Genomic DNA, 523,632 nt, shown 5'->3' with positions numbered 1-523,632 from the left:
TCCAGCCAATGGAGCTATTCCCTTCTTCAAGAATAACTCGGCGTTCGGAGCGATCAATCTGCCAGAAAGTGGTTCTTTCATTCTCACGACTGACCCGGATAGTGGTCCTTCATTGGAAGCGTTGACGAAGCCCGTAATTTTCGAGGCACTCGAACTTACGAGCACGTCGGACTGGTATGCGATACCGAACTGGAATTCGACCAAGAGTGATTCGAAGGATCTATTTTTACCAAGTAAGTCGGGAACGTTCTTCCTTTCAGCCGATTCGAGCAATAACTACCAGTTCAACAAGGTCACACCAAGAAGTCTTTTCCATGAAGCTCTAGGAATCGGATCTGATGGGCAGAGAATCGTCACCTACTGGAACGATGGAGCCCATGGTCTACCATTGCCAACCACGGCAGGCTATGCGACATTCAAGGTCGAGAGTAGCAATGAGAGTCCAATTCTTACTAATCTCACGCCTGAGATCGTCTACAAAGACATCCTCGGGTGTACTAGCAATGAAAAGTGTCTCGTGTACAACAATGGGACCAACGTGTCCAAGCTAACAATCCCATCCACTGCTGGCAAGTACGTCATGGAAGTCAAAGAAAACGGCACAGTCTCGTTATCACCCACATCGGCTAAATTGAGTAAGACATTCGAGTACTCCTGGACAAGTGGACACCAGGTTGTTAGCGAGGCACTCACGTCGGAAGGTTCAGACCTTTCTGCACCGATCAAATTGGAACCCAATAAGACGTACATGATCACCATCGATGCCGTACTTCGTTGTGACAACTATGAACAGGCACTTGTAGGATTCACGAGCGTGCCAACTCTCGTAATGGGTGTCGAGACAGCTACAATCATTAAAGCAAGCTTGAATAATCCAGTGCCAACAACGACATTGAGTAGCACGAACATATTCACATCAGTACGTCCTGTAGATATGAAAATTCAAATCTTACGTTCTGGAGACACCACGATCGAACATTACTTCACTCGACTGAAGGTAAGCATCATGGAACTGTAGGGGGAGGAGACAAAGTGAAAAAGGAAGCCGTGGCTTCCAGTCTTTTACTTTGGCGGTAATCGTTTACCCGATACACATTCGAGTTGATCAAATGCAACACCATCGATATCAATGATAATTATATCACCACCTAATGTCATCACACGATGACCTTCGATATCATAGATATTCTCATTGAAAGCACGGAGTTCAGCAATGTTTCGGGGAAGCGAACCTTCCCCGGCGGGACTTTGTGGGAAGCCTTCGGCTTCCCGGGGCGACTTTGTCGCCCCACTTTGTCCCCCATACTTCACTATGTATTTATCATCATAACATGATTTCACAAGAAGATGTTGAAGATCGGGTGAATTTATCATCATATAAGGAGGATTATACTCATTATGATAATTTGTACCTTTGGGATCATCAACAAATGAATTAATCATATCATGCACATATTTACGTGTGATATCAAGACGTTCATCATTCATCCAACAGTTCATTTGTATTTCTATTTATGTTTACATTATTTAAATCTATTTAGGCATCCCTCATTTCACTTTAATCTCTGTCGGACTGATCGATATATCACTCCCACTATCATCACTACTCTCGTTCTTCTCGTTGTACACGCACAAGCAGTGACATCTGTCCTTGCATTTCGAATCAATGGGGAGAGCTTCGCTCTCCCCGGGACAGCTTCGCTGTCCCATCACAACCACCAGTTTGTGGTTCTTCCTTCCACTCATCCATTTCCATGCACTTTTCAGCCATTGAATAAAGCGGTTCATTTATGAACGAGATCAAGGAACTACGGAAACCAGCCAAGCGAAAAGGTGCAACTCGAGTGATCATCAGTTCATTCAAGAGAAACATATACTTCATCGATCTCATCGATTTCTCTTCCAAACAAGACAAATGGATTCAGGAAGTGTTGGGCAGACAGAAGAGTACAGGATTCCACAAGAATCGTGGATACAAGTATGTCCTTGTATGCATTGATGGATATTCGAAATACCTGATGGCTCGGCGACTGAAAAGCAAGAGTGCCACAGAAGTCACGCATGCGATGAAGGACATCATTCAGACATACGGACCACCAAAGCATATTTGCTCTGATCGAGGCACCGAGTTCACCAATGCCATCTTTCGTACCAACATCTTGGACAAGTATGACATCACCATGTATCACATGGATTCAGCGAATAAGGCAGTACTAGCCGAACGAGCAATTCGAGATATCAAGGAAGACATCATGGTTCCATTCAATCAATCGAAAGGTGTATGGTTCGATTTGATCGATGGTGCGGTTCGTAGACACAATGCAAGGAAGAACAGAGACACCGGATATACACCAAATGACATTTGGAACAACGATATCTTGTACACGGAGAAGACAGAACCATCCAACATGACAGCGAAGGACACGACGCCTCAATTCGATGTGGGTGATTATGTTCGAGTGACACGAAGACCTCGTGTTCTGGAAAAGCGATCATTGACGAGCAAATGGTCTCAGGACTTGTATCAAGTTGTTGACATTGACGATCGATTCATGCCATTGATGTACGAAGTGAAGAATATGGAAAGCGGTAGCAAGCAGAAGTGCTATCATTGGGAACTCCTGGCTAGCAAATGCAAACCACAGCCAGCACCACCAGTCACGCGATCCAAGAGTCGAAAGGAACCCAATGCATTGAGAGAGGTAGCAAGGTCACATCGACCCATTACGAGGAGTCAGAATGGGACGACAAAGTCGTCCCGGCGGAACGAAGTGGGGCGACAAAGTCGCCCCGGGAAGCCTTCGGCTTCCCACGAAGTTCCGCCACAGAAGAAGCAGAAGAAGCATGGGACGACTTCGTCGTCCCGGGAGCAACTTCGTTGCTCCCTACGTCCCCAAGATGTTCGAAAACGATCGTGATGCTCTTCACACCACCTAGAAGCATGAGAGGAAGATTCGAATACGTACGAAGGACAGGAGAGTTGCCCCCAATATTCACAACAGCATAACCAGTATGAGACACAAGACTATTCAATGTATCGATGTACGGTCTGTCTAGGATAGGCGTATTGTCAAACGTGACTAGCACTCGATAACCCTTTTCAACCACCGATTCGATTGACGTGCAATCGTTGAACATGTCGTCAGGAAGGTACGTTATGACAGTCGTGGTTATCAGGTACGATCCGGACGGCATAGGCGGCATACCATCACCACCCCATTCGCTATTGAATGATTCGGTAGTTTCTGGTGTGTATTCGAAGACAAATGCTTCATTCGCTTTCACGATGTAGGAAGGAGTACTACCCCACGAGTACTGAGGAACACCATCCACTGTCTCTCGAATTAGCACATGATGACCGTCCTTCTCTGGCATGTTGATGAGCATGTTGTCGAGCTTCTTGAACGTGTAGTTGTTTCCATTGCTACTGAAAATGTACGACATTTACTTTTTACTTTGGATGATTTCGTTGATATGCACGAACGTACACACCCTTCAGACACGCACCATCATCGATGAACAGATCGGACAACTCGGGAGGCACTTTATCATCCACCACCTTGAAGACCACGCGTACATAGTAGTTGGAGAAGAAGTAAACAGCACGATTCTCAGTCATTACACCGATAATGTGAGGAGGCAGTGAGTTGCCCCTCCAAAACACGTTCAGAGGCACACCGAGCAGACCGTTGGATTTCAATTGAGGCAATAGATACTCCCATTCATCCTCGGTAAACAAAGGTGGACGAGTTTCATCCAACGTCATCTCCATGCAATCATAGTCGTGCAATATTAAACCACAGTTCACATTTGCTTGCGGAGTGCAAACACTGAAGCCGAATAGACGCTCGGAATTGATCGGATACTTGGTGTGAATGATAATGTCGGCGAGTTCGATATTCTCGTCTTCACAAGTGCGTACCAGGGAAGACCATGTGTTGTTTTCTGTTTTCTTGTACTTCATTTAGGGAAGCATCTAGGGTTAAAAGAGAAAATATAAATATATAAATATATAAATATATAAATGAATAGACCTACTCACACTTTGAATCCCAATACTGGCCGAGAAATCCAAATCAACGGAGTTCGCTTCTGGAACCTTCTCAAGCGTGGATACAAGTACGACGAGAAATTGAATCGCTTGTACGACAAACCATTACCACCGGATACGACGAAGTACGTTCCCAAGTCGAGAATACTTTCTCCCAGCAATCGCTCCATGATTATTGGTGGCACAGCATACTACGAGTTACTCCATGACAACTACAGACGCGTAAAAGGACAATGGGTGAAAATGACCAAAGAAGAAGCTGAGGCATACGATAATGATCCAGACATTAGCATTGCATTCGCTGACCCCAATTCTAGTGATTCTGATTCATCGGAATCCGAGTTCTACGACATCGATGAATTCGAGTACGATGCGGATGGTCATGCCATTTTCCCATTCTAGGGATGCCTTCGGTAGCTCAAGGAGGAAGCCAAGCTCCTAACTATTTCACTTTGGTCACACGTGTATCACCACTTAAAGATTTTGTGACCCTTATATAAATGAGTTCACATCGCGACGAATATACTATCAACCCTGAGACTGGAAAACAAATCAAGATTGGTAAGTCGACCTGGAAACGATTGGCCGCCAAGTACTACATGATCGGCGATACGTTCACCGATCAGACCATGCCTGACACGAGAGCCTATGTGTCGAACAAGATATTCGGGAAGAAACTAGCAACACCGAAAGCACAGGCAACACGTCGTAAGCGAGTAGCAAACCCTGCCATCGAGGGAAAGCACGTGTACGTAGGAAGCGAGGCATGGAATGACCTCTACAACCAGTACGAGTGGGATGGGCACAAGTTCGGTGAGAAGCGACAACGTCACTTACCCGCTTACCTGAACACCGTGGAGAAGAGACGTGAAATGAGACGTAATAAGGCATACGAACGATTCGATCGCAAGGTATCACAGGGACGATTGAGTGATGTGATCGATTCAACTCTCGGGTATGCACTCACGTACTATCACACCGTACAAGGAGACATGTACAAGGAGTGGGTGAAAGAGAAACGAACCAAGAAGGACTTTCGCCTCAACAACGATTTTGACAACAGGTTGTGGGTTCGACTACCGGGTGAGAAGAGCGATGAGGAAGTGGAACCGATCAATCTCATATTCGATGAGACAAATGAATTCAATGAAGTCTTGAAGAAGTACATCCTCAATGGTATGCGTGAATACAATCAATGTTTCATCACCATCATGGCATACAACCTCATGTTGACACATGACGGAGATCCCAAGATCCTCAACCTCACCGATGATCGATTGGGACACCTCCGCATCGTTCGACGAGATCGCATCGATGAATGGATCGAGGAGTACCTGAAATGGTACCGAAACGGTGTAGAGGAACAGGAGACAGAGGGAAGTGGGTTCGGGTACCATGGGTGGATCGGCTTCCATATCGAGATGTTCCCACTACGCTCATTCGTGGGGTACAAGCAGCACACACCGTTCGTCATCGGACGCACAGCGCTCAACCCGGATTTCGATGACAACCGATGCCTACAACGGTGCCTCATTCTGGCCAGTGAAGGCGGGCATAAGATCGTCGCGAATCGCAAGATTGGCGATGCAACCGTGTACAACAAGTGGTGGAAACAACCCGACAAGTACAAGGTATTCGGAGTGACCATTCACGAAGTAGAGGAGACGATGGGCATTCGTGACAATACACCCTTCGATGCGAGTGAAGAGAAATTCGCCGCATTGGAGGCATTGTTGAAAGTATCGCTCAATGTATTCGAGGTCACACTCTTGCCTGGATACACCGATAAGACGAAGGAACAATTCGATTTATTCACATGCGATGTCGTGTACAAAGGTAAGGGAACGAAGCTTCCTCTCTCCCTCTGCATCTTGAACGATCTGAATCTACCTGAGGGAACGCCCAAACACTTCTTGTACATCAAGGATGTGAATGATTTCAAGCATCGTATGACACGACAGAACGATGCAAAGAATAGACATCTCTCAAGAAATGTGAAATGCAGATTCTGTAACGACTTCTTCGGATCTCGCAAAGCCGTTCATGATCACGAAGTACAAACACATCGTGAACTTGTCGATGAGAGTGATCAGTACGATTTGGCGAACGAGGAGACTCGGTTGCGATTCACAAACCAGCGATACGAAATGCCAGCACCGGTCGTCGTGTACGCTGACTTCGAGTCAGCCATTGATGACAAGAACAAACACAAGCCAATCATGTTGTCCTGTTTGGCCGTGTCACGCATTCCAGCCGTTGACAGCCAACTGCGAGTCTTCCATGCACCACATGAGAGCGAAGAGGATCTTCGCCCTTTCATGGACTATCTCACACAATTGCAAGGGAGAGTGAAAGAGTATCTCTTCGATGAATTACCACTCGAGAACTCTCCGAGTATCGAGAGGGACTTTCGTGCAACAACCGTGTGTCCCTTCTGTCACAAGAAACTGGATAACGACAAAGTACGACATCATGCACATGTGACAGGTGAATACACCACAGGGAAGGGAGAGGTACGTCACTTCGAAGCAGGGCAGTACATCTGCACCTGTTGTACCAAATGCAATCTCCAACTCTCCTTCAACAAGAAGAACTATCGTTTACCCGTATACTTCCACAATGGATCGCACTACGACTTCACATTCATCATGAAACTCATCGCAGCTCATTCAACCTCTAGTGACTCCTTGGAAGTCATTCCAACCACTGAGGACAAGGAGATGCAGATCGAATACAATGGCATACAATTCAAGGACTCGTTGAAGCTCATCAGCAGTCCTCTCAGATCCATCGTCGCACAGACACTCGGAGGGAACCTCGATTTGTACGTGCACACCAAACAACAACTACGCAAGTACTGTGAATCACGAGGTAAGCAATGGAATGACGAGTACATCGATCTGTTGACACGGAAGGAACCCATGTTTTACAGTCTCATCAAATCGTACGACACATTGAACAATACCACCATTCCTTCTCGTGAACAATGCATTGATGATATGAAGGGAGAAATGATGCCCCAAGGCGAATATGATCACATGGTGAAACTGTGGAAGATCTTCGATATCAAGACATGGGGTGAGTACTACGAGTTGTACAATGTACTCGATGTAACTCTCATGGCTGATGCATTCGAGCACTTCCGAGTTACCACACTGAAGGCATTCGGTGTTGATCCGATGCACTACATCACAGCACCACAAATGGCCTATTCGCTCTTCTTAAAGGTCACAATGGAGGGCGATCATAGCGAGAGTAGCCTCATGACCCTCGCAAGGAAATGGGCTCAGTACATCATGCGCATCAACGCGAATGAGGGACTTGAGGAGAAACAACTCGTGAAAGTGTTCTTGAATCGCATGAGTGAATTCTATGAGAGCAAGGGAATTCGATTGATGGAGACAAATGAGATCGATGACTTCATGCGTCTACTCAAAAACCTTCGAGGAGGCATCACACAGATCGTGAAAAGGCATGCCAAGGTTGACATTGGGGGAAGCGTTGCTTCCCCGGGCAACGAAGTTGCCCCCATTGACAACAAGGAGCAAGCAACGTCGTCCCAAGGCATCTACTACCTGGACGCCAACAACCTGTATGGTGGAGCCATGCATCGAATGATGCCTTACGAGTTGGTGGGTGTACCTGAGCGACGAGAAGTAATGGAAAGGATCAACCGTGATCCGAATGAATGGGTGCAATCACTCAATACGTTCGGCAAGTATGGGTTCTTCATCGAGTGCGACATCGAGGCACCAGTGGAACTCCATGATAAATTCAATGACTTGCCATTCTTCCCCGTACAGAAGGCGGGCATGTACTCCGATGGAATCAAGAAGTACGCAGCGAAGAACGATATTGTGGACAAGGTCAAAGAGGTGAATACACCGAAACTCATTTGTGATCTTGTACCTCGACGCAAATATCTCGTACACTACTCTCTGTTGCAATTGGGTCTTCAACAGGGTTATCACGTCACGCACATCCACCGCATCATCCGTTTCAAACAAGCACCCTTCATCTTCGAATACGTCAATATGCTGAGTGAGAAACGAGCCAAGTCCAAGACCACTGTGGAGAAGAACCTGTACAAGCTGTTGGCAAACTCGACCTATGGCAAATTCGTGGAGACTGGACTGAAACGAATGAAGGTGAAGTTCGCTAGCACGTGGAATGAACGTGAGGCTATCATTCAGAAGCACGGATATGATATGATCGCAGGAACCACCATGTATTCCGAGAATCTGATCGGTATCAAGCTGAACACACCGGTGCGCAGGGTGGAGAAGCCGTTCTTCATCGGGTTCGCCATTCTCGACATGTCCAAACACATCATCTACGATTTCTACTACAACGTGCTCAAGAACACATTCGACACCGTGGAGTTGTTGGGACAGGACACGGATTCGCTCATCGTGCAACTGCACGATCGCGCTAACATCGTTCACAAGATGTGTGACATGTACAAATCATTCGACTTCTCGGAATTGGATAATACGAGCTACTTCTACGGACAACTCGTGAACTACTACGAGCATGAAGTGGACAAGAGAAAGTTCCCTTCATTGGAATCATTCCTCAATTTCAACAAGAAGTTGCCGGGACCCATATTCAAGGATGAGCATAACGGGCATCGCATCACTGAATTCGTGGGACTTAGACCAAAGATGTACTGTTTGATTGACGAGAAGCATGTAGTGCATAACGCAGCGAAGGGAGTTCCTCGCAACGTCGTGATCGATGGAGAGAGGATGAGTGTGAAGAACATCGAACTGTACAAGCGCGTCCTCGAGGCAGAGAAGAAGGAAGATGCAGTGATCGAAGGCAGTTTCAAGCGTATCAACAACCAGGCCTTCAACATCAGCACGAAGGAGCAGACCAAGACACTTATGACTTGCACAGACAACAAACGTTGGATCTTGGACGACAATGTGCACACACTGGCATTCGGGCATTATAAACTGAAGTAAAGGAAGCAATCTTTCACTTTGGACACCCATGGATACCATGGCCTACAATGGAAGTCAGGTTAACATTGCAGGAATTGGCCGAAATTGGCAGCCATGGGTTTCCGCGCGTTTCTTGTTATGGACATCGAGGTGGCCAGGCAGGCAATGGCAGAAAATGGCAGAAATGGCAGTCATGGGTTTCCGCGCGTTTCTTGTTATGGACATCGAGGTGAGCAGGTAGACAATGGCCGAAAATGGCCGAAAATGGCCGAAAATGGTCGAAAAAAGTTCACCGCGGTTATTTGGTAGAAAATGGATTTTCGCGCATCTATCGCCTTTTCCCTACTACTATCCATCTCATCTAATCGAACCATATTCAATTGCTTGCCATTCTCATAGTACCCTTCAAACAACATTCCTCCATTTTCATCATATTCTCTGCTCTCACCGTTACGTACTCCGTCTCTATATTCGCCCTCGATCCATTTTCTGTTTGTTTCATCAAACAGCTTGAAATATCCATTGTAAAGAGATTCTTTACCTTCGTGCCATTCACTTAGTTTACTGATTTCACCATTCTCGTAAAAGAAGCATACACCCATATTATTACCTTCATCATCTTTCTTGTATACACTTAATAAATTCTTGCTATTGTCATATTCCTTCCAATAGCCATCCATTTCAGTCATCTTCACAAGCTTCTTGCCTTTCTCATACAGACCTTCATAGACTACTTTCTTTTTTTCATATTCTTTTCCTCTTCCTTGACGATATCCATTTACAAATCTTCCTTCAAAGTACAAAGATCCCCATTCATCATAGATTGTACAGGGACCATTTGCAATACCATCGACAAATGTCAAATTCGCTACTAATACGTTTTTGTCAGAAAGGAGTGTCGATTCACCATCCATTTTTCTGTTTTTGAGATGGGTAATGATCTTATAGTCCAAATGAGGCGGACCAACTATTATTGTGGCTTCATCACCTTTGTCATCGACATAAGAAATCGGAAACTCGTCACTAAAGTTGGATTCCCAACAATTTCCTTTTGCTACATTTGTTGGTGGGATTGTCTTCATTGGAATCAAGATTGATCCATTTTCTTGCTCAAATGATGGTTGTAGGTTACTCATGATAATTTGTGAATAAATAGAAGAGTGACAAAATACAGCACATTTTCATTAGTTATCTTGATTGGCTAAAGAGGCTTTGTTATTTTTCTGTTATTTTGCTATTATGTTTATATAGTAGAGTTTGATACTTTTTAGCTGGTAAAACAGATTATTTTAGTGATTTATCTATAAGTAATTTGCTGGAGGTTCTTGTTTGTAACTTTGGCTATCAATGCTCTATGGCATTAGTTGATACCAAAAAGGCCAATTATGTGAATAGGAGTGTATTTTGAGTATCAGACATTCACAATTATTTATACACTATTTCAACCCTTTGACAAAATCCCTTGTTGCTTAATTCTTTTACTAACTCCTATTAAACCACTAGCAGTTGTATGTGATTCAAGGATGAATTGTATAGTAATTTATGATAATTACTAAACGAAAAAATAACAACCAAATAACAGAGAATTGCCTTTGGTTATTTTATAGACGATCTAACACAAGTATAGTGAATGAACAATCAACAATGAACAAACGTACAATAGTATGTCAAATACTTGTTTGTGGACATTTCATTGTTGTATTATATATGACAAAGTTTTCCGTCTTTTTCTAAGCTATTACTAAAGTAGTAGGAAATTGTGGTATTCAAAGGTCAGAATAACCAGTCAGGACAAATTAGTGTTTTTTCGTTAACTATGACATTCTGTAAAAGGATACATGATGCTATATCATTTTTCATATCTGTTGTAATACTAATGATATTCCAAGGTCTTTTGTCACATGAAATGTTTAGTTGATAACCAATACAATAGTCTCTATTTATCCTCATCATTTTTGGATAATCACTGGGGGTAGAACGAATCTGGAATTGATTTCTAAAGAGTTCCTCTCGGTTCATTATTTCATTATTAGGTGAACAGTCGATAATTGTAGGATGCCTATCACAATGAAAAAGGAATAGAAACACAAGTTAATCGAATTCTAGGTTTTTTGCGAAACATTGATAATTACAATGTGTGATAATACATATTATTCACCAATATTGGAGAATGTTTGCTTTATGTGCTTACCCATGATTAAGCACAAAAATAGGAACATCAACTACTGGCCATGTCTTTATAGTAGGAACGTGTGTTACAAGATTGAAATAGGAAAAGCGATTACCCACAGTTATTCTGCGTTTGAATTACAAAGGTTGTTTGAAATCATCAAAGTCAATCAGTTCTATTATCAGAGTAATATCGTACAAATACAAACTCATATTCCCTTTTATTATTTCCAGAATGGTAGCCATAAGCAGCATCTATTTGTGTAGTATAATAATCTGTTGTGATAAAGTGAATCTCTTCAAGTTATTACAAATTAATCTCCCCTCCAGGCATTGGGATTATTCAACCTTGAATTATTATTATTATTGTTGACATTTCCATAACCTATTGATATGTAGTAGTATTAGTGGGTTTCTAAGCTTTTATCCTTTATAGTCTTTGGTATGTAGAGAATCGGTTCAGAAATACTCAGTGGCCACTCTTCTTCCAGCATATGATGCTTAAGAAATAACCGCTTCCATTCAGAGTAATATGCTGGTAATTGAGACAATATCTATATATCACCATGAAACCTGATAATCATGTTCCTCATATTCACCATTGCTGTAGAAACTGGGTATATCTATCAATCTACCTATCTATCTATCTACGCAACTAGGAATCAGCGCCATCATGAATGATAAAATCCCCATTCACTGGAATGGAGAGGGTGATGTGGATCTAAAATTGCTCTGTAACACTATGGCCAAAACACCTATCATAATGTCTGATGAATAAGGTGTTAGAGTTTTTCGAACTAACAAAACCTTGGCTTTCTGCTCGAAACACTTATTCTTTGATATAAATGTGAGGTAAAGAAAGCACACACTCTAAGTACCCATACGAAACTACGCACATTTTCTATTTCTTCACAAAGTCTTGTTTACCACCATAGATACCAATCATGGCTCAATGATGTCTTCCTATTTGCTGTTTCCTTCAGATTCTTCAGTTGAACACAATCTTTCTTTAGGTCTTAGTTGTAAAGTAAGCATTTTAATATCCTACATGCACATTCTAACCCAAATCCCCTGCTTTCTTCATTTATTTACTGCTTCTTTCCCAGATTACATTCATTTATTTTTCTTTCATTTCACTTCTGTTATGATTCCTTTGTTCATCACATCAATCATCTTCCATTTGCTTCTTTTGCGTTATTGTGTACGCTACAGTAAATCTGCAATACTATCTTCGAAGAAACTTCTCAAATGTTCATTTTGCACTAGTAAGTCCAAGATTTAATATTTGAATCGACGATTCACTTGTTAGTAAGAATAGTCTGTTGAAAATCCAAGAAACCGTGAATGAAGAAATGAGCCAACGACGAGACTTTCCTTTTCATTTTCTACCATTCTTAAGTATTTCATACACACTACGAAGAGTGCAGAAACCTTATCCAGTCTTGACCTTAGTCCACAAACGTGCCTCTCTTGTCACCCTTTCCCAATTAAAACATCACAATAGAGTACATTATACTCTTTTCCAAACTCATAAAAACGGCTCGACCAAACTTTTGCATTGTTTTTTGATAGAAAATACTATTTCAATGCTGATAAAAGTAGTAATAGTAATGCATTTACACTTTGATGGGAAGATTCAATTCCTAGCATACCTAGACTCTGAATGAAAACCAGTACATTCAAAACTCCTTCAACAGTGGAATAGCCACATATACAACAATCACTGTTCTGAATATAACCATTAAATAATTAAAAAGACGACAAAACCGTTTTTTCACATTCCCACTATTTGCTTTCTTGTACATGAGTAATATCGCTAGTGGAAAAGACACTGCTTCTCGGACAAGTAAAAACGATAATACTGCTTCAACAAACGTTAGTCACCAATTTAAGCGTTGTTGGGATTATAATGTGTCAGAACAGTTTCCCATCACGTCCATATCAGAAGAGGGCAATAAGGCAATTGTAAAAGTGGGTCAACCTCATGAAGGTTTCTATATCAAAACAGCTATGCGGAATGGAAAGATGGACGGGAATTCTGTAATATTTTCTGGAGCTGGCATCGCTGTTGCTTATCTCTCATTTGTGGACGGAATAGCTTCTGGACCCTGTAAATTGAATGATGAGTCGGGAGTGAGATTTTTCGAGGGGAGATTCGAAGATGGTTTCCGACAAGGAAGAGGTCAGGAGTTTGATCCAAAGGGAAACTTGGAATTTGATGGGTTCTTTGAAAAAGGAAAGAAGTTAAAGATGTATCCCTTGCCAGAAATGGATCAGTATTGGACGGAATATAATGACAGAGGTAAGCTGATTAGTATTACTCAAAGAGATTATTTTGGAAGAAAGGAAGGAAAGTGCTATTTTTATAATGATAGAGAAGAAGTATCCCGAGTGAGTGAATGGAAAGAAGGAAAGGAAATCTCAGATGCTGGATATTGCGCTTTTTTTGACCTGCCTAGGAAGGAGTGGTATAGAGGATATTATGAAAACGGAAAGTTGTTGAAAACGGTACCAATGAAGGGAAAGAAGAAGGGCTATTGGAAAGTGTTTAATGAGGAAAACAAGGTTATTCGTATTTGTCAAAGAGATGAGAATGGGAAATATGAGGGGATTAACTATATCTTCCAATGTGGAAAAATCAGTCGAATTAGTGTTTGGAAAGAAGGAAAGGAGAAAACATTGATAAAGCAGTTTAATGGGCTTACAATGACGGAGTACACTGATGGATATAAATCGTATGAAGGAGGATATCTTGATTCTTTCGAGCTGGATTATCCAAGAAATGGAAAAGGTGAGGAATTTTTGAAGGATGAAAAGACACTCGTCTATCAAGGGGAATACAGGGATGGAAGGAGGCATGGACAGGGCGTGACATATAAAAAGAACAAGGTTAAATTTCAGAGAAACTGGATAGCTGGCTACACTCAGCAAGGATTGATAATAACTCTTTGCATTATTATTATTCTGCTTTTTCTTGCTTTCCTTTTAGATTTGATTTTGGGCACTGTTCTTTTAGTTTTGTGTTGTGTTTTCCTTCTCATTCGCTGGAAATTCCCGAAAGTGTTAGGTTTAAAATTGTGCAACGCCTTGAATATTCAACTCATGGCAGATTACGTAAGGGAAGGGAATGGGAGAAGGAAGACTGAAACGAAGGGTGATAAGAACAAGACAAAGACAGAGAACGGATCATGTAATTGTTTTTTTGCTAATATCTATCTTTCAATGATCGTTCTTCTCCTGTTCATTATTCTGTGTGTAGCAATTATTTCGATTCTATATTACACGCATATTAATCCCTACGTTAGTCTTTTTCAGACAACATTTACTGTAAAGTCATTTCACTACAACAAAGTTGCTGGATTCAAGCTTTCTAAAAGACCCTTCCTTCAATCCATCCGAATTGGAAATGACTGTTTCGCATCTGTCTCGTCGGTGCAAATCATGGGATTAAGTTCTTTACGGTCAATTTCTATCGGCAGTAATTCATTCACGGGAAAGAAGAATGACTATGGAAGTGATCGGTCGAAGGATATCTATATCAATAACTGTAAAGTGTTGCAGTCGATTGAAATCGGTGAGTACAGTTTTAGTGATTATGGAGGGCAATTCAGTTTGAAGGGTCTTCCGTCTCTGCAGTCTTTGCTTGTAGGGAAAGTGAATAGCACCTCGTCTAACTTTTATTCTGTCAACACATTCACACTTCAAGGTATTCTCCCTTTGATCCTCTCTATTCTACTAGATCTCCCTAATCTCCAGTCGGTTTCGTTGGGCGATTTTGCTTTTTGTGACACATTAACAACAGTGATGGATAGTAAGGGTGTTGATCGTGTTGTTTTATGGTAGATCTTCCTTCTTTGAATTCGCTAATTCTTGGAAGCTCTGCCCTTCAAGGAAGATACGATGCCAATTGCTCATTGACTATGCAAAGTACAAAGCTCCTTATTTCGACTAAGCGATTAGATCTTCCTAAACTTGGCGAGATTGTTTCGGAAGGCCATAGTTTTTATTATCCTTGCACTGTTGTTCTAAAAGGTATTGATAAAGGAGTTTTGTCTACTAGACATTCCGTCTCTCCAATCTGTGGTTCTTCCATTTTCCTTTGAGTATTACTTTTTCTTAGACATTTCCAGTATTGCTGTGTATTTTCATTTGACGGGATAGATATTCATAGTCTGTTGGAGCAGTATGTGCCTCTGAATGTCTATCATGTTGATGATTTGTACATCTCAATGGATGCTATTCCTGTGGAAGCAACTAAGATCATATTCAAAAAGAATTCATTTAAGAGTGAAAGCTCACTAATAATCGATTCTTTTCCAAATTTGAATTCCCTTATTTTTGAAGATTCCTCCTTTGCGAATGCCGATCTTGTGGAAATCAAGGCTAGTCAGCTAGAGAATTTATCCATTGGGAAATATTGCTTCTCGGGTATGGAAGTTGAATCTGGTTTGGATAGAAGGTTGGTGGAAGTTGGCAGTTATTCCTTCTACACTCCCCAATTGAAGCAGATTGTGATTGGTACAAGATCTTTATTGAGTATGAATACCTTGGTACTGAATCAGCTGAGTCCAAATGTTATGTTAGAATTGGATGGTTTTGCATTGAGCAAAATAGGGAAGATCCAGTATGTTGCTGCTATTCCTATTGGTACTGTTCAGTATCTCAAAACAACCATTGAAGAAAACGATGGGCATGAAGGAACAATTGTTCTCGAACTGTTAGATCCGCCAATCATTGTGCCTACATCTCCACTTCCATCGGAGCCTCCTACTGAATCTCCCACTACCGTGGTTCCAACTACCTTGGCACCTACAACCATGGCACCTACTACTGCCACTCCAACAACTTTGGCACCTACTACTATGGCACCAACAACTTTGGCACCTACCACTATGGCACCAACAACTTTGGCACCTACCACTACCACTCCTACCACTCTTACTCCTACCACTGTTATTCCGACTACTATGGAACCTACTACTATGATCCCAACCACCTTGGCACCTACTACTACCACTCCAACAACTTTGGCACCTACCACCATCACACCAACAACCTTGGCACCTACTACTGCCACTCCTACCACTATGACTCCAACTACTTTGGCACCTACTACTATGACTCCAACCACCTTAGCACCTACCACTACCACTCCTACTACCGTCATTCCTACAACCATGGCACCTACCACTACCACTCCTACCACTGCCACTCCAACAACCATGGCACCTACTACTGCCACTCCTACCACCATCACTCCTACCACTCTTACTCCTACCACACTTACGCCTACCACTATGACTCCAACCACCTTGGCACCTACCACATTGGCACCTACCACCATCACTCCTACTACTTTGGCACCTACTACTGCCACTCCTACAACCTTGACACCTACCACCATCACTCCTACTACTACCACTCCTGAATGTGATGAAGAACAACTGTTGCTTGAGATGGTTCGGACTTGTGGAAGTAATGGTGACGAGGAATCTTTTGAAATTTATGAGGGAAAACTATCAGCAAGTAGTGTAGCAATCTTTACTCAGAGTTCTTGTGTGGTTGGTACTTCTTACCTATGCATCAATCCTGTGGAACACACGTTATTAATGAGGGATACTGCCGCAAACGGCTGGTCTCCTGGATCGTTTATTACTCTGAAATGTGAGGGAGTGTCAAACTCCTACCGTGCAGAAAATGGTTTCGTAATCTATCCTCGGTACTTCAACTTCGCTCCAACTGTTGCTCCCACAACATCGTCTCCTACCACCTTAACTCCTACTACCATCACTCCCACTAGCGGTGGAACAAGTACTATCTATGTATCAGAACAAGAGTATCCAACAATCGATGATATTCCTCGTAATGCAGAGGTTCTAATCTTCACTTCTGGTGCGTATGCGGACTTGCCTGAATTGACGCTGAGCGGCTTCTCGAACCTCGAATCTATTACCTTTGAATCAAATTCATTCAAGAACACACATTCCCTTAATATCGAGTCATCCACTGTATCTTCAATCACATTCGAGTCTTCTTCTTTTAATGGAAACTCGAATAATGGGGTTCTATCGCTCCACACTTCCAATCTTCAGTTTGTTGTGTTTAAACCTAATGTTATGAAAATTGTTCGCACTATCTATCTCAGGGGCTTTTCCAAATCGATTTTGTGGACAGTTTATCGTCGGTCTCTGCTGTCTTTGGAGACTATCTACTATACAAATATGCTTTCTGGTTTCGCTACATCTCTTGTTCAAGCTCTTGAGGCTGCCGGAACTCCTACTGACGATATCACAATACAAGAGTATGTACCTACTTATATGCCTCGTATTTTAAATGATGTGGAGTCTGCACCTTTGTATAGTCCTGCTGAATGTGGTAAGGAGCAATTGTTAATTAAGATGGTTTCCACTTGTGATATTAGGGATGACGAAACAGTGCTGGAAATCTATGAGGGAGGATTATCCTTCACGAGTATTCCCATTTTTAGGCAGCGTTTGTGCTTGATTGGAACCTCATATTTGTGTATGAATCCTGTTGAACACACGTTGGTCATGGATAATCATTCAGTCCACGGTCCCTCTGCTACATCCAGTCTCTCCCTTAACCATGGAGAACTCTCGCTGGACTTTGTTCTAGAAGAAGGAATGGATCGTCTGATTAATACATTCAGCTTTGGACCAACATTCTCGGCTATTCATTCGAGCAGTATGGATGAAGATCAAATTCAAGTGACACTGATTCGTTCTTGTGGTAACTCGTCGGATTCTGAAGGCTTTACGATTTATGAGGGAGCTACGCGTGACCATGCTATCTATAGTCAGACTACTTGTGCTGCTGGTGTAGTGAACCTGTACATCACACGTGATCTCTACACGATTGTGATGACGAATTCGAATGGACAGGTTTGGGCTGAGAATTCGATGGTTCGTATTTTCTACAACAGTTTGCTTGGATCGTACAGGAAGGTTGTTGTGGGTGCTGAAGAGTCTGCAGTGTTTGCTCTTCCTGAAGTGATTGAGGCTGGAGCTGCTTGGAAATACTCTTCGGAGGCCATGGTGGGCACGAGCTGGACCACGGAGAATGTGGATTGGAGCTTGATCTCGGAGTACCCGGCTATTTCTTCGATCACGCGTTACTTCCGTCAGAGCTACACGTTGTCTGGAACTGGATTCCGATCTGTAATCATCCAGGTGAAGACGAACGGTGGCTTTGTGTTCTATGTGAACGGAGTCGAGGCTTCTCGCTTCAACTTGCCCGCTGGAGAGATTACTGCAACGACGCAGGCTACCGAACTGAAGGAGAGCAATGTGTATCGTATTCTCCGCCTGTCCCTGGACGCTTATTCTGCTGTGAATGGTGTGTATGAATTCGCTGTGGAAATGCACGCTGCTGAGGGTCAGATTGGTCAGGCCGAACACTTCGAGTGCTCTGTGGAGTTCACGATCTATGAACAATCGCTGGTTGCAAATGGAGTAGCTCAATCGAACAAGGCCGGTATGGCTGCTCATTCGGTTGAGAACCTGTTCGATGCCTCGATTTCTACCAAATATCGCGTCACTGTGACGAGCTCGGATTTCCCTGTGGAAGTGACCTACACATTCCCCGAGGGCGATGAATACACGATGAATAAGTATGTGCTCACCAACGGCGATTCAATATCTGCGGCTTGCAACACGTGGAAGATCTTCGGTAGAAAGAACAAAGATAACGACGAATGGGTGATGTTGGATAGTCAAGATAATGTGGAATGGAGCAAAGCAAATGAATCTCTGAGTTTCACTGTGAACAATGTGGATGCATTCAATGCCTACATGTTCCAATGTAGCTCAGTTGTGAATATCGATAATGAGTATAATGGAAATCAGCTAGATATGGCTGAATGGATTCTAAGAATTGTGTAGTTGATCTAGGTCGACATGGATTGTGATATTATTTGGTGATGTTTGTTGAAAGAAAGGATCAATAAATACTATTGAACCTTCTCATTGTCCTCATTTTTGTATGACACGAGTTGTAGACATATATCAGACTATGAGTTTCTCATGCAGATTACTTTAAAGATTGATTAACTATCATATGGAATTGCACGGATAACAACACATAAGCACAAGTCAGAACATGTGAGATAAGGTGATTTGGTATGGATAGAGTTCATCATTGCTTCATTTTCCTTCGTCCATATCCCTTCCTTCCTAAAGTAATAACAGTAATTGCCCCAGATATCTGTATTCTTCTTCAAATACTCACACATAACTTACAGAAACGCAAGTACATGGTCATAATATTCATCCCTCATATCTAAAATCATTTGGTTCCTATTGAAAACTTATTATTATCAAGTCTAGCATCACTCAAAAATACATTTCTTGAAGTTTGGACATTCTTCACTCAAGACAGTGTCGCCATTCTATCATTTACAAGCATCAATGGATCGTTTCATCCTTACAGCATAGAGGAGAGACTGAATAGTGTTCACAACAGTCTGTTATTTTCTCAAAATAAAATCATTAAAACGGGAATCCGCAGTTTATTCACCGTACTATCCATTCATATTTAATTCATCCTCATTTCGGTGATTATTGTCTCTCATTGCTCGTTCAAGTATTGGCTTGATTATCAACAATGTCATGGAATCACTGTACTTGCAGCTGTCCATTTTCGTATTACTGGTTTATTCAGTTTCCAAATTATTGTAGGTTGCATAGTTTTATTTGATAAAAGTATATCTCTAACCTCTTGTCTGTAGAATACTCATGTCTGAAGAATCACAGAAAGCGCACAGTTCGATGACATCTTCTCTCCGAAAGCAAAGAGAGGAGCTTATTGTCGAGAGAAAGTCTCTGATTGTGTTTTTTGTGTCCTTGTCTTAATTGGTGTAGAGTGAGCTAAAAATCTATGACTCTGCATTCAAATCAGCAGTAGCATCATGTCCACCGAAGGAGTCCGGAAACCTTGAGGATTTGGAGGAGAGAATCGAGACGGTGGAAGAAGAACTGGAAGTGGGAAGTCGTGATGCGAAAGAAGAGAGAGCTGTAAGCAGTCGGGACTTTTCTTTCATCTCTCTAGCTAAAACGTGACTTGTTAAAGCTGAAGCAGTCTTATGACAGAGTCATGCAATACATTGCTGCTTCCCGTGAAATTGATATCATTCGAAACGTATTTGTTGTGTGAGTGTCTAATGCGCAGAGACGGAGTGAGAAGTCAAAGAGAGTCGATGAACTGAGCAAGAAGCTGGATGAGCTGGCCGAGACAGTGGAGATTGAAGAGACCTTGTCTCGTATTGAGTCGAGCAGTGGTAAGAAGGTATGTTGGACTGCGATGTTTTTTAAACTGTATAGTTATCAAAGAGCGATATCTCAAAGGAGGAAGTGAAGGTTCCCAAGGAAAGCATCGGCCGATTGGTCGGTAAAAATGGTTCAAATGTTTAGGCACGGGAGCGTGTTGATGGGTAGATTCAGAAGCTGGAGAAGCAGTTCTCTGTGCGAATCATGACGAATGAGGAAGTGTTCACTGTGCTGGGCGAGCTGGCGAACGTGAAGCGATGCATCGCCGAACTCACGGACATGGCGAACGAGAAGGAAGTGACGATCCCCCTCTCCACAATGCAGATTCGTGCCTTGTTGGCCCATGATCACAGCTATCGCCGATCCATCGAGAACTCTTGCCGCGTCTTCATGACTCTGAAAGATGCCGAAGTCACGATTCGAGGTGGCCAGAATGCTGTGAAGAACGCCGAACGCGCATTGAATGATCTGATGAAGAGTACTGGGACGAGCCCTAGCCACGCTGATCCATAGAGCAGTCGAGCTTCCCCATTACGCCCTTCCTGCGCAGCGTGCTTGTCAACCAAAAGATGGAGAAGTTCCTCGCGTTGCAGAAGGAGTGTCCCGCGTATTTGACGTTTACCCCGGAGTCTGACGCTCTGCTGATTCTGGGAACCGTGCAGGATCAGCGCGAATCTCTCGTAAAAGTGGATGCGCGATGCGAGTGTAGGCGAAGCTGCAGGAATTCGCGCAGAGCCACGTGGAGGTGGAGGAGAAGATGCCTTGCGAGAATCTGTTCACTCGCTTCCTGCTTCAGAACAAAGCGGAGCGCATGCAGCAGACGCAGCGCCAGTTCAACGTCCGTCTCCAGGCGTCGAACGGCAGCCTGGTCGTGAAGGGAGAGAAGGACGCCGTGGCCCAGGCGATCGCGAAGGTGGAGGCGCTGCGTGCCGAGCTGGCGTCGCGCACGATCGAGATGGCGGTGAACGGCGCGCAGATCGACATGCTGCTGAACCAGAAGGCGGCGGTGGTGCAGGCGCTGGAGCAGGAGTTCGGGTGCCTGATCTCGGTGGAGAGCGCAAAGGGATCGATGAAGGTGGTGGTGGATGAGGCTCGTCGCGAGGAAACCGTGGAGGCGATCAACGCGAAGCTCGCGACAGTGTGCACGGAGCGTGTGGAGATCCCGGAGTGTCTGCTGGCGCTGTTCGTGGGCCCGAAGGGAAGCAACATCAACGCGATGCGCCAGGCGCACGACACCAAAGCCGAGCTCGCGAAGGGCGTGCTGGAGATTAGCGGCAAGGAGGAGAACGTGGCGGCGATGAAGAAGGCCGTCGAGGAGTGGCTGGAGCAGCACACGATCGCGGAGATCCCCGCGGAGCGCCAGTTGGCGCGCGAGGCGCTGATCGGAGAGAAGGGCGCGAAGATCCAGTCGCTGCGAAAGGAGCTGGCGGTGGAGATCCAAATCGAAGAAGGCAAGGTGGTGGTGATCGGCGCGCCGGAGAACGTGGAGAAGGCCGTGGCCACGCTGACGCAGCTGCTGGACACCTACCGCAAAGAGAACGCAGTGGTAGCGATGCGCCACGAAGTGTTCGTCAACGCGAAGGAGCTGCGTCGCAGCGAGATCGATGCGCGCGAGAAGGAGTGGAACGTCTCGATGTCGCTGCGCCACGACGCGGTGTACATCCACGGAGACGAGGCTTCGGTGGCGAAGGCGAAGCAGGAAATCGAGGACATCGTGGCGAAGTATGCGGAGTTCCACGAGGATTCGCTGGACGTGCCCAAGGAGGAGATCGGCGTGCTGCTCGGAAAGAACGGAGACAATCTGCGCGCCTTGGAGAGCCAGCTTGGCGTGTCGGTGCACATCGAGGGCAGCAAGCTGCGAATCTGGGGTCCCGCGTCCGCTTTGCCCGCAGCGAAGGCCGGCATCGTGTCCAACCTGGAGGAGCGCGTGTATCTCACGGAGGAACTGAACTGCACGGGCAAGCAGATCGAGTTCCTGCGAGCGGAGCGCTTCGAAGTGGTCCACGCGATCCAGAACGCGTACAATGTGACCATCACGCTGCCTCGCGAGTTCCCTCTCTCTGGACCCATCAAGGTGGCTGTGCGCGGAAATCGCAGACAGCTCGACGAGGCGATTCCCGTGGTGCGCGAGGCGCTGCAGGGCTTGATCCGCTGCGAGCTGCATCTGGACGGAATGGTTCACCGTCTGCTCACGGAGAGCTCGCTCCAGTTCCAGCGCCTCGCTCTGGAGAGCCGCTGCCGCATCCAGCCCGACGAGGCCGCGGGTCTCGTGCGCATCGTGGGTCCGAAGCAGGGCGTGGAGCTGGTGCAGGTCCGCGTGTGGGAGCAGCTGGCGGCGCTGGACCCCTCGCTCTACCGCAAGATCGACGTGAGCGAAGCGGTGCTGCTGGGTCTGCAGGAGAAGAAGGACGCGATGAAGACGTTCTCCAAGCAGCACGGCGTGCAGCTGCGTCTGCTGCCGCAGGCCGTGCTGGTGGAGGCCCCCGCCGCCGCGATGGACGAAGCCGTGGCGTTCGTGCAGACGCTGGCCGACGCCGCCGCGCAGGAGAGTCTGCTGATCCCCGTGGGGCAGGACCGCGTGGCGTTCGTGATCGGAGCGCAGGGCGCGCGCATCAACGGCATCATCAAGCAGTCGGGAGCCCAGCTGCGCGTGCTGCGCGATGAGTGGGTGCACGTGCTGGGCACGCCGGAGCAGGCGGCCAAGGCGCGCGCCCTGCTGGAGGCGGCGCTGGAGGAGTACGCGGCCACGCACGTCGCCTTCCAGGTGGACGAGGCGCTGGTGTACGCGATCCGCGGTCCCCGCAACAGCAACCTGGTGCGCATTGAGCGCGAGTGCCGCGTGCGCGTGCGACTGGAGCAGGACGGAGCGGTGAGCATCGTGGGAAACGCCGGCGAGGACGTGGCCAATGCACGCGCCGCCCTGGAAAAACTCGAAGAGGAGGCTCGGGCGAACCCCGAGCAGGAAACGGCGTACCGAGGAGGAGAGAAGCCCCGCCGAAGGGAGCGCGAGCAGGGAGCGGAGGAGCGAAAGCAGAAGAAGGAAAGAGAAGCAGAAGCAGAAGCAGAAGCAGAAACACCCGCTGAATCGGTGTGGGAAAAGCTGAAACGCGCTCCCCTGCTGCCATCCAAGACGGTCGGAGGAAGCGATATGTACAAGTCGGAGAGTGGATACACCGTGGAGTTATAAGGAAAAGGGGTTATAAGGATTAGGATTGGTATTTCGTGTTTGAGGTGTTTGTTGTTGGAAATGCATCATTGGAATATTCGTGGAATGGGAATGAGAATATTTGTGTTGGATTACAGATATCCAGGCTAAGACACTTGATTCTTGTTTCGAATCTGATAACCGTCCAATCTGTGTTATTGGTATGAAAATGGGATTGAGCCAAACTGGAAATATACAGTTCGATAGGTATTAATCCAGAATTCAAAGATAGTTGTTTCATCTCCTCATCACATCCTTTTCAATTACCACATTATTCAGGTTGAAGCACTTAAAGTAGAGAATGTTTCTATTGTCCAAAAATGGATTTTCCTGTAAGAATGAGAAAGTGCAGACGTCAAACAACAATTGATAAGTAATTATTACCTATCCCCTCTCAAAAATTGAATACAAGGCAGTTTCTCTGAATTCATCATATGAGCAAGATATTTCCTGGAACTTTCCTTGTCTACCAAAACCACTCAATTTAAAAATGGCAGAAGCATCGGAAAATGCGAAAGTAATTCCTTCTGATTCTGAACAGAGGGTTGTGAAGGTGGAAAAAGAATCTCCGGAGACTGTTCCATGGAGCAGTTTGTTTTATACGTACGCGACCAACACGGATCGTTTTGTGCTCATTGCCGGACTTATTTGTATGCTTTGGGACGATGTTTCATATAGGTTCGTTTATGACAGGTTTTCTCATTCCTGCAATGTATATCTTTCTGGGGAATGTTATTAATGAAAATAATCAAGCTGTGGTTGATCCCAATACAGTATTGATCATTTTGGGGAAGTTTTTACTCCTGTTGGTCGTCGTCTCGATCTTTGCGTTCTTTGAGCGTTATTGTCTGAGTACTTATGCAGGTTTTTTTCGTATGATGTGGTAAAGGGTAGAGAATTTGGCTCGTCATTTGCGTGAGAAGTACATCTATGCTATTCTCCATCATGACATTGACTATATTGAATCGAACAAGCCGAGTACCTTGGGTCAAGCTGTTGCGGAAGAATCCTCTCGCATTATTAATGGATTGGGTCCGTCGATTGGTCAGTTGATTCGGTCTATAGCCATATTTATTGGTGGAGTAGTTGTTGGCTGTTTTCATGTATCACTTATTCTTGCTATTGATGATGATAGAGTTGGCAATTAACCCTTCTGACGCTGATTGCTTGCCCCTTTGTTGTTTATGCTGCTTGCAAGTTTGGAAATGTTATGGGGAAATGGATCGAGACCTTGATGCGAGACCACAAGGAAGCAGACAGCATTGCTGAAGAGAGTATTCGAAACTACAAAACGGTGACCGCGTTGGGAGCTGAAGCATCGATGGAGAAAAAATACGTTTCCTTGGTGCGTGTTGTGGATTGGTTCATTACGATTAGATCGAGAAGTGCAAGAAAATGCTGTTGAAATCGCTGTATCGAGCGGGAACGTGGAAAGGTTTGAGTAGTATCTTGAACAATCTCTCTCTTTCCTGGTTCTATTTATTTGCAACGATTCTGATTTACTATCAACGCAAGGGATTCCCGCAAGAACTCTATGATGCGGGCTGCATCACTGACTCGTTGACTTCGGTGGACATTTGCTTCAGCAATGCAACACTCTCGGATGAATGCATGGCGATTTGTGATCGCGTGTCTAGTTGTTGGTACGAGAGTGGCAATGGGCAATGCATGGTCGGTGGAGACTTTTTGGTTATTTTGTGCGGAGTTACAGGCTTTATGGGGTTGGGAGCTGCGTTTTACGCCATTCAAGCGATTCAAAGCACGCGCGCATCTGCGACCTGCTTTATGAAGGTGATCGAGCACGAAGACGCGATGAAGTCTGGATCGACCACTCCTAGCAGCAGCAAGGGAGACGTTGTGTACAAGAACGTGGACTTCAAGTACGCTTCGCGCGACACGCAAGTGCTGAAGCAGCTCAACTTCACCATTCGCGAGAACGAAATGATCGGCATCGTGGGCGAGAGTGGCAGCGGAAAGAGCACAATCTTGAAACTCTTGATGCGATTGTACGCTCCGACGGCGGGAACGATCACGTGGGACGGAGTCGATGTGACGACGCTCTCGACGGCGTGGATTCGCGATCAGATCAGCTACGTGGCGCAGGAGCCCGTGCTGTTCAGCGGAACGATTCGCGAGAATCTGCTCTATGGACGCGAGGGCTGCACCGAGGAGGAAATGGTGGAAGCCGCGAAACTGGTGGAGGCCGACGCGTTCATTCGATCGTTCCCCAAAGGGTACGACACCTATGTGGGCGAGTTGGGAAGCTCGCTGTCCGGAGGACAGAAACAACGCATTGCTATCGCCCGCGCGCTGATTCGAAACCCGCGAATTCTGGTGCTGGATGAAGCGACGAGCGCGCTGGATTCGCAGAGCGAGAAAATCGTGCAGAACGCGATGGAAACGATCCGGAGAAAGAACGAAGCGAAGGGAAAGGGACTGAGCATCGTGATCGTGGCGCATCGGCTGAGCAGCATTCGATCGTGCGATCGCATTGTGGTGGTGGAGGAAGGAAAGATCGTGGAGGAAGGTGATCATGAAAGCTTGCTGGCGAAGGGCGGAATCTATGCGGGATTGTACAAAAGCCAAGAAACTTTAGAGGAGGAGGAAGAAGAAGGAGCCGAGGGAACGGAAAAGAAGGAAGAGAAGGAAGCGGATGCAGAAGCAAAGAAGAAAGAAGAAAGAAACGAAAAAGAGAAAGAGAAAGAAGCAGAAGTTGCGGATTCGAATAAGAATAAGAAGAAGGATGAAAACGAAAAGGCAGAAAAGCCGAAGAAGTATAATCTCTTCTCTCTCTATCAGTACTTTGGTACTACAAAGACCATATTCTGGATCGCCTTCATCGGCGTTATCTTCACCGCTATGTATCCGGCTGGATACACCGTAATCATGGCGTTGATGCAAGCTCTCCCCTTCCGATTGGATGTTAATGACATTTGGAGTGATGGTATGACCTTCACTTTGATGATGGTAATTGTCGCGATTGTCGATTTTGTTGGGCAGCTGCTCTGGTGGGATTTGTCGAGTGTTGTGAAGGAGAACATGATCGTTACGGTGCGGTCGAAGTCCTTCGTGAAGCTTCTCTCCCAGTCTGTAGCTTACTACGATGAGAAGGAGCATTCTCCAGGTAAGACGTTCTCTATCCTGCTTTATAATTCGTAGGTGCAGTTACTTCGGAACTCTCTATCGATGTTCGAAAGCTGCGCGACTTCATGGATCAAGTAGGATCGATCATGGAAAGCGTGATCGTGTGTCTGCTCTGCGTCATATTCGCGTTTTCATCACTGGGATCGTGGCAGTTGGCATTGATATCGATCGTGGTGTGTCCTTTCTTGTTCACTGCGGAGTATTGCCAAAACAAACTCGTGGCGAACGTGATTTCCAAGATCGACAGCAATCTCACAGAGAAGTCCAGCGAGGCCACGGACGCTCTGCTCAACATCCACACGATCCACGCGTACAATCTGCAAGATCGTGTCTATGAATCGATGATCCACGACCTGGAGCGAACCAATCGCTTGTGCAAATCGCGAAGCCGTCGATCCGCGGTCGCTAACTCGATTGCCATTCTCTTCCCCATGATCTTTATGCTTATCATTTATTATTCTGGAACTCTTCTCATTTCGAATGGCGCGATCGTGTTCCAGCAGATGATGATCGTTTACAACACCATTTTCTACATGGCCACCTACATCGGAATTACGATGGGCAAAGTTCCCAATATGGCGTTGGCTCAGGAGGCAGCGCAGCGAATTTTCTCGCTGATTGAAAGCTCGGGCGAGAAGGACGCGCTGCGAGCGCTTCCCGAGAAGGCGAAGGACGGAGCGATCGCCTTCAATCATGTGTCGTTCGCGTATCCCACGCGGCCCGACGCTCCGATTCTCTCCGATGTGTCCTTCTCAATTCCCAAGGGATCTTCCGTGGCTTTCGTGGGTCCCAGTGGGTGTGGAAAGAGTACGATCATTTCGCTCATCCAGCGAATGTACAAACCGGAGAGTGGCGAAGTGTTGATGGATGGAGCCAATGTGCAGAACGTTAATTTGGACTCGTATCGCTCGCTGCTGGGCGCGGTGAACCAAGAGCCCTGCATGTTCAGCGGCACGATTCGCGAGAATTTGGTGATGGGATTGGATCATGAAGTGTCCGAAGCGGAGCTGAAGGACGCTTGCACGCAAGCTTTGTGCATGGATTTCATCAACGAAATGGTGGATGGATTCGAAACGGATCTCGGATCGACCGGAAAATCGGTTTCGGGAGGACAGAAGCAGCGATTGGCGTTGGCTCGCGCGATTCTTCGAAAGCCGCACGTGCTGCTGCTGGACGAAGCGACGAGCGCGCTGGACAGCGAAAACCAGGACAAGTTCTTGGAGGCATTGGAGAAGTGGCGATCGACACATCCCTGCACGGTGATCACAGTGGCCCACCGACTGAGCACGATCGTGGACAGCGATGTCATCTTTGTGGTGAGCGAAGGAAAGATCGTGGACAGCGGAAAGCACGCAGAACTGCTGAAGAAGTGCGAGTTCTACGCAGCACTGGTCAAGGAACAGATGGAAAGCACGCCGCGTGAAGAATAGATGGAAAGGGAGTCGAGGGAATGAATGAATGAATGAATCCACATAGTAGTAGTTATCCACATCCATCGAATCATTCCTCTGGTTGTTTGTTTGAAATGCACAGAGAGCTGTGAATCTTTTAAATGCATTCATAGAAGCAGTATAATCCGATTCTCACTACCATGGACATTCATATCGTGGTGATTCATCCAGAAATAACTTCGATCTATATTTCAATAATGCTATATGTCGTGAATACCCCAACTCTTGACGTAGTAGTAGTGTTCAATGTTCTCAAATCCTACCTATTCCAAACATTCGAAAGTACGATGGATCCATTTCATCTCTGCCTCCTGCTCACACGACTGACTATGCTAAAAAGACAAGTACACTATTTCACATCCCTCTTCAAGGAGTGTTACAGAGAAAAGCTATCAAGAAACAAACAGAAAACAATTATCCCAAATAGTTACACACCACCAAGAAGAGAAGAAGCATACAGAAGCAATACTCTGCAAATACTCTATTATTACTTATAGTCTCGAACTCCTTGGAAGTAATTCCCATGCGGAAACAAACTATCTATAAGACAAGCTGGAAAACCGCAATACTGGACAAAACGCAGGTTCCGAGACTAATAATGAATCCAGATAGGAAGGAGTTGAAGGGATAGGTTCCAACAATGAAGCAATATACAGCTTGCAAAAAGGCAGTGGCCGCAGCAAAGCTGATAAACACGTCAAGATATTTTACCTGGAGTGTTGTTTCCTTCTTGTATCGCTCAGCGAGATCCTTACAGACCTGATAAAATTCCATTTAAGAAATGACTGTTGTGAATAAACAAGAATATCGCTGTTGCAAATTTGACCTTTCTTCCCTATTTCATTGTTCAACTCTCACCAATCTGGCCTCCTATGAATAATAACTCCTATTCTTCCAGGCTGGAGGACTTCTTTTCGGGTTCTTTTACAGGAGGTGGGGTTGCGCTTCTTCTCTCATTTCTAGTTGTCACGCGATTTATTATCGCACCTTTAGATGTGGTTAAAATTCGGTTTTTCTCTAGGTTCTTTGTTTATGTAGATTGCAGACCCAATATATTCGATATGGCAAAGAAAAGTACCACGGTACGATAGGAACCATTTCTCGTATTGCTCATGAGGAAGGGATTACTCGATTATGGAGGTGGGTTTGTTTTTCCTGATTTATGCTCAGCGGAAACCTCACAGCAGAGATATATTGGTTTCTATACTCAGGAGTTCAATTTTCGTGTTATGAGTACCTCCAGCTCCATCATGCAAATTTGGTATCTTCTTCCTTCTCCTCTGGAGCTCTTTCCTCTGCTGTCACAACATTGGTAACCTACCCATTTGATATTTTGCGCACTCGCTTTGTCTACCAAGGCAAGGATATGTACTATAAGCACATTCTCACAGGATTTGCATCGATCATTAAAGACGAAGGCGTGTTGGGATTATATAAGGGTTTGCTCCCATGCCTAGCCAGTATTATGCCTTATATGGGATCCTGCTTCTACATTGTCGAGTTTCTTCGCTCGCAATGTTCCATTTTTCATTGTTTGGGTTATTCTGTGTAGATGGAGACACGCCTGGTGCAAACTCTGTGTATGGGGCCATTTCCGGAGCCACAAGTAAATTGCTCGTCTATCCGCTGGATACGGGCAAGAAGCTTCTCCAAGTGTACCAGCTAAGTCCCAGCAAGTCGGTAGTGACGTTTCTCCGCGATCACTATCGCTTGACGGGTGTTCGTGGCCTTTACGCAGGCGCCATGGCGGCGATGCTGAAGAGTGGGCTGAGTTCGGGTCTGTTGTTCGGCTTCTACACTCTAGCCAAGACGTTTTTGAACTATTGCTGTTTGTAAAACAAACTCCCACAAGCTCTGACTCATGCATCAATCCAGAACACTTTATGTGGGGCGCACGAACTTGTTGCCATAACCCAGCTCGCTGCCTCCGCTAATAATATTATCCGTTCCTGTCGTGTAGGTGGCATCCGCAGCAAGGAAGAGCGCCAGCTTTCCGCACTCCTCCACAGTGCCCAGTCTGCGAATGTGCTGCTGGTCCTCCTCGCACTGCAGCGTTTTGGCGGGGTCCGAGGTCGCGTTCACCCACTCTTCGAACAGCGGCGTCCAAATGCCGCCAGGCGAGATGCTGTTCACACGCACGTTATGAACGCCCTCATCGATGGCCAATGCACGGGTCATAGCATGGATCGCACCCTTTGTGGTGCAGTAGGTGACTGCATTCTTTTGGCCCATTCGACCAACCAAGCTACTCACATTGATGATGCTACCTTGCGTTTTGCGAAGGTAAGGAAGGCAGAACTTGGACAACAAAAAGTAGGAAACAACGTTCAACTGGAACAAATCCATCAGGTCTTGTCCCGAAAAGTTGTCAATCGTGTTGGGAAGCGGATGATAACCAGCATTATTCACCAAGCAATCAATCTGACCATATTTTTCCACAGTAAAATCAACTAAAGCACGCAATTGATCTTCTTTGTTTACATCGCACGCCTTGAAGGCAGCCTCTCCGATACCGATCTCGTTCATTTTCTTTTCCTAGTCATCACAGATCAAACAATTCTCTGTACAAAAGCTTCTCCCTCGGCTGGATTTCTGCAGCAAAACACTACTTTGGAACCGTTTCTAATAAACTCCTCGACTACCAATGAGTCTTTTTCCCAAAACATACCAATTCCTGCGCCAATGCCCTTGGATCCACCAGTAACAATAGCGACCTTATTCAAAAAGCGAAGACCAGACATTAAAGATTCAAGCAATTTTTTATGAGGAGGTACCAGATACTTTTCGCTTCATCTCATTGGATGAACTAGTTTCCAAGTGATTATAGAACTGGAACACCTTTGTTGTTTTCCCCATTTGGGATATGCGGATCCATTAATGCGAAAGTGAAATGTGTTTTTTTTGTGCTGGAAAGAGCAAAACTGCGTCATCCCCCTTTTTGTGTAGTTAGCTTTTACCAGAGTATTTAAAATTAAACAGGACTAGACACCCAAAAAGAAACTAAATGAATTAGCACCTTCCACTGATAGGAGAAAACGGAGAATCACACATAGAGTGAACAACTTCCAAATTGCTTAAAAAGAGAATATATTGGATCACAGAGGCATTTTCTTCCACAATTTCCATCGGAGGCGCTGTGATGGAAATACCTCTTTTCTCTGCCGTACTAACCATTGAGTCGAACCTACGAATGAGGTCATGGTACAGATATAACGCTTTCTGAGCACCCAAACCATAGGACCAAAAGTTCCGATAAGGGAAAACTACCCTAGGAGTAAGTGAGGTCACTAGTCTCAACGATAAGCATTTGCTCGGGGGAATTCGCACATACGAAATATTGTTCAGAGACAAAAAGTCAACAACTTCCTCAGGAACTGTATAGGCTGTAGCCCAGCGTGACACTACCATTGTTATTATAGGAATATTTTACTAGAGGACGGAAATCGGGGATCATCGTAGTATACATTCACTTGCTTTCCGATTTTTACCTTGCCTTGAAAGAGTAACTCCATGCGATGCTTGAATTCCCGGCAGTAATTATCCATCTCTTGATAAGGGCCAATGCAGTTATCAAATCTAGTTATTACACTTTATACTTGCTATGCATACGCTAAAATCATCTCTCCCATTTCTTCTGCAGTGCAGGTCACTTTTCTACATATGAACTGCCATTTCTGACATACGAGAAAAAACCCATGTAACAGAGAGAAACTAAAACAATTGCCACGATTCCTCCTATTACTGCCCAAATAAGGTAGTAATCCATTTCTATTCAATCAACGATTACTTATTGAAAAATAAAGACCGACTGGCCTAAACTAGGCACAAAAATGAAGTGAAAGTAATCGGTACAAAATGATACATAGAAAAGAGTCATTCCTTGCGCTAAGTCACACTGTTTTTTAGTATTTACCGAGTTAGAACACAACTGGTTCTTTGCTACATGCTCGAATAAGGTTTTTCGACGTTTGCAGTAGCAAACTTCAGAGTAGGAAATGACTATGAATGGGCTTGCAGCTGCGCCACGATATTGTTAATTGGATGATATTCAATAAATAGATTGTGTCTTTATATTCTTGACATTCCTGTGTGTTCATTGCGTTGTTTCTTTTTCGATATGAACCTTTTGTATGCGCGTATTCTAGTTCCTCGCTTGCATACGTTGATTTGCATCGCCAATAGCGCACTGTACGTTCATCTCATTTCAACAATGTACTTTCCTTCCAAACCTAATCGATTCCATCAAGTGTTAATAATGAGTACAACTGGAAACGGCATTCACTTTATATTTTTCTTACATTCACTTCTTTTTTGCTTTGTCCCATTTTTGGAATAGAAATGACAATTCGGACCACAGTAATTCTATGCTGTATTGCTGTGGCGATACTGGTAAACAAACTCGTGAAGGAGCACTCTATCCAAGCAATGTGCATGGTTATTTATTCCTTGATGACCATTCTATGTGATTCTTCCGTTGAATTTTGTGAGTTTTTGTAATGTCTAGTCTGTGGCTCCGTATCGCTTTATTACGTTTCGTCGAAATTCATCTACATCATGTGTGGAATCAAAACTATTGAGTACTTTTGTTGTCGGTGCTTTTTCAGTTTGGAGACAGGATCCATATTCTGTAGTATTCTATTTGTTTATATACTCCGATGCTCTGTGGTTTATTCCAAATTCAAATTGGCTGGTCTCTGCTGTCGTGTCCGCTGTGTTGATACGATGGAATGAATATGGTTGGATGGTTGCAGTTGTTTGTTTACTGCATGAGATTTGGTGGAACTATATTCTACCTCGTCTTTCAGGCTATTTCTCGATATCCGAATCGGTTTTAGTGGAGAGGTGGTTTATTCTGTTTATTATTCTTCTATTTTCGTCAGCTACAACGTTAGAAATGCAGTGTACTATCCTCATCTCTCTTTCCTCTTTCCTATTAACCGGAATCGTGCTCTGTTGTTGTAGAGATGCTCTTTCCTGTTATCTCTTCATAATACTTGGAGCACTACTCGAAATCATGTTACTCAGTGTTTGTGTGCACGAGTTTTTCGTGTCTTGGTTTCTTCAATGGGTTTTTAGCCGTCTGGATCGCCCCTTCATCCTTGTCTACTGGATTTCAATGTTTTTCCTGGCCTTTTTGATTCTTTGTGAGCAGCGATGGCAGCGGCAAGCTCTCATCATTCAGCGAAAATACTTCCACTTTCTGGCTGTGGTTCTGTTTTTACCGATCACGTTACTTGATCCCTCCTTTATGCAGTACAATTCGAAGTCGACTCTCAGCAATTAGAGTGGCTTTTGCCTTCGCGTTGCTTGTCTTCTTCCTCGTAGAAATCATCCGAATCAAGCATTTATGGCCTTTTCAGTCTATCGACTCTTTTATGAAGCAGTTTGTCGACGATCGAGACGACGGTCCTCTGATTCTCTCTCACTTTTCTCTGTTGCTTGCGTGCGCCATGCCTGTTTGGACCTGTGAATTCTCCAATCCGATTCAAATGCTCTCTGGAGTGTTCGTCATCGGGATTGGCGATGCATTCGTAGGTTATAATAGAGGGATTCAAGCATAGGCAGCGATTGTGGGAACGATTTGGGGAAGAAGGAAGCTGTGGCGATCGAAAACAGTCGAAGGATTCGCAGCCTGCGGCATTGGAATCTTTCTCGGGGTTTTTATTGTTTCGGCTGTTATGCGGGAGAAGATGAGCAAAGGAGTTATTTTGGCGATCGTTCTGACAGCGATGGAGGAAGTTGTTTGTGAGGAAGTGGACAATTACGTACTACCAATGTTCTTTTTAGGGTTATTATGCTGTGTTCAAAAGTGAAATACTATGGTACTGTGATGAGAGTTTTTTCTTTCACTAAAACTGTTTGTATAGAAATGCCTTCTCTTTTTGATCAAATTTGTTACCAGGGAACCCAACCCTACAATATTCCAATACAAAGCGTATCTCTTCCCAGTGATATTTCCGAACACTCCTTTTTTGGTAGGTACTCTGATAATTTCTTATTTGTAGATAGAGAGCGGAGAAAAGAAAATTACACATACAGAGAAAATCAAGCAATTCATCATCAAGGAGTTTGTGAGTTTTGCACCCTTTTACGTAGATTTACCCTTATGGAAGAGTACCAGAGTCTGTACGTGGAATAGACCGTAAGGGAATCCCCACGTTCGCTAACTATTATCATGTTGATTCCTAGGTTGGATGCCTCGATTCACTTACTTCAAAGCCGTTCTTTAACAGAGAATACTCGTTCATTTACCTATCTGTTCCTTGTTTATTCAACAAAGCTTTCAATAACTCATATGACTAGTTGTTTACTGTTTGGTTTTCGCTCTGATTTTCGTTCTGGTTTTCGCTCTGATTTTCGTTCTGGTTTTCGCTCTGATTTTCGCTCTGGTTTTCGCTCTGATTTCCATTCTGGTTTTCGCTCTGGTTTTCGTTCTGGTTTTCCACCTCGTTTTGAACTTCCTTTTCCTCTTCCTTCTTGACCTCCTTCTCTTTTTGCGAACTGGTACTAGGTGATCGCGGTTTGGACGCTGCACTCGCCTGTGAGGGTGAGGGTGAATGTGAATGTGAGCGTGAGTGTGAAGGCGAATGAGAGTGCGAGTGCGAGTATGAATGTGAGGGCGAACGCGAATCGTAGCTTGAGTACGAATAGGAACGAGAACGAGAACGCGATCGAGAACGCGAAGGTGAGTAAGAATAAGAACGAGAATGAGAACGAGAACGGGAACGAGAACGAGAACGATCATGATGACGATGATGTCTCGAATGATAGCAATTGTACACATGGATGTAGTTCGATTCTCCATTGCTGTACATCTTGGTGTCGTCCAACTTACGCACTGCACGCTTCATATCTTCGTAGTGGATAAACTCCACAACACCATAGCCATGACGAATATCACAATAGCCCACTGGACCAATGCGACTCATATAGTCCTTTAAATCCTGCTATTAACAACAGCAATTAGATGTACCTGCCAGCTGCAATTGTGAGGCAAATGCGTAACCTCGATACGATAGTCCGTTCTACGAGGAGGACCTCGGCGAATCGAATCACCTGTAGAATACCTTAGACCTCTCGTATATTCCACCCGGATATCTCTCCCCATAAAATGGGTACTGTTCAAACTGCTTTGAGCATTGTCAGCCTCCTCTTCCTTGGAAAACTCAACGAATGCATAAACTGCTCCTTGACCTCTGTCTTTAATCGCTATATCAGTGATTTCTCCGAACTATCCTTAATGGGTTCTATTACGACTACCTGACCAAAAAGCTTGCTGAGGTCATCATTCTCTACCCCGTATTCGAGATTACCAACATAGAGTCGTTTTGACATGATTCCAAAAAATAGTACTCACAATGCCAAATTCACGACTTTTTTGAACACCCTTTTTCTCTTGTCAGAATGGCGCCGAATTCTGCCAAGAAGTCCTCCCTGGCTGTGGACTTGCTCTCTGGAATCGTATGTGATGTGTGGATCGCTTGATTGTAGGTTTCGGGTGCAACATGCAAATTAGTGGAGCATCCGTTTGATACTGTGAAGGTACTCATGCAGGTAGTTGATCCTGTAACATAACTACCACTCTATTCCCCGTAGGGAAAGTATTCCAGTTCGCTTGACTGTATGAAAAAGACGGTGGCTGAATATGGATTTCGAGGACTCTATCGAGTTATTTTCCAGCACTGTACTTGATATTAGGGTGTTCAGTTCCCATTGATTGGCAGTTTAGCCGAAAATGGATTGACATTTATCTCCTATGGATTTTTTAAGAGGCTTTGTGGAGTCAAAGGTACCAAAGTCATTCTGAACTATAAAACTCTCTAGATCCGGAGCATATCACTTTTTCACAGATGCTCTTTTCCTCTATGGGCTCTGGAGCGACTATTTCACTCCTTCTGACCCCTGTTGAACTTCTGAAGTGCCGTCTTCAGATCGAACAATCACAGCCCAAATCTGTAGCCAAGACAACTTCACTGGGCGTAATTCGCAATGTGCTGAAGACGGATGGATTCACGGGTCTATTCCGAGGACTTTCGTTGACTCTGCTGCGTGAAGTGCCCGGAACGTCGATCTGGATGATAGTGTACATTTCGTTTTCAATGCCAACTCTAGTTACGAATTATCCCTTAAGCCGTTTATCCGGAAAGGTTATACGCGTTCTACCATTCCGCTTTTTGGCATCATCGCAGCTGGATCGATTAGGTTTTCTTGACTTCTTTGACTCACTCAAAGTGGAGCTACGTACTGGGCGTCTATCTATCCGATTGACACCATAAAATCGATTCTTCAGACAGACACTACATTGTATAAGCAAGCAAAAGGAAATCGATGGGCGGTGGTTGCGAGATCTCTGGGAGTGCGAGGAATGTTCCGAGGTCTTGGGTGCACGCTGATACGCGCAGTCCCTGCAAATGCTGTTCTTTTTCTCAGCTTTGAATATGCCTATCGTGTTTTCAATTCGTTCTTTTAGAGTGTGTTTGTTCGCAGAATTTGATTGGATGAACGAGTTTAGAATTGTTTGTTATGATCATCATCATATTATTATTGTTGTTTACCTCTTTCTCAATACTGCTTTTATCCACCAGATTGAGCTGCATCAATGTCTTCACACTCTATGGATTCCTCGCACTCGCCTACTGTCACTTCGTTTGAAAATCTTCCGACCCAACCTCAAGTGTTTGAGGAAGGGATGCGTAAACTCTCTCACTATCGTCAGATAGCAGTTATCGGACTGTGCAAGAAGGGAGATGTGCGGTTCTGCCGATGTTTAGTTCACTCTTCATTGTATCCAAGTCACGTGTAGGATAACAATCTTCCTGTCGCTATCAAAACCATCCACAAGTGTCTAATCGACGGAGAGGAGGAAGCAATTAAGGTATGCGACCAACTCCGTCAACTTGTCTCCATCAATCACCCCTTCATTCTCTCTATTCGCGATATTTTTCAGGGTATCCTTTGTTCATATCATCCACGCATAGATGCGCGTAATATTTACATCCTCACCGATTTCTGTCCAGGAGGTTCACTCTACTCCCTAGTGAAAGTATCCGGTAATCTCAGCGACGCCCTATTGCAATTTGTGGCTGTCCAACTCATTTTAGCAATCCATTTTCTCCATGAGCAGAACTACCTCTTTTGTGGACTGGTATCAGAAAACGTTCTATTAGACCAGGATGGATACATCCAATTGACAGGGTTTTCGGAGTCCAAGAAGGATATCTCCTTTCCATATTACAAGATGGTGGGATATATGGAGTCGATGTCCCCCGAAATGCTTCTTAACAAGGGAATTTCGTTCTCCTACGACTGGTATATGCTGGGATGTCTGCTCTATGGTACCACTCTCTCGGTTGCCTCGTCAGTAGAGCTCTCCGAAGGTCAACTTCCGTTTCACGGAAGCACAACAACCGAGACGCTGCAGCGAATTCTCATCGGCAAGCTAGAGTATAAGCACACCTCTCTAGAAGCGCAGGATTTCATCAATAAACTAGTAAGCTCCGATCCAGAACAGCGAATGGGGAAAGATTTGAAGGAACTGCAAAGCCATCCGGTAGGAAAGAAAGATGGTTCTGATCGATAGTGGATCAAGGATGCTCCCTGGGAAAACATTCAAAACCGAGCGATTGCCTCTCCACTCATTCGTGCAGCCAAACCAGAAGATCCGACTTGCTACTATCCGCGTTTCAAGGAAGATGTTATCGAAGAAGAGGGAGAAGCCGCACTGTACAACGAAATCTTTTCTAACAAGCTGTTTATCTAGGTTGTTTTTTCTACCAAAGATTGAAAACACTCCCTTCTTCCGCATTTATTCTGGGATGATACGTATCTCACCAAATTTTCAAAGTGGCCGCAACGGCAACTCTTGCTATTGGAATGATAGGTAGGAAAAACACAATTGATCACAGTAGTTTTTTGTACTTAGCTTAGATTTCTCTGTTTCTCTTTTTCACAGTTATTTTTTTTACAGCAGAAATGGTAAAGACAGAGTCAAATGCGCGAACTATGGCCAAGGACCTGATTGCAGGTTGTTTCGGTGGCGTTGGTATTGTAGCTGTGGGTCATCCTTTTGATACGATCAAAGTCAATATCCTTAAGTGTTTATTACGGTGTGAATCCTTCATTTTGCACGACTTCAGACTCAGAGTCGCGAAAATCCTTTGTACAAGAATATGACTGATTGTGTAAAGAAAACAGTGAAGTGGGAGGGAGTCAGCGGCTTTTACAAGGGTTTTATCTCTCCTCTTTGGGGTATGAGTGTGCGCTGGGTTTAACGGTAGGAAACATGATCTTTAACGCCGTTCAGTTCCTCACGTACGGTCAGATGAAGCAGATCATTGGTCATGGTGAGATCCTGACTCTTCCTCAGACCTTTTTGGCTGGAGCCTTCACAGGCGTCGCGGTCTCCTTCGTGGAAACCCCGATGGATCTGTTCAAGTCGCAGCTCCAAGTCCAGATCATTCGCGCGAAAGACAATCCGGAGTACAAGGCGGAGTTCAACACCGTCGGCGGCGCCATTAAGAAAATCATCAAGGTGAACGGTATCTTCGGTTGCTACCAGGGTTTCTGCACGACCCTTCTGCGTGACACTATCGCTGTCTCGCTCTATTTCGGCGTCTACGAGTGGTACCGTCGCGCGCTGCTCAAGAAGGACCAGCCTCTCAGCGACATGCAGTATCAGGGCATGTTCACGCAGTTCATGGCTGGAGGCGTGGGAGGCATCGCCTACTGGGCTGGCATCTACCCGCTCGATATCGTCAAGTCCCAGCTGCAGGTGGACAACATTGTGAAGGCGGAGCGAAAGTACCACGGATTTATGGACTGCGCGAAGCGTCTCTATGCGGAGGGAGGCGTGAAGGCGTTCTTCCCGGGATTCACGCCCTGCATTATTCGTGCCTTCCTCGGAAACGCGGCGTGCTTCGTGTGCTACGAGCAGAGCAAGGCGATGATGAACAAAGTGTTCTAGTTAGGTCAAGACCCTGGATGAGAGCAATGTGTGTGCGATGTGTTTGTTGCAGCAAGTGTGGCAAGTGTGGGGACTTCGGTCTCTAGGGAAAAATGGGCGTACAGCAGGAGCCGTGCGGAAACACGTTGAAAAGATGTTCGGTCAAACCGAATCCTGCACACCGAAGTTTTGTGTTTAACAGTCGGATTTAACTAGAGACAACGAAAGCATTGTAGTCAGCTCTTAAGTGATTGTTATACCGTGCATAATGCCCTTACTTGCTCCCATCTCGGAAAATGGAAGGCGTAAGCAGCCCATTGATGGTATCACGCTATAGCATTGAGCAGCGTCTGTTCATTTTGCGGAGGGTCGCAAAGGAAAATTATGTCGCTTGACTGTGGACAACACTACATATGTGATGGTTGTTCCTATCGTCGCGGTATCCGCTCTGTTTGTCCTTTGTGTGCAAATTGGGAAAAGCACTCCATTGAAAGCGTACATGTGGAAGGATGTTGTGATCTAGTCCCATTATCGTGGAGAAGTTTTTTACGCAAACCGAAATAACAACGGCCCGTCCATTTTTCTACCTGGAGATCCCAGTTCTGTTACTGAGATTTCAAATCCTTACTCCAATCCCTCAACCGCTGCTCATATTCCCCTTTGTTGTGAGGCCCAGCAGAGCTCCCAAGCTGGTTTTCCGCTCCCCTCTCACACCCCATCCAACTCTGCGGAGCGTCCAGAGTTGCCCATCTACTGCAATGCGACGCCGCTCAGCGCGGCTCCGCACGTGGTGCCTCTCAACGGATCGTACGATCCCACCGGAGTCCCCGGAGGCTCTGTCCTTCCCGATGTCCCCGTGTACGGCTCATCGCTCGCCCCCGCGGACGCCTCCCTTCCCCTCTCGCCGGCCTACCCGCCCGTCCCTTTACCCCCCGGCTCCTCTGCTTCCATTGGGTCCGCTGGATCCATGGCGCCCCCCATGGCGCCCCCCATGGCGCCCCCAGGAACGTCGGCGGAGGCGGCTGCGGAGCTGCAGCGGGAGATCGAGTGGTCCATGGTGCCGCTGCCCGTGGGCGACACCTGCGTCTCCGACCTGCCTCGCTCCGCCGCGCCGCTGGCCATCCCCGTGACCAGCTCCAACCACGCCAGCGCCGCGCTGCCCGTCTACACCGCCATCCCCGCGCCCCCCATGGCGCCCGCCGGCGGCACGCGCGGGCTCTTCGGCAAGCTCAAGAGCTCCGTGCGCAGCGCGCTGGGCCGCGCAGACCGCGCCGCCGGCGACCCGGTCAGCTACTACCGCACCCCCTCCGCCACCTCCGCCACCCCCACCGGCTACGCGGCCCGGCCCGCCGTCTACCCGCCCGGGCAGTTCGGTGGGATCCCACAGGCTTCGAACCGTGAGGGATTGTACCCGTCGGGGGAGGCGGTGCCTGCGGTGCCTGCGGTGCCTGCGGTGCCTGCGGTGCCTGCGGTGCCCGCGGTGCCGGGGATCCCCGTGCTGAAGTCGTCGAAGTCGTCGAGTTCGGTAACGAAGCCAGCGGTAGGAATGGAGAAATGCGGCGATTTGTAGAATCTGGTGCTGCAGAGACAACATGAAAGGCTCGATGAAGAGACGGTGAGAAGGTTTTTGATGTCTGGAAATTGAAAATAATTGTGCCATAATTAGTGAACGCTTGTTTGTTGGAAGACGAGGAGATGTGTACTTTTTCTTTTTCCATAGGAAAATGGCTCGGGCACTGACCGTAAACCGGAATTCAAAACCATCGAAGAAGGAGCCTGCCAATAACGATGAAAACATGGACACATCCCAACTGGTGAAAACTAAAAAGAAACGATATCGTCCAGGAGTCAAAGCCCTCCATGAAATCCGTAGATATCAGAATTCGACGGAGCTTCTTATCCGCAAACTCCCTTTTGCCAGATTGGTGAGCTTCAGGAAAGATTTTCATATAGGTGAAAGAAATCGCAGAGCGCTTTACGAAGGAGCAACTGCGTTGGACACTGACCGCGATCGAAGCTCTTCAGTGTGCAACAGAGGCATATCTCGTTTCTATTTTCGAAGATGCGTAGACATGTCTCTTAAGTCATTTTAGTGTAGTAATTTGTGTACGATACACGCTAAACGAGTCACTGTGATGGTGAGAGATATTCAATTGGCTCGTAGAATTCGAGGCCGCTTTAATTGATTGACCGACAGTATAATTATTTCCGAGTTTATTTACGATTCAACGGTCCACGTCATGATGTGTCTCCAGCAGCTTCTTTGTAGTATATAATTCATTGCTCTGTTGCCCTTCCTTTGATTGATACACGTATAATTGAAAATACGATTACCAAACCTTCAGTTTTCTGTTATTTCTTGTTAGGTATATGTATTTCTGTCTTAAATCATTTCTTTATATATCTTGTAACACCTACGAACAACCTTCATCACCTAGTTCTAGCATTTTTGACGGTGTCAGTGCAGGCCGGTTCACTAAAAAGCGTAGTACGGGTAATGTTAAATAGTTGATTCGCAGAAAACAAAAACGTCTTTCAAAGCAACCAAGAGAATTCACAGTAATAGCTCGAGTTTACCTTCTTTTCGGAGTTTTACGTTCTAGGAGGTACGGTTGCTCCTTCTGCCGAATCGTCGGGTGACCATCTTACACCCACCCCCGGAACTACCAATTCTCCAGCCCCGTTTGCTTCTTCTCATATTCAAGTGATTACACCAGCATCGATTTATGTTCACATCAATGTTACGGAAGATACGCTTGTTTGGTGTAAAGCCCTAAAGGGGAACACGAATTTCACAACAGACCTGCTTGAGAAAGAAGCCGAGGGGAATTTTATATCTTGTCTTCTCACACTCCTCTCTTGATGTCTAGCCGAAGGCGTTATCAAACTGCTTGCGCTCTCGCCGAACACTGTGTATACGATTCATTGTATTGCACAGCTCAATAATGGCTCCTTCTTTTACATGAAGCCAATTCAAGCTCAGACAGACGATGGTATTCGATTGAATTTCGATAAACCAAAGCAACGTTTCGAATCATAAACGTTCGCAGAACCAAACGATCCGTATCCTACCAGGTTGATACAAACATGAACGCTCTAATAATGTGTTATTTGCTCAACAGAAAACGTTTCGACTTTTGGAATTCCTGAAATCTAGCCCAAGTCTTAGCATCGTTTAAAATCAGCCCAGAAAGCAACCAAAAAGTCACTTTCTGGGATGTGAACAGATATGAGAAATTGCTAACAAAGTGCGAAATGTATGATACAAGCAACCACTGTAGGATCGAGACGAAGCGTGATCATTAGTGCTGATGTCCACTTCTGTAGATGAGATTCCGGCAGTCACTTCCTTTTGGCGGTCTTTGTATCCATATCTCATTATATGCGTGCTTCTGTACATTATAAACCGGATTCTCAAATATAAAAGGTAGCTCTTTTCTCTTTTTTTATTACTCGCAGACACGCTGATATTATGGTTTCCATGTTCGTTTCGCCCTTTTTGATTCATTCTAGAGTGGATGCGGATGATTCCGAGTCGATCCGATTGTTGCGAACGCTGGCTTCGCCGTCAGTGCTGATTACGGGGAAGACGCGCGATGTGATGGACGAGACTTCGGCCACTGTGAAATGCGGTCGCTGCGGGTTTATGAACTCTAAGTATTCGACGGTGTGCAAGGATTGTAACGCGTTACTTCATGAAGAAGGCTTTTTCAAGGATGCGAAAGAAACCGCGTATTTTTGTTCTGTTTGTTTCATTCATGAATCGCGATGGTTCGTGATTTTCAGACTCAAGTGATGATGGTTGGGTCATTCATTTTGCATGATAAATAGGTAGGTAGGATGGGACAGAGGTAAATTGCTTATTATAGAAGGTGAATTGATGTTATGCTTGTTGTATCTTTGCAAAAGAGTTGTTGAGTACCATAATCATGTTGATTGTGAGTGAGGAGTGAGCGTTTTTCTAATGATTCTTCACTCAGAGTTTTTGTTATTGAGTACAATCCTCATTTCTCATGTCTATTTTCTTCCTTACTTATCAACATGTATCACTGATTAGGTATTCTGCTATTATGTATTGAACCACTTCAATATACACATACACTTGTAGTGACTTCACCTCTATCGCTGATTTAGAGCTTGTAAAAACGATCATACGATGTTTTAATAATTCCAATCACGGTAAGAATCATTCCCAACAAATCCTCAAGCCCCTTACCAATCCAATCCAATCCAATCCAATCCAATCCAATCCAATCCAATCCATTCCATCATCCCGCATCCTTCGATGCCTTCCTCAACCCTATTCACTCTTTAACAAACAACAACACAAAGCATAAAAACGCACTATAAACTTCCAGTCTCTGTATAGTAATCCTTCAAACTGCAATGCAGCTGATCAATAAACTGAACCATATCATCCTTGTGGATCTGCATCACCGAACCGCTGAACGAATCCAACCTGCACCGAGCGTTCATTTGACGCGTCGCAGTGTCAAACATCATGCGGAACTGACTACACAACACTCACTCACTCACCACGCATCCCACTTCGTCTCCTCTTCTCCCTGCTCCGAACAATTCACTCCCGTCACCAAGTAAATATTCCTTCGAGGATTCAGCACGCACACGATCAGCGGCAAGCCCTTCTTCCCCACCCAATCGCCGGCCTGCACCTTCACATGCACGATGTACTGCGCTAATCGTTGCAGCATAATGGGCTGCGTGAAGATCAGCACATCGCTCTCCGCCAATTCATTGACGAACACAAACCGGAATTTCTCTGCGATCCGGATTTTCCCTCCCGCTAAAATCCCAGCACCCACGCGGAATAAGGCTTGCTGCTGCTTCTGACAATACGAAACTCCCTGCAAAAGAGCAGGCAAATTGCGATCGGTGAGCAAAGCATCGTAGGCACGATTCCAATTCTCCTCCCACTACGTTCAATTCAATCGATGAGAGCAACGTGTTCGTTTACCACATCGTCATCGCCTAGAATACACTCCTCGAGCAGAGCATTCGCGGCGTACGCAACATCCGCGGCTGAAAACTCGGTTCGCGTGTCTTTTCGTGAGAAAGAACTGAGAAAAAAGATTACCATAACGACGAACGAACGAGTCATAGAAAAGATCATCGGTGTGAAAGAGCGAACTCACGTTCTTCAAACGCTCATTCAGTTGGCTCCTCACTTGCAGCGACACATATTTAAAGCTATCATTCAAACTAGGATGGAGTCAAAAACGGTTGTTTGCTGTCGTGCAATGAAATCCCTGCCTTGGTGAGTAATTCGTTCACGTGGATTTGGTCTATGCGTTGTGATTCAGAACATTGGGCTCATCTACTCTTCGACTGCGTCAATTGCAGCTTCGATACGAGATATTCAGAATTCAGCATGCTTTCATACAACGACCAGAAGCGATACAGAAGCAATCGAGGCTCGCATGACTGTCGAATGCATCCCACACTCTCTTCGTCCTGCAAATTGAGACTCATCACTGTGGATAAGATCTCCGTGTAACACACAGCATAGCTCGAGTGACTAATATGATTCTGCAAATACTGGTCTGTGACACCCACAATGCTCAGCCAAATCATATCATTGTGAAGTTGATCGAGTTGTCTCATTACACTGTGCAACTGCATTTCAAAACAAAAACCCAACGCTACGATGATCGACGCTGGCCGCGAATAAAAGTTGAAAGCATTGTATTCGTTGATCATTCGTCTTTTCTTGTCCTTGTGCTGCAAATAGGCTAATCGCTCAGCTCGTTGGCGCTTTCGATTTTCCAATTCGGTGTCCGAAACGTCGTCTTCCAAGCCTTCTGACAGAGAATCGTCCTCCACATCGTCCTCATCCTCCGAAATTTCGCTAGGGATATCGGCCATGTCGATCGATCCATCGTTGATCACAACAATCTAACATCAATCCCTTTCCTTCCCAAAGATACATTATGTTCATCCATTACGTTGTTAATCACAACAGGACGATGGCAATCGATGACATAGCATTTTAAGCTATCCGAAAAGGTGAGGATGCTTTTCAAGTCGTTTGTTGCTCCACAATTCAGCATAATGATCGTTGACAGCTAAACCATCAAATCGAAATAGCTTGTTTACCTCATCATTATCGACAACACAGGTTTGATTGACACGGCTCATATCCACATAACCCGATATTTGCTTAATCTTGTACATAATATTATGAGAACGAAGTAATGTCTAGGCAATCGTGAGTTTGAGAACGAGGGCGCTTTCACAGAAGCACATTGTACAACTGACACATACAGTTAAAATACGGCACGCGCAAAGGGCATCCACATCCGGCGCCACAAGAATCAAAATCGCGGTCTTTTCTTGGAAGTTCTGTTGCACAATCTCTTGAAAGGTGGACGACAGATCAGATACATTCACCAACATGGAAGCCTCAAAAATATTTGAATTGCGTAAACCTTTGAGGAAACGTGTCTTCGCAGTTCCCATTGCATCAGATGATCACGCTAATGGATTAAAGCATGCCTTGACAACAAACACAATCTGCTCTTGCTCCATGTTCATCCAATCGCCTCCTCCCACGTCTTTCTTTTTTTTTGCTTGCACAACTCATCCCTATTATCAACACACGGACCAAATTCCCTTTTCTTCCAAACAAACAAGAGGCAATATCAATACGACAATAACTGAAGCAGACTTCTCCCTTAATCGTCCTGAGCCTTCTTAGCCTTGTGCAGAGCAGCACGACGGCCAGTTCCCCAGATCTTCTTCTGGTGGTTCTTCTTTTCCTTCAGCATCTTACGTCCCTGTCTCTGGTGCTCCTGGATTCCGAACTACAATAAGACTCACCACTTTCGATTTCCTACTCTAGCAAGACGGTATCTAGCCTCGAACTTCTTCACATCGTCCAGAGAGTCGTAGATCAGGGCGAAACCGCTGGAACGACCTCCTCCTATGCCTCAATGGATAGCGGAGCAAACTACCGAAAGCAATTTGGAATCCGAAGAGGATAATGCACTTATCGTCAGCGACGTGGTACTTCTTGGACAGAATGTTCTTAAGCTCGTCCTTGGAGACAGAAGCACGCTTGGGATGGATCACCTCGATGGTCTAGCACCTAATTTCGCAACTACATCACAAACCATTTGGCGACGCTTCAACAGAGGGTTTCTCATGAACTTTCTCACGCGAACAGTAACAGCAGCTTCAGACATCGTAGTCGTAGATATCGATTCAAGTCTGGACAAAAAAGCAAATACGTACAGTGATCATAAAATGCATGATCAGTAATCAGCCGGTTTCACTTCAAGTCGTTTCCTATATAGTTTCATTCCTTCTCTCCGAAACCGCTAATCGTGTTTTGAACAAAAAAAGAAGCAACAATCAGCAACCAGATCAATCCAACTCTTCGTTTCCTTCCATCATCTCCTCCTCCGCTTCCACAGGCATCTCGTCCTCCTTTTCCTTCCACCGCAAGTTCAGACCATAGCAGAACACATCTCCATTCTCCACTCCAGCGAGCAGCGCCCGGTTGTCGCTCGACACACAAAGACTCTCAATCTTCAGCTTCGGCGACGCGAGCACCGTATTCAGCCGCAGATCGGGGAGCGTGAAGATGCAGATGTGATGCGTGGACTCCGCGAACAGCCACTTGGAGTCGTGCGACGCGCTCAGCGTGTGGATCTTCGCGACATCGTGCCGTTCATAGAGCAGGATCCCATTGACGTCGAAGCACAGCAGATAGTTGGGCAATCCTCTCCGCACGGAAATCATCGAAATCACCACGTAGCCCATCCACGTCGTCAGCAGCTGCGTGATGCGATAGTTCGCCTTCACCGTCTTCCCTTCCTCCTGCCACGGACTCTCCACGCGCTGCGTGCAGTCGATCACCTGCACGAATCGTCCGTCGCGCAGATTGAACAGATACACCTGATTCGACGCCGTCGACGCCACCACCAAATCCAAATCCTTCGACGCGCAGATCTGCACCACCTTCGACGGCAATCCCGGCAGAATCACCGACGGTCTGCCCGCCTTCGCCGCGTCCTCGCCGTCTCCCTCTCTACACCTCACTCCTCCGCCTCATCGCTACGCCAGCTCCCATCCCACCACCAATCCGTCGCGCGTGCCCACCAGCACCTCGCTCGCGTCCTCCGTCAGCGCGATGCAGCTCCCCAGCACGCCGTTGTACCGCAGCTTCCGCGGGGGCGCCTCGCCTCCCAGCTGCTGCACGCACACCGCGCAATCGTGATGGCCCGTGCTGAACAACCGCGTCAGCGACGCGTCCGTGCAGAACCGCGCACGCATCAGCGCCAGCATCGACTCCCCCGCGGGACTCGCCTGTCCCCGCACCACGCGACTGCGCGGGGCCGCGGGGAAAGCGTCGGCGTGGGGGAGAAGGCGGCGTCCGGGCTGCGCGGAGGGCTGGAAGGTGAAGGGAAGCAGCTTGTGGCCCGGCTGCGCGGCGTGGTAGCGGTGCAGCGCCACGCAGCCGGCGGCGTCGACCGAGAGGACGTCGCGGTTCTCGCGGCTGAAGTGGAGGCGGATGATGGGCGAGGTGTGGGGCGTGGAGACGGGCTGCGGGTTCAGCACCGTGCCCGGGAGGATCTTGAGTCCGCGCACGGCCAGCGCCTCGGCGGCGGACAGACGCTTGGGGTGCGGCGTGGTGAAGAGCTGCGAGGGCGTCTGGCCGAAGTTGGCGATCTGCGACTCGACGGCTTTGCGCTCCTCCGGATCGGTGAGCGCGTGCAGGTCCACCATGCCCTCGTACGTCATGTAGTAGAAGACGTTGTAGGCCTTCTCGGCCTCCGGGCCGCGCTGCTTGTATCTACGCGTGACTCCGCCTCCCCTCGCCGCACCCGAAAATCAGATCGATCCAGTCGCTCAGCCGCTCGCTCACGTAGTCCGACTCCAACGCCTGCATGTTGATCCGCACGAACTCCTCCGGCGACTTCGCCCAGGGCGGCAGAATCACGTCGTCCAGCTTCGTTCCGTCCTGCCGCGTGCCCAGATCCAGCCCGTTGCTGTTCCGCAGGAAGTGCGGGGAGTAGAAGAACTCGGGCGTCAGCTCCTTCACGTCGCCCGTGCTCGTCAGCACGCGCGTCCAGGCCTCTTCGATGCTGTGGAACAGACGGTCCGCCCAGTCGAAGTGCCCGCCCTGCAGCCGCGCGGCGAGCTCCGCGAAGGGCTCCAGCCGCACGAGGAAGTTCAGCACGGTGCCCACGTTGGAGTAGTGCGACCCGTACATGAAGCGAGGGATCGCGCCGTCCTCCTCCATCGCGTTGTACCGCTCCATGAAGCCCTCCAGCCGCTCCTCGTTCAGCGCGCCGATCGGCTTCGACAGATCGCGGTACACCTCCGGCTTGTCCAGGTCCAGCGTCTCCGATGTGTAGTCCGCAATAACCCACGGGAACACCGGGTATTGCTGGATGTCGTTGTACGATCGCCCCGCCGCCATGTTCAGACGCATCAGATACTCGAAGTTCGACAGCTGCCGCGTCCGCCACAGCTGCGTCCACTCCGCCTTCGCCACCAGCTGCGCCGGCGGGTACAGATGCCGGAACAGCGGGTGCGACCGCAGGAACCGCGGTTTTTGCGCCATCATGACCTGGAAGACCTGGAGATACTCGCCCTCCTCGGGGAAATTGAGGAAGTAGGAGCGGTTGCGCGTGATGATCTCGATGGCCGTGGGCGCCAGCAGGTAGCGACGGCGGTAAATCTCCACGATGGCGTTCAGCTCCCACTTGCGGACGCGCATGTCCTTCTTGCTGCCCTCGTGGCCCGCTTCGAAGCCCTCGGGGAAGAAGAAGAGGTGCTGCGGCGTGAGATCTGCGCGGCCCTGGATCACGCACATCGGGAGCACCAACTCCATGCGCGACGAGCGCAGCACACGCTCTCCGTGCGTGAACTTCAGGTCCAGATTGCTCACTTCCTCCTCCACGTTCACCGGCACTGGCGACTGCGGCGTCAGCAGTTCTTCCTGATCCGCGGGGAGCCGCTCGTCGTCGCCCTCTACTCCTCACCTCACCGCGGGAAACCCACCCTTCCGATACAAATTGAGCGTCATCAGCGCGTTCTTCTCCTCCGTCGCCGCCTTCTTCTTCCCCGTCAGGTCGCGCCCGATATGCCGGTGCGGCCGCTCGTTCCAGTCCCGCTTCAGCCGGTTCCGCAGCCGTTTCTCGGTCTCTTTGCAGTCCAGCTGGTAGTAGACGCGCCGACTCTCGTCGCTGGCGTCGCCCTCCACACCTTCCACGCCGTGCCACATCGAAGGACCCAGCACCAATTCGCGCCACAGCTTCTTCATGATCTTCAGACCGTTCGTTTCGCGCTCGATGATGCTGAACGTCGCGTCCTTCTCGAACGCCTCCACCGACGCCACGATCGTGTCGCCCATCTCCTCGTCCAGACGCATCGACAACGGCGACGAATCGCTCGCGCAGCGAATGCTCCGCTGCGCCATCTCCACGCATCGCGTGTCCGCCATCTGCCCGTACTGCGCGCGATACGCCAGCAGCATGCGCTTCATCCCGTCCACCGCGTTCACGAACATGCCGTTCGACAGAAGCGGCACCCACGAGTTGAACGTCAGCAGATTCTGCGGCTTCACCGACTTCATCGACTGCAGCACGCCGAACGTGGGCTCATCCAGCGTGATCAGCAGGCCCGCGACGTTCCGAATGCACACTCCGAACACCGCCCACAATCTCTCCGCGATCTCCGACCACACGCCGAGCAAGGCTTTGCCCGCCGCGCCGGGCTGCGCGCTGAGCATCGACTCGATGCGCATGCACACACCGATCAGCGCGAACAGCGCGTGCGCCGCGTTGAGAAGCAGCTGGCTGACCCAGTCCGACTTGGGCTGGTCGATCTCGGCGCCCTTTCCGAACACGCCGGCGCTCTGCAGCGCGGTCTCCAGCGTGGCGATGTTCGCGAGCAGTGGGTTCTTCACATCGCGGACGGTGCTGCCGTTCTCGTACAGAACGCGCATCTGGAAGATGCACATCGCCTCCACGCCGCGAATCAAGATCGGCAGCACGCCCTTCTCCAGGATCGGGACGTTCAGCGCCTTCGTGTTGTCCACGCCGCAGCTGTCCGTCGGGTTCGACAGCTGCCCCGCCAGGTCCTTCCAGATCTCCAGCGCGTGCTGCAGAATCTCGGCGCGCTCCCGCGGGAGCTGGTTCACCTCGGGGATGTCTCCGCGCTGCGAGGACACGATGGAGCCGTCGGAGTGCTGGACGACGGTGCGGTGGGGGTCGGGGAGCAAGTCCAGCGCGTAGCACATCATCCAATAGGACGCCATCGCCAATTCCTCGAAGATAATCTGCGTCGCTGGGTCCTTCTGCTTGGATTTCTGCACCGACGCGCCGCTCTGCGCCACCAAGAACTGCAGAATCTCTTGCAGAAGCGGGTTCAGCATGGCTTCGAACGCGTCCGCGGAGAGCAAGTGCGGAGAGGACACGCTGGACTCCAGCGCACCCTCCGATCCCTCCCAGAGCTGGGGGCGCAGCACTTGCTGCTCCACAGCTAGGCGGAGCTGCTCCAGCACCTCCCAGCCGCCCGACTTGGCCAGAATGAAGGACGCCAGCGACATCACGAGCACCTGCCGGCTCTTGGCGCGCGTCGTTTCGGTCTGCGTCGTCGCGTAGAGCGTCACCAGCGACGAAATCGCGGTCCACTGCGTCGCAATCCCGCTCAGATCCCTACCGACTGCGCGATCACCAGCCGATTCGCCGTCGCCGACGTCACGCCCTGCACGAGCGAGAGCACGTGGCTCAGCGCCGTGTCGCGCACAGCGTCCTTCGCGCTGCACAGCGCCTCGATCAAAATGTTGAACGCGAACGGGTTCTGGATCGCCAGCGGCCGGCGTCCGTCCACGCAGCCCTTCGCCACGCTGCCAGGCTGCCGTTCAGCGCTCCCCCCGGCTCCCTACCTTCAGCGACAGCGTGAAGTCCATCAGGGACTGGTACACGCCCAGCGTCACGCTGTTATCCGCGAGGAAATCGGCGATGCCGCTGCACTCGTCCGGAGTGAACTCGTTAATCCCCGTGGCAAGCCGCGCCGCGGGACTCAGCGCGGTCCAGAAGCATTGCAGACACTGAATGGCGAGACAGCGCACCTCGTCCACTTCGTTGCAGAAGCACTTGAGGAACACGGTGTGCGCCTTGCAGAGCGACATGGATTGGAAGAGATTCGTTTTGGGCGTGGCTAGGAATCAACGCGTGCAGTCGGCCCAACAAGACATCATGAAGTCGTAAAACAGTTGCAGAATCGGCAGCACGATGTCCGCATCGTCCACCATATAAAGCACGCTGAGCAGATAGCTCACATCCACGCGGTACGCCGACGTCTCCGCGTCCAGCATCGCGCGAATCATCTCGATCACGCTCGTCTGCAGCTCGCCCACCAAATCCTCGGTGAACGATTCGTCGCGTTTGCACGAATACTCCGAGATCTCCGAGTAGTAAATCTTCACCAAGGCTTGCAGCAAGGGCCGAATCCCCACGTGGTTCTTCACCAGCAGCGGGTTTTGATTGATCACATCGGCGAGAAGCCGCAGCACGACGACATGCGTCTGCCACGGCGCCGAGCCCCAGACCGAGAAGTCGAACAGCAGATAGCGAATTCCGTCGATGTACAGCTCGTCATCGCGCTTCAGCGCCTCCACGATCTGCTGGATCACCGTCACCAGCTCCACCGAGAGGTGTGACGGCGGGCATCGTCGCAGCAGAATCGCCAGCAGCTGCACGCCGCCGTTGGTTTTGAAGGTCACCAGCTGCGAAGGGTCTTCCTGGAGCAGAATGGCGAGGAGAGAGAAGGCTTGCGCGTAGGCTCGCGAAGGCAGCGGCCGCGGAACCAGCGCGGGGAGATGGCTCACGCTCACTTCGGAGGACGCGGGCACGAACATCGGGAGAATCACCGGCACGCCGCCCACTACGTGAGACACAGAAACACAATCAAAACGGGAGGCGAGCGTGGAGGTGAGCGTGCTTTCGGAGACGATTCGCGTGCCCTCGGTGATCTGCGCGGTCACTTCCTGCCCCGAGCAATCAAAGCATTTGTCATCGCGCGTGTTGCGAGCTTCGTAATACGCAACGCTCTGCGTATCAGCGCCCTCCTCGCATCCCCACCTTCTCCAAAAAGCGCTGCTGCATCGCCTGCCAGGCCTCCGAGCTCGTCTGCTCCGTCAGACTGAACGTGTCGCAGTGGTGGATCTGATAGAGCGCGTTCATCTCCTGCTCCGTCAGCGGAACGCTCAGCACTCCCATCGAACACATCTGCAAGCGGTAGCTTCCCGTCAGCTCGGCCCTTCTCGCCTACTCGTGTTCCGCGACACTCGCTTGGTTTTCGTTCGGATCGTGCGCGAACCAGAGCTGGTAGCCCTCCAGCGCCTCGAAGTAGTCCATCTTGTCCTCCTTCACGCACTCGCCGTTGACCCACACGCTCACCGTGCTGCGCCACATGCTTCGCTTCGTCTCCATCACGCCGATCCACGTCCACACGTTCTCCTTCACCTTCACCTCCGCGTTCACCTGGCTGATCTGCCGCTTCTCGTCCATGCTCGCGACCACCAGCGAATCCACGTCCAGCGAGACGCTCCAATGCCGATTGCCCGCGTTCTGCACATAGAATCTACCTCACAGCGCCACCCAAACCAAACAGAGGCACGCGACTTCCCGCCTGCGAGAAGCTCTCCACGCAGACCCACGCGAAGAACGCGAACCCGTTCTTCGGCCACGCGCCGGGGGGCATCGCGACGATCCCCGTCGCGGGCTGGTTCCACGAGAAAAACGAGGGAGGCGACGTGGACGACTGCGAAATGCGAAGCAGCGTTCCCAGATAATCGCCGGAACGGAACACGCTGCGGTTCAGCCAAGCACAGAGAAGCAAACCCGGGTTTGTTTTCGTCGGCCTCGCTCGCGAAGGTGCCCAGGCGGAACGGGAGAAGAATCGTCTTGAGGTCCTGGGGACGAACGTTCTACATGACACCGCACACATGCAAAAACGTGGGATGCCAAAGTGTAGATGAAGTCGAATATGATCTTGATGGAGTCGTCGGAGAGCTGGATGGAGAAGGACGGAATCTCGGAGGGGTTCTGCGCGTCGAAAACGTTGTATTTGTGCAGCGACATGAGCATGAAAATGCACTTGCGCAGAATGTCCGTCTCGAAGAAAATCTCCACGTTGTGCGTTCGCTCCTATCCTCAAGCGGGGAGAAAACACGCACATTCACGCAGTTTATCAAAAATAAGAGCACCTGCTTCTGCAGAACATCGCTCAGCTTGGGAAGCAGACCGAAGATGAGAATGGGGAGGTACTGACGCTTGGATATAGCCATCGTCTTGAGCGTCGAGAAGTCCGCTACGCCGTACTGCCACTCGATGCGACAATCATAAAGCTTCTCCAGCAGCACCTTGAGCGACTAGATTCACACGCGACCCACGCATCCCTACGTCGAACAAGTCTCCGCAGCACTTCTTGATGACGTTTTTGAGCCAAACAGAATTGTAGAAAGAGGACAGCTCCTTTAACCCATTTGAAAATTCTTCCAAATCTGCCGACTTTCGATTTTTCACGCGTAGATCCAATTTTTCCCACTCAGCCTAGAATTAGACACGTTTCATCAGGATTTACGATCCACGCTTTGTCCATGACGGACTGCATCACTTCCTTAAAGACAGAGTCTCCGTAATAAAACATCGGAGTTGCTTGTTCTTCTTTCTCTTGCATTTTCTAGCATAAGGTGAGTCTCGGGCCTCTTTCCCCGTCCGCACACTACCTACCAGTCCAAAAGGAGATTTCTAATCTTTCCCAAATTCATGATTTGCCCAACCGCGGTTATTCCATCAACAATCTTTCTCGCTAAAATCCCCTCCCCATCTCCTCCACGTGTGCTCAAACAAACACTCCAGCAGTAATACTTTCTCTCTTTCTTTGGCGTCACAGACGGGTCGTATCGATCCCACATATTTCTCCAGATGCGCAAGTGCTTCGACGTGGAGTCCAATCGCAACGAGGTCTCGCAGCGCACATAGTTCGGGTTCTTAAACGACTCAATTCGCGAAGGGTCGTTAATGTACGACCAGAGCGAGACCGTGCGTTCCTTCGCCTGGAACTCAAACCGCTTCGCCTCGCAGTCGAACAGGAACGTGCCGAATCTTCCGGAGTACACATGCTCGTTAATGCAGAGCAGCAGGTCCTCGTTGAACTCGAACGCGGTGGGGAACTGCTGCATGGCCTGGTATACGCAGTCCAGCCACAGGATGAACACGGGTGACCGCTGATCATCATTGGCATTGGTGTTGTCCTGTCCGAATCGGCGTCGGAACTGATGGCCGAAGGAGCACCACTCCTTCTCGATGAGGATCTCGAACCCGACCAAGGTGCGATAGTAGGGGTCGAGCATGAGCTCCGTGCCCGCGACCATCTGCGCGGTGCGGTCCCAGCCGTCGCTGCAGTGCGACAGGATCGAGCAGCCGTTGTCCTCCAGCATCTCCACCGACCGCGCGATGGCGCACAGGATCGTGCGCACCTGCTCGTACCACTTGGCGTCCGCCAGCATGCGGAAGAAGTTGTCGTCGTCGCCCTTATAGACGTCGGGGTTGAACAGATCGCTCATCTTCTGCATGCTCTCGCGCGCCGCGTGGATGTTCGCGATGTTCATGAAGAAGATCTCCGACCCCGGGTAGTTCGCGGGGTTCTCCGTTCCCTTTCCCATGCTCTGGTTCCCCATCGCCGCGATGTAGCTACGCGCGTCCACGAAGTAGTACCGCTTCGCCGACGCGCCGCAGCAGCTCATCAGCTTCCGGATCAGCTTCTCGTCCATGCTCGATCGCTTCAGCTTCAGTCCCACCATCGGCTGCGCAGACCGGCACAGCACTGCGTTCGTCGTCGGGTGGCGCCACACCGGCACCGGCACGCGCGCCTTGCTGCGGTACTTGCAGATCACCTGGAAGTCCTCGTCCGAGAAGTCCGCGGGGATCAGGAAGCGCGACGGGTACGTCGGGTTGGTGTCGTAGCCCTGCACGTACAGCCGCAGCTTCGGGCAGTTCAGTAGTCCCACGCGGTCGTAGTCCAGCGCCGCGTCGTACAGCGTCCATCCGTTCAGCTCGCCTTGCGGGATCAGCTTCGAAGCTTCCGGTCTATGCGTCATCGCGTGCTTTGCTCCGCCTCCTACCTGAACGCGAACACTTCGTCGCTGCGCGTCGGCGAGCCGTAGCGGCGCGTCTCCTGCACAAACCCGTCCATTCCTTTGGAGCTGCTAAAGAACATGTTCACCACCATCTTGTCTTTCAGCGTCATGCACAGCGAGCGCGGGCCCGACTCCATGATCTGCTCGATCTTCAACAGCGGGATCTGCATGTCCGTCGTGCCCAGAGGCCCCTCCACCAGCTCGCCGCTCTCCTCCTCCGCGATGGGCGTCTCCGCGCTCGTCGGCGACTTGGGCGACTTGGGCGTCTTGCTCTTCTTCGCCTTCTTCAGACGCATGTAGGGGTGGAAGATGAGGCGATAGGTGGTGATGAACATGCGGCCCTTGTGCATCTCGAACGCAGGCAGGTAGAACGAGCCCACCACGTCCGGCACGCGCACGCTCAGCTCCACGTTCTTCACGATCTTCTCGCCGATCTCCAGGTAGTCCGGCATGTAATCGTCGCTCACGTAGTTCGACTTCTTGCTCGACTCCTCCTCTTTCTTCTGCTCCAGCGCCGACAGCAGCTGGAACTTCAGCACCACCTGTCCGTTCTCCTCCTTCAGCTGCTTGATCTTCTTCGAGGCCTTGCCCACCGACAGGCCCTCCTCCACAGCGTCCTCGTCGATGCTCACCAGCACCACGCCCGGCACCAGCACGCCCGACTCCTCCGCCGCGCCCGGGGTTCCGTCCGGGTTGCGGCGGTATCTTCCCAGCGTCAGCATCTTCTTCGTGGACTTCAGCGTCAGTCCCAGGGCGCCTTCCTTGAACGTCACTTCGCTCCCCGACCACAGGTTGCGGTCGCGGTTCTCCATTTCGCCCTTGCAGGCCATCTCGTGCTTCTCGCGGAACGCGGAGATCTTGTAGCTCGGAATGTCGCGAGACAGCTCCCGAGCATCCACCACGACCTTCTTCATCTGCTCCGTTGTCAGAGCCTTGAGCGCCTTGTGCAGCGCCTTGTCGGCCTTCGCTCCGTCCGTCTCGTTCAAGAATGGCTCGGAGACAGCGCGCAGCAGCGATACCACAGAGGCAAAATAGAAGGTCTCGGTTGAAAAGCCGATCTTTCCTTCACCGCAATACACCGTGCAGAAATAGGTATCGAAGAAATACTTGGAGAGCTCGGTAGACACCGCATTTGCATAGAAGGTAATCATCCAAGTCAGCAAGATCTTATCAATACTCATTCCAGTGTTATTAATATGCATAATGATCTGAGGGTCCTTCTCAAACAGCAAACTCTTCACAACACGCTCCTCGACCAAATAGCCGCGAGTATCAAACTGGCTACCTTCGGGCCATACACGGTGATAGAGGACGTTGTAAACATTGAACAATTCCTGCTCTGTAAAGTAATCCAAAAGGAAATTCAGGAGAGTGGAGACACCCGGGACAAACACATTATTTTTATCATATAACAGATAGGCTTTGTGAATATTTCGAACAGACTGCAGTCTATCCTCGTCTTCAATGTGACAATTCTTGAGATCGGCGTCAATATCAGCGATTACATCCTTCAACTCAGAATCGTCCGTGGCAGCCAGTTCGTCATATGCACCGAGATTACTGCTCACCTCTTCCTCAATCTGTTTAGAAAGCAAAAATCTCCAAGCAGCCTTACGGCACTTTTCGGGAATGCCATCTACTGAGCAGCACTGCTTTACAACTTCCGAGGCGTCAACCTCTTCCGAATCAACAATTTTCTTCCAAAATGATTCCTTTTCAGATACAGAAATCGATGCGTTATACAACTCTCCCATAGGACTCGATAATTATCAGAGAAATCCCTGAAAATGGACTAAGATAGAACATTTGTATAGTGTGAGAATTCCATGATGATCATGAAATAATGCACCACTGGGCATACACCGCAAATTACAATCAAATCAAATATAGGAAAAAGATATGATTAGAGAACAAGGAGATAGAAAGAACAGGAGATCTGAGCATAAGTAGTCACTAGCTAGATGATATGGAAATGGGTAGTAGAAAATGGTAAAATGGAAGATTATAAGGGAATAAAGTAGTGTTCTGTGTTATGCATTGGTAATGCTTGTATTTTAGAATTGTGTTGAAACTGGAATACAAGGGTTTGCTGTGAGTGTTAACATTACGTCGATGAGTGGATTTGCTATGTATTGCAGTCGTTGAGGTGGGTGGTTGGAAATAGAAAAAGGATGTGACAATGACGTTAGATCGATTTCTTTTGTTTTCTATGACTGTACATTTGAAAAACGAAATAGAGTTTGTTAATGTGCAGTAGTACTTTTTGATAGTTTTAAAGATGGAAGGTAATGGCATTAAAGTGATATAGTGTAAATATAACAGGAAAAATATCAAATGTGAATCCCTATATAGTTCTCTTCATTTGAATTATCCGAAATAGACATAAGAGGGTTGTTGTGATTCCTCCTTTGTTTGTCATTTTATTTTGCAGACAGTGGAGTTTGGAATAATAGAATTATATTGGTATATTTAGAAAGGACATGAGAATTCAAGCATTCCTTCACTTCTTTATTTGTACACATTTCTATATTGTTGAGAGAAGGATTCAATTGTTTTCGGTCATGTTCAGAACATTAGTCAAATCAAAGATGGGTAGAATATGGTTTTGTATTATTATTGCTTATTGCGATGCAGAACGTTGCTGATTTTGTCATTTCTGCTATTAGTGACTATCATATTGATAGTTCCATTATCCAAAATGTGCAGGGATACTTGGGTAAAGAAATGAAACCAAATGGATGGATTTCACTTATTTTGAGTAATGGAGAATGTGCAGTATTGCTATTCGATAATGGAGTATTCATGAATCAAGGATTTGTCCTCAATGAGCAGAAAGTGTTGAAAGTGTTTGGAAATCATCAAATTGGTGATATTTCATATAATGAAGAACAATCCATAGAAGTAGTAGAAGAAGGAATCGTGGATTTGGATCATGGAAGTCGATTTGAAGGATTGATATTGGCAGAAAACAAGTTGGGAATTCCATTTGGATATGGTGAAATGTATGATGATGATGGGTTCTTGTTGTACAAGGGCATAATGATCAATTGGAAACGATTTGGCTATGGAACGAGTTATCATGATAATGGATGTATTGAATATGAAGGATATTGGTGTGATGATAATCGATTTGGAATTGGAAAAGTGTATGATCGATATGGTAAATTAGTGAATGAATGTGAATGGTACAATGGAATTGAATGTGATACTGAGTATGAAGGAGATGGCTCAGAACCTCTGAATATCGGAATGAAACATTTGAAACTGATTGACAATTGTGTATTGGTTGATTGGGATGTTTCATTGTTGTATAATTTGGAATCAATCGAAATCGGCAATGAATGTTTTGAATCAGTGAAAACATTCAAAATCGATGGATTGAATCGATTGAAAACTATCAAAATCGGAATCAATTCATTTACTCAGAAAAAGAGAAGCTGGGGAAATGATGGATCGAAATCATTCCACATATTGAATTGTGAATCATTAGAATCGATAGAAATTGGCCGACATAGTTTCAGTGATTTTGCTGGAGACTTTGAATTGAAGAATCTGCCACAATTACAATCCATTCAAATTGGTGACATGAAACGTGATTCATACAATTTCTATTATAGTTCATTTGTGATTCGAGGTACTGAACTGCTATTGAATATTTGAATGATGATTAGATCTTCCAAATCTAACATCTGTATCTCTGGGCATTGGATCAATCCAAAATTCCATGTCTACCATCATCGAAAGTACTTTATAAAAAGGTATGCACTGATGAGTCCAGATCTTCCATCATTACAGACCATTGAGCTTGGGAATTGTGCACTTACAGGAATCGACAGACCTTCCTGTTCGTTGACAATGCGAAGTATGTCTATTTTCAACGGAAAAAACTAGATCTCCCAAACGAATTATCCATCATATCACACTTGTGGAATTTTTATGAAATTCGTCTAATAACTTTAGAAAGTATTTTTATTGGGGAAAGCATATTATTATTATTCAGATATTCCTAATGTGAAGGACGCCAAGCTAGAGCTTGCATTTACGAAAATGATCGTTGCTCATATTAGCAGTACTTATCATGCCATTATTCTCTATTTAGATGTACATCAGCTGCTCTCCATGCGTTTTCCTATACAAGTCTATCATCAAGACTATATTCAATCCATTAGTTCATCGGTTACATCCATTACGATTCCAAACTGGACCTGCAACGATTTGGAGTGTACTCAGCTTGATTTTTCCAGATTCACACGGATTGAGTCGATTGAAATTGGAGATGACTGTTTTGGTCATGTAAAAACCTTTTGTATGGATGGATTTCAACGCTTGCAAATGCTGAAAATAGGAAACAATTCCTTTACGCAAAACAAGAATGACAAAGGCAACGATCTATCCAAATCATTTCATGTGAGGAATTGCCAAATGTTACGATCGATTGAAATCGGTCTGTTCAGCTTCGCTGATTTTGCTGGACAGTTTGAATTGAAAGACTTGCCATCGTTAGAATCGATCAAAATCGGGGCAATCGGCACGAAGTCGTATAATTTTCATCACACCTCCTTTGTAATTCGAGGTTTTATCGTTATTATTACTCATATAATCAATAGATCTTCCAAATCTCAAGTCAATTTTACTTGGAGAAGAGTCGTTTTGCTTTTCGCAGCTAATACAAATCGAAGGTATAGAATGTGAAATAATGGAATACGATTAAAGATCTTCCTTCATTGCAATCGATAGAACTCGGTGAATATGCGCTTTGGGGATTGAATGATGCGAACTGTGAATTAGTGATGCGGAGTATACACATCGATGGAACCTAAAACAAAGATCTTCCAGCCTTATTGTCCCTTCGATCGAGTTTTTATAGCTTTTATAAAATACCTCATGTAACACTGGAAAGTAGGATGAATACTTTTTCTTTTATTTCTTGATATCCCTAATCTTGAAACAGTGTATCTACCAAAATCATTCTTTGAAGTTGTTACAAAGAACATAAAGAGTATTTAGATTATTTGGATGGTTCAATGATAGACACGTCTTCAGTACTTGCCGATCTTGTGAAAATAAGAAACTGAATGCTTTGTAGTATAAATGGTGGTTGTTTGTTGTGAGCAAAAACGGATTGCACATGGATGATTTGAAATTACGTCGTATCAAGTATGGTAAACTGCAATCATAGGAAAATTGTTGCCTCAGATATTAGGCTATTATGACGTTGATTTTTATTGAATCGAAACATAGCTATACTGCAAATTAACAAAGTACAAAATAAAAAGTATAATAAAGAAAACATTTAGAACAAGAAAAATACATTATCTGCAAACGTTTGCTGAATACAATCTTTGAAGTAATCATTTTAAATATTCGAAAAGAAAGATCCAGCATCTAATAGGAACCATAATCATACGAAAATATACTAAGCACTGTTTTGTCCTTTACTTCCCAGAATGAATCAGGCAGTGAGACTGAGTCAAGGTGAGGTATGTCTCATGAATTCAATGCCAAAAATAGAAATACTTTGAATAATAACAATGCGAGGACAAGAAAAACTGAAACCCAAGGAATCTAAGCGTGTTAGAATAGGAAGATCTATATTCAGAAACTATAGTGCAGAAGATGATTACTTCTCAACACTAAGGTACAAGCAGGGTTATCCCTACCACGCATAACCCATTTGCCGAATTGTATTAATTGTAATGACGGGAGATCTAGATCAATCATTTCAATCCATTTTGTGATACTTTCGATAATAGTTGACATGGAATAACAAAACGATTCATCACCTAATATTATAGATTCTAAATTTGGAAGATCTAAAAAAAGTTATATAAAGAGATTATATATTCTACCACGAATCATAAATGAGCTGGAATAAAAGTTGCGATACATAACTCTTATGGATTGTAATTGTGGCAGATTCTTCAATTCAAAGTCTCCAGCAAAATCACTGAAACTATATTCACCAATTTGAATGGATTCCAATGATTCACAATTCAATATGTGGAATGATTTCGATTGATTGTTTGCCTTGGATACGTACCACTTTACTGTACTTTTCATTTGAGTAAATGAATTGATTCCGATTTTGATCGTTTTCAATCGATTCAATCCATCGATTTTGAATGTTTTCACTGATTCAAAACATTCATTGCCGATTTCGATTGATTCCAAATTATACAACAATGAAACATCCCAATCAACCAATACACATTTGTCAATCAGTTTCAAATGTTTCATTCCGATATTCAGAGGCTCTGAGCCATCTCCTACATATTTTTCATCAATATCACATTCAATTCCATTACACCATTCACATTCTTTTATTAAAACACCTGATAGATCATACACTTTTCCAATTCCAAACCAATTATCATCACACCAATATCCTTCATATTCAATACATCCATTATTATGATAACTCGTTCCATAGCCAAATCGTTTCCAATTGATCATTATGCCCTTGTACAACAAGAACCCATCATCATCATACATTTCACCATATCCAAATGGAATTCCCAACTTGTTTTCTGCCAATATCAATCCTTCAAATCGACTTCCATGATCCAAATCCACGATTCCTTCTACTACTTCTATGGATTGTTCTTCACTGTACGAAATATCACCAATTTGATGATTTCCAAACACTTTCAACACTTTCTGCTCATTGAGGACAAATCCTTGATTCATGAATACTCCATTATCGAATAGCAATACTGCACATTCTCCATTACTCAAAATAAGTGAAATCCATCCATTTGGTTTCATTTCTTTATTTACACATCCTTGCCGTTTTTCAATGACAGAATAATTGAGTCCATATCCAGGAAGATTTAAGTCAATCAGATCGATGAATGATGACATAATAATGAATAATAATAAAAGATTGTTTAGCAAGAATTGTTATTTTTTTGTTATTATTAATCTTCTGCATGAAATCCCCGTTGAATTACTATTTCTATTTCAATGCACTATTAGCTATTCATTATATTCCGTAGATCCAAGTTGCGTTTTTCCAAACAATCACAATTCCTGTTTTATGAGAGCTTTCCACTCACTCTTATTTGTCTATTTTATATTTCTTATCCTATATAATGTATAGCAAACCCTAACTTCAAACTATCTAACCACCATGATAACGGTTGAATTCACAAAGCATTTATTCGATGTCATCTTCAGCTTTGAACTATCACAAGTATTACACAAACACGATAAATCTCCCAAGAAGAATTAGACTGCTTTTGAATAGGCTTTGCGCTTTGGCTCTCCACTAGTAATTGTTTCGCTTGACGTTTCAGATTAAATTTTGATTTTCCAGTTTCTGGCTTCTTTCTTTTCTGCGTCTCTTCTTTTGTTGATGCTTCCTCTTCCTTTTTCTCCGAATTGTTCCCTATTATGGTTTGTTTGTGACCGCAACATTCGCAAACACGCACCTATTCAATAACAACAATAACAAATGCAAACAAGCTGATTGCCTGCTCTCCTTCTTTTCTTGGATTGCAATTTAAATGAATTCGCCGCCTGTGATACGAGGGGAGCATAGCAGTGATTACAGAATAAAGTGGAAAAACGAGCAGGAAAAGCTATCCATTACAATTATTAATTGTATGTACGTAAGTTTGCAACCAGTGAAACACGTTTTGCCTTGATTCTACAGAGAAACAAGAAAAAGTAATGTACAGGAGTTGTTGTGCTAATGGGACATTCGTTTTCAATAGTCCTTCTGATAAGTGTAGTAGATATATAATTTGCTTCTCCAGTCTTATCTCTAAACCTAATTTCCACGCCAAACATCAATACTCTCCTCAGATATAACAACAGAACCATCTTCAGACTTGAATTCTTTCTTTTTGTTCATCCAAAGGAAAATTTGTTCTTTGATGTTTTTTGGGCAAAGTCCGGAGATATTACAATATATATTGTATTCTATTTTTGAATTATCAAAGGTATTTCAATTCAGTATCTTCAAGTTGTCGATTTCGATGAATGGGACCAAACATATATCAAATATTGTTGCTCATATCTCTCTTCTATTTGCTATAACATTGAAGTCGTCAACGCGCAATGGTTTATTGAATAATGAGCTTGTTTTTATCTTCGTGCATTATTCATTTGTTTTCTGTCCAAAATCAGTCGCAATCCATGTTGCTTATCCACACTATACGACAACACAACTAATTCCTCCCCAAACTCCCTCCACTGAAGGAATCCATTCCAAACCACAACTCATCCACTTTCCAACAAACACCCCAACAATCTCACCCTCAATTAGACCCGCTTTCTTGATTCCCAGCAGGAAAACCGGAATAATTCGACCATTCCGCGTACTGTCTTTGATCATACACCAGCCCATACAGCGAATACGACCCCTACGTCCCACAGTCTCCGCGCTCCCTACCGGATAATACAGCATCCCTGCTTCATTCATTGGCGGAGACGCGATCGGGATCTGCGGATACTCGAACCCCGGATACCCATAAAATATATCCTATTCCTCACGCCTTCCCTTCTCTTCTACATAATTGCTAAACGCACCCGTGTTCATCCCGTTCTCGTTCTTCAGGCCCTGCGAGTACTTCAGCGCGTCCTCCTCCGATTGCGCCCCATACCCAGATTCCGGACCGCTCTGCACATATGTCACCAAACTCGGAAGGTGTCCCGAAGTCGTCGACGCCACCGACGTGGAAACCGCGGGGATGGCCGCGGGGGAGCCCGAAGACGCCGCGGGGGGCTGCGAAATCGAGGACAGAAGCGACGGCACTGCGGACGCCTCCATCGGCTGCGCCATCGGATTGACCATCGGCTGCGCCATGGGGTTGACCATCGGCTGGGTCACTGGCTGAGCCATGGGCTGCGTCATGGGCTGCGTCATGGGTTGAGCCATCGGTTGAGCCATCGGTTGAGCCATCGGTTGAGCCATCGGTTGAGCCACTGGCTGCGTCATGGGCTGCGCCATGGGGTTGACAAGAGGCTGGACCATGGGGTTGACCATGGGCTGCGCCATCGGCTGGCCCATCGGCTGACCCATCGCACTGACCATCGGCTGCGCCAGGGGCTGGCCAATGGGCTGGCCCATCGCGCTCATCATCGGCTGCGCCATCGCACTGACCACGGGCTGCGCCATCGCGCTCATCATCGGCTGCGCCATCGCCGGTCCCGCTCTCTCCGCCATGCTCGGCGTGCCGAACGTCCGCTCCGGCTGCGGCGTCGCGGGCAGCTCCGCCTCCGCTGTGGCCTCGCTCGCCTTCGCGCCCTGCTGCAGCGGCGACGCGGGCTTCGGCTTTTCCTTCGGCTGCACGGACCGCAAACAATGGCCCCAGCTCAACACCTTGGGAGCCGGGGGCTGCTGCGATGGCTGGGGCTGCGAAGGAGAAGAAGAGGGAGAAGGAGAAGAGGGAGAAACAGGCGAAGCGGAAAGGGGCTTGGAAGGCTCGATGGCGATCTCGTGGCTGCCCGCGACGGCCGCAGACGAAATGGACTGAGGCTTGGGCTTCGGGGAGGGAACGGTGGGACGAGCGGGGTGAGCGGTGCGGGAGTAACTCCGTTTTCCTTTTTGGACGGAGGCTGTGGTGGAAGTGGGTTTTGATTTGGATTGTGATTTGGGTGCGCGAGGCCTTGAATTTGATGTATTTGTATGAGACGATGGCTTTGAAACGGCAGGCTCTTCTTCAGAAGCAGGCTTTTCCTTTTTCTTCTAGAGATGAATGCAACTTACAAAGACTACGCGAGCCGACTTTGTAGTCACTTCTTGCCACTCTCCGCCATTGTCGCCTTGCTGTGAATACAGAAAATTGACCACCTACACTCATTCCACAAAGCTTCAATGCAGACACTTAGTTTCGTTTCGTCGCCTTTGCAAGAGACGATTAGACTTTTAAGTTGTGCATCGGATGTACTTTCTGGAACCATTCCTCGTAATTCCTCGAACTAGACTTTTACACGGCCTTCACCACTTTTACTTTTTTCATTTGTTCTTCTGTAAGCGGGTTCTTTGGCTGCATATACTCCTGATACTTTTTTCCTTGAGAATACTGTTCTTCAAAATTAGCTGATGTGCTATCCATTTCTTATTGGTATTTTATTTATATTCTATCTCTTAATTGATTGAGCGTACACATACACGATATTACTCAGCGATTGAAGAGAATGAGATAATCACTTGAAACTCAAAATCGCCTCTATTTTTGGAATTCGCGTTGCACAAAAGAATAATGTATCTCCATCTATGTAGATGCATTCAGATTCTCATCTAGAGTATTTGGGACATTTTATATAGACTGTTTATTTAGTATTCATTGATCCCTCTCCGTGCAGTGGTTCATATTTATCATAATACAACTGATCGTGCTGTGAGTGGTTATTCCATAGTTTTTTTTATTATGCAGAACGTCCCTACTGAAGATTTGATTAACGAGTTGGAGCGCCGTGTGGACTGCTCCAAGAGAAGAGGTGTGAGAACTATTCTCATTGGTAGGATCTTGTTGTTTCTTGTAATAATATTAGGACCTCCTGGTTGTGGAAAGGGTACCCAAGCTCCTGAAATCAAGAAGGAGTACTGTGTTTGCCATCTTGCTACTGGTGACATGCTCCGTGACGCTGTTGCCAGAGGTACAGATTTTCTCTATGGGTAATGCCTAGGTACTGAGTACGGTCTGCGTGCCAAGGAGGCCATGAATGCTGGTCAGTTGGTGAGCGACGATATTGTGGTGAACATCATCAAGGACAACATCAAGAGCCCTGCTTGCCAGAAGGGTTTCATTCTGGATGGTTTCCCTCGTACCATCCCCCAGGCTCAGATGGTGCTTCTTTTCTCTTCTCTGCTCATTCCTAGCTCGATGAGATGCTCGCTGCTGACGGAATGAAGATCGATGCCGTGCTGGCTTTCGATGTCCCCGACAGCAAGCTTGTGGAGCGTATTTCGGGTCGTCGCGTGCACCCTGCTAGCGGCCGCTCGTACCACATCGTGTTCAACCCCCCCAAGGAGGAGGGCAAGGATGATGTGACTGGTGAGCCTCTGATTCAGCGCAAGGACGACTGCCCTGAGGTGCTGGAGAAGCGTCTGGCGGAGTACCACAGCAAGACGGCTCCGATCATTGACTACTACGGTGAGCGCGGCTTGGTCAAGACCATTCAGGCGGATGCTCCCATCGAACAGGTGTGGAAGGACATCACGGCTGCTTTGGGTGAAGCGGAAATCTAATCTTTTTAGGATGGATCGTAATGGGGTGTTTGTTGAATGAACGGTGAAAGAGGGGAGGGTGGAGTTGCAGAGTTTGTTGATCAGCGATGATTGTTGTTGTTGTTGTTGAGATGAGGAACTGTGATATTCAATGGCTTCACAGCTTGGTGATTCAAGGATTGGATGCACCTCTCTCATAACCAATACAACAAGCAAGCATCGAGCGTATTCTAACAAACAAACCATCGGTGAGGATGAATACTCTCGGGTTGAATCGCCTCCACGTCATAATCATGAGTACGAAATCGGAACATATAGCCACTTCGCTCCGATTTCTCGCTCTTTGTGATCTATTTCTCACCATACTCTCGCACGCACTACCATATCACGGAAATAGGACGCCACATTCTCGTTTAGCAGACCCATTCCACCGACGCGAGCCAACATCAATGGGAAATAAAGGCGATCTATTCACAAACTACACACAAACGAGTACTTGTCTCCAAACATATAGAGAGGTATTTGGGGATGAAGGGCGCTGTCACATTATTGCCATAAATCAACACGCCGTGATAGGATTTCACATCAGGGTCATTTCGGTCGACTTGGACCGAATCATCACGTAATATCGACACACTCTTGCTTACATAGCTGTGAAACACAACTGGACGATCCACAGACTACACAGAAAGCAACATTGACGAACTTACGTTGATAAAAATATAGTCATTGTCAATTCGGGATATGTACTCGTAATCTTCATTAATTCGTATGTTGTTCTTGCGAAGATTTCTCCAAAACTGATCTTCCTTAATAGGGTCGGCTCCTTCAAAGAACGGTTGAGCATTCGCTTCGTTAAACACATTTCCCTTCAATATCAAATAATAAAAAGCAACAATCCACCTTCAGGTCAATCGTCGCAAATTGTTGATGATTAGCTAATGCAGACGCGTAAAAGGCGGGTGACTTAGTAGCAAATGAGCGAGCAAATCGAGCTATCATTTTCTAAAATCAAATCTTTCTCGGAGCATGTTCATCGTTCACGATCATCGTGAAATTCCGGATATTCTACGCGATCCACAAGATGAAAGAGTTGAATTAGCGTTTATGAGAAGGTTTTTGTGTTTTCGGCGTATCACGTAGAGCTCCGCAATTCCACGGAAATATCTCTATTATCTGCTCCAATGTGAGCCAGTCAAATATATTAAAGACGGAATATTTGCTCTTGAATGAAAACATGCTCAATTCGATTCAGGGAATATCTTGCTTTCGTCACAGTCCGCTCCATATTCTAAGTTTGAGCAATAATGCTCTGGAAACGATCCCAGAAGAAGTATGCTACACACACTCTCTTGGATCTAGATCACGACACTTTCCAATCTCACACATCTGTATCTTGACGATAACAAGCTCAGAGAATTCCCAAGCGTGCTACTTCAGTTGTCTCAGCTCCAATATCTCCAACTCTCTGGAAATCGTCTGTGTGAACTTCCAGAGCTAACAAATTGCTGGGAGCATTTGGAAGAGCTTCTCTTAGACAAGTGTCAATTGACTGTATTTCGCTTCGTTTCGCCTGTTTCCTAGTCCGTTCCGGCCTCTCTTGCCTTGCTTCATAACCTTCGCATTCTGAATCTGGGAAATAATCTTCTGGAAGAGCTTCCCGCCTCTCTGTGTGAATTACAAAACTTAGAAAAACTCATATTAAATAGCAACAGGCTCACTTGCATTCCGCAGTTCGTGGGTCAGTTATCCAATCTCACAGTGCTGATTGCGAATTCAAATCAGATCGAGACTGTTCCAGAGGAATTAGCTGGTATGTGTGTGCAGGCTTTGTGAGTAGTAGATTTGAAGAATTTGAAAACTCTTTGGCTAGCAAATAATAAAATTAAAGGTTTGCTGCTTAAATGAAGTGATAACCATAGAATTGGGTCCTCGCTGTATTGAAGTTTTACTCCAGCGCGAAGATGCAAAGGAAGTGTTCTTTGTTTGTGTTGTGATGAGTTTTAATGATAGGGTAATCCGATTTTTAACTATGCTGTTTATTTCCAAAAAACAAACCGAATTTTTCTACGATTTGACTAAAGTCTATTTTTCCTATTCTTATTTCGATTATTGGATACATATGAGTTATAATACGGATATTAGTTACCACAGACTACGAAACCACTACCGATTCTGGAGATCTCAAAATACTGTAGAAGGAGTGAGTCTTGGAGCGTTTTCTAATGAACAGAAGGATGAGTTTTTCAATGGGCTCGAGGACCTTGGATTATGTAAGACAGTTGAAGATTTTTGGCAGATATACCTGTCGCTTCCTATTGTTGGTACCAATAACGCTTCTCGTTATTATTTGTTCAAAGTCCGTCGCTCTATATCACTCATCATTGTAGAATAACATTGAACCTACATGGGAACACGAAAAGAATGCCCAGGGCGGAAGAGTGATTGTATCCATTAATCGAAAGGACCTAGCTCCGTATTTATGGGAAGTTCTGGTAATGTTTCGTTCTGTTATTGAAAATAGCTTCTCACCACGATCGGTGAACAGTTTGATGTGGGAAGCGAGATCTGTGGAGTATCCGTAACAATTAAGCGTAACACATGTACTTTTATGGTGTGGAACAAGACAGCAACGTTTGAGCAAGCTATCCACAAAATTGAGTAGGCTTTCGAAAATGGTTTTCTCCTAGAATGAAATTGCGGCTTGTATGGAACGCTCCGCAGCATCTGCGAATGGTTTACAAGATAAATAAGGTAGCGATGGAGAAGGTTGCTGTTCCTGATGCTCCGGTTCGAATGGTCGCAGACGCCTCTGAAGAGTAGTGTGTTCGTTCTGCTCGTGAGACCTAGTAACAACTATAAATCAACAAATCGTTTCGCCTTTTTGAGCGATGATGACGCAGAAGACGAGAATGCGGGAAACAGTGATTCTGTGAATTAGAAGTGTTTGTTTTTAATCGATTTCGTCGAAAAGGAATAAGAATAGAAAAATGAAATCTGAGTATTTTGAACCATATAAACCAAATCACCCCCATCACTGCCACTTTCGTCTAAGAATTAGTATTTGTCCAGAACAAGTCGTGTGACATCGATATGGCTCCTCCTGCTCCTGCTGGTGCTGCAACTATCAGTAGGTGTCTGTTTCCGTTGAATTCTTGTGTTGCTCCTGGGAATGTTGAACTTACGGGCTTTAGTTTATCTCCGTGCTGTTGGTGGAGAAAGTGCTTCTCCCGCTGCTCTTGCTCCTAAAGTCGGTCCTCTCGGTATGGTACTTGTCTTTTACTCGAGGAATCACTTCCTAGGCCCCCAAGAAGGTGGGTGATGATATCCAGAAGGCCACTATGGATTGGAAGGGTCTGAAGATCACTGTGAAGCTGACCGTTGTGAATCGTCAGGCTACCGTGCTCATTTTGATCCTATTTGACTCGTAGGTGGAAGTGGTTCCTAGCGCTTCCTCTCTGATCATCCGTGAGCTCAATGAGCCTCCTCGTGATCGTAAGAAGGAGAAGAACGGTAGCTGCATGGAAGGGTGGAAGCTGACGTGTAGTGAAGCACAACGGAAACATTACTCTCGATCAGGTGATCAAGGTGGCCAAGGTCCTCCGTGAGCGTTCCTATGCCAACAAGCTGGCTGGAACCGTGAAGGAGGTGCTGGGAACCTGCTAGTAGGTGTGAGGCTTGTCGGTTACGCGTAGTTCTGTGGGCTGCACCGTCAATGGACAGCATCCTTCTGACATTATCGCCGCCATCGACAATGGAGAAATTGAGGTGCCTGAGGAATAAGTAACGTGTGGATTGTTCGATGGACATGATTTTGGAGTGTTTGTTGCATACCTCTACAACATTTTTGATGGAGTTGTCCGCTAAGTCTCTAGAGTGTCTTGAGATCTTTCGGAAACGTGTGTTTGAAAGCGATGAACACGTCCGAATGGTCGGACAGGCAACGATGGACATGCTTCTCCAGAAAACGAATCAAAGTCTAATTTCCCATTGTACTCCATCTGCTGATGCATCCAGTGAAAATGAAACGGAGGACGCCAAGTGTCAATATGGATTATCGGTTCTTTTTCTCCAATCGGCTCGCCATGGATTGGAAAGTGAAGAGATACAGTACTCTCTTCTTTTCTTCGTTTGAAACCTAGGGATTACTTGAAACAACTGGGATGGAGCGAACCTAAAACATCTATTATTGCTGTACTATATGAATCAAATCGCGAAGCGCTCCGGAAACGAATCAACTTCTGCAGTGTGTCTTTAGTGGACATTTGACTGTAGAGCCATTATTACCTCGACTCACAGGCGTGTGCTGCACTCCCCTCATCCAAAAGAGTTCCATTACAGACAAGGGAGTTGACTTTTCGAACAATCTATCGCAGTATCGTGTTGAATTTAGCGTAGACAAAGCAAACATGGAATAATCGGTAGTACGAGAATGTGGATGGAACCCCCATGTCCATGTCGCGAGATTTAAATTCAGTACAGCTTGAAGTACCTATTTTCAAACTTTGGCTCATTGAGCAGAACATCATTCGGGAATTCAGCAGCGCTTTGAATCAGTGCGATTTTCTTCTGAATAGCCAGGCAAAGAAAGAACGTTCTCCCTAACCAAAATTGTGATTGTGTTTGTTTTCTAAATGAAATATGGAAATACATTTACTGGTCATTACATTTTTTCTGCCAAACATGAATGGTGATTATGTTCAACCATTAATTGAAAGAGCTAAGTCTATCTTTAAGAATCTATATGGTGACGAAGCAACCATCATTACATCTGCCCCTGGCAGACTCAACTTTGGTGGAGAGCACTGTGATTACATGGGTGGGTATGTCCTCCCATTCCCAACCACCCTGGTAGGGGTAGTTGCTGGCCGACCGGTTCCTGGCAAGGTAATCTGTACAAAGCCTATTTTTTGTAGCGTTGCCGTGTATACTCAGAGTCTTACAAAGAGATGATTGAATTTGATTGTGATGAGTCCTTGGAGAGAGGACCAAAGGGTGAATGGGGAAATTATTTCAAGGGAATCTGTCACTTCTATTTACCAGAGATGCCTAATCATATGCTGGGGTTTGATATCGTTTTTATTTCCAATGTTACAATAGGTGGCGGTATTAGTAGTTCTGCAGCTGTCGAGGTATAGAGATTTGGGGGATCTCTTAGAACTAGATATCAACCTGCTTGTTTATTGAGCGATGTTTGGGAATTACTTTGGATCCGAAGGACCGTGCCATGCGAGCCCACGATGCAGAGCACGAATTCGTCCAAATGCCTTGTGGTGTGATGGACCAGCTGATTAGTACTTGTGGCCAGTATGGTTCCATCTCTCTGATCGACTGCATTTCTCACGATATTGAGCATTTCGATATTGATCCACACTCTCCGACCGTCGATTCTCGTAAGGAGTGGCCCGTGACGATCTTGAAGCTGTTTGTTCATGTGGAGCACAAGCTTGTAAACAGCGAATATACAACGCGTGTCGCTGAATGCCTCGAAGGCGAGGCGATTTTGAAAAAACATTTTAACATAAACGGAGAAACCAAAGTGGAAGCGCTTTGTCGTGGCCCCACTCTTGAAATGTTGGAATCGATTCGTGGTGAAATGCCTGAAAACGTGTACAAGCGATGCTTCCATGTTGATTCTTTGCTCTTCTTTGTGAGAAATAGATGATTCGAGAGACGCAACGAACGCTCCGCTATGTCGAGTTGATTCGCGAAGGCGATTGGGATGAGATCGGTCGGCTCTTTTTCGAGTCGTACGACGACTCACGCGATTTTTTCGAGAACGGCCATCCCGATATCTCTGCGTGCATCGACGTGCTGCGGTCGATTGGGCGGGAAGGAGGCGTGTATGGAGCGCGAATGCTGGGTGGCGGCTGGGGAGGCAGCATTCTGTGTTTGATCGAGAAGGGACGCGAGGACGAATTGGTGCCGCTGATTCAGAAGAAATGCGATGAGAAGCTGGGTCGTGCGAATAGCTGTGATGTGATGATCGTGAAGGAAGCTGGAAGCGGAGCGATGGTTTGGGAATAGTCCGGTCGGTCCGCTATGTTTATGTTTGTTTGAATAAACAGAATAACAGGATGAAGAGGGAGGAGGAGGAGGATGAGAAAGAAATGCATGGAGGATTGGATGCGAAGGGTCGCCGACTGTGTCGGGAATCGCGAAGTGGCTCGCGAGTTTCACGCATTTCGGCGATAGCGCGCTGTTCACATCGGTCACTTCGATCTTCTGAAGCGATTTCAGCGCGTTCTGCGACGCGGAGAACCAGCGAAGCGACGGCAAATCGCAGAGCGCCAACTCGACGAGCTGCGCACAGGCGTTTTCGCCGAAAGCGAGGACTTCCAGCGTGGGGAGATGGAGAAAACGCATCGTTTTACAGGAGGAGAAGCAGTCCTTTCCGCACTCAAAGCGCTGCAACAGAGGCAGCTGCTCGAGTCGCAGCGCGGCGCAGCAGCTGAGGTTTTCCCGCTCGAATTTGATTTGGGAAAGGCGCGGAAGATCTAGACGGAGAAACAGAGTGGAAGGAGCGACTTTGAAAGCGGATTTCGGAGGTGTAGAGCAGCGCTTTCTCTTCAAAATAAACCGTAGAAAGTCGAGGGAAGTCTGCAAAGGAGTGAGGAAACGAAGCAGAGTCATACTGGAAAGTTGGAAAACGTTGATGAACTGCACGGAGCTGGCTTGGATGCGGAAGGTTTCCAGCCCCACCATGCCTACAAAACATGACAATGGCGCGAACATACCGTTCGTGCAGAACGCAGAGAGACACAGGAAACTCTTCGGCCCGATCTGAAAGCTCTGCAGTCGCGGGACATCTGTTCGTAATTCCAGAAATCGCGGGTTTTACTGTTCATCGTGAGATTGAAACAGCGGACGAAGACTTTGGTTCCCAGCTCGATCGATCGAATTCGCGGAGCGTCTAGTGCTTAGCGTGATCGCCGATCGAAACCTAGAATCGAGAAGTAGCTAAATTCGTAAAAGGAATCGGAGCCGATGGACACGGATTCTAAAGAGCGGCAATTCTGGATGCGGAACATCCGCGAGTTCATTTCGGTTAGGCGATAAAGCTCTTTTTTGGAGTTGCAGCAATTCTCGGCGATTCGAATCGACCGCAGCGATGGCAGATCGATGAAACACAAGGTTCGGATCACATGCAAGGAATCGGACATGATTTCGACTTCTGAAAGCTTTAGAAAATCATAGAGAACAAAATCGATGTCGATCGAACACAGGCAATGCTGGGAAATCACAATCTTGCGAACCATCCGGTTTACAACAGGGAACGATTCAGAGTATTCGCCAATAACCAAAGTGGAACTAAAACTCGAGCTGGGGAACTGACTCGCTAACAAAACGTTCCGGTTGTTCCGTATTCTTGGCCTCACGACTTTCTTTGGCTTGTTGGTACTCTGTACCACAGTCTCTTTTTCATTTGGAGGAGGAAACCCATATCGAAAGCGCTTCCGCCTTTCGTTTAGATCATTGTTAGTATCTTTTGATGTGACATCTAAGATATTTGTGATAACTCCATCTGCAACATCCATGTAGGCGAGTAATCGTTTTGCAACTACATCGAATATCACGAGCTCCCCATCCACGATGCCATTCTTCCAGGTGGATTGGATCACGATTCGGTCATTCATTCGCATAATACCGGGTCCATGAGGCAGAAGTCCTGCTTTATCGCCGTAATATGCATCATAGTTGGACAGATCACACGAATCTCCGACAGAAGCTTTGAGTATGTGATCAATTTCCTGTTGAATGATTCCATTCTTCTCTTCTGAATTCTGCTTCCCTTTGTCTTCCAGAAATGAAACGGAAACAGAACTCATGCATATACCAAAATCTGTTTGACTATTTGAGTTATTTTCAAAGTATTTACATAACATAAATATTTGTTGTAATTTGTGTGTATTGATGCGAAATAGGGTAAAACGGACATTGTTGGTGAGGAGACAGAAAATTGAAATCGGATGGTATTGTGTTGTGATGTGCATTCCTTGTAATCCTCCATCCCTAAAATTCAAATATGCTTAAACTTTGAAGATCCTGCACTCCATTCACGATTGCGTTTCTCTGCTCGACTATCCAACAAACACATCAATAAATCGAATTCTGATACGACTTCACACACGACAGCGTCTGCACCAAATTCCAATACAACTCTCCAAATCCACTGCTAATCGTGTACCCATCGCTCTTCATATCCCCTCCTTCCTTCACCAAATCAAATCCCAATTCTTCCAATCGGCTTCGATCGAACCCCAGAATCTTCTCGCGCAACACATCACTAATCTCCTCTTTCTTCTTCGTTTCCACGTTTCCACCACGTTTCCCCATTTCCTCGTTTCTCCACACATCCCGGATCACATTTCGGTGCAATAACCGCACTTCCAAATTGCCCCCCATCGCGAACTCTTTCCCCGCGATTACCGCCACACGCGCCCCCATCAACTCCGCATCCATCAGCCGATTCCCCGCGGAAAGCTCATCCCGATCGTCGAAGCAGATCCGCAGCGCCTGCGTCTACCCGTCACTCCCCGCGGGAAACCCCACATCCCCCAGAGCGTCCAAAAGTTCCGCGGTTTTCGCGCGCGCCGCTTCGGTTTTCTCTGATTCAAAAACCCGATCAATTGGGGTACCGGTGTTGAGAACGACGACGTCGAACGTGGTGATTGGGTCGGGGAATAGTATTCCGGACGAATGGCCGAAGAGTTCGAAGAGAGAGCCCACGATGCGACTCACGCCCAGACCGTAGCAGCTAATCGTGGAAACGTGGAAAAGGGATACCCCATTTGGAGGGGAGAACCGCGGTTCTGGAGATTGAAGAGAGTGGAGTAGCGATCGCCGAGAACGAAGGAGTGTCCGAGTTCGAGGGATTGCTGGACTTGGATGGTTCCGTGAGGCTGGTCTGAAGCGTTTTTGCTGCAGTGGGAGCAGAAATCGCCCGATTGGGGAAGACAGAAGGAATCCATCTGGATTTTGAATAGAGCCGAAATATTGGAGGGGAAGAGCTCGGAGAGACTCAAATCCACGATTAACTAGCTGTTAAGCTATGCAATCACCGACTTCGTGGTCTGCATCGATTTTGTCTGTGTTTTTAAAATCGCCGGCTGTGAGCTGAGTGGAGTACTTCGAATTGAACGATGAAACGTTGATATCTCTACGAACAAGGCTTTTCACAATCTTCACTTTCCCCGCGGGACAATGACCTGTTTTGAAAAGTCGTTTTTCTCCACTGTGAACACCGAAAACAATTGCTTGATGTCCTCTCTGGCGTCTATTAGCGAAATAAAATCCTCTCGCGAGCGAAGCACAGAAATGTCACAAAGGAGCTGATTAAACGTTTCTGAAAAGAAATAATCGATAACCGTGGGAATAGAGGTGGAGGATGTGTATAAAGACTTATATCCACACTTCGAGCACCGTGTAACACGATCTTCTCCGACACCACAACAACATTGATACTCTTTGGAACGCGATCCTCCCATAATTCCATTATCTGCTTCAAGTGCTTCTACCGGGATTTCTAGTTCACGGAAAATATTTGAAAAGCAAGTATCGACCTGATCAAACGTTTCGTTCGCTTTCTTCAAATTTGTGTCAAAGGAGTACAAATCCATCATTAAAAACTCTTTGCTACGCAACACGCCCGCTTTTAGACGCATTTCATCCCGGAACTTGGGAGAGGTTTGATAGAGCATCAGCGGATAGTTCGAAGGAGTTGCCTATTGTCAATCAACACAAAAACAACAACAAGGTCCTTTACTAACTCGGTGATTACTTCCTCATTTGTGGGACTCAGGCACAATTCTTGGCCCTTGCGATCTTTCAACGTGTACAATTCTTTGCCGATTTGATCACGACGACCCGACTTCATCCAGCGATTTAGGTTCTGAACGATTGGCATTTGCATCTTCTGAGCTCCAATTGTTTCCAAATTTCGATCGATGATCTTTTCCACCTCATCCAGTACACGTTGACCTAGGGGAAGAAACGAATACATTCCCTGTTCTGTTTGATGAATGTATCTATAGAATTGAATATTGGAAATTGCAAATACCCTCCTTTTAGGAGCAATCTCGCGTACCGAGGCAAGTCCATTTTCCCTAAGGAGCTATCCTGGTCGTAAGTTCCTTTTCAAAGTCAAATTACCTTTTTAGTCGGTGCGAATATTTTCGAGCGGTAAACGATATTCGTGAACTCTCTCCGGAGTATCCCTGTTCGTAGCATATCAGTATCAAATGCAGGATAGTGGAAATAAGGAAATAGTGGATAATGATGTGGTATATCTTCTGTCTGCAATAAACAAACAAAACTTATAGTTTCTTTACCTTATTTACAAGTGAATCCTGTAAATTACGATCCCAACATCTGAAACCTACAAGAATCGACAGAGATTGCGCCTGTGTCTCTGTTTTCTTTTGCTTCATCAAAATTTCAATCCTATCCTTCGTCTCTTCTTTTCTCTCCGCCTTCGAAAAATGAGAAAGCGACTCATCTCTCAACCGCTTGATCATCTGCGCAATGTGTTCTTTGCTCGCTCCTCCACTTTGAATTCGCTTCAAATCCATCAACCCTTCCTACACTTCACGTTTTTCCTCTGTTTCTACAATCAGCAGCTCCCTCTCAAACCCAAAAAGTGTGTTTTCATCCTGTTGAAAAGCCTTCATAACGTCGCGAAGCAACGAAACGTCTACTACAGAGAGCTTCAAGCATTCAGGATGATGTTGCACACATCCCCGCACTGCTTCTCTCCATGCTACGCAAATACTTGCTGCGACGAGGATTCGTCTGGAAGATTCCTTCTTCCTTTTCTTTTCGGATTGCTGCTGCTCGAAAAGCGATTTTTCCTTTTGGTTTCGCTTTGTTTCGGGGTTGAAATTCAATAATTTCTTTACGATGCGAAGGAGCTCGCGAATTGTGAATGAGAGAGCGGTTGTTTTGGACTGCTCTCTTCGTTGAAGCCATAAATAGGTGTAGAGAGTGTGTTGAGATTCAAAGAAAGATTGGTGGGAAAGGTTTTGAATCAAGATCGTGGAAAGCGATCTAGATAAAAGTGGAAATGGAGGTTTACGTGGAGAAGAGAAATCGATTGAGAACGATCGGAGAAAGGGAAAGGAAATCTCGCTCTCGACAGAGAAAGGAAATCACTGAATTGATTTGATAGGTATCTCTGTGTGTTGGAGAAACGACTTCGACCGGCTGATATAAAAGTGAGTCCAACACAGAATGGGGTGAAAATGTGAATCCTTTTTTGGATGGATTTGAAGAATGAGAGATGAGTGGATTTGAATCCGAATTTATATCCAAATTCAAATTCGAATTCGAATCGATGTTGGATGGTGTTGGATTTCCAATTTCATTCATGTTTTCAATTTCATTTTTCTGCTTTTCACGATCAATCGGATTCGTATTGCTCGTGCTTTCCAATTCCTTATCATTTTCATTTTCATTTTCTCTCTTTTCACTCCCAATTACAAATAATTCATTCTCAATTTCAAGTCTTTTATTCCCCATTTCTCTTCCATTTTCAAATCGTTGATTCCCCATTTCAACTCTCTTCTTCTCCTTCCCATTCAATCCATTCGGCGTCATTTCCACGTGCACTCGTTTCTCTCTTCGTTCTTGCGTCAGCGATGGAAACAAGCGATCATCCAGCGGCGTTTCTCGCACCTCCAAAGGCTGGAAATAGGTCCCCAAGCGCACGAAATCAGTGTAAGCAGAGTACAACTCAGACGGTTTGTAATCACGGCGAATCAAAAATTGCATAAAGTGAACGATGTTCAGAAACTCGCGATTATGTTGGGTTGAAGGAGCGATCTGTTCTTCGTCCACGTGGAGAAAAGATTGAAAATAATCCACCATCTGCTGCCACTCTGCTCCATCGGAAGCTTTCTCTGACAACTCCTGTTGCGCGGGCAAAGACTTGGGATGAACCGGAATATTCTCTAGAAGTCAAAAGCAGGACTCCATAAATACGTATCACATCAGAGTTTGAAACATCGCTTTTCAGGTAGTTTGCTAGCAGCGCAGAAATTGCTTGTTTTGCCTTTATAGACAGGGCAGAATCACTCAATGGGTCACGCTCAGGAGGAAACAATTGAGCTACAGACTCACATGTGAAAGCAAACACAATTACAAAGCTCGCTCGATATCAACTCTCTGTTCATCCTTCTTGAAAGTCAATGGTGAACACTAGAAAGCCAAAAGGTAGCGACAGGTACCTTTCGTTCAATGCAGAGTCGAATTGTTACAGTATTAAAAAAACCTTATCGAAATGTCGATTTAGAATTCTATTTCAGAATAAAGGATTGTTTTCTTTGGGTCCTGCTCTAACTCCCTAACCAACTTTTTTCACTTTCCACTCCGAGACAGTAAAAAACAAGGAATCTTCGAATTAGAAGTGCAACAAGTAGATTTCTTTCAAGAAAACAACATTCGCGATTATTACAAAAACCAAGCGATACTTTGTCTTCCCAATTTTCTCAACAATAAAGAGCAAGAAGGGTTTCGTGGTGGTGTAATAGTCTTTTGCTTGCTGTATACGATAAATCTGTTACATAACGCTATTTGAAATGAGCTCTTGGAGTCAAACCTTAGTCGAGGTTCTGAATGTTTGTCATGGAATAATGTGTCATGTCATAGTGGATAAATGAGCCGATTTCCTCAGTTATCGACACCTTATATAATACAATCTGGAATGGATATTCGTTGGATGTCCGTCTACTTCTGTCTTGCATGTTACGAGATAATATCCTCACACTTCCAAAAGTTTGGTCTATTTTGGTTTTCTACCTTCTAGCGACTGCTAGCAATAGCTCTTTTAATAGCAAATACCGAGGGCGAACCATCCTCAGATTCAAAATTCCTATATCAGCTTTTCGACATTCTTGATGTTGTAATGTTTCGTATTTGGATGTCACCGCATAGAGCGAATCAAAAGCCGAACGATGGGCCTGTTTTTATGCCATCAACGGCGATCTATACAAAGCCCCCATAAAAGTATTCTTTGTCCCTTGAATTTTTCAATTTCTAGAATTACTCCGTCAGTGAAATCGTCAGCAATATCGATCTCTACCTCGAGAAACATCCCGTCACTGATGATGTTCTCCGTTTTTCTCCTTCTTTTGAATTTCCAGATCCTCCAATCCATCGAATCCATCAAACGCGCCTATTACCGTGCCCAGCTCTCCTCCCCCGAGTTTCTTCCCTTCCTCTCCTTCGATCCCTCCGCCTTTCCTACCCCCACCCCTCCACGTTTCCACGTTTCCACGTTTCCACGTAGAAGAAACGTCCTTAGAGGCGTACGCCGCTTCCTTCGCCGCGCAGCCTTCGCTTCTTCTCTGCTGTCCCCCTCCCTTCGACCGGCCGCCGCTCGATTTCCCGCCTTCCCGCGAGGAATTCTGGTTCGTGCCCCCGCCCCCCGCTTCCACGCCTTCCCCGTTTCTCTTCGCTCCCGCGGTTTTCGTTCCGCCGAAGCGAGAAACCGTGCAATGGAGTCGGTTGTGGACCGAATCGCTTGCGACCGACGAAATCGACCGGGTTTGAATCGTGGAAACCGTGGAACCTAGATGGCGAGCGAGGAATCCGCGGTTCGGAGTGTGGTGTCGGAGCTCACCGCGGGGAATGAGGAGGAAACGCGGGAACGAAGTTCTGCGAGTCTGCATCGGAATTTGGTTCTGTGCGAGAAATTGGCGGCAAATTCTGGCGGGTCGGAGTTGGCGCGGATTCTGCTTCGCGAGTCGGATCCGAGCGTGGAGAGTCTGGAGTTCGCGAGCTGGTTGGTGGCGAAGGAGAGGCTGTCGAAGGAGGAAGTGGGCGCGTTTGTGCGCGAAATGGTCGGAAAATTGTGCGGAGAAGGGAGAGAAGAGGAGTGGAGCCATGTGGTGAAGTGCGTGTGCGTGTTTGTTGTGGGGCTGTGCAGGATGAAGAGGCTGGAAGAGAGCGTGGGAGAGGGGAGAAGAGGTGAAGTGTAGGCGGTCCACGATGCGTTGATTGATTTGAGGGAGGCGTATCCGGAACAGATGGAAGTGGAATATATGTTACACAAATTGTATGGGAAGGGGGATTGCTTTGTTTGAGAGATACACGTGAATGAATGAATGAATGAATGAATGAATGAATTGGGATGGTGTTGAGGAGGAGAATGAAGAAGTGAAAAAAGAGAAGCAGGTGAATTATAGAAGTGAAGGGATTAGGGAGATGAGAGTATAGAGAAATAGAAATTACAAACTTGAAATGCAATAAATGTAATGATAATAGCAATGAGCAAGCTGTCTATTTGTGGACTCTATCATTTCAAATCCAATCATTCATTCACTCATCAATTATCCATCATTCATTCACTCATCATTTTTCCATTTCCATTTTCGAATCACACGTTTGTAACAAACACAACAATCACTAAACATATCAAGATCATCATCCACCGCCTTCACTTCCTGCTTCTCCTTTCTCTTCTTCTTCCTCGTCGCCTCCGTTCCCGCGTGCGCCATCGACTGCTTCAGCAAATCCAACACCGCACGCGACGGAATCGCCATCGCGCTCGCACTGCCCAGTCGCATGCAATCTTCTTTGCTGTGAACGATCGTGTTCGGAATCTCGTAGAGAATCGATTCTGCGTCGCCTTCCACTTTCATGGCGTACGTATTTCGCCCCTTCGTGAAAAAATCGCGGGCAGGACTGGGAGTGAGCCAATCAATTCGAAAAGAAAGTACGTTGTAATGGAAGAGTTTTCAAGTTGAGCCGCACGATCAAAGAGGATTGTGTGAATGTGTTTTGCCATATCGGTTTCATATTTCTCAGTGTGTAACTTTGGATGAATGAACAACAGAACAAAGGTACCAATAACTCGTGCTTCGCTTCTTCCTTTTGCCGTTTTTCCTCTTCTTCCTGCGCGATCTCTTGTCGTTTCTAGTACTCAGTACTCCCAGTAGTGATTCAAACCTTTTCCAATAAAATCATATCCAAACCCTTGATCAAGTGGGTACGCGATTCATCACCTCCCAACAACCGCAATTCCTCCTCCGTCAAATCTGCATAATCTTCAGGAAGAAGGCCCTCGTAATCACGATCATATCCCAACTCTTGCCGCTCCTTGGCTACAACTCGTAAAATCGACAGTTGCTCATACCTCGATCGCGATATGTGGATTGAACAGCTTCTTCCTCTTTTCGCTTTTTCTCGCGCCTTTCTTCAAATCGCTGCCGTCGTTCTTCATTTATGATCTCTTTCTAAAGAATTCAAATTGAAAAGTGAAGGCTTACTCGTTTTTGTGATTTCCGTCCTCTATATTCATTGTAAACAATCTTTTTAATCGATTCAGACGCACCCGATGAGAAGTTATTGTAATATGAAAGATTTGAACTCATCGTAAAAATAGTCTTATTATAGAGCCATAGTCTATTTAAAAGAATTGAGGGTAATGCGATTTCAATTTGATTTTTGGTATCAATCAAAACGCCAAGTCCATTCAACTCAGATTGAAGATACGCAAACAAGAATCACCACGAAAAATGGAGTTCAGAATTTGTATTATACAATTTCAATTGCAAGGAATTCAAAACAATTGTGAAGCAAGTAAATCAATGTGGTAGAAAGGTCATAATCGCGGTTAATTAAGATGATTCTACATCATGATATTGTACCTTTGATAATCATCTTATTTTGCTTCAATTTTTGGATATTGAACTAAAATATACCCAAAAAGATGGCTGCAGATAGTTTCGAAGCTACTGAACAAACTATGCGTACTCCAGGAGGAGCACTCGATGATCGCCTACTTGAAGAAGAATATCTGAAAGCGGAGAAGGGAAAAATGAATACTCTGGCGGTATTTATCGTTTCGGGAGTGCAAGTCGTAGTTCTGCCTAAATCTTATGAAAGGTATTGCAGGTACTGGATCTTTATCTGTTCCTTATGCATTTTCAAAAGTATGTGCTTCACGCTCTGTACAAACGTAGGTTGGTATTATCCCTGGAATTTGCTTATTCGCTCTGGTTTGCTGTATGATGGTTCTTGCAACTTATCAACTGATCGATATTCACAACAATATGGGAAATCGTCGAATCGTATTCTCTACTTTTTCTCTACTCAACTCCAGCTAGGTCTAAAGTCCATCAAAACAAATAACGTGTACGCTGAGATGGTCTACAACGTGCTTCCCCTTTTCTCCCAATTCATCATGTAGGTTCTGGGTACCACTGGCTATCGCTTCTACGTCCTCTTCTCTCTATTCACTTTATACGGCTCGAACGTGGGTTCTCTCATCGTCATGACCGACTTCCTCTCCGCCATCCCCTTCACCAGCGGCACTGCTCAGGACCGCCGCGTCTTTTCCCAATTCGTCCTCACCCTCGTTTCCCTCGCTCTCTGCCTCCTCAAGGATCCCTCGTTTCCACTTTTCCACCTTTCTCAGATAGACTGCTGGTCCCGGTTTCCTCGTTTGGTCTGATCGCCATCGCTTCCGGGTATCTCATCATGATCATGTACTTCCCCGCGGGAATCTCCACCGTAGTTACGGAATGACGCACTACCAAACGGCGTTCGAACCCGCGGATCTGTGGCCCGTGTCGTTCGCCGAATTCCTTTCGAACATCGGCAAGATCGTCTACTGCATGGGCTTCATCCTCTTCCTCCTCACCCAATACGTTCCGGTTTCCCCGTTTCTCCAATCTAGAAATACATCCGTCGCGACTGCCGTCGTCACGTGATTCGCTCGACGGCGATCTCCATTTCGCTGATGGCGGTGCTCTACTGCTTCATCGGCATCATTCTCTCGCAGTACTACAAGACCGTCGGTAGGTTCCCCGTTTCCCTGTTTCCCAGGCGTGCAGGACAACATCCTGAACTCGTTCCCGACCGACGGCGCGCTGGGCGTGATCATTAACCTCGCGATGATGGTGACGGTGGTGGGCGGGTTCCCGCTGTGGATGGAGCCGGTGAACGAGACGGTGGAGGGCGACGACATCGAGCACGGGAAGATCTTCATCAAGACGCCGAAGTATATTCTGCTGCGCACCGTGGAGGTGTGTCTGATGTCGCTGATCGCGCTGCTGATCCCCGCGTTCGGAACGGTGGTGGGACTGATCGGAAACTTCACGGATGTGCTGACCACGTTTACGTTCCCCGCCGTCATGCATATCGTGTTCTTTAGAAACAAGACGAGCCAGACGATTATGTATTTGGATTTGGGACAGCTGGTTTTGTCCGTGGTCATTATGATTATTTGCACTTCGCTTTCCTTGAAGGAGTTTATCAGATCGTAGGCTTGTTACTGTTGCGGTTGTTGTTGCGGTTGTTGTTGTTATATGGAATTCTTTTTGTTTTTACACACACGCGAGAATGGGTGGCATAGGAAGGAAGTCTTGTGGGACAAGGGTTGATAGATCTGTTATCTAGTACTGGAAATGGAATCTATACATTGGGAAATGCTCATTTTTAATAGGAACGAAAGGAGGTATACTGTGATCATGCGACCTTTACCAAAAAAAATGTAATCCATCATTGCAAATCGGTAATTGAGAACAATAGATTCCTTACAATACAGTTTCAAGTCTCTGAGTTTCACATTGATTCTCATCTGTCTTTCTCTCACTCCTGCTGCTATGTTCGCTAGAGCTGCGCGAGGTGGAAGTCGTATTGCCCAGAGGATTTTCACTACTCCAGCAACATCGGTGTGGGTACGGAGATCCTTCTCCAATGCTATGATCAATCATCCTATTCAGTTCGAGAGAAGGAATTGGATACGATGGAGCACTGTTTTAGGCGATGAAACAGGAAAGGAGCCTAGCGGCATTCAATCCGTATCGTCTTCAAATCCTTTTGACAAGTGTATTGAAAAGATAAGTGTAGTTTTACAGTTTCTCACTAATCCATAGGGTTATGAAAATCGGCCAATTACAGAGAATCTGCAACTCTTAATGGATTGTGGGCGCTATTCTCCGGGTGTCTTGCCTATCCAGGCGAGTATGTACAACAAACAAATCATGGACTTTATTGCTTACCTAAATCAAATCGTTTCCCCCGATCTCGTCGCATCCATCGATCGATACTACCTCATTCGATCCATTTGGTCGCTTCCTCGCCTCGGTTACACCTATGCCTCTTCCACGTTTTCCAATTCGTCGAACTCGTCGAACTCGTCGAATTCGTCGAATTCGTCGAAACGAAGCACCCATCTAATCGACTGCCTCCTCGAATCCATCCTCGTTTCCCCGTTTCCCCGTCCTAACCCACTAGAAAACCCCGAACTCACTCACCTGCAAAGAGTGGAGTTCTCTTCTCAAAGCTCTGGGGAAACTCAATTATTCCCCTTCTCCCGCCAATCTCCAGCGAATTCTGCAGGGAATCGACCACTCCCGCGGTTCTGCGACCCTCCAAGACCTCATCGACATTTGCTGGGGCTACTTGCGAATCCGAATTTCGGACCGAAATTCGCTTCATGACCGAAATCAGACCCAAACCGGCATGTCCCAATTCTTTCGCGATAACCGCGTTTTTGACGTATACCAACAATTGGGTACCTCCATTCTCAATGACCCCAATTCCCTCCGAAAATTGAGGCCGTGGGCCCGAATAGTTTTTTTTGACAATTAGGTCCCAATTAACCAATCTGGTCTACTGCTTGTCCTACTCGCGGTTTTCCAGCCGAAATGAATTGTAACTCCCTCGATCGGGTTTTGATCGATCTAGATTGGACAAAATCGGCCCGATTTTGAACGCTTCGCTCTCCCATTTCTCCATGACCGAAATCGCCACGATTTTCGCCGGCTATGCGGAGAGCGCCGTCCCTTCCCCGCGGTTATTCCGGAACATCTGGAAGAACATCGCGCACCGACTCCCCGAAATCCCCCCAAAAACCGCGGTTTCGCTCATCTATTCGAGCTGTCGAATTCGAAAGAAGGACGCGGCCGCCGACCCCCAGACCCAGCAGAGCGTCCTCGACATCGCCTTCTCGGGCGTTTCATCGCTCTCCGCGGTGGACTGCCTGCACCTCCTCACGGCCTGCAACACATTGGGGACATTCCCGCGGGACCCGATCATTGCGGTGATGGACAAAATCAAGCCGCAGATCGAGCGGCTGGGCGACGACCAATCCTTCACCACGCTGTGCACCATCGTAAAATCGGGGTGATTTTTGGAGTTCCAAATAAACCCCAGAATTGACTCGCCGTCGACGCTGTTCGTCTACAACGAGCTGTTTTCTCGGTATATCCGCGGGTACGATCATCTCCCCGCGAAGTCGGGCGTTACGTCGAATATGTTATGTCTGTTTCTTCGCTATTCGTTGACCGTGCGACCCACAGAAAGCGAAATGAAGAGTAGAAGCAGAAAGCGGAGTCGATTCCGCGCTGCGTCGACGTGCTGAAGCGCGATTTCAAGCAAAACCCGGAGTGCTACAACGCACGAGCCGTTTCCTCCGCGATCTACTCCCTCACACGATCGAGTTTCCACGTTTCCACGTTTGTGAGGCGTAGAAATCCACGAGAACGCGTTTCTGAAAGAGCTGATCATTCGGTTTGTTTCGTATTGTCTGCAGCGCGGCGTCGTGACCGAATTCGACATTATTTTTACTGTTTTTTTCCGCTCTTTCTGTCAACCAATCAGCTTTCGTCGCTCAAACTCCGCGTTCACGACACCGTGATTCAGCAATGCTTCCCTCCGTTAGGTTCCGCCGTGGTGCAGTGGTGCTTCAATCACGTGACTTCCATCACGCCGCACGTTTCTTTCAATGCGAGCAGCTGATTGGCTAGTTCATTTCGTTCCTGCTGCTCACGTTTCCGCAGCTCTACATGCCGACCAGCGAACTATTCCGCGTGTTCGATATTCGGTTTTCCAATAATCTGACCGATTTTTCGTGTTCGGTAAGAGTGGAAACGTGGAATCATGGGCAGGATATGATCACGGTGCTGAAGGGATTGGTGATCATGAAGAAGGGCAATCCGCTGCTCTTCGATTTCATTTATAAGCGGATTTCGGAGGAAGTCGCGTCGCTTTCTACGATGGTTGGGCTTTGTGGGGTGGAGAGATTGCGTAGGAATTGCTCTCTGTGATGTGGACCATCGCTTCCAGCCACACCGATCAAGTGTTCTCTGCATGGCTCGCTTGTCTCACGCGTAGAAAGGTGTACGCGATGGTGAAGGCGGAGATCGAGCGTCGCTCGCTGAGCGAATCGCAGAAGCAGAACTACCTCAGTCTGATCGATCTGTACATTACCAACTCTTCCTCCTCCTCCTCTTCCTCTTCTTCTCCTCTTTGTTCCAACAAACATTCCAATTCGCACGTCTCTTCATCAGCATGATCGCTCCCGCAGCCACCACGCCGGTCACCGCCAACGCTCCCATCCAGAACGACGGCGACTTCATCGCCTTCTTGCAGCACTGGCACATGTAGCATCCCTTCTCTCCCTCACATCCGCATCCACAATTCTCCTCCTCCTCCTTCTCATACGCCGTCATCACTCTCGCTCCCTGCGACGGCGACGTCACGAACGCCGAGCACTCAATGCCCGTCCGCTCCTTGTACTCCTTCTCCAGCGCCTTCATCACCTTCTCCGCCTTGTCGCTCTCCACGAAGCACACGATGCATCCGCCGAAGCCTCCGCCCGTCATGCGCGCTCCGAACACGCCGTCCTGCCCCATCGCGATCTCCACCAGCAGATCCAGCTCCGGCGTGCTCACCTCGAAGTTATCGCGCAGCGACGCGTGGCTCTGCAGCAGCAGCCGTCCCACCGCGTCGTAGTCGCGCTTCTCCAGCGCCTGCTTGCAGTCCAGGCAGCGCTGGCACTCCGAAACCACGTGGATCGCGCGGCGATAGGTCGTGTTGTCCATCTCCTCGCGGATCGACTCGACCTGCTCCACCGTCGCGTCGCGCAGCGCCTTCACCTCGGGGAAGTGCTTCTGCAGCAAGGCCAGCGCCTCCTTGCACTGGCGCACGCGGTCGGGGTACTCGCTTCCAGAGAGCTGGTGCTTTTTGTTGCTGTTGCAGACCACGATGGAGACGGAGGGGTCGCTGAGGGGAACCAGCTCGCCCTTGTTCGCGCGGCAGTCGATGAGGAGCAGATTGCCACGCACACCGCACGAGGAGATGAACTGGTCCATGATGCCGCAGGGCATGTGAGCGAAGTTGTGCTCAGCCGCCTGGCAGAGAAGGGCGCGATCTTCGGGGGTGATCGCCTGGTTCAGAAGCTGCTCCAGGAACACGGAGACAGCGACCTCGAGGGAGGCAGAGCTGCTGAGACCACCTCCGAGAGGAACGTTGGAGACGATGGCCATGTCAAAGCCGATCTCTTGGATATTGAAGCGAGTGATGAATTCATAAACGACACCCTGCACCATAAGGAATCCCAACGGAAACGTACGGAAACATAGTTAATCCAGCTACCACTCTCATCACGCACCAAAGAACTATCTCCCTTGAATTCTTCGATTCCATCCTTGCTGGCGGACACGACACGGCAGACCTAGGCTTGATCCCCTCCGAAGAAGACTACATTGCCAGGAGCCTTCTTTCCGACGATAGCCGTTCCCAAATGAATGGCCAAGGGGCACACAAAGCCTTCACAGTAATCAGTGTGCTCTCCAATGAAGTTTACACGACCTGGAGCAAAGGAGTAAATCGAAGGTCTTTCACCAAAATTCTTGTTAAAGAGTTCAACAGCTTGATCACGAAGCACAGAAGCCATAATGTAAAGGGATGTAAAAAAAATTATAAGGTTCGAAACCCTTACCAGTCCTCCTATTACGCACGAATTCAGTCATTATCAAAAATGAATGTATTACAGCGAAGTTGATCACCTCAATAATGGTTCGACCCCTCATTCCTTGATTGTGTTTCCATTTGTTTCTCCGTTTCTCCTTTCCAATCACTTGCCACCGAACATGCTTCAAACAAACAAACAAACAAACAATGCAATACTTTATCATATAAATTCTTCTGCTATCAGACAAATCCCTCGCAAAATTACCGTACGTACTGAACCACGTTGTAAACAAGATGTCGCATTTTGATAATACATACAAATCCAGGATCGCTCTCTCCATAAATTTCAGATTCTTCCCTCGCGTATGACCAATTTCAAACGCGTCCGCCATCACAAAACTTGCATTCAGCGGTGCGAGCAGTTTCGGAGCTTTCTTCGAGTCCGAAGACAAGTAAAATGTGTAATTGTTCACCGACTGCAGTTTCTTGTTGATAAAGTCCACAACCCTTCCTATGTTCTCTTCCTTTATGAACTTGAAGCCCTCCTGGAATTCCGCGATCTTCCCACCAAACCGCAACTGCAGTCCCACGCGCACTCCCGTCATTTTATCGAGCAGTTTGTTGCCAATATCGATGATGCTCTGCTTGGGCTGGAACAAAAATCGCCCAAAGTACTGAGACAAACTGTGTTTATCGAACCTGCACGGAATGTGTTCTGCTATTAACGCATCGCGAATCTTGGGGCACTTCACCATTTCCATCAGCATATCGTTGGAACCAGAAATCGCCCGATTCCTATCGAAATGAAGATTGCAGTTCTGGTCCTTCACCCATTCATCGACGCGCGTTCCGCGCCAAATGATTGAATAATCATAAACCTTGCAACGGAGAATGTCCAGAGACGAGTTCATGACCAGGTAATAGTTGCCATAATCAAAACAGATTGTATAGTTGTCGTAAATGGACAGAATGAGGAGTGAACGAAAAGCTCGCATCATGTTTCCAAAACCAGTGCCAGGGCGAGGGAAAAAACGGATGGTCACATCTCTATGAGGCCTTGTGAGTGCTTGTACAATGGGACTGAAATCACTGAGCCTAGAGTCGGTTCTTCTATAAGGTGAGGAATCTTGAACTGATTGAGGGCCACCGTTCGCTTTCGTATTATTCGTTCTATTATACCCACGTCCTCTGTATTGTGGAGAACCATACCTGCTTCGACCAAAGCTTCTTCTTCTTCTTCCTCCATATCTCATTGTGTCTCCATTGCTTGTGTTGCTACCCCCCATTTGGTTGTCTCGTGGGAATGGTGTGTTTGTTGTCGAAACCGAAACTGCTGCATTGCTGCTCGGAGTTGTTGAAAAGTCAGAGGCAGAAAATAAAGGACGGATCGATGTAGAAACAGTTGGGGATGAGGATGCCGAAACAGATATAGTTGTTGAAACAGTTGGATACAGCGATGCAGGTTCCACTGTAGACTTGTCTGGCTTGCTGCCCAGCTCCGACAGAGTATTAAATATATTACTCTTGACAATTCCCTTTTGCTTTCCATTAGAACTATTTTCAGCAACCATCGAAATATGAACTCGTCTTCCTGACGTTTTTTCAATAGAATGGCTGCTACAGCTCTGCGGTGGAAACATTTCCTTTTCTATCTCATCTCTACTTATTTTGAAATAATCTCCCAGCTGAAAGAGAAATGATCTTGTTTTTATCACCCACACACTTGAGTTATTCCATATAGATAGATGATTTGGAACCGAATCACACTGATGTACTATTTTCCATTCCAGAAAACTCGTACTCACGGGTTGACCCCATTTCAAAATGAGTGACGAAGCAATATAGATTACACAAATGCATATTGAAATTAGGTAAATATGCATTTATCACTTTAAAAAAACAGTTTAATGGATTAGACTTCTGCGTGCTCTATATACGATTATTAGCGCGATCCGAAGAGAAATAATAAAAGCAAACAGGAAGGCTTAAGAAAAAAGTTTGTTTCAAACAAAGAGCTCAAAGTAGTACAGCTATAAAAATACTTAGTTTACACAAATCTGCTTTCTTCCACTTTCTCTCTCCTCCTTCTTGGGAATCACTACCTTCAATACTCCGTTATCATACATCGCGTTAATACCATCCACGTTCGCATTCTCAGGAAGAGATACTTCACGGTGGAAAGAACCGAAGTGGCGCTCACAGAAATGGTACTTGTCCTTCTCCTCCTTCTTCTCACTCTTTCTCTCTCCTTCAATCACAAGTCCATTGTCTTCCACATGCATCTTGATTTCACTCTTGTCCATTCCAGGCAGATCCATTCTCATTTCGTATTCCTTCTCGTTCTCCCTCATGTCCATTCGACCAAATCCACTAAACGGAGTAATCACATCACGCCGAATTCCATCATCAAACCAGGCATCCAAGTCTTGCTGTCTAGGATAGGTCGAAACCAGCAAGTCATCAAAACCATCAAAGAAAGGGTCACGGAAAATAATGCTCATTATCACTAACTTAGGTAAATCAAATAATTTATGTCAATTTACAAAAATAGTCCAACCATTCCAGAACATTCCAGAACATTCCAGAAAACGAGTTAATATTGACTCCACCGAAATAGATTTTGGAGTACATCACCCAGTCAGCCTTTCAACCTAAACCACCACAATGGAGAATGTTCACTATTTCTGAGTTGAACTCTCATGGTATGACAGAAATCTTTCAAACCACATCGCAGCGCTCATGGAATTGTACCATCACATCATAAACCATTTCAATTTGTCATTTTTTTCTTACCACACTGGTAAATGCGGTATTATTCCATTTTACTTGCTGCTTTGGCCTTCGCCATTTGCTTCTCTGCTGTGGAGGCTCGTTCCAAGGGAACTGTGCTGTTTTGTCAATTCGTTTTACAAATAGAAAAGAGAGCCCAAGATTACGAACAAGGTCTACTTTGATATCGAGATTGACGGCGAGAAGGTCGGAAGAATCGTAATGGGCCTGTTTGTAGTTGAGAACCTCTCTGAACTCTAGCTTTGGCAAGACAGTTCCTAAGACTGTAGAGAACTTCCGCGCTCTGTGCACTGGAGAGAAGGGAATCGGAAAGAGCGGAAAGCCTCTGCATTACAAGGGATCGATCTTCCATCGTATTATCCCCAACTTCATGATTCAGGGTGGTGACTTTACCGCTGGAAATGGCACTGGAGGCGAGTCTATCTATGGAGAGAAGTTTTCTGACGAGAACTTCAAGCTGAAGCACACGGGCCCTGGAATCCTTTCGATGGCCAACGCTGGACCCGATACAAACGGATCCCAGTTCTTCATCACGACTGTATGAATGATCTTTCTATTTGCTGATGTGTAGGTGAAGACCCAGTGGCTGGATGGTCGCCACGTTGTTTTTGGTAAGGTGATCGAAGGTATGGAGATTGTGAAGCAAATCGAAGCTGTGGGAACGGGAAGCGGCACTCCTACCAAGTATGTGAATTTTTGTTTGTTTAATCGTTAGGAAGGTGGTTATTGTGGACTCTGGAGAGCTGTGAATTGTTTGTTTGATAAATGAGTGAGAATAGGAGGAGTAGAGTGCGTATAACTGAGATATTGTAGATTAGTTGGATTTAGGAGAGAGGAGGAGGAAATGATCAGCATCGATGAGCTTCTACAATTCAAATGACTACTGGACTGTTCAAATGGCTACATATCACTTTCCTAACGCTCCAACGAAGAATAAACTGCGCGAGCTATTCAACGAACAATTGTGAAGGCGTATAATACTATAGATAGCACATATTTCTTCTGGACATGGATACCAATCATTCTCTGGAATGATTGATATCGCTTTTATTTCATCTACAGTCCCGACTGAAGTAGGTTCTGCTAGTACAAATACGGGATCGATTCTGGGTTCGGTATTGTCAGAACCTATTATTTACATAGATTGTTTGTATATCCAGTAAGTCGTAGAGTCAAATATGCCCAGGCCTCTGTAGTTAATGATTACACTTAATCTAGTAAAAAAACTATAAGTAACAGTACTAGATCTGTAGCACAGTATGATTTTCATGTTACATATGAATTCTGCAGCACAGTGAACAAGAATGCTCATGGAAATTGGTGAAATGTAGAGAGAAATGCACGTTATCGCAGTATATATTATTGATAAAATGAAAAGGTAATTGTAATGGAGTAACACGGAAAGAAACAACGAAATCCTATTGAAACGTTTCAACCTTCATCCTACATAGCAGCTAAGTTTGGAAAAACAAACAAGTGGAGAGAAGGCTTTTAATAAAGTATCTCACAAGCCACCTGTTTACCAGAATCGATGTTCAGTTAATCTGCGGAAAGAGAAATGGCTTAATAGACCTCATTTTAGAAAGTACAATGGATTCTAAAGAACGGTTTTCATGATAGGATAACAGCTGTTTTCACTCGAACACTTTTATGAAGAAGATGAGATGAGATGCTGACATACCGCTTCTCCTGTAAAAGGGTTTCACACCGTTTAGAGTACAATAGTTCCGAAGGAATGGTAAGTAATCGGGATGTTGTATTTTCACTTCGACATATAGGCGTAACAATACCTATCTTTATGGTTATTCATGATTTCAGTATTCCGTGTAACATGTGAATAATCCTTCCGTTCAGCAGTTCCATATGCCAGCCTATATTTTGTCTTACAGCAACAGCAATTATCAATTCAATGCATTCACGATTCTGGATTGTACATATTTTCATGATTAACAATAACGAAACAATAACAGGGTTCAACGTTTATTTTGCACAAACCAGTCATCTGTATTTTTGTACTTTTCCCTTCTCTTCTATTTTGGGTATGATCGTATCGCTCCATACATGAATATCCAATAAATAGAAAACGAAGAAGGACACAACACAGCTCAATAGTTTCCACTTTTCCTATTCTATGTTTGAATATCATGACTACGTTTTGTGTACCAAGGATATATAATAACCCTATGATAGAGCCATACTAAGGTCAAGAGTGAATGTCCATTCATTGCATAACATCCTCTTGAGCAATATTTGTCAAGAAAATACTATGTCATGATGATAACATCTTCTTGTTAATTTTCAGGATTGATCATTCCCAAAACGTGTAAAAGAAGGGTAAATACCAAAATAGGCCATGCTATAAACTCTTCTAACATCTAAACAAAATGACATTCACTCATTTCGCAAAATGTGTGTAAATAGGACCATAACATAGATAATAATACCACAATGATAACCAAGCACAATAATTTGGCTGCAAAAATAGAATCACCACTAAAATGCAAAAAAGTATTGTTCGGTAAAAATCTCATTTCATCTCAAAACTAACAACGACTACAGACTCTGCATAATAATCACACCATATCATCGCTTGTTAAAATTGACGATATGTTAAAATTAACGGATAACCTAAACCGAAACACAAAAAAAGATTTACAATGGTGAATAGTATTGGTAACCAGTTCAAGATTTAAATTAATATTTAGAAGACAAGTGTGGACAGTATCTTCTGAATGGGTACATTGCTGGCGAAAAAATGAGATTCGTGAATCAGTCCCGTGAATATGAGTTACAGTTATACCAGGGAGAGCACGCAAAGGAATTTACGGTATGTGAATTAAAGGATGGAAAAGTCGAGGGACGCTGCCAGTTGTACAATCGCGGAATCATATCTCTTTCATGGATGATGAAAAATGGAAAACGAGAAGGGGGAATTACCGAGTATGTAAAAGGAAAAGCTGTGCGTAGAGAAAATTGGAATTCCATTTTTGGAAGAAATGATAAGAGAGTTATTAAAAATGTGAAAAATAAGCTTATCATGACTATTCAGTACAAGAAATCGGATTCCGAAATAATCAGCGATGAGAGTTTTGGAAATGTGATCTATCAAGGGGAGTTCGACTACGAAATGAATCGAAATGGTCGCGGCATCGAATTTGACATAAACAGCGGAAAAGAGCTATTTGAAGGTATCTGGGAAAAAGACAACTTAATTTGCGTGACTCGCGAATTTGATAAGGATAACAATACCATGATTGAGTATTCTGAGACAAGTAGTCAGGCTATCTGGCAGCAAATACCTATGTATATAGGTGGATATTGTTTTGAGGATGGATCGATCTTCAGAAATGGAACTGGTTACCTGATTGATGAGTCCAGTGGAGCAGCAATTCGAGAGAGTGAATGGGACCATGGAATAGAGATAAAGGGAGATGATCTATATGAAGGTTGGTATGAGAAGGGAATTCAGGATAGCATTCGCAATGTGATTAACAACTTGTCACAGGAAAATATGCAAACAGAAGACCCATCTTCTTTCTTTGCACAAAACAAGATTGAAGTAATCAGGAGTGAACAACTGCATGAAATTGATATCAACATCACGGATCTCGTTGTCGCGTCAAACTGTGGCAATCATCTCAGCTCACTGAATCTGAACTCATATAGCTGTCTCAAATCCATTGAGATAGGAGATAACTGCTTTTTTTCTGTGAAATCTTTCAATCTTAATGGCCTAAAGAAATTAAAAAGACTGAAGATAGGCAACTGCTCCTTTACCCAGTCCAAGTATTGCTACAAGGAAGACTACAGCAAATCATTCCATATTGTGAACTGTGACAAATTGGAATCAATTACCATCGATGAATACAGTTTTTCTGATTGTTCAGGACAGTTTGAATTGAGAAATTTGAACTCTCTCAAATCAATACGTATCGGATCGATTGGTAAACACTCTAACAATTTCTTTTTCAGTTCATTGGTGGTTCGAGGTAGGAATGCAGACTTGTTGCTTATTATGTATAGACCTTCCACAACTTCAGATTCTTGAATTGGGTGACGGAGCATTCTGCTACTCATTGTCTACCATCATTGAAAGTATTCACACTTTAAATCTCTTTGATATAAATAGATCTTCCGTCCTTAACAACCATCAAACTGGATCGCGCTGCTTTATATGGGCATCCTGAGAATCATTCCTGTTCATTAACCATGCGAGGTAGGTACCAGCTGCAATTATACTGATACTAGATCTACCTGGTTTATTGTCCATCTGCTCTCTTGGAAAGGAACTTAATTTCTACGAGCAGCGAATCGTAATATTGAAAAGTATTCAGTTCTTTGGCATGGACAATGGATAGATATCCCCAATCTTCGAGCAATGAATATGACTGGATGCTTTGGGTATGTTGAATCCCATTCTGTTTCAAGTAATCAAGGATTCGTCTTCTTAAGTGTTTAGACGTTTCTTCTTTATTAGCAAACTTCTTTCATTGAACATCCAAGAACACCTGCCGTTGAATATGTAGAATCGAATTGTTTAGCTTAACTATATTCAATGTCATCTGCTTTGTTACACAAGTAAACACTCACAACAACTGAAACTCTGTACTGCTTCATCCTCTATTTTATAGCAGAAGAATTCAGTAGTAACAAAGCACACTATTCAAATAATAAAAATCGTATGAGTTTGAACAATAGACAATTCAAAACTAAAATTCATACACAGATTATCTTCACAGAAGATTTATTATGAATTTGGAACCAGTTGAACCAAAATAGGCGAGACATCTGCGAATGAAAGAACAAATGAACACGTACTGGAAATACTTTTCTTGCTTACGCTATCAAACGGTTTTCCATACCGATCCCTTGGCAAGTCCACAGTTACCAGATTAGGAATATCTGTATCATTACACTCCTCAAATCATCAATCACTCTCAAAAATAACCGAACGATAATAATAAAAGCTGTATCCCTTAGAACAAATGGACGAAAGCGCAGGGAGATCTAATATGAGGAATGCACTGAATAAAGTCTACTTCGCATCACCAACGAGCAAGACAAATCTTCATATCGACCTTCAAGTGCAAATTCACCGAGTGAAATCGACACCAATTTAGGCAGATCTACAGAGATTCCCCAAAACAACTATTTCATACTATGGAACACGGTTGAACTGGAATAATCAAACGACCCGCTGCCCAACAAAACGGATACCAGGCAAGGAAGATCTGCTGATTAGTATTTGGTTCATACTCCCATACTTTGGATTGTAAACGAGCTAAAATAGAAATTGTTCGATTTCTTCTCCATCGATCCGATTTCGAGTGATTGAATCGAGGGAAGGTCTCGTAATGTAAAGCCTCCAGCAAAATCTGCAAAACTCCATTCACCTATTTTTATCGTCTGCAGATTCTTACAAGATAAGATGCAAAACGATTTGTCAGTATCATTTGCCTCCTCCGAGTTCCAATTCTGCTCCTTCACGAGAGAAAAAGAACTGCTTCCGATTCTTATACTTTTCAATCCTCTCAGTCGTTCAATGTTAAACTTTCTCACTGAGGTAAAGCAGTTATTGCCAATTTCGATCGATTGCAGTATATTGAACTTACTAAAATCCAACTCCATGCATTCATTACAGCTGTTTGACGCAATTGACAGATTGGACACCTCATTACTAATGCTTAAAAATTTTGACGACTCCGAAATAGAAATAACAGGTTGGTTCGTAGAAGGATCCGAAGCACTCGATATTGGTGGATTGAGAGTAGACGATGATAATAAGGCAGGATCAGGAGAAGGACTGTACCATCCATCATATAGATCTCTTCCACTTACTTCCATTCCATCTTTCCATTCGCATTCCCGTATCGCAATCCGCGTTTCTTCGTCGATTAAATAGCCTCGACCATGTCGAATAAACGACTCATTTAGCTCGTCATATATGAATTCGCCGACATACACGGGAATTCGATTGGAAGCTTTCGTATTGTCTCCATTTCGCTTAAATTCAATCATGGTAGCTCCTTCGATTTTACGAATGATTTCCACAAGCTTATTCTTTTTCCAGATCCCTTCCAGCAGCATGGCACCCGATTTTCCATCATACGCGATTCCCCATCCTTCTCGTTCCCTGTATTTGTTGAATTCTCCGTGGTATATCAGATTTTCACTGTCATGAGAAACAATCTCCATCCGTTCTCCATTTACATGGTTTATAACGCGGTTAAAATTGCGGTTGTACCAAATATCATCATATGATTGAACAAAGGCAACACGGCCATTCTCATAGTAAGTAAAATCTCCAATTTGGGCTCCGTCTTCGTTTTCTTCAAATACCATCTTTATTACGCCGTTCTGATATAAGCAAACCTTCCCATCTTTTTTCAATGTGTACTCATCCTTGTGTTGCTCTTGAAAGTTTTGTAATATATATTGTGAGTGATTTATAGTAATTTCTTGAGGTTCTCCAACCGTTAAGTAGCCATCCAGTAAAAAAATACTGCCCTTGACTGGCTGCAGCCCAGCTACTGATTATAAATTGTATATTATGAATACACTGTGATTTCATTATTGGAATATAGTAATGAAAAAAAGGCAAAGAGAAAAGTGAGTTTGTAGTCTCAGTCAAATAATTGTTTACATTAAAATTTTCTTACTAGATATTTGCACTATCTGTGTGATGGGGAATGGGCTGTAGGTGTCTTAGGTTGTATGAAGCGTTTTTGTAGGCTGCATTTTCTGAGTATAGGATATTTAGTGCATGAATATTTGGAATTATGTGAAACAGTGACTATGTATGCAAAAGCGATAGGACTGAAGGGAATTGTCCAGACATAAGACAAACTATGAAATTGCGTGTGTCTACATTTGTTTGTACTTATTAGGTGAGAGTAAGTAGTTTGCGTTGTAGTATTTACTCTCTGCAGTGAGATCATAATTTATCGTCATTTTACATTATTTCTATGGTGGACCTTTCCATTATGATGGAGAAAACATGGGTAGTAAGTGATTTTTGAAGGTAATATTCTTTTGCTTCAATCATACCTTTAATATGTTGATAATTAGGGGGTAGACACTTTTTTTAGTCAATTTGTTCACATGATGAAAATCTATTTCATATTGATAATTTTGGCTTGTACAAAAGCTTGAGTTCCTAAAGAGAAATGAAAACGGCTGTTGATTCGTAGGTTTTCACAATATGTCGCTAGAGTTAGGCGGGCTATTATCTCACATGATAGAACACTGTAATGGCATAAATGGTGTTACAGAACGAATTTTGAATCATAGATATAAAAGGATTTCATTTGCACTAACAATAAGCTAGTACTTAAGATGAGTATTGAAAGCTTTATAAAGGATTACGATAAAAAAATATATAGTACTGTTAGGCAGTGGAATACAATGGTTTTATCTATGTGTGTGTGTGACGTAATTTTTGTGCAATAATAACGCAGTTAATTCAGTCTATTCCAGCTTTAAATCTTATTATCATACATAACTTGTAGCCACAAAAGGAACAGTAGTAATAAGTACACAAGCACTTGAAACCTATGTTTCGTCCACTTCAAATGGAGTTGTAATTTTTCATTTCAATTACCATTTGTTATAATGTTAATCAGTTCTTGGCAATTATTATTTCCAAGCAAACTACATGAATAATCTATTACATCAAGATAGTCTCTTATACTTTTTGAATTATGTGGAAGAATGCTTTTTTATATCTGTCAGTAATGGTTTTTTACTTGCTGAAAAACAAAGAATTATAAAAAATAAACTCTTCTCATATTAGTTAAAAGGCTATGGATTCGCAATAACTACAATATCTTTACCTATTTGTTTATTTTTCTTTGTAGTCTCAGGATGATTAGCCAAAGGCAGCTTTTGTTCTTTCTTTATTTTCGATTTATCGTTTTCCAACAGATCTATTTTGTGTTGTATGTTACTCGTATTTTGATCATTGAATGCTGTTTCGGACTGATCATTTACAAATATAACATTGTCTTATTGCAATTACTTGAGGTTTGCTACTTTTAATAACTTGATAACACATTAGGTACAGGATGTAGAGATGTTACAATATCAATGTATCTAATCTGTGATTATGCTCTTTCATTTTCTTTCTTGGCAGCAATACTAATTCTCTAATTTGGATCAGTTTATCTGCAGGTTTAGCTCAGCTTTTAGTTGAAACGAATCAACCTTATGGTTCTATTATCATTATCGGTTTGTAATCACTATTCTTCCATTCTTTTTGTCAATTATCTTACGGCGTTAGCTCATTTTCTTAGAAAACTTCAAGCAGATCGTGTGGACGTCCTCCCATGGAAGCGATCTTCTCTCTTCGCTTACTGCTGGATTGTGGACTGGCTCTTCGGTCACGCTCTCTCATCCCTGCGTGCCTCACCTCCATCGCAGTTATTCCGATCTTCTCCATTCATCTGCGTCCTCTTCTTCGATTTCCGGTCCCGCTCTTGTCGAATTCGGTCGAACCGCGTCCTCTTCCGAATATCGCGTTGTCTCGCTCCACCCCAGCACAACTCGCGTCAGTTACTACGACCGCGTCATGCTCCCAGCCGCTGCGGGTCTGCGCGTAGTCTTCGACAAGCGATGCTATCTGGACACCGATAACGCCTTCCTCACATTCTATCGCGACGAAAAGCACATGCAAGTGATCGCTCGCTTCACGGGCGGTCCTTCCAACTTCTGCTCGTTCACTGTGCGCGGCAGTACGCTCCGATTCCTCTATGAAAGCAACATCCACGCGCAGCCGACGTGGGGCTACGCGTTCGTGGTGCAGCCCTTCGAGAACATTCAATGGGGAGGCGATATGGAGATTCCAATATCGCCCTGCTTCGATTGGAACTGCCTCGCGTTGGATCTCGTTCTCCACATCTCCAAACGCCTCGCGAATCCGCCTACTGAATACTTCCAGCGCGTCTTCTCCAACTTACTGACCTATTTACGAACGGCCGGACTGCCCTTCAAATCGACCATCGTGGAATTGCTGATTAAATGCTGCATCTCTGCATGCCATTGGCGAAACTCCCGGATGTGAGCGGATTGTACAAAGTGGTGATGGATTACTGCGAGGGAATCGACGAGAACTCGATGGTTCCCGAGCATTTGCCGCTTCTAATCGAATTCTTAACGTCCTGCCGACTGTCTCTGCAGCTCCATCAAATCTATGAAAGTCGGTCGATGGATCCGAAAAGTGGAAACCAGCAAATTCTCTATTATAACAATTTCGTCCAGACGGAAAGTCCTGCAACCGACTCCCTCCCAGCCAAATCAACCGACGCATCCGTAAAGAATTCGCCGTCGATCCTGATCTCTCCGTCTTCCTGCAGTACGATCTGCACGTGCGTCGAAACGGTCTATGTTCTGGCCACATGTCTATTCTACCAATCCATTCCGCCGCCTTCCTTCCTTTCCTTCTTTCTCACCTCCTGCAATCAGCCCGTTTCCCAGACGTCCCTCGACCAAATCACCGATTGCTTCGCGCGGTTCACGCGTCGACTCGATCTCTCGCTCGTCAGCGTTCTCGAGCAGCACTGCAACGCCAGCGACGCCATGCTCACCTTCTCTCTCCTCGACTTTACTCTCAGCGAAGACGACAAAGCGCGCCATTACGGACTCAATTCCTTCTCTCGTCTCGATATCCGGCTTCGTCTCTTCTTCCTTCAATACTTCAACGCACAGCTCCAACGCATCGTTCATTTAGTCGACCTCGGTCTGCCCCGCGACAGCGGAATCATTACACTTGGCCGCATCCTCGCAGGCCTCACCGGCTATATCTTCGCCCCCGTCAAAGAGCACGTGCTCGCTCTCACCATTTCGCAGACAGTTTATCACGGAAAGGACTGCTATCCCGTCGTCGAGCTCGATAATCGCCGCGTATTCACTGCCATGGAGCGCGACGCGCTGCCGTCACGTGGCAGCGACACAGAAACACAACACGCTCTGAGTTCGCAATGCACTTTCGCGCAGCTCTTCCGCGAAACGCGCGATATCCCCGTGGAAGTGCTTCGTGCGCCGCTCGATGGCCGTGAACGCTTGCTGGCAGTGAAGCTGAAGGGAGAGCAAGGACTGGACTGGGACGGAATCTACCGCGACACGATCGAGCGGTGCATCGACGATCTGTTTTCGGACCGAATCGATCTGTTTCTGGCGTGTCAGAACGCGCGCGAGCCGAACAGTCCAGGCGAAATGAAATATCTACCGAACCCAAAATACCGCGAGAGCAGCGACGCGCTCGCGATGTACAGCTTTGTGGGGAATCTGATCGGGATCGCGCTGCGGACGAAGCAGCGAATGGCGTTCGAACTGTGCAGCGCGGTGTGGAAAACGATCGTGGGAGACGTGGTGACGATCGACGATGTGGATAGTGTCGATCACGCGTTCGTTTCCACGCTTCGCCAAGTCAACGAATTCACGCAGACCGACGACTCCGAAGACTTCCAAGAGCTCTTCGTGCTGACTTTCTCCGTTCTCGATTCCGCAGGAAACGAGGTCGAGTTGATGCCGAGCGGATCGCAGGTGCCGGTACCGTATTCGAACCGATCGAAGTTCTATCAGCTCGCGTTGGAATCGCGACTCACCGAAGGGAAACAAGCCGCCGAAGCGATCGCTGCGGGCGTGTATGCGTTGGTTCCGCAGCGAGCGCTGTCGCTATTCACGTGGGAGCAGTTAGAACGTGCGGTGAAGGGAGAGCCGGAGGTAGAGATGAGGAGGAGATGCGATGTAGATCTCGATCGATGCGCTGAAGCTTCACACGGTGTATATTGGGTGGACGGAGCGGCATGAAGTGGTGCAGCGGTTCTGGAGGGTCATGCGAGGGCTGAGCAATAAGGATCGAAGTCTTTTCTTGCGGTTTACGTGGAGTCGGTCGCGGTTACCGAAGAGTGACGACTGGTCGAAGCCGTTTAAGCTGTGTTATAAAGATGCGACGGATGAGATGCTGCCCGTGGCGCATACGTGCTTTTTTCAATTGGAGTTGCCGCAGTATTCGAGTGATGCTATTATGAGAGAGAGGCTGCTCGTGACAATCCATTTCGGAGCAGGAGAGTTCATGTTACGATAGGGTTACTGATTTGTTTGTTGGATGAACGGTTTTGGGTATAATCATGACGTGGGGTTTTAGACTATTTTCGTTTGCTATTCTTCTCGGTTAAAACTTTTCATCAGGTGAAATTAGGAAAGATGAGTTAGGGATAGATCTTTTTGTTCTAAATGACGCAAACTTCAGTTCTAATGTAATAGTCAACAGTTCGGATGTGTGGTTTATTCGTTTTTATGCTCCTGTATTTTTTCGAATTTCCAGTATGAAATAGTGGTGTATACATTGTAAGAGAATGGAAAAGGACTGGGAACAAACGGCAACTTTGTTGAAAGGGGAGATCAAAGTTGGGAATGTATTTCAATATGGAAATTGTTGATATGCAGTTGGATGCCACCACAGAACTGGAAACAGCCTCTCAATTTCGCATTCGTGGCTATCCAACAGTTTTACTTATCTATAAAGTAGAATTTTATATTATTTGTAATTTAGTCATCCGTTTTTATGTATGGTGGCTCTCGCCAAGCTTCTGATATGGCAGAGAAAGCAAGAAAGGCGTTGGAATTAAGTAGTTGGTTTTTAGAATAGGAAAAGCGTATTACTGGAGAATGGTGGAATTCCCGATGGATTCAGTAGCTATTTGAAGTATGAGCCGAAAGAAAACAAGTCTGTCCAGCCTATATCAAAGACGAATCTGCGAGTCAAACGACCGAATCTACCCGTGAAAGCAGCGCTGAGCACACTTCAGATCTTGCTGATGAGTCTGTTTTTGCTTTTTCTTATTTGTGTGGCCTTGTTTTTGCGATATGTTTCGATTTCTTCGAGAGAAGAAGGAGAAGATTTCGAAGAACCCGAAGCTGAATCGTTTTTGTCTTATCATGAACACAAACTGTGAATCGTTGATTGATTGATTGATTGATTGATTGTTGAGTGTTTGTTGTTTACTACGTGAATGGAAAATGGAATCTGATGAAATGAGAGGAAATCAACCGAATATAAAACGAAACATATTATGTAAGAAACAATAGAATTAACATGAAAGGCGATTAAGAAATACCAATGAATCGCTTGTATTCAGTGATAGCTGTCTGTGTTACTACTTGTACGAAGTTTGTTTGATTTGTAACTTCGGCACTATCAACGATTTTAGGTCCCAAAACTGATTGCATTCTCTCCATTGTTTTAGTGATAACTGCATCACTTACAGGCATAAAAATTACTCTAATACTTAGTAAAGAACGAATATCATTATAGATTTTGTTCCACAATTCATCAACACTTACACCGCTTTTGGTATGAGTTAATCCGCATTTTGGATGATCTCCATGATTTGGATAATCTCCAACAATAAGAATCAAATGATTATATGTATTGAATGGGGCTTGTTTTATTTGTCCTAAAGCACGAATCAATCCTCCTTGAATATCTTCACACCAACCATAACCACATGGCATTCCACTAGCTCCACCATCAGGACCAAATGAAGCAAGTTTTTTTCTCAGTTTTCCAAAGTCATGAGTAATGTATTCTGCTGTTTCTCCCGTCATTTCATCAGCATAATCTTTATACTGAACAACTTGACCCACAATTTTTCCCTTAGGAAGATGATGATCACTTTCTATTTGTTGTAACTCATTCAAAATTTGGACAATATTCTCTCTAGTAGCATTAATATAACTACTCATCGATCCTGTCGTATCCATTACAATACTCAAACAGAATCTCACTTCCTTACTCTTGATTTCTCGTTTCTCCATTGGTGTCAAGCCAGGAAGTGTTACTCCATTCATTTTGATTCCTGAAGTTAATTTTGGATTACAGAATCGTTCTTCTTCAAATGCTTCCGTGTTACACAACCAAACTGCAGCATTGCTGATCCATCGCGCTGTTCCATCTTCAGTGAATTCCAAGAATAGTTTGGATGCAGCTGTATCAATGATCATTCTGCCTTCACTGCTTCCTTCCTGCTTTTCTTTCACCATTATCGACACATTTCCTTCACTCTCTTTTGCAAATTCACGGAATCCAATTCCTTCGAGTTTCCTTTCATTCAGTTTGCAAAGCGTTCTTCCTTCAAATATGCGAACAATGCCAAAATCCAATTGAGACAGATTATAAAAATCAGTTGCTTTGCCTCCAATAGTAATAAAATGGCCAGCTTCCGGAGTTTCACTCTTCACTCTTTCCATCACTTTGCCTCCTTTTATGTTTTTATCTTTATCACCAACTGCTTCAAATCCATAGAATTTCTTAAAATACAGGTCAGCTTCATAAGTGAATGGATAGTTTTCTAAAAACCAGAATACACCTCCTCCTCTCCTATTGAATTCGTGAACACAACCCACAAACCTATCTGCATATTGATCAACATCATCATCACATTTCTTCGCCATAATTCCATCTCCAGGAGAACAAGTAATAAATGTCATTCGATACCTTCCGCTCATTAATTCATCGATAGCACTTTTATAATCATAAGCATATCTGATGTTAAATCCCTTTCCAATCGGTTTTCCATTGACTACTTTATCTCCCAGCTTCAGAATGGGAGAATATTGCACATTCTTCACCACTTGACCATTTCGCAAAACTTCATCTGTGATAGACTGGTCAATCACTTTACCATTTTCATCTTTCTCTCCTCGACACAAATAAAGAATAATGAATAGAATTGTATAGTCTTTAAAGCCTCCGTCCACTCCCAAATCATATTTGCTATCATAGATATAACCAATCCTCGTCATTGCATCGGGTCCATCTGTTTCATCAGCAAATCTAACATTACTCAATGTAGTTTCGTAAATACTTGGAATATTGCAAATCCGCTCTGTGATATCAACATAGATTTTGTCAAATGTTCCATTCATTATCATTTTATCGATTTGTTTCTCGGGCACTGCATTTAAATTCCCTTTCATTGACGCTGTGGTCAGATTCATAATTGTTTCAGACAATTGAATTGGATTTGAATTCCAAATCATTGTAGGGAACAAATCTTCAAATCCGCACAAATACAAACCAATTCCAATTCCAAGATAGGTCATTTCGATTCCACTCACAATTGATTTGATTTCTGCTCTTGAATCATTACACAGCACACCATTCGTTAACACCATCATTATGGAGTCGAATGATCGAGCGTTACAAGTACAGCAAGCATAGCGAATACAATCAGGTAAACAAGTATTTTGACAAGGAGACAATAACGATTGATACAATGCAGCAACAATATTGCTTTCCCATAAATCTGTGGATAATATACCTGTTGCAATACGAATAATATGAGAAGTAGCCACCCACAAATCAATACAAGGCAGTTGCATATTGCTCAGATTTCGAAGCATTGTGAAGATCGTAATCAATGAATGAACTCGGTTCGTTTCACTGAATGCGATTGAAGAACAATCAATCACAATGCTAGCATTGTAGCTTCGAATATATTCACTTCCAAGCTTCTTGAAAAACTTGCCATCTCCTGTTTTGCTAACCACATATTTGATGTAGTTTGCCATATGAATCGATGATCCTGAAGTGGATGCAATAAAGGCTGTTGATTTATTAGGAACGAACAGAGAAATGCTCATTGCATCAAACAGATTTTCACCTTGAATCAATTCATTCAACTTTTTCAATAAAATGTTTTCATTCAATACCTTTGGTTGAATCATGAGATTTTCGTCCAATATGTCCACTAGTTCTGCAGATTTTGAACTTGATATAGTGTTGATTGACACTAAAGATTTGTTTACCTTAAATTCCGTTTGTAAATCATCTTGAAGATCAAGAGCATATTTTACTATTGGAGAAACATTATCATTAACATTCATCTTCATTACTTGGGCATCAAAAAGTATGTTCATCAAAATGTTGTTTGGAGATTTTACTATATCACCGATATTCTCAATCAATACCATATTTTTATGGAAGTTTGCCTCCAATGATTTCTCAAGTATAGCTTGATTTGATCCACTCAATGCTTCATCATCTTTTCCTTTTACGCATAACAAAAATAGCTTGGAATAGACTCTAAATACATTTCTCACTTCATCATCTTGAGACATCAATTGCTCGCTGAATCCATCACTTATTATCACCACTGGATCTTTTTCGTTAAATTGATCCTTCACTGTCAATAGATCCAATGGAGTTGAAGGCATTTTCACCACTTCTTCCATGTCAAACAAAAACGAAATGATTTCACGAGTTGATCGATCTTCCATAGAAACATACACACCTTTATATCTTCCACAAAACACATACAAATTGAAGGAAATGCCAAGTTCTTTCATTACTGTTACCATAATGCACGAAATGATTGTTCGCATTCGAAGCTTATTCTTTCTCAAACTACAATTTGTATCGATAATGATATTGACTGTGGGGTGAGGTTTTCTGCTCATACAATTCATTTGCCTTAAGGACTCAATCACATTAACAGATGTACTAATGGTTGCTTGAGCAATTGCAGGATCAATCAAGTTTCTGTTATTGCTCAGAATTTCTTTTGTTAATGAATCTTTGAAACTCGAAGGTTTAACATACTTATTTGTTGTTCTTCGTTTGTAAACCATTTGGAATATCTCATCCATCTGTAACTTATTTACTATTTCAAGATAAGCCTGATAATTAACAAACTGATACTCTTCGTTTTCTTTTAACTCATTTGGATTGATCTCTTTTTCACTTTCCTCATTTTTTTCATAAACTACCATACTGCATTTTATCTTAGTTATATCAATATCATTCACATGTGAACTCAAAGTATTTATAACAGAGTCCCACTGCAATGAGGACTTTTCACTGATGATTGCATTGAAGACTGATTCAGCAGCTTTTTTGATGGAAGGCAAGATCAGATCATTAAAACAACCATCCAAAATTGATAATATTTCCTGTCTTTCATGATCATTAGCGGATAGAATGACCAATGATAAATCAGAAAAAGCTGACACAAATTGGCAGAAGGATTTCGAGCTGAGATTCGCTATTGCTGTTGATGGATCAGTTGAGCAAACACGAGGGACTGAAACAACATTTTTCGGTGGAGACGATTTTTTAAACACTGATAATCCTGTATCATTCCATGTGAAACACCGAGCATAATTTGCAGAATTATCCTCTGTCATGATTGAAGAATAGTAATCCATTTTGATAGTAGGCTTTGATACAATTGTAGTCCAATGTCCTTGTCTACAAGGAATGGTTTCCTTTATATTATCGATATAAACATCCACGCTACATGGGAATGAAGAAGGAGACAGAAAAAACACATATTTATTGTAATAATATTTATCAGAGATACAGCAATCAACAGAAGTGACAATATGATTTGGCATTAGTTTTCTTTTATAACACAAATAGAATTCTTCACTTGCCAACTTTTCATTATCTGATGTTCTATATACATTGGCCACCAACTTGACTTTCTTGTTCCCAATTTCATTGTCTTTCATTACAAATATAAAACTATTCGAACTCTTCGATACATCACAATCATTTCCTGTCACAACTAGTTTCACTTCATTACTAGTAGTTAAAAAGGGAATTGTGATATGATTTCCATCTTCCCCAATATAACTATTAGGAAGAAAGTACGTTTTATCCTTAGGAAGACCAATTGAAGCATTCTTTCCATCATATAACACAACAATTACATCATTTAATGTTCTACTAACACACATAAGAGATGTAGTATGTGTTGTTTTGGGGAAAAAGTAATCCATTATAGAATCATATTCCTGTTGTTTCTTTGCACATTTGTCTGCCATTTTTCTTTCCTCACTAGTGACTTGACTGTTTTTCCTTTGGATGGTCAATAATTTCTGATAGTCTCTGTGATATTCACTCACATCGATACTAGCAACAACATCTATACTTTTCATACAACCAAGATCATCTCCATAATCGAGATAATCTTTCACAGTCCGCTGTTTCTTATCTGAATCAAACGACACTTGATTATAGGGCAATAAATCTAAACCACTCTTTATTTCGATACATGCAATATAATATTGATAATAATATCTCTCTATTTCAGAATTGAAAGAGGAAGAAGGCTTTGTATATTTATATAGGCTGCAACTGAATGAAGAATACGTTGGAAAATACACCCAAGAAGATGAATACTTGCCATAATAGCTACTATTATATTGATTATATTGATATAGTTTATATTGATCAATAGGAATATCATATCTCAAATGAAAATCGTCTCTTATAGTAACCATGCATCTCAAGAAGCAAAGAAGTCTAAACATATCCCAGTTGTTTTTGTAAATCCAATATTTCGAATAATAATCTAGTTGACCTATTTTGTTGGTATAATAAACCAAACTAATACTATCATATCCCCACTTGATACGTTGTCCTCCAATAGATATCTCAACACTCCATTTAAAAGGTGCTGATGGAAGTACCAGCAAATAACCATCTTGAACAGAAACACCATAGTAAGATATTGTGTTTTCATATAATTGAATCTTATTTGATTGAAGATAACTATTGATTCCTTCAGGTGCAAACAACGATATGGTAATCATTTGGTTCCGTTTAATTGCTTCATGATTATATGGGATTAATAACATCTGAAAGTCGAATGGATGGTAGTCTTTTGATACTGTGTACCTAACTTCATGGTACTCATTTTGGGGAGTATTGATATAACATGAAAAGTATTCCAATCGTAAATTATTCACCGCATGCATATATGTGAACATTCCAATCGTATTTCTGTTTCGCTTTTCATAATATTCATCATATCCGGTATTTCGCATTTTTCCTTCAGCTATTTCCGTATATTTTTGAATCAAAGCCTGCTTTTTTGAGTCTAATGTATCGTACATCTTTTTAAACTCTGCGTCACTTTCCTTCAACCTATCTTCTGCTATTTTCCATTCTTTTTGTAACTTGTTTAATTCCACTTTGCAATCTGCTTGAGCAGTAGCTATTACTCTTGATACAAGATCATCAATATCTTGCACTTGTCTCATCACTTTGCTAAGAGCATTTCGCAGAATATCCACTTCCAGCATATCCAATACTACCTTTCCTTGGAGTGTTCGTTTGCGTGGACAAATAATAGCCAGCTTATCTTCAATTCTCATAGGACAATTGGTTGTCCATAGTTCTTTCAGCAATTCATTTCCATTATTAAAAACGTTATTTGGATGCAAGAGCGATCGCTCCATCTTCAATAACTCACTTGGAATAGTAGTTCCTGGTTCAACACGAGAAGGAAAATCACATTTCCACCAAACATCAACTTGAGACACTTGCTCATAACTGAATTTGTTTAATCCAAAATGATTATCAACTGCATCCAAAATCAATGGAACTCCCAATACAATATCTTTTAGATGTTGAGTGGAGTAATACTCTTTTGTCAGTCTAATTTTTAACTTGTCGCATGCACTTTTTCGAGTAGTTTCTGTGTTATTAAATGACTTCCAGTAAGTTTTATACCAATCTTTTTCGAACAATATTTCTATGGCTGCTTCAAAGTCTCCTTGACTTACATCAGCTGGAGTTACGAATGGATATGCACAGTAGTAATCCAATAACCTTTCCCATTTCATATGTTTCATTTCCTTTTTCAGCAATACATTCAGCATTTTCAATAAGTGGGGAAGCAGAATTGATGAATTTCTGAACTCTTTTAGAATATCAGCCACATTCAATTCCAATCGATTCAATACATCTGCATATTCACTCAAAATGAATGGATAGTTTTTGAATGTTTGCAACTTGTAAATCAAATGAGATGTCTCTACTATATTTGTATTTATATGATCATGATAATTGTATATATCATACTTTGTTTCAATTACATTGAAATTCATTGATTTGAATGTTTGGCTATCAATCCTTCCATCTCCAAATGCTTGCTGCAAATATCTTTTTAATTCCTCATTTTTGCCACAACTATATTCCGCTTCAGTAAACATATACTTCATTATGTCATCATCATCATCATTCTCATACTCATTACGTCTTGATGCACATTTCTTGGCAGCAGATTCTATTGATTCAAGAGTGGTTAATATTTCTTTCACAGAGTTCGATTCCTTTATCTCAGATGGGAAACATTCAATTGACTGTTCTACTGACTGAATCTGATAACGAAGATTTAAACAATCAGTAAATCGAGCTTTCTCTCTCAAATGTTTTTCATTCTTCATTACATCCAAATAATAGAATCGAATATTGATGATTGCCTTCATCATTTGTTCTGTCAAATCACTTCGATCACCGTTCTCCAACATTGCAAATACTTCAAGTGCCAAATCATTCAATATTGTTTCCTTCATTAACTCCTTTAATTCCTCTCTCCCGTCACAGATAAACAGCAATTCCAAATATATATATTGTTCGGTTGTAGGAATGTCAAATAACTGTTTGATTGTGATTTCTTGGTTAAACATCCATTCAGACATTCTGTATTTGCTTTTCATTTTTGGATCAATCGATGAAATCAAATACCAACGACGAAGAACACCTGCGTTTTCTCCTCTTTGCCTCTTCATCATACAATTCTGTAGGTCTTTCATTTCAAGTACTTTGATTGCACAATCCATTACATAGTAAATGAAATGGTTTTCAAAATACTTTACAGAGCTTTGTAGTAGTTCGATAGTGTCGTCGATCACAAATCCACTCTTTGTGCTTGTACAAAGCTTTTCCATTATAGCAATCATTCGAGTCATTTTTTTAGTTTCTGACAAACTATTTACACTGTTCAAATAGTCAAATAATTCGTATTCAATAGATTTGGGGATTTCAATCTTTGAAACCAAAGCATTACTCTTCGGATTATATCCAAATTCATACAAAAATGCATCTCTTTCTTTACTGTTTATCACTCGAATACATCGGCAAAATGTCTCCGATTCTTCAATTCCAAAATTACAAGGATCGTGTATGGATTCATTAATTTGACAGATTTCTTGAACATCTGCTTGAGTCGATATTGGATCACAATACACAATCACACAACGACTCAAGAAAGGTCCAGTGAAGTGTTTCAACGTATTGTCCGATATTGTAAAGAAGATTCGGAATGCTTCGTGAATCCTTCTCTCTCCCCTTTTCGGTCGCATTGAATACGTTATTTCTTCATTTCCTGCTAATACCTTCAGTGTTGGGTTTTCTTCACACAGAGAATTCAGCGATTCCATCACATCATTGTTTGCCAAATGAATATCTTCGATCACAATCCAATCTCCACTCTCCATTGCTTTCAACAGCGGACCTTCTCGGAATTTGACACACTCATTCCCATTTTCATCAATTCCAAGAGTACTTCGACCAATGAACACATCTGGAAAGCTTTCGTGATTCAAAAACACCGAAGTGCATTGTTTATCCCACATCAATGCCAGATTCGAAATACAATACGATTTACCAGAGGGAGAAGAACCATAAACCAAAATGGCTCGTTTGGATTGTAAAGCAAGACTCAACTTGAATATCGTCACTTTCTCTGTTGAAGTGAAACAATACTCTTTGAAAGATCCTGAATACATTTGTTGTGTTTCAATGTCCCAATAACCACGAACTATGCATTGGTCGTCTTGTTTGATAATATCAACTTTCAATGTATCTTCCAGCTTCAATATCTTCTCGATTTCTTTTCTCTCCGATTCCTTATAACGACAAGCAAACACCAACCATAAAGCAGTTTCCAATGATAGGTTATTTCCATTATTCACAATCTGATCCACTTTCAATACATCTCGAAGTGAGAATGGAATCGATGTCGTTTGATAGGAGTTGTAGGAATATTCAAACAAATCAAGAATCTGATTCTCTGTTGATTCTTCTTCCGATTCCATTACATTACTCAAGATTTGACGAGCTGTGAGGAACAATTCATTCAATGTGTATTTCAAATCACGATGATAGATACAATACTTGTAGAATTGACGAGGCAATGTGCTGCGATTTGCTGACATGGATGCTGGATTCATACAGCAAATGATCAGCATGTTCGATGGAATATTGATCAAATCGCCTCCTGGAACTTGGAATGGATCGTGATTCACATAACAACGAATCAGAGTGAGTAATACTTCAAGCACATCTGATGGAGCCAAATTCACTTCATCTAATAACAATGCGATTCGTTGATCTGAGTGATCTCCTCTTTTCAATAGTTCTGTAATACTTCCATCTCTGAATTGTAATGATCCATTCACAATCGTATAACATCCAAACAAACTATCAATCGTTATGGTATTCGAAAAATTGATTCGCTTATATACAAGATTCTCCTTTACGAAATAATTCTCAGCAGAAACAGTTTTGCCTACTCCAGGATCTCCTTCAAGAATCAGAGGAAGATGACTTCGATCTGCCAATACAATAGATGCCAATAACTGAATTGTGGTCTTTGTAGGAAGTAATGGATGCTTGGATTGAAGGCTAGACTTGATAACATGAATAGTATTATTTGTAAATAGGAATGATAGAGTTTGCTTCAAATCCTTTATCATTGCATCATTTTTGTTGCTTGATTTAAGGAATTCACTCACTTTCTTCCAATCCTTATTCATCATTCCCATTTGAATCAGATTCTCTCGAGATGCCAAATCAGATTGAAGGAATCGAAGATAGAATGGAATTACCTTCTCAGCATTCACAAATTCATTCTTCAGCATATCTGACTTTCGTAGAATGTGCAAAGGATAGTCATCTCGATTTTCAAACTCATATTTCTCCCTTTCTAATCCAGAATAGGGTTGACAAAACACTTGAATGAATTGGTCTTTCTTTGCAACTCTTCCATAATCTGGATCTTCGCATGTTACAATCGCATTCACAGATTTACCAAGAATCTCTGGTTGAATTTGGGAATAATTTTCAAATAGACTAAACTCTTGCGAATTCAAACTAAACAACAATGAATATATTCGAGGAAGCAATCGATCATTCAATAGATTAATATTGTTCAACACGATCGAAGTGTTACTCATTATCGAACGGAGAATAGGACCAGGACGCATCATGAGCGATGATTCATCATTATCCAAATCATCGATCAAGTCAACCAAGAAGTCTCGATATACCTCCATTGGAGTTCCATCATCATTTTGGATCGATGTTTGTCTCAGAATGTATTGAATGTCTTCTTTACGACAAACAGAAATCTCACCAAATGTGTGAGACATTTCCATTGAACGAGACATTTCCATATGAGCAGCATTGGGAAACAGCAAATGAGTGACTTCAAAAGCAATATCTGAATCACCAACCAATAACACAGGAAGGTGAGTTTGCTTGAAATTGGAAATAGAAAGAGTAAATAATGTAGTCAATACAGAAGTATCCAAATCCTTGAGCTTTGAGTATTCAATTGGAACTGTTGTTTGAAGAGGTCCACGTTGAAGCAATGAACTAGATTCATTCTTTGGGGATTTTATTGCTGTTACTGTAGGAGTTGACAAAACCACACTTGCCATTTCCAATTCTTGTTTTACTTCAGTGTCTGCTGTCTTTTTCCATTCTTCTATCACTCTCTCTAGTAGTTCTTTGCGATCCATTCGATCGGCAAACAATGCTGCAACTCTCCAAATTGGATGAGAAGTATCGAAACAAATCTTATCCAGAGTGAATACTTCATTCAATGGAATCTCACCACTATCAATATGATCACATAATCGTTTGCAGATTTCACTATTCATCAACTGTTTCGCTTCAGTACTCTGGATTGGACTCATTTTACAAATATCGAAATAAGCAGGAAGAGAAGGCAACGAATTCACTCGACGTGTTGTGAACACGAACAAAGCTCGGAATGAAGGATGAATTGAATGATTGACAGAAGCTGGATAAGTGAACTCATCAGTGAAAGGATCACAAACAGTATCAAGCATTTCCAGTAATTCTGCTGACATGTTTTCAGCATTTTCGAATATCACTAATTCTCCACTTTCTACAGCTTGAAGCAATCTTCCAGCTCGGAAATCGCCATTCATATCCATACTTCCCATCAGAGTGGAAAACTCGGTTTCTCCAGATACACTGAACACTTGATAGCTTCTGATAGAGAGCTTATTGATGATTTCGCGAATTGCATAGGACTTTCCACTGCCTCTAGGTCCACACAATGCCACAGCCTTGTTCCTACAAATACAATAGAACAATCTTGAAGCTTCAGTCCAATGGCTTCGAAGAGATTGCAGTTCACGAATTGGCGGTTGTTTAGCGAGCATTTCAATCAGAGATTCATCCAATTCGTATTTAGCCAACTGAGTAGCGAAATAAACCATTCGATGGAGTTCTTGCTGCTTGAACCAATGGATCTTGGGTGAGTATTCATGAATAAATGTATTAATTCTATCATCAATTACATCTTCTTCAATATCATCGACCTTAGGATAGATTTCAAATCGCTTTGCATCTTCATGACTCACAAATACTTCCAAAAATCGATTTCTCAAGGCAGGAGAAAATGCTAACAAACCCTTCTCAGACGTTGTTGCGATTACACGGAACTCGGGACTCATTTCGAATTCCGGTCTTTCTCGACGTTCATCAAATCGAACTACATGATGATGGCCATCTGCAGGTGATAATTCCAACACAGAATTCAATCGCTCGATCACATTCGATTTCATCAAATGCATCGATTGAAGAACACAGATACCTCCAATTTCAATCGCTTTAAGCAATGGAGAAGGACGGAAACGAGGAACTAAAATACCCTCATCATAATCTATTCCGAGCGAATAGCTTCCAATCACACTTTCTGTTGAAGAAGTCGAACTGCAATGAATCACTTTATAGGATGTTCCTTCATTCTGCATTATCTCCATTATTGCTCGACAATACTTTCGAGATACATATTCCGTTTCTCCAATCAATAGAACATGACATCCAGATTCCAATCCTAGTCGAACTCGACCATACACATCCTTCCAGCATTCCTTGTCTAAAGCAGCTTTGCTGAAAGTAATATCCGCTTTGAATACTGGATTTGTTCTCAAATCTTCATTATATGCGATTTGTAAAGCTCGATCCAATGCATTGCTTTCACCGATTTTCTCCTTATCCATCAGTGTTTCCATCATCCATTTTGTTCGACTACAATCTCGAAGTGTGTAATCCTTCCCTTTATCAATCTCTCTTCCAGACACATTCTTTCGATTATCAGCTCGATCATGAATCTCACACACTCTTCTTCCGATTTCTACATTTCCTCCAAACATCGCCGTTATAATGTCTAATCTTTCCTTTCTGTCAATCATTGGGAAGTATTTCTGTTTCGTTGAATCGTGAGTGACAAATCGGAAACAATCGCGAATTGCAGAAGACAGATTGCTTCGCTTGTATGAACTTCCATCAGGTTTCTGAGTGGCAATAATGCGGAAATCTCGATGCATTACACGTTCTTCACTTCCATCCTTGCCTTCATGGAGAATCTTCTTGCCAAACAAATACGATAACACACTCTGAACCACAGAAGGAGGAGCCAGAGACATTTCATCCATCAATAGCAGTTTGCCATGAATGAATGCATCCGTGAAAGCTCCGTCCTGGAATTTGATCTTCTCTGTATCATCGTTCGTAATCACCATATCTCCAAGCAATTCCTCAGTTGTGGACGAAGGACTGAAGTTGTATCTCACAAAGGGAACGAGAGAACGTCGACAGTATTGCTCCACCGTGAATGTTTTGCCTGACGACATCACTCCCTCAATCACCACTGGAATGTTGTATTGAATCACATCTTCCACGATTTGATTTCGAATGCGGGTTTGATTTGTTTCTCTGATGAAGGGAGGATCTTCTTTCATTGTTTCCACATATCGATAGGCTTTCGATTCGATATACTCCCAATCCTCTCTGTCAGAGCGTATTGCCTTTATCAGTCGAACACGCTCCTTTGTAGAATGGAAAATGAGCACATCGGATCTGCATAATACAGTGATAACCTTATTCTCATCAAGAGGAGACAAAATGCCAATCGTAGCATTCTTCACTCCAGAAATGCAGTGGAAATAGATTGTTTCAGGAATGATATTACGAGTTTGAGCTTCATTAGAATTGATAAGTGGAAGAATGAATGCCTTTTCTTTTTTCTGCAAGTGAGGTCTTCCGCTGAAACTAATCGTATCTCCCATATGAGCATAATCACATCCATCAGTCAAAGCAGATTGAAGAGAATGAAAACTCCTAGCATTAGGTTGGTCATAATTCACTTTTAAGGAATCGAAAATCTCAGATACAAATTGATTTGTTCCATGTTCATAAATCAAAATCGATTCATCATTTCCATAACTTCGCTGATTATTCTCCACTATTTCAAAGTTTTTTTCTTCAAAATCATTCGGCTCTATAAGTATAATAATAATAAATATGCTTCTTACCCATTGTATATTTCCTGTTATTATCATTCCAATTTGGTCCTGTTGGTTCATCCATTATTTCCATCACATTCTTATCATTCAAAAATATGTCATAGGAAATATCTTCCTTCCTTTTTAACATTTTACTATAAAAAGAAATAGTGTGAATCGTACTGCGATTAGCGAACGAGTCTATTGATTATTGCTTTATTGGCCATACTTAATATAATTTTGAATTCCTTGATTTTTAAACTCTTAATATTCTTTAGAATAACTATGAGTTCGTTAATGCCATTTCTTTGGAGCATACAATCTATTTTTTGTAAACCAAAACTAACACTACAGGGAATTGTCATACTGGAAAACGATATTATGCCTCTTTTTGGATAATATGCCATATCTATTTTTACATTTTTAGTATTATCTAATTATCATGGTCAACTCACAACAATCTAACCAGATACGCATATAGTGTGAATCAAAAGGCATTTCTTGTCAGAAAGCATTTCTCTTAATTTTAGTGCATTCGTAGGCGACATTTTCCCTTCACTTTAGGTTACGAATCATGGATTACAAGATCCAAAAAATGTAATGCTCGTTGTTGATTTGCTGGCAGTAAACATCTCTTCAGTCAAAACCTGTTGTGATACAATACAAATGAATTCCAGATTTTTCACTTCCATTTTGCTTTTCTATCTATTACATCGATACTTAGGTATAATACGGGAATTACAAAAACAGTTATTTTTGCATCTTCACATTTTGCCAATTCTGGAACCGTTTTCATCTGACCATCCTTATTCAGCAATATCCACTTTCCCTTGTCAGTATGTTCCGAACCTCTCTGTGATTTAGATTTTTAAGAATAATCAACGTTCACGTAATTTTCAATTTTCTTTATTCTCTCTTGTATGGTAGAGGGTTTTAATCTATGAACTGATAATTTGCCAGCTAGATTAAAGCATTGTATAATTCTGAGTTCTACTGAGTTCGGAAAAACTTGTTTCTGTGTTGCACTAATAGTTACATTCGTAAACTTCTTTTGAAGACCTCCACAGGTATTTTCTTGTTCCTTATTACCTGTAATAGTTTTAGGAAACTCTATAACTCAGTCATATTTTTCTTACAAACCCTCAGCTGTGCATTCAACTATTTTACCATACAAATGCAAGTCTTCAACAGTCTTTGATTCGTCCAATCGATTTCCATTGCAATATAAGGCATATTTAGATAGTTCACCAGCAGATAAAGACCGTCCAAATACTTTTGTTAAAACTTCTTTCTTCAATACTCTTATATTATGATTTGTTACACTGCTGCATGTGTAGTTATTCCCATTTAGTCGAAATGTTATTCTTGAACGTTTTCCAGGTAAATCAATTGTGCATTGTTCTCTTCGACTACCTGCAAATATTACTTTATATATATAATCATTACTTTGTAAGTTGCTCTGTGTACCTTGAAACTCATTTCTGTCTATTGTCTTACTTTTTCCTATGCAAATACTCTTGTATTCAATTATCTCTATTATATCATTTATACCTTCGAATGGAATATTATATTCTTGCGAAATGACCTGATTCCCTATTTTTACACCATATTTAGAAAAATCAGGTGCAGGAATATTGTGACTGCTCAGAAACCCAGTCAATAAGTGTTTTAGTTCGATATTGGAATAGTATCGAAAGTCTTCCTTTTTATCTTCCCATACTATTTTGAATACACATATCTGCATTATTCTAATAATACTTTTGCTAGAACATTGAGTTTTTAGAGGTTTCATCTTGTCAAGTAACTCCATGCCATTGAAAAAGAATAGCTTATCTATACTAATATTATAGTCATTCTATGAATTATTCCATCCTTTAGACACAAACAGTAATTGTCTCTCTAAGATGAAACAGTGTTGTTTGTTCGTCAATCTTGTATTCTTTAAGTTGCTTTCCATCCGTAACGCGGATATTCATTCTTAAGAAAAATAACAATGTCAGTTTATATTAACAGTGATCGATTTCTCTGTTTTTTCTATGATATATGTATATATCATAGAAAGTGCAAATCATGTGGCAATCGATTAACATAGAAGGTTTCTATTACTACTTCTTATCTCCACTTTGCTTTCTACTTTTTTATTATATTCATTATTTATTCTTTACATGTTGGAGTGACCTTTTTTGCTGTTCTGTTACACATTCCACTTTTCAGTTACCATCTTATAAACAGACTAAATACTATTAGTATCTACCTTAAATTTGTTGTTTCTGTGTAAAGAATAACAATTTCCTTCATTCCTGGATTACGCTCCATCTTTCGCTACAATCCTATGTTTATATCCGTGTTCACAAGGTTGAAATACAATCTATGAAGTTTTATGGACCATTACAACAGAGTTCAATTTTGGTACAAACAATGCAATACTTTATCATATAAATTCTTCTGCTATCAGACAAATCCCTCGCAAAATTACCGTACGTACTGAACCACGTTGTAAACAAGATGTCGCATTTTGATAATACATACAAATCCAGGATCGCTCTCTCCATAAATTTCAGATTCTTCCCTCGCGTATGACCAATTTCAAACGCGTCCGCCATCACAAAACTTGCATTCAGCGGTGCGAGCAGTTTCGGAGCTTTCTTCGAGTCCGAAGACAAGTAAAATGTGTAATTGTTCACCGACTGCAGTTTCTTGTTGATAAAGTCCACAACCCTTCCTATGTTCTCTTCCTTTATGAACTTGAAGCCCTCCTGGAATTCCGCGATCTTCCCACCAAACCGCAACTGCAGTCCCACGCGCACTCCCGTCATTTTATCGAGCAGTTTGTTGCCAATATCGATGATGCTCTGCTTGGGCTGGAACAAAAATCGCCCAAAGTACTGAGACAGATGAGCTCTATTAAACTTACAAGGAATGTGTTCGGCTCTCAAAGCATTTCGAATATTGGAACACTTCACTATATCAAAGAGCAGGTCGTTTGAAGATTTGACGATGCGGTTGTATTTAATATGAAGATTGCATTTGTGTTCCTTCACCCATTCATCGACGCGCGTTCCCCACCAAACCAGAGGCCGCTTCTTATATTCGCTACATCGGAGAATATCCAGTGATGAATTCATTGTATGAAAGTAGGCACCGTAATCAAAACAAATCGTAAAGTTGTCGTAAATGGACAGAATGAGGAGCGAACGAAAAGCTCGCATCATGTTTCCAAAGCCTGTACCCTCCATAGGGATAAAACGGACGGTTATATCTCTGTGTGGTCTTGTGAGTGCTTGAACAATGGGACTGAAATCACTGAGCCTAGAGTCGATCCTTCGATACCTGTACTTATTGAAACTATCGCTGTATCTTAGAATTTGCATCTCTATATGTTGATCATGATTACTCTATAAGTACTAGGCATCTTTTTCAGTGAAATATTCGTAGGGATATTCGAGAGAATCGATCCGTTTCCTGGTGAATCGAATAGGGGATGATAAGGAGTAGAAGTAGAAGTAGAAGTAGAAGTAGAAACAGGAGCAGAAACAGAAGCAGAATCAAAGAAAGTACTATTTTGCGTGCTTTTTAGCTCCGAAAAACTAGAAAACAAATTAGTTCTTCCATATTTCATTGGTCTACCATGTGGAAGACTTACCATATCATCATTTCCCTTTACGACTACATTGGGTACATGGCGACTACAATTCTGTGACATTGCTGATCCGGTATATAATTCCACTCCACGTTTATTTAAGAGATGATCCAGCTTGAACAGAAACGCAGGTACAGAGAACATCCATAAACTTGAATTATTCCATAAGAACACATTATCGTTACTCTCGGCATCGCACGCGTCCGTAACTTTCCATTCCACAACGTTTTCTACCACAAGTTTTCTCCCCTTCAGCATGAATATGAGAACCGGACATATTATAAAAATGCATATTGAAAATAATGAAATACGCATTAAATGAATATATCCGACATAAAAAATGACTAAAGAGTATGTTAGAGTAATTGTCTATCGCAGCCTGCCACTCCAACAAATTATATTCGAGCAACAAAACAGAAAATTCACAAGCAACAGCCATCTATTCATTACACCTTTTTTCACTTTTCGATTCCTATTCATGGAGTAGAATCACTGCTACACCCCGGTTAACAGCGAATTTCAAATTTAGGTATCTGTAATACCATAGCAAACACTCTGGGCTCAAAACAAATGGTGAAATTTGGCCAATATTTGAAGCACAACATTGTACCGGAATGGAGAGACAAGGTAGGTGGCTGGATTCGAATGAAACGCTCAGTTTATCAATTACAAGGAATTGAAGAAGATTATCAAGCAAATCAATGAGAAGAGTACAATTAATTTGTCTATATCATGTAGAACCCCAGGAAGTGGAGCTGAAAGAGATTCAGTCCGAACCAGTGAATGATATCATTGATGAATACGGAAAAAAGCAATTACGCAAGGTGGAGAACTCCACAATGGTAGGAATGATTGATTTACGCGGGAGAGCTATTTCAAATGTGGATAATAGCACAAACTATACATATACCGCGTCTACAAGTACAAAGCCTGAGGATTCTCTCGTAATTCATGCGGATCGCTCGCTGGTTGCTTTTATTGTATGGTTTGATTGTAGAGTCAGTGGGACATAAGTGATGGATCGATTCCGTATAATTTAGTGATGCCCAGAGTAGGGGAGAGTGAACATGCCTAAGGTGTAGTATTTGGATGAAAAGGAGCTTGTCTTTTTTCGTAAGCTGCATAGCGAAATAGAAATGGTGAACAAATGGTACTTGGAGAAGATTACGGAGTGCAAACAACGAGTAAAGGACTATGAGGCTCAAGTACTTTTTGGATTAACTCTCTCTCTATCAAGGTATCCCACTTCTGCGCTCTACGAGACAAGAAGTCGATCACCCGCAGTTCTCCTCAGTTCAACCAGCTGGAATTCGGTCTGAAAGAACTCTATCGAACCCTGGATTACCTCCATAACTACTGTACTCTTAACCGCACGGCGATCGATAAAATCCTCAAGAAGCATGACAAAACAAGCCGCTGCACCAGTCGGAATACGATCAACGACGCGGTCTCGAAGCTTCAGTTCTGCGAAGAGTCGGATGTGTATTGGATCCGGCAGTTTACGGAGCGATTATGGAAAGAAGTGCGTGCTCGATGTGCGTTGAATTGTAGTTGACGCAAGGAGAGAAATCGATTTCGCTGAACGATCTGAAACGAACTCGTTCGCGTCTCTCCGCAAAATTGGCATTTCGAGTCGGTTTATTTGTAAGAAAGCCAAGTCGGGTTGTTTGTAGACCGGCTTTGCGATCGTGCTCTTTCTTGGCCTGCTTCTAATCGTCTTTCAATATCCAATTCGATCGTTAAACTCCGATCAAATCAACGCTCTCTGGATCTTTATTCGAATCCAGGTCTTTTTTGCCACTCAGTTATGGTTCATTTTTGATTGTATATTTGTTGATTCATAGGATGTGGGCTTTGGATCTGTACGTGTATCACATCTGCCGCATCAATTTCGAGTATATATTTCGGGAGTATTCTCCAAATCTTCTTCACTTCCAACAACAATTCTATTTTGCATCGCTCTTCACCTTCTGTTTAATGCTCATTCTCTTCGTGTGGTATTGGATCTCCTTCGTTTCTGTACTTTCCTGCCTTTTCATTGTTTCATCCAGGAAATCTTGCCGCTGAACTACGTTTGTGCTGTTCTTCCAATCCTCACTTGTTTGCTCTTTCTCTTTGTACTTCCGTTACCCGGCGTACCCCTTTTTCTTCTTCTACTTCTTTTCAGTATTCGCGAGCTCGATGGTTCATGTTGAAACACTGCGTTTCCATCTTCGGAGTTCCCTTTTACGTGGTTCAGTTTACCGACTTCTTCCTGGGAGATCAGCTGACAAGTCACAATCAAACCATGGTGGACCTTGTTCACGTCATCTCCATTTTGGTTTCCTGTTGGTTTTGGGATGCTTGTTCATTGCAGCTTCGTTTCTGTCTTTTACGGATGTCTACTTATCGTTCTCTTCGTCTCTCCAGCAGTTTTTCCTCTTTTGGCCTTCATTTCTCCCCACACTCGTTCGTTTCATTCAATGTCTTCGGCGTTTTTACGACACTCAGTAGCGAATTCGAATCGAATGGAATCGACTCCTAGTGATGTGTATCCTCACCTTTGGAACGGACTCAAGTACTTCCTCTCCCTGATCGCAATGAGCTTTTCGTGGAGCACACCGTGCTATTATGTGTTCCAATCCATCTACACGTGCTACGCGTTGTACTGGGATCTGCGAGAAGATTGGGGACTGCTGTGGAACTTTCAGCGAGGGAAGTACTTCCTTCTGCGGAAGGAGGTCGAGGGGAGATCGAAGCATTTGCTCCCTGAGCGGTATTATTATCACATGGCAATCGTGTTTGATGTGATTTTGCGGTGGATCTGGCTTCTTCGATTGTCCTTAGTGGGAATTGGAGAGTGAGGCGTGAGCTGTAGAAGGGGATTGTGGGTGACAATGTCCTATTTCTCACTTTTGGGACGATCGAAGTGGTCCGACGCGGTGTGTGGAATATCTTTCGAATGGAAAACGAACAGCTGAACAACTGTGGTAAGTTCAGGTACGTGTGGTTGTGGGGTGTGAGCGATAGAGCAACTATCGACGTTCCTTTTCCTTTTCCTGACTTGCAGTGTCATGTTTGTTACAAACACGCTCTAATTACGATCGTTCAAAACTCCTGATAATGTAGAAAAAGCATTCGTAGGAGAATGAAGGTCATACTCAACTTTATGAGTACATCTCGAAGATAATTCCCCGCTTTCACAGCGAGTAGCGCAAAGAACTAGTGGATACATCATACTTGTCTGGTCTAGCAGGCAATACTTTCGCCCATTCGGCAGTTCAAACACACTTTCAGATCTAGGTTTCACTCCCGCTTTCATGTTTTACTCTGCTGTTGGACACATGCAAATGGGACTTCCTAAGTGTATCAGTGGGGTAAATGCCACAGAAAACACGATCGATCTCTCACTCTTGATGGAGGAAATGGACACAACATGAGGGACCATTTCCCCCTTGTGAACAAATAAGTGAATAGCGCGGAAAATGGAAGAGGTTGAGGTCATGAGATGGCTGATGGAAGTGTAGAGGAAAAGGAGGGTCGACGAATGCACAAAAGCGAACAGAGAATTGTTAACAACTTGATTACGTCTCAGGCGAAGACAGTGACAGAAGTGCTCGTTTGCATCGAGTATTTCTCCACCCGCGGAAATGATGACTACACTCCCGGGTAGCGAATGGTAAAAAGACTGAAATTGTTGGTGTTCTGGTAACGAGCGAAACGAAAGAGATGGTCGCGGAGCAAAAGTTCTCCGTTTCTCCTTTTCTTTCTTTTCTAGAGAGCGCAAAAAATTGACTTCAGACTGGATCTTTCGAAGAAGCTTCACAGTTTCCAGGAGAACGGACAACTTGTTCCTTCGAACTGAAACTCCATTATCCTATGATGAGAAAGAAAGGCAACAAGATTACTGATAGCATGGAAACAAAGGCGTCAACGCATGTATTGAATCGAACAACACGTTTTTTCTCAGAAATACTGTGGCGAACTACAGTGGAACAACTGCCCAGATCCTTACTACTGCGTTGAGATCTTTGCTGTTGTACCGAACTTTCACTTCTACTCGTTGAAACGGACTTATCGCTATCATCAGAGCCATTGAACACAAGTACCAGGAAGATGAGATGGATTCGACGGAATTCAAACAACTCGGCTCGGTACATAGACAATCCTGGTTACTCTTTTGACACAGAGAGTCTGAAACCATGATGTCATTGTACATTTCAGGCAGCGCAATTGAAACAAAACTTTGAACCTGAGGAATAAAAGAATCAATCTTTTCATTTAGCATTCCGAATGAGGGTATCGACGGAATAACGGTGAGACACAAGCCGTCTTCGTGAACTCCATCATTCAATTCCCCTAAATTGAACACAGTCTCCGTTTGGAGGTGACAACTCTCCATCGCGTAAGAATAATATAATGAAGTAGAAAGGACAAATTCCACACGACCAGTAGTACCATGATGATCATGGTTTCTACAATAAAAATTATGAATCAACTGCAATACGCATTTTACGGATACCTAAAGTATTAATATGCTGTTATCAATGGTCAATATCCAGATCTAGTTAGTATCATTCCATCCCTTATTCAAATTCTGTTTCTTGTGTTTGGATCTGTTCCTATGTGCTATCATGAGAAAGCAAGTAAAAGAAACCGAATCATGTGATTATTTAGTAAGAATTCGGCATGATTATGAAACCAACTAGACTATTGTTCCTATGATGATATGTCAAGTCATGAAAGTGTGTGCCAATTCTGGAAAGTATATTTACAATAACCGGCAAATTCACGAAATTGAGGTCGTTGGCATCGTGGTTTGTGAGAAGACTGTATTGAACAAAAGTAGAATACTGTAATACTATTCAATAAGAGTTATTCACGATTGACGATGGAAGTGGGCTGATGGACTGTTGTATTAATGGCTACGGTTCTTCTGAATCACTCTTTTCAATGTGGAATCAAGTCATTATTGTTTGTGTGTTGAATTCTAGGTTCCTTTATTGTGGAAACTTGTCAAGGTGCAGGGTAAATTATCATCTCCTTCCTTTTCTATTTTGAATCAGACAATTGATGGTCAAGGTGAATTATGCGGCTAGTAGCGTGTTTTATTATTTGGTTATTCTAGTGAGCTGACGGCTTCTTCTCTGTATCTCCCAAAGGATCCAAACGAAGAATACATCCATTGGCTGGAGTGTATTGAGTTCTCCCAGTCGCAGTCCCTTTGTTCTGTTTGTTCCGAACAAACAAATCGAAGCAATAAGCACATCCTTAATCGCTAGAATCCGAATCAGACGACGACGAGGACGACGAAGAAGCGGCCTTCTTCGACTTCTTGGAAAGCAACGATCGTTTTGCAGGCTTCTTTGACAACTTCTTTGATTTCTTCTTCTTCTTACTATCCGAATCGGAATCGGAATCAGAATCAGAATCAGAATCGGAATCGGAATCGGACGATTCTTTCTTGGACTTCTTGATCGTCTTCTTCTTTGGCTTTTCTTCTTTTTCCTTTTCTTCTTCTTCCTCTTCTTCCTCAGACGAAGAAGAAGACGAGGACGATGATTCCTCTTTCTTTGTTTCCTTTTTGGGTTCGGATTTGGGTTCCTGCTTCGCCGCCTTCTCCAATTCTTCAATTCTCTTCTCCAACTCCGCGATTTGCTTTTCCTTCTTCTCCAACGCAGATTCCTTCTCTTTCACTTCCTTCGTGGCTTCTTTCAGCTGATGATTCGCACTCTCCAGTTCCGCCTCCTTCTTCTCTTTTTCTTTCTCAGCCTTTTCAATCTGCTTCTCGGCCTTCTCCTTTTCTTTTTCGGCCTTCTCTTTTTCTTTCTCAGCCTTTTCCTTCTCCTTCTCCGCAACCTCCTTCTGCTTTTCGGCTTCTTCCTTCTGCTTCTCGGCTTCTTCCTTCTCTTTCTCAGCCTTCTCCTTCTGCTTTTCGGCTTCCTGCTTCTCCTTCTCCGCAACCTCCTTCTGCTTTTCGGCTTCTTCTTTCTGTTTCTCCGCTTCCTCCTTCTCCTTCTTTGCATTTTCCTTCTCCTTCTCCGCTTCGGCCACCGCGTTCTTCAGCTCGGCAATCTGACTCTCATCGACTTCGCTCTTTGCGTTGCTCTGCTCCGCGATCTGGCTTTCCAACTCCGCAATACGGCTCTCCTGCGTCTTCGTTTTGCTTCTCTCCGCTTCCAGCTCGCTTTCCTTCGCCGCCTTCGCTTCCTCCGCTTCCTTCACTCGCTTCTCCAACTCCACATTCTTCTCCTTCTCCTCTTTCAGCTCGCTTTCCTTCGCCTTCTTTTCCTTCTCCGCTTCTGCAGCCGCCTTCTCCGCGTTCGCCTTCTCCTCGATCGCAGCGGCCAGCTGCTCATCTCCCGACTTCGCAGCAGATGCCAACTCCGCTTCCTTCAGCGCGTTCTCCAGCTTCGCAATCTTCGCGTCCGCTTCGGCCTCCGCGTTCGCTTTTTCCTCTTTGACCGACTGCACGGAAGCCTCCAATTCCTTCACTTTCTGCTCCATTTCGGACTTCACCGATTCCAGCTCGGCTTCTTTCGCCTCCTTCGCTTCGGTGGCTTCTTTCAGCGACTGGACGGCGGACTCTTTCTCGTTCTGCGAAGCTTTCAATTCTTCCTTGAGGGCAGCGATGCTGGCTTCGTTGGCTTCGTTGGCTTCGCTGAGTTGCTTGAGAGAAGCCTGCAGCGACGATTCCTTCTCCTCCAATTCCTTCTTTCGCTTCTCCTGATCTTCTTTCGCCTGCTCCGACATCGCCGTCTTTTCTTTCTCCATCGCTTCCTTTTCGTTTCGCAGATCCTCGAGTTCCTTCTTCAGCGCTTTCTCGCTCGCGTCCTTCTCTTTCTCCACTTCCTCCTTCGCCTTTTCCGCTTCCTCCTTCGCCTTCTGCAGCTTTTCCTTTTCCTTTTCTGCTTCTTCTTTGGCCTTTTCCATTTCCTCTTTGGCCTTTTCCGCTTCTTCTTTGCTCTTCTTCATCGCTTCCAATTCCGATTTCACATTCTCCACATCCTTCTCTGTCTCCACTTTCTCTTTCTCCAATTCTTCCTTCGCTTTCACTAATTCTTCCTTCTCCTTCTCCGCCTTCTCCTTCGCTTCTTTCATCTCCTCCAGTTTCTCTTTCACTTCCTTTACTTCCTTCTCTTTCTCCTTCTCCGCTTCCTCCTTCGCGCTCTTCAATTCTTCCTCCTTGCTCTTCTTCATTTCCTCCAATTCCAACTTCACGCGCTCCGCATTCTTCTCCTTCTCTTCATTCTCCTCAGCCTTCTCCTTCTCCAACTCCTCCTTCTCCTTCTCCAATTCTTCGCTTCGCTTCAACGCTTCTTCCTTCTCCTTCTCGGCCGCTTCCTTCGATTTCTTAGCTTCCTCCAGCTCCACACTCATCGTCTCCTTCGATTTCTTGACTTCTTCCAGCTCCACACTCATCGTCTCCTTCGATTTCTTGACTTCTTCCAGCTCCACACTCATCGTCTCCTTCTCCTTCTCCAATTCTCCCTTTGCTTGCTCTACAGCAACCATCGAAGCTTCCAATTCTTTCAGCTTCGCTGCGTTTTCACGCTCTGCAGACTCCAATTGCGATGTCTTCGCCTCCAACTCCGCAATCGTCGCTTTCATTCCCTCCATCTCCTCCTTCAGATCGTTCACTTCCTTCTCCTTTCCGTCGATCACTTCCTGCATCACCGCGATCTGACCATTCAAGGCATCGATTTCATCGGTGTTCGCAGAAGAAGCAGTCGATTCCAGCTCCTTTATTTGCGCACGAGCAGCAGCCAACTCTTTCTCGGCTTGATCCTTCTAGACATCACATTCCACTACCGGACAGCAAACCTCAGCACGGAGCTCTTTCATTTGCTTCTGTGCTCCCTCCAACTTCTCTTTAGAAAAATCTCGCAGCTTCGTGAACTCTGCTCTTTCAATCTACCAAAAATGAACCTTACTCTGCTCCAACTTTGCGAATTTCTCTCTCTCTTCCTCTAGCTGCTTTTTCGCCTATATAAAAAGGGCAAAACTATGGCCAACTGCATCCAGAGCAGCGGAAGACGCCTTTGCTCGGGGCTTTTCCTCCTCCTCTTCTTCCTCTTCCTCTCCACCTTCCTCTTCCTCCTCCTCTTGGGCTTCCTCCTCCTCCTCTTGGGCTTCCTCCTCGTTCTCCTCGTCGAACACCTCCTCGTTCTCCTCGTTCACTTCCTCTTCCTCCTCTTCCTCCTTCTTCTTTCTTCCAAAGATGCTCTTGGTCTTTTTGAGGAACGACATTTCTCACGCTTTCTATCGATCAAACAGAAGCGACATCCATACTATTAAGAATAAATCAAACTGCGAATGTGAAAATGAGGATGATATCGTCCAATACTCGGAATTCCAAAGTTTGTGGATATTTTCAGAATAGTTTTCAGCAAATGAATGGAACTGGAGGTAACAATACAGAGTTCCGCACCAAGATGATGCTGAGTAAGCTGAACTCAGTATCTTTGTGGATGGACTATTACCATAGGCACCTTCGAAGCCAGCCATGCAGTACATCACATCGGAACAAGAGCAATTAATTAACAGTCAAAATAATGCGGAGAAACGAAAGCGCCCTCATGTTGCTGAAAACCGCCCCGATCTGAATCTAGCAATGCCAGAAACGTTACAACGACGAGATGTAGATAATAGAGATATTTCTACAGTCCTTTCCATTGGTGAATTTGTGAAGTCACGGAATTACCGTGTCAAGGGTCCCGTGATCACTCGAATGATGGTTGAGTTTTTCCACGAGTATTTGGAGAAGAATACAAACATCAAGCGTGTTGCTGTGATTGGCTTCAATGCTGGTAGTTTTGTTCCTTTCATCTTACGAAACAGGCCACACAACCGAAACCTTCCTCACTGCTCGCAAAGACATCCACGTCGTCGCATTCGACCCACTCCATTATCCCTATGTCAGTTACTGCGCGCGCACGCTCTCCGAAAAATACGAAGACCGCTTTATCCTCATCGGGGGCAAAATGAAAAGCGCAATCGGAGTCTTTGCCGGCTATTTCGGTGACAAGCGATTCGACATGATTTACATCGACAGCGGCTCCTACCCTACCACCGCCGGTATTCACTTCACTATTCATTCGACTCGCAGAAGACGATCTCTCCAGCAGTCGATTCCTCGCCCACGCGAAATCGGTCGTTTTCATGGAGAACGTTCGTCCGTACAGCGGAACGGGCGCCATCGTCTTCCAGGCGTGGAACTCGTTCGTCCGACAGGGATTGCTACGCGAAACAGCCGATCCCCGGGTGTGGGAGAATCTGAACCGCTGTCTGTGTGAGGGCGTTTTTTCGTCGGATCCGAGCGCAATGCCGGTAGAAATAGGCGAATAGTGTGATGTAGCTGCACGATGGAGAGATGTCGCGTGTGCAGAGGTTCTGGGAGACGGACCCCGATGCGGTGATGTGGAAGTATGGAACAGAATTGGAGAAGGCGAAGCCGGACCAGGCGATGATGATTTGGGAGGAAATGACGAGGAATGGGGTGAAACAGGACAAGACGGCGGTGAATATTTATCTGAAGGTACTTAGCAAGGCGAATGATCGGAAGTATTTGCAGGAGATTGAGCGAGTGAAGAGGCTTTATAATGTTAATTAGAGCTTGTTTGAGAGAAACGATGTTTTTGTTATGGTTAAGATTCGAATATATGAGGAAATATCAATAGATAGATGTCTGCACTCTAATAACAGGGTGAATCGAATAATCCTATGTTTGATGGGAAAACCCACACTATTTTACATTATGTCATATCCTATTTCATTTTTCATACATCCCTTGCAAGTAGCAATGTGCAATTCTCTCTCCTATATCACTTCTATCATAAACTCCCTTTCCAATCCATTATTCCCTTCATCACTCTCCCAAACCCCACAAAAATACGACCATCCAACTATCTCCAACAAACAAATCAATATACACCAATAAAGAAACACGTAAAACCCCCTAATTTACATATAATCCAACAAGTGGTCAAAGAGCGTCTCCGTCACCCCTCGAATCGTCTCATTCCAATGTCCATCTACTCTCCCACGCCTCCCGCGCCCCTACGATTCCGATTCAAGCACTGCTCCACCATCCGCACCCGATACGGCTTGCACACAATGTACTTCAGCAGCACGCGATCCGAGTCCAGAATCTGAATGCCCTGCATGCAAATCTCCGCCTGGTTTCCGTTCACCAGCTTGCAAATCCACTCCAGCAGCGCCGTGATCTCACCCTCGAACGCGCTCTCCTCCAGCACCTCGCTCTCCTCCAGCAGATCCTGCAGTAGCTCCAGCATCGCCACTCCCTACCGTCCATTCCTCCTCCCAATCGCACTTTCCGCGACGTGCAGACCGGCCATTTCCCCGTGATTTCGTGGAAAAACCGCGGCACACACGCCGGGTCCAGCGCGAAGAGCTTCGCCAGCCCGCTGCAGAGCGTGGCCCGGTACTTCTTCACCACGCCGCTGAGCTGGAGAAGCACGACGGCGGCGCGGAAGAGCACGCGAACGCTGCCGAGAAGGTCGGATTCGCAGTCGGCGAGCGGCGAAGCGTCAGAATCGGCGGAGTGCGAGTCGCTCTGCTCGTCGATCCACTGAATTCGAGAGCGAGGAAGGCGCCTACGCTGACGAAGAGCTTCCAGAGCTCGATGAGATGGTGGATCTGGCCGTAGTTGGTGGTTTGCAGGAAGAGCTCGTCTTCCAAACAGAGGCCGCTTTCGCGCTCGGATTCGTTGAAGTCGATGAGCGTTTCCAAGAGAGCGTGACACGCCTTCGGAAGCGAGTTCGGGATGCACGAGCAGAGCGCCTGGGGTAAAAAGGAGAAGGGAGGCGTACGAAGAGAACGGCGGAGCGAGCGGAGATGTCGTAGGTGTTTTCAAAACGACAGCCGTGAGTTAAGGTCGAAAAAATGCGCGATAGTTTGGGCTCGAACGTGCGTTGCACGAATTCCTTTCGGCCTGCTGGTTAGAAGGGAGGGTTGGAGGGTACTGCAGGTCGCGTAGGTTGTCAAGTCCACCTCGATTTCGTTCTCGGATAAAAGATTCTGTAACACAGAGCGGATGTTCGAAAGATGATCAGTGGATAAGATTTTGGTTTTTCCTCCAGAAAATACACTATTCGTGGGGAACAGAGACTCTGCAAGCAGAAGAGCGTTCTTTGACTGATAAAAGTCTGATATTCAACGTGATGACAAATAAATACCTTGAGCTAAACCAGATTGCGTACCCGAACTCGTCGACACCAGTGGAATATCACCTACAAAAGAGCACTGCATGTTCGATGCTGGCTTAGTAGGCAACGAGTTCGACAGCTGAGGAGAAATATAGTCAACTAGCGAATCATGACGAGTTGATTTGAATAAGGAAGGGTTGTAATGCTTCCGAGATGAACTGTGATTATGAGCACTGCTCAAACGATCATCTTGGCAAACACCCAACAAAGTCAGTAAATCTTGAGAATCTCGATTACAAGAATCAGCAGGTATTGAGAACCGTCTGCGACGATTGCTACCGGAACTTGTTCGTTCTCGCTTTTTACGCCCTTGTCCCATTTTGACAAATAATTAAAAACAAACGAAACTGCATATAAAACTTCCAATTCTTACCAACTACACAAAATAAAAAGCGAATCAGACAAGCAAAAACACAGGAATCACACACTACACACATGAACATATCAGTAAATACAACTACAGCTATAAATATAAGCTAGATTGCAAATAATGATGCGGGTATAAAAAATACTCTCCTCTTTTATGCAAATAAAGCAAAGATTCTGCATTTTCCATTGTTATAAAACCCGATCATAGCATTGATGACTCAATTCTGTACCAATGGATCATATTGAAGATTAAAAGTTTATAGTAGCGGCATTTCTAATAGCTCCATGGATAAGGAAGACTTGATTGTGGTATGTCTTAAGATGAATTGTTTGTGGGATGGAATAGAAAGGACTGAATGAGTTGACTCCAGTATTTCAAATTCTACTACAGTCTGCTAGAAACTATATAAAACAAACAAAACGAAACAATATATCCTACTCACATGAATATTTATAAATGACTACATATCTAAAATTTTATAAACGAAACATCAGCACTCAACAAACTGAATTGCATCTTGAATGATGGGCATAGCGTGAAGTAAAGAAGATCGATATTGTTTGTCACAAAAATGCTGCGGGATTAATAGAAATTCCAACAACAGTGTGCTTCTTCAGTGCATGACCAGGAATTATTATGATAGTTAAGAGGAAAAGACGTAGTTACATCAAAATAAAGAGCATGGCGTTGAGGTGAAATAATAAGAGAGCACATTTGGAAAAAAGAGGGGAAAAAGAAAACAAACAAGTAGAACAGAGTGAAGTATTGATTAAGTTGCATCGGCGATCGCAATTTTATGGGATGGGAGTACATTCTCACATATAGTAATAGAAACAGTAAAGGAACCTCTTGTTTTCATTGTCGAGTTATCACTCAAGATCCGAGAGTTATACAACAAGTACAAGTACTCTGTTTTTCCTTGTAGTGCTGAACATTGTTACCATTATAACAATGACTATAATTACCATCTCCATTTGCATACTGTCTCACATAATAACTATTCTCATTTGTCTGTACTACATTCCCGCTGTAAATGAAGTAATTGCACAATGGATATATGTGTATTTATGACGTTATTATCAAAAGTACGACTGGTGAATTGTACTACTGATTCATAAATGATAAAATATATCCTCGCTGTGTATTTGATTAGCAATAAAGCATAAATATTACATATTAATCTTAAAATACCCATTTTGATCGTTCTTTTGAACATGTACTATTGTATATTCCGATATAATAATATCGATTATAAAACATTAATACATGATTAATGATATGTAAAAGTATATTAGCCATTATTGATCGTTGATATTTGTTGTCAATCGGGTTAAATCATATGTAAATCATGATTCTGAGATTTTATGATCCACTCCCTATTTAAATAATGGTAGTCTCATATATATATGATGTCTAGATATTGTGAGAATTTATGAGTCTCGGTAGTAAAATTCGAGCCAGCCATACAAAACCAACATATCCAATATGAATAAAACTCATTCTTGATGTGTTTACCGTCTTGCGAACGACAATTATTATAATAATCCTATGTTTGATTGTTTTGAAATATTATTTCTCACTAAAATCAACATTAAATATGCGTAGACTGATACGTTGATTAATAATGATATCTTTTGTAAACTTTGTGTACAATAGATCGGTTCAATACTTGCATGCATTAATCCTTTACTTTTATAATCACGACTATTTTCCTTATATTTCAATATTATCGACAGAAGTATATTTCGAAGAATTAGTAAAGTGTGAAACAAATAAAGTGACTTTATCTATAACCAAATTAAAAGATATTGGAGAAAACTCTGAGCCCAATATATATTATGTAAAGCTTAATGTGAAATAATCGAAAAACTGTACAACATTTAGGAATAATATATAGAATGGTTTGTACACAAATGACTACATGACACTTCTAAATACGCACTTTATATCTATTTAAAAAAATAATGAGGATTAAACTATCCAGTACAATCTAGTCGATTCACTTGATCGTTATTACTGTATCGTTCATAAACTAGTGATTATGCAAGTAAAACACATTTCTATTTAGAACATTGAAACAAACTCGATCTTCTTAATTAGCTCTCCCATTTTCATAAATTCTTTACTTTCATTCCTAACGTCGTTACACGAAGGATTGGAACATGCTAGCTAAACCAATCTGGGTTGTGATGATGGAAAAGAGTCAATCGATGATTGGATCCTAAATCAATGACCAAAGAATGATGGTAAGGGATTTGGAACAAACAAGGTAAGCATTGAACATACAATGATCATTGAATGGAATGAAGTGTGTAGATTCAATGCTGGAATCACTGCTTGATTTTGACCAGATCAGCGAGAATGGAAGAAACATCTATGAATCAAATCAAATCAATCAAACTATACTCGAAATTGATTTCGATCGAACTTCAATGAATGAACCAGGCAGAATGACATTTTGAAGATTTGGAATATCTAAATACTATCAATATTCAATATTCAGAAATACTTTCCAATGTCACTACACGAGGCCAACGAAAACTAAATAGTGCAGAAGTTATAGATGTTAGATTTGGAAGATCTACAAAACAAATCATAACCAATCAATTTATTATTACTTCGCATTGTCAATGAACATGATGAATCAATTTCTCCAGCAAGTGCATACCAACCGAGTTGAATAGATTGTAATGATGGAAGATCTACATCAATCATTTCATTCGAATTCATTCAATACTTTCAATTATTGTTGTTAAGGATTCAAAGAATGCACGATCACCTAATGTAATGGATTGTAGATTTGGAAGATCTATACATCATTCAAATATTCAATATCATATCAATACCTCGAATCACAAATGAACTCCAATAGAAATTGTTTGAACCACTTTCAATTGTACCAATTTGAATGGATTGTAATTGTGGTAGATTCTTCAATTCAAAGTCTCCAGCAAAATCACTGAAACTGTATCGACCAATTTGAATGGATTCCAATGATTCACAATTCAATATGTGGAATGATTTCGATTTATCATTTCCATAATCATTCTTTTTCTGCGTAAATGAATTCTTGCCTATTTTCAAACTATTTAATAGATTCAATTCGTCGATTTGGAATGTTTGTACTGATCCAAAACTATGATCGCTTATATCGATTGATTCTATCAATGTGAATCGCGAAAAATCAAATATAGTGTAATTAATAAGATTACATGTCCATTTGGGAAGAAGGATTGAAGATACAGAAGAATTGATTGATTGAACATCATCACAACTGTATCCTTTTCGGAAAAGTAATTCCGAAACATCTGAAACTCATTTAATTACAATTATAATTACTGCTAACAATGGGTGAATTAGCATATTCAAATGCGTCAGGTAGTTTGACATTTTGAAGATTTGGAATATCTAAATACTATCAATATTCAATATTCAGAAATACTTTCCAATGTCACTACACGAGGATATTCCAAACTATATCCTACAGAAGTTATTGATGTTAGATTTGGAAGATCTACAAAGCAAATCATTTAGAATCATTTCATTATTACTTCGAAGTGTCAATGAATATGATTCGTCATACCATGTGCCACGAAGTGCCTCATAACCGAGTTGAATAGATTGTAATGATGGAAGATCTATATCAATCATTTCATTCGAATTCATTCAATACTTTCAATTATTGCCAGAGAGGAAAATTCGAATGTATCGTCACCTAATGTAATGGATTGTAGATTTGGAAGATCTATACATCATTCAAATATTCAATATCATATCAATACCTCGAATCACAAATGAACTAGAAACGAAATTCCATGACCTACTTCCAATTGTCCCAATTTGAATGGATTGTAATTGTGGTAGATTCTTCAATTCAAAGTCTCCAGCAAAATCACTGAAACTGAATTCACCAATTTGAATGGATTCCAATGATTCACAATTCAATATGTGGAATGATTTCGATTTATCATTTCCATAATCATTCTTTTCCTGAGTAAAACTATTCATTTGAATGTGGAGATATTGCAGATTTGAATTGTTTTGAGCACCGAATGTTTTAACATACATAAAGTCTTCATCTCCTATCCATAGATATATTAAATCAGAGAATCGGGATGTTGAAAATTCCACAATAGCTGGATCATTACAAGCGTTATCCATTACATGAATCATGTTCACAGTATCTGGCAATGCGTTGAATTCCTCACAGCTCGTTACCTCAGTGAATGAAATGAATCCATAAGAATGGTGGAAGTACAGGCTATTGGATGACGATCCTTGCAGCGTGACTTTTTCGCTCACTCCAAATGCACTTTGAATCGTAAAATAGGAATCGTCGTTCCAGCCACCTGTAGCTCCTCTCAATTCGATGCTTAGTAATTGGGGTTTCATACAATCAGTCAGGATGTCAGTAGTATTTCCGATGTAAGTAACGTTTAAGAATTCAACACTTCCGGATTACCTATGAATAGAATGTCAAGGTTTCGGAAGATGAAGGATTTGCTCCATATTCTCTGACAATTCTGTAAGCAACGAGTCCTTCAGGGCAAGATGGCAAGGGAACTTCAGTAGTGGGAACTTCAGTGGTCGGAGCTTCAGTAGTAGGAACTTCAGTAGTGGGAGCCTCGGTTGTTGGAGGAATTGTCGTGGGATCTTCAGTAGTGGGAGTCACAGTAGTTGGAGCTTCAGTTGTTGGAGGAAGTGTAGTCAAATCATTTCTTTCAATAACAACTTCTCCCACATGTCCTTCAGTATTCTCGATTGTCGCTTTCATCATAGTTACCACTTCCTCAGAAACTTCACTACTGTATTCAATCTTATTCACATTCTTCAATCCATTTGGGCCAACTTCAAATCGAACATTCTCTCCAATAGCATCGATTTGAATCACTTCAATACTTTCCAGACATCCTTCTCCTACTATAAAAGTCTTCAAGTTGGGGCAATTGAGTACCAATTTTCCAAGAGCATCCGCTAATCTTCGAGTCGATCCAGAACCTGATCCACTTCCTGCGCCAAACACTAACTCTTCTAATAATGGAGCAGTGATCTCCAAATACTCAATACTCAATACTGCATAATCTTCGAAAATCAGCGACTTCAATTTGGGGAATCGATCGATCACCAAACTATTGACACCGTTCAGGGATCCTTCACTGAATGTTATTTTCGTTGCCCAAGATGGAATCATATCCAGTTTCACCTGAATATTGTCTACGATGTATTCTGTAGAAATAGATTCAGGAACAAGCGAGATCGCATATCCAGCAATTCCAGCATAGTTTGCATTCGTGTCATTGTTTGTCACAGGAAGATTCAGTACGATGTGCTCACAAGGAACCACATTCAAACCCACCGTCCACTTGTCCGCGTCATATCCTTCCAAGATGCCATACACAGAAGGCTCGTCCGTCGATCCTCTGTAGATAGCATCGCCGATCACATTGTTCACAGTTTGAAGACGGAGCAGATCGAGAGCTATCAGCACAATCACAGGGTTTCCTTCATTGGCAAAGTTCTTCAGTCCACTCTCATTCGGAGCATCATTTCGGATTACCTCGAACTTGTAATTGTTGGTAGTAGCAGAACAGAGTTCATCCTCACCCAAAGAAGAAGCCACGCGCTCTGTCATTAAACCGTTCTCAGCAATGAATGATATGATATCCGAAGTCTTGATCTCGTTAGGATGAGCTTGATCATCACTGAACTCTGGAAGGCACTTCAGAACATACTTCAGAGAAAACCTTTCTTCATATCCTGCTTTCGAGAAAGCATATTCTGCAGCATGAACAATGGCACTTGCCCACGAAGTGGAAGTGGAGGTGGAGGTAGAATAGCTCTCAAATCCAGGACACAAGTCAGAAGCAACATAATCACCTCTCCAAGTAGAGTTAGTAATTGTATCAGGCAAATAATAAGATCCCATATGCGAATACTTCTCTCCAATATCCATCATAACTACCAAGTCGTCATCACTGAAGTCGGATAGAATAGAGAAATCCATGGGATAATCTCTGTAAGTAGCCTTGGTCTTGATCTCAATACAGGATTTTTCGAAAGATGCAAAATGCTTCCTATGATTTAGGATAAATAATCAGTGTGGTACGTCTTGTATTCATCACAGTCAGTTCCGCACTTCGATTGATAATATTTCAGATACTCGTCATAGCCAGAATCGTCGCATGAGTAACTCGGAGCAGCGTAGATCAGTTGCAAGAGGAACAGAATCAGGGAGATAACACTCATTATTAGTAATTAATAATAATTTGTGGTTAAATATAACGAAACTAGTAACTAAAAAGTCAAGCTATAATTACCAAAAATGACGCATTTCTTCTTATCTAATTGGTTATATTCAAATAGATGAATTAGCATTATTAGCGACACATAAATCTATACTTATATGTTTTTATTTCTTTCTTCGATTAAAAGCTCATTCAAAGGTAGTTTTGTGATTTTCCCAAATACTTGTAATAACCACTTTTGATCGCAGGATGGACTTGGCCAAACATATTACTATTAAACTAACTATTCCTGGCCAACAAAGGCTAATCGTGCTTCTATGCATGATTCTGTTAGTTTTCCATATTCACCACAACACACTCTATCCAATTATCTGCAATGTGAATACTAAATTATCACAACGATAATAGTTTCATCATCCCATTTCAATACTCTATATATTTGTTATGTTTCAAATATGTGTAAGTTAACATAATGTTAATATCGTTATAACCCAAATTGGTCCAAGACTATCAGCAAACCTTCAAATACTCTGCTTTGATTCTCTCAACCCAGAAAACCAACTCAAAGGACTACTTATGGTATCTTGATGTTGTTTAAGCATTTATTGTCTTATTCATACTAACCTTCGGAACTTAAAATGCAAAATAGTATTTCATTCTTAAAGAATGGTCTTTATATGTTGGTTTTAGCATAAGTCAGTAAGTTCTGTATTAAACACTTTTTTGTGCTATGAAAAGCACAAGCAATCATCACCATAATATCATTTCACCTAGCTATTCATTGGAACTCATCTTTTGCTGTTACTTTCTACTATTGGCTTATTCCTCTTTTTTTGGTTCATAGTGATTCCATTTTGCAGTTCCTGAACTCATTACTCCTTTTTCACAAAGTCATCATTTCCTTCAACTTTCATGCGATACACAGCAGTATCAACATTTGACAAAGCACCAATGGTGTATGCTTCGTGAGAGTAGCTTCCTCAAGCAAATCTGACTCTTGACAACAACTAGCAAACAAACACACTAATTATGCATATTTAACCTTCTGAGTCTCGATACAATCGATATACTTTTGCATAGCTTCCTCCTTCGACATGCCTACAAACTCACCGAATCAAAACAACAATTCTACCCTTCAAGGCATTCCAAGCATTCCACTTCGCTCTCTCCTATCCATCACTACAAGAAAATCCAACATACAGTCAACGAGAAGATTCCAGGGGCAGGAATGTTGCAATCTCCAATAGTCGCTTGCTTGAATAGAGAGTATCCAGCGAGCTTGTCCTCATTTGATACAGTTTTGGCAGGATGCCACGAACGAACAAACTCAGCGGTTTCGTTAAATTTCTTCTACGAGCTGACTCCGATCTTCAACAATATACCTCTAATTCAGACATTGGATTCTAGTAGACAGGAATAATAATAATGACAATCAGGTTTTCAACAAACACACAAAGGTTCATACCCCTACTAGTACAATAAAAAGACAAACGCATCCGAAGAAGTCAAACCTTCCGTTTATACTTCTTCTGTTTCAGCTCCTTCTCCTTTAGCTTCACACTTTCCAAATGCGCTTTCAGTGCTTGCAAGTTCTCCGTATTCATTTTCAAGTAATACGCATCTTCCTCCACCACACGACTTCGTTTCCCATTCCCCTCTCTCGCAATCTTCTCCTCTCTCCCCACAACGCTCCGCTTTCGATTCACAATCCGCGCTTTCGGCGTCGAAATCCGCTTTCCCTCCTCCAAACCCGGCGCACCCCCATTCAATCCATTCAATCCATTCATTGCATTCATCGAGTTCATTGCATTCATTGCATTCATCGCATTCATTGAACCCATCGAAGTCATCGGGAGCTTCGAAGCTCGCTCGGGGGGCGCGAAGTTTTCGATCACTTCCGACCAAGGAATGCTGCAATCAAGCAAATTCGAATCGATTACGGCCGAGAATACACGTACAGATCGTTGTCGAAGCTGCTCAGCGGCTTGCTCACTAGCAATTCTACGCGTTCCAACAAACCCAAACGTCTACGCGATAGCTCGCTCGTGTCTTTTTCGCGCTGTCGAGGCACGCGTCGAATCGAATTCTCGCGCTTTTGAACTTCTTTGGAGCTGAAAGCGCCTTCTATCCAGGAATTGGAAGCCAATCAACCCACGCAGAATCACGCCGAATCGCTTTAAAAACTCCGCCCACAGCTTTCGTTCTTTTCCGCACAGCTTCTCCGCTTCTCTGCGAGCTCGAACTGCCTCCGCTTGCCACTTCCAAAACTCTCCAGAAGCCACAAATTCGAGCTGCGGCGTGTTTTCGCTCAGACCGACGCGCGAAACGGAGGATTTTCGCGATGAATCGAATGGTGAAATAGAGACAACCGATCCGATTCCAAGAGAAGAAGAAGAAGAAGAAGAAGCGGAGCAAATCGCTGCGATTCTACGAGACTCAATGAAAACGAAGAGAACAAACAGAAGACTTTGCGATGAGGAATCGAGTTCATCGAGCTGCTGCATTGTTAAGGAAGGCGAAACGAGAAGAGTCGAGAGAAACGCAGGGAAGACAAAGCGCGTCTTGCATGAAAAGGAGAAACAGGGAACTACTTTCGATCGATTCACCGATGAAACGCCCATTAGTGGAATGGATTCGAGGAGATTCGCGGTGAATTGAACGATCGACGCGGAAGTCGACGTCCACTCCGCGCTCTTCTTTCCAATCCACGCATTCAGAAGCTTCTTTGTCCCTTCGGGAAGCGACCGCAGATCGATTCCTGCTTGAGAAGTCGCTGGATTTTCTTCTTTGATGCGAAGAAGCGGGTCGTGGAGAGCGAAATTCGAAGGGTTGACGGAGGGATTTCGCGAAGAAAAGTCGGTCTGCGAACAAGGAAGGAAGACAAAAGAGGGAAGGGAAACTGGAGAAACTGGAGAAACTGGAGAAACTGGAAGAGAGAAAGGGGAATTGGATGCGGAATTGGCCGAAAAAGGCGTGAGAATGCCGAGGAAAAGCAGAACTCTGCAGACGGTCGGCAAGAGAAACCGAGCCAAAACCCGCGGCAAACTCAGCTGCGGACATTCCTTCGATAAATACATTTCAGTGCAGTGGATCAACTCTGATTCGGTGTGAACGCCTGCATCGAATCGCTGCTGTCTGCCCTACCCATTCGCGCTACGGTGATCATGGCTTCCACTACGCGCCGATACAGCAAAGGGGTAGCAACAGGCTTCTAGGGTTCACGCAAACACACTCCTCTACGTAAGATTCCATGGAAATAGACTGGGTTTGCAGCGAAGGCAAGGCGTTCTGCGTCGAATTAGAACCATTGAACTTACCTCACCACAATCACTTTGGGAACGTGGAGTTAGAGACTCCGATTTGATGGCAAGCGGCGTTGCAGAGGCAGAAGACAATGGGGTGATCCTGGCCACGGAGGGAGAATAGATAGACATATTGGGTGCTGTATCATTTACACTCAGATCCGACATAAGAGGCGAAGATGCCACACGAACACTCTTCTGTCTTGTCTCGGACCTTGAACGAGAGCTTTTACGTTGATCTCGTGAAGGATTGACCAAGGACTGAATTACAGACAAAAAGGAAGAACCCGAAATTGAGTCCGAATACGACTGGCGCTTCACAATTTCACTCTGGATTTCACGTAGCAGACACTTCAGAGATTCATACCGACTGGTAAGCTAGAAAATATGAGAATCAGACAAGCAACAAAAAGCAGTCAAATTACCTGTTGTGGATCCACCTTGTCTACCCAACTGGCAGCATCGTCTATTCCTATTTCAATGTTCTGATCACTCCCATTCTTCGTAGTTTCATGCTTTACAGGATTCATTGAAAGGAAAGATCCGAAATCAGCAACCTATGAGATTGGAACTCAGTATTACAAAAAGCCGCGATTATACTTGCTAAAAGACTCAAGTAGGTACAAGCCTTGTGTGAACCCATGTCCCAATAGTTGTTTGACAAAAGTAGCCACTATTTTCGATTTGAAAGGCAGTTTCATTTGAACTCAAAGATCGATTTCCTTGCTTAGAATTGAGTATTTTGTATCACTGTCGAACCAATGGGCAAGAGAGGGAAATTGGATTGGGATCAAGCGATGTTAGAATCGGGTCATCGACAAACCGAAAGCAGGAATAAGAAATGGGCCTCTCGTTTGCGTACGAGTACAAAGAACAAAAATACAATTGATAGTATCACTCGTGAGCAAGTAAAGGGTTTCAAATTCGTGATATTTGAAGATTTTAAATGAACGCTTGGATGCACTAGAACGAGATAACATAGAAGACGAAGAAGCCTTCAATGAGTCTGACCTTTACGATGAGGATGAAGACGTTGATGCAAAATTATACACTCATCCTTTAGGATCTTGTGGTTCAACCAAAAAGGCGGAAAGAATCCTCTCGAGCGAAATCTCTGTAATTTTGCTAGTTTCGATTCATTTATAGTACAGTGCTTCCTGTGTTCAAGTTTGCAAAGGTAGTTTTCCAAGATGTACGTTTTTGTTGTTTTCTCTGTAATTATAAGAAGATCAGCAAGGAAATCGAGGGTAAACCGTCGTATGTTACTGCTGCAAGCAAACCCAGTCGATATCCTGCTCGTAAATTCTGCTCTATTTGTGGATATCCTTGATATAGCCTATTTTGCACCTTCACGTTAGGAATGTGGCATTATACAAGTGCTTATTGTGCGGATCTCTCTATTGTTCCTATGAATGCAAGACGTGTCATGAGGAAACGAAGTGTCTTACTATGATATAGTATTTTTGTGCGTAATGAACTGTTTGTAATCAATATTGTTTCGTACTGAACTTTGTTAATGTATTATTCGTTTGTATTGTTCTTTAAACAATATTTCATTCAGAATTTGATTTTTTGTACCCATATGAGTTCTCAAAGAAGAAATTCAAAGGGTGAGGGTTATAGATTCGATGAAGACGATCGGTACAGTGAAATGGATCGAGGTAACCTGTAGTCAGCAGGTTGAGGACCTTCATGATAATTTCGCTCGCCAGACGCAAGGTTTCTCAAAGACGGTGTAGGGTTTGGACGTTGATTCCTGATGTGTAGTATTCTCAATAATGCTGATGGAAATCTCGATAAGGGGTTCGCATCAAATACTATTATCACATCGAAGTATACTTGGTGGAACTTTTTGATTCTTTTTCTTTACGAAAACTTAAATCCATTCAATAAATTTGCAAACTTTTATTTTGTCTGTGTTGCAGTACTTGAGGTAATCACCCACAAGATTGGTGACAATTAGTGTATTCCTCTAATTTCGCTCACGCAGGGGCGCCCACAGTCTTTAGTTGCTCTATCTTTTGTATTAATACTGGAGGCATTCACTTCGAGTTTGCATTTGTGAAAGCACCTTCCCTCTAGTCCGTGATGATATTAAACGCCACCACGCAGATGATGAAGTCAACAGCAGACCCATCGAGGTTCTAAACAAAGAAACCCAGCAGTTCGAGAGCATTCCTCAATGCCAAGTGCGTGTGGGAGACATCGTGAAAGTCTATGAAGGAGACATCTTCCCCGCGGATATGCTCTTTCTCCGCTCAGGAGATCCCAAAGCCTACAAGTCGTGCTGGGTCAACACAAAAAGTTTGGACGGCGAAACGGACAACAAATACCGCCAAGCCATGAAAGTAGGAAGCTCTTAAAGAATGAACCAAAGCAGACGACTAGTGAACACAACGGCCAGCCAATCAACGAGACGGCCAAAGAGCTGTGCGGATTGCACGCGGTTCTGAACTGCGAGCTTCCGAACAATATGACGAACGACTTCAATGGCTCGGTATGGACGAGACAGTCGTGTGATGGCTAGTTAACGACGACGGTGCGATCAGAGAACGGAGAATCGAGCGAAGAGAAGGAGTCTGTGTCGATCAAGAACGTTCTGCTGCGCGGATGCATTCTGAAGAACACCAAATTCGTGTACGGCGCTGTGATTTCGACGGGAACCGACACGAAAGTGGAGTTCAAACTCAACCCTCTGAAATGGTATCAGTTCAGCGTATCGCTTGTTGCTCTCTCTGACGGATAGGAGCGTGCGAAGCAGACCGTTCTGACGCAGCGGCTGAACCAATCGATCTTTCTGATGGTGATCGTCCTGGTGATTCTCTGCATGGTGGTAAGCGACGAACGAAAGCTTCTCTCTGTAGGGAGCGTTGAGCGAGAACTTGGTCTCGATGGTGATCGTGCAGAAATCCTGGTACATCCGACTGCACAGAACCTTCTTTATCAATATCTGGCTGTCCTTCTTCCGCTATTTTCTGCTCTGCTATCAGTTCGTGCCCGTGTCGCTCTACGTGACCATGACGTTGGTCTACGCCATGCAGAGTTTTTTCATGCAGAACGATCTCCAAATGTTTGAATCGTTGAATCCGGGAGATTCTCTCTAGGTATGACGAAGAGAAGGACGAGCCGATGCGTGTGCGATCGTCGACGCTCAACGACGATTTGGGCCAAGTCGGATATATTTTCAGCGACAAAACCGGAACGCTGACGGCGAATTTAATGCAGTTCCGAAAGTGTTTAGTCGATGGCGTGTCGTACGGAGTGGGCGACAGCGCGATCGGCCGCTCTGTGAAGAACAAACAACAAAGCAAAGGCGTGGAGGTAGTGGTGGAGAAGCCACCGCTTCGCAAGGGAATCTTCCGATACAGCAATTTCCAGGACGGAAGTGAGAGCCATCCGGGCCATCGACTGCAAGACGATCTCCGAAAGAACGACGACCACGCAAGCGTACACTCCTTCAGTCAGCCAAGCTAATGCATAGAAACTGATGAACTTCTTGATTCACATGGCGATCAATCACACGGTGATCGTCGAGACAAAAGAAGACGGAACCATCGAACTCAACGCCTCGTCTCCCGATGAGCAGGCCTTCGTCGCTGGCTCCTACTGCCTCGGCGTGCAGTTCCTCGGCATGGACTACGAGACCAACATCATCAAGCTCAGCGTCCTCGGAGAAATCGTGGAACTCCGCGTTCTGCACGTGATTCCCTACGAATCCTCGCGGAAACGCATGTCGATGGTGGTGCAGATGCCGGACGGCTCGATCGTTCTGTACTGCAAAGGCGCCGACAGCGTTCTCTTCGATCTGCAGGACCCTGCGATCAACAGCTCGCGCTTTATCGAGAATCTCGCCTGTCAAGTCAGCGACTGGGCGGAAGAAGCGTTCCGCACCATGGTGTTCGGGTACAAACCGCTCACGCAGGAGGCGTACATCGCGTGGATCGAAGCGTACGAGCAGGTCTGCGAGGATCCCACGCAGAAAGAGCTCCGCCGGAACAATAAACGGAACAAAATCGATCGGATGGAGGAGGAGCTGGAGACGGGGCTGATTCTGCAGGGCGCCACGGCGATCGAGGACAGTCTGCAGGACGGCGTGCCGGAGGCGTTGGAGGAACTGTCGAACGCGGGGATCCACATCTGGATGATCACGGGAGACAAGGTAGGGACCGCAAAGAACATCGCCGTCGCGTGCAATCTGCTGAAGCTCCCGGACATGAAGCTGATCGAGATCACGAAGGAGGCGGTGGATAGCAACTTGCAGGCCAAAGGCGCGAGGGCGGACGAGATGACGGAGAAGATCTCTCCGTAGGGGAGTGATCGGGGTTTGACGGGTAGCTCGTCGATTCAGGAAGTGGAGTGGAAAATGCTGGAGGCGGAGAAGGAGGGCAGCGTGGAGAAGGCCAATCGAATCTTAGGCGAGTTCGAAGCGAAGCATCCCGGATTGCTGGCCGCTCGAATGTACTGCGAGGTTTGGTTTGCAGATCGAAGGCGTGATGGATAGGCGCTCGCTTCCAAACTGTACAATTCCGATTCGGACGTTTCATCCCAGCCGATGGCTCTCGTGATCGATGAGCTCTTCATCGACTTCCTCGCTCTCTCCTGTCGTCAAGCCGTATTTTTTATCTTCACTGGATCGCTGATGTGTTAGTTCCTCGTGGTGGCGCAATCCTGCAAGACCGTCATCGCGTGTCGCGCTCGCAAGGACCAGAAAGCGAAGCTGACGCGTCTGGTTCGCAAAGGAAACAACGAAGTCGTGACTCTCGCAATCGGCGATGGAGCCAACGACGTCGAAATGCTGCGTGCTGCGCATGTGGGGGTCGGCGTGATCGGGAAGGAAGGAACGCAGGCGGTGAACAATTCCGACTACGCGATTGGGCAATTCCGATTTTTGTCACGATTGATTTTGGTGTATGGACATCGGAATTACCGCGGAATCACGTTCGCCTCGCTCCTCATCTTCTACAAAAACATCCTCTTCACGTTCATTCAGTACCTCTACACCTTCCTCTGCGGCCTCTCCGGTACGTTCGATCGAATTCTCTCATCCCAGGCACGCGAAACCAGTCCTTCCTGGCGATTATGTTCTACAACACAATCTTCACGGCCTTCGGTCCCTTCTATTTCGCCGTTTTCGACAAGGACATCAGCGACTCCAACTGCATCCGCTTCCCTCAAATCCACCGCGACGGCATTCACCACAACCACTTCAACCAGAAGCTCTTCCTCCTAATCAGCTTGAAAGCTTTGTATGAGTCCGGCGTGGTCACTCTGTTCTCTACATTCGCGACGTATCTCTGCGATTTCGGCGTTTCTATGGTCGAAGTGTATTTATTCGGAATGCTCACGATCACTTCCGGAATCCTCATCGCGAATACCACCTGTGCGCTCTTGCAGTGCACCTCCACGATGATCAGCATCCTCGGATACTGGATCGTGTTTTTGATTTGGGTGTTGGGAGTTTTGCTCGCCTCCTCGTTCCCCGCGTTCTTCCCATTCTATTACGGCGATTTTTTCTTGCTCGTCTCCACGCCTTCCACCTATCTAATCGTTCTCCTCGTCACCATTCTCGCCTGTCTCCCCACCTTCCTCTACGTCGCCGTGCGGAACGAATTCTGCCCCACGCTCTCCAATCTGATTCAAGACGTGCAGATCCGCAAAGCCGATCCCGACGTTTTGAAATCCGCTTTAGAAGACTTGGAGCGCTCCAAATCCCCGCAGGTCGAGCTCAAAACGCTGAAGACGCTTCCGGAAGACCCACAGATGCCGCCGTTGATGCAGGTCGATGAGGATGGGATCCGCGACATGGAGAAATGGCTGAGTCGCTCGGACGAAGAAGTCGATTCGGTCGAAGATCTCGCCGAGCTGCCGCTGCGAGACTCGCTGGAGAACATCGGGAATGCGCAGAGGTCGATTCGGTCGATTGCGGGGCTGCGTGCACTTACGATTTGCGAGAAGCTGCATGGGCCGTCGTATGATCCGCAGTCCATTAACAGTGAATCGCAAGTCTCTCTGATTCAGAGCATTAACTCGCATCATTGGAGGTTTGGCAAGGAGGTGGGACTGATGGGCGTGCTGAAAACGACGATCAAGGAGGGAGTCATGACGATTAATAGCTTGGTGCCTGCGTTGTATGAAGGAAGGAAGTCTCAGGGGACAGAGGTGTCGCAAAAGAAGGATGGAGAATAATCACAATTGTAAAACTTGTAAATGACAGTAGGAATACACTTGTTTTTTGAGCCTACTTTTGTGTCCTTATTCTACTTCCATTATAATTCCTATCCCTGTTTGTTTAAAAATGGAGCATAAACGAGCGAAAGCAAGGTACACAATCAGAGATTTAGCGTCTATGCTATTTCTGCGCTCCTGTATCTCCGCCATAACGCCTCGCTTGTTCTTTCACTCTGGAATTAGACCGTTGAAGGTACTATTGTCAACCAGAAATGGTTCTTGATAATCAAGAGAGGTGATTACTGTACATGTCGCTTTTATGTGGTGTTTTCCATTCTCAGAATTCCTAGTTTCCTGGATATTATTGTTGAGGAATGAAGATAACTCTTTCTACCAATCACGTTGAAATTCCCGAAGGAGGTATTCCGGTTGAATCACTGATTTTATGCATTTAGTGAAGGTCGAAGTCAAGAACCGCCGCGTTGTGGTGAAGGGACCTCGTGGCACTCTTCATCGTGACTTCTCTCACCAATTCGTTGACATTCGCAAGGATGGAAACAGAGTGTACGTAGATCTGTGGTTCGGACTGCACAAGAACATCTCTGTCGTGAGAACCATCTGCTCGCACATCCGCAACATGATCACGGGTGTGACCCATGGTTACCGCTACAAGATGCGTTTTGTGTACGCTCACTTCCCCATCAATGTCGCCATTAACAAGGACGGTACCAAGGTGGAGATCCGTAACTTCCTCGGTGAGAAGCGTGTGCGCCACATCCACATGCAGGAGGGTGTGACCGTGACCAAGTCCGAGGCTCAGAAGGATGAGATCATCCTTGAGGGAAACGACATCGAGGCCGTGTCGATTTCTGGTAGGCATTCAATTGGGTTGTGATGGATAGCTTCTCAGATTCACCTGTGCGTGTTGGTGCGCAACAAGGATATCCGTAAGTTCCTGGACGGTATCTACGTGTCCGAGAAGGAACTTTGCGTCGCCGATGAGCAGGAGGATGAGGAATAATGGCGAAGTTTAATAGCGGAAACTGGATTATGTTGGTGTTTGTTTGAGACGATGAGTGTTGTGTGCGTGTTTTTGTTGTTGGCCATCGTTGTGATTATGTGTGTGTGAGGATGTTTATATTAGATTTGATTTCTAGAACTTTTAATTGGTAGTCTTGAATAAGAATAGCATAATATAATAGCAGGAAAACTGGGAGAAAAGCAGGGATCATTGCGTAAAACACTTCATAATACTGTAGAAACCCTTTTCTATTCCTTAGATCCATGTTTTCTCTGCGTGGTAATCTACTACGCACAATGTTGCGCGTTTCACACAGCGCTCTGCCCTTACAGCGCAGCATTACTTGTGGCTCACGTATCTCTCCTTCTTCTCTCCCTCTCTTTTCTGTATTTGTGTGTGTCCAATCTTTCAGCTCACTAGGCAACCTTGGGACTGGTGATTACATCGTACGTTGGTTATCGCGCATTTCGACCATTGTATGCGGAGAGTGTATGGAAGCGAATCTGTTTTATAAATTTGTTAGAGAACAAACAGTGAGGCGAACAATGCAAAGAAAGATCCGAATGCTTCGAATACTTCCAAACAATCCAAAGAGCACGATCAAAACGATAGAAAAACAATCAAAGGGAAGAATGTTCCATCGCGTTCCCTGATGATTCTCTCAGGCAGTTCGAATCCTGAGCTCTCGGAAGAAGTGGCGGCGAGGATCGGAACGAAATTGGGAGCGTGCAGAGTTGGTGTTGGTAGTAAATTCGATGGTAGACCGGACATGCTGCTGATGGGAAAGTCTTCATCGAAATCGATGAAGACATCCGCGGGAAAGATGTTTTCATCATTCAATCGACGTGTCCGCCGGATATTAATGACAAACTCATGGAGTTGATGCTGATGATTAGCACTTGTCGCAGAGCGAGTGCGCGAGAAGTCACGAGCATTGTTCCCTACTTCGGATATGCGCGGCAGAACCGCAGACAATCCAAGCGTGTCGCCATCTCAGCTGCAGATGTGGCTCGACTTCTGGAGGCGATGGGAGTCGATCGGATTGTATCCGTTGATCTCCGCTGCGGCCAGATCCAAGGATTCTTCGGTCCTTTCATTCCTGTGGATGATCTTCCAGGAAGTTGTGTAGGAGTGGACTATTTTGCCAAAATGGAATTGGAGAAACCAGTAATCGTGTCATACAACGCTGGACATGTTTTTCGCGCCAAGCAATTTCGAGATGGGTTAATGTCCAAGCACGATGTTGATGCAGGCGTTGCAATGGTGATAAAACAGGAAAGTTTCCAACATGAAAACAGCTTTTTGAACCTGGTGGGAAATGTGGATGGCTCGGATTGTATTCTTGTGGATGACTTAATTGACACGTCCGAAGCTTTGTGTGCTGCTGCAAAGGTTCTAAAGGAGCATGGCGCACGTCGTGTTTACGCGTTTGCTTCCCATGGACTCTTTTCCAAAGATGCCAACACGCTGATTAGAAATTCAGAACTAGAGAAGGTCGTCGTGTTGAACACGGTTCCCCTGTCGAAACAATCCAGGGAAAATGAAAAAATAGAGCAGTTGTCGATCGCAGCGTTGCTGGCAGATGCTGTTTGCGCGATTAGTGAAAAGCGATCTGTTTCAGAGCTTACAAAAAGGCGATAACTCTAACAATTTGGAAGACGTGTTTGTTTGTTTGAATGAAAGAGCAAATTACTATTTCGAAGTGTTTTCTGGTCTCTTCATTTTGCTAAACTCACTATCGTAATTCATTCTTTTATGTAGGGAAAGAGAATAGAGTAGCTCAAGGGTAGATTGTTCAAGACTTGCTAAAAATGAAGATAGAAAACAACAAAATTGAGGGTGAATCAGAGGGAGGCTCCGTGAGATTGACTCCTGAGAGTGAAGATGATATTTGGGAACTGTTGCGTTTTCTTTGTTTCACTGATTGGTTAGGTACAATCTGATTGCTGTGGGTGATATTGTGCGATCAAAAACCACAAGAAAAGTGAAGTCTGTTTCTGCAGCCGATTTGGTGACGGTAGCAAAGAAGGTTCTTGTTCTATCCTTACGAGTACGTGTTCATTCGATTTACTCATAATTCAGGTAACAAAACTAGACTATGACGGAGAAGGCTCTTCCCTCCGTATTTCTGGAGTAAACATGACTGAAAACGAGTTTGTTGCGGTAATCGCATGAATCCTGTATGATAGCTAGTTGGGAGCTCGCCATACTATCGACATCCGCAAATACTATAGTTTCACGCTTGAGAAGGACTGTTGGGACGCGATCTACATCGATAAGCTGCGTGATATCGTCAAAAACAGCGAAACCAGCGATCTCTACGCAATCGTCCTCCAAGAGGGTCTCGCCAATATCTGCATCATTCGCAACAGCATGTGCTTCGTTAAAAGCCGAATCGAGAAGTTGATTCCAGGGAAAGGTCGAGGGAATCAATCGCAGATCGACAAAGTGCGTTCATTCGTTATGCATCGATGTATAGGCGATGGAATCGTTCTTCTCAACGATCTATCAGAATTTAATGAAGCTGGTTCACTTCGATACCGTCAAAGCGATTCTTGTTTGCTCCAACGGGTTCATTAACGCCAACCTGCTCAAATTCATGGATACGCAGAGTCTTGCGACAGACCACGTGCTGCACGCAAATTTGGCGAAGTTTGTGTGCGTTCATAGCAACTCGGGACATGTGCATGCATTGAATGTTAGGGATGGGTTGCAAAGTGAGTCGTAGGATGTGTTGAAGGACGAGAAGGTGAGAGAGCGTCTGAATGACACCAAGTTTGCTGAGGAAGTGGCCGTTCTGAATCGATTTAGCGAGATGTTCCGAACCGCTCCGAATCGCGTGGCGTATGGAGAGAAGAGCGTCGCGTATTGTTTGGAGCAGGGAGCAATCGACGTTCTGCTGGTTAGCGACAAGCTGATCCGAGGAAAGACCGCGGACATGAGAAAGAAGATTATTCAGCTCATGGATGCCGTGAAAGAGTCTGGAGGAAAGTCGTTTTTGTTTAGCTCGCTTCATCCGAGCGGACAGCAACTTAATAATGTAGGTTTGGGGTGGAGTGTGGAGAGTAGCTTACCGGCATCGCTGCGATCCTGCGATTCCCCGTAGAGGAGCAGTTCGATTCAGAAAGCAGTAGTGATGAATATAGTAACGAAGAATAACTCTGTTTGTTCAGTAATTACAATTGTCAACATGTGACCTTGATAATCAAGAACCACTGAACGTCCTGCAGTTCTACACCTTTTCTTCGCAGATTTATTGTTGTTGATAATGTCTCTGACGTATCAGGAGGATATTGACGACGGAAAGACCACATACGATTATGATTTGATTGTAATTGGTGGTGGTTCTGGAGGTAAGCGGCTCGGGGCGGATTTCTCACATTTTAGGTCTGGCTGCCTCAAAGGAGGCCGCGGATCTCGGAGCCACTGTCGCTCTATTTGATTATGTAAAGCCCTCTCCTCAGGGATCCACTTGGGGTCTCGGAGGTACGTGCGTGAATGTCGGTTGCATTCCCAAGAAGCTGATGCACCAAGCCGCCATCATCGGCGAGTTTGTTCGCGACGCTTCCTCTTTCGGCTGGGACGTTCCCGAGGTTCACCACCACTGGAACACGCTGGTGGACAACGTGCAGGACTACATCCGCGGCTTGAATTACAACTACCGCGTGTCTCTGATGTCGAAGCACGTCACCTACTACAACCAGCTGGCCTACGTAAAGGACGCGCACACCGTGGAAGGCACGGACGTTTTCGGTGATGTTTGTTTTTTGTGTCTTTCTCTCATTTCTAGAAGCACATCTACACGTGTCGCCGCATCATCGTGGCTGTGGGCGGTCGTCCGAACAAGCTGGGCTGCCCGGGAGAGGAGCTGGCGGTCACGAGCGATGATCTGTTCATGCTGGACCATCCCCCCAAGAAGACCCTTCTGGTGGGCGCCTCGTTCATCGCTCTGGAGTGTGCCGGGTTCCTGCACCACCTTGGCTTCGACGTGACGGTGATGGTGCGCTCGATCCTGCTCCGCGGATTCGACCAGGAATGCGCGAACAAGATCGGCGACTTCATGAAGGAGGAGGGCATCCACTTCCTCCACAACACGGTCCCCACCGAGCTGCAGCGTCTCCCGAACGGACGCATCCTGGTGAAGTACCAGGGCAGCGGCTTCGCGAACTCGGAGCTGCGCGGCGAGGAGGAGTTCGACACCGTGGTGAGCTGCATCGGCCGCTACGCGGACACGGAGCGCCTGGGCCTCGACCAGCTGGGCGTGAAGACGCGGCGCGGGAAGATCCTGTCGGTGCAGGAGCAGACGAGCGTGCCGAACATCTACGGCATCGGCGACGTGCTCTACGGCAAGCAGGAGCTCACGCCGGTGGCCATCCAGACGGGCAAGCTGCTGGCGCGGCGGCTGTACGGCGGCAGCAGCGTGCAGATGGACTACGAGAACGTGCCGATGACGGTGTTCACGCCGCTGGAGTACGGAAACTGCGGCCTGACGGAGGAGGCGGCGCTGGAGCGGTTCGGAGAGGACAACGTGGAGGTGTACGTGAGCCAGTTCACTCCGCTGGAGTGGCAGATCTCGCCGCACCGGAGAAAGGAGGTGTGCTTCGCGAAGCTGATCACGAAGCGCGACGACGGACTGATCCTGGGGTTCCACATCCTGTCGCCGAACGCGGGCGAAATCACGCAGGGCTTCGGACTGGCGTTCCAGACCAAGGCGACGTACCAGAATCTGATGGATCTGGTGGGCATCCACCCGACCATCGCGGAGGAGTTCACCACGCTGAGCGTCACGAAGCGGTCGGGAGCCTCCGCGAAGAAGGGAGGATGCTGAGGTTAAGCCTTCGTTGCTGGTAGAGAAAGACCAGAAACGAAGGCGAATGAATGATGAGGTGGAAGGGCGAAGGTTGCGAGGCAGAGCATATGACGAAGGCTTCTCAAACCCGAAGGGCGGACGCTTTCTGAAGTTCTGCGGAGCGCCGGCTGCGCTTCCTTGTTGCTTTTTTGCTGTTTGAAGGGTTTGTTGAACACACAAGAGATGAGTTTGGGGGAGGCTGTGATCGTGAGCCGATATATTAATTGCGCAATCGAACGATTGTAGGATGGATTCACATGCTGCCATCGATCCAATGGCATGTATTCAAACCATCACACACTTCATACTGGAGCTACTCAACCAACCTGCCTCCCTCTTGACCCCTTCAACCAATCCATCTCCCATTTGACCCCCTCAATCAATCCATCTCCCACTCGGTTATTCAACAAACAAAGCAGCTGAAAAGAGAAGGATGAACAACAAATGCAAAAAGAGTTTAATATACAGCCGATCCAGAGTAAAACACTGGAGGCGCAGTCATGGATCCATAGTGATAGACAGAGTAAATGGGAATAGACGTACATAATATAGGTGTATTACAAGACGCATTCGTTAAAAACGTTCCCGGGAATGTCTGCGGAGTATTCTTGGCCAACACAGTCGGTTGATTCACTGAAACAGCGTACTGATTTACAATGGGAAACGAGTCAGCTCCTGAAATTGTGCATGCGGCCGAGGGAACACTCCGGATTTCCGAAGATTTAGAGAAGTAGGGTGACAGTGGCAACTTATTAACAGTGGAAGTTCGATGAGTAGTAATATTCACACTAGGTATCACCTGAGAAATTACTTGAGTCTCAGGCTTTTGCAAGGCTTTCGATTTAATACGTTTCTGCACACCGGAGTAAATTGAGTAGTCGATGGCTTTGCGCGCTCGCTTTATCCTTTTCGAGCGGTCCTGGCTACTATAGCTCACAGATAATCCAATTTAGCTACGCATCTGCCCAATAGTTAAGAAGGTCATTTCGGCGCTTCTAGGGCATGAGATACACTTCCCATCAAATACAATATCATCTAAGTGCTTCTGATACTTCTGGGCATGGCTTTGTACTTGTTGCTTACTACGAGTTCCGATCTAGATAATGACACCACGAAAATGACAAGGTACGTGCTGAGTCACGAGATTCCAGTCTTTTTGGTATAGCTTGATGGCCTCTAAGAAGCGGGATTGTTCCTCTTCGCTCCACTCACCTATCCATTACTAAACGATCCAGCTATCTGCCTTTATTGTATTTAGAAGACATTACCAGCCCAGTAAAATAAGAAATGAAAAGACAAATGTACAGTGGTTGTTCCTTTTCTTTGATAATGATGGAATGCTAGTAATAAGATTAGTGTTTGGAAAAAATAATAGGAAAGTAACTAATTTGTATTCATACAGTATTTATTGTATCAACAAATACGTAACAATAAGAGTACGAGACTAGGATAGGATCCATCCTACAGTCGCCATATTGTCTAGTTGCTTGTATAAGCTTACTGCGCTCTCTCGATTTTGACATTCAATACGCCCTTTACATTATCATACTGTACAATAACAACCATAAGAAAAGGGGAAACGAGACAAGATCACAACGTCGTTCACATTTCCAAGCAGTTTACACTTCCGAAGAAGCACATCAGCGGTCAACTTCTGTGGAAAATTCATGATGTGGATGAGGGAGTCCTATATTACACACCACTTCCATCCATACGCTCGCGGAAGCGCAGTTTGAAGTATAGCAATCAGATGACACTATTTCTTCTTTGCTGCATGGATAATCGCAGAGTCCCAAAGGGTCCATTCCGTTTATGCAAAAAGAAAAATCAACCCAACAAGGCGCACTATCACAGTGGGGGAAAGGAAGAGGTGGATAGGAAGATCCCTCCCAGCCAAAGGAAAATGTTGGGTAATCACACAGATACTCCATTTCGTACGAGAGAGGATCATTTCCCAAAAGAGGAAGATTCACATGTTTTGGATTTGCGATTGGAGATTCGTCCTGTCCCTTGGTTTGTTTCTGGCGCAACAATCTGTTTTGCTTTTGGTTTGGTGTATCGGCAAACTTCACCACTAAGGATGTGGTCGATCCCTATAAATGTGCAAGGCTACACAGAGACTACATGAAGATAGGTCTTTCCATTCAGGGCTTTTATGGCCTGAAAAGCATTATCTCGGGAGTCATAGCGGCAAAAGCCATATCCCTTTGCAGTGGCATCTCCGTTTTTTATGATTACAATTTCGTCCAGCTTTCCAAACTGTTTGAACATCGGGGTCAACTCATCGAGAGTCGTCCCCTCAGGAATCATTCCAATGAATAATTTGTTTTCTATTATGCATCACAGGTGCCCAACGAATAGTGTACCTTGCTGTATGTCCTCTAGCAGACTCACGCGAAGGGTAGGAGCGGACTTTTTGTCGTTTGGGAACGGCTTACGATTCGTTTTTTCCACGATGCTCATTCGATTTACATCAGCAGCAAACTCAAGAACTGCTGCCTTTGATTCTATAACTATTCGCATCTCAATTCCATGTACTTGTTAATTCAAACTCACTATTGGTATACAAATAGGATCGCGGATCCACAAACGTCACGTTTTTTATTGTTCCATAAGATTCAAAAGCTTTTTCGACCTACAGGCAATCGATTCCAACAACAGAAACCTCCTTCTGCGTTGCCCATAAAGGAAGCCGACTGACCAAAATCGAATTACCCTTATTCATCAACTACAAAGACTAAATAAAATACAAATTGACCATGCAAAGATCATTATCACTTGTGTTCGAAGAGATAGCCCTTCGTCTCCCAACTGTACAGTGGTCATAGTAATCAATCCCTTCTACACCATTTCATTTCGTTTCATTTCACAAACAATATCAAACTAAAAGAACTTATTCCTTCGCCGGTTTGCACGACTGCTTGTGAACCTTCCAATCCGCAATCTGGCACTGCCGAGAGCAATAGAATGTCTTCTTGCAGCGACTGCACTTCTTAAACTCCTCGGTATCGTCTTCATAGCGTCCGCAATCTAATTGGCAATCCAATCCCACTCCCTACTGTGACAGCGATGAATTCGTCTGGCTTCGCTCTTTCCCGTCAGCTGATACATCTCGTTATTATTCGCCTGATACAAATCGCGCAAGCACCTATCGCTCACCGCCTGGCGGCGTCCCTACGCGTTCTTCGCATAGACAGAAAACACGGGAATTCCTGGAATTACATAATTCGCATACCGCAACACTTCCGAAACTGGGAAATTCCGGTTGGCTCGGACGTACCTCTAGATGACGCCTTCTCCGCACTCCAACCTGCTTCTGGAAGTGCTGTCGCAGCGAATCGTCGCTCACGGCGCCTTCTTTGGGATACGGCAGAACGAGGAATTCCTGGAACCAGACCTCCACGTTGCTGACGGTGTACTGCTTCTCCTCGTCCCAAGGCATGTATTCCTGGTGTCCCTGCGCGGAGGGAAGGATGGTCTAGAGGGAACGCGAGGGAGAGAGCCGAACGTAGAGGATATCGGCGAACGTGTCGGACTCCGCGACGCCCTGCACGATGTTGGACTGCGTGTGCTCAGGGAAGAGGATCAGCATCGGGAAGATCAGCTCGTCCTCCTTCACAGCGAACGGCGTTTTGTACCCGTCGGGGTATTGATACATGGTGGGACCCAGCTACGCGTCAGCATCCCCGCGAAGAAGCCAACCTTGTACCCACGAGCATCCATCGTCTTGCGAACCAACTGCTGCTCCGCTTCTTTGCGCTGTTCCTGCGCGTGAGACACTCCAAACAACGCAGTACACTCCGAGCGATCTCCTCGTTCCGCTTCTGCTCCTTGTGCAGACGCGATTCGCACTCGGTTTTCAGCTTGAGCGTGTACACATTGTCCGGCTCGTCTTCCAAAATCAGAGCGCAGCACGCCAAGGCGCCGGGGAGATCGTTGAGACCCGCGAGAGCCTTGGCCTTGCGGTAGAGCACTTTCTTGTAGCGAGGCTGGGGGAAAAAGGGTGAAATAATGCGTACTTCGATGTCGAGCGCTTTCTTGCAGTCGTTCAGACAGGTGCGGAAGTTTTCCTTCTTTAGCTGGATCAGGGAGCAGTTGGCGTACAGAGTCGCCAGCAAATGGAGGTTTTCGGGAGTTTTCTCGAGAAGCTCCGCGTAATAGGCAGCCTTCTTGAATTGTGTGTACGCCTTTGTATACATGCATCTTCCCTTTGCAAAACTAAGCTTCGCCTCGTGCTGGAAATCTTCAACCATCTCCTCTACCGCTCACCCACGAAAAGCACGATTACCATTCGAACGGTTGTCCTGAATGATACTCTCCAGTGCCTGAATATTCGTGTTATGTTTACGATCTTCCTAAAACTCGTAATACGGGAAAGCAACATACGTCCGTGACTTTGTCCATCAAGAGAGGACTATCCTCCATTTCGGCGAAATACTCGTCTCTTTCCTCAGCAGTCCACATTTCGCTTGGGTCGATTTCGTCCATCTCAGCCTCTATCGGCTGGTTTTGAGTGGCTTTACTCATTTAGCAATGGAATAAGTGGTAAATAATGTTTTTAGCCAATTGTCAAAATACCCCGAACTTGTGGAATCCCCATTTTCGTGACGAGTCAAGAATTCAAAAGTTGAAAAAGCAAGGTGTAGGAAGTTATTTCTAATGGAAAAATACACCTTGATCAAGCGGATCGGCAGTGGTAGCTATGGAACTGCTTATCTCGGTAAAGAAAAAGCGTCAGGTGTACTGTTCTGTTGCAGATTTGAATAATCTTGTAGGATTTGTATGTATTCAAGGAGATTGATGCAAAGCAACTGTCACGCGCTGAAGTTAAGAAGATTGCACTTGAGATTAAGGTATTGTCGAGTATGAACCACGAATTTATTGTACGCTATCATGACTACTGCAAGCATGATGGAAATATTTATATTATCATGAGGTATTGTCCTGGGGGTAGGAATGCACAACTCGTTTTCACTTAGGCGATATGCACGAGAGAATTAAATTGCAGGGACGTAATCCTTTCCCTATCGAGCAAGTATTCAAGTGGTTTTTACAGACTGCGCTAGTTTTACACTATCTTCACCAGAAAAAAGTGATCCACCGTGATATCAAACCTCAGAATTTGTTTCTTGACGAAGTATTGCTGTGCTTGGGAGCGCTCGATCGTAGAATAGCAACATCAAAGTTGGAGATTTTGGGATTTCGCGCGTGCTTCAATTCACACAGGATATGGCTCAAACTGCTGTTGGGACGCCTCTCTATGTCGCACCCGAAGTCGTGAAAGGCATGCCCTATGATTCCCGAGCCGATGTGTGGTCAATGGGATGCACGTTCTACGAAATTCTCACGCTGACGCCCCCATTTACGGGTCTCAGCATGTCAGATCTGATGTGTCGTGTGAAAGCGGGCGTGTTTCAGCGGATCGACAACCATTTCGAGTTTGATCTTTGGATTGTTTTTCCACTTTCTAGTTATGACCTGCGAACGATCATTCACTCGATGCTGGAAGTCGATCCACGGTAGATTCTAGTTGTTCGTTTTTAATCATGCAGAAAACGACCCACCATCGAAGATATTCTAATGCAGCCTTGCCTTCTCTCTCGACTACACAAATATTACCCGCAATATGTCCCGACACTCTTTCCATACACAACTCCGTCAGTCGATACGCCGTCCCAGGTTCCTTCCGTTTCCTCCGGAAAGACCTCTTCGGCCTCCAGACTCACTCGCGTTTCTTCCAGTACATCACCTACTAAAATCACGCACGTGTCCTCTACACTCTCAAATTCATCAAAAAACGAGCGAAAGAGCGCGGCTCGGTCTTCGCCCGCCGTCATTTTACACAGAGTCAAGCGATCGATGAGCAATGGATCGGAGTTCGACCTCAGCACCGATGGAAGCTCGGTTTCTGCGGTTTCCACAGTGCGCAGAGCGTCCATGCCCGCCAAACCCATCGAAGTCAAATCGATTCATCACAGAACGCGGAGTTCGGGGATCTCAGCGTACTCTCGGCAAACGCCAGCAGTGGAAGCGGTGAACGAACACACCGAGCCGTCGGTACAAAAGCGAGCGTCCTCCAGCCATAGCTCTGGATCCAAGATCACGCGATATAACGTAAATCCAACCAGCATTCAGCCGATAGAAAGGACTTCTTCGCAGCCAATTCGGGCAACGAGTCCTTCTGTGCGACCTGTTGTGCCCTCTGTACCAAACAAAGAAACACAAGAGAAAAAGAAGAAGATTAGCATCCAACCAATACCGGTTCTGACTGGAGTAAACAAACAACTAAAGTGGAGGGTCCCAAAAAAGCAAGATGTGCTTCGACATGACTGGGAGCTAGGGCAGCTTCGTGGAATATTTGAATACAACCATCAATAAAGAAAATAGTAGCCGTGTATCATAGCGAATTGTTTGTTGCTGACAAATTATGAGCGACACCTATGTGAATTCCGTGCTAAAGTACTGTATCGGAATAATATGTAAAAAGTGTGGTGTCAACTCGATTGAAGAAAGCAGTTTGGATTTTTTAGTGAAGTTGCTGTTTACGTGTATACAGTCGATTTTGTGATGATTATGCATATAGATATTCGGCAAACTGGGAGAGATCTAGTTGAAAGATGTGATGTTTGTGGCACTGTAAAGATACCTGATTCTGTGCTACTCAGATTGTTAATTCCGGATGTGAAATACAAAGCCGTTGTAGCTTATGTGTAGAATTGGAGGACTGGCTGGGAGTTGCGTATTCACACCCGGCTGTTAGAAAATTGTAAAAAAGATCGTATGTTATTTGCAAGTAGCACATCGAACGTTGTTGTAGTGTAGATGTTCCTTCTCTTCCGTTTTCTCCCTCTCCTCTCTTTGGTGAAATGCGCAGTAGAGTTGATCTGTTTGTGATTTCAGCTATTTTTCATGTTAGAGAGAGTAGTGTTGTCCACGTTCACCATTCCAATCTGAAATTGCTGGAGCTGGAAACTCTACGCCGATCGAATCAATTGAGGACGGACTTTGATCAATCTGGGTCCTCTGGGTCCTCTGGGTCCTCTGGGTCCTCTGGGTCCTCGGGATTATCAGGATCTTCACAAGTTCCCGCTCAAACCGATTCAGAGTGTCTTTGGGGCTCAGGAAACCCTTCGTCCTGTAGGGATGCATTTCTTTTACCTATTCTAGCGCTCTTCACCACACCTTCCTCCATTCCCAAAGTCCATTTCTCGCTTCTTCCACTCACTTGTAGCCCAAATTCGCCTCCGCAGCATCCGCGAAAAAAGCTCCTTCCTTCGCTTCCGTCAAGCGGCCGAAAAGTTCGTCTCTTTAGATGGGATCAATCCTTTCCAAACTCCCTTCAAACTTCACAACCACCTACTATGTAAATCGATTTTCCTTTCGTCTTGTTTGCAACAAACACATCAAATTCCTAGCTTTCCCTGTCTCCAAGGTGCATTGGGATTGAAAATAGGAATATACTTGTCGATCTTCGCTCTCTGCTTCTGTACAATACACTCGCAGATCCACACCAGATTTCGAATCTCCTGCAACTTCAAATGGCAATAGCTGTAGAAGCACGCTACTCCTCATCTCTCTCTTCTTCTTTCCTACCAAAATGGAACTGGCTATCGAACGCACTCTCCAGCAATCGCACTTCGTTCAGGTAGAACGCGTCATCCACCGACATCTGCTCGTTCTGGATCGCCACATCGAAGATCCGTCGATACACCCAGTATTTGTCCAGTACGCGTCCCAGCGACTCCACATCCGTCGCCTCGCTCAACGCCTCCAATCCTTCCGGATATAAAAACCCGAACGCTGGCAGCAACGCCTTCCGAATCGGTCGCATTTGCGGCTGGTTTCAGTCCTCTCCATCACCCCTACCTCGTTATACGCCGTGTTGAAACTGCTCAGAATCAAGTGGATCGCCAGCGTGTCCGCCTTCGTCTTCAGAATCTCGCCCATCATCTCCGCCGTGTACCCGCCCAGCGTCTGCGTCCATCGATAGAAATCCTCGAGGTACAGCCGCATCACGCCTTGCTGGAGAAGCGTTAGCGAGCCTTCTTCCAGAAGATGCTTCACTTGCGGAGCGCCCTGCATGGAAAGAGAGCGAAGGACGTACGTAGAGAACGCCTTTTCGCGACTGCTCGTTGAGGTAGGCGCAGAAATACTTGCCCACAGGAAGCTCCACGAGGATGATGTGGAACAGATCGCTGTAGCCCTTGGGGGAGTTGTCGAACGAAGAGATCGCGTTGACGATATGCGTCGGGATCTTGCCGAGAGGGTTGCATTCCTTCTCCAACTCCGCGGCGGTGATTGTCTGGCCGTTCAGAGAGTACTTGATGATGAGAATGATATTGTCGATCATGAATTCGTATCTAGATGAAATTGAAACTGGAAGGTTACGTGGTAAAGTCCATGAACTGAGCGAGGGGCTGAGTGGCTTGCGCTCTCATAAAATTCCACTGGTCGGCTAGTTTCTGCATAGCATGCTTTTGCACTGCGTTCGGGAGGAGAGGTGAACTCTACAAAATAATAATACGGTGCACACAACGAACCTCGTCGGCAAGGAAATTGCCATAGTCGGTCTCCTGAAGGTTCAACTTCACATCTACAATAGAGAGCCGGTAAAAACGAAAACCATCCAGAGTCTCGCACTGACATAAATGATGATAGTCTTGATCTTTCAAAAATCCAGATTTATAACCACGCACTAGAGCTTCCGAATATCCGTGTTGCATGTTAAACGTAGACATATCTCCAGGGTTGAGCTTGCTCATAATTGCTAATTCTCTGAGGGTTCTTAAATCAGAGAAAATCCAAACAAATAATTTGTTTTATACCAATGAGTGTCCTCAGTGAAACGCCCGCACTTTTTCATTTCCAATTTTAGCCATGTATTGACGGCATAGATTCAGAATGTGTATAGGTTGTGGAATGCAAAAAGAGGGCCTTTTCTTTTCCTTGTTCAAACAACCGAGACGGACCCTAATAACCATTTTCACCCGTCCATCGCCTTTCCAACAAACAATTTCTAAACTAAAACCATCATTTCATCCCCTTATATCGCTTGTAGATCAAATCCAGATCGAAGTACCTCCGCCCGGTAATCATCGCGTTCTCCTCCAAGCTCGTGCAATGCGACAGCGCCTTCATCGCCGCCTGCGTCACCGAGAACGGATTCGTATTTCCATACACTTTACAGATCGCATCCTGCACTCCGAGACTGGTGAGCAGTCCATACATCAAATCGCTCCCCGTGATTCCGTGCCCTTTCTTCGCTACCTCACACTCCCCGCCCAGCAGCCCTACCCGGCAGAATCTTCACCGTCGTCTGGTTGAACTTCCCGACCAGCGGCGAGAACAGTGTTCTATCTTCGAACAGCTCCACAAAGATTCGGTTTCGCGCCGACTGCGCGTCCGCCGCCACCACCGCGTCGGGTCCTTTCTCCTCCCTCGCGTAGCCCACGGCCAGCCCGCCCGTCTCCGTGCCATTGCAGACCAGCGCGGAGGCGAGGCGCCGCGTCATGTTCGCCATCTTCTTGTCCACGTTCCGCACTTTGATCGTGAACCCCATGTCGAACGCGCGCTACGCTTCACGCCGCCCTCCCTCGCCTACCGTCGCGGGGGTTTCCTCCTCTTCTTCGCCCGCGCGGTAGTTCTGGATCAGCTGCCCTGCCGGTCAACCCATCGGTCAAACCAAACGAAGATTGTCAACGTCGAAGCTACCCGCCAAATCCTCGATTTCCACCGTTTCCACCGCCTCCGACGACTCCTTCTCGGTTTCCTCGTTTCCACCTTTGCATTTGGCGGCAAACGCGTCCGCGCTCGCCTTCTTCACCGCCGCCCATTTCGCCAGATCGTCCGACAGGCGTTTCGCTTCGCTTCGCCGCTGCCGCAGCCGATGTAACTCCCCTTCCCGCTCCATCCGCTTCGAAACTTCCTGGGCGTTTCGCTCCGAAACCGCCTGGATCGCGCTCGACTCGCTCTCCACCAGTTTTGCCGCCAATTTGGCCGCGCGAAGACTCAGCGACGCGGTTCGCTCCGTCGCACGCGCCGCTTCGCGATTGGCCGCGGTTATTTCTGCCCGCGTGGCCGATCCGTTCTGCGCGACGCTTTCCGCGGTTTTCACGGCCCAATCGGAGACGTCGGAGGCCTGAATCGCCGCCGAAAGAACCCGCGAAAACGCGATTTTGTCCCCGGAAACCTCCTTTTTCAGCCGCTCCAGCGACCGTTCCGTCTGTCTGTGCATCAAAACCGCATGCTCCAGGCGTTTCGTCGCACTACGCAGCGCCGTTTCCGCGGTTTTCAGCGCCTCTTCGGCCTTGGCGCGCTCTGCTTCGTCTGCTTCGCGTTTGACTTGACCCGCTCTGCGCTGCGCGTCCTCGACGACGCTGCGAGCCTCGACGATTTTTCGCTGCGCGTCCTCGACGGCGATTTTGGCGGCTTGCAGCGCGGCTTCTTTGCGCGGCAAAAGTGCTTCGTAGTCCACGCGCTCCGCCGCGCGTTTCGCCCGTTTCTCCAGTCGCTCGGCGAGGGACGGCGGGTTGGCGGCAAGCTGCTTCGCCAGCTGGGCGGCGGCGCGGTCCGTGGCGCGAAGAAGCCCGCGCACGATGCGCTTCGCGTCGTCGACGGTCATCGAATCGACCGCGCGCGGCTGGAATTCCACGCGGAACACGTCGTGCGCCGCGTCCGCCGCCTCGGAAATGCCCATCTCCACCACCGGACGGAATTTCTCGAGGGTACTGGACAGAACCGAGCGCGCGGAGGCGGGTTCCGCGGTTTTTTCAGGTTCTGAAGGTTCCGCGGGGGAGGAGGAGGAGAGGAGGAGCGGCTGGAGGAGCTCGGTGGCGCGGTGGAGGATGCGGGGATCGAGGTTCTGGACGAGACGAGGGTCCGGACCCAGCTCGCTGGAGAAGTTGGCGATGGCATCGGGCGATGCTTCCTCGTCCTCGCTGGGGTCGTACGTGGAGCCGGAGAGCGCGTAGTTCTTCCAGTCGTTGTAGCTCTGTGGGTGAAGGAAAGCGAATGGAGAGACCCAGACGTCCACGGAATGGTCGGCTGGGATGTCGCGAGGACGCGTTACAGGGGCTAACGGGAAGAGGTCTGTATCCCAGATCTCCGGTAGATTCATCTTTTTGGAGAACAACTAGCGATTAGGCGAACGACGCGCTCTTACGAACTCCATTCGCTTGGTGGGAGGAAGCTTCTTCACGCAGCGTCTCTAGAAATTACTTTTGCCGAAAAAGAACTACGTAATAGTCTTGAAGCTTTGTAGCGATCGATGGATCGTCTTGGATCTGCTTGGGCAGCCAGTTCATCGGTTGGTAGCGATACTAGACATAAATCGAGACGAAAAGAGCGCACAGGCGAACTTTCCAGCGCTGCTTCCTCTAACTCTTCAACCGCTTCTTCTTCCATCACTTCATAGTATTCGTCATCCACCAAGTCATCCGTATCGTCATAAGGATACTCCGGTCTTTGGATGGAAACAATAGACCGCATCGGCACTTTGAACAACCGAAAGACCGAGCCTAGTCCTCGATTGGTAACTCTAACAGCGGTTCTTAATCCAAACATTTTGATTGTGAAAGTAGATGGGAATTAACACTTCGTTTCCTCTTCAACATATACAACCCAATTAAATGATTAAAACATATCATTCAATGCCATGTTTCGAACAAACAATACACTCCACATGCTCAAGACGATCGAATCGTTTAAAGATCCTTGGCAAGAATTCTGAAAGCCTCATCAGACTCACCCTACACATTACTCCGACCCAACACAAATTACCTTAGAGCGGATGTATCCACCGAGAGAGATGGTGTCGACCTGTCCAGTGGCAACTCCAGTCTCAGGGTCAATGCGAGCGACGTTAATCTAACGATAAAGCAAGTCACAAACCTTTCACCATAACGGAAGCGTGGTCCTTAGCATCAATGACACGGTTGGTCCAGTCACTACGAATCAGGCGCAGAGTACATAACCTTACCATCTGCGGGGAATGTAAAGTTCAACGTTCTGTCCCTTATCGTTCTGCATATTATTCTATGTGTGGAATAAAGACTCTGTGGAGAAAACGAGAGAGAATGGTACACGGCGGAATGTGGATAGACAATTTATATAGCTCAAAATACTAGGACATCACGAAATCGGGGACACCGAGATGAATATTTATTCACAATTTTGTTTAAAAGAGAGAAGGAAAGGTAAGTTTGATTCCAGCATGGATTTCTCTGCATATTATCGAGGCGGCCGATGATTACCTATATTTGCTACTCTTGACTTTTGAGTGATGAGCATAAACCAAGATCTCTGAGGTCTGCCATAAGCAAGTTCTAAGAAAGCACTTGGTCCCATTCAGCCTTGACTGCTTCTGTTCGTTATGCGAAGTTTTGTGGTAAAGATGAGGAAGAACTACTGTGGATGAAGGGAGTTGGTCGGTGCTTGTCTAGCAGTGGTCTTTTTTGTATATGTATACGAAGCATGCGGAGAACAGTGAAGCGAATGGAATTCCATTGAGTGCTTTTTGAATGATGATAGAAAAGATAGGGACAACTGAAATCCTGACGAAAGAAATCTTTTCTTCAAACTGATGTGTTGTGTGTGAGAATGGTGATGTTGAGACAAGAGCATATGTATCTAATTCGAATATAGGTTTTTTGAGAGGTAATATCTTTCAATTGTTTATTATTATTGTTTGTTGAAAAAGCGAATTTTTAGGAATGACATGAAACCGCGGTTATCATGGAAGGGAGGAGATGAATTTCATGTTCATAAAAGCTCAGATTTGGAAGTATGTCTGCCCTCGAAAAGCGTTTGAAGGAGTTCCAGAAGAAGGCTGGAAACCGCAACTGTTTTGTTTGTAACCAGAAGGTCATCCTTGCCAACGATGAGTTATCTTTAGGGTCCTCAGTATTTTGTGATGGATTTCCTCACTCTGGTGTGCACTGGATGCAGTGGAGTCCAGTGAGCTGTGTTTGTATCGTTTCATGTTGTAGCCGTTCTTTCAGCCACACCATTAAGCACCTGACCCTCGCTACTTGGACCAAGGAGGAGGTTGACCTGGTAGTTACCGGAGGAAACAAGGTTCGTGTAATTTCTCAGCATTGATACATAGAAAGCTGCTAAGAAGTACCTGAAGAGCTGGGATGAGAATAAGAACCCTCGTCCTCAGCCTAGTGATAAGGAAGGTGTGAAGCAGTTCATTCAGGACTGTTTCGTCGACCAGATCTGGGCTGGAAAGGGTGGAAAGTCCAAGAAGAGCGACTATGACGATGACTACGAGGACGACTATGTTCCTAAGAAGGGAAAGAAGTCCAGCAAATACGACGATGACGACGACGACGACTTCGCCCCTCGCAAGCCTGCTAAGAAGGGTGGCCGCTTCGAAGACGACGACGACGACTTTGCTCCTCGCAAGCCTGCTAAGAAGCCGAGCCGCTTTGAGGACGACGACGACGACTTTGCTCCTCGTAAGCCCGCTAAGAAGCCGAGCCGCTTTGAGGACGATGATGATGACTTCGCTCCTCGCAAGCCTGCTAAGAAGGCGAGCCGCTTTGAGGATGACGATGATGATTTCGCGCCTCGCAAGCCCGCTAAGAACATGAAGAAGCCCGCGATGGATCTGTCCGGCTCGGAGGATGAGGACTTCGCTCCTCGCAAGCCTGCCAAGAAGCCTCCAATGAAGCCTGGCCGCCGTGGACTGGAAGTGTCCGAGGAGGAGGACGATTTCGCGCCTCGCAAGCCCGCTAAGAAGGCTCCAATGAAGCCTGGAAAGAAGCCTATGATGGATCTCTCCGGCTCGGAAGATGAGGACGACTTCGCGCCTCGTAAGCCTGCCAAGAAGGCTCCTGCCAAGCCTGCCAAGAAGGCGAGCCGCTTCGATGATGAGGACGAGGAGGAGGAGGACTTCGCTCCTCGCAAGCCCGCCAAGAAGGGTCTCGTGAAGCCTGGCAAACCTGCCCGCAAGCCTGTGGAGTTGACCGAGGAAGAGGAGGAGGAGGAGGACTTCGCGCCTCGCAAGCCCGCCAAGAAGGCGCCCGCCAAGCCTGCGAAGAAAGCTCCCGCCGCGCCCGTTGAGCAGTACGATGAGAGCTATGGATATGATCAGGGATACGATCAGGGCTATGGATATGATCAGGGCTACGGATATGACCAGAGTGGATATGACCAAGGATATGGATATGATCAGGGATATGGCTATGATCAAGGCTATGGATACGATCAGAGTGGATATGATCAGGGCTATGGATATGATCAGGGTGGTTATGATCAGGGCTATGATCAGGGCTACGGATACGATCAGAGCTATGGCTATGGATATTAAGCTTGTACTTGTTGTTTTGTTTGAAACAGGTGTTTTGGGAGGTGTTTTGGGAATTCCAGAAAGTCGGGAGATATCGTAGATGAAATGATCCTTGTTTTTCTACAGATTTCCCAGTCGTTTAATTTGTTTTTTGTAGGGATTCGTTTTGTCTGCCATTGTTCTCATGGATATGTAGATTCGTTTGCAGAACCGACCATGGCTCCATGGAAATTTGGAAATAAGCAAAAGAAAGAGGAAGAAGAAGAGGAGGAGGAAGTGGAGTACGTTGAAGAAGAGGTAGAAGTAGATTCAAATGGAGAGGAAATTGAGTATGTGGAGGAGGAGGTGGAAGTTTCAGATGACGAGGAAGTGGAGGAGGAGGAAGAAGAGGAGGAGGAACCAAAACCAAAGCCAAAAGCGCCCGCTGCAGCGCGTTCCGCTCCTGCTGCTGGAAATGACAGCCGAGTCAAGGAAGTAGCTTGCATTATGGTTTTAGTGAACAATAGCTGGAAAAGGAACTTAAGGAGGAGCGCGAGAATGTAAATCTGCTTCAAGAAAGTTGCGATCCACGGAGATTCTCACCGATCTAGAGGTCGACGAACTCGAGAGAGATAATAAAGATAAAGATAAGGAGATTGCGAAGCTGAACAAGGCCATCTCCAAGAGCAAATCAAAGAAGGAGGCGCAGCAATTGGTTGAAGAACTCATATCCTCTTTTTTTAGCCTCTTTTTTGTGTTCGTTTCTTAACGGTCACGAAGAAGCTCGTGCAGCCGAAGAGCAAGCCATGCAACAAGTGCGCGCTCTGCAAGAAATGGTTCGAAACCAGCCAGCTGCGAGCTCGAACGACGTGCTGGACAGCGTGGAAATGAAAGTTCTGCAGCGCAATCTGGACGCCACACAGGCCGAGCTGAAGCAAACCGAAGGGCGACTGAACCAAATCCTGCAAGAGAAGACGAAGCTGGAGCAGAACTTGTTCCGATCGCACCAGGATTACAAGGACTTGCAGCAAAGCATCGAAGCCCGCGTGAAAACGCAGGGCGAAGCGTTGAAAATCGAGCTGGATATGGTTCGAGCCGAGTTAGAAACCACCAAGCAAGCGGTACACCGCAAAAAGGAGCAAATGAGGCGTAGAAAGAAGCGCTGGAATCGCAGACCGAAGAGCTGAAGAAGGAAGTGGAGGAGGCGAGACTGACGGGAAGCAGCTCGGCCGCGGAGAACGAAGAGCGACACATCGCGGAGGTTCGGCAGAACTACGAGGGCCAAATCTCCGCTCTGAACGAGCAGATCGCGATCATGCAGCAAGAACTAGCAAAAGAAGAGGAGAAAACGACGAAGGTGAAGGAGGAAATGGAGGTGGAAGTGAAGCTGAATCGCGAGAAGGAAGAGCGATTGGCGAATCGTGTGGAGTCGCTGAGTCGCGAGTTGAATGATGCGAATGAGCGAACGCGCGCCGTGCAGAAAGAGAAGGAAGAGAAGGAGGAAGCCATCGAGGAATTGAATCGACGCGTGGAATCGGCGTTGGCGGCTTCGCGCGTCGTTCAGGAGCAGCAAATGGAGAAGGAGAAAGTGGCAATGGATTCGGTGCGTGAGGGATAGGAGCTGATGCAGGAGAAATCGATGCGTTCGCAGGCGGAGCAGCGATCGATCGAGTTGTTGCAGCAGCGCAAAGATTGGGAAGGCGGCATGGAGTCGAAGGACGCCGAGATCGCGGAGCTGAAGAAGAAAGTGGAAATGCTGGAAGAAAAGGAGAAGGATCTGCAGTTAGAATTGAAGGTGGGGCAGCGAGTTCGGTTCGATTCGATTTAGACGCTGACGAAGAAAGGAGCGTCGACGGTGGCGGAGGTGCGCGACGAGATGCGGAACATCCAGCAGAACTGCTTGGACCAGATCGAAGCGGTGCAGGCGGAGAAGCAGGCGGAGATCGAGCGGTTCGAGAAGGAGAAGGAGAAGATGGAGGCGGAGGCGATCGCTCTGCAGAATTCCTTCGTGAAGCAACGCGAAGAAATGGAGAACGAGAACGACAAGGAGAAGAAGCGGATCATCGATCAGTACGAGAAGGAGCGCGCGCAGATGACCTCCGACTTCGAGAAAGAGAAGAAGTCGATGCTCGCGGAGAAGGAAGACGCGCTTTCCTCCGCCAGCAAGGACATGAAAAACGACCTCAAAAAGGCGCAGCAGGAGGCCGAAGCCGAGTTCGCGCAGCGACTGGAGGCGCAGCGGAAGGAGCTCGAGGCGCAGCACCAGGCCGCGCTGGCGCAGACGCAGGCGGAGAACGCGACGCGGCTGGCGCAGCTGCAGACGGCGGCGCAGACGCAGCTGACGAAGCTGAAAGAGGAGTGCAAACGCCGCCTGGAGGCGCAGAAGAAGGAAATGGAGGAGAAGGCGAAGGCCATGCCGGACCTCGGATTCTCCTCGGCCATGATGATCGACCCCTTCGCGGGAATTCCCACCGGCGAAGAAGCGGCAGGCGAAGAAGCGGCGGGCGCCGAGGAGGCGAAGAAGGACGACTTCGACGACTTTGGCGACCTCGGCGACTTCACCGCCATCGAAGTCCCCGCGGTGGCTCCGGCTCCCACCGCTGTTTCCACGGTTTCCACGGTTTCTACGGCGGGTCCGTCGGCGGAGGAGGAAGCGCTGCGCGCTGTAGGAGTGGAGAAAAGGAAGCGAAATGTAGGAAAACGCGTCGCTGAAGGCGGAGCTGGCGCAGATGAAGGAAGAGAACGAGCAGAACATGCAGATCGTGACGTTCAAACTGGAGCAGATCGCGTCGATGCAGGAAACGACGCAGCAGATGGAGGAGAAGATCGAGGAGCTGTCGACGGAGCTGGAGAAGGAGAAGGCGGAGCGCAAGGAGGAGAGCAAGCAGCATTTGGAGAAGATTAAAGACTTGACGGCGAAGTGCAAATTGCTGAAGGCGAAGAACGAAAAAATGAAAGCTGCAGCAGGCGCAGCGCCTGCAGCCGCGCCCGCAAAGGAAAAACCGAAGAAGCTGTCGCTGTTCGGAAGGAGAGGAGCTGCAGCGGCGACGCCAAAATCGGAGAGTGAAAGTGAGGATAGTGAGGAGGAGGCTTTGTGGATTGTTTGTTTGCCACATCCGGTTTTATTCTTATGTCTGGTTTGCACTGCGGAGAGTGGGTGAGGCGTAGAACCACAGCCTGTTGCGAAAGTCATCAATCCGGCTGATTATAGTCTTCCCCAACTAGAGAGCATGAATCAGATGTTGCTCTCTGTACTGTTATTGGAGTTGTTGCTGACAAGTAGAGGAGAGAACAGCTAGTCTCAATGCTTACTACTATGCAAGATACGAACGAAAAGGCAGAAAAGGCGATTGAAGCGCTTGGCTGCATGAAGCCCCAGAACCAGGGTATGATTTTGTGCTCAAAATGCCATTATATTGTAGAAAACGATATTTTGATTCCAGTGTCTTCAAACATCTTAATTCCCGGAAAATTAGATAATGTAGATCACGTTTATGTGTCAGTCGGAACTGGATATGTTGTGGAAAAGACCGTTGAAGATGCCACGACGTTCTTCACAAACCAAGCAAATATGTTGAGCGGCAGTATAAAAACGATTCGTTCCCAAGCGATGTCCATCGAGGACCAGCTCGTCCCTCTTCAAAGAGTTCGTGCTTTTGTGATTTGTGACCTCTAGATGATCGAAATCCGCCGACAGCAGCAAGAAGCCGCTAAGGCCAAACAATTGCTTGTTTGTTGCAACAAACATCCTTCATCAAACAATCACGTCATGTATGGAGTGTTCGGCTGCGAATTCCCTCCTGGGAGATTCAGCGCCATATATGGATTCTGCAGCTCTCTCGTTCGGTCGACCACCTGCCCTGGGATTCCCCGCGGCGAGTTCATAACGAAGAACGGCGAGGTCTGTGGGAGAAGTGGGTAAGTGGCTTGAGGAGGCAGCTGGGAAAAGCGCGAGGTGTTCGTGTCGGAAGGGTAGTGGGGAACCACCTGCATAAACTGCGTGTTTTGGTTGGTGTAGACCCTACATGGAAGAGAATGATGATAAAAACGGGATGAATGGATAGGGCATGGAAGGATGGATTTGATATGGATATTGCTGCGCGTAGAGATTAGGACGCTGCTATAAGAGAGAGAAAGCAAGGGGTACAGGGATTTCCACACTGGGTGGGTTAACAACTTCATCTTTTATGGAGACTTGTTTCTATAATTTGAAAACCAAATCAGATAGAAACATCTATAATGGAAATTGGCTGTGGGTGATCTGCTGTTTCTGGGGTGGGATTTTCATATCGAGTATTTTGTCGTTTATGGTTTTCTGGCTTGGTTGGGGTACTGGGTCGCTTGGAAGGAGCAGCTGTGCTCTTTGAGATGGCTTCCTCCTGCTTCTTTAGGATCAGAGCATCAATTTCATCGAGTGAAGACAGTAGAAAATCCTTTTCACAGTTGAGAGAACAAATCTCTAACATACACAGGTAATTTACTTTCTCCAACTAATCCATTATTTCATTTTTCCAACAGTACTTCCTGGACTTCAGAAAGCAAGAGAGAATACTCCGACCGCAAGGATACCAATCTAACACATAGCAAACTTCCACTCTAAGCTACAGATCGTCTTTTGACGGATTATCAACTTTCTGCTGTTCCTCAGTCATTTCACCCAACAAAAAATTTGTAACAAAGGAGAAGTGATTGGCATGGCAAACAAAAATACTTTATAAACAAATAAATTACTTAGAAGACTGGACACACTCGAAATACTTTTCCTCTAGTTCAGAGCAAGCCTCTCCCTTGGTCAAACACTCTGAGAAAAGATTCATTTCCACTTCACAGGGTCTCTCCTTCAAGTGACTATCAAATCATATGAATTGAATGAACAAACTCAGCCACAAGCAACTTCTCGGCACTCTTCATGCTTTCTTCAGCTTCATGCATCAACTCCGATTCCTCTGACTCGCCCTCCTCGTTTTTCTTCATGATATCATTTCTATTTCGTTAGTACAATTAGTAGGAGATACAGATTATCCTGGGTTTTCTCCTCTTCGGTACGTTCAGGCTACAATTAACATGGAAAGAAAACAAATACAATACCACCCGACAGCATATCATCCAGATTATTCCTATTGATAAGCCAACTCAAAATATGCAATACATAAATGACATTAAGCCTGGAGTTGCTGTAGAATCCCCTTCGACCGTCTCATCTTCATTTTCCTCGTCTTCATTTTCCTCTTCCTCTTCCTCGTCTTCTTCCCCTTCCTCCTCTTCCGTTTCAGAATTGTTCAATTGTTCCTGCACATAATCGTGAATTCTGTTTGATAATGCTTCACTGACCTTGAATTCATTAGAATGTACAGAAAAGATACCGTGATTGACCATTCCTCGTTCTTTTCTTCAGATTCCACATTATCTATATTCTCGTCTTCGTAGGAAGATTGGCTTGCACCCATGATATAGCAGGGACTCAAAATGAAGGTAAGTATTGATAGAAAAATAGCAGGGATTTTTGTCAGACAAAGAAATCTGTTTTTTGCAGGTTTACTTTGTTTCTTCTTTCATTCTATGCAGGAAAACGTCAGTAGTGACAGCCTATTAAAAAGGGTATTGATTCAATTGCCTATTCACGTAGTTCAGCGACATTCTCAACAGAATTCAAGGACTAAGGGATGCTGCATCGATAGATCCGTTAATGGAAGAGCTACATACGATCATTTCGCAAATTTCAAAAAAAGGTAGTAGCGAAGACATCGTTTCTTTATGCACCCTTTCCGAAGTATGCTTTGTAAAATATATTTTACAATCAGAAATTGTTCTACGATAGTCTAAATGAACATGACTATAGTCGCACGTGTCTTTACATACAAATATTTACAGCTATTGTTCGAGATTGTGGAAATCAGTTTAGTAGCGAATTCATAAGAATCCGTTTTGGATTAAGTCAATGTCTTACTTGTGAGAATCCTGTATGAATGAAGAGATGCATGAACAATAGGCTCTTTTTGAAGCTGCTAAAGAATTGCTGAAGTTAGTATTTGAAAAGTGTCCGGGAGATAGCGAATCGTTTACGCTTCTGTTTACTCTGCTAGAAAGTAAAAGAAGCAGCGAGGATGTTCTTTCGTTCATCATGGACTGCATCGATGTGTTTCTGAAGTGGGACTTGAACCACATTTTCTGCATTTATTATCGCTTGCTTTCTCTGTTGAACGCGATGCTTTCTCTGGAAATCGCAGGGCAGTTTCCCCAGCAGCTCTCGCAGCGACTGCATGTTCAATACGACGCAGTGAAAGACTTGGAGAATCGAATGGATAAGCGTCATGTTCCGATAAAGAAACAAGAAAGAGAAGAGAATGAAAATGAAAGAGAAGGTGAAAATGAAAATGAAAATGAAAATGAAAGTGAAAGTGAAAGCGAAAACGAAAGTGAGAATGAGAATGAGAATGAGAATGACGCTGAAGAAAGAAAGGAAATGGAATCAACTTCATCGATAAGTTTTTGGATGATTTTGTTGGTGTTTGTTTTGTGTAGTGTTGGATCGATTTTTGTGATTCTGAATTACCGTGACCAATTCACATCTCTTCAAATGGATTATTCGAATAGTCCGTTTGTTGTTGGAATGAAGAGGGGAGCGTTGAAAACAAAACAATTCATCACAAATCAACTCGATGATCTGAACGAGAAAATGAAAAGAGCGAGGAATATGGAGGCTGCGATGAGACGAGAAGTAGAAGAGACGCTGAAAGAAAAAGGAGAAACTGGAGAATGGAGAATTGGAGAGAAGGAAGAAGTGATTGATAATTCGATAGAGATGAAAGCAAATCAAAACGATTTGATAGTTGAGGAGACAGAAACAGAAACAGAAACAGAAACAGAAACAAAAGCAGACGAAGAGCAAAATGAGAATGAAATCAAAGTGATTGAAGTTGAAATCGATTTGAATGAGAATGAAACTAGAAATGAGATTGAAATAGAGGTGAATGAAGAGAATAAAGAGATTGAGATTGAATGTGAGGTAAAAGAAGAGAATGAAAATGAAAATGAAACGATTAAAAAAGAGGTTGAAGTGAAGGTAGATGAATTGGTGGAAGAGAATCAAAGCAAAGTAGAAACAAAGGCAAATGAGAATGAAATGGAAGGAGGAGATGTAGGAGAGATGGTGATTGAATGTGAGATAAAAGAAGAAGGAAAAAAGAAGAAAGATGTAGAGAAAGAAAATGAAGTAAAGGAGCAAACTGAAGTAGAAGTGATTGAAGAAAATGAAAACAAGGATGTGATTGAAGAAAATGAAAACAAGGATGTGATTGAAGAAAATGAAAAAGGAATTGAACCTGAATGTGAAGTGAATGATGAGAGTGATCATGACAATGAGTCTGCATCTGAATCGGATGTTGAACTTGAATTGCCTTCACGTACTGTAGAAAATCAGAGTGAAAAAGATTTCAATTCTGTGGATCACGAAGAAAAGGGAGAAAAGAGCGATGTTTCTGCTTCTGCTTCGACGACGACGTTGAATGAATTGAATGAACAGGATCCTGACTTTACGGTTGAAGAATCAAAACCATCTTTCGATGAAGATCCGTCCATAAAACCTCAGGACAACTCACCATCGTCTACCGAGTCATTTTCCCCAAATATTACGCTCGAAGAAAAAGGTGAATCACAAAAAGACAAGGCTGAAAATCAATTCTTATTTTCTCGCATTCTAATAAAGCATCTATTTAAATGGGGCAAGTCCTTGTCAAGTTCCCTTTTTTCAATCTTTTTCATTGTAGAAATCCTTTCTTCGATATATGTAAAAATAATTTTCGCTGCCTTCCTTATAATTAACAAATATAAAAATTTGAAGAGTAGTTCCTTTGATTCTCTTTTCTCTAGAGGAAATCGAGGAAATGCAAAGTGAAGAAGTCATAGAAAGCGACGAGAGCTCGGAAGAGGAGCAATCATCCTTGAATGACCAAGAGAGTACTGTAGATGCTGCGGATGAAGATTCCTTTTATTACAGTCAAATCAAGAAGATGATATCTCAGTAAGGTTGATACTTCACTTTAAACACAGTACCCTTCCTTCTCGCAAGTACCAGTAATTATGTTTCGATATTCAGTACTTTGTTTATTATATAAATCCTATTCTGTTCGTTAATTAGTCAAGAAAAACACAAAGAACTAGTTACCGCGGGAAACTGCTCGATTTGGAGAAAAAGCATGTGTTACGCAAGTGAAAAGTTTATTGCGGGTAACATTCTGTGTTGCTTTGTTTTCTCTGTTTTTCTTTAAGCCAGAGTTTGTATTGTGTCCCGTTTGCGAAACAGTAAAGCGATAATGAAGGTAAAACCCTATTACAAGATCCTTTCTTATGGAGCGGGATCCTATAAAGAAGGTTTACACATGAGGTTAATGGAAAAGTTAGAAAAGTATCATTCTCAAGCATCTTGAACTTAGGGAAACTTACGATAAAGCGGTAATCTGCCCTTCATACGAAGACAGTAACCAGTGGATAGTCATTCATTGTCTTTATTTGTGTGGGAAATGACTCATAGTAGTGTTCTTTTTTAATGATATCAATGTGCTTTATGGCGCCGTCCAAGATTATTGCACAAATTTTTCATGCCCCTATATGTCTGCTGGTGATCAGTAGCTTTTTATCAATCGTTAGCTGAGAGTTAGATTTGAATACGTATGGGTCGATCATTACCGTTACAAAACGGTTACCAGTCTGCCAGCTAAAACCTATATCGATTTCCTCATCCAATGGATTTCGAAGCAGCTTGAAAAAGAGAGTTTATTCCCATCAGACAAAAGTACGACTGAATACAAATAGTGAATCGCAGATAGCATTTTTCCTCGTCGATATGTGAATACGGTGAAAAGCGTCGTGAAACGCTATTTCCTTATCTATGCGCACATTTACCACAGCCATCTTAACACACTGAAAGATTTAAAGATGGACACAGCTTTTCTTGATAGTCTTGCCTACTTTTTTTACTTTATCGACTTGTATTCTCTCATCCCTTTAACGGATCTTTGGCCTCTTTCGTGTGCCATTCATCGATTAGTTCCCAATTTAAATAGTACTCCCTTGCCGTTTGATTGATTCGCTAGTCACACGACTTTTAAGACAGGAAGAAAAGGAAACACGAAAGCCACAAGGCAAGATCGAATTGTGTTGTTTATGGGTAGAAGAAAAGCCCGTTTCCCAGTTAATCAGCGAAAAAACTGACTGTTTTCATAGTTCTCCGATCGCGCCGAGTGACGAAGCTGAAACATCAGTGACATCGTTTCAGCCGACACTGTCTTCACTGAACGTTCTGATCGCTCCGAAGAGTCGAGTGGCGTCGTGGTTGAATCGAGAAAGGAGAAGAGGGTCTTCTGCAAGTATTTCCACGCCTATTGAAGGAAATGGAGTGAGTGAAGAGAGAGAGAGTGAAGCGTAGAGTTTGACTTGTACCATTATGTAGAATAGAATGAAGATTGACGTTGCTGGTTGTTTGTTTTGAGACATGTTGGAAGGGTGAATGGAAAGAGGGATGAATGAATTGTGATGGATGGATAGATGACGATTCGCATTGGGTTCGTTTTGGTTCTTTCTCTTGGTAGGATTCGATGTGACTCAATCCACACACGTTCACTTATCCATCAACATCACTGAATTCTAGTCATTTCACTTCACTTCACTTTATTCCCAGCTTCTCTTCTCTTCTCTTCTCTTCTCTCCACACCACTCTATTATTCCTAGCCTCTCTTCTCTTCACTCCATTCCACTCCACTCCACTCCACTCCCTACCATTCTCTTCCTCTGCCACCCCACTCTTCCATCCTCGTTTCATTCAACAAACACTCCATTCCACTTCCAACATTTCCCCATGCTCCTCCGGATTGTACTCCTCCACCAGCATCTGCGAGAACTCCCGAATGCTCTCCACGCCGCGCACTTCGTCCGTCAGCTGCGGCACCAGCAAGATATGGAAGTCCGCGAACAGATCGAACACCTGCGTGATGTACTTGTCCTGCATCTTCCGCCGCGCTATGCACTTCCGGCACGCGCAATCCTTGTCCGGAAACACCACCTTCCGTCCCACGCCCTCCCTCGCGCCCTACCTGGTTGATCACGACCGAGTTCACGTTGATTCCGTACTTTGACAGCTGCTGAACCAGTCGCTCCGTTTCGTAAACGCTCAAAAACTCCGGGATGCACACGCACACAAACGTCGTTTCCGCGGGGTTTTTGAAGCGTAGAGACACTTTGTGGATGGTTTCTTTCATCACAGAGAACTTGTCCATGAGGTCGTCGAGGCTGGGACCCTGGTTCCCCAACAACGAGGTGATCTGGCTGAGCATGTTGCCCATTGACGACTTGAGGCTGTTGATGCTGTCCAGGGACTTCTCGATGATGGTGGGGAAGGACAGAAGACGGAGAGTGTGTCCAGTGGGCGCTGTGTCGAAAACAACGACATCGTACTCCATGTTCTGGACTTGCTCCATGAGCTGCGAAAACGACATGGCTTCGTCGATTCCTGGAAGCTGGGACGATACAGAGTTCAGCAAATCACCCAGTTTCGAACTTGTTTCATCACTTACTTCCGGAAGTCGCAAGAACTTCTTAAAATCTGCAAATAACTACGAAGCGGAATAGAATACCATTTTGAGGATTGGATTCGATCTCCATACAGAATAAATTGGTGAATCCGTTCACCGCTGTAGGATGACTCGTAAATTTCTGCTTGAACGCATCACTACGATTCGAATAATTCAAATGCACATACCTTAAATTGTGAGCAGGATCCGTAGAAACGAGCAACACTTTTTTCCCCTTTTCACTCAAGCGATACGCAAGAGAACACGAAGTGGTTGTCTTTCCAACACCTCCTTTTCCTCCCACAAAGATCCTACAAATGAATTCACACAGGCGCACGAATACCATTTTAAAGTCGACGCATTGATAATGTGGTTTAAGGTGGGTTCTGGAATATCGATATCTGCCTCCATGAACGAATATTAAATGAAAGCACAAAGGAGTTTTATTAGTAAAGTGAATACTGACAAATAGGAATGAATAATCACGAATGCAAAGAACATTTATTTGCGTAGACAGGGAAAATACTAAGACGGCCGATAGTTTCTCACATTCCTTGTTCAGGTTCAAAATGACGCGCAAACTAGCCTACCCTGCATTTTGCAAATCGATTCGCTGTCTATTCATTCACAATCAACACAAAGCAAAAGGAAGCAATGGGAGGGGTTTCATTTCTGTCTCTCCCCAATACTTTTACCCTCAATTCTGTATGTTGGCTTTTAGGTGCATTACCAGAACAGCTTGCTCTAGCCTTGCACGACCAATCAGCTATTATGCTTCCAATCCCAGTGAGTGTTTTTTTCTGTTTTTAAGGGCAGGTCTTGTGTCAACAGAGTGGGTATTTAATCGTCTTGGCTCTGTGAAAATTCTCGACACCACACGACACATTACTCCCAAAAAGAATGCAAAGACTGAGTTTATGACCGTTTTTTTGTTTATCGTGACTTACATTCAGAAGAGACTTCCCAACGCCCAGTATCTGGACCTTCTTCAGTTATGTACCGCTCAGGGACCGCTTTTGAAAACGCTTCCCACTGAAGCCCAGTTTAAGGAAGCGATGGAAACTCTCGGTATTAGCGACACCGACGACATTGTCCTTTACGACTCTCAAGGTCTCTACAGCTCTGCAAGAGTGTGGTTTATGTTCCAAGTATTTAATCGAAATGCTCGCGTGCATATCATGAATGGCGGCATTACTCGGTGGGAAACGGAGAAATACCCCATCGAAACGGGTCCGGCGAAGACGTGCGAAAAGCGAGGCTCCTTTAATATCGATGAAAACTTCAACATTGTTTGTTCTCTCGCCGATGTGAAGCAGCGCGTGAAGGACTACGAGAACGGAATCACCAAGCGTTCCGTTGTCGACATGCGACGCGATTGCTGCTTCCACGGCACTTGCCGCGTCCCCATCGCGGGCATTCCCAAGGGGCACATTCCCGGGGCGGTGAACGTTCCCTTCCACTATTTGACGGATCCATACAACAACTACATGATCCGCAACCCCACGGAGCTGCGCGCCATCTTTGAAAAGCACGGCGTTATCATCGGGGAGCCGGAGAAAATGATTTTCAGGTGGGCTGCGGGGCGGAGAGGTGAGGCGTAGCTGCGATTATGGATTGTCGGCGTGTGTGGGGTTGTTTGCGATGCATTTGCTGGGACGGCCGCTGGATAGGTAGGCGCGAGGGAGATGATGGAGGGTAGTTGTGCGGTTTTTGATGGGTCGTGGATCGAGTATGCGCTCGACAAGGATACAAAGAAGGAACTGTAAGGCTTATCGTTGGAAGTGTTTGTTGGAAGAGGGATGGGGAGTTGGTTAAGCAGTACGGTTTCTTTGTTGAAAACATGAGAGGGAATACAGTACACTCTTGAATCCAAGCGCTGTTGACACCATGAGAAGCAAGGTATATTGAATTCATGATTGTTTATTTTTTTCTTCGGAATATTGCATAAACACATCGTCTATTCCTGTATCTCGCGTTTTGATGACGATTTGCAGTCCATTTCTTCATCGTGTTGTATTTCCCTTTTCTATCTTTAATATCCACACTCCCTCTACTATTTATTGCAATCCAATCATTCAAAGTCTTTTTTTCCAAATCTCTCACTTTCATTTTATTCTCCCACCCACTCACTGATTCCTTTATTCCAACAAACACCTCAATTAGCATTCGCCATATTCGCATAGGCAATGGAAGCGGCCCGACGCGTATCAGGGAATCGATTCACATACTCTCCGCTGGGCATATAGGACACCTGCACCACTCTTCCATCGTACCACCGTCCATTCATATCGTTCGCCGCATTCTGGCAGCTATTCATATTATCGAACATCAGATAGACATCGCCGCTCGAGTTCTTATCCACAAAACAGTGCAAAATCGCCCCATATTTCTGGCACTCCGTCCGCACATCCTCCTACTCATCATCTCCTCCTCCTCTCGCCCACCTGAATGTCGATATCCCAGTGCGGGCCCTGCTCGATCGCCGAGTTGAACATGTTATGCAGCACCAGGCAGTTGCTCGCGTTGCCTTCGATCGTCGGCTTCGCCGCCCCCGCCGGATTCTACGCCTCGTTTCCACCCTTCTCCCTCACAGCGATCTGCCCGCGGTTATTCACCTGGTTCATCGTGTCCAGAAGCGTCGGGTCGTTCTTGTTCTCCGCGATGTGCCGCATCATCAGCGAGCGGCGGCTGGGGTCCAGAATGATGTTGTCCTCGCGGTCCTCGTACTTCCAGTTCCGCCCGCTGCGCTGCAGCAGCTGCACGCTGAGCTTCCGGTCGAAGTAGACCTGTCCGTCCATGCGCGTCGCGGCGCGCGAGGCGCTTTCTAGCGGTGAGAGGGAGAGAACGAAGCGACCAGGCCGGCGGAACTTGATGTTGGCGCTGCCCTTGAACTGCTTGTGCTCGTCGAGATCCATCGTGACGTTGTCCACATCGCCGAACGCTTCGAAGAGCTGAGCGTGAGAGAGAGAGAAAGAGAGAGAGCACCTCGATGAGGTTCGGACGCGTGAGCTGCGGGTGGAGGTTGCAGACGCGGATCGTGGAGGGCTGGATCTTCGGCGGCGCGCGCTCTTTCATCGCCGACCAGTTCTTCTCCGCCTCGCTGCGCTTCACCTTCATCGGGAAACCGCTGCAGTTGCACGCTTTGTGCTTCGTGCACATCTTCTGACCGTTCAGCATGAGCGCTTTGGCGGCGTCTTCCTGCGTCGCCATCTCGATGTACCCCATGCCTTTCGAACGGTTCGAGTACCGGTCGCGGATGAGCTTGATCGATTTGACCTGGAGGATGGAGACGTTTGATAGAAAGTACCGTTCCGGCTTGCTCGAAATAGTGACGAAGCCACTTCTCATCGACCTTGACTTGAAGGTCCGAGACAAACACTGTGCGAATATCACGAGTCAGCGATTCCTGCCATTTTAGAGAAAAAACAAGCAGCAAATTACTTCATTTCCTTCATCGTCTCCTCTGCGGCGAGAATCGTTTCTGCTTCTATGGGGTGGGCTACGGTCGCGGTCGCGATGATCGCGGTGACTGTGAGAACGCCCGCTGCGTCTATGCGAGTCACGGCTGCGACTTCTGCTTCTGCTGTGTCTTCTGTGACTTCGGTGGCGAGACGAACTGCGATCGTGTCGCCGCGAGCTACTTCTTTTGGAATCGCGACTACTACCAATAAAAAGACGTTCCGCGGAAATTACCGCTCTTTCTCATCACGATGGCTATCCTGAGTAGAGCCAGATTCTCGTACCTGCAACCTAACCGATTCAAGTAAGAAACCTACTCCTTGATTTGAACTGTGATCTGCCTGATCCATATTAGTATAAACGACCAAAACTATTTATTCTGGACAAAACAGAAATGAATGGTTTGTGGATTTCTAAATCGCGTATTTGTGTGTTAAAGTATGGGGTGCAAATTGAAAAGAGTGAGGAATCGCTGCATACGCCCGCGGAAGATTGAATGAATCAAGTCAAAATTCGTGGCAACTTTGCGCCATTCCCGTTTTTCCGCCTTTCTCTCTGAGAATCACTTCTGAACGAACCACCCATTGAGAATCACTGAATCATGGAGGAAGAGAAATCTAAGAAGATGCCCAAGAAGGAGGCAACAAAATATATGCGTTTCCTCATCAAGGAGTGGTCAAATACAGAGGATCCTGTATGATTCTATTTTGGGATAGTGAGTCATAGAAAACTCAATTGAATGCGTTTTTAACCTTGCGAAAGTTGGTTATGCAGAATTCTTATCTGCTGGAACCTACGATGAAAGTAGATCGTTTTTTAGCGACAAGTAATTGGCTGTAGAATATTTACCTCGCCTTTGTGAAGAGTTGCAAACTGTATTCGGAATCCACCCACGAGTCGTTCACCGTGATGCGTAACTGCGTAACCGAGCTCTATGCTCTGGATCCCGTGTCTGCCTACCAGCACGCCTTCGTGTACATTCGCCAGCTCGCCATTCACGTTCGCAACGCCACGACATCGATGACAGAGCAAGAGTAGGCGCTTCCCCTCTCCTGTTGACTTCCCAGCATTCACCTCGTGTACAACTGGCAATTCGTGAATTGTCTTCGTCTGTGGACCTACATGGTCTGCCAGCCCTCCCTCAAAGAGGCCTTCCAGCCTCTCGTCTACCCGCTGGTCCAGGTCATCGACAGCACGCTCACGCTGATCCCCACGGCTCGCTACTACCCTCTGCGTCTGCACTGCGTGGAGCTCTATCTCCAGCTCATCACGGCCACCGGCGTGTTCATTCCGGTCGCTCCGCTGCTCCTCGACCTCATCGAGAACGACAAGTTCCTCGCCAAATCCACCACCACCGCCAAGCCGCCCGATGTCCGCTTCCTCACTCGCATCCCCAAGACCTATTTGGCGTCGCGGCCCGTGCAGGACGCGGTCATTTCCAAGGCCATCGCGCTGCTGGCCGATTATTTCAAGCTGTATGAGCGACATGTCGCCTTCCCGGAACTCGCGTATCCCGTAGCGCGATCTCTCAAGGCCTATGCGAAGAAGTGCAGAGTGAGTCAGTGGAGCACTGCCACCAAAGCACTGGCCACCAAGCTGGAGAAGCAGATCGAGGCGGTGATTCGGGAGAGAGAGGGAATTAGCGGATCGCCGATGGAGCTGAAGAATGTGCAGGTGAAGAAGTAGTTTGATGTCGTTTGGTGTGTTTGAGAGAAAACAGAGCGGGGGAACGTTATCGTCGGGAGTATTTCTTGCGATTGCTTCGCTTTTTATTCTTGTTGCGAATGATGATCTTTCGAAGTTTCTGACGCTTTTCCTCTTCGATGGCAGTCTTCTTTTGTTCGATCATCTTCATTTTCTTGTCGTCTTTTACCATCTCCGCGAGATAATCGTCAGGACGCAGATAGGGAATTCCGTTTTCCTTTAGTTTCTTTCTTCCATCCATCACGGCCTTCACCGATGCTTCGTAGCTACATCTAAACAACTTCTAATAAAAACTACAAAGCAAGCTCTCTCTTAATATCGTCATTCGCATTATCCACCTCTCCTAAATCTACAGACATGTCTAAGGTCTCCTTCCAGTCTAAGTGATCGTCCATCTCTTCCAGTGCGCTCTCGAGTCCTTTCTATCGCACTAATCGTCTATTCCTAATACTTACAACATCTTTCTTTATAGGTTCACGCTTTTTGGCTAACGTATTCTGATAAGCGCGCATCTCTTCGTCAAACTGGTCATCAAGCACATCACCGTCTCTATGAATTAGAGTATTACCGAATGTCCAACTCTGAACTCATAATGCTGGCTGGTTTGAGTGAAATTGCCGATCAAACTTGAGCCATCACCGCGGTTTTATCACGATAGTTCCTTTTTAGAGCAGTCAAATGGATAGAGATTATTGTGGATTGTGTATAATATGTATCAAGACTTCGATTTGAAAGAAGAGAAAAAGAAAGTAGACTCAAAACTATTCACATGTTTCCAACAATCCTCCGAAATTCCTGCTACAATGGATGGAGACACACAATTCTAAGGCAATTTACAACATTTAAGACGGCTTTCCCCAAAGCTGCACGAAATGGAGAAAACAAGTATTCTGCGCGTAACATCAAAAAGGACTACTTGCGCCAGAAGGGGAAATCGCACTCGTCCACGATTTGGTTAGATCGTCAGCTGCGAGATCCCTATACAATTATGGTAATTGCATTGCATTACATTCCCTTTTATATAATATAGGCAAAGGAAGAAGGATACCGATCGCGTGCAGTGTACAAGTTGAAGGAAATAGATGAAGTATTGCTTTTCTATAATGAGGAATGAATGCTATAGAGATTCCATGTGTTTCGGGAAGGAAATATCGTGGTTGATGTAGGCGCTGCTCCTGGAGGATGGTCTCAGTATGCGGTGGAGCGTGTGGGGATAACGATTCCCCACTCCGTGTTTTCTATCGATCTGCTGGATATCGAGCCCATTACCGGAGTCCACTTTCTGTGTGGTGACTTCATGTCCGAAAGTGCTCGCTGCAAACTGGAGGATTACATCGACAACCGCAGGGTGGACGTCGTGATCAGCGACATCGCTCCCAATTTCTCTGGAGATCACTCGATCGACCATGAAAAGCAGATCGATATGTGTGAAAGCGTAATCGAATTCGCGAAGCGAGTGGCAAAGAAGGATTGCTCTGTCGTGCTGAAGGTTCTGCAGGGAGAGGAGTTTCCGTCCTTTATGAAGTCTGTGCGCTCTCAGTTCCAGTCGGTGAATTTGATCAAGCCGAAAGCGTCCAGAAAGAAATCAACTGAGATCTATTGTGTATTAAAGCATTTTTTGTAAATTGTTTGATGTCACCCAATTTTGGAATTCCAAAAGGGGAAGAGCACTGGCATTTCTAGCAAATTTGATTGTAAAATGGCTCGCTTTTTGCTGATTTCATTTTTCCTGCTGAGTGTAGCATTATCCGAATTTATTTTTGAGTACACTCCAATAGTCTCTCTCATCGTGCAGCGGATTGAATCGACTGACGGAGGGTACGTTGAAGCCGATGCTCGATGCGAAAATGTCGGTTCTGGCTTTTTGGTACACAAGTGATTGTCATAAGTGTGGACAGCAACTTTGGGACATCCAGTACACTGTCTACGCATTTGGATCGAGTAAAAAGGTGGTTCTGTGAAGGAAAAATAAGGATTAGTATCTTGTCGCTGCAAACACGTTTAATGCGGATGACAGTCTTGTAAAAAAGTACGGCATAAAGGAGAACCACGAAGAAGTCACGGCCCTTCTGTTTGTGGAGGGCAGTGAGGATTACCTTACAATGGATGAAGATGACACTCTGGTAGGTTTGAATCCACTATGTAAACGTAGTTGGAGTGGGTTTCACAGCACACCGGCCTTGTTCCCAATCCCGATTACTCGATGGTGATTACGGAGAGCAACTACAACCAATTCGTTCGCAAGATGAAAGACAAGAACGTCCTCATGATGTTCTACGTCCCCTCCCAGCAGAACTCCCAGAACTCCATCTACCCCTTCTTCTCCACCGCCAAGGCCTTCCACGTTGGTTTCCCCGTTTCTCCTTTCACCCGCGTAGAGCATCAAGTCCCTTCTCTTCGGCCGCGTGGACTGCTCGCTCTCCCAGAGCGTCTGCGAGTACTTGCAGGTCCAAATGCTCCCCGAAATCCGCCTCTTCAACAACTCCCACACTCCCTTCGACGGAAAAATCCTCGATTTCCGCCGTCGCGAGGGCATCGACAGCTACCTCAACCGCTACCTCGGTTTCCACTGTTTCCACCTTTCACGGGCAGGGACGTTCCTCCGCTCCGCGGGCGGGCTGAACGAGAAATACGGGCGCGACGACATGCTGGACGTGCTGGCGCACAGCTTCATGGAGGAGGTTTCCCCGATTGGTTTCCCCGATTGTGCGTAGAACTCGATGGCGAACTACAAGCGCGTGATGAAGCAGGTGTTGAAGGCGAAGCAGAATCACCCGGCAAGCTTCCGGTACTACAAAATCATGAAAAACGTGGCGAAATCGGGACCGGATTTCGTCGTCGAGGAACGGCAACGAGTCCAGACCGCCATCGAGGCCGTCGACGAGGACTCCAAGGAGTACGCCAAGCTCCGGGCCATGCAGAACGTGCTGACGCAGTTTGAGCGCGTGGAGATTACGCCGCACACGGTGGTGGAGGCGAGAACCGCGGTTAAAGCGTAGGTTTCGCTGACGCAGGATTCGTTCGATTTCGTGGTGAACGGGAAGCGGAATGTGATGGTGAAGTTCTTTGCGCCGTGGTGTGGACATTGCAGAGCGCTGGCGCCGATTTATGTACGGATCAGGATGGGCGGATAAAATGCAGGAGGAGCTTGCAACGGTCGCGTTTGATGGAGTCGTGATCGCAGAAATCGATGCAGACCATTATAAGGACATCGGTGTATGAGATGGGGAGGGAAGGGGATTGAGTGTAGGATAAGTATGATGTGCGCGGGTATCCGACGTTGTTGTGGTTTGCGAAGGGAGAAGACCCGCTCATGCCCAAGATGGTGGATTCGGCGAGAACGGTGGATTCGCTTATGGGATATATGGAGGAACAGCTGAAGATTAGCGGGGATTGGGTGGAACCGGTGAAAAAGGAGGAAGAGGAGCAGGATGGAGAGGAAGAGGAGCAAGATGAGGGTAAAAAGCAGCAAGAGCAGGAGCAGGAGCAGGAGAAAAAGGAAAAAGAAACGGGGGTTGAAGAGGAAAACGCGAATGAGGAATTGTGAGTTGTTTGTTTTGAAAACGGCGTTTTGGCGTTTGGAAATCAACCATAGAAAGTCCCAGCATCGCGTGCCTTTTTGAAGTGTTGGACAATGTCGATTCCAGGGAACGATCTACCAAGTCTTCAGAACTTGATTAAGCGTGATCCTCAAATCTACAAGGAGGACTTTTTGCAACAGGTCGATATGGTGGAATACGCTAATCAAATAGTATGACCACTTCCAAACCGAGCTAGCTCTATTTAAAGCCCATCTGTCTGAACCAGCCAATTCTTTTGTGGCTTTAATGAATTTTATGGGTCAGGTAGCTCAGTGCTATCCAGACGTACGCTCTGTTTAGGGAAGTTGACTTTAGGTCTTGGCTGATTACCCTTCTCTCTTGTTTGGATTAATGGATGAGCATGCTGAAGTGATGCACCGTGAAACGCGAATTGCGATCGTTCGCGTTCTGATTCTAATGCGAAACAAAGGCCTCATCGAGGTGATTCCTCTTCTCAAGAGTCTATTCCACTATTTCCGTATCAACGACAAGCAGCTGCGTGCTCTCATCTACTCTCACATCATCACCGACATCAGCTCTGCGAACAAGGGCAAAACCAACGAAAACGTTTCACTCCATTTTTTCCATCCTCATTTCCTAGCTCAACCGCCAATTGAAATCATTCATGTTTGACCTGCTCGAAAACGACTCCGACCTAATTGCCCGCAAAGCACTCGACGTAATGGTAGAATTATACCGCCGCCAAGTCTGGACGGATGCCCGCTCTGTCAATGTCATCGCGGCCGCGTGTCTATCCCGCGTTTTTTTAATAATCTTTCCTCTCTAACTCGCAGCATCCTCGCGTCAGCATCGGCGGCATCCGCTTTTTCCTCGGCATCGAGACGCGCATGGAGGAGGACCAAGAGAAGGAGCGCGAAGTGGAGAACGAAGAGATCGACAACCACAGCCACAGCCACAAAACCAAGGCGCGCAAGCGCGACACCGACCGCCAGGTCGCCGCGCGTCGCCGCAAGCTTCGCCGCGCCAACCAGACCGAAAGCAACCCGCGCTTCCCCGCGATTGCGCTGGTCTACGACCCGCAAGGCTTCGCGGAGAAGCTTCTGAACCTCCTGCGGCGAGTAGAAACGTGGAAACGCGGTGAGGAGTAGACGAAGGAGCAGTTCTCGGTGCGCTTGCTGCTGATGGATTTGATCTCGCGGTTCATCGGGTACCACAAGCTGTGCGTGTTTCCGTTCTACACGTTCATCCAGTCGTATCTCACCGCGCACCAGCAGCACGTGACGCGCATCCTCGTCTTCCTGACGCAGGCGTGCCACGATTTCGTGCCGCCCGAAGAGCTGTTCCCGCTGGTTCGCGTGATCGCAGACAACTTCGTGAACGATCATTCCAGTCCCGAGATCGTGGCGCTTGGCATCAACACGATCAGCGAGATCTTCGCGCGCATTCCGCTGCTCTTCGAGGCCGACGAGCTGCAGCCGCTGATCCTCGAGCTGGTCGAAATGAAGACAAATAAAGACAAGGGCGTCGCGGTGGCGTCACGCAATTTCCTCAACGTTCGCTTCGGAGAGGACTGTTGATTGTAGAAAGCGAGGATGATCTATCCGGCCTGTCTGCAGAAGAAGGACCGCGGACGCGAGGCGATCAAGACGATGCGGCCGCTGGCGTTCGGAGAGGATCATGTGCGCGTGTCGGTGGAGGGAATGGAGGCGCTGGGCCGGATGCTGGAGAAGGGAGAGATCGACGAGGCGGAGCTGGAGAGTTTGGAGGCGTGGAAGGAGGAGAAGAAGGAGAAGAATTGGGAGGGAAACACGGTGACGAGGAAGAAGAAGAAGCCGATGAAGATCTCGAAGGAGGCGCTGGAGTTCGCGGAGGGAGCGAGGCACAAGCAGTGGGATCGGATTGGCGCCAAAAAGGGAGAGGGCGAAGAAGTGGAGGAGAAGGAGAAGGAGAAAGAAAAGGAAGAGAACGAAGAGGAAAAGAACGAAGAGGAAGACGAAGCATTGCTGGAAGAAGAAGAAGAAGAAGAAATCGAAGAGGAAGAGAATGAAGAAGAAGAAAATGAAGAAGAAGAAAATGAAAATGAAATGAATGAAGAAGAAGAAGAAGAAGAGGAAGAAGAAGAGAATGAAAACGAAAACGATGAAATGAATGAAAACGAATCATCTTCCATGGAGGAGGAATCGGAGGATAGCGATTCGATGAGTCCGGAGAAAGCCGAGGCGGTTCGGCAACGCCGAATCGCGCTGGCTCGCGAGTTCATGTCCACGCACATCCTTCCTCCCAAGCTCTTCCGTATTCTCCAAGGCGATCGCAACGATTCGGACAGCAGCGATTCCGACGACTCCGAAGAGCAAACCGCCGATGTGGCCAACGAAATCGTATCGTTTTTTTTAGCTTGCTTCATGACGTAGACACACGACGCGGTCGTGAACCCCGCCGATCTGCTGGGTTACCAGAAGAAACGGAAGGACGACATCGAGGAGCGGCGGAGAAAGGCGATCGAAGGACGGCAGCAGCACGTGATGAAGCTGAAGGGAGGCGGCACGACGAACAAGGAGAAGGAACGAAAGAAGAACTTCGTGATGGTCAAGCAGAGCGAGCGTGTGAAGAGAAAGCTGAAGCAGAGCATTCACGAGCAGCAGCAGGCCGCGAAGAAGCAGGTGCGGAGATTGCAGGTGCTGGGAAAGAAGGCGGCCAAGAGAAGAAGAATATAAGTCGTTTATTATTTAGAATAGGATTGTTACTACTTCTACTACTATTTATGATTTTATGGTTGGGTTTGTGAAACAAACAAGGCATTCCTGGCTGGGTTCGATGAAATATAAGGCAACGGTCAGAAGGAGCTATGCGTGAGATTCAATTCTTATAAAGAGTACGGCCATTTTATATCCAAATATCAGTGTGAAAAAGAGGAAAAACAAGAAATACACCACATTGAGAACGACGGTCGGATGATCGTTTGGAATCTTCAAATTGTAATCCTCCAAACCTAACATGCTCGAAAAAAACTGGATAATGCCGCTTGGAGGAGGTGTAGAAGGAGCCGCCTCCTGTTTCTCCTCAGGCTTTCCCTGGTTACTCGCACGGTTGCGCACACCCTCTCCGCCTGCAGGTTTCTCCGAAAAGTTTCTCCACGTCATTACGCGGGGTCTATCCGATGGATTCTTCGCTGGCTCGTCATTTACAATCTGACCGTTCACAATTCGAGGCATTTTGAATCTCTGCAAAAAAGGTTTGACACAAACAAAGCATGTTACATCTCTAAAACCTTTTTCAGATGAGGGAAATCCCCGCTGATTACATCTCCGTCGTTCTTATTCACCTTTGCTCGAATCTTCCGTAGAACTTCCTCTCGGAATAGAATCGCCAACTTCTTGTCTCCACTAATCATTCTTAACAGTTCCTCGCGGTTCGATTGATTCCCGAAGCTCTCTCGACACACAGACAGAAGAAACTCTTCTAGAGTCTTCTCTTTCACCGATCCATGCTTCATAGTGTATGCATTACTCAGTGGTTTATGGACTCGACTCTTCATCGCCTCCTCATCAGAGGAAATCGTCTGTTCCCAGCTATTCTGCATATCTTCCGGCAAAACTTGTAACTGCTCATATTTTAAAGCAGGTTTCTTTGGCACTGGCTGTGGAGAGTCTAACATTTCGTCCATTAACGAGTCGAGTATATCATCCTTCTTCGGAGGAACCGTTTCGTTCAGCACATCATCTAGCAAGTTGTCCAGGTCGAAATCGTCTGCCATCGCTTACTCCAAATTTTAATTTGACAGTCGATCTCTATTCAACGGGAAGAGAGTTCTGATCGAGGGGAAAGTTGGAATGGATACGGAATCGAATCATAATCCCCCATTAGACCATTATCAGTTTAATCTTGGAAAGAAGGAGGAGGTAGCTATATTCCATTTTTATTAGCTAGGAAATGACTCGTCTTGATGACTTTTTTGGAAGCGCTGATGATGAAGTCATAAACTACGTGAAGATGTTGTATCATAAACCGAAGCCTGTTCTATTTCCAGATGCGAGGAATTCTAGAGATCCATTCTTATATGCACTCAAGTGCGATAATTGTGGAAAAGTGGTATGAGAATTCTCATTTTGAGTCACAGTGCAGGTTTTTGCTCCAGACTATACTGTTCATTTGCGACAGTGTTTGAAGTAAGGTTTTTTATCGTATCGTTCTGTATTTTTAAAGAAGAGATGGCGATAGTTGTATTATTTTAGATTCCTTTCAATTTGACGTAACTTGTTTGTGTGAAAAGTGACTCACTTCCAACTTTTTGTTTCCTTTTCCTCTGCAAAGAGATTATGTTCACTCTCCTAACCCTCACCTTCTTCATCGCGTGCTCTTGCGATGAAGAGATGTTTACTAGCAAAATGTCCTTACGTCTATTGCAGTCGCTTGGCGCTTTTGATGTCTCAACAAGCAATCACTCGACTGTAGATAGCATGATCACCTTGACAAAAAGCGTTTCCGTCCGTAAATAACCTTTCGTTGAGTGAATTTCAGCCGTTCTCTCGAACTCGCTCCCCTTTCTTGATATCCTCGATCGGGGAATCCGTGTACAATCGATACCTGCATATCATGGCTTCAAAATCCATATTACTCATGGACAGTGGGGTGCACACTATCCTCCTGGCTTGCTTATTGATTGGAATGAGCAGGCCGATCCGAGCGCAATCCAATCCTTGGTAAATCAAATCAGTTTACACCTGTCGATCGGTACTCTGTTTTCTGCCTCCAAGTTCTTTTCATCTTATTATTATGACGCTGAAAAGCCATGTACTATGTTTTTAGATGAGTTACAAAACCAATTGTTTTCTCCATTGTCAAGAGAGACAGTTCGATCACTTTTGGATTATCCGTTCTTCTCGCTACGTACTGTTGGTGTGAGACTGCCGATAAGTAGATATTCACTTCCATGAATCAAAAATCCATGTTCAGTTCCAAGTTATGGAATCATCAAGATTACCGTTTGTTGAGTCTCCGTTGCGCCAAGTTGTGATCAGTTCGCTTTTGAAACCTCAAAATAATACGCTAGACACTGATTATATTCACGGATGGTTGAATATCCACTATCGAGAGCCATGTCCTTCTTGTGTAATGACCATTCAACAGGTACATGGAATCCGATTCTTTCCACACCATATAAAGTGTGAGAACTGCACATATAAACGACGAAACGATGATCGCTTCTTCTTCTTCTTCTTCGAAATTGAGGCAGAAAGACCATTTTCAATTCGTATCCCACTATTCAAGCTTCCCATATCTCTGGACGAAATGTCTTTTAACGCAGATTTGGGGAGAATCATTCCACCAACCTATCTTGAGCGAACACTCAACGGGACATGGACACGGATTTACTCGTTAGGTGATACCAAAAACAAAAATCTTATAAATAGAAGCGGTGGCTTTTACTCCGGTTCCAGATACGACTATGCGATTCGATTGTGTGACAGTAGGTGTGCTGGCTCTGCTTCTCTTCTCGATCACGTTGTTTAAAAGGCACGTTAATACTGATTCATGACTGAGTTTGTTCCTTACACAAAATGCTTTCACAAAGTCTTTCAAGGAGTGTCAAACTTTTTGGAAGAGTGACTGGAAGAAAGCCTTTCATTCCGATTAGGCAAATAGAGTCGATTGCAAATGATGACGACTTTAGGCAAACAATTGATTTAGTTAAGTAGTACATTCTTTCTTATATCAAAATCTAGAAAAAGGAGCATAGATTACTTCCATGCTGGCTGTTTGATTCCAGAGAAGATGCGCGTGCTGTTTTTTGTTGCGGTTTCTTGTTTTACTTTGCCGCTAACATGTAGCAATGCTTCAATACCGAAATAGCTAGTGTGAGAGATCAAATCGATGGAAATGTAATCGCAGGACGTATGAGATTGCAGTGGTTCCGAGACCAAATCACGGCGTATTATGACAAGCAAGCAGTGGGCGCTTCTCCCTTTTTACGGTGTCTTTTCCAAATGATCCATGATTATGGGTGGTCATACACCTTCTTGGATAGGATTATTGAAGCCCGCGTGTGTATTGTTTGTTTCTCTCGATTCTAGGAGATGGATCTGAACGACGAAGCAATCAACACGTTGGATGATTTACGAGATTATGGAGAACGGATTTATGGTTCTATAGGATATGTTGGGTTGAACAGCGGGTGTCACGGGTAGCTTCTGATGCAGAGTTTTGGGATTACCGACAATAATTTGGTCGAGGGATGGAGGAGAGCGTCGCATGTCATGTCCATCTCCACACTCCTGCGGGGATCCCCGTACCATCTACAGCATGACAAATGCTATTTCCCTCTCGATATTTGCAAGAAGAACGGCTTGGCGCCAATCGATGCCTGTGATGTAAAGTCGGAAGCGGTGAAGAAAGTAGTGAAAGAGATCGCAGATAGCGCACTCTCGACGTATGAAGAGGCAAGAGCACTGTGGAAAGCGGGTTGTAATGGAGAGAACAAGCAGTACAAAACAATGTTTCTGCTGTCGACGCCGGGCGTCTTCTATCTGGAGAAGCTGCGAAAGAAGGGTTACAACTTGCTCGATGCCTCTCTGACCAGTCCTTTTATGAACGTGCAGTTGCAGAACCGTTTGTTGATTCAAAAGCAGTTTGAACGTCTGTAGAGTTGTGTTTGTTGAGAAATGAGTTAACATGAGATAGGGCCCATTTCTTAATTGGGACTTTTCCACCCACAACAAGATTGGTTTTCTCCAGTATTGACCGACATTCAGTTGTTTTGATAGTGAAATTTGTTGAGTCATGGTATGGAAGCGTCAGGGAGAGAGTTAGAATGTAGGGTAAAACAACGTACATCCTGTTTGAAGCTGCCTCGGGCTATTCTCTATACGAAGTTGTGGAGAAGGAGGAGATTGCGAGCCTTACCAAACAAGTGATATGTAGTGTGGAATGGCTGATTTGTAGGTACAAGAGAGTCTGAATGATTTCAGTAATTTCAGCAATCTGGTGAAACTGAAGGCGTTCGTTGTATGGGTTGGGTTTGTATATTGACGCGCAGCCTTTCGAGAGTGCAGAAGATGCGTTAGAAAACTGCAACAATATATCTGAGGGCGTTCTGAGCAACACATTAAAACTATTTTTGGAGGTGAACATTCCTTCTGTGAAGAAGCTGAAGGATAGCACGATCACTCTGGGCGTCGTAGGTGTTTTAACTCCTGGAAGTCATTGCTTCAGATCGACGCAAAGATCGGCCAAGCCATCCAAGAAGAGTTGAAGATCCCCTGCATGACGAACGATGTGGTAGCCGAACTCTGCCGCGGAATCCGCCAGCACTACAGCAAGTTCGTGACGTCTCTGTCGAACGGCGCGGCGGAGAAAGCGATGCTGGGTCTCGGGCACTCCTACTCGCGCGCCCACGTGAAATTCAACGTGAACCGCGAAGACAACATGATCATCCAAGCGATCTGCCTCTTAGACCAGGTACCTTCTCTCTTTTTCTCTCTCTCTCTCTAACCCGCAGATCGACAAGGACCTGAACACCTTCGCGATGCGCGTGAAGGAGTGGTACGGCTGGCACTTCCCCGAGCTGAAGGAGCTCGTCAAGGACAACGCGCTCTACGCGCGCGTGGTGCGCACCGTGCAGTCGCGCGCCTTCTTCCACGACGACGACTGCGTCGCCAAGCTCGTCCCCGTGGTGCTCGACGAGGCGCTCGCGCGCGAGATCCGCGACGCGGGCCGCGCGTCGATGGGGCAGGAGCTCTCCGCGACGGACCTGCAGAGCGTGAACCTCTTCGCGGCCAAGTGGGCTTCGCTTTGGTTCGGCTAACGCGCAGAGTGGTGGAGCTCGCCGAGTACCGCGAGGATCTCTTCGCGTACCTGCAGGAGCGCATGCACTCGGTGGCGCCGAATCTCTCCGCGCTGATCGGAGAGGTCGTGGGCGCGCGGCTGATCGCGCACTCCGGGTCGCTGGTCTCCCTCGCGAAGTGCCCAGCGTCCACCATCCAGATCCTCGGAGCCGAGAAGGCGCTCTTCCGCGCGCTGAAGACGCGCAGCAACACGCCGAAGTACGGCATCATCTTCCACAGCAGCTTCATCGGACGCGCGGGGGCGAAGAACAAGGGAAGAATCTCGCGGTATCTGGCGAACAAGTGCTCCATCGCGTCCAGACTGGACTCGTTCGCGGAGGAACCCACCGAGCTGTATGGAATGAAGATGAAGGAGCAGGTCGAGCAGAGATTGAACTTCTATGAGACCGGAGTGCCGCCGCAGAAGAACATTGATGCGATGATGGAGGTGGCGGAGGAATTGAAGGGGCAGAAGAAGGAGGTGGAGAAGAAGGAAGAGAAGAAGGAAGTGGAGAAGGAAAAGAAGGAAGAGAAGAAGGAGAAGAAGGAAAAGAAGGAAAAGAAGGAGAAAAAAGAAAAGAAAGAGAAAAAGGAGAAAAAGGATAAGAAGAAGGAAAAGAAAGAAAAGAAGGATTGAGTGAGTTTAGATGTGTTGTTATGATTGCTCGTTCAGTATTTCCCTGTTTGAGAATATGAAATGAACAGCTCCTTCATTCCATGGATGTTGTTTAGGAGCCAGAATAATCGATTCTTGGAAGGAATCGAAGTTCACGAAACGCATCTTAATTCCATCAAAACCCGATCAGGCAATCCCCCACCACTGCTTATTTGTAGTTTGAATGTCCAGCTCTTGTGTAAATCCTGAATTGTAAGCTCTTTCTCGTGTAAGATACCATCTAGGATTCCTTCTCTTACCAAGGAAGACCTTGAATTGTGTGACTCGCTTTGTGCATGCGGCCAGAAGAATGTAATTGCTTCTCTGACCACCCTGGAACGTTCGCGCTAGATAGTATCTTAATCTGAAGAGCTCCAAAACTTCCTGAGCGACGTTCGTATGGTCTCAAAGACATACCCCGGCGGTGTTCCCAAGTACATCGAATCTGCCTCAAAACTGATCGAGGCATCCACCAAGAATGTCAACCCGTTCGATGGTTTTAAAACGGAAGTACCCTTTTCTTTTTCTCTGACAAAAGATTCCCTCCGGTCTAAACCTCGAGTACAAAGATGACCAGTTTGTGGAGCTCGAGAAGTTGGGTAAGGAGGCGTTGAAGCACGCCGGATTTGCTCTCGTCGGCGGAGGTATCGGCGAGCGTTTGAACTCGAAGTACATCAAACTGTCTCTGACGTCGGATCTCGTGCGAGGCTACTCCTTCCTGGAGGACTACTGCAGATTCTTCCACGCCATCGAGGTATTGGCTCTCTCCGCCTTCCATTCAGACCACCATGGATTGCGAGGTTCCTCTTGCGATCATGACGTCGGACGGCACGAACGACGAGTTCCCTTTTTCTCCTCCCTTCACTCCTAGCACCGTGAAGCTCCTGGAGTCGCACAAATACTTCGATCTGAAGCGAGAGAACGTGACGATCATGAAGCAAAACGGCGTTCCTGCGATTTGCAACACGCAAGGCGAGATCGCCGTCCGCGAAGACGGCCACATCCTCTTCAAGCCGCACGGCCACGGCGACATCCACCTGCTCATGAGCCAGCACGGCGTTCCGGACGCCTGGGCGGCCCAAGGCATCCGCTACGTGGTCTTCTTCCAAGACACGAACGGGCTGTCGATGCACGGCTTCCCGCTGCTGCTCGGCGTGATGGAGAAGTTCGGCTACGCGTTCGGCAGCATGGCGATCGTGCGTCGTCCCGGCGAGAAGGTGGGCGGGATCTGCAAGCTGGTGCGCGAGAACGGCGCGAGTTTGACGTGCAACGTGGAGTACAACCAGCTGGAAGACGTGCTGAAGGCGTGCACGGGGCAGGGCGACGTGCCCAACGCGCAGGGCAACAGCAAGTGCGAGTGAGGAGCGGGCCTGACGCGCAGCTACCCCGGAAACATCAACATTCTCTGCGTGCGTCTGGATAATTACCGCGAGATTCTCCGCGAGAGCGGCGGCGTGGTGCAGGAGTTCGTCAATCCCAAGTACAAGGACGCTACGCGCACTGCTTTCAAGGCTCCCGTGCGTTTGGAGTGCATGATGCAGGACTACCCGAAGCTCCTCATGCACCACTCCGCGCCCGTGGGCTTCGTCTCCCTGCCGCGCTGGCTGTGCTTCTCCGCGGTGAAGAACAGCGACGAGAACGCCGTGGCGCAGTTCAACGCGACCGGCTACCCCGAGTCCTTCTTCTCCGGCGAGGAGGACATCTACAAGTTCTACCGCCGCGTGCTGCGCGCGCAGGGCGTCAAGCTGGGCAGCGAGGAGTACGATCTCGCGCTCACGCAGCCGCTGGGCATGCCGCGGTTCCCGCTGGTGGCGCTGTCGGCGCGGTCGGGACTGACGACGGCGGACATCGCGAGCCACTTCGGCGCGAACGTGGAGATCCGCGAGAAGTCGGTGCTGTCGATCGACGCGGAGGATCTGAAGATCGAGAACTTCGTGCTGGAGGGCGCGCTGGTGATCAAGACGAGCCACGGCGTGAAGCTGACGATCCGCGATTGCTGCGTGAAGAACGCGGGATGGGAAGCGGAGGCGGTGGACAAGCAGGACCCGAGCGTGGAGAACAAGTACGCGCTGCGAGGGTGGGCGTAGACGAGGAGAGTGAGGCGTAGATACCGGCTGGTGAAGAAGGAGACGTGCACGTTCGAGATCACGGAGCCGGGCGAGTATGTGGTGGAGAAGGATCTGGTGGTGAGAAAAGTCTTGCGTGTTTGTTGAAGAAACAGAGAACGAAAAAGAGAGCTGAGCTCGATGCTGGAAGACCATATTGTTCTTTGTGAGGTGATTCACCGTGAAATCCAATTCGAAGTCCTGAGTGACGGTGAGATGCATGTAGAACACGTTGTTATTCTCCTCTTTGCTATCCGGACTGTACTTCATCTCCCCGTTGAGAATCACTTTCCCCTCTCCCTCCTCGACCACACGTCGGGCTTCGTCGCCGCTCTGCTCGCTAGTCACCAGCGCAAACTTCATTGTTCCCAAAGATTGGCTCGCGTTTTCGGTCCGCACAGGCTCCACGCCGCTTTTCAGCTTGGGGATAAACGCGGCGCCACTCGAGTTCGGAAGCAACGTGCCCTTTTCGAGAAGCAATCGGATGCTATTCGCACTGGAATAGAACCAGATACTAACAGGGAGCAAGGTGGTATTCGTTTGTTCGACAATTCGCAGAGAGAGCGCGTTCTCACTCCCCCAAACCAAGTAATTCGCAACATCCAACAACTTGATTTGGTTCTCTAGCGCAAAGACATTGCGGTCCACAAGGAAGGAATCCGACTGGAGGAACAATCCAGCCACCAAAATCGTAGCATTTTTGAAATCGATTCCGCAAGTATCAAGCATGCGGTTCGTTAGGAATAGAGAGGCATAGCCGCACTGGCGTAAAAACATCTCGATCATCCAAGATTCCAATTTCATTCGGTATTCCCCCGAGCCTTTGTTCCCAATGATTGCATGTACATACACCACATCTTCCCGCTTTGTCCAAAAATCATCGTCCAGACTGAAAGACACTCCATCGGGCACCTTTCCTTTATCCATACTCATCATCCATCGCTTCCGAAACAGCTCCTGAGCATGCCTTTTGAGCGCTTCTATTGAAACGTTCATTAGTTCTCGGTGCTCTAACACAGAAAGGACAGGTATGCCATTTTGATATTGAACTTGAATAATCAGATAATCGGTACTGAAGTACTTCGAGTGGATCAATGCATAATAACTCTTCTGACCCGAGAGCGTCTCTTTATGAATCATACTTGACACGATAGCAGTATAATCGTGAATAATATTGGGGACTACTTGCATCTCATTAAAGCACTGCTTGATGATGTTGAATTCTGTTTCACCAAAGAAACGAGGAACACATACAACAAACTTGTAAAATGTACGATGATACGAAAAAATAGTCTTCACTACATGTGTTAATATATACTCAAATACAGAAATGACAGACATGCTGTACTCCTCATTGACAACAAAACACGGTCCATCCACATAATCCAGAAGACGAACATTAATGAGGTCTTCTTTGAGATTGAAGTTGTCATAGATTTCACGGTATGTTCTACCAGGATATCTGAAGAAATTCTTGACTGTTCCCAAATCGTCCTGTGATGGGAGAGCATTTAAAAATATGTCCTTATTTTTACCGAATGAGACAGTTCCCTTCAGGAGATATTCTGTTTGACTCATATTAATGCGAAACAAGTCATTTCCTTCCACGTAGCAAACAGATATATCGAGCTCTGAAACATTGATAATACATGTCGGGATATTCATTCAGTATGCAACAAACCTCCAAATTTAATTATGAAACATAAAAAATGTAAATGATTAACACAGATTTTTGTTTGTGATTTCTGCCTTTTGCTCATTTATGTTGAGTGATTGTCTTCGCAACCTATTGCAATAATAGCACAGACGCAATCCTGGCGTTAAGAAGGCACATTGACAACACTTAGGATATGTCTGTTGAACAGTCTACGCTTGATGTTTCTTCCTTCTGCTCGAGCGCGGACACAATATTCTCCCTATATTACACTCTCTCCATTTCTATATAACACATACTTGACATTCCTCAAGAGGAGAAATGGAGTGCGTGTGCTCATTGATCCCTTTACTGTATTGCAAACCGCATGCATTGCAGAGCAGAAACCGCATGGGAGGAGGTGAGCGTCTCCACTTCGGAGTGTTGGTACTTCCACACCGAGCACAGATTCTCGGCTCCGACTTTCTCGAGCGCAGAGCCAGCTATTTTCACACACACCACACTCATCATCTACAAGTTTCAGAGCGGCTTCCGAACTATCTCCTGAAGGAATGGAGGGAAGGTAGGCAAAAGGGAAGTCACGCAGCGTATATCCTCCACCTACATCAATATCTAGGTTGATTTGATTGGAGTTGAGCGCCAGTTGGTTCATTACCTCCATCGATGGGATGGGGGAGTTGGGATAGTCTTTGGAGTGCTGGGATTGGTAAGGAGATGGATTCCCACAGTTCAGGCAGCGCTTCGTCTCTATGATGAATCCCAGATCGGAGGCAAACTCAGGTTGTTGTAATAGCGACAATTGGAGCAAATCCACTTTTTTCGGTTTTTCGTGGACTGTTTCTTTTGGATTGTGTCGTCAAAGGAAGACAGGTCGGACATTGATCCGGAATACGGATTTCCATCCGACTCCGTATCCGTGGCGCAAGGAATGAAAGGAGTATCAAACATCGGAACGGCATTTGTTCCAGAAAAAGGCAATTTGGCGTTGGGATTACAAGGCTGCTCATTGTTTGATTGGATCACAGATGCAGTCACATTCCGAATCCAACCACTCGAGAGAGGGCCATGTGCAGCTTCCGGTTTCTCGAAATTTGTAGCAAAAGAAAGAGAGGGATGTCTGCTAATCGACAGAGACCCTTTTAGTTCAGAAAAGCCACGATCTGAAGGAGAGAGAAACAAATTCACAAGAAACGGATCGTCTGACTCCTGCTCGTTCCTCGGAGAGAGCTGAAATGTGAACTCGTCCATAGGAAGAGAAGGCATTTTGGACTGTCTTTGCTGCAGCGGCTGAAGCTCCTGGTCTACTTGCTGTAGACAGAATTGAAGCGATTGCGAATCGTCTGCTGTCATTTCATCCAGACGAAGACTCGGAAAGAGATTAAACGTGTCCGATTTTCCTGATAGGCAGGAGAGAAACCCGCGGGACAGAGACAAAGACAACAGAGGGTTCATCGAAAGGGATGCTCCCCGTTGGAGAGAATCACTACGCGTTGTAGAGCAATCAACAGTCTCATTGCTGTTTGTTGTTAGAGCCGTTTGCGAGCTATCGGTTGATGTGCGAGGCGCGCTCTGCAAAACGGGAATGGATTGATTAATATCCATGGATATTTTTGTGATTAACATGATTTCCATGAATGATCCCTTTGCTTCGCGAATCAGGTTTTCATGCGAAGATCGTCCACGAAACGTCCTTTTGTTCTGTGCAGACAGTAAACTACCGGATCGAAATGCTGGGAAGCGTGACAGTTGAACTGAGATACAAATCAACAACACTCATCCCAAGTGCAAGTTCATTAGTACAGATCAAACAGAGGGAACGAAATAAAAAAACCAATTACATAGCACAAGCCACTTGCTCACCTGTTCAATCCTGATCTTTCGTCTTGTCTCTCTTGAAGCTCTCTCGTCGGAGCTTCTCCTGAGCTCTCGCCTGGTCCGCTTTTTCCTTGAGTTTCTCGGAATCAAACATGTCTACGAAATTGACCAATCTATTTTCATGGTACCTTCGTACTCCGGCTTGGGCGTTAAATATTTTGGTTTCTGCGAGAGATCTGCATTTATTTCTTCGTTCTTCAAACAATCACGGAAAGCATGGTACGCAATCCTTAGTTCGCTCGTGTTCCATGGATGCATTGCGTCAAACAGGTTATCCATAAGAAATGCACAGCGGTGCGGTTTTACCATGTCTGGACTAGGGTACTTCTTGTTACTCATCTCGGCACGTCAAAGCCTCGTTTGAACAACAAACAAACACAATTATATGGAATTCTAATACTTCGACTTGTTTCGATAATCCTTCGTGAGAAGCGCCGAACCAAACGCTATTCCCATCGAACAGCTCAATACCGACCAGCACACACGCGTCCACATTCCTCCGTACAGAGCGGCGCGATTTGCCTTGCAGAAAAAGCTTCGAATCGATGCGCTTTGCTTCAACAGCGGCGATAGCGATGGTTTGTTGAAGGTCGCCAACATTCTGATCATCATCTCTTCTCTGTCCCTACCTCATATTCCGATACACCCCAATCGGATAACAAACAAGCTGAGTAGCAGCACAAGCACACGAAATCCCAATAATCCCCTTGCCGAACAGCTCATAATGCACCGGAAACTCCTGGCTATTGCGTTCGTCCCGCGGGTGCGCTGCCGCCAAATGAAGGCCCAAATCCCGCGCAAACGAAGCATTCATTTGGCGCCAAATCAGAGCGAAGCCGCCTAAGAACAGAGCGTTAAAGAGCGTGGAATGGAGCAACGCAGCGCCCCAACCGCCATACAACCGACGAATCAACGAAATCCCCGTTTCTTTTGGAATTCCTAAACTAAACGTGATGTGAAAGGGTGTAAAAGAAACATGTGGCGAAGATAGTGGCGCTCCAAGGGATAGCGCAGCACGGAAATGGAGGCACCAACCAGACCTCCGGCTAAAAAGGTTTGCGACCACAGCGGGAGATCCGCGGTTATTTCGTGGTCTGTGAGGGATCGGAGGAACTAGAGGTAACGTGGAAAGCGTGGAGGGAACGTAGGGGAAGGAAATGAGCTGGATGGATCGTTCGAGAAGAAGCATGAAGAAATAACGCCCGAATCCCCCGATGAGTTGATTGACGGGTTTGATGAGATCGGGTTTTGGTTTGATGAGATCGGGTTTTGTGTTGATGGATGGGTCCGTGGAAAGAAGTGGAGGAGACGAGGAAGGTTTGGGAGTGGAACGAACGCGCGAATCTTTGATGATGATGGGCGATGTGGAAGGTTTTGTGGGTTTTGTGGGCTTTGTTGTTGTTGTTATTGATGAAGAAGAAGAGAAAGAGTTCGATGGGGTTTTGAGTGAAGCGGGTGGGGGAATTGAGGGCGGCTGAACCGCTTTGGACGCGGTCGATTTGCCTCGAAGAACGTTCACTAAAGAAATGGGTCGAATATCCCGTTCGACCAGGCGCGAAAACGAGCTCAGATAGGTCGGATAGAGCATAAATCGCCCCTACGCCTCACTCTCCACAACCGCACAATACAAAAACCTCGCCCACAAACCCGCCCAGCACGTATTTCCAGTAATCCACATCGCTATTCTGGAAATACAACGTGTACGTCATCATGTACGGCACCGGAAGCGGCATTGGAAGCAGCTGGAACGGCGAGTGCGACTTCAAAACCGACTTCCCGAACGCGGTGGATCGGTTGCGTCGCTCGTATTGCTGCTCCCACACTTCCGATTGATGCGGCGCGATGGTCTGCACGCACGAGCGGATCTGGTGCAGCCAATCACGGACGACGGACGGCGCAGCGGCCGATTCGCACTTTTCAATGAATGAATCGAAAGAAAGCGAGGTCGCATTCGAACCAAAAAAGAATTTTACCAGCTCCGATTTGGTTCGCTCATCCAAAATCCCCAGTTTTTCGACACGCTTTTCAAACATGGATTTCGAAAGACTCGCCAACTCGTCGCTTCCGCTCAGCGCCAAAAACAAAAGATAGGCCGCAGAGCTTGACGCGTCGCGGTACAAAAGCGACTGCAGCACGGAAAACACTTGGCCGTCCGAAAAATCGTTCAGCGTGTTGAACTTCGCTCCCTCGCTGGGCGTTTCTTCGGAACTGTGTTCCTGGAAAAACAGGGAATACACCGCGTTGATAACCATTTCGGGGAGAGTTGAAGGGTTGGTGGATGACTCTGTCGAATTGTGTTCCGAGGACTGATCCCCGGTCGGATGAGCCAATAGGCTCATTTCAGGGTACATCCATCGTAACAAATCGATCAAACACTGTATTTCCTTCTCCGTTTCCTCATTGAGATTCAACGGATCATCTCGAAGCATACTCGAAAAACTGGTTCGCATATTGCTCAAAAACGTATCCGTCACATACGACTGAACCCCACTCACCGCATGACCAATCAACTTCATTATATCCATCCCCGCGGGAAAACGAACCTGGTGCAACAGGTCCACCGCACAGAACGGTCTGTTCCCCGTAAACGCCTCCAGAACCGCGGGAGGGAGCACAAACACGACGGTTTCATCAGACTTCACGGTGTACGTCGCATCGCTTTTTCTCCCGTGCATCAGCGGCTCCATCGCGATGAAACTCCCATGCTCCATAACCGCGGGAGTGGAATTTCCCTGCGAACTCCGGGCCTGGCGTTCCACGGTTCCCTCATCGACGTAGATGACGTACGCGGGGATTTTCCCCTCGCGAAGGAGCGTTTCCCCGCGGTGAAGCTTGACTTTGTGGAAAAAGAGGGAAATCTCGGTGAGTTCCTTGGCGGAAAAGCGGGAAAACACGGGGTGATGGCGCATGCTCTGCGCCAATCGGAGCCGTTCGAGGCGGTGAATCCCGTGCGCCGGTTTCTCTGCAGCGTGAAATTCCGTCGCGTCGACACAGCCGAGAACGGCGACGTCTCCCGCGGTAATGCGTACGAGATGGGAGGGATCGGTGGGAAAGGCGAGGAGCCCGAGAAGCGAGAGCGGGTCCCGCGATTCGATGGTGGTTTCTCCGATGGGTTCGTTGAATTGTCGGATTTGGAGGGTGCCGCGGAGCAAAACGGCGAGGAGAAGGTCGGAGGATCGGAGAGAGAGGAGGTCTCCGGGGATGTGGTAGGTTCTAGTGCGCAGAGAGCTGCGGGCTGTACATCGCCATGTGCTGGAGGAGAGCGAGGAGCGAGGCGTCGGAGGAACGAGCGAGCGGCCGCGTGAGACGAAGCTGGGTGAGGACGTAGGAGAGATCGGAGGGCGAGAGGAGGGACGTGACGTCGCGGTGGGGCACCGAAACGTTCTCGAGAGAAGTGGTGGTGGGAGGGGGAGGCGAGCCGGCTGGCGGGTGATTGGATGAAGAAGAGTGGGATGGTGAATGAAGGAGGGTGGAATTTTCTTCAGTTTCGATTTCATGATTGATGAGTTCGTTGTTGTTTTGGTTCTGGTTTTGGTTTTCTTTACTATGATTACGATTGTCATCTTCGATGTTCACCTCGCTATTTCCAGATGAATAAACCGCTTCACTTCCATTTCCATTTCCATTTAAATCCAATTGCTTTCCATTCCTTTCGTTCTCCACTCCCTCCTCCTCCTTTTCTTCTTCCTCATTCTTTCGTTTCACCATCGTCGCGTACAATTCATCCACGATCTTCCCCGTTGACGCAAACACGTCATTCTTCGTCCCGCGAAGAAACACTTCCCCTGAAAACGTCGCTCCCTTCAGCAGCGGCAGATTCATCTCGCTCGAAAACGAGTACGGCAGATACTCCGTCGCAGGGACCGAACTGGGCAGCACGCCCAGACTTCGTAGAACCACGGCGACGCTGTGGCTGCAGAAGAACGCTGATGAGCTGTCTTCCGACTCCAACCTGCTTTTCCGCTCCGTCTGAATCGCGTTCGACAGCTCTTGCTGCTCGCTGCGGAGCGAAGAAAGCGATTGAGAGAGGAGTGAGAGAGTGAGAGGATCCGCTGCAATGGAGCGGAGAGCTTGCTCCACTTCGCCTATCCGACGATCCAGGTAATAGGATTGACTCTGCATCAGAAGGCGCTTCACCTTCTGGGGACTCCAGACGCCCGCTTTTATGAGAATATCTGGATCGGACATGTACGGCTTTCCTTCCATTGCCTTCACCAAATCCCAAATCTCTTTACGCTGCTTGTCCGTTCTAGACAGCTACATTACAAAGTACACTCTCCCATTACCCGTAAATAGCGTACGGCAATCGCAGGTGCTTTGCTGTGCCGAATACGGTCGTCCACTTCAAATAGCTATATTACACGAGTAAAAAAAACAAACCCGGACCCCATCGAGCGCCGCTTCGAGAGCATACACCTTCTCCGTGTCCGGATTTTTCACGACAACGCAAATATGGTCCCAAGGAGAGAACTGCTACAGATTACAGCGAAGCTGCCGAAGTTGACCTTAGCTCCATAGCAAAGAAGTGCTCCGAACAAGTTCATATCGGTACATCGGCGAGAAAAGAGGAGAATGTCACCCGTGTCCAGATCGTTCGGTGCTAGGGTGTTGCTATCAACAGCGTGAAAGAAGTTGTTCTCCAAGCCTAAGAACTCTTTGGCATCGATCTTCCCTTCCATCCAAACGTGTTTCTAACAAACGCAACACTACCATTAAACTTCAGTCTTCTCCACCAGAGGAACGGCCTCGGCAGCCTTATCCTCGTAGTAGAAGCACTTCAGGCGAATGACCTTGTTGTACAAGAAGTTACCGAACAAGAGAATGGCAAATCCAACAACCTCGACCAAAGAAGCCCACTCAATCTTCTCTCCGTGAGTGCTATCGAAGAAGTAGATAATAATGTTGACAATCCAGATACACATGGTACGAACAGCCTCCATAATAGTTCTGTACACAGCACTGTAGGTCTGAGTAACCATCATACCGAAGAGATTGTAGAAAAGAATGGCGAGAATGTAGAAGATGATCAGAACCACCAGGGACTTGGAGTTCTTCAGCATGTAGTAGGTATCAATGCTATCCTCATGGAACATATCAGCCACCAGAGCAGACTTGGTGGAGGTGTTGTGCACGGCCCACATGACCAAGCAACCCACAAGACCACCCCAGAGTCCCTCCAGACCGACAATCAGAGAAGGAGCAGCCTTCACGTTCTTCAGCAGGTACTCCTCAATGACAATCTGGGAAGCCTGAATGATCTGAGCACCGACCACCAGAGCAATAGACATAGCAATCTGAGCAGCCGTAGCAGTCTTCTCACCACCCTCAGAAGTCTTCATGAAGGAGGAGAAGGAGACAGTGACCAGACCAACAGCCACCAAAAGAATACCAACCCAGTGGTAGGCCTTGTAGTATCCACGCTTCTTCAAGAAGATGATGGACAGCAGGGCACTGAAAATGACCATGGAACCACGGAGCATCTGCCAGATCGAAGCATCCAAGTAGAACAGACCAATGTTCATCAAGCAAGTAGCGCAAAGATCGCACATGGCAGGAGCGCCGACGTAGAAGTAATGCTTCCAATGCTGAATAGACTCATCAATATCGTTCTTCTTAATCTTTCTCATGCATCTGATAATCTCGTAGACAATCAGGCAGGAAAGCATTCCAATGAACATGGCCTCCGTCTGGAACCAAGGCTTCTTGAATGCGTGAACATCACCGTATCTTCCAGGGGCCTTAACCTCGAAGACGTACTTCTGGATGGTGACCGTGGCGGTACCAAAAATCAACATTCCAGGAATGCAAGAAACTCTAGTGAACTTATCAACCATTCTAGAGAATGAACTATTCTAGATTTCACCATACCTTCTTGTACCAATAACTTATGGAATTATGAATTTGGAGAATGTGGTTCATGGGTTCCACGATAAAATATTTGAATCATTCGGGTGCTCAATTGTTAATAGAAATTTATATTACAAATTTGTGTGTTATATGTTCCAAATTCTGCCGTGACACCTCTGGTTTTTATTTTCGGAGACATTTTCGAAACCACGTTTCTACTATTTGTTTTAAATACCTAGACTCTCATTATTATCCTACTATTTAATTTTGTCATAGGATATGCGGTACAATGCACAAAAAAATATCTTTTCCATTTCAAACATTTGTCATGTCCATTATTCGACCCTGCAGTCGATTTTTTAAAAGTTCATAAAACAAACAAAGCAATATTCACACAATTATCTTCTTCCTTGCATCATCCAAGAATCATCACTGATATCGGATTCATTCTGACTTAGACTGTTATAATCATCTTCTTCATTCATCGTATCGCTTTCCGAACTCATAATACTCAACCTATTAGTGGGCACTCCAAGCTGTCGAGAAATCGTGTTTCGACCCTGTGCTGATATAGGCTCAAAGGGCATCGGTTGCATAGACTTTCGACTCGCAATACCACGCATACTCTGTCTGAAAGACTGTGACACCATTCTAGAATTCTTTCCCTGCGTATCGTTTTGGAATTCATCCATCGCGTGCTGCCCAGCCGCATGCAGCAGCTCTTCCTGCAGCTGCTTCTGTCTCTTGATCTCCTCCGACTGCTTCTTCCTCTTCTCCAATTCCCTCATTTCGTTGTTGAACATCTTGTAGAAATCAGAGATCACCTTAAAGAACGTGTTCTCCGTGTAGTCCTTCTCCGACTCTCCAAACCAAGCCAGCAAGTCACGGAACGCGTCCTTCACTTTCGCTTGCAAGCTGTGGAGTTCCTCGAAGCGAGTCGTCATGTCTCCGACCTTGGGGCTTATTTTCTGAGGGAATCTAGAGAGAGAACACTCCATCGCATTCCATACAAGTCTTCATCGCAGAACGGCTTCAAATCGCTCTGAGCTTTGACCAACTTGATTGCTCCTTGCAGGTTGGTGATATCTTTCAGAATATCCTTAATATCCACCTTCTCGATCATCTGCAACTGATCCAACTGTTGCAAATCCGTCAGAATGGACGGGTAAGAATGGGCGACCATATCGCAGATCACACTATTCGATCAACTCTACTTCTAGAAAGAAACTTACGTCATTAAGGTCTTCTTATTGTCGGCCGTCTTCGTCTCATTCAGCTTCTGTAAGAAACCGATGTGGAAACCCCACGCTCCGCCACGCGGATTGTCTCCATTCAAGAAGTTCCCCAGGGCCAGAATGATTTCGATGATGGTGTAGAGCCCCTTGTTGTTGCGAACCATTCGAATCACGTCGAAGTACTTCTGCAGCGAGCCCTTCAGTCGTTCCAGCTCGTCATCGAACGAAAGAATCACTTTGAAGCAGTTCACGCGCGCCTGGAGATTCGGAATATCCGACAGATAATACCCGAACTGGCTCGCTTTGCTCAGCTTGCTTACGTCGCCCGTGTAGCCCAAGAAGGCTTCTTGCTCGGAGGTAGTGGGGATCGCACTCGCCAGCCTTATTACAAGCTCTCTTGTTAGGACGTTGAAGTCCACAAACAACAAAGCATGACGAATGTCCTGGACATCCAGTCGGATACGTCCAATCACAATACCGACATTCTGCTCTCGCTGTCCTTCCAGCAGCGTCGTTACCTTCTCCGACTGCGAAGTAGGCATCGCGAAGGTCACCGTGGAGGTCTTGGCTTGGAATTCTCGCTTCATCATGTCTTGGTCGATTTTGATTTCGCGGTCATTCATCTTGTCCCACATGGAATTGCGGATTAACGATTCGGAATTGTTGACGTCCCAATACAAAGGACGCAGTTTCAATCCAGAAGAGAGAGGAGGTCGAGGATCTCGATTATCTTTGTTAACAGGAGGAGGGTTGGGAGTTGGCGCAGGTTTCGGTTTTTTGGCAGGCTCTTTGGATGGATTCGAAGTTGTTTCGACGTCAGGATCAGGTTTCCAGCAAGGTTCATAATGACCATCATCGTATCGTACAACTGTGTCTTCAGGAATGTTATCGAATGCCAATGTGTTCATATCCAAATCTAAAATTGATGGATCCAAACCTTCTGTTTCCATCTTTTGTTTCACTTGTTCTATTGGGAAATGCATTTTCAATAGTTTGAACTTTTTGTAGTAAGCATAATCAACATGACGAGCATATTTATGATTGCACACGCCTTCTTTAGGAGCTTTAGGAGCTTTAGGAGCTGGTTCTGCGTCAGGATCAGATTTCCAGCAAGGTTCATAATGGCCGTCATCGTATCGTACAACTGTGTCTTCAGGAATGTTATCAAATGCCAATGTGTTCATATCCAAATCTAAAATTGATGGATCCAATCCTTCCATTTCCATCTTTTGTTTCACTTGTTCTATTGGGAAATGCATTTTCAATAGTTTGAACTTTTTGTAGTAAGCATAATCAACATGACGAGCATATTTATGATTGCATACGCCTTCTTTAGGAGCTTTAGGAGCTTCAGGAACTGGCTTCGCGGCAGGAATTGGTTCTGCGTCAGGATCAGGTTTCCAGCAAGGTTCATAATGGCCATCGTCGTATCGTACAACTGTGTCTTCAGGAATATTATCGAATGCCAATGTGTTCATGTCCAAATCTAAAATTGATGGATCCAATCCTTCCATTTCCATCTTTTGTTTCACTTGTTCTATTGGGAGATGCATTTTCAATAGTTTGAACTTTTTGTAGTAAGCATAATCAACATGACGAGCATATTTATGATTGCACACACCTTCTTTAGGAACTTCAGGAATTGGTCCTTTCTTCTCTGGCTCCTTCTCGGTTCTGAATGAATTAACCACCAAATCATAAGGGATATTATAAAACTCAATATTCTTCGTATCTCGATCCAGATACGACGAATCCAATCCTTCCTGTTCCATTTTCAATCGAATCAACGCAAGATCACCTCCTTGCTCCTTCATCGTAAACCACTTAATATACTTCGCATAATCCACACGAACCGTATCTCTCATTCCTATGTCATACACATCCAACACCGTCGGATCCAATCCACGCTCCAGCATTTTCTCCTTCAGCACATCAATCGCCGTGCCGTGCTGCATCTCATCCAAATAATACTTGTAATCCGGATCCAATCGATAATCTGGGAAGTCCTGATCGAGATAGGACGGATCCAATCCGGCTGCTGCCGCCTGCTCTTTGATCTTCTCCAACGGCTCGCCGAAGAGTTTCATCTGCAAGAACCGAACGTACTTCGGATCCAGGAACTGGCTGGGACCTTCGCTCATGATGTTCTTTCCGATGTTGATGAGAGTTTGCGAAATGTCCTAAAAGTTAAGCGACGAGGACGAAAATACAGTAACGGTTTCGCCAAATGTAGACTTAAACATGTTCGCCGTGGCTTTCAAACTGAAATCGGTGATTTGAACCACCAATTCCCACATCTGATTGCCACGATCCTCTTCCTGTGGAATTGTATGCAGGTTTCGCAACAATCTCGTTAGCAGCTCACTTCGACCATTGGCCGTCGTTTCCTTCTCAATCGCCTCTATGAATCAAAGCAGACTCCAAACCGAACGGAAAAGACTCAGCGAGTTGGACAAATCGACGCCATTTACCGTAGCGTCTTCGCGATCCTTCGCTTCCTCCTCGCTAAAAATGTTATACTCTTCTCTTAAGTCTTCGAGATTGCTCCAATTCCTCTCTTCGCCGCGTTGAATCACGCCATCCATCACTGCAAAAATGCCCAACTCCAAAAAGATATGTCGGAACTAAGTGTCAGTCGCTTCTTGCTCGCTTACGGCATTTCGTTTAAACAACGAATTATGTCCCTGGATCGCGAGATTGATAAAATAGAACAAGCACCACGCCACGTCTTTATTCATCGTGGTGTCCAACACGTTCACCAATCTCTCCATTCGATGTGTTTCATGCAAGCTCTTCGAAAACAAACTCACCCATGAATCGATCTTGCTATCGTCTTTAATATGCATAATCAAATAGTTCAGCTTTGGAAACACACACTCCGCCAGTTTCCCATTATCGAGCAAATACACATGCATCAACGCAGACCCGCTTTCCTCGCACTGCACCGTCGCAGGCTCGGAAACGGGGGTGTTCAATAGCATATGCACCATTTGCAGAAGCGAAAAGACGATATTGCGAACCTCTGGCGTGTTATCGAAGTTCGTGCAGTATCGCTTTATCATCTACGCTGGCAGACAGAGACAAAGCATACGTCGAAGACAAAGAGAATGCCGTTGTGGTCCACGAACAGCTGCATCTGTGTGCGGTTGGCGGAGCGGAGCACGGCGTTGATCTCGTTGGCGGCTTCGATTGTGATCGTCCGCTGCATGGTGAGTGAGAGAGACAGGCATTAAACGTGTTTGAGGAGCTCGACAGAGGAGAGAATCACCGACCGGCTCTGGAGATTGGTTTTCATTTGGTATAACACTAAATTCCATTTGTCTTCACGACTTCGGTATCGCAAGGCATCGCGATGTTGCTCATCCACCAGCATCATATCATCTAATGTTTCCTCTAAGAGCTTATTAAGCTCCTCATCATCGGGTATTTGCTGATATTTTAGAACCAATTTGATGGTATCTAAAATCTACGGTTCAGGTTCTGCGCAGACAAGACCTTTGACAATAAAACATTCGAATCTGGGAGACTACGACTAGCAGCAATAGTCAGAATAGTATTATCACGAAACACAAGGTCAACAACACTTTTGTTTGGGATATCACCATCTACAAACCTTTTCGAGGGGGAATTCACTTTCATAACATCTTGTAAATTAAAACTTCTATGAGTAAGTCAGGATGGACATGGCAACTTCCTCGATTTGGACTTCGGGGAGTCAGCATAGGATAGTATGTAATCGGATAAATAAAAATAGCGCGTTAGCTCCTTAAACTTCTAATACAACACCTAAGCGGATTCTAAACCTACCTTGGCCCACATACGATTCTCTGTATACTTAAGAAGATATGCTTCATTGATATCTCGTAGATACAGTGTGGAACCAGTTTCAGAATTAACGGTCCTATTGGCCTTGCCCTTACTAGTATCCATATCTATTTTGAAATCGCAACTACTAATAACAGAGATTTAAAAGAATATCAGTATAGTCTGGTCGATGAAACCCCTTTGATATAACAAACACTAAAATCAACGTTACTACGCGTGTTAATCTTTACAATCGAGTTGTTCTCAATCTCGTCCTCCTCTCCCATCACCCTTCCATCCGCAGCCTCAATCGACACGCACGGAATATTCTCCGCATTCACCAGCAACATTCGCAGATCCTCCACCGTGGCGTGCTGATGCAGCACATAACACGTCGAGAACACGCCTCCTCGCGGTCCCTTATACGTCGTCATCGAGGTCACCGGGTACACAATCGTCGGATTCATGCATTTAACCGCGGAAGTCACAACATTCCACACTCCCGTCGATCCATACCGAAACAGCACCATGTCCATGATCTTCTCCAGCCGGTCCGACACCGTGGCGTCGATTTTCTTCAGTTTCTACGCATCCCAAACCACGCAAACCGCTACGCTTTTCCCCGTCGCCTCCATCTCGTCTTCCCGCGTTAAAAACATCGTATCCCCGCGGTTGTACGTGATATACTTCTGCGCAGCGAGTTTCTTGAGGAAACACTCGGAGGCCGCGGAGATCACGACGATGTCGCGGACCTTCAAATGGTCCCTCGACTTCCAATCGACGTTGTCTTTGTTGTACCGCTTCATGATCTTGAGGATGTTGTCGTCCGTCTTTCCCTTGCAGTCCGCCTTGTTCAGCGCCACCACGATCGGAAAGCGGATGTACATGAAGGCATCGACCAGGCGATGCACATCATCTGCGCTCCAGCTGTTTAGGTCGACTGGCTCTTTCAGGTTCAGGTAGCGGACGATCGCTGCACTCTGCGAGGGAGTCGTTCCGTAGCCGGAAAGCTGCAGCTGCAAGAGCTCCGCAAGACCTTTGGGCTTCTCGCTGTTGCAGAACGTGCTGTACTTGCGGATGATCCCACTCCATTTTTTGTAAATGTTGTTGAAGATCCAGGCGTGGATCTCGTCGTAGAGCCAGTCGATGTCCTACAGTCGAGCCTGCTCTCAAGACCTACGCGAGACGGGTCGTATCCCACTGTGTTCTCTCCCTTTTCGTTTGTTCTCCCCGAGACATCCACGATATGCACCAAAACATGAGCATGACGCAAATCATCGAGGAACTAGACAGATAATCAGCGAAAATCTATATCAATACCTTGTTTCCCAAACCTGCACCTTCACTAGCTCCTGGAATGAGTCCTGCGACATCCAGCAGCTTCAAAGGAATTTGGCGTTGACCATCTTTGCAGAAGCCATATAGGGGATGACATTCTTTGCTGAGTCCCTTCGTTTTACAAGGACAATCGGTCATATAGTACGTAATACCTGTATTTGGTTCAATTGTTGTGAACGGATAGTTTCCCACCTAGTTCCATCACTGAATACTTCCAAACTCGTACTTTTGCCGAACCATCGGTTACTGCATTAAAAAACGTCGATTTTCCAGCAGAGGGCTTTCCTACACACCCAACGATCAATTCCCAGCCAGGCATAAGACAAACAATGACTTATTTTCCCCGTACCTGGCTTTTTATTGCTTCCTGGTTCTATTTATAACCAGATGGTGAATATAGGAAGTTGGGAAGGTTCCATCGTCCGTTCAATCGAACCTCGGCGTTTCCCTGTTTCCCCTTTCCTTCTCCTACACTTGCAACCACAGAATGTTATCAACTCTCCGAACTCTAGGAAGCAGATCCCTTCTTGTTAGGGAGGTAATTGTGCTTGCTCCCACTTCGTTTCGAACATCGGAGCTTGTCGCGCGCCGAGTGTTTTCGACTTCTGTATTCCGTGATCCACAATATATGAGAACTGCTTTTTTCAAGTCGAAGAGATTGTTTGCCACCGAAGTAAGGAATGAAGTTAATCCGTAAGCGATAGGCCTCTGGTGCGGAGGCGAATGCAGTGAAGGAGGCTGCTCAGGGAGCTGCTCAGGGAGCTGCAGGTCCCAGAACATATCGTACTGTAAAAGAGGGTCAGGAAATCATGGCCGTCAAAATGGTTCGGGGTAGTCTTTCCCTAGAGATGCTGACGTCGTAGGTGCAAAGAAAGCTTCTAAGACAGCCGTTTATGTCTTCCTTGGTATTTGTGGTATTGTAAGCGCATTCGCATTCATCCGTGACACAATTCCATCCAGCCTGAGCGCAACATATGTCTTCAATGATGCTTTGAAGATCGTTACTCAAGATCCCGATGTGAAGCGTTGTTTGGGCCCCAATATAAAAGGCTACGGCAGAGACTACCAAGGACAATACGAGGGTCGTCGTAACCAGATCGATAGTTGCATCTATGAGGACGAGGACGGAATGAAGCACTGCCGCATTAAGTTTAATGTCCAGGGAAAGTGGGGAAAGGGCGTTGTGTACGCCGAGAAGTCAAAGGAAATGGGCACTGGTGAGTTCCTGTATCTGGTCTTCCAGGACGGGCGCACTGGTGTAGTCATCGGCATCATCGACAACCGTGTGTACCTTCCTCTGGAGAAGCAGCAGGAATTGATCGTGAGCAAGCTCCATATGCTGAAGGCTGTGTTTCTGGGTGCACGAGGCCAACCGGAGACGGAAAAGCAGCTGTCTATGTTCGGAAACTTGAGGGATAAGGTGGAATTCGTGGATTGCACTCAAAACTGGGAATTGTGCAAACAAATGAACCCGGCGGTTTTGCCGTCGTGGAATATTCGGGGTAAAATGTATGCAGGAGTAAAAGAATTGGACGATTTGGAGGTGATGTGTCAAAAGATAGTAGGAAAATGAAATGTTTGAGGAACACAGAATGAATGAATGAATGAATGAATGTAATGGGGGAAGAGCAGTGGAGAACACAATTGCTCATAGCATCGAGATGAATGCAAGAATCGTGTGAAACGGGAGAGAATCAGCCATGAGAAAGTGATTCTCTTGTTTTCATGATAAGGTTCATCATCATTTCTCAAAGCAATAACACGATTCACTGATTCGAATACCCTTCTTCTTCTTCTTCTTTTCTGACCATTTCACTGAAAGAAAGGTGTGACCCACAGATCAGGAATGGTCGCAGACGAAAAGCCACCCAACCAATCCCTTTCAATAGGATGCGATTGTTCTCCCAGCAATATGGATTTAAACAAACAATCACACTGTTCATCACTCACTACTATCACTGCTATCGCTGTCATCTGAAATATCCCACTTGACAGGGGGCTTCCTAGGACGATTCTACAGAGAACCATACAATAAAATCACAAACGACGTGTGTAGAGCCTTTGAAAATGGACTGTGTAATAACGGAAAGAGTTTCGTCCTCCATTGTAGGAGTAAGGTTGCTTTCATCATCATCAACCATATCATTTAAGTCATTATCCTGGTTCTCCTGTGTGGTTGACATAGACATGTGTGACTGCATATCGCCATTCTTCCATTCTGCTTTTTAACTGCACAGAAAGCATATACCTGATAGAATCCTGCTATTTAGTAACAAAGAAGCAGATATGTATTTAAGTGTAGGATAAGGTGCTAATAACTATCCATAATAACGATTATTCAGAAGTACATTTTCTGTATCCATATTTACAGGACAATTTGCAGTATACTTGATCGAGTTGGCATATAGGAGTAACGAGTCTACGTTGATATCTAAAATATACACACGTTGACAAACAATACCTTTTGACTGCTCTAGATGGGCAACAAGAGAATCAAGGTCATTTTCAACAGAATATTTCATCATATCCTATGGAAAAACAAAACAAAAGTACGGTACAATTTGTAGACTCACTAATGAACGTAACATCGATTTCACGCCAGCTGTCGTTTCCTTCGGCCGACTATATAGTCATCTCCGATGCAGATGATCTACCCATTCATTTTGCCAGACAAAAAAAACTAGCTGTTTTCTGGAGTTTTTTCACTCCTTAATTTGGGGTTTAGCTTCTTGAATATTGTGAATATCATTCTGTAAAATGAGTAAGCAAGTTCGGCAAGGAGGAAAGAAGTAGTGGTTATCGAGTTATTTTATTTGTAGAGCAACATCGGAGAAGAAGCGGTATTCATGTCGATTTTGTGGTGAATATTTTACTGGTAGTGGAGGAGCTGAATTCAAAGCGAATCGATTTTATTTGTGACGTAATTCGTAATGACTTCGTTCGCTGTGTGGTAGATGATGAATTCTTGTTTCACCGAGTAGTTAAAAGATGGTTCGGTGTATTGCGGCTATGTCAAGAGCATGGACAAGAAACTCAACTATTTTGAGTTGACGTACTCTTACATTGAAGTGAATGTCCGTTCTATTTATAATTGCGTAGACTAGTCCCGTCCCTTGTGAGCAATTAACAGAAAACAAAGTGATAAAGTTTGAGTTTAAAGATATTATAAAATTGGCAACTCACAAAAACACAGAACGAACTGGCAGTGATGCGAAGCCAGAGAAGCTCTCCATGGGTATCATGGATTCGCTCAAGCTTGCAGATGCCGATTTTTCTGCATTCGATGACTCCGAACGTCGCCAATCTGGCAAAAACGCCAATCGTCACCGTGAACTTCAAGTCATTTCTCTGTGCGGAGTGCATGTGTAGAGCAATTTCGGGTTCCTCACCGAGCGCGACGAGCGTCTCACTCTCGAAGAGAGCAACTTCCAGATGGGCGCCTACGACCAATTCGCGGAGAACCGCGCGAAGTTCGGCGTGAACAGCGACTTCGACATCACGATGTACACGTCGCACGTGAGCACCGAGGAACTGCCCGCGTATCGCTTTGACTGGCGTGCTAGCTAGGGATATCGTGCACGAAGCGGAGCTGATGGAGCGGTCCATGAAGAACGGCGACCGAACGAGCAATCTGCACGTGCTGGAGGAGCGAGGGATCAAAGTGGACGCGGACGAAGAGGAGCTGTACAGCAAGGTGCATTCGAGCGAGCGAGCGGACCACAGGGAGATGTATCGGCGCTACTCCAAGGACGAGCATGTGCTCTCGCGGAGCATCATGCGCCATGCGGACTATTCGGAGAGAACCAAGCGACCTGCGGACAAGCAACCGGCGGAGAAACCGATGGAGAAGCCGGCGGAGAAGCCGATGGAGAAGCCGATGGAGAAACTATCGGAGAAACCATTGGAGAAACTATCAGAGAAGCCGGTGGAGAAAGCGGGGGAGAGCGCGGCGTATCGAAGCCCGGGCAAGCTGGCGAAGCGATCATCGAAGAAGAACGCGGAGCGAGCGGACGATTCGAAGGAAAGCCGGAGAGAAGCGTCGAGCAGCGACTCTCCCAGCAGCTCGGTCGCTTCGGTCGCTTCGGTCGCTTCGGGCGCTTCGGGCGCGGGCTCAGCGCATGGATCGGGCTCGACGGGCTCGCCGGAGGAGACGAAGGAGACGAAGGAGACGAAGAAGGAGACGAGTAGGATTGGAAGGGAGGTTGGATGTAGAAATGAGCGTCGACGCGCCGGAGTTCAATCCGAAAGCGAAGTCGTCGCCGTCGGTGCCGATGGCGCCGTGCTTCGTACCGGTGCCCGCGAAGCCCATCATGTTCATGGCCTCCACCGGACAGATGATGATGGGCCAGCAGATGATGTTCGTCCCCGTGAACCAGATGGGCCAGCCCGTGCAGGTCAACCAGATGGGTCAAGTGGGTCAAGTGGGTCAAGTGGGTCAAGTGAATAAGGTGAACACGCCGAACCAACCTACTCCCATGAATCCGGTCAATGTAGTGAATATAATGGGACAGATCAATCAAATGGGTCAAATGGGACAGATCAATCAAATGGGACAAATGGGACAGAAGCCGCAGATGAGTCCCGGAGGCCAGGTGAAACAGCCTGCGCAGCCAATCCAAGTCAATCAGATGGGTCAGATGGGTCAGATGGGTCAAGTGGGTCAAGTGGGACAAATGGGTCAGATGGGTCAAATGGGTCAGATGGGTCAGATGGGTCAAATGGGACAAATGGGACAAATGGGTCAGATGACCCAGATTGCACAGATGAGCCCTGGGAATCAACCTGCTCAGATGAATCCGATGCCTCCTATGGCTGCGATAAACCCGATGGTGCCGATGAATCAGCAGGGCATTCCGATGGTGCCGATAAACCCCATGATGCAGCCGAATCCTCAGATGCTGCGTATTTTTACCCCATATAACAACGCTGCGAATTTCAATGCTGCACGGAACCAAACCAATGTGTCAAGTCAGTAGTTCGTGTTAACGCTGGAATTTGAAAGGACTTGTTTGTTTTAAGGACTTTTTTTGTCATTCCTTTTTTCACACTCATTCGAAATCTGGTTGACGATGGAGAACACCTTCAACAACATTAGCCTGACGGACCACAGAAGAGTCTGTTTTCTGATTCCGGGGATAAGTTGTAGATTCTTGGGCAGATGAAGACTGCCGAGAATGGCATTACTTGGAAAAGCGATGACAGCACGGTCAGTGTAGATTGGTTGGCTCCTTTTCTAACCCTCTCTAGTTTGGACCTTCAGATATCAAAGAAGCCTTTTGGTGCAAAGTTGGATCACGCTTTCAGCTCCGTTTAGTGTTGGGAAGTGGAACCTTTTCCCGTTTCGACGGTTTTAAGCGCTCGGTACAACTTTTGATGAATTCTGCTGATTGAAAGGACTATGACGCACTGTCTCCATTCCTAAAGTCCGTATTCAAGATTGATCTGAAAGATGACGTTCTTGGTTCGGATGGCGTAAACTGGGGAACCATCGACTTCGAGGGCCCCGAGGGAGAGTATCCATCGACTCCAAATTCTCATCGGCAGAGAGAGCGTGGTAATGAAAGACACCGAAGGTCGTCGCCTCTTCGAACTGGGTCTAAACGAGCTGAGCCAATGCGCCTTCCCCTCCAAAAACGAAGTGGAGCTGCAGTTCGTCGAGGAAGACACCTCCAAAACCACCGTTTCCTTTTGATTTTTTTTCTAACCATCCAGGAAGAATCGCTCGTCACCGTGCGTTTCTACGTCCCGCAGAGCGCCAGCGAGGACGTGAACGAGAAGGACGACACGGCAGCGCACCGTCTGCAGAAGCAGATCCTGGAGCGCGCGGTGCTGGTGAACAACAACGGCAACATGATCGCGGAGATCGACGACCGCTTGGGGCAGTTCGTGACGCCTCGCGGCCGCTACATGATGGAGTTCTACGACAACTACATGCGAATGAACGGCAATAACTACACGTACAAGATCCTGTAGCCGTGTCTCCACGCGTTGAGTGCAGATACAAAACGATTTCGTGCATCTACATGTTCGAGCAGCCCGACCTCGCTCACCGCGCCCTCGTCTTCTGTCTCACGCGGCCTCTCCGGCAGGGGCAGCAGACCTACCCGCACCTCGTTCTCTACGCGCCGACGGAGCGCTATTCGCTCTCGTTGAGCCTCAGCGAGGTCGGGATCGCTTCGCGAATCGATCGTAGAGCGTGCTGAACGAGCGATACCAGGGCAAACTGCAGCCCGAAATGCGCGACGAGGGCTACAAGCTCATCGCCAAGCTCTTCAAGTTCATCGGCGGCGTGAAGCTGTACGCGTCGGGCGACTTCCGCACGTCGCGCGGGTTCCCGTTCGTGCGGTGCGTGCACAAATCGGAGAGCGGACTGCTGTATTTCATGGAGAAAAGCATCTTCTTCATCCACAAACCCACGCTCCAGATCACTTACGATGTGCGGGAGGCGGACGGAATGACACGCAGGAAATCATCTCCGTGAAGTACAGTCGGTATGACCCCAATTCGAGGTCGGGGAACCGCATGTTCGACATTCATGTAGCCATGTGATGGCGATGTCAGATAGATTTTGCTGAAAGGACAGTCCACTTCCACTGTCTCGTTCCATAATATCGAATAGTAGCATTGCTGGGAGGGAGTAACGGACAGTGCGGATTTCTCTGCGATCCACTCGAAGTTCTCCAGCAAGGATATTCGACAGCTGGGACTCAAAATACCGACGATGATGAATCTGGAGAGCGATTCGGACGACGAGGACTTCGATGACAACAGTGCGGCGAATCAGGAGAGCGAGGATGTGGATTACCGCGGAGATGAGGCAGGCAATGAATCGAGCGACTCGGAAGATGTGATGGACGAGCTGGTGCCCGAGAGCGACGATAATGAAGAACGGACGAGTTCGGAGGCTGTAGGATTGGGTGTGGGTTGTGATGTACAGAAGCGAGTGAAGCTGAATGAGTAGTGTACATGCGATGGCTTATTCGGATTGTTTGTTTTAGAAGCTTTTTTTTTGTATTCCAATTGTGTTTCTCATCGTTTCTTTAACCCTTCAATGTCCGCCACTTTTTCTCAGGTACTGAGATCGAGATGTGCGTGGTAATCCATAGACAACAGGAAATCTGATTAAGACTTGTATGGGAGTCGGTATTCTCGCCCTCCCCATTACGACTCTCCATGTGTGTTTTTGAATGCTGGGATAAGCTTTAGACTGGTTTTGTTAGCGCTACTCTCTTAGTTGCTCTAATTGCCTTTTGGGTTTACTACTGCATGAAACTGCTGATCCAAGTGAACGAGGTTACCCTTCTGACTCTGCTTCCGTCGAACGATGACCCCTACAAGATTGTAGCCAGAAAGGTATCTCTGTTTTAACGAGTTTATCGTAGGGACTCGGCAAGTTCGGCGTCTTCCTCCTCAATTTCTCTTTCATCGTCACCCTGATCGGTGTCGGTGCCGCGTACCAGATTACCTTCAACCAGTTGCTGTCGGACCTCCATTGGGAAGTCTTCAACTTCAAATGGGGCAAGAACATCCTCTTCTGGACGATCGCCTTCGGCGTGTGCATCTACCCGTTGGTTCTGCTGCGCACCATGAGCGCGATTTCGTTCGCCTCGCAGGCAGGCAATTACATTCTGCTCTTCGTGATGGTCTGCGTGATTCTCTACGGAATCCTCCACAACAAGCCCAGCTTCGCCGTCGCCATGCTCTGGCCCTCCGACTATCTCGAGATCGCCAACATGTTCGGCGTGATTTGCTTCTCCATGGGCGTCGCCTTCGTCAGTCTCTCCTCCCGCGTAAATTTTCTTCGCCCTCTTTGACCGCCAGGCCAGCATGCAGAACCCTTCTCGCTTCGAGAACGCTCTCGTCGTCTCTCTCGTCATCCCCGGCATCGTCTACATCCTCTTCGCCGTCTGCGGCGTCATCTTCTACGCCAACGCCCCCGGTTTCCCCGTTTCTCCTGTCTAACATGCAGAAGGCATCAAGGACCTGATTCTGTCGAACATCCCATCGAGCTCCTGGTTCTACGTGATCTCCGCGATCGGCCTCTCGCTGGTGTGCTTCCTCTCCTACCCCATCGCCGTCTACCCCGCTCTGATCGCGCTGGAGGCCTGGATCGACGGCGGAGAGAGCAAGGTGATGGTGACGGACTGGCGGCGCGTGCTGCAGCGATTGGGCGTGGTGGTGGTGACGTGTTTGCTCGCGTATTTCATCCCCAATTTCAAAGCGGTGGTGTCTTTCAATATCCTTTGGAGCGGGCGCTGTGGAGAGAGCAGCGATAGGAACAGAGAAAAAAAAGGGAGCCTTAATCGAACTTGGATGCTTCACGATCTCGATCGTGTCGTTTATCTTGCCGCCCTTGCTGCACATGAAGATTCTGCCCAACCACAGCAAGGGAAGCTGGTATGTCGATTTAGTTCTGGTCGTGCTGGGCGTGCTCGTGATGATCGGAACCACGGCGATGACGTGTCTCTCGGTGTTCCATTCCTGTGTTTGATCGAACAAACAAAGCATTGGCGGTTGGGACAGCAGTCGCTTCGGTGTCCGCTTTGATTGCAAACGCTGCACACCACGGCGTTCGGACAGTCCTTGGCGAAGTGGCCTTCTTGGTAACAGCGGTTGCACCGCACGGCATTGCAGCAATCCGCGGCGATATGACCCACTTCGCCGCAACGACGGCAGATTTTGCCTTCCGGACAGTCTTTCACCAAATGACCTTCTTTGTGGCAGTTCAGACTGACGCATGACGTTGGGATGATTAAAGTCTACCAGTAGGGACGCGTGCTTCGAATGCCCGAGGATGATGGCTTATAGGTGGAATAGCTCGACAGTTTGTTTCGGCAATCTCTCGCCAGGTGCCCCTTCTTTCCGCAAATGTAACACTGTACTGCTTGAAAACTAGAATTGTTGTGGGAGTACGGTATTTTGTCGCGACCTGGGTATTTCGTATTTCCTCGGAAATAGTATCCACCGTTGGAACTATGAGACGATGATTTGAGTGTGAAGCGAGATGGACATTGGGCTGCGATATGGCCTATGCCATTACAGACGTAGCAACGTTTGCTATCTAATTCGATCATCCATTTTCAAAACGACCTACTTCGAGAGGAACTAGAGTAATCTGCGGACAATTGATATGAAGGATCGTTACCTTGAATGGACATAGCTCCGAAGCGAGAATACTCTGTCAGTGAAAAAACCTTTGAGCTATTTTCTTAAAAGGGAATAGCCATACACGAAATGGAAGAAGCAAAATTAATAAAGACATTCACAGAAATCACAAACACACATCACACAGCATAATTAGTTCCTCCCTCGATCGCTCATACCATGAGAATTCGTAGGAATAAGCAAGTAATCGTTTCATTCACCGCTTCATATTCAGAATCGTAAAACCATGCAGTACTATGAGATCAACTATGGTTTTCGATCTCCATACACCGTATGATAGATTTCGCATTGAGTTACCGATAGGTCATTTTAGAAGAGTCTTTTATTCGATATGGTCTTGACTTGAATTTGCCGAATTCGATTGAAGATTTGATTCGTTCAGCTGTGCAGGTATGCGTCTGCAAAACAATGTGATTTGCTAGGACCCTGAGGCGGAGTTGGTTATTACCGACTGTATTCGCAAGCGATTTTTGGAATTTAAGGATAAAAACCAGCGTGATTTTGAGTATACGAAGCGATTACGCTGCATAAAGTGTAATCACAAAGAGCCCTTATCGTCAATCAAATGCATCATGGATTTGGCTAAAAGTACTTCTTCTGTTTGAACTAAGAAGCAGACATGAAAAAATCGAAAGAGAAATATGTGATTTGCACCCAGAAGGATTTGTACAAAATGGACTTACGCCGAATTCCCGGAGTTCCACTAATCTACTTCAACCGCAGCGTGCTCACGTTAGATACGCCATCGAAGAATTCCCACCACGCTGTCGACAATGCGGTGATGAGTAAGCTTGGAATAACGAAGGAAGAGAAGAAAGAAATCGGAATTCGGAAGGAGAAGCGAGAGGAGCGAAGCTATGTACATGTTGTTCTGAATTTTGAACTAGAACCCATTGATTGATATCCACCACCACAAGAAGAACCCAAATCCACTTTCTGTGAAAAAGAAGAAGAATGTGCCCCCTCCACCTCGAGAGGCAGGGGAGAAAAAGAAAGTGCGTCGTAGCAAGAAATCGAAGCAAGAAAAAAGTGCGGAAACAAAGGAGGAGTGAGAAATGGAAGTTTGAAATTGTTTGTTATATTTCTCGAATGAGCAAGTTAAATGGAGTCTATGGCGTTTTCATAATTATTGAAAAGGATTACTGCATCTCTTGCCCTTACTGGAATGATTCAAGAAGACATTTAGTCCCGAGTTGTCTCCCCATCCAAACGCCGCTTTCTATGGGTCTGAATTGTACCTCAGTATCTATTGGTATGACGAAGCATGATATAAACAATTATTCATCGCTTGACATTGTTTCTGGATTTCTGCACTCGTTTCTTGGGGAAAATAGTGTGGATTTTGTAGAAAAGCTCAACCAAGTGTGTACCTGCAAGGCCAGGCTGGGGACAGATGGAGAGGTGATGTACATGCTGAAGAGTCTCAAAAACCGGTATGTAACCAGCTCTTCTATGCTCCAGTTGTATTTTAAATATCTTCTTTTGTACGAAGAGCAGCGTTGCAATAACGTGATATCTGAAATTACGGTTTGTCACCCGGCGTCCTTGGATGCTATTCACGCTGATCATCTCTCCCATATTTTTCAGAGATTTACTCAATATGTTGTCCATTTTGATAACATTATTTTGTATGAAATCGCCTCAAGCGTGATTCAATCGATCCCCATAAAGCGCTCGTTCGTCTTTCTTTTCCATTGTGATATTGATACATTCCATATCTATGCCTGTGTATATGAAGGATCTGAAATCACTGTCAAACAACACTTGGCAACAAACGAATTATCGAAAAATCAGCTTTGTCTTCATCTCATGAAGTACCTGTCTATTGTGAATAAGTGCGAAATGTCACCTGATTTTATTGAGAGAATGTCGGTTTCCTGCATGAATGCACTTGATAGTTTTAATAGTCAATCCGTTCGAACATTCGTGGTCCAGCTAACACCTGTGGAGCATGTGAGTCGTATCTATTTTGAAAGTTTTCTGGAGTTTATACGCCCCATATTAGAAATAGCTTCTTCTGAAATCCAGAATGTGATCAACAATCTGAAATGGAAGCTGGAATCCATCGATACCTGCATTATCTCTGGGAATGCTAGTTCGGTCCCACTCTATCAACGATGGATCGAATTCCTGTTTCCTCAAAAGAGAGTGGTTGTGAATAACCATATCAACGAATTCATCATGTCCGATCCCAAAGTGGAATTGATTTATGAGATGAATCAGCTGGAAAAGATCAGTTATAACCTGTTGGATACGATTCGTTTGCCCAAAGAACAAGTGAATTTGGATCAAGTGGATCAACTTCCCGAACAATCGACATCGGTAAAGAGTCCGGAGCCCGATGTATCGATACTGCAAAGTTCAACGAAGATAATACTAAGACCTCCGTTTAAAACGAAGCGAAGCGACAGCGATTTGGTGTTTCAAGACGATAAACCATCCGAACTCGTACCGCCGAGTTTTCAGATCAACAAGGAGCTGTTGGAAAAGGATATCTATGATCCTACAGCAGCAAAGAAGGATGCAGAACAGCCGGTTGTTGAAAAGGAAACGCAGGCGCCTCGAGAGGAATGTGAAGAGGAGAATCAGCATTTTGTAGAAAAAGTAAGTGAAAGTGTTGAAACGAAAACAACGGGGAAGCCGAAAGCAGCGACGAAATTGAAAGCGAAAGCCGCAGTGAAACCGGAAGCGGAAGTCAAAGCGAAGGTGGAACCAGAATCAAAAGCGAAGGGCAAAGGAAAAGGAAAAGGAAATGGAAGAACCAAGTCAACGGAGAAAGAAAAGACAAAGAAGGGAATCGAAAAGGCCAAAATGAAAGAGAATAAGGAAGAAAAAACGCCAACTCCAGCAGCAACAACATCAACAGCAACCCCAGCAACGCCAGCAACCCCAGCAACAGCATCAACATCAACGGCATCTGCAACAGCAACGCCAGCAACGCCAGCAACAGCGCCATTGAATAAAGCTTCCAAACCACGAGGAAAGCCAGGACCCAAACCCAAACCAAAAGTTGTCGCCGCTGAGCCTCCTCCGAAAGAGAAAGAATTCGCGAGCGATTCGGGAAGTGATTCGACGGTTAGCATGGAGAATATGGAGGTGGAATCAGAACAGGAGTCAGAGAAATTGGTTCGCCGATCATCGCGATTATTATCAGCACGCGAAACGGAGAGGGGTACAGAAAGAAAAGAGAGAGTTCAGGAAAGGAAAACGCGGATGCAAGAAAGGAAAGAAGCGAAGAAAGAGAAAATGGCAGAAAAGAGAGAGAAGATCCAAGACAAGAAGGAAAAGAAAGAGAAAGAGAAAGAGAAAGCGCAAGAAAAGAGAGAAAAAGCGCAAGAAAAGAGAGAAAGAGCGCAGGAGAAGAAGGAGAAAGCGCAAGAAAAGAAAGAGAAAGCGCAAGAAAAGAAAGAGAAAACGCAAGAAAAGAAAGAGAAATCGCAAGAAAAAGCCGTCGTCAAGGGAGAAAAACGAATCGAATTGCCTCGAAATGCGCGAGCTTCTCACAACTCATTTCCGTACGTTCTCACCATTCCACCCATTATTCTTCCCACAAAACTTCCCATCATTCCATTCAATCAGCACCCCGAAAAACGTCGATACATTATCACCATTCCCGATCTTCTCACGTTTCATTCGCAAGGCTGGAACGAAAATCTCATCTCTTCTTTATACGCTAACTCACAAAACCAAGAGCACATTCCACAACGAAACACATCCCATGGAAAACTCCATCGGTATGCGGATGGATCCACGTATATCGGCGGAATTCGCTTCGGGAAGCGTCAAGGCCAAGGCGTCATGACGTACTCCGATGGCTCCGTCTATCAAGGATTCTTCCGCGAAAACCTCCGCCATGGGAAAGGAATCATGCGATCGAAACAAAACCGAGTTTTCTTTGACGGCGTTTTCGAAATGGACCACCCGAAAAAGGGAGTTCTCACATACAACAACAAAGCTCGATACGAAGGCACGTTCTCCAACGGGGTTCCGAACGGAGAAGGAACCTATTACGCCAATGGCCGCGTTGCGTCGTGGGACGGGCAGTGGGTCAATGGCGAGATGACAGGTCCGGGAACGTTCTTCTTCGATAATGGGGATTATTATGATGGCTCGTTGGTTCAGGGCAAGCGCGTTGGCTCTGGGAAAGTGTGCAATAAGCACGGCACGTTGTTATTCGAAGGAACGTACAAGAACGACATCGAAAACGGACCGGGAACGGAGTATTTCCCAGACGGGTCGTACATGAAAGTGGAGTTTTCGAATGGTGTGATGAACGGTCCTGCCGTGTTTTATGATGAAAGCGATCGCGAAGTGTCCCGAGGCGTATTCTCGGACAATGTGTTCAGTGGCGATGGACGGTTTTTCTTCGCGGATGGGTCGTGGTACATTGGGCACATCGAGAATAACCGGTTTAATGGGAAGGGAGAGTATCATTTCAACGAGAGTTGGTATTGCTCTGGGTCGTTTGTGAATGATGTGTGTGATGGGCTGGTGCAGTTCTTTAAGGGCAAAAAGCTGATGTTCGAGGGAAAGCTTGCGCAGAACAAGGCGTACGGAAATGGTAAGGAATACGACGAAAGGGGAGAGGTGATCTATAATGGAGCCTACAAAAAGGGGCAGAGAAGTGGGCAGGGGAGAGCAACCATGGAAAACGGAATGGTGGTGGAAGGACAGTTCCGAAAGGGCGAGGTTTGCGGTTTTGCTAAGATTTTCGACAAGTACGGAAATTTGTTGCTGTCAGCTGTATACTCAAAAAATCGTGCAATAGGAGAAATCAAAACATTGTATTCTGTTTGTTTTACTATCATGGGGGTAACAATTTTCTGTCCAGAAAGGATCCACGACATTTCGAACCCCCTACAGTCTTAGGGATGGACCTCATATTGTATTGTTCTTACATCAATATGTCCGTGTAAGTATTTGCTTCATCTAGAGTGTGCTTTTATTGACTTCTTTGGCAATTGAATGCTCATTTCCGTGTAGTCCTGAATCTGTGGCTCTGAAGCAACGCCGTGATGAAAAACTGAAGGCTGCCGCTGAGAAATATGCTGCCAACCTCGAGAAGGCCGAGCAGGTCAAGAGAGAGGCGATGGTGAAGCGCACTGAGCAGTACTACAAGGAGTACGCTCAGATGGAGGCTGATCTGATTGCCCAGAGAAGAGATGCCCACAACAACGGTCATCTGTTCTGTGAGGGAGAAGGCCGTCTGGCGATCGTTGTGCGTATTCGTGGTATCAACCAGTGCTCTCCGAAGGTGAAGAAGACCCTGCGTCTGCTTCGTCTGCGCCAGATCCACAACGCCGTGTTCGTGCGTCTGAACAAGGCTACGATGGAGATGCTGCGTCTGGTGGAGCCCTACATCGCCTACGGTTACCCCAACCTGAAGCTGGTGCGTTCTCTGATCTACAAGCGTGGCTATGCTAAGCTGAACAAGCAGCGCGTTCCTCTGATGCTGAACGAGCAGATTGAGCAGGTGCTCGGCAAGTTCGGCATTGTGTCTGTGGAGGATCTGATCCACGAGATCTACACTGTGGGACCCCACTTCAAGGAGGCGAACAACTTCCTGTGGCCCTTCAAGCTGAACAGCCCCAACGGCGGATTCTCGAAGAAGCTGCGTCACTTCAACGAGGGAGGTGACTATGGTAACCACGAGGTGCTGATTGGCAAGCTGGTGAACAGAATGATCTAAGAGAGAGGCTAAGAGAGAGAGAGAGAGTTATGGTAAGAACGATATGAGTGAGTTGTTTGTTTGAAATGCCATTGTGTTATCGGTCTAAATGCCAATGCGTTGTATGGGTTTCCATGGAATCCAATAGGTAAGTAATCGAGTGTGATTATTATAGAAGATAATAATATAAAATACAAATAGATTCATTTATATGTATTGAAAAAGAAAAAGAAAAAGGAAAAAAGAAACGCCCACCGGGGGGCTCGAACCCCCGACCACCAGGTTAAGAGCCTGGCGCTCTACCGACTGAGCTAGACGGGCTTGTTTATCCTCGAAAAACGTTGCTTATACAACAAACACTCGAATTCATTGCATTAATAATATCTTGCTCTGAGATGTCCCGATTCGATTTCCCAAGCACCTCATCGCTTACATCGTCCATTAGGTCCTCATCGTTGTTGGGCTGTCGCAAAACCAACACGCAATAGAGCAGAGCGACATCCACTTCGTCCCTGCTAATAACCCCATTGATGTTCGGCACTCCCATACTCGAAAACTTGGTCCGATCGTCATTTGTCTTGAGGCTGTTCTGAATGTACTCCTACCCATAACAACGCTCCCTCATTGCTACATTGAAGTTCACTTTCTTTTCCACGACAAGTCCGTATTCTTCGCAAAGCGATTCGATACACGACAATGGCGAGAGGTATTCCGGAACATCATCCACCGACTCGGCCAGAGTGAAGCTGTAGCGAATACCATACGGATTCTCATCGATATGATCGATTTTTTCGTAGTTTTCCTGATCAATGGCAATGCAGCAGATGGAGTTCTATTCGTAAAGTCGTTGCGACGGCTCACTCTCCACACCCATTCCTCGCCTTCGCGATGCGCTAGACATCGAAAGCACCGCACGATCGCATCGCAATCGCACAGAGTGGCTACGAACGCAGCGCCAGGCTTGAGAAAAAGACTGACGTTGCTAAGAAAGTTTCGAATCATCGCCTAGGGAAGGAGAGACTGCAGAGAATGCTACTTCCGACTCGAACATATAATGAAGTGCAAACTGGCAACTTATAATGTCAAACATCTCTCCCTAGTGAATAATAGGAGGGACAGAGAGGAGAGTACTTGCTGCAAAACGTCCGTCAGATTGATTTGACCGATGTTCGCCACAACGAAACGAGCACAAAACTCTGGGTTTTTCATATTCTTAAACCGAACAACTGCATCAGCAATGGAACGGTCGGCTATATCGACTCCGACATAATCCTTAATGTTATGCTCTCTCCACTTCTGAAGATCTCCTCCTTTGCCACAAGCTAGATCCAAGACTCTCTTGCAGTTTCTGCAGTATTCCTGAATTAAGTAGAGCTTTACCCAATTGTCTAGTTTGCGGAGATGAAGTGTGGAGGACTGATTTCGTTGTTCTATTGTCTTGTCTTCCTTGTTGTAGTTATTGACTACGCCATTGTACTGTATCATCTTCGAAGACATGGATACAAATTCGTCTCCATTATCGGCTTCCCTCTTTAATGACATGGAGACAAATCCATCTGAATTTTCTACATTCTTATTGCCTTTGTCTTGAATAGCCGTTCCGAAAGCGTTCGTCTCCGTCTTCGGTTGACTACAGATCAGTTGTTAGCTATTGCAGATACGGATTGGGCGCATGGCTTCCACCAAGAGAATTGATGTATTCTGTAAACTGGGATTTCGAATGGAGCTCGCGTCCGGTTTTTAGGTTTACATAGATCCAGGAAACACTGGAATCACTTCCTTTTATTAGTTTTTTGGCCCACCAATCTTCTGGACACTCCACCTTCCAAAGTGTCTCATGTGTACTCTCATTCCAATAGTAATACGCGTTCTCCTTTTTGCTCCAGGCTGTCCTCCATCCCTTTTCCATTTCCACAATCTTCTCCCTGGAAAAAGTGTTTCTGAACAAAGCAATTTCACAATATGGTACAGTTATACAGCGCCGAATTAAAACAGAGGTAGCATTGATCTCTCTCTAGCAGTGATATACATAATAGCAGAGATCACTCGACTTTTGAATAACCACGTCTGGTTTTTCTGCGATCATTATTTGAAGAGGAGTAGGGCAATCTGGAAAGCAGGGAAGCTTCATTTCTATGTTGAACGATATCCTTCTACACTACGTTTTAGTTTCTGGTTTGATTTTAGCTCCTTCCCCATACAGAAGAGTCTCGCGTTTAGTAGCACATCGGGATTACTGCGAATGACTTCTATGAGCTCTTCCCTTTGCTCATCACCTCCTAGAGTTGGATATTAGTGTAAAAATATCTACCTTCGACTCTAATAGACTCAGAAACGGAAGTTAGTGTTGAAGTTGTAGAGAGGGTAGAAGCACTCGTTTGCTCTGTGCCTTCAGAACTTATATAGATCACGTCCTCCTTTGCCGGAGACTCTTGCTTCTTTGGTGGCCTGCTAACTTCCAGATTCGTTAGGTTTTTGATAATGCGCTTCTTCACCTGTCGGATTGAGGTGCTGCTGGGAACCTTCATGACCAGTTCGACTCCGTCGTGGTTAATGAAGGTGCATTTTAGTACAATCGAACGAGTATTAAGAGAGGTAAGCGGAACGCTATTCTCATCAGACATTTCAAAAGCTAGTAATAGGATAATTTGATTTTCTCAAACAATATCCTTAAACAGCAAACACGACGTTCATGGACTTTAGCTTCCAAAATCACTGGATTCACTTCTAGTGTTCCTTCTATCATTAACAAAAAACACCAATCAAACAGCAACAGACGTGGTTCTCGTTCTCATCCCTTCAGTACTCCTCTCCTGCATACTTCGAATCAAATTTTCCTTCTCTCTATGTTATAAATATGCAAACCCCTCATCTACGTCAACTCTTGGCTGATTCTCGTGAGATTCTCATCCAAGTAGTATTTCACTTCGCGGTCACTTGCCATTTGATTATGCGCAGATTCGAGCTCGGAAGTAATCCTGCTGATTCGGTCCTTCATCTCGTTCATCTGTTGATTGAGCTCCAATATCGACTGTTCCATGTGTTTTTTCTAAAATCAATCCACACTTTGACTCCCACCACTTCCTCCAGCTCTTGCTTTTGGCTAGAAAGAGTTGCAACTTCCTCCTATAGGTCATGGATTGGTTGAATTACCACTCGCAAGCGAGCAATCACAATCTTTGGCGAGATGGAGTCGGCTGTTGGCTCTTTATTGTAAAACTCACCTAAGACTGTGGCTTCGTAGCACGTTCTAAAATAGGAATTGATACTACTCAATTCGATCATGGTCTTTGTCTAAAGATGGGGATGGACTCAAAGAATACTACATCTAAGAAAGAAAATACGTGGATAAGGGTTTCTGGAGGAAGAGAGTAGAGAGAAGGAGACGGAATAGGAAGAGAAGGAGCGATCGTACTCATGAAAGCTGGCTCTTACAACTTACTTCACATAGGCGAACTGGAGAGTTCGAATAATCTTCTGCATAGAAGCCATTTCTGCCTCTCGAGCGACAATTCGCTGCTCAGACTCTTCCCTCTTCTTCTCCAACTCTTTCTTTTCTTCCTGCAACTGTTTTATCTCGTTTTCAAGCCTTTTCGTGAGACAACAAGTGTTTATGTACAGAGCTGCTTGCTGCAACTCCTTTCGAATGCTTTCCATCTCATTCTGAAACAATTCTTGCAGTTCAAAGCACCTCTACACTTCATCCTTTTCAACCATGCGAACATTCGCTTCGATTAGTTGTAAATCACTGTATCTAGCGTTTGCATCCTCCAGAATCTTGTTTTCCTGCTGCAGTTGCAAAATCTGCTTCTGAAGCTCCTTACTATATTATCATCGGCACGAAAACAGAACATTGTATTGTCTTTATCATCCGCCTCCACCTGAGATACTAAATCGTTTACACAATCCTTGACATCGCTCAGCAAGTGAAATTCAAAGATCATGTTCTTCACCTGCGCTCCCACAATGCTATCAACGATGCTCTGCATGATATCCTTTTTCTGTTCAACGTAGTATGAAAATTGCTAAAACAAACAATCCACTTTCGGGCAGTATCATAGTTCGCCACGAACCAGTCCACAGTCTCCTTAATTCCCTCCTTCATCGGAGTGAACTTGAAATCAGGCAGGTACTTTCGCAGCTTGGCATTCGAAGCCGTCTTCTTGAACTGTCCGTCCGCCTTGGTATGGTCGTACTCGATATTGTGGTAATCGATCGCATCCGCAATGTAGTTCACCACATCACCGATCGACACCTCCTCATCCTCTCCAACGGACAGAATGATGGGCGCGATCTCCTCGTACTCACGGAGCACCCACACAATCAGCTCTCCCATATCGACGTTGTAGATGAACTGGCGCAGAGGCTTGCCAGAACCCCAGACACACACAGGCTCGCCGGTTTGCTTGGCCTTGTAGAACTTGTGGATCAGACCGGGAACGACGTGGCCACCTTCAATCTCGTAGTTATCATAAGGACCGTAGATGTTGGTGGGCACGATGGCGGTGAAGTGGCATCCGTATTCCTCAGCATACAGACGATCCATCACCTCGATCATACGCTTGGCGTAGGCGTATCCTTCGTTGGAATAGTGTGGAGGACCCGTATGAATCATGGTTTCATCGATGGGGTAGGTCGTCTTGTCAGGGAAGATGCACGTAGAAAGACAAGAAATGAGCTTCTTCACCTTGAACTCACGGCACAACTCCATCACGTTCATGTTCATGATAATGTTATCATTGTAAAACTCCACCTTGTGGGCCATGTTATTGAACAGACCTCCGACCTTAGCAGCCAGGTGAATCACATAAGCAGGCTTGTATTTTTCAAAAACAGCACGGGATGCTTCACGGTCTCTAAATATCATGAAACAGTAATAGCACTACAAAAGGTCGCAGTCCTTGGAGCTCAGGAAAACCCAGTTTTCATTCTCTCTCTTTCCATTCTCCTTCATTCTTTCAAGGGCCAACTGAATACCTCTTCCGACTAAGCCAGTTCCACCAGTAACCAAGATAGTTTCCATTCTAACGATTAATTATTATTTTCAAAAATGCAAATGCCGAAACGCCCTTGACATGTACTCTTTTTTCCGTTTTTTTAGTAAACATAACGATACCCAATTTTTATTCTCGCCAACAAAAGGCCTTTGATGCTCCTAAATCGTAGCATGTCTGTAAATGAGGGTTCTAACGTTTCTTTACCTCACACAACTCAGCAATTCCTCTTTCACAGAACCCATCCTTTTTCCTTGAATAGCAGCTCAATACACCAATTGCACGAGAACCATCACACTACTCTATAATTACTGTTGGTTTTATACCTCAAATAGGGGGAGGCACAGCTGGCTTGTTGACGATGGGTATCCTTGATGGTTGGACTATTCAGAAGTTGCAGGACCAGAGGAATACGAGTAGACTGAGATTTGGACAGTAGCACATTCTTTCGTAATAAGCAGTCCAAGCACAATTGTTCTCTGTTACCCATTCAGGAGTCATAGGAATAACACAGCGCATAGCACTTCCAACGGAACCCTCTCTCACAAGGGCCCATTCTGTGGAGCAGACGTTTGCCTTCAAAAGGTAGAGTCCGCACCAAGTCAAATCGTACCTCTGGAAAAGATCTACAAGTAAAGATCGAAGTCTCCAAAGTCTTTTGGTTATAGGATGGTTGTTTAGGTCAATTGTAGATTCTCCTCCATGTCCTGAGCAAAGCTGAGTAGAATATCTTGTTTTCAAGCCAGTCAACATATACACATCGGAAATCAAGTTAAACTGTCTTGCATCTGTTGGTCCTATCATAAAGGTTCCATTTAGAGGGAGCGAAGGCATGGGATATCTATCTCGAACCGAAATCTCATCGATACTTAAATAGCTCTTCTAGCTCTTTTGGTTGCAAGCAGGGAACGCTTTGTTGAAAGTGTTTGTCAACTAGTGACAGGTGGGGGTACTGCTTTGTCGGTGCACGAGCTTTCTAATAGAAATCTCTCTCCAAAGTTCACAATGCAATAGTCAGAGAGTGTGAAATTCATCTTTTTCTTTGAGGAAATATGCGCGAAGTCTATCAACAAACACACAAAATATCTTCAACAATCATTACTGTATGCCCCCTTTCATCAATAATCGGCTTAAAAAAGATAGGATGATATTCTTCAGGGAGCTGCATCACACTCCAGTCCTTGCATAGTCGCTTCATCGCTAGTTTCCCCTATCTATCAAACCTCTTTTCCAATTCCTACCTGCATTCTTGCATAAACAATCTGGCACACCTTCATGCTGAACGTGTCCTTCCATCTTTTTCCATGCATCTACAAGGTCAATCCTTTTTCTTATCGCATACCTCATTGTATATAGTTTCCACGCTTTTGAGATTAATCATTGAAATGTAAGCGAAACCGAGATTGCTTAACGAGATGGAATCCACAGGCAAATACAAAAAGTCGTATTTGTTCTTTACAAACCCGTCCAAATATCTGAGCAGTTTCGTTCTCGTAAAGCTGAATGATTAGTATTACTAACAACAATCAATACCCGTTGGGGATGTTTCGGATCATTAGGGTCATTCGCATATCCTTTCCTGTAAGAGTTCTATATAGGTCAATCTTGTACATGCTTGCATTCAATTCCTTCTTGTTGTAATTGTTCATGCCTTTCTTATGCTTCTTATTGCTCGATGGGATAGACATCACTTGGGGTTGTGGCAGTGGAGTAGGAGCAGGAGGACGAGGAGCTGTTGTCGACACAGGCGATGATGGAGGTGCAGCGATTGTCGACACAGGCGATGATGGAGGGGGAGCAATCGTACCCATGGGCATTGATGGAGGTGGAGCAATCGTACCCATGGGCAATGATGGAGGTGGAGCAATCGTACCCATGGGCAATGATGGAGGTGGAGCAATCGTACCCATGGGCATCGATGGAGGTGGAGCAACCGTACCCATGGGCATCGATGTAGGTACAGGTTGATGCATTGAGTGAATACCAAAATCATAACGAGGAGAGGGAGTTCGTACAAATCCCTCCGCTATGCGGGGAGGTTCGTACTGTGGATAAGGTCGCCGATAAATATGGGGGGGAACAGTGTAGGGAGATGGACTCATAGCAAAAGACTGAGGCGTGGGAAGAGGAAAGGGAGGCCTCTCATAACGACTCCCATATAACAAATTGCTAGGATCATCAAAAGTAGCAACATTATTAGGAGACATCGGATTCAAAAGAATCTCCTCTTGGAAGAAAGGATCTTCGTATTCTTCCCAAAAGAAAGGGGTGTTAGGTGAATTTCTCTCAACATATAAATTAGCGTTAGGTTGATCCGCAGCAAACATCAGGTCCTGTTCCCGTACTCTCTGCGAGAGAGGGTCCTCCAGAGAGTGACCTTGAGTACTGAATAAATCGTCATTTACTAAAAGTCAGTTCCCAATTCAGAGTATACATGTTCTAGGCGAAGAAGAGATTGACGCGTCACTCCAGAAGACGGTTCTATCACCTTCATAGCCATTCATTCTCTGCAAATAGGACTAACAGTAAAAGCAGAGTATAGCACCTACGTAGTTGCCTTCCTGTATGTCTGAGTTCAAAAACATTGAGAATTAAAAAAATAATGAACTTTTATTCAATTTGAAAGAAATGATAAACTAATTTGACAAGATGGGGGAGGTTAATTATTATGAACAGTAATTTCTTTACCATGCAAATATATTTTAATCCATTCACAAGTTTAAGGATGTAGTATATAAAAATGAAAGATGCTTTAAACAAACACTACAAAATTAACCTTTTTTTCATCACAGAAATTTTGTAATGAGCACTGGATATTTGAACGAAACTGGAATAGACCTTGGGTCTTTTGAAATTACATGTTTCAAAGGATCAAATACGATTACTGCTCATCCTGATTCTTGTTATGAAGTTGTGACCAATGATATTGGTAAGAAGTCATTCCCGTTGGCTTTGATATAATGTATGTAATGACGTAGAAATCAAATATCAGTTTCCGAAAGAATCATCAATGTCTCGAATCATACTAAGCAATATGTATGGATTCATGTGTATTTTGAATTTTGTAGTCTAATAGAACCATCAATAACACGACTCCATTGTACATCAGTTTATTGGATTTTTTTGTAAATGAAGAAGAAGAACATATTTTCTGTCCACTTGAAATCGAAAAGTGGAAGAATTGCCTTGTAAAACTCAAGTTTGGAAAAACTGACCCAATCTCCATCGATACGTATTCCCTCATCGGATATGTGATGTTGTTCGTATTCTATAGAATCACAATGAAGCATGGGGATTTATATACAAACATGTACTCATTAGTGAATGAGGAGACTCGAAAGAATAAAATTTCAGAGTATAGGCCAATTATAGCCGTATGTAGCTTTCGTCAGGTTCAAAATTAGGTTCCTACAGTGATGTCCCCGGAGCATTTGAAGTTGCTCTCTAAAACTATGCTTTGCTACAATCTTCCCAAGCCTATTTTCGTTGAAGGCAGCATAGCATTCGGTGTTTCCTTTGGCTTTTTGACATATCAAGCTATGAGGAAGAAAGAATACGTGGTTGTTGTAAACTGCGGAGATGTTTTCCTCACTGTTTCTGTGATCGAATTCAAGAAGAACGAAATGAAGATGATGTACACCAAGTCAGCACAATTTGGAGGACGCATTTTAACGAAGCGGCTTCGCGATTTTGCAATCAGCAAATCGAATCGGAAGGATGTTTCCTCCTTAACGGAGTACCAGTTGCTTCAAGAGATGGTGAAATGGAAGAATCAAATCAACACTCACCAGATCAATACGACGATGATGTCGATTATCGGAGCCTTTGGAAACGAAAACGACGACGATTTGGAGCTTCTGATCAACCACTCCGAGTTTGAGGATTACTGCAAGGAGAGTTTGAAGCCGTTCGAGGAGGTTTTGCAAGTGACATTGAAGGTAGTGCGATGGATGGAGAGCGTGATGTGTAGTACTTGGAAAGCAAAAAGATTAGTATGTATTCGGTTGTTCCGATGGGCGGCGCGATGCGATCCGTTCTGCTTCAGGAAGTGACCACCACGATTTTGAAGAAGCCGCTCTCGCTCACGGCTCGAATGGACGAAGAGAATGCGATGGGAGCGTGCCGAATCTCCCATCTACTGCGAGAAAAGCGAATTACGTTCAATGAGAAGCTGAAGAATTGCGGAGTGTACGATCCGGAGGAAACAAACTCCAGCATGTTCGTGAAGAGCGCAGGGAAGATGTACTACTTCGTGAATTGCTCGGATGAGTATTTGAATGGGTTGAAGGAGTCCATGTGGCAGTCGCTGAGCGAGTGCAGTCCGGAGGAATTGGCGCAGTGTAGTGAGGGTGAGGATTGGTTGGGAGGAATGAGCGAATAGAAATAGAAAAGGGTGTGAAGTATTTGCTGAATAAAACGAAAGAGGACGAAGAAGAAAGCAAGCAAGTCACGAAGACGCATGATTATGTGGATGCGGTTCTGGTCTCTGTGAATAACTTTATCACCCGAAATCAGCTGAACGATCCCCAAAATCCGATCAATGTCAAATACAAAGAGTACCAGATGAAATGCGTCAAGCCAGCGACCTTTGCGACAAAGGAAGCGCGAGAGAATATCAAGCGCGATTTGGATGAATGGTGCAAGCAGAACAATATCCCGATCGATGAGAATGCTGGGAAATACGTGCCTTCGCTTATGGGAAATCAGTACAGTAAGGATGGGTCATTAGAGGTGAGTAATAGATGGACTCAATTCGCAACACTCGGCATCGAATTCGCAGCAGAAGAGTAATTCTTCCGAAAACCAGCCTTCTGCTAACTCAATGGCGCCATCCAAGCACGCTTCTTCTTTCCAGGATCAGACAAATGATGGCAGAGCTTCCGTCTCTCCAACTCAGACCGCCCCAATCGGCGGAAATTTGTCTTCATCAAATCAGCTCAATGGCAGTTCTGTGCCAGAATCAATTCAACCGAGCAGCCAGTCAGTACCGACTACTTCCAACACCAATCCGAATGTCCCCTCTAATGTGAATGTGATATGCGACCCTGCTTTATCGGCTACCGAGCAACAGCCAAGTGTAAGTAACCCCACAGTGCTGAATCCTCCTTTTATTTCCGGTCCAACTCAAGTTGACAGTGCTTCTATTCCCACTCCTCCTACCGTTCCTCCTACTGTTACAACTCAAGATACAGAACTTTCTATCTCCATTCCTCTTTCTTCTTCTGCTACTGCTGATGCTACTGCTGCGCCCAATGGACCAATGAACATTCCCATGATTTCTCCTCCTACCAGTGGAATCAATTATACGCAATCTGGTTCGATCACCTATTCTGTAAATCGTTCTCTGAATAACAATGCTATTGGTGGTATTTCTTCTACGAATTCAAATCCGGAAAACTCTTCTCTGTTTATCCCAAATCCTGTTCTATCGAATTCTACTGTCCCTCAAAACAACGAGATATCTTTAAATGGTGATAATAATCATTCTCAACCAAGTAATGCTTCTGGTGATTCGATTTCTCCTCCACCTGTCGAAAAAGGAACTGGCCGAGAGATGAACGAGAAATACAGGAATCAAGCCCCTGAAAATCCTGCTTACATAGATAGGTCTGGTGTATCGGAGGATGTGGCTCCAAACCCCCCCACCCTTTGCACATCAACATTAAATGAGAATGATGGTAATGTTCCCACTCAGCATAAAAATGAAGACGAGAGTGATCATCAAGATCAAGATGCAGAATATGATAGTGATGACGATTGCAAGAAAGGCTGTACTTGTTACTGATGATCTGGTGAGCTTTGTTTTCATAAAACAGAACCACGATCCCATACACACACTACAACAACTGTCGAATTTCCTCTTCAATCCCCTTCAGCTGCATTAAATGTTTGTTCTCTAATTCAAATATCGCTTCCTTCCTCTTCTCTTCCAAGGCATCCAACTGGTCCTGCAGCTTTTGCTGCACTTGAACTGCCTTCTCGATCGATTCATTCACGCGAATACTTTCATCTTGCAACTCTCGTAACTGGGTGAAGCAGCGATCCACTTGATTGCGTAGCTTCGAGACATCTTTCGCAACCGGAGCATTCAGTTCAGCAATCTGAGCATTAAGAGAATTAATTTGATAAGTTTTCATAAACATTTCTTGACGTTTTAGACGAATTGCTTCCAAGGTTCTTTTTCGACGTTCTACTTCTTCTGGATCGTCCTTCTTCTGTCTTCCTTCTCCTTCCTCAGCATTCACCACTTCACTCTCCTTCCTATCCCCAGCTTCCTGAGCATTGGGCTCGCCTGCTCCATCCGTATTGCCATCTCTGTTTTCGTTTATCTTTAAAACTAATTTAGGATTATCAACTAATTTTAGCTGCAATGCGGGAAGCTTGGGCATTTCTTGTGGTATTCCCGAGCCAACATCTTTTGAATCAGGGCAGTTCTCTTGATTTCCACTAAATAGAACTTCTTCCTCAAAATCAGTATCAGAAAGGTCTTGAAGTATAGCATCGACAGAAAGTTCGTTGATATCGTCGGTAGCTTGGTTTTCCAAATTTTGATTTCCAGAATTCGGAAGAGCGGCTGTACCATTTTCTAAATACTCATCTTTCCTACTATTCGTTACCTTCTACTATGGGTGCAGAGGTAGCATTATTTTCAATATCTAACTTTTGTTCCACGGTGTTTGACTACATGTTACTCCCTTCAACCATTCCAACACTAGACATAACAGAAAACGTCTACAGAAAATAAGAAACCGGTTTATAGTTCTTCTATAAATAAGCTACTGCTATTTTGCTGCTGTAAAGAATAGTGAATGCTCCATTTTTGTGGATCGACAAACAGATAAGCTAGAGACACTGCTTTCATAGTAATAACCTCGTCTTGGAGGCAAATTGATATTCTGCCCCTTTACACATTATTATTACATTTTTCTCATATTTCCTATTCTTTAAGGCGGAACTCGGATCTTCCTTATACTGTTTACTATATTCACTTGAAGAATAACATGTCTGAAGCTCAATTACCATTTACACTGAGAGATGCCTATTTAAGAGAAGGAGGGGAAAAGTGCGCTGAGCTGAGAAAGTATTTGAACAAAAAAACAAGAGTTCATATCAGTGATGGTCGTGTGTTCACTGGTTATCTTAGTGTTGGCTCTTCTTGACAAATATGTAACATCTAGGCAGTGGATAACAAGATGGGGCTTATTTTGATGCAGGCAACAGAGTATATCAATTTTGGTTTACTTTTTATATTCGAATAATTCGTAGAAGAAGAAGGAAAGGAATTTCATCGAAGCGCTGGTTGTGTGATGATTTCTGGGCAGTATATTGTCAAGTGTGAAACACTTGAATAGTGGTGCAAGCTTTTAAGTAGATTATTTTCAGATAGTCAGTTCTTTGTTTGATCAAAATGAATCTATTTTTGAACGCTCTCATTGTGTACTTTCTTCCCATTTTCATTTATACTATTGGGAAGAATGAATACATAGAGAATGCCGATGATCACAGGTTAAACCAGAGAACAGATTTGGATTATTCGCTCCGCAATGAAATTAGTAAAATATCGGGTATTTGCTAATAAATAGACTGTACTGAGCATAGAATCGAAATCGAAGTATCTGAGTTTTCTTGGAATGATTATTTCTATCGCTTATCAGGCATAGTTCATGGCGGTGATGCTATCATCTATTACTTGAAAACTTATCGAGCTCAAGAAGTATCAACAGATCGCATTATTCAGCAAGGAAAATCAACTATTGCGAGGGAAGGAAAAGAGTTCACACTGAGTATTCGGGATCAAGGAGTTTACCAGATTTTTCTCGTTGCTGAAGAGTTATTATCCCATTGCCACTCTTCGGTGCTTGTTTTGGACCAGCCATCTACCGAAAAGCGTAGGCCTCCTCAATCGTCTCATTTCCAGAACGTTCAAACAACTATCATATCTGGAACCCTCACCTAATAGTCAATGATGAAGTTTGCTATATTTCCTGCTCCATCTCAAACCCCTCCCACGTATTCTACCACATCGAGAGGAAAACAAACGACACTTCTCATCCAATCGAGCGCTCTCGCTTCGACATCGAACAACGCGGCTACTACGCTGGTCTCTTCGCAGACGAAGCCTCTCTCTATGTGGGGACGCTCGCCAACAGTGGAGAATATCAGCTCTGGATGGTTTTAGTGGACAAATCGACGGTCAGCGATGTGTATTATTACGACTTCGCGATCCCTGGTTTCCAGCTCTCTCTCTTCTTAACGCCAAGCTTGTTATCTGACCGACAGCGTCGATTTGCTGAGCACAAAACAAGATGCAAACGGGAACTGGGTGCTTTCTGTGAGCGTGCAGGCTGCGAACTACCCGGTTTATCTCACCGTGCTTTCGGAACTTCGAGACAAACACGGCGTGCACCCCTCGATCGAGCAGGTTCTCCAAATGGGCGAGGCATTTTCGATCTTCTCCTCGGATCCCGCGGATCTTCGCGTCGCTTTCCTTCGCTTTCTGAATGGTAGATCAAGTCAAAAATCGAAGGAAACCAGCTGATTTGGATGGTTATCCAGTCCGAAACGAAGACCTGCAACTCGAATCTTTTCCGGTTTGTCTCGTCTCCCGCCTCGCCGTCCGAGCCTCGTCCCATTTATCTCTCGTCTCCTCTCTTCGTTCCTCGCAGTTCTACGCTGAAGATCGCACCGGTCATCGAGATTTTCGGAATTATTTCGTTTCCGGAGAAGGTCACCGACACGCATCAGCCCTTCTGCGAGGCGTTCTACTCCTTTTCGCAGATTCTCCCGACGCCAATCGTTGCGAGAAAGCCGTTGGAAGTGACGCGGTTTGAGAGCAATTATCGGTATCGCTGCTCGATCCGCACTGCGGACGTTGTTGAGTTGAATGCGACGGATTCGCTGCATTTGGCGGTGCAGGAGAGCGTGACGAACTTCAAGCATTTGGCGGTGCTTCGCGATGAGATCTTGCAGTGCTTGACGTTTCGGTTTTCGTTGGAGTTTGCGGAGAAAGAAGGGAAGGTGGAAGGATGAGCATGGTGTTGATCGGTAGAAGTATTTGAAAGGATTCGTGTCGGAAGAGAGCGAAATTATTGCGCTGTATTCGCCTTCGGAGTTGGAAGAAGGATCGGAATTAGATGTGTTGTTTAAAGGGGAAATGCTGCGATACGAAGTTCATCAGTATTTCGTGATTAATGTGAGATGTGTTGTGTTGGTGGATGAACTGTAGGTCGATTATTCATCACCTGGGTTTGTTTATTTTATCGCGCGAAGGATCAATTGCGTGTCTCCTATGCTTTGTATCGATATTGCTCACAAGTCAGTTTGTAAATAGTTGCAGTTCTTTGTTCAATAAACACAACAATGCTTCACTCGTTTGCTTTGTGATGCTGCTCCACGTTGATTTCGCTTCTTCGATCTATTCCTTTTACTTTTCTCCTCCTCCTCTTCTTCTTCTTCCTCTTCTTCTTCTTCCTCTTCTTCTTCTTCTTCCTCTTCTTCTTCCTCCTCTTCATCATCATCGCCATGACGACATTCACAGCTCGAATCACAGCAACAATCCTCATCATCCATCATATGTCTCACTTTCTCTTTCAGTTCCGCGAAGGAAAGACCATCAAACTCCATACACTTTTCATTCATCTCCTGAGCGTATTGCAGATGATCATAGATGTAGTTCAGCTCATCGGGTCTCTCTTTCATAGCGTTCAGGGCATCGCTCAGCGTCGTTACTGTGTTTACCAGATGCTCATCGTCCAGTTGCGTGGAAAGACCCTTTTTCACGATTCCCATCGACTCTGCTTGAAGAATTGCAAGCTTTAGATGACTAATGTATGCTTGGTGGCTGTACTCCACAGAATCTGAAACTAGCTCCTCAACCTTCTTGACAGGATTTTCGATTCCGTCAATCTGGAGCAACTTGTCATTATCTTTATCATTAACGTCCTCTGTGATACTAGCAACTATCGACAAGACAGAGGAACTGCAGGCATTGGCACAGCACATAAGAGCATTGGCAATGCCTTCTTCATTATTCATATTCGTCATTTCCTTCAGGAAACGCTCGGAGTACTGAATGCACAGGTCAAAGTCGGTGGTAAAAGTGGCAAGTTGATTTAAACTATCGAAGAGAGCAACAATATCATCTTCGTGCCCACCCTTCATTGTGCAATACTTTATCACGAGTTCGGCTACCTTAAAGATGTTGCTGTCCTTATTCAAGTGCTCTGACAGGGAGAGCACATCCTCGGCAGCAAAGTAGCCTATGGCATCCTCAATAAGTCCAATTACTGTTTCTGGAGCGTTATCATCGAGCTGCTCAACACTAAACTTATACATCGTGCAAATTAATTACGTCATTGACGCAAATTCGTCTATTCTTTTGAGAACGTCACTCTTCTGTTCTTGTTGATTTGGCTTACTAGTATCCTCCACTCTTCCAGAAAACTCCATGTTTCTAAAATAAAAAGACTACTACTGGAGAGTCAAAAACAAATAAGCAATTCCTTATTCATTCCATCCAAGTGCTGTTCAGTGATTCATAGTAGAACCACATTACCTTCAAACCCCGATCAACAAAAATAATAAGATGTTTTTCCGAGACATTTCGTCATCTTTCAGTAGAAACAATCAACAAGATGCAAGGAAAATCAGTATGCCGGAGCTTCCTCCACGAGATCAAGAGGCGTGTCATCAAGAAAACCCTATGATCTCTGCAGTCAGTGCGGATCTCGGTTTGTCCCAGATTGTTTTCGAGCCTGATATTTCATCTTCGGGTTCCGAGAGCGATAATGATAATTTATCAGAAGAAGTCGTCCCTGTATACTCTCTCTATCATTTTTATATCAGATTAACATGGATAACTTGAACGAGTTGGATTTAGATTCGGATTTGTCACTCCCCACGTCAGGTATTATGTCTCCTGTACTACCTGAGGTATCTTTTATATGAAATCTTTCGAGATAGTCCGTGTGTAGGAAGTATGAGCACATGCCATACTTTTCTGTTCTTAAGCAGACTGTTTTCTTTGGTAACATTTTCTCTGACGACGAGCGGAGTTTCATTCTTGAAAATCTCGAACAAATCACTTACTCTGCTGACTCGATCGTTTTTTCTCAGGGAGAAATCCCTTCCTTTTTGTACATTATAATTGACGGAACAGTAGAACTGATTCAGAGTGACGTCCAAGGAAAATACAACTCTTTACAGAAAATGTCCGTGTGGGTTGTTGCTTTTCTGTAGGTACACAGGAGCTGTAATCGGAGAAACCGACATTTTCAACAATAATCGCTATGAATACTACTGTGTATCATGTGAGGATGTAGGTGTCATAGTGATGGTTACGAGCAGCTCGTTGTTCTTCGTATTCCAGCCGGGATTCTTCGCACAGTGATCGAAAGCAACAAACGATACGATTTAGTAACTCTTTCTCGCCGTTTTCGAGAACATAGTACTTGCGAAAATCGCTTCATTCGCGGAATTGGAAAGAAATGATGTGGGTGAATCACATTTTGCAAGGAAAGACGGAAGAACAATTCGATATTGATATGATTTCGGACGCAGAATCGCGCGGACCTCGCAAACACGAAGTGGTTTTTACGACAGACGTAGAAACAGTAGATGGAATCGAGTGTAGATGGTGATCCGGGAAGATCGCGATTTGAATATCAGCATCAATCAATACAAAATCATCAAGGAAATATCAGCAGGCATTAATAGTCGAGTAATGGATCGGGAGAGTTGTAAACATAGATTTATACCTGCTATTGCCAGAGTGAAAACAAGTATTACGCGCTCAAGTCGATCAATAAACATATGAAATCGGTAAAAGCCAACAGTAAGCTCTATCGATTCTGGGGAAATAATGCGATCGATGTTTGAATTAGGATTGATTTCAATAGCAGAGTTTGCGAACGGAGGCGAACATTCTGAAAGATTTGAATCACGCGAACGTTGTTCAGTTAGTCGAAGTGATAGTGGATAACATCATGAATGATTTCATTTTGATTGAAGAGCTAATTCGAGGACGAATCATCATGGAAGAATCCACGTTTTCGAATCATGTTTGAATGACCATCAGAACGCCTCAACCTCCCATTCCAATCACTAAAGCCATTCAGATCTTCCGAGGGATCTTGAAAGGCGTGTATTATCTCCACTCGAAGGGAATCGTCCACGGAGACTTGAAAGTGAGCAACATCATGATCGAAAACTCCTGGGAGGAACTTCCCAACGAGGAAATCGTCCAGTTCGAATCGAACGATGGATCCACGTCTCAATTCCAAGGTCTTGGATTGTCTCCGAACAACCGCGATGCGAATTCTCCTCCAGAACCATCGATTCCGGATTCGGTTTCAACCGAAGTAATGCATTGCGCAGAAGAAGGATCAACGTCGATCGTTTCAGAAGAATTGCTGCCTTTTACAGGAAGGAAGTTCGATTTGTAGAGAGCTGGATGGAGTGTTGGTGTAGAGATAAAAGTAGTGATCATTTGTTTCAGCAGAATCGCGCGAGTATTATTGAGAAGAACGAAAATCGAGTTCGCATCATCGATTTTGGAGTTTCGTACAATTCCAAAAACACGTCGAATCGTTGAATCGAAATGAGTCATAGCGAATCGTCCATCTATGGAACACCGATGAGCATGCCACCCGAAGTTTATAACAGCACAATCATCGCTACGGCCAAGGCAACTCTGCGAAAACGCAAAGGGTTTAAAGGTACGGATTCATTTAACTTCGGGATGGCTCGCGATATCTGGAGTTTGGGAATTTTGTTGTATGTGTGATTGGAATGTATGTAATGAGATATACGATGGTGACCGGAACGCCTCCATTTGTGGCTGAGAATATCAAGAAGCTGTCCGAGGCGATTATGTTTAGGGAGCCTGACTATAATGTGAAAGCGTTGAAGTACGAGTTTGCTTTGAAGGATTTGTTGAAACGAATGCTGTATGAATGAGAAATTGGTGTGATTGTAGTGAGAAAAACCCGATCAAGCGAATCTCGATCGGCCAAATCATCAATCATGAATGGGTAACAATGGATGGTTTCTATCCAATCAACATGAGTTTGTTTCGTGTGATATCTACTGATTAAAAGGTGACACGATGTCGTTGCTCTCCACCGAATTGAAAGAGTTTCCAGGTTCCTCCCATCTGAGAGAGCCGCATATAACTTCGACTGCTTCTGGCGAGCAGTTTATCTCTCCTACCTCCAATCGTCTCCAACACATTTTGGAATCGTCTCGCTTTTCTACAGAATACGAGAGGAAGTCTCATTCGGTTCGACACAGCACTTCGTATTCGAATTTGGAAGACATGAACGATGATGATTTTAAATCGGAAGATTATGAGGCAGAAGAGGATATCTATGAAGACGAGTCGCTCAAAGATCGACCATCTATAGGCTTCGTAAAGGTAGATTCACTGCGTTTTGTTCATTGCAGAGAAGAGAAGCAAAGAGTAGTTCTTGTTTGGAACGAGATGTGCGATCGTTTCAGATATCGAATTCGATAACATCCTTATCTGGACAGAACACAGAACCCGACGATTTCGATCATGACCGTCGTTCTTGTTCGCCGATGAACGATTCCTCGCAGTACACGCCTTCCTTGCGACACTGCTTGAGTATTGACAGCACGACGGTTAGCGAAGGCCAGCCGAATCTATCGATCCACACTTACGATTATCCACAGGACCAGCCCGCTCCACCCGTAGGCGTCAACACATCAAGACGGTCCGAAGGCTCGATTTCTTCATCCCATGTTTTGGTGGGTCGGGGAGCCGTTTCTTCGACGAACCAATCGAATCCTATGCTTACGATTCATCGCCAAATTTCGAATTCAGAGCTTTGTAGTTCGGAATGCCATCACACCAAGAAAATCCAAAGCAATCGGTTGCTCTGTGATTTTATTTTGATCCTAGGCAGTCGTCCACGTTTAATTCATCACCTCGTTCGCTGCGTAGTCCTTCGGTGTCTCTACAGTCCACAAGCAATAGCCATCTTTTACCCATGGCTGATCAAGGGCAAAGCCGCCAAGATAGTTTTTCGAGCACCCACTCCTCTTCCAATCTCGAAAACGATCCACCCAATCAATATGAAATAATCTCATCTCCACGATATGGTTGTTGTAGAGCATTTGTTGGTTTTGCTGATGTGTAGCCAGCGTTTCTGATTCTCCCGAGTCTGAGTTCCTTTTCTCGCTATCGTTAACTTTAGGGAATATGATTTTGACGATACTCAAGTTAACACTTATACGTTTGATGATATGGATCTTTACAACATACCCGATGCTCTCTTCGAAGATCTAGCTCGTGAGTTCGAACCACTCGAGAAAGGAGTGAGTCCGATAACGCAGGTCCAAGGAAACATGGTTTGCAACGATATGCATATTGTTTGTGCGTTTGATAGCGACAAAGTTTGATAGATTGGCAGATGTGATGTAGAATGGGAGAGACGCAATGGAAGATCGAATATCGATTTTGCTTTCTACGCGAAACATCATGCAGAATTCCAAAATGAATGCGAGTATTTTCTGTTTGTTCGATGGTATTTTGGACTTGTTGATTTGATTTGATTTGTGTAGGTCATGGTGGAGTGGATTGTGTTGATTTTATCAATAATCGCTTTATTCGAACTCTGGTATTTTTTGTAAGCATGCTTATTTACCCTATTAGATTTACCAGGAAACGTTTTCTACCGACATTGTCACTGCAATTCTCAATACATACGATGAATTGGATCATTCATTCCTCGAGGTCGCGAAACATAACGGCTTTTTCAGCGGTTGCACGGCGATTAACGCGATTTTGATAAAGTAGTTCCATTCACTCTTCCTTTGATTCAGTACCAAATATGAAAAGACGATTTATTGCGTGAATTGTGGAGATTCTCGCTGCGTATTATGCCGAAACGGAACGTGTGTTGAGCTAAATGTGACGCACAACACTCAGAACGTTAATGAGGTGAAACGGATCGTGGATGCAGGAGGAGTCATTATTCACAACCGTGTGATGGGAGTGTTACAAGTGACGCGATCTCTGGGTGATATCGAATACAAATCGCTGAAGGAAGATTCTTGGAAGACCACGTTTAGCGGTGAGTTAGTCTCTTCGTTCCCTGACATCTGTAAGGAATATCGAATGCCGGACGTGCGTCTTGATTGTCAGCACTATTTTTGTAGGACGAGTTTATCATTATGGGGAGTGATGGGTTGTTCGATGTTATTCCTCCACAAGCATGTATCAACTTCGTTCGTCGGCAGTTACTTACGAACAACGATCTAGATTCGTGTTGTCAGGGTACAAAGAAATGCGCTTGAATGTTTTGTAGAGCTGGTAAGAAGAGCCAAAAGGCTCGGATCCCGCGACAACATAAGCGCCATCATCATCTTCTTTAACTCCACCAAGGCAATGTAACATGTTTTTTTACAAACAGAACGCATCTTACTAGAATGACACCAAAGCTTAAGCAAGAATTTCATAAGGAAGAACGAACACCGTCTTGATAGGCTTGGTGGGAACTACGGTGTGAGGAGCACGAGGCTGGGCAGGAATGCGCTTCAGGCACACCTTCTCGGCTCTCTTCTCAGCCTTGATGGCCTCGTTCTGCTTCACACGGTTCAGGTGCTGAATTCTGCACTTGGAAGGCAAAACATGCTCGACCTTGACGTGAATTCGCTTCTTGATGATGCGGTTTCTCACCTGCTTGTTGACCTCAACGCCAATAGCAGTCTTAGTCACATCAAAAACGACTCCAGTGCGACCATGGTATCCCTTGAAAGGCATACCCTTATGGCTAGCTCCATTGGCTACAATATCGACGTAGTCACCAACATGGTAGGAGCGCATGAAAGTAGAGAGAGGAATCACTCCATGGCAGCGGAATGCTCTCTTGAACATGTAACGAGTACGGGCACGATAACCGTTAGCGTGAGGCATTGTCTACACAAAATAAGCTTTACTATTCTCCAAATCTTCAAAACTCTCACAAAAATATGTTTCCTGAGAAAATTAGAATTCCCCAGAAAGAGATAGAATACCAACCTTCCCTTAGTAAGTGCAGAAAACTTATGGTTTAGAAAACCAAATCGATGTAACTCCAAATTAGTGTTGTGGGGGTATCCGACCCAGGGGTTCCAACCCACGGTATTTCAACAAACAACAGGAATTTAACAACCTCAATAGTATTCTCTATTCATCTATGCAGAAATATCATCAGATATATCATAGCAAATAACATCACATGTGGCACGCTTCGTATTTTTCATCCAAGGTAAAGAACAAACCCACGCAGCGCTCGTGTAGATTTCGTAATGACAGTGCTTCGTCTCGATTGCAATATCCGTGAGCACGCTAAACGAAGGACACACCAGATGAACATTCGTCGTTCTAGGTCTTCCTGTAGTTGCGCATTCATCTCCCTAGAGTGCATGTCCCAAATGGTTACAAACGTTATCATAGATGAGGTTAACGTATGAATCGTGCGGATCTGATAGCTTAAAACGACGGACAATGTCAAGTCCCTGCTCCATGGTAGCGGTAGCGTTGTAAAATCCTAGATTGTACTCTGTGTTGGTCGAAGTGTAAATTTGTGTGACATTCACTTTGTGGTGGACAACATACTTCCACCCGTTGTTCGTCTATGTGAAAGAGCGATTCAGTAAGTACAAAGAACGATTTCTGATTACCGGGTTCGAGTAAACGCTTTCGAATTTCATTGAAGCCGGATTCTTCCTCCTCCGTCAAGCAATATCTATCCGAAGCCACTGAGAACACCATCGATTCTGAATCCGACTCCAGAAGAGATACGATATATCCAGGCTGTTCGTATTTTGGGTATGAGAGACGAGAAACGCCACAAATAAACAAGACCTTTGCCTTTGGTGGGGAGTGGTCCGCAGTGGTATACACTTCTGTGCGTTTGGCTGTGTGCACTCCCGATTCTCCCATACGGATATCAGGCTTTATTGAGCGATCTAGAAAGAGGGTAAATGGCTAGAATAGGAAAAAGAGAAGCATAGAATACGCTTTTTCCAACTAAACTGATCTCTAAATGACTTCCAGGAAAGATGAAAATCGACCCATATTCTCCTTCTCCATAAAATGTCTCCTTTTCCAGCAATTCTCTAGAAACAACGAGTAAACTGCCAGTCGATGTACTTTCTCCTTTGTTATGACACGTATTTGTACAATTATATCTACATATAAAATTTGAGCATGAAACATGCCTTATTCGGTTTTTTGTCATGAGATAAGAAGGTCCATCCTGAGCATGAATTCTGTGTAACGCATCCTCCTTTGGAAGAGTAATTACGTTAATGATTTCTTGTTCTGTTAAGTACTGGTATCTCGCAGTACCACAGATGAAAAACAAAACAAAAAGGATCATGAGTTACAAAAAACTGATGTAATTCGAAATAAGAGCTACTGGATGGTAAAATATTGCTTGAAGAAAAAGATAAGGGCGAACTAAGATGTCAAGAAGTGCAATAGTATTGTAAAGTGTTTATTCGTATTCCGTTTTGTAAATAGCAGCAGTGTAATTCTAATTTCCAAATTACCCTTAAAGTAGTAAATCGGAATGATACGAAACTGTGTTCACATACTAGTATGTGAAACAGAATTTGGAAAACGGAAAAAGTAGAGCATCATGTCATGCAGCACGATATTTACCCTTATTACACTTATTAATAGAATTCAAATAGTCAGTATTAAGGACCAAATTCGATATATGTCCTATTATTATTATGATTAGGATCAAGCATTTCTATCTCTTTGCATTCACCAGTATTCGCTATCTAGACTTTCTTCTTTTTTGGGCATAAAAGAGATTGTCTTTATTACATTTCTAGATTACTTATTATCTGAAATATCATAAATTTAGAGAATGCAAATGCAGTACGAAGATTTTGATATTTTCTTTACATCTAGACAATTGCCAATGTCATCGAATTCCATGATGATGGGTATGAATAATCAAGGAGGCCCAAATTCTGGAATGATGGGTCCTCGCCCTATTTTGCCCCCAAAACCTATGATGCCAGGTTCACAGCCCATGATGTCACCAAATCAAACTATTGGCATGCAGCCTCCTTCTCTTCCACCAAAACCTGGTATGATGATGCAAAACCCTTTAGGGCAGAGTGGAAACGCTCCCAATCAACAAGGACACACTGGAGATCCATTTGCTACGAACCCTCAGCAACGTGCTTTCTATCAACAATTGTTCTTACAATTGGACAAAGATCAGAGCCACAAATTGCCTCATGATGCTGTGATTGCCTATCATTCTCAGAGTGGATTACCTAAAGAAGTATTAGAGAAATTGTATTCCATGTCTGATTTGGATGAGGATGGTCGTTTGGACTTTGCTGAGTTTGTAATTATGACTCACATTCTGTTTACTTGTCGTAATGGTGTTCCTCTTCCTCAAGAATTACCTGCGAGTTTGATTCCTCCATCGAAAGCTCATTTAGTAAAGAAAGAAGCAGAAGAAGAAAAGAAATCAGATTCATTTGATTTTGATTTCGGTGCTTCTGCTCCTTCTCTTCCACCAAAGCCTGAGAAGCCGCAAGAAGAAGAAGAAGAAAAGAAATCAGATTCATTTGATTTCGATTTCGGTTCTTCGATTCAAGAACCTGAGAAACCTCAAGAATCTCCAGTTGCAGCTCCAATTCTTCCTCCTAAACCTCAACAGCCTCAGCCTCAACAGCCTCAACAGCCTCAGCCTCCTATGGGCGATCCATTTGCTACGAACCCTCAGCAACGTGCTTTCTATCAACAATTGTTCTTACAATTGGATAAGGATCAGAGCCACAAATTGCCTCATGATGCTGTGATTGCCTATCATTCTCAGAGTGGATTACCTAAAGAAGTATTAGAGAAATTGTATTCCATGTCTGATTTGGATGAGGATGGTCGTTTGGACTTTGCTGAGTTTGTAATTATGACTCACATTCTGTTTACTTGTCGTAATGGTGTTCCTCTTCCTCAAGAGCTGCCTGCGAGTTTGATTCCTCCATCGAAAGCTCATTTAGTAAAGGAAGAAGAAGCAGAAGAAGCAGAAGAAGAAGAAGAAGAGGAAGAAGAAGCTCCAATTCTTCCTCCTAAACCTCAGAAACCTCAACAGCCTCAACAGCCTCAACAGCCTCAGCCTCCTATGGGCGATCCATTTGCTACGAATCCTCAGCAGCGTGCTTTCTATCAACAATTGTTCTTACAATTGGATAAGGATCAGAGCCACAAATTGCCTCATGATGCTGTGATTGCCTATCATTCTCAGAGTGGATTACCTAAAGAAGTATTAGAGAAACTATACTCTATGTCTGATTTGGATGAGGATGGTCGTTTGGACTTTGCTGAGTTTGTAATTATGACTCACATTCTGTTTACTTGTCGTAATGGTGTTCCTCTTCCTCAAGAGCTGCCTGCGAGTTTGATTCCTCCATCGAAGGCTCATTTAGTAAAGAAAGAAGAAGAAGCAGAAGAAGAAGAAGAAGCAGAAGAGGAAGAAGAAAAGAAATCAGATTCATTTGATTTCGATTTCGGTGCTTCTGCTCCTTCTCTTCCACCAAAGCCTGAGAAGCCGCAAGAAGAGGAAGCAGAAGAGGAAGCTCCAATTCCTCCTCCTAAGCCTCAGAAACCTCAACAGCCTCAACAGCCTCAACAGCCTCAGCCTCCTATGGGCGATCCATTTGCTACGAATCCTCAACAGCGTGCTTTCTATCAACAATTGTTCTTACAATTGGATAAGGATCAGAGCCACAAATTGCCTCATGATGCTGTGATTGCCTATCATTCTCAGAGTGGATTACCTAAAGAAGTATTAGAGAAATTGTATTCCATGTCTGATTTGGATGAGGATGGTCGTTTGGACTTTGCTGAGTTTGTAATTATGACTCACATTCTGTTTACTTGTCGTAATGGTGTTCCTCTTCCTCAAGAGCTGCCTGCGAGTTTGATTCCTCCATCGAAAGCTCATTTAGTAAAGAAAGAAGCAGAAGAAGCAGAAGAAGAAGAAGAAGAAGAGGAAGAAGAAGCTCCAATTCTTCCTCCTAAACCTCAGAAACCTCAACAGCCTCAACAGCCTCAACAGCCTCAGCCTCCTATGGGCGATCCATTTGCTACGAATCCTCAGCAGCGTGCTTTCTATCAACAACTGTTCTTACAATTGGACAAAGATCAGAGCCACAAATTGCCTCATGATGCTGTGATTGCCTATCATTCTCAGAGTGGATTACCTAAAGAAGTATTAGAGAAATTGTATTCCATGTCTGATTTGGATGAGGATGGTCGTTTGGACTTTGCTGAGTTTGTAATCATGACTCACATTTTATTCACTTGTCGTAATGGTGTTCCTCTTCCTCAAGAGCTGCCTGCGAGTTTGATTCCTCCATCGAAGGCTCATTTAGTAAAGAAAGAAGAAGAAGCAGAAGAAGAAGAAGAAGCAGAAGAAGAAGAAGAAGCAGAAGAGGAAGAAGAAAAGAAATCAGATTCATTTGATTTCGATTTCGGTGCTCCTGCTCCCCAGCAGACAAATGCTGATTCTGAATCTGGTCTTGATTTTGGTATTTCGAATCCTGATGCTGCGCCTGAGCAAGAGCCGATGGAGAGTACGATGGTATCCAGCCAGCCCGAATCCGACCTTCCTCCTCGACCTCGTCCAGGCATGATGCCTCCTCGCCCACGCCCAGGCATGGAGCCCAGACCGCGTCCAGGCATGATGCCTCCTCGTCCTCGCCCTGGTATGGAAGGCCATCCTCGCCCACGCCCAGGCATGATGCCCAGACCGCGTCCTGGAATGGATGCGCGTCCTCGTCCGCGTCCTCGTCCAGGTATGATGCCTCCTCGTCCTCGCCCTGGAATGGAGCCTCGTCCTGGAATGGAAGCGCGGCCAGGCATGATGCCCAGACCTCGTCCAGGTATGATGCCGCGTCCACGCCCTGGAATGATGCCGCGTCCTCGTCCCGGCATGGAGCCCAGACCGCGTCCCGACATGATGCCTCCTCGTCCCGACTTCAACGAAGAGGTCGTTATGGAGAAGCCGGAGCCCGAGCCCATGATGGATCTGCTCGTTGCCACTACTCAGGAAGAGCCCATGATGAATCTCAACGACGTTATGCCTCCTACTACCGACAATCAGCCCGAGTTCGAGCTGCAGCCTGAGCCCGAACCTGAATCGGAGCCCAACTCTGTGCCTGTGCCCGAAGAAGACGATCTGCTGGCTGGTATGAGTGCAGAGCCCGCGAAGCCCGCGGAGTCTGCGGATGCGATGGATATGCTCCTCATGCCCAACGAATCCGAGGAGCCCAAGCCCGCAGAGCCCGCAGAGCCCGCAGAGCCCGCAGAGCCCGCCCAGCCTGCTGAGTCCCCACTGGATTTCGGCCTTTTGGGAGATTCGTCCGCGCCTTCAGCGGCTGCTGCTGTGGCTCCCGCTGCTACGCCTGTGGAGCCAACCTCGGTGACGATGGCTGCCGAGCTGGGCAACCGCGAGTATCTGCGTAACGAGTGGAAGAAGGACATGCTGACGTGGCGCAGCCGGCAGCAGCAGTTGGCTCTGAAAACGGAGGAAGTGGAGGAGAAGCAGGCGGCGGTGAAAGCTTTGCATGAGCAGATCGAACGCGCGAAGGAGGAGCTGAAGAAGAAGGAAGAGCAGGTGAAGCAGCGCTGTAGAGAAGAGAGAACGGTCTAATCAATAGTGTATCGTATCACTGCGCTGCAGAATCGGTCGCAGAGAGAGATCAGCAATCGGATGGACGGTCGCTTCGCGATCCCGCGGAACGACTTCGACGATGAGGGCGATGTAGGAGAAAAAGCAGGGTTTGATGGGTAGAAGGAGGAGAATTCGGAGGACGACTTCTTCGAGAATCTGAGCGAGTTCAAGCCTTCGAGACGAGACATCCCCAAGACGGATATTCCAGAATCGGAGGAAGAGGAAGAGGCGATTGGAGATGATTTAGATGACTTCTGGGGTGATATGGAGGACGATGATGAGAAAGATGTGCCGCAGGAGAAGGCTGAGGTGATGGACAAACCAAAGGAGGAGGCTGTTTCGGATGGGGAGTATTCGTATGGCTCGGGCAGCGGTTATAGCTACAGCTACGATTACAGCTACAGTTATGGCTACTCTCCATATAGTGATTCGGAGGACCAAGGCTCAGAGGCTGATTCATAAAGCAGTTCGCATATACGATGAGTGTTGATTGTGTTTTGTAAGGTCGTGTTTGTTTGAATCGATGGGGGTTTTCGTACTTGACACGAAAATGATTGCTTCGCCATATTTTGTTAAGATATGTTATCGAATAATTCGTATTGTTATGAATATTCTCCCAGCAAAAAAGGACAAATAAGTAGTTCATCTTGGCTTTGAGTGTAGTCTGCGACGATTATCAGTCAGCTCGCAACCAATAACTCATTATTATGGAAGTTATTTCCTGAAGTGGAAACTCTGTATTCATTTTATGTGTTTACTCACTAGATATGACGCATTTAATCGAGGACTAAGCATTAATCCTAACTCCCCGTGCTATGGTTATCGACCTGTTGTTATTACGATTTTTGTTTATTCTAGATTGTTAACGGGAAAATCCAAGACTTTGTCTGGTATTCCTATAAGCAGATTGCAGAAATGGCGACTAATTTTGGTAGTGGACTAATTCATCACAATTTAGTGACTCATGATGAAAATGTTGCATTGGCCTTATCTATTTACCTATGTAGTTACAGCTTATTGGATTATATTCCGGAAATTGTATTCACTGGGGAATAACTGATCATGCTTGCAATGCATACGGCTTAACGCTCGTTCCAATCTATGATACCCTAGGAACGGATTCAGTGGAGTACATTTTACAGCAAACCTGCTTGAAAACTTGTATTTGTGGTGTTTCTGAAACGGAGAAATTGCTATCTCTAAAGCACAGACTTCCATGTCTTGAATATATCATTTTGATTGGAGAAATAAGCGATCAACTCAAGTCAATGGCAGATGATTGTAATGTGACTCTGTTAACTTTCGAAACTATTGAGTCAGAAGGGAAAAACGATCCATTAAAGAATCGCCCTCCCTTTGCAGAGGATATCTGCACGATTTGTTATACCTCGGGGACGACTGGTACTCCGAAAGGCGTGTTGATTTCTCATCGAAACTTTGTGTCTGCGATTATGGCCACGATTCAAACAGGTCTTTTTCCCACATCGGAAGATCGATATTTGTCGTATTTGCCTTTGGCTCATGTATTGGAACGAGCAGTTAGCTATGCTCTGCTCTCAGTCGGGGCGCAGATTGGCTTTGCACAAGGAGATAGAAAGCGTATTGTGAATGATGTGAAAGCGCTGCGTCCTACCGTGTTTTGTAGTGTACCGCAGCTGCTGAACCGAATATATGAAGGGATTAAGTCAGAGATAGAGAAGAGAGGATGGATGACTCGTACTCTCTTTCAATGGGGAATGGAAGTAAAGAAGTATCGAATTGAGCACGGGTACAGCAAATCGGATTGGTTCTTTGACACGCTTCTCTTTGGACCCATTCGGAAATCTATTGGACTTGAGAATGTTAGAATTACAGTCAGTGGATCGGCTCCGTTAAGCGATGAAGTGAAATCGTTTCTTCAGTGTTTGTTGGGTGGAGTGATCGTCGAAGGATACGGAGCCACAGAGACAAGCGGTCCAGCGACGATCGAATTCGCAGGGAGTCGAGGAAAGGGAACAGTTGGAGTTCCCATTCCGTGCAATTTGTTGAAATTGGTCGATGTTCCAGAGATGGGATATTGCGCGACAGATCGTGTTTTCCAAGGCAAAGCGTGCTTAGGACGTGGAGAGCTTTGTATTAAAGGGTATAACGTGAGTTCAGGGTATTATAAGAATGATGAAGCGAGTAAAGCTTCGTTTGATGACGAAGGGTTCTTCAAAACTGGCGATATTGCTGTTTTGCTCCCCAATTATGAAGTGAAGATCATTGATCGAAAGAAGAACATTTTCAAGCTGTCGCAAGGCGAATATATCGCTGTCGAGAAGCTTGAGGCTTATTATGGATCGTCTCCGTTTGTAAAGCAGATCTTTATCTATGGAGATTCTTTGCGAAACTACTTGATTGGCTTTGTTGTTCCTGAAGAATCGTTTGTTATGAAATGGGCACAGTCCGTTCCTTCTTACAAAGGCTTTTCTTTCAAAGATATTTGCCGTAGTCAGCTTTTCCATAGACAGTTATCCTTCGAGTTCCAACGAATCTTCGAAGAAAAGCAGCTCAAAGGGTTCGAGCGGCTAACCAAATTCAAAGTGGAACCCGAATCTTGGACCGTTGAGCAAGACTTAATCACTCCCACCTTCAAACTGAGGAGACGGAAGCTGAAAGACAAGTTCCAAGAGAGTATAAAGGCAATTTATAGTGCTTAAACAGTTTTTCTAACAAACACAATACAACAACAGTCTGAAAATGGTCGTCTGCGTGTACACATCCTCCGGATTCAGTACCGTTGAAGGGAAGTCAGGATGATTCGGCGAGTCTGGGAAGTGTTGACACTCCAACGCCACGGCGTTGTGCTGCAGATGAGGATGCGATCCATCGATCCAGTTCCCCATATACACCTGCATTCCAGGCTCCGTCGTTTCCACCTCCAGCGAGCGTCCCGACACAGGATCCGTCAATCTACCTCGCATCTCCTGCCTATCTCTACCTTCCAGCGAGCTTCAAGCCCTCGCCATTCAAGCAGAAGCAGTGATCCAGTCCAGGCTTGCCGCCTCCATCGATCGCCAGCGCCTGCTCGCACTGCGTGGGCGCGCGGAAGTCAAACGGAGTACCTTCGACAGAGGCTCGCTCACCAGTCGGAATCATATCGACCACAGGCAGATAAGTGTCAGCGTTCACCTGGAGAAGAAGAGGGTAGATCTTGGTCTTGAAATCGCCAGACATGTTCCAGTAAGTGTGGTTTGTCATGTTGATCACGGTGCGACGTGTCGTTCGTCCCTCGTATTCCAGCTTCAACTCGTTTCGAGTGTTCAGAGAGAAGGTGACGTTCATCTACATGAATAGATAAGTGTGCTCGATACAGTGACTTCTCCGGGATAGTTCTCATCACCATCAGGAGAGACAATCGACATGACAACTCCTTCGCAAGGATCTTCACCCTCTTTCTTGTACTCCTTAAATGACCACATTTTCTTTCATTACAGCATCCTCAAAGAAATACGTGTCCCCAGCTGATCTCTCCTCCGTGAAGACTGTTCGGGCCATTGTTAACGCACATTTGGTAGTTGACCCCATCCAATGTAAACTGTCCTTTGGCAATTCTGTTTGCATATCTACCATAAATGTTGTGATAAGCGACTACCTGCCAACAGTCGAGCCGTAGAACAATCCAGGGTTTGCCAACATGTCCTCCAGATTGTCGTAATTCAACGTCACTTCCTAGCAAATAACTCTAGAGAGCCCACAAAATACCTCAAACTTGCCATCTTTCCCCTTCATCATAACCGATTGGATTGTAGCACCGTAATCCAGAATAGACACAAGGACATTTCCGTTGCTAATAGGTAATTACTGTTACCATACTCAAATACCCAAATGTTATTTTGTGTACCTCCTCTCCAGAAGGCAGCTTTCCAAAGTCCTCAACCTATGCATAACGATGAATATTAATTGGCTGCCTTATAAGTGAACATGATACGTTTACCAGTTGATAAATAATAGTGAAGATCTTTGGTGTAGAAACCCGAACATTCAAATTCTTTAAATACTCATTGTTCTTGCATTCTACTGCTTGGTTACTAGTACAAGAATGAGTAGAGAATCGAGGAGCGATGTATCTGTTGAAATTCAATCAGAGCTGAATGAGTTAGCATAGATAGTCATACTAATGTTTAGAAAGATCGACAAATATTTCACTGATAATAGTATTGACCTTGAAGACAAATATTTGGACGAAATGGAGATCTTGCATGGATTCTTTACGCATTTATCATCCACTGTGGAGGAAATAAAGGAAGAAGAACGGAAGAAGGGCGAGACTCTAAACGAAAAGTATACATCGCTTTCGCAAAAGAATACGGCGCTCACTTCTAGTATGGATAGTGTAGCCCCTTCATTTCGATATCCTATTTTTTAAAAATACCATTCATTTCCTTGATTGTTAGAGAGATCATTTCTCAAGCCAGATCGGAAATAAGTGAAAAAGAAACAAATTATTTGAATATGTCACACACCATTGAAGAATATCACGTAGTGTTGAACCATTCCTACAAGCATAGAGCAAGTTGCTACAACAACAAATCGCGCTTGAGACAAGGGAATTTCTGGAGACGTCCGGCCATTTGAAAGAGCGCCTCAGCCGGGATAATCTCCCTGATAAAGATTCTCGCCATGATTTTTTCTCTAAGCTACTCGCCTTTCACTCCGATTTCCTCAAATCCTCCATCTACAAATACATGGATGAAAAGACGGAGATCCGAGTATTCGTCTCATAGAATCGATTATCCGTTTGTAGGCTTGCATGTCTCGTCGAATCGAGTATCTAGCCAACTCTTTCTGCTCGTTGTATATCGATTGGGTTCATGCGAAACTCTCCGAGTAATGAATTAACTGTTGTATTGAATAGACTGCATTATCCTCTCACAGATTTCAATTCTGAATTGAACTTGGATGAATCAGGAACGGATAAAATCAGGGATGAAGCTATCGACTTGATTACTTCTCTATTCCAAGAGTATCTATCGTATCTTCCACAACTTCTTGAATTGACTTCGATTTCTCATCCTTCTGATTCTAAAGCAAAGCCAAAAACTGAATCTAAGTTAATCAGTATTTTGAAGGTTTGAAATTGAAATGGATGTGATTTTAGGTACTTTTAGAGCCTCTGATCACTCGATTTAAATATCACTTCATTATGAATGAGGTCACAAACACACTTTCAGCCACTTCCATGTAATCAACTTTCTAAATAACTTTAACTTAGATATTTGAAATATATAGAATCTTTCTTAGAGCACAATGTTCCATTCATTCTACAAATCATTTACAGAATCGATTCCTCCATTGAAATAGCGGATATCATCGTATCACAGCAACAATTTCTCATTCTCTAGAATGAAATCTGCTTTGAGATCACAACCGTCATGCAGTCTCGATTGATGCTCGATTTGGAAAGCATTATCAATCAAAAACTCGCATTCTCAGAAACGGAAGAGTTCCTCGATGTTAATCAGCGCGCATTCGAAATGTTCCAAGCCATTCTCAATGAGATCATGCAGTTCGATGATGTTTTGTGCAGTACATGGGGTATTGAAGACGAAAAGATCTATCTAATGAACGTTTTCACATCGGAAGAAGTCTTCCAATACTGGTATTCTGGGGATCTTGCGTTGTTTGGAAGCATGATTCAGCAATCTCCAGACAACCATTCAACAGTACAAATCGTTTGTAGCATGAACGATAGGAATTCCATTTGATAATGAATGCTGTCGTGAAGAAGATAAGCCACATTCCTGCCAAAGAAAAGCAGCTTGTGTACTTTACTCAAGTGGTTTTGCCTGTTCTCCATAAGTATGTTTCCCTATTCTATTGATAAGGAATATAGATTATTCAAGGCGATTCCTCAAGTTGTTTTCAAATACAATACTCATAAAATGGCGATTCCATGGAGTGATATCACAGTGGCCTTTGATGCCATTTCGGATTTCGAAAAAGAAATCCAGGAACTTCAAAACCACGAACAGATTGCCTCTCTGTTAGATAGTCCTGAAGCTGCTCCGTTTTTGAACTACTCGACGAAAATCCGGCAGTATAAGCATGAACTCTATGAGTGTATTCGGACTGCTTTTATGCGATATTATGAATACCAAGTACTGGATAACGTGCTAGTTACCCAATATTACTCCATGAATGATCTTTATCTCACGGTAATCGGCCAAGTTGCTCCCTATCTACAGGCTGGAAAGGAATTCTTTGAGTCATTTCGCAAAGATCTGGAAGAATCAATATCCAACCAAATGATTCAAAACGGAATACTGTTTTTGGTGTTGTCAGCGATTGATAAGGGTGTGAAGGAGCGCTTCTTGTTGCTACATTATGATGATGTTGCTGTTTGTTGTGTGGGTGACAAATAGAACGGAAAGGCGAATTTAGTGGAAGTTTTGGAGCAGTTTTTGGAATTGAAATCGTTAGGAAACGTCGGAAAGAGAAGCCCAATGCGATGTTGCGAAGACCTTCTTTCGCTGCTATCTCTTTCAGAAGAGCAGACCAATTCGCTGATGAAACGAATTGACAATGGAGAAGTGCATGATGTGGCTTATTATGCTCAGTACTTGGTAAAGAAAGTAAAGAAAGGAGTGATTTGTAGGAAACAGTTCATGTGAGTTTATTAACGTACAAGGAGGTGATTGAAATAATCCACAACAAAGAATAACGTTATCTAATTTCATCTGGGTCTTCTTGTTCTTGTTCTTCTTGTTGAAACGCTCGATATATACTCAAAACACGTTTGTCTCCCATTCCGGAGAGTTCAGAAAGATCGTCAATATTTGCAGTTATAATATCAGACATCGTTTTAAATCGGCTCGTGAGGGAAACAACGTTATCTTTCTACCTTCAAATCATCCAAACTATGCTACATTTATCCCATTAATACTGGTGAGAACATTTGAAGCTTGGGAAAAGAGATCATTCTTCACATACTTCTGAATGATTTCTCCTCCTCGTTTCTCATAAGCCTAGTCACAAGATTTCTACTGAATCTACCTTAAAACAGCCAATGTACTGTCCTGCTTCAATAAAAGAATTACACAGAATCAGAGTGAAGCAGCTGAAGACACATTTCGCTGAGAGCTCATTCACGATTGTAGATGCAACGTTTGGATTTGTCATCACAACTAAAAACACACACACAGAGTAATTCTTTCCGTCCTTCAGTTTTCCTTCTTGGATGGTTTGACTAAGCTGTATTACCTCACTTTATAAGAGTTGAACAGTGAAAAAATACCTTGGCTGTTTCATATATTCATCTATAGTACGCACTAATACACCAACGTCTTGATTGATCTCAAAATCCAAAGGCAGATTGGGAACGACTTTAAACACCTCAGAGGGAGCTCCACGAATAATGGTATCGCTATAGGCCGAAGGTTTGTACAAAACGACTATGTAGTCAACAGTCTCAACAAAAAATACGTCTATCCGATACAGAATAGATATCATTATCGCTGACATAAAAGGTGGACCTAGATACTCGTTTGTCTGTCAATGGTCGAGATGATGCTTCTGATGTTGTAGCCTGCCTTTTCATGTTTAAAATAGACTATTCAAAGGAAAAGAGAAAAAGGAGGCAAACTACTCACTCTATAATAATGGTAGATTCATATCGATTACAATTAAAATATGTTGGAAGGATTGGAATAAAGCTCGAAATATGTCAAACCTCGAAAAAACAAGCTAGTAACACGTTACGTTATTTGAAAGCATGGAATCAAGATGAACTGCTTAGAAAGAATTGATAAGGATTTGCACAAAAAGTCAAATGACAAAAATAAAAAAAACCCATTTAGAAAATGACACTATTTTGCATTGATTTGTAGTATTATTAACGATGGAGTTCCCTATGAAGTCATACCATATGGTGCAATATTATAAGCATGCGGATTCGAATCCCCGTGTCTTTATTGCTCCTAGTAAGTATATCCAAGGACCTGGTATTATCTTTCTGAATAACATAAGAGATAGGAGTCATTAATTACCTCGGAGATTATGTTTGTTCAATTTCTCCTTTAAGCAAGGAGAGAGCATGTATTATCCTGATTTCTGAAGGCGGAATCAAGCGATTTGGAGAAAAGAGTATGGGATACACGATCGTATAAAATAGAATAGTTGAGAACTCGATGAAGAAAGCTAATGTGAAATATTCCTTTATTCCCATTGGCCGTCAATGCAGGTAGGATTCTAGAATCTGAAAAATGGTAGTTATGATGAAATCGAGCGTGTATGTACTCTTGTGAAGGGAATGGATCGATGTGACTTTATCATTTCTGTGGGTGGAGGCAAAGCTGTGGATCTTGGAAAGGGTGTGGCTACTGTAGTACATGATGTTATGCTTTATTGATAGACTTTGTGCCTTCCTGTGATACTCGTCCCGTCATTATTATTCCAGTTTCTAACACTTAGAACTCTTGCTTCAAATGATGCGCCTACTGCGTCTCTCTCTGTGATGTACGACGAACACACCGATGAGCGTCAGGGAGCTTATTTCAACTACAAAAAGTACTCACTGCTAAAAACTATTGTAATGTAGTCCTGATATGGTTGTCATGGACACAGAGATTATCGCCAACTCTCCCGTTTATTTGTAAAGAACAAATCGATCGTAGGCTCGTTATCTGGTTGCTGGAATGGGCGATGCTCTTGCTACATTCGTCGAGGCTCGCTGTGCGCGTGAGAATCCAAATGGAGAGTCATCTGTTCGCGTTCGCCCGACGTACTTTCTTAATTAGACTATAACCGCAGATTGGCTGCTGCTGCGATTGCTGAAGCCTGCACAAAGACGATATTAGCAGAGGGACTGAAAGCCATTGAGATATCCTTCACAGTACAATGAGCAATGAACCAGGGGACTTAATTCGAACGCTGTGGATGCTCATCGTGTGGATGATCACTTAGAAGCGGTAGTGGAAGCAAATACTCGTATTTTCGATTACGAATCGATTAGTTTGTAGTGCTGTCTGGACTTGGGTTTGAAAATGGAGGCGTTTCGGGTGCTCATGCGTTGGGTGTGGGTGTAACGGCTCTTCCGAACACGGAAAAGAAGTATTTGCATGGAGAAATGGTGGCGTTGGGTGTAATGACCGAGTTGGTAATGGAGAATCGGCTGGATGAATGCAAAGAACTGGCTGAGTTTTTCTCTGATATTGGTCTTCCAATTTGTTGGAAGCAGATGGGAGTGGATGTGTACAACGATGAGCAGGTTCATACCATGTTGAATAGCTGCTTCGAGAAGTTCTATGCCATTAAGAATATGACTGTGGAGAAGACGATTCCTGTGTATCAAAAGGGAATGCAGGATTCGGAAGCGTTTTGTTCAAAGGTGATGGAAAGAAAGGGGCAGGCGAAGTGGCTGCAATATCATCCTTAGATTGTTTGTGCAATAAACATCGAAAAACGACCCATTTTACAAGCTCAATTCAAAAAAGAGAGAGGATTATCAGGTTTGCGATAGGACGTCGAGGTCAAAAAGGTAGCTAGATATCATTCCAAACAATCACAAAACACTACAAAGTTCGGACGTATTATTCAGCGTAGAATCCGATTCATTCAATTTTGTAGCTTTCATGAGAAGCGAGTCCAAGGTTTTTCGTCGATCTGTCGAAGGTGTAAAGGTATAGGAAGGCTGGCTATTTCGATTCACACTCACAGTATAACGGCGACGCTTTGTGGGCGAAATAACAATCTTTTCGGTCTGCTCGGCCGCCGAATTGTTTCGTTTCACGGACTTTCCATCCTCCGCCTTTTCCTTTTCCTTTTCCTTCTCTTCTCCGTTTTCTCCTCTTTTCTTTTCTTTTGATTCAGTCGATCCGGTCGGTGCGCGCGATCGAACCAGCGAAAAGCGTCGCGTTCCGGTCGAAGTACGTCGAGTCGTCAATCGAGCGACTCCAGTAACCGTACGCGACGAACCAGAAGAAGATGAAGACATAGAAGAAACTGCAGAATGCGAAGCGGCCATTTTCGATCGCTCGATCAACGAAATGCGTCGATTGGACTTCTGCGTTGTGGAAGGAGGAGCTGTGGAAGTGGAAACTGAAGTAGAAGAGACGGGAACAGGGCGTTTAAAAGAGTCTTTTTCTGGAAGTGTAGGATGGGATAAAGATTGTCGAGAAGTAGAAGTAGAAGTAGAAGCAGAAGCAGAAGCAGAAGCAGCACTGGTCGTCGAAGTGGAAACTCGATTAATTCCGACGGTACTCAATCGCCGATTAATCACAGGATTGGACGTATCGATAAAGGAGCCAAAGGAATCTCTGAATCCTTCGGAAGAGCGACGCGATCGAAGCGATCGGTTTTCGGCTTCTAATGCATCGACTTTCTTCTGCGATTCACCAACCAACTCCTCGAATTACTTTCAATTCCGCGACTTCTTCAACGCGATCGTGAAGAAGCCGCGCCTTCCCAGCGACATCCGCATCCAAATCCGTGATTTTATCGTTCAACCGCGCAATCTACTTCCAACCCCAGTCCACAGCCCACTTCTGAATTCTTTTCCGTCAGCAGCGATTGAAGCGACTGCACTCGCTTCTCCGCCTGCCCCAGCGAATCCGACGAGAGCGCCGATTTCTCTTTCAGAATCTTCAATTCTGTGGACACGTTTTCTAATTCCTGCTTCAAATGATCGTTCTATTCCTCACAACGTTCCCTAAGAATCACAGCTTCGTTCAATTTCGCGACGAGCGGCTGCGTTCGATTCTCCACACTTCGACCCAGCACCACTTTATTGACTCGGTTCGCGAACTCGAGAGATTGCAGCGACTCCTGAACGTTGCACCCCGCCGGAGAGAGCTGTGCGATCATCAGGACTTTGTTCCCGATCGCTAAAACGTCCTGCAAAACGAACGTCAGCATGCTGTTTCGGAACGGAACGTGTTTGTGCTTGTTGTTCAGCGCGTGAATCACGTCGCCTAAACTACTCAGCGATTTGTTGATGTGTTGTCCTTCCACCAATCGCTGTCCCGTGGATTCCGTCTTCGAAACGCGCTCGCTTCCTGCCAGATCGATCAACACCAGATTCCCCTGCGATGTTTGATTCGACGCCGAATTGGAGCTGTGAATCGAGAGGAAAAACAGCATATGTGATCGACTGCTGTGCTCATTGCTGGCCGTCGAAGCGACCCGGCGACTCTGATTGCCGCGCTTCAGAATCTCCAGCATCTGTGTGAGCGATTTCGCTTCTTCCACGACTGCAGAAGGAAACACGACGCGTCCCGATGCATCCAATCGCGCGTCCACCTGCGCGTTTCCGCCGAGTAAATCGTACACTTTCTCGTTGTAGATTTCGATCATTCGAATCGCCACGGCATACCGAATCTCGGGATGCTGCGCCATCTCTTCGCAGAGCGTTTCGAGCGTCCGAGGAATCATTCCTGCCTGCTCTCCCTCCTCTCCTTCCATCGTGAACGTCTTGCCAGAGCCGGTTTGGCCGTACGCGAAGATGCACGCGGAATATCCGTCCAGAACGCTGGTGACCAGGCCTTTCATTTCGGAAAAGACGAGGCTTTGAGAGGAAAAGGCGTCGAATACACGGTCGAATTCGTAGATTTTGTCACTGCGACGCTGGCCTTTGCCAGTGTCGACGGTGTTTTGGGAAAGATGGACCAGGAGGGAAGTGCTATCGATGGGTCTAGATTACAAGGGAAGAGAAGGGAGACTCGATAACTGCGGTTTCCTGCTTATCGATCTCAGATTGAATTAGTGGACGTACACGACAAAATACACGAATTGCACCACGCAAATCTTGGAGATCGTTGAAGATCTACGGAGAAAACGAAAATAGGAACAAACTTTGCGGCGATAATCACACTCTTTGATATATGCAGAGTTCAATGCTCGGTAGCGTTCAGCAAGGTTTTGAAGAGTTGATGTCAGCTGTCCAATGACTCCCTGCATATCGCTTAACTCCATTTCAACGGATAATCTCAATTCCATAGAAAGATTAACCAAATCTTCCCTAATTCCTTGAATTGCCTGAAGAGAAGCTATTTGACTACTTTGAATTCCCGATTCTAAACTAAAACTCCATCCAAGTAACATACCATTACCATTCCCTCCTTGGTTATCACATGAACTAGAGCGTAATTGTTCAATTTCGTTTTGTTGTTGAGAGCATGTTTCTTTCAGCAATAACAGCTCGTTGGTTGTTTTCTCCATCTTTTTGTGGAAATGAGCACGGACCGTTTCCTCATACTTTGATTCTTCAGTTCTTATCTGATCGATCAGCTTATTCAATCTTTGACGGTCTTCATCAGATAATTCCAACTTCGTGACAATCTCCTTAATATCGTTTCGAAGGCAGCTCAGAAGCACCGGTATTTGAAAATCCCACTGTTGATTATCATCAGGCTCCATGTTGCACAAACGATGGAGAAAAATGAAGTACTTTTATAAAACTACATTTTGTTTTCATTGTTGAATAGACATAATATATTCTCGCGTTGGTTGTTCAACAAACATTCCAAAAGCGCGCAATTATTTCCATGGGAAACCCTGAGGATTCATCATAACAGAGGTTCTTCCATCACTATTATACACACCCGACTCATCCATCAAGAGCAAAGTGGGAATTCCAGAGACATCAAACGTGTTTCCAAGAGACTGACGAAGATCCTCTCGATCAAAAGGAACAGCCAACCAAGGCATGGTTCCGAAATACTCCTCAAAGTCTCTCTGGCTTCGATCGAAGCTGCAGAACACCACTTCGAAGTCCTTTCCAGCAGCCTTCAGCTGAAGGTAAGTCTGACGAAGCTTGGGAGTAAACATACGGCAAGGAGGGCACCAATGTGCACTAAACAATCAAACATTCCCTGTATTCCCTACGAGAAGTAAAGACCGACCACTTTTCCAGCCAGGTCCGAAGTTGGCACAGGTCCGTTCTTAGAAGCAAGAGTAGCACCGAAAAGCTTTTGATAATCCATTTAAATTAATTTTGATTGAAAAAAGTGTAGGACGGAGTGAGCCAATCAAGTGGCTCATATTCTTCCAATTGAATAGAACTGAAAGCAAACGAATTCGCGAACATGGGGGTCTGGTAGTTCGGCTATTGGCATTCCCACACGGTTTTGGTTCCGAACATCCCCGCAGCTTTGACTCCGAACATCCCCGCAGTTTTGACTCCGAACATCCCCGCAGTTTTGACTCTGAACATCTCCACAATTTTGACCCCGAGCATCTCCACAATTGCCTTTGAGAACAAACACATCGACTGGAGCTTAGAACTCCTTCACCATATATCCAGGAGCGAACTTGTCAGCGAAGTACTTGAAATCCTCTCCGGAGATAATCGTCGACGCGGTGTTAATCAGGGGATGCAGACTGACCGTCTTGGCCTCCATAAGTCTTTTATCGATGATGACCTTGACCTTGTTGTCGGGATCGTTAATCTTGGCGAAGAGGGAGAGATGTCCCTGCTGCACGCCGAGCATGGTTTCGAGGAGCTGGTTATCAGCGAATCGTAGAGAGCCGCTCTTGTATTTGAGTTCCTGCATTTGAGTCCTGTCTGCGTGGCAACGCTGGTCAGTTTTTTGATGTCCACCGCGGTATCGAAGGCGGCCACCACCATCCACAGCCCCGTGTCCGTCTCGCCGTTGGGTTTTTTGGCCTAGAGTGGAGAGTTCGCCGCTGCCCTGCCTTCAGGAAGAGGTTTTTGGTGGGCAGTCCCAGGGTCGCGTCGACGAATCGCACCACGTCCTCGACGGTCTGCGCGGCTTCGTGGTGATACGTCGTCTTGGCTCACGTCCCCGCTCCACCCCTACGTGCGCGATGCCCTCCGCGTTCAGCACCGCGAAGATCCGCCGCTCCGCGTCGTTCGTCGCTTCCTCCACCTCGCCGCTCAGCGGCTGCCGGCTCGTTTTCTTCGCCTCGCCGGCCTCGCCCGCCTCGCTTCGCTTCTCCGCCTGCTGCTGGCTCTTCTGGTTCTTCTCGCGCTGGCGCTGGCTCTCTTCCTTCTTCGCGTTCTTGTTCTTCTCGATCGCGATCTCCGCCTGCATCGCAGCCCGCCACCGCCACTACCACGCGCGCCACGAAGTCGGGGTCCGGACGCACGTCGATCTGACCGCCCTCGCGCACCGTGGCCGCAAGCGACGTCGTCGCGAACGTCGACTGCAGGCAGCGCTGCTCCGAGCAGCGGCATCGCCACGCCGTCAGCTGCCGTTAAGCCAGACCAACACACGGCCCATCCAAGGATATCTTCGGGTAGAGGCTTCGCCACGTGGGAACCATCACGTAGCGGAACAGATTGAATGTGCTGCAGTACACAGCGATGTCCACCAGACCGAAGCTCCCACAGAAATACTCCTCGCACAGATCCTTCTCCCACTTATCCAGATAACCTGAATCACACACACTTCAAAGCACTCTACTTCCAACGCTTTTCATCACTTGGCTATACACTTCCACTTGCTCAGGGCAGTCACGAACACCCATCGCAAGGAGCATCTGGATGTGGCTCTTCTATGCATTAGAGCCTTCCTCAAACCACACATGCTGAAGCAGGCAAGTACTGCTTTCCGCCTTCAAATAACTCATTGCCTCCTCCACAATCGCACTGCCTTTCTCACAGGGAGCTACACATAACCTTCTTTCTCCTCAAAAGACCATTTTCTTTGAAGACTGCACTATAATCTACAAACTCATTTTCAACATGTACAAAACGTACCAGAGTAAGAACCCTCCTCCTTTCCAAGGAAAGCCAAGCTAGCTTTCAGAAAGTACTCCTAGTTCTGAAAACTTCATGCAATTTCTCACGTTGAAGTTATTCTCGGTAATGGCAAACATATAGAAATCGAAACGGAAGCCGAATAAGCAATGAAAAGCAAAAGGGGAGTTTCAAAAGCGTTTCAAAGAGCAGAAAACAAGAATCAAAATCGATGGGTCGCAAAAAGAAGCAAGTTGAGAAGGAAGATATTTGGTGCTATTATTGTGACCGCGAGTTTGAAGATGAGAACACGCTAATCTCTCACCAGGTTGCTCGCCACTTTAAATGCGAATATTGTGGTAAGAAGTTGGGTACATTTCGTGGATTAATGGCTCACACAAAGACAAACCATCACGTTGATTTACAGGTGTAAGTATTTGTTTTATATTGTAATAAATAGTGTTCCTCATGCACTTCCTGGCCGCAATAGTACGGCAACGGATGTTCACGGAATGACTGGAATTCCTGAAACAGCTCGTTTCGGTAGTTTTGTGAATGGGTATTGATAAGTAGAGCACAAGGCGAAGAAGAACAAGGAGTTGGGTTTACCAGTTCCTCGTCGAGAAGTAGCAGTGATTCGAAATCCGAAGCAGGAGTTTGTAGCGAAGTTGGAAGAAACTCGTACGAAGAGCCAGATGGCTGACAGTTTTTCTTCAATGGTTCTTCCTTCTAGCACTTTGAATAATCCTTTTATGTCTACGTGGGAGAGAGGTTTGGGGTTGAAGTGTAGAATGAATCCGATGGGTGGAATGGCTCCGATGGCTCCGATGGCTCCGATGGCTCCGATGGCTCCGATGGCTCCGATGGCTCCGATGGCTCCGATGGCTCCGATGGGTGGAATGGCTCCAATGGCTCCAATGGCTCCGATGGGTGGAATGAATCCAATGGGTGGAATGGCTCCGATGAATCCGATGGCTTCGATGAGTCCAATGGCTCCGATGAATCCGATGGCTCCAATGGCTCCGATGGCTCCAATGGCTCCGATGGCTCCAGTGAACCCAATAAACCCCGCTCAAACACCATCCACTACACAGTCAAAAGTTCCGAAAATGGTCTACACACGAACCGACATATCCATGGAAGAGTGGCGCGCTTCGCAACCAAAGTATCGTTATCACGAATTACTCACTCTGGCGGATGCTCGTCAATAGTTGTATCACTCGAATTCTTGTTAACAAACAAACGAATGATATGTTTTTGCTACAAAGTGCATCATTTCTTGATTTCTGGATGATTGCGAATAGAATGCTTTTCCAAACTATTCCCACTATCGAAATGGCATACTGACAAAACATTTTTCTGATCGATAAGAACATATCAAAATATTGGCATTGAATAGAAACATATTCAAGGATTTTCAGTTAGCAGTTATACTATTGGCTCTGTATTCATTCTCTTCTCATGAAAACTGCATTTTCGAGATTTCTAAATACTCAACTCTTTGTATTGTGCTATAGAACATGAATAGCAATCTACTTCAACTCATATTCGATTGAAACCAATGCTTATGCTATACTCAGTTTCTACTGTGAGTTCAATGATAATCTAGATTATAACCATATTCATCACATTGTATTGGTTTGATGAAGATAATCGTATCAAAGAAATCGGTACATGATTAATATCGATATTATTCTTTCTTTGAATGATTTTATAATAGAATATACACATTATATGAATGTAAATTAAATGACTAAAAAGTTCTACACTTTATCTACTAATAAGATTAGAGTATCGATTGAATCTTGCTTGTTACAGTATGTATATGATATCTAGAAACATCATACTCTCTAGTCTTGTAATTCTTTCCCTCTTTTTCCAATACCAATCCAATCTCCATTGATAAAGATACCTTATTCGATACAACCAAAACTAACTATTATTGAAATTTTATTAGTTGCTAGTTCTCTGAGTAGTTGAGGGAAATAGTATAATACACAACAATCCAATTCATTATCATTTGATGTTTTCATTTTCTATTACATAGTTTAGCTACTTATCATTCAGTTTGTAACAAAGTAAACATAAATACATATAATACTCTTTTCAAAAACCATGAGAACTATTCAATGTAATTTACAAATATCCAGTATTTTATTCCATGTACTCTCTCAGAGACTCACTGATATTACGCTGAGTACGATACAAAGCCTTTTTGAATGCAGATTCACGATCCAGTTCTGCTTTAACAAACGGAATATTGGTAAAACTAACGATTCGGGTTTCTTTGAAACATTCCAATCCAGCCTCCAGTTTTTCTAACTTGGGTAGATCTATGTTATACTACATCCATTCAAACACAAACTGATTAAATCCACTTGACACCATTGATCATCAAGTCCCATAAATACTCGATCTCCGATTTGAATAGTTTTCAAAGATTCCAAATCTTCACAATCAATGAATCAAATCGATATCTTACTTTCAATTTTTGTAATCATTGCGTATTGAAAGGCTTCATTTCCTATAATAATTGTTTCAAGTTTGGGTAAATCTATGTGAAATACCTGATTTAGAAATACCCTTGATACAAAAGGAAAGTAATCTGAAGGAAGCGGAATAGCTTCCTATTCTACCAATCTGTAAATGTTTTAAAGAAGGAAGATTAGTTAGCGAAAATGATCTTACATAATGCGCAAAACTGAAAGGTTCCAAGATAATGGACTCTAATCGGCTGCAATTCGAAATAACAAATGGACCAAATATTTGGTTTGTGCAACCTGTATCAAATGCTCTATTAAAGATATGAATTTCCTCTAGCTCGTGCAATTGATCAATGCGGAATTCCAATGCTCCCTTAAAAGAATCTCTTCCCACTATCAGCTTTTTCACATGAGTAAACGTGTTGATATCAATGAATCTATCCACATCGTTACAAGAGTTTGGAGGAATGTCTATTACAGTTTCATTCTGAAGTTTCAAATCATCAAAATAGACGCCAGGCTTAAATGGAGATTCCTCTGCAATAACCACAAGATCAGCCAAAATCGGAGCGACGTCTAGAATTCATTCACCCTTCGATTCCTACTTTCTACATATTTCTCCATGATTTCTGGGAAGGGACGATCAGAATCGGGATATTCGTCCAAGTAGTGTAGTTTGAGAATTTCAAGATTGGGGATATCTAGCGTCAAAACAATTCAATATTAAAATACTTATCAATTTCATGGTATGAATATTGCGGAAACTGAATCCTCTCGATGTAAGTATTCTGAGTTTTGGAAGATCTGTATCAAATCTATTCTCAATATCCAACTTTTCATCGTCAATGAACCGGTATTCAGTTTACCAGAAAACACAACCCAACCAAGTTCCAGAATTTCTAAACTCGGAAGATCTGTACTCACACACACTTCAAATTCAGTACCTGAAAGTTCGATAATTTCTTCCGTTTCAAAAGCATGATCTCCAATAACGATTTTCCTCAATTTTGGCAAATCTACGAGTAAATCAATGGCAAAGGAATTACCTTTTGCCACAAAACTACAGTACGAAAAGTTACCTGAATCTACACCCACTTTCCCTATTTCCAGAATCTCCAAATTTGGAAGTCTTTTCAACTCAAATCCTCCAGTATAATAAAAAAAGGAAAAAGGTCCAATATAGATTGATCTTAAACGAGTACAATCAATGATGCTAAATGTGCGATTCATGCGATCGGATCTATTTTGACGATAAAAGGAGTAATGACCTATTTTCACTGTTTCTAGGTTTTCATTTTCCCAAATTGCGAATTTGTCTACGTTACTAAAGTTATACTCTTCAATATCCAACGTTTTCATTTTCTTGTATCTGCTTAGGTCTAAGAAGCTCACATACTTTAATTTGTAGGCTGGTACTCTAATAACTTCAGTATCGACAGGGAGATTCAAAGGATCTTCTTCTACATGATACCAACCATTCTTCATCACAACAATATCAGTTTCGATTCCATCTTTCCATGTTCCTCTTATGGTAGCAACTCCATCCGCGTTGATTAAAAATCCTGTTCCATCTCGAGAACAAATGTTATGAAGCTCATTATACTTGTATCCACCAACATAAATAGGAATGCGCTCATGTAGTTCTAGGTTACTTGTAGTACTTTTAAACTCAATCATATTGTTATTCTTTTCGAATATACGAAGGATAGTCTTTAGCTCATTGTCCATCCATATACCTTCTAACTTCAATTCACCAGTCTCTGCATCAAATTCAAACCCTCTGCCTATTCTATTGCCTTTATCATCAAGACTTCCACGATATATCACATTCTGCGTATGCAAATCTACTAATTCTCTTATAGTCTTCGATCCATTGTTGATATCGTGAATAGAAAAGGAATCTGAAAGAGTTTCCCAACTTTGACTATATATAGCGAATCCTTCACTATAAACGGTAACACTATCAATTGTATTGTCGTTCTTTAATTTCCAGATTCTCTCTACTACCCCATTTCTATAATGTATTATTTCTTGGTTAGTAAGTCGTGTATATTCATTCTTATGTTCACCCTTATAGGTCTGAACCCTGTAAACCTCTCCATTTCTGCTTATTAGTTGTGATTGCCCATTTTTCTCATATCCATTAAAGAAATCAATACTATCTATTAGATTAGTACAATGAGTCAGAAATGACCAAGAATCTTGTCCAAATACATATTGCTACGTTGAATAATAGCAACAGTAAAAGAATAATAACAGTATTTATGATTGTATTGATAAACTGATTGTATTACTAGTACAAGGCAATATTTAAAGAGATCTAGAAATGGTATCTGACAGATGGTGGAAGAGTATTTTAGTCTATCGATGTTGTATGGTTATGAATACACAGGAAAGAATCCTATCTACAATAGATGATAAATGAATCGATTCTTAGTGTATACACTGGGTTTTGCTGAATAATCTGAAACCAATCAAGATCGATATGCTTTCTGTAAGAATGAACGAAATCACAAGGAGAATAACAACAATAAAGAAGAATACGATCACAACAATCGGCATTCAATAATGACCCCATTCATGTTCTATCAAATCGACAACCTGTATTCATCAGTCAATCGATGAATCAATCAACCTCTTGAGTATTCAAGAATCTATAGAATTGTGATAATAATTGGTTTGAACAGTGAATCCAAGTATAATGGTATTTACACTCATTGACTGATTGTGAGTGGATCAACTAAAATCGACCAAGCATGCTAGAGATAGGAACTGATTCTGATTTTCAAAGTGTTCAATCACCCAATCTTTTGTTTCTATCGATTGTTCCCACTAGTCGAATTTCGAATCGATCTTGCAAATGAAGGAATTATGAGAATTTGGCCGATCAGTCAAAAGCTCCGAAAATGGTCTACACACGAACCGACATATCCATGGAAGAGTGGCGCGCTTCGCAACCAAAGTATCGTTATCACGAATTACTCACTCTGGCGGATGCTCGTCAATAGTTGTATCACTCGAATTCTTGTTAACAAACAAACGAATGATATGTTTTTGCTACAAAGTGCATCATTTCTTGATTCTATTTTCAACGAATTGACAATCACGTACTAGTTGTGGATTTTTGGTTGAACAATAAACAACATCTGTCGAAATAACCTCCCTTCGACCTGCGTGAGTGGCAAAGTTTTCCAAATCACCTGCGAATACTCCTACAATCAAATCCGGAACTCTCAAATACCCAAATAGCTTAGAACAGCCTCTTCTAGAATAGAGAGTGCCTTACTCTTCACTCATTCCCCTAATTTGTACATCCTTCGAAATGTAAAGTTCATTCTGACGTGCTACCCATTATTTTCATTTCGAGATACTACAAAACTCAAGGCACAGTTTGTCGATAGAATGCCTTAATCGAGCTTCTTCACTCTATTCAAATCAATTCGAGTCAAAAAATCAACTTCTAGTGAAGACATTCAAGCATTAAGTGAGTATTTCTTGAACCGATTTGAACTATTACCGGGATAATCCATAAGAATTACAGTAGTAAGATGGAAATCGAAGGCATCCTCGTATTTGCCCTATTGAAAAGCAAAGTAAGAGATCAAAATCGAATAGCCAAATAACTCCGAAAGCAGAGAAAGATTTTTAAAAAATTGCTCGATGAGCTCTCTGACATGTCCCTGTAACAAAGAGAAAGCAAGTGGATGGAAAGAATGAGTATTTAAAGAGAAAAGAAATAATGTAGGGGATGATATGAAAAGACGATTGAAAATAGTATTATGAATATAGCAAGGGGTGAAATTTGCTGTTGCTTTCTTATTGAAGTACAGAAATATCCACTCGTGTTCATTATAATGGCTACTCCTAGTGAAATCAAGCTTTTTGGAAAGTGGTAGGTAGTGTTGAGACGTATTATGTGGTTTGTGTGTGCAAGTAGTGTAGGAATGTATATAACAGTATATAGGACCTTTGGCGATGTTGAGGTGAACGACAAGTCTCTTCAGGTATGAAAATATGTGTAGTTGTTTGACTCGTGTAGGACCATTTGGCCGTAACTCCTAAGTACGCAACTTATCTCCCCCACACTGCTGGAAGATATCAGTTGAAGCGTTTCCGCAAGGGTCAGGTTTGTGGTTGAAGTGTTGGTTGAAAGAGTAGTGCCCTCTTGTTGAGCGTCTGACGAACTGCCTGATGTTCCATGGCCGCAACACTGGAAAGAAGATGAACGCTATGAAGATCGTTGAGCAGGCTTTCGACATCATCAACCTGATGACGGATAAGAACCCGATTCAGATTCTTGCTGATGCTGTTGCGAACGCTGGACCTCGTGAAGACTCGACTCGTATCGGTACTTCCGGAGTGGTTCGTCGTCAGGCTGTGGATGTGTCTCCGTTCCGTCGCGTGAGCTTTGCTTTGTCTCTGCTGACGACTGGCGTAGGAACAGAGCGGAGGGGTGATGGGTAGGCTCGTGAGGCTGCTTTCCGCAACATCAAGTCGATGTCTGAGTGCCTGGCTGATGAGCTGATGAACGCTGCGAAGGGTTCTTCGAACAGCTACGCCATTAAGAAGAAGGACGAGATTGAGCGTGTTGCGAAGGCCAACCGATAAGTATTGTTGCTGCTGGGTGGGTGCGATGATTGCACTAGCCGAGTATGGTGGATTAAGCTGGGTTGTTTGTTTGTAAACACATAAAGTGAGTGGACTTATGGAGTTCGTGCGAGTTTGCTGGGGAAAGGACGAGGTGCATCTCAAACGAAGCGAAGTAGAGTCGCTGGAAGCGCTGAAGGAGAGATTGCAAGTAGTGGAGTGATAAAGTGCGACTAGGTTCTAGGCACAATTTGGAATTCTGAAAGAGAAGCAAACTCTGTTTTTCAACGACCATTACGTTCGCACAGATAACCAGCTTATTGATGCTGTGGAATCTACAAATCCAGTTATTTATGTTCATTCTCAGCCACCGTTCTGTATTTATCTGAAGTTCGGGTGGTTATTGAAGATGGTGGAGATATTTTCGTTTTATCCTATTGAATATATATCTTATCTGTCCCTGGATGTTGAAAATAGTAGAATGAGTGAATTCTAGGTATTGGAGTGTGAACTTGGGTGTAGTATTGATGATCAAGATATCCATTTACTATTTGATGGTAAACTATTGTTGAATCCCCGAGAAACTGCGTATAGTGTAGGTCTACACGAAGGAAGTATAGTTGAAATGAGTGTATCAAACTCTGCAAGTATTGCCATATTATTGAAAGCAATGCAGACTGTGCAGACTGTGCAGGCTGTACAGACTATGCAAACTGCACAAGCAGTGCAAGGAATGCAGGGTATACAAACGGAGCAAAGTAGAGAGATAACTCAGAAAAAGGAAGGCAATTCTTAGGGAATTGAAATCGAATGTGTTCTGTACATTAAGTAGTGTGAGTAGAATCTCGTTCTGTTTGTAACAAACAATGCAAAAGACTGGATTACGCTGCTTCTCTTCACTCCCTTATTCTCTTGGCATATCCTCCATCACGACCACTACAACAAAGCCCTTTATCTTCTCTACCTTCTCTTCTGCTGGCCATTTCTTCCCGGCATCACGATACCTGAATCTCCTCTCTTCTTTAAAGGGCATTTTGAGGCGAAATGTCCCTACGCTCATCACTCACCCCTTCTCCTACCATCTTTCCACAGATAAAACAAGCTCCGCCATTCTCTTGTGCAGCTGTATGAGCAGTTCGGTGCGAATTTCGACTGGGACATTGAACATACGAGTGATTGGGTGACCCGCAGACCGCGCATCTTCCTCCATACCCCTTGGACAGAGCAGGCTGCGGCTTACAGACCAAATGTCCCTGCTTTCCGCAGCAAACGCAGTGCATGAGTTGAAACACGGCCTTATCGTAGGGGTGTGGAATGATTGGGCAGTCCTGCGATCGAGGAGAGGAAAAAACTCTACATCGGGCTGGTGGAGGCGAGACGAACAATAGTGACAGAAGGGCGGAATCGACTTTTCGGAGCAAGCATTTGATTCATGACCAGGCTTGTGGCACCTGTACATCAGTGGAGAGATAAAAATCGACCGTCTACACACGACCAACGGGCAGGATCTGGAGTTGTGAGTGGGCTGTGCACAGAAGAAGCAAACGTTCGTGGTGTTCGCGAGCGGGCAATTTCGCGAAAGATGCCCAGGATTTCCACAGAGATGGCAAGTTCTTGTCTCATTTTGGCGGCTGAAATAGCGAGCCGCGTCTTCTAGATCGTAAAACTCGTTGTCGTCGTTTAGTGGAGTGAAGGTGTTTATAAATTGGAGAGTAGTTTGATTGGCTGCTGCAGAAGGAGCATTCTCGTTATTTTCTCCTTCAACAGTTAATGTGTCCTGCGGAGAAAGAGGGGGGAGAGGAACTGCTTCCTCTTCTGAGTCTGAATGACTGGAAGGAGAAGGTAAGTCTTTTTCCTCTTCAAGAAAAACGACCTCCTTGGTATTTGCCTTCTCCGGAACGTTCTCTTTCTGTTCTGGTGCTCGTGGAGTAACAGCTCCTACTATAGAATTTCAAAATCGGCATTTACGAGAATCGTCCGTGTCTATCTCTGTAGGCGTGTGTGCTATAGATAAAAGAAACAATGAATAACATTCATTCCCGAAACAGCGGATTATCTTCATTGCTAGCCTTAGCCCCCACCGGATTACTTTCCTAATATGGAAAATGGCATTTTTATATTACGTTGCTTTCCTCTTTACCTTTCTGCTCGGAATTCTCTTCTAACACTCATTCCTGCCCACAGCTTTTTACCCAATGTGTTGCCTAAAGAGAAAAGAAAGAAATCACTGCTATCCGCCATTCTAATCCTCGGAATAATGCACAGATAATGAGGAATTGAGAATTCCAGTTATAGAGACTATTTTCATCAAACACACGAAACTAAAGCACATAATAGTTCTTCCAACCCTCTGTGATAAATGTACAAAGAAATATAAGAGGCGGTCCGCTCCCTTCTCTCTGCTTTTATTTTCTACAAAGGAAGGTGGCTTCGCAAGTCGTACATTGCCCTGCCTAGATATTTTCATCGTTTCAAGAGGTGCGCGAATTTGAGGCCTATTATTCCATACAATGAAGGCGCTATCCAAATGCTATCAAAAGGATATGACTATAGAAAATGCTATCTTTCTTTTTTCTTTCGGCAATCTATGGAACACTGCCACCTTAAGTTGTACATTCTCAAAGTCGCCCTTCTTGAGAAGGCTCTTTTGTTGTTTTCGCTCCTTCCTTTCCTTTTTGACTTTATTCTCTAAATCGATTTTGTAATATGACTAGTGTGAATAAATGCAATTTGTATTACTCGTTTTGCTTCGTTCTGTTCAAAACGGCGATCATCTCGAGCTCCCATTTTCATCAGTGCTTCTCCGAATCCTTTTTCGTCCTTTTTTAATTCCATCAAGACTATGGTAAGAGCCGATTAGAGTGAATACATAGTTCATTTCTCTTTTCTAAGTATTTTCTGGCGTCCTCACTATCATAGTCGGTGAACATTTCGTTTAGAATGGAGGTGACTTTGCTTCGAGCTTCCCGAATTTTCCTTGTTTCAAACACCTCCTTAGTTTCTTCTTTCAACTCGGACCTTTGAATAACGCGCTTACACTTTGGACATTCGAAACGAGTGTATTCTTCTATATATCTTGAGACGCATACCTCGCAACTAAACCAGTGAGTGTGCAATCGAAGAGATTTACAAGCAATGTTCGCATGGTGCCATAAAGAACTTGGTATTCGCTCCGAAGAGATGCAGATTGCGATTCTCACAGTTATCACATACTATTCTGTCCTCCATAGTGAGCAAAACCGATCAATAGAGCTGATTGTGAGAATTATCAAATTCTGACCTATTTTTGCATTTTCATCTTTTGCTCCAATTTCTATTAGTCTACGCATCTATGAGTGTCACATCCGTCGCAAAACTGAAATATATTCTTCCATCTTTGATTCATCTGAATGAAGGAGCCATTGCCGCCGAGTTGGAAAAGCTAAGTGTAGTCTCTTCATTCTCATATTATCTTTAGGAAGGACAAGATATTATGAGCTTTTATAAGAATTTAGTAACTGGAAAGCGGTTTGTGTGAAGTGTAGAATGTCGCTTTGCATTTGAAAAGGAAGAATATTTTATTTATCGGTGCTCCAGGATCCGGAAAGGGTACGTATTCACGGATTATTTCTCCCATTTTGATGGTTTCTTTTATTCTTGGATTTGATTACGTAGATCCCAACATTTGGGTCGGGAGATTATATGAAGAAGGAAATCGCTCAGAAAACGCCTTTTGGGAAGCAGGTTGAAGTAGCTACTCTTCCTCTTTGAGCAATAATATAGCCGTACGTGAATAGTGGCCAGCTTGTTCCTGACGAAATCGTTCTCCCTGTGATCCAAAAGATCATCCAGCAACCGGAGTACAAGTCGGGTGTGATTCTGGATGGTTTTCCGCGTTCTTTGGTTCAGTCGAAAGCGATCGAAGACTCTTTCCCGATCGATCTTGTATTGCAGTTTCATCTTCCTCGCGATCTCCTGATCCAGAAGTTGATGGGTCGCCGCGTGTGTCCCAAGTGCAACCGTTCGTACAACGTCGCCAGTATCATTGGGGGCGGATATCACTTGCCTCCCTTGGCTCCCAAAGAGGAAAACCTCTGCGATACATGCCACGAAGAGTTGATCACGCGAAGCGATGACAATCGCGAGGTGATTGAGAATCGTCTGGCGGTGTATGAGCGTCAGACAGCTCCCATCATTAGTTTCTATGGCGTGGGCGGAAAGAGTAAGTGCTATGGGGCGTGAATTGAGTGAAGATTTGCTGCGTCGATTCGACGTGAAGAAGGGCGTTCAGGACATTCCCGACATCCTCAAGACCATCATGGCTCATTTCATCGCGAAGCAGTCCCTTTAGCTCGCCTGTTTGTTCACAAACAATCCATTTCATTGCAAAGTGAGGCGGGAGCGCCGTTCGCGGCTTCCCTTCTTCGGGAGGAGTTTTACGATTCGAAATGGGTGAAAGACGCTGCGGTTTAAAGACAGGCGGCGGGATCGAAAGCGGCACAGCGGGCGGCGGCACCACGCTGGGCATCGTCGTCGATCCAGGCGGCGGTGTGATTTTAACGCTGGTGGGCTCAGCCGTGTTGTCTCGGGAATGATCGAAGACTTCGGGAATGAGCGTCGAGCAGGGCGATCGATGCTGATCCGAAGTGTCGACGATGTACTCCGCATTCTCCGACTGTCCGCTCAGCAAATCGATGTCTTGCATCATCATGATCGATTCCTTGCTCCCCACATAATTCCGCTTCTCCTGCGGGGCCAGAGGGAACGAAATCCGCTCCTCCCGACTCAGCTCCGATCCTCGCGAAATCTCGCTGATCTGCGAGGCGATCGAGGGTCGAAACTCGCTTGTCGGCCTCCCTACCGACGCTCGCAGCGCCTCATCCGCATCGTCGATCACATACACATTGCTCTGAGCGGTGGTGTTCGAGTCGTACGACGGCTCGTCCACCATATCCCACTGCATTTCCATCTGGTACCGTCGCAGTTTCGCAACGTTCTTATCATGCTCGTTCTCCACGCTCCCGTAAAACCCGCCGCGTTCCCCGCGGTCAAACAGCTCGCTCGGGTTGCACCCCTGCGACTCGCTCAGATCCGAGATCTTCCGGTTGTTGTTGTTCCCGAACACCGGCGCTTCGTCCTCGCCGCTCAGCCTACCTCGCACTCCTTCCCCGTTCCTACAAATCGTCGAATCGCTGCGACCTCAGCTGCGCTCGCAGCATCTCGCGCTCGCCGGACAGTCCTGGGTCCCCCGACGTCGGCGGCGTCCGCAGCACGGGGATCTCCACCGCCACCTGCTGCTGCTTCCGCGGTTTTTGGACGAGAGAGGGGCGAGAGGGGTCGACGGGGAGCGCGGGGATCTCGGGAACGTCCTCTTCGGAGATGGTGTCGAAGGAAAACACGCGCGCGTCGACTTGCTTGCGAAGCTCGGAGCGCTCGGCCTGCGCGGGGGATTCGATGGGGACGGGAGGAAGCGGAGGCGGCGCGGAGGGCGGCGGGGAGACGGCTTTCTTCTTGAGGGCGCGACTGTTGCGGACTTTGCTGTAGAGCACGTTGAGGATGTTCTCGCCGGTTACGTTGGTCTAGAGAGGAGGAAGAGGAGGAAGGAGAGCTCTACGAGCTCGGTGCCGGAGTGGTTGGTGAGCTGGATCTGGAGGTGAGGGCGAGAAAGAAACAAGAGTACGTTTTGAATTCGAGAAATGGACACCGACTGATGACCTTTCTTTTTCGTGGGAGTAGGAGCTTCGGAACTGGTAGAACCTCCGTAGTAGGAAGCTACCTCCAAAATCTGATTTGAATCGATGCAAGTACCAATACTTTTAGTCTACATTGATTTGTGTCTTCAATATCTTCGAAAAGGAAACAGAATGATGCCTTCTTGAACGGCAACACAAAGCAACGAGTCCCAAACACAATATTATCTTCACAACGATCATACAGTTCAATTTCAAAAAGGCATCTGTAAATCTAGAGATCATGTGGCGGTCCGTAGAAATACACTTGAATCATATATGCGCAGTAGATTGGTCTTTAGTTTTCTACACGTCACGACAACAAGGATTCCAGTAATTCCAGTATCTTTCCACTTATCTATCAATCAAGCAATGCGAATAGAAACACCTTCTGTGGCGATCAGCAAATGTGAATAACACATAAACATAGGGGAACTATAGTGATCTATCTCCCTCGATATTTCGTTATAACACTCATCTGGTATATGGTTGTAACGCATTTTTGTATGTACAAAAAACGGGAGTATTTCTCATTTTGTTCTAACAGGCTTATTTTTAGTTGGGATGCCAACCAGCGTTCACCGTCTTGCCTTTATTGTTTCTATACTTGTTATGGCGGCTTTCCGCTATAATTTTGGCTGCCATAGTTTTCGTCAATATGCAAAGGAAATTACGAGTGTTGTTTCCTATCAATTAGATAACGGAGTTATTGGGAACTCTATCCAAGTCCTTACAATGTTGTCTCCCATTGCTAACACTACTGACTGTGACAACAAGAATTGTGATGAAGGGGGGGAGAGTTCCCTTTCATTGGAATCGAAATCGTTTTTTCAGGAGTCTGCAGTGCCTCAAGATCGGAACGCAAATCTTGGCAGTACGAACCCTTCAGAAAATCCATCTCCTTTTCTGAGTAATAATGTTTACTCCTCGTTAGCAAGTTGTTACCGATGTTTGTCGTGATTTGTAGATGGTGCTATTTCTGGGGATAACCCAAATCAGGTGAGTACGAGCCTGTCTTTTCGAGCGCAGTCGTCAGGTGAACGATGTTTTTTCTTTCTCAAGTTAAGTTGTTTCTATGAATTTCAGCGATCCAAGCAGAGAGCCGGAACTTTTTCATCAAGAGGGACCCACTATTTTAGCAGATGCAGACCTTTTTTTGTCTCATCCCATTAATTCTTCTTCTTTTTCTTCATTTGAACATTTTTCAGGACTTCCGAACATTTACGAAGATGCCAACGTCGTTCCCAGAAACAACAGTTTTCTCTTCGTGTTTCTCTCTCTTCCCTAGGTGTTACCTATGTTAAGCCGTGGGGCACATTCCTCAACTCTGCTGCGCGACAGGCGAGCCGAAAGCTCGCATTGAGCATGGCATTCCGCTCCTACAGGAACTACAACTTCCCTCCGGATCATATTTACGAAAACCAAGCCAAGAAGATCGTCCACGCCGTTGAGGCCGAGCAGAGAGCAGTGATGCACATGCTCGCTCCCCAAATTGCCAATGAAACCCGGCGCTATCACGCGATGCGCAATGAAATCACGAACAAACGACTGACTTTAGAGCAGCTGCAGGATGTTATCAGTCGGAACGAAAAGCAGTTCTATCCGTATTATCCCGCAGTGAGAGAGCTTGAGAATCCGTCTCCTGTGCCTTTAGCGAAAACCCAACCAGAGAGTTTCGTTCGGAAATTCGTGGGGAACATTGAGACGACTCCGATCTATTCCGGGACCAATCGTTCGGTGTGTTGATTTTTGTTGATGGATAGCGCGGTTTCCTGCAGAGAACGCAACCTTTTCTGTGTCCATCGTCTCGCTGCTGACCGTGGATCGTTTGTTTTTGGTTCCTCACATGCTGAATCACTGGCCAGGGTTTTTTCTCTCTTTGTTTCTGTTGTTTACTCAATAGACACGCCGTGTTCTCGATCTACGCCAACCGAAACAATCAGAAGCAAGTGCTGAAGTTCATTGAGACGAAGGCGATTCCGACTCGTTGCACGATTCTGCTTTACGTGACACACGATAAGAGAGCAGGCTTTCCCATCAATCTTCTTCGGAACCTCGCTATTTTCAACATCCAAACCACTCATTTCATGATGCTTGATATCGATCTCTCCGTGCCTTGTATCCATTTCCACGTTTCCACTTCCGTGCAGACAATCTCTACAGCGAAATATCGAAACTGCCTCATTCAATCACTTCAAATCGTCAAGCTGCGGTTATTTTGCCCGTCTTTTTCTACCGCCGCGATCATTTACTCAACTACTGCCCCTCTATGAAATACTGTCTCACTCTGTATGTCTGCATCCATCTTGAGTTGAATTGAGTTGAATTGAGTTGAGTTGAGTTGACTTTATCTTCTTTTTTTTTCTTTTCTCTATTCTTCTTTTCTCTTTTCTTTTTTTCTTTTCTAATTCCTTGTAGAGGCATGGCTCTCCAGCCGCAGACCAAAGAAGAACTCGCCGGATGTCTCCAGAGCGGTCTTTGTATCTGGAGAAAGCGATGGTTTCGCACTCATGTACTATTAATCACGCTGTTTCTTAGCTAGATGTACACGCTCCCTCAGTGGTTCCGCATGTCGGGCACTGTGTCGCGCGTGCGCTGCTTCACGATGGACTTTCAGGAGCCTTATTTCATTCTTCCGTTTCATAAGGATGCTATTGTGTTTGACGATCGCTTTTGGAACTATGGCTATAATAAGGTGCAGCTCTTCGAACATCTTCGAGCTGCGAACTTCAAGTTTTATATTCTGAATCAGGTGTTTTTGATGGATTTGCCACATCCTGAGTAGGAGATGGGGAGCGAGTGAAATGTTTAGTTCGGCTTTGCGGAAGAAATACAAGCTCGATTCGGATGAAATTACCAGGATGGGGAGAAAGTACAGCCACTTCCAGAAGCAGTTGCTGTTTTTTTATGGCTACAAGAATTTTGCCAGACTTTGCACACGCAACGTGAATGATATCTATTCAGAGGTATGAAATGTTTGTTACAAGAAACAAAAAGAGTGAGATCTTAGTTAATCTTGAGAAGCTCCACATCAAAAACGAGAGTGGCGTTGGGAGGAATCCTACACATATAGTCAAGGCTACAAAAACGCTTACACTCCAGGGACTCCACGAGCGCCATAACCGTAATCAGGGGTCAGGGTGAGCTTGGCTCTCTCACCAAGAGACATCGTCATCACACCTTCATCCCAGCCCTTAATAACCTGGCCAATACCAATCACGAACTGGAAAGGTCTTCCACGGGTGCGCGAGCTATCGAACACCTTTCCGCTGGTCAGCTATCCCGTTACAAGGAGTAGTAGAGGCCTACAGTACCAGTATAGTGCATGGTCAGCATATCACCAGTCTTCGGAAAGTTCTTTCCGTCTCCAGCCTTAATCACTTCCTTGTCGAAACCCTATTCTAATGAGCCGTGCATGAGCCAGATACCATAGCAGTAGCAAAAGTTCTAGCAAAATGACTTCGACTTAGTTGGCGAAAAACAGAGCCAATTTCGGTCATTCCAGGACGCATAAAAAAAAGGGACATTTTTTCACAAACAAAAAGAAACTGTTCTTACTGATCGATTAAAGCAGATCATTCGAATGGTTATAATAATAATTATTACTATTGTTATTTGTACTATTATTTCCTTCACCCCCTTCAAAAATATCGTTCAAGTCTCTCTGTCCTTGTTGCCGTCGGTTCTTCCTTCCCTTCTTTCGATTGGCCTTCTGCTTCTGCCTCTGGTCTCTTCTTCCCTGGTTTTGGTTTTGATTATAACTATTGTTATTGTTATTGTTATTGTGTGCGTGTGGCTTCTTCCCCACCAGCGGCACTTTAATAATCGGTGCAGGCTTCGTTGATCCTACTCCTCACTCCTCTCCCCGCACTCCTCACCTTCCGATGCATTCTTGATTTCATTAATGAAGTCCCGGAAATGATTCACATAGAGATCCAGATTATCACTCGACGTCATTTTATATCGGAACGCGCGGCACTGCTCGGCAGTGACTCGATTCTGGGCCTGCAGCACCATCTCGATATTGGAGCTAAACATTCCCTTCTTTTCGATTCGGATCTTGGTGATGCTGCGTCCCACCACGTTCAGCATGTAGATGCACACATCGACGATGATGCATTGCAAGCGAAGGTCCGATTCCAGTGAGTCGGAGAGCAGATTCTGCAGGATGGAGTAGAACACGGAGTCCAGGAACTCGAAATAGTCGCTGCTTCCTCCGATGAAAAACACATAATACGAAAGGAATCGAATCACCTTCTTGTACAAATCTCTACCCATCACCGACGCTTTCGAAACGCTACAGAGACTCATTGCTGCTCACCGTGCAGGAGAGCAGGAAGCTATTGATACTCTTGCACAGATCCACGTTGGCGACGATCACGGGCGTGAAGATCGTTCGCAGGAACGCCTGCCCTATTCATTACGTTCCTCTCTTCCGAACGTACGCCGCGAGCGAAGCTCCTTGTCGTCCATCTTCGTGGTTTGCTGCACTTTCTGGCGGAACTGACGCATCGCCAGCGTCTCCGAATACCCGCTTCCGTCGTTACTCGAAATGCTCATCAGGAAGTCGAGCAGACTGTCCGCCAGAGCCAACGTGCCTTCGTAGTAAATCGACTCCACGCCTTGCGCCTCCGCGGCCTCCGAGCTCATTCCAGGAGCGATTATGCCCAAGGGGCGAACTGCATGTTAGACCCCGCGCGCGCGAGAGAGGCCTACTGGACGCTGTGTAATGCTCCGAACCCACCAGCGAGAGCAGAGCGCTAAGCGCCGCGGAGGTGAATTGGAGGAGCAGAGGAGAGGGCTGCTTGGTGGTCCAGGAGGAAGGCGAGGAGAGATAGAAGGGCGTCATGATGCAGGTGAGGAACGTCGCGGCCATTTTGTGCCGGAAGAAGGGCAGAAGCTGCAGGATTGTGCTCTGCGCGTGAGGGGAAACGAAAAATGAACGAACCTGGAAGAAGGACAGCACATCGTCCGTCGCGACAGTCTCCAAGTTCAGCAGATGTCTCCAGATTTTCTAGAGCGGAAGAGCCTCATCGCTGCGCTACGTTCAGGAACCCGAAGATGTTGTAGAGACGCGTGCTCTGCGGCGGCACCGCGTTCCCGTACTGCACCGCCGACGGGATTTCCGAAGGCGTGATCACGCGCCAGCACGCCAGCTCGGGCTCGTTTCCGTTGGAGAAAACGAGCAGATAGGAGACGGTGAGGTAGAGGTAGGCGAGCGACTCGCCCATGCGCTGGAAGATCGACAGAACGATCTCGCGGTATTCTCCCTTCGTGCAGAAGATCGCGTCCAGCATGAACACGAGGCACGACAGGGAATTGCCCAGCTCGGCGAGCTTGTCCGCACTACCATCGAGAGAGAGAAAAAAAACCGACTTGGTAGAGTAGAGCTGATGGAAGTTCTGCGGGTTGGAATAGGATTCCACGACGCTCTTCTCGGAGAGGAAGTTGATCACGGGAGTGAAGACCTGGACATAGCGCTGCTGTCGCTTCTGCGACTCGGTGATGTTCGTGGCGAGATAGACTAGAGGTCAGCGCGCGCACCCGATCGAACGGAAAGCCTTGCAGAGATTGTTGCAGACCGTCGGCGTGATGGCCGTGGAGATCAGGCCGAAGAGCGCGTCGAGGATCATGTCCATCTGCGTGACCAGGATGTTTCCCAGAATCTGGCACACTTTATAGAGCAGTTCGGAGGCCTTCACGCAGAGCAGAGCCTGTTGGTCTGTGTTTCCACTACGAGGGAGGCGAGCCGAGCGATGCGTACTTGTAGAGGGAGGACGCCTGGCCAATCAGAGTGACGATTCGCTCGATGAAGGAGAGCAAGAGCGTGGTGTCCTTTCGCAGCACCCACAGATAATCGAAGACCGACTGCAAGATCAGCTGGTCGAGTTCCTGGTTGAATCCCATGTTCTGCTGCAAGAGGAACTCGACGGTCTTTCGACCGTTGCTGATCACCTCCGCCTGGCCTTTGATCTCCGTCTTGCAGCGACTCATCCCCACGTTGATGCCTTCCGTGATGCACAGCAGCGATTTGTAGCCTAGCGAGGTCGACACGAGACCCTTCTGGAATCTACGCTCGCACCACACTCAAAAGCCGCCCTACATTTGGAGAACCGTCGCCGACATGGGAAGCACATACGTGGGCGTCAACGCCGCGACGCGATTGCGAATCTCGTTCACATAGCTCTGGTAATCGGCGATGTAATCGTCCTTCTCGTTCTGATCCTCGAAGTCGATGCTACACCATGCAAATCCAACCCCGCTCCTCACTTTCGAGACGCGAAATCCGGAGAATTCACGTTGTTGATCTGCAGACTGGTGATCACGTTCGTCAGGAACTGGGCAATTCCCTCCTGCGCGATCTGCCGGATGTTCGCGAACTCGCTGCGACGGAGATCCGGAAAGAGCGCCGGAATCGCCGCCATCGCGGCGTCGGCGATCTCCAACGACGCGTTGGTGAACAGGCTGAGAACAAACGCGAGGAGCGCGCGATAGACGTCCAGCTCGGTCGACAGCCACTTCGACATGAAGCTGTTCTGAATGGAGCAGAAGTCGATGATGGTACTACTCCTCACCCGAACGAATGCTCGCGCTTACTAGTAGAACTGCTTGTAGAGGTCTGCATCGCCCATCTGATCGAAGAAGTTGGGGAGGATCTTGGACACTTCCAGGAGGCGCTTCAGCACGCTGATTGCGAAGTCCCGGTTGTTTGCCGTGTATTGAACGCCGGCCAAGCTGCACAAAAAGTTCACGACGTGCTGGAAGACGTCGCGATCCGTGGAGACCGGATCCATCATCATGTAAATGCTGTCAATGTTGCTCCGAATCATCTTCTCAGGGATCTAGATCGCAGAGAAATACAATTCCAAACGCAAGGAATCATAGCAGTGAACAAATCGATCGTGTTTTGGATGAGGTACTTCTGCTGCTCGCTGTCTGCCATCTTCTTGATGTAGCTGTCGAGCGTGAACAGAATGAATTTGATGAAGTCATCGCCGTTGTAGTTGAATTGCTGCGGATTCACCACACGGACCAGAGAAGCGTACCTGGATCAAGTCCTTCCGACGCTCGATCGACAGACGACTGTTCTCCTCCTTGTCGCTAATTTCTTGCAGAAGAATTGTGAAAATCATCTCTCCGGTCTGGAACTGCCTAATACTGGACCGCATCGCCTGCTTAATCAGCTCATAGGCTTTGGGCCAGTATTGAGGCCACGATCGCTTCATTAGCTCCACAAACACTTCAGCAAACTTAGTGGTCAAATATGGAGGGGGGTTCGTAGCGTCCTACAGTCGAGAGCACCTTCCGCTAATTACATTGATACAGTCCTTTAAATAAGACTCAGCGAAACGCTTGATTTGCTCCTTTTTCTCCTTTCCATACACCGCCCATTTTGAAATAATGAGTAGCTTCAATTTATTCAGACAAACTAAGCAAATATATGCACTGTGTGCTAAATCTCAAGGAAACAACAATGTACGCCTACCAGGTGAAGGAGTGGATAATATATATAAATAATAGTCAATAGAGTTCTCATTTTCATGGAAATTTGTCTGGAATTCCTCAGCCTGTGCACGCTGCTGTGCAGGCGTGGAATAGTTGTCGAGCAAATTCAATGAAGCAATGAACTGACCATAGAGCTGTTCGTCCATACTGTATAGATTTGTGGTAAAGACAAAATTCTGCAAGAAACTGGAATTCCACAACTAAATTGCGGGGCATTTTTCTTTCTTTCATCGATTTTTAACTTGCTATTAATGCAAAAGTCGTTTCTCCTGTGTGTGGTCTTGTGTGTAGCCGTGTCTGTTATTATCGAAGTAACTTTCTGTTCTCTTTTTCAGTTGGTAGATTCCAGCTGGTGAAAAGCGTTGCTTATATGATGAGATGGGAATTGGTCACAAGCCTCACATGTTTGTGAGTGTTTTAGATGGGGGCAAACATGATATTCATTTTACTGTGATGGTGCTTGCGAGGGTTTACAGGTAGATCACCTCCATTGGTCGTGATGAAGTTATCTCGGATCATGAGCTGGGAATTGATCCGGATCATCCTCCGACCTTCAGAGTATAGGAAGGTGTGTTTTCGGCTGAGTTCTAGGACACTCTTCTCGAGATTCCGTATTTCTCGGAGTATGCGTTTTGTCTTGATAATGACAAAACCCGGTATTCTAAAGCGGCCAAGATCGTCGATATCCGCTTTGATGAAGGAGAAAACGGTTCGGATTCAGTTCTTGTCTCTTTATCGTCTAGAGGATGGATTGGACACAATCGATGACGACTTGTTGAAGGGAGAAGACGTAGAGATCGGTTTCGCTTGACATCGTTAGATTATCCATATTGGCGATTCCATGAAGGAAATCCAGAGTATGACGACTGATATTAAAGGAAAGCAGGCTGCTTACCGTCTCCAAGAGGAAGAACGTCGAGCTAGTAATGGTGGCTGGTTTGGAGTGTAACGGTTAGTTGTGATGAAGACGCACGATCGTGTGTCCCTTGTGAACCTGATCGAAATTGTGACCTTCTTTTTGTTCTCCGTGGTGCAAATCTTTGTTATCCGACGTTGGTTCAATAACAAGAAAGCTCTTCTTGGTTAAGTGTAGCCTGTAATTCTCTATTTGCCTTTGTTTGTTCGAATCCATCGGATCCTGCTGCGCCATTCGCGCTTTCACGTTTGAGCACTCCAAATCCGAAAGACTTCCTTCTTTCTAGAAAAGAAAAAAGTGGAATTGCTGCTCTTTCTCTAAATCTTTAACGGGGAAGATTGCCCAGTGTCTATGTAACTTCGATCCCATTTCCGCTTGGAAGGATCGAAAAAAATGGAAAATCAATTTGATAAGAAATAGAGAATTGAGGCACAAGAGAGTCCGTCACCCTTTTTCTTGATGTCTGGTATGCTAATAGGCGGTAAGAATCATCGGCGTAAGCAATGACACAGAATAATTGGCTTCCAAAATGATTGGCTGCTCGGATTGGTTCATCGAATCAGTGATTAGTGTAACGTGCGTCACTCTCGCATTATGAAACTGCCCTATGTGGTTGATTAGATTCTCAAATTATTTTTAAGTAAGCGATAAAATGAAATCTATTATTTTCGTTCTCTTTGCTGTTGCCTTGTCTGTCAGCCTGCGCGACGACTTCTCTGCCTTCGAGGCCAGATATGGAAAGAACTATCTCCCTGCTGAGAGAGCTTTCCGTGCTAAGGTCTTCGAGTACAACATGGAGTGGGCGAGAAAGATGAATGCCCAGAACCACCCTTACACTGTCGGTATGACTCCTTTCGCTGATATGACCAACACTGAGTTTGCTAACTCCAAGCTCTGCGGATGCATGCTGAAGCCCAAGATGACCAAGCCCGCCACTCCCATCATGCAGCGTGCTGATGAGACTGTTGACTGGAGAGAGAAGGGAGCTGTGACCCCCGTCAAGAACCAGGCTTCTTGCGGATCCTGCTGGGCTTTCTCTGCCACCGGTGCCATGGAGGGCAGAAATTTCGTTGCTAACGGAGAGCTCATTTCTCTGTCTGAGCAGCAGCTCGTTGATTGCGATCATCAGTCTTCTGGTTGCGGAGGTGGTTGGATGACCTATGCCTTCGAGTACGCCATGAAGAAGGGTATGTGCAAGGAGGAGGACTATCCTTACCACGCTGTTGATGAGGATTGCAAGGACGACAAGTGCACTCCTGTTGTGTTCCCCAAGGGATATGAAGAGGTTCCCATGTACGACGGTGCTGCTCTGAAGCAGGCTGTGTCCCAGGGACCCGTGTCTGTGGCTGTGGAGGCTGACTCCATTGTGTTCCAGATGTACACTGGTGGTGTCATTGATAGCACCGCTTGCGGAACCTCTCTGAACCACGGAGTGCTGGCTGTCGGTTATGGTGCTGACTACTGGATTGTCAAGAACTCCTGGGGTGAATCTTGGGGTGACAAGGGTTACCTGAAGATCAAGTACACCGAGTCTGGAGCTGGTATCTGCGGTATCAACCAGATGAACTCTTACCCCACTTTCTAAACGTTCTAAATGCTTAGAGAGACGATTTGTTTGTTGCAATTCACTCGAGTGCGTTTACTTTTACCTTCTTTTTTTTTATCTGTAATCTTAAGGAAATATGAGCTAGATAGAGGGTATTTTGCTTTGGAAGAAGGGATTGATTGTGATTCAAAAAAACAGGACTCATCAAACAGCATTACGCTTCTATAATAATACTACAGGTTTTAATTACTTCGCAATGTGCATAACCTTTACTCCAAAAGGTCCAATCGACACCATTCCACACCATTCATAAAAGTGATCTCTACAGCGGAAGAGTCTTATCTCTTGCCTGAGATCGTCAAACTCTGGATCATACTCGGGATTATCCGTAGTAAACAGATCTGTCCATTTTACATTTGCCGAACTGAAGGGGAAATCCACCATGACTCTACACATCACTCCTCTTCCTTCGCACTCCCACTGTTTCTCTGCGTAATCTTTGGATGACAAGTTAAGGATGACCACCAAAGACTCGCTGGTTGTTTCTCGTAGATAGGCTAACACCGAATGCTCTTTTCCGAAAAAGTAAATGTTCGGCTTCACGATGTTGTAAAGTGCGTACTGCAGGCGAATCTGAAGCATTTTCCTGGTCGCCTTGAAGAACCCTGCATTGACCCCGGTCAGCTGTTCACCCCCATCTCCCACCTTCTCCGCAATCTGCAAAGGCCTAGGCAAATCGGCAAAGTTATCGTCCTCCAGATACTCGGAGCCCTGGAAGAAGTTGAGAATGCCCGGGGTTGACACAATCATGAACTGTGCCAACAAAAGTCGCTTGTAGGCAAACGTGTAGTTTCCCTGCTCGAGAGTGAGACACGTGTTGATCAATCTCTCTTCCTACACATGACTCCTCCGCGGCTTCCGCACGTTCGCCGTCTCTGCGGTCTCGAGAGAAATGATATTGGTCGTCGCGAGCTTCGACGTGTCTTGCAAGAAATCGATCAGATCCCGCATCACGATCGTTTCCGTCAGCAGGATCGAGCGCAGTCCGTTCATTCTGCCGCTCACTCCTCCTCCTCCTCGAACGCCCACATCGACAAATCCCGCTTCGCCGCAAAGCCGAAGCCGTCGGTCTCCACGCTGTCCACGATGTTCTGCACCGACGACCCCGCGAGCGAGTAAATGTTGTCGTTATCCTCTCCGACCTGCCCCTCAGCCGCCCCCAGCTGCCCTACGAAGAATGAAATCGACGAGGAAAACTGGGACACCACCTCGCGCAGGTACTGCGTGTTGATCGCGTTGTCGCTGCCCGTGCCGCGCTCGCAGTTCGACGAGTCCAGCCGCAGACACATCAGTCCGCGCCAGTAGATCCCGTCGAACCGGAACACTGTCGCGAGGCGGTCGAGCGCGCTGGACACGATCGTTTCGCCCGCGGAGCCGCGCGAGAGGTCGAACTTCTTGCAGGTCTTCGATTGATACTCGTAGGTGTCGTAGGTCGCTTGGAAGAGCGGGCCGAACGACGTGGGGATCGAGCTCCCGTCGTAGTCGTAGAAGTCGGAGTAGCGCGAGAGCCCGCTCCAGTCCACGTCGATCATCGCGAGCATCCCCTTCTGGTGGATCGCCTGCACCAGGTCCACCAGCTCTTCGGGCGAGCCGTACGCGGGGTGCTGGACCCCTTCGTAGACGTTGCTGCGACGCTTCCAGCAGCGGGAGTCGATGAGGGAGCTGAAGCAAATCGCTGGCTCGAGCGACATGATCCGAACCACCGTCACGCCCAGATTGGCGAGGTAGCTGACGAACTGCGAGGCGGATTGATACGTCCCCAGGCCTGCGTGTGATGAAATAAAACGAGGAAAACCGTTGGTGCCATTTGTGAAGGAAGGAATGTGGAGGGTGTAGATGACGTCGGAGGCTTGGAGAGCTCGCCTTTGCGAGGGCGCGGGGGCTGAGTAGTCATTGAGTGGCTCGCGATTCTTCCATTGATTCATGGCAAACACGCTGCACTTCATCGCTATTCACAAAACACGTACACTTCCTTTCCGTTCTGAATCAAATGCTGATATTGCTTCTCGTTCGAATTTGTTAATGTTACATAGTACTCAGATCCGACGCCAATCCCACCAACGTCATAAAACCAATGTCCACTATCTTGCTTTCTACAGTTCAATTCACACAAAAAATGGAACATCATCTTGTACTCAGACCTGGCTCCACTAAAAGATACGCAGTGAATCGTAACAGATTTGGCTGAGGGAGCATAGATACGGAATGCAAGGCCATTCCGGTATTGAAACCCATCATCCAGTGTGTAGAAATCATCAGCATACCATGTTAGCGAGCCTAGAAAATCACTTCGCTCGCATTGCTCGCCGGTAAATCCAGGAGGACACACACGAGTTACCGTGGGCTCATTTTTATAAAAATATAGTATAAGTGCAACAACCGCTATAATAACTGCAAGGATGACAAAAATAGCAATAATTAATCTCCTTAGCGCCACGCACTTCGAACTCATCTTCACATCCTTCTTTCGTTGAGGCTGACTATCATAGGTCCGTCTCCAGTCGCGTTCATCATGTTCAACATAGCGATATGCAGAAGAGTACTGGCGCAGTTGATGAGATCTATCCATAATTCATTGTGAAGATTACAAAATACTGGATTAGCCGCGGGAATCCATGTATCTTCGCTTAAATAAAGTGCTAAAATCATTTCCAAAACACCGTCGAGTGTTTATTTGCCAAGATACAGCGTGGTTGTCGATAGAATTTTTAAATTATGAATTCTATTGAGGATGTGGAGTGTGCAACACGAATGTTTGTGTAGACTAGGTGTTTGGCTGAAATGGTTTTATGATAATTGCGAGCCTAATTAATGGTATTTTTCCAGAAGTGATATAGTTTGAATAGAGTTTTATTGGGTGATAGGTTGTTATAAGTGTTATACAAATTGGACAGTGTAATTTTCATAGATAGGAACTTATATTTTTTCAAAATAATGATAATAATAATAATAATAATAATAATAATAATAATAATAATAATAATAATAATAATAATAATAAAGGCTTTCCAGATGTGTTTTGACCGTTGTGAATTGAAACTGTACACCTGGAGATAGAAAGAGTGAGTAGAGTTATAAAGTATGGAGTGTTGTATACTCTCTAAATATCCTTTTTTATTAAAACACACTTCCTTCAGAAAAGGATATAGAGTAGCGAGTTTGAAGTTTTCCATACTGACTAAAACGAATTAATTCATTATTTAGTACATCCCATTATCTCCTAATAGCACCTCTCTTATTCCTCTCTTCCTTCACCTGCCTCCATCACACATCCCACACCACTCTTTCTCATGATTTCCAACAAACACACCAAGATAGTGTTCCCGGACTCACAAAGTCAAACAATTCGACGTTCGAAATGGAGAAGAACTCCAAATCTACGCTCAACCCCTCGCCCCATCCCTACCACACAGAGGAGCATTCAAAAACACATCGCTCTGCTGACTATACGCCTTCGTGTAGTCCTCAGACGCATAAAAACTGATCCCCTTCTTTCCGCCAGCGCCAATCATCAAATAATGATCCGGAGATCGAACATACACATATTTCTACTCTTCATTTCCCCGCTTCTTCCCCACCGTCGGCTTCTCCACCCCGTCAATAAACACATCCGACACTCCTACCCATCACTCTCCCTCTCCACGCCCACGTCCGCTCCATTTCTCAATCACCGGGTACGTCTCGCCCTTCTTCGTGTAGAACACGATCGAAAACAGCAGCGTCTCCGGAACGCCGTGCGCATCGCGTCGTCGACTCCACCGATCTTCGCGATACAGCCCGATATAATTCCCATTGTGCTCGATCTGCATCAGCAACAGCGTCGGCTTGTGGTACGACGCTTTTCTACCGTCAATCCCCGCGGGAAGCCCCACTCCAGCAAGTGCGTCACGTGATATCCGTGAATCAGCGACGTGTAGAGCAAGCGCGGATCCTGCGACTGCACGCGTACTGGGAGAAGCGGCATGAGTCGTTTGCAGAGCTGCACGGTGAGGAGTCGCGAGGGTCCAATGACGTAGTAAATGTGATATTTGCAGATGTTCATGATGTTCTCGCCCTCGTCGATACGGTGCTGCATGCTCTCCATGAGCTGCTGCACCGCCTGCTCCTCCTGCGCGAAGCTCTCTCTGCGCTCTCATCGCGGACGATCGAAAGCAAACGTGAGGTGGATGCTGTCGGCGAGAAGGAGCTCCACGTCGTCCAGCGAAAGCGTTTTGATGTGTTCCAGCACGTGGGACACATTGGATTCGTCGTCCGTGCCCATCTCGTACTCCAGGTCTCGACAGTAGCGATTGAGATAAGCGACGTAGAACGCTGCGAAGAGCTGCGTGGATGAAGGAGCGAAGGAATGAAAACCCAGAAACCGCGATCCACAAATGCATCGAAAAAACGAACGTTCACGTCGAGAGAGGGAGAGAGGGCGAAGAAGGCGGGCATCCAAGCGTGGAGAATGTATCCGTACAGTGAGGGATGCAGCTGGGAGAAATGTACATTGTCAGAATTAGCAACTAGCGTCGAGATGGGCAGAGAAAAGCATACAACGTCGGTTTATGGTACAGAGGTTTTCAATAAACGCTTCTTCGTAGCGCTGGTTCAGAATCAAGTATTTCTGGTACAGATCTACATTTTCGAGGATCGAGGATATGATCTGACGAGAATTAAGGACAAAACAACAAGAATACAATGTAAACCTCCTCCTCGCTTATGTAGTTCATGAGCATTAGGATCATGCCAGGAAGGATCGGAGAAAAATACATGTCATTCATTTCGCTCAGCACTAAAAAGAGACGGATGGCACTGTTTCTGCAAATTAGCACCTCTACCAAAAAGTACTTGGTTTCCTCGCTTAATGATCCATACGCGTCCCAATCTAAGGTGACACCAAACGTAGGATACTAGAAAATAGATAGATATGCCGCAACTCCCTACAGCCTCGTAATTGATCTCCACGTTTTTAAACACGATTTGTTTGACAGCTTCGTACTTGATTCTACAGTGCTTTGGCAAAAATACATCATCCACTATCCGAAAAGCTTCTCTCCACAGTTTTATCCCTTGGATCTAATTCGCTTTCAACAAATTTACGATTTGTGTCGTTAATCTGATCGAATAATGTGGCAACGGTCCTTGTTCCACAAGCCTTTCATTTACACAAGATTTTGTTCTTACAGCGAAGGCATCTGGTTTGTTACTAATTCCTTTCGGAAAACAGATATTTCCCATCCCTTCAGGTTTCCATCAAACAAACAATGTTAAACGGTCTCCTTCCTAACATAAATCTGCACGGATCCGTCGTCCCCCGTCGAAACGATCTTCGACCCGTCCGGCGAGAACGCTACCGACCACACAATGCAATTATGACAGTTCATCGTCTGCGGCGTCTCTCTCTCCTTCAGCGACCACACAATCACCTTCTTATCCGCCGAACTACCTCGCAAGCGCTTCCTTCCCCTACCTGGACACCAAGTACTTCTCATCAGCGGAGATGTCCACCGCCGTCACGAACCCTGTGTGTCCCTGCAGCGAATCGACCAGCGCGAAGCTCTCCGTTCTGCAGTCATGACACGAGACGCTTCCGTCGTCGCAGCCCGCGTAGAGCTGCTTGGACGCGGAGAAAACGAGCGTGCGAATGGGCATCGCGTGGTCTGCGAAGTCAAAACGAACAAATAAGCGAAGCGAACCGTGCAGAGTGTGCAGCACGCGCAGTTTGGAGAGGTCGAGAAGCGTGAGCGAGCCGTCTTTGTGGCCGGTGGCGAGGAGATCGCCCTCGGGGGACTGGGAGTGAGGAGGAGGAGGAAGAAGAAGATACGCAGGCGAGGCTCATGATGAAGCCATTGTTGGTGGGGATTTCTTTGGGGGATTCGAGTTTGTGGCGATGAAGGAAACAAATAGGATAAGAAAAAAGAGAGGAAGTATAGCAATGAGGAAAGATGCATCAAAATGAATTGATTCGCAGTTCTCTCATTGACTCTGAAAAAATGGACAAAGAAAGAGGATATGTTGTTAGTAAAGCTCCAAATCTTGACAATACCGTTGCCGTTACCGGTTATGATTTGGTTTGTCTGATCACAAATCCAAAAAAACATCGTACAGAGGTCCACAAGACTTTCCACGCTTCCATCGGTCCGAGAGACAAACTCTGAATCACCTCCCCTGAAAATCAATGGAACGCACAGGGAAATACCGTTCTGCGAAGAGCGCACACACAAAGTGCCATCAATCGAACTGGTTACAAAATATGGCATTTTGGGGCTGCTAGAGACACTTACAATTCCCATAAGCTGTGATTTCAAGTCAAATTTCGTTTCCAGCGAAGGTGACCTATCCAATAGCTTTTCAATTTATAGGGTACCAGATACGAGTAGAACCATCGATCGAACCCGTTACGATATCTCCGGTGCTCAACCATGTAGAACTCCAAATCGTCGCTACTCCCCCATTGCTGTAGTTAGTAGTCGGTGCGAACTACGCATTGTAATCCATCCAACGCACAAATACCATATTTTAATGCTGATTAAGGAATTTGTGTCAAACAAACAAGAAAATGAGGCATTTTTTCTCTGATTGCCGCTGCCAGCGCTCGATATCGCTTATTCGCATTTAATTTCATCGACCCAACTAACAAGGACGGATCGGGCGTTTGACTCAATGCCGCTTGCGGATCGCGGCTAATACTCTCCACAAGCTTCGCTATATCCGGATCCGAGCACAGACGGATCATTAATTGCGAGCTCTCCCACTCAAGCTCTTGCAGACTCATTTGATCGTACTCTCTCTTTATTTCTTCATAAGACAAATTCTCCTCGCTATCCTCCCCTTCCTTGCGCTCTTCTCCTCCTTGCGATCTCTCACTGCGTCGCGTGGCGGCGTTCGCTTGCTTTCCTTCCTCCTCCTCCTTCGTCTTTTTCGTTTTCTTTTTCTTCTTTTTCTCCCCATCCAACGCCTCATCGATCTCGTTCCCAACATACGAGATCCACGGAACATTCAGATTTCCCTCCTTCATGGAATAGTATTCCTCGTCTCCCTCCTTTTCGAGCACGAACCCCGCGAGTTCGAGCACTTTTCGCCCGTTTTCCCTATTTCGCACGCGACGATCGCGCCTACAATCCGGTCAGTTGTCTGCGCAATTTATCGGAGCTGCCGCGAAGCCGGTACACTTTCGGATTGTCCGGATGGTCGAGCAGGTTCTGTAGTACTTTCGAAAGAAGCTACGATTTGCGTGTTCGCGGTTCTCCTACTTTAAGAGCGTTTTTTTCCTTTTCGGCATCTGCACATTCCGTGTGAAGGTTTTGCAAGACTGCGTCTAACGCGGTGGCGATTTCGTTCATTAGAGGGTAAATGCCGAAGGTTTCGTGCTCGATCGCGCGACGGCGGAATTCGGAAGGGTCCGTCGAGGAGCGCGGTCTGACGCCGAACGCATAATCCAAAAAGCGGGAATCGAGCGAGCGCGCGAAGGACAAGAAGGCGGTCTGAACGTCTTCCACGGCGGAATCGACCAATGTTCCGAAGAGGAAGCACTGGATGGAAAGCGGCGAGGCGTCGAGCTGGCAAAGCAGCTGTGGAAACAGCGACAAATCGACGATGAGCACGCGGAGCGCGGGGAAATTGACGAGCTGGGCTTCGAAGAAGGCGAGGTTTTCGAGGCTGCGCTGCGAGCTGGGCTGGTGCCAGTAGACGCAGAGAGCGAAGGCGTCGGGAGCGAAGACGACGGGGAAGAAGCTGGAGTAGTCCTGGAGCGTCCAGAGCCCGCCGTCGGTGGATTGGAGGCCGCGAGGCGGGAGGAATTCCGGGTGGAGCTGGGCGATTTGCTGGGTTTCGGAGGCGAGGAAGGCGTCCCAGGTCTGCGAAGTGAAGGAAAGCGGGTAGAAGGATTCTTCGCGGAGCTCCTCGGAGGCGTCATCGCGAGGCAAGGAAGGCTTTCGGTGGCTCTGGGAGGGGGACGTTGCTGTCCTCTCCTCCTCTTTCGGCTTTTTCTTTCGATCTTCTTCTTCCTCCTCTTCCTCCTCCTTCTTCTTCGCTTCCTCTTCTTCGTTTCTCTTTTTCTTCTCTTTTTCTTCTTCTTCCTCTTTCCCTTTCTTTTCTTCTTCCTCCTCTTTCCCTTTCTTTTCTTCTTCCTCTATCTTTTCTTCCACTTCCACTTCCTCTTTCTTCGTCTTTTCTTCTTCCTCCTTTTCCTCTTTCTTCTTTTCTTCCTCTTGTTTTCTCTCGTTTTCTTTTTCTTCTTCTTCCTCCTCCTTTTTCTTCTTCTCTTCTTCTTCCTTCTGGATTCGCAGCGTCTCCAAGATGGCTTTCTGTCGAGCCAGCATCGCATCGCGTTGCCGCTCTCTTTCTTCTTCCTCCATTTTCCGCTTGGCTTCTTGCCGAGCCAACTCCTTCTCCATTTCCTTCTTCCGCTTTGCGACTTCTTCTTGGCGCTGCCGCTCCTTTTCTTCTTCTTCTTTTCTTTTCGCTTCCTCTTTTCGCTTCTCTTCTTCCTCTCTTTTCTTCTCTTCTTCTTCCTTCCTCTTCCTCTCTTCTTCTTCTCGCTTTGCTTCTTCCTCTTTCCTTTTTGCTTCCTCCTTCGCTTGTTCATCACGAAGTTTCGATACAAACTCATTACAACGGGCGCTCAAAGCCGATAAATCTTCCTTCATTGATTTAAATTCATCGTACAATTTAGAAATCTAGAACTAACTCCAATTCCACACATTCACTTTGGCACATGTTTCCGGACCGTACACTTGCTTTTCTGGGTCTGTTTCAATCGCTTTTGCATACATTTTTTCAATCTTCACACCGAGATCGGTTGAAATCTCATTGTCCAATTTTAGGATCGTAGAATGCTATAGAAGGTAAGAAAATGCTTTGAGAAACGTACACATGTTTCGCTTGAGGATTCAGTCAAAGAAGAATTCAACTCCACCAAAGTAGACTTGATCTCATCAACACGACGTTGCTACAAGTCACACCTTTCTAATAACAATCAGATACTAGCTTTTTGAACATCGATCAGGAATTCTATAACAAACACACCATAATTCCCAAGGAAAGTACAGTTCTTGCGTGTTCTTATAAATAACTGAAGCCGCTTCTTCCACAGGTACTCCGTGTACTCCAGCCACGACCTCCAACACTTGTCTACACTTCAGCGCTTATTCCCATCCTAACATCATGCAGCACGGCTCGTTCCGCCCCTTCACCAAGCTATCTGGGTCATATTTCTCAAGCTTCTTCACGGGGAAGTGAGTCTTGACATACTTATATCCAGCATGTGTCGAGGAGATTCCGCAGTAGGGTCCATCTGCTGTTAACACGTATAACAAACAAAAACCAGTATCGAGAAGCATTTTCTCGAGAGGAACCGACTTAATTACCTCCAGGCTCTCTTCGGTACGCATTCCAGAGCCATTAAACCCGATATAAAATCCAGCGTCCAGGATCTTCTTCGCCTCCTCTTTCGTTCCAGTAAAAGAATGAACACACCCGCGAAGATGATGCTCTGGATCTTCTTCCTTCAGAATCTCCAAAAAGTCTTCCATGCAGTTTCTCTCGTGGAGGAATAGCGGAAGATCCAGTGCGCGGATCAGCTTGAATTGGAACCGGAAATACTTCTGCTGCGCCTCCTTATTACAGAAAAATAGTCGATCATAGTCTAGACCGAGTTCTCCTACAGCCACAATCTTCTTCTGCGCTTTCCCTTCCTTCCCCACAGCAATCAACTCTTCCATCATTTTGTCTTGATTTTCTTCAGTAAATTCGCTGCAACGAGTCGGGTGAACTCCCACCGTTGAATATAAGCGAGGATCCTGTTTTGCCAACTCAAGAGATTTTCGTGATTGTTTTAGATTCCCAGCTACACTTCACAAATGGAGACAACGTTTCCCACCCGTAATAATGATTTTCGACACGCCATTATCCCAAGCACGCTGCAGCACACGACTCATATCATTTTCATGTCGATATTTGCCTCTGTACTTTCCAACATACATTTTATCGGTTAAATTCAACCCCTAGGAAAATGACCGTCCAAACGTACTATTACGATATCACACAACTGGATTTTGCTCACTTTATTCATTCTCCAAACACACAATTCTTTTCAAAACCTTTTATGAACAAACATGCCATCCACGTCAATCATTGAGATATTCCACCTTCGGATTTCTCCCATTCATCGCTAACCCCGCCGTACTAAACCCGCTTCCAGCGGTAAGGTACAAATATTTACACTGTCCCAGCAGATAGATATCCATAAAAGACCGAAGCACCGCCATTTCGTTTACGCCTCGTTTCCCTACGTGCATCCTCGGAAAGTCGTCGACCACGATAATCGACTCGTGCAGCCGTTTCCTAAAAAAGCTCTCCACCTTCTCCGAATCGGTGGATAGAAAGAACAACGCGTCTCTGCGCCATCGAAGTTTTCGTTTGATTTCGAAGATTTTGCTCGTCACTTTCTTGATCTTCATAAACTTCGTTCCGTCCTGCCACGCAGCGGCTCCGTTCCCCATTCGCGCGTGCATTCCGATGAGATAATGCCCCTTGATTCGATCGAGATACGGCTGCAGAAGCTCCAGGAGAGGCGGAGAAGGTCGAAACACGTTCCGCATGCAGATTCGATACCACGCCAACGCCGAAAACTCATCGGATTTCGGCTGTGTCAATCCGATCTGCGCGAGTTTTTTCTTCGTGGAGTTCAATTGAAGGACTTCGTGCGAAAAAGGGTGGTAGGAAATGATGAGAAGCGTTTTCGGATACTCCGCATCGAAGTCGACTTCGCTGTGGATTCCGGGAAACTCTCTCGACCAATGAAAATCGATCACGTGTGCAAACGAGTGTTTGATATCCGGAACGTATCCAAATGGATTCGCTCCTAGTCGTTACAACGCACAACAAACAAGAAAACCTGAAGGGAGAATGGCTTGATATGTGAGATTCGAAAGCGGGAAATCAAACATGCCTTCGGGCAACGCTGGCGCCCAGACTACGCGTCAAACGAGAGAAGAGGTGAGCCACTTTGAATGGCGCGATCGTGGAGAATGGCTAATAAAAGCGTGTCGCAAACGCCGATCATCTGTCCGGCCATGCCGGTTGTTCCTTTTTTCTCGTAGACGATGCGGCGTTTCGGTTGGGAAACGCGCTTGCGTTGGAGCGCTTTGTATTTTGTGTTCATGTATTCGAGAAAAAGAGGCGGACCGAAGGCCCAATTCGATTCATTGCCGGTGCGTTTCAAGAAGGAAAACGAAAGGGGTTTGAAGGAGGGCTTCGCAGAGGGGTCTAGAGGTGTGTTTGCAGCGTCATTGAGTGGTTCATCAAAAGAGGAGGAAGAATCGTTTGGAGTGTTTGCTTCATTCGTATCACTCGAATCACGCTCATTAGCGTTCGTTGTGGATAGAGATGAATCAGATGCTTCATCCATTGCTGGTTGATCTTTACTCATAGGAGACTCCGAGGAATGCTGTGATTCTTCCAAGTCGGAGGACGATTTCGAATCACTCAACTCCAACTGATTATCGTTGTCACTCATTGAACCATGTGAACTTTGAGTCACTTTCAAAACCATTGAGGATGCTTTTTCTGATGAATAGACAACATCACCACCCGAATGTTCTTTCTCCTGATCCGAATGGATTGAAGCGTATGGATATACTGTGTTTTCACCTGGAGTTGTATCAGAAACTGTATTCGTGTTGCCATCTTCTGCATTGCCAAGAACGAGTGAAGTAGCAGCATGAAAAGTGTTGAATATATATTTCTTTCCATAGTCCACGTCTTCCTCCTGATAAATTATACTGTAGTCTTTCTAACTGTGAATCTCAAAAAGAAAGAATACCTCTGTATTTTGGATGTACGAGAAGCTGTTGTTGATAACTTTGACCGAATTGTAGAGAATAAGAAGGAGTGTAGGAAAGAGCAAGAGAATACACAACAGGAGAGTGTTATTCTGCATGCCTTATGAAGAGAAAATCAGTGAAAACGATTTACAAAAAACACTGAAAATTTAATGTCTTCTATGATAACTACGACTATGACTATGGCTTTCTCTATCATCCCGACTATGGTGACTTCTTCTATGATCTCGATCACTATGTCGATCCTGGCTATGATGTCGATGACTTCTACTCCTTCTACTTCTGCTTCTACTTCTTCTACTTCTGCTTCTACTTCTTCTACTTCTGCTTCTACTTCTGCTTCTACTTCTACTTCTTCTACTTCTACTTCTGCTTCTGCTTCTGCTTCGACGGCTTTGATTGCGTTCTTCTTCCCTTCTTCGCGCCTGAATCGCCGCCAACGCGCTCTCCATCGCCATCACACTGCTGTCCCACTCATCATCCGGCCCTCCATAGCTCGCCACCGGCAGCGCATCCTTCTGGCTCCTCCCCGCGACAAATCCGGCCACATTCGACGCCGATCTCCCCTGCACCCCCGTCGTTCCCCTCGCCAACGTGGTCGTGTACGTGTTCGACACGGGATCGTACACCGTCTGATACCCCGTCGAGCTCTGCGCGATCACTCTTCCCTCCGCCTCGCTCTTTTCCTCCACGAAATACCCTTCGAACGCGTCCTGCTCGCTCCCCACCTTCGCTTCTCTCTCCGTTCCGAACCCCAATCCGCTCGCCCGGCTGCTTCCTCTCTTCTCGCCCGTCGCCTGCGTCGCCTGCGCCGCCAAGGCCGCCAATCCCGCGGGAATCGGCTGCTGGAGACCTCGCAGATAGGCGCAGAGCTGCTGGGCGAACTGCTTGTCGCGCGAGGAGAAGAGCGAAATCGCCTGGCCCGTGGCGGATTCGCTGCGACACGTTCGCCCAATGCGGTGAACGTACACATCCACGCTGCTCGGCGCGTCGAAATTCACCACTACGCTCGAGAACCGCTTCGAATGCGACCTGTGCGGATGTCGGAGACGTCCAATCCGCGCGCTGCGACGTCCGTCGCGATCAAAATCCGAAGCTCGCCGCGTTTGAAGCGATTCATCGCGTCGCTGCGATCGTACTGCATCTTCTCGCCGTGGATGCAGCCGATCGGCGAGGTCGTGAGCTTCTCCAGCGTGTGCAGAAGCTCCTCCGCACCTTGCCGCGTATTGACAAAAATCAGGACTTTTCCTTTCATTTCCAAATCGGCGATGCACTGGCGCAAAAACCCGATCTTCTGCCCTTCCTACAATGGAACCAACTCGCTAAAAGCGACTCGCATGACCTCAAATCGCTGCTCGATGTTCGAGTTCGCTTCTCCCGACCGTCCCACCGCCACGCGCACCGGCGTCGCCATCCAATCGAGCGACAAATTCACGACGCGCGGCGGAAACGTCGCGGAAAACAGAAGCAGCTGGCGATCCGGGCGAATCACGCCGAGCAGCGAGCGAATCTGCTGCTCGAACCCCAGCGAAACCATGCGATCGGCCTCGTCCAGGACGACGTACGAGCACCGATTCATCGGCAAGTACTTCTGATTCACCAGATCGATGAACCGTCCGGGCGTGCCGACGATGAAGTGAAAGCTTCGCACGTGGAGCGTTTTCTTCTGCTGCCACTCGCTCTGTCCGCCGGTGATGCACATCACGGAGAGACGGAACGGAGCGAAGAACGTCTTCGCGACGCTGGCGATTTGCTCGGCGAGCTCGCGCGTGGGAACCATCGCGATTCCGATGGGCCCGTCCGCCTCCTCCAGCTCTCTAAAACTCAACGCGGCGGCGAGGGGCTACGGCTGCGCGGCGGCGTGCAGAATGAACGGCCAGAGATAGCAGCAGGTCTTGCCGCTGCCGGTGGGGCTGCTGCCGATGACGTCGCGGCCCGCGAGAACGAGGGGCAGAGCGGCGGATTGGATGGGCGTGGGGCGGAGGAAGCGCTGCGTCTCGATGGAGCGGCGCAGGGCGGCGGGGAAGGGGAGGGAGGCGAAGGAAAGCACGGGCTGGGGCGTTTTGGGGGAGAGAGAGGCGTCCGAAGCGAGGTTGTGGATCTCGACGCCGTGCTGCGTTTTCCAGGCGGCGAGCGATTCCGAGGATTCCGAGGATTCCGTGGAATTTTTTGGGGCTTCTGGAGGGGGAGAAGGATCAGGATCAGGATAGAAGTCTTTCTTTAGAGGGGGATACGACACTTCGCGCTGGATGGCGGTGACCAGATTGATTGCCACTTTGGTAATCTTCTTTGGATTCCCGTCTTCGTCATAGATGACTAAATGATAATATCAAAGAAAGACTGGCTATCATACTTCCTGATGTGTCTTCGGGTGCTTCATTTCGCTCTCCTTCGATTAGTTGATTATAGTCCGTGTCTTCCTCTTCCATTATTTCTTGATTTGCTGCCTTCTATGTATTAGCCATTCATATCCATATTTCTACTCGACTTGCCGCCTCCTGCTTTAATTTTGTGTCAATTTCCTGCATGTACAAGTCCAAAGGATCCATCTCGTCCTGTTCGTCTTGGTTATTCTCCCCACAAGCATTTTTACTCAATTCGTCTTGATTTATATCGATATCTATTCAGTAAACGAGAGAATAAACAAATCCACTTTGTTCCTCCTCAATATCATCATATTCTTCCTCTCTATCCACCACCTCATCCTTGTCATCACGATTTTCTTGTTCTTCCCCACCACCTTCAACTCACCAGGTTTTCACTGTACTACCAAAGATTTCGGGTTTCCCCAGCACTTTTCGGTTGTAGCGAATGAACTCTCGTTGCATCACTGCCTCCACAAATAATACTGTGGAATCTGCAATTATAAACACCAAAAATTGGATCAGTGAGTATGTAAACAAACAAACAAACTGAGAGAATAGTACAGACTTAATGACAATCAGGATTTGAGGTCCAGTCTAACCAATGAACCAAGCACATCACGACGTACCTCCCAATACATCCTCAAAGGTAATTTCCTCATCACGATCCCACAGAGTATTCAACTCGCAATAATGATTCTTCAGCGGGGCGAGGCGAAGCGGTCGACTGCAGATTTCAGTTTCTCTCTCAAACCCAAAGGAACCCTAAAATGCTCAAACTAACAGAAACGCTTCTTACATATGGACCATACATAAGTCTCAGATTTTTCTTTCTCTCTTCATATTCATTTGTAAAAACCTACGCCTAACGAAGAACTTGGCGAAACTCACATTTTTGCAATTTTCTTCAAGTGGATGAGGATCGATTCGGCGAGGTTCATTATCGAAGCCGTTCCTCAGACGATCAATCGGTCCAGAAGGCAAGTCAATGCATTTCTGCGACTATTCGTCATGAAGCAATATGAGACACAATACGCTACTCATTTTCCTTCGCTTACGTCAACGAATAAACAAAACTGAGTAAGTCGTCAAAAATTGAAACCTCCCGCGGTTCCGATTTTTTCTCGTGTGAAGCCAAATAGAAAGCTGAGTTGCATGTAGGGACCACAGAAATCCTATCTTAAACTATCGAAAAATCGCACAAGACAGTAATGGAAATAACCGCGGTTAGTGAATCTAACAGATGGTCTCATACAAATATTAGTTTTGACAATGCTTCCAGAGGGTGGAGTGAATTCTAGCAATAGCGTATTGCCAATGGGTTGGAATGAAGTTTTAGCAGGTGAGTGTTCAACTGAATGAGAAGGATCAATCTGGATTATACGAGAATCTTCTTGACCAAACTCCAAGAGAAGTATAATAGAATATTTGTGTTCCAGCTAGATTAACTCGTTTAAGTCGTGCATAAATAGTGTAATCCCAATTACGAAATTGTTTGGAAGGTAGATACTCATTCCACTGACGATATTTAGTTATACATGGAATGCCTTCAAGTTTGATGGAATTGCTGGAATTACTGTAGGAATTATGGCCATTCCTCAGGTACACGCTTGCTGTTCTTATGCCGATATGTAGAGTATGGCTTATGCCATGTTAGCTGGTTTGCCACCTCAGTACGGTTTGTATTGCTGTTTAGTCCCTTTATTCACTTACGGTGTCTTGGGTACATGCGGCCAAGTGACAATCGGTCCGTGTGCCATCGGTACGATTTCATGCAGCATTTGACGGTCTAGTTAGTATGATGTGTGGAAGTGCTCTTAGTTTCCTGGATCCTGAAAAGGATCTCAATGAATACGTTCTTACCATGATGACCACTTCCGCCATTAGCGGTATCTTTTTACTGACTTTGGGCGTTTTCCGTCTCGGCTTCGTGACAAACATCCTCTCCGAAACCGTCATCACCGCCTTCACGACTGGCTCCGCGTTCAACATTGCCGCGAGCCAGCTCAAGAATTTCTGGGGCGTTTCAACCAACAAAGACTCCCTTCTCGCTATCTTCTTCGACATCTTCAACGCCAAAGCGATCGCCGCGTACAATTGGTACGCGTTTTTGGTGGGCATTGGCTCCATGCTTCTCCTCTACGCCCTCAAACAGCTCAACTCCCGCGTGTTTCCGCGCGTCCCTCTCCCGATGGAGGTTCTCCGTTTCCACGTTCCTCTTCTCTAGTTGTTTCTCATCATCGTGAACGTGCTGCTGATGTGGCTCTTCGACCTGCACGACCGGTGGGGTCTGCACTACATGGGCGAATACGAGCTGCACGCCGGCTTCGCGCCGCTGACGATTCCGAACTGGCATCATCTCGCGCGCGTGATTCCGCAGGGCGTTCTGATCGGGACCATCGCGTTCGTGATCACCATCTCGATGGGCAAGACGTTCTCGCGCGAGGTACGCAGAGCGGCGTGGCTGGGAGCGTAGAAAGGCTACCAGGTCGACGAGAACCAGGAGCTCGTCGCGCTGGGGAGCTGCTCGCTGCTCGGCAGCTTCTTCTCCGCGTATCCGTCCACCGGCTCGCTGAGTCGGTCGTCGCTGATCAACAACATCGGCGCGCAGACGCCCGTGAACGCGATCATTTCCGCCTCGGTGGTGCTGTTCACGCTCTACTTCCTCGTCGACTTCATCCGCTACATCCCCAACGCCTGTCTCGCCGCCATCGTCATCGTCAATCTCTTCTCTCTCTTCTCTCACGTTCTTTTGTTTCTCTCTCCTCTCACGCTCAGCTTCGCGACATGAAGCCGCTCTGGCGCGCATCGCGCGGCGATTTCTGGACCTTCGCGGTCTGCGTGGTGAGCGTGGTCACGCTGGGAACGCAGCTCGGCCTCCTCGCCGGCATCGCGATGTCCTTCGCAGCGCTTCTCCACGCCTTCTACGCGATCCGGAAGGACGCTCCGAACGCGTCGGCCGTCGAGGAGGTGCGCGGAGTCCCCGCCGGCGTGACGGTGGTGCGATGCACGAAGTGGCTGCACTTCCTGAACCGCTACGAGGTGAGTCGGAGCGTGGAGAACGCGCTGATCCACGACGTGAAGGCGAGGGTTCTGCTGGATCTGCGCGGAGTGCGGTACATCGACTGCAGCGCCATGATCACCGTGCAGGTAGGGGAGAGGGCCGCGTGCGAGGTAGGCGCTGTGGAAGAGTTTCAATCGGCATGGACCGAGGTTCTTCGTGCTGGTGGAGGGAAGCTATGTGCCCACCAAGTTCCAGCTGTATGGAATGGAGGAGGTCAAGACCGTCGAAAGTGTGGAGGTACCCTTGGTAGGGGAGGAGCAGGTGCGTGACGCGTAGTTGTAGGGGGTACTCGCACGTTTGGAATGTGGTTCCATTTATTTTGTTTGTTTGAGATATGTTGTGTGCTTCGAGAAGGTTGGTAGGGTATGCAGTGCAGCAGAGTCGTTAGAGTCGTAGAAAAGCCTTTGGGCTGTCGAAACGCTGCTTCTCTGCGACCGCCGCTCCCTTCGTGGCTAGCAATCATCCGCGACGGAGTGTTTTGTATATGCCGGGATCGAATGCGCGAGCTATGGAGAAAGGAAAGACCTTGGCTGCAGATGGACTGATTCTCGATTTAGAAGATGCGGTTGCCATCAACAAGAAAGTATTTAATACATATTCGCTTGATAATCCTTGCCTAGGAGGAAGCTCGTAAAATGGTGAATGAGCAAGTGAGAAAGGGAGGCTATGGACTGCGTGAGATTTGCATCCGTATTAATAGTCTGGATACGCCTTGGGGTGAAGATGATCTCCGTCTTGTTGCCACGAGTGGATGCAACGCGATTGCACTGCCCAAAGTGGAACGAGCGGATCAAGTAGGTCTGGAGAATGGATGTAAAACAGATCGAACGCGTAAATGCAATTCTCAATGAGTGCGGAGCGGATCCCAAGACTGTTAGAATCAAACGAACTCGACTGACACATAGGAGATCTGGAGTCTGATCGAAACTCCTCGAGGTATTCTGAATGCGGACGAGATTTGTGGCTGTCTTCCTCGAAACAGCTGCATCATCATGGGAACGAGCGACCTCTCGAAGGAGCTGAACGTGACGAGTCGTCGCGCGCTGCAGCTCTCTCTGCAAATGGTGGTGCTGGCCGCGAAAAAGTACGGCAAAGTGGTGTTGGACGGCGTGTATCTGAACGTCCGCGATCTCGAGGGCTTCGAGAAGGAGTGCTGGGAGGTATGCGGAGCGGGGTAGCGTGAATGGGTAGGGGAAGGAGTTCGGGTTCGACGGGAAAACGCTGATTCATCCGTCGACGATCGAGTTGGCCAATCGGATTTTCGCGCCTTCCGCGACGGAGGTGGAGGACGCGAAGAACATCATTGCTTGCTTTGAGGAGGCCGAGCGGTCCGGAAAGTTGAGGAGAGGAGCGGGTGTGACGTGTAGAGGCGTTGTGACGTATAAAGGGAAATTGGTGGAAAACCTGCATGTGGTGATGGCTCAGAAAGTCGTGCAGCAGCATGAGCTGATCGAGAAAATGAAGGGGAATTAATGGATATTTAGTCTAGGAGGTGTTTGTTTTACAAATTGTTTGGTTGATGTTCCGTCTTGCTGTTCCTCGTTTAGTTCAACTGGCAAGACCCGCCGTTACGGTTTTTCCTCGTTTGACTCCCCTTTGTCGTGATTTCTCGAATCGACGTATATTGAATTGAAAACCATTTCAGCATAGGTAGAGCAGGCTCTGTGCGCCCTTCAAACAAACCGAAGTCTCAACTCAAGGACGGTAAGAGCTTCGAATTATGAGTTAGTCCAGTAGTGAGAGAACCCCAGAAAGAAACGAAAAAGCCCGATAAACAAACGGTAGCCGAGTTGCTCAAGGAAATCGATCTTTCTTCCGATATTGTTTCTGAAGAAGAGACAAAGAAGCTGAAGGAGCTCGATCACATCTTGTCGGAGAGTCCTGAACTGAAAAACATGTCCATGGACGAGATTATCGGAATGTTGAATATTTCTGAAGATGACAAGAAGTCGCTCACAGAGCAAGTGAATCAAATCATTAGCAACGAGAAAATGCCCATGAGTGACGAGGAAATCCATAAAGAGTTCCCTGGGATCGAAAAGGAGTCTGTGGAGGTAATCAAAGCGTTGGATGAGGAAATATCAAAGAACCCGGACTTCCGTCGTGATTTCTTTGCCTGGACGCAGCAAGTGCAGCAATCATTGGGTCCCAATATGGAGAAGTTGAAAACGCTGGGCGAGGACGAATTGGCGCGTATTGCGACACCTCCAGATGATTTGCGTGTTGTGCTCGATCGCATTATGCCGAATGTGGAGGGAATCGAATCGGCGATGCGGATGGATGCAAAGGATATTTGGAAGGATGAGGAGACGGGTGAAGATGTGGAAGTTGAGGAGATTAAGATCAAATTGAGTGTTTGTTGAAGATATGGGATAGAAAGAAGGTGAAAGATGCTATGTTGAATAGGAAAACAAAAAGGGGTAGAGATAAGTAAAATAGGACTGAATGCTTTTTTGGATAGTAGTTATAGATTTGTGTTTGGGATGATAGAAATGGAATTGATTTCTCAATGTGAAATGATGGAATTATGTAGTGCACTGTGCTAACATGTGTGGTCGATTATGCTTTTATTATTCATTTTGCTTCTTTATACTCTTCTTATAGGGTGCTCTTTTGCTGTAATGTTTGTCATATTTGTAATTACCTTGAAATATCCCTAGTATAATATCATTACTTTAACAATTTCATTTTGAAAAATCCTATAATCCTCTTTCAGACTTTTTTTATCACTTGATCACTCAGTATTATTTCATTTCTTGATTGTCTACGTATTCTCACTTCTTTGATTCCTTTCCAAATACTCAATCAATACATCTCTCCTAGTACTATTCTAGTATAACAAAAGCCTTCATCATTCCCGAACATTATCTTTCTACTGACTCGAATCATCGTGCCATTCACATTAGATTCTTTTCGATATCCCTTTCGATTTCCAGGGAATCCATCAAAGTATTTCACTTCATATTATCATTATGATTACTATTATTTCTATACAAACAATCCAAACTTTCAATCGTTTTCCCTCACCCTCTTCTCCCTCCACATCCTTTTCTCGTTTATTGCACCGATCAATCATGTCCTCCGTCAGACGGAACGACACCAACGTCATCATTTTCTTCGGCCCCACATCGCGAATCAGCCTTCCTTCCGTCGTTTCTGAACTGAGCGACGCCTTCAAAATCCCTTCCAATCGCTACGAGTCACGCTCCCTCATCGCTCCCACATGAATGGAGTCGCGGACAGGATCCTCCGCGGCGCTAAACATATAGCAATGGACCATCGGAAGCGGGTGAGAGAAGTTCTATTTCGCATCGATGCGTTGAAAGTACGCTAAAGCAGCTTCGAAACACGTCGCAAAAGAGCTCAGCGGACACGGGAAGATTCATAACAATCTGAGTGATGGGGATATCGTCCTTCGCGATCTGCGTAATGAACTCGCGAGCATCCAAGTTGAACGTCTTGACGTTCTTTTCCAACTACTCATCACGCTTTCTCATCAAATCGACCTTGTTCAACTTCAGGTTTTTATTCAGATACTCAAAACAGCACGGATTCAAATCATTTCCATACACTACGCAGCCTTTCTTCGCAGCGGGCAACACAAAAGGACCAATCCCACAAAACATGTCCGCTACCACGTCCGTCTTCGCGAACGTTGCGACCAGCCGCGCGTGTTCGTGCTGGAGACGCGAGTTCCAGTACACTTTCCGATAATCGAATTCGAAAATGCAGTTTTCTTCTTTCAGACTCACCACCGTGTTGTCTTCTCCTGCCAGCAGCTCCATGTCGAAGGTCCGGAACACTGTGTCGATTTTACCCACTTTGTTGACCACCGTTTTGCAGGTTGGGATCTTATCGAGCAACACTTGGCCGATTACATATTTGTACGGAAGAAGCTCGTCACGAAGGTTTAAATGGATTAAATGACCGACCTGCTCAAAGGCAGATGGAATCTCGGAACCCTGAGGGAGAATACGAGACAAAATCTGATCGTGAGAGAGTATGTGTGAAACCGACTTCGTTTGCTGTGAAATAATTATAGTCGAGTGTCAGAGAATGATTTACAACTTCAACGTCCTCCTGATCCAAAACCCACCGTCTCAAGTCTTCCGGAAGCTGCTCAAGCGATTTCTCCGTTACTGACTCCTTTAATAATATCAATCGTTTTGTATTATCCCCGGGAATTGGAACAATACTACTTAATCGTTGCTTTTGAAGCAACCAATCGCCGAGCCGCTTTCTACTCCTCATTCAACACTCATTATGATACCGGAACTCCTGCGTTTTCCGACTAGGGATCTTCAGAGCGAGGACATCCAACTTTTGATTGAAAATGGACTTATCCAGCTTTTTAAATTCACTCTCTGCCATTCTAAAACAAAATGAACACTTCTTTTTTGGAGTTTCATTCAAGTCTGATTTCATAATCCTCGTTCTTTGTATCAATGGAACACTCTTGGGGACTATTACTGTTTAGTATACAGTGGAAGCTGTAAATTGTAGAGTACTCGTCTTTTCTATTGGTTTGAGCGCTTCGTTCAAATTTGGGGGTGGAATGTCATCCAAATTGTTCCAGAAATCTTACCCTGTTGCTATATGGGGAAATCGTACTTGTTTCGTTTTTGCTGCTGACTGCTTTAGCAATAAGCACAGAGAATGCCGATATTGCATATGGATATATTCTTTTTCACTTTGATGATATTTCCCCATCAGATCCAGAGCTGATTGAGGCGCTAAGCAGTATTTGGGATGTATTATGCGGTAAAGAGAAAACGTTGCTGAATAAATCTCGTATCTATTTTGGATAAGTGTGCTTAGTAGTGAATTACTCGTGGTCCAACATGCGAATCGACAATATTCGAATTACAATGTCTCGGTGCCAACCAATTTTCCCTCTTACCCTACAGTGTGCAAGATCTTCGCTACACGGTGGACGGACAGACCTGGAAGGAAGCGAACTCCTTTCTCACGGGCGAGAGAGAGAACGTCGTCATGGGGAAGAACTTCTTCGTCTGCTTCACCGCCCCCGACAACAACAGTAAGCCCTTCTCTTCTTCTTTTCTACTCAATCAGACCTGCTTCTGCACCACAATATCACCATCTCACGCGACCGCAAAGGTCATCATTACCTGTTCCACCACAGTTTCGTTCCAGGAAGCAGCGTTCGCCAATATTTAGGCGATGTTTCCTTCGTTTCCTCCATTTCGAGACTCTCCGGAATGATGTCTCTTGTAACCATATTTTTCGTTTCTTTACGCAGCATCCTCGCCTCCGAATCGTTTCCTACAACGCTTGGAACACCATGCCCGCATCATGGTTCATCACCGGAGAACGGCGATTCGACTGGTTCTACAAGCGAATGCAGCTGATGGCGGCGAATCTCCGTGCAGCCGACCCGGATATCATCGTTCTGCAAGAGATTCGGTACGACGAAACGCTCGGGGATCAACGACGTCGCTTTCAGCTTCGCCACTTAACAGAACTGCTTCCCGACTATCAATATATCTTCCAAGTAGCGTTTGATCGCGTTTTCGAAGGCTAGCCGGCGAACATGTACAATGAGCACGGTTCGCGCGTGGAGGAAGGCGTCGCGGTGCTTTCGAAGTTCCCGATCCGCAGACAGGACTACATTCTGCTCAGCCGCGACTACACGGACAAGCAGGACGATCATCAGCGATTGGTCCTGCATGCGCAGATCGCCGTGCCGTCGATCGGGACGATTCACGTCTACGGAACGCACTTGTCGCTGTCGGAGGCGGCGCGGGATCGAACGGTGCGGGAGCTGTCGGATTTCATCGATTGGAACGGAGCCAATGAGTTCTCGGTGTTCTGCGGAGACCTGAACGCGGAGCCAGACTCCGCCGCGATCCGGTATTTGATTGTAGGGAAGGGGAAAAGCGTGAAGCGAAGGGGAAAGGAGAGCTAGGCGGCAAGAGAACCAATTACAAAGATGCATTCTTGCAGGTGCATCCAGAGCCAAAACCGCGGTCACCAAGCGAAGGAGCGCGCGCAAAAGCGTTGACTTTCCCTACAGACAACCCGGTGAAGCGAATTGATTACATCATCTACAAACAGGGAAGTGGAGTGCATGTGCGGGTTGACGACTCGCAGCTGATTGGATTGAAGCCATGGAGCGGTACGGAGACGGATGATCTGAAGGCAGGAATGATGTCGAAGGATAGTGCGTTGTGGCCGAGCGATCATCGTGGGGTATATGCTGATTTCACATTTTTGTTGCGTGTTTGTTGACAGACCTTTATTTTGTTGTTGTTGATTGATTGTTGAAGATGCGCAGAACTGTCGGAACAATTCCCAAGACGCTGGATATGCAATTGGAGGAGGGAAATTACTACGAGGCACTTCAGCTGTATAAGAGTCTGCAGTCGAGGTGGATACTCCCAAAATTTGGTTGACACATAGGTATGAAACTGCTGAAAAGTACAAGGAATCGGACGAACTGCTCTTTCACGGAATTGAGAACATGAACAAACATAATCAAGTGGATTCTTTCCTTTTTGCGTAGTTATTGCATAGACTATCTCTGCGTACGATCTGGCTGTGCTGTATTTCAATTCCTTGAAATCGCGAAAAGCCACTTTTACTACTGAAATCGGAGGTTTCTGAATTAGGGATAAATCAATTTTAGACAGATTTATCAACATTCTCTCCCAGTTTCCCGCAGGAGAGGAAAAAGACAAGCTTATCTCCGCCTTTTCTGAGTTTCAATTCTTTGTTTTTTTGTATAATACGAAGGTGGTGCCATACAGCAGGAAACGCTCTGACCGGCTATCAAGCACTGAATCGTGTTGTTGCGAAGTACTACTGGGATCAAGGTAAAGAACGAAAATTCCGCTTGAACGGAAGGGAAATATGCGATTGCTGACGATTACTACCTTCTCAGCGGAGATATGAAATCGTATCCTCCATCTCTACACCGTTACGCGTAGCTACGCCAGCATGCTTCTCGATTGGGCGAGCCACGGCTACCAAAGCGAGCTGGATTTGTTTATCACGCGTTCGATTCTCTGGTAATTCATGCTGTCTCTAATCAATTAGGCTTATCGCTAAACAGAACCTCCGCGATGCGAACGATCTCTTTTCAAACGTCCAATCGCAACTCGAAGCCAAGGGCGCGATCATGTCTTCCCCTTTGTTCCACTTCGATTCGTTCATTCTGCAGACGGTTACGGTATTTCTCTGCTTTGCTCTCTGAGTGTAGCGTGACGCCGCGCCGCTCTTCAATCTTCTGAAGGAGAAATACACGCCTGAACTGGAAAGAGATCCCGCGCTGCTGCAAGTAAAAGCGAGGCCGTGCTGTGAGTGTAGACGATGGAGAAGATCGGAGAGGTGTATTTTGGCATCAAGCCGAAGGGGAGCTTGTTTTCGGATATGTTGAAAATGTTTTCCGGAATGTAGAATTCAGTGTTTGTTTAAAACGACGGAAATTTCGGAGAATACGACTTTGGAGAGGCCTGCGAAAGAGATGAGCGAGGTGGTACGACGTTTGTATGTGAGCACGACGATGTTAGCTCCTATGGTGAGAATGGTTTGTAAAAGGAGCACTGGATGATCCCGTAGAACAGCTTTCCCTTTCGAACTCTCTGCAGAAGACGAGGGTGCCAAACCGTCTTCTCTGAGGAAATTGTGGCGATGAAGCTCGCAAAGTGCGTTCGGAAAGAGAATCGTAGCATTGACCAGAAAGCGATTAAGTGGTAGCTGTGCTGGGAACCATTGATTTTATGGACGATAAGAACGAGCTTGTATTTCAAACAACGAAAGAAGAAAAAGAACACTTAGTTCTTCAATTGGGCGTTCCGACCGCTGAATTCGCGATCGCTGCTTCGAAAGTCGTGTAGAGCGTGTTTTGCAGGCGTAACCCCAAGAGAAAAGGACGTCTCGGCGATCGACATTAACATGGGGTGTCCGAAGCAGTTTTCTGTGCAGGGCCACATGGGCTCCGCCCTCCTAAAGACGCCTGACATCGCCTGCAGCGTACCGATCAGGACTGTGTGTAATGGAGCAGATCGTTCAGGGGCTGTCGAAGAGCACGTCGCTTCCTGTTTCGTGCAAAATTCGTTTGCTTGACGGTCCTATCGAGAACACGATCAACTTTATGAAGAGACTCGTCGATTCGGGCGCATCGGCGATCACGCTGCATCTTCGCTATACGGACGATCGTCCGCGCGTGCCTTGTCATAAAGAGTTTTTCCCAACGGTGCTGGAAGCCATGAAGGCGTACGCACCCTCGGTTCCTGTTTGTTACAACGGCGATATTTTTTCGTTTGAGGATGTTTGTTCTCTCCGCAAGAAATTCCCCACAACTGGATTAATGATAGGGAGAGGAGCGATTCTCGATATGGGCGTGTTTAGAGGGGAGAGTATGACCTACAAGGATACGAATCGAGAGTTCCTACGTCTCTCTGCCCAATACAATAACTGCTTTGCCAACGTGAAATATACCGTGTACCGAATTATCACCGAAGGAAAGCATCAGACCGAAGAAGGAGCGGAGCAAGTGCACAACGCTCATGACTGGGAAACACTCGGAAATGCGTATGGGATTGGAGAGGAATGCACAAGAATCTTGGAAGACCTCCAAGGCAAAGGATTGGAGACGGATCAGAACTTGCACGCCAATGACGGAGGAAAGCACAGAAAGAGCAGGAAGAGACAGAGTCCGAACTCTCCTGTGAACGAAAGCCAAGAGAAGATTTCCCTCCAAGAGAGTAGTAGTTAGTTTTCGATTTTGTGATGTCGTTTTTTCGAAAGTACTCTTCCTAATACTAGTTTCACGAATAGAAAGGAAGAAACAGCAAAGACGTTCAAATTCAACTTCTCGGTAGAGAAGAAGAATCCTACGGGTGCGAGTATCCACTAAAATGGATGACTAAAGGATCTAGAAGTGGTTCCGTCGAGTGCAAAGTCGAGCTTCCTAAAACTACATGAAACCAAAGAAGAGCCTAAAGTAATATCAAACGTGCACCCCATCAAAGTCACTGCTCCAGAAAAGAGAATAAAACTAGATAAAGGCAACAGTCTGGACAACGCCATGCCTCCTCCCCCTCCGATGCCAAAATCGGTGCAAAGGGAGGAAGAAAATGTTGTGCAAAACGACATTTCCACAATCCAGAGTGAGGTGGAAAAGAAACTAGAGATTCAGAAGGAAAGCAACCGAGATGTCATGGAGAAGATCACTGTGAACGCTCTGAAATGAATAAACAGTAGGATCAAACGAACCCTACTCCCGAGCAAGAGGAGCAAAGCAAGCATTTTGATGACACAGTATCCGAAATGTGCGGTATTGAGTTCAATCTCACTCGAAGACGCCAATTCTCAAAGACATGGACCGATTACTGCAACGAGACGATTGAGTCCTTGCTTGACATGGAAGGTAGGACGGTCTTTCGCAGTGTGACGCCCAGTGGACTTGGCTCGTCTAGAGAACAAGCTGCTATTCTGCTTCGACTCGGAGATTGAGAAAAAACTGAACGAGTTCAACGCGTCGTTCAACGTTCAGAAATCGATTTCTGCGCTGGGTTCAGTGGAACAGACAGGGAAGGAAGGAGAAGAGAAGAAGGAATGATGGCGTGTTTGTTAGAGACAGTCGCGGGAGAGGAGAGTTGGGAGGTGTGGCATGCACACAACAAAAAATGGATTGCAGGCATGAAACAAAGTGGGATAATCATTTTGGATTTTTGGTCCTGTACGCATATTTGAAATAGAATCAGCTTGTTAGATCAGAATCTGAAAGGATTGAGAGAAGATGCAGCTCTGTGACATCGATGACTTGTACAACAAATTCAGAGTGATAAGATCAATTGACTTTGGGAACACAGAGCGATATCGGCATAATGTGGCGGATGGTTATAGCATTGCGGATTCTGAGTTAGGGTGGATAGCGGTGAGTAATCTTTAGTGGAGATATATTGTGTGTCAAATCGGAGTTCGAAATGAATGACGAAAAAGCCACAGTTGATTTAGATAACAAGGTTGAGGAGCCGAAAACTGAGACCAACTTAGAAGATAGTAAACATGATACGAGACCAACTTCTACGCAGGATAGCGCTGGGAGAGAAGCAACTCGGGTCTGAATTCGTTCCCATGTTGAATTACAGAATTCCACGGGAACCGCGTCTGTTGCTGCCGATAGCAGCGTCTCCATAGAGACTTTGCCAGCGCAGGATCCAATCCCGCCGCAACTCCCTTTCTACGATGAGGATTTTGAGTAATGAACAATCTCCTACCCTCCCTCCCAGAGGTCCGCTAACGCGAAGCCTCGAGGAAGAGGACTACAACGCCGAGGACGATGGCTCCTACGTCCCGGACGGCAACACGCTACGCGTGAAAGTGTATCTTCCGAACAAGCATCCGATCTGGTTGATTTTAAAACGCGACGCCACCGTCCAGGACACCATCGAAAAGACCATCCGCAAGGCCAACGCGCTCTCCGGACTCTTCCAGAAGCGTCTCCAAGAGCTCAAGGACGAGCGCAGCGCCAAGCCGAACCCCGAAATCCCCGCGGAACCGCGCAGTCCGACGGGCTTCGCGACGTCGCCGCCGCTGGACGAGAGTCCTCCGGAGAATGGAATGGACGGGTTTTCGGAGTTCCTGGACCCGTCGGGAGGCGCGGAGGTGGAGGAGGAAAGCGTGGTGAGCGAAAGCGAAATGCGAGCGATCCCCGGGTATGACGTGATGCCGTTAATCGCGGATAACATGGCGTACGAGCTTCGAATCGAGATGGAGAACGGGGAGTGCGACTTGGATTTCCCGGGTAGAGGCGCGGGAGCGAGGTGAGGCGTAGCGTTGGAGCGCGGCGGCATGCTGACGAACTTCTTCGAGGACGAGCCGCAGGCGTTTTGCTTGGTGTCGGTTCCGGACTACCAGCCGCGAGGTAGGGGCGGATTGAAGCGTGGAGGAGCGTAGTGGTGACGCCGACGTCGGCCGAGGACGACGTGAAATACCGCGTGGCGTTCGAGGACCAGATGTTCACGTTCGAAATGCCGGCGACGTCGACGTGCCGGCAGCTCCTCAACCGCGTGAAGCGCGAGCTGTATCCGGGAAGAGTAGGCGAGGAGGGCGGCGTTGAGCGCAGACGTACGAGCTGACGGTGGCTGCGGAGGATAAGGAGCGGCTGAAGATGATGAGCGACGTGGTGAACGAGTCGACGCGGCTGTGCGACATCGATTTGACGCAGTTCCGCGTGCGAATCAGTGGGAATGGAGAGCGGGCTCGATGATAGAGCGGTATTTCGACGGCCCCAAAGTGATCCAGTGCGCGACGTACACGTACAACCCGGAGTACATCAACGACGACGATCTGGATATGACGGACCACGTGATCACGAACTTCGAAGCGGGGAAATATAAGCAATGGGACGTGTGGCTGATTACCGGGAAGGACAAGCAGAAACGGCGGCATTTTGCGATCGATCGAGATGAGATCTTTATCGATCCGGTGCACTCCTGCATGGGCTGGGGGTGCTGCACCTCGGAAGAGAGTCTGGGGATTTATATTATGGACATCGTGAAGATTAGTCCGATGCATAGTCCGCCGGATGGGTTTGTGATTAAGTATAAGGACAACTACGAGGATGAGACGAACACGAAGGAAGGGGAAGGTAGGAAGGAGTGGGGGAGAGGTGTTGTGTAGAGATCCAATTGGTGCTTACCTTTCGGACGAAGAGCGTCCCGGACTGTATTGATATTATAAATCGAATTGATCACTTGATGCGAAATTCTCACTAATTGTATATTGCTTTTGTGCCTGTTTCTTGTTTGTTCAGTATTCCAAAAATCGTACGTTTTTTTACTCATAATCTCTCACATTTTTGGTTTGGAATGGTTCCTAAAGAGGTCCAAAGTAGGGAGACGATGTTGGTGCGAGGTATGACGTGTAGGAAGGAGAAGACGACACAATCCCATTGAGAAGGTTATTTTCTCGTTTCTAGCCATTTTCTTTGTTCTTATCGTGATCGGTATATGTGCGTTGTTCTTTGTTGTACTATCTGCCAATATTATGACAGAAACTCCATCTTCTCAGTAGCGAGTACGGCGATGGCTTCTATCGTAGGTACTCAACAGCCGATGTATCGTCCAAGAACTTAAAGGAAATAAGAAACTTGCTGTCCGCTTTCCCTTCGTAGTCGCTCGTTTTGCCTATTATTGTAGTTCGAGCGTTTTGTTCGATGGAAAGTCGTTGGTTAAGGCGAATTTCTATGATGATCCGCTGTCGCAAACGGTACAGATTTGCCTCTCTTTTGACTAGATCGCATTTTGGGTTCGCATGAAGGAATTATCGGCCAAGGGGAGGTACACGGTCCTATCGACCCACAACAAGCTCTGCTCGTCCCCCGACAAAGACTCTGTCCAAGGATATTCCATTTTCTTCGAAATTTTGGAGAACTCCGAAGTGTACGCTCTCTTCTACTGTCTCCACCTCAGGCACTTCCATCTGATCTACAAGGGCCGCAAAAATACCTGCGAGGACTACGACATCGACATCGGCCAGAGGTACGGTTCTGTCTCCCTTCTCCCCGCAGTCTCAACCGCTGGACGCACTTCGCCGTGGTGTTCAAGGACCTCCGCGTGAATCGTCCCACGGACAGAGCGTCCCAGAAGCGTCTCTACGAGCACGGCTACAAAATGGAGCTGATTCTTTACATCAACGGCCAGCGTGTCGACAGCTTCGTCACCGTGCGTTGCATCCGAGTAGCCCTCCACTCCGTCCGATTCTCACGCGCAGGACACGGAAATGCTTCTGATCGGCAGTGAGCGCTTCGGAACGGATCCCTTCGTGGGGAACATCGCCTCCATCGCCGTACGACTCGCTTATCCGTCGGTTTATCTCCAGATTTTCTCTTCTGCGCTGGAGGACGCGACGCTCGCGCGTCTGGGCGCGGGCCGGACCATTTCGCACAGCGTATTGGAGTCCCTGGACGTGGCGGTGAAGCTGGCTCCGCGCCAGATCGTCTCGCTCACCCGCACGGGTAATCACGATCTCGCCATGCAGCCGCTCAGCGAGGACGTGCTAGACGAGACGGAGAACGAGCCGGACCTCGATGTAGGGCGAGGAGAGCGCAGTGAGAGCGTAGCTGGAAGCGAAGAAGCAGATGCGACGAATGCGAGCGCCGGTGGCGGTGCATTCGATACGTCCTGAGCGAAACGAAGCCGCTGTGGATGGGCTGGGAGTGAATGGAGGCGAGGACGAAACGAGCCGATCCGGTCGATCCGGTCGATCGCGTCGCAATTGGATGGGTCCGCGGGAGAAGGAGGAGGACGATATTCGCATTGAGGACGTCGAGGAGAATGAGCAGCAGCAGCAGCAGCAGCAGGAAGACGAGGACGACGAAGACGTGCTGGATCTTCCAGCCACGCACGCGCCGCGTCGTGTGGAGCGAGCGTCCAGGCGATCCGCTGCCTCCACGCCGCGCCCGAGCGTCCAAAGCGAGGCCGAAGCGGGCAGCGAGCCGGAATCGGAATCGGTGGAAGACATCGACGGCAACATGGTGATCTACGTCTCGAGTACTTAGTGGCGGATCGCTGGGACCTAGACACGAAGGGCCGGCAGCGCGTGCAGCGCGGAAACGACATGGAAGTGTTCCTGCAGTCGCTGAACAACAAGGACAAGAAGTTTTTGAAGGGCGGCTCGTACCACTTCCGCATTCCTCCGGAGCTGGAGAAGGAGTGGGACGAGCTGGTGCAGCAGCGACAGAGCGAGGTGAAGAAGGAGATGGAGCACTTCTGGAAGGGGTGAGAGCGAGGCGAGGGCTCGAGTGTAGCTATCAGCAGTACGCGTGGGGGTCGGACGAGCTGCTCCCAGTGAGCAACGCCGGGCTTGACAACAACGGCCACGTGGGAATCACGCTGGTGGAGGCGTTGGACACGCTCTGGCTGATGGGAATGCGCAAGGAATTCGACGCGGCCGTGAAGTGGATCCGCGAAAGCCTCTCGCTGGATGTCAACATGGAAGTCAGCGCCTTTGACTACAACGCGCGGCTGCTCGGCGGCCTGCTCTCCGCCTACGAACTCAGTCGACGCGGAATTCTGTTAGAAAAGGCCGTCGAAGTGGGCGATCTGCTGCTCCGGACCTTCCAAGGAAGCGGGTTCCCCGCGGTAGGAGTGATCGGGTTTCGTGACGGGCAGCCGCTGATCAATCCTCGCACGGGCGCGCTGGAGCAGTCGAGCAGCAAAGTGTTCTTGGCGGAGGTGGGGAGTTTGACGCTGGAAATGAAGTGGGGCTGCTGGAAATGGGTGACGGCCTAGCCATTTGTCGCGAATCACGCAGGATCCCCGGTACAGCAGCGCGGTGCGCACGATGTACAGCAAGCTCTTCCAGCTGCCCACCTTCGACGGACTGTTCCCGGATAGCATATCCTTTAATCTATCGCCCATCGATCGATCGATTGATTCATCGATTGATTCATCGATTGATTGATTCATCGATTGATTCATCGATTGATTCATCGATTGATTGATTCATCGATTGATTCATCGATTGATTGATTCATCGATTGATTCATCGATTGATTGATTCATCGATTGATTCATCGATTGATTCATCGATTGATTCATCGATTGATTCATCGATTGATTGATTCATCGATTGATTGATTCATCGATTGATTCATCGATTGATTCATCGATTGATTCATCGATTGATTGATTCATCGATTGATTCATCGATTGATTGATTCATCGATTGATTCATCGATTGATTCATCGATTGATTGATTCATCGATTGATTCATCGATTGATTCATTCATCGATTGATTCATCGATTGATTGATTCATCGATTGATTGATTCATCGATTGATTCATCGATTGATTCATCGATTGATTCATCGATTGATTGATTCATCGATTGATTCATCGATTGATTCATCGATTGATTCATCGATTGATTGATTCATCGATTGATTCATCGATTGATTCATCGATCGATCGATGGTCAAAGAACGAAAGAGTGTTCCTTCACTTAGTTCGCTCGCTTGACGGGGCTGGTGCTGAAGAAGGAGTTCAGCTTCACGGAGGCCACGGGGCCCTTCTACGAGTACCTGCTCAAGGGCTACGTGCACAGCCAGTACCGCAACATCACGCTGCAGAACGCGTTCCATCGCGCCCTGCACGGCATCGACGCCCATCTCCTCCACACCTCCTACCACGGCGGCTACACCTTCGTCGGATCCCTCGTGAACGGCAAGTTCCATCCCGAAATGGAGCAGTACGCGTGCTCCGTGGCCAGTACGCCTCGCCAGCGCTCTCAATCCCAGCCCTCTACGCGCTGACCGCGTACTACAACCCGAACTCTCGCTTCGCGGAGGGGAACAAGCGGAAGGCGCGCGCGTTGGCGTACACGTGCTACGAAATGTTCCGCTCCACCACCAGCGGACTCGCGGCGGACAAGGTGTTCTTCAGCGAGGATCGGGACTTCGAGACCGGGCCGATCGGCATCGAGTACAAGCTGCGGGGAGAGACGATCGAGACGTTCTTCGTGTTGTATCACATGACGAAGGATCCGATCTACATGTGGGACGAAGGGCGCGGGAATGAGCGATAGAGAGTGGGGATGGAATATCTTCAAGAGCATCCGGGAGAAGTGCAAGACAGACGCGGGATTCGCGCAGTATCGAGATGTGCATAGCGCGTTCTCGTCGTTGGGCGATGAGGCTCCGAGCTATTTCGTGGGAAAAACGATGAAGTTCTTTTATCTGCTGTTCAGCACCAAGAACATTCTGACTCTAGGAAAAACACTCTTTACTACGGGCGGGCATATGCTGCCCATTTTTGAGCAGTGAGTGAGTGGTTTGGTTGTTCGATTACGTGATTCTGTGGCTTTGTTTGTTCCAAACAGTATATTATGGAATAGGGGAGGGTTTGGTTGCTTGATTACGTAGTTCCTTTCTTCTCCCCCCCCCCCTTTACTTGTTGAAAGTAATTCTAGTAAGCATAGGGGTTGCATTATTCGACTCTGTTTTACAACTGCTTCAGTTCATCAGAAACGATCCCTCTCGATGAAAACGGGAATTTTGGTAGTTTGGCGCAAAGGCGTTTCATTCCAGATTAAGGTGCAAAGATTCTTTTAGCAGATTCGATTTTTGATCTACCATGGCTCATACTATTACTGCCGTTCAGGGTTCGAGGTTGGTGGAGGCGATAAGGCGTAGGAACCACTCAGTCACTCTTCAAGGTGGAGCGTGCCATTCTCTCCGTCTCGGACAAGACGGGACTCGTGGATCTTGCCAAGTTCCTGGAGTCCTACGGAGTGGAGTTGCTGTCCACTGGAGGAACTGCCAAGGCTATGCGTGATGCTGGCGTGAAGGTGATGGACGTATCTGAATACACGGGTGCTCCTGAGATGATGGATGGCCGTGTCAAGACGCTGCATCCCAAGGTAAACACACTTTTTCCTCTAATTGTAATCACATAGGTCCATGGAGGAATCCTTGCTGTCCGTGGAAACGAGAAACACGAGAAGGACATGAAGGACAACGGAATCAAGAAGATCGACCTGGTTGTTCTGAATCTCTATGCCTTCGAAGACACCGTGGCGAAGGGATACAATTTCGAGACCTGCATTGAGAACATCGATATTGGTGGTCCTTCGATGCTCCGTTCCTCGGCCAAGAACCACGCTGCCGTTGTGATCTGCTCTTCTCCGAGCCAGTACGCTGCCCTCATGGAGGAGGTACCTTTCTCTTTCCCATCCCGTGACGCTCCCAGATGAAAACGCATGATGGCTGCACCACCCTGGAGCTGCGCCGCCGCTTCGCCGCCGAGGCCTTCGCCCTCTCCGCGAAGTACGACGCGGCGATCAGCAGCTGGTTCGCGCGCCAGCTGAACCCGGAGGGCGCTACGGACATCATCGCGACGCGTCCGTACATCCCGGTCCGCGAGCTGAAATACGGCTGCAACCCGCACCAGAAGCCGGCCGGCCTGTACCGTCACCTGGGCAGCGACCTGCCGTTCACGATCGTGCACGGGAATCCGGGGTACATCAACCTGTGCGACGCGCTGAACAGCTGGATGCTCGTCAAGGAGGCGCGCCAGGCGCTCGGCGTCGTCGCCGCGGCGTCCTTCAAGCACGTGTCCCCCGCGGGAGCGGCCATCGCGGTGCCGTTGACGGAGGTGGAGAAGGAGGCGTACGAGGTGGGAGAGAAGGAGATGAGCGGCGCGGCGCTGGCGTATCTGCGCGCGCGGAACGCGGATCCGATGTCGTCGTTCGGCGACTTCGCGGCGATCAGCGACGTGGTGGACGTGGAGACGGCGCAGTTCCTGGCGACGTGCATCTCGGACGGCGTGATCGCGGCCGGGTACGAGCCCGAGGCGCTGGAGATTTTGAAGAAGAAGAAGAAGGGCGCGTTCATCGTGCTGCAGGGCGTGGCGGACTTCGCGATGCCGCCGATGGAGTTCCGCGAGCTGCACGGCTGCGTGCTGGCGCAGCGACACAACGACGTGGTGCCGTCGAGAGAGCAGATGGGCAACGTGGTGACGGCGAAGAAGGAGATCCCCGAGGCCGCGATGAACGATCTCATCCTCGGCAACATCTGCCTGAAGTACACGCAGTCCAACTCCGTCGCCTACGCGCGCAACGGACAGATGATCGGCGTCGGCGCGGGGCAGCAGAGCCGCGTGGACTGCGTCAAGCTGGCGGTAGGAAGGAAGGGAGCGAGGCGTGAGGGCTAGGCGCGGAAAGCGGCGCTGTGGTATCTGCGCCAGCATCCGAAGGTGCTGGGACTGAAGTTCAAGCAGGGCGTGAAGAAGCAGGACCGCGTGAACGCGCGTGTGCGGTACATCGAGGGCGACTTCACGGAGGTGGAGTACGAGCAGTGGAAGACGCTCTTCGAGGAAGTGCCCGAGCCTCTCTCCCAGCAGGAGAAGGACGAGTTCATCAAGACCATGGACGGCGTATCGCTCTGCTCCGATGCCTTCTTCCCCTTCCGCGATAACATTGACCAGGCCTCCAAGTACGGAGTCAAGTACATCGCGCAGCCCGGAGGCTCCATTCAGGATGAGGCCGTCACTGCTGCCGCGGACTCCTATGGCATGACGATGGTGCACACGGGGCTGCGTCTCTTCCACCATTAAGCCAAAGGGAACCGAACCGAACCGAATGGACTGAAATGGAATGGAATGGAAAGAAGATAGAGAGAGAGAGTCAAGTTATTTTTATATAAACAAGTTGAGTGTTTGAGACAAACAAACAAACATAATGCGAAATGTACAACGTAATTTTAATCAGTCTTCTCGGTCTTCTTCTCTTCCTCGGGATGCTTCTTCTTGGTCAGATACATGATACCTCCGATAATCCAAAGGATAATGTAGGATCCAAAGAAAGCTAAAAATCACAAAAATACAGCTAAAAACATACCGCAGAGAAGCATGATGCCAATTCCGGCCCAATCCCAAGATCCAAACTTCGAAGCGAATTTGTAAATCGCCTCGTTTTCATTCATCGCGTTCAAAAGTTCAATAGTCAAATCACCGTTAGGAAGGGTATTCAAGAAATCCATCACAGCCTTGTTCTTCTCAGCAACGTTGTACAACAATCTCCAGTGGCAACGATCCCACATAAACTCCTGCACCGGTTCCTAGTCATTAGCTACAAGAAAGCGAACATACCACACAGTCCTTCACAGTTTCATATTCCAAATTCGTATAGTTCTTAAAAAACTCAGGAGTACACTTCTCCAAAATGGAAGTTTCCGTGTTGTTGAAATATTTCTGAACAAAAATACCAAAGCTCTTAGAAGAATCCTCAATGTTTCCAGGGCAAGCACCTTCGTATCTCGAATAACGCGAGGTTTCCTCAGATTCGGCACAAATCACTACGCTGAAGGACAAAATAAGAAGCAAATAAAAGAACTTCATGGTCAAAATTAAATATTGGTAAACAAAAAGTGCTCGTGAGTGAAGCCATGGGGCGTGAATTGATTGGATGCACTACTTCCCAAGATTCTTTCAACTTGAAACTGCCGAGTTGTATTCAAAAAGTCCAATTCTCACATAGATAGGACGTAGCCACGTCAACAAACCAATGCAGAGATATTACGCCTGTTTTCGCCACCAAGGTATTTCTGATGATTCCCTTTATTATGGACTACATATATAGGTCAATATCTATAGAATGGGCAGCCAAACTACCTAAAACACCAATAATCTCATTTTCGGAGTAAACCCATCGAATGAGCATATGAACCTATCCGAAGCAATGAGACGAATTAATATATGTGAATCTGTGCAAATTCATATTGATACAAGGTTCCTATATCAAAATCAAGTATATTCAAATTACCCCCTTGCGATTTTTGTGAAACTCAAGAGTACAATAACTTCCGTTGTTCTGAATAAATCATGTCTACTGAAGCTAAGCCTTCTGTCCAGTGCTTTGGTCGTAAGGTAGGAACAATGAATTGTGGCATTTGGTGGACTTTGTGTATTCTAACTCTGTATAGAAGAATGCTGTGGCCGTTGCCCACTGCAAGTATGGAAAGGGTGTGTTGAGACTGAACGGTCAGCCTATTGATGTGATGCAGCCCGAATGCCTGAAGATCAAGGCTATTGAGCCTGTTCTGCTTCTGGGAGCTGAGAGATTCGCCAACCTCGACATTCATCTGACTGTGAAGGGAGGAGGTCGCGTGGCTCAGATTTACGGTAGGCAGCCCTTGTTGCTGGGTGAAACGTAGCCATCCGCCAGGCGCTCTCCAGAGCGATCGTCGCCTTCTATCAGAAGTGTAGGAAGTCGTTGTGTGGCGTGATGGGTTAGACGTTGACGAGCAGGCCAAGAGAGAGATCAAGGATCTTCTCGTGTCTTTCGATCGTTCTCTGATTGCTGCCGGTTCGGTTTGGTTGGTTGGTTTGATGGGTAGATCCTCGTCGCTGCGAGCCCAAGAAGTACGGAGGTCCATCTGCTCGTGCTCGTTACCAGAAGTCTTACCGATAAATGTTGGGCTGTTTTCGTCCTTTGGATGGAAACAATGGAAGTGCTTTTGTGTGCTGTTTGTTAAACTCATTTTCAGTTTATATTAACATGAATCCCATCTGCATTGATCTTGGGTCTAGAAATACAAGAATCGCTACAGTATCCAACGGGAAGCCTGAACTAATTGAATTAGAAGGCAATCAGTCCATTCCCACTTTTGTTTACAAGGGCAAGAGTACTGCAATTGGCAGAGATGCTGAGACTGTCGGGGAAGAGAATTCATCCTATCTTTTTGGAAATTTAGTCAATCTCATAGGAAGATCGTTCAATGAGAACGATATGTCCGTTCTGATGTCGTATCTTCCTTGCAGTGTTACCGAGGGCAAAAATCGTCGATGCATGGTAGTAGGGTTAAATCAAGATAATGAAACTGTTTATGACCCCACAGTGATTCTGTCATTCTTTGTGAGAAATATTATTGATCAGGTTTATGAAAGTGGTTACAAGGAACGCTTTGACAGTATCCTTCTCTCCTATCCACACACCTTCACGGATCTTCAAAAAGATCAACTGCGAAAGGTAGCAAACTACACTGGACTGAAGCATGTTGATCTCATTTCGGATACTCTTGCTGCTTGTTTGTACAGTGGTGTGTTGAATCGTTCTGATGATGAAGTTGCTATCGTAGTGGACTGTGGTGTCTTAACTTTCGATGTGTCCCTTATTGAGTGTAAACAAGGCAATTACAATGTTATCGCCAGTGAAGGGTTAAACAATATTGGTGGTGACTCTTTCACCAACGTCCTCCTTCTCATGGCGTTGCAGAAGCTTGGCATAGAGTATCAGTCTCTGGATGTGCATGATTTATACATTTTGCGTGAGGCAGTGGAAGCCGCCAAAATTGAGATGTCTGAGACAGGAAATGACGCGTCTCTAACGTTTAAGGATCGTACGATTCTTTTAAGCAATTCCGAATTTGAGAAAAGCTGCTATTTGATTATAGGCAGATGTTGCAAGGAAATAAAAGAGATTCTCAATACAGCGCAGGAAAAGGGCATCACGCCTACAACGTTAGTTCTTGCAGGCAGAGCGACTCAACTCCCCTGCTTCCAGAGAGCTCTTGTTTCGACTGCGAAGATTAGGAGAGCGTATCAAAACGTTGATGCTTCTGTGGCTCTGGGATTGGCGATGTATTCAATGACGGAATCCTACCAAGCGGATCATAGAACTTGTGAAAATTGCAATCCATATTGTGGGGACAATTTGAATGAATATGGATCCATGGCAAATCCTGCAATTCCTGATGTTATCGAATATGATTTCTCATCATATGACGAGAATCAAAAAGATTTTTCAAAATACCCAAGTCCGACACCGATAGAATCGGTCTCAAGTGAAAGTCGAGAGAAGTTCATTAAGAAATTCTTAATCAAAACGAAAAAGCATTGTTCTGAGAGCAAACTATTTGAATGTGATAGAAATTGTTATATTGAGAAGGATGTCGAACCTCAAAATCTGGATTTGGGTCGTGTGAAGAGCATCAAGCTGAAAGATCGCGATATGTACAATGTTGGACTCAAGATTCAATATGCTCTCCACGATGATGATCTGGATTTGTTGTATCAGAGGAATGATGAGATAGACCAGACAGTAGAGAAGAATCTACAGACTACGAGTAATAGCACATCGATTGAAATCATTCTATACCAAGGAAAAACGAAGAATCATAAACAATGCACAAAGATTCGACAATATGAGTATGAAATCGACCCGGAGCGTCGGAAAAAGAATCATGGCTATACGTTGAAAGTTACTATTCATAGCAGTGCCTCTATGGATCTAAAACTCACTTGGAGAGATAATGGCCAAGAAATCAAGCTTAAGGATAAGCACGACCTGACAGATGAGAATATGCATAGTGTTTATCGCAATGCAAGAATGCTCAATGGATAGAGGCGAGAGTCAATCAAAGACTTTTTAATGAATATGGAGTGTTTGTAACAAATAGAAAATGCAGAAGTCGCTTTCCAGTACTTCCAAGGTATTTGATAAAGCAGACAACACGAGGGAACAACATCCGCATCAAAATGCCTTTCTCCAGTGCCACATACCAAGATTGGATTATAGGGGTGGAAGCACACTGCAGGGATCGCATCTATCTCACAACATCAAGCGAATACCTACCCTTGTAGATGCATTGCTCGTAAACAACCTCTCCTCGCATATTCCACACGCGAACCTTCCCCTCACGATCGCCACTCGCAAACCACTGCTCATCTGCAGAAACAGACACTTCAAAACGCTAAACTAAAAAAGCCGGTAATGTGTCCCAACCTGCTGACTTCCACTTGTTCTCGACACAGAGAAAACGCTTGCACTGAGATTCCGACGATCCCACACACTAATCACCCCGCTATATCGTTCGTTTATGAGTAGCAATGGACTTTGTTGAAGAAAGGAAACTTGGTGGATTCCATGATTCCCAATACGCTGTTGCCAGAGCGGGTAACCATCTCCACAAAGTCGACGGTCCAGCAACACAACATCGCCATTATATGAACCAATCTATATTCAACCAGAATCATAAAAAGGCGTACGCCGATGCATCCATCCACACAATCACTTACTGTTGAGATGAGCCCCACGCTTTTATCCTCCCACCACCATTCTGCCAAGCCGGGGCGTTCGACTGCGTATACGCTTAGATGCCTAGTTCGCAAACCAGACAATCCAATACCCTTTATATCCACCCATAATCAATGAAGCATCTCGACTCGCATGAACGCTAAAAGCATTGATGATTTCGTCTTTTGAATTGTACGCTACACATAACTCGATTAGTTAGCTAAACACTCTTATAAATGGAAACTTGACCTGACTCGACATCCCACAAACGAATGGGAGTATCTTTGCAACTACTGATAAAAAACTCTTTGTTAGAGAGAGGAACCCTACATAAGAAAGAAAAGCCGTGACTACCATTCAATATCATAGGCTGTTTCGGTGTGATTGAAGCAGCGAGATGTGTGAAGCAAATATTTCTCTGAAGTCTCCTCTTGCACTCCCCAAAAATCGATGTCTCGAATATTGACATATCTTACCATCCCATCTTCACTCGAGAAAATGAAAGAACATCCAGTTGGAGACATCCGTATGCTTTTTACAAAATTATCTTCAATATATTCATTATTATCTGATACATCAACAAAATATTTGAGTTTCAGTTCCCTCGAGAAATCATAACACCACCCTGTATATTCATCGGTTGTTTGTTGACCAGCATCAGTCGTGTTACAATCCGGATTTGTTTCCATATACAATTCGTACTGTAAACAAAATAATAATACGATATACTTCTGTAACTTTGTTGAATCGATTCAAACGAGGACTCGAGTAAGATAGGAATATCAGAATCCAGATACACAGAAAAATGTCTGATTCAGATAGTGATTGTGATGAGTTATTCTACTACCCTGGAAGAAAGAATATTCAAGAAAAATGTATAACACAATACAAAGAATTACTTTTAGACGAGGAAAAGCTAAAAGAAGTATTACCACCTTCTTCGGTAACTATTGAACCGATTTTTGCAAGTGATGAGGAGGGGGATCGCGGAAAAATAGATCAAGCGGAAAGTGATAGTAGCTCTTTGACGAATGAAGCTACGTCTAAACGATCCAAGTTCAATGCAGAAGAATTTATAGCAGCGATTGACAAGAAAAGCAAAATCAAGGCAATGAAGGAGATGAAGAAACACGACTCTCAGTCAGAGGCCACGTACCACTTAGGATTGATAATTCTATGTAGAAAAATCAAGCAGGATGTAAAACAATTATCAAAAACCCTTAACAAGGATCGAATGAGACAAGAAAAGCGAAAAAAGCTCATTCAGTCTTTGAAGAAAAAGCAAATCAACCAAACCACATATGATGAAACAACATCAACAAACGTTTGGCTTCTAGTGGGTGAAGAGAAGGAAAGAGCTTTGCGAAACGACTATGAAGAACAAGAAGATGTTGTTTGTCTCATTCTTCGAATTACACACAATGAAGAAGAAAGGAAGGAAGCCATTAACATGAATAAGGTAGTATCTGAAATGCTTATTTTTCACGTAGAAAGCACCGCTAACAGATATCTTAAAGATTCTACCCGAATGCGGATGCAGTGGAGCAAAAGTGACGTTTGATGGTGAGAATCTCAGTAGAAGAAATACTCCTGAAGTAAGATTCATTTGCTTACTGATATGAAAATAGATGCTAGATATGGAGAATGGAGATATTATTGATGTGGAGTTGTAAGATAATGAACTATAAACATAATGCTAATCCACAAGAATGGATACGGCATTGTTTGTTACAAACAGAACGAGATTCTACTCACACTACTTAATGTACAGAACACATTCGATTTCAATTCCCTAAGAATTGCCTTCCTTTTTCTGAGTTATCTCTCTACTTTGCTCCGTTTGTATACCCTGCATTCCTTGCACTGCTTGTGCAGTTTGCATAGTCTGTACAGCCTGCACAGTCTGCACAGTCTGCACAGTCTGCATTGCTTTCAATAATATGGCAATACTTGCAGAGTTTGATACACTCATTTCAACTATACTTCCTTCGTGTAGACCCACACTATACGCAGTTTCTCGAGGATTCAACAATAGTTTACCATCAAATAGTAAATGGATATCTTGATCATCAATACTACACCCAAGTTCACACTCCAATACCTAGAATTCACTCATTCTACTATTTTCAACATCCAGGGACAGATAAGATATATATTCAATAGGATAAAACGAAAATATCTCCACCATCTTCAATAACCACCCGAACTTCAGATAAATACAGAACGGTGGCTGAGAATGAACATAAATAACTGGATTTGTAGATTCCACAGCATCAATAAGCTGGTTATCTGTGCGAACGTAATGGTCGTTGAAAAACAGAGTTTGCTTCTCTTTCAGAATTCCAAATTGTGCCTAGAATCTAGTCGCACTTTATCACTCCACTACTTGCAATCTCTCCTTCAGCGCTTCCAGCGACTCTACTTCGCTTCGTTTGAGATGCACCTCGTCCTTTCCCCAGCAAACTCGCACGAACTCCATAAGTCCACTCACTTTATGTGTTTACAAACAAACAACCCAGCTTAATCCACCATACTCGGCTAGTGCAATCATCGCACCCACCCAGCAGCAACAATACTTATCGGTTGGCCTTCGCAACACGCTCAATCTCGTCCTTCTTCTTAATGGCGTAGCTGTTCGAAGAACCCTTCGCAGCGTTCATCAGCTCATCAGCCAGGCACTCAGACATCGACTTGATGTTGCGGAAAGCAGCCTCACGAGCCTACCCATCACCCCTCCGCTCTGTTCCTACGCCAGTCGTCAGCAGAGACAAAGCAAAGCTCACGCGACGGAACGGAGACACATCCACAGCCTGACGACGAACCACTCCGGAAGTACCGATACGAGTCGAGTCTTCACGAGGTCCAGCGTTCGCAACAGCATCAGCAAGAATCTGAATCGGGTTCTTATCCGTCATCAGGTTGATGATGTCGAAAGCCTGCTCAACGATCTTCATAGCGTTCATCTTCTTTCCAGTGTTGCGGCCATGGAACATCAGGCAGTTCGTCAGACGCTCAACAAGAGGGCACTACTCTTTCAACCAACACTTCAACCACAAACCTGACCCTTGCGGAAACGCTTCAACTGATATCTTCCAGCAGTGTGGGGGAGATAAGTTGCGTACTTAGGAGTTACGGCCAAATGGTCCTACACGAGTCAAACAACTACACATATTTTCATACCTGAAGAGACTTGTCGTTCACCTCAACATCGCCAAAGGTCCTATATACTGTTATATACATTCCTACACTACTTGCACACACAAACCACATAATACGTCTCAACACTACCTACCACTTTCCAAAAAGCTTGATTTCACTAGGAGTAGCCATTATAATGAACACGAGTGGATATTTCTGTACTTCAATAAGAAAGCAACAGCAAATTTCACCCCTTGCTATATTCATAATACTATTTTCAATCGTCTTTTCATATCATCCCCTACATTATTTCTTTTCTCTTTAAATACTCATTCTTTCCATCCACTTGCTTTCTCTTTGTTACAGGGACATGTCAGAGAGCTCATCGAGCAATTTTTTAAAAATCTTTCTTTGCTTTCGGAGTTATTTGGCTATTCGATTTTGATCTCTTACTTTGCTTTTCAATAGGGCAAATACGAGGATGCCTTCGATTTCCATCTTACTACTGTAATTCTTATGGATTATCCCGGTAATAGTTCAAATCGGTTCAAGAAATACTCACTTAATGCTTGAATGTCTTCACTAGAAGTTGATTTTTTGACTCGAATTGATTTGAATAGAGTGAAGAAGCTCGATTAAGGCATTCTATCGACAAACTGTGCCTTGAGTTTTGTAGTAGCTCGAAATGAAAATAATGGGTAGCACGTCAGAATGAACTTTACATTTCGAAGGATGTACAAATTAGGGGAATGAGTGAAGAGTAAGGCACTCTCTATTCTAGAAGAGGCTGTTCTAAGCTATTTGGGTATTTGAGAGTTCCGGATTTGATTGTAGGAGTATTCGCAGGTGATTTGGAAAACTTTGCCACTCACGCAGGTCGAAGGGAGGTTATTTCGACAGATGTTGTTTATTGTTCAACCAAAAATCCACAACTAGTACGTGATTGTCAATTCGTTGAAAATAGAATCAAGAAATGATGCACTTTGTAGCAAAAACATATCATTCGTTTGTTTGTTAACAAGAATTCGAGTGATACAACTATTGACGAGCATCCGCCAGAGTGAGTAATTCGTGATAACGATACTTTGGTTGCGAAGCGCGCCACTCTTCCATGGATATGTCGGTTCGTGTGTAGACCATTTTCGGAGCTTTTGACTGATCGGCCAAATTCTCATAATTCCTTCATTTGCAAGATCGATTCGAAATTCGACTAGTGGGAACAATCGATAGAAACAAAAGATTGGGTGATTGAACACTTTGAAAATCAGAATCAGTTCCTATCTCTAGCATGCTTGGTCGATTTTAGTTGATCCACTCACAATCAGTCAATGAGTGTAAATACCATTATACTTGGATTCACTGTTCAAACCAATTATTATCACAATTCTATAGATTCTTGAATACTCAAGAGGTTGATTGATTCATCGATTGACTGATGAATACAGGTTGTCGATTTGATAGAACATGAATGGGGTCATTATTGAATGCCGATTGTTGTGATCGTATTCTTCTTTATTGTTGTTATTCTCTTTGTGATTTCGTTCATTCTTACAGAAAGCATATCGATCTTGATTGGTTTCAGATTATTCAGCAAAACCCAGTGTATACACTAAGAATCGATTCATTTATCATCTATTGTAGATAGGATTCTTTCCTGTGTATTCATAACCATACAACATCGATAGACTAAAATACTCTTCCACCATCTGTCAGATACCATTTCTAGATCTCTTTAAATATTGCCTTGTACTAGTAATACAATCAGTTTATCAATACAATCATAAATACTGTTATTATTCTTTTACTGTTGCTATTATTCAACGTAGCAATATGTATTTGGACAAGATTCTTGGTCATTTCTGACTCATTGTACTAATCTAATAGATAGTATTGATTTCTTTAATGGATATGAGAAAAATGGGCAATCACAACTAATAAGCAGAAATGGAGAGGTTTACAGGGTTCAGACCTATAAGGGTGAACATAAGAATGAATATACACGACTTACTAACCAAGAAATAATACATTATAGAAATGGGGTAGTAGAGAGAATCTGGAAATTAAAGAACGACAATACAATTGATAGTGTTACCGTTTATAGTGAAGGATTCGCTATATATAGTCAAAGTTGGGAAACTCTTTCAGATTCCTTTTCTATTCACGATATCAACAATGGATCGAAGACTATAAGAGAATTAGTAGATTTGCATACGCAGAATGTGATATATCGTGGAAGTCTTGATGATAAAGGCAATAGAATAGGCAGAGGGTTTGAATTTGATGCAGAGACTGGTGAATTGAAGTTAGAAGGTATATGGATGGACAATGAGCTAAAGACTATCCTTCGCATATTCGAAAAGAATAACAATATGATTGAGTTTAAAAGTACTACAAGTAACCTAGAACTACATGAGCGCATTCCTATTTATGTTGGTGGATACAAGTATAATGAGCTTCATAACATTTGTTCTCGAGATGGAACAGGATTTTTAATCAACGCGGATGGAGTTGCTACCATAAGAGGAACATGGAAAGATGGAGTCGAAACTGATATTGTTGTGATGAAGAATGGTTGGTATCATGTAGAAGAAGATCCTTTGAATCTCCCTGTCGATACTGAAGTTATTAGAGTACCAGCCTACAAATTAAAGTATGTGAGCTTCTTAGACCTGAGCAGATACAAGAAAATGAAAACGTTGGATATTGAAGAGTATAACTTTAGTAACGTAGACAAATTCGCAATTTGGGAAAATGAAAACCTAGAAACAGTGAAAATAGGTCATTACTCCTTTTATCGTCAAAATAGATCCGATCGCATGAATCGCACATTTAGCATCATTGATTGTACTCGTTTAAGATCAATCTATATTGGACCTTTTTCCTTTTTTTATTATACTGGAGGATTTGAGTTGAAAAGACTTCCAAATTTGGAGATTCTGGAAATAGGGAAAGTGGGTGTAGATTCAGGTAACTTTTCGTACTGTAATTTTGTGGCAAAAGGTAATTCCTTTGCCATTGATTTACTCGTAGATTTGCCAAAATTGAGGAAAATCGTTATTGGAGATCATGCTTTTGAAACGGAAGAAATTATCGAACTTTCAGGTACTGAATTTGAAGTGTGTGTGAGTACAGATCTTCCGAGTTTAGAAATTCTGGAACTTGGTTGGGTTGTGTTTTCTGGTAAACTGAATACCGGTTCATTGACGATGAAAAGTTGGATATTGAGAATAGATTTGATACAGATCTTCCAAAACTCAGAATACTTACATCGAGAGGATTCAGTTTCCGCAATATTCATACCATGAAATTGATAAGTATTTTAATATTGAATTGTTTTGACGCTAGATATCCCCAATCTTGAAATTCTCAAACTACACTACTTGGACGAATATCCCGATTCTGATCGTCCCTTCCCAGAAATCATGGAGAAATATGTAGAAAGTAGGAATCGAAGGGTGAATGAATTCTAGACGTCGCTCCGATTTTGGCTGATCTTGTGGTTGTTGCAGAGGAATCTCCATTTAAGCCTGGCGTCTATTTTGATGATTTGAAACTTCAGAATGAAACTGTAATAGACATTCCTCCAAACTCTTGTAACGATGTGGATAGATTCATTGATATCAACACGTTTACTCATGTGAAAAAGCTGATAGTGGGAAGAGATTCTTTTAAGGGAGCATTGGAATTCCGCATTGATCAATTGCACGAGCTAGAGGAAATTCATATCTTTAATAGAGCATTTGATACAGGTTGCACAAACCAAATATTTGGTCCATTTGTTATTTCGAATTGCAGCCGATTAGAGTCCATTATCTTGGAACCTTTCAGTTTTGCGCATTATGTAAGATCATTTTCGCTAACTAATCTTCCTTCTTTAAAACATTTACAGATTGGTAGAATAGGAAGCTATTCCGCTTCCTTCAGATTACTTTCCTTTTGTATCAAGGGTATTTCTAAATCAGGTATTTCACATAGATTTACCCAAACTTGAAACAATTATTATAGGAAATGAAGCCTTTCAATACGCAATGATTACAAAAATTGAAAGTAAGATATCGATTTGATTCATTGATTGTGAAGATTTGGAATCTTTGAAAACTATTCAAATCGGAGATCGAGTATTTATGGGACTTGATGATCAATGGTGTCAAGTGGATTTAATCAGTTTGTGTTTGAATGGATGTAGTATAACATAGATCTACCCAAGTTAGAAAAACTGGAGGCTGGATTGGAATGTTTCAAAGAAACCCGAATCGTTAGTTTTACCAATATTCCGTTTGTTAAAGCAGAACTGGATCGTGAATCTGCATTCAAAAAGGCTTTGTATCGTACTCAGCGTAATATCAGTGAGTCTCTGAGAGAGTACATGGAATAAAATACTGGATATTTGTAAATTACATTGAATAGTTCTCATGGTTTTTGAAAAGAGTATTATATGTATTTATGTTTACTTTGTTACAAACTGAATGATAAGTAGCTAAACTATGTAATAGAAAATGAAAACATCAAATGATAATGAATTGGATTGTTGTGTATTATACTATTTCCCTCAACTACTCAGAGAACTAGCAACTAAGGGAATTTCAATAATAGTTAGTTTTGGTTGTATCGAATAAGGTATCTTTATCAATGGAGATTGGATTGGTATTGGAAAAAGAGGGAAAGAATTACAAGACTAGAGAGTATGATGTTTCTAGATATCATATACATACTGTAACAAGCAAGATTCAATCGATACTCTAATCTTATTAGTAGATAAAGTGTAGAACTTTTTAGTCATTTAATTTACATTCATATAATGTGTATATTCTATTATAAAATCATTCAAAGAAAGAATAATATCGATATTAATCATGTACCGATTTCTTTGATACGATTATCTTCATCAAACCAATACAATGTGATGAATATGGTTATAATCTAGATTATCATTGAACTCACAGTAGAAACTGAGTATAGCATAAGCATTGGTTTCAATCGAATATGAGTTGAAGTAGATTGCTATTCATGTTCTATAGCACAATACAAAGAGTTGAGTATTTAGAAATCTCGAAAATGCAGTTTTCATGAGAAGAGAATGAATACAGAGCCAATAGTGTAACTGCTAACTGAAAATCCTTGAATATGTTTCTATTCAATGCCAACACTTTGATATGTTCTTATCGATCAGAAAAATGTTTTGTCAGTATGCCATTTCGATAGTGGGAATAGTTTGGAAAAGCATTCTATTCGCAATCATCCAGAAATCAAGAAATGATGCACTTTGTAGCAAAAACATATCATTCGTTTGTTTGTTAACAAGAATTCGAGTGATACAACTATTGACGAGCATCCGCCAGAGTGAGTAATTCGTGATAACGATACTTTGGTTGCGAAGCGCGCCACTCTTCCATGGATATGTCGGTTCGTGTGTAGACCATTTTCGGAACTTTTGACTGTGTAGTGGATGGTGTTTGAGCGGGGTTTATTGGGTTCACTGGAGCCATCGGAGCCATTGGAGCCATCGGAGCCATCGGAGCCATTGGAGCCATCGGATTCATCGGAGCCATTGGACTCATCGAAGCCATCGGATTCATCGGAGCCATTCCACCCATTGGATTCATTCCACCCATCGGAGCCATTGGAGCCATTGGAGCCATTCCACCCATCGGAGCCATTCCACCCATCGGAGCCATCGGAGCCATCGGAGCCATTCTACACTTCAACCCCAAACCTCTCTCCCACGTAGACATAAAAGGATTATTCAAAGTGCTAGAAGGAAGAACCATTGAAGAAAAACTGTCAGCCATCTGGCTCTTCGTACGAGTTTCTTCCAACTTCGCTACAAACTCCTGCTTCGGATTTCGAATCACTGCTACTTCTCGACGAGGAACTGGTAAACCCAACTCCTTGTTCTTCTTCGCCTTGTGCTCTACTTATCAATACCCATTCACAAAACTACCGAAACGAGCTGTTTCAGGAATTCCAGTCATTCCGTGAACATCCGTTGCCGTACTATTGCGGCCAGGAAGTGCATGAGGAACACTATTTATTACAATATAAAACAAATACTTACACCTGTAAATCAACGTGATGGTTTGTCTTTGTGTGAGCCATTAATCCACGAAATGTACCCAACTTCTTACCACAATATTCGCATTTAAAGTGGCGAGCAACCTGGTGAGAGATTAGCGTGTTCTCATCTTCAAACTCGCGGTCACAATAATAGCACCAAATATCTTCCTTCTCAACTTGCTTCTTTTTGCGACCCATCGATTTTGATTCTTGTTTTCTGCTCTTTGAAACGCTTTTGAAACTCCCCTTTTGCTTTTCATTGCTTATTCGGCTTCCGTTTCGATTTCTATATGTTTGCCATTACCGAGAATAACTTCAACGTGAGAAATTGCATGAAGTTTTCAGAACTAGGAGTACTTTCTGAAAGCTAGCTTGGCTTTCCTTGGAAAGGAGGAGGGTTCTTACTCTGGTACGTTTTGTACATGTTGAAAATGAGTTTGTAGATTATAGTGCAGTCTTCAAAGAAAATGGTCTTTTGAGGAGAAAGAAGGTTATGTGTAGCTCCCTGTGAGAAAGGCAGTGCGATTGTGGAGGAGGCAATGAGTTATTTGAAGGCAGAAAGCAGTACTTGCCTGCTTCAGCATGTGTGGTTTGAGGAAGGCTCTAATGCATAGAAGAGCCACATCCAGATGCTCCTTGCGATGGGTGTTCGTGACTGTCCTGAGCAAGTGGAAGTGTATAGCCAAGTGATGAAAAGCGTTGGAAGTAGAGTGCTTTGAAGTGTGTGTGATTCAGGTTATCTGGATAAGTGGGAGAAAGATCTGTGCGAGGAGTATTTCTGTGGGAGCTTCGGTCTGGTGGACATCGCTGTGTACTGCAGCACATTCAATCTGTTCCGCTACGTGATGGTTCCCACGTGGCGAAGCCTCTACCCGAAGATATCCTTGGATGGGCCGTGTGTTGGTCTGGCTTAACGGCAGCTGACGGCGTGGCGATGCCGCTGCTCGGAGCAGCGCTGCCTGCAGTCGACGTTCGCGACGACGTCGCTTGCGGCCACGGTGCGCGAGGGCGGTCAGATCGACGTGCGTCCGGACCCCGACTTCGTGGCGCGCGTGGTAGTGGCGGTGGCGGGCTGCGATGCAGGCGGAGATCGCGATCGAGAAGAACAAGAACGCGAAGAAGGAAGAGAGCCAGCGCCAGCGCGAGAAGAACCAGAAGAGCCAGCAGCAGGCGGAGAAGCGAAGCGAGGCCGGCGAGGCGGGCGAGGCGAAGAAAACGAGCCGGCAGCCGCTGAGCGGCGAGGTGGAGGAAGCGACGAACGACGCGGAGCGGCGGATCTTCGCGGTGCTGAACGCGGAGGGCATCGCGCACGTAGGGGTGGAGCGGGGACGTGAGCCAAGACGACGTATCACCACGAAGCCGCGCAGACCGTCGAGGACGTGGTGCGATTCGTCGACGCGACCCTGGGACTGCCCACCAAAAACCTCTTCCTGAAGGCAGGGCAGCGGCGAACTCTCCACTCTAGGCCAAAAAACCCAACGGCGAGACGGACACGGGGCTGTGGATGGTGGTGGCCGCCTTCGATACCGCGGTGGACATCAAAAAACTGACCAGCGTTGCCACGCAGACAGGACTCAAATGCAGGAACTCAAATACAAGAGCGGCTCTCTACGATTCGCTGATAACCAGCTCCTCGAAACCATGCTCGGCGTGCAGCAGGGACATCTCTCCCTCTTCGCCAAGATTAACGATCCCGACAACAAGGTCAAGGTCATCATCGATAAAAGACTTATGGAGGCCAAGACGGTCAGTCTGCATCCCCTGATTAACACCGCGTCGACGATTATCTCCGGAGAGGATTTCAAGTACTTCGCTGACAAGTTCGCTCCTGGATATATGGTGAAGGAGTTCTAAGCTCCAGTCGATGTGTTTGTTCTCAAAGGCAATTGTGGAGATGCTCGGGGTCAAAATTGTGGAGATGTTCGGAGTCAAAACTGCGGGGATGTTCGGAGTCAAAACTGCGGGGATGTTCGGAGTCAAAGCTGCGGGGATGTTCGGAACCAAAACCGTGTGGGAATGTCAATAGCCGAACTACCAGACCCCCATGTTCGCGAATTCGTTTGCTTTCAGTTCTATTCAATTGGAAGAATATGAGCCACTTGATTGGCTCACTCCGTCCTACACTTTTTTCAATCAAAATTAATTTAAATGGATTATCAAAAGCTTTTCGGTGCTACTCTTGCTTCTAAGAACGGACCTGTGCCAACTTCGGACCTGGCTGGAAAAGTGGTCGGTCTTTACTTCTCGTAGGGAATACAGGGAATGTTTGATTGTTTAGTGCACATTGGTGCCCTCCTTGCCGTATGTTTACTCCCAAGCTTCGTCAGACTTACCTTCAGCTGAAGGCTGCTGGAAAGGACTTCGAAGTGGTGTTCTGCAGCTTCGATCGAAGCCAGAGAGACTTTGAGGAGTATTTCGGAACCATGCCTTGGTTGGCTGTTCCTTTTGATCGAGAGGATCTTCGTCAGTCTCTTGGAAACACGTTTGATGTCTCTGGAATTCCCACTTTGCTCTTGATGGATGAGTCGGGTGTGTATAATAGTGATGGAAGAACCTCTGTTATGATGAATCCTCAGGGTTTCCCATGGAAATAATTGCGCGCTTTTGGAATGTTTGTTGAACAAACAGTTTACACGATCATTTGTTTGGATAGCAAGTATGTCGCATTGCTCTTTTCGCTCATGATGAACCTTCGAATATCATCCACTGTGATCTCCACTTTTTGCTTCGAAGAGTTCACTTGCTGTTCTAGCAATGACTCTTTCCTGCCTCTCTTACCCATCAAATATAAATTCCTTCGTTGTCCCGAAGTCGTCTTTATCTCGCTATACTGTCTCACATACTCCACCACTGGATTCTTCTCTTCCAGCTCCAAACCCAGCGAGTTCCCTGCTCCCACGCGCGAAACCGAAATCTGACGGACCAGTTTGAGTACGCGAGTGAGATAGATCTACAGCTAACGCTCCGATTCCTCGCCCACTTCAAGCATCTTCTCCACAACCCCATCGAAATTCTATTCGTAAGAGAAAGCAGGATCGCAAGCGAGCCTACCTGTCCAAACCTGCATTTTTTGATGCTGTTCATGTGGTCTTTGACGCGAATCAGCGTGAGTGGAGCTGCGTCTTTCTTGATAATCGGCGATCTCGATTCTTTGGGCTGCTAGGCGATCGATGGAAAATAGAATCGTGTACCTCGGTCATTTTGATATCGTGCAGCTGCTGCATCGCAGGACGGCTAGTCATGGCGTAGTTGGGATACCCGCTTTGCATGGGGTTTTGACGAAGGGTCTGCGAAGCGTATTGCTTCATCTGCATCCCCTGCATGTTGCGAATCCCTTGCATTCCTTGCATCCCTTGCATTCCTTGCATTCCTTGCATTCCTTGCATGTTTTGGACGCTCTGCATGCTCTGCATGCTTTGCATGCCTTGCATTTTCTGCATATTTTGCATATTTTGCATGCTCTGCATGTTTTGCATCCCTTGCATGCTTTGCATCCCCTGCATATTTCGAATTCTCTGCATGTTCTGCATATTTTGCATGTTCTGCATGTTCTGCATGTTCTGTACGCTTTGCATGCTCTGCACACTCTGCACACTTTGCATGCTTTGCACGCTCTGCACGCTCTGCACGCTCTGTGTACTTTTCAAACCTTGCATCCCCTGCATTCCCTGCATGTTCTGCATGCTTTGCATTCCTTGCATTCCCTGCATGTTCTGCATTCCTTGTATGCTCTGCATGTTCTGCATGCTTTGCATCCCTTGCATCCCTTGCATGTTCTGCATCCCCTGCATGCTTTGCATGTTCTGCATTCCCTGCATTCCCTGCATCCCTTGCATTCCTTGCATTCCTTGCATTCCTTGCATGTTCGGCTGTCTCTGCTGACTCATCATCGCGTTCTGCATCGCCGGCTGCTTCCCCGCGTACGCATTCTGCATCGTCGCTCCCGCCGTCGCGCCTCCCTGCATCACCGTGTGCTGCCGCTTGCCCAAATCCATCGAGTGCGTCGCAGGCCGCTTCCCGTCCATCGGCATCGCAACGCCCGGCGAGTGGCCAATCGCGTGCTGGTGCGGGTACATCGCTGTCTGCTGCTTGACGTTCGGGTACGAGCTCATCGACATCACTTGCGATGTGGACATCGAGACGGGCAGGGAGCGCGAGGAGGAGCCCAGACTGCGGTCTGCATAGTTTTGCTGGTACATGTAGTTCGACTGGACAGGGTACATCCCTTGGGACTGAGATTGCTCTTGTTTGGTTGGAGGCTGAGCGCTGGAGGTGTTGTGGTAGAGCAGATACACGCTGTTGACGCGGTTTTCGTCGAATGTCATCCAGCAGCCCTGGAGCGTGAAAGTAGAAGAGAAAATGTACAGGGCAGGTTTTTGTGTGGGTGATAAACATTTTCCATTTGTGGCATGAAGAGTTCGTGCATTTAGGATCCTGACAAGCATAGGCGTGTTCAAACTTCTGACGAAGTTGTTGTCTGTGTCTACAATGAATGTGGATGAGACGCGTATACAGTGATTTATTGCAAAACATGCATTTTTCGACGGGGTGGGATTTCATCAGTAACATATGTTTACACACCGAAAAATGTTCCACAATCTCGTGGAAGTAGCAGTGGCCTTCACTGCTGGAAATGTTGCAGTTACTAGAAAGGTGATCACCTTTGTTTAAGAAATAGCTATATCCCAACATAGAAGCTCGTTGATAAACTGACAGTCGTGGCAAGAATTTGCATGACACTCTGTTAGGGAATGCTAATCTTCACGAAGTTACCCAAATAAATACACTTAAGAAATGTCTGAACTTTTCTTGTACCATTCTCACAGCAGGTATTGGACGTTCTATGCTATGTCCAAAAAGGCTCCTAGACACGATACGGAGACAATCTGGAGGTATCTACCGATCAATGACAGCATGAAGCACACACAGAATTCATCACCCTCTTCTACTCAAAAGATTAATGATTGATTTCAGATTGTTTTGAATCTTTCGTGGAATAGGCACAAGCCGGACTATCTAGTATTTGACGGTTGTGTTTGTTTGAAGGAATCAAGACATCTCTTATTTAAGTATATTTTAGTCTTTTTGGTTGGATCCTACCTGATCACGAGAATGTGGGCATTAGTATGCTAGGTATTTTTGAAGGACAGCCATGTATTTTTCCAAATCGATACACCCCTGGTTCACCCCCATGATTGAGTAGCTAGAGAACGAAAAATCGACTGCTGATTAGATGTTCGTAATTAGAAGATTATAACTTCTCTGTATCAATTGGGCTCATAAACAGGTTCCAATTATTGTGCGCAGCTGACCCTAATTGCTATTGTGGTTTGTCATATTAATATTAATTCATTTGTAAGTTATGGCTGATTATTCTAGCGTATTTGGAGAAACTCTCCTCTCTAAGAACGGACCTGTTGATGTTTCCACCCTTAATGGAAAGATGGTGGGTGTATACTTCTCGTAGGCCTTTTTATTGCCTTCTCATTCATAGTGCTCATTGGTGCGCCCCTTGCCGCCAGTTCACTCCTGTTCTTCGTAAGATCTATCTGAATCTGAAGAAGGCTGGCCAACCTTTTGAGATTGTTTTCTGCAGCAAGGATAGCGATCAGAAGGGATTTGATGAATACTACGGAGCCATGCCTTGGCTGGCGGTCGACTTCAAGAATGCGGAGCTGCGCGAGACTCTGTCTCAGCTCTTCGCTGTGGAGGGAATCCCCAGACTGGTTATGCTCTCTCCCGAGGGTGTGCTGAACCCCAACGCCAAGGATGACGTTCTGGCCAACGAGAACGGTTTCCCTTGGAAGCAGCCCACCGTGAAGGAGCTGGTTGCTCCCAACGTCCGCAAGGGCGACGAGCTGGTCGGCGAAGCCGCTGTGGCCGGCAAGTATGTGGGTCTGTACTTCTCCGCCCACTGGTGCGGTCCTTGCAAGCTGTTCACTCCGCAGTTAATCGAGGTGTACAAGAAGCTGCAGGAGGCTGGCCAGCCGTTCGAGGTGGTGTTCTGCTCTCTGGACAACGACGAGAAGGAGTACAAGGAGTACTACGGCTCGATGCCGTGGATGACGCTGGGCTACAACAGCCCGATTGTGCAGAAGCTGAAGAACATCCTCGGATTCGAAGGAATCCCCACGCTGGTGCTCTGCAACACCGAGATGGAGCCCATCACCGACGACGGTGTCAGCTCGGTCAAGTCGACGGGTGTGGAGGGATTCCCCTGGCTGCCTTCGGCCGTGAAGGACCTCAATGCCGAGCCCGATGACATCAATGCTCGCCGATGCTTGGTGGCGTTTATGGACGGAGATTGCTGCGATGATGCCAAGAAGGACGCTGTGGTGGAGACCCTGAACCAGATTGCCGAGCAGATCATGGGCGAGGTGTCCATCTTCTACGTGCGTGAGGCTGGTGATGTGTCCACGCAGATTCGTGGTATGATTCAGCAGACGGAGTGCCCTCTGCTGAGCATTGTGGATATTCCGGATGAGGGTGGTTACTACCTGGCGCCGTCGAACGAATTGACCGCTGAGAATATTCTGTCGTTTGTGAACGGAGTCGTGAGCGGATCGGTTGAGAGAAAGCAAATGGTAGCTTAAAATGCGCAAATGATTTCCTCATTTGTTTGTTACAAAATTGTTTTTTCATGAGCTCCGCTATTGATTTTGTGTTGGCTGCTTGGTAGTTGAGTTAGCTGTAGAAAGAGTTGCGTCGGTAAGGACGAGGAACATTTTGTTGATTATCTTGTGGAATGTGGCCAGGAAAACGTTCTTAAGGGTTTGTCTACGGAAGAGAGTTGTTTTGCGGGGATAATGTGAGTTCTAGGTGTTAATGAGTTTGTGAAGGAAGTCAAGAATTTTGACGCCTTTTATCCCGGAGGCCTAAAATCCTATGTAGAGAAGTGCAGAGACCTTCTCGGCAAGTCCTCGCGCGGAGAGAACCCTTTCCAAGGCTGGACTCCTTCTGTATCTTGTTTATTCCTCTCTGCGAGACTAGGTGCCCCCAGTAACTCACTTTGAGTACAACACGAAGGAGTTTTACGAGATGGAGAAAATCGGAATGGAAGAGCTTACCTACTGTGGGTATGTTCTGATTGCTGGCGGTCTGGGTGAACGTTTGGGATACAACAGCATCAAGGTTGGGCTTCCCATCGAAACCTTCACCTATCTCACCTACCTGAACTTCTACATCAAAAAGATCCTTGCTATTCAGGTACGTCCCCTCTCTCCTTTCCATTCCAGCACCGCTCGAACCGCCCCAACTGCATTCTCCCCTTCGCCATCATGACGTCCGAGAACAACCACGAGATGTTTTCTCTCTTTCTTTTCCTTCTCACAATCAGCACCGTGAACTACCTGAAGGAGAACAACTACTTCGGAATGAGCGAGGACCAGGTCTACGTCATGATGCAGGATTGCATCCCCGCGGTTCGCAATCTCGAGGGCGAAATCGCCGTTGACGCCCAAGGCCACATCATCAAGAAGCCTCACGGCCACGGCGACGTTCACTTCTGCCTCTACCGCGTATTTCCCGTGGTTTTTCGCCTGAGCTGGTAGGACGGAATCATCCAGAAATGGCTGGAGCGATATGATTTGCACCGCGTTTTCTTCTTCCAGGACACCAACACCGTCAATTTCTACACGATGCCATGCGTTGCCGCGCTCTCTCTGAAGAACGATGCACACATGATCAGCACCTGCGTGAAGCGCCGTCCGCACGAACAGGTGCGCACCATTCCAATCCGTACGAGACGTAGACGGGCGGACTGTGCTTGCTGAGGCACGAAAACGGCGACGAGATGGTGTGCAACGTGGAATACAATCAGCTCGAAGACGTGATTTCCCACACCATCGATCCCCGCGGGGATTTCGCGGACGAAACGGGGTACTCGCCGTAGGCGTGGAGAGGAGGCGGTGAGGCGCAGATTCCCGGGGAATTGCAACAATTTGTGCATGAATATCCGCGAGTATTTGAAGGTAATCAATCTGAGTCATGGAATCGTCCCCGAGTTCGTCAATCCGAAATATAAGGTGTGGGTTGGCTCAGGAAATGAGGAATAGCCTGGCTCCAAAACGGAATATCTCCAGCCGACACGATTGGAATCATTGATGCAGGATTACCCGAAACTGCTTCTGCAAGCGTCCAAGGTCATGGAGGTGAACCGAACGTGCTTGGTAGTGACGTTCCCTCGGTTTATGGCGTGGTCTCCTGTGAAAAACGATTATCAGCGCGCGGCAATTTTGAAGGCGAAGACTGGCTTCGAGGAGAGTCCGCGAAGCGGCGAAGCGGATATTTTGGCGTTGTTCCGCAAGCAGTTGCTGACACTCAACGAATGTGTGGAATGCAATCCGCAGAAGGAGCAGCTCATCATCATCGAGGATGGCGCGTATGTGTGTCTGTGGCCGGAAGCGGGAGTGTGTACGGAGGAGCTGCATCGCCATATCGGTAAAAACGTGGTAATAAAGAAGGGATCGGTGCTGGTGATCAAAACGCCCAATTGGTTCCTGGACGATTTTGTGCTGGATGGCTGCTGTGTGATCGAGGACGATTGCTCGGTGAATGGGAAGAAGACCGAGGCGGCCATTGAGTTGAAGGGGGTTCGGGTGCAGAACAAGGGATGGCATTACTTTGACATTGACAAGGATGACATGTCCATCGGAATTGTGGTGAGAATGAGAGGGTACGACGTGAAAAGAGAGGAGCAGTGCGTTATTCGAGTCAATGCGCCCGGAAAGCATCGTTTGGAAAACATGGTTATCCGGTCGTCCGCCGATATCGCGTTTGAGAACTAAAGCGATTTTCACTGTAATTGAGTGTTCTCGGAGTGTTTGTTTCCAACCATGTGCACAACCCTGGCTTCGATTATTCAGGATTGCGTTCATTTAATGCATTGAATCTTTCATTTAAATATGAAGCATTGTCTCTTCATAGATATCGAGAAATGAGCAGTTTATCAATTCGAATTAAGAGGCATATTGTTTGTTAGTCCCCAATAGTCTATTCTGCGTGGCAAATTTGGGTGTTATATAGCAGGCATAAATCAAGAATGACCCCCATTGTGAATCAAGAAAGTCCCATATCTTCTATCACATCAAAAGTGGAGGTGAATCCCACGTTTTTTGATACAAAGCCTGATTTGTGGAGGGCATAGTTTATTCTTTTCTTTGGACCCCTTGTATTAAACACTAGTCGAATGGCTGCTTCTCTAAGGTGCTCTGAAAGACTTACAGACACAAGAGAGGAAAGCACTGTAGACTGTGTATTTTTCTTCGATCAGAATATACTGAAAGGACCGCAGTCAGGTCTTCTTGACGGGCGAAGGCCTGGTGCGTCTTATATTCCCAATCCATCATATGCGCTATCGGTTCAAAATTGTGTAACATTCTGCAAGTACAGGGAACAGACATATATGTGGATGCTCGGAGTTTGGATTTTGGAGGGGTTTGATTCATAGGTTTGCCGTGATAAGGGTAGTAGCGCAAATGTTGCATATGTTGGGATAAACTATTTTGATAGATACCTCTCTTGCAAGGTAATTCCAAGGCAGAAACTGGAACTTTTGTCCTGGTTTTGTCTTCACCTTGCTTCCTTATATTATGATAATAGAACAAATAATTTGTCTTATGTAGGCGTAGTGTTTGGAGTGCATTTGTAGAAAGAGATTAGCAGTGTTATCAGTGATACATATTCACCTCAGGAGATTCGGTCTTTTCTCTTCGATCTCTTGAGTGTTTTGGACTTCCGACTTTCGCCCTATTCTCCATACACCGAGGGCGAGACGATTCTCTACAATGCAGGGCATTCTTCCCTCTATTCCAACTACCAATCGCTTCTCAACGGTGTGTGTATGAGTACTCGCCTCTTCTCGCAGTGAATCGTAGAATACGAGTCTCTCCAAGTCCCTCCTATCGCAATCACGCAGACTTGCATCTTTCTGGCATGGTCGTTTTCGTTTCCGGGGAAAAAGATCGACGAATCGCTGGAGTTCTGCTGCAGTGTGTGTCAGAAGGATAAGGAAACAGTGGTGTCGATTGTGCGCGAACTGTTTCCGATGATGTGTGATACGTGTGATGTCGTTCTCGCTCGTCATGGAGAGAAAGTGCAGTATTATGGTATCAGTCCGATCTCGGTGGCGACTTGAAAGGAAAAGGACTGTAAATGTTTCTTCTTTCATGGAGTGTTTGTTGAGAGAAAGAGGCAGATGGGTGGAATCAAATGAATGAATGAATGAATGAATGAATGAATGAATGAATGAATGAATGAATGAATGAATGAATGAATGAATGAAGTGTGAAATAGAACGTTTTAAATCAGAAATCGAAAGGAAAAGCAATAAAGAAGTGTGATTAGGCTTGAAAAGCCTCACGAATCATCCATTCTTGTGTCCTTACAATCACAACAACAAACACTTCAAAGCAACGTATATTCTTTAATATCAGGCATCGGTTCTTTACTGAGATAATCGAGCAACTACGCCTCACTCCCTCTCCTCTCCCCCACATATTCCGACGACACACACTGGAACCCTCTCTCCTTCACATAGCTAATCAGTCTCGTCTCCTGCATATCCACCGGAATCACGCACAGCCGCATCCCCTCTCCCTTCTCCCCCGCCAGCGCCTTCACCTGCACCGTCGTGTTTCCGCGCGTCACCGCCACTTCGCCCCCCGCCGCGCAGATAATCCGCCTCCACACATCGCGCGACGGCACCAAATCGCCGACCAGAATAATCCTATTTCACACACTTCCCTCATCGCTACTTCGCCTTCTCGAACGCTCGGCCTCCCTGCTTCCGCCATTTCCCGATGCTCGGACCGTCGATTTTGCTCTTGGCGTCGACGGCCGTCCACTCGAACGCCGCTTCCTCCACCCAGCGGCCCGCCTGCTCGCAGGCCTTGATGTACTCCGGCTTGAGGATCCACAGCCCGCACGCCACCGAGCCGAGGAACTTCTCGGTTCGCTTGGGGTCGGAGATGAGGAAGTGCGTGGCTGCGGGGTCGAAAACGCTGAGAGGAATGGGGAAACGGGGAACCCTACTGGGTTTCGAGGTAGTTTCCGCCGAGATGGAGAATGGCGTCGCGAAGATCGGGGTCGAGGGTACCGCCCGAATAGAGGAAATAGCGAGGCTTGGCGATCGGAGAGTCGGAGGGCGGAGCGGATTCTGAATCGGGTTTGGTTTCAGGCTTTGATTGGGAGCTGGAGTCGGATTGGGGCTCGTGGTTTGGTTTGGATTGGGGTTTTGACTTGGAGCTGGCTTTTGGTTTGGGTTTGGGTTTTGATTCTGGTTCGACATTCGATTTGGGTTCACTTTCCTTCTCCTCTGCGTCTTTCTCTGTCTCTATCTCCATTTCTTTCTCTTTTTCTTTCTCTTTCTCTTTTTCTTTCTCTTTTTCTTTTTCGATTCGTTTGGCTAAAGGCGGGGATTGCTGCAGGGATCGCTTCTGCGGGGCTTCGATTTGATCAAAAGGCCGATCATCGAACAGAGCTCGCATCGCGTCCATTTCTTGCAGCGTCGGCTGATCCCCTTCCAACTCTGCACTTTCACTTCGACTCTCCGATCCATCCGCATTCGAATCCTTCCTTTGCTCCAATTCTTCTTCCTTTGCTTCAATCTCCATCTTTTCATTTTCATTTTCTATTTCATTTTCTTTTTCATTTTCTTTTTCATTTTCTTTTTCAATTTCATTAACTTTTTCTTTTTCTTTTTCATCTTCATCGGCCGTTTCGATCTCGTCTTCCTCATCCCCCGTCGAAATATTATCTTCCTCGTCTCCAACCCCATCCGCCAACCGATAGTCCTTCTCGTCCACTTTCTCCCATCTTTTCAAACACTCCAACAACCACTCAACTCTCACGATCTGGATCGACGCTTCCCACGTCTTCGCCGCCGCGTATTTATCGCTTTCCCTCACTTCTCTTCCTTTCTCCTACCTATTCGTCCCCTCACACACCAAATGCGTCGTGTGATCCTTGCACAGCGGACCCATATAACACGCTCCGATCGTATCAATCGCGCTCTTCACTTGTTCTCGCGTCGGAGTCGTCTCCGCTGTAAACCCTGTCACCGAAATCACGCACTCGCGCATCTCCGGAATCGCAGCACTACGTTCAAGCTACTCTCCGTCGCTACTCCACCGCTGGAGCGAAGAGCTGCGTGTCCCAAGGGTTTAGCTGGCTTGTTGAGAGACAAGTGTATTGATCGATGCAGGAATAAAGCCAGTTGCTGGAGAGGATTTGCGCGGGGTACGAGCCGAGACATCGCTGGAGACGACGACGCTGACCGGAGCGGAGGTAGGGACAGATGATGTGAGTGAGAGCGTTGGGAGAGGATTGCTGTGTGTAGATTTCGAGGGTGTGCTCGAGGGTTTGGACGAAGGGAAGCACGCGGCCGCCCATTTTCTCAACGGAGCAGGTGAGGAAGAATTGCTCTTGGCTAGCAATGAAGGGAGAATCAAGCGAGTACCGGTCCAGATTGGGAAGAAAGAGGATCCGTACGTTCTGTCAATGAGCAAAACAATCAAAGAGAAAACGGAAAAGGCGGTAGAATAGTCGGAGGTACAGCCATCGAAGAGATTGTCGACCGATGCACGGATATCGTTCTCCCACTCAAAGATATAACGCGTGGTTTGGAGCTGAAAAGAGACAGGAACTACAAGACTCAAGTTCGGATTGAAGCGATGTACCGTCCTCCGTGTTCACTGGCTGAAGGAGATAGGGAGTGTCATCGACGAGACTCTTGCTGCGGAGACACGACTCTAGCCAAAGCTCACTCACTACATGAATCTGGGGAAAGGTGGTGATTTCAGGGGGAAGATTTAAGGGTCGCGTGTGATTAAAAACGATAATGTGTGTGCACTGACTCATCACAGATGTGATCACCTAAATTATGGTTCGAAATCGAGACTTACTTGTCCTCCACGATGAATGCAAAGCGGAAGATAAACCTGATTTAAAGGAATGGAAATATTGTGGAAGTAGAAGACAAAACCAGAAAAGAAACTAAAAGAATCTGCAGAATAGCTTCTCTACACACAATTACACCACTATTCGTTAACGCCCTACAACAGGAAGGCAATAATGCAAAGAATATGAAATGAAAACCCATTTTGGTGTAACAAACGAGCAAAACGCCGAATCGCTCACAGACTTCTGAGCGATTGAAAAATCTGCACTGTTACAGATGATGTGTGTCACATCATCATCTATTTTTGACAATGCAGTGGCTGCCCCTGTTTTCAACAAGGAAATCATTTTTTCGTTGTTTTCCTTCAGCCTGGTGGCTGTCATAGGGATTACGAAAAAATGGACCCCATCAAATACACCAATGGGACTAATCATCGAAAATAGTGGGAAAAGTATTTGGTAGAAAAAACATATAGAAACGCTCGCAAACAATTTAGCTATTAAGATATTTGAAATATCGATTCGGATGAAGTGTATATACAAGTTCCTACAAACAACACTCCACCAAATCTTTACGTTCTTCCTTTGTTTTCGTTCTACCTCCTCAACTTTTATCAGCGCTCCAAGATATTCATTACAATGCAACGTCGTGTCTTTCATCAATGTAACAATATCCCTCAGCACACTACAAGAGACACGAAACCGGCTCTACCTACGCTCCCTCCTTTTTTCTACCAGCAATAAAGCGAAGAATTGTTTCTAGCTTTGCTATGTTTTCTGGAGTACGCAACTTGCGAGGCAAGCTTTCCTTTTCACGTTCAAGTGAAAACAACGCATCTTTCACTGGCTGAGCAACACGCTGACGCTTTTGGGAAGGACCTTTAGGAACCGATGAGCTCGATTTCTCAACTTTCGGATTGGGTGTTGTGGATGATTCTACCATTTAAAATGGTTACCAATCATTACGACTCGAGTCAAGAACTGGTTGTGAGTTGGGCAATTCTTTCTTTGGTTCCTCTTCTACCACCTACTACTAAGGAAATAACAAAACAAATTACAGGTTCTACTATAGGAGGAGAGAATGACAAAATTGCTTTCGAGGCAGAGATCGCATTTATAAAGTTTTCGGTGTATATATTTGCTGATTCTATTCTTTGTTGACACGAATATAAACGAGTTGCTGCATCTCCAAACTCCTTCAGTTGGCTTGACAAATCATACAGCAATCTATTTTTCAGAATGCCATTTAGCAACTCACTCCTCAATCCGCTTATATTCGTTCATCTTGCGAATGTTATTGTGGTGAGGATAATCTTGTTCGTAGTGATGCACTGTTGACTGAAAAAGTGATATAGATGCAATAAGACAGGCAAACATGCACCTGACCCTATGGCTGCGAAATGTGTACTGGAAAGGTATGTGTGTAATCAAAACAAAGGAAACAGTGCTTTATTCAATTTTCTTATCTTGCGTTCCGTAAACATCCTCTCTATCCAAGTCAACCAGCATTGTACGCAGAGAGTTCTTTTCTCTATCCTACAATCCTCAGAATCATCACAATTCAGCGTACGATAAACTTCTTGGCGTAATAGAAAGAGAAGCCTCCCACGCCCATATAAATCAGATGTTCCCAAGGCTCTACACAAAACGTAAGAAGATGGCAGCATAATAACACTCCTACCTCTCATGTAAGGCAACTTGCGAAGAGAGTTGCTATAAAGCTTTGTCAGTAAACCAATGCAGCATCCAGTCAAACCGGCAATAAAGCTCATTCTTAGATAGGGTTAATACTCTACAAATAAGAAAAACCAATCGTGGAAGAATCCTCCATATTTTTGGAATTGTTGATTGCGACACTATTTTTGGATCATTCCAAGACAATTATCATATTTGTTATTTAATATGTAAAAATTTTATATATTGAACAAGATTATGATGGTTCTGAGTAGTATGGCTCGTTTTCTTGATAATCTGTATTAGCTCTTGGATCTGTCACTTTTAAACATAATTATAAATGTTTCTCGTTGTAAGGAATCGATAGAGACATCTTTATGCTTTGACTTAAGTTTTGATAGTTAGTTCAATGACTGCGAATAATTAATGGAATTCGTTCATTGTTACAAATTTTCACAATTCTATTTTATTATCATAGATTCCTATTTCACTATGCAACAAATAATATGTTTCTATATCATTTCGATGAATTCCTATTTTATAAATCCAAATATCTATACAAAATGTGTTGAAAGCATAGGCGAGTCGATTAGGCTGAGAAAACCTATTCGAAGAGTTGACCATCTCATCTTAATTGAAATCCAACAATTGATTGACTTGAATTCGCACTCTCATCAAACGTAAAACCTCTTAACATACAGTTTTTTGTCCTTAATTCTATGAGGAGGCAAGGTTTTGCTCAAAGAAAGAAGAGAAGGAGAACCAGGAGACTAATAGCTCGTTGTGTGTTTTTGACTGTGTTCCTAGTGATTGTGGTCAATCTATATATGCTTTATCGATTCCTGTCAAATACAAGTGTAATTCTTGAAAATTCCAAATAGTTTGTAGTTTGCTCTGAATGCCTCTATAAAAAGGAAGGATCCTGTCGTAGAAGGTAGAGAGGTGAGAGAAATAAGCGATGTGCACCTGGAGATGCCTCGTCATGGACTTCGCTCCTCGCAACTCACTCCAAGTCCTGATTTGTTACCTTTGTTGGAAAAAGTCGCAATCAAGAAAAACGTGATTATATCAGTTTTCGATTTTGCGTTCTTGCCACAGTTTTACAGTTTTTATCACAGCAGTCTTCTTCCATTGCATATTACCAACTTTATCGCATTTGCAATGGACAAACGAACCTACAAAGTAGATGTATCTCTGTCTTTCGAACTAGACATTACAAGATTGGGGGATTCCATCCGTCCTCCTTGAATTGGATATTTCCATCAGTACTTCTAGTTCCTCTGACTACGGTTCCTATGCTTTTGCAACGAAAGCGAACATGAAAACGCTCGCTGTGCTTCACGTTCTCCAGTGCAACTATAATCCGCTCCTCAGCGATGTGGACGTCGTTTATTTTAAGAATCCGTTCGAATATCTGGGCACCGGCAATTGGGACATTCAAATCCAGCGTGAAGAAAGCGCAGATACAGCTCGCGAGCGAAACAGCGGCTTCATGTTTCTGCACTTTGCTTTGTTTATTGTAGTTACGTCGCGAACACGCCGCGATCCAATTCGCTCTTTAATCAAGCATGGAAAAACCACCTCGAAAATCGAAGTATGCGGCATCAAGTGGCTCTGAGTCTGGCGATCGATACAATGCTTCACTCGAACTTGCGAATGCTGCTTCTGCCTCTCCACCAATTCTCTCCAGGTTGGTATTTCTTTGAAGAAACGCATCATATTTTGGCTTCAGATCTTCCTTGTAAGGATTGGAATTCGATTTGAATTAGGCGATACGTGCGTCATGTTCCATAATAATTGGATCATGACATCGGAAGCGAAGGTGTATCGCATCAAAGAACTCGGTCTCTACTACACGGATAGCGATTATTACTCCAATCCAGATCGCTATTTCCTCTCTTACGACGCGCTTCCCGCCTCTGCTTCCCTTGGTAGACGATTCAACACAGTGAATTGATTTGTTATAGAAGAAGAGCAGCAAGCTTTGGAAACGGCTTTGTTAACAGCGATCGTTCTTCATCGAATTCTGATTCTCCCCGCGTTTGCGTGCCATGCAAACCACTCTTCGTTCGAGCAGTTCACGCAGCTTTATTCCCATCCGCGCCAGCAATGCACGTTCAATACTTATTGGTGTGTACGTGAGTTCGAGAAGCAGTTTGGCGAGTATTATCGCGAGCACATATCCCCAATTTGAATTGAATGAATGAATGAATGAATGAGTTGAATTGAATTGAATTGAATGCATTGAATTGAATTGAATCGAATGAATTGAATCAATCAATGACTACCCGGTTTCATCCTTTACTTCACTCATTCCCCACCAATCCCCAAGTTCCTTCCAAACTTCGCAGCGAACTCGCCCATCCAACGCGGATTTCATTCGATTCTTCATCTGATAATGCTGTTGAATTGCGCGGGTCCACGCAACTGAATCCAAAGCGTGTCCAGTTTCTGTTTAAACGCTTTTCGAAGGATCGGCTTCTCCATTTTCCCTCTTTTCCTTTCACTGTGAAGATTCCCGAATGGGCGACTGCTCTTGAAGAAGGAATTCGACTCGCCCATTATCGTCAATTAGAATGTCAACGCTAAAACTCTTCCTTCCTTTCTTTCTGTTTTCAACAAACACGCCACACACCAGTTTGATCTGGAGGAATGCTAGGCTCATCTACGGAGGGCATCAAACCCAAATTCATCGGCTGCAACGGATTCATCATCGAATAATTGATCGACAGCGGATTATTGAAATCTGCGCGCTTCACTCCTCTCCTCCATTCTCACTATTCACAGCCGGAGCGCTTACGGACGTCGCTGCAATCGACTCAAACGTCGGCGGCGGCGGCATTTCGATCCACAACGATCCTCGCTGCGCGCTCTCCAGCACGCGATTCAAAAACACGACGCCTTCCACGCCTCTCAACACGCTCGGCTATCTCCTAACCTCCTCCAAACCAACCAAACGTAATCCGCAGGAATCGACCGCATCATCTTGCTCGCCGAGAGATCGATCGCGTTGAAAATCGCGTCGTACATGTTCGCCATCGCTTCAACGAATCCCTACGCTTCGATTTCGCTTCCCTGCCCCACCTCCGCGTGTCCGCGAGGCAATCGATTGTATCGCCCGCGCAGATGGTCCATCACCGGCGGCGAATCCGGCGTCAGCACCTGTTTGTTCATGTGGATCCGCTGATAAATGAGCTGATTGGGCGAATCGAGGTCCCAATGAATCGCGCCGGTCGTTCCGTCGACTTCGATCGAGAGAAAATTGTCGTGGAGCAGCGACGTTTTCGAAGCGTGGATGTCGCAAAACACGCCTTCCTTCATCTGCAGCAATGCACATCCGTTGTCATCGGTTGCTCGATTCGTGTACGTGCGGGAAAGACACCCAGAAACGCGCGTGGGGGTCAATTGCGTGACAAACGCGATTAATTGATAGGTTTGCACCCCCAAGTCCGAGAAGCAGTACGAGATCCCACCTTGCGAGCTCACGAAGCGCCACGAACTCGCGTCTTTCTCGAGAATTCCGGCGTTTTGGAGGTAGGAAGCACGGATGGAGATCACTTCGCCGATGGCATTGTTGGCGATGAGATCGCGGGCATAGCGGACCATGCCGTAGTAACAGTAAGGATGAGAGATTGCGCAAATGAGGTTTTTTTCGATGGCGACATGAGCCAATTTGAACGCTTCTTCTTCTGAAAAACAGAGAGGCGTTTCGCAGATCACGTGAAAACCGTTCTCTAAAGCGGTTAATACGATGGAATAGTGCGATCCGGTGGGAGACGCGACGATGATGGCGTTTACACGCTCTGAATCAGGGATATTCGTCTCTCGCTGGATCATTTCTTCAAACCTTGTGCTTTTATCATGTGTAGATAATAGCTACGATTTGTAAACTCGGGAGCGTTGAATTCCATACTGCGCTCCGGCTGCTTTGGCTTTGATGGGATCAGAGGAGAAACAGCCTGCAACCAAACGAGCTCTGCGAGTTTGTGTCACTACTGTAAATGAAAATATTGAGCGAAACAAGCTGAAATGTGAAGTGGCCCCATAACAGAACCATTTCCACCACCTACGATCCCCATGCGATACACGATCCGAGGAAGGGACTAGCAATCACAGAACAACGAAAGAAGTACTTCTGGGAGATTTTGATTCGATGAACCAGAATATTCCATGGATTTTTGTGTGTCGTAATGGGTGGATGTGAGATCAATCGGTCTTGCAGTTCCTTTGAACAGAGCCTACGATGTTCATTTTCACAACGAAACCAACCTCTTTATACTGCGGACAGTCGCGGAGATGCTCCTTCATTCTATTTGCATGTGCAGTGAATTCGTGCCCACAATGGATACACCGCACCCTACGTGCCTTAAATGAACCGTCCTTGTCACTCTCCTCGAATTCATTCCAAACATCTGCTCGCTTTCTCCCCATCGAGATAATTCGTAAAAACAACTATACTCCATGTACATATCATTATCAAGGGGAGCCGTACAGTGATTTGATTCTTATCAAACAAACGATAACCAAATATTCTACTAATTATTCTTCTTTTCGCTCTCTTCCTGTCTTTCGTCTATCAAATAACCTCCCACCAACAATGCAACAGGAAATATCACACTTCCTCATCCACAAACAAAGCAGAAGCACCCAGTGTGCTACCTGAAGAAGCAGTGACGACGCCGGAGTTGAAGGATACACGTTATACGCGACTTCGATCGATAACAACAGCATCGGTTTCTACAGTGAACGTCCCTCTCTGTTCCAACCAAAAGATCCGGAATCTCCGTACGCCACAGCAGATACGGCAATGTGGCGGCGTACCAGCAGTAGTACTGGTAATGCAACGATCTTGAGCAAACCACTCCAATGAAATTGCTAATGAAAAGAGTCGTTAGAATATGTTCGGTCGTCAGCTTCACAGCGTCCGTGCGAATACAGAACCAGTCAAAGGCGCGCACGAGCAAGTTTCGAGGCTTCGGAGCGAAGGGATCGCTCTGAACGACTCTCCAAATCCCGCCCATCGGCCTACTCACCAATCCCGAGCATCATCTACTGCGTCCATCGGAAGAAGATAAAGCAGAGAAGGAGAGAAAGCTGGAGAAGAAGCAAAAGCGCGCCAAATTTGGGCAACACGAAAATCTAAAACCGTCATTATTTTTATTTTCGTGTCGCACCTCGTAGGGTAGAAATTTGAAGTTTACAGTCCACTTGTAGGTAAACGTGCGGCTCTACAGCTGAGAAGGCTGAGGCGGAGCCACGAATTCGAAAGCACGAGAGAAGTATCCCATGGGATTGGTAACGATGAAGGGAGCACCCACAACGATCTGGACGATGGCACAGAGCAGCAGAAGCAGAATGGCGCGCGTAACACCGACGGACTAAATGGGAGGGAAAAGGGGGAGCGACTTCAAAGAGAAGAAGCAGAACCGCGGGGAAGAAGAGAAGCACGTTCATTTTGATGGAGAGCGAAATGGAGAGGAGAAGCATGCCCCAGAACCATTGTTGATAGGTAAAGAGCAGACTATGGAGAAATCAAGAAGGAGGGGAGCATGGCACATTGAGAGATACACGGGGAGCATCAGAACGGATTCGTTAAACAGACGCAGATAGTAGATGCTCTTGAGACGTTTGGAGAGCGCCAGGAACAGCATCGCCCACTGTGGCACCACCTTGGATCGGTGATAGAGAATCATAACGACGGCCTCCGTTGCAAGATAGAGACCCAAGAAAATGTACTGAGCTAGGATCACAATGCATCGAAACTAGATACCGAGTCGAATGTTGACTCCTCCGTCGGTTAGATAATAGAGAAGCGAATAGACATACACAAAACCCGCAGGATACACGAGCGGACCTAATTCACAATCGATTCCACATCAAATAGATACCCGTTTCGCCTCGCAGTTGTGTGTAATCCAGCGTTTTCGTGATCGCGCCCCCCACTTCATCCATGTACGCTTTCCAATCGATTTCGGTGTCTATCTCATTATTCTCCGATCGAAAGAGACATACACGGCACAAATCGGATAAACAAGCACCCCAAGACACATTCTCCGAGAAGCATCATCCAAAAGAAGTGCCAAAAGTACTGACGATTTGTCAATACATTTTGAATGTAACGAATTGGATTCATCGCTTTTTCTGAGCAGTTTTCAATTCCCGCGATTTTTTAACTGTCACTTGTCCAGAAAAGAATTCTGTATTTGACGTATTGAAACGGAAAAATGGAAACAGAGAAGACCATGTTGTCTAACTGGATTCAACCTGAAATCATTAAGAATGAGAAGGGAGAGGAGTTGAATCGCACTCCCATCATGGTGACGAATAGCTTGACCCGTACAAAGGTGAATCAGAGTAAAAGGAGTGAGAAATAGGTTCCCTTCATCACGATGATTCCTCGCAAAGTATTGTGGTACAGCTGTGGTCCTACTGTGTATGATGTCGCTCACATGGGCCATGCTAGGTAGAGAAACGTGGTTTCTGTGAAGTGCAGAACCTATCTGAGTCAGGACATTATCATGCGTATTCTCCGCGATTACTTTAACTACGACGTGCAGTTTGTGATGAACATTACGGACATCGATGACAAGATCATCAAGAGGTATATGGAATCGGTGTCAATTGACACGAAAGATCGACTGAAGCTGGAATTCCGTTCACCGAGCTCGCCCGAAAGTACGAGAACGAGTTTATGGAGGACATGAAAACGCTGGGTTGCCGCACTGCGAACGTGATCACCCGCGTCTCCGAAGTACATTTTTCCCATTTCTGTCTCCCTCCCAGTACGTGGACGAAATCATCGAGATGATTCAGGGTATCATCAACAACGGCTACGCCTACGAAGCGAACGGGAGTGTCTACTTCGACACGACGTCCTTCCAGAAGAACCACGTGTACGGAAAGCTGAGTACTGCCCATGCTGTCCTTTCTCTCTCTCTAGTTCCGGAGATGGTTGGCAACGTCAACACGGAAGAAGAGCAAGACTTCGCGTCGGAGAAGCGCCACCCGAACGACTTCGCGCTGTGGAAGGCGAGCAAGCCCGGCGAGCCGATGTGGAATTCTCCGTGGGGCGCCGGACGTCCGGGATGGCACATCGAGTGCTCCGCGATGTCGTTCAGCATTTTCAAGACGATCAGCGACGGGCGGATCGACGTGCACTCGGGCGGCGTGGACCTGCGTCTGCCGCACCACACGAACGAAATGGCGCAGAGCGAGGCGTACATGGAGTGCTCGTAGCGCCGAACCGTGGAACTGAGGGGTAGGCAGTCGGTGAACTACTTCCTGCACACGGGCCACCTGAACATCGACGGTCTGAAGATGTCGAAGTCGCTGAAGAACTTCATCACGATCCGCCAGACGCTGCAGCAGTTCACGCCGAGCCAGATCCGCATCTACTTCCTCCTGCACAAGTGGAACACCACCATGAACTACTCCGACGGCGCCATGGAGGAGGCTCGCGCCAAGGAGAAGCTCTTCGCCGAGTTCTTCCACAACGTCAAGGCCACGCTGCGCCAGCTCACCGCCGACCAGCCGCAGCGCTGGGACGACGCCGAGGTCCAGCTCAACGCGCAGCTCGACGCCGCCCGCACCTCCGTCCACGTCTCTCCTCCTCGCTTTTTTTATTTCTAGACCTGTCTGTGCGACGACTTCGACACGGCCGGCGCGATGGAGGCGTTGGAAGGCCTCGTCCGCGCCGTGTACCGCTATCTCGAGACCGCCAAGCACATCGTCGCTCCGCTCGTTCTCTCCTGCGCCGGCTTCGTCAGCCAGATGTTCCGCGTCTTCGGACTCATCGAGCCCGAGCCCAAGATCGGGTTTGCCGCGGGGGAGGAGGCCGCGGACCGCGAGGCCGTGCTGAGCCCCGTCGTGGAAATCCTGTCCAAATTCCGCAGTGAAGGTAGCGATGAGGGCGCGTGATGAGCGGTAGTGAAGAAGAATCGGGCCGATCCGGCCGCTCTGCTGAAGCTCTGCGACGAAGTGGGGAAACGGGGAACCTTCCACGTAGATCCGCGATGATATTCTGCCGTTCGTGGGGATCCGGTTGGAGGACACGGCGAACGGGACGATCTGGAAGCTGGAGGCGAAGGAGACGCTGATCGCGGAGCGAGAGAAGAAGCTGCAGCTGCAGAAGGAGAAGGAATTGGAGAAGAAGCGAAAGGAGGAAGAGCGAATGAAGAAGGAAAAAGAGAAGGAGGAGAAGGCCAAGATCGACCCCAAAACGATGTTCTTGGGCATGACGGAGCTGTATTCGCAGTTCGACGAGCGCGGAATTCCCACGCACGATGCGAAGGGAGAGCCGATCACCAAGAGCGGACTCAAGAAGATCATGAAGCTCTACCAGGCGCAGGAAAAGCTCCATAATGCTTGGCTGGAGAAGAATCAGCAGTAAGGATGGAATGATGTGCGAGAATGGGACTGATTCGAAGGGGAGAAGCAATAAGGGTGAATCCAATGTTTGTTGAAAAGAGTCGTTTTCCCGCGGTTTCATCACGAGTTTTTCATTTGAGCAAAAACTGCTCTGAGCTATGAACAACAGCATAACAAATATCGCAGAGGCCGATGAACGCGACGGAATCCGATTCACGTTCAATACGTGGCCTGGAACACGCATGGAGGCAACAAAGTGTGTTATTCCTATGGCTTGCTTGTATTGCGTCGGAAATCGGCGCTGATGCATAGATATTCTCCTCTGAAGACGATTTACGGAATGCCGCCCGCTCTTCCTTATCAGCCGGTTCGTTGCAGACAGCCGAATTGCGGTGCGTATCTGAATCCTTACTGGTAATCGCAGCGAAGCGAAATCACGTTTAGCCAGATTGACTTCCGTGCGAAGCTTTGGACCTGCCCGTTCTGCGGACAGCGAAACCACTTCCCTCCCGAGTATGCCCAGGGAATAAACGAGACCTCTCTCCCCTACGAAGTCATGCCTTCGTACACAACAGTGGAGTACGAGATACAGGGCCGCCAGAGCATTCCCCCCGTGTTCCTGATCGTAATCGACACCACGGTGGACGCGAAGGAGTTGAACAGTCTGAAGGACGCATTGCAGCAGAACCTTGCGTATCTCCCCGACAACGCGCTGGTCGGCGTCATCTCCTTCGGCACCCACGTTGAGGTGCACGAGCTGACACAGACGGAGATCTCCCGCTCCTACGTGTTCAACGGCACGAAGGAATACCCCACTTCGAAAGTCGCGGATATGCTGGGTCTTCGCGGCTCCGTCGCTCAGTCCCAAGTCGAGTTTCCCCGTTTCCCCAATCCTAGATCGGTGCCGCCACCTCCGCCTCGCGGTTCATCATGCCCTACGGCGACTGCTCTTCGGTGATCGACACGCTTCTCAGCGAGTTAGAGAAGGACCCTGTCCGCTTTCCCTTCCTTTCTCATCGCGTAGTGGCCCGTGGGCGCGCAGCACCGCGCGGAGCGCAGCACTGGCTGTGCTCTGTCCGTGGCGTCGTCGCTGCTGGAGATCGCGTGTCCGCAATCGCCGGCGCACGTGATGCTCTTCGTGGGCGGTCCGTGCACGTCGGGTCCCGGGTGCATCGTGGGGACCAGTCTGGAAGAAACCATCCGCGCTAACGTGGATATCGAGCACGACAAGGCGCCCTACCTCAAGGAGGCGCAGAAGTTCTACGAACGCGTCGCGGAGCGATGCCGCAAGAACCACCAGACCGTGGATCTGTTCGCGTGCTGTCTCGACCAGGTCGGACTCCTCGAAATGCGGTCCTGCATCGAAACCACCGGCGGACTGTGCCTGCTCGGCGACTTCTTCAGCCAGTCCGTGTTCGGCAGCTCGCTCAGCCATGTGTTCCAGGTGTATCCGGACGAGTACCGCGAGGGCGGTGGGCGTTTTGTGGGGAGAATGAGGAGCAGACGCGGGGTCGCTGATGATGGGATTCGGCGCGACGATCGAGCTGCAGACGACGAAGGAGTTCAAGGTGAGCGGGTGCATCGGTCCGTGCATGTCGCTGAAGAAGGCGGGTCCCTGCGTGGGCGAGCTGGAGATCGGCGAGGTACCATAGCGGTTAGCGCGTTAGTGAACGATAGAGCGGCACGAACTCGTGGTATCTGGGTTGCATCGACCCCACTACGACGCTGGCGTTCTACTTCGAAGTGTGCAACAGCGAGGAGTCGTCCATCCAGAATCGCCGTCGCTGCCTGCAGCTGGTGACCACCTACACGCACCCCAATGGCCGGCTGCGCCGCCGCGTGACCACCGTCAGCGGAGGCTGGCACATGGACTTCGCGCACATGCAGCCCGTGGCCGCGTCGTTCGACCAGGAGTGCGCCGCAGTAATCATCGCGCGTCTGGCCACGCAGCGCTTGCTGGAGGAGGTAGGAGCGGGGAGAGGCGTGAAACGAAGCCCGTGTCGGACGTTCTGCGCTGGATCGACCGCTCGTTGATTCGGCTCTGCTCGAAATTCGCGGACTACCGCCCCGACGACCCCAACTCCTTCCGTCTCTCCCCCGAATTCGCGATCTTCCCGCAGTTCATGTTCCATCTTCGTCGCAGCCAGTTCATGCAGCACATCAACTACTCTCCCGATGAGTCCTGCTACGTACCTTCTCTCTCTCCCTTCCCTCTCACGCGCAGCACCGCATGATGCTCTGTCGCCAGCCCACCAGCAACTGTCTGGTCATGATCCAGCCCGCCCTCATCTCCTACTCCTTCAACGCGCCGCCGCAGGCCGTGCTGCTCGACGCCACCTCCGTGCGTCCCGACGTTCTCCTCCTTCTCGACACCTTCTTCACGCTCGTCGTCTTCCACGGAGCCACCATCGTCGCCTGGCGCGACGCCGGCTACCAGAACCAGCCCGAGCACGCGAACTTCAAGCAGCTGCTGGAAATGCCGCAGGAGGACGCGCAGAACATCATGGAGGGTGGGCGTTTCGGCGAAGATTGACCGTAGACCGGTTCCCCGTGCCGCGATTCATTCTCTGCGACGAAGGAAAGAGTCAGGCGCGGTTCTTGATGGCCAAGGTGAATCCGTCGGGTGGGAAAAGAGGCGGCGCGTGATGTGTAGTGACGCAGAATTCGTTCGATACGACATGTGCTCCGGTGTTGACCGATGACGTGTCTCTGAAGGTGTTCATGGAGCATCTGATGAAGTTGGCGGTGCAGAGTTAGTGAAAAGGGGGTCGGTGTGTGATTGGGTGAATGGATGATGGAGTTTGTTTGTTTGTTTTAGACTTTTTCTGGAATTCCATTCTTTGGAAGGTTTTTGGACTTTTGTGGGCGCCTTAGAAAATGAGTTTCCATACCTGTTTTCCAAGGGTCAATGAGGGTATAGACTGTCGGTACAGAGATTAGCGATAGAATACAAGTCGCCCCCTGATTTTCCCGATAAGGAAGATAAATGGCAACTAATTCCTGAGTTCATGAGAGTAGAGAATCGAGAGCGCAATTAACCTACTAGAACCGAGGTCTTGTGAAACAACAGATTGACTCGTTCAATTACTTTTTGAATTCCGGCATTCGAAAGATCATGGAGGCGAACAAGGAAATCCGCAGCGATGTGAACCACAAATTCTTTGTTCGCTATGAGAAGATAGAAGTAGGCGAGCCTATGGTTCTCGAAGATTCCAGCATCATAAATAACAAAGTCCATGTAGAAGAGCCTTGCTGATCGGTAGATCACCCCAATGGAGTGTCGTAAGCGTAGTCTTACCTACTCAGCTCCCATTTTCGCGGACATCATCTATACTCTGGGAGATAAGATTATTCGCAAGAAGGTGAGGATCGGTCAGATCCCCATTATGCTCCATTCGTGCAAGTGTGTTCTCCGCAACAAAAGCCCCGCCGAGCTCGCAGCAATGCAGGAGTGTCTCTACGATCCTGGCGGTTACTTCATCGTAAAGGGCAATGAGAAGGTGCTTCTTTCTGGCGAGCAAATGAGCAAAAACCGAGTTCTCTGCGATATCAACGACGATGGAACGATCGTTGTACGTGTTTTTCTTGCAGCATTGAAGGGTAGGTGAACGTAACCAGCTCCACAGCCGAAAGAAAGAGTCGATGCTACGTGTTGGAGAAAAAGGGGAAGCTGTATCTCAAGCACAATGTATTCACAAAGGACATTCCTATCTGCATCGCATTCCGCTGCATGGGCATCGAAAGCGATCAAGAGATCATGGCATTGGTACTCTCTTTTATATTACTCGCTTGCTAACATCCAGATCGGAAACGAGCCGAAATACCGCACGTACTTCAACCAGAGCATCGAAGAAGCCCACGAGCTCGGCATCTTCACCCAGCAGCAAGCTTTGAAATGGGTGGGATCTCTCGTGAGCATGCGAAAAGGCCGATGGAGCCGGAAGCGATCCGCGGAAGAGGAAGGCCGCGAAGTCTTCAACACGACGATTCTGTGCCACGTGCCGGTGGTTCGCTATGATTTCTGGCCGAAATGCGTGTATTTGGCGTATATGACGCGCGAATGTCTTCAGTGCATTTTCGATCATTCGCTGCTGAGCGACAAGGATTACTACGGAAACAAGCGAATCGAGACGGCGGGCGATTTGATGTCGCTGCTCTTCGAGGATCTGTTTAAGATGTACAACGCGAAAGTGAAGGAGTTCGTGAACAAATCGCTCCAGAAAGTATAGCAGAGAGCGCGAATGAACGCATAGACGACGCGTGTGAACGCGTTCGATGTGGTCCCCGTCATGCAGCAGTTCCACGACATCATCACCAACGGCTGCGTCAACGCCATCAAATCCGGAAACTGGGTTCTCAAGCGATTCCACATCGATCGCAAAGGCGTCGCCGAGGTTTTCTTCCCCTCTTTCTCTCTGACGGTCTAGCCGGTCACGCGCTTGTCGTACATCGCAGCCATCGGACACATGACGCGAATCCGATCGCACGTCGAAAAGGCGCAGAAGATCAGCGGGCCGCGCGCACTGCAGCCCTCGCAGTTCGGCATGGTGTGTCCCAGCGACACGCCGGAAGGCGAGCAGTGCGGTCTGGTCAAAAGTCTCACCATTCTCGCCTACATCACCATCGACCAGGACGAAAAAGCGCTGCGCCAGGTCGCCTACGATCTCGGCGTTCTCGACGTCGGGCTCTTCGGCGCGGAGGAGCTCTACGCGCGTCCTGCGAGTCTCGTCTTCCTCAACGGAGGGCTGCTCGGCGTGCATTCGCAGCCGCAGGCGCTGGTGCGGGGCGTGCGGCAGCTGCGTCGCCGCGGATTGCTCGGCGCGTTCGTGAGCGTGTATTACGACCGAATTCGCCGCTGTGTGCACTTGTCGTGCGATGGAGGCCGCATTTGCAGGCCGCTGCTGGTTCTCAACCGGGAAACGGGACGCCCGTTCCTGACCAAAGCGCACACAGACGGGATTCGACGCGGCACGATCACGATCCAGGAGCTGGTGCGCGCGGGCGTGATCGAATACATCGACGTGAACGAGGAGAACTCGTGTTTGATCGCGGTGACGGACAAAGACATCACGCCAGCGCACACACACATGGAGATCGATCCCGTGTCGATTCTCGGGATCGTGGCCTCGCTGATTCCGTACCCCGATCACAACCAATCGCCTCGAAACACGTATCAGTGCGCTATGGGCAAGCAGGCGATCGGCACCGTCGCGTGCAACCAGCAGCAACGCGTCGACGTGTCGCCTCTGAACGTGATGGTGTACCCCATGATGCCGATGGTTCGCTCGCGCGTGCTGGACCTTCTCCATTTCTCGCAGCTCCCTGCAGGGCAGAACGCCATGGTCGCCGTGATGAGCTATTCCGGATACGATATCGAGGACGCGGTCGTGCTCAATCGCGCGTCGATCGATCGCGGCTATGGCCGCGTGGTGATCAGCAAGAAGCAGGTCTTCTCGCTCAAGAAATACCCCAACGGAAGCAGCGATCTCATCAAAGGTCCGCCGCGCAGAGAGGATCAGAAAAACATCGACGACCACACGTGGAACCGGCTCTTCGAGCCGTACAAAGCGCTAGGCAGCGACGGAATCGTGGAGAGCGGCGTTCCGATCCACCCAGGCGACATCATGGTGAACAAGCACGTGCCGATGGACACGGGAAGCTTCGGAGCGGACCGCGATCAGCTCCGCGCAGCGCCCGTGAAGTACAAAGAAAGCGGCGGCTATGTGGACAAAGTACTGATCACCACGACAGACAACGAGTACTTCGTGATTAAGACGATGGTGCGCGATATGCGACGCCCTGAATTAGGCGATAAGTTCTCCTCGCGCCATGGACAGAAAGGAGTCGTCGGTCTGATCACTGGGCAGGAGAATCTCCCCTTCTCTACCGCGGGAATCTACCCGGACATGATCATGAATCCGCACGGATTCCCGTCGCGAATGACGGTCGGGAAGATGATGGAGTTGCTCGCAGGAAAGGCGGGATTGTGGGACGGCGAGCGGAAATTCGGAACGATTTTTGGAGGCACGGACATCGAGGATTGCGCGGAGGAACTGATTCGTCATGGCTTCAATTACAGCGGGAAGGATTTGTTCTATAGCGGTAGGGGAGGAAGAAGATTGAGTGAGGGATAGGCATTACCGGCGAGCCGCTGCGCGCGTATATCTTCACAGGTCCGGTGTATTATCAGCGATTGAAGCACATGGTGAAGGATAAAGTGTTTGCACGCGCGAAGGGGCCGCGGATGGCGCTGACGCACCAGCCGACGCAGGGACGATCGCGTGACGGCGGTCTGCGTGTGGGAGAAATGGAGCGCGATTGTCTGGTGGCGCATGGAACGTCGATGCTGCTGATCGAGCGATTGCTGCTGTCGAGCGATCCGTTCTTGGCGAGCATTTGCGGGAAGTGCGGGTTGCTGTGCCAGGAAGAGTGGTGCGAATATTGCAAGTCGGGCGAGCATGTGTCGAAGATTCGCATTCCGTATGCGTGTAAATTGCTGTTCCAGGAACTGCAGTCGATGAATGTGGTGCCGCGATTGTCGATCTCGGATGGAGGCTACTTTGACTATGATTTCTGTAGGGGTGTGTCAACTTGGAGTGTTTGTTGGAAACGTGAGGAGAACAAACAGGAGAGAAAGGAAGCTCGAAGTCCTCTTCGTCCGAAAAATCGTCCACCGCATTGAGATCGCTTTGTGTAAACAACTGGGATTGCGAGAGAGAGAGAGATTGCGACTGGGATCTGGATAGAGATTGCGATTGGGATCTTGATAGAGATTGTGACTGGGATCTGGATGAGGATTGTGACTGGGATCTCGATTGGGATTGCGACTGAGATCCTTTGCCTCGCTTCCCCTTCACGACTCGGTGGAAAAGCGAATCGTCGTCCGCGTATTGATTGGCACTTCGATGCACCGTTTTATTGTACATCCGAGTCAACGCGCTTTTCTCCTTCGAGAGACTGCTCCACTCGCCTTTCTGCTGCTCCACAATTCCGCTCATCACCACCACGAAATCATCGCGCGTAATTCCGTACTCGTCCAGCATCTGAATGCATCCGGCGATCTGCAAAATCACACCGACTTAAAAGCATCTCCACATCGTTTTTCTTCAGCAAATTCAGCAACGAGCGGTACAAAACAAACAGAAGATCCATCGAAAGCGCCGTTCTCCCCAGCGAAGCGCTCAGCGACAGCCGGCAATTCAGCTCGGAAAGGAGTCGCTGATTCTTTCGAATAGTTGAAGTCTTTCCCAGGACTTCCGGAAATGCCATGTAGTTGCAATAGCCCATCGATTTCGAGCAGGTTCGAACGGTCAGCATTGCGAAGGAAGGAAGCAACGACCAATTCTAGAGATCAAACAACCAGCCAATTTCCTTGCATTTGTTTTCAGCATCGTGTCTCGCATCATTTCCATATCGCAGACCGAATCTGCAGCGTCTGCTAACTGCTGGAGTTTGTTCCCTTGCGATTGATTGGACAATGCGCTGGACACATAGTTCTGTTGAATCAACAACGGAACCATTTCGTAATCGATGAAAAACAAATCGTATCGATCCTGAATCGACATTCTCGAGTTCGAAAGCATCAGTTTTGAAGCTTCAGAAGCCACCAAACCGATCGATTTGTCCTTTAAAGAGAGCGAGGAAGCGGCGGAATGGATCGGAGAGCGAGACAACGAGACGAGTTGGAGGTGATTGAGGATTTGTCGGAAGTCTCCACCGATCGAAGTGACGAGCGAAAGAATGGAATCATCGCTGATTTGAATTCGCTCGTTGTGGCAAATGAAGCGAACGCGAGGAAGCATCTGCATTGGGAGAGGCTTTTCAAAGCGAAGCGAGTAGCAATAGGAACTCAGAGAACGGACTTTCGCGCTCGCATCGTCATTGCAAATACAAATTATGGGAATCTGCGTGATTTTGATAATTCGGATCTATTTCTGGAATGGCAAAAAAGCCTACTAATTCTTGAATCCCTCCACGATCTCCTGAACTCATTCCATCGACTTCATCCATCAAGATCGCTTTTCGAATTCGCTTTTTCTCAAAAGAGAGAGGTCTACACTCGCAACCAATTCAAAAACAAAACATAATCGAAGTGCTGTCTTTAAGAGTGTCGCGAACGAACGACATGTTTCGTTTGTCGCTTGCGTTGAGTTGGATGAGTTCGTACCCAGCCTGTCGGCAACACACTTCAACGCAAGTCGTTTTTCCAATGCCAGGAGGACCGGAAATCAGCACGGCTCGACTGCTGTCTCTTGATCGTTTCGTGTCGGACGTGGAGGCTACGCCGATGAAGGAAAGAGTGAAAGGAACTACTGCTGGAATGGTTTGTATCCCATTGTAAAAGCCAGTTGTACAAGTTTCGAATGTTGTTTTGATTGCCCACGATGTCTTCGAGAGAACGAGGAGCGTATTTTGTGGTTAGAAGCGACTCATCGACGAGATGAACCTTGGGTGCCCGTTTGGGACGCGTAGTAGTAGTAGTAGTAGTAGTAGAGGGCTTTGATACAGGACGATTGGTCTCTGGATTGGGTAGTTTCTCTGCATTTGTTGAATGTGTTTTTTCTATGATTTGTTCCTTCTTGATTGGCTGTTGTTTTCCATTGAGATGCTCTTCCTTTGCAGGTTGCTGCTCTTTATTCAAGTGCTCTTCCTTTATAGAGGGTAGTTCCGATACGGAATTTGTCAAACACGCTTTCGGACCATTCGATACACTCGTTTCCTTGGATGTACTCTTGTTTTCAACTTCTTTTTCTGATAAACTATTTTTCTTTTTCTTCAATATCAATAATCTCATATCCGCCTACCTCTTCTGTGGATTTCCTTTCACCCACGTCGTCATCACTCGAAACTAGAATCTTCTTTGTTCTCTTCACACTTTGTACCGAGTTGGAAGTACCCTTCTTTCCAATCTTGCTCAATCGCAATTTCTTAGTAGGTAATTCATTATTTGATTCTAATTCAGCAACAGCAGACTTTGGGGTTTCAGATACATCGCCTTTTTTCAAATCGGTAGCATCATCCGTTGTGACAGACGATCGTTTCTGCGCGTTTCCCTTTTTCTACTCAATGATTCAACCAAAGCTTAATGGTACGAAAAAACTGCGAATATCCATCGTTTGCCGAAATAGTGAATAATCCTATTCATTCAATTCCTCATGTTTATCAATCCATTATTCAAACAGTGAGTTGAGAGTAACAATCATTTACACAGGGTTGACTTCCTTGTTGGAATATGTCAAATTCAATCGAACAAGTGCGTCTCACTGCAAATGATGCTACTGTAAGCAAAATGTAGTTGTTTCTGTTTCATTTGAATGAAGGTCCTGTGTTGATCATGGATATTACACAGACAACTATATCCATAATTTTGTTCGCAGAAAGGGAAAGCGTTCTCCCATTATCAACAGAGGTTCGTTTGTTTTTATAAAAATTAGAATCAGGATATTACTCGAGAGTTGCTGCAATCGAAATCATTGTCAAACGTTTTATTGAAGAGTCTCAAGGTCATTGTCAAATAGTTAACTTAGGAGGTGGGTACGATACTCTCTTTTTCCGTCTGCATGTAATAGAAATTGGAAGGAGTGATAGAATAGGACATGAACATCTTGCCGGACCTTTTTGTTGAATTCGATCTTTTAGAAACTTGTAAAACCAAAGCAATGCTCATTCGAACCCAGTCTCAACTGGCATCCGTGGTTTTTGGTGAAGACTCCTCTTTTGATGCCGCTTCTACTTCTCCAGAAATCACGACCTCTCGCTATGTTCTAAAGCCAATGGACCTAACCGACTGCGCCTCGCTGGAAGCCTACTTGCGCGATTCTCCCCTCTCTCGCAATACTCCAACATTATTCTTATCAGAGTGTGTTCTCATCTATATCAATCCCGATCTTGTGAACCCGTCTCTCCAATGTCTCCAAAAAGCATTTCCCAATAGCGTGATGGTGGTCTACGAGCAGATCCGTCCAAACGATCCCTTCGGAGCGATGATGATTCAGAATTTGCATGTAGAGTCTCGCACAATCACACACCGTAGGAACGTGGCTGCGATTTGCTGAGCTTAACGCGCTACCCGGAAATCGAAGACCAGAAACAGCGCTATCTTTCGCTTGGGTACAAGAAAGTGTTCTGCCAAGACATGCAGCATCTCTACACGTATCTCCTTGACCCGAGCGAGATCAAGCGGTGCGTTCTGCTGTGCGAAATGAAGTGTAGTGTGTCTCGACTGGAGCTGTTTGATGAGTTTGAAGAATGGTATCTCATCCAATCGCATTATTGTCTGCTCGTTGCGGCTCAGGGATCTCTCGAAGAGAGCTTCGATCGTCTTGTAAAGCCAAGTCAATCGCTTGTTTTCTCCAACAAACACTTTAATTGTCTCCAAACCCGTTTTGGAAGAAACTGCGCAGCGACTTCTTCTTCTTCTGGTCCTCTGCGTGCAATTGGCGCTTCACTCTCTCCAGCTCCGTGCTCGCCGATTTATTCTCAGGATCCACCTTCAGACAGGCTTCCAAATCTTGCACTGCCTCAGCGAGCATTCCGTACTTGCCGTGTGCCACACCGCGTCGATACAAAGCTTTCACGTTCTCTGGCTGCTTCTCCAAGACGGTCGTGCACTACACATCGAACAAAAACAACGAACCAACCTCCGTAATCGCGGCATGGAAATCGTTCATTTTCAGATAGCACAGCGCTTTGTTGGTTCGCAAGGCGTGAGACAGCTCAGCGCCTTTCTCCATTTCTTCCTCATGGCCTTCTTCCCCTTCAACAATGTGTTTTTCCTTTAAGAACGGAAAGGCAAAATGAAGGTAGGGAATACCTTTGTCATAATATGAGCAGGCAACCACGTAATCTTTGTTCTTAAAAGCTTCGTTTCCCAGATCTTTTAACTTCGTTGCCTAAAGAATAATAAAGTAGAATACTAGAAAATTACCTCATCGATACGTTGCTGATAAGTCATATCATTGATATTGATATTTTCTTCGTAGCTGAGAAGTTCCACATCAAATTCCAGAGTCGAGTTTGGAGGAATGCTCGATCCTGCTCCCGTAGAGCCGTATCCATACTCTGGCTTGATTCTTAAGATGGCTTTCTCCAGGCTTCATGGAAGCAAAACCAATATCCCAGCCCTTTATCACTTGACCTCTTCCAAGTTCAAATTCAAATGGCTCGTTCCGATCTCGTGAACTATCGAATTTCTCTCCACTGAGCAATCTTCCAGTATAGTGAGCTAGATGTTAAAGAACAAGACGAATTCTCACTCTTAAGTTTGTATCCCTTTTTGGGACACTCTCCAACTCCTTCCTTTGTCACCAATTTTACAACACCTCCATCCGAGGTAAGCTGTTCTTCACGAAGAATCTACCACTGAATAGAGTACAACAAGAAATACTTCTGATTCAGACATTTTTTGATTTTCGAAAATTTATTCCAGAAGGTTCGTTTCCAGAATTCTGGCAGTTTTTTGAATCAATCAAAGAGAAATGACTAACGGCGAGAAATTGAAATTAATAAATGAGAAAAGTTATCAGGGGCTTGAAATGAGGAATACAATGAGATGGGTTTTGAGGGAAATCGAAAAATGAAACGAGGGTTGGAATATGCATAATATAGGATATTAATCGAAGAATGAGTATTGATATATCGAGTTACTGTCGAACATTGAAAGTAAATAACGCGAAACGGATGTTAAGCTTAGGATGAAAATAGAAAATAGTGGATATCTAGGTTTCTAGTTATCGGTATATTGAAATTGACTTTAGTGTACTATTTTGAATGTACGAATCAGAAATGGAAGGAAAAGGCAGGTATATGACATGAAAACTGTTGACACAAGACATGTATTATTTTGAAATAGAAATGTATTACAATAAGGAAGATGAACTTTCTATTTTGTCGTCTATTGTGACATGATTGCTTCATATAGTATTTGTCACAAGAAAGAGCAATGCAGATTGAAAAACGAAAAAGAATACTGATGTCTTTGCGTGGTATAGTAATTGATACGAGACGAAGCAACAAACATCATACACTTCATTCTCATAAAAAATAGAAAAATAATGGGTTGGCATGTAAATGATTGAGTTGATTTGATAGTAGAAAAAATGAGTGTAATTAGTATCGATGATCGCCTGCATTTGTTTAATCAATTTTACTTTTTCTACTCAGTTCATTTATGATTTTTGTTTCACGATCCGATTCAATCGTTTTTAGAAATAAATATATCATACAATTGTTTTATTCAACGCAATACAATTGAACAAATGGTTTTAACTTTCAAGATTTAGAAAGTTCGATTGTATTTGTTTTATTTATAGTAATAGTCTCATTCGATACATCTGAGTGATATCAAAACAGTACATGTCATTCACATTTACTTCCATTTCTAGTTAGCTAGTCATCATGGGTATTACTTGAAATAATCCAGTATTATCCATTTGAAAATCTTGATAGTCCAATTTCAATTGATCATTATATAGAATATGATTTGTCAGGCAAAACACATTCTTATTCGAAAATCAAACCAATCTCAATCATATCAGATAATCTATTTTTTCTTTAACAAAGATGTATGGAATGTTAGAGACATGCTGATCACCCCTTTGTGAGTTGTGATGAAAATGATCGGAAAGCGTCAATCGATAACTGGATCCTAGTGCAATAACTAAAGAAAGATGAGAAGGAGTTTCGAACAAAGAAAGGATAGAAAACATAACAATTACAAAATGGAATGGAATGGCAATATGTGAAGTGTGTATATTTATGCTGTAATAATTACTTGACTTTAATAAGATTAGCGAGTTTCCAATGAACATCTATGTAAGACATATTATTACATAAACTATACTTGAAATTGTTTTTTTCTGAACATAATCGAATGAACCACTAAATAGGTGACGAGGTAACTTGACATTTTGAAGATTTGGAATATCTAAATACCATCAATATTCAATATTGAGATATACTTTCCAATGTCACTACACGAGGATAATAGAAACTATATCCTTCAGAATCAATGGATACTAGTTTTGGAAGATCTACATTCAATCATTTCGAATCTTTTTATTATTACCTTGCATTCTCAATGAACATGAATCATTATTATTTCCATAAAGTGCATAATGACCTAGGTGAATGGATTGTAATGATGGAAGATCTACATCAATCATTTCATTCAAATTCATTCAATACTTTTCATTATTGTTGATAAGGAATCATGGAATGCCCAATCACCTAATGTTATGGATTGTAGATTTGGAAGGTCTTATCATTATATAAATCAAGTCATATCAATACCTTGAATCACAAATGAAGAATAATAAAAATTGTATGAATCACTCCAAGTTATGCCAATTTGAATGGATTGTAATTGTGGTAGATTCTTCAATTCAAAGTCTCCAGCAAAATCACTGAAACTAAATTGACCAATTTCAATCGATTCCAATGATTCACAATTCAATATGTGGAATGATTTCGATTCATCCTTGCCAAAACCATTCATTGCCTGGGTAAACGAACTAAATCCAATTGTTATATGTTGTAGTTTATACAAGTCATGGAGTAAAAATCTTTTCGTATATTGAAAGTTATAGCCAGCTATAGAAATATGTTTTATATTCTTGAATGCACTCATATCAAATATTGTCAATGATTCGGAATTACATTCGTAGTAAGGGATGTATAATGATTTTGAATATGACATTGATAATTCTGATAAATATGAACAAGTGGAAAATCCTGAAGGAATTGATCGATTTTCAATAATAGATCGTAAATTGGAATGAATATCTATATGTATCATAATTACAACGTGCCTTATACTTGAAGAAGTAATCGAAGAAAAAGCAACATACTTCAATGCTTTATCCAGTTTAACTGTTTGACAATTTGGAATATCTATACAATAATACTACTCTTTAATTAACATAATATACCTTTCATTATAACTCTACGAGGTGACCATAGTGAATATCCTAGTGATGAAATCGATTTTAATTTTGGAAGATCTATAATAATATAAAAAAATCATTACATAAATAATATACGACTCAATATTAAAAGACAATCATCATTTCCCCATTGACCCAACAGCGAATAATGTCCTAATTGGATTGACATCAATTTGGGTACATCTAAAGAATATTATCATCAATCAAAACATATACTTTTAAATATCGTATACAAAGATAACTGAAATGAATGATCTCCTAATACTATAGACTTAATATTTGGCATATCTTTAGCGTTAATGAGTTCGATATCATAAGATTACTTTGAATTATGAATGATGATGAATAGAAATTATATGAATTCGAATTTATATGGCCGATTTGAATAGACTGTAATTGTGACAGATTCTTCAATTCAAATTGTCCACCATAATCACTGAAACTATATTCTCCAATCTCAATAGATTTTAATGATTCACAATTTATTATATGAAATGATTTCGATACATCATTACCAAATCCATTTTTGAACATAGTAAACGAATTTGATCCGATTTTCAAACTCTGCAAATTCTGTAAATTATATATGATAAACTCTTTTGCTTCTGTAAAGCATTCATCCCCAATATTGATTAACTTTAGATTGGGATAATTAGTGATAGTAAAACGCAGTAAAATGTCTCCATATCTTGACCCAACAATATAAGACTCTTGTTCATAAAAAATACCATGTGGTCCTTCATAAAGCAGATAGTGCATTCTTTTCGCTATAATAATAATACCAGCAATAATCCAAACGAAAAATAAGAATGAAAACAAATTATGGATGACGTTTCTACCTAATTCTTTTGCATTAAAGTTCCTATTTATATCTTTGTTGTTTGCAACCATGAATTTCTCGATAAATAACTCAACTGCATTCTCAAAATCTAAAACAGGACTCACTTGATTTTTGAACTTCTCTTGACATATCCAAAGAATCGATAAAACCAACAGTACAACAGCTAACAAATAAGAACAAATGTTCCAAGGAACTAAGAAGCTAAGACTTATGAACAATAACATAGATAGTATAATAACTGACTGAATAGCCCATAATTCATTGATTCTGTAATCCATCACCCAGTCTGTTTCATTACATACCATTCCATTTTTATATATAGAGCCTCTTCCATGACGTTTACCATTTTTGTAATTTCCTTTGAAGATTCTTGTTTTCCCGTCTTCATCCAATTCTTCTCCGACTCCATTTCTAGGATAACTGTATATTACAGAATCAAGAAATCCTCCCTCATACACTACGTGACCATTCTTATATTCGGTCATAATATCGTCGCTAAATTGTTTTAGCAATGTCACTTCTTTGCCATCCTTCCAGATGCTTATTCGTCTTATTTTTTCATCTTTGTATAAATAGCATATACCATTATAAATGCCATTATTATCTATTTGACAAATTCGAATCAATTTATCATTTTCATCATATTCTTCCCAATATCCTTTTCCCATTTCTTTTGATGGTTTTATATTGAGTTTCTTGCCTTTTGAATAAAATCCATCAGATATTAAATTTCCATTTCTATCATACTCTTTACCTCTGCCTTCTCGATATCCATTTTCAAAATAACCTTCAAACCATTTCTTATGAGGCTCATCATATAACTTGAATAATCCACTATATGTTGTATTAGAACCATTTTCAAAGTGAGTTAATCGATTCAAATAATCATTTTCAAAATAATAACAAAATCCTAAGTAGTTTCCGAAATCATCTTTTTGACAAATTCGAATCAATTTATCATTTTCATCATATTCTTCCCAATATCCTTTTCCCATTTCTTTTGATGGTTTTATATTGAGTTTCTTGCCTTTTGAATAAAATCCATCAGATATCAGATTTCCATTTCTATCATACTCTTTTCCTCTGCCCTCTCGATAATCATTCTTCAAATAACCAGAAAAGAATAAATATCCATCATCATATATTGTACAAGGTCCTGAAGCTACTCCATCCACAAAAGTCAAATTTGCCATCAACACATTTCTGTATGAATAAATACTTGATTTGCCATTCATTTTTGAGTTTATTATTGTAGTTCTTATGGTGCAACCTGTATGAGGCTTACCTACTTCAACATCAACTGATCCATGTGCCCCCTTGGCAATCTTAACGGGAAATTGCTCAGCAACATTGCATTCCCACCAAGTATCTATACTGTTGTTTTTACAAGTTTTGCTATTATATTGATGTGAACCTGACTCAATGACCTCAATATCTCCATTTATGATTGAATTCAAATCAATAATAGTGTTATTAGCTAAGTAACGTTTTTAATTTATAATAATCATATATGCATTTTAACTACTTTACATTCCTCATCTATTTGCCCTCCATTATTCTATTTTGTTTTAATTATAATATTCCTATTGTAATGCATGTTGGATAGTATATTACCATCACTTATCTTTTGACTGCCTCATTAGTTCTTTACTATTTCCTTTCCTTTTTTATTATTTCTGATAATTTCCATATGATCGATTATTGAATTCACTACTTCACCTGTAGGTTCGATTACCCATTAAAATGAAAAACCCTTTGGTGAATTGTGAATCGTGCTGAGTTCTGTATGCAGTAGTTATCTATTTTCTGTTTTTTATTGGATGCATAGTGCTCACACCCTTTCGTTGTGAAGATTGCTCTTCTTTACATACTTGTGTGTTTGCTCAATTGTAGAACTCGAATGAGATATCTAAGTACTTCCTACTCTTAACTCTACAGTATATTTATTAAAAAGTTTGCTTTCTTGTCACTCCGATAATCTTCTGTTCTGTTTTAGTAAAGTATGACTATTTTTTGGTTTTTCTATAATATTTTATTCTATTAGCAGCAGACATATAGAATGTTAATAGATTAACTATAAAGATATTCAAAACAACTGCATTTACTAATCGAGTCTATTTACCCTTTGAATAGATGACTTATTGGGAACATACACTATTACCGTTCTTTCTTTCATTTGTTCTTGCAATATTGCATTCATACTGGAATTTATCTATCTGGCATTTGACGAACAATGTACTTATCAATCCATATATTTCCGTTAGTAGTTAAACAAATTAGTGACAATAAAGCGAAGAGGTTGAGGCTTTCAACAATCTCCTCTCTTTCGTTCTAAACAATTACTATCACTGTCCTATCTATTTATTTTAACATCATTTAGCAAGCCAACAGGCTATTCCATTCACCTAATCTCATCACTTCTCAAAAATATCCATATCATTCTATCAAAAAGTACTTTCTCATACACTCAATTCGGAGCACGCCCATCTAATCTAATATATTGGAATGGATCTGTTCTAACGAATCCGGTTTCTTTTTCTAGAATCTTTTCTATGAAACTGCCTTCAGATCTTTCTTCATATTTTTCTTCAAACTAGTAAATCTTGCTTTCTGGTCCTTTATTGTAGATGGATCCAATAGAATCTGCGAAGAACGCAGGAGCTGAGCCGGCTACGATGGTTGGTGGAGCTCGAACAAAACCAGGAAATCATGTTGACTTACAAAAGAAAGGCGCGCCTGAGTATGTTATTCTGGTTGGATCCTTAGTTTTAGATCAAAGTCCCTTCTCATGGGTAATCAAAATGCAGCAGATGCTATTATTATGAACCAGAATGTCGTTGATGCTGATGAAAGGCGAGAACGTCGCGAGATTGCGAATCACGCCATGAACAAGCCATCTCCTAAATTGCAACCTTCTCATAACAATACTGCTCAAAATATGCGCATTATTCAGCCTTAAGCTATGTGACATGTTTGTTGTATAAGCAACGTTTTTCGGGGATAAACAAGCCCGTCTAGCTCAGTCGGTAGAGCGCCAGGCTCTTAACCTGGTGGTCGGGGGTTCGAGCCCCCCGGTGGGCGCTTCTCTTTTCCTTTTTTTCATTACATACGAATAAATCTATTTGTATCCTATTTTATTATCTTCTATTATATTTAAACTCGATTACTTACCTATTGGATTCCAAAGAAACCCAAACAACACAGTGGCATTTCAAACAAACAACACAGTGGCATTTCAAACAAACAACTCACTCATATCGTTCTTACCATAACTCTCTCTCTTAGATCATTCTGTTCACCAGCTTGCCAATCAGCACCTCGTGGTTACCGTAGTCACCTCCCTCGTTGAAGTGACGCAGCTTCTTCGAGAATCCGCCGTTGGGGCTGTTCAGCTTGAAGGGCCACAGGAAGTTGTTCGCCTCCTTGAAGTGGGGTCCCACAGTGTAGATCTCGTGGATCAGATCCTCCACAGACACAATGCCGAACTTGCCGAGCACCTGCTCAATCTGCTCGTTCAGCATCAGAGGAACGCGCTGCTTGTTCAGCTTAGCATAGCCACGCTTGTAGATCAGAGAACGCACCAGCTTCAGGTTGGGGTAACCGTAGGCGATGTAGGGCTCCACCAGACGCAGCATCTCCATCGTAGCCTTGTTCAGACGCACGAACACGGCGTTGTGGATCTGGCGCAGACGAAGCAGACGCAGGGTCTTCTTCACCTTCGGAGAGCACTGGTTGATACCACGAATACGCACAACGATCGCCAGACGGCCTTCTCCCTCACAGAACAGATGACCGTTGTTGTGGGCATCTCTTCTCTGGGCAATCAGATCAGCCTTCACCTGGGCGTACTCCTTGTAGTACTGCTCAGTGCACTTCACCATCGCCTCTCTCTTGACCTGCTCGGCCTTCTCAAGGTTAGCAGCATACTTCTCAGCGGCAGCCTTCAGCTTCTCATCACGGCGTTGCTTCAGAGCCACAGATTCAGAACTAAATATATTTTGCAAAACCCAAATCCAACGATTCTTGCTAGAATGTCTATATCTTTGAGGAAAGCAGTTAAACCGTAGTTTCAATTCCTTTCATATACTTTCAAAACAGTTATACAGACAAAAATAGCAGTAATTCCAAAACCATCATTGTTCAAATAAAAAACCGACGAGAACAATCTAGCATAAGCATTTAATAGTATTGTATGCATATATATCATTTGGATCGCTATTTAACGAACATCCCGGTTTATCCAAAACACTCTCATTCACAACAAACTACTTTTGAAATTGGTTACCATCACTGAAAACGCAATAGTCAGTATCATATACCATACTGTTACTCTACAGTCAACCAAATCACATCATTATTCTCTAGAAACATTCATATACAAAACTTCAACACAACTCGAATGATTTCCTAAACCAAAACCAATCCCAATTATCCATTTTTGTCTGATCGGGTTTTTATACACCTTTTCCTACCTCTTTTCAGCCATTTATCACTCCAGTCTACTTTTTTTCACAAAAATGGTTGGAAATGGAAAGAAAAAGGTGATTGCGAAAAAGGTAGGCTGTTTATAGTCGACATCAACTGCTAGATGCGCACTGGAATGAAATCGTCTGCTTCTGATATCCAGAAACGGTTGGTGGATTATTTTCTTGGTCACTTTTAGCATTGAGTCAAATCCATACGAAATGCGAAAAAACAAAAGCCCTCATACAACGTAAAGTACCTCATTCGGTTGTTATTCTCTAGTGTTATTGGAAGAAATGTAAAGGGTAATAATCGGAACCTCATTGTTTCAAATGCCAAAGTACTTTTAATAATTACCCTCCACGATAGTCACTGACACAGAGGCAGCACGCTATTGGCGAGGATTATGAGAAACAAACAAAGAAAAACATCTTTAAGGACCGGTTTTAGAATTGGAGTGATATGACTTCTAGTCGTTTCGGTTCAGCAGAAAATTTGCAAACAATGACGGAGGAGCAGAAGATGTTTAAGAAGATGGAAATCCAGCGCAAGAAGCAGCTAAAGCGCGAGAAGTTTGCCTTAGGAGACGAAGAGGAAGAGCTCCTTACCCATAAGGGAAAATCGCTGGAAAGTGCGAGTCATTCCTCATCTTACCTCTAGTTGAAGACGACTTTAAGAAGCTTCACGAAGAGATTGACAATGACGAAGACGACGAGGAAGGAGCCATGAATTCCGATGTCTTCATGAAAACGAGCTTCAAGAAGGATTCCGAGAATCCGGATCGTCCTCGAACCCACAAAGAAATCATGATGGAGGTACGCGTGAATCCGTTTGTTAAACGCAGATTATCGAGAAGAGCAAGCTCTATCGCGAGCAACGTCGAATTGAGGCGGAGGCGTTGGAGGCGGAAATCGAAAACGTGGATGCGATGATGGACGATTTGCACAGTTTGCTATCCTTCAACACGACGGATAAAACAAAGAAGCCGGAGATCGTTCAGTCGGAGAAGGATCAGGAATACGACCGATTGACCGCGGAGATGGTGAACGCTGCGAAGGGAAAGGCTTCTGATAGACAGAAGACGCAAGAAGAGAGTGAGGATTGAGAGGGTCGAGTGAGATGCAGTTGATAAGGAGGAAAAGGAGAAACTGGAGAAACTGGAGAAGGAGAGAGAAGAGCGAATGCACGGCATTGCTCCCTCGAAAGGACGAGACACTGGTGATATCCAGGAAGAATCGGTGATTGTATGGACGGTTTGTTGGGTTCATTGTAGAAACGAAAGTCGTACGAAGACGAGGTTTTGGATGCGATTGACCAGGATGCAGCAGCAGGAAGCACGCTGGAGGCCACAGCGAAGGACTATGATGAGGATTATGCGCTTCTGTTTGGCGATGAAGCGGAACCGGCTCCAAAGAAGGAATCGAGAAAGGAGACGATTGTGAGAAGAGGGAGTTGAGCGTGATGAATAGAAAGCGATTCAGAAGGAAAAGCAGGAGCGAGCTGAAATGATAAAGAACGCGAAGAGCGAGATTCCGTTTATTATTCCCATTCCTCGCAGGTTTGTTCTTTGAATAATAATTGGTTTGATCGTGTAGCATCGGAGAGTTGTGCGAATTGCTGAACGAATATGTCGCGAACGATGACTCGATCCACCTGATTCTCTCTCGAATCATTAAAAACAACAATCCCAATGTGAACAAGGACGAAAAGGGAAATTTCATCAATGCACGTTTTCCTCCGCCCATTGACTTGTAGTTCTACCGAAACGTCGTGGGACTGGTAGACGCTTATTTCTCGCAGAACTGCTTAACGCCCTATGTGTTGGACTGCGTCCAGGGCTGCTTAATGGCGATGCTTCCTTACATTGAATCGAACGTCCACATCATTTGGACGGACATTCTCACACGAATCCAGACGCGAATGCTGAACGTTTATTTCCTTGTGGGTTGATTCCGTTTAGACCACCGGGTATCCTCGCGTTTCCGATGTTCTGCTGCTTCAGCTCGTGCTCAATCTCTTCTCGGCCACAGACTTCCGCCACAACTTCATTCAGCCTGCTCTCTTGTTGCTTGGGCGCGTAGTGCTGCAAGCTTTCTCTCATATAGACGTTGCTGGAATGCAAAATCAAGAGTGTGCGAGACGTCGTGATTGCGGAGGTGATTCTGGCGATCCTGGCGGATTACAGCTCGGCGAGCGGCCGGTTTGTCCCCGAAGTGTACGCCGCGCTGCCGATTGTTTGCGAGCTTGTGTACGATGCGGATTGCTGCGTTGAGAATAGATTGCTGCGAAAGAGCTCGTCGGCCGCTTCGAAGCTGGGTAATAGAGCGAGAATCGATGAATTGTAGAGTTGAAGTTTAAGGAGCAGAGCGATTCAGAAGAAACAGTTTGTTTGTTTGCTTGCTACGAGCGTGTAGATCACACTCACCGATTTGGCGGACGCATCCATAGAGTCCATTCCCATTTCGAAGCTTCAAGCCTCTCTGTTCCTTTCATTCTCTCTTTGTTTAACGTAGATTCCGCATTGTGTCAAGTCTGCTGGAGTCGAACGCTTCCAACCCCGCCGCTCTCGTCTACTTCCGGCCGATTCTCAGCACGCTCTTGCGGTTCATCGCCCAAGAAAAAGGCTCGTTCCAAGCCGTGAAGGCTCAAGAAACGGTCGACCAGATCGTGTCTGTCCTCACCAACACTCTGAATCATCGCAAGCACATTCCTCTCCAGGCCGAAGTGCTGAGACCGGTGTATGTGTCCTTCGTAAGAGTGTGTGATTGTTTTCATTGAAGGCTCCTTCGTATGAGCAGGACTTCGTTCCTGGCAAGGTGCTGCATCCCAACAAGGAGCATATTCGCAAACGCGAGTTGCTGAAGCAGGTGAAGAGAGAGAAGAGAGGTGTGGAGAGAGAGATGAGAAGAGAGGCGGAGGTGATTTCGGAAGTAAAGAAGGGAGATGAATTGAATGTAGATGAGAGATGCGGAGAAGAGAGAGATCGATGAGCAGCAGAGCCAGAAGCTGAAGGAAGTGATGGGATGGCTGGAAGAGGACCAGGCGAACTTCAACCGAGCTGTGAAGAAGGGCGTTGTAACGGGCGGAGGAAGCAAGATCCAGAGTAACCTGAAGCGATAGTCATTTTGACCTGTTTGAGACAATTAGTGTTGTGGGCACTTGAGCAGGAGGAGAATTGGAGGACTGATGACAATAGAGTGAATATGAATGGATATTGTAAAACGTTTGCTCTATTTTCTATCCACTCATCAGTACATTCATACTACCCATTCAAAGTACAGCAAAATAGAAGAAATAAAAAAATGCGTCAACCGGGAATTGAACCCGGACCTCTACCTTGGAAGGGTAGAATCCTAACCATTAGACCATTGACGCTCCGCATTATTTGTTAAACTTGTACAGAAGAGAATCACTTTTCCTATGCTCTGATAAATCAAAATAATACACTACGATGAAGTTCTTTGATATGCTTAATGCTCGAATCGAGAAGAGTCATTCTCTTCTCTGCGTTGGTCTGGACCCCCATGGACAGGAGTTGACCGAGCACACTCCTGAGGGTTTAAAGGCATTCTGCGCTCGCCTTATCGAGGCTACGAAGGATGTCGCTTGCTGCTACAAACCAAATTCTGCCTTCTTTGAGGCCATTCCCGGTGGAGTGGAGGCACTCGCTGAGGTACTGAATCTTTCCTAGTATTGAGCTTAGATCATAAAGACCATCCCGGAGGATATTCCTGTTCTGTTGGATGTCAAGCGCGGCGATATTTCGACGACGGCGCAGGCCTATGCTCAGGCTGCCAAGCAGGTGGGAGCCCACGGCGTGACCCTGAACAGCTACATGGGTTACGACGCTATCAAGCCTTTCCTCGAAGAAGATTGGGGCGGCTGCTTCATTCTGTGCAAAACCTCGAATCCCAGCTCGAACGAGTTCCAGATTCTCCGCACCCGCGACACCGATGGCGAGGAGCGCTTCCTGTACGAGATCTTCGCTCGCAAAGCCGCCGAGTGGGGAACCGGCGTAGTGGTCGGTGCTACGGACGGAACGGTGCTCCTTTGTTCTTCAGATCTATCCCCTAGGCCCTGCGTAACGTGCGTGCGCTCTGCCCCGATATCTGGATTCTGGCTCCTGGTGTGGGCGCGCAGGGCGGCGATCTGGACGATGTGATCCGCGCCGCCATTCGAGACGACGGCAAGGGAATCATCGTTCCCATTTCGCGCGGTATTTCCCGCGCTGAGGACCCCCGCGCCACCGCGATCCGCTACCGCGACCAGATCAACGAGTCGATCCAGCGCGTTCTGGCGGAGCGCGCGGCGGCTCCGAAGCCCCAGCTCAGCAGCACGCAGAAGCAGTTCATCGAAGCGGCGATCCGCGCGTCGGTGCTGCGTTTCGGCGAGTTCAAGCTGAAGAGTGGACGCATGAGTCCCTATTTCTTCAACATGGGCAACTTCAAGTCGGGCCAGGATATGCTCGATGTGGCGGAGAGCTACGCCCGAACCATTCTGGAGCGCGCGCCCGAGTTCGACGTGATCTTCGGACCTGCGTACAAGGGCATTCCGCTCGCTGCGGCGGTCGCTGCGGCGCTGGCTGCGCATGGACGGAACGTGGAGTTCGCGTATAACCGGAAGGAGGCGAAGGACCATGGCGAGGGCGGCTGCATTGTGGGCAGTGCGCTGAAGGACAAGCGCGTGCTGGTGATCGATGACGTGATCACTGCGGGCACAGCGACACGCGAGAGCGTGGGAATCATCGAGAAGGAAGGAGGCAAGGTGGTCGGTCTGGTGATCGCGCTGAATCGCCAGGAGAAGGGAAATGACAGCGATTTGTCCGCTGTGCAGCAGATTGAGAAGGACTACAACTTCCCGGTCGTGAGCATCGTGGATCTCAACTCGCTGATTAACTATCTGAATCAAAGTGGAGAGCTGTCGAGCTATTTGGAGGCTATTACCAAGTATAGAGAGATGTATGGAGCGTAATCCGGGTGGTTGTTTGTTGAATAAACATGGAAATGGCGGCGAGTGTATTGAGCCTCCATCGAACTGGGAAGCGAGAGAGAAACGTGGTGAGGCGAATCTTGCGACAAGCGGTTTTGGAAATAGCGCTTGTTTTTCTGGAGGGCGACGTTCGCTGGGTACTGCGTCAGACAACGCTCGGTTGCCTCCATTCCCAATTCGGCTTGATCTGGAAGATGAACACAGATATGGGACAACAATTCGGGAATGCTATCATTGGCACACGATCAACGCTCCTACTAGAAAGAGTAGATGTCCTGGTTGATAAAGAGTCGGATTTGGGTGGGGAAGGGAATCTGATAGGCGCGAGACGCAAAGAGGAAAGCCACATCGTACATTTTCTCTTCATACCAATGCTTGGCGATCAGGTAGAGCGGCTCCGAGCGAATAGGGAGAAACGAATAAGCCTGGAGATACTGGTATTCGCATTGGGGCCAGTCGTAACCCATTCGCTCTAATAGTCCACCCATTCTCACAAGCGATTCATAGCGTTCTTCATACCAACCACCCATTTCGTATCTCAGATTGTAGTACTTGTAGGCATTTACTAAATCATCCAAGCAATCATACGACTAGCAACAGAAAACAAGGAAAACGAAGTACCTGTGCCAGATAGAAAGCTGATCGGGTATTGGTAGGATTGTTCACCAAGTCCTGATAGAGCAGCTGAGCATCGAGAGCCCACCGCTTCTTTTTCTTTTCGTAGTCACTAGAGTAAAGTGCAGGCCGAAACGGTACAAGTTAGAGAGATCATGAAGAATGAAAGTATCCGCCGCAGTCTTATACGGAATCACTACGGTTTCCGTATTGGGAGTGTTTGACATGACATACTCATGGGTCACACCCACGTAGGTCCATGCAATATCCGTATTGCAGATACGAATGCTGTTATAGGAAGTCTGCCCATATTTGATCTTGACTTCAGCACCACCTATGGGATTGGACAGCTTTTCCAGATAGGATTTCAGTGTAAACATGTTAAGGAAAGTGAAAAGAGGAGTGATTTGGATATTTCTGTCCGTTTCGGAGGTACTCGTCTCCACTCAGCATTAACGTGTACTGGCACTCCTTTCCAGCAAGTTCCATAACTCTATTTCGTGTCGTTGCGAAATCAACAAAAGGTTCCGAGTAAATGGATCCTGGCGTTGTACCGAAGGCCTCCTTGATTAATGCAGTCGTATTATCTGTCGACCCTGTGTCGAGAATACAGTAACGATCAACAATGCCTTTCACGCTCAACACAGTCTTTTGGATGGACGCAGCTTCGTCCTTCACGATCATAATCAGCTCCAAGAGACATTTCTGGTTGGCTCTTTCTGTCTTTTGAAGACTGAATACACTCTGAAAGTGAAAAGCATTCAAAAACTAGCATACAATGCATAAAATCACAAAAACCACACAAACCTTTCTCATTTTGAGACTCCAGGGACGAATCTTTCAAAATGACACGTCGTTTCGAACAAACACAACACTGAAAGCGCATCTGAACAATTAAACAACAACGTCATCGTCATCTTCCTCAATGACGTAGTCCATCAAGATGTTATCATGGTTCTCCGTATCTTCCTCACACTCCTCGAACGTCTCTTCGCCTACGTCCCACTCTGCTCCCATTCCTACCTCCTGCGCCGAGCTTCTCCTCCTCCTCCTTTCGGTTCTTGACTTGAAGCACTTTCTTCAGTCGGAAAATGTCTTCTCGCTCCAGTTCGTCCAGCTCCGACTCGATGTAGTGGATGTTTGCGATAATGCCCGGGATCACCACGTTGTCCAGAGCGTTCACACGGCGATTTGTTACCTTGATGGCTTCATCCAGGGAAATGAAGGAAGTCTGCAGAGAGGACAGACGGATCAGAACTTGCAGGAATTCGGACCAGATCTTACGGCATTTCTCCAGCTGCTGGCCTCCGCGACCCAGAGTTGGCTCGTCTAGGCTATGAGCTACAGAGAGAGAGACAAATACCAGCCACATCTCGGTGCTTCGATTTGAAAACAGGCAGGCGCACTCCAGCAACGTTATCAATGTGAACTTCGAGAATCTCTGAAGCACTGCTAACATTGTCGATTACTTTCCGACTACGAGATTAAGCAAAACACACCGTCGTTACGTAATATCTCCAGCTGCCCACTTGGCTTCAGAAAGAGAAATAGAAGCGTTCTTCATCATTTCAGTGACTTCTCGCTTCATCTATCTATCAGATGCCCTCGAATAACGCCAAACCTCGAGAATTTCCTTTAGAAGCTTTCTATAACGAACAGTGAGCGCATCCGATTTCTTCTTCAGCAGCTCATAACCTAAAGCAATCAAAGGAAATCCATTTTCCCACCTTTCTTTGCAGAAACGGCTTTCGCCTTAAAAGCCTGCAAAACCCTATTTCTCACGATATGCCACACCCATTTACATTCGAGTAGGCAGCGCCTTTTGTTCAGACATCGTGTAATAGCTTCAAATGATTTAGAAAGTGGAATTTACCTCTCTTTGGGAGTTTCAACAGGTTCAAATTGTTCATTTCTCGGCCAATTTGGTCTTATTTCACCATCGATTGTTAAAAATTCACTGAACTCTAAATATGGTGTCAATAGGGGCTATCTATCCAAATGGGAACGAGATCTCTCTTATTTTTATGTACAAATAGCTTCTTTATACAGTGAATAGTATCTTCTCTCATTTTATTGTTTCATTAAGACCATGTTTCACAACAGAATAGCCTGCTAAGAATCCATAATAACCGTTATTGTTCGCTTTCTGCTATTTTCCAAACCAAAATGCGACGCAAAAACATATTTCTTTGTGTCCTTGCTGTACTATGTATTATCAGTCTGTCGCAGCTTATGGTATTCTTCAAGCTTGATGTAGCCTCTTTCACTCACATCGTTTGTTTTATGAGTATCGTTCGATCTAGTCGGGAGCATCGCTTTATGACGATTCAAAGTCGGGTTCAAGAGCTCAAGGAACATTTGTAGTTTTGGGTTGGTTCATTCATTCATAGCAAACTCTCAAAGGAAATAATCTACGTGATGTAGTCTATTGGTAAATTCCTTTCATTTGTAGCCATCTACTCCTGAAGTATCCTCAAATTCGAATCCTTTTGATTTCTCTGGAAGAGACGATTCCCTCTTCTCGAAGGCTGGGCTTCCCGATGCTTTTTCATCGTTTACTTCTGAAAGTCTGTACAAGAACCCATTTGAAGGAAGAGAAATAGTGCGGCCTGCTTTGAATCGTGTTGCTGTTTTCGAGGCGTCTCGCAAGGAAAACCGATTTGCGATCGGAGGAAAGAAAACGGCTCTGCTTATTTTAGCGTACAACCGTCCCCAATTTTTATTACGCACGTTCAACCAAGTCGTCAAAGTGCTCTCGAACCCGGCCAACTTGTTCTACGTGGACATAGTAATATCGCAGGACGGCGCAGACAGCACCGTCACCACCTTGGTCGGCATCATCAGCAGTCGCGTCCGATCGGAGATCCCATTCTGCCCCTTCCTCCATCTCAAGCACAAGCCGGTAAAGCTGGAAGTGGACGCGCAGTACGGGTCCATCGCGTATCATCTCTCCTGGGCGCTGAGCACTCTCTTCGGCACGCACAACTACGAGCAAGTCATCGTTCTCGACGTGCGCTTTCCCTGCTCCCATCATCGCTAGGACGACGTTCTCATCGCTCCCGACTTCTTCGACTACTTCAGCGCCACTTCCTATCTGTTCAACAGCGATCCCTCCATCTACTGCATCAGCGCCTACAACGAAAACGGCCAGTCCAAGTTCGTTCTCGATCCCAGTAGCCTCCTCTCCCCTCCTTCTCTCCTCTAGCCCTCATCTGGCGAACCGACTACTTCCCCTCGCTCGGGTGGATGATCGAGAAGAAGCAGTGGATCGCCTGGAAGGATCTATGGCCCACCGATTTCTGGAGGGACTGGGTCCGATCTCCCGCGGCGCGGCAGGACCGGCAGTGCGTCTACCCCGAGGTCTCGCGTGTGGTGACGTTCGGGAGCACCGGCGTGAACAGCCAGCCGTAGGGGAAACGGAGAACTGCGATGTAGATTCTACTGGGAGTTCGAATCGAAGATCAAGTTGAATGATCGATTTGTCGAGTTTGGAAAGCGCGATCTCGCGTATTTGATGCTGGAAAATTATGAGCCCATGTTCCAGAGTTTGCTAAACGAAGCGACGGCGATCCAGTCTCTCGAAGAGCTCGTTACTCTGCCCATCGAAAGTACGGCCAAGCTATTTTACACGTGTGCCATTGGGATGGATTGTTAGGCGTAGGAAACACCCGGGACCTCGCAGTTTCTACTCGTTGGCGACAAAATTGGGGATCATGAGCGATGCTTCGTTGGGCATCCCTCGAACCGCTTATAAGGGGGTTGTGACAGTTTACTACAGTGGAATTCGTATTTTCCTTGTGCCTGAAGGCGGCATGTCTGCAACTTACAAATGTGATCTATTTTTGTGATTGTGTTTGTTTGTTTGTTGTTTTTGAAATGTGAAGATAATGGATGCACTTTGAATTCGAGTCTACACAAACGATAAGTATTGGAGAGGAATACAAGCGACCGAATGGAGAGCGTTCGGTCACTGAGAAACAATCCAGGATTTATTACCGCCCCAGTCAAGAGAATTCAACAACTCATGAAAACCTTTCAGACTGGAAGGGTTCAGCACACAATGGACAGATCCTACCTATTCACTTAGGACGAACCCCACAAAGTAAAGAGATAATGAATGGGTTGATATGGTGAAAAACCGTGGTTATTTGCAGTAACAAACTCATTCTTTAGCGAACGTGAATACAGTATGATTCTTATCAGATTTCTGAGTAGATATGCGTCTCACACAAGATGTCATCGCCACTGCGCGAACTTACTACAATCCCTTGAAACAGTACTCGTTGGATCTACGAGGACTTAAAATCGGTATAATGGAGAATCTTGGAGCTGCAAATGACCAATTTGATATGATCGATTTGTCCGACAACTCGATTGCGGTGGTTGAGAACATCCCCAAGTTCAACCGACTGGAAATGCTCATTCTGTGCAACAATCTGATCAATCGTATTTCAAGTAACCTAGGAGCCAATGTACCGAATTGCCGTGAGCTTGTGTATATCCTATGAGGTAGCCGATACGTATTCCTCGTGGTTCCTTAATATCTACTGACAAATAACCGCATTTCGAGTTTTGAAGAAATTGAGCATCTGAAGGATTGGATAAATCTCAGTGTGGTTGTGTAGATTCTATCACCTATAGCAAATTTGTCTTTGATTGATAATCCGATTGAGTCGGAGCCCAACTTCCGTGCTCGCGTTGTAAAGCTTCTCCCTCAGCTTACGGTGCTCAATTTCAAAAAGGTGAGTCAAAAGGTTTGGGTTTGGGTCTTTGTTGAAGGATAGGATCGGGAAGAAGCGGCGAATCTCTAATCTTGTTGATATGTGTATTTATTTTCTTGTTTGATCGAACGAATCGATTTTGTGGGATCGCCCATTTTTGTATCGTTGCTTTTGAAACGACCATACAATCAAAAAAACGAGAAAAATGCCTGAAAACGGTTTTACAGACCTTGGAGATAATTTTGAGCACAAAGAGGAACCCGAGAATGTGGTCGCAGGTGCCCCAGAAGAGGATAGTACTTTCGTCGCTCTGCAATTGATGTTTTAGAGCCGGTGGAAAATGCAGAAATTCACACGGATGAGAATGGAATTACTTGTACGTATATTTACGAGAGTGTTATGTAGATGTGGAGGGTTTGTGTATGAACTGTGGACAACAGGGACGCAACAAACTGATGATGACACGTATTCCCAACTTCCGAGAAATCATTATTGTTGCCTTTGAATGTGATTATTGTTACTTCTTTTGATTCGAAGGCCCTCACTGCGGTTTCAAATCGAACGAAGTGCAGAGTGGAGCGGAAATTCAGGAGAAGGGAGTGCGCTATCAGCTTACCGTTTCTTCCAAAGAAGTGCCCGTTGTGTCCTATATTCATTTATAGGATTTAAATCGCCAAATCATCAAGGGAGATAACTGCACCATCAGCATTCCCGAGTTGCAGCTGGACATTCCCCCAATCACACAGCAGGGAGACCTCAACACAGTGGAGGGAATTCTCTACCGCGTCTCCGAGCAGCTCCGCCAGGAACAGCCATACCGCAAAGAAACCTGTCCGGAAGTGTACGAGCAAGTGGAAGCTTTCTGCCAGCGCATCGACAAGCTTTCCACGGGCGAGGAGCTTCCCTTCACGTTCATCGTGGACGATCCTTCGGGGAATTCGTTCGTGGAGAATCCGTATCTCCCGAAAGTCGCGATTCAGCGCGGATTGAATGGTAGAAAGACCCGAACTGCCGCGTGTTCCGCTACTATCGAAGCCGTGAACAGCACATCGTTGCGTTGTAGAGGGGGATTGAGAGAGTAGGCGTTGGGCATGGCGTTGCCAGAGGACGAATCGACGATGAAATGGGGCACGGAGGGAGAGTATGAGGAAGAATTGGACGGTAGATGAGGGGGAAAGAGTTGAAAGTAGAGAAGAAGGAAGGAGGAAATCTGCATATCGAATCGAAATATCAGCATTTCGATAGCTCTGCAGTGGACACCGATAAAGAAATGATGGTGATGCAGTGCCCTTGCCATGCGTGCGGACGAATGGGAGAAAGCCGCATGTGCATTACCGATATTCCCTACTTCAAAGAGGTCATCATCATGTCGTTCCTCTGCGACTATTGTGGATTCCGGACCAACGAAGTGCTTCATTGGAGGCAGGGTGAAGAGTAGATTAAAGCAGGAGGCTCCATTCCGGAACAAGGCCAGCGCCTCATTCTCCGATCCGATAAAGAGCACGCTGTCGAGGATCTCCGACGCGATGTCTTGAAGAGCGACACCGCCGCTGTGTATGTAGGAATCATCGCGGATTGGCGACCTAGATCCCTGAGTTGGATTTGGAGCTGGAGGCCGGGTCGCTGGGCGGAATGTACACCACCGTCGAAGGCTTGCTGACGCAGATCATCGACAGCATGAGCGAGAACAGCCCGATCTTCCTGGGAGACAGCGCGATCGAAGAGAAGAAGAAGCAGTACGCGGAGTTCATGGAGCAGCTGAAGGCGATGCGCGATGGAAAGCGCGAGTTCACGATTGATATCGTGGATCCGCTGGCGAACTCGTGGATCTACAGCGACTGCGCGCCGAATCCAGACCCCCGATTGGAGATCGTGGATTATCAGCGGACGTTTGAGGAGAACGAGAAGCTGGGAATCAACGATATGGTGGTGGATGACGATGCGATCGATCGAAAGATTGCGGAGGAGCGGAAGACGAAGATCGAACTGGCTGCGGAGAAGGTGATTGAGGAGGAAAAGGAGGCGAGAGAGAAGCGAGAAGAGGAGCAGAAAGAGCTGGACGCAGCGGTGGAGAATGCGATTGAGAAGGAAACGAGTGCATAATGATTGTTTCTTGACGAACAAACACTCACAACTATCGAGCTCTTCGGTCCAGTCAAACTTCCGCCACACTTTCAGGAACGGTCGCAGCTAGCAATCAAACTCACTCATCGATATTCTACCACGGACTGGATGCTCGCTTCGCTGTAGCGGAGCATTTTACTGGTAGGCAGGTCCATCATGCCGGCTAACACATCCTGCGCGAAGTTTCGCTTGAAGGTCTTTTCGTCTTCGATGACGTGGGTCAAGCTGCCTTCCGCCCCAGTGATATTTGACCAATGGACGTAGACGTAGGCAAAGCCCTTGGGGACGGATCGTTGAAGCCCTTTCTCTGATGTGTCCATGCATTTTCGATTATCGGCTTGCCAGACATCGTCACACTAGAAAGGGAGTGAGAGAAGAGAGTCAAAACAATCGATGGATCAACCAAATGACAGCAATCACAATGATATTCACAATGATATTCACAATGATATTCACAATGATATTCACAATGATTTTCACAACGATCCTTCCAAAACCCATTCCAATTCATTCAATCCCTACCTCCAGCATTGCCTTCCTAAAATAAATCGGCGCGTCCATCTCCACCTCCTTCGGCACCATCACGCACTCCACAATACAATGCTGCCTTCCACGCGGAAGATGCACTTCCTCAAAACAAATCAATCCCTTATTCAGCGAGCGAGCCATCGCAGTCAACGCCTGCTGGAAGCGCTGGATCTCGTACATCACCTCCTCATCGCACTCCGTTTGCGACCAGACGTGCTGCAGCGGACAGATCTGCACATGCCATTCATTAAGTCGCATCTTCGAGCACATCGCGAGATAGGTGTGATTCCCGAGAGCTCTACGGGAAAGAACAAATCAAACACCAACATCAAATTATCCTTTGACATTTGAGACGATCCGTAACAATAGGGACAGGTGGATGTGATCTGGGTCCAGCGCTTCTGTGCCTTGATCGCCTGCTCCATTTCCATTTCCTGCTTCTTTTTCTCCGTCATGTATTCTTCTTTGCCAGTGTAAAACTTCTCGTCGATCGCATCCTCTTCATCAAACCCCGATCGGCTGCTTTCCATCTGCAATGACAAGAGAAGCAGCAAAAACATACAGGGTTGTGATAATGACTGTGCTTCATGATATTACTAGCGATCACCTCGTCGATATTACGTTCCCGATGCATATAGATGGATTTCTGCATCTCAGCGATACTCTGATCCTGAGCCTCTTTACGCATGCCTTTGCGTCCGCCGTATTGAAAGTCCTCATCGACTTGCTTTGCAGTCTTGGATGAATATCAAATAATTTGAATACCTTCTTAAGAAGAGTAGGGAGAATCATGCCGTTTTCATCCAAAGGAGAGACAATCTCCACTTCCCCGTCTTCCGACCTTCTTCCTGATACAGACGCTTCAGAAGACGGACTTCTACTCATTTCTATTCGCGGACTTTTGGGTTTGCGAAGATCTTCAAGCTGACCTTCCCAGTACACAGCTCTCTTCTTATCTCCGAGAAGTCGCGACCGGAAAGCTTTCGCAGCTATCAGATTTGCTTCATCGTTCTCCATGGCTTAGAAATTGAATAAAAATCAAATGAGAAAGAAAAGTTCCTGCTTTTCTTAACAATCTCTTTCTGTATAATATTGAAATAGACCAAAAATGGCTGAAGAGTTAGGCAAAATGATGAACAGTACGAATTTGGGAGTTGTATGAGATGTTTAGAGAAAGTAGTCATTTTGACAAATGATGGCCGGACATTTACTGTATGCGATCCAGACGTTGATTAACATCATAGGGAATGCTACGAGGTGTAGATCAGGTAACAAACCTTATATTGGAAGACGTGGAGGAGAGAATCTTCTCTCAAACTGAGCCTATGAGAGTGGAAAAGTATGATGTATATCTATTTAGAGGAGACGACACGTATTCTTGGTTTTTGCTAGTAACTGTATAGAAGTCTTATTGGATTATATAGCGAAGAAAAAGACGGACAGGTGAACTGGTCCGAAGTCCGAGCAGATCCTGTAGGTCCCATCACTCATTACTCTTGTTTATTCAAACAATCAATTCTTCACTACTAAATGAAACTATAACACATATCAGAATCCTCGTTATTCCACTCCGTCTGCCTTTCCAGGCTCCTTCGCTCCATCAATACCAAACTTACTTCTCAGCGTGCGAATCACCCTCTCCATCTCCTCCATCAGCGCCTTATTCTCCCTATTCTGCTCCCTCATCTCTTCCAAAATAGCGAGATCCGCTCTAGACAGTCCGTTTTCGAATCGATTCAACAGTTTCAAATACTGCGCGGCGTTTTCCAACTCGCCATAGCGAATCATCACGCGCACCGGCAGCACGCCGAGCAGCACCACATACCCGCCACGATCCAACGAGCAGAGATGCGTGCAGAACGACCGAACGAGCTCGCGATCGGGCGGCGAAGCATCGTAGAGCTCGAATAAAAGCTCACAGAGGCTTTGATAGCTCACCGAAGTCACTTTCACGCCCGCTGCTTTGGCGCGCTGCACGATGCTGAACGCGGAAGCGAAGTCGCTGCAGTGCGCGTAGAAATCGATGATGGCGTTGAATAACGTCGCCGATTTCTAGAGAAAAGGGGAAAACGGGGAAGTACGGGCTGGGAGTCGAGACATTTGGGGAAAAGTGTGGCGAGCGAAGTGTTCCGAACCGCGTTGGACACGATGTAATCCGTGATTGTGACCGGAATTCGCCAGTTGGTCTTGATCTGCTGAAGGAAGAACAGCAGCAGATCGTCTCGGCCTTCGGCCATAAAGGCGATGATCGCGTTTTGACTGGAATGATTGTTGAAGGAGGGGAGAACCTTTCCTTCATCCAGGAGAGACTACAATCGAGAGTGACCAAAAAACCTACTTCTAGAGACTGAACGATGGTGCAGATTGACTTGTATGCGTTGAGAGAAAAGAGGCAATCAAACACAACATCGTTTAAAAAGGAATTGTTCACATAAATCTCTTCTTCGCAAATTTGGCGGTAGAACGTTTCGATCAGCTGAGCGTCTCCAATCTCGTACGATAGGCGAATTAAGCAACGCATTGTGAGTGCATGCTTCCTTGACAACTTCATCCTCTGAATCTTCAAAAAGACATTCTCCAAATCTGGGATTCCACTTGAAGATCCCAGCTGCTTCATCAACGAGCAAACAATCCGAAAATCACTCCGCGGTAGAAATAACGGCAGTTTACTGTATGTAACAAGACTCGACTTCAAGTTGTTGTTCATCACATAGCGAGAAAGCTGGATGATGCGCTTATCTTGCGTTTTTTCCATGATATCATCTTCAGCGTCTTCAGCCATCTCTTCTAGTGGTGGGCGTGACATTGCAAAACGACGAAACGGTGTGAAGTCTAATACAGTACCAGCTCGCGGCAACAATTCTCGGATATGCTTGGCATAAGGTTTGATACAGAAAACAAACCGACGAGCCAACATTCCATAATCAAAGCATAAAAATGGAATTGCAATAGTCACAACCAATCCGTTTTTCGATCTTTTTTGTTAATGATATTTTATTTTTTCAAATGGAAATCGATGAACAAGCATTGCTCGAGAATCAAGCAAAACAAAAATACAAGGAATGTGATTCCAGAGTATATGGTCCTATAAGAATTGGCAAGAATGTGTTTTATGGTAACACTACGGAGTCATTTGAGAGTCGATGTTGAGACATCGTGTTATTTCGCTGTAATCCATCAATAGCATGAAGTGCTTCTATAAACACAATGCTTACAGAAAGTTCGACATAGAAATGTGGAGTATCTATTCCTGAAACTGAACAAACTCCAGGTGATTATGGTTATTTGGGATCTCTCGAAATATCAATTATACTCCTCTTCCAGATAAAGAATCGGTTTGTAGATTAAAAAGATCCTTTCACGGTTTATAACAAAATAGTTAGGAATCAACTCTGTTTGGAAACTCAACAGTAAGGAATGGATAATTGCACATGGAAGCAATGCTACAAGTGTCTGAAGTGCAGAGAAGTGAGTCCCACTCAGAACAAACTGGGTCTATGGTGCTGTGGAGATGATGGAGGTGAATTTGACTGCAATACTCCGGAAAGTTCCTGGGTCAAAGGTCGCGGAACAGACGATGGGAATTCTATCTACTATGTAGTTTCTCGTAATCTTAAGCAGAATGAAGCCAGCCAGGTCCAGTTGACCCCATATTCTATCGATTTGCAGCATCAAGAAACCGAAGAATACTTTTTTAATAACTACATTTATACATGCTGGAAAGCAAACCCTGTAATATCAACTGAAGATCCGAACATTCGCAAGATATTTTCTGAATTATCTCTCACACCAGCCTCCCTTTTCTATTCGAAGAAAAAGTTTCAAGATGTAGTTTAGGGTGCGATGTATAACATAGAACTGGGACCTGATTAAAGAGTACTATGGGGACAAATTCGTAACTGCAAAGTCCAAATATGACTCTCTATCACTCTCTGATATTTATAAGATTTACATTCAACCTTTCGAAGAGGGATGGAAGCTTTATGGCAGACAGTCTCCCGTTCCTGTAGAGTTGGAAGATAGAAATGAAGTTTTTTCGCCTCTACAGAACACCAACACCCGCAAATCAGGCAAAACTGAGAGAGGAATACCTGATGAAACTTTCCATCAATTGTGCATGGCATCGTGGGATAGTCTGCCTGTTTGTATTGTTTGTGGAATTGATGTTGATCTTACGAATGAATCGGCAGTTCGTTTTTGTAAGGGTTGCTCAGGATATGCGCATGTTGCTTGTATTCAAAATCCCTGTGATGATTGGAAATGTCCGTTTTGTAGCCGAACGGACGACCCCTACCTCAACGTGTCCTACACTATCAATGATAAACAGCTCAACGTCCTATCACCCTATTGTGAATAGTTTGCATCTAAGTGATTGTTTGTATTCACACGTCATTTGAATTCCATTCTTTTTTTGTTCATGTCGACACCAAAGAAACAGGAAGTCCCAGAAGAGCACGAAAACTTCATTGTGAAGTTTATCATGATGTTGCTCTCGCCGGGAGGTGAGAATTGTACGAAAGTGCTGATCTGTAGTGAACTCGGCGTCTCTGATTCTGCTGAACATGACGCTCGTTATGGAATGGATATTTATTATTGTGAGCCTCTTTTACCGCTACTATAACATCCATGTGTAAGGTTTGCCATGGTAGGTTCATTTTAGCTACATTCTCGGCTTCCTGACGACAGCGCTCGTATTATTCGTTAACTTGTGTGCTCTTTTCGTTTCATTTACTTTAGTTATGCCCCTGCAATTAACGAAGCTGTTAACGCATCTGAAGAGAAAAAGAACGATTAATCGTCATGTTTATTTACAAATACAGCATAAAACGACTTATTGTGGAATACCATTCTCATCACGACGAATTGGCTCGTACACTTCAACTGTCTTTCCTGCAGCAGCTTCTGCCTCCTTCTGCGTGTACTGTTCTTCATTTGCTCTTTTCACACTATCAATCACTCTCCACACCCTAGTAACTCACTTTTTGCGGTGCAGCTTCGTAGTTAAATGCTCATCTAAGATTTCCTTGTTCATGAAGTGTTTATCACAGTAAAGGCAATAAAACTGACCTCCTCTACACATTGCAACAAAACCAATGAATTACCCGGGAAGATCTTCATCATACTCAATCAGTCGCTTTTCAGGATCCAGTTTGAGTTCATCCTACGTCCTAAGCGAATATTGATACAAAACTCACTTGAATACGATCTAGGTCCTTTGAGCGTGACTTCAGAGCGCGCATACGTCTGGTATACCTATGACCCGCTCCTGCTTGTCTCTTTCCCTTAGTTTTGGCACCACTACCCATGGTGTAATATTGTGAATGAGTGATAGTACATTTTGGGGAGAGTATTCATATGTTGAGTAGGAGATGCAAAGACAGAGCACCATTGGTGTAGTGGTTAGCATTTACGCTTCCCAAGCGTGAGACCCGAGTTCGAATCCCGGATGGTGCAATTCCTTTTTCGCTTTTTGTTTGTTTTTATACAGAAAACTCTCTGAACCATGACATCAAGGAAGGAAGCTGGCTCAGATGGAGATAGTTTTGATCGCGAGGAGGAATACAACGTTTTTAGCTTGTTTCGGACATCGTGATCCTTAGGAAGCTTCTGACTATGACGAAGATATGCGAACGTTCGACCAATATGGGAGGATGCCTCCAATTCCTGATATGACGGAGGAGAAGTGGAATTCGTTAACCGAACTGCAAAAGGAAGAATATATTAGTGAATATAACACAATTCGAGAAAGAGATGAGGAACTGGAGCGTTTGCGGAATAAAATGAAGTCTGAAGCAAATGCAGTGGTTTAATACATAGACGAGCAAATCGGCATACTGACACAAATGAAGACGCAGATATATATGAAGATGAGTATTTTTCGCTCGGTTTGTTTATTGTAGAGTCGCTCACAAGTCGAAGCGATCGAAAAGAACTTCTCGCAACCAGACAGAAGAAGTAGAGTATATCGACGACTACTCGAATGGGGAAGACAGCTTTATCGATGAGTAGATTCGCGAAGCTCATGTGACGGGTAGTGAATTGGAATCGAGCGACTATGGCAATGAAGGAAAAGAAGCACCCCCAAAGAAAGAGCCAGCTCCCAAGAAGCGCAATGTTTCGAATCGTATCGACTTTGAGGACATGAAATCGCTCTGCTTCTCTCGTACGCAGCTTCTCTCCTATCTTTCCAACGTGTTTTTCGATGAAATCGTTCGGAACGGGTTCATCCTGCACCGCGAAACCATCGGAGACCAGCAAATCTATCTGATCCGCCAGATCCGCGATGTGAAAGAAAGCAAATACGAGTACTACGTCGGCGACATTCCCACAGTCAAAGTACCGCATGGTTGATGCATTGAATGCGTGCAGATTTTGGTGGTGACGTACGGAGAGGGCGAGAAGGAGGTCGATCTGAACAGCGTGAGCAACAGCAAGCTCACAGAGAGCGATTTCGCGAGTTTCATCGAGGAGCGAGAGCACCATTACCAGTCGATTATGACAAAAACGGTTTGGAGTGGGCGATTGGATCGACCGTAGGACTGCAAGAAGCTTCTGGAGCACGTGAAGGAAATGGAGAAGAAGGTTCCGACCTCGAAAGACATGGAGTTGATCGTCTCTCGTCGCCAGTTGACCGTTCTTTTCCTCCGAATCGAGTCATCGTATAGGTGAACGTCCATCGAATCAACACCGTGCGGCTGCTCGGCGATCTGAAGATCAAGAAAGATCGGTTGGAGAACGAGCTCGCATTGCTGCAGAAGGACCTGCAGAAGTCGCGAAGCAGCGTCTACAACGAGCTGGACAATCGCCGCGCGCAGTTGGAGAAAGAGCTGACCGAGACGACGAACCGGATCGAGGAGTTGGAAGAGGAGGAAGAGGACCGAATCCGATTGATGAAAGAGCAGGACCGAACGATGACGAAGATCGCGGAGAAGCATCAGCGACTGAATCGCGAGTTGATGCGGCAGGCGAGTCGAAATCATGTGGACTGCGAGGGGAGGCAGTGAGAGATAGAAAGACAACTTCATGTCGCGCAGGCCTACGCTTCCCTCGGTGTCTTGGAGCACTGGAGCCGCGGAGCAGGAAGAAAAGACGGCCGAGGTGAAGGTGGAGAAGAAGGAAGCCGTCGAGAAGCGGCCGGAATCGACGCAGTCCGCGGAGTCGTTCCACGCGTTTCAGTTGGATTTGGAGAAGCCGGAAGCATCAAACGAAGCGAAAACGACGACAACGAAGCCGCGAAAACGAACGGGAATGTCGCTGTCGGACTATTTAGCGATGATGAAGGAATGAACTGTTTGTGAACAAACAAACCACTTGCGGTGAGGTTTTGTGACTCGATGTTTGATCGTGGTGAAATTGAGGAGAGGCAGCTTCGACGTCGCGCCTCCCACGCGCACCTTCGCGATATCACCTCGCTTCTTTGGCATCTGTGGGGCTTTTCGCTGGAAGAGAGTGTTGGTTTTGAGGATTGGCGCGATCTTCACTTCCTGCACAATCTTTTCTTTCTTCTCTTTTCGCGCCGTTTCTACTTGCAATCGGATCGGACACTCGATCTCCAGCTCTCTGTACAGCTTCACCAACGTGCGCGGAAGCGATGATTGAAAGAGCGGCATGAACACTTTCTACACTCCATCGCTTTGTCATTCAATACATCGAGATAATGACGAATCACGTCTTCTTCCGTCGAGTAAAACGAGATTTGCTTCAAAAAGCGGACGACTGTGGAGAGATATGATCGAGGAATGGGGTCCCTTCCATTCACATTGAAAGAAAAGGCTACGTGGAGGACGATTTTCGATCAGGATTAGGCGAGAATTTGCAAATATCTGTAGAATCAAAAAACCAACAAACAAAAAACAAAGGCGAATTAACGCTTGCAGAACCACTTCACGAAACCGAATATGAACCACATCGCGATTAATCCTTCCATTCACATCCACTCCCATCCATACCGCAATCCGTATTTCTGTTTCACATCCTCTTCCTCGATCAGTATCTCTTTCAAAAACCCGATCATTTTCTCATTGAACCCTTCCTCCGCTTTCCATCATCCAAAATCCCAATTCATCCTACTAAAGTCCTCCTTGTATTCCTCTCGAATCGCTTCCATCTGCTTGAAAAACCAGCTCACTTCTTCGTTCATCATCCCAATCGTCTGATTGTATCTGCCGATCATCAAATCCGCCAATACAAACAAATCTTTGATCTGCGATTTCAGAACCATACTCACATCCCCCATATGCAGAAACTTCGGACCTGATTCGATCGCGTCCAGCGAAGTCGACAGCAATTTCCCGCGGATCTCCTTCACCGCGGTTTCTTCGGGTCTTTCGGGCTGCGAATTTGCGTTCAGCGAAAGCTTGCGGAGATAGCAGAACACCGAGAGATCGCCGGGAAACAGCGCGGGAATCTTCGCCTTTGGCGGGCTTTCTGATGTTGAGAGGGACAGCGAAGCCAAACGAGGTTGGGTGTGTTCCAATTGGTGGTTCCAGAACGCGAACAAATCGGTGGATCCTTCATTCACACAATCCGAACAGTCCGTTTCCTCCATCTCCAAAGCCGGAAGGCTTTCGACAAACAAGTAGCAACAATTCGACGTGAGAGGGAGCAAAAAGCCCGCGATTTCGGTCAACGAAACGCACACTAAGTTTTGATTGAGTACGAGCGAACGCGTCAATTGAATGAATAAAGCTGATTGGCTGAACAGAAGATAGAAAGGGAGGGACAGAATCGATCGAATAGATGCTTCCGTGATTTTCTGCGTGCCAAAGATCGCCAATTTCTCGATTTTCCTCGGTTTTGCCGAGTTGCTGGGCAATTCCGAGTTTGTTTTTTGTGTTTTGGTTTGCTTCTCTTTGCTGTAGTCTTCCAGATCCATCAGCACGCGCGTTCCTTTCGTTGACAAAACGAGATTCTCGGAGACGAGCGTTGCGTCCTCCAGTTCGACTTTGGGTTTCTCCGTTTCCACGATTTGGGGGGATGGAGGGGGATAGTGATGAATGTCGACACAGCGAGCAGTATCGACCGTTTCACCATTGATTTCGATATCGAATTCGCAGCTGGGGAGTCGGAAGGATACATCGCTTTGCTGCGAATTCCATTGGAATGAAGAAAACAAAATTCGATGAATGAATGAATGAATGAATGGAAAATTCAGTGAGTGATTGATTGAATGAATAGTTGAATTAAGAGTGAAATATAAACTCAATGATTCATTCATTTATTCATTCATTCAATTCATTCAATTCATTCAATTCAATTCATTCATTCAATAAACAATCTCAGGATATCGGAGCGAACAGCAGTGGCGACATGAGCAATTGGGAGTACGAGCGAAGAGTCCACTGCACAGGCGTTAACCGCGGGGAATGCCGATAGATCTCGTCCGTTTCTTCCTGAAGCGCTTTCAGCGACGGAAGCGAGCGATTCATGTTCAGAATCGTCACTTGAATCGGCGACTGCGGAACGTTTCGCTCGTTTTTTTCGGCCTAATTCATAAAGAAAACTTCGCTTGGCTTCGCACGTCGGAGTCGCAAAAATGGGGAGCGAGGGGATCGCGATCTTCCAGAACGCTCGTCAGATCGCCGATAAAGAAGAGAGAGGAGGAGGAGAGCGCGTCGACGGCGGAGGCTTGCTGGGCTTCGTGAATCGAACTAAAATCGCAGGGAGGAGGAGGAAAAACTCGAGCCAAACGCGCAGAGGGCTTCGCGTAGCGTTGATTGAGCCGCGAACCTGCGTTCAAAGGGAGAAGAATAGCGTACTAGAAGGGTGCGTTCGTCGAGAACCTCCGTTTCTTTTCGGAGCTGGGCTTGTATTTGGGAGCGAAGTTCTTCGGTGGAGGCAGAAAGAAGGTCTTTTTGGAGATTGGTTACGCGGGCTTCTTGCTCGTTCATGGCTTGTACCATTTTAGAGCTAGAAATGGATACAATATTGGAAAGATACTTGTTTTGGATTCTTAAACCCGAGAGAAGGCAGGAATGGAGCTGTTTCAATTGTTCGGTCCATTTTTCGTAGCTAGAGTAACTAATTATCTACCACTAATGTTTTCATAAAATAAAAACCTCATAGGAAAAGTCTAGGGGATTCATAGATGTAAATCCATTCTTTGATAGTAAACTAATATATTTATTCAGTTCAATGGGAGTTTTTCCAACATTTCTGCGGGAGTCCACAAACCGATGACTAGAGAAAAGCAAATTCAAAACTCTACTTCCAGTAATAGGACGAACGGCTTTCTTGGCAAGATACTAATACTTTTAGAACGATTAGAGACAGAGTATCGAACGCTTTTTGTAGCTAGGCGTGATATCCCATTTTAAATATATACATCTGACTTTGACGATGCCATAATTCCTCCCAAATCAACAACAACAGAAACAGAGTTGGATCTAGTTTCACACTCTCCAAACAACAGTTACTGATTCTGGATCGTAGCATCCATCGTACTCTATACAGTCTTGCCTGTTTTCTATGTTACAAAAGATAATTTACTTTATTCTTGGTTTTTGTTACTATTTTTGTTTTATTAAGTCAGCGAAGAGAGATATAGAATAAGCAAGGTACGAGTGATTTTGCGTTTTGACATTGTTAGAAGTGTAAAATGAAAAGGAGTATGCTTGTGTTTATCGTCTCTTCAATACTGATATTGTTGGTATTTGCCATTATTCAATTAAACCTCTCGTTGCGAATTACAAACTATCTTCACTTTAATTCGTTTAACATTCATTCTATCTCTAATGATGATCTTCGTAGTGAAGAATTTCTTGTAAATCAAGAAGAAAATGGGGGTGAAAGGATTTCTTTTGAGTTTTCTGTTCAACCGAAGTTGCAGACTGTTGTTAATACTGATACAATGAATATTTTGGATAGCAATTCCGATTTAGATAGAGAGTCAGATAATGAGTTGGCTTCTAAGTCTCAATTAGAATTAGTTGAAGAATTCAATAAGAAATCGAAACTAGAATCGAATGAAGAAATGAATTTGGAGTCAGATGAGGATTCTAACGAGGAGGCAAGTCAAGAACAGGATTCAAAATCAAAGACTGAGTTGGATAGAGAGCAAGTCGAAGAATTAAAGGAAGAATCACAGAAAGAATCACAGAAAGAATCAAAGCAAGAACCAGAGGAAGAATCAAGGGAGATATTACTGCCTGATTCAACTACTAATACAATCGACGACTCACACTCGGACTCGCCCAACAAACCGAGCATACAATCAAGTTTCAAACAAACAGAACGCCCGAAGAAGGCCAAATTCAATCCAGTCGGTATCCCATTTTCGAAGAAAACCTGGTTTTCCCTCTTTCGGTATTACCAACAAATCATGCGAAGCGAATCCACGGTTTCTCCAGATCTCCTCCACATCCAAACGAACTTTTTTTCCATCCTTCCAGGAGACAAAGTCCAGTTTCTCCACATTCCGAATGGCTGTGTGAATCTCTACAAACGCCAAATCATCATTCTACGGAACAAACCCGATCATTCCTTCACCAAAACGAATCTCCGTTCTCCCAACATTCTTCAAGAAGTCCCACTTGATTCACCGATTCCAGGCTTTGAATCGCTGCCCTTGTTTCTCTCGGAAGCCACTTCCATTCCCTATCCCACTCTCTCTTCCAATCTAACTTGGCTTTTTTACACTCCCAAGAAAGAACACACGACAAACGAATGTATGAACTCGCTGGCTTCGTATCTCTCGCTCTTCTTCCACTCGATTCACCCTCTTCTCCCCATAGATGTTCTTCTTTTCTCTCTTCAATCATTCATAGCCGGAGTACGTGATTGTTCCTTTCTATCCCACTTCTCGAAGACCGCCTTGCTCCAAGTTCGTGTTTGAAATTGGGCATTTTTCTCTCTTAAACCAATCCACTCTCTTGTATGGGAAATCCTATCGGAATTCCTTGAAACGTCAATCCATTCAATGCTATCAAAACATTGTAGGCGCCTTTAGCATCGATCATGATTTGAAATAGGTCATTCCGTCTATCTACAATCAACCTGTGCTCTTTGAAAAGACCATTGAATATGACTGTTTTCGAGCTGCTGTGTATCGCTACTTCAACATCGTTCCCAAATTCAGTGAAAACGAAACGCTAGTGATCACTCATTTACGATCTCGAAACGAACAACACCTACGATTGGAAGAATATGATTTGAAACAGCGAAGCATCGTTACGGATGATCGTAGTACGCGGGAAATCGTACTGCTGTTTTGTAATTCCGATGTGGTGATTCGAAAATGGGTTCCGGATGATTATTCTCCTCTCTTTTTGCTTCCCAAAAGTGCTTATATAGAAATAAACGAAAATCGGGAAAATCACAACTGGTTAGAGTCGAATTGGGAGTTGATGAGGATTTTTTATTATCAACATGGTCAGTATGATAAAGCATTAAATAATATCATTGATGAAGCAGTCAGTAAGGTGAAGGAGAAGAAATACTCATATTTATCTTCCTCGAGTCGTCATGGATGCGTCTCATGCAGTAAATAACATGAAAAAGGAGATTAACTCCATTCAGGGAAGATATTTTCATAGCTATAAAAAACTAATACAGGCGTTGAAGGTGAACGTTAAATATGTTTGTTGACGAATTAGGTGAATACAGAAGTAACTGGTACAACTCCGGAAGCGGAATTACGAAAGCTGGAGGTTGTTACGACTACAGATGAAATTGTAGACTTTTCTAATTTGCATTCACTTGCTTAGGTGGATATCTCAAAGGATGTGCTTCGTTTAATTCATATGATTCGATTGTCTCTCTTGTTGAGTGATTCCCGTATTTAGTGAATAGGGGTTTTGTCTTGTTATAATAGTTCATTTGGTTTGTTTGTTTGACACTGGATCGCCTTCCTTCACGAGTTATTCGAGCTTATAGCAAACGTTCCAAAAATCGCGGTTTTTAGTTTCACAGCTATTCTGGCAAATCAGGCCATCCGTGGTTGATTCTTTACGTTAGTAAGTGGCTCTTCTTTGTATTCGCTCCAAATTCCTTACTCTTTGTAGTCTTTTCCTGTTGGAGTCAATATTACGCAAATGGTGTGGTCTATAGGAAAAGTGATTGGAGGATGCTTGGTATATACAAGACCGGTACTAAGTAGAGATGAACAGTAGCTATTTTTCATTTTCCGTAACTCCTCGTAGAAAGCTCTTTATTTGTCATGGATCGAACATCCGTATCTATGATATTAAAACCTGCTCGTTGGAGAACACGTTGGTACGATTTTGTCCTTTTTGGGTCTATTCTTTTAGGTTGGACACAAGGATCGCATCAAGGGATGCATGCTAAAACCTTTTAGTGACTTCCAGCTCATTTCCTATGCGGTCGATGGAGAAATCCGTCTGTGGGATATCCAGGATCTTGGCTGCGTGAAAGTGATCCACATCGAGGGTTCCATTGGTCTCTTGAACGTGGTAGCCCACCCGACCGACCCGAACATTCTCTTTGCCGTCATCATCACAAAGAAAGAAGCAGGTTCGTTTTATTTTATCTTGTCTCAACTTCGCAGACACAGTCTATTGGAAGCTGGTCCAGTACAACATCATGTACCTTCTTCTCTCTCTGCCATCCTCACCCTCAGCACAAACACAATCGATCGCGTGATTCTCGAAGCGACGGGCAGCGACGTTTATCTCGCCGTTCGTCCCGTCGACGTTTCCTTCACCTGTCCTCCTCCTTCCCTCCTCCCTCAACCGCAGACTCTCTGGAGACCCTCTACTCGCACGGCTGCTTCCTCGCCCTCGCCGTGAACCGCTCTCTCTACATCTACAACAGCCTCATCGACCATCTCTGGCTTCTCCACGGCGTTTTGCCCCTTTTAGCCCTCTCACTCTAGCAATTCCCTTTCGTCGCCGTCGCCATCCATCCCCTCGATAAAGTCGTCGTGACCGGCGATCTCCAGGGTCGCATTGACCAGTGGTACGTCCTCGGCGACTGCGCCGCTCCGCCCTCCGTCATCGAGGCGGTCGACCGCGCCAACGCGCAGCACACGGAGCTCCCCGCGGTATTCAACCATCCCTCCGGAGCTCCCGCCCTGGACGAGCTTTTATCGCCTGTAGGAGCGGAGAGGGAGCGCTGACGCGCAGGCGATGGGCGTTACCTTGCATTGGCACGCGCACCCGATTCGAAATCTGGTGTTTTCGATGTCGGGTCTGCTGTTTTCGGGCGGTGAGGAAGGCACGGTGGTCACGTGGTCGCCGTCCTCGGCGCGTCCTTCGTTCATTCCGCGCGTTTGCAGCGTGATCGTCGGGCTGTGCGTCTCTGCGGACGGCTCGCGTCTCTTCGTGGCCGGCAAGGACAATTCGATTCGGTTCGTGGAGACCACGCAGCGAACCATCCAAGCCACCATTGCAGGTCTGGCGTTGGCCGGCAGCAACTCGGTGCATCGCTTAGAAACCGCCGTGCGATTCGGCGTGGTGTTCGATGCTCGCTCCCAGCATCTTCTGTTCAATACCACCTCGCACCTTGGCCAGATTCAAATCTACGACCCGGCGTCGGATTCCGGCGTGTTTCTGCTGGGCGACAGCCGAACCGACGTGTCGAAGACCTTCTGGAAGGACAAGAAGGGCTCGTTCCGCGTCGACTTCGTGAAGATTAGCAATAACGGAGAATGGCTTTTCGTCGCTCAGCGATGGGCCGATGTCGATGGCGCCGAGCTCTCCCTGCTTCTGTTCTGGAAGCGAAAGCCTTCCGGGGAGTGGGAGCTCTTCGCGTCCGTGGAGTCGCCGCACCACGCGCTGATCACCGCTATGGCGGCGCATCCTCGACGGAACGAACTCATCACCACGGATCTGAGCGGACTGGTGAAGGTCTGGGAGTTGGTGGAGGCGGGAAGCGAGAAAGACGGCAACGAGGCCGTGTCGTCGGACCGTCGCTTCACCTGGTCGTGCACCTATCAGAGCAAGCTCTGCGAGGAGTCGATCCGATCGGTCGCGTACTCGCAGGACGGCAGCGTGCTCGCCGTGGCGCACGATCAGACGGTGAGTCTGTTCGATTCCGAGTCGAAAGAAGGCTTGGTCGTGCTGCCCTGCCCGTCTTCGCTCAGTACCGTCGATGCAGACGGCCGGTATGATGTGTAGATCAAAACGGTGGCGTTCTTCCAGAACTCCTCGCTGCTTCTCTGCGTCACGGACCGCCATTTCTTCGTCTGGGACACGGTTTCGCGGCAAATCATGTGGATGGTCGCTGCCAACGTCGCCTGCGCAGCCGCCAACTCCGATCTGTTCGTCGAGAAGTCGCTCTTTGCGATCACAGTGCGCAGCTCCGCCCCTCCATCCGCCTCTTCAATGGACGTCGAGCCCGCTGAGCCTGCTGAGCCCTCTGAGCCCGCTGAGCCCATCGAAGCGACGCCGAACGACGACGCGAAGCCGTCCAAAGCGAAGAAATCGGGCAAGGAATCGAAGGGCTCCAAGAGCCAGAAGGCCTCTACGATCGCGAAATCGGGCAAGGAGCGGAAGAACGCTGCGCCCTCCGTTGAGCCGACGAGCGAATCGGGCTCACGCGAGTGCGACGCGGTGCTGGTGTTCGATCCGGAGAGCTCGGTCCCGGTGGTGTCGGTCAAGCTCCCCACGAAGGTGCTCGCGATGACGTGGGGACGCGAGAGCATCCGCGAGGGCCGGCGGATGTGTCTGTACTGCCTGACGGAGCGAGGCGAAGTGGTGAAGATCGTGGAGGGCGAGGCGGAGAAGGTGCCGATTCGAAGCCAGGAAACAAAGAAAGCGTCGGCGTTCGATGAGGTGTTCGAGGTGGATAAGGTGGAGGAGCTGGCGAACGAGATGAGGGTGAAGGAGGATTATAGTAGGGATGGGGAGGAAGCGTGAGGGCGGTAGATGATCTGATCAATTCGAAGGAGTTTTTCGCGATTTTGAATGGACCTTCGCACACGCTGCCACCTCCAACTGTGCTTTTCCAGTCGTTCTTTGATAAGGTTGTGGGGAAGAAGTGAGTTGTTAATTTAGAAGGCGTGTGTTTGTTGCAAGAAAGTGGGAGGTGTGGGTATACACCTATAATATGGATTCATGACGGAGTGTGGGAGTGAAGAGGATATTTTTGGTTGTTAAAAACAACTCCATGTTGGAGATTGATCGAGAATAGCAATTTACAGAAAGTGGAATTCGATTCTGTTATGAATGAAGACAATAAGTACAAAAATAAATATATTTTGCCTGTACACACACTTCATTTTTCCCCTCAATCGAATTCCAATACAAATATTATGGATCCTCTCTCTGTAGGATCTTTCATCCAAAACCACGATGATTGGAACGTTTTTGCAGCTTGTGATCATTTCCATCTGAATGGAGCTGGATTACTCATGATCGGAGAGAACATGGTTGCGACATGTCAATGGAAAGAAGGGAGGCTCAATGGTGAGTTTGTGCTAACACGAGATGATATGTTAATTGGGATGTATGAATTGAGAGACAGTATCGTCGTCAGTTCAAAATGTTTGGATAATTGCGCTTTTGATATCGTGGATCTGAGTGATGAGGGAAATCGTTGGGAAGGAATCGCTTTGGATAGAAAGCCGTATGGATACGGAGAGTACTATAACTCAGAAGGTACCCTAACGTATAAAGGCTTCATGATCGATGACCAGTGTATGTGCTGTGGAATTCTGTACTTTGAGGATATTGGTACTGTTTCCTACGTAGGAACATTTTACAAGGGACAACGATGGGGGAAAGGGATCCAATATGACCGTCAAGGTCACATTGTGTATAATGGTATATGGATAGCTGATAAGCAAGCGCCTCCTATATTGTATGTAACGCGATCTAACCAATTGAGTAGTGTTCATACCCAACTGGAGCGAATTACGATCGATATTATTCATGGCGATGTTAAACCAACCTTCATAATCAGTAGCCATTTTGGTCATTTGGAGTATCTCACATTCGGATCCAGCAGTCTTTTGTCCGTTACTGACTTGCAAATAGACAATTTGGCGAGTCTGAAATCGCTCAAGTTTGGTGAGAACAGTTTTAATTCGTGGAGTCTTTCCTATTCAAATGGGACATCGAATAGAAGTGATGAATCTGCGAATCGAAGACTGTGGATTCACCATTGTCCGAAACTGCAGTCCATAACGTTTGGAAGAACATCGTTTTACCCAGCGAACACCTTTCAAATTGAACGTGAGAATCGCTGCAATTTGTGAGTGTAGATTGCGACAAACTGGAATCGATTGTGTTTAAAGGATCGAATTTCGTGAATGCACCGTTTGCGCTGACGAACTTACCCGGACTGAAGAAGCTCGAAGTTTGCGCTACATCGTTTTCTAACTGTCCATCGATTCGAATGGAAAGTTGACATCATTCGATTGTGAGCCAAATAGACTTGTGGAATGTATCTGATATATGGATCGGTCCTTCGTCGTTATCTGGCTGCATCAGACCCGATTCGGATACGATCATTCTGAAGAGTGAAGGATTTAGTGTCATGCAAACATAGACTTACCAAGGTTAACAGATTTAAGGTGCACAACTGGAAACTTTGCCTATTTTAAGAAGGCCGTAATAGAGAGTAGATTGATTCCAGATGCTGTTAGATAGATGTGCATTGCTTATCCGGGGAACGATTCAAACTGGGCTCTCTTTATCTGGTTCGCGAGAAGCCTGGAGAGTACAAGTCTTTTAGGATGGTAGAAGGGGCCATTTTTGAGGATTGATGCCTTTGTTTTACACACTAAAAAAGGGGAATTTTGGGAATTCGGAGGTATTTTACAAATAAGAGCTGGCTATCACTCACAATGTTTAGAATAGGATGTACGCAAATTGAGTTGATAAGTGAAGGGTAGCTCAAGCTCTGCGCAGTGTATCTCGTCGGTTCTGTGCGTTCAACCCATCCCTTACAGTTTCAGTGTTTGCAAAGGGGTTTGCAACTGGTTGGAAATGCTTTTTTCGGAAATCATGTCGTAGAAAGCTATAACGATATGCTTCGAGATTTTGTTCTTAAACAGGATCTTCAGAAAGACCTGAAGAGTTACAAAGATGCTGCGACACGGAAGGAAATACTTCGCATGTCGTATTTGGACATTATTCGCAACAAATATGTGGTAACGTATGATTCAAATTGATTTTTGCTAACTGACCAGAGGCGATAATATTTCGCGAGCGAAAGGTTGTCCTTTATGCAGCATTCCACGTCAGTACATCAACTACCTCGTATCGCTTTTTCGTGGATGCGAATAGTAGAACGTTCCTCTCCTGCAGCTGTTCATGCACGACACGGGAGTTATTCTCAGTCGTCACCAAACGTACTCATAATCGCCTTTCTAAACCTCAGTGGTACCTGCAAAAAGCACCAAAAGCAGCTAGCTCGCTGCATTAAGCGTGCTCGCATGGCGGGTCTTCTTCCTTTCATGATGACGGTTGATGACATCACGTTGCACGACACGTTGAAAGCAGCTCCGAAACTGGACGAAGTGACAGGTCTGGAGGGAACGGATCTGTCGTCGTATCTGCAGGACCGTTTGGAGGAGACGGAGAAGTACGTGAAGGAGGGCAAGTGGGACGGAAAGGAGCTGCAGTGGGACGGAACTGTGAAGGATCTCGATGAGTTGGAGGAGGCGGAAGAGGCGGCGGCGGAGAGCGAGACCGAGGCGACGATGAAGGAAACGGCGCCTGAAGCGAAGGCCAAGAAGGAGGAGGAGGAGGAGGAGGAAGCGGACGTGTCGTCGGAGGATTTTGTGAAGCTGATGAATTTGCTGTCGACCCACCCGACCAAGGAGACGAAGGAAGTGAAGGAAACGAAGGAACCAAAGGAAGCGAAGGAACCCAAGGAACCAAAGGCAGCTGAAGAACCACAGGAGCAATCGGCAAAGTGACTTTAGATCCCATTGTTTCTTGGAACAAACACAGCGCAGCTAGTCAATGTGGGCATAAAGATACTTCTTCTCTTAGTTCTTGGCGTTCATCAGCTTCTTCTCGATCTCCGTGAGCATGTCGCGCGTCAACGCGTCCATGTCGTACTCCTCCTTCCATCCCCAGTCCTTGCGAGCGTGGCTATCGTCCAGCGAGTACGGCCACGAGTCGGCGATCGCCTGGCGGCTGTCCGGCTTGTAGTCGATCGTGAAGTCGGGCATGTACTTCTTGATGTTCTCCGCCAGCTGCGCGGGCGTGAACGTCATGGCCGCGATGTTGTACACGCACTGCGTCAGCTTGCTGCGGTCCGCCTCGATCAGCTCCAGCGTTCCACGCAGACAGTCGGGCATGTACATCATGGGCAGCGGGGTGTCGGGACCCAGGAAGCAAGTGTAGTGGTGGTGCTTAATCGCCTCGTAGAAGATATCGATGGCGTAATCCGTCGTGCCACCGCCAGGCAGCGCCTTGTTCGAAATGATGCCGGGGTAGCGGCAGCTGCGGAAGTCCAGACCCTGGGTGCGGTGGTAGTACTCGCCGAGCAGCTCCAGATGCACCTTGGACACACCGTACATCGTCGTGGGACGCATGATGGTCTCATCGGGGGTCATCTCCTTGGGGGTCGAGGGACCGAATGCACCGATCGTCGAAGGAATGTACAGACGGCACTTGTACTGGCGAGCCACCTCGATGATGTTCTCCGAACCGTGCACGTTCACCTCCAGAGCCTTCTGGGGCATCTTCTCACCGATAGCGGACAGCAGAGCGCCCAGATGAATGATCCAGGTGATTCCGTTCTCGGCCACAAGGCGGGTCACGTTGTTCTTGTCAGTCACATCCAAGAACGCGGAGGGACCCGAGGTCTGGAACTCTCTGTTCGGGAAGCGGAGATCCGAAGCAATGACGTTCTCAACTCCGTACTTCTTACGGAGAACTAGACATCAATGGCGGTCAAAATGAGCAATACGAGTAACGAACTCGGTACCAATCTGTCCGCAAGCACCAGTGATCAGAATTCTGGGAGCGTTGGCCGTAGCGAAGGTACGAGCAGCCTACAGCCTCAACAAAGCAGCACGGACCTACACTAAAAGTAGCCTTTGCAGCAGTAGCAAGCATATCTAAACGACAGTAATAATGAAAATATGACTTATTGATCGATTGGGGAAACAGGGGTTGAGGTGTGGAAAGTGGTCCCTTGACAATCAAGGGCACTTGCCGATCACTTTGGCACGTTCCATCAGCTTCTTTTCGCGCTTTGGTCGTCAAAACCGTTTGGTTTGGGAATTTTGAGAGCGAGAAACATCGGAAATTGAAGTATGAGAGTTTTGTATGATGGGGGATTGCAAAACGAATTTGGAGAATAGGCACTAAATTGGGACTCTATCTTTGTTTGGAGACGCAGCCGTTTTGTTATCTAGGTCCCTGTGGACCTCTCCCTGGCAAGGCTGTCAAAGTGGTGGAATTCGTGGCTTGTGACCTATTTTGGAGATGGATCGTTGCGAGTTGTAAATAGAATAACGAGGTTAACAACAACCGGTTTTCATCACTTTTTCACAAAAAGTTTACACAATGGAAGGAAGATCAACCATTGCGAGTATTCGGCCCTTACCAACCCTTAGCACATAGGAAATATTGATTTGACGAAAGTGTTGACACCAGAAGAGAAGTTTGAGATTATTACCCGTAACCTGCAGGTTGGAGTCATAGCTTGAAGTTTATAGTTAGGAGGTGGACGGAGCTGAGGAGCTTAAGGAGATCTTGAAGACTCGTGATCTCAAGGTTTATTTCTCGTCCGATGGCTGATATGCAGATTTACTGGGGAACGAGTCCCACGGGAAGACCTCACATTGGGTATTTTGTGCCAATGAGCAAGATTGGCGATTTCCTCATTGCGGGTTGCGAGGTGGGATCTCCAAGTGCGTGTGATGTGTAGGTGACGATCCTGTTCGCCGATCTGCATGCCTACCTTGACAACATGAAGTCTTCTTGGGAGTTGCTCAAATTCCGCACTGAATACTACATTCGTGTGATTAAGGGCATGCTCCGCTCTCTGGGCATTCCCCTGGACAAACTGAAGTTTGTGACGGGAAGTGATTACCAGCTCTCCGCCGACTACACTCTGGATATGTACCGTCTCTCCTCTCTGGTGACGGAGCACGACGCGATCAAGGCCGGAGCGGAAGTGGTGAAGCAGGTTGCGAACCCGAAGATCAGCGGCATTCTGTACCCCGAGCTGCAGGCTTTGGACGAGGAATACTTGCACGTGGATGCGCAGTTCGGCGGCACGGACCAGCGCAAGATCTTCATGTTCGCGAAGAAGTACCTGCCCAAGATCGGTTACCAGCCGCGCATTCACTTGATGAACTTCATGGTTCCTGGCTTGGTGGGCGAGAAGATGAGTTCGTCGGAGGAGAACAGCAAGATCGATCTGATCGACGACTCCAAGACCGTGCTGCGCAAGATCCGCACCGCGTTCTGCGAGCCGGGCAACGTGGAGAAGAACGGCGTGCTGTCCTTCGCGAAGATGGTGCTGTTCCACATCGTGGAGCTGCCCTTCGTCGTCGACCGTCCCGAGAAATACGGCGGAAAGCAGGTCTTCAACACGCCCGAGGAGATGGAGCAGGCCTTCGCCGCGCAGGAGCTCAGTCCGCAGGACCTGAAAGAGGCGGTGGCGAAGTACTTGAACCTGCTGCTGGACCCGATCCGCGCGTCCTTCGACAACCAGGAATCGCGCGATCTGGTGTTCAAGGCGTACGGCACCAAGCTGAAGGCGCCGCAGAGCGAGGACGCGACACCCGCGCTGCCTGCAGTGTGCCGCCTGGGCTTCAAGGTGGGCGAGATCACGAAGATTTGGGAGATGGAGGGCAAGGACTCGATCTACTGCGAGGAGATCGACGTGGGCGAGGAGAAGCCGCGCACCGTCATGTCGGGTCTGCGGCAGTTCTTCTCGAAGGAGGAGCTGCTGCATCGCAAGGTGGTGGTGGTCGCGAACCTGAAGCCGCGGCGAGTGGGCAGCTTCGTCTCGCAGGGAATGGTGCTCTGCGCGGAGAACGAGGACGCCTCTGTGGTGGAGCTCGTGGAGCCGCCGGCCGACGCTGCGATCGGAGAGTGGGTGCAGTTCGAGGGACTGCCGCCGGTGAATCCCGACGAGGAGGTCAATCCGAACCGGAAGACCTCGCCGTGGGGCAAGTGCGAGGAGTTCTTCCGAGCGGACAAGGAGGGAGTGGCGGTGTTCAAGGAGAACGCGATGATCACGTCCGCTGGAAAGTGCACGGTGAAGACGCTGAGGGATGTGAAGCTCTGCTAAGGGAGGGTGGAGTGCTCTGCCAAAAGGAGGGTGGAATGCTGTGCTAAAGGGAGGGCGTAGTGCTCTGCTAAAGGGGAGGGTGTTTGTTCTCAAAAAGGATAATGGGAAGCAATGAGGGTATCTAGCTTTTCTTCGAAGAGGGAGCAGCGGATCGGCATCTCCAGCTCATAAAACGGATTCTAGGAGAAAAAGCGGATGACATGGTACCTTCATCACATAGTCTGCAAACAACACATATATTTCATCTAGCAATCCCTCGAGATAGGGAACGGTGGGATTGGAGATTACAAGAAAGTTGATTCCTAGAGAGAAGTGCAATTTCGGAAGGGAACCTGTAATTGTACGGTATGAGTGGATTGAAACGGTTTCCGCTAGGACATAGTTGATGCCTCGCGAATTCTTGGCTGGTGCGAATTGTGTGGAAATGGCTGTAAGACTATGAAACGTGGACGCAAGACGCATGCGATCGTTACTAGAAAGAGGATTCTTGGCGTTGAAGTCCTAGCTCTTGAAATCGAGTTGGTTCCCTACCTTGGAGAAGATGAGACCCCCGGATTTGTTAATAATATAGAGAGAGTACACGGACATGATAGAATTTGGAACAAACAACGACTAATTCACCTTAATTCCTCATCATCGACGACTTAGAACATACGGAACTGCTTACGGATGTTGGAAAGACCCTTGGACTTCTGGGACTCGTGGTCGATCACGTTGAATCTCACGGTCTTGGAGAGAGGTCTACACTGTGAAGAAAAGGAGGCTTCCGAACCTGCACTGACCAATGGTCACGATGTCTCCTTCCTTCACATCGAAGCAGGGGGAGCAGTGAGCAGGGATGTTGCGATGTCTCTTTTCGTAACTAGGGAGTCAGCGCTGCCTTCTTGTCCTACCGTCTGTACTTCTTGACGTAACGCAGGTAGTCACGGCGGACAATGATCGTGCGCTCCATCTTGGTGGAGATGACCAGTCCCTTCAGAATAGCTCCACGAATGGTCACATCGGAAGTGAACGGGCACTTCTTGTCCACGTACTTGCCGTTGATGGCAGCGGCGGGGGTCTTGATGCCCAGACCAATGTTGGCGTACCAGCGCTGGTTGGCCTTCTTGCCCAAGAGGTGGACCTTGCGGTAAGAGAACTTATCCTGCTTCTGGAAAGCAGCCTGATTCTACACAAATAATTAGCATCATTGCCCAGTCGGAGCATTCAAAACAAGGCATGCAAAGTTCGAATAACAAAAATAACAGGTTAGAGACACTGTACGTACTTGCTCCTGAATACTAGCCATAGTTATCCGAGTCAAAAGGTGATCTATGAGATTGTTACAAAAGAAAGGAATGAAAAACCCCAGGGGGAAAATGGTGGAGTACCTATGGGAAGTGGATAGATTATTTTACCCCCAAAGGAAATAGAAAGGAAGGGAAATTATAATTCGCGGGCATTATTTTGGATGGCTGAGAAGAATGTATGGGTAGAGAGAGTGTACAAAGGTGGAGTCTTGGAAATTGGAGAGAATGAATCGTTTGTTGTGTGTAGTAGACATGGCTTTTGAGAGAGGGAGGTAGGGAGGTAGGAGATAGGTGAATATGGATAGTGGAAGTAGCGATGAAGAGTGATTAGGATGGAGGGGGAAAATGGGGATGTAGATTTGCGGAGTCGGTAGATGAAGGTGCTATGACACTATGATTGAGAGGTGTCGCGAGCACTAGGGAGGTATTTGAGGTATTTGACGTTTTCGTATAATGTGGGATGGATGGTAGGGAACAGCTGTGGGACAAGGTTCTATTTGGTCGGTGTGCCGGTTTTGTTGATTGCAGAGTTTGTATTCACAATTTATGCAATTGAATAGATAGAATGTGTATATAGATGTATGGGATCTAGGGTAGCGATTTGATTTGTGTGTGTTAGGAAAACATCAGTTTGAGTGGAGAATAGAGCGTACAGGTTAGGCATATCAGTGTATTTATGTCTGTAAAATTAGTAGAGTAGGACTTAGGAAAAAAGCAGCAGGTAGAGGCGACTTCTTTACTAGAAAGAGGAACAATGGGAATACGATATTTTTTGTGAGATAGGCTCGAGTTGTAATTCGTTCGGCAAGCAATAGGCCATGTGATGCATTTTCTTAAGGAATGTGGAATACGTATCATATCACTTAGTAGGGCGGATTTAAAATAGGCAAAACTAGGATTAGATGAATTGAAGCAAAATGAGAGAAAGTGTTGAGAAAGCCAGAATGGTTTTTCCGGAATAAAATAGGAACCAGTGTTTATTCTAGAGATGAATAAAAGGGGGAAAGAGAATGTGGATAATTTCGTAGCAGATGAGATAATGTACATGTATATATAGGCTTGAACTATATGTAAATACGCTTTGGACCAATATATAAATATTCAAAAGCAGATTAAAGAAAAGTGGAATGCCACTGGAAAAGAGGATATTGCCTTGTAGAAAACTACAAACTTTATGAGTATTCAAAGAATAATGCCTATATAGTGTTTTTAGGAGGAAATAGAACAGCAAAAATAACCTGAGTTCCTAAGAAATTCGGAAAGAACCGAGAAATACTGAGTATTATGGGAAATTATCAACAACCCTTTCTACATAATTATTCTAATGCCGAATACTACCAAACCAAAGAGTGAATCGAGTGGAGTGGGACTGATCGATATTGTGATAAATCCTTCAGTGGATGCAGAAAGAAACCATTGCTGGGAAATGAATTTTTCCAGCCAGTTTCCAGTAAGCTCGATGGTCGAGAGAGGTGGAATCACTACCGTTCAGGTGGGTTATCCTCATGTGGGATATTCCATTGAAACCCACGTTGTGAACAATAAAATGCAGGGAAAATCGACCTTATGTTCGAACGAAGATGTCCTTGTAGCGGAGTTAAACTTTGAAGCTGGAATTGCTGAAGGACCCTGCAAACTGTATGATTCTTCAGGCTATCTATTTTTTGAGGGTCGCTTTCGTAATGGATATCGTTCCGGAAAGGGCAAGGAATATGACCAAGAAGGTAATGTGAGTTTTGAAGGATTCTTTTTCATGGGCAAACGAATTCATGTTGACATGTTGAATGAAATGAGTGGATATTGGAAAGAATATGATGAAAGTGGCAAGCTAATGAGTATAAGCAAGAGAGATTGTGAAAATGGAGAAAAAGAAGGAATTTGCTATTATTATGATAAAAATGGAAATATTAGTCATATTGTTAAAGCTGTAGAGGGTGCAGAATATAAATACAATGGATATTGCAAAATATATGATGAACCTCACAAATCATGGTTTGAAGGATTTGTAAAGAATGGGAAAAGAAGAATGAATTTGATTCGATTGAATGAAATGAGTGGATACTGGAAAGAATATGATGAAAGTGGTAAACTGTTGAGTATAAGCAAAAGAAATGATGACAGTGGAGAAAAAGAAGGAATTTGCTATTATTATGATGAAAATGGAAACATTAGTCATATAACTGAAGTTAGAGAAAACAAAGAGAATGAATATAGTGGATATTGTAAAATATATGATGAACCTCACAAATCGTGGTTTGACGGATTTGTAAAGAACGGAAAAAGAAGAATGAATTTGATTCGATTGAATGAAATGAGTGGATATTGGAAAGAGTTAGACAAGAATGGCAAACTGTTGAGTATAAGCAAAAGAAATGATGACAGTGGAGAAAAAGAAGGAATTTGCTATTATTATGACACAAAAGGTAATGTAAGTCATATTGTCGAAGTTAGAGAAGGATATGAGAATGAATACAGTGGATATTGCAAAATATATGATGAACCTCACAAATCATGGTTTGAAGGACTTGTTAAGAATGGAATTCGTCAAGGACAAGGCAGAGAATACAGTAGCTCAACAAGCGTTGTATTAGAAGTATATTATGACGAAGGGAAGAAATTGAGAAGAGAAAAGGATTGCAGAAGAAAAGGATATTGGAAAGAGTATGATGAGCAAGATCGCATAGTGAATATCTGCAAAAGAGATGAAAATGGAGGATTCTGTGGAATTTGTTATCGCTACAATCCTAACGGTAAAATTATTCGAATAAGCGAGTGGCAGGATGGAAAAGAAATCACTGTGACTAAAACGTTCAACGGAAATCAAATGACGGAATTCAGAAACGGAGTCAAGTTCTACGAAGGAGAATTCATTGACAGTTTTTATTTGGATTACATTCGAAATGGCCAGGGAAAAGAATTTGGTGTTAATGGCAAAACAATGATTTATAGAGGGAACTTCGTGAATGGAAAACGTCATGGAAGGGGCGCTGTGTACAAGAATAAGAAAATCGCCTATGACGGAGAATGGATTCGCGGAAGAAAGAAGAGGAAGTATTATGCAATGGTTTGGGGGCATTCTGTTGTCTGTGTTGTTTTGATTGTTGGTATTTTCGTGGTTCTTTACATTATCAACGTGTGGATAGGCATTTCTTTGAGTGTGCTGCTTTTGCTAGGAATGGTATGCTGTGCGAGATGGTATTTTGGTAAGATTCGCTGGGGATTCGACTATCAAATGGCAAAATTAATGCAAAGACCAAATCTGAGATTCGGAAACAGGTACTGTCGATTGACTCGAGAGTTTTATCCACCATTGTGGGTAGAATCAATCAAAATTGGCAATGATTGTTTTGGATCAGTGAAAACATTCAAAATCGATGGATTGAATCGATTGAAAACCATCAATATCGGAAACAATTCATTCACTCAGGCAAAGAATGATAATGGATATGATGAATCGAAATCATTCCACATATTGAATTGTGAATCATTGGAATCCATTCAAATTGGTGAATATAGTTTCAGTGATTTTGGAGGTAAATTTGAATTGAAGAATCTACCACACTTGCAATCCATTCAAATTGGTACAACTGAAAGTGATTCAAGCAATTTCTATAATAGTTCATTTGTGATTCGAGGTATTGATATGATATTGAATATTTGGGTAATGTATAGATCTTCCAAATCTACAATCCATTACATTAGGTAATGCTGCATTTGGAAACAGCAAAGAATACTGTCTGTATAATCTCAATTCATTAGAAACAGTTGAAATCGGTGATGAACGTTTTGAATCAGTGCAAACATTCCAAATCGATGGATTGAATCGATTGAAAACTATCAAAATCGGAAGCAATTCATTTACTCAGGCAAAGAATGGTACTAGAAAAGATGAATCGAAGTCATTCCACATATTGAATTGTGAATCATTGGAATCCATTCAAATTGGTGAGCATAGTTTCAGTGATTTTGGAGGCGACTTTGAATTGAAGAATCTACCACAATTACAATTCATTCAAATTGGTAAAATTGGAAGTGATTCATACAATTTCTATCATAGTTCGTTTTTGATTCGAGGTATTGATATGATATTGAATATTTGGGTAATGTATAGATCTTCCAAATCTACAATCCATTACATTAGGTGATGATGCGTTTGGAAATGGTTCTGAATACTGCCTGTATAATCTCAATTCATTAGAAACAGTTGAAATCGGTGATGAACGTTTTGGCTCAGTGGAAACATTCAAAATCGATCGATTGAATCGATTGAAAACTATCAAAATCGGAAACAATTCATTTACTCAACTGAAAAGCACTGACAACTGGGATTCGAATAAGGCAAACAACAAATCGAAATCATTCCACATATTGAATTGTGAATCATTGGAATCGATTGAAATCGGTGAATATAGTTTCAGTGATTTTGGAGGCGACTTTGAATTGAAGTATCTACCACAATTACAATCCATTCAAATTGGTACAATTGGAAGTGATTCAAGCAACTTCTGGTGGAGTTCGTTTGTGATTCGAGGTATTGATATGATATTGAATATTCGAATGATGCATAGATCTTCCAAATCTACAATCCATTACATTAGGTTATAGTGCATTCTATAGATCCTTATCAACAATAATTGAAAGTATTGAATGAATTCGAATGAAATGATTGATGTAGATCTTCCATCATTACAATCCATACAACTAGGTGATTGTGCACTTGCTGGAATAGATGATGATTATTCAAGTTCATTGACACTTCGAAGTAATAATGAATTGATTGGTTATGATTTGTTTTGTAGATCTTCCAAATCTAACATCAATAACTTCTGTAGAATATAGTTTCGTTAATCCTCGTGTAGTGACATTGGAAAGTATTTCTGAATATTGAATATTGATAGTATTTAGATATTCCAAATCTTCAAAATGTCAAGCTACCTCGTTCATTCGAGAAAGTTGTGCATCCTTCTATCAATAGTTTTTATATTGATTGCTGTTGTTTTTAGATGTTTCCGAATTACTATTTCCAAAAGTCTATCATTATGACTATATTCAATTGTTTGAATCATCGGTCACTTCGATAATTCTTCCCGATTGGACGTGTAATGATGCTGATTATACAATACTTGATTTCTCGCGATTTACTCTAGTTGAATCAATCGAAATTGGCAATAATTGCTTTGGATCAGTGCAAACATTCAAAATCGATGGATTGAATCGATTGAAAACTATCAAAATCGGAAGCAATTCGTTCACTCAGAAAAAGTATAGTTGGGGATATGATAAATCGAAATCATTCCACATATTGAATTGTGAATCATTGGAATCCATTCAAATTGGTCGATATAGTTTCAAAGATTTTGCTGGCGACTTTGAATTGAAGAATCTACCACAATTACAATCCATTCAAATTGGGACAGTTGGAAGTAGTTCATACAATTTCTGTTGTAGTTCATTTGTGATTCGAGGTATTGAATTGTATAGAATATTTGAATGATGCATAGATCTTCCAAATCTACAATCCATTACATTAGGTAATGAGGCATTCGTGTATTCCTTCTCAACAATAATTGAAAGTATTGAATGAATTCGAATGAAATGATTGATGTAGATCTTCCATCATTACAATCCATTCAACTCGGTTTTGAAGCACTGAATGGAAGAGATAATGATTCAAGTTCATTGACACTTCGAAGTAATAATGAATTGATTGGTTATGATTTGTTTTGTAGATCTTCCAAATCTAACATCAATAATTTCTGTAGGATCTAGTTTCTATTTACCTCGTGTAGTGACATTGGAAAGTATTTCTGAATATTGAATATTGATAGTATTTAGATATTCCAAATCTTCGAAATGTCAAACTACCTTATTCATTCCAATATGTTCGATCGAAATCAATTTCGAGTATAGTTTGATTGATTTGATTTGATTCATAGATGTTTCTTCCATTCTCGCTGATCTTGTCCAAATCAAGCATGCCAGTACCAGAAAAAGTTGGGATGATCTTGAACATTTGCTTGAAAATTTGTAATAGTACATGACAACAATATGAAAATCAATCAGTAATTCCAGCATTGAATCTACACACTTCACTCCATTTCATTCCAATCCATCCAATGATCATTGTATGTTCAATGCTTACTTTGTTTGTTCGATTCAAAACCCCTTACCATCATTCTTTGGTCATTGATTTAGGATCCAATCATCGATTGGCTCTTTTCATCATTACAACCCAGATTGGTTTAGCTAGCATGTTCCAATCCTTCGTGTAACGATGTTAAGAATGAAAATAAAGAATTTATGAAAAATGGAAGAGCCAAACTGAGACAATCCAGTAGAGTGCAATGCCCAGAATAGAAATGTGTTATACTTGACAAATCGCTAAGTTATGAACGATTGAATTGAGACGATCAAGTGTATAAACTGGATTGGACTGGATAGTTTCTAAAATAGTTTCATTGTTAGGCTGTTATTATGAGTGTCCATGAAAGAACATAAATAGTCCTAGCAAATTTCGTTTGAGTTGTACCTGCTGCTTGAGAACATTGCACTATTATCACTACGTATGGTAGTTCGCACTTATGCACTCTATTATGGTAATAATGCACAACGAATGAACTATTTTAAAAATTACTAGTCATACGGTTGATAGACAGATTGGATAGTTTAAAAACGATAGGATAAGGATGTGTACCAAAATACAATACGAAACTGAGGATTGGGAGTTTCATTCGATTGGAAACTCAGCGATAGTTATCCCATTCCCCAAATTCTCTTATCAGATTCATGTTGTTTACTTATACTCTCAACAAGTCCTACCTTTTTTCGTTGACACTCACAGTGAAAGTGTGAGATGTTTGCTATTATCTCTTCAAACCTATTGCAAATATTCAAAGATGTCTCTATTTCATTTCCACATAGATTTGGCCACATCCAGTTTATTCTTTGTTTTCATTATATACTCATTTCCTCCATTACACAATTATTCTATCTATTGAAGAATTGCTATTTTGAATCTAAGACCCCACCATGAATCCTGTTTGTCACAGTCGTGTTTTACCTGCTAGTGTTCACTGTGAAACAAGTAATTGGACATAGGACTCTCCCACTCAAACAATCACAACCAGATGTTTATATTTCCTAAACATGCAAGTATAGTGATCAATAGAGTATGATTTCTATGAACATCCTCCGTTCAATCGCCCAGTTTATCAAACGTGTTTCCTGATTGCTAATTCTTATTTAAACTCCCAACAGCTACAAACACGCAATCAATTCTATCTTTAGATAGCAATACCTACTTGCCTTAGAAGTTCTCGAATAACTGTATATCTACCAAATCTTAAATAATCCAGTACAGATATTGCATTCCATTATTATTCACACCGAACAAACAACTTTCACTATCTCATCTCCTTTATGACGCTTGAATCACCACATAGCGTTCACCATCCACAGATCTGCTGACCATTCACATTTCACTACTCTCGCCTAAAACAATCATCATTCCATACTTTACCATTGTTTGCATTTCCGTTCCTTTCTACGAGTACTTCCCAAGTAACACAACCTGCATAACAAATACCTGACTTGTATATCACCTTCTACTCTATCCACTCCAAACACTACGTACATCTATTAAGCATATTCTAATTACAAGCACCTCCCAAATCCTCTCTTTTTTGGCATTCCCTCCTTTTTCACTCCAAACCCCTCATCCTTTACTTATATCTACATTCAATTCATTTTTTGCGAGTCCATGTGGCCTAATGGATAAGGCGTTTCCCTCCGGAGGAAGAGATTGCGGGTTCAAGTCCCGCCTTGGACTTTCTTTTACCACTTTGGTTCTCCCTTTTTTCTTATTTCACACACTCTGTACGAACAACACAGATCGCAGAAAGTATGCCTCTCCTCTTTCCCACACGCTCCATGTATTTTCCCTATCGACTCTTTCAAATTTCTCCCACCCTATAATGCAGGATTCTGTACTGAATCGCATTGCTCGTTCGGCAGGATTGAATATGGTTATTCAAGTACCTTCTCTACTCTTTTTTCTTTCATAGGTGCTGAATAGACTCTTTTCCTTTCTAATCAATGCGATCCTTATTCGGTTTGTGTCCATAGAACTGATCGGAGTCGTAAATGTGAGGTTTGCTCACTCTGTCCTCTTTCTTGAGATAGACTCTCTCTCTTTGCTACAACCGTTGTATTTCTGTCACGTGAACCGATTCGAAAGGCTTGCCTGGACAAGGGGAAAGAGGAGTGGAGCAAGGTGAATCAACTTGTATGGTTGGCGTGAGAACTCGCGGATCACTCTCTATTATAGTGTACCTACTGGCGTAGTAATTTCTATCGTCACTTCACTCATTTGGCTCTATGTACTTCCTGATCCACAGGTCGCTTTCTACAAACAAGTACGCATTGCTCTCTATCTCTATCACTATCACAGTCCATTTTCGTATTTGCTCTCTCTTCCATCATCGCGCTTTGCTCGGAAGTGGGATATGTTCTCACACAAATGACGCTTCACACCAACGTGAAAGTCTTCGTCGAAAGCACATCCCTCTCCATCCGAAGCATCACAAACTGCATCCTCCTCTGCCTTTTTCCGTCTCTGGGACTCAAAGGATTCTGTATCGGCGAGTTCGTCTATGCTCTCTGCTTCCCTCTACTGTTTGTTTTTGGATCGAGGCATTCATCGCAGCTATGCAGTGCAGATCGAACGTCTTCTACACAATCCAGAAACGAGCTCCTCGCTTCCTATCAAGTCCTTCGCCGAACTCCTTCCCTCCTTTACACTACCAACGGATTCCTCCAAAGTGCTCTTGCTCTTCTTTAGACAGTCCCTACTGAAGCAGCTTCTAACCGAGGGAGAGCGATACATTCTCAGCTTCAGCTCGATTTCAATGCACGACCAAGGCGTTTTCGACATTGTTAACAATCTCGGCTCGCTCTTCGCTCGCTTCTTATTCCAGCCCCTCGAAGAAGGGTTCTATCTCTATTTCTCCCGTGTAAGCCATCGGCTTCTCCCCTGTCATCAATAGGAGGGAAACCGAACGGGAACCAAAAACCAAACCATTCTGCACGTTTGTCTCCTCCTTCTCCGCTGCCTGTCCTACGTTTCCTTCCATTCCTGCCCTTCTATCTAGTTTGGATGCATCGTTATTGGCTTCGGCTATCCCTATGCTTCGGTGCTTCTCTTCCTCTACGGAGGACACCAGCTCGCCACCTCGATTGCAGTAACGCTGCTTCGCGTCTACTGCGTTTACGTTCTGTTTCTTGGACTGAATGGCATTTCGGAAGCTTTCTTCATGGTACGTTCCCTTTCTTTCTTTCTTTTTTAATTTTTTTTCAGGCCACAGCCGAACCCTCGCGTCTCGAACGCTACAATTTCGATATGATTCTCTTCTCGATCGCGTTTGTACTCGCTGCTCGCATTTGCACGCCGTTCCTCGGCTCTGTTGGATACATCGTGGCGAATATCGTCAATATGGGATGTCGCTGTATCCATCACTTCGGCTACTTGTCTCAATATGCGGAGAAGCCCGTGATTCGAGACATTGCCGTAGCGCCAGTGTGGCTCGTCTATGAAATTGGTGTGTGCGCAATTCTGGGATATCTCGAGACTTTTTTCAAGCCGTTCTCGATGCGTTCGGTTCTGTTTTTTGTCGGAATCGGAGCGTGCGCTGGGATCTCGGTTCTCCTCGTGATGTGGCTGGTCGATTCAGCATCGATCCAAGCCGCTCGAACGATTTTCTCAAAGGAAACAAAGCCAGCTGCGAAATTGGAGTAAATAGTTCTTCAGATCCAGCATGGTGATGGGTTTCGCCAAAAGTCCGTTCAATCCTGTTTGATTAACACACACATATAACCATCGGTACCACATCGTATGTAAGCGTCGCGCTGCTCGCTCATCGTATTCCCCGTCAACCCAACGATCCTCCCTGAATATTGTTCTTGGCGCAGAATCTTCGTCACCTCACCTCCATTCATTCCAGGCATTTCATAATCCAGCAATACCAAATCGAATGTGTTTCCCTCATGAACAGAATCTAAGAATTCTTCCCCATTCTTGAAGAGGGTACACTACAAACATCATAAATAATTAAGAAGGAGGAAGCGTACAGTGTATCCAAGCCGTTTGAGACACGATTTTACGAGCTGGCGAATCGATAACTGGTCATCCACAACGGCAATAGTCTCGATCTTCTCTTCAATCACCCTTGGGATCGTATCCTGCTCGGAAGGAACGACATTTCCATCCATTTTCGTTAAGGGGAGATAGATTTCGAACGTAGAACCAACTTGAGGCTCGGTAATCACGCGAATGATTCCTTGGTGTAGACAGACAATATACAAGGACAAACTCAATCCCAATCCGGTCCCTCGTCCTTTCTGTGTTTCTCCACTTCGAATTTGTTTATATCTACAACTCATAGAATGATCGCATATTGTAAAAAGCAAACGGAACAAACAGCGAAGTCAAGTCTTCTTTCAGAATTCCGATTCCTGTGTCAATGACTGCGATTCGAATCCATTGTAGCGAGGAATGAAACACTCCACAATTCTCTTCAGATGCATCAAACAAAACCAAGGAATGCTGTGTCAAAGAGAGCTCGCGAATTGTTCGCACATACTGCATTTGCTGCACCCCAAGCGAGCTAGTTAAGAAATTCTGGTCTTCTTGACCTCGATCACTCAACTGATCCAAAAGATCCGAAGGAAGCTGCTCGAGAATCTGGCTCGTTAACTGAATCACTCCGCCTGGTCGGGTGAACTTGCAGGCTGAATGGGATATTCACTTCACCACTCCTTACCATTGCTCAGAAAGTTGTTGATCACGATCTGGAGTTTGGTCCGATCACCAAATCTATTTGATTAGAAACACTTCAACTCCAATAGTTTTAAAAAAAATACACCTACATCGATAGAGAAGTAGACGGGCATGCATAGACAAGTCGAATTCCTCGAGAGGAACACTAGTTCACACTCCTCTCATGAATCCCTCACTGTGATTTCGTATTGATTCGCGAGGTTTTGCAAGTCGAGACCCATCGAAAACCACTCCTTTTCAAGAGAGTACTTTCCTTCTTCGATTTTCTGCATACTCAACACGTCGCTCAGGATGTGGCACAACGAATCACACGATATGCGCAAAACGGAAAGCAATTCCTGCTTTTCCTTGTCTGAACATGTTGACAGTAAATCAATCCCGATACTGATAGGAGTCAACGAGTTTCGCACTTCGTGAAAAATGTATGCCTACTTTCAATCCAACAAACATGGCGTACAATGAAATCTCGCTTGTTTTTGTTTGCCCTCTGCGCTTCTTCGCGGAGACGGATCTCTCTTTCTTCTCTTTCCACGTCTTGCGTGATGTCTCGCAGAGTGATCATGGCTTTTTTGTTGTTTTCCACACCCACCATGTTGATTTCCAACTGGACTCCAGAAGAAAGAGCAACCCGGATTCCATGAATTGCATCGTGCAACTCCGAAGCAAAGCGAAGCAAATACTCGCGAAACTCCGAAGTGAACGTGGTTTGCGCTTCATCACAAAAAATGGAACTCGAAATTGACAGATCGAATGCATGAAGAATGCGCAACGGCTGGAGCACAGTCAAGTCGAGAATGCAAGATCCATTGAACGCAGTCTCAATCATCGCGCTCTGCAAAGTATTCATCCGCTCAATTGCTTCGTTCAACTGCTTCTCTTCCTTTTCTAATTCAATGTTTCTCGTTATGTCCTTTATACACAGAATCGCTTGGGAGTAGTATTGGTAGGTAAGCTGGATTGGAATCGCCACGATGGTGTAATACCGCTCTTGGCCGTGTGTCACCAAAATCGTGTCATAATCAAAGAGCGGAAAGCCCTTTTCATTCAGTTCCCTCATTTTCTGCTTAAACTCTTCACGGTATGATTCCTTGATAAAATTCACAAAGCAACTTCCTCTTTCCTCACAATCAAACAAATGCTTTATTGAATAGGAAGGATAGAGAACTGTAAGACGCTGGAGCTCAATCACACAATTCCCATCAAATGCGATGTTCATGATCCTCTTGAGTCGGGTATTCTCCAAAGAGTAAAGCTGCAGTGAATTTTGAAGATAATTATTATGTTCAAGAGTGGGTTGGCAAGGTGTACAGGTCACAAGAACCAAATCCGATGATAGAGCATAAAAGGAAATGAAATATACATCCCTGCGATCTCCCTTCTTACTTGCACTGAATTGTGTTGATTGACCAAGTGTCAACGTTCGAATCGTTTCCATGGTTCCTCTGTATTCATCGGAAAAGAAATCTGTAAAGCAGGAACCTCTTCTCATTTCCAACTGCTCTTCCGCAGCCTGATTCACGTATTCTACCCGAAACGTAAACGAAACAAGCAACATGGGAATAGAAAAAACTGAAAATAGGTGAAGAGATTCAGGGGAAAGAACCGTTCCAACATCAAATTCAATCGGACTCGCCTCGACTGCAAAAAGATTGGGAAACAAAATACTTTTTGTTAGCCTTGCATGTATTTCTGGGCATTCTACAGTGACTTCCTTGCAAGATACCAATGTGGCTCGATGATCTTCCTTCAAATACCAGAGTAAACTCATCTGCTTGTTATAAAATCCTTCATCCTCCTCTTTTGGATACATTGATCGAGTGTGACTCATTACAAAACTGTAATACTCCCTCGTCTTCCCTCTCTGCTTTCGATCGGCGCCAGCATAAATCATTGTGCTTATCACCTCAACCAGATCTCTCGTTGTTTGCTTAAAAATAGCGTACCGCTTCCCTTGATTTTGAAAACTGTACATTCCTATGTGGAGTGCTTCTTCAGGAGTTACTTCTTCTGATGTCCGTTGCTGAATCAGCATGCACAGAGAATCGAGCATCTCTGATAGAATACTTCTTTCCCTAGTACATGGCATAATATCCAAGGAAGACTGCGTCAATTCAATCATTGTTCCATGTTTGAGTTTAGTTGTATTAGTCTGATTTCCTTGAATCATCTCTAATAGCGATTTTCCATTGCAATCAATGCGAATATCCCTCAGCTTTTCTCCAATCCACGCCTTGCTATTCTCATCATCTCCTTCTCGACTCCAAACACTCACCACTTCGTCATTCTCATCACACACAACTACCAGAAGACTGTCCGAACCTCGTTTCTTATAGGCTTCCGCACACAACTGATCATGCTCTTCCTGAGTCGTATCGATTAAAGCGAGAACTGCATCCTGATACATTGGAACTCGAACACAGTAGACCTGATAGCATAAGAGCCGATCAAATTGACTCTTTATGTGAAGAGAAAAGCGAAGAGTGAAATAGTGAACCGAGTTTAGTTCGCCAAACATGCGCTCGATGGAGATTCGCTCACTCTGAAGATAACACAAGTCCGACAGTTTGGGAAGGCACGATAGAGAAAAGCCGCACACTGCTGCAAAGTCGTTCGTAGAGTAAATTAGCTGCAGAGAAAGGCAGTCAATCGAAATAAAGCTATGGGACATGAGCGACGACAGTGTGAAGTGGATGTCACGAACCACACTCAGTTCATGATAGATCTCTTTTTCTTGCTCAACCTTACTTCCTATGTCATCGTCCATGCGCGGTGTTGAGTATACTAACATGCAATCTCCTTGATCGTTGATTCTTCGAACATATCCCACTTCCGAGGACAGTACAGGACTTGCCTTTCCCAGAACACATCTCCATTCGTCCGAAGCACGCAAGTGACTGTAAATAGATGCTTGAATATCGGGATCCTGGCTGTGACCACTCTGATAGCGAATCACCTTGGTATTCTCATTAAAAATAAAGAGACTGATTCCAAAATTGGCAGATAAACATTCTGCCAGGGAAGAAAACACATCAGGAGTAGCCAGTGCCAATAATGTGTCCATCCTTGATTGTATCCCATTCGTTGAGTCGCGCACAACACAAAACTCTTTCTCCATCCAGGAAGAATACACCAACTCATCGAAACCCTCCCTCCCCTTTGACAAGAAGATCAAAAGCGAAGTTTGCAACAAACAGAGCGGGGAAGTATCCCTTTTTACATGAACCAACAACTTTTTGTTATCTGGTATGTCGTTGAGGACGCTTAGAGCTCCTTAGGCTGCTCCTTAGGCTGCTCCTTGAATCCGCTGCGGTTGGAACGGAACTGTCCGTTGCGGCGGAATCCGGGCTTGTCTCCATCACGGCGAGGATAGGGACGCTCCTCACGAGGCATCGTGGGATTCACTCTCTTGTGAGTGTTGGGCACAATGTGCTCAGGGAGGTGAAGGTACTCAGAGAGGAACTTCACACCCGCATCAGTGAGAGTGTAGTAGAAGTGGCACCTGGAGTCAAACAAAACCCGCATCCCCTACCAGCAGTAGGTCTTCTTCACGTATCCGCGAGAGCACAGAGACTGGAGCAGCTTGATCACCTTCAGTCCGCTGATGGTGATGTTCATTCCGTTCTCGTCCTGACCAATCACGTAGGGCTTGTGGACGTCGTCCTTCACCACGAAAACTCCATCTACACCATCATCACTAAACTGTCCAATTCCCACCCTCAAAGAGCTGGCGATAAACCATCAAAGTGTCCTTTCTATCAACGAGCATTTTTCAATAAGTAATAATCCAGGGATAATAACTTCTGAAATAAAACCAACGAGTGGTGAATCGTGCAATCGTCACAATAATCTATTTTCACGACTGTATCACTCAAAACCAACAAGCAAATCATCCTAATTTACAAATAAAGAAATTCTTCGATTGATACACAGTTGTGGGGGGAGAACGCAGGAGCTCGCTTCGACAGCTCCGGATCTCGCGCCACAGGAGCCGGATTGTACTGGAGACTATTCGTAAACGCTTCCTCAACTCAGCTACATCGAATAATTCATATTCTCGGCAATCTCCAAAATGGCAGCTTGATTTCCACACCGATAGCAATAATTCGGTGCTGAGAAGATGGTGATCACGTTTTGGTTGTGACACCAATTATATCCCTGCGCTCAACTCCACGGACCGTAATGTACCTCCATTGCGAGCTGGTGAGCCCGTGTGATTAGGCTCAACCCGTTTTCCTTGTTGAACTTAATACTGACGTCTTCGCCGAACGTGTAGCCAGCACCACGCGACGAGGCGTTCCAGCCAGCGCGATCATCAGGATCCGACCAGAGCAAATCGGTCATGGGTCCTTCGTGAAATTAAGGATTCTAATTCAACGGTGTGCGTGTGTGTGTGTGCAAGGACTATGAATAGGGAGTGAAGTGGAATAAAGTAGCAATCCATTCCATACAAAACACATAACATCACAATACAACACAAAGCAAGCAATCCACTCCATACAAAACACATCACAATACAATATAGGATATAGAATCCACTTCGACTACACGGTCAATCGCTCGGATCTGGTCGATGGACTGAATAGACGGCGAAAGACCACCGTGAACCACAAAAACCTCGTTCTCAACAAGGGAAGAAATAGTAAGATAGTCGAATAGGTCGTTGAAGCACTTCCAGACGGAGGAATCTCCATACTTACGAATACACTCGTCAAAAAAACCGCAGCTAATTTAGAAGATAAGTAAAGTCCATACGATATATTCACTTGGCGGGCTTCGTGGTTCCCACGGAGAAGCCAAATACGATCGGGATATCGAACTTTGAGCAATATCAGAAGCGTAATCGTTTCAACCTAAACATCACCACATTGAAAAACACAAAACAGAGTGAAAACCACGATCTACAAAGTCTCCCATAAAAATATAGTTTGTATTTGGGATCGTCCCACCGATTTTAAACAACTCGATTAAATCCCGAAACTGACCGTGTATATCTCCGCAAATCGTTACAGGGCAGCTTATCGGCTGCACATTGGACTCTTCAGCCAATATCTCCTTCGCCTAGCTAATATCCCTCTCCAAATTCCCACCTTCTCACACAACTTCTCCACCTCCGGTTTCGAGAGGAGCTGGCACTCTGACACCCCCCGAATCCACTCATCCAGCATCTGGAGAGAGATCTCCAACGTTTGCGACATCGCTAAAAACCTTTTTTCAAACAAAACTGAACACAAAACAATCAAAACAAAATTCACTGCAACAACGACGCCTTCCCCTTCTCGCAGTACAACGCCATTCCGATCTCCGGGAAGTGGGGACCATCGAAATAGTACTTGTAGTCCAATCTACGCTCGTCACTCCCCATCAACCCCACATCTTCACGATATCCACCGCCGCGTTGATCAGAATCGAATTTCGCGTCTGCGCCCGGTTAAACCCACGAATAAAGTACAGTTTCACGTTGTCTCCGGCAGGGAACATGGCCTGATGGAGGATGAGCTACACGTCAAAAATACCCCCGATTTCTGTCACATATTGAATCAATCCGTCGCCCGAAGGCAGCATCGAAATCACCGTATCGAACTTGGCATTGTAGAACTTGAGATACTCGGTGAGCTGCGCCATGTAGCGATCCCTCGCGATTTCCGTGCAAATAACCGTGATTCTGTCTTGCAACCCGCAGGAAAGAAGCCGTTTCCGAGCCAGTCTTCGAATTCGATTCGGTTCCGAACCCCTACACGCATTGCTGCCGATTGGTGCAGAGATAATACGTATGCTCGCAGAGATGGCTCATAAACCCGGACACGGCTCCTTCCACGACGAACAAACACCCTGCATCAAAACCCGATCACAACACGCACGTCGATGCTCCTCCGGCTTGATATACGCCTTCAGCATCTCGATCTCGTTGAGCTGGAAGTCGTCTTCGAGGTACGACTGCATCAGCTTGGCCTCGACGCAGACGCCTTGCTGCGTGGGAACTACGTCGCCATTCGCTTCACTCGCTTACTCACCACGTGCGAACTCAGCTCCGCGAACCAGATATCCTGGCAGCAATCCTTCACGCCCGCGATGTGCAGCGCCAGCTCGTTCCACAGCATGCTAATCGCTGCGTTGAAGCCTCTCTCCGTCCCTACACGACTTCTTCTCGCTGCGCTGCTTTCGAAGACCCGAGCGAACGCCGTCGATCGTTTGGTGTACGATCGCCACTACATCGCACGCCGCGCACGCGACTACCCATGTTGGACGCGTCGATCATCACCTGCGAGGGGTCGTGAGCGAGCGACTGCACCACGTAGTTATCGTATTTCGTGCGGCCAATCACGAAGTTGGGCATCAGTCGCCACGGAAACACGGAAGGAGTGAACACGAAGAGATCCTGCATCGAAGAGAAGCGGCGGTTCGTACGATGGCGACGTCCCAGTAGGTCACGCTGCGGCGATTGAAGCGGGTGAAGAGCTCGCTGCGGATGAGAGGAAGAGGACGAACGCACTCGCGCGATTCGGAGTTGTTGTTGTATAAATCGTCGGGGAAGGAGGCGAACATGTTCTTGCGGTGCGTGAAGAGAGACACTTTTGGACCGAGCTTGCCGGAGAGAATATCTGCATGGACCTGCTCTAAAACGTCCCTTATCGTGTTTTCCACTAGAATATCACCGTTGATGTAGCCATAGAAGGGATAGCCAGGGAATTTGTTGATCAGCATGTCGATCATGCCGAAGAAAAACGGCATTCCGAAGGGAGAGCGACTAGAATCAAGGAGGAGAAAAACATCGACGGGAACTCGCTGATGCACTGCAGATTGAACTTGCTGCACTCCTTGAACCAGTATTCATCATCGCAGAAGACGATTCCCAACACTCCCGGCATGGTCGACAGGAAATACATCGTATTGCGCTGCAGCTCTGCAATCGGAGTGTGCTCACTCTATTTCATTCATTGGAATCAGAAAAAAAGACTTCGGTCGGCATTAACGTCGTCGAGAGCACGAGAATATTCCCATCGCTAGGCCGTTGGCTCGTTTCCACAAACACGTCTTGCTGGAGGCGACGGCGCCAAGAATCCGAACTCTTTTCAGAAGGAGTGTTTACCATGTTAATAAACACGGCTGCCCAAAACAGAAGCAGAATAATTCCAGTTCCAGCGATACAGCTCTCCTTACGGATCATTTTTTATGCAAAAAGGCAGGAAAAGCGGGGAGTTGCACGCCCTTACTCGTTTTTCTTTATCGATTTTGCACAAACAAACATGCAAGCACGTATATCATTACAATTCAGAGAGAATTTCCTTATCTATATCACCAAGATCGTCCATGTCCACATCCTCCAAATCAATCTCACCAATCTCCTTCTCAATATCTATCCATTACCATTTCCAATCGCATCCCTACCGCTAATATCATCGAAATCGTAAATATCATCCACGGTGTGCACCACCTCGGGAATCGTGCTTTCGACCGGTTGGATCGCTTCCTCCGTCTTCCCTTCCCCTCCGTTTTCCTCTCCATTTGGCTGACTCTGCAATGCCTCGGCCTCCTGCTCCTCCTCCACTGCTGTCGTCGCTGCCTTTTCCTCCAAAGCCGCATTGGCATTCCCATTAATTTCCAAAGTCTCTTTCGGCTCCGCGCTCTGATTCGCATTCAATTCTACATTTTGTCCGGAATCGTTTGCAGCAATGAGCGGAGTCTCCGATGCGGAAGACTTCGTCTGGACCACCTCCGCGACTGGAATGGATTCCTGCCTGCAAATGGCGAGATAGCGGTCTGTGAGTTGGAATACGCGGAAGAGATAGTTTCTCCAGAAATGATCATCCTACACTTGATGCTATCCATATAGCCAAACGTCAATTAAGCCATCCTTCTGCACGATTTCGTAGCGAACCTTTTGCAGATTCTTGTCCTGCCCTCGAAGTAGCACAATGAGCGGAGCGTTCTTTTCCGGAGAGTAACGCTCGTCCTCCGATCCATCGATCGTTTTTAAAAATGTGTTCGAATCGAAAGACAGCAGAAGTGTATCATCCTTCAACATGATACTATACTCGGTGTTTCGAATTTCTGGAAGTTCCCAAGGAAGACACTCGATGGGTTTCTTTTTCACTTCCTCCTCTTTTGCGTTAATCTCTTTGACAACCTCCTCTCCTTTCACTTTCAACTCTCCGTACAGTTTCTAAACCATCGGCAAGAACGAAATCCATTACCATGGCTTCTGTGGTGCTTTTGTCGACGAGATCGGATGCGATCCGGCTCACTTCAGAAGAGGCCTTCTTAATCGAAGACATCAGATCTAGCGTGTTAATCTCCCAAAGATAACGAACCACCCAATCCCCAGCTTCCTCCTCCTCTGCTCTACTCCCTCATCTCTCCTCTCCACACCCTACAAACATTCTCGCGAACCTCCTTCCAGAACAGTAAAAAGTTGAATCAACAAACACTCCACATCGTAAAATCACTACTACGCACCACCTTCCTCTTATTCGTCTTCAGCGATGACAAAAACGGTCCCAACCCCGAATCAAACGCCGAGTACACATTCGCATCATCGACCGTGTTTCTCCGCGCCACCGGCTCCCTCTGCGGCATCGACGCCACCGGAAACGACGCCAGCGACCTCTCCGACGCGGTCGCCGCCTTGGGCGGCTGGCACGCTGGCAGCAAGAGGCTCTTCACGTTGGTTTCTTCGAAGCACAGCACTTCGTTCCTCCGCGTTTCTCCCACTTTCTCGCACGCTCCGCGCTTCCCGCCGCCACACGCGTCTCCACACGCATCTCCACACGCGTCGTCACACGCATCGTCACACGCGTCGCAGCAGCACAGCCACCGCCACGCGCTCGGCGCCGAATTGCCCGACACACTCGGCAATGCCGACTTCGACGCTTCCTGCGACTCCGAAAACTCGGCATCGCCCAGAAGCGACTCGTCCGACGGCGACAATTCCGAGTCCAGTTCCGCGGGGAGCGACAAAACTGAGTCCAGTTCCGCGGGAATCGACGCTTCCGACGCTTCGTCGCCGCATTGCCTGGAATGTAAAAACCCGATCACACCTCACTGAAAGCGACGCTCCAGCGCCTCCGACCACCAGAACGACGCCGCCGACGCCGCCGGCTGGCGAAACGCCCGCGAAACGGTCGACCGGGGCGTGGGGGGAGCGGTGGATCCCCGCGGGGAAGGGGGGTCGAGGGAGGAGCGCGTGAGGAGATCGTTGAAGATGGATTGGGTGGAGGAGGTCCAGCCGGAGGCGTGGATCCCCGCGGGGACGGAGCGAACCGCGGGACGGGGAAGTCGAAACGTGGAAGCGTTCTGGAGATGGCGCTTTTTGGGCTTGAAATGGCGAAGGAAGTCGATGGCGGTGTAGAAGGAGGCGAAGCAATATCTAGAGGGAAAAAGGGGAAACGGGGAAACTCTAATTCGTTGGTTCGGCAATGCATGAAATCGAAATCGGTGATGAACCGGATTTGGCTCAGAATATTCGATAGCGAGCTCTGGGAGATCTGGAATGAGTGGAAACAGCGGGAAATACCACGATAATCAGAAGAGGCAGCTGATCATCCGCTGTGACTTCATGCAGGATCGCTGATTAAAAAACACCACCAAATCGTACATTTTCGAACCAGAATCCGATCCTTCGTCTCCACGGCGAGGAGTTTCAGCGTTTTCCAGATCATCTTCGATCGATCAAAACCCGATCACTCCTACATTCAGCTTCCCCAGCACGCTGCGTTGCTCGTCCATCTTCTTCAACTGTGCTGCTGCGCGATGTACTATATCCGGGTAGTAGCATAGAGGGTTCAAACACACATCTTCAGGTCGAAGCCCGCCATGTTTCTAATTGAAACGTCCTCTCCAAAACGACTTGAATGGAGTCTAGAATGCACTGCAGATGGATCTCGTCGGCCATCGAGCGGTCGATGAGGCAATGGGAGAGTTTATCGTAACATCGCTCGATGAAGTACATCTCGACCACTCGTCGAATAAACAACTGAATCATTAGAGAGGAGGCGTAGTAGGGATTGTTTCGGCTGATTTCTGCTTTCACTTTGGCGTACTCGGCCTCGATCCAGCTCTGCAGCTTGAGAATACAATCCTGAATGGATGGATCGGTGCTATTGAGTACGTAGTTGTTATTAAAGAAGTGGAGTGAAGAAAAAACAAACAAGCAAACAAAGGATATATCTGTGCTCTTTTTGATTGACACTACCAGACTATCGGAAACCGAGCGTCCTACGAAATAGTCGAATACTTCTACAAAGAATAGAGAGAGAGGAGGAGAGACCTGAAACATGTCCAGAATGAAACAAAACATTGGATTGCGGAAACACTTGGAGAGGGTAATAGCTGCCTTCAAGAGGCTTGTCGATTAACAGAATGCGGAATTCAGATGTGCCGTCGACTGTGATGACGTCGTCGTACAGAATACGGCAATGGCGCTCTTCCGCAAACCCAACTCCATTCCACTTATCCATCTTTAAATAAGCACACTCTCCGCATACATACTTTTGTCTGGACGTATTTACTATTGATTGCCGCCGTTTTCCCTGAGTACGTGATGTACTCATCTTTGTAAACGGAAGAGGAGGTGAGGATATGAGACTCTATACTCACAAATTCAAAGCATACAAACGGATAAATGATTGAGAGAAGCGAGAAGATTTCAGTGTCGAAGTCATCGGAATTGCTAAAATAATGGATTTCTCCTGCGCATCTCTCTTTATATTCTACGAATTAACGCCAAAACGAGATAAAACAGGGATCGTTGTCATGATCGAGTTATACACCGGGTTTGACACGATGGATTCATCCCCAAAGTTATACAAATCGAGAACACGAATCATTGGATTCGTATTCCAGATAGCAAAAAGGGAATAATTTGCAAAAGCGAAAAAAGAACAAAAACACTATTTTGGTACAAACAAAAGCACATCAGATTGATACAACCTTGTAAAAATTCTTAGTTTTATTAGAAATACAGATAGGGATCTTTCGGTTCGAACCATACTGGCGTTCTAGCTCATCCATGAAAGAAGAATATAACTCCTCCATGGGGTTCGTTTTCATCGTCTTGTTCAGAAAACGGTTCCTAAAGCGGGAATTCCGATGCGGCATATCCATCGCAAATGAATTCACCAGCACATAAAAACGAAATCCCTTATACCGAAGATGCTGAATGAGTTGCATTTTATTATACCCATAATTCACAAACCGGGGGTCAAACAGCGGCGTGTTCTTCGACCGTCGCAACATCACATACCTATCTCTCACAAAACCGCAAAATCCCCACGGTTCCTGATGTTCATTCAGCAGACACGTGATTTCCGCGACGACGCCCCCCGGCAGAGTCATCCAATAGTTGTTGATGTACAGCTAGCATCACAAAAATCCCCCAATCGCCCACGTGCGTCATCTGCCAGAGCTTTTCATAAGTGCAAACGCGCGTTTTGATGCAGGCTCGCAGCTGCACCTTGTCCTGCGGGATGTACTCCATCGCTCTACGCGTGAGAGAGCGAGAGAGGCACGTGCAGGCGGATGCAGCTGCTGAGTTCGAGGCAGAACGTGAGGAACTGGCCGAGATCGAAGAAGGCGAGAGGGAGAATGATCGCCACGTCGTCGCGTTGGAGGATCGAGGTCGGAACCTTCTTGAATTCGTTGTACAGATTGTCTAGAGGCGTGAGAGCAGGGAGTGGACGCAGTACAGACCGGCCAGACATCGAAATCGGTCACCATGTAGTGCGTCGTGCGGGAGTTCTGAATGCCGAGATTGCGAAGCGCGTTGATCGGGAAGGTCTTGCTTTCCTCGGTGCCGTTCTTGACCAGATAGACGATCAGCGAGAGCCGCTCGCTGTACTCTCGTTTGTCCAGATAGTCGATGATCTTCGCCTCTTCGTCGTCCGTTCCGTACAAAACCAGCGACAATTGTCCGCTCCAGCGACGCAGCAAATACGGAATGTAGAAAATCCGCGAGTAGCTTCCCGTTATTCCACACACACAAACCCAAACGTTCCCACGGCGATCAGCGTGAACGAAAACGGATCGTCGGGACTCGGAAAATACTCCGGAATCTCCTTCGCCACCTCGCGACTGCCCTCAAAGCGGCGGATTCGAATCACTTCGTCGGCTCCCCAAGGCGGACAGCTGAAATGATGAGTCACGCCGATGGAAGGCTCGTCCAGGCCGTTGAAATCGGGCTTTTCGACGATTGGGGGGAGAGAAGGAGTGGGCGGAGGGGAGGGAGGGAGAGGGTAGGGCTGCCCTTTCTTTTTCTTCATGTAGTAGACACGCATTTTGTGGTTGTATAAACGCCAGGGGCGCGTTTTGACGAGATACTGTCTGCGGAAAGTGAGATAGTTTCGAGTAAATAATAGGGGGACAGATTCGGGTCTGCTGGTCGTAATCAGGCGCTTTATTACCTCCTCTCGTTTCTGTCGGTAAATATTTTGATCAAGAAGTGGGGCACTAGGTTCGAAATCGAGGACAAGCACACGTACCCCGTAGATGGTGTGAGTTGGTTACGAAAATGATAAGTCTTTGTTTGTTTGGTAGTAGGGGATACAGATAATGTTGGCTGAGTGTTTGCCACAATAGATTTTGACGAGTCGATTTCGGTCGACACACCCTGCTCATCGTTTGTTTCCGTACTTTCACTAAAATGATCAACTAAATCAGTTTTATCTGTTGGATGAGCAACTCTTTTCACATTATTCATAATGGTAGGTTTTGATATAATTACATTGTTATATATAGCTAACTGTAAACAGTTTCAAACAGAACTACCAGGTGCTTCAGATGGACTAGTATTCTCCACAACCTATTTCAACACAATTAGTAATAAATAGTACGGCAATAACAAATTGATCCCTACATTCAGATGCACGGAGACTCGATTGGTTTCCGTATAAATAGGTTCCCCCATAACCCCTAAACATAACAGCACTTTTTTTACAACTACAATAGAAAAGATGCAAGAAGAATTGCGCAAATTCTAAACACCGTGTATTCAACTCGCATTTTTGAAAAGCAAGTTACACATTTACGGTTACTTATGTATCGAGTACAGAGAAGCAATTTCGAGGGTGTGTAGCTCAAATGGTAGAGCGATCGCTTCGCATGCGATAGGTAGCGGGATCGATGCCCACCACATCCACTCTTTTTGCCTTTTTTGTAACCCGGGTTAACAACATTATTTTAGATTTGCCTTGGAAATTCTTCTCTGAGTATGTACGACGAATTCGAAGAGCAATCCTTGGAAGGACTGAACGAAAAAATCATGAGTTTGGTGAAATCCTACAAGGGTGATTATTCGGAAATTGAAGTATTAAAGATGGTTGTCATTCAGTCCAACCTGCTGCTTGCCACTTACAACGTCCGGTATTACTCTCTGTTCTGCTTTCTCCTCTAGAAATCATTTTGTGCATAATGTGGAGTACGCTTCTGAGGCAATTCGTAATGAGGAAACTGGAGAAGTGAGAAAGGACATGGAAGACTTGGCGAACAGAATGACGGTTGTTCGTATTGAGGATTTCTCGGAGATGGACGATGCTCACTATTCTGCTCTCATCAACGTAGCCATTAGTGATGAGAAAACGCTGCAGGTAATGACGGTTTATGACCGTATGGTAGAGGAGATGTATTTTTATTACTTTATTTCAATTGACGGCTAGTGCAAGGAAGAAGAAGGAGGAGAAGGAGGAGAAGGAGGAGAAGGAGGAGAAGGAAGAGGAAGATGAGGAGGAAGAGTTAGTGTCTACGCGTGTCCACTATCAGTTGAAGGTGGGCACATTGGGAGAGAACCTGAGTTTGTTAATTTCTTGAGGATAATGAATAGCACAAGTTGTTGACTTCATTTTCACTCGAGAGAGTCCTTTCCCTCCCGGTTATCACCCGGAGTGCTACGAGTATCCGTCTGCAGAGGGAAGATGCTGTGAAGGTTGCTGCATGAAGGAGGATTGCTGTGGAGGCTGCTGCATGAAGGAGGAGGACGAGGAGTGTTGTGAAGGTTGCTGCAAGAAGGAGGATTGCTGTGGAGGTTGTTGCAAGAAGGAAGGCTGCTGCAAGAAGGAGGATTGCTGTGGAGGCTGTTGCAAGAAGGAAGGCTGCTGCAAGAAGGAGGAGTGCTGTGACAACAAGGAAGGAGAAGAAGAAGAAGAAGAGGAGGAGGAGGAGGAGGACGACGTGCAGGAAGAAATCGAGAGACTTGATTTTGACATGGATGTGATGGATAAATTCACCAAGGAATGCCAGGTCAGCATCAGCTCGGAAGATTTCCTCTGCTATCTCTTCTCGATGCAGTTCATATCCTTTAGTAGTAGGTAATGGAAAGTCCTTAACACCACTATGAGGAAGAATGGGACATCGGCGGACGACTTGCTGAGTTCATGGAAATCATTCGATCTCCTAATGAAAACACTCTCTCGATCAATGTGGAGTAAATCGTTACTTTACTCTTTCTCTCTTTGTTGCAAAAGCACTATTTTTAAAAACTATCAATCGCGCTTTTATTGGGATTCGAAAAGACGAGTGTTATTGCCAGGCTTTTTATCCTATTCACTATCCTGTAGGACAGAATTCAGCAACATCGCGAATTATTTGGTACCATTTTCATCCCTTTTACACACAGCAACAAAGAGTGTAGATAAGGCTCATCCATTCTATTCCATATTTACCAAATAATTCATCCTAATAATTCTAATAATAACAATATTAATAATTGCTTTCAAAATATTAATATGCAACAGTTTAACCAACGGCACTGACATTGATATTACTCCGTACGTTCATTATAATACTACTATCAGTCAATGTGATATGGCATGCCTAATATCCCATTCAATCACTATTCAATCCCAAAAAAGTAATATGTCAAAAAATAACCACTATTATTAGCATGATTGTTTCAGATTTTAGAAAAGAATTAATAGTTTGTACACTATTATGAATTCTAAATGTATGGCATTCTGTTTCTACTTATAAATAGCTTCCGAGATACAGCTAAATGGAGCTGAATATTTGTTAAATGGATATATATCTTCCGGCAGTGCGGAACCCCTAATTAGGAATGGAATCAGATATACAGTTCATCGATATCAGGGAGAACATAAAAACGAATTCCTACTGCAAACTCGAAATGGAGATTCTTTCTTATTTGAAAATAATGTTTTGAAACAACAGTGGAAGGAAAATGAAAAAGGAATGAAATTGAATGAGTTCATCGCATACAAGAACGGTCGAGTTGATTTCCGTCAACAATATAAAGATATTTTGGATCAGAGAGATTTAAATCACATAGTTAATCACAAAAAGGGACTTCGGATGGAAATCTGGTCAGCCAAAACAGGCCATTTGATGTATCACGGAGAATTTAATGAAAAACGGGAGAAAGAAGGATGGGGTATCGAATATGATGAAGAAAGTGGAAAGGTGGTTGTAGAAGGTATGTGGAACAAAGGAACAATGACAGAAGTGATTCGATGTTTCAATGGAAACACCATGACAGAATTGAAGCGAAATGGAGTAGATAGCTTGGATCCAACGAAACGAATTCCGATTTATGTGGGTGGATTTCGCTATGACGAAGATAATGAAGCATTTATTCGTGAAGGGAAAGGATGTCTGATTGATGAAAAGACTGGAATTGCAACTCGAGAATGTGAATGGAAGGATGGAAAGGAAGTGAGTGGTGTAGATCTGTATGTTGGATGGTACAATATATATCCTGTTGAGCAAACGATTACAGAATCAAAAGAATTAGAAAGTATGAGTTTAGAATTAACAGATTTGATAATTGGATCAAATTGTTGTAATGATGTAAATGCATTAAATCTTAACAGATTTGAATGGCTAAAAACTATCGAAATCGGCGATGATTGTTTTGGATCAGTGCAAACATTTCAAATCGACAAGTTGAATCGATTGAAAACTCTTAAAATCGGTAACAAATCTTTCTCCATTGTGAAAAATAATCAAAAGTGGGATTTAGATAAAGTAAACAACGAATCAAAATCATTCCACATATTAAATTGTGAATCATTGGAATCGATACAAATTGGTGAATACAGTTTTGTTGATTTTGCTGGAGACTTTGAATTGAAGAATCTACCACAATTACAATCCATTCAAATTGGTACAATTAAAAGTCAATCATACAATTTCAATTTTACTTCATTTGTAGTTCGAGGTATTGATATAGTATGAAAAATAAAGTGATTAGATCTTCCAAGTCTGCAATCCATCAAATTAGGTTATTGTACGTTTTCTAGATCCAAATCAATACTAATTGAAAGTATGAAATAAATGCAAAAAAGATGATTGGTATAGATCTCCCAGAGTTGAAGTCTATCGAGCTAGGAAGTCAAGCGCTTTCAGGCAGAGGGGATTCATCATGTTCATTAACCATGCGAAGTATACAATATAAAAACTAAAAATGCTATGTAGATCTTCCTAATTTAACAATTCTTAATTCCGAGGGATTTGCGTTTTATTCTATTCGTTTATTGACTTTGGAAAGTAGTTTGAAATGTGAATCATCGATCTGATTTAGATATTCCAAATCTTAAAAATCGTAAGCTGAATGGAGATTGGCAAGGTTTCCCATTCCAGAACGTGGTCCATCCTATTGTTAATAGTTTTGATTATATTTTGCTCTCTATACTTAGATGTCTCCGAAATTCTCTTCCCTAAAGTTTATAACTATGACTATATGCAATCAATTCAGTCTTCTGTCACTTCCATTAATATTCCCAATTGGGTTTGCAATGATCCTGCTTTTACGACACTTGATTTCTCTCGATTCACACGAGTCGAGTCAATTGAAATTGGCCATAATTCATTTGCATCCGTAAAAACATTCCTAATCGAAGGAATGTTTAGATTGAAAAGTTTGAAAATTGGTCTTTATTCGTTCACCCAGAAAAAGAGCACAATGTGTGAAGGCGATGAATCGAAATCATTCCATATTATTAATTGCAAGTCATTGGAATCAATTGAAATTGGTGAATATAGCTTTAGTGATTTCGGCGGGCAGTTTGAATTAAGAAAGCTTCCCTCATTATGTACTCTTGTAATTGGTAAAGTCGGAAGCTGGTCACGTAATTTTACTGGGAGTTCATTTGTTGTTCGAGGTATTGACATGCTATTGAATATTTGAATAATGATTAGACCTTCCAAATCTGCAATCCATTACATTAGGTAATTATACATTTGAGAGTTCTCTGTCAACAGTAATTGAGAGTATTTAAATGAATCGAATGAAATGATTTCAATAGATCTCCCAGCACTACAATCCATTCAACTCGGGAGTGATGCACTTGCTGGAACCGATGATGTATCATGTGAATTGATTATGCGAAGTATAAATGAAATGATTCGCAATTATCAAATGTAGATCTTCCGAATTTAAAATCGCTTATATCTCAAAATTTCAGTTTCTATCATCCTTTTACAGTGAAATTAAGAAGTATATTCTAAATGTACTATTTGATATCATTCAGATATTCCAAATCTTTCGAATGTAATGCTGTTTAAGGCATTCCATAATGTGAAATCGAAATCAGTTTCCAGTCTTTATAGTATATTCATTTCATTCTTAGATGTTTCTATAAACCTGGTACTGCAGCTAACTCCTCCTACATTTTCCCCATACTTTTTATAATCAGTTATCACAGTTTATGAATGTACCCTATGGGCAGTTGCTTGTTTGTTTCAAATTCTTTCTGTACCATAACAAATTATATAGTGTCAAATATCCACGAACCTCAATTCTGTTCTATAGTATTTTCAATTCCTTCAAGTTCTGCATTTCCAGTTACGTTCGATATTCTATACATGTGCAAAGAATCATGACTAAAAATACTATTGTGGCCTTTATTATCTGTCTTTGCTACTATATTATATCCCTACTCAATTTTTATTTGCTATTTTGATAGATTATCATTTTTATTGAATTGGATACAAAATGTATGTGTTCGCTGTGGAGATTGTTTCCCTTTTATCTGCTATGTATTTCTGCGTATTGCATTGTTACTTTTAGCATTCTGCTTTGTCAGGGTGCTCTTTACAAGCGTAATATTCAAGATCACCGTAGTAGGTATCGTTGTTTATGTTCTTACTAGATTTGATTATGTACAAGCTGCTGAAACTCTCAATTTTCGTGTTTTTCTTCTTCCCAATTGCCCATGCCTTCCACTTTCTAATTCCCTTCATCTTGTTGTATTTTATATCATTTATGAAGGATCCTGAACTTCATACCGGAAGACCTTCCAGATGGTTTTACAACCTTCCTATTTGGAAGAAAATAGCTGCTGCCAAGAATTCATCGATTGTACGCACAACAATATTACCTCCAGGATCCTATATCTTTGCAGCCCATCCTCATGGAGTATTACCTTTTGGAATCTGCTTGAACATCGGAACGAATGCATCCGATATCCATATCTTATTTCCTCGCATATTATTTCGAGGTGTAGCTGTAAGTTGCTGCTACATTATTCCCTTCTATCGGGATTTCTGTTTAGCTCTTGGCGGAACGGATTGCCGCGCCTCCACGATCCATAGTCTTCTCCAAAATGGCTGCTCAGCGGTCGTATTACCAGGAGGTGCAGATGAATCATTACTAACCATCTCTCACAAAAATCGAATTATCATGAAGCACAAAGGGTTTGTTCGTGTAGCACTGCAGACAGGCACGCCCATCGTCCCTATGTAGCATGTCGAAATGCATTAGAAGCAGGTACTCATTCGGTGAAAACAATCTTTGGGAGATCAAAGAGACGAACAAGCCGATCGGATGGCTGAATAGCATTACGAAGAGTGTAGGGGAGAGAGAATCATTTTATATAGATTCTGGGAATTCGTATTCCACCGATCTCCCATTTGCTTCCTCGAAATACACAGATCACTACAGTGTTTGGATCACCGATTCCTGTGAAGAAGTGCGAAAATCCGACAGAAAAAATGGTTTTAGAGATCCATAGGAAGGTAATTTTGTGGCTTGGTACTGAATTGCGTAGTATGTCGATCAAATTAAAGAACTCTTCGCAAAGTATAAACCAGAAGGTGAAGATGATTTAGAGATTGTATTTTAGATCTGTTTGTTTTGATAGTGGGATCCCACAGCTTACAAAGTGTTCTGTAGTTTTCAAAATGAGTCAATTAGTTAAGGGAAAGGAACAGAAACAATTCTCTTTTGATTACAATGGTGTTTCAGTGCAGTTTCCCTTTCCTCCTTATGATATCCAAAAGGATTACATGAGAATGGTAATTGACTCCATTCAAAACAGGAAAAATGCTATGCTAGAAAGTCCTACGGGAACAGGAAAGGTGTTTCTTATCACTCTCATTTAGTTTTAGACATTATCACTCTTGTGTTCGGCTTTGGCTGCAATTGATTTTCGAATGGTTCTAGCACACTTTTTCGCTCAGATCTAGACCAGCTATATTCCAAAGCAATACGCTGATCACCTAAAGAACATCGAAACATCCAACTCAATAAGTGATAAAGTGGCGAAAGGGATGGCAAGAAAAATCAGCCCAAGTTTTATCCAAATAGACTGCGTGATGTTTAGTTTCGTCAGCAGATGTCGCAGGAAGAAAATTGATATACTGTTCTCGTACACACACACAAATAAAACAAATTGTGAGAGAAATCAAAAAAACGGTGTACCGACCCAAGTTGATGGTACTTGCCTCCCGTGATCAAATGTGTATCAACCAAGACGTTCGAGGTCTTCCCCAATATGCTCAACGCGCCACATGCCACTTCCTTGGCCTAACCTGTCCCTACCATCGTAATGTGAATGGCGACATCATTTCTGATCTTTTTCACGTGCAACCACCAAGAGAGCGCGAATTAATGGATATCGAAGATCTATACGCATACGGAAGAAGACGAAATGTTGAAATGTGATTGGCATGCGAGTTAGGTGTGTCCGTATTATATCGCGCGCCACGAAGTGTCAATGATCGAATCGGAGCTTCTCCTCATGCCATACAACTACATAATGGACTACCACATCCGATCGCGATTGAATCTCGATCTCCAAGAATGTGTCGTAATCGTCGACGAAGCGCACAACATCGTCAAACCCACAAAGAACTCTAAGTGATAGGACTCGTTCTGCCTGGAAAGCTTGTCCTATGACATCAGTGCGCGTCTGCTTCACCAAATCGAAAGCGAAATCAAAGAACTTTTAGTTAAAAATGTCGCGCAGCGCGAGTCCAAGCTCTCCTCGCTCGACGAGATGGAGCAGCAGCAGATTCAAGAGAATCTAGAACGCGTTTGGCACGTGCTCTTCGTTTTCTTTTAGAATTCGGTGGTTCTTTTAGCGGTGATTCAGAAAATCGAAGACGTCATTCGACTTCGATTAGAAGCCAAAGCAGGCGTTTCGGCTCATTATTGTTCCAATGTAGAACACTGTTTCGGAGTCCGGATCCACTATTTATCAATTCCTCGCAGAGTGCGGAATCGATTTGAAATCATTGGCGTCGGTGAAGGAACTCATCGAAGAAGTGGTTCTGCTTCGGCAGCAATATTTCCCGCACGCCAAGGGATGCAACACCGAAACTCTACAGCAGTTTCTCGGAATATTGTTCCGAGATGGAGCACAGTTCCCGCGATCGACGGCGGATAAATGGATGGTTGTTTGTTATTATGAAGAAGAATCGGTGTTCGATCGCACTACCAAAACGCGACGCATCGAAAAATGTTGTGTTTGTTATGACCTTGTTATACGCAGATCCATGTCTTGGGTTCTGGTGCATGGATTGTTCATTAGCGATGCAAATGCTTTCTTCGACCGGCATTTCCACTATTATTTTCACATCGTTGTTTTCACGTCATAAATTCACGCAGAGGAACGCTTTCGCCGATGAATCCACTCATTTCCGAATTCCAAATCCCCATTTCCAACGTTCTCGAGAACATGCACGTCATCAACGATAGTCAATTAATGGTGGTGACGGTCGATCGCTCCATCCACAATATTCCACTCTCCTCTTCCTATCAGTGCGATTTCTCACCCTTCTAAACCAGCAGAGCGAGGCAAAACTCCATTCTCAAAGAGGAAATCATCGACACGATTCTCTTTTTTCTCCCTTCCATCCCCGGAAACGTCATCATTTTCTTCCCTTCCTACAGCTACCTCAACGAATGCTACGCGTCCTGGGAGCAGCAAGGCAAGCTCGACAGTCTGCGCAGCGTCAAGCCCGTCTATCGCGAAGAGAGCAAAATGACCAACGCGCAGTTCGGCGAGGTCGTGAAGTTCCTCCAGAAGGCGGTTTACGAGCGAGGCGCCGTGCTGCTCGCGGTCTGCAGAGGCAAAGCGAGCGAAGGAATCGATTTCAGCGACGCGATGTGTCGCTGTGTGATCATCACCGGCATTCCTTACCCCACTCTCACCGACCGCAAAGTCATCATGCGCAGGCAATATCTAGACGAGCGCAACGCGCAGCAGCGCGCGTTCAACGAGCGTGTTCGCCTGGCTGCCGCCCGCGGCGACGACGTTCGATCGAGCGTCGGCACGGACCTTCCCTTAGCGTCCTTCGCGTGCTTCGACATGCAGCCGTTCTCCGGGAACGATTGGTACACGATCAGCGCGTATCGCGCGGTGAACCAGTCGATCGGCCGCGTGATTCGGCACAAGAACGACTTCGGCGTCATCCTGCTGATGGACGAGCGATTCGGTTCGCGCGACAGCGAGCGGTATCTCTCGCGATGGATGCAGCCGTTCTATCGACGCATGCAGTCGTGCCGTTGCGGTGGGGAGAGGGGATGAGGCGTAGAGGCGCTGCGCGGCGAGATTGAGCGGTTCTTCGATGCGAACCAGCAGGGATATGCGCTGCCAGCGCGGCCGGCGTGGGCGAGCGGAGCGGAGATGGCGATGGGGGAGGAGAAGACGATGGGGAGGAAGGTGCAGAGGACGCTGGGAGAGAGCGTGACGACGAAGATTAAGCCGACGTCGGTGAGGAAGACGGGGCTGTTTAGCAAAATGCACGCGATGAGTTTGAAATTGAAGAAGGCGGAGAGCGTGGCGAGCGTGGAAAGCGAGGAATCGGCGAAGGACACAGAGAAAGAGAACGGAAATAGTGCAACTACAAGTGCAACTACAAGTGCAAATACAAGTGCAAATGCAATGACCCCAACGCCAAGCACAAACTCTTCAAACACGTCTAAACCACCAACTCTTGCCTCGCTGTCGCAGAGTTTGCGGAGAACACGGAGCGAAGAAGACGAGGAAGAAAAGAAGAAGCGAGAAGAGCGACGCAGATTGTTCTGCAGTCGCCTCAAAGCGGCTCCTGAAGAGGATGAGATCAAGCCGAAGCCGATGGAAAAAGGAATCAAACGTTTTTTTCGAAGCAACAGTTCGAAGAGCCAACCTTTCTCTACTTGTTGAATACCCACAACTCAATTCCCTTCTCTACCAATGAAGAAACACACACAACGGAGCAACGTGACTCCCAACAAACAATCCATATTCTGAAAATATAACCACAAATCAAGCGTAAAGCATGAGCGAATGCACGCATTCCATTCCATTCATAAGTATCAAACTCTTTACTTAATCCAGCTCTGTAATCGGGCAAATCGATGTCCAAATCGTATTCACATAATCGCTCAAACGCGTCGACGCGGACACCTTGTACGGCGTCGGATTCAGGTAGCGAATATGATCCTCGCGTGCCTCATGCAGCTGCTTCAGAACGTACTCTCGACTCTCCTTCAGCGGGATCAGATCGTAGACCTGTCCCTTCTCCTTGTCCCAGATGCAATGCAGCAAGCACTCCACCTTCGAGGGCGTGCAGTAGCATCGCTTCTTCTGGTTGTGGATGTGCATGCACAGCACGCGCTCCCCCACCTTCGGAGCCTCCTCATCGCACAGCTGCACCAAGTCCAGCAGCGGATAGCCTTCCTGGCCGTACAGACGGTACACGTTCTTCCGCCCCGGCGTCGTCATCTTCGCGGGGTCCTCCGACAGCTTCATGCGCGGCACGCCGTTCACATCGGCCAGCTTGAACACCATGCCCAGCGCGGGCTGGCCCTGGCAGGTGACCAGATGGGTTCCGATTCCGAAGCTGTTGATCTGATGGTTCTGCTTGTTCAGCGAGTAGAGCACGTCCACGTTGATGTCGTTGCTCGCCACCACGCCCATCGAGCCCAGAGGCACATTGTACTTCTTCTCCATCTCCTCGAACGTCTTGTGGATGCGGCGCGACAGGTACGCCAGATCGCCGCTGTCGATGCGAATGCCTAGCGCCTTGTACCCCGCCTTGTACAGCGCCACGGCCGTGCAGATGAAGTTCGGCAGTCCGCTCTTCAGCACATCGAACGTGTCGATCAGGCACAGACACGCCTTCGGGAAGCTCAGCGCGTACGAAATGAACGCCGCCAGCTCGCTCTCGCGCGCCTCCGGCCAGTTGTTCTCGTCCCGCACCTTCAGCGCCTCCTCCACGAGATTCACGCCGTTCAGCACGGGGTTCTTCACGTCCTTCAGCCCGTCGAACGACAGAACGTAGCTGTGCGCGTGCGTGCCGCTGATCGGAATGCCGTACAGCATGCCCGCCTGCACGTTGCTCGTGCTGTTGAACCCGCCCAGATAGCTGTATTTCGACGCCGTCATGCCTCCGTCGGGGCCCTGCGCGCGACGCAGACCGAACTCGGACAGACCGATCGAATCGCCCACAGCCACGCGGTGACGAGCTGCATTCGTGGCGACCAGCGAGGAGTAATTCACCATGCACAGCAAGGGAGTCTCGAGAAGCTGGCACACGGCGATGGGACCTTCCACACGGATAATCGGCTCGTGAGGGAAGATCATGCAGCCTTCCTTCATGCAGTACACAGTCAAGGAGCTCGAATCGATCGAGCGGAGGTAATCAAAGAACTCGGGCTCGCACGTGGTCATTTGGCTCCTACAATAGAGAAATCAGAGCAAAGCAAACTTCAGATATTCAATATGCTCGTTAGAAAACTTAAAGTTCTTTAAAAGGTTAACCACATTATCCAGTCCAGCAAAAATCGTAAACCTAGACTCGAAATGCAATACGACAAACTACTCTCCTTCAAAGGGATTCTTTCGGAAGAAAATATCAAATGTGGCGTGCTCGTCACAACGTCCAAGCTTCCAATAAGAATAAGTCATCGTGATCTAGAATTAAAGGCATCTCATAGCAATACCTGATAGAGATCAGTAAGAGAAGGGTTCACAAAGCAATTCATCACCTATACACAAAGAAAGAATGACATGCGATCGAATGGCGATAATTGAGGAAACCGAGAAACTAATTACCGCGGTTTGACACTAAAACCCTCAATCAGGATTGTACAGAAATATTTTAAATAATAGGTGAAATTATAATGCGGTAATTTGTAAAACGAAATAGAATATATATAAAAATGGTTGGAACGAGATTTCACTTTACTCTACTTTCAATTCGAATCTATCATCCGTATCAATTGTATCTTGCATCTCATACACACTTTCAACAGTTTAGCCTGCGAATAAGGTAATATCAAGGAGTCCACAAAATGCCATTTATAACCGTTTTCACGCCTAATTTCTATTCCCGTTTTCTACAATATTCGAGCGAGCTATTGGCACAATGAACCAAGCCTGCACTGTCCTAATTTCTTCAGATGGAAAACTGAGCTCAATTGATTTAGCAACGTTGCGTGCTGATCTTGAGAGTAAGGACATTCAAAAGAAAAGAAATGCTGTAAAATCGGCTATCATTCAAATGTCGAATGGAAAGGATATGAGTGATCTTATCATGACCGTAATCCGTTTCTGTGTCACGGTGGACGATCACGAGTTGACAAAGCTCCTTCATATGTATTTGGAGTTGTGGAATGCCTGATTTTCTAGCTTTTGGGAGTGTGCTCAGAAGTGCGATGATAAGGGCGAGTTGAAGCCTGAAATGATTCTGGTTTGCAACGCCATCATGAACAATCTCAAGCATGCGAACGAATATATCCGTGGCTGCACCCTACGCTTTTTGTCAAAGATCACTGAAGATGAGATTCTAGAACCTTTGGTGGGCTTTTCCCCTTGGCTCTTATCCACAGGTGCCATACATTAAAGAGAATCTGGAGCATCATTCTGCCTATGTGCGAAAGAATGCCGTTCTCACATGGTACTTTTACCCAATCCCCCTAATTCCAAGCTATTCCATCTACAAACTGCATGGAGACCGCCTCATGAGTGACATTCCGGATTACATCTACGAGCTTCTCGGCAACGAAACCGACCTCTCGACGCGTCGCAACGCCTTCGCCTTCCTCATGGACTGCAAGCAATCCCTCGCGATCGAGTTCCTCGAGAACAACTGCGACGAAGTCGCTTTGCCCCTCGTTTGTGAGTGTAGATCGGCCACTTCGGCGACTGTTTCCAGCTCGTCGCTTTGGAGTTGATCCGCAAGGTCTGCATGGAGGAGTCCTCGCAGAAGGGCCGATTCATCAAGCCTCTCCAGAGCATGCTTAACTCCGACTCTCCCTCCGTGGCTTTCGAGTCCGCCACGACTCTCGTCACGCTCTCCAGCGCTCCCTCCGCTGTGAAAGCGGCCGCGAACACGCTGCTCTCGCTGCTGTCCTCGCAGACGGACAACAACGTGAAGATCGTGATTCTGGACCGTCTCTCCGTGATCATTCGACACAACTGCCGCCTGCTGGAGGATTCGGTCATGGAGCTGCTGGCGCTGCTTCGCACGCCGTCCACCAAGATCCGAAGCTCGCTGCTGGAGCTGGGCGCGCTGCTGGTGAGCGATCGGAGCATCGCGGAGGTGATGAACTTCCTGAAGGGCGAAGTGGTGCGCACAGCGAGCGACTCCGACGAACTGGGTCGCGAGTATCGCGAGCTGCTGATCCACAGCATTCACTCGCTCGCGGTGCGGTTCCCTGTGGTGGCGGACACCGTGATTCTGCTGCTTCTCGACTACCTGAACAGCGACAGCGGCGTGAGCATTCTCTCGCTGGTCAAGGAGATGCTGCTGCATCAGCCCGCGCTCGTCGATTCCGTGCTGGCCAAGCTCTTCGAGGTCTTCTCCTCTCTCGAGAAGGAAGACGTGATTCTCTCCGCCCTCTGGATCATCGCCGAGTTCACTCCCATCGCCTCCCTTCCTCAGGCCATCCAAACCATCCTCGTCCTCTCGCTCTTCTCTCTTCATTCTAGGACGCCGTCGGTCCGCTTCCTCTCCGCCAGGACGTTGAGGTCGCTCCCGAGGCCGCCGCTGCGCCCGTTTCCGCTCCCACCGTCCTGCAAGACGGAACCTACGCGAGCCAGAGCTACGTCGCGACCGACGCTCCCGCCGAGACGTCCGTGCTGCCGCTGCGCCACTTGCTGGTGGAGCCCTCGTTCTTCGCGTGCTCGGTGCTGAGCAACGCGCTGGCCAAGCTGTGCATCAACCTCGAGCGAAGCGACGCGGCTGGAAAGCAGCAGCTGCGCGATCTGAAGCTGCAGAGCTTGCTGGTGATGACGGAGCTGCTCGCAGAGTACGAGAATTCGATGGACGAGCTGGATCGCGAGCGGATCGAGTTCTTCGTGCGCGCATTGCTGGACCCTGTGGTGGGCACGCTGCTGCACGACCAGATTCTGAAGATGTCTCGCGAAGGTAGGAAGCAGAGGAGCGAATCAAACGAAGTGTTCGAGAAGATGGTGGCGCACAGCAGCAAGAAGGAAGAGAAGGATTTGGGACTGCGTCCGGCGCACAGCGATGTGGACGAAGTGATCGTGTTCAAGCAGCTGCGCGATAAATCCTCGCTGGGCATCATGATCGACATCGACGACAACGCGGCGGTCGAAAAGGCGACGGGTTTGGATCGGGCGAATCGGCTGATTCGATAGAATTCGATAAGGAAATGACGTACAACGAGAAGCTGAATCGCGTCCATCAACTCACCGGCTATTCCGACCCGGTTTATTGCGAGAGCGTGGTGTACATGAAAGACTTCGATATCGTTCTCTCTCTTCCCCGTTTCCACCGTAGATCATGGAGATCACCGTGATCAACCGCACGAACCGCACGATGACCGATCTCGCCGTGGAGCTTTCTGTCACGGGATCGTTCAGCATCATCGATAAGCCCGGCCGAATCACGCTGGACGCTGGCGAACGTCGCGAGCTGCGCGCGATCATCAAGGTGAACTCGACGGAGACGGGCTACATCTTCGGGTCGATCACGTTCTCGTACAGCAGCAGCGCGGAGCACGCCGTGGTGAATCTGAACGAAGTGTACGTGAGCCTGATGGAGTACATCAAGCCGGCGGACTGGTAAGCGAAGAGGGAGAGAATGAGGGGCAGCGACTCGAAGGCGTTCCGCACGATGTGGTCTGCGTTCACGTGGGAGAACAAAATATCGGTGAACACGAATCTGAACTCGCTGGCGGGTTTGATTCAGCGCATTGCGGATGTGACGCACATGAAGATCGTGTCCGACTTCGATCCGGAGACCGACGCGGATTTCATGGCGGCGAATCTTTATGTGGGAGAGGAGGAGAGGCTTGAGGCGTAGGCTCGCTCTCTGTTTGGAGAAGACATTCTGCTGAACGTGAGTGTGGAGAAGACGCCGATGGGCGTGAGCGGATATTACCGCATTCGAAGCAAGACGCAGGGCGTGGCGATTTCGTTGGGAGATGTGATCAAGATGAAGCAGAAGAATCTGTGGAGTGTTTGTTCGAGAACCAAACAGGAAAGAGAATGTACGAAATATAGCTCGAGTTGGTCGAGATCAAATCCCAGTCGTCCGGAGAAAACTCCTTCTTGAGCTGCTCCAGGCGCTTGACGTGGCTCTTTCGGAAATCGGCGATCACTTCCGAGATCACGTCGCTTACCCCGTTGGTCTTCGCCGTGAAGTGAATCAAAAACAGCAAGGCTTCTTTCGAGATCGGGGACAATCCGCTCTTGTCCGCCTCTACGAACGCGCACACGCCCCGAATCTACTCCATGATCCCATCCTCCTCCAAGCCTCACTCCCTTCTCTTCCTCGGAACCAGCCAGCTTCATAAATCGATCCAGCATCTGCTTCTGCTCGACATCTTCCATCTTGTACAGTATCGAACCCAGTGTCGTTTGCGCAGCCTTCCGAATCGTTTTGTTTGGATGCGACATCAGCGACACGACTTGATCGAGAATCATTTCATTTTCCTCTTGAGAGAGCAGCATGCGACAAAACGCGTTGAATGGCATCACCATGTACAGCGCACTCGCGAGATTCTGCGGATTGGCTTCCGTTCGCATGGCCTGGATCAGCTCTTCGATGATGCAATGCATGAACAAAGAAGACGAATTATCCGACATCAACGCATTGGTCAAATACTTCTTCGCTAGATTGCTGATGAGCCCCGTTTTCTTCTACCCATCACCCTCTTTTAACTCATTCAGTACGTCTTTCAAGATCAACTCCTTGCAGTACAGTCGCATGATCGCTTTGTAGGCGTCTTCGGAGGTGTGCTGGATGAGAGACATCATATCAGCACTATAACAAGCGCCTAACGAAGACAACGCGAAGACTTCCTTCACCGTGTCGTCAGTCGTCTCTGCCTCTTTCGACGCCGATTCGAGGAGAGAAATCATCGAATCGCAGTCTACGAATGATAAAAAAGAAAAGGAGAGAGAAGTACCGTAGCCAACCAGCAAGAAAAGCGAAATCAAGAAGGCTTTGTATACTGTGACCGTCTAGAAATAACAACATCTTTTGATTGGTTCTACAAGATCGAACGGAATGGTGAGCAGCGATTCCATCGCTTTCATTGGCAGGTGGTTCATGATGGATTCTCTGTTTCCCCTTCGGAGAATCGTCGAAGTGGGAATGAAGTTGATGTTTGAATCATACACGAAGATAAACAAGAGAATGTAATCCACGAACACCATCGTCACGCGATTCGGTTGTTTCAGAAGGAGATTCATCACATAATTCAAGCTTTGCAGCGTGTTTGCGAGGAGCGCGTCCGACGTTTCAAACAGCAAACCGTATATCAAGTTCTTCGTTAGCCATAACAAGTTTAAGTCATTGACTTTCTTCACAAACCTGTCGATGCAGCAATAGCGATCACTCTCCGGATTGGCCACATCGCAATGAATCAGCGCGACGACAAACACGGACGATGAAACGGCCGTTGTATAGGGAACTTTGTCTTCTACTCGATAAATACAAAGACTTCAATCCAAACCCGTGCAGACCAGCATCTCCGTGCAAACGTCGATCATTGTTTGGATCCATCGCGGATCGCGCTCTGCACAAAACGACAACACACGCATGTAAAAAATCGCGTAGTTATTCAGCGAGAAAACGTCCATTCCCGCGTGGAAATTGAACTGGTACGACTTCAAACTCGGCGAGTTGTAGGCCAAATAATGGCGAAGCTCGAGTGAATACGCGTCCTGGGTTTTGCCTTTGGGAGCTATGATGTCCGTTTTGAGCGTATAGCCGTGCTGAATGATGATGGTGAGCGCGTGAGTGCGATCTTGCTCGGAGAGAGAGGCGAGAGAATCGAGGAAAGCGTCTTTGCAGTAGACGAAGAGACGAATGGCGGCTTTGTAGACGATGCTGTCGAAGGAGCGAAGAATGGAGCGGATTGTGGCGGACGGAATGGGGAAGCTGAACTTCATTCGGAGATTGGCGAGGAAGGTGATGTAGAAACAGAGTCGCGTGGAAGATTGATTGGATTGGATTTGATCCAGGATGAACGAAACGACTTCGTTGGAGAAGACTCTGTTGTTGAGCCTAGCGATCAGAAACGACTTCGAATCCAAACTCGCCACTCAAAATATCGCTCGATATCGAGGGAATCACATTCGAGAGAGAGACGGCATTGCTCTCAATGCACAGCTGGCTTCGATATTCGTACAGCTGCTGGAGACACGTCAGCAACCGAACCGTCAACTGCGGATCCTGCAGCACATCCGCCATCGTCATGCGCTCCATTTTATACAGCGCCTTCGCGAAGATGAGCACAGTGCTCGATGTCTGAACCGTCGGAACGGCAGACCGATTCTGAATGAGCTTCTCGATGTTTTCGAGCAGAGAATGAATAAGAGCGAGGCGATAGGATCGAGGGAAGGCGTGGCTGCTCACCGCTACAACGATCGATTGGAGCGTGGCGGTGTGGAGGTAGGCGTAGGGAATGATGGAGAGAAGCGAGTCGATGACTTGGAACACGCACGGCTTGTATGAGAAGAGGACGAACGGAAGATGATTGAGCTCCACTTCCACTTTGCTGAGCAACAAAATGACGACGGAGTTCGAGAGGAACTTCAAATGGCGATTGGCTCGACTGGTGAGTCGGTATTGGACTTGTAGATCGAGACAGAGCGTGCTCGATTCGATTCTGGCTTTCTCCGAAGAGACAGACGGAGAAGTGAAAGACATGCTGAGGATGAGGAAGGAAGGAAGGAGGAGCGAACATGGCGGATACTAAGGAAGACGCAAGCGACGAGTTTGAGACGAGAGCGATGTCTTCGATGCGAGTGAGCAGCTTGGGGATGAGCAATTCCAACTACAATGAAGTGGAATGGATGAATCGACTCGGCAATTTTGGAAGTCCTGATAGACTTCGTCGGTGAGATACGCGGGCTCGCTGCCATCGACCTTTGCGGAAATGATGGTGCTCGAGAAAACAGAGAAGTAGTACTAGAATGAGAAGAGAGGATGGTCTGAAGTACCATGACAATGAAGGAGACAAGCGGATTGAGAAGTGCGATGTCGAGTGTGGCGTCTAGATTCTCAAAGCGAAATGGAGAGAAAACAATTCGATTCGATGAAATGGAAGATGGGAAGATAAAACGTTTTCACAAAGAATGTAATGAATTCACGTTCACTTTTGATGTTGTCAATCTCATAAAATCGTTTCAATGATTCCGTATCCACGAAAAACGAGTGGAAAACTTCATAATGCGGAGTCATATCCGCGCCACAAATGAAAAACTGATGCAGCACCGTTTTCACTGCCATCGTTACTTCCTTCTGTGAAGACGCCAGCAACACAAACACCGATTGCTTATAGTCCTCGAAGAACTGACAAATCGTTTTCCCATCGCACCACAGCAAAAGAAGCGTCGCAATGTTGAGTCGTCGCTCGAATTCCTTCACATCCATAATCATTTCGGCCGCTCGGATTTCCACCGGCGAATTCTTTGGAAGCAGATACGACTGCAGAACCGATTTCACTTTGAGGATCAAAAACTTATCGAACGAGGAATCGGCTTTCAAGAATCGCAGATTGACAAAGAAATGATCAGCCGGCGAGAATTGCTCCGACGCTTTTTCGATGATCAATCTACATTCAGAGCCCTCTTCTGTCGTCTACCCAACACATTCTTGCAAGATGTACGTTTTGGCTTCCGCTGAAATGAGCGACGCAACGTTCTGGAAGCACATTCCGTATTTAATGCTGAATCCTTCTTTGTAATCGGATGCGATGTTGAGGAGATAAGTATTGACGAAGGAGGGGATCACTCGACGCGCCCAGACATCCATGCTTTCCGAATATTGCGTTAGCGTGTTATCTACAATCGATCAGAAAGCATTAAGAGAGCGAGTTTACATGGATTCAATTCGGTGTGTTGCAGAATACCGGTCGCCAATCCAAAACAATCGCTGATCGAATTGACGCCGCTGCTTTCGAGAACCATCTTCGTGCAGAAGTCCATCAAATAATCGACAAAATCGTTATATTCCTGCTTCACTTCGCTATCCTTTGCGATCATCCCGTTCTCCAGCATTTGATGAATCAGAATCACCACCGATTTCGATTCGGAGACGATGCGTTTCAGCGCATTTCCCGCGGTATCGTCCTGCGTGATCTCCAAACACGTGTCTTGAATCGCTTTCATCACAGCCGACGGACGGAAATTCACAATGTGGTGGAGCGAATTACACCCCGTCAGATCACGTGCCGACAACGACTACATCGAACCGAATTCATGCGTCCCTACATACACAAACACCTCTTCAAAGAAATTGAGAGCGCTATTCAAAATCGGCGTATCGCAGAGCTCCGTCACGCTCGCGTTCGCATCACGCGCGAGATCGATGAAATACGTCCAGTTCTCCGCAGGCCTCAGCTTTCCTTTCTTGAAGAGCTTGATTTGCTGCTGGATTGTGTAGTACAATTGCTCGAACAACACGTCTAAATACTCGAACGTCGTGGAGCCAACCGAAGCGTAGAACGTCGAGCCCGGCTGGATCATTGGAAGATTCGAGCGAAGCAAGCTCTACCGATCAACGCGCTGCTCTGCACGTACCAGGATATCGCGCATTCCCCGCGGGATTCCGTTTTCCACGGCTCCAACCATCATTAATTGAATCATCATGTTGTTTATAAGCTAACAACTCATAACAGCCCTATGTTCCTACCTTCTCATCGTTTATGCTCGGATTCTTAATCGTTCGGATTGATATATAGGAGGAGTGGATCAGATTGTTGCTGTATTGATGCCAGGGATACACGTGCTGCTCATCTCCTGCCATCATGCGAGACACCAGCGGAAGGAACATTGTACCGAGAGGGGACGATCCGTATCGGTAATAGGGCATGAAACTATCGATTAAACGTGGAAACAGTGGAAACAAATCGGCAATTTCTGCACTGAAAAAGTGGGGAGGGTACATGCTGTAGAGGAGTTTGCTGATCAACGAGCCGATGCTTGTCGATACGGGAGGAATGTATTCCTTGAGGGTAGCAAATATCTCCTTGTATTGTTCCGGTGAAATGAAATGGCGGAGCTAGGGATGATTACCTTTGTGATTTCCAAACGGTCGAAAAGAATGCATCGTATACACCTTTCTGTCCCTGAGTCAGCATAAACCAAGCTGGTCCTTCAGTACTTTCGTTGTTCTTGAAGAATACGCCCTTTCCCGAGATTTCGAAAGCTCTTTTGATAAGCTTGTCTGTCGAGAACGAACAATGCACCAGTGGATCCTTGTGCGCAAAGACCTTATTGAACAAGGTTGCCAATTTGACAGAACTCGAGCTGGAATGTAAAATAACAAAGGATTAGATTATACTCAAGAGGCAACTCTATTACATGTCGAATTGCAGCATCACAGATGATTTGCTTTTCTTCTGTCGTAAATTCACTGTACAGTGTTAAGTACATATAAGTCTACATTGAACGATGCAAATTTCAACGTACTAAAGCATTAGCTACTTCCTCAACTTCTATAGGGTTGTAATCTGGCCCAAGTGCTTTCTCACGTAAGAATTCTATTGCTTTTGTGCGTTCATTCTGTTCAATTTCGGGAAGTCTGTTTCTTGACTTCTCCGTGAGTAAGCAACATAAGTCATTACTAAAACTGAGTAGAAAAAATGGTTTTTACGTGTTGACCATTTGAATAAAAATAAATGTATTAGGATTTAAGCTTTTTCTATTTTTCTAAAGTTTAATGCAACAAAAGAAAAGGCATCCCAGCGTACAGTTTGATTAAGATCGACAACAGAAACAAACTGAAAACAATAAACATAAAAGAAAAGCAATACACACCAAAATTATCGTGTAACGACTTCTGCAAAACTGGATTGTGAACACTTACTCAAACTTTTCCATTCATGTCTCGAAAAGTGATTTGTTCAGCCATTAACGATTGTCTCGGATTCTATATCAACGAGATAGGCGATTCGGATGTAACTTCTTCGCTTCTCGATGGTGATCTTATCTTGCGCAATATCGTATGCTTTCTGCTCTCTGACTCATTTTCAGTCATTATCAAAGACATTTCTGGATACTCTCGATCAGAGCGTAGCGTTAAGTAGAGTATCGATCAAATTTCTGCATATTCAAGTATGGTCTTTTACGATATTCATTCCTGTAGATCCCCTGGATCGAGTTGTCAAATATGTACTTTTTAATCGAAATCCAGGGAGTGGACGTGGTATTAAAGGAGGGAAAGTCAGTGAAAAATCCAAAAGTGGGGAAAATAGAAGAAATAACAGCAGAAGAGGAAATGGATGATACGTACTTGAATAAGCTCTTATCTCTTTTAATCAACAAATTGAAAGTCACAATATCGGACGTCCACATTCGTTACGAGTATCCTTCATCCTCTATGAAGGCAATCGGAGCGCATGTAGAACAGATCCAGCTCGACACAATCAAAAGCGACATTCCTTCCTCTAACGCCAACAAATCATTTTCTCTGCAATCCCTATCAATCTATGTCGATCCCAACAAGCGTTCCTCTCCTGGAATGCCCTCTACAGGCGTTTCTCTTCTTCTTCAAGACTTTTCCCTGCGAAGTGACATTCATTGGAATGCGTCGAGCGTGGAGGATCGCTGGATCTCCGCCGAGTGTCTGCAAGACAAAGTGAAATCCTCTGTTCCGAGTGTGGATCAGAGCGTTCTTTTGGAGTATTTAGACAAGAAAGATTGTCCCTTGCTGTCTTCTTCTGCGTCGTATCATTCTGCCGAGGAAATGAGAGAGAAGATCCGGAATGATATGCAGGGGAAACTGAGCGATGAATCGACAGCGGAGATCGTCTCGGCTTCTCTTTTTGAGCCAATCAAAACACCGCCGCCTCGACTTGAGTTGGGCGTTCGAATGAGTGATACGAAAATCTCGATCCATCAAAGCGATTTGGCGTATGTGTGCGAAGTGATTCAATCGATTCCATCATCCAAACAAGAAGCGAACAAGCAACCGAAGCCTTCGGCAAAGAAGTGCATTAACATGGGATACGTCCTGACTTTTCTGTTGTTTCACATCGTGTCTTCTTCTCCTTTACTTTACTTTTCTTTGCTCACCGTTCTCTCCTTTCCCTTGCTTATCTACCTTTATTTTAGTGATATGATTTGGCTTGCTCTCGCTTTGTTCATTCTCTTCCATTACTTGAATCGCTCTTTCCGCGCTCAGGCAGCGATTCAAGCGAAGAACGTCGATATGGATCGTCGGGATCGAGAGATTGTGGCTTGCGTGTCGATCGAAACTCAGAAGATCGATGCTGAGATTAGAAACGAAGATTGCCGTGTCGCTCTCCAGCTTCAATCTGGTGAGTGTAATGTGAAAACAAAGAAGAATGGTCTTTCATTGGCTTTCCAGTTGCAGGTGCTTCAGCTCGAAGACAAGTTGAGCAATTCGTATTTATTGCAATCGCTCTATCCGGACACAGGGCCTTTTCTTTCGGTTTCTGTGTGCAGAGAATCTGTGTGTGATGTGAACGTCCATCTCGCTGCTTGCTCCGTCCGATTGGATCCGTCCTGTCTCTTGCCGCTCAATCAGTTTTTTTCCTTCCCCGAATTGAAATCAAACAATCTGGCCAATGAAACAGGCGCTTCTGGATCGGACGCAAGTCCTGCGCCGTCTTCAAAGGAGCCTTTGAATCTTCATTTGAACTGTGAGGATTTCGGAGTCATGTGTATTGGAGAATCGAAAATACCGTTCGCTTCCGTGATTTTGAATTCTCCGTGTGTGTCTTGTTCTACCACTCCAGAACAAACAAACGTTTCCATTTCGTGCTCTCTGCGGCTCACTGATATCCAAGGAGGGCATCCAATTCTCTCTCAGCCCACTTCGGTTACCTCGCTTTCCCTCACTCAATCTGCAGACAACCAAACCAGCTTTGAGTTGTCGGTCCCTTCTTTGAGAGGCTTCTTAGATGTCTCGTTTATCGAGCAGTTTGTGCAGTTTATCGAGAGTATTACTGAGACTCCAAAGGAAAAAGACAACAAGAAGGAAACGTCGAATCAAGAAAAAGACTTTTCAAAGGGACCGAACTTTGTGATTTCTCTGCCAGACGTGTATCTCAGCGTTCCGACTGCGACGTCTCCGAAACCGCTCGGTCTCTTGTCATCTCTGCTCCAAGTGAAGACAACGGAGCGGTCCTCGCTGTGTGAAACCATCGCAATTTCCGCTTCATCTCTGTGTTTGCAGGACGACAGCAAGGATTTGATGGGCGTGGAGGCGATTCAAGTGAAAATCCAGACAACCGCAGAAGCGAAGACCGTCAGTATTGAATCCTCTCCAGTCGGTTTTAATTTGAGAGGAGATACGATTACCCACATCGCTGGTGTTTTCCTATCGAAATCGCCGAAGTCATCGAGGTCATCGAGGTCATCGAGGTCATCGAGGTCACTTCAGTCCTCCAAATCTCTTCAGTCCTCCAAATCATCGAAATCAATCGAATCAACACCAAGCAAAATAGAAGAAAAAGCAAACGAAACTCCTATAGAAGAAGCAGCAATAGAAGAAGAAGAAGAAGAAAACAACAACAACAACAATCGAACTCTCGCTCCTGTCTCAGATGATTCTTCGACCGATGTCAACCCTGCTTCCACTGAAATCCCGACAACGCTGAGCCTCCACATCCCCCAAATCGGCGTGAATCTCAACGACGTCGCGAAGCTCGAGCTCCAAAAGATTAACGTCTATAAGAAATCGTCATTATCGGACCACATCATCGATTTCTCCCTCCAAAGCTTGAAGTGCACAAACAGCGAATCATCGGACTGGGCTCCTCTCGGCGATGCTGTGGTCGTCCAAGACATCCAATTCAGCATGGCGGACGTCGACATGCACAAAACGTTGGATATGACGATGAACGTGGGCGACAGTTTTATCGTCGCTTCGCCTTTCCTCTTCTCTCTTCCTTCCATTTTTTCCACGATTGTGCCAACGAAGGCTGAGTTGTCGGTTGTCTCCGCTCCCACGTCTACTTCCGATTTGTATCCTCCGTCCGAAATATCTCCCAACCTCGATTTCGACTCCGATTTCGATTCCGACTTCTATTCGGATTTCGATTCCGACTTCGATTCGAATTCAAACCCTCCCTCCTTCAACCTTCTCGATAAACTCACTCCTTTTCTCATCTGTATTCATTGTTCTAGTTTGGTCTCATCGATAGATCAGAAAATGTCCCTCGCTGCCAACGTCAAGCCGATTTCCTTCCTCCTGATGGATTCGCCATCGATCGAGAGCGCTGGATGCGTTGTGTGTATCGGCGCCTCGGTCAAGATGGAGGCTCTAAACAACTCTTATTCCATCACTCTTCAACTGAACGATCTGCGAATTGTCACGCAGAAAACCCTTCCTGTTTCCGATTCCAATGCGGATGATGTTCTCGAAAAATGCTCTGTGAACGTTTTGATCCGGCTCCCCGAACCTGCCAAGATGAATGTAACGGTCACAATGACTCCGATTCATTGTCTCATCGGGACACTGGGACTGCTGAACATCGCGAAAGCGCTCATTCGGCTCTCTGCCTTCATGGAGAACATGCGACCGATGCGTCCCACTGTGATTGTAGAGGCCACGTCCGTCCCAGAATTGATCAAACAGTCGCTCAGTCTCTTCAAATCATTGATCGTATCGCTCTCGATTCCAAGTGTTCGCGTTGTTTTCGTCTCGAACCGATACAGCTCGTTGGTCCCAGTTGCGCTCATTGAAGTGTGCGATGGTTTGGTGAGCACGGAGATTGTTCCCGTGCATGTCCGAGCGTCCGCTTCGTTCACACTGCTCGCTCACTATTACAAGAAACAGTTCAGTCAATGGGAGATGTGCGTCGAGCCATTCTCGTTCTCTGGAATGTACTCAAAGATCAACAGCGCTTCGGGACCTCGATCCAAAATCGTTGTGAGCTCTGTGAAGACATTGAATATCAATCTCACTCATTCTCTTTTGTCGATTCTCAACGAATACGAGCAAGAACTCTATCAGCTCTATCTCATTCTCTCCTCGGATAAACCCTTTTCACTCACCGAAGATCCGAGTCGACAGACCGAAAACGTCGAACATGGTGATCTTTATAACAAGCTTTGCTTGGTGAATCACTCGGGATTGCCCATTGCGGTGGACATTTCGGACGGACACAGCTCTATTTTGCTGAATGAGAAACGATACCACGTTGCCGATTCTACGGCGCTTTACACGTCGATCCCTGCATATCCGTCTTTGCGAACGGACCTCAAGAAGAAAAAGGGGAAACTAGGGAAACACCACATTGAGCGAAGCTGCGACGCTGTGATCTACTGCGATAATTACCAGAAAGGACACATTCCGATCTTTGGAGAGGACATTATCGTGATGAAATGCATGACGAATCAAGCGCTCGTCGCTCGTTCGCAGACCAGCTTCGGCCGAAAAGAGATTTTAGTCTCTGGACGCGTGGACGTTGTGAACAACTCGGGTGTTGATCTGTTTTACCGCTTCGATAGCATCAAAACCGAGATTTCGCGCGCTCTTCAGATCTCGCTCAACCCACTTCCAAAGACTTGCCAAGTCTACGCGCCCGTTTCTGCCTGCACAGACGGAGTTTTGTTGCTGGGCACAAGCGAAAACTACTCGATTTTTGAGCAGTCCGAGATCGTCCGACTGGACATCGCCTCTCTCGAGAAAGGATCGAACGAGCTTTGCATCCGTGTCGGCCGCGCGCGTCTCACGCTCCGCTTGTTTGTGACGGTTCGGCAGATCTCTTCGGTTCCGCTCGTGCACATCGAGCTGCTTCCAGGCTTGAAAATCCACAATTTGCTGTATAGCAACATTGAATTAATCGTGATGGATGTCTCCAAAACGCGAGGTATCGTGCTCGATCCGTGTGTCTAACCATGTAGAAGGCGATATGGGCTTGATGAGTCCGCTGGAATACTATTACGCGTATTCGGTCCCCGTCGATCTATCTCAGTGCATTCTGAGCTTCCGTCTTCCCGGAGAGACGACGCAACTCTACACGAAACAAGTAAGTTTGGCTAAAGCGCTTCATTGTAGATCGTCAGCAATCTCACCGGCGTTCTCGAGTTCTCGAAGCACGTTGTTCGCTACGCGGTTTCGAGAGATCAGGACCACTCCATCATGCTCGAGCTGTTCAGTGATTTCTGGGTTATCAACAAAACCCCGATCCCTCTTATGATTGGAAATGGACAGGACCACACGCAGCGTTTAGTGCCCGTCGATCCTCATCCGATTCGTTATGATTTAACGACCGAAACGCCGTCTCACGAGGAGTACATTCCGATGATGTTCAGCACGACTGGCTCGTTGCTGTTGAAAGGATCGAAGAAGGAGCTGCAGATCCATTCGGCGCAGTACGGAAAGAGCAAGTCGTTCGCCGCGGATATCGCGGATTTCGACGGGATGGTGGAATTGAAAACGAAAAGAGGCGTGTCGCAGACGTACGCTGTGAGCATTTCCTTCGCGCCTGGCGATTTTAAATACACGAAAATCGTCACGATCTCGCCCATGTTCCTTCTAGTCAACAACACGACCGTTCCGTTCTTCGTTCGCTTTTCGCTCCGCTTTTTTACGTCGTAGATTCACCAAGAAGACACGTTGGAGCCCCCGATTCTTCTCCAGCCGAACAAACCCACGATTTTCAACTGGTCCGATTCCTCCTCCATCCATTTGTTCAAAGTCAAGCACGCCAGTCAGTATTCATTGTGGACGGAAAGTCTCCAAATGGCGCTGGGCGAACAGCTCGCCCACTTCAACACCATTCCGGGAATGAAAGGAATTCCCTCTTCGGAATCCGTGCTGCGAATCTTCGGAACGACGATCAATCATCAAATGGTTCTCAGCTTCGAGTTTGCTGTCGCTTTGCTCGCTCTGTTTGACTGTAGGACGCGTTTAGCACACGGCTCCTCGATCTAAAAAGAGCCGGGCAGTTCTCTTCGGAAATGGTTCATCAATTGATCCTCGCAGATCAAGCCAACTTGGCCAGTCGAACCGTGTCGCTCAGCGTCGAGTCGTCCAATTCCCCGTTCGTGAACTCTTCGCCCAAGCAATACCAGAGCGACTGCCATCTCACTCGCGATTCGTCGGATCACGAGCAAGTGTTCCCCTACATCCAATCGATCACAATCGGAATCGCTGGCGTGCAGGTCAGCATTATTAGCAAGAACTCCAAAGAAATCGGCTTTCTCTCCATCGAGGGAATCAACGGATTCTTCCAGAAGATGCTGAATCAGGACATTCGCTTTGAGTTTAGCGTGGGGTTGCGGAGTCAAGTTGATCGTAGCTCTGTCGGTTGCAGATGGATAACAGCATTTACGGAGCGGAATACCCGGTGGTGCTGGGTTCTCCGATTCATTCTCCGTTTTACACGGGCAGCGAATCATCCGAAATCTCCGTGAAGCGAATGAACGAGCGGAGCAATGCTTCCGAATCGCTGGTCTCTGGGTACTATTTGGTGGCCACAAATCCAAACCCAAACCGAACCAATCAGCTTTTCCATTGCAGTGCTTTCATCCCTCACCATTCCAACGTGATCCACATCCAATCCTTCGACGTTGTCGCGCACGTAGCCACTCAGCACTCGATCTCAACTAGACGGTCGATCTGGCCATCGAATCCACGCTGCTCTACGCGCTCTTCGACCTCTTCGATCTCTTCGATGAGGTGCCGCGCTCTCAGCAGAGTTCGCTTTCTCGCCAACTCACCGAAGTCCAGCTGCAGGGGTTTCTGCAAACGCGTTATTTCTACCCTTCCACGTCCTCTTCTCGACTGTACATGTACGTCGACAGACTTCAAATCTGCCCCATCAAAATGTTCGTTTCGTTCCGATCCACTGCGCAATACCCGATCACCGACACGCTTCTCCACAATCTATTCATTCCCAAGGGAATTAAATCGATCATCGATATGGCTGGGAACTTAATCAGCAATCTGGACCGAGCTCCTATCTTGCTGAACCAATTCGTAGCGAAGAACGTCTACATCTCGGTGAAAGATCTCCTCGATAAGCTGCTTCATCACTACATTCTGCAAGCCAGACTTCAGTTCTTGTCGCTCATCGGCGCTGTGAACGTTCTCGGAAACCCTGCGCAGTTCGTAAGCAGTTTGAGCCAAGGCCTCAAAGCCTTCTTCAACGAGCCAATCAACGGGATGAAGAAGGGCGGAAAGGAATTTATGGAAGGCGTGGGGAAAGGAACCAAGCAGCTCGTTTCGAAAACGACGTATGGCTTCTTCAACTCGGTGGGGAAAATCGTGGATACGCTCGGAAACGGAGTGGAAACGCTGACCAAGAGCGAGTCCTACAAGCAAGACCGCGCGGCCGGGAAATCCGGTCTGATCCACGGCGTGAAGAGCGGAGTAAACGGGATCATTCGGGACTTGAAAGACCCGAAACGCGACGTTTTGAACTCGGTGGTTGGAATTGTGACGAAGCCATTGGGCGGACTGCTCGACGACACCTCGCATTTAATCGATAAAGTGAAGGACATCACGAACACCGAAGTGTTCCCGATGATGGTCCGCCTGCCTCGTTGCATTGGGTTTGACGTGTGTCTGCAGCCGTACAGTTTGTACACGGCGATCGGCATGAAATACATGTGCATTCTGATTCGAAAAGAGGTCGTGAATCTCCAAGACAAATACGTGATTCATTGCCCTGTCAATCAGGGCGCGCTGGTTTTGTTCTTCACCACGCAATGCTTGCTTGTCATCGACACCAAGATCAATCGCGTCACGTGGAAAGAGCCTTACCACTCCGTCAACATTTTCGGAATCGCTTCGCATTGCATTCTCGCGCGCAAAGTCGCGGCCAACTCCGTGAAAATCAGCGACTGCCCCATCACCTGCGTATTCAACAACAACACTCTCTTCAATCTCGTCCAGGCTTTTATCAAGCTCTCTTGCAAGGATCTCGGTCGCGAGGAATTCATGCAGTTCTCGAACCAAGTCAGCATTTGCGTCCAGCGTTTGCTTTTTTCCAGCGTTTTTTTGTGTAGATTATCCCATCGATTGCAAGATCCCGCTGCGAGAACCGATTCGTAGGATTGCTTCCGTTCCTTGCTGATCGTAGAGTCCTCGCCGATCTCCATCCCCATCGAGCAGGCGACCATCCAGCGAATGAATCCGAGCGAAGATTCGAGCGAAAAAGTGGAGTGGAGCGTCGAAGGATGCGGCTATTCCTGGAACGCACAGACCACGATCCATGATGTGCGGTATCTCCATCAAGTCGTGTTCACGACGGAAGCAAAGCCGGCGGGAATGGAGCAGCGAGTTGCGAGCGATGGCAGTGATGAGGACATTTTGAATGAATTGGCTGATGTGCTGTCCCAATACAGGTGCCTCCTCGTTCTAAGTCATGTAGATTATATTCTGAAAAAGGAATATTACGATTTCCAGTCATAGTTGTGTTTGTTTAATCAACTCTCATTTTTTAACTACCAATATCGAGGGATCATCGATGGGGTCTATCAATAAAATTCTAAAAAAGTTCGATATGAATCCAGCGACAGATGAAAGCTTTCAGGTTCGTACGATCACTGGAGCTATCAGTATTACAGTTCTTCTTTGATTTGATTCTAGTCTCTGTATTCACTGTATTATTAATGGTTCTTCTGTTCTGGGGAGAACTCAAGATGTACATGACATATGTGGTTTTTGGATCGTGATTTGAGTTTGTAGGAGCATGTAGAGGATATGGTGGTTGACAAGGAAACGACAGACAAAACAGTGATCTCCTTGCAGGTTGATTTTGATTAGTAAATCTAGGGTGTTTGGATTACGTACTAGCATTCCCTGTGACATGATTCAGGTGGGATATCGTGATGCTCTCGGAAATGACCGAGCAGACATCGAAAACGAAATTTTGAAAACAAACTTGGATGTAAATGGCAATCCTATTGGAAAAACGGACAAATCCCAAGTTTTTTTCTTAGAATCTAAGTGACATGCTAGGTAACGGTCACCGTTCCAACGAAAGAAGAAGTATTAGAGAACACAAAGCACGATGACGATGAAATCGTAGTCATAGATGACAAGAAGGGTAATCAAGCCTCTGGGAGCTTTACTCAATAGAGTGCGGCGACTGTTTCGGAGCCAAAGAAAAGTCGGAGTGCTGCAATACATGTGAAGAGCTCATCGCAGCCTACCGCAAGAAGAACTGGGATGTGGATAGAATAAAGGCACAGGCGCCCCAATGCGCAGGTTTTAACTACTTGCAGAAGTGGAAAAATGGCGTGGAACGAGGTTGCCGTTTGGAGGGAAAACTTTCCATTACGAAAGTACAAGGTCATGTTTTTATTATCCCTGGCCGGATAAACGATTTATTAAGCAACTCGGAGATTCGGCAGATTGCCAATTCGCTGAATGTCACGCACACAATCCATCATTTTTCTCTTGGCGAAGCAATTCCAGTAATCGGGACTTTTTTTGTCATGAGTGTAGGAGCAGAAAAATCCCTTCGTGGACCACCGTGGCGTGATGGCGGTGGACCATGCTTCCATGTACCAGTATTTTGTGAACGCAATCCCAACCACTTACATTAACAAATCAGGGAAGGAGTTAAAGAGCTATCAGTCGATGTTTTTCTGTTTTGATGAATTGTAGGGTGACAGAAACACACCACATTCGTCCTTTACAAGAAGGGTCTACCTTGATGCCTGGAGTGTACTTTGTATACGAGTTCTCTCCGTTGCGATCGATCATTCGCGAGTACCACATGCCTCTCTTCGAATTGTGTACCTCGCTCTGCGCTATCTTAGGCGGTGTCTTCACTGTGATGGGAATGCTGGATGGAGTGGTTTATTCTGTTTTGAAGCGTGCTCAGAGGAGATCCGGCTCTGCAGAGCCCGAGCTAAGCCAGCGACTGATTTCTAAGAACGATTAGGTGTTTGTTTGTTTGTTAAGAGCAAAACGGGTTTTGGGTCGGAAGAGAGATTCGTCAGTTCTTTCTGTTTTTGTACTCCTAATTGAGTAAAAAGATAGGATGAGAATTGAGACTTGCTATTTCTGCTCGGGACCTATTTATCCTGGACATGGTATCACGTTTGTTCGAAACGACAGTAAAGTCGGTTCTGCTGTTGCCAACCTCATGGACTAGGTTTTCCACTTCTGCCGATCGAAGTGCAAGAACAATTTCAATCTGAAGCGCAATCCTCGTAAGGTGCGCTGGACAAAGGCGTTCAGAAGGGCCAATGGAAAGGATATTCGCGTGGTGCGAGTTTTCTGTGGTTGTTTACCTCATAGGACTCGACTTTCGAGTTTGAGAAGACTCGTAACCGTCCTGTGAAGTACAACCGCGATTTGATGGCTGCTACGCTGAAGGCGATGAAACGTGTGTCTGAGATTCAGACTATTCGCGAGAAGCGTTTCTATCAGAAGAGGTTTGCTATTTTGGATATGTGTGACTTTCAGAATGGCGCTGGCGAAGGAGCAGCAGAGAATCCATCAGAAGACGATCATTGCCAGAGTCGTGTTGTGTCTGTGAATTCATGCGTAGAACGTGGAGTTGCTGGCTCCTGCCGCTGCCAAGAGAACGGAGGATGTCATCCGAGCGGAGCAGGTGAGAGAGGAAATGAAGGCTCGCAAGGCGGACATTCAGCGACAGAAGCAAAACAAGCAGCAGAATCAGAATCAGAACCAGAACCAGAACCAGAATTAGAATTAGGGTTCTCACGGATAGTCCTGACTTTTTATGAAAACCATCCAACACCCAAGCAAGTTGTCAAACCTGTAATCTCCAACCTGTTTGTGGAACAAACAATGCGTTACATAAAGGAAGAACTAGGAAGAAGACGCTGCGCCTTCTCCTTCTTCGGTTTTCTTCTTGGAAACAGCGCTTTCACAATAGGGATGAAGAGGCAGGGGAGGAAGAATCCCAGCCTATGTCTCAATCGATACCACACATGCTACTCTTCCTAACAACATAGCTACCGTCTCAGAAGGCTGCGCTCCCACCGACAACCAATACTTTATGCGATCTAATCATAGGATTGAATGCTACAACCGTCCTACCAACGTTTAAGCGTACTTCTTTGATTCCATCGTCAAGCGGAATGGGATTATACGTTCCTACCTGTTTGTTACGCACCCAAATGATCCCATAGCCTACCTCCTCCAAGAACTTTCCATCGCGCTTCACATTTTTATTGCACACACGAATTCGATAGAATGGAAGATGTCTCCTTCCCAAACGTGCCAGTCGGATCTAGACCACTCACCCCTCCCCATTCTTGCATACCACCACGGGCATCTCTCCAACCAATCAAACAAACAATGTGTACGCGTGTACGCGTGAATGAATGAATAAGTGAATGAATTATCGAACAAACAATCTCCCTGGTCCTCACCTCCTTACAGCTTTCCGTGATCGGACACATAGAAAGCGATGTTTCCAGTGGCCAGCAGCTTTCCGCTCTGTCTCATCTCAGCGTACTCCTCGCGCGTCCACTTGGTGAATCCCCACTTCTTCGACACCACGATCTTTTGGCGGCCGGGGAACTTCATCTTGGCACGACGCAGAGCCTCGATGGCGACCTCCTTCTTGTCATCCTTGGTACGGATGGAGATCAGAGGCTGGCCAATGCGCACGCGAGCGACCAGACCGTTGGGCTTACCGAAAGCGTGACGCATACCGGTCTGCAGACGATCGGCACCGGCGCAGGAAAGCATCTTGTTGATACGAGTGACGTGGTAAGGATGAGCACGCACACGCATGTGGAAGGTATCCTTGCCTCCGTACTTCACCAAGTACTTGTTGGCAGCAATACGGGCGGCTTCCAGAGCCTCAGAGGACAGCTAGATATTCAGCAAAGCGCACAAAACGTACCTGCTCACGCTCGTCAGAGAGCATGTGGCAGACGAAAGGATAGGTGTCCACGGAAGCAGACTTGTCACCAATATCGAAAATACGAATCTTGGCATCTATTCATGACCGCTTTCCCACATCACAAACCAGGCACTCCACGGCAGAAACGAGACTTAATGTAAGGCTTGTTCTTGCAATAACGGTAGCAACGAGCAGGACGACGACCCATTTTGTTACTTCTAGGGAAAAATGTAAGGTAGGAAAACCATAGAACTTACGCGATACCACGAAGCATAGTAATTGAGCAAGTCAGATTCCGCCGTGATCCACTATTTGCCATTATAATCTCGCTATCGATTCATGGGTGCTTACAAGTATCTTGAGGAGCTCTGGAGAAAGAAGCAGAGCGATGCCATGCGTTACGTGCTTCGTATTCGTTCTTGGGAGTATCGTCAGCTTCCTAAGGTGTGCCGCGTGTCGCACTCCACTCGTCCCGACAAGGCCCGCAAGCTGGGCATGAAGGCCAAGCAGGGTTACGTTGTGTACCGTGTGGCCGTTCGCCGCGGAGGACGCAAGCGACCTAATCCTAAGGGAATTGTCTACGGAAAGCCCAAGCACCAGGGTATTAACCAGCTGAAGAACACCCGCAATCTTCAGACGATTGCCGAGTGCCGTGTGGGCCGTGTGTGCTCGAACCTGCGTGTGCTGAACAGCTACTGGGTGAACCAGGACGCTACCTACAAGTACTACGAGGTGATCTTGGTGGATCCCAACCACCCTGCTATCCGCAACGACCCCTCCATCAACTGGATCGTGTCTCCTGTCCACAAGCACCGTGAGTGCCGTGGTCTGACCTCTGCTGGTCGTCATGCTCGTGGCATGAACAAGAAGGGCCACCGTGCCAACAAGCGCATTGGAGGATCCTGGAGAGCCAGCTGGAAGCGTCGCAACACGCTCTCTCTCCGCAGATACCGATAAGCTTGAGATTATTCGATTTCGGATTGTTTGTTTGACATACATACATACATACATACATACTTAGTTTCATAAATGAATTCGGACGCGGTGGAGGAGCGAACGAGGGTGATGATGGACGAGCTCCTGAAAATACGGCAACGCTATCAGGTGGAAACGGGATGCTTTTGTGATGGCATAGTTTATCACGGAGGAAATTGCCAGATTGGGAGCAGAAGTGAAGGAGGGTAAGCAGTAGTGTTTAGAAGTCGAAATGAGACATGTAGAAAGGAAGCGGAGGAAAGAACGCAAAAGATTAAGAAGGACTATATGATTATTTCGGAGGCACTGAACCATTTGGAGTTTGAAGCTGTAGGTGTGATGGGGGTGTTGTGAGATGTAGCTTAGTTTAGATCATGTGTATGCAAAAGAACAGAGTGAGATTAATAAACTATTCTTATAAAATACTCATTCTTGTTGCATCAACTTTGTGCACTCTTCTATGAACTGGGAGGAGATCGCAGCGAGAATTTCCTGACTATTTCCTTCTTCGTCTGTGATTTCGCAGCTCATCGCTTTTCCTAACTGCAACATGCGTTTTCTCTTCTCCGTGATAGCCTCCATGATCCTTTTCTTCTTCTCCTTTTCAAGGAGACGGAACCTTTCAGACTGTGTAACACACTGATTCACGTTCTGTCGTAGCAACAGATCCAGCTGATGAGCGAAACTCTTAAATGAATTCGTATCCACCTCGTTTTCGGCTTCTTGAACGCATAGCGGATGATCCACCGATGAAATGATGACTGCTTTTAGGGAATCGTAGTTTACTTCAGTATCGGTACAGACTGATATTGCGAAAGACTCCCAATAAATCGAGGGAGAAGGGGGTTGACAGGATGACTATTAGAAGTGTTAACAAATCCATCATTAATAGCACTTTCATCATCATCATCATCAACAACAACAACAACAGCAACACAAATATCATACCAAAATAGAGTCGATAGAAGATTCGGGAACACGCTGCCTACATCCTTTACACCCTCAAGACACAGTAATACTCGATTGAACGTTCCGCGTTGCGATTAAGCATGCTTTCTCGACTGCAAAATGTGTAGATAGGGACATAGCTGCACTGGTCTAGGAATCAACAAGAAACAGAGAATACAAATCTGACACAGCTTCATGATGGAATGTCGCATGCTTCGAAGATGCATCGTGTCATCTACGATTACGACATTTAGTTTGCTTTCACGATTCCTTGCTGGATACGAAAGGATGTCCTCCGCTATTTTTCCTTCTCCATCGGACCGTAGAATCTGCAACAGATCCGAGAGAATGTGAATAGCGTGAATCCGCGCCCATCTCCAAGTTTCTCTCTCCCAGAGCGGTTTCTGCTCACTCCTTTCGTATCTTCCGCGTTCAATCCTGTCGTACGAGATATAGAACACATCGGCCTCCGGCCGGAGCACATCACGCAAATGACTCGCGAGAGTAGACTTGCCAGTGGCGGGAGCTCCGCAGAGATTCACCACCACGACGGGTGCGCGCATTTGGAACAAACAGACCTCTGCAGTCAAACAATTAGAAAAGTCTCTTTTCGTAGCTGTGTAAATTATGAATTCCTCCCTCGATCTGTGCGCTGGAGGAGCGAACTTCGCAACGTAAACTTCCATTCTCTCTCATCTCGGTCATCTCCTTCAGGTTCTTAATGCCCAGGTCCTGGAATCCGTGGCGCACTCCCTGGACCAGATAGGGCAGATACTGGCGCAGCGAGCCCTTATCGACCACGCTGCCCACCACTCCCTGAGCCACGCGCATCGACGCGTGCGAGCTCGTGAAGTATCTCTGCGAGGATCCGTGCTCCATGGCCTCCAGCGAGCCCATGCCGCGGTACTTCTTCAGCCGCACTCCATCGCGGTAGAAGTACTTGCCGGGCGCCTCCTCCGTTCCGGCCAGCATCGAGCCCATCATCACCGTCGACGCGCCCAGGCACAGCGCCTTCGTGATGTGACCCACGTTGCCGATGCCTCCGTCGGCGATCACCGGGATATCGAACTGGCGGCAGTACTTCGCCACGAAGTACACGGCCGAGCCCTGGCCGCGGCCCACCGCGCACACTTCCTGCGTCGTGCAGATCGAGCCCACGCCCATTCCGATGCGGATGCCGTCCACGCCCGCATCGATCAGGTGCTTCGCCTGGCGGCAAGTGACCACGTTTCCGCCGACCACATCGATCTGCGGGTAGTTGGTCTTGAGCCAGCGGATCATCTCCAGCTGGTAGCACGAGTCTCCCTGCGAGGAGTCCACCACCAGCACGTCCACGCCGGCCTCGATCAGCGCCTTGGCGCGATCCTTGTCGTTGGGGCGCGTGCCGATCGACGCCGCGCACACCAGACGACCGTTCTTATCGATGGTGGCGTCGGGGTACTTCTGGTGCTTCAGCAAGTCCGTGCGGGACATCAGAGCCACGATGTTGCCCTCCGCGTCCACCACGGGGAGCTTGCCCACCTTGGCCTTGCGGAGAATCTCCTTGGCCTCCTCGTCGGCGGTCTGCACCGACACGGTCTGCAGGTTCTCCGTGGTCATCACGTCGCGGATCGGCGTGTTCAGGTCGGTCACCAGATCCACGTCGCGGTTCGTCACGATACCGAGGAGCTTCTCGCCGAGACGGCCGTGCTCGGTGATGGGGAAGCCAGAGAATCCGTACTCGGCCTTGATAGCCTTCATGTCCGCCACCGTGTCGTCGGGCTTCAGGATCGTGGGCTCCAGGATGATACCGTTGCGGTACTTCTTCACCAGACCCACCTCATGAGCCTGCTCCAAAATACTGCAGTTGTGATGGACTACACCCAAGCCTCCGTGCTGGGCCATGGAGATCGCCATGCTGTGCTCCGTCACAGTGTCCATGCACGAACTCACCATAGGAATCTTCAAGTGAATGTTTCTGGAGAAGCGGGTTGTCAAGTCCACCTGATCTGTAGGGAAGTTGATGAAACCTAAACGAAGTAAGAAAAAGTTCGCAACCGATTTGTGTGCTCAGTGAGATATAACAGTTTACATCAACGGCTCTCGCCTATGAAGTCTATCATACAGACATCCTCGCACAAAAAGCAGAACTCCACTTACCCGGCATAAAAATCAAATCGTCATAGGTGCAGGTGGTGCCATCAAACACCTTCGTAAAGACATGATCCAAATCATACCCATCTCCTCCTTCAACGAAGGCAGCTGCTTCAGTAGGCAAGGTGTAAGCCATTCTCTACAACCGGTGAGACTTTGGTCCAAAACCAGGAGTTCCTCAAACACAAATACTCTTACGTATTCGCGAAGATTACAATAAACGAATAATGACGAGACCTACCTTTTGAAGACTAACGGTAAGAAATAGAATGAAAAAGTCGACCACAAATCTAGACCGCGGTTTTTTGTTGGTTTTGGCACCAATTGATGGCAGTTTCGAAAGATCTTTGAGTTTTCTTTGATCTTTTCCCCTTTTTGGTTGCAGTTGAATCTGCATTCCATTCTATCCGGTACGCAGCACATACGAATATTTTTCTCATTTTACACACCGTGAAAAAGCACAATTTTGATTCTCATCCAAAAGACATTTTGCAAATTCAAGCATGTTTTCATTAAGTCGTACGAGCTCTTTATTTCCCTGAGTGAATAGTCGAGAACATGCTCCTGTGCCACTTATCCAACAGAGAGATGGAATCTAGTGACTCCAGTGTCAAAAGTGTGTGGAAGTTCAACACCAAACTTCGTGATCTCCAATTCCCCTACGAAGAAGAAATCAGGGATGGAGAGCTATTCCATCCGTTCAAGCGGCTCCGTTCATATTCTGTAATTGTCCATGCAATTCAGCTGGGTACGTTAGACCCTCAAGAGACTGTTGTGTTTGAACTTGTTAATTGCCTATCTTCGAGTCAAACTGTGTACTCTATATCTATCCCTGTCTCAAAACTGCTGTTTGGACCTTCAGAGTTCGAGCTCACCTTTGTCAACCCCCTTGGAAGAAAGTCTGATATTGTTATCCGTTTTAGCAACTGCTCTGGACGGGCATTGGATTACTCTATTGTTATCAAGGCGATCTCCGTAACTGGCATTGCTTCGAGTTCTTACAGTTTTTAGTAGTGTGCATCCTTCTCTAGTGACCGTCAGCTTTTCCTCCGGTGTAATCGACTCTGTGTCCTGCCAGCCCTACAAACCTCAGAACGACTCTCTGATTTTCCCCGTGGGATCGACGCAGCGCATTCTCTACTCCCAACTCTCCGACATGAAGCTCCAGCTCTTCGACACGATGCACCACATCACCACCTTCCATCTCTCCCAATCCGTCTTTTCCGACTGCTATCTTCTCCCCGAGTGTTCCTTCCTTATGACCGGTCCCTCCTCCTCTCCCCAGCGCGCCGCCGTGCATCTCAAAGTCACCAAGCCGCAGACCCTCCCCGTGCCGACGAGCCACCAGCGCTTCGTGAACGGGAAGGTGCAGAATCTCATTCAATACACCAGCAAGACGCCCATTTTCATCGAGGAAACCTCGCAGCTCCTCCCGCATTGCTCGCTCTATCTGCAGATCACGCGCGATGCGTATGTTATTTCGAAGGAGGAGGATGTGGCCATTCTCGAAATCCCCTTCGCCACCATCGAGAGGAGTACATGTTCCGATGTGGAGAAGGAGCGGCGAATGTACAGAGTGGTGATTTATTACAACGACAGCGGAGCGTACTCGCAGAAAATCGCGTTTAGTATCTTCAAAAACGAACTCTACCAAACCCTCTTCTCCAAAACTCCGCACTTGTCCTCACACAAAACCTATCGATTTGACCATAAGCAGAACGAGTTGTGGGCCAAGCTCTCTTCCAATGACGATGGAGTGGCCTATCTAAATACGAACACGGGGAGATTAGTGTCTTCCATTCCCAAAGTCCCTGAAATGAAAGTTTGGACGGTCGAGCGTGTGAACTGTAGCTTTTTTTTCGATCCCTGCGAGACATGAGAGGATTGGAGTTAGTGTGGTTTGAAAATGTGATTGTTGTAAAGTCTGTCACGGATGCACGCGTGGGCAGAGATATCGGAGCCGGATATACTCTCAAATCGATTTGTAGGTTCTATGGGTCGTTGTGATTCTCCGTAGTGTTCTCTGGCGATAAAAATCCCATCACTGTAAACGCTTCGACCGTAGAAAAGATTGCTTCACTCCTTCAACAGGCAGTCAACTATCCGTTGGAAGCAACATTTGTAAATCGATTTTTAGAGACGAACTTATGAGCTGTTTGTTCGAATCATTGGGTTTCGATCGAAACATTTGCACTCATTCCTCCCAAATGCCGCGGTTAAATCGCTCACTTCATATTCTTTTCCTTTAAGTTTGTGTCATTTTATTCATGAGTTCTACAGCTGTACCAAACGCGAATTCAAGTTCCTTTGTTGATTGGGCTCTATTTGGTAGATTGTGTGGGACCTCAGTCCGAGCAAGCTGGAAAGGCGTCCGGATGTGAGGGATGCCCGAGTCGAGAGAAATGTTCGTCGGGAGCGTTTCGAAAGCCCGATCCCGGTAAAGAGTTCGTTTCGTTCGTGATTTCTAGCGGCCCAATTGATTAAGCAGAGAATGTCTTCTATAAAACACACAATCATGATCCTTTCTGGAAAGGGAGGAGTCGGCAAGAGTACTGTTTCGTCGCAACTGGCATTTGGCCTTGCAGCCCAAGGCTTCCAAGTTGGTATTCTCGACATTGATATTTGCGGCCCCAGTATTCCACGCATGATGGGTGTGCTGAACGGCCAAGTCCATCAGAGCAATAGCGGCTGGGACCCTGTCTATGTCGACGACAACCTTTCTGTTATGAGTATCGGCTTCCTCCTCAACGATCCGAACGATGCGGTCATTTGGCGCGGAGCCAAGAAGCACGGTATGATTCTGCGCTTTCCTCTCATTTAGCTCTCATTCAGCAGTTCCTCAGCGAAATCAACTGGGGCGAGCTCGACTACCTCGTAATCGACAGTACCCTTGTCTCTCTCGTTTGATTCCAGCTCCTCCGGGTACCTCCGACGAGCACATCTCGATTGTGAACTTCCTGCGCGAAGCCGGCATCGATGGCAGCATTCTGGTCACCACGCCGCAGGAAGTCGCGCTCTCCGACGTCCGCAAGGAAATTCGGTTCTGCCAGCGATCGGGCATTCCGCTGCTGGGCGTAATCGAGAATATGAGCGAATTGGCGGTAATCATTTCCCGCCAACGTGCATCCTAGTTCAATCTTCGCGAATGCAAGTTCCGAGACTACTTCGGGTCGGACATTACCGAGGAAGTGGTCAAGAAGCTGGAGGAGGTCTATCCGGAGTTCCTCAATTTCAATGTAAAAATAGCCCCGATTTTTGTCATTTTAGGGAGCTGTGACGCTGTTCCCTCCTGCTGAAGGAGGCGGCGAGGGACTGGCGAAGTGGGCCGGAACGCGCTTCCTGGGCCGCATCCCGATGTTTACAGCCGTGGAGCAAGCTGGAGAGAAGGGAGAATGCGTGATCAACCAGGGAGGAAGCGCGTCGGTGGTGGTGTCGAAGATTGTGAACGGTAGGGAAAGGGAGAGAGAATGAGTGGCAGAGATCGTGGCGTTGGTTAGTAATAAGTAATTATCATTTGTTTTTGTTTTTGTTTTTGTTTTCAAACATATGGAGGTTTTTGAAGCGAAGAGGGAGGATATTCCTTCGTATCACAACCCACCTGTGAAACTTTTGGGGTGGAGGTAATATGCAGGATGAGTTCTGCGAGTATATCGATACGACAGAATCGAGTGCTCATGAGGTCACAATGGATGCAATAAGCAGAGAATACGATCAATTGAAGAAATCGCCGTTCTCTGCGAGGAGCGCGAATCCGTATTTGCTAGATTTATACAAAATCGAACTTTCGGTTTCACAAATGGAATCCCAATTATCTCGGCTCCTTCAAAGTGCAAAACCTGAAGATCCCTCAAAGAATGCCATCATTGCAGCTATCAATATGTCAAAGGAAGCAACTTTAGAATATGATATAAGAGCGCCTATCTCAGAAGCTCTGAAGTCATCTATCATGTCTGATATAGCCAAATTGCAGGAATCGATTCAAGATATTCACCAAATGATTGTAAAACTAGAGGAGGCGAGCGAGAATAATTCGTTTCCCACCATGCTTTCTGAGTTAGAGAAGGTTGTGATGATACTGAATCCATCGTTTTTAAGCAGAATGGACACAGAATACTCTGTAAAGATCGTGTTGTGCTTTTGTTGTGTAGCGACTCCTTCAGCAATTTGTGAAATATTCGGAGAAGCAATCAAAGGGTCTGTTCATCGATAGAAAAGTGTATGACACAGCGACATTGCTTCTGTCGAGCATCAAAGAAGTGGAGAAGTTGATGTTGCAGCTACGAGCGCAGCGGTACGAAGTTCAGAGTTGGAGCAAAGTCATAAGTCGAATCGATCGATTGGAAAAACGGCAGGCTGCCTGTGCTGCCTTGATTGAAGAGGATCAGGAAGTGTTGTTAAAAGTAGAATTAACCTATTTGTGTGAGTGTAGTTGGAAGAGAACATCAAGTTGTCTGTATCGCAAGTGGAAAAGAATTGGCAAAAATAAGAAGGTGTTTGTTGGATTCCGATTTGCATGAATTCCCTGAGTGACATTGAGTGCACGATAAGGAAAATTGGGATAGAAAAATATGTTTATTTGCTTTTTGGGCATGTTGATGCGATTGCTAGCGGGAAAAAGAAAAATGCATTGTACTTGGATTGAGAACATAAGTGAAATGTAGAGTACCGCGTATTACGACATACGGTGAAGAAATGCAAGAAAAGCACATCTACACATTGCAGAAGTACATATCTATCATTTCGCCACATCAGCGCAGATTGATTTACTATTGTTGTGAGCGGTATTCTAATTCTTTTGCAAATCCGAAGTTGGCTCGGCTTTTACTGCAGGAATGCTCGTTACTCTTACACAAAAGTACCCCTAAAATGTCCTTATCCTCCTGCTTTAATATGTTGGAGTGGGATCCAAGTGCTTATCTATCGGAGTCCAATCCGAATGATATTACGTTGCTTTCAATTCAGGAATCACAGTCTGCTAGCGAGATGGCAATTCCGGAGGAGCTTGTTCAACACGTTTCGATTGTGAACTCCATATTATCGGATTCTTCGCTTCACTGGATGAGCGATCCTTCCAGAATGAAAGTGTTCGAAACAGAACTCGATGCGTTGTTTACCATTCTGAACTCCACAGTACTCATCAATGCTTTCCTGACAATTTTTCATAGCCCTCACTGGTTTCTTCGCTTCCTTCTCTCCATCTTTCCGTTCCTCTTCCAGAATCTTGCTTCATTCAGTTTTATCCTCATCTTGTTTCCAGCAAATCTCCATTGCCTGTCCTCGACTTTGTGCTTCAATCCTGCTTCTTTCCTCTTTTATCGGTGGATCACGCGGCTTCTCGAGAATTGATTTCGACTCTGCAGGACTTTCTTCGTTCGTATCCGAGTGTAGAACTGCATTTTTGATTGGTTGATGCTTGAAGAGTACGATTCATTCCGTTCTGCTCCCGCTTGTTGAGGAACGAACCATTTCGAAATGGAGTGCGGACGTGGTTCTGCGTTGTCTTGACGCGTCTCTTTCCCTTTCAATTCGAGAAATGATCGTGGAAGAGTTGATGAAGGAGAGTAGAATGGCGGCGAGCGAGTTTTCGGTTCCGATCGCAAACGGGATCTTATCGATGGACGAGAAGAAGAGCTATTCGGACGGATTGTTTCGATTGTTGTCTCGGTATGTGGCGAACAAGGCGATTTCGGCAGTGTCCTTGTTAAATCTGCTTCGAAAATACATCAAAGCCTACGAAGATCGTTTGCATAATCAGAAAGACGCTTTGCTTTTGTTGATTGAGCAGTTGGATACAAACCATCCGTTAAAGAAAGTCGTGAATTCGATGATATCGAAGCTTTGATGATTGGGAATTGTTTTGTGTTTGATTCAAGTCGTTTTTTTAGCAAGCCTGTTTTCTTGCAAACGATCTGTTTTCATGATCCTCTCTTTCATCAATTTCCTTTTTTTTGCTGTTTGATTCTTTCATCATTTCTCTCATTTCCATTTATGCTTTCCCCTTCCTTCCTTCCTTCCTTCCTTCCTTCCTTCCTTCCTTCTTCTTCTTCTTTCTTTTGGTTCCCCTTTCACTCCACTCCACTCTTTCACTCCTGTTTCAAACAAACACCCCAGTTCCTTAAATATCAATCGATCGCAATTTCGTTAATCCACCTCCAGCCCTCCTCTAATGCAGCGACAAATCATACAGCGTCCGCTTCTCCGGGTTCCGCAGCGTCTGATACGCCTCAATCAGCTCCTTCGCTCTCTCCTCGTCCATCGCATCGCTACTCCTCACTCCTCCCCTCCGCTCCGCACTGCGAACAATCCGGATGCACCTGCATAATCAGCACGCGGAAGCTCCGCTTGATTTCCTCCTCGCTCGCACACCGATCCACTCCCAGAATCGCGTAAAAATCGCCCGTTCCGCGCGCGCCTCGCTGCTGCGCCTCCTGCTTCATCTTCATCTTCATTTTCATCTCCACGAACTCTTCGTATTCCTCCGCATAGCTCTTATAATTCACGTTCAGCAGCTCCATCCACGCGATCACGCGGTCCTTCCACACTTCCCACCGCGCTTCTCGCGCGAACTTCTTGCTGTAGTAGCTCTCGATCACCGACACATCGCGCTCCGCAGCCACACGTCGCTGCAGCTCGCTCATTTTGCGCTGCTCGCGACTCGAATGCAGCCGAATCACCCAATCGCCCAGCTTTTGATAGCAGAACTTCAGCAGCGGGATGCAGAATTTGTCCTACCGCGGTTATCCACACATGAAAAGCGCACGAGGCGGTAGAACGGGACGTTCGTGAATTTGGGCATCGTGTGGATGGAGAGTCCCGCGGGAATCCCGGTGGTTCCGCTGATGAAGATGGTGAAGAACTCGTGGAGGTTGTTGTTCTGGGCGATGATCACGGGGAGCATCACCATTTTGACGGAACGGTTTTGGTACTCGAAGTAAACGTTGCGGATCGAACCGTGCATCAGATGGGACTTCTGATGGAGCTTGTAACGCTCTTCTTCTTCGACGTTGGTGCGGACGATATCCCACGCGGTCTGCTCGTAGATTCCCCAGGGTTCGATCTCTTTGACGCCTACCATGATGGAGGGATTGAGAGGTATTGCGTTTTCGCATGAGGTCTTGACCTCCTCCAACTAGATGTGAGCAGAGCACCGCAAACACACACAAATTTATAGTTATAGTCCTTTCCTCCGTAAACTTGGCATCTCTTTCTCTTGACTGGATCTTTATCAGAGTATGTAGAAACTGCGCATCCTCCGTTGAAGTGGATATAGCAATCAAAAGAAAAACTCCAGAATGGAAGGTAAGCATGCTACGCATTAATTTCGCTTCACTCGCGCCTACACGGCAGTTTACATTAACTCCCTTCAAATTTGTATTCTTAGACACCCAGAAACGAATGGACGCAAGCTCCCGCTCTGCGTCGGTGGCAAACGGGACATAGAGCGGGTCTTCTTTGTGTTTATAATACATCCGTGTGAAACACGGAGGAACGAGCTTTCTCACAGGAGTTAGTGGAGAGAGCCGCAGTATCATTTGAGAAGAATAGAAAGCACCCCCTAAACCTCTCATACAATACTCTATACTACTTTTGGTTTGATTTTTAGAATGGAACTTGGTTAAAAGAACAAACAACCGATGTTAGAACTCATCGTCAAATATTTCGCTCACCGACTTTTTAATCCGCAGTTCCAGTCCTCCAACCATGTCGCGATCCACATACCTCTTCGCTACACTTCATTTCCTCCTAATTCCCTCACCATAACCCACCAGCTTCTGCAAATCCTCCGTCTGCACAGTCTCCTGCGTGGTAGCACTGGTCCGACTAATGATCTTCATCGGCGTGACATTCGGGATCCTCGCCTTCGGATTCTTAATGTAATCCGCCCGCACGACTTCCAGCAGCACCATTTTATTCTCGGCCACCTTCATCAAATCTGCATGTTTGTTCAGAATGTGCTTCCGCACGTAATCCGCGTTCTGGAAGTTTTTAAAACACAATCGGCATTGCCGCATATCCACCCGGGCCTCCGCTTCGTTCCCCGCCTTCTTCTCCGGCACCACGATGTTTTTCTGATAGAATTCTTCCATCGCAGAACCGCGGATCTCGCGCTCCCGCGCTTCCAGCGGCGTTTCCTCGCTCAAAACCCGATCCACCGTCGTTTCTCCCAATTCCGCGAGGAGTTTCGCCGTGTTTTCGTCGATTTGCCGCGCCCACGCTTCGTCTTCCGGCGTCGAATCGGCCGAAGAACCGCGGGAGCGGTCCGACCCGTGATGCTACGTGGAAACGTGGAAGCAAGGAAACGTGAAGCGCGACGCCGAACTCGTAGTGATTGGTTCCGGCCCAATAATCGATGCCAAACACGCGTCGCAGCAGAAACGCCAGCGCGTCCACCTCGAAATACGGCGGAATCCACGGATGTTCCGTCGTGAACGCGTCCAGCTCCTTCAACAGCCCCGTCTCCAGGCCCTACCGGTCATCCTCGCGCGCCGCGCCCACCCAGAATCGCTCGGCGGCCGCCCAGATGGCGCGTCCATTCTGCCGGTCGGCCTCGATTCTCCGCGGGGAATTGGCGATTCCGCGGAGCGGCGGGAGTTTCTCGGAGGGCTTCCAGAGCGAGCAGAGCATGATGAAGGTGCGCGGCTTGCCGTCCTCCTCCTCTTTGAGCCCGTTGAGCCCGAGACAGGCGGTGTCTTTGAGCGGCACGTGCACGCCCACCATGCGATGAAACGCCGCGGCGGTCTGCGCGGGGGAGGCGAAGAGCGCGAAGGCGGGTCGGTTGAGTTCCGCGGGGGGGCAGCGGAAGGCGTCGCCGAAGTAGACGGCGTCGAGCCCGTCGAATTGGCGCAGCCAGTCGAGGAGGCAGCGGCGCGTGCAGCGCGGAGGGATCGCGTGGATGTAGATGCAGCGCTCTGCGAAGCCGTTCGGAAGCGGACACGCGAAGGAGGACGCGTCGAAGTCGCGGGACTGCGCGGCGGGGAGGAAGAAGGAGTCGGTGCGGAGCGCGGAGCGCCAGCGCAGGGCTTCGGCTTGGTGCTCGGCGCGGCATTGCTGGAGCCATTGCTTGTGGAAGGAGGGGATTTCCTGCTCCACGAGCCACTCCTCGTTCGCCATCGCGTCGAAGAAGCTGATCGCGTTCTTGTATTGCTCGTGGCGAAGGTAGCTGCCGGTGAGGGGGTTGGAGCACTTCGCACTTCTCGTAGCCTTCCTCTGCCTCCTCCATCGTGATGGTGTCTTGCTCCCGGAGAAGCACGTATTCGCGGTAGGACAGCTTGGCCGCCACTTTGGGAAGCTCGATCGTGGGAATGATCTCGCGCGGAGAACTCAAGTCCATGTTCTGTCTTGCCTTTTGAACGGATTGGATTTGCTGCTGTTTCGTATTCTCTCTACAGAATTATTTAATTACATTGTCCAAAAACGACTCGGACGGTTCCTCTTCCATAAGACGTTGGGAACTGCGAGAACGACTACGCGATCGTGATCTCTCCTCTTTATCTGAGCGGTGGGAAGAAATTCTAGGCGTTATTCCTTCAAACTGCAAAACGAACGATGAGGAGCGTGACCGTTTTCTATGATCATTTCTAACCATTAGACTATCCAGATGCATAACATACTCGACCATTTCATCCATCTCCACCATTTCACTTTGATTACTCACTTTCTTAAAATGATTTGAATGTGGAATAAGCCTACTTCCTCTTCCATGGAAGGTATGACTATTTTGGGTGTGTGAACAAATTAACCCTGACAAATTGCTCGTATTTTATAGCTATTCTGTAAGTTCTGACTCTTCTATTTATAGGATAATTCTTTAATTTGGTGTTGGCTTAAGAATTGACAATCTTTCCCTTATTAGTAGTAGTCGTAGTAATATGGTAGATAAAGTAAAAAACATTATCTGCTCTAATATTATCTCTTTGTAGTTAAGAATGGGTGGAATCGATGTTTTCCATTTGACTCCCAAACATTCAAATCCAAACTCTCTTCATCTCTTCCATCCATCGGTAAAATTATATTGGATTCTTTCGTTTTGGATCTTGCAGCACGTGGCTGTCATCTTCCCATAATCTAATGTCGGACGATCAACTGAATGCAAGTGAGCTGCGAAAGCGATATCACAGAGGAGGTACCATTCCAGACAGTGACTTGAGTGCCTCGCAGCTCCGTGGACGCTATGGCATTGAAAACAATGGTCGTACCTGATGCTCTCGCTTGATTCCCATCTAGATATCGCATCTACAACGAACCCCGCTCTCATTCCCGTCGTACTAGCTGTAGGCTGTTTCTTCCTTTTCTATATCCTCTACCACCTCTTCAAATGCCTTGTTTATTCAAACAAACACTCCATTTTCCCACCTTTTTCCAACTCTCGTCTCCTCCCACCTTTGACATGCGCTGCTGCATCTCAAACTCCTTCGAATCGGCCAGCGACACCTGTCCGGCCAGTCTTCCTCCGGGTAAGTAGTTACAGATCAGCATCATGAATGTCAAGATTCCACCTACATCCCATGCGTTCCCCGCCTCCTACAAGCCAGCAACGACGCATAAAACGGCAATTCATTGTTCATGGGATAGATATTGTTGAGCACGAGAGGCGAGAAAAGCTGCGCGAGTTGTCCTCCCACGGTAATCAGCGACAGCGCCTTTCCTTGTGTGTCGTCGTTACTCTCCGCCTGCCCTCGATCCCAGGCCTCAGCCCTACCGATACGATGGCTGGCGGAGCGGGGGCGGCGAATCCGTAGGCGACGATGATGACGATGCCTCCGAGAATGAAGATGTTTTTGTCCTGCGCGACGCAGAGGAACATGGCGAGCGCTACGCTTCGCACCGCGCAATGGACAGCCCTACCGCCTACGATGCCGGCCCAGGACGCCATGGTGGGGATGGAGAAGTCCTTGTGGATGAGGAAGGTGAAGAGCCAGCCGGTCTGGACCATGTTGACGAGACTGCCGATGCAGCTCATCACGCCGAACATGAAGGCGTCGAGCTGGAAGTGCTCCATGCCGTAGATGGAAACCACCGTGTCGAAGATGCTGAACACCCATTTGTTGCAGAACTCGCCGATGATCGCGATCACGATCAGGTAGTTCATTGTGAGCTTCGCGTTCTTCATTCGCTCCATTTCTAAAAGAAAGTAAGAAAGAAAAAAAGAAAAGAAATACCTTGCTTTCGCATTTGCTTCAAAAACTCCTCTTGAATTCGCTGCGATTCCTCTTTGCTTTGACAATCCACCCCGTCCAATACCCATATCGAGAAGCGAAGTTCGGCCACGGTCGCTCTGGTTGACTCGGTTGAAGGTGGCGAGGATTTCCTTCTTTTCGACCACAGAATAAACGGATTCCGGGAGCAAGAAAAAGGCGTAGACGAACGAAAACGCGTAGAGCACGATCGCAAGATATCTTTCGTTTCAATAAGCACGAGATAAAGCATACAGAGGAATGTAAAGGTCAACCTTGGAGAGAATACCTCCCACTAAAGGACCGATGCACTGCGTAAAGTTCATCACGCTCTCCAACTGAGCAAAATATCTCGGTCTCTCTCGTAGAGGAGTAATATCCGCCATATAGGCTTGACCTAGAGCAACCATGTTATCCATTAAGCCAGTAGCGACGCGAGCCGCAATAAAAACATACACGTTGGACGTAGTGTAGCAAACAACCGACCCTAAGTCTCAACTACAGAGTGTGTTTCTCACCTAACGTCAGTCCAAATAGAGACACTACAATAGCCATTCTTCTGCCAATCCGATCGCTAAGAGCGCCAAATATGATGGAACCTGGAGGTGAAACACATCAACAAGAGAAACTTAAAATCATTGACAGATAGTAGCCGCTGAAGGTCAAAGAGTACTGAAGACTCGTCGTGTTCAGCACTTCATTAACAAAAGGAACAAGGGGTAAAATAATGGAAAATCCGGTTTGACACGCAATAGATACAACATATAAGTGGAATCTTGATCTGTTCCTCCCAGCAGTGGTGAGCATAGTATAAGAATTGAATCAGAATCATTCTTTTATGATTACTATCACTGTGGAAACCACTGAACGTACAGTCCGATTTCCCATCGTTCAAGTATATGGTTTGGTTTGTGTAATGCACACATGCATAATGGAAAAATATCACAGAAGATAACAATCTGCATCATCCATGTCCATTGCCAAATCCAAATACAGTAGAATGGTTTTGGTATGCATAAAACAAAACTGGCACATAACTCACCAGCATCACCAGTTGGGTGATTGACCTTTTCCTTCTATTTCCAGAATACTAGGCTGCTACAATACAAAGAAGAATTATGGAATGAGGATCATACTCTTTTTGGAATGGGTCAGCAACTTGCTGTTCCAACGGGATATTCCTGCAATAATGACGGATTCTCGTATCCGCAATGGTGATTGTCGAATAATCGTTTACTTATGTTGCAGGTTCTACCCTAAGTTTGAAGTGAAGACGACCACAATATCTGTGTGTAGAAGTACAATAGCAGCGTTCACTAATGGTGACATGGCTGTCTACCAGCGAATTCAAAAGTTTGAGCAGGGTGAAGGGTTAAGGCCTAGATTCGATAATTCTGTCACACCGCTGGATTTTATGTTCCGACAGCTATTCCACCGGCTGTTTATTGTATCTCCTGCCTTTATTCGCGTTTGCCATCGAATTATTGTTTTTTGATTAGAAAAACCTGAACATCCAAGGAGAGAGAGGAGTATATCTCCGTGCTACCGACATCTTGAAGACGGATTTCGCTCGCGTCGTCTTTTTGCTTTTCTGTGAGTCCTAGAACTTTTTCAACGATATTATAACCGAAGCTTGTAACCAATTGTCCACCTGTTCAACCCTCGAGGTATTGGAGTGAAAGGGTGATTTATGATAGAGGATCGATTATACATACAATTACCTAATCACATACTATAACAAGGCATACGGCATCGATGCGTATCTCTTCGCCGACATCGGTACCGTGATCTTACTGGTTCTCTCTGACTGCATTGGGTTTCGCGCCATTCAATCGACTCACACGCTAGAGAAGCGTTCATCAAGAGTTGCGCTGCCTGGGTGAACCTCCTCTCGAAAGGTCTGCAAACCTTCCTCGACTTGAAACGTTTCCCCTTTTCTCCTTTTGTGTCGCGTAGTGACGCACAACGTGTACGGAAGCTTCTCTCTCCGCGAAACCATGCTCTCGCTGAAGCAGCCGTACATCGAGTGGAGCGATGGCATTCTCTCGACCGGGTATCATCCTATCGACCGACAGCATGAATGGCTACTAACGATTGTGAATATATCCATGTTGTGATGATGTGTGGTGCATGATGCATGATGCATGATTGTTGGTTGGGACCTTCACGGCACGTTCTGATCCATGTGAACACGGGGAACCAAGCGGATATCTGTATTTTTGACGTGCTGGACGCGTTGAGTGATTATGTGTGGATTCACTTTACGGACGAAGAAGCGATTTTTATGAATCATCCATATCCTTGTTGCAATGAGAATAGTGAGATTGCTGTTCTATATATATATATATATATTATATAACACAGCAAGTGCTGTGATGTTGAGTGTTTCTTAACATGCACAAAATATCCGCAGTTTGCAGCACACAAGAAACAGCACGATGTGAGGAAGCGGGAATACGATGAGATTTAGGAGTTCCTGGAAAGATTAACCTCCTTTAAGAAGGATGTGGGGAAAAAGGCGGACGTCGTTCTCGGCAAAGAGCTGCTGGACTACTGCATAAGCTGGCTGACGAATCACATCCGAGTTGTGGACGTACGATGTGTAGGAGTCGATTGAGGCGTAGAAACTCATGATATCGTGCTGTATCCCTCCTGAAGAGCTGAAGAACAATAACATGTTCATTAATACACCATGTCCTTGTGAGTGTTTGTGAAACGAACTTCTGTTGATTTGTCCAAAAAACCGTTTTCTAGAAAAAGGTTGCTGACATCCTTTTAGGTCTTTACTAGTTATACTTTGCTGCGTTGTAGGAGTCTGCCTTTCTATTTTATGAATAGCTAGTTCAAACTTGAAGGAAAAATGTTTGAGGAAAAACGTATCTTGTGAAACTGTGCTGATCATGTATAGCTGAGATCGTTCAAGCAGACATAGAGGTCGGCACCCTTGCGCAAAAGTAGGCTTTAATCTTACAGTTTTACGTATAGTGACCAGAACGAGGAGCCAGTAACCTGCAAAGGTAGTTGGATAATTTGTAGAACGAAACCCTAAACGAGGTTTTCCTGAATGAGAAGGTAGGTGTGCGTATTTTGACGTAATTTTATCTAGGAGGATCCGAATCCCGTTGGAGAGGACAAATCCGAGGAAGACATTTCGAGTTTGCTCCAAATTCCGGCCAAAGAAGGAGAGAGCATCACTGACATTTCATTTCTAATAAAAAACGAAACAGTTCAGGGAAGTGTTAGCGACATCCCCTTTATTGACCCGGCTATCGTGAACACTACCGATTTCCCCGAACAGGAGGAGATTGAGGGTGTATCGCTGGTATTTAAGAAATATATTTATGTACGCTTTTGCTTTTGCTGCAATCTAGAATCCCTCGGAGCTTCGCTCCATTCGAGATCAAATGTCCACTTCTTCAGCTCCAAAGCGGTTCTTTTCCTACAGGGTCGTTCCACTGGATGAAGCCAACGCGCTTCTCCTCGACCGTGAAACCAAGAAGGCTCCGCCCAGCCAGTTCCTCGACATGGACAGCGACGAAACTCCCGAGTGGGACCTTCCGGACACTTCGCACGGCCAATTGATGGACATTTCGGTAGGCTTCGGTCCGCGCATCGATCGTAGGCGAACGAGGACATCATCCACGCCTCGTCGACCCCGAAGAAGAAGAAGAAGAAACAGCAGCAAGTCGAGCAGGACCCAATCCGCGTCGACGGTTCTTTGGACGGTTCTTTGGACGGTTCCGCCGACCGCCGCGTCGAAGCCGAGGCCTCTCCCCGCCCGTCCGAGCGCCTGGATGGCGAGGCGTCCCCCGCCGCGGACCGCGTTTTCTACGGGGGTCGCGGCGCCGTGTTCGCGGACGATTTGGAATCCGATCTGCGTCGCAACGCCATTCGCCGCCACCAGCTCCCTCTCCGCCCTGGCTCCTTCGACGCCCCCGCGCGTCCCCGCGGGGAGCCCGCGCTCTCCGACCTCTACGGCCCCGCCTCTGCCTCTGCGTCTTCGTCTGCGGGCTACGCGCCGCTCGGTCTTGGCGCGGGTCGACTGTACCGCGATCGTCCGCTGGGCGGCGCCGTGGATCGCATGCTGCTGCTGCAGCTCGGCGAGGCGGGCGAGCGCAAGCTCGGCTACCCGCTCGGCTACGCGGAGCTGGGCCGCGGCCCCGCGCCCGCGCTGACCGCGCCGCCGCTCGACGCGCCGCGCTTCGCCAAGCCCGCCAAGCCCGCGCGCGAGAAGAAGCCCAAGGAACCAGCCCCGCGGGACAAGACCAAGCCCAGGAAGCCGCGGCGCGCGGGCCCGCCGCTCTCGGAGGCCGCCCCGCGGGAGGAAGTGTCGGCGCAGCGGCTGCTGGGCGCGTACGCGCAGGACGGGCCGCTGGCCGCGCGGCGCCTCCCCGAAGAAATCCGCGCCCCCTTCCGCTACGCGGACGCGCTGGACGAGCTGGACCCGCGGGAACGCGTGCAGTTCGACGAGATGGGGAAGTTCCCGCCCGTCCGACCCGCCGTGCGCCAGCGAATGCGACCCGACATCCCGCAGGATCTCCGACGCGACCCGCGCAGGGAGTTTCGCCAGGACGTACGACCCCCTCTCTACCCCAACGTACGCTCCGACATGCGTTCTGACATGCGTTCTGACATGCGTTCTGACATGCGTTCTGACATGCGTTCTGAGATGCGGTCCGACATGCGTTCTGACATACGTTCTGACATACGGTCCGACATACGTTCTGACATACGTTCTGACATACGGTCCGACATACGGTCCGACATACGGTCCGACATACGGTCCGACATGCGGTCCGACATACGGTCGCTGCCGAGCGGCCCCAGCGGAGCGAAGGGCGTGGCTCCCGCGGGGAGCGCGGGGCTGGCGCAGGGCGTGGTGGCGGGGATGCCGCAGCTGGTGTCCCCCGCGGTGATCCCCGCGGTGAATCGTCCGCTGGGCCAGGGCTACGTGCCCGGCGTGGCGGCGCTGATGCCCTTCATGCAGCCCGCCTACTTCGCCCAGCAGGGCGGACCCCTCCCCGCGGGGATGGCACCCACGGCGCGGTTCCCCGCGGAAGCCGGCGAGCCGGCGGCGGGAGAGGCGGAGGAGGCGGGCGAGGAGCCGGCGAGGCCATCCCCGCGGGACAGCGTGGGAGAGGAAGGAGCGAGAGAGCGACGCGGCGAGGAACAGGACGATCCTCGGGCCGCCCAGCCCCGAATGAACCAGGGAATCAATCAGGGAATGAACCAAGGAATGAACCAAGGAATGAACCAAGGGATTAGTCAGGGAATGAACCAAGGGATTAGTCAGGGAATGAATCAAGGAATGAACCAGGGAATGAATCAAGGAATGAACCAAGGGATTAGTCAGGGAATGAACCAAGGGATTAGTCAGGGAATGGGCCAAGGGATTAGTCAGGGAATGAATCAAGGAATGGGCCAGGGAATGAATCAAGGGTTGGGTCCGGGCTTGGCTCCCAGCCATGTGCCCCGATCGGTGCTGGCGGATCGTCGCCCTCGCGATCCCCGCGATCCCCGCGATCCCCGTGATCCCCGCGATCCGCGGGACCCGCGGGATCTTCGCTCGCTGCGTGCCGGGAGTCGCGAGGAGGCGGGAGCGCAGCACGCGGTGCCGATGATGGTGTCCTACGCCTATCCCCCCGCCGCCACGCTCCCCCCGCGGGAACCGCATAGACCCCAGGGAGAAACGCCCGGCGGACAGTCGGTGCTGCTCCCCGCGGGGATCAAGCAGGACCGCGGGAATGCGGCGTACTCGAACATGCCGTATCTGATCCCGACGGCGGTGAATCGGATCGTGCAGCCCATGCAGGGCCATGCGATGCAGCCAATGCAAACAATGCAGACCGTGCAACCAATGCAGACAATGCAACCAATGCAAACAATGCAACCAATGCAACCAATGCAGACCGTTCAACCCATGCAGACAATGCAGACAATGCAGCCTATGCAACTCTTGCAACCCATGCAGTCGAATCATTTGTATTCGTCAGTCCCTATCTCGCAGTATCAACAGATACAGCAATCGCAGATTCAGAATCAAAGCCAGAATCAGAGCCAGTCTTTTGAAAAGCAGACATTGAAAACGCGTACATTTAATGCAGAGTCAGTGAACGCCGCCCCGTTCGTTCCTGCGAGCGAGAGACAAGCGGACCTAGAAGAGGAAGAATAGATTTTGGAAAGTGAATAAACTAGATCAGAGTATGTGTAAACTTGTTTGTTGGAAAGAGAGTGCGTACATTGGACGAGTAGCGTGTTGTTTGGTTTTTAGTCTGTAAATAACGCTGCTTAAGCTCAGTATTGAAGTGTACCGAATTGTTCCTTCTGTTCTATGGTCAGTGATACGAGCTTTTATCATGATTTCTCTTCAGTAGAGAGTCATTTAATGAAGATTCACGTGCATTTACACATTATTAGTCCATTTGTGAATGTTTTTAAAATCAATAGATCAAGTCATGATCCTTTGGAAACTCATAATTATTATAAATGTCAAGCACAACTAAGTAAGACTGTGTCATTATCATATACACTAGTGTGAATATCCAAATGAACTACAATGACAAAAGAGAGCATTTTCACAACAGCAATTTTGCTCTCTATCTGTAAACACTGTTTGGAATATCGAGGTGTTAGCAGTATTCTTAAACAATAAGCACGATCTCTAGGGATTAATAATCTTAGAGATTCGTTATACATAACTGATTTTGTTTGAATTCAATTTTGATCATTGTTCTCTTTTTAATAGCAATCAAAAAGTTTGAATATTGTAACAGGATAACAAGCGATAAAGTGGAAATCAATAAGAATGGACTCTAGGTCAATGAGAAGTATTCTTATCTCAAGTTACAAGACTTATCTATTTACTTTATTGGAGGGAACAACAAATCAATCAATCAATCAATCAATCAAGAAGCTAATAACACTCTAGTCCAGTTTTGTATTTTCAAACAAAAACCCACACACTACAATATTCAATCGCATTACTAAAACTAAAATCCAGTACACGTATTTCCATTAAAGGTCAATATAATCGGCGGATTGCCAGAGAGTGCACATCCAGCAAAAGCAAATGTACTTCCACTTGTCATGATACACGATTTGCTTTTACCCAGGATGTACAGATCCGCCACTGCTGTATAGGTAGCGACAGAAACACTATCTAAAGTCATGATTTGGGTATCAGAGAAGAGTGCTTTCTCATTCACAAAACTCACATTTCGATCCGTCAGATTCCGTTTCAGATAGTTCTTTGCATACATCGAATCTGAAGCAACATAAATGTTATTGGTTTGGAAGTGCGCTTCTATACAGCGAACCGCTACAGCGAGAGACCTTATTGATAACCATTGCTGATCCAACGGGAAATCGCTCAGTCTTCCACCCATTCTCAGCTGAATCGCATCAAATGATTGAGTATCCACGATCGGATATCTCATTCTCATGATCTGCTTTGTCAGGTCAGTGATTGGCATAACGTTCCTCAAAAACTCTCCATAACAATAGTATTGTTGGAGAGAGGAGGAAATCCTTTTCTGAAAACTCACTATTCCATTGTGCAGGAGAATATCCTGGTATTCCTTCAAATTGATCACGAACTTCAGTAGAAGAAAATTTCCAATTACTGCAGTTATTCTTGTTGGGAATATTTGATCAAGAGTTCCTTTTGAAAAAGCCAAGTATGTGAATCGCAAATCTTTATAAAAATATTCGCCGTCTGGCTTGGGAATCAATAAATAACTGTAGTGAAGCAGATAGCTTATATCTATATTATTCACAATTTTCTCAAAACGATACCTTCATCTGGAACATACACAATCTGCCCCATATAGTTCTGCCGAATGCTCCACACCTTATGCCACAGTGCAGAATAAGGAACTAGAATTAAACAACAGATTCGAACGTACTGATAATAGGGATTCTGTGTCTAATTGATAGAAAATACAATCCACTGAACAGCTGCAAACGATTCCCCAAGCCTTTATAATTGGGTAAAAGGATCAAACGCTGGTTTGAACTCACTCTATGCATAACTTGATTGCAATCATAATATATTACAAAGCCCTTAACTCCGTAGACTGTATTTGACCGACTTCAATATCAATTGTGTGGTTCAAACTGACTCTATCACTAAAAGAATGTATACAAATATCAAACTATTACCCATATCTGTTTATGATTCCAGGAAGAGAGTCCCGAATCCTGGCTCCTGCCCTTATTTGATGATCTTGCTTGGCATTGAGTAATGCTTCAACATTGGCATCTGCAGTTGTGCCATTTGTATTATTATTATTTATTGGTGGAGTAGTGACATTGCTACTCCAATCTGTTACTGTTTCTAACCGACTATTGTTTCTTAAAACGCTTTTTGAGTCCGATACGATTACATTTTCACTTTGCTGAACTAATGATACACTATTCTTTGGACTTGCTTTGTCAGAACATCTACATAGAACAAACCGAGTGATTTTATACCTTACAGACACTAAAGATGTTTGGCAAGCCTGAAATGGGAAATAAAATAACCTATTTGATTCATAATTCATTACGTAAAATTGTGACCTATATTTACAATCCCAATAAAGTAAAACAGCATATAACTTGCAACAATGATCAATATTATCTTCATTCTAATGAAAACAAAAAGACCAGAGAAGTAATAAAGACTACCAATTATGGGAGAATATTGGTATTCCAAAAGTTATTGTTACTCTATAGTAGTTTCATGATTATTATATGAAGTGTGAGTAAAGTCAACGTGACCTTCTATGTACAACATGACAATTCCTAATTATCCAGACACCCATATAGACAATTATCTTGTAGCAGAAAGGAATATTAATTTTTACCCTGTGGGATACAATTACTTGAAGCTAGTGGTATTTTTCAAGTACTGTTATAGTACTGTGTTTGAATTATTCCATTTGTACATATTGCCATTGGTAGCAAGCCACTTTCATGAACTGTTAAAGTATCGAGGATTATTGTTCACAAATAGATCACAGAAGTTATAATATTACTATTACCATAACAATTAAAGTGTTATCTCCACTGTACTCATTACAGCTCTTTTAACCTATTACTTTCAAAGCACACTTGCCTTTTTAACGGAATAATCACAGGAGGTTTGCCTGTGATAGCACATCCAGCGTAAGCAAATGTGCTATCTTCCGTCATTATGCATTGCTGGCTATTTCCCAGAATATAGATATCAGCCACAGCAGAAAAGGTAGCGATGTAAACACCTTCCATGTTATTCAGTTGACTATCGGAAAACAAAGACTTCTCATTGACAAAAGTCACATTCTTTCCTTGTAGTCTCTCTTTCATGAATCGCTTGGCCTTTATGGAATCAGAAGCTATATAAAGATTCTTTGACTTGCAATAGGCTCCAATACATCGAATGGCAACATTCAATGAGTTCATGGTAAGATAATGATTAGGCATGGGAACGTCCGATAATCGTCCTCCCATTCTCAGCTGAATCGCGTCATAGGGTTGTTCAAAAACGATCGGATATCGTACTTTCATCATTTCCTTTGTCAGATCGGTAATCTGCATAATGTCTCGTAAAAACTCTCCATAACAATAGTAAACCTTCATATGGGACGACACCTTTTTTTGGAAACCAGTAATTCCACTGGCTAATAGAATTGGATGATAAGGTTTAGAATCGAGAATGAATCGCAGAATGTGCGAATATCCGATAATCGTTGTAATGCCTGTAGGTAATCCAATTCGCTCATTGCCCGTCATAATGAACTTCCTGATTCGTCTTAAATCGGTTTTGACGTAATTCCCTATTGCTTTCACAACAATTAGATAGCTAAAATGAAATAGATAATTCAAGTCTATTCAATCACATAATAATTCACTTATCGATACCTTCATCAGCAGCAAAGACAACTTGCTGAGGGAAGAATTGCTTGATAGTCCAAAACTTGTCCCACATAGCAGAATGAGGAACTAAAATCATTAAAAGGAAGCAAGGCACAGTCCTACTCACAATAGAACAGTTATGTCGGATGGCTATGAAATACAAACCACAGAAAAGCTGTAATCGATTTCCTAAACCTTTGGTATTGGGAAGAAGGAACAATTTTCGTTTGGAACGAACCCTATTATTTGACTCTACAAAAACGAAACCAACAATTCACGTAACTCTTCGGACTTAATCATGGAATAGTCGATAGGCTTGGAGCCTTTTTTGTCCAAGTAGTCTCTACAAAAAAACGAATCAACCATTTCCTACCCATATCTATTCCACCGAATTCCAGGAAGGTGGTCTGTAATTCCATGACCTCTCATCACGCGATGATTCTTTGATACATTGTAAACTAATTCTATATCCTTTGAGTTGCTACTTTGCTTTGCTTCTTTTTGATCGTTCTCTTCATTCTTTGTAGTATTTGGCACACTGACAGTAGGATTGACACGAATAGTTGGAGCAACAGTAGCAATCACTTCCTAGGATGTTAGCTAATTTATACCAATACGGTAGAGCTATTATCGCTCGAAATCACTCTATACAAAAGCATATATTGCTGGTACATACTTTGAAAACGAAGAAGTACTTACGCGAGTAGGTAAATATAGAAATTGAGGAGAGATAGTTGAAACAGTGACACACAGCAATGACACCCTATGATTAACACGTAGATGTAATAGTCAACCCCAAATAGACAAAAACGAGCAAGAGTAGAAACATGGGAAGGAAAAAATATTGAAAAGAAACGCAACGGTTTTGTGATTAAATATATTTCAAAACGGTTTCAATTCTTCATTGTTTGCGGATTAAAAGAATGATTAATTCTAATTCCAATTCTATTACGGGATTATTTCTTTGCCTGGAGAACCAATTAGTTTACCAATGAGTCACGTATCATTTTTCTTATAGATAGTAATGTAATTTTCAGTGATTAAAGCAAACAGAACAAGAATCAAGGTGATATTTGTTTAATCTTTGAGTGAGATAACAAACTTCATAATCTATCAAATACATTGTGAGTATGTTCTCTGTTATATTGAGAATTGAAGGGGTTTCTAATATCAAGGTGACATCTCTGTAGTTGTGGTACATCTGAATATAATGGATATAAAAACGATGAGGGTATGTTGGATATTATGCAGGAGTTGAATGTTGTATACAAATGTGTTGTGTACTTGATACGAAAATGGAAATCTATTTCTCTTCTCTGTTTTTAGAATATAATCAGCAATATGTTGATATAGCGATACTGGTAATAGTTTGAACGCAAACGAATATTCTCGTTCTTTCTTTAAGTAGGATAATTACTACAACTATTTCTCCATATATATATATATATGTGTGTGTGTGGAACAGTCAAGAAATAATCAATAAACAACGTCTCTCATTTCAAACTCCTAGATTGTTTCCAATATCTAATTGGTACAAAATAAATAGATAAATGTTATAATAAGGACTGTTAGGACAGCCTATCAGAGAGTACTTTTGCGTTTTTGTCGTCTCTTTACAGAAAACACTTTTCAATTGTTTTGTAACATTTGTGTCATGATATCTTATCGTACACATATACCTTGTCCACATCCAGAATCCCTTCCTTTTTCAAATAGTAAAACTACCATTTCAAGATATTATCTGATTCATGACATTATTCCAAATAATGTCATTTTCAAAGCAAGTATTAACACACATACAAAAACGAGCATCAGCAAATACTCAACACACAATTCACCTCCTTCCTATTATTCCACACCATTCTATTTCCATAATACGTTTCAACACCTTCGAGCTCTTTCTATCAATCCCATGTGCTTAATAATATGTTAAAGCAATTTAACCATACTTGATGATAATCAAGAACACCTGTACACGAACTTCTAAACGAGTGTGCTTACTAGATATTGCTTCATAGTGACAATGAATGCAAATGTAGGTGTTTATTTTCCAAATAATGGGTTCTTATGTATAGAATTTCTTTGTAGTTGTTCTTGTCGTTCTTTGTGTCATATCGAAAGGTATTAGCTCCGTCAGCACGTTATAATGTATAGCTTCATTCGTTACTTCTCCCAGTATTGTTTCGTTTAGCCCGGAATCAGGTTCTGCGAACTTCACAATGGGAGATCGAATTTTGATTCAGTTTGATCAAGAGATCGAATGTAGCACGAACTGTGTTGCCTATTTAATGCAGGACGCCCGAGTCACTGTTCTGAATCTTTATGTTTGTGGTGCACTTTTCGTATCATGTCTAGGACTCCATGATTGAGGGAACCACGTTGACTCTTATTCCGCAGCTGGAGCTCTCCCAAACCTATAGAATTGCCATTCCCAAGGGTTCTATCCTTGGAAAGAACAAAATGCCGTTTGATGGTTTTTCTGATTACATTATCACTACCATGGACTCTGCAGAACCCGTCCTTGTGAAGACGGTCCCTGAGATGAATGGCGAGATTGGTGTGAGCGGATCCCTTGAGTTCCATTTCAACAAGGACGTGATGGTCACAGGTAACTGGACATCCAGTATTACTTGCGGATCAACGGTGCTTGCGATTCCGGAGGACATTCCCGTGGTGGCTGAGTCGGTTCTCACGATTCCGTTCGAGATTCCGAGCTCGATGCAGTGCTCTGTGATTATTGAGGAGGGAAGCATCAGTGATCTCAACGGCAACGAGTATTCGGAGCCTATCTACCTTGCGTTCCGTATCGCTGACATGGATCGTCCGGTCGTGGCTCTCCAGCTGCAGCCAATCGACGATCTCCAGGCCGCCTCGCGTATTTCGGACCTCATTTTCCAGATCACGGACTCCGCCTCGGTTTCTCTCTCCGGAGCGATCGATGGCGGAATCACGGTCCGCTCCTCGAACTTCACCTTCCTGTACACGGCGGAGATGCTTTCGCTGGAGAACAATCGCGTGGTGATTCCCAACCCCATTCGCTTCCAGTCCGGCGAGAGCGTCAGCGTGGATGTGCCTGCTGGCCTGATCGTGGATGCTTCGGGTAATGGAAACGAGCGAGCTCAGTTCAGCATTGTCATCTCGACGGAGACGGTGCAGCCGGTGGCCCAGTCGCTGACGTCGAACACGGCGTTTGATTCGGACGTGCTGCACCTGCAGTTCTCGAGCGTGGTGACCTTGGGAACGGGCTCGGTGATGCTGACCTGCCAGGGATGCGAGTCGGTGATCTCGGTCGCGTCCAGTGCGCTGTTCGTGGAGGATCGCACGTTGAACATCCCCTTCTCGGGAGCGCTGAGCGGACACAGCTATCTTATCACGCTCGAGCCGGATGTGGTGTATAACATCTTCGGAAATGGAAACGATCTGACGGTGCTGGAGGAGACGGTCACGATCTACAGCTCGCAGAAGCCCGTCTTGCTGAAGGATGCATGCAGCCCTGCGGATGGCGCGCACTCGGTCCCTCTGTCGACCACGCTGTCGCTGGCGTTCGACCAGTCCGTGCAGCTGACGCTGGACTGCCAGCTGTACGCGTTTGCGGACACCGTGTACAACTCGCATAACGTTTCGCTGATTTCGATGACCACCGAGCTGGCGACGGTGCAGCTCTTCTCCGTGGAGTCTCTGCTCCCCTTCGTTCTGTACACCGTGGAGGTGCCGGAGGGTTGCTTCGCGAATCAGTATGGAGTCACCAACGAGGCTTCGTCGCTCAGCTTCACCACGACGCGCGACATGGCTCCTTCCGTGGTGTCGTTCAATCTGGAAGGTCAGTCGGACGTGCTGCTGGATTCTGTGATGGTCTTCACGTTCGACCAGGATCTGGTGATTGCAGAGAACGCGACGATCTTGGTGAAGGCACGCGATCAAGTGGCGGTTCAGCGCCAGATCCATGTGGTGTCTGGCCACAGCTTTACTATTTACAACACGAAGAAGGCCGATCGATTGTCGGCGAGCACGGAGTACACAGTCCTGATCCCGGACAACGTTGTGTGCAACAGCGATAATCTGTGCATGATGGCCATCACGTTCAATCCCTTCACCACGGTTTCCTCTTCCTCCTTCACCGTGATTTTCCAACACTCGATTCCTACCTCGGGATCGGTGCTGGTCCCCGCGGACAGCAAGCTCACTCTGTATTTCAGCGGTCCTGTGCGCGCCACGACGGGCAGCTCGAGCGTCGTGACCATTCTGGAAGAGTCCCAGCCCGTGGAAGGATCCATGGAGATCTCCGAAAACCAAGTGGTGATGACGTTCCCTCTTCGCAGCGGCAAGACGTACACCTACGTGTTCGACGAGGACGCCTTCTCGTCTCTGCAGGGAGAGCCTGTGCTGTATGATATGGGCTCTTCCATGTCCTTCACTGTGGCCGATACGGAGGGACCGGAATCCTACGCGTTCGAAGTGGACAGAATGCTTTCCCTGGTTCTTCGGTTCAACGAGAATGTGGTCGGAGGCAATGGCACTTTGCTGGTGAAGAACAGTGAGGGCGAGGTCGTGCTGCCTGCGATCTACGCGAACGTCGAATCGCCCAGCACGACGGTGATGATCCCTCTGAACGCTGAGAACCTGCCGGATGACATCTACGAGTTCGCGTTTGACGAGGACTTCGTGCAGGACATCTACGGCAATCCGAACCTTGCGTTCGTGGAGTCCTTCGGATACGATCGCACGCCCCCCTACATTCTGAGCATCGCGGCGCCCAGCTCCATCCTGGGTCCGTTCGTGTTCTCGATGAACGAGCCCGTGGAGGTGCTTCCATGCGAGATGCAGCTGATCGACGAGGAGCAGAACGCCGAGACCATTTCCAGCTTCTCGCTGGTGGAGGTGGACAGCCAGACCTTCCATCTGTTCCCTGCCGTGGCTTGGAAGGACCAGACCCTGTACACGCTCGCTGTTCCTGCCGGATGCTTCGTGGATCGTCGCAACGTGACCTCGGTGGTGGTGGACAGCTTCCAGGTCCAAACGCCCGCGCTCGCCTCGCTGGCGGTGAACAGTACTGGCTGCTTCCCCGAGAAGGACGCGGTGGTGTCGATCGGCCTCATGATGGGCGGCATGGTAGTGATCCAGTTCGATACGCCGGTGCAGTATATGACAGGCAAGGCCGTGTCGCTGGAGAACACGGAAGGCTGCGTGCTGGCGGACGCTTCCTCGATCATGGTGAGCGGCTCCGAAGCCTCCTTCCTGCTCTCGAACAACACTGCCTGCTTTGCCGGCCACGTGATGCTCGTTGCGGAGGAGGGCGCGTTCGTGTCCTTGACCACGGGAGCGCAGAGCCCCGCCTCGAACGCCGCGCAGCAGCTGTACGCGTTCTCCTTCCTCCCTGCCGGTCCTGTGGCTCTGTCCGCGAACGCGGTGTACATGCAGAGTCTGCAAGTGATGGTGGGATCCCGCATCGATGTGACGTTCAACAAGCCGATCCAGGCGCCCAGCGAGCTGAGCTACGTGCGCTTCCTGTCCTGCCAGGGCGATGTGGTGCCGTTCGCTGAGCGCATCCACGGCGAAGTGAAGGGCGAAGTGCTCAAGATTGTCGTGGACGTGGTCTCGCAGCAGGCGACGCAGGTGTGCGCGGTGCGCTTCCTGCCGGTGCTGCCTGGCGAGGGCGTGACCAGCACCGTGGAAGGCGAGGACGTCGCGGTGGGCGATGTGGTGCTGAGCCGCCGCTTCGCGATGCCGCAGATGCTCTCTTCGATCGCGGTCATGGGCGAGAGCGAGCTGATCTCGGTGCAGCCCACGCTGGAAATCACCTTCAACCAGAACGTTGTTCGCTCGTCGGACGCCTCCTGCGTGGCTCTGATCATCCACGACTCCCTCGCCACGCGCACGGTGGCTCTGCAGGAGATCGTGACCGTTTCGTCGACCGTTTTCCGCTGGACTCCCGCGGACACCGCCTTGCTGAAGTCGGGAGAGTCGTACTCGTTCATGGTGGACAACGGCTGCTTCATGATCGAGAACACCAACTCGCCTGCCACGGGCGTGAGCTCGATGCTCTACGCCACGGTGGGTCCCGATACGGTGGGTCCGGTGGTCGTGGGCGTGTCCTCGGGCGAGGCTGTGTCGGAGACGCTGGAGCTGGGCGCCACCTCGCGTCTGTTCGTGGTGTTCAACGAGCCCGTGCAGCTGGTGGAGAACAGCTTCGTCTATCTGATGAACACGGAGGACGCCTCGGTGGTGCAGATCCCCAGCGCGCAGCTGGCGGTGGACGCCGAGGACCCCGCTCGCGTGGAGATTCCCTGGCGCCAGCTCCGCCTGGCGACGCCTGCGACCTACTCGCTACGTCTGGACACCATGGCGAACGATCTGTCGGGCAATCCGATGCAGAGCATGACAATCACTTGCCGCGTCCGCACGCCGTCGGTGCCTCCCATGCCCGTGGAGAACGTGGAGCTCACCTATCTCCAGACCGGTGTGGGTCTGCTGTCGTTCGACGCCGCGCTGGATACCTCGCTGGAGGCGGCGATGTCGCTGCCCGGCGCTTGCCACTACACGGTGACCGTGCTGCCGCTGAACCAGCAGATCACCTTCGATGATGTGTGCATGGGCCGCGCCGCCACGGAGGTGACGCGTCTCGCCTCTGTGATCAGCCCCATCGACCCGGAGCTGTCCTCGGTGATCAAGATCACCGTGTACAACGACGTGGTCAACGACTTCTCCACCACGCAGTACTCCACCGCAGCGGATCCCGCTCCCGCTCCCGAGGCGCCCGCCGCCCCGGTGCTGCTGGCTGTGGAAGAGGACGCCGTGCAAGTGGAGGTGACCACACCGCTGACCTACTCGTACTCCCTGCTGAGCTACACGTTCCTTGCCGAGATGGACGATCAGGAGCTCGTGCTGGTGGATATGGAGGCGTCGCCGATGACTTCTTCGTACCGCATTGCCCTCCCCACTGTTTCGGACGCTTCGGACGCTTCGGACGCCACGGATGCCACGGATGCCGCGCGTCGTCTCCGCATGCGATCCAGCGCCATTCAGATCCGCGTCAAGGCCACCACGGCGATGGGCTCCTCCGCGTTTTCGCAGCCCCTGCTGGTGACGCAGACGGACGTTCCTTCCACCGTTCCGCAGCCCGTGAGCGCGGAGAGCGTGCAGTTCCTGCAGCTGGCGGCCGACGCCATGCAGCTGACCTGGGAGCCCGCCGCGTCGCGCGAAGCGATCACCGGGTATGAGGTGGCGACGGGATCCACTCTCCTGACCGTGACGGAGCCCTCGGCGGTGCTGCGCGGCCTGGAGGACGGCCCCGTGCTGGTGAACATCACCGCCATGAACACGGTGGGGAAGAGCGAGCCCACTGCCATCACCTTCGACTTCTCCTCGAGCATCTCCGCCTCCGTGGAGTCCGTGGTCCCCGGCGCCTCCTACGCGGTGGCCACGTTCTCGGTGAGCTTCGTGGACTCCGCCGTGGAGTGCGCGATCAACGCGGGCCGCCTGGTGCACGGCTACGCCGTGGCGGACGCGGAGCGCCGCGCCGTCGTGGTGTTCACCGGACTGATCTCGTCCTTCCACTACTCCGGACTCTGCTGGGCGTACTCGCTGTCCTCGCCCGCGGTCAGCCAGTCCGTGCCGCTCTCCTTCACCACCCAGTCCATCGCCGACTCCGCCTCCCTCACCGTGAGCGACTTCGTCGTCACGTCGCTGGGCGCCGCCAGCGTCAGCGTGGATGTGGACGTCCCTGCCGACGTGTTCTGCGCGCTGGCCGGCGCGTCCGAGCAGCTGCTGCACGGCGACGTGCTGGCGAGCGGGCTGAAGGCCGAGCTGCGTCTGGACGGCGCGAAGACGCTCTCCTTCACGCAGATCCCCGCGGAGGCCTCGGTGCGTCTGTTCTGCACGGCGCAGGACACGCTGGGCCGCCGCCTGGGCGAGCTGTTCGTGTCCCCCGCGGTGGTGGTGCCGAACCGCGTCGCGGAGCTGACCTACACGCAGTCGAGCGTGGCGAACGGCGCTGTGGACGTGTCGCTGCGCCCCTCGCTGGAGTTCACGTTCGACCGCGCGGTGAAGCTGAACCCTGACGCGGCGTTCGTGCTGGAGGACATGACCACCGGCGCGTTCTTCAACCTCACCGCCTCGACGGAGTCCGCCCGGCTGCTCCTCGCGCTCCCCGCCGCCGCCGCGCTGGAGCAGGCCTCCAAGTACACGCTCTACTCGACCGACCGCCCCGTGAGCTCGCTGGACGCCGCCGCCGTGGCTGCGCGCTTCGTGTACGGCGCCTTCACCTTCACGACCACGGCCTCCACGCAGCTGCCCACACTGCTCACCACGCCCGCCGACCTCCTTGACCTCGACCCCGCCGCCCCGCTCTCCCTCGTCTTCGACCAGCCCGTCTTCGTCCTCTCCGCGCTCTCCGCCTCGCTGGCCTCCGCCTCGGACGCCTGGACGGCCTCGCTGCCCGCCTCGCAGATCCGCACGGACGGCGCGACGGTGGAGCTGGAGCCCTTCGGCCTGCCCGCCAGCGCGGAGCTGACGCTGACGCTGCCCGCCTGCCTGCTCATGGACGCCGCGGGCCACTGCCTGCCCGAGCTGCGCGTGACGCTGACGACGACGGCGGACGCCACGCGGCCGCTGGTGCTGGAGACGGAGCCGCGTGAGGGCCAGAGCAACGTGCCGAGCGACCTCCCGCTGGTGCTGCGCTTCGACGAGCCCGTGCGGCTCTTCGCCGTGGACAACCTCGTGCTGCGGACCAATGGCCAGAGAGTGCCGCTGGACGCGCTGAGCGTGGCCGTGGAGGGAAGGGAGGTGCGGATCCTGCCGGTGCGCGGGTTTAACCGCGGAAACGAGAACCTGCCGTTCGTGGAGGTGCAGCTGGAGGTGGGCGAGGACGCGTTCCGCGACGAGGCTGGAAACAGCAACGAGGCGATGACTCTGCGGTTTACGGCCGCGGCGCAGCGGTGTGGAAGCAGCTATCTGTCCGGCTTCATGGAAGATGGGTGCAAGTGCTATTCGGAAGGTTCGAAGTGCTACTGCGACTGTGGACCTGTGGATCTCTTTGAATTGTAAAGTTGTTGCGTGTTTGTTGGAAAGACATTTCGAGAAGGGCGTTTCATTTCGGAAGAAATGAGTTCTTTTATTCGTTCTTCTTTGAAGAGACTAGAAAGAGGTTTCGTGCACTTTTTAGAACGGTAGGTGTCGGTTGGGGAAATCTACGAAAACTGGAGCGCATTGGACTTGTTCAAGCGGTCCACTTTTCAATTTGTGAGCACACCTTATCTGGCTGTAGACTGTGCATCCAAGCAAAACTCAATGGCATTAACTACGGAATTCGATGTGGATTCTATAATCGACAAACTGTTGGAAGTCCGTGGAGCGCGGCCCGGAAAAGAGGTTAATCTTCCCGAAGAGCAGATAAAGCAGCTGATAACAAAGGCGACTGATATTTTCATGAGTCAACCTGTATTGTTGAACCTCCAGGCTCCGATCAAGGTTTGTGGTATGCGCTGTGCTCACTATTTGAAAATCAGGCGATATTCACGGTCAATACTATGATTTGCTCCGTTTATTTGAATATGGTGGTTTTCCTCCGGAAGCCAACTACTTGTTTTTAGGGTAAGAGAAGGGCGAGGTCTCGAGGCGTAGTGATTACGTAGATCGAGGGAAACAAAGTATAGAAACCATCTGCTTATTGCTCGCATATAAAATCAAATACCCGAAGAACTTTTTCATTTTACGAGGCAACCATGAAACCGACTACATCAACCGCATCTACGGTTTTTATGACGAATGCAAGCGCCGCTACAACATCCGGTTGTGGAAGCTGTTTTCTGACTGCTTCAAGTGCCTTCCTGTCTGCGCCATAATCGAAGGCCGCATCATCTGCATGCACGGCGGTCTCTCCCCCGAATTGAGCTCGATCGACCTGATTAAAAGCATCCAGCGTCCTTGCGACGTCCCGGACAAGGGTCTCCTGTGCGATCTGCTTTGGTCGGATCCGGAGCGCGAATTGCTGAGCGGTTGGGGCATGAATGACCGCGGCGTGAGCTACACGTTCGCGGAGGACGTCGTTCACAACTTCCTACGTCAACATGATCTGGACCTTGTGTGTCGCGCGCATCAAGTCGTGGAGGACGGGTACGAATTCTTCGCGGATCGAAATCTGGTGACGGTGTTTTCGGCGCCGAACTATTGCGGAGAGTTCGATAACGCGGGAGGGATGATGAGTGTGGACGAAGACTTGATGTGTTCCTTCCAGGTGAGGAATGGAAAGGAGGGTGAGCGGTAGATCTTACGGCCTGCGAATCGACAGCAGAAGTATTCTACGGGTATGAATCCGAGGGTAATGTGATGGTGTGTTTGTTGATTAAAAAAAACACACAATGTATAAAGAGAATGCAATGACCAGATTACTTGGTTTTGGGAGACAAAACGGCGTGGAAAATGTACTTCCCAATTTTAATCCTCCCTCGACACTTCAACTTTTCACCCTCGTTTCGAGGAACCCATTTTGCAGTGGGGACACAACTACAAGAACGCTTTTCCAGTCTGGAAATAGCAACTTTCGGGGCGGAATAAGGTACACAAGAAACTACGTGAGAATAAACCAAAGATTGGCATCCTAGACTTCTATTATACACTTGAGGCGGCCAACAAACTAGTTCACAGAAAACAGCATAACTTACATATAGGGTATAGGTTATAATATGGGCGACTCAAAGGGGTAACCGCACTCATATATCATGAAACAAACTTAGTTAATTTTGAGACAAGGTGAATTTGATAATGTGTCGTTTCATTGGTTGTTCATTGCACAAGTACAGTTATTGGCATTAACTATAAAAACAAGCTCCTTTTCCTATATAACGTAACAACACAAATGCATTTACAGAAAAGATTATGGAACCCCTTATTTTGAAGTAATAAGCTCAAACGAATCATTACCTGAAACACAGCATTTTCATGGCGCCACTCATGACAGTGTATTTTATGCATTTTTTTGCGTTGCCTATTCATTTTTCGTATTTTGCAAAGGTTTTAGGCCATTAACGCATTATTTTTTTTGTGTTTCATATTGATACGACTTGTTCTTCTGACCCATTGTTATGGACTCAGAGTATTCATATAGAATAACCTAATGACCCAAGGAGACACATCAAACGATTAAGTGAGGATGTGGTAAGCAAGATCGCGGCGGGTGAGGTGGTTCAGAGGCCGAGCTCTGCATTGAAAGAGATGATCGAAAACAGTATTGACGCACATGCCACGAACATTATCATTTCCATATCGCATGGAGGTTTGAAGCAGATGCAAATTCAGGATAATGGAGATGGAATTCTTGTTTGTATTGTGTTTCGCTATTTACGAGCAGAAAGAAGATCTTCCCATTCTGTGTGAGCGCTACACCACGAGCAAGTTGCGAATACTCGATGACCTCAGTACAATTCAAACCTTTGGATTTCGCGGCGAAGCCTTAGCGTCCATTAGTACTGTGAGCAGAGTCATGGTCGTAACAAAGCGAGAGTCCGATATTTGTGGGTGGAAGTACAATTCTTGTCCATGTGTCACAATAGAGCTCGCTATCGCGGAAACGAGCTAATCGATGGCAAATTGGAAGCAGTGGCGTCCACAAAAGGCACCAGCATCACGGTGGACGATCTCTTCTACACGATTCCTTCCCGCCAAACCATGTATTTGGGCAAAGAATCCGAAGAAACCAAACAAATCGTCTCCTTACTGCAGCTCTTCAGCATCCACTACGCTCCGCAGGGCATTTCCTTCCTCCTCAAGGAAATACCGAACCGCGTTTTGTTCAAATCTCCGCGCTGCGCCTCCTTAGAAGACAGCATCGCAGGCGTTTTGGGCTCCGCCATCCGCCCCACGCTCCGCCGAATCCGAGTCGAGCGGGAGTCCGGCGTGGAATGTCCATTTTCCGCGGAAATCGTGCTCTCTCCGAAGTCGCCAATCCCGATTTCCCCCGCGGTGAGCTTCGTTTTGTTCGTGAACGGCCGCGCGATCCAGAACTCGCGGCTTCGCCAGGGGATTCGGCGCGTTCTGGAACAGTATTACTACTGCAGCGACTCGAACAGCCGGTCCCGCAATCAGAGCCAATTTTGTTATGTGTCGCTGGAGATCGACACACGTATGGTGGACGTCAATGTGCATCCGAACAAGCGCGAGGTCTGCTTTCTGGACGAGGACTACGTCGTGAAACGGATCGTGGAAACGGTGGAAACGGAGATCGATCGGGCGTTGAGTCTGCAGGCGGTGGGGAAGGTCACGCCGACGAAGGGAGTGTCCCGCGGGGATGGCGTGTGCGCGCAGAGCGCGTCGAAGAAGGTGCGCGTGGATTACTCGCAGCGGACGATTCAATTCGCCACGCAGGAAAACTCGATTTGTTTGGATGATTCGTGGATGGGTGAGGAGAGCGCGGACCCCGCGAGGGACTCCGCGGTTTCCACGGTTTCCGCGGTTTCTCCGATTCATCGATTGGCGAGATCATCGAATCAGGAGAGTTTTTTTGAATCACCGACACAAACGAAAACCAAAACGAATTTAAATTCCAATTCCAATTCCAATTCATCCTCCACTCCAAATCCTTCTCTCAATCCAACCTCCCTTCACTCACCAAACCCAAACCCAAACCCAAACCCAAACCCAAACTCCCCGTCTGCTTCACAATCCTTCGCCGCGTCGCTTTCGTTCATTCCATCGCAGCCCTCCTCCCTCGACGCTCTTTCTTCCTCCCTCGACGCCTCGCCCTGCCTTCCCCACACGCAGGGCCGTCGCTCCTTGGCCATTCTCTCCGACAACGTCATCGACACGCCCTACAAACCCACGCGCGACGACCTCCAGCTCTCCAGCGTCTTCGCGCTCTGCGAGGACGTCCGCATCGCCGGCTCCAACTGCTCCAACACGCGCGAAATCCTGCAGAAAAGCGTGTTCATCGCCTGCCTCGACGACACATCGAGCGCCGTCGTGCAGTTCGAGAACTGCCTCTATCTCTTCCGCTTGTCGCTGATTTTGTGGGAGAGGAGGAGAACGAATCACGCGTAGAGAGGAGTTCTTCTATCAGCTCATTCTCTTCAACTTCGGGTGCTTCTACGAGATTCAATACATGGATCGCGCACTCGATATCCAAACACTCATTTCGGCCGTGGAGGCCAAGAAGGGAGAAACATGCTCGATGAGCAAGTTGAAGGAGTTCGCTCCGATGCTGAAGGATTACTTTTCGATAGGAATTGAACAGGATGAGAATGGAAAATGGGTCCTTCGCGCACTGCCTCTGCTCATCTCGGACTATGAGCCGTTCTACGGGTATTTACCGCTGTTTTTGTTTAATCTATGCACGCAGGTGCACTATACGAACGAAAAGCAATGCCTGGACGAGATTGCAAGAGAACTCGCGCGTTTTTATAGTTTTATTCCTGTTTGCAAAGAAAGAGAAGAGAAGGAGGAGTGGGAGAGCTTGATCCAATCTGTGTTGTATCCTCAGGCAAAGAAGCAGATGATTATCTCGGATAGACTTTGGAGCTCGGGTGCAATTCAGCTTCTAGCAAGTACAGATCGACTGTATCGTGTTTTCGAGCGCTGTTTTGGTGTTTGTACAATCAAACCATCAAATTTAAAGCCCGATTTTTGTCTGTTCAAAATCACTTCCAAGCAGAATTGTATGGATGCAACAGATCAGCTCTGATTACGACGAGCAGAGATCGTTGTGTAACCAGATTATAGAGTGTATCTTACAACCGATTGATCTACAACAGATTGAAGCGTGCTTTCCTCGATTTTTCATTGACGAATAGAGCAGAATCTCTGCGATCCACCGTTTTAACGAGTATCTCCCAAGGTCTATCTCAAATGCTGACTCAAAACGTCAATTCTATTCTGCCTGCCAGGGAGATGGAGTCCTTGCAACGTCAAATATTCCTAGCGTCTCAGGAGAATGTACCGTCATACACAGAAACGAGTAGAGTAACGCTGGATAATGTGATGGATATCTTCCCTGAAATCGTCGGAGAAGGTAGGAATTGATTGATTTGTGATGTCTTGTAGGAGAAACCGTGAAGGATTACAATTCTATTCGCAAATCGGTCCAAGAAAGTATCACGTTGTTTAACAAGTTAAAAAATGATCTGAAACCGGCAGTTGCTCCCAATGTGCCTGTCTCCAATACGCATACAGATGTAAACGCGATTATGAGGCGTTCCCAGCAGTTGTGTACCTTTTTCAGCGGGTGTTCGATGTAGTGGATTCGTTGTCAACCTTTGTAGAGCGGAAGAAGATTCCACCAGCAAGGAAAGAGCCAAAAACCAAACGGTACAATAAATACGTTGATTTGATGTAGTTTCGTTTCAACGGAAGAAATGTGGGATGCTTGCTATAAGAGACGAAGAACTCAGTAGATGGGCTGTACTTTTAGTGAATTTGTTTGTTGGACGATTTCTATAAAAATATGCAAGTTCCAGTCCTTGTCTTAAGTATTTCACTTCCAAGTGCGGGGCTTACTCCCTAGATCAGAACACAAAGCGTGAGAGTGGACGAAAGGTACAGTTGGGAAACATTCAGGCTGCCAAGGTGGGCGGTGTTTCACTGATGTGGACTCATCCTTAGGCAGTTGCTGATATTATCCGAACCACACTTGGACCTCGTTCCATGCTCAAGATGCTTCTGGACCCCATGGGAGGCATTCTTTTAACAAACGATGGCAACAGCATTCTACGGGAAGTCGATGTGTCTCATCCTGCTGCAAAGAGTATGATTGAGTTAAGTCGAACCCAGGACGAGGAAGTCGGCGATGGAACGACTTCTGTGATCATATTAGGTATGATTGGCGGTAGTATGCGATGGGTGTAGCGGGTGAGATGCTGGTTTCTGCGGAACCGTTTATTTCTGGGAACATTCATCCCACCGTGATTGTTCGTGCATACTACAAGGCGTTGGAATCCGCCCTCCACATCTGCGAAGAGATCGCGACCCCCATCGACATCCAGGACCGTTCGATGATGATGAAGCTTCTGGACAGCGCGATCGGGACGAAGTTCAGCAGTCGGTTCGGCGATTTGATCGTAGCTTGTGGTGGAAGGCGGTGATTGCGTTAGAGCGGACTGGCGCTGGACAGCGTGCTGACGGTTCTGGACGAGAAGACGAACGAGATCGATCTGAAGCGGTACGTGCGCGTGGAGAAGATTCCCGGCGGGGAGCTGAGCGAGAGCCGCGTGATTCGCGGCGTGATGCTGAACAAGGACGTGACGCACGCGTCGATGCGTCGCAAAATCGAGCATCCGCGCATCGTTCTGCTGGACTGCTCGCTGGAATACGTGAAGGCGGAATCGGTGGCGAGTCTGGAGATCCACGAAGCGGATGCGTGGGACCGCGCTCTGAAACAAGAAGAAGAAGCCGTGAAGGAGATGTGCGACGCGATTCTGTCGCTCAAGCCCGATTTGGTGATCACGGAGAAGGGCATTTCCGACCTGGCGCAGCACTACCTGCAGAAGGCGAACGTCTCGGCGCTGCGGCGCGTGCGGAAGAGCGACAACAACCGTCTGGCGCGCGCGACGGGCGCGACGATCGTGCATCGCCCCGACGAACTGACGGAGAGCGACGTGGGAACGCGCTGCGGGCTCTTCGAGGTGCGTCAGATCGGCGATGAGTACTTCGCGTTCATCGAGGACTGCGAGGCGCCGAAGGCCTGCTCCGTGCTGCTGCGCGGCGGCTCGCGCGACGCGCTCAACGAAATCGAGCGGAATCTGCAGGACGCGATGCAGGTGGCGCGCAATGTGGCGCAGGACCCGCGGTTATTGCCCGGCGGCGGCGCGACGGAGATGGAGATCGCGTGCAGACTGCAGGCGGAGGCGAAGCGCGAGGGCGGCGTGGACGCGCTGCCGCTGAGCGCGGTGGGCCAGGCGATGGAAATCATCCCGCGCACGCTGTGCCAGAACTGCGGAGCGGATACGATCCGAGTGATCACGAAGCTGCGAGTAGGAGAGAGGAGAGCGGACGACGCGTAGGCGGAGCATTGCAAGGCGGAGGGAGAAGGAACGTTCCTGGGAGTGGACGGAGTGAAGGGAACCATCGCGGATATGCGCGAGTTGGGAGTGTGGGACACGTTCCAGGTCAAGACCCAGACCATCAAAACCGCCATCGAATCGGCGTGCATGCTGCTGCGGATTGATGATATTGTGTCGGGAATGCAGAACGGAAAGTGAAAAATGGAATGAATGAGGGTGTGCGATGTTTGTTGGAAATGTGCGTGTTTGTGGGAGGAAAAATAAGGAGTACCGGTTGGTTAAATGGAAGGTACGTGAAAAAACATAATAGATGCTCTGGAAATGCTGATTGATAGAGTTCCATTCGGTCCACAATCTGCATCCATAAATGTGTTATACAAATCACCAGCCTTCAATTTCATACATTTGGGTTCGGAAAGCAAGACAGAGTTTTTTCGAACATGAGCGATATTTGGTCGATTATCAAAAACGGGAAGGAAAAGCTGGAGAAGAAGACTCGACAAGCTGTAGATGTTTCTGTAGGCAATTGGACGTTCTCCTTCCTTTTTCTAGGATGACGACGTATTGTTATTGGATAAAGCTCAGAAAGTGAAGGAAGATGTGTTAGTAAACCCACTTCTGGACGTGGATGACTCACTCCCTGAATGGCTAACGCGTGACAACTTATTCAATGAGAAAAAGTTGAGAGACTATCCTATATGCGAGCTCCACGAAGAACTCTACTATTTGGACAAGTGGTTAGAACCCACCCAAATAGACAAGTATATGCGTTGCTGTGTCTATGAAGAAACTGAAAAGGTTATTTTGAGTGCTATAGATAGTGCAACCGTGTACCCGTTTGGTTCATTTCTTACGAATCTGTATATTTTCAAATAGGACGCTCATTTACAGATGCATTCCTGATAGTGATTTAGACTTAATGGTTCATTGTAACGAAGACATAAACTACCTTCATCGCGTTGAACTAGCGCTCAGAGAGAGCGGAATCGCTACAAACATTTCCGTTTTGCAGCACACACGCGTCCCCCTCGTAAAATTCCGTCACATCGTACATGTTCCTTTCTCTCTGTCAAACCTCCTAGAAAACGGGCATCGATGTGGATATCAGCTTTAACCAAGAGTCTTCTCTCCTTACATCCGCCTATGTGTTACGTCAGATCGATCGCTATCCCTACCTCCAAAGCATGGTTCGGATTTTGAAATATCTTCTTTCGCAACGTGGAATGAACGACACTTACACCGGAGGCGTTGGCTCCTTCATGACCACCTTGCTCTGCCTAGCCTGCGAGCAGTGGAGCATTCGGTTCGAACTGATCGGGTTTTTTCATTGTAGAGAAGGCACGGAACGCGGCGGATTGGGCAGCCATTTGATCCAATTCCTCTACTTCTACGGACTGCTCTACAACTTCGACAAACTCACGCTGCGCGTGAAGAACGACGGCTGCTTCCTCTCGAAGACGGAGAAAGGCTGGTTCGATTCGTCGACGCCGTGGCATCTGAGCGTGGAAAACCCGATCGATCCCTCGCTGGACGTGGGGAAGGCGTCGTACCACATCAAAGTAGGCCTGAGTGGAGCGATGCAATGAAGCAATTCCGCGCTTTCTGCTCGCACGGATTCTTCTTTGTGAATTATAATCTGTCGCATGCGGATTTGCTGAATAACCAGCTGAACGGGTTTTTATTGAAGGGGTTGGTGCGTGCGGCGCCTCGGTATCCGGTCGGATTGGAAGGAAAAAATGATGAATAGCCGGAGATTGAATCGTCGGAGATGATGAAAACGCTGCTGGAGTCGAGCGAGGCGCTGCCAGATATGGAGAAGCGAAGGCAGGAATTGATTCATCGACATTTGGAAGCGACGAAGAAGCTGGATAAGGAGAGTTTGCAGAGAGTGTTTGAGAAGGATTATGGGAAAATGGTGTATCGGGAGCCTGAGAAGACGACGACAGCGCCTCAGCCACGCATTTCGAAGAAACGATCCTTTATGTCGATGCCGAGTAAAAAGATGTATCGCCGTTTTTGGTTTGTTTGTTGAATGAATGAATGAATGATTGAATGAATGAATGAATGAATGAATGAATGAATGATTGAATGAATGAATGATTGAATGAATGAATGAATGAATGAATGAATGAATGATTGAATGAATGAATGAATGATTGATTGAATGAATGAATGAATGAATGATTGATTGATTGAATGAATGATTGAATGATTGAATGAATGAATAAGGAAGTGATTTTGCTGAAAACAATCAAATAGATAGTACAAAATGAATAGGTCAATTCGGGCGATTGAATGCTTTCATTGGAGTCAAGAACGCTCACCTTTTCAAACTGGTTTTGAATCCATCCTTTGAAGGAGTTTGGAACATCTACATCACAATCCACACGCTATCAAACGATATCCATGGTCATAAATCGACAAGTAACGGAACGAAGCTTCTCCCCTCGTCCAACTCGTCATATTTGGTGTCTCTATCATTGAAAACTCCTCCATTCATCACCTTCCAATTTCAGAAAAGAAACATCGTGAAGAGAATAGTTGCCAACATGCACCGAACTCAATACTGGGCATTCTACGATCAACAAACTCCACACAAATAAACTGATGATACTGATTCCTCCTTCGGCTGTATACTCAATCGGATCATATCCTCCCCACAGAGATTGATTCCCAATTGTTATACTGATTAGTTTGGGCATTTCTATTGAAAAATTTTAAAAAAGGAATTCATTTACCAAAAATGCCTAATGCATGAAAGAGATGGAAACAATAATCTCCGATTTTAATGCGATTCAATACACGGCAATCTGTTCTCTTACCAATTCCAATCGATTACCTTTCAATACAATCGAATCTGCATCTTTGAATGATGAATAGCGTTTCAATTCCTCAAGTTCAGACGAAGAGAATTCGCGATTGCTAATTCCAATTTCAAAGCTTTCGAGTGAGGGCAAATCTACTCTAAATTCATCAATCAGGAACGACTTTTGACCATTAGATAGCGATAATAACGAAAGGAACCAACTCCAATTCGAACAGAGATCAAACTGGGAAGCAATGAAAGAGAAAAATTCCCTCGATTTGGCAGTTTACCAATACAACAAAACGATCCAATCGTGATTTGTTCCAGTTCGGAGAGGGACGCTATGATAAAAGAGTCGATCTTTTGAAGACAATAATCTCCAACGGACAGAATCTTCAGGTACTTCAGCTGTTCGAGGGGCAGGGAGGGAATGGAATTCAGCGTATTGTCTCCAATGTGCAGTTCTGTAAGTTGTGTATGGAGGAAATTCAAGTCTTTATCTTTTTGAATGGTTAGCACATTGGAAATAAACTCATCGAGCACATACCATCCTTCTCGATAGACATCGCCGAACCGATTACGTTCAATTCCATAACCATAGCGATCTCCATTGTAAAAGGTTCCCGAATAGTACTCCAATCCAATATCCGGAAAGAAGGAAGTTCCATATCCATGCCTTTTCCCTTTATGCATCTCTCCTCGATACACCAGAATACCAAAATCATTGTAGAACTCTCCATAGCCCTCTTCCACTCCTTCATTGGTTTCTCCCTCCCAACGAGATCCAGAGTCATAGTCAATGATTGTCACAACACGATTGCAATCAGGCATGACATCTGCAGTCGGCTCTCCGTTGAGAATCGTTAAAGTATTGTTGTATAGTTGAGGCATCAAAATCATACGCAATTCCATAATTATCCAGAGCGAAGGATTCATTTAGATGGGCAAACAGGACGGTTTCTTGCTTCCAACGTGATCGAACGTTTTCATACCGGGAATCTTCCGCCAAAACATCCAGCAGCTTTCCATTTGCAAATTGAAGATGTAATGCCTCGTTTCCATTCACAATTAACTTTGCCTCTCCCGTAATCTCATTTTGAACTTCTGTGCATTCCAAGCACTCTCTGTCGTACGGAGGATGGAAGTGTATAGAAAGGCGTTTCATTTCGTTTGTCTCTTCCATAATGACGATTTCGCTCACCTTATAACGCAACGGGAAGGTGCACTGGCCATATGTATCCATAAAGTATCGCAAACAAACAGAAATCTATTATAATACTTTGGCAAACTCCACATCGCCTTCCGCTTTCCACTCTCCAAACATCACAGCCTTGATTCGCAAGCAATCTGGAACCACCTCCAACACATCCACCTTGACCGCCTGTCCCTTCTGAGGCACCGTCGCGCAAGGCACGTTGAACCGAAGTCCCAAATCGTTCAGCACAACGCTGCAAACAACCGAATTCATCCTACAAATAACACACATTCACTCCATTTCGACCCTCGCAGCGATACATCCAGCACCGTGGCGTTGAGCTGCAACGATTTGTTTGTGTTGAGCACGTCTTTCATTCGCTGCATGATGATATATCGATTCCATCCATCTTCAAATCGCGTGCTCATCTTCTCCATTTGGAAGCAGCGCGTGCTAATTCGGAACATGTCTTCCTCTGAATAAGGAACGGGCTGCTTCGCCATCACTGCCTTGAGCTGGCGGTGCACCAAACAATCGTTATAGCGACGAAGAGGCGATGTGACTTGAACGTACGCGTCGATTCCCAAGCCTGAATGAGGCTGCGCATCGCGCGAAATCCGCGCTGGAAGACAGCGAATCAGCTGCTCCCAGTTGTGAACGATGGACGGATAGCGAATGGGAGAAGAGAGAAGTGAAGTGAAGGAAACGAAAAAGCGGAAGAAGAATTATGGGATATGTCGCATTTGCATTTGATCCGCTGGGAGAATCATGTTAAAAGGGTGAGACCGATATGGAAGAGGAATGTTCTGTTCAAAATCACCGCGAGATTGCATCGCCTACTTCCTCTTTTCCTAACAATCCGATCGTTTCGCCGGCTGCTACCATCATTTCCATGACAAGTTCTTCAGACTGCGCGTTATCTCTTTATGGAGTCTCGCTTACCTTCAACGAAACATCGTCCATCGCGATCGATCCGTCCACAATGCCGTTCTGCACATGGAAGCGAGCTTCCGAAAAACTAAAATCAATGCTGCCTTTGCGCTCGCGATAGGCGCGTCTCTTCTTGGCTAAGCGATAGAGCGCTTGAAGCGTGGACGTGACTTCTTCGCGCGTCAATTGGGGCGAAGTGACGCGTTTGAAAATGCTGTCAGTGGAAGGAAGCGATGCATTGGAGCCTTGAAAACCTAAAAGAGAAGCATTCGGTTTGATGGATGAAGGGGTGGAAAGCTTTATGTTGCCGATGGAATGGAGAGGGAAGGAATAATCAGATTGCGCAGATGAACTCGAAACGAAAACCTTCTTCTTCTTGCTGTTGTTGTTGTTGTTGCTGCTGCTGTTCTTTGCCGTTTGCTCCGTCGTGGATTCGTTCAAAATCGCTTCCACTTCTTCGTAAGTCAGTCGAATCGGACGTTTCAGCGTCGTACACGAAATCGAATAATCCACAATGTTGCCATTCTCTCCGAATTCCATGGTGATCGTCAAGGCTCGAGGCAGTGGCGTTTTCTGCGTCGAAACGACCGACTCTAACGCCACAGGATTGTATCGATTGTCCGGCCTGGAGTCCAAAAACTGGGTTGTGCTTAGCGAGCAGGCAGTGGCGATTTCCCACGGGAATAGAGGATAGACTACAGAACAGAAAGGGTTTGAACCGACCTTTGTTCGGATAGTAATAAGTTACGGAACGAAGAGAAGCGTTGAAATCCAAATTGGATCCCAGAGAGATGAAGGAGGTGGGGTCAGCGATGTGAACCGCCACTTTGGAGGGAGAAAGAATGCTGATACTGTCGTCAACCTCCGACGTCTGAAGAGTGAAAGCAACGAATTGATAGAACGGTGATGCTGTCGATTGCGATAGCCACGGGGTGGAACAAAGAGCGATCGCGCGCGTAATCGTCGGGAATGGAGGGCTCTTTCTCGCTCTGCATAAAGGACTGGAGAATGTGCTGCGCTTCTTTCTTTAGAGAAGACGTGAATCCGTTGTAGCCACATTTGCTATCGATGAGAAATTGAGGCGGGAAATTGGGCTCTAGAAGCTTCAATTCGCGAAGAATGTCAGCGGTCTTGGATCAACAAAACGAAAAGGATCCATACATGAAAATGAACATGCGGAATGTCTTCTTTCCCGAATAGTGGAATCAAAATGTGGTCACGAATCAAAGCATAATCATCATAGGAATCTTCGGATGGCATATACACCGTAGAAAGGACAATCAGCGAGTTGATCAGGGTTCTGTGAGACGAAATGAAGTTCTCGACCGCACTTTTGTCATCTTTGTTCAGCATTTGATAGGCTAGCACAAACTGGTCGCATCTAGAAGTCACTCTCTTGAAGTGTGCTTTTTTACTCATGGGCATTGAAACCTGAGCGATTCCGAAAGATATCGTTGATTCGCTCGATGTTGGAGTAGTTGAACTTGAGAAGAGAGAGAAACTCCTTTGGATGACACTTGTATTCATTGTAAGTATTCCAGTTGTTGCTCTGCTTCTCCATCAGATAACCGCTGTTTCGAAGCACACGGTCAATGTATCCGATGAGAACGATGTCGCT

At 46.0% G+C, this 523,632-nt stretch overlaps 213 protein-coding genes; 117 read left to right on the top strand and 96 right to left on the bottom strand.

Annotated features, from left to right (window-relative positions):
• Positions 1-6,369: 6,369 nt before the first annotated feature.
• Positions 6,370-9,018, top strand: GSBLH_T00004619001 (uncharacterized protein; the record flags this gene model as incomplete). The annotated part of the gene is made up of 4 exons (XM_013043554.1): positions 6,370-6,538; positions 6,581-7,278; positions 7,306-7,679; positions 7,719-9,018. The coding sequence occupies 4 exons, from the start codon at positions 6,370-6,372 to the stop codon at positions 9,016-9,018; spliced, it is 2,541 nt and encodes an 846-aa protein (XP_012899008.1).
• Positions 9,019-17,282: 8,264 nt separating this feature from the next.
• Positions 17,283-19,067, top strand: GSBLH_T00004618001 (Metallophosphoesterase; the record flags this gene model as incomplete). The annotated part of the gene is made up of 1 exon (XM_013043553.1): positions 17,283-19,067. One exon carries the CDS (start codon positions 17,283-17,285, stop codon positions 19,065-19,067), a length of 1,785 nt encoding a protein of 594 aa, XP_012899007.1.
• An 852-nt stretch (positions 19,068-19,919) lies between these two features.
• GSBLH_T00007202001 (uncharacterized protein) lies at positions 19,920-20,963 on the top strand (the record flags this gene model as incomplete). Its single annotated transcript, XM_013043552.1, has 6 exons — positions 19,920-20,012; positions 20,046-20,198; positions 20,233-20,322; positions 20,353-20,469; positions 20,505-20,588; positions 20,619-20,963. The coding sequence occupies 6 exons, from the start codon at positions 19,920-19,922 to the stop codon at positions 20,961-20,963; spliced, it is 882 nt and encodes a 293-aa protein (XP_012899006.1).
• A 244-nt stretch (positions 20,964-21,207) lies between these two features.
• GSBLH_T00004617001 (uncharacterized protein) lies at positions 21,208-23,637 on the top strand (the record flags this gene model as incomplete). The annotated part of the gene is made up of 1 exon (XM_013043551.1): positions 21,208-23,637. The coding sequence occupies one exon, from the start codon at positions 21,208-21,210 to the stop codon at positions 23,635-23,637; it is 2,430 nt and encodes an 809-aa protein (XP_012899005.1).
• Positions 23,638-25,050: 1,413 nt separating this feature from the next.
• GSBLH_T00004616001 (uncharacterized protein) lies at positions 25,051-28,308 on the top strand (the record flags this gene model as incomplete). XM_013043550.1 has 2 exons in its annotated part: positions 25,051-26,779; positions 26,815-28,308. 2 exons carry the CDS (start codon positions 25,051-25,053, stop codon positions 28,227-28,229), a joined length of 3,144 nt encoding a protein of 1,047 aa, XP_012899004.1. The 3' UTR covers positions 28,230-28,308.
• A 356-nt stretch (positions 28,309-28,664) lies between these two features.
• On the bottom strand, positions 28,665-29,024 carry GSBLH_T00004615001 (uncharacterized protein; the record flags this gene model as incomplete). The annotated part of the gene is made up of 2 exons (XM_013043549.1): positions 28,665-28,786; positions 28,820-29,024. The coding sequence occupies 2 exons, from the start codon at positions 29,022-29,024 to the stop codon at positions 28,665-28,667; spliced, it is 327 nt and encodes a 108-aa protein (XP_012899003.1).
• Positions 29,025-29,412: 388 nt separating this feature from the next.
• Positions 29,413-30,086, top strand: GSBLH_T00004614001 (uncharacterized protein; the record flags this gene model as incomplete). The annotated part of the gene is made up of 2 exons (XM_013043548.1): positions 29,413-29,767; positions 29,803-30,086. The coding sequence occupies 2 exons, from the start codon at positions 29,413-29,415 to the stop codon at positions 30,084-30,086; spliced, it is 639 nt and encodes a 212-aa protein (XP_012899002.1).
• Positions 30,087-30,099: 13 nt separating this feature from the next.
• On the bottom strand, positions 30,100-30,991 carry GSBLH_T00004613001 (uncharacterized protein; the record flags this gene model as incomplete). XM_013043547.1 has 3 exons in its annotated part: positions 30,100-30,785; positions 30,818-30,888; positions 30,919-30,991. 3 exons carry the CDS (start codon positions 30,989-30,991, stop codon positions 30,132-30,134), a joined length of 798 nt encoding a protein of 265 aa, XP_012899001.1. The 3' UTR covers positions 30,100-30,131.
• Positions 30,992-31,232: 241 nt separating this feature from the next.
• GSBLH_T00004612001 (uncharacterized protein) lies at positions 31,233-31,658 on the bottom strand (the record flags this gene model as incomplete). XM_013043546.1 has 1 exon in its annotated part: positions 31,233-31,658. One exon carries the CDS (start codon positions 31,656-31,658, stop codon positions 31,260-31,262), a length of 399 nt encoding a protein of 132 aa, XP_012899000.1. The 3' UTR covers positions 31,233-31,259.
• Positions 31,659-32,588: 930 nt separating this feature from the next.
• Positions 32,589-33,534, top strand: GSBLH_T00004611001 (uncharacterized protein; the record flags this gene model as incomplete). Its single annotated transcript, XM_013043545.1, has 2 exons — positions 32,589-32,723; positions 32,755-33,534. 2 exons carry the CDS (start codon positions 32,589-32,591, stop codon positions 33,532-33,534), a joined length of 915 nt encoding a protein of 304 aa, XP_012898999.1.
• A 91-nt stretch (positions 33,535-33,625) lies between these two features.
• GSBLH_T00006849001 (uncharacterized protein) lies at positions 33,626-34,103 on the top strand (the record flags this gene model as incomplete). The annotated part of the gene is made up of 3 exons (XM_013043544.1): positions 33,626-33,781; positions 33,812-34,015; positions 34,038-34,103. 3 exons carry the CDS (start codon positions 33,626-33,628, stop codon positions 34,101-34,103), a joined length of 426 nt encoding a protein of 141 aa, XP_012898998.1.
• Positions 34,104-34,549: 446 nt separating this feature from the next.
• Positions 34,550-35,585, bottom strand: GSBLH_T00004610001 (uncharacterized protein; the record flags this gene model as incomplete). Its single annotated transcript, XM_013043543.1, has 3 exons — positions 34,550-35,194; positions 35,224-35,481; positions 35,511-35,585. 3 exons carry the CDS (start codon positions 35,583-35,585, stop codon positions 34,550-34,552), a joined length of 978 nt encoding a protein of 325 aa, XP_012898997.1.
• A 213-nt stretch (positions 35,586-35,798) lies between these two features.
• GSBLH_T00004609001 (uncharacterized protein) lies at positions 35,799-36,720 on the top strand (the record flags this gene model as incomplete). The annotated part of the gene is made up of 6 exons (XM_013043542.1): positions 35,799-35,816; positions 35,847-35,918; positions 35,949-36,047; positions 36,083-36,333; positions 36,363-36,452; positions 36,483-36,720. 6 exons carry the CDS (start codon positions 35,799-35,801, stop codon positions 36,718-36,720), a joined length of 768 nt encoding a protein of 255 aa, XP_012898996.1.
• A 144-nt stretch (positions 36,721-36,864) lies between these two features.
• On the top strand, positions 36,865-38,010 carry GSBLH_T00006848001 (uncharacterized protein; the record flags this gene model as incomplete). The annotated part of the gene is made up of 4 exons (XM_013043541.1): positions 36,865-36,999; positions 37,054-37,198; positions 37,268-37,800; positions 37,831-38,010. 4 exons carry the CDS (start codon positions 36,865-36,867, stop codon positions 38,008-38,010), a joined length of 993 nt encoding a protein of 330 aa, XP_012898995.1.
• A 208-nt stretch (positions 38,011-38,218) lies between these two features.
• On the top strand, positions 38,219-39,249 carry GSBLH_T00004608001 (uncharacterized protein). XM_013043540.1 has 2 exons: positions 38,219-38,498; positions 38,528-39,249. Exons 1-2 carry the CDS (start codon positions 38,420-38,422, stop codon positions 39,211-39,213), a joined length of 765 nt encoding a protein of 254 aa, XP_012898994.1. The 5' UTR covers positions 38,219-38,419; the 3' UTR covers positions 39,214-39,249.
• A 155-nt stretch (positions 39,250-39,404) lies between these two features.
• On the top strand, positions 39,405-40,862 carry GSBLH_T00004607001 (uncharacterized protein). XM_013043539.1 has 4 exons: positions 39,405-39,497; positions 39,530-39,687; positions 39,716-40,732; positions 40,763-40,862. The coding sequence occupies exons 1-4, from the start codon at positions 39,461-39,463 to the stop codon at positions 40,835-40,837; spliced, it is 1,287 nt and encodes a 428-aa protein (XP_012898993.1). The 5' UTR covers positions 39,405-39,460; the 3' UTR covers positions 40,838-40,862.
• Positions 40,863-40,916: 54 nt separating this feature from the next.
• GSBLH_T00004606001 (uncharacterized protein) lies at positions 40,917-41,378 on the top strand (the record flags this gene model as incomplete). The annotated part of the gene is made up of 3 exons (XM_013043538.1): positions 40,917-41,117; positions 41,146-41,258; positions 41,291-41,378. The coding sequence occupies 3 exons, from the start codon at positions 40,917-40,919 to the stop codon at positions 41,376-41,378; spliced, it is 402 nt and encodes a 133-aa protein (XP_012898992.1).
• A 2,158-nt stretch (positions 41,379-43,536) lies between these two features.
• On the bottom strand, positions 43,537-45,669 carry GSBLH_T00006847001 (uncharacterized protein; the record flags this gene model as incomplete). The annotated part of the gene is given in 10 exon segments (XM_013043537.1): positions 43,537-43,705; positions 43,741-44,126; positions 44,156-44,181; positions 44,220-44,270; positions 44,288-44,400; positions 44,432-44,495; positions 44,532-45,105; positions 45,156-45,275; positions 45,307-45,408; positions 45,475-45,669. 10 exon segments carry the CDS (start codon positions 45,667-45,669, stop codon positions 43,537-43,539), a joined length of 1,800 nt encoding a protein of 599 aa, XP_012898991.1.
• Positions 45,670-45,845: 176 nt separating this feature from the next.
• On the bottom strand, positions 45,846-46,411 carry GSBLH_T00004605001 (uncharacterized protein). XM_013043536.1 has 4 exons: positions 46,323-46,411; positions 46,164-46,290; positions 46,047-46,132; positions 45,846-46,013 (listed from the first exon to the last, which is right to left on the bottom strand). Exons 1-4 carry the CDS (start codon positions 46,353-46,355, stop codon positions 45,885-45,887), a joined length of 375 nt encoding a protein of 124 aa, XP_012898990.1. The 5' UTR covers positions 46,356-46,411; the 3' UTR covers positions 45,846-45,884.
• Positions 46,412-46,555: 144 nt separating this feature from the next.
• On the bottom strand, positions 46,556-49,649 carry GSBLH_T00004604001 (uncharacterized protein; the record flags this gene model as incomplete). XM_013043535.1 has 3 exons in its annotated part: positions 46,556-47,214; positions 47,249-48,007; positions 48,039-49,649. The coding sequence occupies 3 exons, from the start codon at positions 49,647-49,649 to the stop codon at positions 46,576-46,578; spliced, it is 3,009 nt and encodes a 1,002-aa protein (XP_012898989.1). The 3' UTR covers positions 46,556-46,575.
• A 2,844-nt stretch (positions 49,650-52,493) lies between these two features.
• On the bottom strand, positions 52,494-53,907 carry GSBLH_T00007201001 (uncharacterized protein; the record flags this gene model as incomplete). The annotated part of the gene is given in 7 exon segments (XM_013043534.1): positions 52,494-52,809; positions 52,814-53,038; positions 53,070-53,155; positions 53,184-53,375; positions 53,435-53,599; positions 53,631-53,780; positions 53,812-53,907. Coding segments are annotated over 7 exon segments (1,230 nt in total).
• A 49-nt stretch (positions 53,908-53,956) lies between these two features.
• Positions 53,957-55,645, bottom strand: GSBLH_T00004603001 (uncharacterized protein; the record flags this gene model as incomplete). XM_013043533.1 has 2 exons in its annotated part: positions 55,355-55,645; positions 53,957-55,319 (listed from the first exon to the last, which is right to left on the bottom strand). The coding sequence occupies exons 1-2, from the start codon at positions 55,423-55,425 to the stop codon at positions 53,957-53,959; spliced, it is 1,434 nt and encodes a 477-aa protein (XP_012898987.1). The 5' UTR covers positions 55,426-55,645.
• Positions 55,646-61,780: 6,135 nt separating this feature from the next.
• Positions 61,781-62,177, top strand: GSBLH_T00004602001 (uncharacterized protein; the record flags this gene model as incomplete). Its single annotated transcript, XM_013043532.1, has 2 exons — positions 61,781-62,076; positions 62,111-62,177. 2 exons carry the CDS (start codon positions 61,781-61,783, stop codon positions 62,175-62,177), a joined length of 363 nt encoding a protein of 120 aa, XP_012898986.1.
• A 364-nt stretch (positions 62,178-62,541) lies between these two features.
• On the bottom strand, positions 62,542-63,224 carry GSBLH_T00006846001 (uncharacterized protein; the record flags this gene model as incomplete). Its single annotated transcript, XM_013043531.1, has 5 exons — positions 62,542-62,799; positions 62,831-62,949; positions 62,980-63,017; positions 63,047-63,134; positions 63,167-63,224. 5 exons carry the CDS (start codon positions 63,222-63,224, stop codon positions 62,542-62,544), a joined length of 561 nt encoding a protein of 186 aa, XP_012898985.1.
• Positions 63,225-65,733: 2,509 nt separating this feature from the next.
• GSBLH_T00004600001 (uncharacterized protein) lies at positions 65,734-66,588 on the top strand. XM_013043530.1 has 4 exons: positions 65,734-65,836; positions 65,870-65,974; positions 66,005-66,165; positions 66,198-66,588. The coding sequence occupies exons 1-4, from the start codon at positions 65,746-65,748 to the stop codon at positions 66,564-66,566; spliced, it is 726 nt and encodes a 241-aa protein (XP_012898984.1). The 5' UTR covers positions 65,734-65,745; the 3' UTR covers positions 66,567-66,588.
• Positions 66,589-67,782: 1,194 nt separating this feature from the next.
• On the top strand, positions 67,783-68,453 carry GSBLH_T00004598001 (uncharacterized protein; the record flags this gene model as incomplete). The annotated part of the gene is made up of 4 exons (XM_013043529.1): positions 67,783-67,878; positions 67,908-68,099; positions 68,130-68,358; positions 68,389-68,453. The coding sequence occupies 4 exons, from the start codon at positions 67,783-67,785 to the stop codon at positions 68,451-68,453; spliced, it is 582 nt and encodes a 193-aa protein (XP_012898983.1).
• Positions 68,454-68,541: 88 nt separating this feature from the next.
• On the top strand, positions 68,542-69,319 carry GSBLH_T00004597001 (uncharacterized protein; the record flags this gene model as incomplete). XM_013043528.1 has 4 exons in its annotated part: positions 68,542-68,748; positions 68,779-68,904; positions 68,936-69,040; positions 69,070-69,319. The coding sequence occupies 4 exons, from the start codon at positions 68,542-68,544 to the stop codon at positions 69,208-69,210; spliced, it is 579 nt and encodes a 192-aa protein (XP_012898982.1). The 3' UTR covers positions 69,211-69,319.
• Positions 69,320-69,615: 296 nt separating this feature from the next.
• On the top strand, positions 69,616-70,361 carry GSBLH_T00004596001 (uncharacterized protein). XM_013043527.1 has 6 exons: positions 69,616-69,675; positions 69,740-69,813; positions 69,848-69,946; positions 69,977-70,058; positions 70,093-70,210; positions 70,241-70,361. Exons 1-6 carry the CDS (start codon positions 69,639-69,641, stop codon positions 70,326-70,328), a joined length of 498 nt encoding a protein of 165 aa, XP_012898981.1. The 5' UTR covers positions 69,616-69,638; the 3' UTR covers positions 70,329-70,361.
• Positions 70,362-71,772: 1,411 nt separating this feature from the next.
• GSBLH_T00004595001 (uncharacterized protein) lies at positions 71,773-72,590 on the top strand (the record flags this gene model as incomplete). XM_013043526.1 has 2 exons in its annotated part: positions 71,773-72,174; positions 72,207-72,590. The coding sequence occupies 2 exons, from the start codon at positions 71,773-71,775 to the stop codon at positions 72,570-72,572; spliced, it is 768 nt and encodes a 255-aa protein (XP_012898980.1). The 3' UTR covers positions 72,573-72,590.
• Positions 72,591-72,615: 25 nt separating this feature from the next.
• GSBLH_T00004594001 (uncharacterized protein) lies at positions 72,616-73,263 on the bottom strand (the record flags this gene model as incomplete). XM_013043525.1 has 1 exon in its annotated part: positions 72,616-73,263. One exon carries the CDS (start codon positions 73,261-73,263, stop codon positions 72,946-72,948), a length of 318 nt encoding a protein of 105 aa, XP_012898979.1. The 3' UTR covers positions 72,616-72,945.
• Positions 73,264-74,642: 1,379 nt separating this feature from the next.
• Positions 74,643-76,548, bottom strand: GSBLH_T00004593001 (uncharacterized protein; the record flags this gene model as incomplete). Its single annotated transcript, XM_013043524.1, has 5 exons — positions 74,643-75,062; positions 75,099-75,303; positions 75,333-75,429; positions 75,871-76,270; positions 76,297-76,548. The coding sequence occupies 5 exons, from the start codon at positions 76,546-76,548 to the stop codon at positions 74,643-74,645; spliced, it is 1,374 nt and encodes a 457-aa protein (XP_012898978.1).
• Positions 76,549-81,242: 4,694 nt separating this feature from the next.
• Positions 81,243-81,916, bottom strand: GSBLH_T00006845001 (uncharacterized protein; the record flags this gene model as incomplete). Its single annotated transcript, XM_013043523.1, has 4 exons — positions 81,243-81,458; positions 81,492-81,646; positions 81,679-81,778; positions 81,812-81,916. The coding sequence occupies 4 exons, from the start codon at positions 81,914-81,916 to the stop codon at positions 81,243-81,245; spliced, it is 576 nt and encodes a 191-aa protein (XP_012898977.1).
• Positions 81,917-83,440: 1,524 nt separating this feature from the next.
• On the top strand, positions 83,441-83,860 carry GSBLH_T00004592001 (uncharacterized protein; the record flags this gene model as incomplete). XM_013043522.1 has 1 exon in its annotated part: positions 83,441-83,860. One exon carries the CDS (start codon positions 83,441-83,443, stop codon positions 83,810-83,812), a length of 372 nt encoding a protein of 123 aa, XP_012898976.1. The 3' UTR covers positions 83,813-83,860.
• Positions 83,861-86,758: 2,898 nt separating this feature from the next.
• On the bottom strand, positions 86,759-89,500 carry GSBLH_T00004591001 (uncharacterized protein; the record flags this gene model as incomplete). The annotated part of the gene is made up of 4 exons (XM_013043521.1): positions 86,759-87,874; positions 87,907-88,008; positions 88,039-88,171; positions 88,215-89,500. 4 exons carry the CDS (start codon positions 89,498-89,500, stop codon positions 86,759-86,761), a joined length of 2,637 nt encoding a protein of 878 aa, XP_012898975.1.
• Positions 89,501-90,289: 789 nt separating this feature from the next.
• Positions 90,290-90,748, bottom strand: GSBLH_T00004590001 (uncharacterized protein; the record flags this gene model as incomplete). The annotated part of the gene is made up of 1 exon (XM_013043520.1): positions 90,290-90,748. One exon carries the CDS (start codon positions 90,746-90,748, stop codon positions 90,290-90,292), a length of 459 nt encoding a protein of 152 aa, XP_012898974.1.
• Positions 90,749-91,051: 303 nt separating this feature from the next.
• On the top strand, positions 91,052-91,786 carry GSBLH_T00004589001 (uncharacterized protein; the record flags this gene model as incomplete). Its single annotated transcript, XM_013043519.1, has 5 exons — positions 91,052-91,132; positions 91,164-91,246; positions 91,278-91,575; positions 91,609-91,721; positions 91,753-91,786. The coding sequence occupies 5 exons, from the start codon at positions 91,052-91,054 to the stop codon at positions 91,784-91,786; spliced, it is 609 nt and encodes a 202-aa protein (XP_012898973.1).
• An 8,266-nt stretch (positions 91,787-100,052) lies between these two features.
• GSBLH_T00004588001 (uncharacterized protein) lies at positions 100,053-102,120 on the top strand (the record flags this gene model as incomplete). Its single annotated transcript, XM_013043518.1, has 2 exons — positions 100,053-101,756; positions 101,785-102,120. The coding sequence occupies 2 exons, from the start codon at positions 100,053-100,055 to the stop codon at positions 102,118-102,120; spliced, it is 2,040 nt and encodes a 679-aa protein (XP_012898972.1).
• Positions 102,121-102,143: 23 nt separating this feature from the next.
• Positions 102,144-102,991, top strand: GSBLH_T00004587001 (uncharacterized protein; the record flags this gene model as incomplete). XM_013043517.1 has 6 exons in its annotated part: positions 102,144-102,224; positions 102,255-102,340; positions 102,371-102,451; positions 102,483-102,560; positions 102,589-102,653; positions 102,685-102,991. Exons 3-6 carry the CDS (start codon positions 102,392-102,394, stop codon positions 102,989-102,991), a joined length of 510 nt encoding a protein of 169 aa, XP_012898971.1. The 5' UTR covers positions 102,144-102,224; positions 102,255-102,340; positions 102,371-102,391.
• A 151-nt stretch (positions 102,992-103,142) lies between these two features.
• Positions 103,143-104,840, bottom strand: GSBLH_T00004586001 (uncharacterized protein; the record flags this gene model as incomplete). The annotated part of the gene is made up of 1 exon (XM_013043516.1): positions 103,143-104,840. One exon carries the CDS (start codon positions 104,838-104,840, stop codon positions 103,143-103,145), a length of 1,698 nt encoding a protein of 565 aa, XP_012898970.1.
• A 15,802-nt stretch (positions 104,841-120,642) lies between these two features.
• GSBLH_T00006844001 (uncharacterized protein) lies at positions 120,643-123,172 on the top strand (the record flags this gene model as incomplete). The annotated part of the gene is given in 15 exon segments (XM_013043515.1): positions 120,643-120,699; positions 120,731-120,782; positions 120,811-121,052; positions 121,070-121,123; positions 121,155-121,309; positions 121,357-121,594; positions 121,624-121,716; positions 121,746-121,876; positions 121,917-122,091; positions 122,124-122,207; positions 122,240-122,399; positions 122,429-122,561; positions 122,597-122,897; positions 122,930-123,051; positions 123,082-123,172. The coding sequence occupies 15 exon segments, from the start codon at positions 120,643-120,645 to the stop codon at positions 123,170-123,172; spliced, it is 2,088 nt and encodes a 695-aa protein (XP_012898969.1).
• Positions 123,173-125,304: 2,132 nt separating this feature from the next.
• GSBLH_T00004585001 (uncharacterized protein) lies at positions 125,305-126,804 on the bottom strand (the record flags this gene model as incomplete). XM_013043514.1 has 1 exon in its annotated part: positions 125,305-126,804. One exon carries the CDS (start codon positions 126,802-126,804, stop codon positions 125,323-125,325), a length of 1,482 nt encoding a protein of 493 aa, XP_012898968.1. The 3' UTR covers positions 125,305-125,322.
• Positions 126,805-129,424: 2,620 nt separating this feature from the next.
• Positions 129,425-129,664, top strand: GSBLH_T00004584001 (uncharacterized protein; the record flags this gene model as incomplete). The annotated part of the gene is made up of 1 exon (XM_013043513.1): positions 129,425-129,664. One exon carries the CDS (start codon positions 129,425-129,427, stop codon positions 129,662-129,664), a length of 240 nt encoding a protein of 79 aa, XP_012898967.1.
• A 421-nt stretch (positions 129,665-130,085) lies between these two features.
• GSBLH_T00004583001 (uncharacterized protein) lies at positions 130,086-131,322 on the bottom strand (the record flags this gene model as incomplete). Its single annotated transcript, XM_013043512.1, has 6 exons — positions 130,086-130,355; positions 130,385-130,642; positions 130,672-130,854; positions 130,884-131,005; positions 131,037-131,219; positions 131,250-131,322. The coding sequence occupies 6 exons, from the start codon at positions 131,320-131,322 to the stop codon at positions 130,086-130,088; spliced, it is 1,089 nt and encodes a 362-aa protein (XP_012898966.1).
• Positions 131,323-136,111: 4,789 nt separating this feature from the next.
• Positions 136,112-136,423, bottom strand: GSBLH_T00004582001 (uncharacterized protein; the record flags this gene model as incomplete). Its single annotated transcript, XM_013043511.1, has 1 exon — positions 136,112-136,423. One exon carries the CDS (start codon positions 136,421-136,423, stop codon positions 136,112-136,114), a length of 312 nt encoding a protein of 103 aa, XP_012898965.1.
• A 2,495-nt stretch (positions 136,424-138,918) lies between these two features.
• On the bottom strand, positions 138,919-139,309 carry GSBLH_T00004581001 (uncharacterized protein). XM_013043510.1 has 4 exons: positions 139,277-139,309; positions 139,095-139,244; positions 139,027-139,063; positions 138,919-138,992 (listed from the first exon to the last, which is right to left on the bottom strand). The coding sequence occupies exons 1-4, from the start codon at positions 139,289-139,291 to the stop codon at positions 138,922-138,924; spliced, it is 273 nt and encodes a 90-aa protein (XP_012898964.1). The 5' UTR covers positions 139,292-139,309; the 3' UTR covers positions 138,919-138,921.
• Positions 139,310-139,399: 90 nt separating this feature from the next.
• GSBLH_T00004580001 (uncharacterized protein) lies at positions 139,400-139,681 on the bottom strand (the record flags this gene model as incomplete). Its single annotated transcript, XM_013043509.1, has 1 exon — positions 139,400-139,681. One exon carries the CDS (start codon positions 139,679-139,681, stop codon positions 139,400-139,402), a length of 282 nt encoding a protein of 93 aa, XP_012898963.1.
• A 3,274-nt stretch (positions 139,682-142,955) lies between these two features.
• On the top strand, positions 142,956-147,382 carry GSBLH_T00004579001 (uncharacterized protein; the record flags this gene model as incomplete). The annotated part of the gene is made up of 13 exons (XM_013043508.1): positions 142,956-143,129; positions 143,160-143,247; positions 143,279-143,544; positions 143,577-143,710; positions 143,762-143,912; positions 143,958-144,029; positions 144,061-144,266; positions 144,301-144,643; positions 144,678-145,501; positions 145,532-145,664; positions 145,698-145,808; positions 145,845-146,217; positions 146,247-147,382. 13 exons carry the CDS (start codon positions 142,956-142,958, stop codon positions 147,380-147,382), a joined length of 4,011 nt encoding a protein of 1,336 aa, XP_012898962.1.
• Positions 147,383-147,712: 330 nt separating this feature from the next.
• Positions 147,713-148,417, top strand: GSBLH_T00004578001 (uncharacterized protein). XM_013043507.1 has 3 exons: positions 147,713-147,784; positions 147,820-148,236; positions 148,267-148,417. Exons 1-3 carry the CDS (start codon positions 147,739-147,741, stop codon positions 148,383-148,385), a joined length of 582 nt encoding a protein of 193 aa, XP_012898961.1. The 5' UTR covers positions 147,713-147,738; the 3' UTR covers positions 148,386-148,417.
• Positions 148,418-149,037: 620 nt separating this feature from the next.
• Positions 149,038-150,026, top strand: GSBLH_T00004577001 (uncharacterized protein; the record flags this gene model as incomplete). The annotated part of the gene is made up of 2 exons (XM_013043506.1): positions 149,038-149,118; positions 149,148-150,026. The coding sequence occupies 2 exons, from the start codon at positions 149,038-149,040 to the stop codon at positions 150,024-150,026; spliced, it is 960 nt and encodes a 319-aa protein (XP_012898960.1).
• Positions 150,027-150,183: 157 nt separating this feature from the next.
• GSBLH_T00004576001 (uncharacterized protein) lies at positions 150,184-151,544 on the top strand (the record flags this gene model as incomplete). XM_013043505.1 has 7 exons in its annotated part: positions 150,184-150,285; positions 150,318-150,435; positions 150,468-150,548; positions 150,579-150,833; positions 150,865-151,083; positions 151,114-151,425; positions 151,455-151,544. Exons 1-7 carry the CDS (start codon positions 150,197-150,199, stop codon positions 151,542-151,544), a joined length of 1,164 nt encoding a protein of 387 aa, XP_012898959.1. The 5' UTR covers positions 150,184-150,196.
• A 109-nt stretch (positions 151,545-151,653) lies between these two features.
• Positions 151,654-153,392, top strand: GSBLH_T00004575001 (uncharacterized protein; the record flags this gene model as incomplete). XM_013043504.1 has 3 exons in its annotated part: positions 151,654-151,738; positions 151,773-152,143; positions 152,176-153,392. The coding sequence occupies 3 exons, from the start codon at positions 151,654-151,656 to the stop codon at positions 153,211-153,213; spliced, it is 1,494 nt and encodes a 497-aa protein (XP_012898958.1). The 3' UTR covers positions 153,214-153,392.
• A 299-nt stretch (positions 153,393-153,691) lies between these two features.
• On the bottom strand, positions 153,692-155,757 carry GSBLH_T00006843001 (uncharacterized protein; the record flags this gene model as incomplete). The annotated part of the gene is given in 11 exon segments (XM_013043503.1): positions 153,692-154,160; positions 154,192-154,229; positions 154,262-154,330; positions 154,364-154,446; positions 154,503-154,617; positions 154,635-154,695; positions 154,736-154,767; positions 154,784-154,921; positions 154,950-155,327; positions 155,359-155,564; positions 155,601-155,757. The coding sequence occupies 11 exon segments, from the start codon at positions 155,755-155,757 to the stop codon at positions 153,692-153,694; spliced, it is 1,746 nt and encodes a 581-aa protein (XP_012898957.1).
• Positions 155,758-156,389: 632 nt separating this feature from the next.
• On the bottom strand, positions 156,390-157,722 carry GSBLH_T00007200001 (uncharacterized protein; the record flags this gene model as incomplete). Its single annotated transcript, XM_013043502.1, is given in 8 exon segments — positions 156,390-156,408; positions 156,413-156,516; positions 156,545-156,712; positions 156,743-156,904; positions 156,937-156,999; positions 157,032-157,492; positions 157,523-157,589; positions 157,621-157,722. Coding segments are annotated over 8 exon segments (1,146 nt in total).
• Positions 157,723-157,893: 171 nt separating this feature from the next.
• Positions 157,894-159,612, top strand: GSBLH_T00004573001 (uncharacterized protein; the record flags this gene model as incomplete). Its single annotated transcript, XM_013043501.1, has 6 exons — positions 157,894-157,974; positions 158,010-158,184; positions 158,214-158,371; positions 158,404-158,672; positions 158,706-158,753; positions 158,787-159,612. The coding sequence occupies 6 exons, from the start codon at positions 157,894-157,896 to the stop codon at positions 159,610-159,612; spliced, it is 1,557 nt and encodes a 518-aa protein (XP_012898955.1).
• A 1,025-nt stretch (positions 159,613-160,637) lies between these two features.
• On the bottom strand, positions 160,638-161,996 carry GSBLH_T00004572001 (uncharacterized protein; the record flags this gene model as incomplete). Its single annotated transcript, XM_013043500.1, has 6 exons — positions 160,638-160,795; positions 160,828-161,071; positions 161,101-161,163; positions 161,198-161,594; positions 161,623-161,741; positions 161,775-161,996. 6 exons carry the CDS (start codon positions 161,994-161,996, stop codon positions 160,638-160,640), a joined length of 1,203 nt encoding a protein of 400 aa, XP_012898954.1.
• An 809-nt stretch (positions 161,997-162,805) lies between these two features.
• On the bottom strand, positions 162,806-164,537 carry GSBLH_T00004571001 (uncharacterized protein; the record flags this gene model as incomplete). Its single annotated transcript, XM_013043499.1, has 5 exons — positions 162,806-162,891; positions 162,922-164,224; positions 164,255-164,365; positions 164,396-164,440; positions 164,472-164,537. The coding sequence occupies 5 exons, from the start codon at positions 164,535-164,537 to the stop codon at positions 162,806-162,808; spliced, it is 1,611 nt and encodes a 536-aa protein (XP_012898953.1).
• A 370-nt stretch (positions 164,538-164,907) lies between these two features.
• GSBLH_T00004570001 (uncharacterized protein) lies at positions 164,908-165,280 on the bottom strand. XM_013043498.1 has 3 exons: positions 165,212-165,280; positions 165,131-165,179; positions 164,908-165,099 (listed from the first exon to the last, which is right to left on the bottom strand). Exons 1-3 carry the CDS (start codon positions 165,259-165,261, stop codon positions 164,989-164,991), a joined length of 210 nt encoding a protein of 69 aa, XP_012898952.1. The 5' UTR covers positions 165,262-165,280; the 3' UTR covers positions 164,908-164,988.
• Positions 165,281-166,007: 727 nt separating this feature from the next.
• Positions 166,008-167,548, top strand: GSBLH_T00004568001 (uncharacterized protein; the record flags this gene model as incomplete). XM_013043497.1 has 4 exons in its annotated part: positions 166,008-166,095; positions 166,127-166,188; positions 166,221-166,308; positions 166,340-167,548. The coding sequence occupies exons 1-4, from the start codon at positions 166,018-166,020 to the stop codon at positions 167,546-167,548; spliced, it is 1,437 nt and encodes a 478-aa protein (XP_012898951.1). The 5' UTR covers positions 166,008-166,017.
• Positions 167,549-170,235: 2,687 nt separating this feature from the next.
• Positions 170,236-170,667, top strand: GSBLH_T00004567001 (uncharacterized protein; the record flags this gene model as incomplete). Its single annotated transcript, XM_013043496.1, has 1 exon — positions 170,236-170,667. The coding sequence occupies one exon, from the start codon at positions 170,236-170,238 to the stop codon at positions 170,665-170,667; it is 432 nt and encodes a 143-aa protein (XP_012898950.1).
• A 155-nt stretch (positions 170,668-170,822) lies between these two features.
• Positions 170,823-171,428, top strand: GSBLH_T00007199001 (uncharacterized protein; the record flags this gene model as incomplete). Its single annotated transcript, XM_013043495.1, has 3 exons — positions 170,823-170,892; positions 170,929-171,152; positions 171,183-171,428. The coding sequence occupies 3 exons, from the start codon at positions 170,823-170,825 to the stop codon at positions 171,426-171,428; spliced, it is 540 nt and encodes a 179-aa protein (XP_012898949.1).
• A 789-nt stretch (positions 171,429-172,217) lies between these two features.
• Positions 172,218-172,953, bottom strand: GSBLH_T00004566001 (uncharacterized protein; the record flags this gene model as incomplete). XM_013043494.1 has 6 exons in its annotated part: positions 172,218-172,354; positions 172,386-172,490; positions 172,522-172,559; positions 172,590-172,623; positions 172,656-172,837; positions 172,870-172,953. 6 exons carry the CDS (start codon positions 172,951-172,953, stop codon positions 172,234-172,236), a joined length of 564 nt encoding a protein of 187 aa, XP_012898948.1. The 3' UTR covers positions 172,218-172,233.
• Positions 172,954-173,969: 1,016 nt separating this feature from the next.
• On the top strand, positions 173,970-175,400 carry GSBLH_T00004565001 (uncharacterized protein; the record flags this gene model as incomplete). Its single annotated transcript, XM_013043493.1, has 1 exon — positions 173,970-175,400. One exon carries the CDS (start codon positions 173,970-173,972, stop codon positions 175,398-175,400), a length of 1,431 nt encoding a protein of 476 aa, XP_012898947.1.
• Positions 175,401-176,440: 1,040 nt separating this feature from the next.
• On the top strand, positions 176,441-176,977 carry GSBLH_T00004564001 (uncharacterized protein; the record flags this gene model as incomplete). XM_013043492.1 has 3 exons in its annotated part: positions 176,441-176,534; positions 176,569-176,900; positions 176,931-176,977. The coding sequence occupies 3 exons, from the start codon at positions 176,441-176,443 to the stop codon at positions 176,952-176,954; spliced, it is 450 nt and encodes a 149-aa protein (XP_012898946.1). The 3' UTR covers positions 176,955-176,977.
• A 346-nt stretch (positions 176,978-177,323) lies between these two features.
• GSBLH_T00004563001 (uncharacterized protein) lies at positions 177,324-178,482 on the bottom strand (the record flags this gene model as incomplete). Its single annotated transcript, XM_013043491.1, has 4 exons — positions 177,324-177,563; positions 177,595-178,103; positions 178,135-178,382; positions 178,409-178,482. The coding sequence occupies 4 exons, from the start codon at positions 178,480-178,482 to the stop codon at positions 177,324-177,326; spliced, it is 1,071 nt and encodes a 356-aa protein (XP_012898945.1).
• Positions 178,483-178,559: 77 nt separating this feature from the next.
• GSBLH_T00004562001 (uncharacterized protein) lies at positions 178,560-179,849 on the top strand (the record flags this gene model as incomplete). XM_013043490.1 has 3 exons in its annotated part: positions 178,560-179,641; positions 179,673-179,741; positions 179,771-179,849. 3 exons carry the CDS (start codon positions 178,560-178,562, stop codon positions 179,835-179,837), a joined length of 1,218 nt encoding a protein of 405 aa, XP_012898944.1. The 3' UTR covers positions 179,838-179,849.
• Positions 179,850-180,226: 377 nt separating this feature from the next.
• Positions 180,227-181,920, bottom strand: GSBLH_T00004561001 (uncharacterized protein; the record flags this gene model as incomplete). XM_013043489.1 has 9 exons in its annotated part: positions 181,848-181,920; positions 181,765-181,814; positions 181,513-181,732; positions 181,379-181,477; positions 181,057-181,347; positions 180,926-181,022; positions 180,663-180,895; positions 180,516-180,632; positions 180,227-180,484 (listed from the first exon to the last, which is right to left on the bottom strand). The coding sequence occupies exons 1-9, from the start codon at positions 181,878-181,880 to the stop codon at positions 180,227-180,229; spliced, it is 1,398 nt and encodes a 465-aa protein (XP_012898943.1). The 5' UTR covers positions 181,881-181,920.
• A 378-nt stretch (positions 181,921-182,298) lies between these two features.
• On the top strand, positions 182,299-183,216 carry GSBLH_T00004560001 (uncharacterized protein; the record flags this gene model as incomplete). The annotated part of the gene is made up of 3 exons (XM_013043488.1): positions 182,299-182,334; positions 182,371-182,564; positions 182,598-183,216. The coding sequence occupies 3 exons, from the start codon at positions 182,299-182,301 to the stop codon at positions 183,214-183,216; spliced, it is 849 nt and encodes a 282-aa protein (XP_012898942.1).
• A 37-nt stretch (positions 183,217-183,253) lies between these two features.
• GSBLH_T00004559001 (uncharacterized protein) lies at positions 183,254-183,783 on the bottom strand. XM_013043487.1 has 3 exons: positions 183,690-183,783; positions 183,532-183,656; positions 183,254-183,500 (listed from the first exon to the last, which is right to left on the bottom strand). The coding sequence occupies exons 1-3, from the start codon at positions 183,744-183,746 to the stop codon at positions 183,263-183,265; spliced, it is 420 nt and encodes a 139-aa protein (XP_012898941.1). The 5' UTR covers positions 183,747-183,783; the 3' UTR covers positions 183,254-183,262.
• Positions 183,784-184,003: 220 nt separating this feature from the next.
• On the top strand, positions 184,004-184,858 carry GSBLH_T00004558001 (Ribosomal RNA methyltransferase; the record flags this gene model as incomplete). The annotated part of the gene is made up of 3 exons (XM_013043486.1): positions 184,004-184,225; positions 184,265-184,321; positions 184,358-184,858. 3 exons carry the CDS (start codon positions 184,004-184,006, stop codon positions 184,856-184,858), a joined length of 780 nt encoding a protein of 259 aa, XP_012898940.1.
• Positions 184,859-184,930: 72 nt separating this feature from the next.
• On the top strand, positions 184,931-185,444 carry GSBLH_T00004557001 (uncharacterized protein; the record flags this gene model as incomplete). XM_013043485.1 has 2 exons in its annotated part: positions 184,931-185,183; positions 185,214-185,444. The coding sequence occupies exons 1-2, from the start codon at positions 185,067-185,069 to the stop codon at positions 185,442-185,444; spliced, it is 348 nt and encodes a 115-aa protein (XP_012898939.1). The 5' UTR covers positions 184,931-185,066.
• A 243-nt stretch (positions 185,445-185,687) lies between these two features.
• Positions 185,688-186,781, top strand: GSBLH_T00004556001 (uncharacterized protein; the record flags this gene model as incomplete). The annotated part of the gene is made up of 6 exons (XM_013043484.1): positions 185,688-185,796; positions 185,827-185,915; positions 185,949-186,203; positions 186,234-186,344; positions 186,376-186,450; positions 186,485-186,781. The coding sequence occupies 6 exons, from the start codon at positions 185,688-185,690 to the stop codon at positions 186,779-186,781; spliced, it is 936 nt and encodes a 311-aa protein (XP_012898938.1).
• Positions 186,782-186,868: 87 nt separating this feature from the next.
• Positions 186,869-189,490, top strand: GSBLH_T00004555001 (uncharacterized protein; the record flags this gene model as incomplete). Its single annotated transcript, XM_013043483.1, has 8 exons — positions 186,869-186,955; positions 186,987-187,100; positions 187,131-187,382; positions 187,417-187,575; positions 187,610-187,894; positions 187,925-188,329; positions 188,360-189,139; positions 189,188-189,490. 8 exons carry the CDS (start codon positions 186,869-186,871, stop codon positions 189,488-189,490), a joined length of 2,385 nt encoding a protein of 794 aa, XP_012898937.1.
• Positions 189,491-192,670: 3,180 nt separating this feature from the next.
• GSBLH_T00006842001 (uncharacterized protein) lies at positions 192,671-193,417 on the top strand (the record flags this gene model as incomplete). The annotated part of the gene is made up of 3 exons (XM_013043482.1): positions 192,671-192,817; positions 192,848-192,931; positions 192,962-193,417. The coding sequence occupies 3 exons, from the start codon at positions 192,671-192,673 to the stop codon at positions 193,415-193,417; spliced, it is 687 nt and encodes a 228-aa protein (XP_012898936.1).
• A 141-nt stretch (positions 193,418-193,558) lies between these two features.
• Positions 193,559-195,233, top strand: GSBLH_T00004554001 (uncharacterized protein; the record flags this gene model as incomplete). The annotated part of the gene is made up of 7 exons (XM_013043481.1): positions 193,559-193,564; positions 193,591-193,683; positions 193,716-193,778; positions 193,810-193,950; positions 193,986-194,231; positions 194,272-194,552; positions 194,585-195,233. 7 exons carry the CDS (start codon positions 193,559-193,561, stop codon positions 195,231-195,233), a joined length of 1,479 nt encoding a protein of 492 aa, XP_012898935.1.
• A 202-nt stretch (positions 195,234-195,435) lies between these two features.
• On the top strand, positions 195,436-197,464 carry GSBLH_T00004553001 (uncharacterized protein; the record flags this gene model as incomplete). Its single annotated transcript, XM_013043480.1, has 8 exons — positions 195,436-195,464; positions 195,497-195,591; positions 195,622-195,761; positions 195,790-196,005; positions 196,034-196,092; positions 196,123-196,602; positions 196,633-197,328; positions 197,359-197,464. The coding sequence occupies 8 exons, from the start codon at positions 195,436-195,438 to the stop codon at positions 197,462-197,464; spliced, it is 1,821 nt and encodes a 606-aa protein (XP_012898934.1).
• Positions 197,465-201,278: 3,814 nt separating this feature from the next.
• GSBLH_T00004552001 (uncharacterized protein) lies at positions 201,279-201,485 on the bottom strand (the record flags this gene model as incomplete). The annotated part of the gene is made up of 1 exon (XM_013043479.1): positions 201,279-201,485. The coding sequence occupies one exon, from the start codon at positions 201,483-201,485 to the stop codon at positions 201,279-201,281; it is 207 nt and encodes a 68-aa protein (XP_012898933.1).
• Positions 201,486-205,590: 4,105 nt separating this feature from the next.
• On the bottom strand, positions 205,591-206,719 carry GSBLH_T00004551001 (uncharacterized protein; the record flags this gene model as incomplete). XM_013043478.1 has 1 exon in its annotated part: positions 205,591-206,719. One exon carries the CDS (start codon positions 206,717-206,719, stop codon positions 205,598-205,600), a length of 1,122 nt encoding a protein of 373 aa, XP_012898932.1. The 3' UTR covers positions 205,591-205,597.
• A 411-nt stretch (positions 206,720-207,130) lies between these two features.
• GSBLH_T00006841001 (uncharacterized protein) lies at positions 207,131-208,602 on the bottom strand (the record flags this gene model as incomplete). The annotated part of the gene is made up of 3 exons (XM_013043477.1): positions 207,131-207,710; positions 207,743-207,928; positions 207,965-208,602. 3 exons carry the CDS (start codon positions 208,600-208,602, stop codon positions 207,131-207,133), a joined length of 1,404 nt encoding a protein of 467 aa, XP_012898931.1.
• Positions 208,603-211,944: 3,342 nt separating this feature from the next.
• Positions 211,945-213,428, bottom strand: GSBLH_T00004549001 (uncharacterized protein; the record flags this gene model as incomplete). The annotated part of the gene is made up of 5 exons (XM_013043476.1): positions 211,945-212,355; positions 212,386-212,922; positions 212,952-213,056; positions 213,092-213,301; positions 213,336-213,428. The coding sequence occupies 5 exons, from the start codon at positions 213,426-213,428 to the stop codon at positions 211,945-211,947; spliced, it is 1,356 nt and encodes a 451-aa protein (XP_012898930.1).
• A 490-nt stretch (positions 213,429-213,918) lies between these two features.
• GSBLH_T00006840001 (Tim21) lies at positions 213,919-214,682 on the top strand (the record flags this gene model as incomplete). The annotated part of the gene is made up of 2 exons (XM_013043475.1): positions 213,919-213,940; positions 213,973-214,682. 2 exons carry the CDS (start codon positions 213,919-213,921, stop codon positions 214,680-214,682), a joined length of 732 nt encoding a protein of 243 aa, XP_012898929.1.
• Positions 214,683-217,611: 2,929 nt separating this feature from the next.
• Positions 217,612-218,111, top strand: GSBLH_T00004548001 (uncharacterized protein; the record flags this gene model as incomplete). XM_013043474.1 has 1 exon in its annotated part: positions 217,612-218,111. The coding sequence occupies one exon, from the start codon at positions 217,612-217,614 to the stop codon at positions 218,083-218,085; it is 474 nt and encodes a 157-aa protein (XP_012898928.1). The 3' UTR covers positions 218,086-218,111.
• A 33-nt stretch (positions 218,112-218,144) lies between these two features.
• Positions 218,145-219,312, top strand: GSBLH_T00004547001 (uncharacterized protein; the record flags this gene model as incomplete). XM_013043473.1 has 7 exons in its annotated part: positions 218,145-218,223; positions 218,256-218,321; positions 218,357-218,470; positions 218,504-218,622; positions 218,654-218,789; positions 218,822-219,078; positions 219,108-219,312. Exons 1-7 carry the CDS (start codon positions 218,179-218,181, stop codon positions 219,310-219,312), a joined length of 942 nt encoding a protein of 313 aa, XP_012898927.1. The 5' UTR covers positions 218,145-218,178.
• An 848-nt stretch (positions 219,313-220,160) lies between these two features.
• GSBLH_T00006839001 (uncharacterized protein) lies at positions 220,161-221,656 on the top strand (the record flags this gene model as incomplete). The annotated part of the gene is made up of 6 exons (XM_013043472.1): positions 220,161-220,181; positions 220,216-220,284; positions 220,316-220,462; positions 220,492-220,899; positions 220,931-221,048; positions 221,079-221,656. The coding sequence occupies 6 exons, from the start codon at positions 220,161-220,163 to the stop codon at positions 221,654-221,656; spliced, it is 1,341 nt and encodes a 446-aa protein (XP_012898926.1).
• An 844-nt stretch (positions 221,657-222,500) lies between these two features.
• Positions 222,501-223,326, top strand: GSBLH_T00006838001 (uncharacterized protein; the record flags this gene model as incomplete). The annotated part of the gene is made up of 5 exons (XM_013043471.1): positions 222,501-222,545; positions 222,578-222,664; positions 222,697-222,862; positions 222,892-223,133; positions 223,162-223,326. The coding sequence occupies 5 exons, from the start codon at positions 222,501-222,503 to the stop codon at positions 223,324-223,326; spliced, it is 705 nt and encodes a 234-aa protein (XP_012898925.1).
• Positions 223,327-225,520: 2,194 nt separating this feature from the next.
• GSBLH_T00004546001 (uncharacterized protein) lies at positions 225,521-228,012 on the top strand (the record flags this gene model as incomplete). XM_013043470.1 has 3 exons in its annotated part: positions 225,521-227,099; positions 227,382-227,395; positions 227,430-228,012. The coding sequence occupies 3 exons, from the start codon at positions 225,521-225,523 to the stop codon at positions 227,961-227,963; spliced, it is 2,127 nt and encodes a 708-aa protein (XP_012898924.1). The 3' UTR covers positions 227,964-228,012.
• A 293-nt stretch (positions 228,013-228,305) lies between these two features.
• On the bottom strand, positions 228,306-229,427 carry GSBLH_T00004545001 (uncharacterized protein; the record flags this gene model as incomplete). XM_013043469.1 has 3 exons in its annotated part: positions 228,306-228,947; positions 228,979-229,038; positions 229,074-229,427. 3 exons carry the CDS (start codon positions 229,425-229,427, stop codon positions 228,582-228,584), a joined length of 780 nt encoding a protein of 259 aa, XP_012898923.1. The 3' UTR covers positions 228,306-228,581.
• A 1,184-nt stretch (positions 229,428-230,611) lies between these two features.
• GSBLH_T00004544001 (uncharacterized protein) lies at positions 230,612-230,938 on the bottom strand. XM_013043468.1 has 3 exons: positions 230,819-230,938; positions 230,711-230,786; positions 230,612-230,681 (listed from the first exon to the last, which is right to left on the bottom strand). Exons 1-3 carry the CDS (start codon positions 230,884-230,886, stop codon positions 230,670-230,672), a joined length of 156 nt encoding a protein of 51 aa, XP_012898922.1. The 5' UTR covers positions 230,887-230,938; the 3' UTR covers positions 230,612-230,669.
• Positions 230,939-231,891: 953 nt separating this feature from the next.
• GSBLH_T00004543001 (uncharacterized protein) lies at positions 231,892-232,965 on the bottom strand (the record flags this gene model as incomplete). Its single annotated transcript, XM_013043467.1, has 2 exons — positions 231,892-232,798; positions 232,829-232,965. The coding sequence occupies 2 exons, from the start codon at positions 232,963-232,965 to the stop codon at positions 231,892-231,894; spliced, it is 1,044 nt and encodes a 347-aa protein (XP_012898921.1).
• Positions 232,966-234,002: 1,037 nt separating this feature from the next.
• Positions 234,003-235,521, bottom strand: GSBLH_T00004542001 (uncharacterized protein; the record flags this gene model as incomplete). Its single annotated transcript, XM_013043466.1, has 6 exons — positions 234,003-234,146; positions 234,178-234,246; positions 234,279-234,435; positions 234,470-235,340; positions 235,371-235,455; positions 235,486-235,521. 6 exons carry the CDS (start codon positions 235,519-235,521, stop codon positions 234,003-234,005), a joined length of 1,362 nt encoding a protein of 453 aa, XP_012898920.1.
• Positions 235,522-235,738: 217 nt separating this feature from the next.
• On the top strand, positions 235,739-238,721 carry GSBLH_T00006837001 (uncharacterized protein; the record flags this gene model as incomplete). Its single annotated transcript, XM_013043465.1, has 9 exons — positions 235,739-235,865; positions 235,915-235,972; positions 236,013-236,168; positions 236,211-236,310; positions 236,341-236,874; positions 236,907-237,124; positions 237,152-237,285; positions 237,324-237,647; positions 237,679-238,721. 9 exons carry the CDS (start codon positions 235,739-235,741, stop codon positions 238,719-238,721), a joined length of 2,694 nt encoding a protein of 897 aa, XP_012898919.1.
• Positions 238,722-245,001: 6,280 nt separating this feature from the next.
• On the top strand, positions 245,002-245,720 carry GSBLH_T00006836001 (uncharacterized protein; the record flags this gene model as incomplete). Its single annotated transcript, XM_013043464.1, has 3 exons — positions 245,002-245,366; positions 245,405-245,497; positions 245,546-245,720. The coding sequence occupies 3 exons, from the start codon at positions 245,002-245,004 to the stop codon at positions 245,718-245,720; spliced, it is 633 nt and encodes a 210-aa protein (XP_012898918.1).
• A 14-nt stretch (positions 245,721-245,734) lies between these two features.
• Positions 245,735-247,039, top strand: GSBLH_T00006835001 (uncharacterized protein; the record flags this gene model as incomplete). The annotated part of the gene is made up of 5 exons (XM_013043463.1): positions 245,735-245,793; positions 245,815-245,883; positions 245,913-246,001; positions 246,034-246,350; positions 246,380-247,039. The coding sequence occupies 5 exons, from the start codon at positions 245,735-245,737 to the stop codon at positions 247,037-247,039; spliced, it is 1,194 nt and encodes a 397-aa protein (XP_012898917.1).
• A 907-nt stretch (positions 247,040-247,946) lies between these two features.
• On the top strand, positions 247,947-248,351 carry GSBLH_T00004541001 (uncharacterized protein; the record flags this gene model as incomplete). The annotated part of the gene is made up of 3 exons (XM_013043462.1): positions 247,947-248,084; positions 248,117-248,234; positions 248,266-248,351. The coding sequence occupies 3 exons, from the start codon at positions 247,947-247,949 to the stop codon at positions 248,349-248,351; spliced, it is 342 nt and encodes a 113-aa protein (XP_012898916.1).
• A 22-nt stretch (positions 248,352-248,373) lies between these two features.
• On the bottom strand, positions 248,374-249,002 carry GSBLH_T00004540001 (Ribosomal protein L21). XM_013043461.1 has 1 exon: positions 248,374-249,002. The coding sequence occupies exon 1, from the start codon at positions 248,871-248,873 to the stop codon at positions 248,400-248,402; it is 474 nt and encodes a 157-aa protein (XP_012898915.1). The 5' UTR covers positions 248,874-249,002; the 3' UTR covers positions 248,374-248,399.
• A 131-nt stretch (positions 249,003-249,133) lies between these two features.
• On the bottom strand, positions 249,134-249,884 carry GSBLH_T00006834001 (uncharacterized protein; the record flags this gene model as incomplete). The annotated part of the gene is made up of 3 exons (XM_013043460.1): positions 249,134-249,355; positions 249,386-249,574; positions 249,603-249,884. 3 exons carry the CDS (start codon positions 249,882-249,884, stop codon positions 249,134-249,136), a joined length of 693 nt encoding a protein of 230 aa, XP_012898914.1.
• Positions 249,885-250,821: 937 nt separating this feature from the next.
• Positions 250,822-255,150, top strand: GSBLH_T00004539001 (uncharacterized protein; the record flags this gene model as incomplete). XM_013043459.1 has 1 exon in its annotated part: positions 250,822-255,150. The coding sequence occupies one exon, from the start codon at positions 250,822-250,824 to the stop codon at positions 254,623-254,625; it is 3,804 nt and encodes a 1,267-aa protein (XP_012898913.1). The 3' UTR covers positions 254,626-255,150.
• A 411-nt stretch (positions 255,151-255,561) lies between these two features.
• Positions 255,562-257,327, top strand: GSBLH_T00004538001 (uncharacterized protein; the record flags this gene model as incomplete). The annotated part of the gene is made up of 2 exons (XM_013043458.1): positions 255,562-255,621; positions 255,660-257,327. The coding sequence occupies 2 exons, from the start codon at positions 255,562-255,564 to the stop codon at positions 257,325-257,327; spliced, it is 1,728 nt and encodes a 575-aa protein (XP_012898912.1).
• Positions 257,328-257,336: 9 nt separating this feature from the next.
• GSBLH_T00004537001 (uncharacterized protein) lies at positions 257,337-258,549 on the bottom strand (the record flags this gene model as incomplete). XM_013043457.1 has 7 exons in its annotated part: positions 258,492-258,549; positions 258,373-258,457; positions 258,263-258,339; positions 258,122-258,233; positions 257,982-258,092; positions 257,609-257,952; positions 257,337-257,580 (listed from the first exon to the last, which is right to left on the bottom strand). The coding sequence occupies exons 2-7, from the start codon at positions 258,400-258,402 to the stop codon at positions 257,337-257,339; spliced, it is 918 nt and encodes a 305-aa protein (XP_012898911.1). The 5' UTR covers positions 258,403-258,457; positions 258,492-258,549.
• Positions 258,550-261,333: 2,784 nt separating this feature from the next.
• On the bottom strand, positions 261,334-262,207 carry GSBLH_T00006833001 (uncharacterized protein; the record flags this gene model as incomplete). The annotated part of the gene is made up of 5 exons (XM_013043456.1): positions 261,334-261,507; positions 261,537-261,635; positions 261,664-261,856; positions 261,905-262,061; positions 262,093-262,207. 5 exons carry the CDS (start codon positions 262,205-262,207, stop codon positions 261,334-261,336), a joined length of 738 nt encoding a protein of 245 aa, XP_012898910.1.
• A 279-nt stretch (positions 262,208-262,486) lies between these two features.
• On the top strand, positions 262,487-263,509 carry GSBLH_T00004535001 (uncharacterized protein; the record flags this gene model as incomplete). XM_013043455.1 has 9 exons in its annotated part: positions 262,487-262,610; positions 262,642-262,752; positions 262,786-262,849; positions 262,879-262,990; positions 263,021-263,049; positions 263,080-263,175; positions 263,207-263,252; positions 263,283-263,389; positions 263,419-263,509. Exons 1-9 carry the CDS (start codon positions 262,508-262,510, stop codon positions 263,507-263,509), a joined length of 759 nt encoding a protein of 252 aa, XP_012898909.1. The 5' UTR covers positions 262,487-262,507.
• Positions 263,510-263,651: 142 nt separating this feature from the next.
• Positions 263,652-264,043, top strand: GSBLH_T00004534001 (uncharacterized protein; the record flags this gene model as incomplete). Its single annotated transcript, XM_013043454.1, has 2 exons — positions 263,652-263,687; positions 263,717-264,043. The coding sequence occupies 2 exons, from the start codon at positions 263,652-263,654 to the stop codon at positions 264,041-264,043; spliced, it is 363 nt and encodes a 120-aa protein (XP_012898908.1).
• A 24-nt stretch (positions 264,044-264,067) lies between these two features.
• GSBLH_T00004533001 (uncharacterized protein) lies at positions 264,068-266,562 on the bottom strand (the record flags this gene model as incomplete). XM_013043453.1 has 4 exons in its annotated part: positions 264,068-264,149; positions 264,184-266,284; positions 266,325-266,428; positions 266,458-266,562. The coding sequence occupies 3 exons, from the start codon at positions 266,560-266,562 to the stop codon at positions 265,297-265,299; spliced, it is 1,197 nt and encodes a 398-aa protein (XP_012898907.1). The 3' UTR covers positions 264,068-264,149; positions 264,184-265,296.
• A 579-nt stretch (positions 266,563-267,141) lies between these two features.
• Positions 267,142-267,587, bottom strand: GSBLH_T00004532001 (uncharacterized protein; the record flags this gene model as incomplete). Its single annotated transcript, XM_013043452.1, has 2 exons — positions 267,142-267,457; positions 267,490-267,587. 2 exons carry the CDS (start codon positions 267,585-267,587, stop codon positions 267,142-267,144), a joined length of 414 nt encoding a protein of 137 aa, XP_012898906.1.
• Positions 267,588-267,872: 285 nt separating this feature from the next.
• Positions 267,873-268,231, bottom strand: GSBLH_T00004531001 (uncharacterized protein; the record flags this gene model as incomplete). XM_013043451.1 has 2 exons in its annotated part: positions 267,873-268,151; positions 268,181-268,231. The coding sequence occupies 2 exons, from the start codon at positions 268,229-268,231 to the stop codon at positions 267,882-267,884; spliced, it is 321 nt and encodes a 106-aa protein (XP_012898905.1). The 3' UTR covers positions 267,873-267,881.
• A 39-nt stretch (positions 268,232-268,270) lies between these two features.
• GSBLH_T00004530001 (uncharacterized protein) lies at positions 268,271-268,817 on the bottom strand (the record flags this gene model as incomplete). XM_013043450.1 has 3 exons in its annotated part: positions 268,681-268,817; positions 268,425-268,652; positions 268,271-268,395 (listed from the first exon to the last, which is right to left on the bottom strand). The coding sequence occupies exons 1-3, from the start codon at positions 268,799-268,801 to the stop codon at positions 268,271-268,273; spliced, it is 474 nt and encodes a 157-aa protein (XP_012898904.1). The 5' UTR covers positions 268,802-268,817.
• A 4-nt stretch (positions 268,818-268,821) lies between these two features.
• Positions 268,822-269,460, bottom strand: GSBLH_T00004529001 (uncharacterized protein; the record flags this gene model as incomplete). XM_013043449.1 has 6 exons in its annotated part: positions 269,416-269,460; positions 269,327-269,384; positions 269,266-269,292; positions 269,152-269,234; positions 269,031-269,121; positions 268,822-269,000 (listed from the first exon to the last, which is right to left on the bottom strand). Exons 1-6 carry the CDS (start codon positions 269,443-269,445, stop codon positions 268,822-268,824), a joined length of 468 nt encoding a protein of 155 aa, XP_012898903.1. The 5' UTR covers positions 269,446-269,460.
• A 77-nt stretch (positions 269,461-269,537) lies between these two features.
• Positions 269,538-270,516, top strand: GSBLH_T00004528001 (uncharacterized protein; the record flags this gene model as incomplete). The annotated part of the gene is made up of 3 exons (XM_013043448.1): positions 269,538-269,734; positions 269,766-269,848; positions 269,879-270,516. The coding sequence occupies 3 exons, from the start codon at positions 269,538-269,540 to the stop codon at positions 270,514-270,516; spliced, it is 918 nt and encodes a 305-aa protein (XP_012898902.1).
• Positions 270,517-275,626: 5,110 nt separating this feature from the next.
• On the top strand, positions 275,627-276,473 carry GSBLH_T00004527001 (uncharacterized protein). XM_013043447.1 has 4 exons: positions 275,627-275,792; positions 275,828-275,914; positions 275,947-276,222; positions 276,253-276,473. Exons 1-4 carry the CDS (start codon positions 275,733-275,735, stop codon positions 276,394-276,396), a joined length of 567 nt encoding a protein of 188 aa, XP_012898901.1. The 5' UTR covers positions 275,627-275,732; the 3' UTR covers positions 276,397-276,473.
• Positions 276,474-277,271: 798 nt separating this feature from the next.
• GSBLH_T00006832001 (uncharacterized protein) lies at positions 277,272-278,437 on the bottom strand (the record flags this gene model as incomplete). The annotated part of the gene is made up of 6 exons (XM_013043446.1): positions 277,272-277,311; positions 277,340-277,425; positions 277,455-277,703; positions 277,733-278,313; positions 278,344-278,379; positions 278,422-278,437. The coding sequence occupies 6 exons, from the start codon at positions 278,435-278,437 to the stop codon at positions 277,272-277,274; spliced, it is 1,008 nt and encodes a 335-aa protein (XP_012898900.1).
• A 1,410-nt stretch (positions 278,438-279,847) lies between these two features.
• Positions 279,848-280,596, top strand: GSBLH_T00004526001 (Adenylate kinase; the record flags this gene model as incomplete). Its single annotated transcript, XM_013043445.1, has 4 exons — positions 279,848-279,868; positions 279,900-279,998; positions 280,030-280,104; positions 280,138-280,596. The coding sequence occupies 4 exons, from the start codon at positions 279,848-279,850 to the stop codon at positions 280,594-280,596; spliced, it is 654 nt and encodes a 217-aa protein (XP_012898899.1).
• A 932-nt stretch (positions 280,597-281,528) lies between these two features.
• On the bottom strand, positions 281,529-282,583 carry GSBLH_T00004525001 (uncharacterized protein; the record flags this gene model as incomplete). The annotated part of the gene is made up of 6 exons (XM_013043444.1): positions 281,529-281,933; positions 281,969-282,001; positions 282,035-282,139; positions 282,169-282,318; positions 282,350-282,441; positions 282,472-282,583. The coding sequence occupies 6 exons, from the start codon at positions 282,581-282,583 to the stop codon at positions 281,529-281,531; spliced, it is 897 nt and encodes a 298-aa protein (XP_012898898.1).
• A 2,496-nt stretch (positions 282,584-285,079) lies between these two features.
• GSBLH_T00004524001 (uncharacterized protein) lies at positions 285,080-287,990 on the bottom strand (the record flags this gene model as incomplete). XM_013043443.1 has 10 exons in its annotated part: positions 285,080-285,144; positions 285,179-285,360; positions 285,393-285,479; positions 286,575-286,762; positions 286,800-286,998; positions 287,032-287,097; positions 287,129-287,429; positions 287,460-287,607; positions 287,638-287,816; positions 287,848-287,990. 10 exons carry the CDS (start codon positions 287,988-287,990, stop codon positions 285,090-285,092), a joined length of 1,548 nt encoding a protein of 515 aa, XP_012898897.1. The 3' UTR covers positions 285,080-285,089.
• Positions 287,991-288,679: 689 nt separating this feature from the next.
• On the bottom strand, positions 288,680-289,626 carry GSBLH_T00007198001 (uncharacterized protein; the record flags this gene model as incomplete). Its single annotated transcript, XM_013043442.1, has 5 exons — positions 288,680-288,925; positions 288,955-289,095; positions 289,130-289,369; positions 289,400-289,492; positions 289,570-289,626. 5 exons carry the CDS (start codon positions 289,624-289,626, stop codon positions 288,680-288,682), a joined length of 777 nt encoding a protein of 258 aa, XP_012898896.1.
• Positions 289,627-289,840: 214 nt separating this feature from the next.
• Positions 289,841-290,676, top strand: GSBLH_T00007197001 (uncharacterized protein; the record flags this gene model as incomplete). The annotated part of the gene is given in 8 exon segments (XM_013043441.1): positions 289,841-289,862; positions 289,881-289,900; positions 289,932-289,997; positions 290,070-290,147; positions 290,181-290,298; positions 290,333-290,379; positions 290,410-290,512; positions 290,546-290,676. The coding sequence occupies 8 exon segments, from the start codon at positions 289,841-289,843 to the stop codon at positions 290,674-290,676; spliced, it is 585 nt and encodes a 194-aa protein (XP_012898895.1).
• A 481-nt stretch (positions 290,677-291,157) lies between these two features.
• On the top strand, positions 291,158-292,113 carry GSBLH_T00004523001 (uncharacterized protein; the record flags this gene model as incomplete). XM_013043440.1 has 2 exons in its annotated part: positions 291,158-291,989; positions 292,022-292,113. The coding sequence occupies 2 exons, from the start codon at positions 291,158-291,160 to the stop codon at positions 292,105-292,107; spliced, it is 918 nt and encodes a 305-aa protein (XP_012898894.1). The 3' UTR covers positions 292,108-292,113.
• A 184-nt stretch (positions 292,114-292,297) lies between these two features.
• Positions 292,298-294,307, bottom strand: GSBLH_T00006831001 (uncharacterized protein; the record flags this gene model as incomplete). Its single annotated transcript, XM_013043439.1, has 7 exons — positions 292,298-292,373; positions 292,428-292,945; positions 292,976-293,105; positions 293,141-293,253; positions 293,284-294,046; positions 294,079-294,204; positions 294,273-294,307. 7 exons carry the CDS (start codon positions 294,305-294,307, stop codon positions 292,298-292,300), a joined length of 1,761 nt encoding a protein of 586 aa, XP_012898893.1.
• A 1,092-nt stretch (positions 294,308-295,399) lies between these two features.
• Positions 295,400-296,195, bottom strand: GSBLH_T00006830001 (uncharacterized protein; the record flags this gene model as incomplete). Its single annotated transcript, XM_013043438.1, has 5 exons — positions 295,400-295,488; positions 295,518-295,659; positions 295,690-295,730; positions 295,761-295,954; positions 295,984-296,195. The coding sequence occupies 5 exons, from the start codon at positions 296,193-296,195 to the stop codon at positions 295,400-295,402; spliced, it is 678 nt and encodes a 225-aa protein (XP_012898892.1).
• Positions 296,196-296,243: 48 nt separating this feature from the next.
• GSBLH_T00004522001 (uncharacterized protein) lies at positions 296,244-297,345 on the bottom strand (the record flags this gene model as incomplete). XM_013043437.1 has 8 exons in its annotated part: positions 297,278-297,345; positions 297,194-297,248; positions 297,038-297,162; positions 296,942-297,003; positions 296,791-296,911; positions 296,648-296,756; positions 296,465-296,616; positions 296,244-296,432 (listed from the first exon to the last, which is right to left on the bottom strand). The coding sequence occupies exons 1-8, from the start codon at positions 297,329-297,331 to the stop codon at positions 296,244-296,246; spliced, it is 867 nt and encodes a 288-aa protein (XP_012898891.1). The 5' UTR covers positions 297,332-297,345.
• A 15-nt stretch (positions 297,346-297,360) lies between these two features.
• Positions 297,361-298,565, bottom strand: GSBLH_T00004521001 (uncharacterized protein; the record flags this gene model as incomplete). XM_013043436.1 has 7 exons in its annotated part: positions 298,461-298,565; positions 298,293-298,429; positions 298,200-298,261; positions 297,918-298,170; positions 297,790-297,883; positions 297,564-297,753; positions 297,361-297,535 (listed from the first exon to the last, which is right to left on the bottom strand). The coding sequence occupies exons 4-7, from the start codon at positions 297,930-297,932 to the stop codon at positions 297,361-297,363; spliced, it is 474 nt and encodes a 157-aa protein (XP_012898890.1). The 5' UTR covers positions 297,933-298,170; positions 298,200-298,261; positions 298,293-298,429; positions 298,461-298,565.
• Positions 298,566-299,208: 643 nt separating this feature from the next.
• GSBLH_T00006829001 (uncharacterized protein) lies at positions 299,209-300,008 on the bottom strand (the record flags this gene model as incomplete). The annotated part of the gene is made up of 3 exons (XM_013043435.1): positions 299,209-299,316; positions 299,347-299,512; positions 299,584-300,008. 3 exons carry the CDS (start codon positions 300,006-300,008, stop codon positions 299,209-299,211), a joined length of 699 nt encoding a protein of 232 aa, XP_012898889.1.
• A 1,069-nt stretch (positions 300,009-301,077) lies between these two features.
• On the bottom strand, positions 301,078-302,076 carry GSBLH_T00004520001 (uncharacterized protein; the record flags this gene model as incomplete). The annotated part of the gene is made up of 3 exons (XM_013043434.1): positions 301,078-301,225; positions 301,256-301,940; positions 301,974-302,076. The coding sequence occupies 3 exons, from the start codon at positions 302,074-302,076 to the stop codon at positions 301,078-301,080; spliced, it is 936 nt and encodes a 311-aa protein (XP_012898888.1).
• A 2,009-nt stretch (positions 302,077-304,085) lies between these two features.
• GSBLH_T00004519001 (uncharacterized protein) lies at positions 304,086-306,772 on the bottom strand (the record flags this gene model as incomplete). XM_013043433.1 has 8 exons in its annotated part: positions 306,707-306,772; positions 306,590-306,676; positions 306,420-306,556; positions 306,290-306,386; positions 305,784-306,252; positions 305,270-305,753; positions 304,969-305,239; positions 304,086-304,939 (listed from the first exon to the last, which is right to left on the bottom strand). The coding sequence occupies exons 1-8, from the start codon at positions 306,762-306,764 to the stop codon at positions 304,086-304,088; spliced, it is 2,457 nt and encodes an 818-aa protein (XP_012898887.1). The 5' UTR covers positions 306,765-306,772.
• A 74-nt stretch (positions 306,773-306,846) lies between these two features.
• GSBLH_T00004518001 (uncharacterized protein) lies at positions 306,847-307,343 on the bottom strand (the record flags this gene model as incomplete). XM_013043432.1 has 5 exons in its annotated part: positions 306,847-306,896; positions 306,929-307,064; positions 307,099-307,158; positions 307,191-307,301; positions 307,335-307,343. 5 exons carry the CDS (start codon positions 307,341-307,343, stop codon positions 306,868-306,870), a joined length of 345 nt encoding a protein of 114 aa, XP_012898886.1. The 3' UTR covers positions 306,847-306,867.
• Positions 307,344-307,937: 594 nt separating this feature from the next.
• Positions 307,938-309,090, top strand: GSBLH_T00004517001 (uncharacterized protein; the record flags this gene model as incomplete). The annotated part of the gene is made up of 4 exons (XM_013043431.1): positions 307,938-308,061; positions 308,093-308,496; positions 308,527-308,745; positions 308,776-309,090. The coding sequence occupies 4 exons, from the start codon at positions 307,938-307,940 to the stop codon at positions 309,088-309,090; spliced, it is 1,062 nt and encodes a 353-aa protein (XP_012898885.1).
• A 214-nt stretch (positions 309,091-309,304) lies between these two features.
• Positions 309,305-310,852, top strand: GSBLH_T00004516001 (uncharacterized protein; the record flags this gene model as incomplete). XM_013043430.1 has 9 exons in its annotated part: positions 309,305-309,449; positions 309,478-309,609; positions 309,640-309,721; positions 309,754-309,946; positions 309,984-310,157; positions 310,186-310,236; positions 310,269-310,523; positions 310,555-310,700; positions 310,731-310,852. The coding sequence occupies 9 exons, from the start codon at positions 309,305-309,307 to the stop codon at positions 310,834-310,836; spliced, it is 1,284 nt and encodes a 427-aa protein (XP_012898884.1). The 3' UTR covers positions 310,837-310,852.
• A 30-nt stretch (positions 310,853-310,882) lies between these two features.
• GSBLH_T00004515001 (uncharacterized protein) lies at positions 310,883-311,726 on the top strand (the record flags this gene model as incomplete). Its single annotated transcript, XM_013043429.1, has 3 exons — positions 310,883-310,982; positions 311,014-311,067; positions 311,098-311,726. 3 exons carry the CDS (start codon positions 310,883-310,885, stop codon positions 311,724-311,726), a joined length of 783 nt encoding a protein of 260 aa, XP_012898883.1.
• A 596-nt stretch (positions 311,727-312,322) lies between these two features.
• GSBLH_T00004514001 (uncharacterized protein) lies at positions 312,323-313,614 on the bottom strand (the record flags this gene model as incomplete). Its single annotated transcript, XM_013043428.1, has 5 exons — positions 312,323-312,556; positions 312,587-312,664; positions 312,693-312,839; positions 312,870-313,349; positions 313,381-313,614. 5 exons carry the CDS (start codon positions 313,612-313,614, stop codon positions 312,323-312,325), a joined length of 1,173 nt encoding a protein of 390 aa, XP_012898882.1.
• Positions 313,615-313,866: 252 nt separating this feature from the next.
• On the top strand, positions 313,867-315,612 carry GSBLH_T00004513001 (uncharacterized protein; the record flags this gene model as incomplete). XM_013043427.1 has 8 exons in its annotated part: positions 313,867-313,970; positions 314,005-314,154; positions 314,185-314,239; positions 314,271-314,401; positions 314,437-314,594; positions 314,624-314,875; positions 314,906-315,244; positions 315,274-315,612. Exons 1-8 carry the CDS (start codon positions 313,919-313,921, stop codon positions 315,610-315,612), a joined length of 1,476 nt encoding a protein of 491 aa, XP_012898881.1. The 5' UTR covers positions 313,867-313,918.
• Positions 315,613-315,650: 38 nt separating this feature from the next.
• Positions 315,651-315,943, top strand: GSBLH_T00006828001 (uncharacterized protein; the record flags this gene model as incomplete). Its single annotated transcript, XM_013043426.1, is given in 3 exon segments — positions 315,651-315,751; positions 315,784-315,882; positions 315,898-315,943. 3 exon segments carry the CDS (start codon positions 315,651-315,653, stop codon positions 315,941-315,943), a joined length of 246 nt encoding a protein of 81 aa, XP_012898880.1.
• A 377-nt stretch (positions 315,944-316,320) lies between these two features.
• Positions 316,321-316,779, top strand: GSBLH_T00007196001 (uncharacterized protein; the record flags this gene model as incomplete). Its single annotated transcript, XM_013043425.1, has 4 exons — positions 316,321-316,391; positions 316,420-316,552; positions 316,583-316,660; positions 316,690-316,779. The coding sequence occupies 4 exons, from the start codon at positions 316,321-316,323 to the stop codon at positions 316,777-316,779; spliced, it is 372 nt and encodes a 123-aa protein (XP_012898879.1).
• A 498-nt stretch (positions 316,780-317,277) lies between these two features.
• GSBLH_T00004512001 (uncharacterized protein) lies at positions 317,278-318,100 on the top strand (the record flags this gene model as incomplete). Its single annotated transcript, XM_013043424.1, has 2 exons — positions 317,278-317,355; positions 317,387-318,100. The coding sequence occupies 2 exons, from the start codon at positions 317,278-317,280 to the stop codon at positions 318,098-318,100; spliced, it is 792 nt and encodes a 263-aa protein (XP_012898878.1).
• A 4,850-nt stretch (positions 318,101-322,950) lies between these two features.
• GSBLH_T00004511001 (uncharacterized protein) lies at positions 322,951-325,194 on the top strand (the record flags this gene model as incomplete). XM_013043423.1 has 6 exons in its annotated part: positions 322,951-323,111; positions 323,141-323,593; positions 323,625-323,717; positions 324,326-324,604; positions 324,634-324,889; positions 324,921-325,194. 6 exons carry the CDS (start codon positions 322,951-322,953, stop codon positions 325,002-325,004), a joined length of 1,326 nt encoding a protein of 441 aa, XP_012898877.1. The 3' UTR covers positions 325,005-325,194.
• Positions 325,195-325,468: 274 nt separating this feature from the next.
• On the top strand, positions 325,469-327,543 carry GSBLH_T00004510001 (uncharacterized protein; the record flags this gene model as incomplete). XM_013043422.1 has 5 exons in its annotated part: positions 325,469-325,496; positions 325,528-325,754; positions 325,791-326,048; positions 326,084-327,013; positions 327,047-327,543. 5 exons carry the CDS (start codon positions 325,469-325,471, stop codon positions 327,446-327,448), a joined length of 1,845 nt encoding a protein of 614 aa, XP_012898876.1. The 3' UTR covers positions 327,449-327,543.
• Positions 327,544-328,693: 1,150 nt separating this feature from the next.
• On the top strand, positions 328,694-329,353 carry GSBLH_T00004509001 (Ribosomal protein S9). XM_013043421.1 has 5 exons: positions 328,694-328,759; positions 328,816-329,014; positions 329,047-329,094; positions 329,127-329,198; positions 329,230-329,353. The coding sequence occupies exons 1-5, from the start codon at positions 328,715-328,717 to the stop codon at positions 329,301-329,303; spliced, it is 438 nt and encodes a 145-aa protein (XP_012898875.1). The 5' UTR covers positions 328,694-328,714; the 3' UTR covers positions 329,304-329,353.
• A 37-nt stretch (positions 329,354-329,390) lies between these two features.
• GSBLH_T00006827001 (uncharacterized protein) lies at positions 329,391-331,235 on the top strand (the record flags this gene model as incomplete). The annotated part of the gene is made up of 2 exons (XM_013043420.1): positions 329,391-330,231; positions 330,286-331,235. 2 exons carry the CDS (start codon positions 329,391-329,393, stop codon positions 331,233-331,235), a joined length of 1,791 nt encoding a protein of 596 aa, XP_012898874.1.
• A 13-nt stretch (positions 331,236-331,248) lies between these two features.
• On the bottom strand, positions 331,249-332,596 carry GSBLH_T00006826001 (uncharacterized protein; the record flags this gene model as incomplete). The annotated part of the gene is made up of 7 exons (XM_013043419.1): positions 331,249-331,437; positions 331,495-331,584; positions 331,617-331,847; positions 331,910-331,991; positions 332,020-332,104; positions 332,178-332,197; positions 332,262-332,596. 7 exons carry the CDS (start codon positions 332,594-332,596, stop codon positions 331,249-331,251), a joined length of 1,032 nt encoding a protein of 343 aa, XP_012898873.1.
• A 1,810-nt stretch (positions 332,597-334,406) lies between these two features.
• GSBLH_T00004508001 (uncharacterized protein) lies at positions 334,407-335,253 on the bottom strand. XM_013043418.1 has 4 exons: positions 335,088-335,253; positions 334,966-335,052; positions 334,658-334,933; positions 334,407-334,627 (listed from the first exon to the last, which is right to left on the bottom strand). The coding sequence occupies exons 1-4, from the start codon at positions 335,145-335,147 to the stop codon at positions 334,484-334,486; spliced, it is 567 nt and encodes a 188-aa protein (XP_012898872.1). The 5' UTR covers positions 335,148-335,253; the 3' UTR covers positions 334,407-334,483.
• A 5,110-nt stretch (positions 335,254-340,363) lies between these two features.
• GSBLH_T00004507001 (uncharacterized protein) lies at positions 340,364-341,297 on the bottom strand (the record flags this gene model as incomplete). The annotated part of the gene is made up of 3 exons (XM_013043417.1): positions 340,364-340,956; positions 340,987-341,069; positions 341,101-341,297. The coding sequence occupies 3 exons, from the start codon at positions 341,295-341,297 to the stop codon at positions 340,364-340,366; spliced, it is 873 nt and encodes a 290-aa protein (XP_012898871.1).
• A 77-nt stretch (positions 341,298-341,374) lies between these two features.
• GSBLH_T00004506001 (uncharacterized protein) lies at positions 341,375-342,013 on the top strand (the record flags this gene model as incomplete). XM_013043416.1 has 6 exons in its annotated part: positions 341,375-341,419; positions 341,451-341,508; positions 341,543-341,569; positions 341,601-341,683; positions 341,714-341,804; positions 341,835-342,013. Exons 1-6 carry the CDS (start codon positions 341,390-341,392, stop codon positions 342,011-342,013), a joined length of 468 nt encoding a protein of 155 aa, XP_012898870.1. The 5' UTR covers positions 341,375-341,389.
• Positions 342,014-342,017: 4 nt separating this feature from the next.
• GSBLH_T00004505001 (uncharacterized protein) lies at positions 342,018-342,564 on the top strand (the record flags this gene model as incomplete). XM_013043415.1 has 3 exons in its annotated part: positions 342,018-342,154; positions 342,183-342,410; positions 342,440-342,564. The coding sequence occupies exons 1-3, from the start codon at positions 342,034-342,036 to the stop codon at positions 342,562-342,564; spliced, it is 474 nt and encodes a 157-aa protein (XP_012898869.1). The 5' UTR covers positions 342,018-342,033.
• Positions 342,565-342,603: 39 nt separating this feature from the next.
• Positions 342,604-342,962, top strand: GSBLH_T00004504001 (uncharacterized protein; the record flags this gene model as incomplete). XM_013043414.1 has 2 exons in its annotated part: positions 342,604-342,654; positions 342,684-342,962. The coding sequence occupies 2 exons, from the start codon at positions 342,604-342,606 to the stop codon at positions 342,951-342,953; spliced, it is 321 nt and encodes a 106-aa protein (XP_012898868.1). The 3' UTR covers positions 342,954-342,962.
• Positions 342,963-343,402: 440 nt separating this feature from the next.
• On the top strand, positions 343,403-347,711 carry GSBLH_T00004503001 (uncharacterized protein; the record flags this gene model as incomplete). XM_013043413.1 has 3 exons in its annotated part: positions 343,403-343,676; positions 346,460-346,562; positions 346,594-347,711. 3 exons carry the CDS (start codon positions 343,403-343,405, stop codon positions 347,690-347,692), a joined length of 1,476 nt encoding a protein of 491 aa, XP_012898867.1. The 3' UTR covers positions 347,693-347,711.
• A 426-nt stretch (positions 347,712-348,137) lies between these two features.
• Positions 348,138-349,914, top strand: GSBLH_T00004502001 (uncharacterized protein; the record flags this gene model as incomplete). XM_013043412.1 has 6 exons in its annotated part: positions 348,138-348,305; positions 348,335-348,616; positions 348,650-348,817; positions 348,850-348,986; positions 349,018-349,123; positions 349,154-349,914. The coding sequence occupies 6 exons, from the start codon at positions 348,138-348,140 to the stop codon at positions 349,883-349,885; spliced, it is 1,593 nt and encodes a 530-aa protein (XP_012898866.1). The 3' UTR covers positions 349,886-349,914.
• A 775-nt stretch (positions 349,915-350,689) lies between these two features.
• On the top strand, positions 350,690-351,267 carry GSBLH_T00004501001 (uncharacterized protein; the record flags this gene model as incomplete). XM_013043411.1 has 3 exons in its annotated part: positions 350,690-350,718; positions 350,760-350,944; positions 350,975-351,267. The coding sequence occupies 3 exons, from the start codon at positions 350,690-350,692 to the stop codon at positions 351,232-351,234; spliced, it is 474 nt and encodes a 157-aa protein (XP_012898865.1). The 3' UTR covers positions 351,235-351,267.
• A 1,734-nt stretch (positions 351,268-353,001) lies between these two features.
• GSBLH_T00006825001 (uncharacterized protein) lies at positions 353,002-354,380 on the bottom strand (the record flags this gene model as incomplete). The annotated part of the gene is made up of 7 exons (XM_013043410.1): positions 353,002-353,020; positions 353,043-353,195; positions 353,224-353,526; positions 353,589-353,742; positions 353,777-353,972; positions 354,002-354,118; positions 354,156-354,380. The coding sequence occupies 7 exons, from the start codon at positions 354,378-354,380 to the stop codon at positions 353,002-353,004; spliced, it is 1,167 nt and encodes a 388-aa protein (XP_012898864.1).
• A 1,055-nt stretch (positions 354,381-355,435) lies between these two features.
• GSBLH_T00004499001 (uncharacterized protein) lies at positions 355,436-355,768 on the bottom strand (the record flags this gene model as incomplete). XM_013043409.1 has 3 exons in its annotated part: positions 355,436-355,532; positions 355,567-355,634; positions 355,678-355,768. The coding sequence occupies 3 exons, from the start codon at positions 355,766-355,768 to the stop codon at positions 355,446-355,448; spliced, it is 246 nt and encodes an 81-aa protein (XP_012898863.1). The 3' UTR covers positions 355,436-355,445.
• Positions 355,769-356,497: 729 nt separating this feature from the next.
• Positions 356,498-357,288, top strand: GSBLH_T00006824001 (uncharacterized protein; the record flags this gene model as incomplete). Its single annotated transcript, XM_013043408.1, has 3 exons — positions 356,498-356,527; positions 356,559-356,852; positions 356,881-357,288. The coding sequence occupies 3 exons, from the start codon at positions 356,498-356,500 to the stop codon at positions 357,286-357,288; spliced, it is 732 nt and encodes a 243-aa protein (XP_012898862.1).
• A 997-nt stretch (positions 357,289-358,285) lies between these two features.
• GSBLH_T00004498001 (uncharacterized protein) lies at positions 358,286-359,507 on the bottom strand (the record flags this gene model as incomplete). Its single annotated transcript, XM_013043407.1, has 4 exons — positions 358,286-358,416; positions 358,449-358,596; positions 358,620-358,724; positions 358,755-359,507. The coding sequence occupies 4 exons, from the start codon at positions 359,505-359,507 to the stop codon at positions 358,286-358,288; spliced, it is 1,137 nt and encodes a 378-aa protein (XP_012898861.1).
• A 702-nt stretch (positions 359,508-360,209) lies between these two features.
• GSBLH_T00004497001 (uncharacterized protein) lies at positions 360,210-361,622 on the bottom strand (the record flags this gene model as incomplete). Its single annotated transcript, XM_013043406.1, has 9 exons — positions 360,210-360,407; positions 360,437-360,695; positions 360,724-360,809; positions 360,845-360,898; positions 360,929-361,048; positions 361,077-361,191; positions 361,227-361,410; positions 361,441-361,524; positions 361,559-361,622. 9 exons carry the CDS (start codon positions 361,620-361,622, stop codon positions 360,210-360,212), a joined length of 1,164 nt encoding a protein of 387 aa, XP_012898860.1.
• A 437-nt stretch (positions 361,623-362,059) lies between these two features.
• Positions 362,060-364,059, top strand: GSBLH_T00004496001 (uncharacterized protein; the record flags this gene model as incomplete). Its single annotated transcript, XM_013043405.1, has 8 exons — positions 362,060-362,133; positions 362,164-362,271; positions 362,304-362,421; positions 362,454-362,902; positions 362,933-363,269; positions 363,300-363,561; positions 363,592-363,647; positions 363,676-364,059. The coding sequence occupies 8 exons, from the start codon at positions 362,060-362,062 to the stop codon at positions 364,057-364,059; spliced, it is 1,788 nt and encodes a 595-aa protein (XP_012898859.1).
• A 136-nt stretch (positions 364,060-364,195) lies between these two features.
• Positions 364,196-366,794, top strand: GSBLH_T00004495001 (uncharacterized protein; the record flags this gene model as incomplete). Its single annotated transcript, XM_013043404.1, has 11 exons — positions 364,196-364,317; positions 364,350-364,451; positions 364,482-364,905; positions 364,935-365,030; positions 365,062-365,509; positions 365,538-365,680; positions 365,715-366,002; positions 366,032-366,226; positions 366,262-366,547; positions 366,577-366,660; positions 366,691-366,794. The coding sequence occupies 11 exons, from the start codon at positions 364,196-364,198 to the stop codon at positions 366,792-366,794; spliced, it is 2,292 nt and encodes a 763-aa protein (XP_012898858.1).
• Positions 366,795-367,152: 358 nt separating this feature from the next.
• GSBLH_T00004494001 (uncharacterized protein) lies at positions 367,153-370,630 on the top strand (the record flags this gene model as incomplete). XM_013043403.1 has 8 exons in its annotated part: positions 367,153-367,269; positions 367,301-367,609; positions 367,642-367,803; positions 367,841-368,260; positions 368,291-368,431; positions 368,465-370,139; positions 370,172-370,425; positions 370,466-370,630. 8 exons carry the CDS (start codon positions 367,153-367,155, stop codon positions 370,556-370,558), a joined length of 3,171 nt encoding a protein of 1,056 aa, XP_012898857.1. The 3' UTR covers positions 370,559-370,630.
• A 40-nt stretch (positions 370,631-370,670) lies between these two features.
• Positions 370,671-372,831, bottom strand: GSBLH_T00004493001 (uncharacterized protein; the record flags this gene model as incomplete). XM_013043402.1 has 4 exons in its annotated part: positions 370,671-371,965; positions 371,994-372,090; positions 372,121-372,316; positions 372,351-372,831. 4 exons carry the CDS (start codon positions 372,829-372,831, stop codon positions 371,348-371,350), a joined length of 1,392 nt encoding a protein of 463 aa, XP_012898856.1. The 3' UTR covers positions 370,671-371,347.
• Positions 372,832-373,633: 802 nt separating this feature from the next.
• Positions 373,634-374,365, top strand: GSBLH_T00006823001 (uncharacterized protein; the record flags this gene model as incomplete). Its single annotated transcript, XM_013043401.1, has 4 exons — positions 373,634-374,041; positions 374,071-374,219; positions 374,250-374,288; positions 374,332-374,365. 4 exons carry the CDS (start codon positions 373,634-373,636, stop codon positions 374,363-374,365), a joined length of 630 nt encoding a protein of 209 aa, XP_012898855.1.
• Positions 374,366-374,401: 36 nt separating this feature from the next.
• GSBLH_T00004492001 (uncharacterized protein) lies at positions 374,402-375,392 on the bottom strand (the record flags this gene model as incomplete). XM_013043400.1 has 4 exons in its annotated part: positions 375,293-375,392; positions 374,965-375,261; positions 374,678-374,929; positions 374,402-374,647 (listed from the first exon to the last, which is right to left on the bottom strand). The coding sequence occupies exons 2-4, from the start codon at positions 374,989-374,991 to the stop codon at positions 374,402-374,404; spliced, it is 525 nt and encodes a 174-aa protein (XP_012898854.1). The 5' UTR covers positions 374,992-375,261; positions 375,293-375,392.
• A 6,060-nt stretch (positions 375,393-381,452) lies between these two features.
• On the top strand, positions 381,453-381,787 carry GSBLH_T00004491001 (uncharacterized protein). XM_013043399.1 has 2 exons: positions 381,453-381,561; positions 381,594-381,787. The coding sequence occupies exons 1-2, from the start codon at positions 381,497-381,499 to the stop codon at positions 381,778-381,780; spliced, it is 252 nt and encodes an 83-aa protein (XP_012898853.1). The 5' UTR covers positions 381,453-381,496; the 3' UTR covers positions 381,781-381,787.
• A 308-nt stretch (positions 381,788-382,095) lies between these two features.
• Positions 382,096-382,806, bottom strand: GSBLH_T00004490001 (uncharacterized protein). XM_013043398.1 has 3 exons: positions 382,722-382,806; positions 382,671-382,684; positions 382,096-382,636 (listed from the first exon to the last, which is right to left on the bottom strand). The coding sequence occupies exons 1-3, from the start codon at positions 382,744-382,746 to the stop codon at positions 382,103-382,105; spliced, it is 573 nt and encodes a 190-aa protein (XP_012898852.1). The 5' UTR covers positions 382,747-382,806; the 3' UTR covers positions 382,096-382,102.
• A 532-nt stretch (positions 382,807-383,338) lies between these two features.
• Positions 383,339-386,405, top strand: GSBLH_T00006822001 (uncharacterized protein; the record flags this gene model as incomplete). The annotated part of the gene is given in 20 exon segments (XM_013043397.1): positions 383,339-383,377; positions 383,410-383,453; positions 383,485-383,535; positions 383,568-383,625; positions 383,655-383,728; positions 383,759-383,916; positions 383,946-384,100; positions 384,130-384,379; positions 384,411-384,529; positions 384,559-384,723; positions 384,755-384,843; positions 384,881-384,977; positions 385,041-385,226; positions 385,246-385,362; positions 385,391-385,601; positions 385,631-385,668; positions 385,700-385,767; positions 385,799-386,036; positions 386,066-386,215; positions 386,244-386,405. 20 exon segments carry the CDS (start codon positions 383,339-383,341, stop codon positions 386,403-386,405), a joined length of 2,469 nt encoding a protein of 822 aa, XP_012898851.1.
• Positions 386,406-386,736: 331 nt separating this feature from the next.
• On the top strand, positions 386,737-388,256 carry GSBLH_T00004489001 (uncharacterized protein; the record flags this gene model as incomplete). The annotated part of the gene is made up of 3 exons (XM_013043396.1): positions 386,737-386,958; positions 386,989-387,327; positions 387,360-388,256. The coding sequence occupies 3 exons, from the start codon at positions 386,737-386,739 to the stop codon at positions 388,254-388,256; spliced, it is 1,458 nt and encodes a 485-aa protein (XP_012898850.1).
• Positions 388,257-388,531: 275 nt separating this feature from the next.
• GSBLH_T00004488001 (uncharacterized protein) lies at positions 388,532-389,269 on the bottom strand (the record flags this gene model as incomplete). The annotated part of the gene is made up of 3 exons (XM_013043395.1): positions 388,532-388,864; positions 388,896-389,001; positions 389,031-389,269. The coding sequence occupies 3 exons, from the start codon at positions 389,267-389,269 to the stop codon at positions 388,532-388,534; spliced, it is 678 nt and encodes a 225-aa protein (XP_012898849.1).
• Position 389,270: 1 nt separating this feature from the next.
• On the bottom strand, positions 389,271-389,720 carry GSBLH_T00004487001 (uncharacterized protein; the record flags this gene model as incomplete). XM_013043394.1 has 2 exons in its annotated part: positions 389,667-389,720; positions 389,271-389,633 (listed from the first exon to the last, which is right to left on the bottom strand). The coding sequence occupies exons 1-2, from the start codon at positions 389,703-389,705 to the stop codon at positions 389,271-389,273; spliced, it is 402 nt and encodes a 133-aa protein (XP_012898848.1). The 5' UTR covers positions 389,706-389,720.
• A 42-nt stretch (positions 389,721-389,762) lies between these two features.
• Positions 389,763-390,728, bottom strand: GSBLH_T00004486001 (uncharacterized protein). XM_013043393.1 has 7 exons: positions 390,692-390,728; positions 390,617-390,660; positions 390,511-390,584; positions 390,398-390,477; positions 390,253-390,365; positions 389,913-390,218; positions 389,763-389,884 (listed from the first exon to the last, which is right to left on the bottom strand). Exons 1-7 carry the CDS (start codon positions 390,721-390,723, stop codon positions 389,784-389,786), a joined length of 750 nt encoding a protein of 249 aa, XP_012898847.1. The 5' UTR covers positions 390,724-390,728; the 3' UTR covers positions 389,763-389,783.
• Positions 390,729-391,429: 701 nt separating this feature from the next.
• On the top strand, positions 391,430-392,737 carry GSBLH_T00004485001 (N-acetylglucosaminyltransferase I; the record flags this gene model as incomplete). Its single annotated transcript, XM_013043392.1, has 6 exons — positions 391,430-391,460; positions 391,493-391,899; positions 391,930-392,062; positions 392,095-392,296; positions 392,325-392,519; positions 392,551-392,737. The coding sequence occupies 6 exons, from the start codon at positions 391,430-391,432 to the stop codon at positions 392,735-392,737; spliced, it is 1,155 nt and encodes a 384-aa protein (XP_012898846.1).
• Positions 392,738-393,106: 369 nt separating this feature from the next.
• Positions 393,107-393,700, top strand: GSBLH_T00004484001 (uncharacterized protein; the record flags this gene model as incomplete). The annotated part of the gene is given in 4 exon segments (XM_013043391.1): positions 393,107-393,384; positions 393,460-393,502; positions 393,515-393,643; positions 393,674-393,700. 4 exon segments carry the CDS (start codon positions 393,107-393,109, stop codon positions 393,698-393,700), a joined length of 477 nt encoding a protein of 158 aa, XP_012898845.1.
• A 332-nt stretch (positions 393,701-394,032) lies between these two features.
• On the top strand, positions 394,033-395,713 carry GSBLH_T00004483001 (uncharacterized protein; the record flags this gene model as incomplete). Its single annotated transcript, XM_013043390.1, has 8 exons — positions 394,033-394,117; positions 394,148-394,242; positions 394,273-394,578; positions 394,608-394,661; positions 394,693-394,771; positions 394,801-395,018; positions 395,049-395,168; positions 395,198-395,713. The coding sequence occupies 8 exons, from the start codon at positions 394,033-394,035 to the stop codon at positions 395,711-395,713; spliced, it is 1,473 nt and encodes a 490-aa protein (XP_012898844.1).
• Positions 395,714-395,817: 104 nt separating this feature from the next.
• On the bottom strand, positions 395,818-396,054 carry GSBLH_T00006821001 (uncharacterized protein; the record flags this gene model as incomplete). Its single annotated transcript, XM_013043389.1, has 1 exon — positions 395,818-396,054. One exon carries the CDS (start codon positions 396,052-396,054, stop codon positions 395,818-395,820), a length of 237 nt encoding a protein of 78 aa, XP_012898843.1.
• A 187-nt stretch (positions 396,055-396,241) lies between these two features.
• GSBLH_T00004482001 (uncharacterized protein) lies at positions 396,242-397,275 on the bottom strand (the record flags this gene model as incomplete). XM_013043388.1 has 4 exons in its annotated part: positions 397,028-397,275; positions 396,825-396,998; positions 396,590-396,792; positions 396,242-396,560 (listed from the first exon to the last, which is right to left on the bottom strand). The coding sequence occupies exons 1-4, from the start codon at positions 397,145-397,147 to the stop codon at positions 396,242-396,244; spliced, it is 816 nt and encodes a 271-aa protein (XP_012898842.1). The 5' UTR covers positions 397,148-397,275.
• Positions 397,276-397,348: 73 nt separating this feature from the next.
• On the top strand, positions 397,349-397,792 carry GSBLH_T00004481001 (uncharacterized protein; the record flags this gene model as incomplete). XM_013043387.1 has 4 exons in its annotated part: positions 397,349-397,401; positions 397,434-397,474; positions 397,507-397,634; positions 397,666-397,792. Exons 1-4 carry the CDS (start codon positions 397,371-397,373, stop codon positions 397,790-397,792), a joined length of 327 nt encoding a protein of 108 aa, XP_012898841.1. The 5' UTR covers positions 397,349-397,370.
• A 419-nt stretch (positions 397,793-398,211) lies between these two features.
• On the bottom strand, positions 398,212-398,969 carry GSBLH_T00004480001 (uncharacterized protein; the record flags this gene model as incomplete). Its single annotated transcript, XM_013043386.1, has 2 exons — positions 398,212-398,571; positions 398,601-398,969. The coding sequence occupies 2 exons, from the start codon at positions 398,967-398,969 to the stop codon at positions 398,212-398,214; spliced, it is 729 nt and encodes a 242-aa protein (XP_012898840.1).
• A 1,710-nt stretch (positions 398,970-400,679) lies between these two features.
• GSBLH_T00004479001 (uncharacterized protein) lies at positions 400,680-401,059 on the top strand (the record flags this gene model as incomplete). XM_013043385.1 has 4 exons in its annotated part: positions 400,680-400,764; positions 400,796-400,892; positions 400,923-400,970; positions 401,000-401,059. The coding sequence occupies 4 exons, from the start codon at positions 400,680-400,682 to the stop codon at positions 401,055-401,057; spliced, it is 288 nt and encodes a 95-aa protein (XP_012898839.1). The 3' UTR covers positions 401,058-401,059.
• A 34-nt stretch (positions 401,060-401,093) lies between these two features.
• Positions 401,094-401,568, bottom strand: GSBLH_T00006820001 (uncharacterized protein; the record flags this gene model as incomplete). The annotated part of the gene is made up of 4 exons (XM_013043384.1): positions 401,094-401,208; positions 401,242-401,334; positions 401,365-401,423; positions 401,458-401,568. 4 exons carry the CDS (start codon positions 401,566-401,568, stop codon positions 401,094-401,096), a joined length of 378 nt encoding a protein of 125 aa, XP_012898838.1.
• A 1,584-nt stretch (positions 401,569-403,152) lies between these two features.
• Positions 403,153-403,549, top strand: GSBLH_T00004478001 (uncharacterized protein; the record flags this gene model as incomplete). The annotated part of the gene is made up of 2 exons (XM_013043383.1): positions 403,153-403,242; positions 403,274-403,549. 2 exons carry the CDS (start codon positions 403,153-403,155, stop codon positions 403,547-403,549), a joined length of 366 nt encoding a protein of 121 aa, XP_012898837.1.
• A 6,797-nt stretch (positions 403,550-410,346) lies between these two features.
• On the top strand, positions 410,347-412,219 carry GSBLH_T00004477001 (uncharacterized protein; the record flags this gene model as incomplete). XM_013043382.1 has 3 exons in its annotated part: positions 410,347-411,306; positions 411,337-412,054; positions 412,087-412,219. 3 exons carry the CDS (start codon positions 410,347-410,349, stop codon positions 412,200-412,202), a joined length of 1,794 nt encoding a protein of 597 aa, XP_012898836.1. The 3' UTR covers positions 412,203-412,219.
• A 163-nt stretch (positions 412,220-412,382) lies between these two features.
• GSBLH_T00006819001 (uncharacterized protein) lies at positions 412,383-413,417 on the top strand (the record flags this gene model as incomplete). Its single annotated transcript, XM_013043381.1, has 1 exon — positions 412,383-413,417. One exon carries the CDS (start codon positions 412,383-412,385, stop codon positions 413,415-413,417), a length of 1,035 nt encoding a protein of 344 aa, XP_012898835.1.
• Positions 413,418-415,157: 1,740 nt separating this feature from the next.
• On the bottom strand, positions 415,158-416,235 carry GSBLH_T00004476001 (uncharacterized protein; the record flags this gene model as incomplete). Its single annotated transcript, XM_013043380.1, has 3 exons — positions 415,158-416,053; positions 416,087-416,171; positions 416,203-416,235. The coding sequence occupies 3 exons, from the start codon at positions 416,233-416,235 to the stop codon at positions 415,158-415,160; spliced, it is 1,014 nt and encodes a 337-aa protein (XP_012898834.1).
• Positions 416,236-416,688: 453 nt separating this feature from the next.
• GSBLH_T00004475001 (uncharacterized protein) lies at positions 416,689-418,503 on the top strand (the record flags this gene model as incomplete). XM_013043379.1 has 5 exons in its annotated part: positions 416,689-416,713; positions 416,746-416,813; positions 416,845-416,898; positions 416,930-417,022; positions 417,053-418,503. The coding sequence occupies 5 exons, from the start codon at positions 416,689-416,691 to the stop codon at positions 418,424-418,426; spliced, it is 1,614 nt and encodes a 537-aa protein (XP_012898833.1). The 3' UTR covers positions 418,427-418,503.
• A 12-nt stretch (positions 418,504-418,515) lies between these two features.
• On the bottom strand, positions 418,516-419,014 carry GSBLH_T00006818001 (uncharacterized protein; the record flags this gene model as incomplete). Its single annotated transcript, XM_013043378.1, has 4 exons — positions 418,516-418,605; positions 418,634-418,728; positions 418,771-418,927; positions 418,958-419,014. 4 exons carry the CDS (start codon positions 419,012-419,014, stop codon positions 418,516-418,518), a joined length of 399 nt encoding a protein of 132 aa, XP_012898832.1.
• A 24-nt stretch (positions 419,015-419,038) lies between these two features.
• Positions 419,039-419,742, bottom strand: GSBLH_T00004474001 (uncharacterized protein). XM_013043377.1 has 4 exons: positions 419,694-419,742; positions 419,320-419,594; positions 419,199-419,288; positions 419,039-419,167 (listed from the first exon to the last, which is right to left on the bottom strand). The coding sequence occupies exons 1-4, from the start codon at positions 419,712-419,714 to the stop codon at positions 419,071-419,073; spliced, it is 483 nt and encodes a 160-aa protein (XP_012898831.1). The 5' UTR covers positions 419,715-419,742; the 3' UTR covers positions 419,039-419,070.
• Positions 419,743-427,688: 7,946 nt separating this feature from the next.
• Positions 427,689-429,508, top strand: GSBLH_T00004473001 (Lipid transporter; the record flags this gene model as incomplete). The annotated part of the gene is made up of 9 exons (XM_013043376.1): positions 427,689-427,748; positions 427,779-427,864; positions 427,897-428,010; positions 428,042-428,129; positions 428,165-428,388; positions 428,420-428,726; positions 428,760-428,834; positions 428,865-429,029; positions 429,071-429,508. 9 exons carry the CDS (start codon positions 427,689-427,691, stop codon positions 429,506-429,508), a joined length of 1,557 nt encoding a protein of 518 aa, XP_012898830.1.
• Positions 429,509-429,555: 47 nt separating this feature from the next.
• Positions 429,556-430,357, bottom strand: GSBLH_T00004472001 (uncharacterized protein; the record flags this gene model as incomplete). Its single annotated transcript, XM_013043375.1, has 3 exons — positions 429,556-429,801; positions 429,841-430,141; positions 430,182-430,357. The coding sequence occupies 3 exons, from the start codon at positions 430,355-430,357 to the stop codon at positions 429,556-429,558; spliced, it is 723 nt and encodes a 240-aa protein (XP_012898829.1).
• Positions 430,358-433,731: 3,374 nt separating this feature from the next.
• GSBLH_T00004471001 (uncharacterized protein) lies at positions 433,732-434,341 on the bottom strand. XM_013043374.1 has 3 exons: positions 434,264-434,341; positions 434,079-434,229; positions 433,732-434,048 (listed from the first exon to the last, which is right to left on the bottom strand). The coding sequence occupies exons 1-3, from the start codon at positions 434,286-434,288 to the stop codon at positions 433,811-433,813; spliced, it is 414 nt and encodes a 137-aa protein (XP_012898828.1). The 5' UTR covers positions 434,289-434,341; the 3' UTR covers positions 433,732-433,810.
• A 240-nt stretch (positions 434,342-434,581) lies between these two features.
• Positions 434,582-435,045, bottom strand: GSBLH_T00004470001 (uncharacterized protein; the record flags this gene model as incomplete). Its single annotated transcript, XM_013043373.1, has 3 exons — positions 434,582-434,704; positions 434,735-434,895; positions 434,925-435,045. 3 exons carry the CDS (start codon positions 435,043-435,045, stop codon positions 434,582-434,584), a joined length of 405 nt encoding a protein of 134 aa, XP_012898827.1.
• A 10-nt stretch (positions 435,046-435,055) lies between these two features.
• Positions 435,056-435,744, bottom strand: GSBLH_T00004469001 (uncharacterized protein; the record flags this gene model as incomplete). Its single annotated transcript, XM_013043372.1, has 4 exons — positions 435,056-435,272; positions 435,302-435,399; positions 435,431-435,607; positions 435,637-435,744. The coding sequence occupies 4 exons, from the start codon at positions 435,742-435,744 to the stop codon at positions 435,056-435,058; spliced, it is 600 nt and encodes a 199-aa protein (XP_012898826.1).
• Positions 435,745-435,977: 233 nt separating this feature from the next.
• On the bottom strand, positions 435,978-437,433 carry GSBLH_T00006817001 (uncharacterized protein; the record flags this gene model as incomplete). The annotated part of the gene is given in 9 exon segments (XM_013043371.1): positions 435,978-436,045; positions 436,063-436,280; positions 436,318-436,378; positions 436,408-436,527; positions 436,557-436,655; positions 436,684-436,755; positions 436,784-436,925; positions 436,955-437,294; positions 437,318-437,433. 9 exon segments carry the CDS (start codon positions 437,431-437,433, stop codon positions 435,978-435,980), a joined length of 1,236 nt encoding a protein of 411 aa, XP_012898825.1.
• Positions 437,434-437,811: 378 nt separating this feature from the next.
• GSBLH_T00007195001 (uncharacterized protein) lies at positions 437,812-438,822 on the bottom strand (the record flags this gene model as incomplete). Its single annotated transcript, XM_013043370.1, has 4 exons — positions 437,812-437,903; positions 437,936-438,356; positions 438,387-438,710; positions 438,742-438,822. 4 exons carry the CDS (start codon positions 438,820-438,822, stop codon positions 437,812-437,814), a joined length of 918 nt encoding a protein of 305 aa, XP_012898824.1.
• A 1,920-nt stretch (positions 438,823-440,742) lies between these two features.
• On the bottom strand, positions 440,743-441,372 carry GSBLH_T00004468001 (uncharacterized protein; the record flags this gene model as incomplete). The annotated part of the gene is made up of 4 exons (XM_013043369.1): positions 440,743-441,003; positions 441,035-441,132; positions 441,162-441,255; positions 441,286-441,372. 4 exons carry the CDS (start codon positions 441,370-441,372, stop codon positions 440,743-440,745), a joined length of 540 nt encoding a protein of 179 aa, XP_012898823.1.
• Positions 441,373-443,750: 2,378 nt separating this feature from the next.
• On the top strand, positions 443,751-444,847 carry GSBLH_T00004467001 (uncharacterized protein; the record flags this gene model as incomplete). Its single annotated transcript, XM_013043368.1, has 4 exons — positions 443,751-443,902; positions 443,934-444,161; positions 444,196-444,329; positions 444,360-444,847. 4 exons carry the CDS (start codon positions 443,751-443,753, stop codon positions 444,845-444,847), a joined length of 1,002 nt encoding a protein of 333 aa, XP_012898822.1.
• Positions 444,848-448,484: 3,637 nt separating this feature from the next.
• GSBLH_T00006816001 (uncharacterized protein) lies at positions 448,485-449,145 on the top strand (the record flags this gene model as incomplete). The annotated part of the gene is made up of 4 exons (XM_013043367.1): positions 448,485-448,528; positions 448,560-448,612; positions 448,642-448,997; positions 449,044-449,145. The coding sequence occupies 4 exons, from the start codon at positions 448,485-448,487 to the stop codon at positions 449,143-449,145; spliced, it is 555 nt and encodes a 184-aa protein (XP_012898821.1).
• A 526-nt stretch (positions 449,146-449,671) lies between these two features.
• Positions 449,672-450,633, top strand: GSBLH_T00004466001 (uncharacterized protein; the record flags this gene model as incomplete). The annotated part of the gene is made up of 5 exons (XM_013043366.1): positions 449,672-449,848; positions 449,879-449,926; positions 449,957-450,062; positions 450,094-450,422; positions 450,451-450,633. 5 exons carry the CDS (start codon positions 449,672-449,674, stop codon positions 450,631-450,633), a joined length of 843 nt encoding a protein of 280 aa, XP_012898820.1.
• Positions 450,634-451,395: 762 nt separating this feature from the next.
• GSBLH_T00004465001 (uncharacterized protein) lies at positions 451,396-452,301 on the top strand (the record flags this gene model as incomplete). Its single annotated transcript, XM_013043365.1, has 3 exons — positions 451,396-451,532; positions 451,563-451,998; positions 452,089-452,301. 3 exons carry the CDS (start codon positions 451,396-451,398, stop codon positions 452,299-452,301), a joined length of 786 nt encoding a protein of 261 aa, XP_012898819.1.
• A 696-nt stretch (positions 452,302-452,997) lies between these two features.
• On the bottom strand, positions 452,998-454,665 carry GSBLH_T00004464001 (uncharacterized protein; the record flags this gene model as incomplete). XM_013043364.1 has 3 exons in its annotated part: positions 452,998-454,435; positions 454,466-454,549; positions 454,580-454,665. The coding sequence occupies 3 exons, from the start codon at positions 454,663-454,665 to the stop codon at positions 453,085-453,087; spliced, it is 1,521 nt and encodes a 506-aa protein (XP_012898818.1). The 3' UTR covers positions 452,998-453,084.
• Positions 454,666-455,125: 460 nt separating this feature from the next.
• Positions 455,126-458,281, top strand: GSBLH_T00004463001 (uncharacterized protein; the record flags this gene model as incomplete). The annotated part of the gene is made up of 9 exons (XM_013043363.1): positions 455,126-455,355; positions 455,389-455,557; positions 455,589-455,858; positions 455,888-456,700; positions 456,730-457,330; positions 457,363-457,475; positions 457,505-457,788; positions 457,819-457,999; positions 458,030-458,281. The coding sequence occupies 9 exons, from the start codon at positions 455,126-455,128 to the stop codon at positions 458,279-458,281; spliced, it is 2,913 nt and encodes a 970-aa protein (XP_012898817.1).
• A 5,782-nt stretch (positions 458,282-464,063) lies between these two features.
• On the top strand, positions 464,064-465,180 carry GSBLH_T00006815001 (uncharacterized protein; the record flags this gene model as incomplete). Its single annotated transcript, XM_013043362.1, is given in 4 exon segments — positions 464,064-464,183; positions 464,215-464,295; positions 464,327-465,093; positions 465,108-465,180. 4 exon segments carry the CDS (start codon positions 464,064-464,066, stop codon positions 465,178-465,180), a joined length of 1,041 nt encoding a protein of 346 aa, XP_012898816.1.
• A 5,803-nt stretch (positions 465,181-470,983) lies between these two features.
• GSBLH_T00007194001 (uncharacterized protein) lies at positions 470,984-472,573 on the top strand (the record flags this gene model as incomplete). Its single annotated transcript, XM_013043361.1, has 3 exons — positions 470,984-472,136; positions 472,168-472,209; positions 472,242-472,573. The coding sequence occupies 3 exons, from the start codon at positions 470,984-470,986 to the stop codon at positions 472,571-472,573; spliced, it is 1,527 nt and encodes a 508-aa protein (XP_012898815.1).
• A 397-nt stretch (positions 472,574-472,970) lies between these two features.
• GSBLH_T00006814001 (uncharacterized protein) lies at positions 472,971-473,773 on the top strand (the record flags this gene model as incomplete). The annotated part of the gene is made up of 4 exons (XM_013043360.1): positions 472,971-473,090; positions 473,123-473,210; positions 473,243-473,580; positions 473,612-473,773. 4 exons carry the CDS (start codon positions 472,971-472,973, stop codon positions 473,771-473,773), a joined length of 708 nt encoding a protein of 235 aa, XP_012898814.1.
• Positions 473,774-474,121: 348 nt separating this feature from the next.
• Positions 474,122-474,909, top strand: GSBLH_T00004462001 (uncharacterized protein). XM_013043359.1 has 5 exons: positions 474,122-474,233; positions 474,267-474,380; positions 474,413-474,549; positions 474,581-474,635; positions 474,666-474,909. The coding sequence occupies exons 1-5, from the start codon at positions 474,153-474,155 to the stop codon at positions 474,825-474,827; spliced, it is 549 nt and encodes a 182-aa protein (XP_012898813.1). The 5' UTR covers positions 474,122-474,152; the 3' UTR covers positions 474,828-474,909.
• Positions 474,910-474,949: 40 nt separating this feature from the next.
• Positions 474,950-475,418, bottom strand: GSBLH_T00006813001 (Ribosomal protein S16; the record flags this gene model as incomplete). The annotated part of the gene is made up of 5 exons (XM_013043358.1): positions 474,950-475,048; positions 475,100-475,146; positions 475,181-475,241; positions 475,278-475,373; positions 475,407-475,418. The coding sequence occupies 5 exons, from the start codon at positions 475,416-475,418 to the stop codon at positions 474,950-474,952; spliced, it is 315 nt and encodes a 104-aa protein (XP_012898812.1).
• Positions 475,419-475,501: 83 nt separating this feature from the next.
• On the bottom strand, positions 475,502-476,221 carry GSBLH_T00004461001 (Ribosomal protein L10e). XM_013043357.1 has 3 exons: positions 476,121-476,221; positions 475,995-476,089; positions 475,502-475,963 (listed from the first exon to the last, which is right to left on the bottom strand). The coding sequence occupies exons 1-3, from the start codon at positions 476,200-476,202 to the stop codon at positions 475,520-475,522; spliced, it is 621 nt and encodes a 206-aa protein (XP_012898811.1). The 5' UTR covers positions 476,203-476,221; the 3' UTR covers positions 475,502-475,519.
• Positions 476,222-476,333: 112 nt separating this feature from the next.
• Positions 476,334-476,971, top strand: GSBLH_T00004460001 (uncharacterized protein; the record flags this gene model as incomplete). XM_013043356.1 has 2 exons in its annotated part: positions 476,334-476,528; positions 476,565-476,971. The coding sequence occupies 2 exons, from the start codon at positions 476,334-476,336 to the stop codon at positions 476,949-476,951; spliced, it is 582 nt and encodes a 193-aa protein (XP_012898810.1). The 3' UTR covers positions 476,952-476,971.
• A 992-nt stretch (positions 476,972-477,963) lies between these two features.
• GSBLH_T00006812001 (uncharacterized protein) lies at positions 477,964-478,480 on the bottom strand (the record flags this gene model as incomplete). The annotated part of the gene is made up of 2 exons (XM_013043355.1): positions 477,964-478,067; positions 478,096-478,480. 2 exons carry the CDS (start codon positions 478,478-478,480, stop codon positions 477,964-477,966), a joined length of 489 nt encoding a protein of 162 aa, XP_012898809.1.
• Positions 478,481-478,496: 16 nt separating this feature from the next.
• Positions 478,497-480,186, bottom strand: GSBLH_T00004459001 (uncharacterized protein; the record flags this gene model as incomplete). XM_013043354.1 has 2 exons in its annotated part: positions 478,497-479,926; positions 480,057-480,186. The coding sequence occupies 2 exons, from the start codon at positions 480,184-480,186 to the stop codon at positions 478,512-478,514; spliced, it is 1,545 nt and encodes a 514-aa protein (XP_012898808.1). The 3' UTR covers positions 478,497-478,511.
• Positions 480,187-482,317: 2,131 nt separating this feature from the next.
• On the top strand, positions 482,318-483,181 carry GSBLH_T00004458001 (P-loop NTPase Ind1; the record flags this gene model as incomplete). Its single annotated transcript, XM_013043353.1, has 5 exons — positions 482,318-482,351; positions 482,383-482,487; positions 482,519-482,842; positions 482,872-482,934; positions 482,964-483,181. The coding sequence occupies 5 exons, from the start codon at positions 482,318-482,320 to the stop codon at positions 483,179-483,181; spliced, it is 744 nt and encodes a 247-aa protein (XP_012898807.1).
• Positions 483,182-483,195: 14 nt separating this feature from the next.
• Positions 483,196-483,563, top strand: GSBLH_T00004457001 (uncharacterized protein; the record flags this gene model as incomplete). XM_013043352.1 has 3 exons in its annotated part: positions 483,196-483,286; positions 483,322-483,498; positions 483,529-483,563. The coding sequence occupies 3 exons, from the start codon at positions 483,196-483,198 to the stop codon at positions 483,555-483,557; spliced, it is 297 nt and encodes a 98-aa protein (XP_012898806.1). The 3' UTR covers positions 483,558-483,563.
• A 2,650-nt stretch (positions 483,564-486,213) lies between these two features.
• GSBLH_T00004456001 (uncharacterized protein) lies at positions 486,214-486,948 on the bottom strand (the record flags this gene model as incomplete). Its single annotated transcript, XM_013043351.1, has 3 exons — positions 486,214-486,313; positions 486,345-486,778; positions 486,811-486,948. 3 exons carry the CDS (start codon positions 486,946-486,948, stop codon positions 486,214-486,216), a joined length of 672 nt encoding a protein of 223 aa, XP_012898805.1.
• A 3,729-nt stretch (positions 486,949-490,677) lies between these two features.
• On the bottom strand, positions 490,678-492,031 carry GSBLH_T00004455001 (Tetracycline resistance protein; the record flags this gene model as incomplete). The annotated part of the gene is made up of 7 exons (XM_013043350.1): positions 490,678-490,862; positions 490,896-491,171; positions 491,210-491,260; positions 491,292-491,446; positions 491,480-491,711; positions 491,743-491,823; positions 491,854-492,031. The coding sequence occupies 7 exons, from the start codon at positions 492,029-492,031 to the stop codon at positions 490,678-490,680; spliced, it is 1,158 nt and encodes a 385-aa protein (XP_012898804.1).
• A 3,982-nt stretch (positions 492,032-496,013) lies between these two features.
• On the top strand, positions 496,014-497,396 carry GSBLH_T00004454001 (uncharacterized protein; the record flags this gene model as incomplete). The annotated part of the gene is made up of 1 exon (XM_013043349.1): positions 496,014-497,396. The coding sequence occupies one exon, from the start codon at positions 496,014-496,016 to the stop codon at positions 497,394-497,396; it is 1,383 nt and encodes a 460-aa protein (XP_012898803.1).
• A 2,826-nt stretch (positions 497,397-500,222) lies between these two features.
• Positions 500,223-500,398, bottom strand: GSBLH_T00004453001 (uncharacterized protein; the record flags this gene model as incomplete). XM_013043348.1 has 1 exon in its annotated part: positions 500,223-500,398. The coding sequence occupies one exon, from the start codon at positions 500,396-500,398 to the stop codon at positions 500,282-500,284; it is 117 nt and encodes a 38-aa protein (XP_012898802.1). The 3' UTR covers positions 500,223-500,281.
• Positions 500,399-508,102: 7,704 nt separating this feature from the next.
• GSBLH_T00004452001 (uncharacterized protein) lies at positions 508,103-510,142 on the top strand (the record flags this gene model as incomplete). The annotated part of the gene is made up of 1 exon (XM_013043347.1): positions 508,103-510,142. One exon carries the CDS (start codon positions 508,103-508,105, stop codon positions 510,140-510,142), a length of 2,040 nt encoding a protein of 679 aa, XP_012898801.1.
• Positions 510,143-510,385: 243 nt separating this feature from the next.
• On the top strand, positions 510,386-511,424 carry GSBLH_T00004451001 (uncharacterized protein; the record flags this gene model as incomplete). Its single annotated transcript, XM_013043346.1, has 4 exons — positions 510,386-510,572; positions 510,604-510,688; positions 510,719-511,331; positions 511,362-511,424. 4 exons carry the CDS (start codon positions 510,386-510,388, stop codon positions 511,422-511,424), a joined length of 948 nt encoding a protein of 315 aa, XP_012898800.1.
• An 884-nt stretch (positions 511,425-512,308) lies between these two features.
• GSBLH_T00004449001 (uncharacterized protein) lies at positions 512,309-514,769 on the top strand (the record flags this gene model as incomplete). Its single annotated transcript, XM_013043345.1, has 4 exons — positions 512,309-512,413; positions 512,445-512,617; positions 512,647-514,098; positions 514,130-514,769. The coding sequence occupies 4 exons, from the start codon at positions 512,309-512,311 to the stop codon at positions 514,767-514,769; spliced, it is 2,370 nt and encodes a 789-aa protein (XP_012898799.1).
• Positions 514,770-515,446: 677 nt separating this feature from the next.
• Positions 515,447-517,303, top strand: GSBLH_T00004448001 (uncharacterized protein; the record flags this gene model as incomplete). XM_013043344.1 has 6 exons in its annotated part: positions 515,447-515,502; positions 515,536-515,650; positions 515,687-515,897; positions 515,930-516,141; positions 516,175-517,053; positions 517,084-517,303. The coding sequence occupies 6 exons, from the start codon at positions 515,447-515,449 to the stop codon at positions 517,279-517,281; spliced, it is 1,671 nt and encodes a 556-aa protein (XP_012898798.1). The 3' UTR covers positions 517,282-517,303.
• A 222-nt stretch (positions 517,304-517,525) lies between these two features.
• Positions 517,526-518,320, top strand: GSBLH_T00004447001 (uncharacterized protein). XM_013043343.1 has 2 exons: positions 517,526-517,943; positions 517,975-518,320. The coding sequence occupies exons 1-2, from the start codon at positions 517,849-517,851 to the stop codon at positions 518,195-518,197; spliced, it is 318 nt and encodes a 105-aa protein (XP_012898797.1). The 5' UTR covers positions 517,526-517,848; the 3' UTR covers positions 518,198-518,320.
• A 1,855-nt stretch (positions 518,321-520,175) lies between these two features.
• GSBLH_T00006811001 (uncharacterized protein) lies at positions 520,176-520,801 on the bottom strand (the record flags this gene model as incomplete). The annotated part of the gene is made up of 2 exons (XM_013043342.1): positions 520,176-520,230; positions 520,293-520,801. 2 exons carry the CDS (start codon positions 520,799-520,801, stop codon positions 520,176-520,178), a joined length of 564 nt encoding a protein of 187 aa, XP_012898796.1.
• Positions 520,802-523,632: the final 2,831 nt, after the last annotated feature.

Source organism: Blastocystis hominis (genome assembly GCF_000151665.1).
Source record: "Blastocystis hominis, Singapore isolate B (sub-type 7) whole genome shotgun sequence assembly, scaffold_7".
NCBI classification, from domain to species: domain Eukaryota; class Bigyra; order Opalinata; family Blastocystidae; genus Blastocystis; species Blastocystis hominis.
The sequence above is the reverse complement of the archived record's forward strand: the minus strand, read 5'-3'. Positions and strand labels throughout refer to the sequence as shown.

Excerpts from the sequence above, each read along its gene's own strand:
- GSBLH_T00004581001 (XM_013043510.1), bottom strand. Across the intron at positions 139,064-139,094 it reads CTGGAATCTTCTCGTTGACT|GAGAGAGCGAAGTGGAATGC; the intron begins GTATGTTGGATT and ends AGTGATGGATAG. Across the intron at positions 138,993-139,026 it reads TGCTTGGAATGCCTTGAAGG|GCATGTCGAAGGAGGAAGCT; the intron begins GTAGAATTGTTG and ends GTGAGTTTGTAG.
- GSBLH_T00004607001 (XM_013043539.1), top strand. The coding sequence starts at position 39,461 with ATGCCCTTACTTGCTCCCATCTCGGAAAATGGAAGGC. Across the intron at positions 39,688-39,715 it reads AAAAGCACTCCATTGAAAGC|TCCCATTATCGTGGAGAAGT; the intron begins GTACATGTGGAA and ends GTTGTGATCTAG. Across the intron at positions 40,733-40,762 it reads GTTCGGTAACGAAGCCAGCG|AATCTGGTGCTGCAGAGACA; the intron begins GTAGGAATGGAG and ends GGCGATTTGTAG.
- GSBLH_T00004490001 (XM_013043398.1), bottom strand. The coding sequence starts at position 382,746 with ATGCTGCTAACCTTGAGAAGGCCGA.
- GSBLH_T00004559001 (XM_013043487.1), bottom strand. The coding sequence starts at position 183,746 with ATGCGCGCTTATCAGAATACGTTAGCCAAAAAGCGTGAACCTATAAAG. Across the intron at positions 183,657-183,689 it reads AACCTATAAAGAAAGATGTT|AAAGGACTCGAGAGCGCACT; the intron begins GTAAGTATTAGG and ends TTAGTGCGATAG. Across the intron at positions 183,501-183,531 it reads ATTAAGAGAGAGCTTGCTTT|CTACGAAGCATCGGTGAAGG; the intron begins GTAGTTTTTATT and ends GTTTAGATGTAG.
- GSBLH_T00004596001 (XM_013043527.1), top strand. The coding sequence starts at position 69,639 with ATGGCTCCTCCTGCTCCTGCTGGTGCTGCAACTATCA. Across the intron at positions 69,814-69,847 it reads AAGTCGGTCCTCTCGGTATG|GCCCCCAAGAAGGTGGGTGA; the intron begins GTACTTGTCTTT and ends ATCACTTCCTAG. Across the intron at positions 70,059-70,092 it reads TCGTAAGAAGGAGAAGAACG|TGAAGCACAACGGAAACATT; the intron begins GTAGCTGCATGG and ends GCTGACGTGTAG.
- GSBLH_T00004540001 (XM_013043461.1), bottom strand. The coding sequence starts at position 248,873 with ATGCCTCACGCTAACGGTTATCGTGCCCGTACTCGTTACATGTTCAAG.
- GSBLH_T00004578001 (XM_013043507.1), top strand. The coding sequence starts at position 147,739 with ATGAAGATAACTCTTTCTACCAATCACGTTGAAATTCCCGAAGGAG. Across the intron at positions 147,785-147,819 it reads CGTTGAAATTCCCGAAGGAG|TGAAGGTCGAAGTCAAGAAC; the intron begins GTATTCCGGTTG and ends TTATGCATTTAG. Across the intron at positions 148,237-148,266 it reads CGAGGCCGTGTCGATTTCTG|CTTCTCAGATTCACCTGTGC; the intron begins GTAGGCATTCAA and ends TGTGATGGATAG.
- GSBLH_T00004486001 (XM_013043393.1), bottom strand. The coding sequence starts at position 390,723 with ATGTCTGAACAAAAGGCGCTGCCTACTCGAAT. Across the intron at positions 390,219-390,252 it reads GAAGCACCGAGATGTGGCTG|ACGAGCCAACTCTGGGTCGC; the intron begins GTATTTGTCTCT and ends CTCATAGCCTAG. Across the intron at positions 389,885-389,912 it reads GGAGAAGCTCGGCGCAGGAG|GCGAAGAGACGTTCGAGGAG; the intron begins GTAGGAATGGGA and ends AGTGGGACGTAG.
- GSBLH_T00004447001 (XM_013043343.1), top strand. The coding sequence starts at position 517,849 with ATGCGTTGCTGTGTCTATGAAGAAACTGAAAAGGTTATTTTGAGTGCT. Across the intron at positions 517,944-517,974 it reads GGTTCATTTCTTACGAATCT|ATGCATTCCTGATAGTGATT; the intron begins GTATATTTTCAA and ends GCTCATTTACAG.
- GSBLH_T00004471001 (XM_013043374.1), bottom strand. The coding sequence starts at position 434,288 with ATGGTTTATCGCCAGCTCTTTGAGG. Across the intron at positions 434,230-434,263 it reads TTATCGCCAGCTCTTTGAGG|ATGGAGTTTTCGTGGTGAAG; the intron begins GTGGGAATTGGA and ends ATGATGGTGTAG. Across the intron at positions 434,049-434,078 it reads GTGAAGAAGACCTACTGCTG|GTGCCACTTCTACTACACTC; the intron begins GTAGGGGATGCG and ends GTTTGACTCCAG.
- GSBLH_T00004461001 (XM_013043357.1), bottom strand. The coding sequence starts at position 476,202 with ATGGGTCGTCGTCCTGCTCGTTGCTACCGTTATTGCAAGAACAAGCCT. Across the intron at positions 476,090-476,120 it reads TTTCTGCCGTGGAGTGCCTG|ATGCCAAGATTCGTATTTTC; the intron begins GTTTGTGATGTG and ends GGTCATGAATAG. Across the intron at positions 475,964-475,994 it reads TCTCTGACGAGCGTGAGCAG|CTGTCCTCTGAGGCTCTGGA; the intron begins GTACGTTTTGTG and ends CTGAATATCTAG.
- GSBLH_T00004527001 (XM_013043447.1), top strand. The coding sequence starts at position 275,733 with ATGTATATAACAGTATATAGGACCTTTGGCGATGTTGAGGTGAACGAC. Across the intron at positions 275,793-275,827 it reads TGAACGACAAGTCTCTTCAG|GACCATTTGGCCGTAACTCC; the intron begins GTATGAAAATAT and ends TGACTCGTGTAG. Across the intron at positions 275,915-275,946 it reads AGCGTTTCCGCAAGGGTCAG|TGCCCTCTTGTTGAGCGTCT; the intron begins GTTTGTGGTTGA and ends TTGAAAGAGTAG.
- GSBLH_T00004544001 (XM_013043468.1), bottom strand. The coding sequence starts at position 230,886 with ATGGCAAGTGACCGCGAAGTGAAATACTACTTGGATGAGAATCTCACG. Across the intron at positions 230,787-230,818 it reads AGAATCAGCCAAGAGTTGAC|AGAGAAGGAAAATTTGATTC; the intron begins GTAGATGAGGGG and ends TTTATAACATAG.
- GSBLH_T00004509001 (XM_013043421.1), top strand. The coding sequence starts at position 328,715 with ATGTCTACTGAAGCTAAGCCTTCTGTCCAGTGCTTTGGTCGTAAG. Across the intron at positions 329,095-329,126 it reads CGTCGCCTTCTATCAGAAGT|ACGTTGACGAGCAGGCCAAG; the intron begins GTAGGAAGTCGT and ends GTGATGGGTTAG. Across the intron at positions 329,199-329,229 it reads TCGTTCTCTGATTGCTGCCG|ATCCTCGTCGCTGCGAGCCC; the intron begins GTTCGGTTTGGT and ends TTTGATGGGTAG.
- GSBLH_T00004508001 (XM_013043418.1), bottom strand. The coding sequence starts at position 335,147 with ATGTATATAACAGTATATAGGACCTTTGGCGATGTTGAGGTGAACGAC. Across the intron at positions 334,934-334,965 it reads AGCGTTTCCGCAAGGGTCAG|TGCCCTCTTGTTGAGCGTCT; the intron begins GTTTGTGGTTGA and ends TTGAAAGAGTAG. Across the intron at positions 334,628-334,657 it reads TGTCTCTGCTGACGACTGGC|GCTCGTGAGGCTGCTTTCCG; the intron begins GTAGGAACAGAG and ends GGTGATGGGTAG.
- GSBLH_T00004605001 (XM_013043536.1), bottom strand. The coding sequence starts at position 46,355 with ATGAGAAACCCTCTGTTGAAGCGTCGCCAAATG. Across the intron at positions 46,291-46,322 it reads TGTTGAAGCGTCGCCAAATG|ACCATCGAGGTGATCCATCC; the intron begins GTTTGTGATGTA and ends ATTAGGTGCTAG. Across the intron at positions 46,014-46,046 it reads CTAGATACCGTCTTGCTAGA|TTCGGAATCCAGGAGCACCA; the intron begins GTAGGAAATCGA and ends GTCTTATTGTAG.
- GSBLH_T00004600001 (XM_013043530.1), top strand. The coding sequence starts at position 65,746 with ATGCAGAACGTCCCTACTGAAGATTTGATTAACGAGTTGGAGCGCCGT. Across the intron at positions 65,975-66,004 it reads CCGTGACGCTGTTGCCAGAG|GTACTGAGTACGGTCTGCGT; the intron begins GTACAGATTTTC and ends GGTAATGCCTAG. Across the intron at positions 66,166-66,197 it reads CCATCCCCCAGGCTCAGATG|CTCGATGAGATGCTCGCTGC; the intron begins GTGCTTCTTTTC and ends GCTCATTCCTAG.
- GSBLH_T00004462001 (XM_013043359.1), top strand. The coding sequence starts at position 474,153 with ATGAGAATTGAGACTTGCTATTTCTGCTCGGGACCTATTTATCCTGGA. Across the intron at positions 474,381-474,412 it reads ATGGAAAGGATATTCGCGTG|GACTCGACTTTCGAGTTTGA; the intron begins GTGCGAGTTTTC and ends TTTACCTCATAG. Across the intron at positions 474,636-474,665 it reads AGAAGACGATCATTGCCAGA|AACGTGGAGTTGCTGGCTCC; the intron begins GTCGTGTTGTGT and ends ATTCATGCGTAG.
- GSBLH_T00004570001 (XM_013043498.1), bottom strand. The coding sequence starts at position 165,261 with ATGCAGAACGATAAGGGACAGAACGTTGAACTTTACATTCCCCGCAGA. Across the intron at positions 165,180-165,211 it reads CTTTACATTCCCCGCAGATG|TGACTGGACCAACCGTGTCA; the intron begins GTAAGGTTATGT and ends CCTGATTCGTAG. Across the intron at positions 165,100-165,130 it reads AGGACCACGCTTCCGTTATG|ATTAACGTCGCTCGCATTGA; the intron begins GTGAAAGGTTTG and ends CTTTATCGTTAG.
- GSBLH_T00004474001 (XM_013043377.1), bottom strand. The coding sequence starts at position 419,714 with ATGGCTAGTATTCAGGAGCAA. Across the intron at positions 419,595-419,693 it reads TGGCTAGTATTCAGGAGCAA|AATCAGGCTGCTTTCCAGAA; the intron begins GTACGTACAGTG and ends TTATTTGTGTAG. Across the intron at positions 419,289-419,319 it reads TACGTCAAGAAGTACAGACG|TTACGAAAAGAGACATCGCA; the intron begins GTAGGACAAGAA and ends CTGACTCCCTAG.
- GSBLH_T00004608001 (XM_013043540.1), top strand. The coding sequence starts at position 38,420 with ATGACTGATTGTGTAAAGAAAACAGTGAAGTGGGAGGGAGTCAGCGGC. Across the intron at positions 38,499-38,527 it reads TTTTATCTCTCCTCTTTGGG|GAAACATGATCTTTAACGCC; the intron begins GTATGAGTGTGC and ends GTTTAACGGTAG.
- GSBLH_T00004491001 (XM_013043399.1), top strand. The coding sequence starts at position 381,497 with ATGGTTGGTGGAGCTCGAACAAAACCAGGAAATCATGTTGACTTACAA. Across the intron at positions 381,562-381,593 it reads CAAAAGAAAGGCGCGCCTGA|ATCAAAGTCCCTTCTCATGG; the intron begins GTATGTTATTCT and ends CCTTAGTTTTAG.